This window comes from Crotalus tigris, unplaced genomic scaffold (genome assembly GCF_016545835.1).
Source record: "Crotalus tigris isolate CLP2741 ecotype Arizona unplaced genomic scaffold, ASM1654583v1 scf7180000020324.788712, whole genome shotgun sequence".
Lineage (NCBI taxonomy): Eukaryota > Metazoa > Chordata > Lepidosauria > Squamata > Viperidae > Crotalus > Crotalus tigris.
This window is the reverse complement of record NW_024097964.1, coordinates 130,382-707,097: the sequence shown is the minus strand read 5'-3', so window position 1 is coordinate 707,097 and position 576,716 is coordinate 130,382. Positions and strand designations below refer to the sequence as shown.

At 37.2% G+C, this 576,716-nt stretch overlaps 4 protein-coding genes across 28 annotated transcripts; 2 read left to right on the top strand and 2 right to left on the bottom strand.

The window, feature by feature from the left end:
- Positions 1–46,312: 46,312 nt before the first annotated feature.
- On the bottom strand, positions 46,313–54,418 carry ZBTB18 (zinc finger and BTB domain containing 18). Of its 7 annotated transcripts, none has more exons than XM_039366446.1 (3): positions 54,002–54,133; positions 51,677–51,759; positions 46,313–50,003 (listed from the first exon to the last, which is right to left on the bottom strand). In XM_039366446.1, exons 2-3 carry the CDS (start codon positions 51,687–51,689, stop codon positions 48,418–48,420), a joined length of 1,599 nt encoding a protein of 532 aa, XP_039222380.1. In that variant the 5' UTR covers positions 51,690–51,759; positions 54,002–54,133; the 3' UTR covers positions 46,313–48,417. The 7 variants fall into 7 exon arrangements, with proteins under 7 accessions (XP_039222380.1, XP_039222381.1, XP_039222379.1 ...); XM_039366447.1 differs by having other exon boundaries at positions 53,917–54,056; XM_039366445.1 differs by lacking the exon at positions 54,002–54,133 and adding an exon at positions 53,752–53,770.
- Positions 54,419–123,019: 68,601 nt separating this feature from the next.
- AKT3 (AKT serine/threonine kinase 3) lies at positions 123,020–297,518 on the top strand. 9 transcript variants are annotated; one of them, XR_005559545.1, is made up of 16 exons: positions 123,022–123,415; positions 138,635–138,774; positions 213,465–213,590; positions 227,020–227,131; positions 234,020–234,164; positions 237,579–237,710; positions 239,099–239,164; positions 244,166–244,234; positions 249,923–250,045; positions 257,663–257,791; positions 266,738–266,952; positions 269,180–269,267; positions 283,447–283,549; positions 284,813–285,635; positions 288,357–288,398; positions 295,194–297,518. XR_005559545.1 is itself a non-coding variant. In XM_039366468.1 (15 exons), exons 3-15 carry the CDS (start codon positions 138,729–138,731, stop codon positions 284,896–284,898), a joined length of 1,440 nt encoding a protein of 479 aa, XP_039222402.1. In that variant the 5' UTR covers positions 123,022–123,415; positions 133,812–133,915; positions 138,635–138,728; the 3' UTR covers positions 284,899–294,765. The 9 variants fall into 9 exon arrangements, 5 of the variants coding, with proteins under 5 accessions (XP_039222404.1, XP_039222403.1, XP_039222402.1 ...); XR_005559544.1 differs by lacking the exon at positions 295,194–297,518 and having other exon boundaries at positions 288,357–294,765; XM_039366468.1 differs by lacking the exon at positions 295,194–297,518 and adding an exon at positions 133,812–133,915 and having other exon boundaries at positions 284,813–294,765.
- A 478-nt stretch (positions 297,519–297,996) lies between these two features.
- Positions 297,997–409,319, bottom strand: SDCCAG8 (SHH signaling and ciliogenesis regulator SDCCAG8). 3 transcript variants are annotated; one of them, XM_039366465.1, is made up of 18 exons: positions 408,861–409,317; positions 402,152–402,310; positions 401,988–402,073; positions 398,216–398,329; positions 396,170–396,292; positions 394,798–394,929; positions 393,521–393,585; positions 392,033–392,221; positions 390,501–390,639; positions 386,542–386,694; positions 383,062–383,196; positions 380,621–380,737; positions 367,368–367,510; positions 348,580–348,707; positions 340,719–340,827; positions 334,994–335,125; positions 299,355–299,481; positions 297,997–298,601 (listed from the first exon to the last, which is right to left on the bottom strand). In XM_039366465.1, the coding sequence occupies exons 1-18, from the start codon at positions 409,012–409,014 to the stop codon at positions 298,578–298,580; spliced, it is 2,229 nt and encodes a 742-aa protein (XP_039222399.1). In that variant the 5' UTR covers positions 409,015–409,317; the 3' UTR covers positions 297,997–298,577. The 3 variants fall into 3 exon arrangements, with proteins under 3 accessions (XP_039222399.1, XP_039222398.1, XP_039222400.1); XM_039366464.1 differs by lacking the exon at positions 297,997–298,601 and having other exon boundaries at positions 298,985–299,481; positions 408,861–409,319; XM_039366466.1 differs by lacking the exons at positions 297,997–298,601; positions 401,988–402,073; positions 408,861–409,317 and having other exon boundaries at positions 298,985–299,481; positions 402,152–402,289.
- Positions 409,320–409,327: 8 nt separating this feature from the next.
- On the top strand, positions 409,328–507,726 carry CEP170 (centrosomal protein 170). 9 transcript variants are annotated; one of them, XM_039366456.1, is made up of 20 exons: positions 409,328–409,414; positions 436,878–437,022; positions 440,078–440,167; positions 441,766–441,844; positions 443,004–443,062; positions 443,606–443,768; positions 447,578–447,712; positions 457,577–458,044; positions 459,667–460,283; positions 471,984–472,133; positions 479,327–479,453; positions 479,749–481,575; positions 484,351–484,401; positions 486,519–486,753; positions 488,943–489,120; positions 491,566–491,733; positions 497,016–497,104; positions 503,025–503,118; positions 503,595–503,646; positions 505,579–507,726. In XM_039366456.1, exons 2-20 carry the CDS (start codon positions 436,918–436,920, stop codon positions 505,863–505,865), a joined length of 4,974 nt encoding a protein of 1,657 aa, XP_039222390.1. In that variant the 5' UTR covers positions 409,328–409,414; positions 436,878–436,917; the 3' UTR covers positions 505,866–507,726. The 9 variants fall into 9 exon arrangements, with proteins under 9 accessions (XP_039222390.1, XP_039222389.1, XP_039222394.1 ...); XM_039366455.1 differs by lacking the exon at positions 409,328–409,414 and adding an exon at positions 409,455–410,059; XM_039366460.1 differs by lacking the exon at positions 409,328–409,414 and adding an exon at positions 409,456–410,063 and having other exon boundaries at positions 488,943–489,039.
- The last annotated feature ends 68,990 nt before the right edge of the window (positions 507,727–576,716 follow it).

The following is a 576,716-nucleotide window of genomic DNA, read 5'->3' as shown; positions in this document are numbered from 1 at the left end:
ATGAGAGGAAATATATAGAGAGTAATCAACAGGGTTGTTTGCATTTGGAAACTCATTTGGAGGAAATGCTTTGGGCATCAGGTAAACACGATACCTGTGTGCTATTCAGTCAAGCAGTCCAGCTTTCCTCACGTTTCTGCAGGAGCCTGAAATAAAAAGGAGCCCACTTGTTAATACCATTTGGTCATATTATCTCCAAGGCTCATGTAGAGATCTGGAAAAAAGAGTCAGGTTGCTTTAAGGAATAGCAGAGAGGAGCATAAGAGATCCAAAGCACCTCTTTCATGTTAGAGAATTTTAATTTCTCTATTGGTGAAAAAATAAATCAGAAGCTCTCACAGTTGACTACATTTAGCTGATTCAAAATAACTTCTTTATATTTTATTTATTTATTATTATTTATTTACAAATATTTATATGCCGCCCAATCCCAAAGGACTCAGGGCGGCGTACAAGGTTAAAAGCAGTCATAAAAGAATAAAATAATCCAGTCATACCGCGAGTCCGATCATATCCCGGCCCCCCGGGGACATCAGCCCCAGGCCTGCCGGAACAGGAGAGTTTTAACGGCTTTCTTAAAGGCCGGCAGGGTGGGAGTAGTTCGAACCTCGGGGGGAAGTTGATTCCACCAGGTCGGAGCCACCACAGAAAAGGCCCTTCCCCGAGGGCCCGCCAGCCGACATTGTCTGGCCGACGGGACCTGAAGGAGGCCCAATCTATGGGACCTCACCGGTCTCTGGGAGCTGTGCGGCAGAATGCGGTCCTGTAAGTAACCTGGCCCTATGCCATGAAGGGCTTTGAAGGTGATAACCAACACCTTGAATTGCGTCCGGAGACCCACAGGAAGCCAGTGCAGCTCGCGGAGGATAGGTGACACGTGGGCGTACCTTGGCGTGCCCACAATCGCTCTCGCAGCTGCGTTCTGAACCAACTGCAGTCTCCGAACGCCCTTCAAGGGTAGCCCCATGTAGAGTGCGTTACAGTAATCCAGTCTTGAGGTGACAAGGGCATGAGTGACTGTGAGTAAAGCCTCCCGGTCCAAATAAGGCCGCAACTGGTGCACTAGGCGAACCTGTGCAAAGGTCCCCCTGGCCACAGCCGATAGATGTTGTTCCAAATTTAGCTGTGAATCCAGGAGGACACCCAAGTTGCATGCCTGCACTGAGGGAGGTAAATTTGCCCCCCCCCCTAGGACTAAAGATGGACCATCCAGTTGGCCTTTGGGAGGCAAGACCCAGAGCCACTCGGTCTTGTCAGGGTTGAGTCTAAGCCTGTTCACCCCCATCCAGACCCTCACATCTTCCAGGCACCGGCACATCACGTCGACTGCTTCACTGAAAGGACACGGGGTGGAGATATACAATTGGGTATCATCCGCATACTGATGATACCTCACCCCGTGTCGCCGAATGATCTCACCCAGCGGTTTCATGTAGATGTTAAAAAGGAGGGGGGACAGGACCGAGCCCTGAGGCACCCCATAATCGAGGCACCTAGGGGTCGATCTCTGTCCGCCCGCCAACACCGACTGCGACCTGTCAGAGAGGTAGGAGAACCACCGCAATACGGTGCTGCCCACCCCCACCTCTCCGAGATGACACAGAAGGATACCATGGTCGATGATATCGAAAGCCGCTGAGAGGTCAAGAAGCACCAGGATAGAGGAATAACCCCTATCCCGGGCTCGCCAGAGGTCATCGGTCAGTGCGACCAAAGCAGTCTCAGTGCTGTAGCCGGGCCTGAAACCAGATTGAAAAGGGTCCAGATAATTGGTTTCCTCCAAGGATCGCAAGAGTTGAGACGCCACCACCTTCTCTACAACCTTCCCCACAAAGGGGAGGTTGGAGACAGGACGAAAGTTCTTCAAAACAGCTGGGTCCAGGGAAGGTTTCTTGAGGAGGGGCCTCACCACCACTTCCTTTAAAGGTTGCGGGAAAGACCCCTCCATCAAGGAGGCGTTGATTATTGCCTGGAGCCAGCCTCGTGTCACCTCCCTACTGGCAGAAACCAGCCAGGAGGGGCACGGGTCCAATAAACAGGTGGCGGCATTCATTGCCCTCACGGCCTTGTCCACTTCATCAGGGGTCACAGGCTCAAACTTGCTCCAGATAACATGACTAAGACCAGCCCCTGGCAACTCAGCTGGCACTGCCCAGTCGGAGTCTAGGTCTCTCTGAATCTGAGCGATTTTGTCCGACAGAAACTGAACAAACTCCTCAGCTCTCCCCTGCAAGGGTTCCTCCGCCTCCTCCACTTTAAGAAGGGAGCGGGTCACCCTAAACAAGGTGGCTGGGCGAGATTCTGCGGACGCAATAAGTGTGGAAAAGTGAACACGCTTTGCCGCCCTTATTGCCACTAAATAAGTCCTAAGATAGGCTTTTAATAGTGATCGGTCAGATTCATAGTTACTGGCCCTCCAACGTCGCTCTAGACGTCTCTTGTGGCGCTTCATCTCCCGGAGCTCCTCAGTAAACCAAGGCGCCCTCTGGGGACCACCACCACAGAGAGGTCGCAAAGGCGCAATTCGATCCAGGGCCCCGGACGCCGCCTCATTCCAGGCTGCAACCAGGGACCCGGAGTTGTGGACAAGGGAGTCAGGTATTTCCCCAAGCTCCTCCTGGAACCTATCTGGGTCCATTAGGCGCCTGGGGCGGAACCACCTAGTCTGCTCCCTCTCCCTGCGATGGGGGAGTGATGCTCTGAAGTCCAGCCTCAATAGGAAATGATCTGTCCATGACAAGGGCGAGATCTCTATTCCCCTTAATTCCAGATCATGTCTCCATTGCCCCGAGAGAAACACAAGGTCGAGTGTGTGACCACCCCTATGAGTTGGATCCTGAATTACCTGGGTCAGGTCCATGGTTGCCATGGAAGCCATGAACTCCTGCGCCGCCTCTGAGCGATCGCCAAGTGATGGCAGATTAAAGTCCCCCAGTACTATAAGTCTGGGGAACTCCACCGCCAACCCGGCTACTGACTCCAGCAATGCAGGCAGGGCTGTTGCAACGCAGCTTGGAGGTAGGTACGTCAGCAGCAAGCCCAACTGAACCCGTGAACCCAACTTCAATAGGAGGGACTCACACCCAACAACCTCCGGGGCAGGAATCCCACGAGGGCTCATGACCGGGATGCTTCGACCTTCTCCCCTCCCCGGAGTACCTCCACCCTCACCAGCCTTCTCCCTTCCTGACCGGACTCGCTTTCCATACAAACCAAGCCCAAGGGTAAGTCCTGCCCCCCCTACTTTTGCTATTGCACTCAGCAGAGGGGGTACCAGGCTCCACTCCCGACTCCACCACTCTCATACCCCAAACACTCAATACACATTCACACTCAATTTATATACATAAAAAGTAAAAAATTTCCTCATTCATACACCCTAAATACAATAATAAATTTATATATGACAGGGCCACCATTCATCTACATGCATACTCACACCCACAGCAAACATTCTCTAAAAAAAATAGTATTGCCCCTCTGTGTCCCAGGCTGGTCCAATGTGGCCGGCTAGATGATCATTAAGTACTTGTCTTGGGGCAGACCGTACTTGGCCTTATGCTCCTCAAAGAGCTGGGTCAACTTCTCCAAGTTGTTACTGGCCGTCACCGCAATGGCGGCAATTGCTGCCAAGACAACGGGCGAAGTCACGCGGGGGACCCAGATCACTGGAGAAGGCCCCGCCGCGGAACCTGAGGAAAACGACGAGGCGGCGGCGGCGATGATAGCGGAGAAGGAAAAGGAAGCCACACACGGGGCAGCGAAGGTTGGCTGAGTGCCGGGCCGGGTTGCCCAGGCGGGCTGCTGCGGCGAGGCCTGCCGCCACGGGGGGGGGGCTGTGGCTGCTGGTGGAGCAGGCCGACACTCTCCAGCGGCAGAAAGTCAGGCTGTGGGTCGCTGCCATGCGGGACGTGGGATATTCCGGGCAGCGGGGACGAGGTGGTGGCAGCCTCCAGGCACAGCAAAGCGGCCGAGGCGAAAGACGAAAGCCCTACACAAACCCAGTTAGAAAACTGGCTAACCAGACCAAGCTTCAGTGGAAAGGAAGCCATGAGGGTAAGAACGCTGGGCTGGGCAGGGTAAGGCGGGGTAAGGCAGGCAGGGTAAGGCAGGGTAAGGCGGGGCAGCAGGGTAAGGCGAGGCAGCGGCAGCTGGAAAAGCCACGGACGAGGCATGCCCTGCACTTCTCCCTGGCGAAGGTTGAGAAATTTTCCTCTGCCCGGGAAACTACCCGGCAGCTCCGTCGCCTGCCTCGCCCGAGCCCAGCCTCTTTTCCAAACTCGTTGATAGGCCCGAACGCCGCCGCTAGCCCGGCTCTAGTCCCCGCCTATCTTCAGCTCCGGCGCAGCAATGGCGGCGTCGGCCTTGGCGCTTTCCTTCATCCTTCAACCTTTGCAAGCTGCCGCGGGCTCCACGAGAAGGGTGTGAACGGGCCTCTGTCGGTGGAACGAAGCCGTGCCCGCCCCGCGCTGGGCTTGGGGACTCTCAGTCTTCAGAGACGAACAGAAGCGGCCGTTGCACCCAGGCGAAGTTCGGCTCCTCAGCCTGGAGTTTCGGCGTCCAAGGCAGAGCCGAACTGGATTAAAGGCCTGGAGACTGCAGGGCGAAGTGGGCGCAGCTCCTCCACCACACTTTCTTTACATTGGCTGACTGAATTACCACATGACTCTTTCTGCTCATGAATATTCCAACATTTCATATCAGTTTTAAAGTGTGTGCAGCCTTAGTAATCAGTTGTTAAACAGATTGAAAAACCTTATATTTAAAAAACATGTTGCAAAAAAGTGAAGGAATGAAATGAAATGTACTTCCAAAATGATGAGGATGCTGCAATATTATTAACAATCACATGAAGAAATTAGTTAGATTAACTACTGTGGTTCGAACCTATAGTTAAATCAATACTATTCACTATTTTGAATAAAAACTTAGAAAAATATGTTTGCAAAAGCTAATGGAAATGTCCTGACTTTCCTATAATGAGTTGAAAGCATAAGGTTTCACTTACTCTTTATTTAGCAGCTGTATTCCAATCCAGTGACATGTTCATTTGACAAAATGGTTGGAGAGAGAGAGAGAGAGAGAGAGAGAGAGAGAGAGAGAGAGAGAGAGAGAGAGAGAGAGAGAGAGAGAGAGAGAGAGAGAGAGAGAGAGATGCTGTGAAGGTCACTAGTTACTGCCATCTTATTTAGATAATCCAACACTAGACAATAACTAGTCTCCCTGTTTGAATTGGAAAAGAAACTGAATGAACACAATACAAGAAATATGTGACCATATACCACCCAGAGCTTAAAATGGATTTCACCATCTGTATCAGCATGTGATCTGTCATCTTCAAAACTGTGATTGGTGGTAACACAAAAGAGAGAGCAACTTGCATAATGCGATAGGAACATGGCAGATGCATAGTTTGATTGTCTACCAACCGCTGCACAGGGTGGTTATTTGCTCAGCAAAGCTGATTTTCAAGGCACGAGCAAAGAGGATATCTGTGCGCACACTATCAGCATTCATGTGAAAGCAGCTTTTGTGTTCATGTGAACAAGAAGTGCATTGAATTATTTTGTGCCAGTTCAACAACATTGCTGCAGAAATAAGAAAACATTTATTATCAATAAACAATTGGTTAATCTTGAAAAAAATGTCAACATTTTTTTAAGACAGGTTGAATTGAAACCAAGAAATAGTTTAAAATTTGCATTCTGATGGCATCAGGTTGCAAATTTATGAGGCACTTTCCATAGAAAAGGCAAAGCCTTCCATAAATGAGCAAACGGACTACATTAAAAATGTGTCTTAGTTATTTGTCAATGCACCTGTGAGGAATTTTTTTTTAAAATTTACATATAATTTATGGTCAAGAACATAATAAAATTGAAATAATAAATTATAGTGTTTGTCAATTGACTTGTAATTCCTTGAAGATATCATGAAGGATGAAAGGATGATTGTGAAAACTCTTGGAAAATTATAGAAGTTGTAAGTTAGGCTTAAAAATGAAAAATATCTATTTTATTTATTAAATATGTATGCCACCCATCTCACTGATACAACAAGTCTGGATGGCTATTGGTTTCAATTTAATCTGTCCTAGCAATTGGTTAATACAATGAATAATAATCAAATATTCATTTGATATTATTATGTAATTGTTATTTAAAATAAAGATTTCTTTTAAAATTAGTAAACTTTGATACAAAATTTTTATTTCTTTAATATTCTAGCTTTGTTATCGAGGAATCTCAAACTTAAAAATCCCAACTGAGTAATAAGGGAAGTAGTTGAAACTTTCAAGAAGCATGGACTGAGAAGTATGGCATTATTGACAGAAATGGCAAATCATTGTGCATATTATATCATGAAGCAGAAGTAAGCAGAATGTGGAATGCAAAAAGATCTGCTGGAAATCACTGGAAAAAGGTGGGGAAGAAAGGAAGGAATATGTTTCTTAGCAGCTAGATCACAAAGATGCAATCGAATAACTTACTTACATTCTAAAGAGCTCCTACGAATTTAACATCAGCAAGTTACAGCACAGCTCACTCTGTAGTTCAGCGTGGAAAGGCCCTCAATGAAGGAGAATTTAACAACAACAGCAACAACAACAACACTAATAATAATAAAAATGTCGGAAGGGACCTTGGAGGTCATCTGGTCCAACCCCCTGCTCAGGCAGGAAACCCTATACCAGGGGTAGGCAACCTTGGCTCTTTTATGACTCGTGGACTTCAACTCCCTGTGTCCACGAGTCATAAAAGAGCCAAGGTTGCCTACCCCTGCCATATACCATTTCAGACAAATGGCTGTCCAGTCTCTTCTTAAAAACTTCCAGTGTTGGAGCATTCACCGCTTCTGGAGGCAGGTTGTTCCACTGGTTAACTGTTCTGTCAGGAAGTTTTTCCTTAGTTCTAGGTTGCTTCTCTCCTTGATTAGTTTATTAAAAAAAACTCTTCTAAAATATGTACCATTTTTATTTCAAGATAGGCAAAATAAAGACATTATTATTATTAAGTGTATTTCTGGTTTACCAGTCAGCAGAAATACCATTACAAGACAAAATAATGTTAACGATCCCTTATGTATAACATCGATTAAAAGATTTAAAAAATGATAAATATTTTTCAATTTGTCTTGACGAACCTACTGATGTCACTTCATTGGCTCAGATGGCCATCACTGCTAGATTTTTCAATGATCAGACAATGAGAGATGAGCTGGTAAAGCTAGGAACAGTGACAATAAAAATACTGGGGAACAAAATATACAACATTGTTCCAAAAAATGCTCAGTGATCTTGCACTGATATGTCTGAAGTTGTTTCTTTGAGGACAGATGAGGCACCCAATATGGTGGGGGAAAAGATCAGATTGTGTATGGAAGTTATTGGACATCCAGTTGTGCCATTTCACTTCATTATCCACCAGGAGGTGTTATGAGCCAAGGCAGGATTCACAGAACTACATGTTGTAATGACAATTATAACAAATATAGTGAATTTAATAGCTGCTGGACCCCTTCACAAGCAAGAGTTTTCTACACGATTGCAGGAAGTTGAATCAACTTACAATGGACTGCGGATGCACAGCAATGTGAGGTGGTTGAGCTGAGGAAAAGTCCTTGAAAAATTTGTGGAGTGCTATGAAGAAATTAAACTAGATATTGAGAATAAACATTTGGAACAATTGCCTGAATTCAGTGATTATACATAGGTCAGAAGATTGATGCATTTTAAAGAGGTCTCAGTTCATATGAATGAACTGAACTTAAAGTTATAAGGTTTTGGCAAAAGTATTGACATTATATGCTTGGATACATAAAATGCTTTGAAACTAAACTTCAAATTCTCAAACAAGCTATGGAGACTAAAATTTAAAAGTATTTCCTTCAACTAAAAAATTATTTTGAGGTGGCAGCTAGAATGTGCAAAATGAAACGGAGTTCTTGCATATAAAGTACCAGCACATTTTAAACTCAATAATTGGTCAGTGTGGTGGAAGATTTAATCAATTCAGAAATTTAGAACAGACAGTTAAAATAATTAAGTATCCAGATCTAGTAGTCTACACTAATATGAGTTAAATGATTTCCAATGGTTACAAATTGAAGGATTAGAGCTGCAGTTAGCAGAGTTCCAGGCTGTCATCTGGACTCAAGAGTTTGTCAACCTGAGGTCTCAACTTGATCTGGAAAGAAATCGCCTGCAGAATGAAGACCACCACTACAATCAAGGAATTTTGAATACTTGAAACTGTATATCGGAAACTTTTAGTAATTGTAAAAATATGATGATGGCTTTACTTACAATTTTTTTCCTTTACATACTTTTCCAAGATTTTATTCTTGGCAATAAACAATATGAAAATGGAAAAAAATCTGACTGACAGATTACGTTAGTGTTACTTTGCTTTGGTTTGAAGTGTACAAAGTACCTATCTTCAATTTCAGACTTATCTATCAAAACTCAGCAACAAAAAAAGTCATAAACTGATGTTAATCACATCAAATGCATCCGGATTTTTTTCACTTCAATTCAAAATTACTATTAAAAGTAATTTTATACTCCTGCATAATTGTGGTTTTCCTCCTATTTGATTAATATGTTGCAAGAAACTCTTTTTAGTAATGAAACTGGTTTAACAATGAATTTGTTAGGCATTTTCTGAATTTTTGAAATTGTGAGCCTGAAAGGTTCGCCATCACTGCTTTATACACTCCTATTATTTATATGCTAATGGAAACTAGAGTGGAAGAAAGCAGCCATGGCTTTACAACTTAAAGAAGAAGCATCAATAATCTTTGCTATGCTAATGGGTCTATTTTGACAGTTAAAAATGCAAATGACCTAAAACCCTAGTGATGAAAATCAAGGAACATAGTGAAAATATCAGACTATAATTAAATCTAAAGGCAAAACTAACCAAAAAATAGATACAGCAATCAGCCTTAGAACTGAAAATGAAGATATTTGTTTGTTTACAAAATGTTTGTGAGGCCATCCCAGTCTGGTAAGACTTTGGGCAACTTATAGAATTCAAATTCCACAGCACTAATAAAAAATTATATCATCAGAAGTAAAACTCCCATCTTCCCCAACTATCACTTAAAAGACAAAAACATCACCCAAGGGATCCATCTACAATTTTGACCAAGTTTTAGGAAGAGTTTTAAGAGATTGTTTAACAGGCCCAGGATGATATCAATTTCAAGGGAATTGTGTTACAAAGAGAAGGTGCCATGACAGGGAAGGCCTGGTTCCTAGTACTATCTGGTGAAATTGTTTACTTTATACAACCAGGACCATGCCAATTATTTCAGATTGGGTGTGATGGGCATAAACTATGAGAGGATAGGTGGTCCCTCAAGGAGAAGAAGATGACCAACTGCAAGGTGACAATGGATACCTCAGGTTAGGGACAGATCAGCCTAGAAAAAGTATGGTCAGTAAGAGTCTACCTTATACTACTGGAAGTTCTACATGTAGTACCTTATACTACTGGAAGTTCTACATGCAGTAAGAGTCTACCTTATACTACTGAAGTTCTACATGTAGTACCTCCCCTCAGTCTTCCATTTTGCAAGCTAAATATGCTCAGCTCCTTTAACTATTCTCATAGGCTTTGGTTGTTAGACCCCTTATCATGACAACTCACTGAAGTTTTTCCAAGTCCCCTTTAAAGTGCAGTGCTTAGAAATGTATACAATAGTTCAACCAATGCAGTAGTGCAACCAATACAGAGTGTAAGATCCCACGATCATGATGCAAGGCTTCTGTTTTTGGTCCAATAGAACTAGGACACTTTTCATATGTGTTGTCGCCATGTCAGATTTCCCCAATCCTCTACCTATGCATTTCATTTTTCCTAACTAGAAGAAGACTATACCTTCAACACAACTGAATATCATCCTCTTGAATTTGACCCAATTTGAGATCATTTTGAATCACGTTGGGCAGGGGTGTCAAACTGCAGACCAGATGCATAATAGCATTTTAAATTTGGAGGTTCTAAAATATAATTTTATTTTACTGATTTATTAATATCTGTTAACATAGTAGAGTCTGTGAGGATTCAGGCAATAGATAAATTGAATAAATAAAATACACACATACATACATAAAGTCACAGAGTTCTTAAAACATTTTTTGGGGAAACACAGTGTCCTAGATCTTCATTTAGGAAGTCACCGGGGAGGCAAAAGGAAAGTCCAGTGTAACAATGAACAAGCAAATAAATATAGAAAAGCAAATCAATCTCTGAATATAAGGAAGCAAAATGAGGCACTTTTGAATTTGTTATCTTATAGCAGTGATGGCGAACCTTTTAGAGACCGAGTGCCCAAACTGCAACCCAAACCCGACTTATGTATCATCGGATGCTGGGGTGGGCATAGCCCATTGGGTGGGCGTGGCCCATTGAGTGGGTGTGGTCAATTGAGTGGGCATGTCCCACTGGGTGGGCATGGCTGCGATGATAACGGCAGACTGGGTGGGACTAAAAAGTTCAATCAATCAATTCCAACTTTGCGAGATCTTTTTTTTTCTGCGAGAAGTTGAAATTGATTGATTGATTGAACCTCTTTTTTTTTGCACATGATGGCAGAAGCCTAAAGCGAAAAGGTTTTATAAAACCCAGCTGAAGGCCAAGGATTAGGGCGACGGTGCGTGTGCCCACAGAGAGGGCTCTGCATGCTATCTATGGCACACGTGCCATAGGTTCACCACCATGGTCTTATAGGTTTAAATTTATACATTAAAAAATTATAGAAAAAAAATCTATAAAATACTTAGTCATAAAATAAAACATACCAATTGACCAGTTGACCAATTGATTCTTGAGCTAATTTCCTCATTTTATTGAGGATGAACTACAATCTGCACATGACATCATGGTCAAAGATTTCTATGTTTCTGGCTTCATCAGACAGGTTCTTTTTCATGAGTAAAGTAATGCCACTTAGTTTAAAATTGATTTGTGGGCAAGACTGGTGTCATGGTTCCAACAGACAGAGATGAATAAAGCAGAACTCGGAAGCTTGCAAATTACTCAAATAATATGTTTATTAGTTACAAAGTATCGGCACAGTCAAGAGTGAAACCAAGTCTGGATGCACAATTTTCCAATACAAAGTTAAATGTCCCACCCATAAAAGCTATGCAAGCAACTATATTTCCCAATATGATTATTTGGCAGGCTTTATATGCAACACCCAGTCCCTAATCTTGGGAGCAGCTGATGACCTTGGTTCCCATGGGACAGAATATTATTTTAACTAACGAAGCACCTGGCCAAGCCCCCTCCCCCCATTCTATGTGGCAACCTAGAATGAGAAGGAAAAGGGCTGCAGCCATGCTCATTTGTAGAGCTGACAACTGGGTGGCAATGGCACGTATTCTAAATTATGTTTGATCACCACATCTTTTAAGACTAAATAGTGCTTGCCAATTCTCAAAAATCTGAGAGCAAAAGTGCTTTGACAATTTTATCCAGCAAATGTAATTTTTTTTTCAAATTCTTCCTTGCAATATTACTACAATCATTGGATAATCAAATCATATAAATAATCCCCAGAATGTCATAAAAACAAGTGCAAAATCTAGTGGTGACTTCAACAGAAGAAGCAATACAATATCTGTTAGTAGCATAGTATTTTACACATTTTAAAATTTATGGTTGATCTTTTGTTTTGAAAGAGAGGGAATGACTTTCAGGATTGTATCTCATTTATGTTAGCCTAAAGGCAATCTGAAGCTATTATCAAGGTTTAAGGAGATCCATTTGTCAGCTGAAGAGTATGAGTTGGACAATAAAGGAAATGGTCAAATCAGCTATCAATTCCTTATTGCCTGTGGTTTAGCTAGGAGATTTAGATTGCATTCTTCAGACAATCATATGAAGCCACGTTCTATCTAGTGGGAAAAGGGTTTTTTGCTAGATGCTGAGCATTGTGGATTATGCTTAATATGCTTCCTTTATTTTGTGTTCGTGTGAAAATTTACGTATGAACTGATGTTATCACTTAAAATCTGAAATGGGATAAGTGGGACATAGATGTATCAATTTTCAATGAAAACAGTTTAACAGTCCTTATACAAATATTTAGTGACTTCCTTGGATAGTGGAGAGTTACAATGGTGATAAAAAGGCACTTTGTGACTAATTCTTGTGTGTATAGATATGTAAAGCAAAGTAAGATTATAAGAACAGCCAGGGTTTCATTTAATGACAGCTTTGCTTAACAACCAAGCTGCTGGTCTCAGTTGTGGTTGCTAAATGGGAACTATCTGTACTCAAATTCAGCAAGCCACAGAACACCCCAAAAATTGGATTTTGAGTTCCTCGTCTAGCAGAACGTTTGCTGAAATGTGAACTTCTTGAACTTTTCATGATTAATAGAATCTAGAATCTCCACTCTATGGACAATTAGGTTCCTCACATATTGAAAACTGGAATTGTAAAGCCAATTTGTGCTGACCTGTGCTTTATTAACTGTGTATTCTCATTATAAACAAAAATATAACCAACATTATCAAAGATAATTGGCATGTGCCATCATTACTAGTCAGCATTTATTATGGACCTATGTGATAGTTGCACTCTCTTTAACTGGGCATAACTTTCTCTTCTGTCCCTAGCGCTGTTCAAATAAATCTGGTTCAAGCCGATCATGTAGTCTTCACTCATAAATTGGGTCCTGGGGATTTCCCCACTTCACCAGGCAGTTCTGATAGCTGAACAAGGTTATTGTGTATGGGTTGCATGTGCAGAAGGAGCTCTTTTTAGTTATTGAAACAGCCAAAGGAAGCAGTTGGTGCAGATCAAGTAACATGGGCACTTTCCCTTTGGAAATGGGGTAGAATTGCTTCATAAAACAGCTTAGGACAGCTTTGCTTGAAGCCATGTGATGTGGAATAACCTTGCAGGTTTTGCACAGGCTAACTACTTACTCAGAAGTAAACCCCAACAAATTCAATGGGTTTCGTCATCAGGAAAATGTAATAGGTTTTCATGCAAACAGTCTGTTACATATGACCTTCTTCAATCTAGTTTCTTTCAAAGGAGCCAGATGTCATATTTCAGAATACCAAGCCAGGGCAATTGGAAAATTTCAGGGTCATCCTCTGTCTTTACACTGTCCTCAATTTAAGACCATAATGCTAAAAAAAAGTCAGTTTGGTGCAGTGGTTAAAGCATCAGACCAGAAATTGGGAGATGGTGAATTCTAGTCCTGCCTTGGGCACAAAGCCAGATGGATGACCTTGGGCCAATCACTGTCTCTCAGCCCTAGGAAGGAGGCAATAGCGAACCATTTATAAAAAATCTTGCCTTGAAAGTTGCGGGATCTTCTTCAAGGAAATTCCAAGAATCAGTGTGTATATATATGTGTGTGTTTGTATGTACATATATATTACACATTTTCCTAGATTTCCTAGAGGAAAAAATATATTAAAAATGTATGATCAGACTCAAATTTGCCCTTTTCCCCAAAAAACATTTAGTGTTTAAAATATTCTGCATTATTTCTGTAGAAAAATCTCATCTCCCCTTATAATTCCAATGTCTGCCTATCTTCTGTCTGTCTATCTACACACACACACACACACACACACTTAAAAAAAATCTTTAAAAATCAAATGTTGGAATGCTCAGTAGAATTGCATTTATTTGTCAGATCACGAAGTTCTCATAACATTTCTCAGCCTTAATAACACATCTGCTCTTAAAATGTGGTCTCTTGGTAATAGCTGGCTGAAAGTGTCTGAATTTAGGGATTATTTGAGACAACAGATTTCCTTCTATTTGGAATTGAATGAGGCATCTGCTCCCTCACCATTGGCTTTATGGGATATTCTCAAGGCAATCATAAAAGGGCAGATCATTTTGTACATTATATGGAGGGGGGGGGGAAAGACCTCTGTTGGTAATAATGAGAGTTGGAAGGGTAAATTGGGGACCTACAGAAATATCACTAAAAAAGTGGTTACATCGCAGAATGTCCACTCCATTTTAGGAAAAAAGAAAAAGGCTAATATTGATGATGAATGGGATACAGTAATATATTAAAGCCAAGAGTAGCAAATGGAACAAAGAAAGCAGCACAAAGGTGGAGGGGAACCTGGAAGTAATTTGCATTGTACCTCTGGAAAAAAAAAAGATGCCTGATTCATGCAAGGATGAATAGTTAGTCATGGAACGAGCAGACTGCTTGCCAATATTTATCATAATTATGTATATTGTTGGGGAGAGGCCATAGTTAAACAGGATCGGATTGTGGTACTGAAAATTGTAGCATATTAGAAATATTTAACACAAAACCAAAAAGCAATTCCGTAATCAATCTGAGAGATAAGGTTCTGAATTCAAGACTTTATTGGAAGAGCTGGGCTGCAGATCATTGTGCATTTTGCCAAAACTGATACTAGAACAATTTATATTCTGTAAGAATTGACTTGAAACAGATCGATCCAAAGTAAATTAAAGTTCCAAATGGATAATATTCTCACTTGTTTCTTCATGAAACCACTACTTGGTGGAGCTTGGACTTTGCTTCCCGATTCCCAGAGGAGCTGGAATGTTCTTCTCCAGTCCTCAAACAGGCGTGCCTTATACTCTTCACTTCATTGTCCAACTTCTCCATTTTCTCTTTTCTCTTCAGCTTCTCCATTTACTCCAGATATAAACTTTTACTCTCTCTCTTTCTCAATTTCTGTCCAATTTTTGGTTAGACTGGCAGCATGTTTCATAGTATCTCAGGAGGTGGATATTCCCCCCCCACTAAGGTTCTAGTCCTCAACACTTATATATCTCATTACACTATGGGACTGCTGACTCAAAATCTACCTACACCAGCCCTGGCTAGCAACCGGGTCAGCTCATTGGCTTCCCATCAGAGCAGCTGCCGTAGAGGTAGGTTTTTTTTAATGTACATTTTTTCAAATTTGACAATTATGTGTTAGATTTAAATTAAGAATGTGTTATGAATATTGTTTTTTAGAATGTTAATTATTAGTGTTTAAGGTATTTTAAAGATTGATATTACTCATTTAAATTTAGAGAGGGGTTGTTAGATTGTATTATTATCTCATACTAAAAAAAGGTGGAAGTCATTTTTGTTATATATTTGTTTGATGTATTTTTGGCACTTTTTAACTTGTCCTGTTATTCCCTTCCTCTTTTTTCTTTTAGTTTGTATTTTAATGTTTGTTTTTTTTAATTTAATGAATAAAATAAATAAATATATTTTTTTAAAAAACCAAAAATGAACTGTTTTTCTCCTTTAGCAGCCAGGCCAGGCCAGAAAATCCATGTGCCACAGTGAGCATATTTAAATTTGTTTGCTTTAGTTTTCCAAAGCAGTAAAGAGGAAGAAGCAAAACACAGAAATGCTAGAAGATTATAAAAGTGGGCAGGCTGTAAAGGAAAGGGAAAAAATTGTAAGATAGGCTAACAATGATATTGTAAAGAAATGTCTTTAAACAGGTTAAAACAATTAAACTGGTTAAAACAATCAGTGGAATGGCTTGCCTTCAGAAGTTGTGGGTGCTCCAGTATTGGAAATTTTTAAGAAGAGATTGGACAAACATTTGTCTGAAATGATATAGAGTCTCCTGCTTCAGCTGGGGGTTGGACTAGAAGACCTCCAAGGTCCCTTCCAACTCTGTTAGTCTGTTATAGGCAGCCTAAAGTAATAAGGAACAGGGACTGGATAATCTCCTTCTCTGAAGCAGGAGGGAAAGAGAAACAATTTATAAGAAAGGCAAAGCAGTAAAAGAGAAAAAGTGTAATACTTTCTCTAATCCCTTCTCTGTAGCAAATGGGGGAAGAACATTGTCAAGCCCCACGGGGCTTGCCATTCACCGGTGGGAGGGGTGACTCGGGACACAGCTTGCAGCTGCCGAATGCTGCCCTGACGCCGGACGCTGCCCTGACTCCAGCTGGTCATCGGCACCGTCCAGCCGCCGGAATAGCCCTGCAGGACACAAACATTTTTTGAGAACATTGGTTTAACAGAGACTTAAAGTTCCATCCTATTTGGTTCTCACTGGAAATCTGAGACCGGGCGAATGGAATATGAATATCCTTATGTAACATAAAACCAAGAACTTTGAATATTTGGGGGCTTATAATAAAGTTTCTTTTCTAAAAAAATTAAGCCAACTTCCATTCATTCCTGTTTTCTAAGTAAGATGTTTGATTGCAAAACTTTAACAAAAAAATTTAGTCCAGTTGCCATGACTCTATTTCCAGACAACTCTACCTGGATAACTGAGAATCTTCATCAACATATTGATTCCAAAGCCTTTACAGGTAGTCCTTGTTTAGCAACTGCTTTGTTTAATGACTGTTCACAGTTATGGCTATGATGAAGAAATAATTTTGCATCTAAGCTTTCATGTTTATGACCTTTGCAGATCTATAAAACAAAAGAAAGCTGAAGTAAGATCATATGCAGAGTCATGATTTCACTTACCGACAGCTTTGTTTAATGACTGAGTTACCGGTCCCTGTTGTGTTCACAGTATACTAGGCTAAAATGTGGTTGGCTAGTTAGTGCGTAGTCTGTTGTACAAGAAATCTAACTATTTACTGAAAATAGAATCAAGGTCCGTTGGCTATATGCCCTGTCCAAATTAGGGCGGCGAGGGAAACCCTATTTCATAGTCTATACCTTTGGATTTAGTTGATTTATGTACAATAATAATTACTGTTCTTTACACCAGTTAAAATATTTTTCCATTAGGGAGATCATATCCACTTGTTTGTATTTAATTAATGTTTAGCTAACAAAAACATAGGTTAATAAGATACTGGGCTATTACCAGGAGCCAAAATTAAATCCATATTCTTTCAAAACACTATATTATTGATATACATCTACATAATGTATATATTTTGCTCATAGAAGGTTCCAGAAAATTATTTTTGTTGAAATTAATATGGAAAAATACTTTTTTCCCCCAAACTACCTACTACTGGGAATAAAGATTGGTTCAGATTTCATAGAACCACTGATTTATTGATTTATCAAACTACAAGGTAGAATTTTTTTAAAATGTACACCAGCAATAAACTGTTGCCATGTGGATTTTGAATCTGTGTTTCACAGTGAATGCATTTTTTTCCTGAAAAAGGTTTATCTAATCAATACTCTTTCTGTAAAATCTATTTTATCTTAAAGCTCTGAGGTACTTTATTTTTAAATCAAGAAAAAAATGTGCTGATTTTTCTCTAAAAAGGTACTCAAAATACTTTGATGTATGATCTTTTCTAGTGAAAAAATATGGATTGTACAGGCTACTTACCTTTGCTATCAAGCATTATCAAACTCTCTTGTGACAATTGTGATCCAAAAGAAAGAAACTCAAAAATGCAATCAAACTTGTTCTCATCACTCTAATTTGGCTCTGAACATTTTGTTTGCTACCACTGTTACTGACAAGGGAGCCCATGGAGGATATACTGATGCAGAAGGATGCCCACCAGGCCATCTCCATCATTAGGCAGAATGAGGCAGCCCTCTCAGGAAGCAGAAAACCAGAAAGTGGCAACAAAATTTTGGAAACAAAGTTATGCTTCCCAAGCTAGCATAATACTTTGTGATGAAATGGGAATGATGTCCCCTTGCCAACTTGCAACAATTAATACTGCAGTTAGCTTTTTCAGAAAGAATGGGAAGAGGTGACATATTTTTGGTCACAGGTAACAAAACATCTTGGGCTGGTCCCAGTGCAGACTAGTAAGCACATTTCCTAAAAGGCTTTTCAAAACTTCTAATGCTAGTTGCAGCTTCCTGACTTGGAAAGGCCTGCCACATACATCACATACCCTAAAGGTGCAAAGGCAATTTAATACAAATTAACTTCCTTTTGCATTTTTGCTTTGTACATTTCTCCTCCTTTATAAGTAAGACACCAACTGTTAACTAAGTAGGCCAAGTCTGTAGATAGGGATAGGCCTTTTCAAGTTTAAAGCAACCTCATTGGAAACAGACTATTAACAAAGGTTAGCAAAGGTTGAAAGCCAAAGAGTCTGCTTATAAGATGACATTCCAACAAAGGAATTGATTTTCCTTCAGATGTTTAGATCCAGTAAACAAACAGAAACTCCTCCCTGCAATATTTTATTATGAATAATTTTCTAGAAATTATTCAGAACTAAACTATCAATTTAAGGACCTTGTATATGGCGGACAATTAATCTAGTATGAATTTATTTATTGCTATTTGCATCAATTCAAAAGTCATTTTGCTCTAATTATTTTTGCTGGTTTTTTTTTAAAAAAAACACAAATGTAATAAAAATGCAACCAAAACAGCTCATGTATATTCTTACACACTTACACATGTCTGGTTGCATTCCACCTCTTTCCAGAACATTCCATTTATCCCTTTCCCAAAAGATCCTCCAGGTATTTTGAGCGATGCTGAGGACACCACATGGCTTGGCAAAGGCGTTCCATAAAGTGCTGTCCTGTAGCTGTGGATACAAATTCAAGCTGGTTGCACACAGAACTCTGGCATATTCAGCCCACTACCCCTTAGCATAGCCAAATGTTTCAGCAGCTGCCCTTTTGTTCTGTTTCTTAAATAAACAAAGAACAGATACAAATTAATGACCTAAATTTATGGCAAAGCACACTGCCTTCCCAGAGCTAACTGCCTTAAAAGAGCAGATGCTAAAGTAACATTTCAAATTTGTACAAATGAAAGTGAAAAATAAAATAAAATGAAAATTTAAAAAACAACAACACACCCTTGAGTGTGAATGCATAGACTTGGAACACAGTGGCATATAATATTATTCCACATGTGAACTTCCATAAACTTTCCTGTTCTTGAAACAATCTTTGGCCTTTATAATCAAAATATTACTCTTTTACCATTTTCGTGATTACACAATGCGGCTTTTATTGATATTATAAGAATTATAATAACAGTTTAAAAATATCAAACGAGCTCTTTATCCAGTCCTTAAGGAGGCAGTCTTTAGTCACGCAGCCAGCTTGCTTGAGAAATCTCACAGAGACTTAAGCCTGCGAATAAGCAGACTCTTGTGAATGGTAATTATATCCAGGTGTGAAGAAGTAATTAAAAGAAAGAAACCTTTAGCAAAGCCAATGAAAAAAATCGGATGCCGAAGAGAAATATCTGATTTTAAAAAAAGTAAATTAAAACATTACATGTAGAAACAGAGCAAAGTCACATGTTGAATCCCATTAAATGATTTCCTCAAAGACAGCCCTGCTAGTTTTTACTTCATAACTCTACCTGCTCACGTTGTCATTGATTCTTGTGGTTTGTTGCATTGCTAGGTAGAGAGTTCAGACTCTGCAAATAATCTGTGATTGCTAGATTTCAGAGAAATAACGTGCTTAAAGTGTAGCTTCCCCTATGCCCACGGTATTTTATATAACCAAAAGTTTAGAAAACAAAAATGAAACAAAACACACAGTCCAGGGGTGTCTCTGAGGGATGTTCACAAGAGTCAAGATGGTGGCCACCACCATTGACCAAAGCCCTGATATTTTTGACATGCCTGAATAAATTCTAAAGAAACTACAAATCGGCTCAACTCTCATACAAGTTTTCAATCTTTCCAAGATTGAAGGGAAGAAAAGAATTCAGTGGAAGCAAATGTAGAATCATACACTTTAAGACTACAAACTTAGTACTGAATCCTGATAAGAGTGTGAGATGGGTTTGTTTGGCACCTTGATCCACAAAAAATGTCTCGTATGTATTCTGACTTACAGCCTAAATGTTGGAGATGTGGATGTTTGGACTCTACTTACTATCATATCTGGTGGTCGTGTAAAAATATAAAAGCTTTTTGGATTAAGATATGGTGGAATATTCAAAGAATTTTTAGAAGGAGGGTAAAATTTACCCCACAATTGTTCTTGTTAGGTATTGTTACTGATTGTGATACCAAAGAGACTACATTGATGTTAAATTTAATTACAGCCGCAAGGTTGTTAGTAGGGCAATGTTGGAAGAAGGAATGTTTGCCTACTTTGCAAGAGTGGTTTTTTAAAGTTTCTTATTTGGCGGAAATGGCAAAGATTTCGGCTTTCTTGAAGGATCAATCGCAAGAGAAGTATTTTGCAGTATGGAAAAAATGGATAGATTTTATACAATATAAGTTGGATATAAAAAATATTATTTAGTTTTTCAATAACTTATATTTAAAATTTAATATTTTACAGACTTTTTTTATTTTATATCTTTTTTCTTTTTTCCTTTTCTTTATTCTTTTTCTTTTTAAGCATTTTTTTTCTAATATTTATGTTTTTTATACATACATTATTGTTAATTATCTTATAATTTGTTTAAGTAATGTATTTAGATTTATTTATGGTTTATATCTTTTTAAAGATTTTTTGAAGAAATTTCAATTAAGCCTATATTCAGCTCTGGGAAAGTCGGGGGAGGGAATGGGAGGGTCGGGGAGGTTTGGGCAAGGGTTGTTTTGTTTTTGTAAAATTTTAAAAATTTTCAATAAAAAAAAAAGAGTGTGAGATGGGTGTGATTGACCAAAACAGGACTCCAGGATTGTGGTGCATCTTTTAACAGAAACAATGTGCAGCCTATGTGAAGTAGTGGGGATAATCAGGAAAGGAATTGGAAAAGATTAGAGAAATTAACATTTATGAAATACATTAAGTAATATTTTATAGCAGACTAATGACTTGAGTTCACTTAGAATACTGCCTAGATTTCTGGTTGCTATATCTCCCTGTCGTCCCTCTCCCCTTCCAAAATATTCTAACATTAGAAAATTACTATCAGATATTAGAAAATATTAGAAAAAAATGTTAGAATATAGGACAAGAAAATCCTGCTGATGATGTTACCTAGTTTGGTAACAAAATATTCAGAAACTATATTGAAACAAGCTTGGAGAGCAAACCACTGCCAAAATCTAAAACATAAGCCACAAATATTTTCTATTATTTCAACATTAGAAAATTATGCTGAATTGGAAAAATAATAGGAAGGTGGGAAAGTCAACCGTTACCTAGGAACAGAAGTTGTAGTGATGGCTTCCTGCTCATGCAGCTTTGAAGGGGCTCAGGCATGGACGTTAACAATAGAGACATTCAAAAGATATATTCTTCATTTCACATGCTCCTATTAATAGAGTTGCACATAGATTGCATGGAAAACTTACCTCCACTACTGGATATTTAGATTTCCCTTTAAAAAGTGTAACCTTGCACATTCAAAGAATGCCTTGGCTGTGTAGTTTGAGAGGAGAAGTGATTGTAGTTTATCCTGAGCATTTATGGCTAATGTTACACCTTGTCAACAAGTGACCCATTTATAAGGTTACTAATTGAGAAACAACAGATTTGAGAGGTATCTCTAGAGGTAAGCAAATGGCAAATCATATTCCCCTGAGACATTTCCTTGCTCCATGCCAAGTGCATGTTGTTTGTACCACAGCACATTACCCTCCATTTCCCTTCTTCCTCAGCAGTCAAATATACATTTTCTTGTCAAGCATCTTGGCAGTCAGCTCCACAGTTTGCAAGATGGACTGAGAACTCCACAGGTGGACTGATTAGTGGGTGGCATTTTTGAGTTCTAGCAAGCTGTTAGCATTATGTCTGTTTGCTTTAGGTACAGATGTGAAGTGATTTGACAGTCGATTTCAGAAGTGTGTGAATTTTTTTAATGTCAAACTCTTCTTTATGGATACAATCTTTTTTTTCCCTAGCTGTCCACTGGAGGGGGGTAGCATCAGAAAAACTTCAATCTGGTGGTTTTGTACAGTATAGGGAAAGAAATCCAAATGATTTTTAAGGAACAAAAATTGCTGTTAATATTCTTCTTTTCAGAAGTTTCAATCACCATGTCCAAAATTTAATGGTAAGGCACAAAGAAACACATACTAGAATTTATGTTTACTTCACACAACTTATCTAAGCACAAGGCTGCATAACAAAAGCCATAGATGAAAGCAAGTGATGTTTGACAAGTGGAATTCAATGTTGACTTGCTCATTACATATCTTTTTTTTTGACAGAAACATTTGGGATGTGATTTTTCTTACAGTTACTATGAGCCTAAAATAACAACTCCAGAATCAACATTTGGAGGTGGAAAGGTACAACACAAACACTTACAATCAGAGCAACATGGAAAATCTGAGCTGACATGCCCAATAACCACACTTGTCATACAAAAAAGGCACTCTGAGAACTTGACATTATGCTTCCATATATTTCACAACTCTGGAAAAAAAACATGTAAATATTATCTATACAAGCTCTGAGGGAGAGAAAGAGAGCTAATGGATGGGGTGAGATATTTTCTTCCAGTGAGCAGGGATAGCCAGTACCTGCACATATGGAGACCATGTTTTGTCAGAATATTTTCAGGTGGCCATTATACTAGAATATAAGTCCTTTCATCATCAGCATCCATGAAATTGGCATCATCAATATCATCTCCATACAGTATGTTTTTATAATGTGTAAGCATCAATTCTGAGACAAGCCATGAATAAGGAAAAACTGAAGGTGTCTTTTTCACAGCAGATTGCTATTGGATAGTGGTTATGTAAGAGGCAAGGCTGCATGAGATTAGCTAGCACTTGACCTGATGGTGCCCTGTCCCTTTAAGAACTCTCTCCAGCCAGCCCAGCTGCTTAGCAAATAACAACTATAAAAGCCCTACAGCAAAGCAGCTGGGTGTAGTGTGATGGTGGTTGTAGAGTAGTTGGAGTGGAAACATTCTGGGAGGTAGAAGGATTGTGGGTTTTATTATTCTATAGGAAATTAGAAGCAACCTGAAATTAAGCAGAGCTATAGTTTATTCTTGATAGTAAGGAGCAGCAGCAGACCTGGGGAGGGTGTGAAAACAAACTGGGACTACTATGCAAGGGTCTGCTGGTGTGTGGGTTGCCTAAAGGCCAGGGAGGCTGGAGTGGGCCCTGTGAGGTGTGAGAGCCCACTGAATTGGGTATAGGCAAAAGGACCCTGCAACAGGTTCTTACCTTTCTGCGGATAGTAACACTGACATGAAATAGCAGGGATTCTCACAATACTATGGGTAGCTGTCAGCAACTGTATTACATAGAAAACAAAGAAAGATGTAGCCTCAAACTGTGAATTATTTCTCTCTCACACACCATGTGTAAACAAATTCATTTTTAATTATAGCACATACATAAATGCTGCAAAGCATTCTTCAAAATCCACCAGCTGATTTTCACTGTGGCATGAAATCATAGTTTATTTAACTCTAATTTACTGAATAAATCACAACTGGCTGGGTTCACACAATCTAATAAACCAGAATAATTTATAAATAACAAACTGGTTCACACAATATACTAAATTGAGAGGAAACTACAGAATAGCTTAGTATCTGGTACATCTGGCCATGTAATTCTCCTGTGGGCTTTGGAACTCTTAATTGGCTGACCCCAGGGTAGAAAAATGTTAAACCAAAAATAATATACAAATACCAATTTATTATATGCATTTCTGAATTGTTCATTTGAGGCTACCTTAATCTCAGACAGTGTCTGAAGGGGTCAAATGTGTAAGATAGGGAATGACCCTGGACCACTCCTTTTGTATGTATTCATGTACAAAAGGGGGAGGGCTAAAATTATGACTAATTTTCTTGAAGATTTTGATCTCTCCCCAGATATCCCTGATCTCTGAGAAATAAAACTTAGATGAAGGAACCCTGCAGTCAAAGACTTGTTACCAATGATATGTGATAATCAAGATAGTCCAGGTACTATATCACAAATCTTTACTGTCTTCTGAATAACTTTTGATTGGAGGTAGATAGATTCACCTGACATTTTTCTGAGTTTCTCACAAGTAAAATTACTCTCAGCCACTTCTAAGCACAATTGGGCAAAATCTTAGGAGATGATTTGGACAAATTTGTAGAGAATTCCATGCCTCATTTGGCTTCTTTAGTAGATATCTTGGATAAGTTATCTAGGCTTGGATGCAGGAAGTGAGTATTACCTCTTTGAGGGAAATGAGAGGTACTACTACCTACCTTGAAGTGCACAGTATTATGTCCCATTCTGAAGGGACTATATCTTGAGCCAGTGTATTAATCAACTTGCATCCAATCTCCAACCTTCTCTTTGGGAGAAGTTTTTAGAGAAGATGTTGTGGATATAGCAATAGATTATCCTAATCCTAGAAGAATTAGATAACCAAGATAAAGGATTTGATAAAGCTTTCACATAAAGTTTGTTAATAATATAAAAAAATAATAAATTAAATAACCAGCCTTGGCACTGGTGCTAAGTGCTCCATGCCCCATGCAGCATTGCCTATTAACTGTAAGGATACCATACTGCTTAGTTCTATGGTACATTTTATAGCTAATACACCAAGCATAACCAAAGCTCATGTTCATACTATTCTGAATAAGCCAGGATCTACAATCTAAAGATATCTTGCCGATTGTCTAATTAACTAGAAAGTGCATGCAGTGTATTGACACATACTCAGGATATTTCAGAAAGACTCTGAGGAAAAAAGTGAAATAATCCCTCTCACATCCCCAATTGTCTGGGAAGCTAGAGGAAATCTGTGATATCAAAGTAAAATGAGGATGAGGATGATATGGAGACTTGAGATTTAGCCAGTTATTGAAGCATTAGTATTTATGAAGTGGAAAGATTGAACAACCTTATATTCAATATCTAAAAATGCTCAGAAAAACAATATTGGTTTTAAATCTACCTCCGGGCAAGGAAAAGAACTATGCTATAGCTGGAATTTCATATATTTTAGTTCTGACCATGGACATTTAAATGCTTCTGTTGCTTGTAATTACCATAAATCACTGAGCAAGGATTTCTGAATATAATGAATATAAATCAAACAAATGACTTTTAAAGCATACTATCTCATAATCACCAAGGAAGAGGAAAAGCTAATTTTTACTACTTCCAGGTAACATTTAAAGTGCAAAAACCTCTGCAGAATATGCTTCATGAAATAAAAAAAAAAAAGATAGCAGGGAATGTCACACAGGAAATTAAAATTGTGGGAAATATAAGTTATCTCTGTATAGCTCCTCTTGATTAGTTACAATTGTGTGTGTGTGAGAGAGCATGTGTAAATATAAAGACTGACTCTTAGTTATTGCTTCTTTTAAGTTGTGTAATTTCACACTCATGTTATCAGTGGTAGGGTTATCTAGCAACCTTGTATTCTGATGGTCTTTTTCTAATCCCTTTGATTATTTCAGATATCAGGGTCTTCTCCTTACCACCTTATTTTATGTCTGAAATATTTCTACTTTAATTTCATTATTAGTGCTAGCAGTGAGCAGTGATTTTATTCTGGTATTGAACTGCTTTTCATCCATTTTTTCTCCACAATTTAAAGGCATCTATTTTTCTTTCTGATGATCCATCTTTTGCATCTATGTTAGACCTGACCTTGATAATTATTTTTGTTGTCACTGATGTTTTTGCTCTTTAATATTTTGCCTATATCTTTCAGTCTTTCTTCCAAATGACAGACATTTCTTTATTTCATGGCTGTGGTCATCATACCTGTGAATTTTTAATCCTAGGAAGACAGTCTTTCATTCTTAAACCTTTGCCTATTTGCATGGGATTGACATACATGTACGTACATCATTTCATGTCGGTAATTCCAGAAAGTGCTATTGCCACAAAACAAAACAAAAAAATGCAAAGCAAAAAGTTTGCAACATAACAAGTATGTGCATATTTTTTAAAGATACTTCCACATCACTACTTTCTGTCAAATCCTTGATGATCATCTTTTCCTGCTACATAAATAGCCCTATTAGTATTTATTCTGTTGAGCTACCTAGTGCTCCCTGTAACTCCAGATGACTAGGAAATAAGGTGGATAAAGGCAGCTGGTGTTTGAGCCCCACATTCCTCCTTGCAGTGAAAAGTGAGGAGGTCCCACTTGGCACCAGCTACTTTGGGGAGAACAGCAAAAGTGCACCTCCCTAAATAAGGGAGAGCAAAGAGTTTGTTTTATTTATTACATTTATTTGCCATCCATCTCATTTCAAGCGACTCTGGGCTGCTTACAGCATAAAAACATTAAAATCAGAGATAAATATTCCAACACGGACAAAATGAAGAGTTTGAGTTGATATGCAGAGTGTGCCTTGATATAGGACGGAGGGAGGAAACCCAAGGACCCAGGAGGAAAATGGGGCAGGGCTGCTCCCGGTGGGAAACCACCTGCCCTGCAGCTTCAAAGAAATGCTGCCAAGCTGCCTTTGTCGAGCATTTCTTCTGGAGCAGGAGGGGAGTGGATAGTTGATGGGCTATATATTTCTAAGCCCCATCGCATTGTGGGAACATATAAGTGTGTTGCCGGCATCAGCCTCGCACAGCCATTGCATGTGGAAGGAGCCTTGTGTGTTGTACTTGAAAACTTTATAAGTTGCCCTTCAGTTTAGAGAACTGAAGGGCAAGGCAACTCGCAAAAATCATTTTTTTTCAGCGATTAAAACAAAAGTAAGATCTTGCCATTTCCTCGTTTGCTTTCCTGCTCCCCTCCCCCCCGTTACCTTTCTTCTTTACCATAAATGAATTAGGCCTTTGACACTGAAGCATTTTGAGTATATTCTTTTCCCCTTCTTTTTTAGCTTTAGTTTAACACCCTAATGAAGCTGTTAATTTGCTTTGGCTTCCCCCCCCCTTCCTTTTTACACTTATAAATAAAAACATTTGTTCCCATTTTTCAAAGTGTGAAGAGCTGCAGCAGAAGCCATCAATTAACACAGGCAGACAAGGCCAGAGTCCTTCCTCCCCCCCCCCCCAGCAAACTGTAAAGATTTCCATGCTGTGCTCCTTAGAGGGTGAAACTTGGGGGGGGGGGAACATGAAGTGGAAAGTCCCTTTACCTCTCCTTTGCATCTGTCTTGGGCAAATAGTGTAAACCTGCAAGGGCTTTATAGCAGCAGCTGCTTTGAGAGAGAAACAGCAGGAAGATCCGAGCAATGGAGAGGTGCACTCGCTTCCAACCAGCTTTCCAACATTGGCCAAAGCTGCCAGCTGTTGTCTGCGGCATACCAAGTACCACTTTCTCTCTTCACCCATTTGCAAGAAGCAAACTTCTGCCCCAAGTCATTTAATTAGCCTGATTTTATAGAGAGTTACACATGATAATCCCTGCTGAATAATTTTACCAGGCAGCCACAAGTGTCAAAAGAATTCAGTGAGTGCACCCCATGAAATGCAATCTAATAGATAACGTGCTGGCAAGGGGGGGGGGAGTCTTCTTAGGAAGCCAACCTTCACTTTTAAATACAGTTCTGCTCTTTCAAAAGCCTTTAACCAGACTTTCAATCGGCATGGGAACGAGACAGCCTGAGTTATCAAGGCAAATGACAATTGTAATAATAGCGGCAAGGAGGTGGCTTATAGAATGCTGTGATAAATAGTAAGCAAACGGTCCTGCAAAATCTACAGAAAGTGAACTCTCTGCGCAAGTTAGGAAGAATGCAGGAAACTGCTTCATGCTGAGCCAACCACGACGATCAATGCACCTAACTAGTTCAGAACTGCCAGTGCAAACAGGCCGTGGCTTTTCCAATTTTTCAATAGTTTTCCATCCTTCCCTGAAGATGCTGAGGATGGTGGAACTTAGTATGTCCTGCGTGTAAAAAAGTGGGTTCTCCCAGAGAACTTGAATCTCTTTAAATTTTAATTGCCTCTTTAAATAAAGCTTTGATTGCACTTATATACATTATTAATTTTCCTTGGTCAAAATGAAGAAAAAAATAGGGATTTGCTTGGAATTCTTGAAAAAAAATCACCAATGCGGCGAACTATGTTGTCAATAATACCAAATCCAGTGAAAAAGAAAGTGAGAGGCAGCTTTCTCTTGGGTTGATGAGATCCCAATCTAATTGCCATTTCCAAAGGGAAATAACTTCTGGAACAGTAATGGGCAGTTAGTGACCAGCCAGTTGGCTTAAAGAAGGTGAAGCCTCCTCAAAAGATTATCATGAGGAATCTTCCTTTTTTGATGTCTTGAAAGATTGCAGAGCCATTGCAAATTCTCTGTCTTCAGAGCAGCTTATGAGGGAATGCTGCTATACATATATGTGATTTATGTAATAAGCTGAAAATCCTTTTTACTGGCTAGGGAATTATGAGCCAAGAAGCACCATACATCTGGAGAGCTGGTTGAGGAAGGCTGGTGTAACATTAGACTTTCCTTTTAAAATTAGTTTTCTTCTCACTGAGTTTTTCACAGAATAGTAGAATGCTGCTGATGTACAATAGTTTATAAATGGCATACACCTAATCAGAAGGCCACATTTTTAGCCAGCAAGTCTAGAACCAAAAGGAAGGAAGCAACTGGTTCTTCCAGCTTTGTGCAATATTGGGAGCCAGTTATAGGTTGGCATTTGGGGTGGCAATAAGGTCTGCTGCTTACCTGCCCAAAGATCTTATAACCAGTGTCTCTTTACACAGCTTTGAATGAAATCTTCCTTGAATGTTTCCTCCTTCATTCCTCCCTCCCTCCTTTTATGTCCTTGATCATTGCTTGAACTTCTATCCATACTTAGTTGGTAGAACTAAAAAGGAATTTAAGCCACATGCATAATAACTTGCATCAAGGGGGAGGTGTTTATTTTTTTGCATTAATTACTGACATTTATATGGCTCCCCATCTCACAAAAAGTGACTCTGTGGTATACAACAATCAAATTACATTAAGCAATGGCAAATCACATAGCTTATTTGTCACAACTTTCTGTGTGGAATCAGATTCATTTCTGAGGCTAAACTGGGGTGGGATATTCTGTGAAACTAAAAAGAGAAGAGCCCAACAAAAAAGAAAATGGAGGGTGATATCTCCATGCCTCCTCATGGAGTGGCATGCTGGCTAATTAGCTAAGTGGCAGAAGAAAATCACATGGGCAAAAGTCCCATCACTCTGGAAATTGCTCAGATGTATCTGCTGTGGTATCAGCTAGCAGACAGGTTAGACAGTATATCAACCAGGGCATCATGTTTTTCTGTGGTATAATCATTTCTCCCCAAATATAGCCTATTTATAATTATAACATGACTGTCACTATGGTTTATTTTTTTCAACTCCCGACATTCTCATATATCCTCTTGCAACTATAGATACTGCTGACACAAACCAGTCTTTTAGAGCAAGGTTATCATTGCTTTTCTATGCTTTGATTTCTGGGCCCATATGTTTATTTAGTTAGCTCAGTTATAATCTGTTCACCAATGAGTATTGCAGGCTGTGTCTGCCTGCCCCACTATATTTTATCCTGGAAAAGCTAGAATGAACTCCTAGGATCTTATTCAGGTTGTTACAGTACTCATGTTTGTTTTGGCACAGTTGCTAGCAAAGGGAACTTTGGGAGATCCTGGAACTCCAAATTACATGCACATATAAGAATGGCCCCTTTTTATCCCCATCGGCGCTGAAGTTACCTTATTTTACTGACCTGCATTTCAAGGACATTGTGTATGCAAAAGGCTGGTAGTGTTGCTGAATAGGTTTCTTTGTGCTTCTGCATTTCAGAACAACAGCAAATATTCCCAGAGTTGGTTTCTTGCTTTAATTTTTGCTAAGCAAACATTTTCCTCCACCTTTGCTATCAAAGTAAAATTAATTCACAAAGCAGTAGCACTGTATGGCCATGGCTAGCCAGATGACAGGGAAGTGATGAAGGAAGCTACTAAGACGGACATGGGAAACACAGTCCTTTACCACCATGAGCAAGTGTGCCAACTTCAAGCAGCGATATAATTGGCACCATCTTTGCAGAGACCTCCTTTAGAGTAACACCAGATTTACCCTCTAGGGCATAACAGTTTTTGTTTTAAATTTGCTTGCCTTTACAGAGCTTCTGTACTCATTGGACAATTCTTTCCAAGCTCATGTTCATTGTTGTCTTACTATTTGCAGGTTTCTAGTACACTCTTACTTCTAGAGATTTGACTTATTTTTTGGCATGCTAGATTAAACATACTTTACCCCCAAACTATGCAAAAGGATACATTGCTCTAACGATTAGCACAGCAGCTGAATAGATATTAGGAGCCAGACTAGTGTTATTTGTATTAGCTGAAGCTTCCAATGACTTATCAAGGACAACCCTATGGCAGAGAGTTTTCTCATAGTAGTAACAGTTATTCCAGTTATTATTGCAATTGTGTACATGTTCCAAAATATTGTCCTAACGTAAAGTTGCCAGGACAGTGTCTGTTTCACTCCAAGTTGAACGAATTTCTAGAGTAGTTTTTAAATGTATAACCACCCTGATACAGCCACAAAATGTAATGTGGGGGAGGGGGAGGGGGAGGGGGAGGAGGAAGGGAAACCAGGTAGTTTCCATTTACAACCATGCTTTCCCATCAGTTTTTTTTCATATACAATAGAATATCTTAATTGTCATTGTGTACCTCACAACAAAATTAAGTGCTGTCCACGGTGCACACTACACACAAGTAAAAACCACAAGTAAAAATATACATTATATACACACCTTCACATTCTATTCACCATTGCGCTGCCCCTAATACGTTGCACTTCAATGTTGCACTATACAGTAATATTTAATATGGCTACAGCTGTGGGATAAAAACATTTTTTCAGCCCATTTGTCTTTGTTTTTATTATCCTGTACTAAGGGAGAAAAAGGGGTGCTGTATAATGTCTTTTAATGTCTGGAAACATTTTGAAAAGCAGCTATAAAGCAATGGGGGCAAATTCTCTCATTATATATTTGAAACTATTAGACACCTAGGAAGTTTCAGTCCATGAGCGTCTGCAAGGTATGGTCAGAAAACTCAACATAAAAAAACAGATGGAGCATTGACTTGACTCTTTTGACCATATTCTGTAGAGACCCAATCCTCTTCTTCCTCCTTTCCTTTTAAGGAAGTGTTGATTCCTGGTGATTTCCAGGACTAGTCTCAACAGTGTTCCTGGTCACATTTTCAGAAGTGGTTTGCCATTGCCTTCTTTCTAGGACAGAGAAATTCTGACACTTTTAGCTTTCAATTGTTTCCAGGCATTTCTTTGTCAATTCCAAACTGGTACTTTTTGAGCCAGTAGGACACATTAATGTGTAAAATGGAGGCAGCCCCAAATAGCAATATAGTATGAAAACAAAGGCTAGATAAAAGTTAACCCAGGGTACTTTAAACAGATAGGTTCTTATTAAGTGCTGAAGTGTAAGCCATATATTGAGAAGGCAAATAAGGCTCATTTTAGGCTCTGTAATTTAGTAATTTCACTTCTAAGCAGGAAGTCTTTCAGAGCAGAAAATTTTCCCAAATCATCCTAGAAAAGCCAAGAAGCAAACCTGGGAGAATTTACATGCAAAACAGATAACCTGCCTCTAAGCTATAGACCAATCTTCATTTTGTTTTCCCGTGTTAAAAACAACCCCAGTTAAGTTTCTGTAGATCTTCCACATCTCCAATTTGTCACTTCTAGTGCATAGTCTGTGTGTCCATCCAGGTCCCCACTCACAGCTCCAGTCTTCTGAGCTCACCAGAAAATTGATTTGGAGGGATTAAGAACCCTTCAAAATACTCTTCTCAAGAGTTCACAGAGAAAAGCAACTCTCTCTGAATGAAGAGTTTTCTGCTCATGCAGCAAAATCTTTCCATTGTGAGATTGAAGAGCATCTTTGCTTCAAATGCATTGGGACAATAATGTGCATGAAACCACTCTGTACCTATTCTTTAAACAACTCCCACTCTCCCTGGATTGGTAAAATAGTATGAGATGTATGTCCAATAATTTGAAGCTGGAAAATTGTTAAACTTTATAGTGTGTGGGTATGTGAATGAAGAAATCTCTAAAAAAGAATTGCTGTTCATGACAAGAATAGAAAAGGAACAGAAGCTTACATTAGTTTCAGACCTGGGCACTACGTAGAATAAGTGCCATTCTAGCTAGGAAATCCAGATGCAGTAGACTGAAATACTTCTTGAGAGTATCAGATTAGGAGAACATTAGTTTCTCTATGCTGAGCCAAAATGCAGAGATTTTCCTTCCTTCCTTCTTTCTTTCTTTCTTTCTTTCTTTCTTTCTTTCTTTCTTTCTTTCTTTCTTTCTTTCTTTCTTTCTTTCTTTCAAAAAATTAAGCTCCGAAGGCCATTTGTAATGGGTTGACATAAATCCTTAAATCAGGGATAGAGAGCAGGTAGTGCTCCAAGTGCTGGTGAACTACAACTTTCAACAATCCCAGCCAATAATGAGAGGTGCTGGGAGTTATGGCCCTTCAGATGTTGCTGAACTTCAAAATTTCAATCCCTGCCTTGATTTGTTCCATATTTGTTCAAATAAATATTATGCCATTTGAGGAATCGTTTCTTAAATAAATGACAACCTATTATGTCTAAGAACATGGAACATTCTCTTGTGAGGTCAATGATCTGTCACAGTGGTACAAAAACACTATTGAGAACATATTGGAATCCCCTGATCTGTCTTCTAAACAGCAAGCATAAGTCGTGGCAAGTCTGTACTACTCATTACTTCAAGCTGAGAAACCATAGCAGCCTGTTCTCCTGTTAACACAGATTTATTTCCAACAGCACATGCACTAACATACTTTAGTACTTTAGGAAAAAACACCCTGATCAGTTATCTTTGTTATATGCAGCCACCATTTTCATTTTAGATGAATGAAATGGGAGATTGGCCATTTGAGAAGTCCAAGGCTAAACTGGACTGTGAATCTAGGCATCTCTGATCCCAGTTCAGAGAAGAAATACACGTGCTTCTGAATAAAGAGATTAATGTGTAAACAAGCTAAACTTTTTACTCAGAATTCCCAGTACTTCTAGTTAATTCTCACCACACTATTCCACATCCCATCTCCATCTGGCTGATTAACACCCTTTAGGAATCTGCAGATTTATTCCCCAGCCCCTATCTTATATTAAATAAGATATTTATAGATCTGAAATTATGCCTGCAAGATATTTTCATCCTTGCACATACCCTTAAATGTTTCTCAAAAAGTAACAGAACTCTATGCAACATAGCTTTTAAATATTCAGATTCTCTAGCACAAATATAATCAAAGCATTTCAAATGTAAAATACTTGAATTACCAGTCAGGCAGAAAGTACCATAATCTAGTTAAAATGGCTTAAACCTAGTTCAAATAGCCACACAGAAGTTCACTTTGGAATATGCTAGAGAGTCCAAACTTGTCAAAATTAATCTCTCATTTTGGGCAGAATGTGGAGCAATCCTCATTTGTGTCGATTGGATTTATTTAAGTACATGTGTATTTTTCTTACTAAAATTAGCGGAGTTTATAACAGATTAACCTTGGCTGAATTGTGCCCTCCCACCCTTTTATCTAATTCACCAAGTACCTAATCTAATCACCACAATGACCCATTCCAAAGTTTTCAGGCTACTCATGAATATGAGATTCAGACATTAAGTGTATCATGTATGGAAATATTTGCTTGCAAGATTTTTTTTTCAAATATTGCTTAAGAGCCAGAAATTGTATACTGCTGCATTGTAAAGGTGTCTAGTTCTCTTAAAAGGAATCTCCTTGTTGACTCTATGGAAAAGCAGGTGCTTCATGGATGAAAAACTCAAACAAAAATATGCTTCTGATTGCTGTGGACAGAGGGCAAAGCATATTTAGTTGTAGTCTTCACTAAACAATTCTACTTTGCCATGCACAAGAGCTGCAAGTACCGAGGTTTTCACCATTTATTATCTGCAGGATGTTGTGGCCCATTGTTACAATGTAAAATAGAAAACGTATAGTCTAATATGGTCTAAATAGAAGCACTTCTCTTTTTTAATATTTTATTAAAAATAGCTGTATTATTGTAATCATTGTAGTCTACATTCTGATGGAGAGGAACAGAAGATATTTGAAATAAGGAACACCCACTTTTAAAAGTAGTCAGTATCTTCTGTTTTCCTTAGAATATAAGAGCATATCTCACTCTGAAAAGTGTTCAAGTAATCAGATATGTCCTTATACTTTAGCATCTGGTTCAAACTATACAGCCAGCTTTAATCTTACAAATTATTTATTGGAATAAGTGACAACTAAGTATCAGAACTCGTGTTACCTAAATAGATGATAAATACAGTTGAAATATGCTTGCTCTTTCGTGATGGGAGCATTCCAATTAAGGCGTACAGTAAAGAAGCTGTATTTGACGTCCTCAAGAAACCTTTGCCATATCCAGCCATTTAATTCTAATAAAAGTTATTAAATTATCAAAAAAGTGGAGAACATTACAATTACAGCACCAGAGATAAGATTAGAAACTATATAGTATAGAGGAACATATATAGTTCCTTGAAACTATGTAGTTAGTCTTCAAAACCTTCTATAACCCTCCACTAAGTTGTAATATAAAATACAACAGATTTTTTTAAAAAAAATCTCCATTGGTAGTCCTCGACTTGCAACCATTCATTTAATGGCCATTCAAAGTTACAATGGCATTTATGACCAGTTCTCATACTTCTGACTACTGCAGCATCCCAACAATCCTGTGATCAAACTTAGAGGGCTTGACAACCATCATGTATTTACAAAGTTGGCAGCATCCTAGGGTCCTGGGATTGTCATTTGCACCTTTCTTAAGGGAGCTTCTGACAAGTGGTAGTAAGTGAAGTCAATGGGGGGGAGACCAAATTTGCTTAGGGATCCATAAGATTCACTTAGCAACTGTAGTGATTCACTTAACCGTGGTAAAAGTCATAAAATGAAGCATGACTCAAGTAACAACTATCTTGCTTAGCAACATAAATTTTGGGCTCAATTGTGGTCATAAGTCAAGGACTCCCTATACACGAGACATAAACCAAATATAATTAATTGTAATTGCATGTGTAGTTCTTGTCTTAGTCCATTTCCTTTCTGGAGGTAGATAGAGCCTGTTGCTTAAAGAGCATGGACACCACTTAGCATTCCAGTTAGGGCAGCCATGTCAAACTGCCAGCCTGCGGGCTGGATGCGTCATGCCAAAATCGCACCCACCCATTGCTGGCAATGGGGAAAAAGTTGTGATATGTCAAGCGATGTCACATGATGTCACACGTTTAACATGCCTGAGTTAGGGAAAGATAGCAGCTACCCCCTAAATCAAAGTGAAAACACTGGTTCACTTTTGCTTTTTGCTTCACTTTTCAATCGTCTCTTTTGCTAAATCAAGACATATGATAGAGCTGGACAATGCTGCACCTGTGCAAAATAAGAAATCCAATGAAATGTTTAAATTCTAGGAGAGCACTGCATTAATGATACTAGTGATTTTTATTTCCTGAATAGTTATATCTTGGCTACATTTTTAAATATTAACTATAAGCAATGGAGTACAGAAAATACATAAAAATGGTTCATTTGTACTGCCCTCTCTTCCCCATCATCAGCACCCCATTGCATGGCACAAAGAAAGTGTCCTCTTCTTTGAGTGGTCAGCACTTCCTACAGCTGGTTAGTTGGGTGATAGAGGCACTAAAATTAACAACTTGCCAGCATTCTGTCATCTTCCTTGTTCTTCTTGCCACAGTTTTTTCATAGTAAGTTGGACAAGTACAGCCCTAATAGACTCTGGGCAGGGGGAAAGTAAAGCCATTGGTTATGCATTGGTAAAGGATGATGAAATTGTACCAATGTGTCATATTATCTAGCTATCTGATAGGAGAGGGGAGATCCAGGAGGCAGGATGAGGTGAGAGTTTCTACCAATAAGAAGCATTTTGCAGGATAGGAAATGCTTTTGCAACATTTGCCCTGGAGTAGGAATCAAGTAGAAACTTAATCATCTTCACTTTCCAAGACCTGCATTGCCATAGAGATACAGGGATAGTTCAACCCTCACCCATGGAAAGTTTTTGGAATGCAACTAACATCAAAAGAAAATAAGGATTCCCAACAAATTCTCATTAAACATACAATTCATTTCCACTATGTCCCATTTTTAAAAAATCTTGGTCCAAATTGGGTCATGTAATTGTTAGATGTTGGGTCTAATGAGCTCTTAGAAAAATGGAACTTCACAGTTCTAGAACAGCGTATAAGAAAACATAGCATGTGTTCTCAGGGCGGGTGTTCCAGTGAACCCCCAAGTGCTGCTGAAGATTTCAGTAAGGCAAGCAGTTCCTTAAGCTAGATGAATCCACACAATTCTGTGCTTGAATTGAGCCAAGAAACCAAGAAGAACCCCATGCAGAATCCAAAAGGCTGTTTGCTCTTGTTAAAATATTGCAACAATTTTTGACAGCCATAGTCTTTGCTTGACATAGGTATATGTCATAAAGATAACTGTGGTGAGCTGAAATTGAAAATATGTGTGAATATTTGCATACAGAGCCCCCACTGTAACAATTTTCCTTTCTTTAGGAAAAGAGTAATAATAAACTAATCCTGGTCTGAGACAGCACATTCATACAAAGTTGTCTAGTTGAAGCAGAATGTGATAGGGATGCTAATTTGAATGCACACACAAATGCATATCCCACTGAAATGTCACCATCTGCACTACATTATTTTCGATAGGAATTGGATTAAAGCATGAATGACTACCCATGTTCTGTTCAACTACATGCAACTAAAGTCCGACTTGGGGAATTGTTCAGCCTGGTACTGGCAAGCGATAAAGCCACCAGCATGGCACAATGCAACATCAGGAAGTGTCCTAATCTCGTGAGTAGTGATTATGCTAACTCTCTACTTCCCAAGTTCAAAGGAGTGTAATAGGAAAGCATCATCAGTCAATGCAATGCCATCACAAATCCACATTTATAGATATAGGACATAACTGACAATAAATTGTTAAGTATGCTAACCCTCATTGGCTCAATTTGGGCATGAAGTAGACTGCTCAATTAAAAAGTAGTACAGAGGTAATGGCACAATGTGGACATAATAATCATAGACAGCTATAAAAATGCATTAAAAGAGTGGGATGTTATTGGTAGACCCTTTAGCCCATCAGCTGAAACCATCTTCCTAGGGAAACACAATAGAATACACCAATATTTAACCAGATATGATCCTTCTGTATATAAGATATGGAAATGGAAATTACCATATTGTGCATATTTGATTTAGATGAATTTTACGATGAAGTGTATAGAAGCTCATGAGAGCTCCCTGAATCACTAACTTTTTGTCCAGTTCTGAATTGAGAGGAGCCAATCTTAAGAAATAATTTTAATCCATTATGTACTTTGTTTCTGGCAAGAGAGAAAACTGTCTCATATAGCCAAGAAGAATAAACGCCTGTCAGTTCAAGTGTCATCTCATGTAACCTCAGCTTTTATGGCAGCATGGACAGTCTGAAAGGAATTGTGAATGATAGATAGATCAGAAAAGAGAAAAATTAAAATAAATCCACCATCACATTCTTAACATGATTTTACTCTCTGTTTATAATCTCCTTCAATGCATATGTTTACAATATCTGGAGTAATAAGTATTAAATATAGTAAAATACCTCTAAACTTGGCTCTGAGTATAATTGTACTTCTAGCGAGAAGAAAAAAATAGTGAAGTTTTGACAGCATGCCACTTCCTCCTCCCCCAGCTTTTAACAGAAACGGCCTCCAGTGAAATAATCCAAGCTGTGTTCAAGAAGTTGGCAAGTGGGTCCAATTAAATGAGGTTTTAGTGTATTCTGGCATTTGCATAGCTACTGTGCCAAAATGTTATTTTTTTTTCAAAAAATGTGCTTTTGTCCAGGCACTGTCAAATAAATAATGCTGCATTTTCAAAAAAGATGAAGGGTGGACTTACTAAGGTAGAAGCCCCACTGGATATGGTGAAGTTTACTTCTAAGTAAAAATACATAAAATTGAGCTGTATCCTCCATTAACTTATTTGTAGTCTATAATGTGCTAAAGTGTATGCATATTCTCCCATATGTATAAATAAGAGATAATAAACCAAAGCATATATTCCTCTTTTCCAACTGATTTGAAACAAAATAATAGATTACATTTTAGGGTCTCTCTCTCTCTCTCTCTCTCTCTCTCTCTCTCTCTCTCTCTCTTCCTCTCTCTCTCTCTCTCTTTTTACAACATCTCTTTAAAATTATTTTGGGCTCAAAATTAATTAGTTCCACAATCTTGTAGCAAATAAAGCCATTCCATTTTAAATCTCCTTTGTTTAGGATGATTATTGAAGAGTTTCACAGTTATTATTTATACCAAAAAAATTCTCCACTTATAACCATTTATATGATTTCAAGGGTTAAACATTGGGGAACAAATGTACAGGGCTCAACAATCTCAATTCTCCACTTAAATGAAAGCTTCAATTACTCTGCTTATCTTGTTTCCTTGTGTTAAGAATAAGATTGAGCATATATTTTAAAAGAAATTACAAAGAATTGATCTTTCTCCAAATCGGACTTCAATTTTCATGTGTGGGTTAACTTAAAACAAACGCAGCTTTTCATCAGACAGATGTAACTTTTAGTAAATTAATGGTAGATTAGAGGATCTCTCTCTCTCTCTCTCTCTCTCTCTCTCTCTCTCTCTCTCTCTCTCTCCCTTTCTCTCATTTTAAAAACCTCCCTAACTCCAGTCTGTGCAATGGAGCAGTTAATTTCTTTTGGACTCGGGCTATGGCATCAAGCTGCTTTTTCTCCCCATTTAGGAATGAGATCTTCACCCAAACAAACAATTAAATAATCAACAAATAAGAATATTAACCAAAAATAAATATAGGAAATTACCCAAATCCTAAAAGCTATAAATTAAATTCATCCAGACACAAAAGAAGGTTGAGTCACCCACTAAGCTGAGAAGAAGTGAAATGCATTCTGTTTTTGATGCTTTGTAAAAAGGTGACTACCTCAGAGATATTGAAAATGATTAAACACTCCTAATGCCAAGATCATGAATAGTCAAGGGCAAGTGTTAAGGGTTAAACAGTCGATTCCTAATAATGTAAAAAAAAAAAAGCCATAGTTTTTTACAGTTGGGTTTTTCATTCAGAGAAAACTCATCAGCAGGAAGAAGAGAAGGTGATTTTTGCCCATGTTCTTCTTTCCTTCCATTCTTTTCTCAAAATCCGCTTCAGAGAATGGAGAGACCAGTCAGTGCACAATATAAAGTTTGCTAAGAGAAAGCCCCTTTAATGATGTCTCTATGGTGGCAAGAATTCTGTGCTACTGAATTTCACCACTACAATTTTTATAATTGATCTTTAGAATTCTTTTTATTCAGAAACATATATTACTTGCAAATGTAATAAACAACTTGAGAATAAAAAACTATTTCAAAATCAAATACTTTTAAGTCAACCTCATTTATTAATAAAAATAAAAAGGTTGAAATATCACTTACAGAAAACTCTAAACTCCTCATCTTGGAAAACCAGTCATTCTAATGGACAATGTCAGAACTCACCATATGAGCCTTTAAAAAAAAAAACCACTATGTTTCCATTAAGAACATTACAAAATGGTTAAAAAAAACCTACCATGGTGCTTCATGTCAAATAGTTGGCTGGGATAACAATAAATGAATCATCATGGTTTACAAACTGGAATAGATGGATTTATGAAACATGCTTAAATAAAAACCAAACTGTGAGTCTGTGCACAGTATTCACAAAAGAAATGGGAGAGTTTTCTTCTTCACAGAAAGTATGCCTTCCCCCCCCCTCCATTATAATTGTTCTCCTCTGAACCATCATGGACACATTTTCAGATTTCAGTAGATTATGATATACCTTTCACAACCTTGTATAAAACCCAGTAGGTTTGAGAATAGTAAATCGCTACTATGCAACATTATTAACACATGATAAAAATGATACCTCTTTTATTAAAGGAATGTGTACTTTCATTTCATGCATAGATCTACCTAATTTAATACTGTAAGTCTCCCAAAGTTACCCCTGATAAGATGGGTGGTTAATAAATTTAATAAATAATAATAGTAATAGTAGTAATAGTAATGGTAATAGTAATAGTAATAGAAATAGTAATAATAGAAATAGTAATAATGATAATGATAATAATAGTAATGATGATGATGATGTCTCAATATACAGAGCCAGGTAGTTGGTAGAAATGGGAGTAATCCATAAGAAGTACAGCCAATCAATCAATCAGTCAGAATAGAGCTGGAAGGGACCTTGGATGTTCAACCCCCTATACCTTCCTGCACCTTCTAAAATTGCTCTTCTGCATTTAAATGTTTTTTTAAAGAGGTTTTCAACAGAATAAAACAAATTTTGAACTGAAGATAAGAATAGGAAAGGTGAATATGTGGGAAAAAATGGAAAAAGAAAAAAAAAGATAACAAGATTGGAAGCCACTTTTTATTACTTTTAAGAGCAGTTACATTTATATTTTACCCTCTTTCTTTAAGCTGCATTAAATACTACAAATGAGATCACCATGCAGTCACAACATGGCTGCTATTTTCTTCGTTGTTATTTTTAATGGAAAGGTCTCGACCCACGTGATACTAATGCTTTGCAAAAGTTTACAGGCACTAACCCCAGAATTCAATTCAATCTGTTCAATAGTTACACTGCCTGGGAAATTGAGAGAGTTCCTACTCATCTGGAGGGCAATAGGCCAAGGAAGAGGTGCTGCAACCTGACCTGGTCCATTCAAAGTTACTTTCTCTGCTCTGGAGTAGCTGTAATGAGAGTTCATAGGCCACATTTAAAATTCTCAAATTTTGAAATTTGGCTTTGACATTGAGTGAATGTTTACTCTCGGGTTTGAGATGTACAGGCAACTGAGAAGTCCACTAGAAATTAGAAGCACTTTCAGTTATTATCGGTTGAGCAAACCACTATAAGGCACAGATATATTTCATGATGAACTGAAGCTTTTTAAAGAAACTTCTCATGATGGCAAAAGCAACACACACCTCTCTCTGATACTTGTAAATCACAGAACATATTATACAGGAATCTCTAATTTTTGAGACTTATTTTTTGGAACAACAGGAGAAAGAAGTGGAAAAAGCAAGATGTATTGCAAAGAAATGGCAAGAAGGGAAAAAAAGTTTAAGCACTTTCCTACTCAGTTGCCCATTTCTGCATGTTTTTTAAAAAGCCTTCAAACTATATGAATTTGTGTATGCATTTACAACAATTTTTGAATCTTTTATTTCATGATAGTTCAACTTATAAACTAGGCTTTCCTATTTTTACATGTACTTGCTTTATATTCTTATTCATAGTTAACCATGAATTCCTATACATCATGTAATACAGCAAATTTAAATATTTTCATATTTAAATTCAAGTCATTGCAGTTGCCCTATATGTCAAGCTAAACTGTAGCTGGCTAATTTGTGATTCAAACATAGGACATTTTGGTAGCATGATGTTTCTACTTACTCACTCAAAGCAACTTGCAATCATCACTTTTGCAGACCTTGAAATTTTCAACCCGTGTAGGTGACACCGTGAGCCATCCTCATGCTTCAGCCAATCAATAAACAGTGAAAAAGAGATCATCTGCTCAATCTCTCTATTCAGCCATGGTTGTATGCCAATCACTGGTTGCCAATAAGCACTGGGCTCAAGTAGTAGGGTGTATAAATGCAGGAGACAGGGTGAAGCAAGAGTTTCTGCCAAGGGAAAAATAGTCTGCCCACAAAGGTCCAGCCCTGAACAGGGGGGGGGGGCAACAGATTTGCACTGCTCTTAGATCAGTGTTTCTCAACCTTGACCATTTTAAGGCATGTGGACTTCAACTCCCAGAATTCCACAGCCAGCAATGCTGGCTGTGGAATTCTGGGAGTTGAAGTCCACATGCCTTAAAATGGTCAAGGTTGAGAAACACTGTCTTAGATAAACTGGAACTGGAGTAGAAATATGTTGAGTTAGCTTCCTTATCCAGCCAATGTTGATAGATCACTCAGGTTTGGAGCTGCTCCTGAACTGCTGAAAATTCCTGCTGGCATGATATCCATGGAATGTCAGTTTTAGAAAGTAAACATGTTAGGACTGTTCTCTAAATGTTTTTTTTACAGTTCTGAGCAAGCTGTGAGAACTGCAGAGGTATCCATGTCTAATTATATTGAAGAGACTCCTTCAGACCTCTTTTGTGTAGGTGCAAAGAACACACACATTGATTATATTGAACAAAGAAATAAAGTGGTTAGTGTGATAGAAGTAAACCCAGGCAATTAAAGAACATGTAGAGTTTATGGGCTGAGTTGATTAGTTTTATTTGATTTTCTGATCACTGTGAACCATTTAGGATTGTCTTATATAAGATAGGTAGCCATAAAAATTTCTAAATAAATAAATATACAAACTTTCTTTACAGACTTCTCAAAATGTTAACAGTTTTACTGTGTAGTTTTATTCATCCCTTCGCTTGGATTTCTCCCATTATTGAAACTAATTGCTGTCATACAAATAATTCTCATAAGTTAAATATAAATCATTTACATATTAAAAATATTTGATAAACTATAGAAAGTATATAAAATTTTAACTATGGTAAACTTTAAAACAGTATAGTTATAATAACCATGCACATTAATTCAGTTATGTAATCTTTCAGGTTTCTTAAAATTTGCTAAACAACAAATCAAAGTTACAGTTTTAGTTGTAACTCTCTGATCATTTACTGCATTGTTACTGCTCTAAGTGCTTTTTGAAGTCATAGCTAAAGCAAGAGCCTACTCTGTTTGAAAATCTTAATTTATTAAGGGGAAAATCTAAGAACCTTTAAGGGAGGTATATAGGCTAAGTATAATGCAATTAATAGTAGTCATTTGAGTCTTCATTTTTTTTAACCATTAACAGAAAATGCATTAGCTCAACATTTTACATACTGTACAGCAATAAAAATAGAATTATACATATATTTAATAAATTATTCTACACGTAAAGGTTACATTTCATGTCCCACAGTCAACTCCTTTGTCAAAGTATTAAGTATTGAAAGTACAATGAAATGTTTTCCCTTCAACCTGGAATTAAAACCAACGGGATTCATTATATAAAACAATTTTATTAAACAGAAAAATAAAAATGTATTCCCTCACTAAATCATTATCGAATTCCAGTGCTATTAATGGGAGAAAAATCCTTTCACTTCAGTAAAGATATTCTAACCGATGGTGCCCAAAGCTACATATAATATTCTCAGGCAGCTGCATGAGGACGACTTTCAATGAAAGGACTGCAACCGCTTCCATTAAAATGAGTTTTTCTTCTCAGAGAACAGCCTATAAAATAAAATAAAAAAGATCCCACCCTTGATGGGGAAAAACACATACGCACACACCATAACCAATTATGAATGGAAAACATCTTGGCCTTCATAAAATCCCAAATAAAAGATATCTTTATTTTTTCTGGCACTTCTTTTCAATAATCTCAGGAAGCAATATATTTCTAAATGCAGTCTCCTTAATTACTGCCATTTCCTTGGGATCAGTACAGCAGTGTTTGCCATTGTCTTCCTTCCGGGATGTTTTCAAGGCTCCTCAATCTAGCCTGTAGTCCTGGGTGATTTTAGTGGACCTCCATCCAAGTATTTAGTCAGTCCAATCCTGCTTAGCTTTCCAATATCGATAAGAATTTTCATGAAAAGAATTTCAAGATATTGAATCCAGGCTCGAGTCATGCTTATCAAAGCTGAAAATTATAATATTTACATATTGGCTGATAAATAAAAATGGTGACATATGTTGTTAAGGATATATTTTTAAAAAGTATAGATGTAAATTTAATTTTTCAATTGCTTGATTATATTTATTCAGTATTTATGGATTTATTCACTAGAGTGAAAAGAAAATGATCAATCCACACTTTGGCATACATCCTAAATGTATATAATTTAGTTTTATGCTTAACTGTATCATTATGTTTACCACAATTCTAAAAAATTCTTTGAAAATTATAACTTATTTAAAAGTGCTATTAGGTGTCTCTTGTCCACTTGATTCTTCTAATGTATAAGATTACGTGGTAAATATCAATACAAAATTTATATTTTAATTTCTTTTCTCAATAACAAAATGCTGCATTAAGATATGCAGTACTCTGAAAATATTATTCATTTCTTTTAATAACTATACATTTATCCATAGTTACATGTCCAAAGAATATGACAGAATAAAAAAGAATCCAACTTTGTGACTCTAGGCTTGGACTACACAATACAACATTCTTTTTGATTTGGATATAGAAATGTTATAAAAGGAAATAATGTTATCTTACTAAATATTTGTAAAAAGAAAGATGACCAAAGCCAGTTGTTCTATAACACTAAAAAAATATTTGTTAAATTTTCCTAATAATATCAAATATTCAGTAGGCTACAGTGACAACTGTAAAAGAACAATAGTTTTTTTTCTTTACCTATCCTTTATTTTCTAATTTTGTTATAGAAGAATTTTGGAGAACAACCTTTTATTATTTTAAAAAAGGATGATTTCAAGAAAAAATAACGCGCATTTGTGCTAACCCAAATTCGCCATTCATGCTTCAGAGATAAAAATATAAGCATGCATACATATATTTAAATTCCCATTCAAAATAGCTGTTTCCTCCCCCCTCAGTTTTACCTTGATCTGGCAGAACATTTGATTTGTGTTATCACATACTTTTTTAGAGGTTCACATGTAGAGCTGAAATAGCAAAAAAGAAACAAAGTACTCAAGAACATAATTAAACATATATAACTTAAGAAATGATGCTAAAAGAAATTATTTCATTTAGAAGGAAAAATGAACGTTAAACAGACTTCCGGAAGAAATGCAGCTGCTTGTAAAAAAAAAACCAACAGTGAAATAAATACAGTGGTTAATACTTTGGTTTTAGAATGTATTAACTTTTATCACAGCAGTTCAGCTGTGAATTTCTTTCTGATAATACTTACTTTGTATACCATATGTATTGGTACATGTGCACAAGAACAGGCATGTACCGTATTACACATGTGTGCAGCAAAGTCTCTCTATATTTACAATAAAGAAATATAAAACAATAAATAACCAAAGCAATGGCCTATTTTTTTTTCTGCGATATGAGGTACCCCAAAATAAAATTACAGGATTTACTCAAATTGTAGCCATTTAACTAAATGCTGCAACATTATACAAATTCACCAAGTGATTTTCATGATTAAAACAATGTACAATTCAGTGTAATTGAATCTAAACTGATTTACAGTAGTGGAATCTAATCTATTGGAATTCCAAAAGATGTTGGACTTAACTAATAATAATTCTACTAAGCATTCTTAAATAGTTTATACTAAGATGTTAACTGTTACTGTTATCCTTAGAAATTCTTAATATGTTAGATTATGTTATTACAAACTAAAGGAGAAAGCATGTCTTATAAGAGGAGAGGTTCATTTTATTCTTATACATACATAATTAGATGATCATGAGAATTTACATTTCACCTGCAGTAAATGTAATATAGTTGAATTTGTTGAATTCATATATTCCCTTATTTTTATGGCCCTGTGGAGAAAGATGCTAATATGCATAAGTTAAGCAGACCTGTTTTTGTCAGAAGTAGTAAATTCTAAAATTATATTCCAAAGTAAGTTTTAAGCACCTTAATTCTCTCATTGGAAATCTTGAAACGATATAATTTCTTTAGACTTTTCATGTCTTACTGTTAAAGTGACAATCTGAATTTTATTTCCTGTACATTACCTTAAAATTCACAAAAAATGAAGCCTAAAGCTCAAAAATGAAGTTTTGAGACATATTCAACCATTGTGATATGAAGTTTTAAATAATTTTATGTTATGTACTACGTAATGCATTTTAAAAATATCCATCAATCGCGAGACCAATTTACCATGAAGTGAGCTACTAAACTGTATGGATGTTGTATTAAATGAATGAGATCGTTTGGAGGTTTATAATAATTTGTCAATATTGTATGAACCATATTGTAAATAATAGATATTAGGGTCACTGGTTGATGTGCGCATTTCTTTTGATCCAAACTGAAAAATTCTATTACAGAGCTTTCATTGGGAAATCCTAAAAACTAGTCTATCAGATTAAGGGCTATTTATAAGTTGTGGCAGGAATAAGCTCATCTATTAAAGAAAAATGAATCTACTGATATAATTTGCACGCACATGATTTGGAATAGCCATTATTTTAGTTTTCTAGATGCGTCACTAACAGTAATTTCTTCAAACTGCCACTTTTTTCCCTTTGACCCATTCTTATTTTCACATTAACATTAATTAGGCTTAGATGCAGAATTTAAATTTGGGCTTAGAAGTTTTTGCTTCCATAAAACTCAGAATATTACTTACCATAGCTTTCTATTTAGGAACCTGTAGGAAAAAGAAATAGTTGCCATGATCAGGTTTTTTTTTTTTTTTTAGAAATACAGCATTGGCAGCATTTGCCTAATGGATACCATTTTTGCTTGAGATTCATTTCAAACTGCAAGTCTATTCCATACAGCAAGAGGAAACTGCACAAAAAGATTAAGTATGTACAATATTTTACTTTTTTTTCTTTTAAAAAGGGGAGAAGACAACTAAATGATTTCTCAGTATGTATAATTTATTGCAGTTAGCACACAATTTAAAAATTCACCAACACACCAATAGTACAAAACTAAACAGCATTATAAGTTATTCCCCTCCCCCTCATGAAAATAAAACATACTATGATTGTCAAGGCTAGATGTCAGTCTAATTTTTAGAACAAAAAAATAATAATAATGTGAAACTAAAGGGCAACCTAACAGCCCCCAACAATCACTCATGTCCACAAAAAATAAAAAAGCAAAAGTAGTCCATTTTTTTTCAGACACTGATTGTCTTTTCTAAATAAAAACAATGAATTTTTAAAACATAGAGACTGTTCAAGTAACTAAAAATAATGCTCCAAGGCCATTTTCACAGCTTTTTTTGTTTTAAATGCCATTACAGCCAAATTAATATACATTTGACCAAAATATTTCCAAAACATCCAGCAATACACAATGGAGTTTTCCATTCAGTTTCTTAAGCACAAAAATAGGCTATGTTTACAGTAGTTAAGGCGATCAAATTCTAAACAAAAGCAGAAAAAAAAACATTTTCCATGCTACTCTCATAGACCTTATTTGTAAGTGCAAGACAGGAAAACAAACACTGTGCAAAATGCTTTTGCCCTACGTGTTGATCATTAAAACCACACGTCAGGCTGCAGTCTTTGCTGTTTGGATACACAGTTCACAAACCCTCCCCCAACTTTTCTCCCACCATCTCCCCACCCTGTCCCATGTCAATCAAGGTTTTTAGTTCTTTTAGCCTGGGGCTTTTTCACTCCATAGAATCTTTTGAAGGGGCGAATAAAATGAACACCTATTGTTTATTTGTGCAGCAGGAATTCTAAAAATGCTCACATGGGTAAGTGTATGCATCTAAGGTTGGAGCTGGCATGGGTTTGTGCAATCAGTTTTTAAAATAAATGTTCACTGCACATGCAAATCTCTAAGTCTGTAAACATTACTATCTTCCTTTACATAGCTAAAATCAACATATAGCTTTTGTTCAACTTAAAGACAATGGGCAATTAATTTAAATTATATAAAATAAAAGCAGTGCATTTATGTTCTTCGTAACACCAGTTTTTTTTCCCTGGTGCTTTTTCTTACTAAAAATTAAATAAGTTTTTAAAATCACTCATTAAAGTTATACAATGCAAACAAAGACAAAAATATACTGAAATGCATGCATTTCTGTAGCATTAATATTTACTTTCCAAGACTCAACTTAGAGCATTAACACAACTTGTCAATTTCTTTGACACCCCCCAACCCTTTTAATCAATTACAGTATATAACAGTAATTCACATTTTAAATGCAGTTTGTAACTGCTGGAAATGCAACATCCTTTTTCATCCCAAGCACGCCTTCAGAGTCCCCGTGATTCCAGTGTATTTTCAAAAAAATTTTTTTTTTTAATTGGGAACTATTGTAGTTTACAAATTACAACATAATAACAATCACTTTTGAAAAATTGATACTCCAGTCTTTTAGAAATCATATCGCTTGGGTCTAAAAGCATTCAGGTTTCCCTGAGCTAGAAAAGATGCATGCAGTTTAAAAAATTTAACTAAAGTGATTAAAAAAACTGGAGATTACTGATTTAAGTGGCGATTGAAATGATGCAATATTGTAAATAATGTTAAATAGACTCTAACAATCACACTTGTTCAATTGCAGTTATTTTTAAAAGAAGTACTTACTTGGTGGGGAGACGGGGAAGATTTTATGAAGTTTATTTGTCTTATTTCTATAGTTCATTATCAGAACACTAAGTAGTGAAATGTTCATGCTGCTTTAAAGTGCATAAAACAAGCTAATGGCCAAACTTTGTTAGTTTAAGGAAACAAGACTGCTTTTAGACTGTACCACAACTATATAGATTTATTTATATATATATATATATATATATTAATTATATATATAAAATTCTATTTCCAAAGTTCTTGAGAGCTATCTTCTAATGTCCAGTCTCTGACAGTAGGTAAGCTCAGTGCTTCACTTTTGACAGACAAAGAGTTCACTAGTTCACAGTGAAACTTCCGAATGTGCCTGTAAAGGTCTCCAGATTGGGTGAACCTCCGCTCACACCACTTACAAGCGTGTGGCTTCTCCCGTGTGTGAACTACGGCATGGCGGCTCAGATTGTGGGAATACTGGAAGCTCTTTCCACACTGAGTACAAGTGTACGGTTTTTCACCTGAATGAGTCCTCTCATGACGTTTCAAAGTGTACATGCAAGAAAAAGTCTTACCACACAAGGAACAGGTTGGGACATTGACATCAGCGGCAGGCTTACTGCGGATCCCGTCCTGCTCTCGAAAGTGCGTACTTAAGTGAATCTGCAGGATGTGGGGACTAGGAAAGACTTTGTTGCAGAGGGGGCACATAAAAATTTGGCCTGCAGGGTTAAGTATGTTGGAGACATAAGGGAGCAGACTGCTGTCCATGCTCCCTTCCACCTGAACTCTCTCGTTCTCTGGAGTTATGATTTCATCATCACTGGCTTTGTCCTCTCTATCTAGCTCCCTCAAAACAGAATCGTCTCTCATAGGAGCCAGATGGGCTGGCTCATATGGTACCCTGTTATTAGTGCTCACACTTTCTTTCACAGTGCTATGCTCCATGTCATAGTCATTAGTGCCAACATCACTCTCATCACAGGATGCTTCTTTTTCCACCTTCACCTGCACCAAGTTGTTTCGCATCATATCCTGTGAAGAGAAATATGAATTGTTCAAATTCTCAACTCCAGAAAGGCTTGACTTCACAGACAAGTCCAGGACACAGTCAACATCTGTTGAATCCCTCATTGAGGTGACAGACCTCTGGGACAAAGACTCTGTTGAGCTGCAGGGGCTGGCTACTGTTTTTCCAGCTGCTGTTGCATGTGTGTCTGGTTCCCCACCACTCTGGGGAATCACTCCGGAGTCTGAAGGCAATCTCATCCACATGTTCCCAGGTTCAGCAGTTAAGTCCCTTTTGCTGGGTAGGATGCTCAGTTTTTCATCTTCCCCTTCCTCTTCATCACTGGGTATGTCTCCTGCAATGTGGCTACTGCCGTCAGAAAGGCTCTCCACTTTGTCCGAGCAACTTGAGGCATCTTCTTCCTTTTTAGTACTGTCTGCCTCAGTGGTGGCTTTTTCTTTTAGTTTCTTTTTACAAACTTTAACAATGTCGTACATGTGAAGATAACTGGCAGCTGCGAGCACATCTTCAATGGGCAAATCTTTGAATTGGAGTTTCCCTTCATACATGAATTCAAGTAGGAGAGCGAAAGCTGGGGCTGTAACAATGTCGCTGTTCAGATGAACAATGTCTCTTTTGTCCAGCTGGTCCTTGTAAAATAGGTGGAAATACATGCTGCATGAAGCCAGTACAGCTCTGTGTGCTCGAAATTGGGCATCTCCTACCAGAACAGTGCAGTCACAAAGAAAACCTTGATGCCTCTGTTCACTCAGACACTGTAGTAAATGCCTGCTGTGGTCAGGGAACTCCATGCTGTCTTCAGCATAACCTAGGAGCAAAAAGATTTAATTAAATACTGGAAATATTCATTGGCTTATACACTGCTACATTTGATAATTCGACAATGTGTACAAAGACCTGAAATAACACTCCGTAGAGAAATGGAAATAAAGATTTCATGACTTTTGGCTTTTCCAACATTCAGAATTCTATTAACAGTTCTGTTAACTGTAAAGAAATAGACTGGGAGTTGCATATGAGAATGAATATTCAGAACTTAAAAGTTACAACAGCCTTTTACTATTTGAATTCAGAAGCAGACATCTCTGATATAACTTGCTTCATCTTAGAAGGGGGCTAAAAACTAATCTTAACTGATTAAGATTACAATGCCTTCTAAAATGCCTTGGCACAGATCATCGTTGGCCTCAACTGTGAATGCCAGTTTTTCAATTTTCTAACAAAATAACTGATTATTAAAATCCCTCTTTAAAAATATACAAAAATGCAAACTCTTTGTAAAAAAGGCTTTAAAAAAAATTAAGACACTTCCTATGTTATTGCTGCATATCAGTTGAAACAATTTCAGCATAATTCACTAATCTTTTCCCCCTTTGGGGTCATTGTGTAACCATTCAAGATGAGCATTAGAGTTTTCTACATAAATACCTTAAATATCTTCTTTATTTCCTACTTCTTACAAGCGAAGTTGTGCTAAACTAGTTACATACAGCTGCTGCATCTTTGGGCATTATGTGTTCTTAAAGTTACACTCTTGTCCAAAGTATATTCTACTGCAGATAGAATAAAGCGAGAAGATTTACAATACAATCACTTTAAGTGCCCCACAGCCAACATCAATCCTAATCCTTAAGAGGGCTAAAAATAAAGATTGGAGGGCAGCTCACAAGGTAGCTGTGATCAAATTAGGAGGCTGAAAGGACAGAGAGGGACGAAGAAGGAAGCTTATAAACATCTGATCCAGCTGACTGTGGCCATATGGCAGCTGCTGCCCAGATAAAGAGATTAAGAATAGAGGAGTGCGATTACAGCTGTCTGGCCAATTCAGGCAGCTCAAATCTACAAGTTCTAAATTAGTCATGAAAACAAAACCCTTCTTTCAGTTATTGTTGTACTGGAATAAACTTTAATATATTTCCAGAAAAAAAAATAGAGTGAAACTGACTAAGTTAGTTTCAGGGTAGGTGGGATCCTAAAGTTGCACAGATATTCAAGTCCTTTTTTTTCCCCAAAGGGGGGGAGTATAGATTTCAAGATCCCTCAATGGCTTGGGTAAAGCATAAACGTGAATAGTATAAATTATCATGCATATTCATATATATATATATTTCATTTCTATCAATGTATCATTTCAAATCTTATTTTCATATTTTTACTTTTAGAAACAGTACTCTTAGAACAGTCATCATAATTGCAATACCAAAATGATTCCCTAAACTATAAATTATTTTTTCAGTGCTCATAATAAGGATAGGGGAACTACATCATTTAAACAGTTATTTAATATTACTGCACAGGAACAAATGCATCAATATGTATTTAAAGTCTTAATTACAAGAGAAACTGTTATTCCCTTTTCAAATGAACTCTACTTATTTTTTCCTAAACATCGTAAACAAAGTAATGGGATTTTTGTTTGGAAATTAAATAAACAAACATCAAGAGAGAAGCACACTGTAGCTAGCCTCCTGCTGTTCCTACCTTTAGCACACATAAACCTGATTAAGTCCTTTTGTCCGAGTCTTGCTGGCTCCAGGTCTGTTAGATCGGTGGAAAAGAGCAGACTAAGAAAGAGACAGATGCAAAGTGGAGATGATGTTAGAGAGGAATGAGATACCTTCCCTATACACAGATCTGCAAACGCACTCACTCCCTGTCTGTGTGTTAGAATAAAAGGCTGAGGGATGGCAGGCTGTCAGCTGCTCTGACATCATGTTCAGATGGAAATGTTACCTCCAGCTGTGCTCCTTTTAATGCCATATGCTACTCCTCTACACTCCTTCCACCAGCTTTTTCTTAGGAGAACTTTTCTTGTCTGTTAGTATAAACAAAATACTTCAAAGACTCTTTTTTCAAAACTTTCTAACAGAGAAAAGAAAAAAACCTTAGACATATGGGGCTTCATCTCATGTACAGTATAGAAACCCTTCTGTCATAACTTTGGAGGGGTTTTTTTATACTAAGAACTTACCCATCCATTTTTTACTGAACCCAGAGGTTCATTTTAAGCAATTCATTTTACCCAACGTATTTATCTTGATACAGTTCATCTTTTCTATTAATTTAGAAAGAACAGACTAGAAAAACTTTATATAAATATCAATGCAATTGTACGTTAACTCATTTTACTCAATGATGTAATAATTGCTTATATTTTTATGTAGCATAAGGAGCACTTTTCTGGGCACTTATAAGTCATCTATATGCTCAATTTGCTCTATAGATCATACTACTGCAAATACTACAAGGACAGAAATAATAGTAATATTCCTCTCCTAGTAATAAATTTGTAAAAAGTGCAGTTATTTAAAAGAGTGTTATCATATAAGGCCTATTTTATCTGTGGCATGAAACTGAATACTAAGTTTGCTATTCATTACTAAAGCAATAATAGTATCACGTACTTTAAAATTATTACCATTTTTATTCCGTATGCATATATTAAACCTATTTTGAGAATGGAAAAAAATGTAATGACCTCCCTTAACTTCACAGGAAAATGCTGTGACTAATCGGGAAATAAGCTAAAATGAAACAAGCTGTTCATCCCAGCAGAATGGACAAGTATCAAGCTTGCCAGTCTTAGGCCACAGACTATGTTTAATTAACAAAGTTTTCTGCACCATTTACTCATAACTCTCCCCCGCCACATCTCATTTTACTATGGTAGCTGGTTAACTCAAGCAATTTCTCTTTTGCCACTGTTCTTAACAGAATTTTACAAATAAGTTCTGGGTGAATATGAGACAAACACAGCATGGTAGATGACCCAATTGTGATTTTTTTCACCCTTTATAAAGAGTGAAACCAACTTGAAGATTAAGTCAGCTATAACTTCATTTAACTCCTGACATATTGGAAAGTATTTTAAGATTAAGCAAGTAAATACACAGAAGGGGAAGGCAGCACAGACAGGAAAGAAAGAAGCAGGCAATACAGGAATAGGTGTCAATGGAACAACAAAAGGAAAATAAGGAGAAGAGCTGAACACAAGTGATCTGGGAGGGAGCAAATATCTCTCCTCACATCCACCCTGCCTTGTCTCCACAGCTGCCCTGCTCTCCACATCACCTACCCCTTCTGACCTTTTGAGCTGTGAGACAAAACACACACTGCATAGCCTCTGCCACACACAAAGGACTCCCTCTCTGCTCCCCCATCTGCTCCCAAGCTCAGCCCAATCCCCCAGTAACCCCCCCTCCATCTCCCATCCTGCAAGTGCGGCTGTAAACTCTGAACCTTGCAAACTTGCTCGGAGCTGCTCCTTATTCTCCTGCAGTTACAAAATCTGCTCTGAAGCTTACTCTCTCCTCTCCTGTTATGAAAGCCCCGTCCAGGATACACACCTAAGTCCACTTGAGGCTTACCATCCAAAACAAGCTCCTCGCTTCTCTAGCCCAGACCCTCCTCTACCTGTCCCCATCGGTCTTTACGGAGCTCGTTCCAAAAAAAACGAGGCTATGTCTCTTCCTCCCCCACCCCTTCGCATCCCATCGATCCCCTCCTTTTCTCCACCTGTTAAACCCTCCCCTCCCCCTCCCCCCAGATCAGCTCACTTTAAGCGGCTCTTTAGGGTGACTCGAGGCATCCTTCTCTCTTCCTGCCGTCTATCTGAACGCCCTGTCCTCAGTGCCGCTTGCCCCAAAGCTGCCAGCTGTCCCATAACAACCTCAACCCTCGCCCCCCCAACCCTAGCACAACAAGCAACCTGCGGCTCTTACTCCTTCCTTAGCAACACGGGACGGCTTCCGCGCACCCGGCCGCTCCTCTCCACCCAGTCCCCGCGGGGTCAGCCTCGGGACTCACACTCTGGAGCGGCCCCAGGTCCCAGCCGCGTTCCTCCCTGAGCCGCTTCCTCCTCCTTCGGCCGCCACCGCCCCCTCCACCGCTGCGGGCGCCCCGTCTCCCCGCCTGGCGTCCCGCTCGTTTCCCCCTCCCAAGTCCACGAGTGAGTGAGGGGCCACCAAGCGGGGCAACGCGAGCGGGGCAGTGGGAGAGGAAGGCAGGGGAGGGAGCGAGGGGGCTCCCCGCGCTGTCTCAGCGGCGCCCCATGGCAGCGCCCCGGAGGATCCCGGGCCGGCGGAGCGGGAGGGAGGGAGGGAGGGAGAGGGGGCGGGGAGTCAGGCGCACACAGCGCAGGAGCACGCGCGGCGGCGGCACAGACGGGCCCGGGCTGCGGCAGCCAGATGTTTCCTTCACTCCCCTCCCTCTTCCCTTCCTTCCCCGAGCAGTTTCCCTGACTGACAGCGCAGCTGGCTCACGGTGCTGCTTCGTCCAATCAGCAAGGAAAGAAGTCGCTGATCGACAATCGAAGTCCGCCCAATGGCAAGAGAAGGAAGCGAAGAGAACTCACCGTTGTGGCTAATCAGCGTTTCGGGGTGGGCTTACTGACTCCACAGGCGTGTTGCTGATGATTGAGAAAGGGGCGGGGTTTTGTAGTCCCGGGTCAGTCCGCGCGTCCTTCGCGCTTCTTCACTGCAGTCTCCTCGGCCTCAGGAGGAGCGGGCCTCAGGCGGGCTTGTCTCTTCCTCCCTGGGCGCAGTGCATGGTGGGGAATAATGGCTATGGGTCTCTGGTGGGATAGGCTGAGGGTTACACCACTGAAAGGCGAGGCCTGCCTGAGCTTGGAGATTTGGTGGCGGTTCCGTAGCGCTTGCTGTTGCTGGGCTACTCATCGCGAGGGCTCCGCCGCCAGATGTGCCCGCTCATTTTTTTTTTCAAAACAGCGGAGGAACCCACCCCCCATAACTTGACGAGTTTTTCTTCTGCCGAACGGGTTTTTTAGTTGCTTTTCTGCCATTTAACTTCTACTCACTTTTTAAGGGTTCAACGGACTTCTTATTGTACTGCCTTTGTGCTGCACGGAACTCGCGGTTTCTTCCCACCCTTTTTTATGACTGTTTAACAATTTGAGAATAAATTCTCATAAGCTTTACAGATCCACTTCTCTCGGAAAGGCAGAAATGCGAACGTTTAGCTTTTTCTCTCTCACACACACACAAAAAAAAAAAATACGAGGAAGTGCCTTATAATTGTCTTGCAGAGTTCTTAAAGGAGTAGAAGTCATTTTTATTTTGTAGTAAAATGTGTACGATTGTACTCTACATTTTACATCCCTTCATCGCTGCTCATTAAATAAATCCTAGCTAGGTAATATCTCCTGTCCTTCTGTCTTCTCCCCACCTCTCAACACGTAATTTTCCAGAATTAAAAATGGAATTGCAGCTGCTTCAAAAGTGTAATTTTATGAAAGGTCCAGATAATATTTCCCCTTTGTAACTTCTTACAGTGTTACAATTTTTTTCTTTGCCATTCACACACAAAATATGTTGAACGAGATCGAATAGCTGTAGACTGTATATTGTGATGGTGGTACTTAGGAGCTGTCCATCTGGAACAACCAAAGTCAAGGCTGTGGTGTGGTCATTTATATATTGCTGAAAAAGTGCTTTAAAATGATAAATGAAGATGTTAATCTGAGTATAATTAGCATGTTTGTTTACATGTAGAAATGAAAATTGACTATTTGAAGTCAGATAAATCGTAATACAACTTAATGTAATGCTAAAGGCTTTGTCTTTGCTGCTGCCAGATGCTAATTGTCAGTGGGCAGTAGTATCTTAAAATACTCAGCTAGATGGCAGCACTTGGCTGATTGGGAAAAGCTGAGCAGGGACAATCCTGTTTAACGTTTGGATGGGAAACCACTAGGAAGTGGCAGGGAAGTGAGCTATATTGAGAAGTCAAAAAAAAAAAAAGGAGGGGGGAAGTAGGCAAACTGCTTTGATCAAGAAATTACTTGTATGTTTCCATGAAATCATTTGGAATTGAGATTGACTTGATGAAAACTTTGCTATCTTAACAATCTTGTTCTTACAAGTTAGCTTCATTTTAAGTTCTGACAGCAGCCTTCGAAATAGCTGTCTTTGAGTCATGCACAATACATGAATGGTCTTCCACACGGAATTAGCTTTGCCATGTAAAATTGGACTGGTGTTGAATATCTGAGAATTCACCTTCAGAGAACTGCTTATTAGCACCAAGTTCACTAGGAAACATCTTTTGAGCTGCCAACAATAAGGGCAGGAAACCTCAAAGTATAGGCGTTCTATTTATATGGGAGTCTGTCCATGAACAGCTATGTAACTAGTCAAGATGGGCAGCAAACAAATCTAAATAAATACAAAGATGACCTCTTTCCAGATCTGTCCTGGGTGTTTGGATGTCAAGTGGGATATAAGGGTAGTTATTTGACTTGGTCTTATCTCTGCTGAGTTGTGATCATAGCATATTTATAATGTCTGAAGAGTATCTATGATTGTTTTATCAGCCCATCTACCAGTAGCAAGTAGCATAATACCTTGGAGCTCTTCATGGAGGGAGATGTCAGAGTCAGCTTGTCTGAAAAATAAGGATTTGTTTTTCTTAATGGTAAGAGGAGAGCATTGTTTGAGAGTCGCAGTTTTGAAATCTAAACTCATTTTCAGAAGGATTGTTTTTGCTTTAGATGTGAACTTTACAGTTGGAAAAAATAGGGCAATGAGTGGGGGTGAAAGTGTCTAGCCAAAGGCAGTAGAGTAAATATGAATCTGTTAAGACAATACTGACAGGAAGAAGGGAGTTTTGCTCCTCAAGCTCCTCTCATTTTTTGACTTTTTTTTTCAGTTTCTCCCATTAAGACAAGGAGAGTAGAAAGAGTTTTGAATGGGAAGTGGTGTATTTTCAACTTGATTTTGCAGATAGATAAGAAACTGTGCTCTCTGGAGCATATATTTCTTCACTCTATAAGCATTTCCTTATTTATGTTGATGCAGACTCTTGTGTATTTTATTATTAAACATACACACACAAGTGTGTTCAAGGGAGCCCTCACTGGCTTTTTTGTTTGTTTTAAAAATAAGAAATAAAGCGGGTCTGCTGTAAAGCAAGGCAACAATATGGCATCATAGGTACTTGCAACAATAACAGTTGGATCCCCAAGAGGTCCCGCTGAAATGATAGAGCATTGTGAGGGTGAAGCTACTTCCTTCTGATAAACAGGTATTTTGCGTCCAATAATGGACATTATGGCAGAAGTTAAGAAAATTCTCTCATGAAACAACTTTATCAATGTAGTTACCATATACTTTGCAAGATAGCCAGCAATATAAATTTAAATAAACACTTTCAAATACCAAATGCATCCTTGACCCAAAAATTATTTATTCCAACTTAAAATGCTGTATGAACACAATCTAACATACACACACAGAGAAAATGGGAGACATGATAGCAGTATTCCAGTATTTGAGAGGTTGCCACAAAGAGGAGGGGGGGGGTCAACTTATTTTCCAAAGCACCAGAAGACAGGATGAGAAACAATGGATGGAAACTAATCAAGGAGAGACGCTATCTGGAATTAAGGTGAAACTTCTTAACAGCGAGGACAATTAACCAGTGGAATAGCTTGCCTTCAGAAATTGTCGGTGCTTCATCACTGGAGGTTTTTAAGAAAAGACTTGTCTGAAATGGTATAGGGTCTCCTGTTTGAGCAGGGGGTTAGAGCAAGACCTCCAACGTCCCTTCCAACTCTATTCTGATTGAGATGCAATGCCTGTGAAATAAAATAGGATTATTACACACAGTGTATCGGTTTGTATTTGTAGCCTTAGCACAGCTTAGTATTAAGTCATCCATATGGGAGATTAGGCCCTATGTTCAGCCCTTCTGCCCCCCCCTTTACTGAATAAATAAAAAATACTTGTTTTGAAAAAAAATCCCTGCTATATTTATACAACACAGAAAACCAGGTCATTTAAAGAATTAGTATGTTGTATGAGCTAAGAAACTTGGAAAGAGCTAAATATTTTTGTTTATACACACTCTAGGACAGCAATTCTCAATCTTCGTGTGACGGCGACCCCGTCACACGGACGCGACGCGCATGCGCGGCGGCGCCCCATGCATGGCGCGCATGCGCGGTGCTGCCCCCTGGGGGGGAAATGGCGGATCGCGTTGTTTCGCGACCCCCGTAAAATGGTCGATCGACCCCAAATGGGGTCGCGACCCATAGGTTGAGAACCGCTGCTCTAGGAGAACACTTTAACCATATTATGTACACAAAATTGATAGCTGGTTTACTCAGCTTTCTTTTTTTGCTACTTCTATACAAAAACTTCTGATTAATCAAGACCTGACATTGGTCCACAATTAAAAGACTGAATGCTCTATTACCTTCTCTTTTCTCAATTTAGAGGGTTAATAATGTGCTATCACTATATATAATTACCACATTATGTACTGTAACCTCACATAACTTAAACAAAATGACAACTGATGAAAAACAATATTCATACATTACACCAAGCTGTGGTTTATTTAATTATGGTTAGCATAGTTGGCTGCATTTACACAAAACCCTAAACCAAAAGCAATTTTATAAGCCATTAAATGAATACAATATACTAGATAAGTTTAAATCTACAAACCATAGTTACTAGCTAACCGTAGGTATTGTACTTAATCATGGGAGTTATACCAAACAGCAGAGCAAGCCAAAGTCAATTGGCATTCCACCCACCTTTGCAATAACTAGCCATTTTTTCTTATACTATATAGGAAGGAAGAATCTCATGATAGATCAAAGTTTAAGTCACTTTGTAGGGTTAAAAAGGTTTTCCATCCATTATATTGTACACACTGGCCCTATTTTAGCTCTATGGCACTAGACTAATTATGTTTAAGGAATGACACTGGATGGAGTAAGGTGTCTGCATTCTGCTGGAGTGTTTTAATGTGATATACACACACTTTAATAATAAGCTATTTGTTTAAAAAGCCTGTATTCTGTTAAGTAAAATGATAGCAGGACTCAGTCTAGATCCTGCTAAGAATCGTAGGGATGATTTAAAGTATAATAGATTATGACATTGGGGTAGGGGTGCAGAACAGGGAAGTATGCTTTCAATCTGTGTTTTCCTTTTTTATTTTTAAAAATAGGGAGATTATTTGCTATTATAGATCATCACCAGGTTAAAGTGGATGAAAACTAATTTTGAGAAAAACAAGGAAATCTTAAGGTTTTATCATTTCCCCATTCATACTTACTGAACTTCAAGTTGCACATGTAACTCTCATTTCATAAGGATCTGGTGGCCAGTCAGATTCTGCCTGACATTGCCATTGTACCACCTTTAGCCCTAAGCCTTTATGAAAGAAAAGAAAAAAAAAAAGAAACCGGAGCAATTTAGTAGGAATACATTTTTTCTATACAACATCTGGCAAGACATCTGGCCTCTACATACATTTTTAAAATATCTTTCATGTCATGCATCCCTAGGTAATACACAAAACAAGCACACATTTGAGGAATGAATTGGAGTTTGTAAACTGGAGAGAAATGTTTTTCATTGAGCGTAAAACAAGTTAATCTCTTTTGCCTGCCCTCCCTCACAAAAAGAGCCATTTGGGATAATACACAGTAGATCTAAGAAAACCTTTCCCATCTTGAAATATGCCAACTTCCATTTATAACACCCAAGTAACACAGAGCCGGAGGCTTGCTAGCCCAATTGGTGTGTTGCAATGTGGAATTGCAGGGAGGTGAAGCTATTAATGAACAGTAAGCATTGTTTAATGATGCATATACAATACAAATCTTTAAAATCACAATTAAATTTTCCCCTCAGTGATTTTTGTAGTACGATTCTAGGAATCTATAATGTAGGAGTTAAAAATTTGAATTGCAGAGCCTATTGAAAATAAAAGCAACATTGTCCAAAGTAGTAATAATCTCTCTTTAGATCAAGATTGTGCTGTTTGTTATAAGGTTATCTGTATAACACTTAGGTTTGCACACATATTTAACTAGAATATGATTAGCTAGTTTGAGGTTCAGTGAACTATGTAAATCTAGACTATTATGTCAAGATTATGTAAACTGCCCATAATTTATTGTGCAAACACAGCCTAGAACAGACATGTCAAACTCGTGACGTCACGTAACATATCGGAGCTTTTTCCCAGCAATGGGGTAGGCGCGGTTTCTTCATGATGCATCCAGCCCTTGGGCCGGCAGTTTGACACCCCTGGCATAGAATTATCTTCAAGTTCAGATTCTAGAATTTCAACCTTAATCATTGTTTGTGATGATATCAGTTCATACATTTGGGCTTGAATTGTTAAAATGGAAGGGAACATTTTTTTTATATTAAGGGCCACATTTAATCTGTGAATGCATTATTTGACACACTTTCATAAAGTACCGTATTTTTCTGTGTATAAGACGCTATTTTTTCCTGCAAACACCCTGTTCAAAAATCAGGTGCGTCTTTTACAAGTGCAACATCTTATACACGGAAAAATAATGATAACCTCTGCAGCCCAGGGTATGCCTGTGTGGGTTGCCAAGCTACCTGGTGCAGGTGTCAAGCCCCTGTGGGCTTGCCACTAACGGGAGGGGGCAAGATAATCAAATGTCCAGATTTGCTGGCTCAGCTGTTCAGTGCTCCGCCGAACAGCTGATCAGTGTGGAGAAACTCGCATGCCAGAGCATCTTATACAAGGGTGCATCTTACAGACGGAAAAATATGGTATGTGTGACTAGGACAAAATTTAATTTATTTTTCATTTAAATAACATTAAATACATTTAAATGATTATTCTTCTTGTAATTAATTTAATAATTTTCTCCTCCTGTTATAAATTAGAACTTAGTTTCAGTTTCTAGAAGGGACTTACTTGAAAGTGGCAATTCAGGATCCTCTGGTTCAATATCCCTACTATAGAAGGACATTGTGATTTTCTGAATCTTGTCTGAACATCGGCTCTACACTGAGTTACATTGTGTCTCTTTTTGCAGTAGCCTAGAAATATTTAATTATTTTCAGTCTTCTAAAGAACTAGTGCATCTCATGCTCATTCAACTACATTTCATATTTCCAGAATTTTGGGTCCAAAAATTACTTGCTTGTTTCTTCTTTCCAGCAAGCTTGGGAAACTGATGCTCTAATACAACTGAAAACAATTTCTGTCCTGATAAGACCCAAGAGGCATGTTTGGCAATCCTTTGTTTCATTTAAGACATGGGTCAAATATCATCAAAATGTTCTTTTCACACTTTCTCCCTGGATATTTAACTATCTTGCCTCATGAAGAATTCTTGGAAATTAAAAACTTTCAAGTATTCTGTAAACATTTATTTGGCACAATAAAGTTATTACTTCTTTTTGGATTTGGGTTTCCTCCCTGCAGCCTCCTTGGCCAAGACAGATACTAGTATTGTTTTTTAATTTAATTAATATTTTAAATTTGGATGGTTTCATATCTGTAGAAATTCTATTTTCCAATAAATTGGAAATAATATTTTAAGTAAAGTGGATAAAATCTACCACAGTATGTGAATTAAAAGGATAAATATTTTTGTAATAGAACTTGACTGTATGTTGAACTGCTGTTTAAATCCTGTCTTTTGATAATGTCACTGAATTTGAACACTATCTGGGTTTTCAATCCTATGTTGTTATTGTTTAATTTGGGGGTGGGAGCATATTGTGAGGCATTCTCTTCAAACATTGGGATAATGGAACATTTATGTTATCAACTGAAACGCATTTGAATCCTGATATGATCTTATGGTCGCCTCTTTTAAACATTTTTAACAACAGTAGAGGCAAAGATGGCAGTGTCTCTCTATCTATAGGCTTTCAATTTTACAGAATGAAAGCCACAAAAGGTATAATAAGTAGCTAGGCTGAAAAAGTGTATGTAGGATAATGAATGACTGATTTTCTGAAAAGCTAAATAGTAATTTACCAACTGCGCTAAACTCATAAAATGAAGTAAACTCAGCAGTTTCTCTCTTTTTTTATATGACAGAATGCATTTGTTATGGCTGATGGCCTTTCATAATTCAAATTAAATGTGAATGACGGTATTTATTATTGCTTCACAGAAAATAAAATTGTGAGGTCAATAAAGAGGCTGCTGCTTTGTTCTGACATATTTGACTCAATTCTTTTTTGTAGCATGATTGAGAAGTTTAAGTTTAATGCATATTATTATGAAGATTATTCATGAAGAGTGTAAAATATAATGTACATTGATCATTCATGACTTAGACAGGGTATTTAACCTTTTTGGCCCAGGGACAAACGGCTGCCATAGAAGACATGGCTAGTCACAAAACATTCATTTCAAAGAAAGACAGACTAGCAAGGTCTAAAGATTATGAATTGCAACTTTTCTGTCTGTATTGGCTTTTGAATACTCTCAAGATTGACATCAGAATCAATTACTGAGCAAGGTGCTGCATTCTGCGTTTGCTAGATGTGTACAAGCAGAGCTTGAATAACCACCTGTTAAAGATATTTTAATTTGGATTCTTGTATTGAGCACGGGTTTAGGCCCAATGACATAAAAGAGCCTTCAGACTTTAGGATTATGTAACGGGCTGACCTGCCTATTGGCCCAGCCATAATTATATTAGAATCCTGGGAATAAACATGAACTGACATTCCTTCTTTAGTTAGTGATTGTGTCAATCAGTGCTATGGTTTGATTAAACAGTAAAATACACTAAAGTTAGGCCACAAAATGAAGAGGCTAAAGGATGATAAAACTTTCAGCATATATTTTGGCTTCTCTTGGGTGATCCAGCCTTCCACAGCAATATTCTTTCAGATGTCTCATCCTGTGTTATCCCCATATTTTAGTCAAATACATTTGTGGGAGAAACAGGTTGGAATACAGCCCTGTTTTTTAAAGGATAAAAACTGAGAATGCAGAGATTTATAAAGGTGATCAAATATACCACCAACTATGTAAGACAAACAAACGGGGGGAAAACAGAAAAGGTTCTTGATTATCATATTATAAAACAGATCAAGGGGAGAAAAGAGACAAGTATGACAAATATGTCAAAATTCAAGTACTGAACTATTGTAACTTTCATAGCAGAAGAATACAGTATAGAAACTACTAATGCAAAATATATGTTGCAGTACCACAAGGAACAACAAAAGTGCAGAAATGCAAAAGAAAGTTTATGTCTGAACATGGGCCAGGACATTTTGAAGGACATGGTGAAGGACAAAATGATATTTTTTCACCAGAAAGAAAGAAAATGGTCTTTGCTCTAATTGTAACTTTGCTCTAATTTATGTGCTATTAGCACTGCATGGATTGGACTGTTTACTCTCATATTCAGTTTCTTCAGTCATAATGGTGGCTGCCAATAGATTTTAATTTTAATGTATTATTACACTGATCTCTGTTTTCCTTATTTTCTCTTCTATAACATTAACACATTTTTCTGTTAAAAAATGTGTGAAAGATTAATTTGTAGAATGACGGGATATGTGGGTGCACAGCAGGGGACAGATGGAGGGGGTATAACATGATGGTTTCTTCTGCAGCATCATTTTCATTTTTGCTATTATGAGTGAAGTATATCTAAAATAATTTATTCTCTGAGCAAAACATATTGGGAAATCAGTTGACCTTTCCATCTCCTATGTCATTCTTTTAACCAAATGCAACAGGTCTGAGTTTTTTATCTGAAGCAATGCAACTGTTCATGGTACAGAACAATGGAGTTCACTTCCAGTGAATAAACTGACTAATGTGAATGCTGTTAAAAAATAGAAATCCCACTGATTTTTATCAGTTTGTTTTGTAGCATGCCATGTTGCAACACATACTTGGATAAAATTGATATATATGCATGATTTTCCATTCCCAGTATAACAATTTTCTTTCCTGTAATGTCTGTCTGAAACCAGAACAATTACACAAATCAGAGTGTATGCAAGTTGTTTCAAGCCATGAATATGCAAAGGGACATTTAAATGAATAGAATATGTGAAAGGTAATAGTGGTGATTTGTGGCCAACTCTTAAATACACACATACGTATAGTAGGAGTCGTGTTCTTTCCAAAGAATAAAACAGCTCAGGAATTCATTGTCATCTGGTACAAAGAGACAGTCCAAGAAAAAGTAAAACTTGGGAAGAGAAATTTAGGACACAATGTGGGAGAGAAATATGGAGAATATGCCATTTTGAGAAAAGCAATGATGACAAATGGTGATTAAATATTTTATCAGTTTCTTGCCTACTAAAGAAAAAGTTGATTGGATAACAACTGGAAGCAAAGATGGGAAACTTCATTCTCATATGTGAACATTACTATGCAAAGGAAGAATTTCAGATGGGAGGAGTCCTGTTACATTGGTGTGCAGAGTAATGTCGAGTTAGGATATTGGTAAATGTTATGAGTGGTTGTAAACAAATGTTGAATTGGTCTGTCAGCATTTTTCCTAAACTGTCCCACACAGAAAGCCAGCAGACCACAAACCACTTGATTTATCTGATTCCTTATGGGCTCATAGAGTAGTTCTAAGCTGATATGTTTGTTGATTGACCTGTTCATTGAAAACAGGCTTTGACAAATTCACGTGCGTGGTGTGTGGTGGCATGGCCAATGATTTTTCTTCCACTCCAATTGAACTGGTGCTGCTTGGTGTCAATATGGGCTGAGATCAAGAATTTGTGGTCATGTCAGTTGGCTGCTAATTGGTGTTTATGAATTCTTGTTTTCAGTTGTCCTGTTTGCCCAACATAGAATTGGTTGCAGTTGTTGCATTCGATTTTGTAGATTATGTTGCTGTTTTCTTCTTTCTGTACTTTTTCATTGGTTTTGGACAGCTCTAGTTGGAGTGTAGATGTCTGTTTGTGAGCCACCATTATTCCCCGTGGTTGTAGAATTTGACGATTGTCTGATGGCAAAAGTCTCCCAGCAACAGGCAAGTTTAAGCAGCTAAATTTATCTAAGAAGATCAAAGTTTATCTGGTGTTGAAATGTAACTTTGGTTAAAATGTCAGAAGAATCATGCAGGTTCATTCCACAGGCCCTTGAAGTTTAGCATTCTATTTCTCAAAGTGGCCAACCAAATACAATTGGGAAGTTCACAAGCAGAATTTCAGGACAACAGCCATTAGAAATGTGCAGATTAGTTCACCTCAATGTGATGCTTATTGCACCAGATGGATGATAGTTGTACGTCAAACCTACTTTGATTTGCAGATCTGCGACATTGTAAACAGCTTTTGTACTTACAATGTGTATGAGCATTGCTGCTGTTGCAGACCAAAGCAAAGGTGCACCAGTCACTTCACTGATTAAAGTAGATTGACTCAGCCAAGATCCAACATAGATTATTATGTGAAAGTGGCAAGATTTATTTTATTTCAAGTTTTGGCCTGAAAGGATGGAATTAGTCAAACCTCCCTGGAGTTGACTTGCCCTCCCTCCCCATTCTTTCTAACTATTTAATTGCACACATATTTTAGTATTTTCGGTATTGAAATGCTTTACAGGGGAAGGATGCATATTCCTTAACAGTGATTTTTGTACATTCATACATATTTCATTAATTTGCAATCCACATACATTTATTCTCTGCCTACTTTCTCCACCCCTTTGCCATATGGTTATTCTGACTCTACAGGAGAGACTGATATATAGTATTATCTTAACTGCCTGCTGAAAATAGTATTAGCAATTAGCTCTGTGAAGACTTTTCTAAATACAAGCAGAAGGAGGGAAAGTCTAGTCTTCCTTTGGCTGTTTCTACTAAGAATATGTAGGATTTGCCATTCATAAATTGAAAGGGCGCCAATGAATGGCATAAAGATCACACTGTTAACAGCTTTCATTTATATTTTCACACAAAAGGACCATGGAGGAATGGGTTATAAATGTATGTGTACATATATTGTTCATTTCTGCTTTGACAGGAGTTCCTTCAATAGAAGAAAATGTGTATCTTTATGTTGCACAAATAGAAAGAAAAGCCTTCCTTTGGAGTGTTCTGTCTCAGAAAATTGCTGAGTTTCTCTATTAAGGTAGTATATCAATAAGATGACAAAAAAGTCAGAATCAAGGAATAAATCCTATTTTATTACATTGTTTTCACCAACCAAATTTAGGATTGTAAGTTTCTTATTGCAATTTAAGTGTATATCTATTCACTTGTAGCTTGTTCAACAATAACCAAAGCATATTAATAATCAAGAAAATTAAATATCTATGAAAGACTATTAAGAGAATGGCATTACAAAGAGCCAAATTCAAATCCTAATGCAATAATTGATTCAGCTAAATGCTTCTGGTTATTACAAGCTCTATTTGCACAAGCTTACCCATGTAAACATAATCATATTTTACTCTGATTGCTTACTTTTATACATCATAATGAATTATCAGCTATATAGCCTGAGTTCATATTTTAAGCTAAAATGTGGTTGCCTGATTGGTGGTTCACTTTTTCATACAAATGCAGACCCAATCTTTTTTTTTTTAATAATTTTTTATTTTTCCAAACTCTCCCCCATACATATACCGTGATATTTATCAGATGTTAACATACATTATTTTTACATTCATATATAAGATACTTTTAATAAAATGAAATAAATACATACACATGACTTTTGGTGTTGCTCGTCCATTTCCCCTTTCACTGTATCCACACTCCCTCTTCTCTACCTTCTTTCTCCCTTTCTCCTCTTCCCTACTTCCCTCTTCTTCCTCTCCTCTTCTCTTTCCTTCACCACTCTCCTCCCCACTTCTCCTCTTCTCCTCCAACCTTCCTACTTCCTTCTCCCCTCCTTTACTCTTTTCTCTCTTCTCTCCTTTCTTCCCTCTCATCTCTCTTCAGATACAATTCAGGGGTAATGTCCGAGCAACTCCTCTCTCCAAATTTCCCTATCTGTATTATATACAATAAGATTAATTTTTTCTTATATTAATACTTCTATTTATCTAACCTCAATATATATTTCTATAAATATTTATACAACCTCCAATTATTCAATACTGTGTCGCCTGGGTCTCCCTCCTTATCTGCCCCTTCTTCTTCCATCTAAATTGATGTTAACTATCTTTTAACCATATTCTCTTTTCAGCCAATCATAAAAAGTTCCCCAGATTTCATAGTAGTCTGACTCTGTCTTATCTTTAATTATCATTGTTAGTCTATTCATTTCTGCACATTCCAGTATTTTCCCAATCACCTCTCCCTCTGGGGGGGGGGGGCTTTCAGTGCTTTCCAATTTTGTGCAAACACAATCCTGGCTACCGTAATTATATGAATAATTAAATATGTTTTCTCTTTATTGTATTTCCCTGGTAGAATACCCAACAGGAATATTTCTGGTCTTAGTTCTATACGTTGTTGTATCATCTTTTCTATCCATGTTCTAATTATATTCCAATAAGTTTTAGTTTCTACAGACGTCCACCACATATGGTATCTGATGACATTTCCAACACTTCATAGACCTGAATGCAGACCCAATCTTATCAACTAATCATCTTTACAGATAAAGAAAGACTTCCACAAGTGTTGCTTTATGTTTCTAGAGGAAAATTAGGAGACAGCTATAATGGTTCATACAATAAATAATTAAAATAACATTAAAATAACCTTGAAGTGATTGTTATAATTCAAATATATATTTATCAGACACAGACAGCTACTTACTTTCCTGTATTTCCATCACCATGATCCTCTATGCTAGAGTAGTTTTGGGATTGTAATAGATTCAGGGTCTTCCCATGTTACCTATCAGGTTTTTAACATTATAGAAGATTAAACAGGCTGATGTGATCTAGACGTCCTAAACAAAGCTACGATTAATAATCCATACAACTGATAAATAATCTTTGAGAGTAATGGTATATAGAGTACTCAAATAATAAAAAGATAACAGTGGATGAGGAATGCAGCACAAAAAAATTGAAGATAACATACAAGCAGTTTGTAATCTACAAGAATTTAGAGCACAGTTTAAATCAGCAAGAGAAAGGCAAGAAATTCAGAGTAGCAGACGAAAAAAGTTTCAAAAACTGTTTCAATTTACTGTGTTTCTATACAGACAAAAGAGAAAAAAAAGAATTTTTTGCCACCATAAAGATTAGAATTTTGGAATTTCCTACTATAGTAAAGAGAGAGAATTACAGGATCTAGCAAATAACATATACTTTCAATTGCAGAGAGCCCTGGATGATGCGGATTATCTGGACCCTTTTTGGTCTTTGTTCAGGCCAGGTTATAGTATGGAAACAGCATTGATTGTGCTGATGGATGAACCCTGGTGGCCTCAGAATGGAGGTGTTTGTAAGTGTCCTGACAGATTCTTCTGAACTGGCTGTGGGGATTGGCAGTGGGAGACACAGTTTTTCAGTGATTCTCTTTTCCAGTCATTATTGCTGGTGGGGGATGGGATGCAACATCATCAATATGATGATGATACCTAGTTATATTTCTCTAGCCCTGGTCGGTCAGGTAGGTGATGCTGTTTCAATCCTGATCCAATGCCTGGAGACTGTGAGGGTCTGGATGGGAAGGAAATGGTTCCAGCTCAACCCTAGACAAACAGAGAGGCTTTGGGCTTTCTTCCCCCCCTAAACAAGCCCAGTGGTGTGATATCTTTGACACTTAGTTGGGAAGCATATCTCTAAACTGGTATGGAATTTGGGAGTCCCCCCTGCATTGATAAAGCCTGAATCTCAATTAGTGATATCAGCCTGAAGATCACTAATCAGGCTAGGCTGAGCAACATAAAATAACATGACCTCAGAGTTGGTAGCACAGTGGTTAGAATGCAGTATTGAAGGCTAATTCAGCTCACTGCCAGGAGTTCGATCCTCGCCAGCTCAAGGTTGACTCAGCCTTTCCTCCTTCCAAGGTCAGTAAAATGAGGACCCAGATTGTAGGGGCCAATAGGTTGTATTGTATGTGTACAGTATACACATACAACAAAATTTACATGACACCCAAAGACCAGGTCCCACACACATAATCCCCAAACACACTCCCACCCACCACAATTCCCCACTCCTAAAACCGCCCAAACATCCACCCAACAGACCAAGTAATACTGTCCAACAGTTCACTGATGGTGGCCCTTTAGTTCATTATTAAGTGCAATTATAGCTCTGGGATAAAAACTATTCAGAAAACGTGTGGTCCGAGTTTTAAATGTTCTATATCTTCTGCCAGAAGGCAACAGTCCAAAGAGATTGTAAGCAGGATCGGAAGAGTCTCTGAGAATGTTATGCAACTTCCTCAAACAGCGAGATTCGAAGATGTTGTCCAGGGCTGGTAGCTGGAGTCTGATAATATTCTGGGCAGTTTTAATAATTCTCTGTAGAGCTTTTTTGTCTGCTACAGAGCTGCTCCCATACCATGCAAGAATGCTGTATGTCAGGACACTCTCAATGGTGCTGTGATAGTAGGACAGAAGTAGATGCTGAGATAGATTTATCTTCCTGACCATTCTCAGGAAGTACAGCCTCTTCTGTGCCTTCTTCACAAGCATGTTAACATTCATAGTCCATGAGAGCTCCTCCGAGATATAAGTGCCCAGAAATTTAAAACTACCCACCCTCTCCACCTCCTCACCATTTATGTACAATGGTAGATGTACATTCTTCTTCCTCCTGAAGTCAATTATAAGTTCTTTAGTTTTTGTGGTGTTAAGTGTGAGATTATTTTCATTACACCACAATGTCAGCCCTTGTACCTCCTTCCTGTAAGCAGACTCATTGTTCTTATTAATGAGCCCCACCACTGTTGTGTCATCCGCAAATTTAATAATTGCGTTGGTGTTATACAGTGGGGTGCAGTCATGCTTATACAAGGAATAAGGGAAAGGGCTTAGCACACAACCCTGGGGGGCTCCTGTGCTTAATATCAGAGTAGAGGAATGGTGAGATCCCATCCTTATTGACTGTGGCCTATCTGTCAGAAAGTCCCTTATCCACAAGCAAATCCTCTGATTTACACCTAAATTGGACATTTTAAAAAACAACCTGTTGGGTAAAATGGTGTTAAAGGCAGAGCTATATAAGTCTGCTATTGCTATTGTGCAGAGTTAATCCAGGTTTGTTCTGTTTTGTATTTAAGAACCTTTCACTTCTTGAGATCTTACACGAACGACCCTTTCTTGGAAGCTAACTGTTATTGAAATACTTCTTAATATTGTGATAGCCATATTTTGATGTTTCAAGGATGTATTAATGTTTGTGAAATGCACAGATATTACAGTAACATTCAAAACAGAAAATCCTATGTATAACATTTATGAACATTCGAGCTCCCTGAAACACAGAGATCTGCCAACAGTAATCCAAAAGAATTACACACTTTAGGCCTGAACATAACATACTGTATGCATAACTCACATCAGATCAACCCATATGCTACTGTTAATGTGCCAACTGACACGTTAAACCACAAACACAGGGAAGGATTGGAACTAAACTGCATTTTTATATTCTGAAATGCAATACTTTATTTTAAAGAATAAGAATTAGTATAAGAAACTTATTTGACATTACTTCATTGTGGGTAGCAGCATGGTAGGCACAAGCGGTGGGATCGAGATAAGGCGCTGTTCTGTGAGGCTTCCAAGGCATCCGGCTCCATTCTTCCTTCAGAGACCTGGTGCTTTTATCCAGCCTGGACGAGCTGATCTGGAGAAACGCCATGTCTTTCAAAATGTCTTCCTCCTTTCTTTTTGATTTGACTGCAGGAGGCTCACAGAAAGTGTCTCTTTGGGTCACTTGGGTGCTTTTATCCAGCCTGAACGTGCAGTTTCAGAGAAAGGACATGGAATCGTCACTTGAGAAATCTGACTGGATGCGTTTCCTCAGCCTGAAGGTACTCTCTTAGAGATACCACATCCATTCCGGGCTCAGGTCCTCCTCCTGGGTGCTGTTATACAGCCTGAATGGGCTGATTTAGAGAAATGCTATCTCTTTCAAAATGTCTTCCTCTTGTGACTGATGGTCAGTCTGAGCCAGGTTCTAAACCGTGGTCTCCTTGAGACCGAGGGCTTGGCTGAGTTCCCTAAACTCCTTTGACAGCTGAACTAGATGGAGGGAATACTGAGCAGCATAGTTTTCTGAAAACAGAGAAGCTTTCAGGTTTACTGCGAATATCGAATTAATTTTCTCCAGTATCTCAGCAGTCTGACTGGCTGCTTCATTCTTCTTGAGGAGTGATTGGTCTTTCTCCATCAGAGAGTGGTTTTCTACAGGCTTGCCCCGAAGTCCCCAGGTTTAGCTCCAAAAACCAACCGAAAGGGAAAAAGCGGAGGATCCGCCCCTCGCTCACTCAGAATTCTTTTATATTCTGATTATTCTTGGGGTCTACATATTACATTTTATTTGAATGTTGTATTTTCTCCCTTCTTCCTTAAATATTTTGTTTAAGTTACTGCATTTCACACATTCGCTAGCAGAATTCTTTTGGGATATGTATGTCTCCTGATGATTATATGCTTCGAATGAATTAACTTGACCCCATCAGTTTTTTTTTAAAAAAAAACATGCAAACCAGCTTCTTACAATAATTATATGGATCCCTTTAATTCCAGTCCTAATCATTATTATATTTATTGCCAAGAATAGAATGAAATGGAGTGGAATGGAGTGGAATGGAATGGAATGGAATGGAATAGAATAGAGTAGAATAGAATAGAAAGAATAGAATAGAATAGAATAGAATAGAATAGAATAGAATAGAATAGAATAGAATAGAATAGAACTTTATTGTCACTTTAAATGTACATTAATCAGCATACATTAAAATGAGATTTCTTTTGCATACAGCTCTCAAAGAGTAACCAACCTCTAATATATACTGCATAAACATGACAAAAAATAATTATGCATATACTCTCATACACACATATATATGAACCAGACACAACAACAGTCTAGTTCGGTTGTATACATATACATGGTGAGAAAAACGAATCTTGCAAGTTTATCAGACGGATGGCATAGGGAACAAAGCTGTTACAGAATCTGGTAGTCCTGTTAGAAATACTTCAAAACTTCCTCCCAGAGGGGAGCAACAGGATCAGACCATGAAGTAGTTTGTGGGGTCTCTAAGAATGCTTTGAGTTCTAAGCACATAGTGCATGTAAGCATTGTCCTGAATAAAGGGAAGTGAGCTTCCTGTAATCTTCTCAATTGTCCTTACCACTTTCTGTATGGACCTTCTAACTGAGGCACTACTACCACCAAACCAAACAGTGATAGTTTATTAAGACGGTCTCAATTGTGCCTCTATAAAAAGTGGCCAGGACAGAAGGAGGAAGATGTGCTCTCCTCATCCGACACAGGAAATGCAGATGCTGATTTGTACGCTTCACTAAGGATGATGTGTGGAGAGACCAAGTCAGATTGTTAGTTATCTGCACTCCCAGATACTTGATACTATTGATCACCTCCACAGTGACAGTCTTGATACAGAGTGGAGTATGGCTATGCCAGCTCTTTCTAAAATCTACAATGATCTCCTTTGTTTTATCAGCATTCAGAACCAGGTTACTTTTATTTCACCAGTCCACCAGAGCCTTCACCTCTTCCCTATAAGCATCTTCACTGTCATCGTGGATAAGACCCTCCACTGCCTTGTCATCCGCATACTTTATAATATGACTGCAGATTTGGCACAGCAGTCATGAGTCATCAAGGTGAACAGTAACAGACTCAAGACACAGCCCTGCGGGGAACCCTTACTCATGGAATTAGATGGAATTGTAAACTTTTCTTCCAACTCACACAACCTGGGGCCTATCAATAAGGAAATCAAGTAGCCAGTTATATAAAGGAGTATTAAAACCTAATAGGCCCAGTTTGCTCACCAAATGCTAAGGAATGATTATGTTGAATGCCAAACTAAAATCAACAAACAGCATTCGCACATCAGTATTCTTCTCCTCCAGGTGCACCAAGCTAAGATGAAGCACACTGGAAAGTGCATCTTATATAGACCACTTCTTCTGATAGGCAAACTGTAATGAGTCAAATGTAGGGGGAAGGCATGAAACAACATAGTCCTTTACCCAATCTCTCAAAAACACTTCATCATAATGGAAGTGAATGCAACTGGACAGTAATTATTAAGGCATGGGATTATAGATTTTTTGGGCACTGGTACAGTGATTGCAGTCTTAAAACATGATAGAACCACAGCCTGATTCAATGAAAGATTGAAGATGTCTGTAAGAACAATAGCCAACTGGTCAGGACCCGTAGCCTTTCGAGTGTTGACTTTTGGCAGGACCTTCTGAACAGTTGTTTCAAACCTGAGCACCTGTTCATCATGAAGGGGAACAGCCTTCCTTGCTGGAACATTGTTTGTGGCCTCAAACCATCCAAAAAACATATTTAGCTCATTTAGAAAATCCATGTCACACTTACATGTCAGGGAAGCTGCCCTATAGTCAATAATAACCTGAATACTTTGACACATCCATCTAGGGTCCATAAGATCTTGAAAAAAAACCCTGTACCTTCTGACTATAGGCCCACTTTGTTTTTTTTATAGGACATCTCAAATCATCTCTTGCTATGGTAAGTGTTGCCACATCACCTGATTTAAAAGCAGCGTTTTTCACCTTCAATATTGCCCGGACCTCCTGAGACATGCAATATTTTTCATTTGCCCGCATAACAATAATCTTAAGAATATTGACATCCTACATGTACTTTTGAATATAAGCAGACACAGTAGAAGCATACTTGTTCACATCAGTGTGTTGTTCGTTTGTTGCAGCCTCTTTAAATATGTTCCAACTTGTGCGCCTGAAACAATCTTGTGGAGCTTCCATAGTTCTTGCCAGCCACACACTCACCTGTTTTCTAGTTGGTCTCTCTCTAATAAACAAAGGCTTATATGCCGGCATAAGCATCATAGAGAGATGATCTGAGGAGCGAAAATAAGGGTGAGGGGCAACCTTAAATGCTGTTAGAGTAAGCTAAATCCAGAGAATTCACACTTGTAGTAGCAAAATCCACGTATTGAGGGAAATTAGGGAGGGCTGCTTTCAAGTCAGTCTGATTGAAATCACCTACCACAATGAAAACCCTCCCCAGATGGATAGTTTGCAAGTCATTGATAGTGCAATAAAGAGCACTCGGCTTCATTCTTGTTGGCACTGGGGGAGAATATACACAGCTATGATTAGAATGACAGTGAATTCTCTTGGCAGATAAAAGGGTCTACATTTAACAGCCAAACATTGGACATCTGGAGAACACTGGCTGGAGACTACCTCAGCATTGGTATATGGAATCAACCAACCTAGATCTTACCATGAACATAAATCTGAGTCTGATACTTCTTGTAAATCAGCATTGATAATATTAATATTTTTCTCCATTTCTGGGCCAATTCAGGTAAACAGAGCTGCTCTTACAGTTTTGCTCAGTTTGATTCCTTATTAAAATCCAGGACTTGGTACAATAGGAAGGTTAGCATTACTTGAAGGGCAGGGGATAGTTTCTGAATTGTTAAAATCATCAGACCTGGGGTGTGATTGGAAATGAGTACTACATTGTCAGATTGTGTATGATGAAATTTGAATTTTCTCGAATGGATTGAAAGTCCGATTTTATTCTGTCAGCTTAAAGAGATTGATTGATAATTAGATACATATAGAATAGATTAATATTTTGTTTTAAATAAGGGATATTAGTGGAAGAAAAAATAAATAAGATTTATGATAAAATTAAGGAACTAGAACATATTTGGAAGGGATACCCAAAGTGATAATGTTTGTACTTAAATTTATTTTGATTATGGTAGTGTAAATTTATAAAGCTATAAAAACAGGTTTAAGTTGAATAAATTTAAGCTAGAATTGGACTATTTTAAATAAAATATGTTACTTAAGGGAAAAAGAGAGGGAATATTTGATGTATTGATTGTATATATGTTTTGTCTTTGGATGTTTGACTACCCTAACACCACCGTGTGTCTTGAGTACTTTGTTTTAAAAATCAAAAAACCAATAGTTTTTTTTAAAAAAAGAATGTATATGAGAAAGAGCAACATGGCAGGTTTAATCTGAAAGCAGAAAAAAAAGAATAGAAAAAGATGCAAGTCGGCTGAAGACAGACTTGGGGGGAGGGGAACCTATGAGAGGTAGTGAACGCGCTATCCTGTTTTTATTCCAGGGCACAAAATGACTTTCATCAAGAGGAAGAAAACCTAGTAATGTTACATTTGGCACCAATTTGGGTAGTGAGTAAATATAACAGTGCTATAATAAACTTTTGTCTGCTGGGCACATATGTATATATTAATATAAGCTGGCAGACTAGTTTACATGCATTGATTTGTTCATCACATACATATCCCATCTTTCTTCTAGTTATTTTCAAGCTTCACTTACTAGGATTTTTTTGGAGAAAAGTCGCCCATTAGGCTTTGAAAACCCTAGTATCCGAGTCTGGTTCCCAAATACCAGCACATGGGGTCAATTCAAATGAGTTTGTGCCAGTTTCTTACCTTTCATTTTGCAAAGTCCTAAAATGTTACTGGGTGTTTGCTTTGGCCAGGCAAGATGGATTTTTTTTGATGCATACAGAAAGATTCCCTTGCACAAACATGTCCTTGTGGAGACAACTGAGTCAAGGCCTTGAGCTATATGCTTTTTCATTGCCCTCTCTAAACAACATTCCAAATGACTTTTATATTTTATTTACAAATTTCTTCTACTTATCAGTGCTCCTGATCATTGTTTAGATACCTCTTTCCAGGTAAACCAGTTGTGCACCACTGTATGTGCTATCTATTAATTGATTTCTTTTTTAGCTTTATATATTTTTAATTTTCACCTATTCTTAAGGTGACCAACTTTTTTACAACAAAAAGGAGGACACGAATAAATTGAAGAAAAAAATATTGTAAATAAAAGAAACATTGTATTTATTGCAACAATAATAAAGAATACACTATAACATGATAAATGCATAATAAAAACCATTTGTAACAATAACATTTGATATTGTAATTATGCTTACATGCCTATTAATTATTTAAATGAGTACTTTTCCATTGAATGAATATTTTTTGTCAATGTATCATCTTCTAACAATATACTGGAAATATCTGAACAAGAAATATCCTTCATGCTGAATTTTACGGCAAGTGCTGCAGCTAGAGTATCAACATTCAATGTCGATTTCTCACTTGTCCAAAAATCTACACAGCTGGATTGCGCGGGGGTGGGCGGCGGAGGCAGGTGTTGTGAGCTAGGCACTCCAGGATGGCCACGTAGGTGCGCAGAGTGAGGTGGGGGCAGCGCAGGTCAGCACTGCATAGACCACCAGCTGGCGCAGCCCATGGAAGGTCAACTGCCCACCGCGCCCCCGCCCACAGCCGCCCCGCTAACTCTGCTGCCCTGCCGTGGAGAGCCAGCCCCGCGGCTCGCAAAGCACCAGCCGAGCCAGCTCCGGCCCTGCAGCCGCCCCCAGCACCACCGCCCACCCTGCGCATCCCCGTAGAGCCGGCCCCACAGCTTGCAAAGGCAAAACACCAGCCGCGCCGGCTCCGGCCCTGCAGCCACCCCCCCAGCCGTCCCCCAGCACCACCGCTCATCCTGCGCATCCCCGTAGAGCCAGCCCCATGGCTTGCAAAGGCAAAGCACCAGCCATGTTGGCTCTGGCCCTGCAACCGCCCCCCCAGCCTCCCCCCAGCACCACCGCCCACCCTGCGCATCCCCATAGAGCCGGTCCCGCGGCTTGCAAAGGCAAAGCACCAGCCGCGTCGGCTCCGGCCCTGTAGCCGCCCTCCCAGCCGCCCCCCAGCACCACTGCCCACCCTGCGCATCCCTGTAGAGCCGGCCCTGTGGCTCGCAAAGCACCAGCCACGCTGGTTCTGGCCCTGCAGCCACCCCCCAGCCGCCGCCCAGCACCACCGCCTACCCTGTGCATCCCTGTGTAGAACCGAACAGGGAAGATCAAGAGAAACTTACCACTCCAGTCTCCTCCAGCTATCTGCAGAACTAAGTAGGAGATAGTGTAGTTGGGTAGCAGTGAGGGGTGCAAAGTTTGCCAGCCAGGTGTTTTGGCGCGCTCAGCAGCAATTTCTATTGGCTTTCGAAAGCCAATAGGGGGAGTAGCACAGCTCAGGCAAAAGTTGAAAAAAAACATCAAAAAAAGGTCCCAGAATGCCTTCTGAACGTTCTATGAGGGAAAAAAAGACCTGCAGATAAGTCTTCAAATATAGAAAAAGAGGACATTTAGGAGGACAATTTCGAGGGAGGACAAAACTCACAAAAGGAGGACTGTCCTCACAAAAGGAGGACGGTATATGGAAAAGGAGGACACTTTTTGAGGGAGGACAGAACTCAAAAAAGGAGGACTGTCCTCCCAAAAGGAGGACGGTTGGTCACCTTACTATTCTACTTGTATCTGGCTATAATTTGGATTGAGTTCTACCTTTGCTTCAGCAGCAAAGGCAGTATGCATGCTATTCCTTCTTTCAATTTTCCCTCATTAGCATAACCCCATGAGAAAGGCTGGACGGAGAAATAGCCACCCAAAGTTATCCAGTAAGCTGCCATGGCAGAGAGTAGACTTAAACCTAGATTTTCTGTTTCCAAGTCCATCAACTCAACTTCCACTACTTTATCCTTAGCATTCTTGTGATAGACTATGCTTTGCTAGGCTTTCTAGTGCAGATGGGCTGGTACATACAAAACTGACTTGTGCTTGGGGCCAGCCAGCCTGCCTTTCATATGGCAGCAGAACTGAATGTCTAGAGAACTAAAGCTGGCAGCTTCCTGGATATTTAGCCTAACTTGGTAAGTTTATACATTTTCATTGGCCAACTTTAATGATAGCCAGAAAGTTAAGGAGAGAGACAAACTTTGCTTCAACTTGGACAAATTTGAAAACAATTATTGTAATTGTTAATCCTCAATTGCAAAAATATGTATTTGGAGTTAATAGTGCATCTCTCCTTAATGTGCTCAGGGTTATAGATTTACAAGCTTTCCTACCTCTTAATTTGGTTTAATAAAAATTGTGTTAGAAGCTGATGGCACTATATTATATGGTGAGGAAATATTATATTATATAATAAGCTTATTTTACAATCTCCATTTTTAGATTGGATCTAAAATGTAAATGTAAATCATAACCTGATTTTTGGTCTTTTTAATTTCTCCCTTCACATCTTGCTTTTCAAACCATCTCATTTACTAAAGAATTCTGGGTTAGTTTTTTTAATAATAAATAAATAAAATAAATCCTTTATTGTCAAAGTACAACATGTGTACAATGAGATTGGCTGAGCCTCCCTTTGTGCACCCCCCCATCACAACTCACAATGACAACAAACACACAATCTTATTGCACCATGTGAACTTACTGCACAACGTGCCGGCCCCGTAAGTCTATTATACATGGAGTTATTTTCCATTCAGGAGTCTGAATGGACAGCCCGTTCTTCAACCTTTTGGTGTGGCTAGCTATGCTTCTATATCTCCTACCCAATGGTAGGAGAGTAAAGAAGTGCTGACCAGGGTGTGAATTGTCCCTGAGAATTTTCCTCACTCTTCTATGGCAGCGGGCCCTAGTAATGTCATCTAGTGGTATCAGGGGACAGCCCACGATCTTTTGTGCTGTGCTCACCACCCTCTGTGTCTTTCTATCCATGGCTGTCAAGCCAGCATACCACACACCATAATACAATGTGAGAAGACGTTTTCTATGGTGGACCGGTAAAAGAAGGTCATCAGTCGTTGTTCCACTTTGTTCTTTCGCAAGACCCTAAGGAAGTGGAGTCACTGTTGGGCCTTTCTGGCAACCTGGGTTGTGTTGATTTTCCAGGTGAGATCTTCACTGAGATAGACTCCCAGGAATTTAAAGGAGGAAACTCTCTCCACACGCCCCCCCCCCCCGATGTAAAGTGGGGCGGGTTCCTCTCTTTTCTTCCGGAAGTCTAACACCATCTCCTTTGTCTTGCCGATGTTCAGGTGCAAGTTGTTTTCTAGGCACCATGAGGATAGTTTTTGAACCTCCCCCCTATACGCTGTTTCGTCTCCACCTGTAATAAGATCCAATACAGTGGTATCATCTGCAAACTTAATGATTGCAGTGGATGGGTCAGATGATATACAATCATGTGTGAATACAGGTAAGGAATGAAAACACAGCCCTGTGGTGAGCCAGTGCAAAGTTTCAGGGAGGTGGATGTGACAGACCTGACCCTCACTGTTTGTGGCCGGTCCCTCAAAAAGTCTTTGATCCAGACGCAGATGGAGGGGGGAAAGTTTTAATAAAGGCATTCCTTAATTAAAGATTCCAGATTTTGGATTTTTCAGATCAATGAAAAATAGAAAACTCAATCTCTCTTCTTTTATTTCATTGCAATACATAAATATCCTATTCCTTTGTTAAAACATTTCTCCATCTCTAGATAGCAGAGAGCCACTGTGAGGCATAACTGCTGATTGATTCAATTTTCACTGAAGAGGAAAAAGGAAATAAATAATTTTGCCAGAGAAATGTTTTAAATATCACCTATTATATTATGTCAAGAACAGTATGATCGAAAAAAAATCAGAGGTAAAGCTGTGCTAGTTGGCTATAGCAATAAACAAACAAGAATCATATGCACATTAAAGTTTAACAGATAGCTACAACAGTTATGCTACAATAAGTTTATTAGTCTTGAAAGCACCACAAAACTCTTTTTTTTAAGGAGAAGAGTAATTCTTGAGAATGAAATTGTATTGCTAACTGGTGGCAATAATGAAACTATGCTGAGTACTGGGAATAGATCGCTCAAGCAGTTCTCTCCTTAATAAATTCAGAAGAAAAATGGAGGGATTTATGGATTACTATGAAGAGAAATTCAGATGAAGGATAACTAAAAAAACTGAATGTATTTAGTCAAAAGGGTAGAGAGGGGACAGTTGTTAATCTTGTCATTTTCTGACTAGACAGCAACAGTGGGTTCAATTACATAAATGTAGAATTTATCCTCCAGGCTGGGAGCATAAATCTTGGTTCCTTCACTGTTAGAATTAGAGCATGAATCCAAGTTAATGGATAAACTTTGGAAGTTTCATATACCAAAAGACTGAGTTTGCATAACTATGAAGAAACAATTGCAGAGAGAAATAACTTCCATGGAGATTAGCGGACTTGTGTCCAAGTGTGGTTTGGGATTGAAACCTTTCTTGTAGAAATACCACTCTAATTCTGTCCTCTTGTTATCCTTATTGAAATTCGATGGTCTGAAATCCTTATCCAGAAATACAATTTGGCCTGGACTGTTATGGATTAAGACCTTCATGCTGTATTTAACACAGTTTTCCGAATTAGAGTAGATAGCATATCCAAACCTCAGACTTTAACATTCCTTTAGTTGCATGAAAATTCATAGCACTGCAAACAATGCTAACATATGAAAAAACGGTATGCAAAGAAATAGAGTTCATGTCACGATAAACAGTTGGAACTTTGATCCAAATGAGCATTGTCAGTTTGGGAATAATTATCAGAATGATAAGTTTTTTTCTTGCAACTTGTTTTTACTTTACATTTTTCCTACAGGAAATCCTGCAGTATTTAAACGTCTGCCTCATCAAGTTCAGTGCTGTTTTAAATAAATTAATGCCAGCAAGCTGGCATTTGAACGGCATGCACCTATATAATCATTACAGTGAAGCAGATGCAGAATATAAGATTGCTTGAACAATAAGCACTGCAATTTCCTTAGTAACATTGTTTTAAATCTAATTGGTGTTTGTGCAGATCCCTTACAAAAATATGAAAATTACACCAGGATATTTAATGAATTTTGTGCAAAGCTTATCTGCATAAAATTACATTTCAGCAGGGGGAAAAAAAGCCCCAAGTTCAAATGCTATTTGCTTAAGAGCCAAAACATAGTGAATTTTGCCCACTCTGTTTTAGCCTTGGTAGGCTGGCTTTCATATTTTAAATAAATACTACAAAGTTAAAGCTTCCAGCTGCAGAACCACCCATCTGTACGTTGTTTGGGATATTTGGCAGTTCTAAAAGATTATTTCTTTTCCTACCAAAAATAACACTGGGAAAAAAAAGATTTATCAGCCAAACAAAAACCAAACACACACACATACACACATGCATATGCACACACAATCCTCCATGCCACCTTCCAAATGGAAACACTTGTTAGCCAAATAACTACGGAAGCCTTAAAAGTGCTTTATAGCAGTCAATTGACAGGATTGTTATTACATCAAATTCTCCCCTCCCCCTGGTCTGGCGTTTGAATATGGTGAGTTTTTAGGTCCGGTGGAACTACCTGCGCATTATCGTAGATATGCATCAATAGGAGGATCATCACCTTAACAAATCCATGTGGCATTATATCTTAAAAGCTGGTACCAGAGCTGCAGACTTTTCCATCCAAATATGTTAAATGGGGATTCCTATTAGACGTATGATTTCCCCCCCCCCCAATGTATAAACAAGCTCTTTTTCTGTGTAGGGCTTGCATATGCCAGCAAATATGTGCTTCGCCTGACTGATCTCTCTCTCCCCCCCCCCCCGCCCCATTTCTTTTTGTTTCTTTTCTGTCCAGCAGAAAATAAATGCCAAAGGGTAATTAGTTCCCCTTGGTTTTTTTTACAGACTGCAACCAAACTGTTAATTTACGGGGAGGTAAAGTTTTCTACCATTATTTTTTCGACACCTAGTTCTAGTGAAACAGTTCGGCCTTCTATATAGGTTTGAGTTTTAGCATATGTTTGCCTACATTAAGGAAAAGAAAAGGAGTGGAGACTTCAAGCAAAAATTGTGGCTACTGTGAAAGGGGAAACAAAAGGACATCTGTGAAGTAGGCCACAACTGGCAGAAGAGTTATTTTACCTCCAGCGCCAGCTGCTAGGGAAATCTATGCTCACTACCCCCACAAAGACATCTTTGTTTTACAACATAAACTCTGGAGTGGCTGGAAACTTCTTAACCGATACAAATCAAAGGCTGAAATCTTGCTTCACATATTTATTGGAGTTATTCTGCTTTCTTTAACTGATTCTCACTTCCTTATTCACAATAGACAGGACTGCTGTTTTTTGGAAGGTTTTTAAGGAGAGGAAAGTTCTAGTGTAGCAGAGAAGGGTCATTTGTTCACCATGGTGGACTGTATGCTTAAAAACATTTGATTTCTCTCGGATCTATAACAGAACACAAATGCTATTCTAATGTTTTCTCTTCTGAATCTGCCCTGTAGTTATTCTTGGTATTAGCCTGATTCTTTTTTGCTTTTGCTGCTGATACATTTGAGAACGTAGCACTTTTAACATTAATGGAATGTTATTCTTTTTCTCTATTATAATCCTCAGAATGGTGTCCCTTGGATTAGATCTTGTGGCAACAAAGGAAGAATATACTTATTTGGGGTCTTCCTGATCCAATTTTGCAGCCTCTATGTACATTTGCTCACTAATATGTAGATTCATATTGATCTAATAGTAATCCCTTCTCTTGGAGACATTCTTCTTGCTTTTATTTATATTTTACTTATATAAATTAAGCTCTGATTGCTAAACAATTCGCTGGGCATTTGCACAAAGCCAACTTTACCTCCCTCATCTTGTGCTGCTGTTTCATATCATGTTAGCATCTTTGCTGCTGTTCCCACGTTTGGATGGATGAGGAAGCAGGAGGATGGAAGAGCTATTGAGGAAATAGGGTAGAGTTATTGTTTCATTTCACAGTGGGAGACTATATTTGGGGGGGGGAGCAAACAATCACCCTTTTGACTGCTTGTGTAGAACTGACAGACGTGGGGCAGAAATCCCAGAAACTGAGCTAGGGCAAGAGCTCCTGCTGATGCCCCACAACAACAAAGAGAATGCTGAAAAAATACCTTTGCAACGTTTCCTCTAGAGCAGGGGTCTCCAACCTTGACAATTTTATTACTTGTGGACTTCAACTCCCAGAATTCCTCATGCTGGCTGAGGAATTCTGGGAGTTGAAGTCCACAAATTGTAAAATTGCCAAGGTTGGAGACCCCTGCTCTAGAGAAGGAATGTACCCTCTGTCCACTCAGCCTCACAACTCACATTGGAATATGTTTGGATAAGCCTGGATGTCTAGTTGTTATTGTTAGGACAAATAACAGCATTAGAAGGATTATGTTTATTTCTCAATATTAGCAAGCAAGGCTCTTGGAGACTCAAGAACTTTGAAAGATCAAGCCGTAGTCAACATTTATTATATGTTGTTGCCATAAGAATACATAGTGAGAAAAGCCAGGCCCAAAAGCCAAAGTTTTCTTTCATTACTAAAATTATCTACCTCCATTGAATGTTACTACTGGACAGAGAAATTTTCCTACATTGCTTTCCACCAGTTCTCATTTCATTTCAAGGAAGTGATTTTGTTCTATATAAGATTTTAAAGTAGAGAATTTTGGAAAAGTCGCATGGGTAGACTCTGATTTTTTTTTTTTGTTGTTCTTATTTAGATCTGAACTGAGTGAATAACTTGTCTGTTTTGACAATTATCTCTCCAGTGGACCATAATGCTTCTGTTCTACCCAATGGCTTCCAATGCTTCTATTAAATCCCAAAGGAGTAAAGTCCTCCTAATGTAATTTCTCATTTATTTTTTATTTAGAAAATAGTTAAAGTATATCTCCTTCTCTATCTTCCCCAATTTCTCTGCTCACAAATTTGGTGGGAAATTAGGCCATTTATGACCAGATCTAATGAACCCAACTGCTACTTTTCACCACCAAAACAGCACCAAAATAGGATATATGTGCTATAAAAATCCAAGTATGAATATAGAGCAAGTTGTTAAAAACAAAATTGCCAATAGGATAAATAAGCAGTAGCAAACATTTACTGACATGTGCTAGTTTATTTGAAACTAAAGACATAGTTTTTTTTCCAACCTGAGACATTCAGTAGCAGCTGCTACATAGAATTCACCCACTGGCATTTGTCTTTCTGGATATATGTATGGAAAGGGAGGGGGATGAGTTTATATTTGCAGTTGCTAAAAGGGATAATAATGCCAAACCTAGCACATTGCAGAAGTTGACTGACTTGCTGAAATGCAAATGTCATTGTGAGAGTTATTAACTAAATTTGACTGGGAACTTTGTTTTTCACTGTGTTTCAGAACCAGTAACAAAGACTGTGTTGCTTCTCTACATTCCAGAGTTTGATGAAGAAGAGGTAGCACCTTAATTAGCTGAGGAATGTGATTAGGGTGATATTCCTGAGTTATCTGCTATCCTATCTTTTCATTCAAATAAATAAATAAATTCTGCCAATCTTTATCAGAATCTATGCTGGGTTTGAATGCCTGTATGAATTTTCGTCAGATGTTTGCAGTACCCCTTGATTCCGGGCAATGCCGAACATTTTTATTGATCTGAAAGAGCTATCTGAACTATTCCATTAGAGTACAGTTCCATAAAAAATCATCCTTTGCTTACATAACAAACAGAATAAATTATTGACAGACATTCAACTATGGCAGAAGAAACATAGATAGGCCCAGGGTTTTTTGTTTTTCCTAGATATTGCTGATTCTTTTCTTTTTGTCAAGGAAAAAGTGTCTAAAGTCTATTTTGGAGTTTACTTGACAGTCTTTTAGGATGTTGATCTAAAGGGGGACTGGTCTGCAGGTTGGGAATGATCATGATTCATATAATACTGCTGTGAGGATGAAAAATAAAATATAGCCATTAAGCACTATGTTACTATAAGATAATAATAGAATAATAGAATTCCTCTGTGGTATCTGTCACATGAAGGTTATGCTGTTGCCCCTGAAAGGTCATTTAGCAATAGCACTTAGATTTATACACTTTACAGTGTATGCTCATAGTGCTTTACAACACTCTCTAAGCGGTTTACAGAGTGAGCATATTGGCCCCAACAATCTGGGTCCTCATTTTACTAACCTAGGAAGGATAGAAGGCTGAGTCAATCTTGAGCCAGGATCTGTGGGCAGAATTAACTTGCAATACTGCATTCTAACCACTGTGCCACCAGGGCTCTTATGCATTGCAAAACATCAAGACCTCTATGCTAGCAATAAGTGAGAACTTACTATTGCTCTGATTTGATCTGATATCTGTGTTTTTGCTATTTAGTCTTCATTCAACCTGAGCAGATGAAAATATAACATCTTACATAATGTTTTGGCTCTGCAGAGTATTTCTTCAATACTTACACAGAGGTAACATGCAGTTCTGATTAGTTATTATTAACTACATTGTGTCAAATGCTTATCATGATTATCAGAGGGAAGTTTGGTGCACTAAATCTTTCTATTCTATATGCAAGGGTCTATCAGCTTCCTATTGGATCCCTGGCCTGTATAAGGAATCTATATGGGCCTTGAATTCTTGGCACTCCTTATTTTCTTAATTTTAGGGCTACTAGAGCCAATGTGGTTAAGTCGCTGGCTGGAAATCAGGAGACTGGGTGTTCTAGGCCTCTCTTAGGCATGAAAACCAACTGGGTGATTTGGGCCAGTCACTCTCTTTCAACCCAACCCACCTTACAGGGCTGCTGTTGTGGGGAAAATAGGATGCAGGAGCGTATATATTGTATTCACTGTCTTGTGTTGACTATAAATAAAAATGTAAGATAAAACTAATAATAATAGCTGCAAAATGCAGATGAGCAGTAGTTAGCAGCAAAGAGATAAAAAAATTCTCATGATCATCTATATTTTTGCAACTCATGATCATTTACATTATTTTACCACTTTTAAATGTGGATGTCAAAAAGTAATCTATAAAAATAATCTACACTTGCCTCCAGAACTTGTGGGTGCTCCAACACTGGAGGTTTTTAATAAGAGATTGGAGAACTATATGTCTGAAATGTTATAGGATTTCCTGCTTGAGCAGAGGGTTGGTCTAGAAGACCTCCAAGGTCTCTTCCAACTCTGTTATTGGGTTATTTTGAAACCAGGTCCTTGTTTTGTGTCTTACTACTACTGCCAATTGGCACATATCAGCAATCACCTTCTGATGAGACGGGTAACAAACAAATTAAATAAATTTAATAAATAACTATCATTAGGATATATTGTGAATTGATGGTTGTCTAGGCCAGAGGTTTTTTTTACTGTGGACCCTTAGGATTCACTGACAGATCAAGGGGAAAAGGCAAAGAACAAAAAAGTCCATTCATGTACAGCCAATTTTCTTTTAAGTAATGTATTCCATAGCCTGAACAAAATTGAAAACCCTTAATCTAGGCAGTAATAACCAATTTCTTCAAACCCATTTGAGATTTCTTTAATGAGAATATCCCATGAAGCTTAGATACATTTTAAATGAATTCACCTAAATGTGCTGGGTCCAGTCTTTTAAAGGTGTTACAATCTGCCTGCCAGGCAGAAAGTGCTGGATCCAGCCTAAACCAACCATGAATTTTTCTTCCTGAATAATGTAAATCTCATTGAAATCAATAGAAATAAAGAACCATCAACAAAGTCTGGATCTAGTTCCTAGGGGCCATATGTTAGATTTGGATGAAACTTTGAGAACTTCCATATAATATCATCTAATTTATTTCTTCAGCCTGCTAGGAGTTACTTGTAAACTTGTAAAGGAACACTCCTTTTTCTTAATTTAAAAATTAGAATTTTTTTCTGCAGTAAAGAATAAATCTTCTCTTCATATTGCATCTAGTTCCATTTTTAAGCAAACAGGTAACATATTTTTGGCAGAAGTAATCAAATGCTGTTGTGTTCACATTGGTGATTGTCAGCCTCCATTTAATTACTAAACACTGTGCTTTAGGAGAGTATAGGAAACTATAACCCACCAGTTTGATTGTAAACAAGCTCTGGCATTGAAACAAAGCTTGCATTAATCTCTACAATCAGGATATAGAACTGAGTATGTTTTTCAATAGAACTCTTATAAAGAAATTCTTTCCATGATTATTAGCTGTATGAGAATTTAAAAAGTCTAATTGCCTTCTATTAAATCTGTATTTATCAATTGCAGCTTTCTCTGGGAAATTATAATGTGCAAAAATATTCTGCATTCCAAGCTTTAACAGTTGGAGGTAGATGTCCTTAAGGATAGGGGTGGGGGGAGTTCCTTTTCAAATGGCACATTTACTAATTATAAAATGCTCTTATCTCTCTGCAACCAAAGCCAAAATGAACATGTGCCTTGCACTAAGAAATCCCAGGATTGTCACAACTTGTGCCAGCTGTTGAGGTTATGACACCTGTGCCAGCATCGCCAACTCTGCCCACTGTCATCTGTTCCAACTGTTCCATCTGCACTGTTTGTACCAATTCTCCCATTTCTGCATCTGTACCTTCTGCAGAAATGGTTCCAACAATGCCAGCTGTGTCATTGGTGCCAAATATGCCAGATGTTCTATTTGTCCACCCTGGGCCAAATCAATGTAGTTTTGTGCTCATTAGTTTTAGCCGATGGAGTCTATCTCACATTTTTTTAAAAAAGATGAAATCATTACTAAATCACAACTATAACTGCTTAATATCTATTTAACCATCTTCTATCTGGAAACACAACTTTTGTCACTATGCATTCTTTTGATCATATTAACCTATGTGAGATGATTGCAAGTTCTGTCTCAGTGAATTTTTCCCCTTCCTAAAGATTATATAGATCACTATGGGGTAATGGGTAGAAATAAAACTACAGCATATCATAGGGCTTGAAATTGTTTTAATGATTATGTAGATTTTTCACCAATACTAACATTTATGTAACTGTGGAATTATTCTAAGAAAATAGACAAATTTACACCAGGAAGGTCTTCACTTAAAAACTGTAATGCTTAAGTGTTGAAATCATAATGCATTTTAGGCTGCCTCATTAGATATATCATTTTCAATTCATGGGAGAGAATAGTTTCCATCTCTTCAGCACTACATCTAAAGTTGTCTATTCTGTTCTGAGCACCACATTTCAAAATGATCTAAACAGAACCTGGCTCAAATAATAGGAAGAATGACAGACAGGATGAAAACTAACTCCTACATTGAGAACTGGTACAGTATATGCAGCCTTGAAAAAAGAAGGGAAGAAATTCAGTATATGATAGTATTCTTAAAACAGTTGAAGGTGTACAGTAATATACATAAGAAGTTTAAGATGTGTACTTCATTTTAAAATGCAAAATACAAATAAAAGACTTGTTAAAAGAGAGCAAATTCTGTTTGAAAGTTAGAAATGTAAGCCGCCCAGAGTCACCAACAGTGAGATCAGTGGCATATCAATTTAATAAATAAATAAATACCTCCCTAACAGGAAGAGCAATTTGGCAAGAGAATTTAGAGAAATAGACCTAGATAAGTAGTGAATGCCTTCTCATTAGATGAGTTTAAGTAGAGTTTGAACAATACTCGATTGAGATAACTATAATTCTTGCCCCATTGGGATAGCTGTAATTCAAGTACTATGGCAATTATTTATAAGAAAAATTGTTCAAGATGAGTGGGAACTCCTTGAAAAGGTGACACAATTGTTTATACAACTGCAAACAGTTCTAATGAAAAAAGAAACACAGAACCAGCAGTATGAGTACATGTCAAATTAATGATTTGAAGATAATAAAGGAGACATATAGTAAGTGAAAAGAATAGGTCATCAAGAAAGAATGCATACAGGTAGCTTTAAATTATGTAGAGTTAGAGAATGCTCAGAACAAGCTGAGTAGTGAAGAACATGAACAAAGGAATCCCCTTATTTTAATATATTAAAAGTAAAAGGATAAGAGAAAAATCTATTGTCAACTCTACAATGAACCTGGCAGAAGCCATCTTGCTCATTCTAGGTTGCCACAAGAAAGGGGGGTGCAGAGTATTTTTGCTAGTCTAAACAATTCTGGCTCCCCTAGGAACCAAGGTCATTCTATCAGTTAGCTTGGAGGGCTGGGCGTCTTGTTAGAAAGCCCGCCAATCATTCTATTGGGGAACGTAGCCGATTGCATAGTGCTGGGATGGGAAGTCTGACTCTGTAATAGTGTAACTCTTTGAAGGGAATTTCAGACTTGGTTTTACTTTTGACCATGCCAATATTTTGTAACCAATAAACATATTGAGGAAACTTCTAGCCTCGGAATTCTGATTTTGTTAGTCATAGCATTGGAACCTTGACATCTATTGCTTGATGGAGAAAGAAATGCAAAACTACTCTTGGGGGGACCTGAATTATTAAATAATTGTTAAATTAAGCTAACCTGTCCTATTTCAGCTCAATCTTGTCTGCACAGAAGCTTGTGTTCCATTAGGCAATTGTAAAGAGCAGGATGAAGAGCATGGAATAGAAATTTCAGGTTCATAGAACAATTGTCAAAGAATATCAATTTGCTTCTAGTATATTTAAATCTCTGGGCCCAGATAAAATGTATCCTAAGATGTTGAAGGGATTTGCTGATGATTTATGGGATAACCTGGAAAAATGGATAAAATGTTGGATAGATCTTCTTCTTCTTGTGCCATATCTGTTATCGGATGTTGGCGATCATGTTGGCGATCCTGTTTTTATCAGCAACCGTACAAAAAAGTGCTGCTGAGTTTTGTTCAAACCAGTCCCTTAGATTTTGAAGCCATGATGTTTTTCTTCTGCCTGGACCTCGTTCGCCTTCAATCTTTCCCTGGAGGATTAAATAGAGTATGCTGTATATTTCTGGATGTCGCATCACATGTCCAAAATATTCTAACTTTCATTTTTTAATTGTTTTGATGATTTCTCTTGGCTTTCCCAGGCAGCTTATCACCTCCTCATTTCTGATCTTGTCAACCCAGCTTATATGTAATAGTCGCCTGTAAATCCACATTTCAAATGCTTCTAGTCTCTCTTTTTTTTTTTTATTAAAGAGTTTTATAAATTTTACAAAAAATAAGAAATACAAAAACAAAACACAACATATACAAATAAAAAACAAACATTACCCAACAAAACCCCCCTTCCCCCACCCCTACCCAAACCCCCCCTTCCCCCCCCCAGGACCTCCCAGAGCAGAATATAGGCTTAATTAAAGAAAAAGTTAAAAAAAATTATAAAAAAAGAATATAAAATAGAATATATATATATATATATAAAGTTAAAAATTATGAAAAAACTATATAATATTTTTTATATCAAATTTAAATTGTATGAATTTTATCCATTTATCCCAAACAGCAAGAAATTTCTCTTGCGTTTGTCCCTTTAAGAAAGCCGAAATCTTTGCCATTTCCGCCAAATGAGACACTTTAAGAAACCATTCCTGCAATGTAGGCAAAGATTCCTTCTTCCAATATTGTCCTACTAACAGCCTCGCAGCTGTTATCAAGTTTAACATCAATATAACCTCCTTTGTATCACAATCAGTAACTATACCTAACAAAAATAATTGTGGAGTAAATTTTACCCTCCTTTTAAAAATTCTCTGGATATTCCACCATATCTTAATCCAGAATGCTTTTATCTCTCTGCACGACCACCAAATATGATAATAAGTAGCATCCATACAACCACATCTCCAACATTTAGGTTGTAAGTCAGGGTACATAAAAGACATTTTTTGTGGATCAAGGTGCCATCTATAAAACATTTTATAAAAATTCTCCCTTAAGTTCTGTGCTTGTGTAAATTTGACATTTCTCACCCAAATAATTTCCCAGGTGTCCAATGGAACTGGCTCACCAAAATTCTGCGCCCATCTAATCATACAATCTTTAATTAGTTCCGTTTCTGAATCCAATTCAACTAAAACCCCATAGATCCTCTTAATGTGGGTTTGTCTTTGATCCTTCACTTGCTTAATAAGATTTTCATCTTCTCTGTGAAAACCCACCTTACAGTCCATCTTCCATCTATCTAATAATTGCCTATATTGGAACCAAGAATAAATAATATTTTCTTGTGCTAACTCTTCCCGTAATTTTAACTGCCAGTTTTGTCCATCCCATTTAAGTAACTGTCTATAGGACACCATATCCATTTTAACCCCTCTTTTTATTCCTTCTATTGCATGCCAAGGTACGGCCCATAATGGTACTTTAAAATCACTTTTGTAATATTTTCTCCAAACCCTAAGTAAAGAAATTCTTAAGATATGAGATTTAAAAGCCCAATCCATTTTTTTATTAAATATTAAATAGGCATGCCACCCAAAAAGTAAATTCCATCCCTCTAAGTGAAGTATATCAGAATTTGTCAAATTTACCCAGTCACTAACTAATGTTAAAACCACCGCATCATAATATAATTTCAAATTCGGCACCTTGAGTCCTCCCCTCTCACGGAAATCTTGCATAATTTTAAATTTAACCCTTGGCTTTTTCCCTGCCCAAATAAATTTATTAAGGCCTTTCTGCCACTCAGTTAAATTGATCTCATTCTTCAAAATCGGTATCATTTGGAACAAAAAGAGAAACTTGGGTAGAATATTCATTTTTATCACTGCAATTCTTCCCATGAGGGATAATTGCAACTTTTCCCAATTCTTCAAGTCTCTCTGTACCCTAACCCACAACCTTTCATAATTATTTTTAAATAATTTTGCATTAGAAACAGATAGCATCACCCCCAAATATTTTACCTTATTAACAATTTCAAAACCCGTCAAGTTAACCAAAGTCTGCTTCTCCCGACTAGTCATATTTTTAGGTAAAATTTTTGTCTTATTAACATTAATCTTAAAACCCGAAACCAAACCATAATTATGAATCAACTGTAATAATTTTACTACAGAATAAGTAGGTTGCGACAAAGTAATAACCAAGTCATCCGCAAAAGCTCTTAACTTATACTCTTTTTTATTAACTTCTATTCCTTTAATTTCCTGCGACTCTCGAATTTTGATCAACAGTATTTCCAGTGTTAAGACAAACAGCAACGGTGATAATGGGCAACCCTGTCTAGTACCTTTCTCTATTGTAAAAACCTCTGACAAACCTCCATTAACGATAAGTTGTGCCGTTTGTTTTTGATATATTACCATAAGAGCTTGCAATATCTTTTCACTAAAATTCATCTCTTCCACTTCTAGTCTCTTCAGGTGGCCTTCTGTCAGAGACCAACTCTGTACTCCATAGAGCAGGACAGAAAAAAATATAACATCTGACAAGCCTGATTTTCAATCTTAGGCTTATGTCGTGACTGCAGAAGACCTTTTTCATTTTGAAGAATGCTGTTCAAGCTTTCTCTATCCTTGTCTTTACTTCAGCGGTCATGTCCCAGCTTTTATGTAAATTAGAACCGAGGTGCATGATCCTTTCAACTTTTTCTAATGATATTCCTTCCGAATTTATTGGTGGTAAATTAACGGGTTGTTTGCTGACAACCATGATCTTGGTTTTTGAGGTGTTAAGCTTCAAGCCGTATTTTTCAGATATTTCTGTGACTGTTGATGAGGAACTGAAGGTCTTCATGCTTACTGGCAAGCAAAACTGTATCATCAGCATATCTTAAATTGTTGATCCAAACACCGTTTACTTTGATGCCAGCATTGCTGTTCTCCAGTGCCTCGTTGAAGATTGACTCAGAGTAGATATTGAACAACAGTGGAGACAGAATACATTCCTGTCTGACCCCTCTTCATATTTCTGCATCAGCTGAGTATTTTTGGCCTAGTCTCACATTTGCTATCTGATGCCAGTATAGATTCTTTATGATTTGGATGTTTTTGTCATCTAGTCCCCCTTGTTTCAGGATTTCTAATAGTTTGCTGTGTCTTATTTTATCAAATGCTTTTTCAAAATCAATGAAGCACATGTAAACACTGTGATTGACATCTCTACAATGCTGTAACAAGATTGTTTCTGAAACCAAATTGTGTGTTACCTAGATGCTCCTCAATTTGGTTGTATATTCTCATTATTCTCAGGAATATTTTCAGGGCATGACTCATTAAGCTTATTGTTCTGTATTCAGTACACTTCTTTGCATTTATTTTTTGGGGGATTGTCACAAAGGTTGATTTTAGCCAATCATTTGGTATCTTTCCTGTTTCATATATTCAATTGAAGAGCTGCAGTAAAAAATTCTTCCCATTGTCTTCCAGCAATTTAAAAATTTCTACTGGGATATCATCAGGTCCTGTGGATAGATGGAAAAGAAAAATGATTGTTCCTATCTTCCCAGACAGGGGAAAGGAGAATCTTGAAGAATCAGTCAGTCTGATGTTCCTTCCTGGAAATCTCATGAAGAGATTGATCAGTAAGTATCTTGAAAACAATGCAACAATTGCTAGGAGTCAGCATGGATTTGTTAATCTTTATCTTATTTTTATATATACAAGACCTGGTCCTAGGTCTTCAGCTGGGTTTTATAAAACCTTTTCGCTTTAGGCCTCCACTGCCGTGTGCAAAAAAAAAAAGGTTCAATCAATCAATCAATTTCAACTTCTCATGGGAAAAAAAAAGATCTCGCAAAGTTGGAATTGATTGATTGAACTTTTTAGTTCCACCCAGTCTGCTGTTACCACCACAGCCACGTCCACCCAATGGGCCACGCCCACCCAATGGGCCATGCCCACCCGGCACCCGATGATACATAAGTGGGTTTTGGGTTGCAGTTTGGGCACTCAGTCTCTAAAAGGTTGACCATCACTGCTCTATGTTGATCATCTCTCATCTTCAGGACACTATTATATTTATTCTTAGGCCTGAAAATCTTTGAGAATGATGCAAACAAACAGGAACAGGATTAATTGGGAACTAGAACTAAATCATATGATAAGAGAGAAAGATACTGGAAACAGTTATCTTTGGGAAGATGATATGATAGTACTTTTTAAATACCCCCAATATGTCATACAATAAAACATCAATAAAATTATGAAAGTGGATTCCAACAGAATGTTGGGAAAATTCCCTAAACTTTAATTTTATTAAAAAAATTTAATTTTTTAATTTTTATAGTTCAGTACTATAATCATTTTCTTAGAGAAGTAATCATCTCCTATACTGGAGGTGGTTAGATAACCATTTGTCAGGGATGCTTTTATTTGGATTCCTGCACTAAGCAAAGGGTTGGACTTAAAAGTCCTTTTTAATTCTAAATGCCTGTAATTTAGGAAAAAATCATTTCTCAGGGTTAAAGTATCTGATTTGCAGTTTGATTTAATGTAGGACACTTCTCATATTTCTGTTAAGGCACCCTACCTGAAAATTTACCAGATAATTATCTCTATATAAAGAAATTCAATTTTTAAATAGTAAGTTAGTTGTCAACCTTCATGCACTCAATATCCCCCTACTTTCCACCTTGGCTTGAAATTCTAGAAATGTTGCTATCAACCAAAATGGCTAAATGAAATTCTGGATCTTTGTTCTTTCAAATTGTGGTGCTGGGAGACAAGAGAAAAGATCTCTCTTAGCAGTTGCATATAACTTCTTCTGGAGTTCTGCCTCACACTTTACTGTTTTTGTGGCATTTCCCCAGGGTAAACTACTTTTAACCAAGTTAGCTGCCATCTGCCTTCACATTAGATCACATATAGTTCTTAAATACCCTCTGCCTAGTCAATCACACTTAGCTATAGTGAATTGCCTTTATTTCTAAAGCTATGCCTATCTGTAAGTATAACTGGTCCAAATCACCTCTTTCTATATCTTTGAATAAAGGGAATTGTAGACATAAGAAGGTGCTGGAAAACTCTACTGCTAAATCCCATGGAACCTCAAAACAGTGCATATTTATTCAGAAACATGTTCCATTATATTGAGTGAGGCTTACTTCCAGGTAAGTAGGCATAGAATTGCAGCCATAAAATAATGAATTTAGTTTCAGGATACAAAGGAATTAAAGAATGGAAAATTTTCATCTTTCAATACATGCATATGAATACAGTGGAGATTTTAACCCATGCTGGAAATAGTGATTATGGAAACAGAAGGTGGTAGATAGTTAAACCAGGTGAATTAAAACTGCTTGCTTGCTGTTACAGAGAAAATTAAGAATTCACACACACAAAAATACATACTCCAAAGTATTTTGAAGATAAACTGTGGTTGCCATACATTCATTAAACTAGCTGTGGTTAAATATATATTTAGAGGAAAACTTGCAAACATCACAGAATAGAGATACTAATTGTACAAGGCTATGCACTATGAATAAGTAAATCAAGCATTGGAGTAGCCTCATCAAAGCCAATAGCATTAAGTTTTCTTAACTGACATAGGTCCCAGATCCTAGTAGAATAATGCCCTATATGGCATAATCCTTTAATTCTTTTCCTATTATAATTTTAATCTTTCCATTGATTCAAGGGATTCCTAAACTATTTATCAATGCAAACCTGAAAACAAAGATAACAAAATGCATTTGCAAATACTTCAAAAAACAGATGATCTTGACCAGAAAGAAACCCATTACTACATAATTTGGGTGAATAGTACACTCAGTCCAAAGCTAATAGTTATTTGTATAACAAATTCTTTTAAAATCCATGCCTTATTAGTTTGTACTATGTTCTTCAGATTACTATAGAATATATTTGCCTGATCCTCTGTGTTTCTTCCCCACCTCTAGATTGTGAACTATGTAGGCATATATATCTATAATGTTTATACTTCTAATAGTACAAACTAATAAGGCATGGATTTTAAAAGAATTTGTTATGCAGAATTATATAAATTTTCCTACAGAAGTTTAAATCACAAAAGTTATTTATCAAATAAATAAATAAATAACTCTGCTAATGAATAAAAATAATGCTTACAATATGTTACAACCTTTGATAGGCATTTATTCTCATTTTTTAAAATGATGCTGTTAGCAGGAAAAGTTCTGTCTTGTATTTACATCAAGTGAATCGCCCCAGATGATGGGACATATAACACGGAAACTGAAAATTAATATATAAGGAGATTCATACATAGTAGGAATGGAAAGTGACACATGTTGAATATTCTGTACCTAAAACATTTGGAGTTTATTAGTTATTACCCAGGGCTATAATAAAAGTATGGACTTGACCACTTGATGGCAGCAAAGAATTGCTGAAAGATTATGTTTATTCTCCCACCTAGCTGTGAGCTAGGATTTTGCACCCGAACTATGTTATACTTAATATTATCCAAATTTGTCTGAATCCTGAAATTATTTAACAGCCACTATATTTAACATAAAATTAGTAACATGTAATTTAGCAAGAAGCTTAACAAAGAGACCAGTTTGATAAATGCAAGCTGAATCAGTTGCAATTTCTACAATTGATTCCTCAACCCCAAGCAAACCTATGGTAAAGCACATGACAGCAATCTAACCAAAGGTAAGCAAGGTATGTATATGATTGTGATCAGACACATCTTTCCACAAAAGAATTGTAACTGATACACCAGTCCAACAAACAAACAAACAAACCACAATCCCCACCCCAAAATGGCCTTCTTGGTCATAGCAACTATCTAAGCTCCCAGAAGCAACACTAGATCTGGACCATCCCAAAAGTGCAAGTCTGGTGACATTTCTCAGGGGAATAGTACCCACTCTAAATTAGGCTCTAGTTTCTTTTTCAGATTAGCTCTGTTACCATTTCTTAATATAGTACTGATACAGATACAACAACACCAGGTTATTGCATAGAAATACAAAAGTCCACCAACTTCAAACAAAACAGAAGCAAAACAAATTCATATGTTTTGAGAATGCTATTCTACTTGAGTGGCAATACCAACAAGCAGGTTAAGTATTTCTCCAGTTCAAGTTGTGTACTGATAAAGGCCATTTCAGCACTTTCTTCCTTCTCTGCCATCTTCTCCCATCTCTAGTTTCTTTCCTGGAGGGGGAAAAAATAAGACATAATAAACATTCTATAATAGAAGGATTAAAGCTATCTGTCAGACATCTCCTTTTCTTATACAGTACTGACATTTTCCTCAACAAGCAATAAACATGACTGTAACAACTTAGCTGGTGAGTACTCACTGAGAATGGAAAAGTCTGACTGCTTCAGTATTCCATTCAATAGTTTTGATCGAGGCATTATCTCTTAAACAAAGCAAACAAACATTTGCAGCAGTTTTGAAGCTCTTTAGAGAAACAGTAATCTAAATATGAATTTTAGATGTGAATGTCACATTGCATAATTAATAAAAATGGTCCTACATGGTACAACTTTATCAAACTAAGAATAAAGTAATATTGTGACTCACTTCACAAGCATTATCGGATAGATGCAAGTAACATTTGTTCTGATATCTTTCTTCTCTAAACTGATTGGCTGTTGTAAATTGTATCACCTACCAGTAGATTGAACTCAAATTCTGTTCCCCTTTGCTTTTTCATACTTATGGTTTTTGATTCAGTCCATCTTTTTTTAAGTCTAAGTCTTTAAATTACTGTTTGCTGAAAGAAAATTGCATTGTCTTAAAAGTTCCATATCTTAGCTTAAATATTGAGAATAAATAATTAAAGGGAAGGAATAAAAATTGATCACCAGCAATAAAAGGACAACAAATATGTCTTTATTTATATCAAAGATACAATATATTCCCAAAGGTTTTGTGAAATGTTGTGTCTTATTTAACAACTTTTAATATTGGAGTGATTGTAGAGAATAAACTTGTACATTTTATCCAAATTCTACAAACAACTTGCCAACATAGAGACATAATATTGTATTGTGAATGAACAAAATCGTTTGTCTAAATGCATCCTGCAATTGCTTCAAACCTGTAGAAATCAATAGAACTAACAATACATTATCCACAAAAGAATCCCAGTGAAAGAAAATAAATAAGCAGGGAAATTAAACAAGGCCAGATTTTTTTTTTTTTTAGAGCTAATGAAGAAACCAAAAGATAGAATATGGAAAATCAGGAACTGATTAAAGTTATACCCTGTTTTTAAGCAAATACAGACTCCATTCCCCAAGGATATGGTATTGAGAAAAATATGGAACTAAACAAGGGTGAAGCCTATTGTTTTCAGTGCCAGGAAAATTGCTGAAATGGAATGCTGTCTATCTCATTCTTTTGTGGCAAATGCTTTACATGCAGGACATGCTAGTTTCAGTCCCTGGCATCTTGACACGGCAAGAAAAGACTCTTGTTTGAAACCTGGAGAGCTGCTGACAGCGTGTGTTTATAATGTGTGTCTAAATGGATCAAAGGCTTGAATTATGTAAGGTAACTTCCTCTGTTCCATCTAAAGCATATCTAGAGAAAAAGGTCAAACCTGTTTGAGTGCTGAAACTCTATAGACAGACATATCAAATATTTTCTTTAAAAAAAAACCCTATATTTTATGTGCAATTTCTTCAATGCACCTCTTAGAACTCTCCATCCTAAAGTGTTTTTGAGCTTTCTTGGGTATACCTAAAATACCAAAAATAAAATAAAGGAAGAGTCTTTTGTGTGAATATGCTGGATAATTATTTTAAAAACTAATAATAGGTAGGCTATATAATCTTGAAACTACTCATCTAGTGTAACAAAAACAAAACAAATACAAAAAAACCTGCCCATAAATCAATCATTTAAAAAATAACTGTTAATTATGCACTCCACACATCTACATAATCTTATGTTCTTATTGCTGCTACACATGCCTTCTCCTCCCTTTCCCTCCTACTGTCATATGCCACATCCACCTGTTATGTCTTGCTAGTATTTAAATTAAGTTATCTAAAGGACCAGTCCCTAGCACAACACATGCCCCAAAAATTGGGGACTTTACTGAAATCCATAGTTCAATAAATGTTAGGACTACTTCATTTAGGCTGGAAAAAACTGAATGACAAGATGGCTAACTGAGTTATTTCTCTTTGCTGAAAATGAATTTCTTAGTTTTTCCTGCCCTGACATATTAATCCTAATAAGTCTAGCAAGGTTGAGTTATGGTCAGCAATGTAGAGCGAGTCAGGAATTGTACAATGACTAAACAAGAAGATTAAGACACAGGAATCAATCTAAATACAGCTTGTGTCAATGTCAAAGGTCTTTGTGTATTTGGTTCTATAAATGTTTTCAATTATTAACTGTTAAAAATCTGCATTCATTTTTTAATAAACAGCTATGTGTCTGTCTGTCTGTATTACACACAGACATTTTTAAATGTAAATTCCTCTTGGGATACAATTTTCCTAAATATAGAGGCATTTTTTTATCAGAGAATGGCATTTACAAATGCTATAGATTGCATTCATTGCTGCCCATCTTTGCCATGATTGAGTCTCTCTGGATGGATCATGCTATTTCAGTCTTACTGATATCTTACAACCAGAATAACAAAGCAGAAATCAGAATCAGAGAACAAATTGGAAGCAAGGGCACACAAAACAAATTAATAGATTAGTAGTTAGGGCTGCAGACCAGGACCAGGCATACATGCCAGAATTCAGTTAGACCTTTCTAATTCTTCACAACTTTGTTCCAAGAGATGGATAGAGACAAAGGATAAAATCAGTGTCATGCTGAAGGGTGCTTCATCATGATGTTGCACACACATATAAAAAGGTCAGTGTTGATGGTCTTACACTATTTTATCATTTTGATGAAAGTGGTAGATCCTCTGAATCTTTTGGCTAGGAGGAGTCAATACTGAGAACAAAAAGCATAGAGTCAGAGAGAGAAAAATCCGCAACTTAAAGACAAAGCTCCAGAGAAGAACAAGGAAATATAAGGAAATATGATGCAAAAAAATAAAATAAAAACTGAGGAAAGCAAATATATGGGAAGGATAAGGGACATTTCATGCAAAATGATATGGTAAAAGACAGCAAAGACTTCTGTAAGAAATAAGCTATAAAGAGGATCTAGCATGTATCTATAGCAGAATTGTATGAAAACAATCCCAGAATTATTGATATGCACAAAGGTTTAACTGCTGAACTAGAGACATTTGGCAAGTGAAATTAAATGGGTCCTAGAAAATATTGATAACAACAAAGCTGCAAGAATTGATAAAAATACCAACTAAAGTGTTTAAAATATTGCAGCATTGTGCCATTAAGGTGCTATGTGCAATTTCTAACCAGATATGGAAAAAACAGCAATGGTTGAGGGACTGGAAAAGATCAATTTATACTCCAATACCAAAAAGGGGTAATGTTAAAGAGTACTGAGACTATTGAACAATTTCACAATCTCAAGATATGCTGCAATCCAGACTTTAACAATAGAAGAAACAACAGCTGCCAGATTCAGAAGCAGGACAAGACTGATAACATCTGATGGATAATGGAAAAAGCAAAGGAATTCTAAAAGACATTTATATTACTTTATTATTACGCTCACAACAAGCTGAGGATAGATCTTAAAAATATGATTGTATGTTATCTGATCTGCCAATGAAAGTCTGATAACCAGGAAACAGCAGTCAGAGTGGAACATGGAATGATTAATTAATTAATTTTTAATTGGAAAGGAAAAGAGCTGATGTTTCATATAGTTATTTCACTAATTTAGACACACACACACATACACACACACACACACACACTGAAAAATTCTGGATTACAAGAAATAGACTAGGTGTGAGAAACTTAAACTTAATCTCTTGATGAAGGGGAAATAAGAGATATAAAAGCTAGCCAGCTGGTCAATACTAAATATATATATCAACAATCCAAGGAAAATATATAGGGAAGAGGCGGAAGTAGTTACAGATTTTATCTACCTAGACCAGGGGTAGGCAACCCAAAACACTCAAAGAGCCACTTGGACCCATTTCCCACCAAAAACAAAACACTGGGAGCTGCAAAACCCTTTTGATATCTAAAAGGAAGATAACACTGCATGTATCCTTTTACACACACACACACACACACACACACACACATCTCATAAAGGCAAAAAAGGATATATGCAGTGTTATCTTCATTTTAGATATCAAAAGGGCTCTCTCTGTGTGTCTCTCTCCCTCCCTCTCTCTCCCTCTCTTTCTTTCTGCCCTTGGTCTGCCAGTCCTCTTCCCCCACTCTCTTTCTCTCTCTCTCTTTCTCCCCCCCCTCTCCCTCTCTCTGATCTTCTGCTCACCTGGCAAGCTGGCTTCAAGCTGTTCTCCAACAAGCTCAGAGGTAGGCAACCTCGGCTCTTTTACGACTCATGGACTTCAATTCCCAGAATTCCTGAGTCAGCATAGCTGGGCTAGCTAGCTCTCTCCTGCCCTTCCTACTTCCTGCTTCCTGCAGAGACGCAGCAAAGGGAGGAGCCACGCCCAAAAAGATTTTCACACACACACATACAAACACACACATAACACAAACACAGAGACAGAGAGAGACAGAGAAGCAGGGAAGCGCAAGTGCCTCTCTCTGTCTCTCTTTGCAAATGGCAGAGGAGGCTGGGAGCCACAGGGGAAGGCTCAAAGAGCCGCAGGTTGCCGACCTGTGACCTAGACTGAAAACTTCACAGAGATGTTGATTATACAGATGAAATAAAGTAAAATCAGTTACTTGAGAGAAGTCTGACAGATCTAGACAAGCTATTAAATGCAGAAATACCAAGTGACAACAAAGTTAATTTTGTCAAGGGCCTGGTTTTCCCAGTTGTAACACATGGCTGTGAAATGTTGAATGAAGAAAAATGGATGCTTTTGAATTACAGTGCTGGAGGAAAAATGTTGAGAATATTTTCAACTTCAAGAATAATAAATCATTCAGTACTAGAGAAAAAAAAACCAATTTCCTCACTGGAAGCACTAATACGGAAGCTAAAAGTAGGATATTTTGGACATAAAACGTTAAGGCAAGAGTCACTGGAGAAGATGCTGATTCCTGGAGAAACTAGGGCAATAGAAAAAGTGACTTACATAGGACAAGGCAAGTAACATTTTGATGTATCAAAGATAAACTTATAATAACGCTGTTATGTGCTAAATCATTGTTGACGTCTAGTGACCACAGAGATAATTTTGCTAGTAAAAAATCCTAACAAAATGAGGGCCATCAGATCACAGTCAGAAGTGAATGAAGAATTGAACAATATTATGGAGCAGTGGTCAATAATAATTTGCACAGTGGTTTGCAACTGTAATGACTTAACAATTTTAGATATAGGATATTTGGACTAAGATAGTTCTCAGCTGAAGACTGAACTATGTTTAGTTTTTAAATCAGACTACCTGAAAATAGCTTTTGATGTGCTTACGCCATCATTTCTCATGTCCTAATTCCTACTCAAGTAGCACATTTCTCATCCATTTAATATTGAGGTGATAAGAAAACTGGAAGTAGTGCAGGATTAAAAACTCACAAGATATTTCACTCACTCAAACACACATACTATAAAATAACAGCTGATCCTAGAATAGATTATTTTTAAAAACAACAAACCATGTTGATCTATGAGAAGTAATGCAAAACTCATAGCTGAAATGATAGATTTATTAATGCATAATGAATCTTCAGAATCCTTTATTAGATAAGCAAGGGTTGGAGGAAAAACAAAAATCCAAAAATTAGGTGAGATGCTGTATCCCTTTCTGAAAACATGAAAGCTTACTGTAATTATTTCTTAGGTAAGCAAAAGATTATGTTGATAAATAAATCTGAAGTTAAGTATTATCTGTTGCATTTTATTTGCAAAAACATCAACTGAAGCTAAAAGTGTAGTTTTTTAGTGACTGAAGGATTCTTGGGTGATATAAAATTCTTTCTGACTATCTCACTTATATTCAATAGTTTCAAGGCATATCGAAACAAGAATAACCATGTTCATTCATGAAAAATCCCTTTTCTGCAAAATCCATGGTTGGGAAATATTTTTATTAGGCCCAATGAGCTTTAGTTTTAAAGTAGTTTTACCTTAATTAATTAAGCTATGGGACTTCACAGTGGTATAGATTGGCAGAAGGGATTCACTAATGTAGAAAGTGCAGGCATGAACATTTCTATTTCTCACTCTAGAGAACTAAATTTGAGAGCACTTGTGTTCTTCAGAGAAAATTATTTGCTGGCATAAGCAACAATGCTAAATAGCAGAGCTCTATTGGGGCTGCCAATACACTTTCCAAAATATTCAGACGCAATAGATTGTGGGAATTAAGTGAAGCTACGAAGTGATGAGAATGTGGGGAACAGAAATTTATTTTGTTTCTTGAATTTGTACTTCACATTTCACCCAGGAGTTCAAGGCAGCATATGCAGTCTCTTCTCTCTTTCCTTCCCCTGTCTGACCTTTGGTTATCTTAATGAAAACTTCCTTTGGTAGTTTAAGCTAGAGATAGCAACTGGTCCAAAGCGCTTCATAACAGAAACAGGTTTTGAAGTAGGTCTTAGCCCATCATTTAATCATTGTACTGACTCTGGGTCGGATTGCATGTCAATCAGTGATAGTAGTTTGTGCAAGGAGATCTTCAGTATGTAAGAAAAAATACCTGCTGCAAGAAACAACCTGCTTCAAAGGAGAAATTATTTACTGTCCGTTTCTGTCAATGTGTATCAAGAATAGCATATTCTTAATAGAGAAACTTCCTTTTACTTGACAAAAGTTATGCTGGCATGGAATTCAGGAATGTGTTGTGCAATATATGAGGATAGTAATTATTAGGAAGACTTACAGAAGAGTTGCATTGAGGTCTGCGTATGTTAAGGGTATCTGTAGTCTATCTACACTAAGTTCCTGCTGAACTGCCAAAGAACATATGGATGGTTGCAGAGCTACTGCAGACCCATTAAGCACAGAATATGCACTTAGAAGTGTTGCAGTGGGGATCTGAATATTTTCCCTCCAGAGATAATTTTGGCAGAAGGCACTGGCCTCCTCACAGAACTGAATAATGTACACTAAACAATTATAGCATGCTTGAACAAATGTTCTGAATACAGGTTCTTCTTATCTCTGTGCCAATGAACAGGTATTAATAACCAACAGCACTTGAAATTTCAAGGAAAAGGTGTATCCTTCGATAAAGAATATTTGTACTATTTTAGTTAAAAAAGAAAAGATTAAAGAAAACATATTGTAGAATGGCTACAAATGACTGAGTGAATGAAATTCCATACAAAACCTTTCAAATTTATCATGGGTATAATTGTTCAAAAAATTTGAATAATGTATTAATGATTATCTGCAAACACTGAGCACATTATTTATTTATTTATATCCTACCTTTATTGTTTTTATTAATTAACTCAAAGCAGCAAACATATCTAATATTCTTTTCTCCTCCGGTTTGCCCACAACAACCCTATGAAGTGGGTTGGCAGAGAGTGACTCGCCCAAAATCACCCAGCCATCTTTCATGCCTCAGGTGGGGCAGAATTTATGATTTCTCAGTTTCTGTATTTGCCACCTTGAATTATAGTAATTGCATACCTCTCTCTCTCTCTCTCTCCCTCCCTCCCTCCCTCCCCCTCCCTCAGTCCCCCCTATCTCTGTGTTATAGAGAGAAGAAGAATTATCATTTGTTTTCCAAACCAATGATATAGAAGATTTGTTATATGGTGGAGGATCAAAGAATTTATTTTGTTCTCATTGTATTTATAATTATTGTATCAATTCTGTGTGATGAATTTATTTTTAAACATGGGCTACTGATCATTGTAAAGTTCATATGTAATATAATAAAGATTATCCCTAAATCAAATCTAAATTGTAAGTCAGAGTATAACCAAATGAATCAATAACTTCTTAGTTTTCCAATTTATTTTAAAATAATAATGGCACCTGTGTTTTTAAAGTAATATTTTTAAAGTAATGGTAAAAATAATTTTTCTAAAGTAACATCACTAAACCAAGTCTAAATTTATAGAATCCAATATAACCAAATGAATTAATGAATTACAATGAATCCTTGATTTATGACTATAATTGAGCCTGGAAGTCATTGCAGTCATAAGTCAAGGCATCACATACCTGGACCCAATTTTCTGGCATTTTTTGCCACAGTTGTTAACTGAATGCCATTGTCTTTAAGTGAATGGCAATATCTTTCAGAAAACAGAAATAAACCCTGGAAACTGGCAAAAAAAAAATTACACTCTAGTAATCGTGAGCCCTTGCAAATGGCTTCCAAGCACCCAGAATCCAATCAGGTGATTCTCTCTCTCTCTCTCTCTCTCTCTCTCTCTCTCTCTCTCTCTCTCTCTCTCTCTCTCTCTCTCTGTGTGTGTGTGTGTGTGTGTGTGTGTGTGTATAGTGATCATAATTTTGAAATCAGGTTGTAAGTAGTTTTGGGGGGATCTGTTGTAACTTTGAATGGTTGCTAAGTGATTGATCATAAGTTGACCGGTGTAAGTTGACCATAATAACAACAAATAAATAACAACTTTCAACTTTTCAGTTTTCCAATTATACACACACAAACACACACACACACATATACATACATATTCAAGCAATGTTTTGCCTTGACCTCTAGAAATATATTTAACTCTTTTGAAAGCTTTTCTATCAAAAAAACTCCTATTCGCTTCTGTGATAAGTACTTTCCCAAGGCATCCATGAAAATTTATTTTCAAGACTTATTGCTTATGTTTTAATTTTAAAATAGGTTCAGAATTTCCATCATTTTAATGCTAAATTGCCACTATATTAAGAGTCAAGTGCTCTCCAAGGTACTGAAATATTGTGATACTACTTAAGCTTTGTGTTAGCGTTAGAGGTGTCCTCAAACCAAACAAAGAAAAAAAAAACTAACAATATTTTGTTCATAATAAAGCAGCCAGTCTCAAAATAATTCCAGATGTTTGTTCTTTTGTTTTAGTGGAACAAGCTTCAAATACATTTGAGTGTTCCATCATAGGAAACAACGGGAGCATGAAAAAAAACTTGTATTTCCTTATTCTTCAGCCTAAAAAGGCAGGTATGCTGGTAGTCCAAGCTCAATGTAACCTATCACTAAGTTTACATAATAATTGGTAAAGAAATGTTTTGTATAAGATTTAAGTTCTTATATAAAGTAATAGAAGGTGAAATTATGCTTTTTGCAATCAGTGCCTGCCTAAACAGCAATTATAAAACTGAGAACAACTAAGAATAGACTCATTTCAGTCAAACATGTCAACTTATAAAACAAATGTTAAAAAGAAACCAGTTTCTAAGCATTCACACATATGCACACACACTCACAGCATCTTCTTCTGCAAAGTTTACATAACAAGTATTCTGCAGTAAGAATGTTACTGTATTCAGTCCCTTTAGTGAAAAATGATTTTACTATACTAATATTTATGTCTAATGACATTCTTGATATGAGATACATGACTTAGAGAGTGTGTGTTTACCTTATTCAGTCCTTTAATGTAACATTGGTGTATATTTGCATGTAACTCTTTGGAAAGCACTTCATAGCAAAGACAACTCCAATTCTATTTTGATCCAGCTTAAGCTAATCATGACTAATTACTATTCAAGTACTGCTTCTAAAGTAACTACATTGTTTCAAAGGGATTTAGTTACAATCAACTTTATCTGAATTAAAGCTCTAGTAAGTGCGATCCTAATGAGAATTCCAGTAACAGTTTCAAGACATGAATACTAAAACTACTTTTATTAGAAGATTACAGTAACATAATCTTGCAACTCTGAATGTGCCCCTCTCCTCTCTATCTTTATCTTAAACAGAACTAGGGAGTGTCAGTTCTGAGAGCTTTCCCAAATGACATTCCTGCTTTGGGCTGAAATTTCTCTTATCTCTGTTGCCTTGGCTGCAATTCTTGCAGGTATGTAATGAGCTTGCTCACACAGCTCATTACATACCTTGAGTTTCTTTGGTTTACTGTTTCTTGCCCCTTTCTATACTCTTCATACCACTGCTTATCCAAAAAGGGAACAGCCTTATGGTTATGTAGGCATGTATATTATATAATAAATTAATTATATTGAAATAGTTACATAATTGAAATTAATATTTTCTTTTAAAAATACAAGTCTGTGGCACACATTTGCCTAGAAAAATGGACAATTTTCATATAAAACATGTATTGTGTTGTCTTCCACTTTATTTGAATTTACAATAATAAAGATGCTTTCAAGGGAAATGCATGTACTCAGAATGAACAAACAATATAGTTTTATACACCTGGTCAAAAATGTGGAAAGAATGAGTACAATCAACAAGAACTTTTCTGGGCACTTCTTCATTAGGAACAGTTAACACATTGGAAAGACATATTTCTGGCTAAGAATATTCACCATCATGAAATTAAGTGCAGTCAGGTCAAAGTGCAATCAGAACACGTTTTATGAGATGACATAGACAATATTTGCTCTATCAAAAATAATAATTACTTCCATAATTCTAAAACAAATTAAAAATCATTTATTAACCCTAACCTCTTTATAAGCTGAAATGGATAAAAAGAAAAAAATGAAACATATAGATCTACTGTGTTTGTAAAAAAAATAATAATGTAACATCTCAGAAAAATACATTCATTATAATATGGGATATTTCTCGCTTGCTTATCTGCTTTTTTGTTTTGGAAATGATACAAATGTTTTCCCCTTCAGAAGAGAAGAATGGATTCCTCAGTTTTATCATTTTTTTTCTCTCACCATACATCTTTGGTGAAAAGGTTTTAAAATTATAACTCTGCATTCCAAATATAAAGTACATCTGGTCTGGAACACTGAAAGATACATATCTGCAAAAAGAAATGTCTACCCAACCTTGTTATTTAGTTGAAAATGAGGAAAATTAGGAAACTCTCTCCAACCCCAACAAAATCTATTGGGCTAGAGCTAACATTACACAGATTGTGTAATAGGATTTAGTTAGCTCTAGATACACTAGAGCTAACATTACACACAGTTCATGTAATAGGAGTTCCATTATGTCTCCTATTCTTTCAATTTCCCCATATTCCTCCCAAATCTGGTTCCAAGAGTTCCTTAATGTTCTGGAACAGATTTTAGAGATGCACTGGCAGTAGACCAAGATAGACCACTGGTACATCTTCATCCATCAGTACAGACTTACTGTTTCTAGAAATTTAGATTGCTGCCCAACCCTCTATCCCAGTGTTTCTCAACCTTGACAATTTTAAGGCATGTGGACTTTAACTCCCAGAATTCCACAGCCAGCATTGCTGGCTGTGGAATTCTGGGAGTTGAAGTCCACATGCCTTAAAATTGTCAAGGTTGAGAAACACTGCTCTATCCAATCTAAGAATCCAGTACTACAGCATCCCTAATGGATAGCCATTCAGTCTCTGTTTGAATACCTCTAATTGATTCTTGAAGCTGTCAGTTCAATTGTAGTATTATTTTTTGTCTTTTAATCAAAATCAACTTCCTTGTAATGTAAACTTTCCTGTATTTTGAAACAATTGTGAAGCCTATATTCTATATGGCAGCATTTAGTTACATGAAGACAGTTATTATGTTTCCCTGTAGTGTTCTCTTCTCCAGATTGAATACACCCAACTGTTCCTCGTATATTTTTTTCTTTGAAGCCTGTTATAATCTTGGCTGCATACTCCAGTTTGTCAATGTCCTTCCTAAAATTTTATGTCTAAAACAAGATGCAATAATCTAGATAAGGTCCAACTAATACAGAACTGAGAGGAATAATAATATCTCTGCATTTTATTGATGCAGCCTAGAATAATATTTGCTTTTTTTTGCAACTGCATTATATTGGCTCATATTTTGTTGATGATGCATCAAGACATGTAGCCATTTTTTTTACTAGAATTTCATGTCATAATTTGCTGAAATCAAGCTATACTTTGTTCATTGCATTTAGATAAAGTAGACGTGACCAACTAGCTGGTGCAAATACTAAGATGGATGCAAGTGAGGTGGGGCTGGCCCATTTAGTATGATCTGCTGCACATCTTTGATCATGTTTCATCATGACTGAACTGTCTCTTAATTGGGTTCCTAGCAGAGTGGGGTGATAGGGTGGTGTCAGTTGCTAAGGATCCTTTGAGGGATGGAATCAGCTGAGCTGGTTGCTTTTTCTAGTAGTAGTTTGAATGGATTTTTTTTTCCTGGGAGCTTGCACCAATTATTTAAGCATAGCCTCTCAGCACAGCAAAGAATCTTATTTTTTTTTGTAAGTACAAAAAGTGTTATGAGCGATGCTTTGTTTCTCCCTCATAGTAATTCTCTCCAAAAAGATCAGTTTAGTTTAGTTTAATTTATTCAGTATAAATTCACACTGCTTCTACCAAACAATGCATTCTTTTCTAAATGCCCACAAACTAAGTGTTTAGTAAACTACTCAAGTTTCGCCTAGTATAAGTATGAGAGATAAAAACTGACACTAACTAGTATAAAGTAAGAATAAAGAAAGGAATCAAATAAAAAGTAAAAAGTGCAAGAAAAGAAAAACAATTGAAAAATAGAAAAGAAAGAAAAAAGATATATAGAAATGGCTTCTATATATGCAGCCAAAGGGACAAATATATTCTAACTTCTCCTTCTAAAAGTGACATCACTTTTACTCTTCTTTCTATAGTGGACCAGAGGAATGCTGTGGATATAATTTACTTGGACTTCAGTAAGGCATTTGACAAAGTAGATCACAACCTACTACTTGATAAGATAGAAAAATGCAGGTTAGACAGCATCACCACCAGATGGATCCGTAGCTGGCTGACTGGATGTACTCTGCATTTGGTCCTCAACGGAACCACATCTACAGGGAGGGAAATGTGTAGTGGGGTGCCCCAGGGCTCGGTTCTGGGCCCAGTGCTCTTCAACATTTTCATCAATTATTTGGACGAAGGGATAGATGGGGAACTCATCAAATTTGCAGACAACACCAAGCTGGCAGGAATAGCCAACACTCCAGAAGACAGGCTTAGGATACAGGAAGACATGGACAGAGTTGAACACTGGGTGCTATCTAACAAAATGAAATTCAATGGTGAAAAAAGTAAGGTTCTATATTTAGGCAAGAAAAACCAAATGTACAGGTATAGTATTGGGGGTACCTTGCTCAATAGTAGTAACTGTGAGAGGGATCTCGGAGTCCTAGTGGACAATTGTTTAAATATGAGCCAGCAGTGTGCTGCAGCTGCCAAAAAAGCCAACACAATGCTGGGCTGCATTAACAGAGGGATAGAATCAAGATCACATGAATTAAATGTCTTGGTAAGGCCACACTTGGAATACTGCATTCAGTTTTGGTCACCACGATGTAAAAAAGATGTTGAGATTCTAGAAAGAGTACAGAGAAGAGCAACAAAGATGATTAGGGGACTGGAGGCTAATCATCTAGTTAAATGATTAAATTGGGTATGTCTAGTTTAACGAAGAGAAGGACGAGGGGGGGACATGATAGCAGTGTTCCAATATCAGGGGCTGTCACAAAGAAGAGGGAGTCAAGCTATTTTCCAAGGCGCCTGAAGGCAGGACAAGAAGCAATGGGTGGAAACTAACCAAAGAGAGAAGCAACCTAGAACTAAGGAGAAACTTCCTGACAGTTAGAACAATTAACCAGTTGAACAACCTGCCTCCAGAAGCGGTGAATGCTCCAACACTGGAAGTTTTTAAGAAGAAACCGGATAGCCATTTGTCCAAAATGGTATAGGGTTACCTGCCTGAGCAGGGGGTTGGACTTGATGACCTCCAAGATCCCTTCCAACTTCATTATTATTATTATTATTATTATTATTATTATTATTATTATTATTATTATTATTATTATTATTATTATCTATCCTATCTAATCATCAATCAATCTAATAATCAAAACCATACATCACAAGAATCTTTCCATCTCTGTGCATACAGTAATTTTGCCACAGTGACCATATATTGAAATATTCTTTCATAGCTTTTTTTCTAATTGTTTATCCATTAATCCTAAAAGCAAAATCAATTGAATATTGATCTTTAATATCACCTGTATCAAATACGTACTTGAATCCATTTTTAAACTCCAAGCATAATAAAATGCCCTTTCATGTTGTTCATATTTCCAACATATATTTGAACATTCTAGATAATAATACCAATAATATTACCTTACGAAGATTTTCCTTGAGATCATAATGCAATGTTAAATAATATTTTATATGCTCTTCTTAATTTTACTTATGTATTTATACATATTTATTAAATATCTATGCCATCCATCTGTGGGCAACATAGAATTTTAATTGTACGCCTCCCAGAGTCACTCACTCTGTGGAGGAGATGGATGGTTTCTACATTTGATAATAAAATAAATACAAATAAATAAAGTTCAACCCTTTAACCACACATTTCCCACTGATCCATCTATATATTATAACCAAAATTCTTAGTCCACTTTATCATACATACGTTAGCCTGTTCTTCCTCTGTTCAAATTTCAATAAAAGTTTGTACATTTTTAATCTGTGTATGTACCGGTAGTCCTCAAGCAATGATCACAATTGAGTCCAAAATTTCTGTTGCTAAATGAGACATTTGTTAAGTGAGACTTACCCCATTTTATGACTTTTGTTGCTATAGTTGTTAAGTGAATCATTGCAATTGTTAAATTAGTAACAGTTACGGTAAGTGAATCTGGCTTCTCCATTGACTTTGCTTGTGAGAAGGTTGCAAAAGCTGATCACATGACTCCAGGACACTGCAACAGTCCCGTGACTGTTTTGATCACGTGACCAAGGAGATGCTGCAATGGTCATAAGTGTGAAAAAAAGTCACAAATCACTTTTTTCAGTGCTGTTGTAATTTTGAACGTTTACCAAACAAACTGCTATAAGTCAAGATTACTTGTACATTAATACGTTTTTAATCTCTTTTTGAACACAGGAAAAAATGGCTTTTCTCAGTCTTCTAGCACTATGCTTTGCCTTCACAATTCCTCAAAGGTCACTGAAAAGATGTGGCAAGTTGATATCCACAAACTCCTTTAAAACTCTTGAATGTAACTGATATGATTCTGGAAACTAAAACTCATTCATGGTAACCTGATACTCTCCACCTATCATTTTACTTTGAATTGCCATTCACTTTTACCATCTGTCCTGTTTAGGATCATTTGGGATAAGACAGAAGCAAAGTACAAGAGGAGCTAAATACTCTCCCAGTCATCTGTTTCTCTCTTCTGTCACTCGATATCTTCTCACAGGAAGTCAGAGCAGACAGATAAAAATGGAGCTGTGTTTAAACTTCACTAATGAACAGATGGAACCAGGTGAAAGGAAGAGGCTTCTGGAAGAGATCAGGAGAAATTGAGAACAGAGAGAGAAAAGCTATGATGGTAAGCTCTGGAAGGTGAGACACAAGGAGCTTGAGACCAGACATAAACATTTTGTAAAAAACAAAACCAAATGAAGACAACTTGCCAGCCTGAGAAAAGGAATATAAGCAGGATGTTACAAAAGGGCAGGAGAAATAAAGTCAAATTTTAAATGTGAATTTATATGTTTATATGTGCAAGTATAAGTGTGTGTGTGTGTGTGTGTGTGTGTGTGTGGCTTAGGCACTTACCGTATGGAAGACTGAAGGGAATGCAGCAGAGTATTTTTTTGACTGGAAAGGAAGATGCCTGATTTTTTTATTGCTCTTTTTTCCTCTATCTACGTATGTGAAATAATGGAATAGGCCTTAAAATTATTTGTTTGTTTGTATCCCATCTTTATTAGTTTTGCAAATAACTGAAGGTGGTGAATATATCCAATACACTTTCCTCCTCAAAGCTGAACCCATGCAGCTGAGCTACAACATATCCTTGAGAAACGTTATAGCACATAAAGGCTATATTTGTATTGTGGAGAACCTGACCATTTTGTATATGAGTGTTAAGAACGTCCCTCCCCCAGAAATTAAGACACAGCTGTGGGGAAGGAACATATTTTGCAAGCAAAGTCCTAAATGCTCCAATTCTGACTTGTCTGGAAACAAGGCAGTCCAGCTCCTGATGGTTCACAAGCACGAGAAATCAGAAGTTGCAGAGTCCAGTCATATAAAGATATATACAGCAACACATCAATGTTTAATCTTTCCTAATGCTCTATAAATCTGGTCTGTTCTTGAAATATAGCCTCAGGCTTTAGTTAGTTTGGACTCGGTGGCAATATCATTGAATTCTCTGCTATGCCTACTCATCATATCCAACTAGTGATACTTTCCAACAAGTAATTAAATTCACAGCACAAATTATGAAATTAAGCGTTTTTTTTAAAAAAACATGTAAATGAATTATATCTTTCTCATGAACTTATAAAATAATTAGATGAAGTGCATAATTGTTAAAGGTCGTATACAAACATTTTGTATACTTATATTTCTTGATATTTATCTATATTTATTTTAAGACGTCTTCTTTTTAAAATCATTTAACGTTGTAGTAAATCAAGGAAGTAAATAACAGGCATTGAAGATCACAAAATTAATGCTTTAGTCTGTTAAAACATCTGTTAAGGAGCGCCCTATATGAATGTTGGCATTACTAGAAGATGGCTAAATATTTTGCATAAATCGTGCTAGTTCCAAATATCTATTCTTTGCTAAGAACTCCTCCTTTATTTTAAGCTATGCAGGAAAAATATTAAAAAGATTAATAATTGAGCCAGCTTTGGCTGTCATGAAAAATTTGTGCCAAAGAGACTGATACATGTTGGCAGAAAACCTTACTTTTTTATGTGACTCACACATTGTGCAACTTATTACCATATACAGTATTATACATGGAAGGACAGTTGTATGTTTATATAAGAATGTGTTGGCATCACAATGTAAGTTCTGTTAATTCAGAACTCCTGCAAATTTCACTTAATTGGCCCAAGTGATATAATGCAGCTTAAATCCCACAAAAACATCTAAACAGCCACCTATAATTTATTGATAGAATTTTCTTGACATTGTTACAAATCGTGACTAAAGAAACTGCTAAAACGATGACTTTTTTCTATTGATAAGGAATAAAGAAAGTTATCTACCTTCAGTATATTTACTCCCAAGTTCTTCAAAGGCTTTATAAAAACTTAAAAAAGCTAACAACAATTAAAATCAGTGTCAATTGCCAATTAAACATTGAAAGTTGCATAAGTAAGTCCTCAAAACTTTCACTGTATAGGTCTGCTATTTTAGGAAGAAAGTTCAAAAGGGCTATGTTTAAGAATAAAGCTCGGTCTTAAGTAAACAGTGACTACTGAACCAGTCTTTCTAACATCACAATGTTTATGGTTTGTTTTTTTATTCTTATTAATTCTCCTATGTAATTTGCCTAACATTGCATTTATATTTGCAGTGACACACAAGCTGATTAAGTAAATAACCCTTGCTGTCACTTGGAACAAGCAAATGATAGCCAATGTGCACAGGAAGATTCGTGTGGTAGAACATATTTTACAAGCCATGCATATTGAATTAGAGTCATGATTACTTATCTTACTTTAGAACAATAAGAAGTGGGAAATGAGTTGACATAAATGCATAAGTGATGAGTTCTGTGCAAAAGAATTACTTGGAAAAGTCTGTATTAGAATGCTAAAATGTCAAGTATGCTGAATGTGCACATCTTTAAATTATCAGTCTTGACTTATTTCCAGCAGTGACAGTGTAATAGTATGTGGGAATGACCTTGAGGGATGAGGGGAAGAGATGCTGCCTAGGAAATAGACAAAAGTGTGTGTGTGTGTGTGTGTGTGTGTGTGTGTGTGTGTGTGTGTGTGTGTGATGTGTAACTTGCAGCTACATAATGGATAGAGAATGAAACTTAGAAGGGTCTGTCCTAACTTCTTCTCAGGCTGTAAAAAGAGACATAGGAAGATTTGTACTTTCATACTTATAAAGAGTCTGTTAATTAATGTAGTTTCACAATAAAGTAGAATTAGATCATCTGGTCCATTTCCTGTCTGGTCTACTGACAAGCTGACAGACATTCACACAAGCTGTCCTGCTTACTATCAATCATGCTTCTCTCACTACCTATGTGCTAGTTGTAGGATAGACATACCACACTCTTTCCCTTGCTATCCAAATCCACCAGATCATGGATTTATTCCTAGTTTATGGCTGGGGGCAGTTGGAAGAGGAGTGATGTGCAATCTGGGTCTATGGAGTGGGAATGATATTGATATACAAGCACTCAAAAATTCTTATAAGATATGCAGAAACAAAAATTATCTAAGAAAAAGAAAATGTATTAGATAACATGTAATATTCACCTTACACATAAACCAACTTCCTTTATCAGTTTGATCAGGCATTCGTTAAGGAGAAAGAGAACCATCAGGTCTTGACACAAAATAAAGCATTTGGACATAGGATGAGCCAATGGATAAAGAGACAGTTGCTTTCTTTCCAGGCAGAATTGAAGGAAACGTATCCCTTCCAAAATTCTAGCTTTTATACAGTCTATATTGTTGGATAGACTTCTGCTCTTGGCACACAGCTAAGGATCCTGAAGTAAAATTCCCTTGGCAATCTTGGAATTCTACCCAGAAATTTCAAGATATTACATTAAACCTTATCTGAAACCTTCACATCCCTGCAATGTCACTGATGAAATTTCCTCGCCACCTCTGTGGCTGTATCATAGTGGTTTTCAGACTATTTTTTTTTATCACAAAGCTAATTTTTATCAACATACTATCTTATCAGCTGATTCTATGATAAATCATTTAAAATACAAAGATCATATATGGTAGATACAGAAATAAAACAAATCACAAATATCTCTCATTAAAAATATTCTATGGCAGCTCCAGAAGATTTTCAACTGGTTTGGATCCATGTCAGAAGCAAGGGAATTCCAGACCTAAGGTAGATAGTTCTTCTAAGTATTTTTATATCACTTAAACAATGTAGTTAGAAAAGTTATCTCAATGGGGCACAAGTGAAAATACAGACTACAATATGTGAATAGTTTAATATGTAATATCTTGTGTGGAAGTGCTTTGTCAGTAGAAGGGAAGATGATGGTTTCCTTCTCCCTATGTACTCTCAAAATCTTTTCTGAAGAGTTGAGAATCTTCAGGATAGGGAGTAGAAATCACAGGGTGAAGGAAAAAGTATTTCACTTGAGCGTCTTGAGTATTCTCATACAACTTTGAATTTCATCTACAAGAAATCAGTAGAAACACTACAGCATTGGTGTAATTTACTTACTATGATTCATCACACTGGGATGTACAGTAGATCCCCATTATCTTCGTGTTATCAAGTCCATATTATACTAGGTTGTTGTGGTATTATGTTCACAAAATCTGAGAAAAAGAAGTTTACCCTCATATTCAATAGTTGAAAGTGCTTTTGAATGGTGCTGCAATTGTTCACCAGCTAACTTATCAAGGAAATATCTAGATTATGAATCTAAGAGGTCAGAGAAAGCTGAAATCTATCCATTTATTTATTCCTCACATTTCTATCTCACAAACATTCAACAACTGACATTTGACTGAACCCTGGAAAATGCAAGATCTACTGTTTATTATGCTGTCAGAAAATATTTTAGAGGTATCACAGATATGCACAGAACATCCGATCCTTGAACTAGTTTTGAACAATTACTACTATTAATTAATACACACATCTAGCATTCTAGCCTTAGTTAGACCAACATTCCTTTAGCTATCAGTAATTAAGTATATATTTTGGACAATTCCCCAATTAAGACATGTTTTCTGAACATGGTTGGTACAATTTTAGCTGTTAGATATTAGCTCCAATTGACTAATCAAATACAGCTGGACATTGCATAGGGCTTTTGTTCTTGCTTATGATTTTTACATTTATTCTTTCTTTTTGGGTAAGATTGTCTTAAAATTTACAGTTATCTTCCTTATGGATAAATATATTAGTTTATCATATTAATTATCTATAATCAATTCCAAAATTTACCAGAAATGCTATTTTTCCTCATAAACATAGTTTCCAAATTTAATTTAACTATCTCTTAATTTCAATAGATAGAAAAGAATGAACAATGTATAGACTTTCTTAAAAGGAAGAAATAAAGGACTACAGTATATGTTAGCTTTCAAAAAAAAAATAATTAAAATAGGTTTTCACGAAAACTAGTTGATCTATAGAGAAGCATTATGAGAACTAGATCTGTCCATCCATCAGTCTCAAAAACTTAGGTTTGGATCTGATTTGGTATAGCAGCATTCTGATTCATAGTCTCAATACTTCAGCTGTTAATAGGACTACTCATATTTTCATTGCTTTATTGATTAATTGATAAACAGAAAATTCATTTTGTCTTTTTTTTCTTAACCTGTTATTCTATGGAGATAAATTATGGGTCTGAATTTCATAGCAACACCATCTTCTCTGTTTGAAAAGGAATGGTATTTCAGAGAAATACTACAGCTGAAGAACAGCAAAAAATTGTATTTATTCTTGGCCCACAAGAGGTACAGTCCTATCAAGATGATGTTATTAAAAGCCCTTGTTCATAATGTTGTTTTTCAGAATAGCTGAATTTATACAAATTGCAGTAGGTGAAATGATATAGAACTTTTTGGAGACAAAAAGGAAATTTGATTTTCTAGAGCACAAAATATCAAGTTAAAAGCTTTTGCAATAGATTTGTATTTTAAAAAAGTCATCCAGCTTAAACATTCTGAAAAACAGAACTTTGTATCACAAATGTCAACAATGTTGACAATAAATTGACCTGTTTAATATGAAGTGACCCATGTACAGGCTCAACTTTATAAACATCATTTATGATTTCTAAAAAGTAATTACCGTAGAATGCTCAGCAATATTAGTATTTAGCAGACTTTATGAAAAAATTCATATGTATTTTCTGAAATTGGAATAGAAATCGGAAATTGAAACTGCTTATAGTGTGAGCTTCTCATCCAGAAACTCCAACTGTGGTTAGGTTTTTGAAAGATTTACAACTCTGTGTTTATCTTGGCAAGCAGGATCTTTGTGATGGAATGTAAAGATGATTTTTCCGCATCTGCCTCCATAAACAGTTCAGAAATACAAGCTATTTTGGTGTGAAAAAAAATACAGTACAGGAAGTCCTATTCTTACAACCATTAGTTTAGCTACTGTTCAAAGTTATACTGGCACTAAAATGACTTATGACCAGTCCTCATACTTACAACTGTCACAGAATCTCCAGTTTCCAAATCATCTTCAAAGGCAGCCCTCATTGCAGTAGTCTGTGAGAGTATGAGAATGTGAATCGGCTTTGTAGCCCTACCAAGCTTATAATTGATGTAGCAGCCAAGTGTGGGCAAAAGCCCTTGTAGCCATGGCCTCCAGCAGCTGCCCCACAATTTTTCAGAGTAGTAAAACCTATTCAGAGCCAATGATGAAATCAGAATAATATTATCACAGACAAACGATTGGCCCATTAATGGGAGAAAGTGGCAAGAAGGTGACAAGCAACAGGGAGAAAGCAGAATTGCTTAACTTGTTTTTTGCATCAGTCTTTACACAAAAGGAAAAAACTGTCCAACCTATCAAAAACAGTATTGTAAAAAACAGATTAGGAATACAAGTTGAAATAGGCAAGAAAATGGTAAGTGAGCACCTATTCACTAGACAGGGATTCCCAACTGGGGGTGTGAGATGATATTACAGGGGTGTGTGAAAACTTGGGTTTAGAAATCTCAAAATTATAGTGTATATGCATAATTCGTTGTCGTTATTTTGAACTTTTGTAAGGGGTGCGAGAATATATCAGAAGCGTTCTAGGGGTGCTGGATATAGAAAAGGTTGGGAACCACTGCCCTAGACGAATTCAAATCACCAGGACCAGATGGATTACACTGAAGGAACTGGCAGATGTGATCTCAGAACCACTAAACTATTTCTTTCAAAGATCCTGTAGCCCCCCCGCTGGGAACTATCAGAGCTGATGTAGTTCCCATCTTAAAAAAAAAAAAAAAACAGATCCAGAAAACTACAGACCTATCAGCCTGACCTCAATACCTAGAAAGATTCTGGAAAAGATAATCAAGCAACAAATCATAGAGGCAAACAAAGTAATAACCAAAAGCCAACATGGGTTTATCAAAAACAGATCATGTCAGACAAATCTTATTGCATTCTTTGACAAAGTGACAAATTAGTAGGCCAGAGGACTGCTGTGGATATAATTTATTTGGACTTCAGTAAGGCATTTGATAAAGTAGATCACAACCTACTACTTGATAAGATAGAAAAATGTGGGTTAAACAGCATCACCACCAGATGGATTCATAACTGGCTGATCAACCAAACTCAATGTGCAGTCCTCAATGAAACTGCATCTACATGGAGGGAATATGTAGTGAGGTACCCCAAGGCTGTTTTAGGCCCAGTACTCTTCAGCATCTTTATCAATGATTTGGATGAGTAGATGGGGAACTCATCAAATTTGCAGACAACACCAAGCTTGCAGGAATAGTCAACACCCCAGAAGATAGGCTTAAGATGCAGAAGGATCCTGACAGATTTGAACATTGGGCGCTATCTAACAAAATAAAATTCAATGGTAAAAAAAGTAAGGTTATACATTTAGGCAAGAAAAAACAAATGCGCACACCAATTTTGAAGCTACTCTCCTTCCCTCCGGTCCACGTGCCAGGAAAAGTTGGAGACCTCTGGTATAGGGTTTTGTGCCTGAGCAAGGGGTTGGACTGGAAGACCTCCAAGGTCCCGTTCAACTCTGTTATTCTATTCTATTCTATTCTATTCTATTCTATTCTATTCTATTCTATTCTATTCTATTCTATTCTATTCTATTCTATTCTATTCTATTCTCCTCTCCTCTAAATGACAACTTTTTCTTAAGGGCATTTGACTTCATTTTGACCCATCCAGATCTGCAAAGGTCATACCTGACCCCACTAGAGCATAAGTGTCAGAACTATGTCAGTATCCTGAACTTAATCTGGTGTATTGACATTCTAATGATTCTTAATTTCAAACTGATGGATGACATTTTCCAAGAATTGCATAAATAGTATTAAATCACATGATAGAGGCAAGTAAATAATGCAACTATGCATTTGGGTTCTCTGGTAATTTTAAGATAGATGATATCTAGGTGGGATGGTTTATTTGTTTTAAGTATTATGGAAATATTTTATTTTCTTACCTTTTCCTTTTTTCATTATTTAATGTTTCTTCTCTTGGTCAAATGTAACTATTTTGGATGTTCTACTTACAATAGAATCAGTTCAGTGATTGTTAGAGTTGCATAAGTTCCTGGAATTATTTAGGTTTAATGTCATCTCAGACCCACTGTTAAGTTGAGGATAGAGGAAGAGATAAGCAAGCCATGCAGAGGCTTCAAATTCTCAAGTAAATACAACTAGTAGCATCTATGGGTATTTAACAGGAGGAGGAAGTACATGAAAACACCTGTCAGGATGAGGGTTCTGGTTGAGAATTATGTAAGAACATAATCTTCAATTCTGAAATTTAAGTTTGAAATTGATTGTTTCTAAAGCAATAACCTATACATCTCCTTAAACTGAGGAAAGTTATTAATCATTTGGTGGTGACTTTGGTGACTGTAAATTGAGGTTTTAAAAAATACCAGCAGGCCATACAAGGCAGCTTGGCAGGCTGCATGTTGTGCAAGCCTGTTCCTAGATAATTGGTTCTATTAAGTATACCCGAATTTAATTTCTTCCAACAGTCAGCTGAAATATTTTCATTTCAATGTCTCAATCTTAGAGAAGATACTATAACCTCTTTTCTCCTTTGAAAATAAGTATGGAACTTGAGCTAGTATCTGAACTTGAAATAGAGAACAGTGTCCTGAATATGCTGGTGCCTCTGAATTGGTGTGGATTCCTGGGGCCTGCCTGGATTAGTCCCTATGGTTTTCTTGGCAAGATTTCAGAAATGAATTCCCATTGCCTCCTTCCTAGGCTGGGAGTGATTGGTTTTGTGCCTAAGATGGGATCTAATAATGGCAGTATTCAACCCTTATATAATAAGTAATTTGTATCAGTTAAGAAAGGGTTAATGAAACAAAGTCTTCAATAGTCAGCAGTACAGAAATAGTGTAAATAAATAATAAACCATAGAGAATAGTACTAAGATTACAAATACAACACAAATATTTTTAATATACATCACAACAATAATGACTAAAGTATCTATTTTGTAAAAATCTAGTGTCTTAATTAAGCAAGCAAAATATGGCCACAAACTGCAACCAAGTTAATTATTTGATAGGCTGATGAACTACTGTTACAAATGTCAGACAATGCGGACAATAAATATGAAGTGACCCATGTACAGGCTCAACTTTGTAGACATCATTTATGATTTCTAAAAAGTAATTACTGTAGAATGCTCAGCAATATTAGTATTTAGCAGACTTTATGAAAAAATTCATACATATTTTCACTGAACTTGGAATAGAAATTGGAAATTGAAACTGCTTATAGTGTGAGCTTCTCATCCAGAAACTCCCACTGTGATTAGGTTTTTGAAAGATTTACAACTCTGTGTTTATCTTGGTTAAAAAAGGGCTAATGAAACAAAGTCTTCAACAGTCAGCAGTACAGAAATAGTGTAAATAAATAATAAAAATAGAGAAGAATGGTACTAAGATTACAAATACAACACAAATATTTTTAATATATATCACAACAATATTGATTAAAGCATTTATTTCGTAGTGTCTTGATTAAGCAAGCTAAAAATGGCCGCAAACTGCAACTAAGTTAATTATTTGATAGGCTGATGAACTGTTACAAGTAGCATCAATTATATCAGGGGTAGGCAACCTTGGCTCTTTTATGACTCGTGGACGGTTGCTCTTTTATGACTTGTGGACTTCAACTCCCAGAATTCCTGAGCCAGCCATGCTGAGGGAACAGGGAGAGGTTTCCAAGCTGAGCCATGCTGGCTCAGGAATTCTGGGAGTTGAAATCCATGAGTCATAAAAGAGCCAAGGTTGCCTATCCCTGAATTATATCATCCATTTAGAGCACTTATGTTCCTAAGTGAGAAATTTGTTAAGTGAGTTACAACTTTTCTTGCCACATTTGTTAAGTGAATCACTGCAGTTGTTAAATTAGCAACATGGTTTTTAAGTGAATCTGGTTTCCCCATTGACTTTGCTTGTCAGAAGGTCACAAAAGGGGATCACATGATTTTGGGACACTGCAACCATCATAAATGTGAGTCAGTTGCCAAGCCTCTGAATTTTGACCATGTGACCATGGGGATGCTGCAACAGTTGTGTGAAAAATGGTCACAAGTCACTTTTTTTAGTGCCATTGTTAACTTCAAACAGTCACTAAATGAACTGTTGTAAGTCAAGGACTACCTGTATTCAACTATGACCCATTAAGTATTGGTTAAGTGTCCACTGATGCTGAAAAATACTGTATGAATATGAATTGTCATGTTATCTATCTTTCAGTATCTTTTTTGTTTGAGGGAAATTAGTTTTAAAATTAAAACTAGAAGGAAGAGGTGAATTATGTATTCCTATACCATTATCTCTGTATGTAGATATTTTCACCTATAACATATAACATATGTTATCAGAGAACTCCAATACAAAAATCTGGTGACAGATGATAATTTCCCCTCCAAGAGCCCCCCCCATAAATTTGTGGCAGGCGGGTTTAGGTTTACAGAGATTTTTGAAGTCATAAATATTGTTGCTTGCCCGTCCTGCAAAGGTTGCTGAAGCAAAATTAATGAAGGACGTGTACTGATTTCTCATTCGTGATTGAGAAGCGGTTCTTAAATCTGACACCAGACAGAGCAACTTATTTTCCTAATTCCTGCTTCGGAGAGCGAGCCTCGAGAGGTCTGAGCCGCCTAGTAGGCTCTCGGTCACTTTTCTTAATCCGAAACAGCATTCCTACTGAGGCGCGCCAACATGACAGGTCCCTTTTCGACAGGTATTCTCCCATCACGCAGATTGCGCTCTTCCCACCCGCCCGGCTGCCTTTCATCTTCGCCTTGCTATACCAATACGCGTCGGTCAGCAGCTCCGACGCCTCCCGCCTCCCTCTCTCATTCATGCCTTCACCTCCCTCTCCGTCCCTCCCGTCGCCCGCGAGCCCGCCGCGCTCTCGCTCTGTCTGGCAGCCCCCACCTTTTCCCTGCTTGCTCCGTCTGGCAGACCCCCCGCTCCATTCCGCACGCTGGCGCTTCTCGCGAGATCTGGGGGATGCCGACGTTACTGTTGCTGCTGCCACTGCCGCCGCCTTGGAGGGGGAGACACGGGGGGGGGGAGAGCCAGTGACGTCGGGAGTTTTCCTCAAAGTCAATAACGAACCTGGCGAAGGAGGCGGCAGGAACCGAGCCGAGCGCTGGGCCCCGGGCCGCTCCGGGTGAATTCAATTGGTAACAGCCGCCGCCGCTCCTAACTCCCTGGATGCTGCGGCCGAGCTGCCCAGGCGGGCGCCTCCCTAAATAGCGGAGAGCCACTATCGATGTAGCCGCCGCCCCGCTTGCATCTCTCAGGGCGCCGCTAGCTGGAGTCGAAACCTTCGCAACCACACCAAGGTAGACCGCAGCCGTGAAGGACTCTCACCCCGGCAGGGGGGACAAGGGAGGAGAGGTCGTGGGCGCCCCCCTGCCCGGAGACCCGGTTCCACGCCAACGGCCGGCACCCGCCACCCTCGCCTTTTGCTGCAGGTAGGCAGCCTCGCGACCGCGCTGACAGGCGGGGGAGGGGGTCTCGCGCGCGCTGGGAAGACGGGCGGCGGGGGAGGCTGGCTGGGTGCTGGTAGCTCTGGGGGCACGTGAGGCGAGGGAGGGGCAGGTGGGGAAGCCTCGCATCTCCGGCGACTGCTCCGTCTCCTTCTTCCCGGTCCCTGTGGCCCAACGCGGCGTTCCCCCTCGTCCGCCGCCATCCTAAACGTGCCTTGTGACAGAGGGGGGAGGCGGCGGCGGCGGCGGCGGCTCTTGCCTCGTTTTCGCAGCTCCTCCTCTTCCTCCTCCTCTTCAACCAGCGCATGCAGCAGCTGAGACTTAAAATACAAGTCCTCTTCTGGTGTGTCCGGTTGGCGGGGCCTATCGGGCTTCTTGTGGCGGCAGAAGGGTTATGTAACATTAATATCTCGTGGAGGGGGGGGGGAAGGAGGGAGAAGGTGTGTGCTGGCCACGAGGCACATCATAACAACACTCGCGCGCGCAACCCACCCCATGATTTGTATGGAATGTTGCTGAAATGCTATTGTATCTGAAATGCTGTTGAGATGGATGGCGCATTACAGTTACACGTTTCGCTTCTCTCATATGCCCAACCGCGACATCCAACCTCTCTCTCTTAGGAAACTCCTTGGTCACTGTGCTTCCTCCTTATATGTTCTTATCTCGTCTTACATTCTGTTCTTGGGCGTAAATGAATGTAAAATGCGCTTAATGAAGTATCCTTTCTATTTTTCTGTTGCAACAAACCTGCGTTCTAATAACAGAGACAGCAAAAGAGACCCTGCTCTTTCTTGCAGAAGTCTGCTGATGCAAGTAAACAAAGCTTGCTTGTTTACATCACGTCTGCTGGACAGCCATGGTTACTGCTTTGCATTTATAGGCATTGATGTACATTATTACTTGTCTAATGTTGCTTTCCTTCAATTTATGTAGCCCATGATTCAAAGAAATTAGTACATTCAACACAGTCTGAAAATTTCAATGCAGTCTTTTCCAGTATTGTATGTGGGATCCCCCCCCAGTTAATCAGCCACATCAGTTAAAATATCATGGCATTCTATTCAAATAATTTAGTGTTTCCTTCACAGAAATTTAATTATTTTATTTATACATCATAACTGATGTATCAACTAACGTATAATTATCACAATGTTGACATATAGGATTGATGAAATAGCATGAAACATTTTTGTTGCCTCAGCTTAAAAGTTCCATTTTTTTAAAAAGAAAGAACTATTGTATTTAAAATCATACAAAGTTATACAAGTTTTGATGAGGTAAAGTAGGAAATTAAACATTTTTTATATTTCACAAATAGGAGCAAACACATAAAAGAGTAAACAAAATAACGAACTCCGAGGACTAAATTAAATTTACAAATTCCTATTAGAATTTAAGCAGAGTGCTTTATGAACTTTTAATATGGATTAGCTTTTTTTCTTCCCTAGTAGGAATTAACATAAAATACTATATTATATAAAAGGAGCTACAATTTCAAATGTACATTTTTAGTAAATATTTTCCAGATACATTTCTTCTGTCTTTGCCTCTCTCTCTCTCTCTTTTTTTTTTTTGCTTGTAGAAAGTGTATTCTCCTTTGGATAAATCAATTTTCCTCCAAAAATCCTAACTGAAATTCTCATATTTCTATTTACTCTCAGTGGGTTTAAATTGATCCCAGTGTCTTTCATTGGATTGTACTTATGTGTGTATCTGTTAGCTGGACAAGATAAAGATGTTTGCTCAGAAGAGGCATTTGCATATTTTATAGCAACAATATCGACAATTCTTTTCTATGTGTGGTTAATGAATTTGTTTTAGATTTTTTTTTCCTTGTTTTGCTGTGGATAGTTATTTTTAATGTTTGTTTTTACATTATTTTAACTTCTACAAATTATTCTAGAAGCTGTTATTATATAGTAATTATTGTGCATGTGAAATATAAATTGATTTTTCATGGATTTTCTATTCACAGTGAAACAGAGTTTTGCTATATAGAAGTTTATTTGGAAAGAAATATCACTGATTTTCCTAGCCTACAAATAAAGTGTGCTTTGAATTGGAATCAGATATAGGGTTTTATCTGATTTTAATTTAAAGAATACCACTTAAACATACTATTTTATCTTTTTATACAAACAGCTCATTGAGAGTGGAAGATAGGAGATAAGTTCTTCTGAGTTAAAAGAGATTTATTTCCATCTAAAAATACATATGATTAATGTCTTAATATGTTATTCTAGATAGATAGAATACTTGTGTTTCCACTGAAGGAACTGGATGTATAAATACAAAAGGGAGAGACAATTTGTCCTTGTAACCCATTGCAGATTCTCAAAATCTCCTACTATATGATATTTAGAGGAGGAACCCTCAAAAATAAACTTTGGGAAGCATGGAAAAAGAGAAATCTTATTGTATGAATAGATCTTTATATATGTATTTTGGCTTCACTCACTTTTTCTACCTGAAAGTAGTAATTATGCAAATGAAAGTCTAAATTTTTGAAAATGTTTTAGCAATTCAAGTCAGTTGTGATGAGAATATGATTATATGACAAACTTTGCAAAATGGTTTAATATAAAATGAACAGGTATAGCTGTATAAAAATAGAGCTATAATGGCAGTTGGGACACAGGCTATTGTTCCCAGCTCAGTTCACTCCCAATGTAGCCTATTTAAATTTGTTTACTTAGATATTTATGTCCTACTGAAATAAGTGGGATTTACTACACAGAAGTCTGATTAAGCTTACAGTAGATGGCAGCACCTAACAGCTCTTGGTTGATCTTGAAAAGCTGAGCAGGGTCAAACTAGGTTGGTAGTAGGATGAAACACCATTGGGAAATCTCAGGATATACCCGTAGCAAAGACTAAAATATTGAAAAAAGTCCCATAAGAAAGCAGGGACAAACTGCTTTCATGCTTTTGCAACTATACTATGTAGACACATGCAAATAATTACCAAGGCATTGACTTCAACTTGAGCCAGACTTTTTCAAAGTCTGATTAAATTTGGACTGGAGGCTTTTAAGAACAAGAATAAATTCTTTAGCCTGCAGCTGCAGTACAATTTAGAATTAAGTGGCATAGTTAAAAATAAAGAATTAAAGTTTGGTATATTTTTCTTTAAATGGAGGCCCTAAAATAATCTTTATAACTCATTTATGAAAATAGGGCTGTTTTATTCAAATGTTATGCTGGAAGTTATCTCTGTAGCATTTGTTAAGGCTTCTATACTTAGTGTTGTTATGATCTATAGTTAACAGATAAGAAAACTATACTAATAGTTTTGAAAATTGGGAATTGCTTTTAATCACCCTGTTTATTACAAAATATTGAATATTGTCTACATTTTGTACAGTGCTACAGTGTGCTAGTGAAAAGCTGGGAAAGATTGAATACATAATGAATATTGAGTAATTGAGCAACTTCTTAAATGGTTTAATTTCTATTATGAATAAAAATGAATTATTCTTTTTAAAGGTATATTTCCTACTAAGCGTTTTAAAACAAGATTTCAGAATTGCTTTTTTCTCTTTTACACTCTTCTTCAAAACAGTACAAAACCAAAACAGAAAACACTACATGTTAATTTGCTTGGGCTGACTATTAATTTAAGAAATTGTAAAGAAATCTTTTCTGTGCTCTTAAAAGACCATGTACATATCATAAACATCAGTTACATGCTTATAAAAACCTCTTACCACTACATTTGAACATAGCTTGTTTATGAATTAGATTGTGGTAAAAAAGTATCAACAGTATCCTAATTTTTGTTATGCAATGTTTCAATAAAATTGTCTTTCTTAGAAATTTGCCTGTGAGACTTAAGAAAGTTTTCCAACTAAAGCAGATGACATATAAAGTATGATTCGGTTTTGATATTGATGCTTACTTATATCTCAGTAAACATGTGAATGAGCAGCTAGTAAATTGTGTGTTGCCAATTGTATAGGATTACTTGGTGCCCTGATTCTGAGAGAAATAGATATTTTAGGAAATAGTTTCATTCTCCAGCATGACGAATGGAGAATCCACCGATGGGTTTTCCTCATCTTCTGCCCGTAGACTATTCGGCCAATTTTGCTCCGCCTCTCCTCTTGAGACCTCCCCTTCCCAGTCTCAACTAGTCTTGAGCCCTATTAGACTGAATTTCCTTGGTTCCCAAAACGAAATCTTGGATAAGGTCGTATTTTTCTGATATTTCTTGGATAATTCAGGGAGGGGGGAATCGTAAGAGAACGAACGGCTGTTTGTTCTCTGCTGCCTGATCGGCCGATCGCAGCACAGCCATGAGACTGGCTGGAGTCCAGTCGATCGCCGGACAGGACAAAGAGGCGGAGGCCATTTTCTGGCCACCACGTGTGATACTGGGAAAAAGGGAAATCATTCCTCCTCCTCCTTCCAATCCCCCCCACAAGGTTTGCATACTCACTGGGAGAGACAGACTAACCGAATCCTCTTTTCAGAACTTCCTAGCCCAGCTGATCCGCAAGTGATTAGACCTCCCGCGGCTTCTATGAAAGCCCGTGAGCCGTGGAGGGCTAATAGAGCACTTGCAGGCTCCCTCCTGAAACTAGCTTAATCGTCCGAAGATCAGCTGGTCCGTGGGAATCCTTTTAATCTCTGTGGCTCCCTCCTGAGTATCAGCTGATCCGCAGAGAGTTACAGCCTCCCGTGGCTTCCCTGCAGTTCCGTAGCTTACTTGCAGCTCCTCCGGACGGCAGAGAACTAAATTCCAAATTACCTTATTTGGCTCTGGCCTTAAGGTGTGAATGCACACAGAATGTTACAGCCTCCAGGGAACCCAGCTGAGCTGCAGAGACAGGCTAGATTGTGTTCGGTCACCAGCTACTGCTACGTGGCCCTGAAGCGAGGAGAGGTGGTTTTTCAGTCAGAACTCACCACTATTCAGGGCATCTGAATCAAACTTCCTTCCTTCCTCCTAGCCACGCCCATTTAAAAATTATATTAAATTGATAAATAGACAAATCAAATCAATTCACATTACTCCTGAATTAGACCTGAACTGAAATTCCCTTCAGCCTTAAAAATGGCAAATACAAGTGCAGCCCAAACAACGCAGGAACCTTCCATCAGCATCCCTCCTGCTCGTAAAAGACAGAAATCCTCCAAGCAGGAAGTGGCTGGCAAGATCAAGGCCAAGGCAATATCTGCAAAAAGGCCTTCCAAAACAGCGGATAGGGAAGCTAAACGATGACACCAGACTCTAGAGAAACAATTTTCCAGAGCTGAAAGGAGGCAAAACTCCACTGAGGTTGATCTAGAGCCACCCAGTTATGAGGAGGTGGAGGTATTTGGCCCAAGGTAGCCTAGTCAGGAACCTCTGGAAACAGGCTGACACGGAGCAGGGGAACGGATCTCCCCTAGGTGAGGGGCCTGGAAGTCTGGGTTCAGAATCAGGCACCCGTCGCTCAGACAATCATAGAGCATTGTCTTCAGAACATCTATAATCCCAGATATATCAGGCGGTCGCACAGGCCATGGCTTCCTCAAGACACCATTGTTCCAGAACAGGGTTTATGGTTTCAAGGGGTGGCTCCCGTCTTTCCCAAGAGGAAGCATCTGTGTATCAAGACTCAATTTCCATCTCCAGGTCCTCCAGAAGCAGGAGGTCTCCTGCGGAGGACCAGGAGCTGATGGATCAGGGGCTGTATGATGAGGAAGATGTATCCCCAGATCCTCCCCCATTTGTGGGCTTCTTTAATCCGTCTCTATTCAAGACCCTGCTTCACAAGGCAAGCAGCACCGCAAGGGTCGAGAGGCCTTTGATTCCTCTGAAAGGACGCTCAACCAGCCAGGTCACAAACAACGAGGTGTTTTCACAGCCCACTTATACACAACAATTTATCCCCTACCCAACTCTCTTCTTTGAATCTGTTCAGAACAACATGGGGGCACCGGGTTCCTTCCTTCCACTGGGGGGGACAGACAAGAAAATGTTCAACATAGACCCGGCACTATCAGAGATAATAGAGGTGCCGACAGTAGATGAACCCATTGCTACTCTTTTCTCTCCACCCCCGATAGCCGGGGATGCAGCGGAGGCCCTGAAATCAGAGGATAAGAAGATGGACCTCACCTTCCGCAGGGCACACCAGGCCTCGGCGTGGGCAATTAAGGCAGCCATCACTACATCCTTTTTCGCTAGGACTTCGCTACTTTGGTTGCGTCAACTCCAGGCGAGTGTCTCACTGGAGGAGGAGAGAACCCACCAGACCTTAAGAAGGTTAGTGGCGACAGCAGAGCTCATGTCAGACTCATCCTTGCACGCATCTAACTATTCCTCTAGGGCAATACTGTACAACACCGGAGCACGCAGATTGCTGTGGCTCAAGCATTGGAGAGCCGACATGAAGGCAACGTGACGGTTAGCGGCAGCACCCTATAAGGGCGGCCGGCTTTTTGGTGAGGTTCTTGATCCTTATCTGATTGAAAACAAGGACAAGCGCAAGTTTCTGGCCCACCTGACAAAGAGAACGGAGAGGAGAGCCTCTTCCTATTCCCGCAGACCGTCCTTTCGATCCGACACAGGCACAGAGCAAGGTTCCTTTTCTCGCCCCTATCAGCCCAGGTCAGACCGACGGGGAGAGAACCGGCAACAGAGACAGATTCAGACAACAGTTCCAATCAAAGCAGCCCTTTTGAGGAGCGTGGAGGCGCCCCTACCATAGATCCAAGTGACGGGGAGAGTTCCCCCATTGGTGGCAGGCTAGCTCTCTTCATTCACAAATGACAAGCCACCACCACGGACCTTTGGGTCCTAAATATTGTCAGATTTGGCCTATCACTGGAATTCATCTCAATACCCCCAAACCGCTTCATCCCTTGCCCATCTCCAAGGGATCTAATCAAAAGGAACCTCATCAAGGAGGCCATTCAGCACCTTCTGGACATTCAGGCCATAGAACCGGTAGAAAGAGATAAGTGGGGACAAGGATTCTATTCCATCTTATTCATAGTCCCAAAGAGTTCGGGTGGTGGTGGTGGAGAGCAATACTAGACCTAAAACACCTGAACAGGCACCTGGCATACAGAAAGTTCAAAATGCAAACCCTCCAATCGATATTAGCAAGCATCAGAAAGGGAGACCTGCTGACATCCATAGATCTGATGGAGGCCTACCTTCACATTCCCATACTTCCGGACCACTGGAGGTTCCTCGGGTTCTACCACACAGGGCAGCATTTTCAATACAGGGTCGTGCCTTTTGGACTTTTTTCAGCTCCCAGGGTATTCACAAAGGTATTGGCAACACTTGCCGCGCACCTGAGAACAATTTCTGTGCGCATCCAATGTTATCTGGACGACATTCTCATCCAATCCTTGTCAGTCCAGACAGCGCAATCAGATCTGGCACTGACTTTGACAACCTTTCAAGAACATGGCTTCTCAGTAAATTTCCAAAAGAGTCAGACCGTTCCTTCGACCCACCTCCTTCATCTGGGAGCGATCATAGATACACAAAAATGCACAGCCCATCTCTCTCGAGATTGTCAACATAGCATTCGAGCCCTGGTCAGGCTCATCCGAAGGAAACGACCATAACACTGTCCACACTCTCGCAATTGCTAGGAAAGATGGTGTCATGCCTCGCAATAGTGCCTTGGGCACAGCTACATCCCAGAGATCTGCAGTGGTTCCTGCTCCCGTTTCCGAAAAGGGGGATAGGCTCCTCCAACCAAAGAGTAAAGATTCCACCAAAGGTCCTAAGATCGCTCTTATGGTGGTCTTCCCCAGCGGTAGGGAAGGGACACTTGTTCAGGGAATTCGACCAAGTCACTCTGACGATGGATGCCAGCTTATTCGGTTTGGGGAGCACACCTGCAAGCGCAACTGGCACAAGGTCAATGGTCAAAGAAAGACCTAGAACACAGCATAAACTGGCTAGAGCTCAGAGCCATACACCTGGCCCTTTCTCACTTTTGCAGCACAGTGGCGCATCAGCATGTTCTAATTCTCATGGACATGGCGGCCAAGGTGCACGTCAACCGCCAGAGAGGCACTCGGTCCAGCTCCCTCATGGCCGAGGCCCAAGCTGGGGGCCTGGGCAGAGTCCAACCTAGCCTCCCTCAAGGCTGAGCCCATCTCAGGAGAAGCAAATCACCAAGCAGACTCCCTGAGCGGGGCGACGATAGACCACTCAGAGTGGAGCCTGCACCCTGCTCTCTTCAAGGAAGCATCAGAGAGATTCGGCCACCCAGTGCTGGACCTGTTTGCCAGCCCCAAGAACACCCAACTCCCGAGGTTCTTCTCCCGGTTTCCGACACTAGGGGCAGAGAGAGCGGATGCACTCTGAGTTCAGGGGCCGAAAGGACTGCTGTATGCATTCCCACCACTTCCTCTGATACAAGGGACCATCAGGAAGATATTGCAGGAACAAGCGGAGGTGATACTCATTGCACCGCACTGGCCAAAACAGCCTTGGTTTGCCGATCTGTATCTACATCTCCACTGTGGAGGATTCCACACGACCAAATCTCCCTGAACCAGGGGTCCCTACTACATCCAGAGCCACAGTGGCTCCAATTGGCCGCCTGGCGCTTGAGCGGAGTCTCCTAGAAACAGACAACTTCTCACAAAGAGTCATTAGAATACTCCAGGCCTCTAGAAGGCCTACAACTAACAAGATCTATGATTCCACTTGGAAAAATTACTGCAGCTGGTGCAATAGACAACAGCTAGACCCCTGGCAGTATCTCTATTCCAGATATCTTAGACTACTTAGCGGAGGGTCTGGATAGGGGGTTAGCGCCCAACACAGTTCGTTATCATGTGGTCGCCCTATCTACCATCCTCACCTATGGTAACTCCAAACCACTAGCCAGACACCCATTCCTTCATTAAGGGCACAACAAACAGCAGGCCACCCGTAGTCCACAGATACCCCTCCTGGGATCTGCCTAAGGTCCTACAGGCCATCACCCTACCTCCATTTGAACCTGTTCGGACTTGCAACTTACAATTCCTGACCCTTAAGGTCGCCTTCCTAATCGCCGTTACCTCAGCAAGGCACATCTCAGAGTTAGCAGCCCTGTCAGTTAGGGAGGACCTGTGTACCTTCCACATGGACAGGGTGGTATTATGTTTGGATCCCTCCTTCATTCCAAAGGTCAATTCCCTATTTCACAGATCACAGGAGGTGGTGCTACCAAACTTTTGCCCCGAGCCTTGCCATGAATTGGAATGCAAGTAGCACACCTTAGATGTTCGCAGAGTTTTAAAACAATACATCAAGTGAACGGCAGCCTTCCGCAGATCGGAAGCCCTGTTTGTCTCCTACTCTCACACAAGAGGTCAAAGAGTCTCCACATCCACAATCGGTAGCAGAGGCATACAGGGGGCAGTCCTTGATGGTCCTCAAACAAATCACTGCACACTCCATGCGCAGCGCTGCCACCTCAGCAGCATGGACAACTCAGGCGCTGATTGAAGAAATATGTAGAGCAGCAACGTGGCCGTCGCCTTCCCCTTTTATAAAACACTACAAATTAGATAGGTTCACATTTGCGGAGGCCTCCTTTGGCAGGAGGGTACTCCCATGTGTAGTATCAGAGATTGGGACACAGGCCCAGACTGCTCCCCACCCACAGGGACAGTGAGGCTTTGGTATGTCCCATTGGTGGATTCTCCACTCGTCATGCTGGAGAAGGGGCGTTGGTCTTACCTGAACGCCTTTTCTCAGCATGACGATGGAGAATCCGCTCCCACCCTTGAGGCCAGTCAGATCCTGTGAGGGGAGAGGATTGAGCCAACACAAGGAAATGTAGCCAAACACTTCGCCTCAGTCAAGACTGGGAAGGGGAGGTCTCAAGAGGAGAGGTGGAGCAAAATTGGCCGACTAGTCTATGGGCAGAAGACAAGGAAAACCCATTGGTGGATTCTCCATCGTCATGCTGAGAAAAGGCGTTCAGATACGACCAACACCACTTTTAATTGTCAGTAATAAGTATGTTTTGGTCTTTCCATTGATTTCTCAATATACTGATTCAGCCTTTAGCATATAAATATAAAAAAACTTCATCTTGAAGTTAATAGCCACAGTTATATTATCTAAATTTTGAATTTCATAATTCTGCTATTTTTAAATTGGAGACTTTAAAAAGAAGAAAGATACATGGTTTATCTCACAGTTATAATGAAAAACATGTTTTCTGCCTTGAGCATAAACTGTTAATAGAGATGCACAATATACCAATCTGGGGCATAATTACTGATGTAGAAAGAGATGGTGAGTAGATGTTCAATTGCTATTTCTTGTAGGAAGTATGATTTCCATTACTTCTGGTATATGTTTCTAACTCTCATATTATTTACAAACTGTATTTGCAAGAATTTCTTACTCCTTTCACAGGAATTGATGCAGAGAAAAAGAGAAGGGAAACAAAAAATAGAAAACTTTCTCCTATGAATATGAATCTTAGTCTGACAATAGAAGAATTAGAACCCAACCTTTATGTAAGTTTTGAATGCACTTTATTGGGTGAGTGCCTATTGTAATTACCTCAGGTATCTCTGAGATATTTAGTGATCTCAAAATCTTTTTTATAGATTTTTTGGGATTGCTTAGTATTTTGTTTTACTTTTTCATCTCTGCTCAGTTGGGATCAAGAATTACATTATTTTTCTTCATTCTTCATGTTTATCAGACATAACTAGAATTAAAGGAAATAATCAAAAGAGAAATATTGTTTTGGATTATGGAAATTATTGTAAAACAGTTTTCTTTAATACGTTATAAAGCAGTAGAACTGACATGTTATGATTATTTGATTATCAGGTTAATCAAAGAATGGCCAGAATTATTTCTATAGTTAAGCCAGATTGGTCTAGTGGTTAGGGTACCAAATTAGACACTGGGACACCATGAGTTCAAGTCCCACCTTAGCCATGAAAGCCAGCTGGGTGGCTTTGGGCCAATCGCTGTCTTTTAGCCCAACCCATCTCACAGAGGAGTTGTGGGGAAAATAGGAGAAGGAAAGTGTTGGATATATTTATCACCTTGAGTTATTTGTAAAAATAATAAAGGCAAGATACAAATGAATAATAAAATAAAATAAATGCTTGTAAGCATCAATATGATTCATTTGTGTTCAATAATAATAATGCTTCACTGGGGCAGCAGGTAGTATATCAAATATACGTTTGGCAATACCATATAGGATCTCCGTAATTTCTAAGTGTCAGAGCAGAATTTATAGTTTGCTACTTAGATTAATATTTTTATTTTGGGTAATAGAATGCAGGATGATTATCTGAAGGACCTTCATTCTCCATCCACTGATTGTTTTTCTGCATCATGGTAGACGCTAAATTGCTGCTTGGTTTAAAACAAATACATGAATGACACTTAAGATACTGATTTCTTTTCAGCTTTCTCTTGGTCTTATTGCCTTTGTTTGTAATAGTGCTAAGAGAATATTGAGAGAATATAGCAGTCTTGTGACTGTATTTATCCTTGAAGATGTTTAGATCTCCTTTAGAATTTTTTTCCCATCATTGTTTTCCAGACCAAGGTCTAAAGGAAAACAAGTAGATGTAACAGGGAACTTCATTATGCAACCAACATTTACATGCATTTACAATAATCATAGTGTCCCGTGGTCACATGATTGTCATTTGCAAGCTTAATAGCCAGCTTCTGACAAGCAAAATCAGTGGAGAAGCTGACAGTAAGTCATGGTCACTTGATGTCATCCTTAATATCTACAGCTGATATTAAGTCCAGCAAGTCATGTGATATATCACTTAACTGTATTGCTTAGCAATCGAGTTACTGGTCATGACTGTGGTTAAGTGAAGACTACCTGTAGTCATATGAGTCACCTTTTCAATACCTTCCTATTAGATCTTTTCTTTGCTTCAATAATAATATTAGCTTCCCGAGACCCATAGCTGTAATAATCATTTCTTTTTCATGACTTGCAATGTCTGGTTAGTGTGCTGTTCATTACCAATTGACTGACTGTGTGAGTGTGTACTTTTGAAATGTGTAAAAAGAAAAAGTTCTAAAGCAGTGAGGAAATCAGATTTTATATTCATATTGTGTATTTCATTTTAACTTTGGTCACCCATAAACTTTGGCATTCTGGGCAATAAATTTAGCAAATTAAGTAGTTAAAAGAGATCAGGGTTGGAGGGCAGAGCTGAAGAGTTTAGTGTCAGTACCTAATTCCCCCCTCCCATTAGGGAGAAAAATCAATAAGTCTGTCCCTCCCAGCTTTTTTTTTGTCTTGGAGAAATATGGGTTTCTGAGGGAGGGAGGGAGGGAGGGGGGTTAGCAAGAAAGGTTTTGGGAAGCTTGTCCTGAAGCTACTGCCTTTGTATGCGGTTGGCTTTCTTCCCCAAAGCCCAGCAAGAGCCAGGAGAGATTTGCAGTCTCCCAACAGCCAGGGATGGAGACATAGGCTCAGCCTACAAATGTGACTTCATCAGTCAAGCACAGAGACTTATTTTCCTGGCATTGGAATGTGGTGGTAGGTCCTAATCTAGCTGGGTTCTTCCCTCCTGCTAGGCTGTTTTTGGCTTTGCAAAGCTTTGTGCTGCTTGTCTGTCTCTTTTATGGATCCAGATGCCTCCCAGGGCCTCCCCCACTCATGAGGTACCCAGTTGTTGCTTAATTACCTTTGCATTCATTTAACAGGAGCATCAGGGAGAACATTCACAGATCTGGTTATAATCTATAAAATCCTACATGGCACAGGATTAGGTTACTTACAGAACCTTCTGTCTCCCAATTGTCTCAGTTTTTTTTCTTTTTAATAAATTTACATACATTTCTAAAATTCTGTTTTCACTTTGTCATTATGGGGTACGGAGTATAGATTAATGAGAAAAAAGTGAATTTCAACTATAGAATCAGGCTGCAGCATAACAAAATTGACAAAAGTGAGGGGGGTCTGAATACTTTCTGAATGCACTGTATTTGCTAACTGACTACCAGAGGGAATTTTGTAACATTAGTGTATGGAGGAAAGTGATGAGAAAACAATGATGGAATAATCCCTGGCCTTTTGAGTCTATATTCATTGTTAGAAACAAGTACATCAGACATGGTTTGTGCTGTAGTGTTCTTATACCGATTTCATATTTTTCTATCTCTTTTCCTGTAGACAATTCATGCTTCCTAACTTTATTATTTTTTTTGTTACAGCTGTTAAGCAAATCACTGTGGTTATTAAGTAATCATGAAGTTTTAAGTGAATCTGGTTTTCCCTATTCAATTTGTTTGTCAGAAGCCCCCTGGGATGATTGCAAATGGTGATCACATTTATAACTGTTGTAAATACATGCCAGTTGCCAAAAGCCTGAACTTTGACCACATGATTGTGGGATCCTGCGATGGTCATAGTTATGTAGTTATTTTGCGAGGACTGATTGTAAATCACTTTTTTCAGCACTATTGTAACTTCAAACAGTCAAACAGACACTAAACAAATGCTCTTAAATTGAGGATTATCTGTAGCTAAAATGGCTGAATTGCCACTGGATATCTGTGGTGCAATTTTAGAATTCTGCATGTAGTTCATAAGCCATCTGTTTCTAGATAAAACAATCAGTTACATTTTTTTTCAGTTGTGATAAGATTCTTGTTCTGCTCATGGTCAGGGAGAACCAATATCCATCACAGCAATGTTGAAATATTGATAGAGGCAACTTGTTAAAATTGAAAAGTATATGTATTAGGAACTATAATTTATTGATGAAATGGGTGACTAAACTAATGATTTTTATTTCGGCCAGGCTAATTTTATTCACACTGTTGTTGCTGTCCTGATGCTAGATAAATTTTTTACTGTTTATCTGTGCTTTTAAAACTTTTTGTTAGTATTGTTGTTACTGCTATGTCTTAAGTGGTATCTACGTATTTACCAGGAGCAAAGGATCAGGACCATACATTAAGCTGTAGTTCAAACTTATACTCAAGAATCTAGTCAAACTAAAATTCAGTACTAAATTGGTGCCAGATAAGGGTCAGTTGAATTCAAGAGGGTTGGGCTTGGACCATTTGTGGTAACATAATGACTCTAAACTGATTATACAATTAACTCTGCCCCCCCCAGCTCTGCCTGCTCTTCTATATCATTTTACATTTTTTATAAACTATTCTATGTATTATTTTGTGGGGAAATTGCCAGTATTTATATTTAAAGTCATCACTGGGAGAGCCTTTGCACATCTTTGTGTTGTGCACCAATTGCCTCCTTTCTTGGATCAGGGGACTCTGCTCACAGTCACTTATGCCCTAGGCACCTCCAAACTGGATTACTGTAATGTGCTGTACATGGGGCTGCCCTTGAAGAATATCTGGAAGCTTCAACTGCTGAAGAATGCAGAGGCACAGGCAGTTTATGTCTGCTCCTAGAAGATATTATACCTCTGCTCTGCAAGGTGCATTGACTGCCAATCTGCTTTTGGACCCAATTCGCTGGTTTTAACCTTTAAAGGCTTTCATGAAATAGGTCCAGTTATCTGAGAACTGCCTTTAGGTCAGCAGTCCCCAACCTTTCTGGCTTGACAGCCCAGTAGGGAGGGGAGGGGACAGTTCCCTGTGAGTGGCAGATGGAGGCTCAGGAACATGCGTAGCTCCATTTGTGCAAGCAGCAGGCGGGTATGCCCGCCACTTGTGCAAGGAGACCTTTGCCCACGCTTGTCTGCCACTTACGCAGCTGGTAGTGGACCATGGCCCAGGGATTGGGGACCCCGCTTTAGGTGATTGCATCAGCCCATCCCATTTGATATGGCAGAGAAGGCATGTTATTGATACTATCTTCTAGGAACTTACATTTGATGGGTGCCGGGAGACAGGCCTTCCTTGTATAACATTTGCCTTAAGAACATTCTTCACGTCCCTAAGTCACATTAACTCCATCTCTGCTATTGTTTTGGAAGTTTCTTAAGACTTTTTTATATTATCAAGCTTGGAAATCTCAGGAAGCTGAAAACTTTTTGAGATGACTCCACTGTGATTGATATTTTGTTCATTCTATGCAGTTTTCATAGTTTAAAGTTTTTATAATATTTTCTTCAAGATGATTTTTTTATATTTTTATGAATATAAATTCATAAATTATGAATCATTTTAGTGAGATGGGTGCTATATAAGTGTGATAAATAAATAGATTAAGTATTCCTGGGACAGCAGAAGAGTTAATTTTTGTTTATTTACACTTTCAGGCTGCTTTAAAATATTGGAAAGTCAGAAGAATAAAGGAACTCTAAAAGTAATACTGCAAAATATTCTTTAATCTGAAGGCTCAGTAGAGCCATCATGAGCGATGTTACAATTGTGAAAGAAGGCTGGGTTCAGAAAAGAGGTAAGTATTAATTAAAATATATGTCATAGAAAACATTTATATATCAATTATTCTCATAATTGAGTATATATTCTATACTATATACGAGGTATTGTATTATATATTATACCTTAGGTTCTTTAATGTTATAACTTGCTATGAGTTAGTATATAAATAGTTACTGACTATTTAGAATCATTATTTTTGATAAATCTTTTGCCCATTAATATGTGGACCAGTATAGGTATTTTTCTGCTTGTATAAGTGGTCTAAAAATAATGAACTACTAATTTCAAATTTTAAATAAATTAGAATATAGGACAAAAAAGGTTCATAGAGAATGGAGAAGAATCCACAAAATACATTTTATTATAATTATTGTAAAAGTTATTTATTTATCCCTTGATTAAATAGTATCTTGTCTATTATCAATTTTTGTGGATCCCAACCAGGGATTTGATTTCACTAACAAATAAACTATATTCTAGAGTGACATAAATTATATAGGTTTTATTTTTGTTATATAATGCATGTATCTTGATAATATCAAAATAATATGCAGAGTTATGTTAGAACAAAATGTTAATTCCTATTAATCTAATTCTTGTAAAGTTAAGCAATGATGCTTTTTGTCTAGTTTTAAAATGATTTTTAATAATAGTGGCAAAATCAAATATTATAATTATACTATAGCTATATACTATAATTGTGTAAGAATACATAAAAATACATGGATAATTTCCAGATTCAAATTTATCTTAAATCACCCTCTTAGAAGACATCAGAGCAATTAAAAGATAAAAAAGGATGGATTTTAATTTTGATATTAAGAAAATAAAACAAAAGTTTAAATCTGACATTCTTCTATGCCCCAATAATACTAATGAAAGGTTTTATGAAAAATTCTAATAGAAAGTGCAGATGGGGAAACATTGAATGAAATGCTAGATCTTAGGCAAATTCACTTCTCAAAGAGAAAAATGGACGAATGCTCCCGAAAGGGTTTTTTAGTACATGGACATTCCTGCTTTGATGAATGCTTGGCGACTACAAACCTGAAGGAAGGGCTATATGTTCTTTTCTGTAAGAGATAGTAGATATTAATAATTGATATATTTTGGGTTTCTAAGGCTCTCACATCATTTATTAAGGAGCTGGAAATTCTCTCAATGACATATGTGGAGAAGAAAAATTGCTTTTCAAATAGAGGATGAATAACAGTCTTTAAAGAAGATATATTTCAGAAATATAAAAAACCAAAATGTTTCTTCAACATAAATACAACTCTAAGGATATCAGAGACAACCATATTGGAGATATGTAAAACTGATATGAGATAAATTCTTAACATGTTTGCATCAGTGTAGTAGATGAAAATCACAGTTAAAAGGGGGGGGGGGGAAGAATTAGAAAATTTCACAAAACTAAACCAAAACAGGTATTTAGAGAACTAAACAGAGTTAAACAACAATGATTGAAAACAGAAGAGCTCCAAAAGAAGATATAACAAACATTCCCGTGATGAGAATATAAATAACTGACTTCCAGTGAAGATTAATGGTCATTTAGTTTGTTTTGGGGGAAATGGTCATAGCACCACAACTGAGATCCACATCCAGTAGTCAGTGCTGGGTATTGAATTTTCTCCAGATAAAGGAGGAAGCATGAAATCAACCCCTCTGATAACTGACGGCTGTTTTCCTTGAATTAACAGCAAAAATGGAAGTTTTTGCAGTTTGCTTGCTAGTTGAATGGCTGGGAGGAGTGGGAGTCTACCTAGATTCACTGCTGTGGTGCAGCCAATATGGATACAAGAACCAACAAATCCTCATTTCTTAACCACATTTGATTATGATTATTTTTTAGCCTGATAGAGACTTGTTCTACAACAGATAAATATTTCTCTTAGTGGTTTTCCTTTTTTGGATGGGATTATACATTTAAAAAAAGAATTAAAGACTTAAAAGTATGTGGAGTAGTTGGTGAAAACTTCAATAAGGAAGAAAGTTAAAAACTGATGAAGGGAAAGGTTACTTTACAAAAAGATTGATTTTTTTATGAAACTACATTACAAAAATCCTAACTAAATTAGCAAACTCAAACCTTCCATGGGAACGCATTTGCTATAAATTAAATGTTGACAATTGATTTGATTCACAAAATAAAAAATTAAAGTAACTTGATTAGATTGAATATTTGGTTGTAACTGTGCAAACACAGATGTGGTGCATGCCTGCAATTACAATTTTAAAAAGTAGAGGAAATTTGTGTTTATCTTCTGTTTAACAGTTTAGCTTTCAAAACGAGATGTGAGATTGATAATATAGATATAATTATCCTAAAAGAAATTCCAATTAGAATTCTACTTAAGAATTAAAACTTAAGAACTATTCCTTTTTGATGAGATATTTGAGATACCAAAACAGAAAAAGATTTTATTTTATTGGGACAAATTAGAAGGTATGATTTTTACTTCTAAACAGATTTTGACTGAAATCTATTCAAAAGGACAGATTTGGGGTGGTGGTGGAAGATTTAAAGTAAATCTGGAACACTCGAATGAAGTGACTGCTCCAAAATCTCAACAGATGCAAAATGATTTTGAAAAAGGTGATTCTGAATTAGGTGCTACTGGCATTGAGTTTTTTAAACTGTTGGCCTAATTATGGATTATAAATGCTTAATGTAAAACATAAATGGAACAAATGCACCTCAAGAAATAATCACTCCTTAAAAAAATTAAAACAACAAAATTTTCCTACAAGGGAGTCTTATTAGGAAAAAAAACATAAAATATTTGACTTGTAAAAGTTGGGAGAATGTCTTTCAGCTGGACTTAAAAATAAATAAATAAATGGAGTTGTCTTCTATTAAATCTCAACTAAAACTAGAACGTCTTTTAACTGATGAACATGACTGATTTGTTGGTGTAGAAGTTGAATTACAAGGGGCTAAAACCATGATTTAGGGAATTAATGCCCTAGGAAGATAAATGAATTTTTTTATATAACTTATGGAGCGACTAATAAGCTTTTTCTTGTGAAAACTGATGTTTGATGGGAGATTGAAAAGGAGTGATTTCTTCACAATTAGCACATCAGAGAAGAATATTCAAGTTACTGAAGGTGAATTACTAAAAGCTTTTTTAAAAAAATTGATAGATAACTAAGCTTTAGTGAATATAGAGACAGAAAAATGACATCCCCAGAGAATGTATTTATTTTTCTGTTTTCATTAAAAACATAGATGTTTTTGAAGAACAGATATGATTTGGACCTCAAAAAAAATGAATTCTAAGATCTCTAAAATTAAGATTTTATTGAAAACTTTCTGATCATAATCCTATAAATTTAAAAGGAAATCTTCTTTCAGATGGAGATTAAATGAAATGCTATCACAGTAAGAGAGTCAATAGTGGAGGATTGCAAGAAGAAATTAATAGAAATGTTTGAAAGTAACTCAAAGGTTTATGAATGGTTTGAGATGCAAGTAAAGATTTTATCACCTTTTTGCCATGGTCTTTAAGCAAATCCAGCTTCTTAAATCAATAATCAATCAGCAATCAGAATAGAACTAGGAGGGACATTGGAGGTCTTCTAGTCCAACCCCCTGCTCAAGTGGGAGACCCTATACATTTTGATACAAGTGGCTGTCCAGTCTCTTAAAAATAACTTTTTAAGAACTTCTGAAAACAAGCTGTTTCACTGGTTGATTGTTCTCATTGTTGGGAAGTTTTTCCTTAGTTCTAGGTTGCTTCTCTCCTTGATTAGTTTCCATCCATTGTTTCTTGTCTTGCCTTCTGGTGCTTTGGAAAATAAGTTGACCCCCTCTTCTTTGTGGCATTCTTCCATTGACTTTGTCAGTACAAACATTTTTCCATTGACTTTGTTTGTCAGTAGCCTCCTTAAAAGGTTACAAATGGTGATCACGTGACCTCAGGATACTGCAACCATTGTAAATACATGCCAGTTGCCTAATGCTCGCATTTTGATCATGTGATTACAGGGACATTATGATGGTCATAAGTATGAGGACTGGTTGTATGTCTTTTTTTTTCAGTGCCATTATAACCCATCAACCAGTTATGCCTTGTGCAATACAACACCTTCCAGCAGCTGCTACATTGTCACTGATAGCAGCAGTTCTAACAGAAGCCCCAGAGACTAGTAGACAACATGACAAGATGAGGAAGATACCAACATCTTGGTGGAACGCAAACAAGGGTGAACTAAGAGCTGGCAGAGCAGGATACCAGATTTATGGCTGATGGGTTTACCTATTTTAACTTATGCAATAAAATCATCATTCAGAACACCTAGACAGTGTTCACAACCAAACACCCTGGAGATTTTTTTCAGTTTTTTTTCTTTGAGAAACAAAATCAAGGTGAAACACGAACTCCTGCTGGAGCAAACCAAAGTTCTGAAAGTGCCAGCCCCAAATCCCTAGCATCTGAAATTTGAAGGAAGACTACTCCTCAGCACGATAACTTTCCATATTGTTCTGGCAACTGGTGGGTTTTGTATGTTTTGCTCCTGTTTTGCTCCTGTACTAGGGAATAGCCTTTTGAGGTTATTTTATACAACATAATGCTGAATGTAAAAAGAAGAGTCGACAAAATACAGGCTATTTCAAATGAGATAAAAAGAAAAGAATTAAAGACACTGTCAGAAAAGATAAGCATGTCATATCAAATTACAACAACAGTTATCTATGTTCCCTGTAAGAAAAATGAAAATATTTTTGAAATTTAAAAGAATTTTGAATTTGTGAACAAATTAGGAAAATAGTTAGCATATTAATTAAGAAAAGAGAAAGAAAAATGATTTTGAAACTTTAAGAAGGAGATATGGACAATGTGGCTGTACAAAAACCAAAATTAACAGAGTTGTTCTAACTTGTATAAAGGACCAGATATTGGAAAAAATGATGACTATTTTTTTAAAAAACTTACCAAGGCTTATAGAGAAACAAAGATAGATTAGGAATGGACCTATAACAATAAGGGAAGTTTCTGAAAATATGAAAAGATCAGGAAATGTACCAGGACTAATGGATTATCAGGTTCTTATTATAAATGTTTTCAGAATAATCTTTTACTATCCAAAATATGATGAATTCTATACTCCAGGGAAAAAACATACCAGAGATTTGGACAGTGGCTGATAGAGCAATAATACTTAGGGGCAAGAAATTATAAATCAATATTATTACTGGATATGATTATAAATTATAGCAATTTTAGAAGATAGATTGAAAAAAATCTGCAAGAATTTATTTCTGAAGATCAGTATGGATTTTTATTTAAAAGACAGTTAAAATATAATGTTAGCATGATGTTGGACATGAATTCTTGGAATAGCATAATGAAAAACAAGCTGTATTAATTTTTTAGATACAGAGAAAGTTTTTGACAATTTAAACTGGTGCTTTTGTTAAAGTTTGGAAAGTATGAGTTTTGGAGAGAATTTTATAAATTTATACATCTCATAGAAAGTACAAATTATTGTTACTGAAGAAATAACAAAAGCTTATGAGGTACAAAAAGGAACAAGACACTATTCCTCCTTTGGTGTACTTTGGTTCCTGAAATTTTGAATAGGGAAAGGGTAAGATAAGTGGATAATAGATGTACAAATTTAAAAAGAAATTTATAGTTTGAGATCTTTTTCAGATTTTTTGGTGCTGGTTTTGGAAGATCCTTTAGAGAGGATTAAATTAATGAGAAAACTAAAAGAATTTCGGACATTTGCTGCTTTTAAGATTAATAAACAAAAACAGAATTGTTAATATGAAAATACAAGACCAAACAATTGATGAACAAAGGGTGTTTGGGGATTAAGAAAAGGGTAAACATTTTGAGTGTTAATTTGACCAATGTGAATTGCACGTCATTTCAAAATAATTATATTAAGACATGGAATAAAATTAAAAATGATATGCCAATATAGGAAAAATTACAATCGTTAGTGTCGGGGAAAATTTCTGTGATTAAGGTGAATGTTTTACCTAGAATGTTATTTTTATTCAAGGCAATATCTGTTTTGACACCTGATGTATCTATTAAACAATGATAAAAAGGCATATCTAAATTTATATGCAAAGAAAAAAATAGAAATTATAATAAGATGCTAAAGAAAGTAGAGGTTTGAGCTTACCTGATATGTAATGATACAGGTAGTCCTGCAGGTAGTCAAAATTACAATGGCACTGAAAAAAATGACTTATGACTGTTTTTTACACTTATGGCTGTTGCATCATCCCTATGGTCACATTATCACTTGGGGACTTCTCCCGGGATGGTGTGGCCAGGTGACTTTTTCTCTCCTGCAAACAGCTGATTATGCCGCCAAATAGCTAGCTTTGGCGGTTTGCTCCCCAGATTTGAATGGGAGCAACTAGGAATTACCCAAGATGATCCTTGGATGATTGTGTACCTGCTGAGAAGTGGGATCTTGATGATCACAATTTTTGGTAGGACAATTGGAAGATTGGGTCTTCCATCTTTTCCTTTCAACTGTTTGCTATCTTTGGTTTTAACTGCATGTTTTAAAGTTTTCTTTACTTTTTGATTTATATCTTAACTACTAATCAACTGGTTGAGTGCTGACTTAACCTACAGCCCCTTGCTGGATTTTAGCTTTTTTTTTTTGCTGTTTATTTTGGAGTTTTAAATTACTTTCACTTTTGCTGTAAGGAAGTCAACTTTAAAACATTCAGTTAAAACCAAAGGGAAGATTCATCCTCAGATAGTGAAAGTCATCTAATTTAATTTACAGTTATATTACATTTTTACTATAAGAATTCTGTATTTTACTAGTTTTTAAAAGCTCTGGTCTTATTTTTCTTAAATTCTGATGGGAAATTTCCTTTTTTTCTAACTATTTTTTGTTGTGGGAAATTTTATCTCAGTTTTTCTCTGTGGTCTTTCTCTTATGGTACATTTACTTCTCATGTCCTTAAGAGTGAAACTTTATGCTTTTGTCATGAAAGCTCAACTACAAAAGAGTTTTGGACTATATTAAAATGTAAACAACAATAAATCAAAGATTTTGAATATTATACATTATATGTTCTTTACAATGTCTTGTTGGAGAAGGCTGACAGGGGTATGAATACAAAAGATTCAGAGATGATAGAACCGATGAGTGATGGAGTGGACTTTCTTAAGAAGATGGATGAAGTTTGGAGAGTGAATTTTTTATATTTAATCAGAAAGCAATTGACAAGAGATGCTGTGTTTTTATTTACAGAGAGATTCTTTGAACAACAGATGATGTGGAGATACTTACAACAGAAACTTATGACTTTGGGGAATAAGATGCAGTTGTTGAGAAACATTCCAATCAAAACCTTAAGGAAAAGTTTTATTATTAAATATCAAATGAGAATATTTGATCCTGGACGGATCAGAGTAAGCATTGTGATGATTTGTGGTAGATATGAAGTCATTGTAGACTTTCCATGAGTTAAATACAATAATAGATTGTTAGCAAAGGTTAATACAGGTTACCTATATATATTATTTGTAATGGTTTTTGTGATTTTATAGTTTTAATTGTTGTGATAATTGTTCACTGCCCAGAGTCAATTTGATTAAGATGGGCGGCTATAGAAATTGAATAAATAAATATGCACACAGATCAGGTTGAAGAAGATGAAGGGCAACAGTAAATTCATAGTAAATGTACAATAAAAATGAAACAGCTGGAGTAATATTTTTGGATGCAGAGAAAGCTTTAGGAATTTGGACTGGACATTCTGACTAGAGGTCCTAAAATTAATCCAAAAGAAGAATTGGGTGATCAGCATATACTAATGGCAAATAGCAAAGATTAAAGCAAATGGAATAGTTTGCACAATTTTTTGAATAAGTAAAGGTACAAAGCACGGGTCTGACTCTGCTTAATGAAAACAGGTACCGAAATTCTGAAGAAGATTTTGTGAAAAAAGAGACTGGCTATGAGATAACAAAAGATCCAGTATTTTCAGGAATTTTATTTGATAGGATATAACAAAAATATATTTCAGAACAATTATAATAAATTATGGAAAGGAATAAATGATCTTGAAGGATGGAAAAAAGTTTATAGGTCTAGCAAAGAAAATGTAATAAATCATACAGAGGGGGGAAAATTCACAATCTGACTCAAAAGGGAGCTGGTCCTACATTTCCTAAGTTATATTATCAAACAAGCTGTCTATCATAGATAACAAAATGAATACAATATCCTAATACCGAAACATCAGTTATAGAGGATCTTGCTTGGCCAATGGACTTCAGAGGTATTTGGGGTACAAAGGAACAAAAGAGGACAATAATTTGAAGGAACAGTATTTGTTAAAAGTGTGGAATGTTCTACAAACAACAAAGGCTTTTTACTTCACAGATAACTACAGTAAGAAAGATTTAATTTCATATGCTAATATGTTACATCCAAATTCAGAAAACAGGTTAAAGACAACAAGATTTGCTCAATGAAGATAGGAATTCATCACGGTTAATGTATTTATAAATTTATGGAAGAATAAAAAGTAAGCTTAAAAAGAAGTTACCTTAAAAGAGAGAATAGAATTTGAAATGCTTATACAGAGCCAAGAGAATTTATTAGCATGGATTTACAAATTATTACTAAAATTGCACAAAAGAGGGAATAAATTAAAAATTATATTATAAGGCAGATGCAAAATTTCAAAGAATAACCATGGGAACAATAGGAAATGCTGTAAAAAAAATTTAAAAAACCATTCCAAGCTATAATCTGAAAGAAAATTGGTATAAAATGTTTTAAGAGATGGTGTATAACTCCATCAATGGTCAGCAAGATGGACAAATTATATAATATTAAAAATGCCACAGTAAAGAAGAAACATATCACATGTGGCGATCATGCAGAAGTACTCAAAAGTATTAGAAGTATCATAATAATAATCATTGCAATTTCCAGAAAATTAGCACTGTGCTTTCTATTCTTAGCAACCATGGTCAGACAACCATGATTGATGGCATTAAGTCACTGAGAGATCAAGTAGGACCAGCATGGATGTACAAGCCTCATTCTGATGCTGTTAAGATCCCAGTCATGCCAAACACAATCAATTCTGCCTTAGCAATCTCTGTCTTAAATCTGTCTAAAAAGGATTTGGATAATCAACTTCTAGGCCTTCTGAAGCTGCAGACTTCTCAAAAATGTTCCCTAAATATTGAAGGTTGGAGAATGGATTAAAATTATCCAGAATTGTTGGATGCACTGGTTTCTTGAAATAGGGATGGGCTACTGCCTATTTGAGGACCAGTGGAATCACACCATCTCTGAGGAATGAACACACCACTTCTTCTGTCCAACTACACCAATTCATTCCTCATTCTTGGAAATATTCAAATACAATTAACCTGAAGTTGGATTCAGTTATAATAGAACTCAAAAAAATCTTAAACCTTTCCATTATAGATTTCTGTGGTTTAAGACTAATCTGTTGTTTGTTAAACATAAACATGCCATGTTAATCTTTAACTACAAAAGAAACAAACCTATCTGAATAGTTAAGAAGAAATGCTTTACATTGAAAATATGTATTTCGATTTCTCAAATTGGTTAAACCTTTTTGTCCTATAAAACTTCTTAGTTTTTAAATTAAAATCTGTTTTAAATTGAAAATTAAATTAAAATCTTACTTTGTGAAATTAAGAACTAACTTAAATATTCTGCCACTTATTTGGTTCACTACTCATTTGTCCTCTCTTTTTCTCTTGCTATATTTCTTGCTTCTATTTGCTAATGACATTATTCTTACTGGTTTGAGGAAGGTGAAGACTTTTGAGTTCTGTTTTTTCATTCTTAACTGAGAAGTGAGAGGAGCTTTAATAATTTTGTTGTATTATTGTAACTAAACAATACCATGCTTTACTTTTCTGGTATTGTAGGAGTAGTACCTCTGTTATAGAGAATATGGAATAGTCTGTCTAGGACACTATATTTTCAGTTGTCGTCCAATGCTTGAATTATTCACTATTCATCTGCTAGAAAATAGATGATAGTGAAAAAAGGAACAGGTTGCCATTATCTTTCTTATCAAAGATTAAATATTGTTTATCCTGAGAGAATAGGTGAATTAAAAAATATTTTATTTAATAAATATATTTATTTTTAAATTAAAAAATGATTACATTTATTGTATATTTGTATACCTAGTTTATTTGTAATTCACTGAGAATTTTTGTTAACTATGCTATTATATTGCTATACTGTCATAATTAGGCTTTAGTTTGAAGCATTTTTAATATTGGCCTTAATTATAATTAGAAAATAGACTCCATGTAGAATATGGCCATAGTCAGATTCAACTATTTCAGAGTGAAAAGTAATATCTCCAGTATTATAAGTCACCAACAGATGGCAGTAGTGACACGCTAGAAACTCTGACATGTTCTTTAGCATCTGTTCTTTCAGTTGGCAGGAAGTTGCTGTGAAAAACAATTATATTTCTGTTTATGGAATAGAAGCCTCCAGCTTTCATAAGTATGCTTTAAGACAGTGGTTCCCAAACTTTTCTATACCCTGCACCCCTAGAACACTTATGATATATTCTCGCACCCCTTACAAAAGTTCAACGTAACGGCAACAAATTATGCATATACACTATAATTTTGAAAACCCAAGTTTTCACATCTCCTGGAATATCGTCTCGCACCCCTGGTTGGGAACCCCTGCTTTAAGCAAAGCACCATAATTGAATTTTTAAAGAGACTCTACAGTTGAAATTCATCATTAAATGCAATTTTAATGATGATTGTTTGATCTGAGTACTATGCATTGATGTGCCCCAAAATGTAAAGATGGTAAGTTAGGAATAAGAACTGATTTGTGAATTAAGAATGAAGTGGAGAAGCATGGCCATAGCAACTTGAGTTTTCCTCTTGTCCTGCTCTGAAGTTTGAGTATTTTCTTTAACTTTTAGACATTTAAACCATGAGTCTAGATAAGATACAGGTTTCCCCAGGCCATTTTTAAAAACCATCTAGGACCCATGCAGTTGGGGTTCTCCAACACTGACCATGCTGCTAAGTCCCCCCAGGTTGTTTTTTTTTTTTTTTTGGCAAAAGGATTGAAAGTGTTCAAAAGAATCAAAAATTAGATTATTATTTCTCTACTAGATCTTCCAATGACAATTACTTTTTTATTCTGGATTTCATAGTTATAATTATTCTGATCACTTTCCCCACCTGTTCCCATGTGGAGGAACAAAGAGGGGGAAAGACTATTTGACTGCAGCAGCAACAACTATATGGGAGTGAAATGAACTCTTAAAAAAAAGAAAAAAAAGTTTTAATCAAGATGAGTTCCAGAATTGAGAGCATCTGCAAAACAGATTCTGTTGAACTTATATGGCATGATCTGAATTTGAATTACCAACACTCTTTCTGGGAAAAATTTGCAGTTTTTGACTAACTGCTTCTGCCTATGATTCATAGAGAATTACAACAGTGAAGTGAGAGACCACAAGTAGTCCTTTACTTAACAACCATGACTGGAACTGGAACTTCCATTGCTAAGCAATGCGATCCTTAAGTGAGTCACACCCAATTTTATGACCTTTTTTGCCATGGTTGTTAAGTGAATCACACAGTTGTTAAGTGAGGTGTGTAGTTGTTAAGGGAATCTGGCTTTCTCCATTGACTGCTTGTTGAAAGGGCCCTGGGAAGATTGTAAATGCTGATCACGGAATGCTGTAACTGTCATAAATGCATGCTGGTTTTGATCACTATCACATCAGTTCTTTTTCCCATCCTCTGACTTCAAGAGCCACTAGATGGCACCAAAATGCATAATTTACATTGATATATACAGGTAGATCCAGGTTACAATGGTAATGAGGCCAGAATTTCCATCACTAAACAATGCAGTTGTAAAGCATGGCATCATATGATTGCATTGCTTAGCTACAGAACAGTCTTAGTTGCTATTGTTGACTGAATCTCATAAGTTGCTAGGTGAGGAACCACTCTAATGCAAGTTATTCCTAGTTTGAGGAATCCCAATGCTGAGCTTCAGTAACGTAAGGGCTTCCTCTTGAACACCCCAACCTTCCCATTTCTTTCATCTCTGCCCTTTTGGGCACCTTGCACAGAAGCACTCCCTGATGGTGGTGACAGGACTAGTAGTAGTTGGGTAGAGACTTGGGTCTTCAGCAGTCTCAGCTGGCCACATCCACTTCTGGCCTCTACTTCAGCTCCAGTGTTGCCAATGCTGTCCCTACATCAAGTGCCATCTCAACATCAAATGCCACTTCAAGCATCATGTCATGAGTAGCCACCCAGCTAACAGCACAAAGCTGCAGCTGCTTTTACTACTCTGAACTCTGCCGGCCCTGCCATGCACAGCTGACCTTTGTCATGTTCTTCTACTGCAGCTTAGGCATGCCTGGTATGACCCGATACAAGACAGTTATTGGCCATGCCAGGCCTTCTTGAAGTTATGTGTGTCGTTCTTTGGGTTTTGAAAGGACAGAAATGTTTGAAGCTTCGCAAGAAGGGTGCACATGTTTTGGAGAACACCAGGAGAAAGAAGACAGCAGAGATTGGAAATAATTGGACTTTTTTGAGGAACTATATTCCAAACTTAAAATTGACAAGGAATGTCTGAAAACATACAAAGACACAGCTCTTAAAGAATTCAGTAAAGATCATAGACATTTGTGAAGCAAATCTATAACCATTCAAGAGATCAAAGAATAAAAGAGATAAAAATAAAATTAAAAAAAAATTGGATACATGTCAAACCCGGATAGGCTGATAGCCCAGAATTACCAGAAGTTAGAAAAGGAATTAGTGACATAACTATTAAATATGATGAATGAAATCAAGGAGATAAAAACAATGTCAAAGACATAGAAATAAGCTTTCATAACACAAAGGAAAGTCATGAACAAGAACACAAAAAAATCTCAGTCACGTAGACCAATTTTGTTAACAGAATGTTGTTTGTAAATATATTAGCTATGTAAAAGGAAGTGCATTCCCAAATAATAACCACCTACCAGACACATTATATTCCAAAGACAACATTGATGGAGAACAGTTGAATTACTTATAAATGCACTAGACTATGTCAACATTATGAATAAGGCAGCTGTAATATTTTAGCTGAGGAAAAAGCTTTGACATCTTTGAATGAATATTTCTGCTGGAGGTTCTAGGCAAAATGAATCCTGGAGAAGGATCCCAAAGAGCATATGTCAACAATAAACAGCAAAGAGTACAGTGAAGGAAACACTCTGCAAGCGTCTCAGAATGAAAGGCACAAGGCAAAGTATCTATTCTTTCCTTTACTATTTGTAATCTCTTTGGAAGTTATAGTAAACAAGATCCCAAAAGATAAATAACTGGAATAATGATTAAGAAGGGGGATACAAAATGAACTACTATGCAGACAATATAATATTAATTATGCAACCACAAAGCTCCATATGTTGATATAAATAATCAAAGATTTTGGCTGCCTTTTCAGAAAGAAAATGAAAAGAAAGCTAAAATAATAAGACATTTAACCTCTGAAGAAGAAGACTTTATAAAAGACACACTGTCTGCAAGATAGTAAAGGATTCTGTGAAATATCTAAGATTCCACTTGACAGGAAGTAATAAAGATAAATTTCAAAAATAATTACAGCAAATTATAGAAAGAAAAAGAATGAAATTGAGAGCTATAACAACCACCAACAAATTTCGTGTGAGAAAGTTTGATGAACTGATTAAGAATAGTCAACGGATCACTCAAGAGGAAATTGTTGTCAAGCTTGGCATTTCACAGGAATGTATGGGTCATATTATTGATGTTCTTCAATATTATAAGATTTGTGGAAGATGGATTCCTCACATGCTGAGAGTTCCAAGAGTTGATACTTGGCAGCAATTGTCACACTTTGACAAAGAAAGTGAGGAATTTCTTTTTAGCATTGTGGCAGACAACAAAATATAGGCTTATCATTATGACCCAGAATTGAAGTGTCAGTCCATGGAATATCATCACAACACTTTATGTGCAAAAAAAAGAAAGAGAAAAATTAAAAACCTAGGGTTTGACAGGAAAATTTATGGTGTACAGTTATTTTGAGACACAGATGGTATTATTCACATGGATTTTCTTGAACCTGGCACCAGTATCAGATCAGAGTGCTATATTCAACTGCAATGCTCAACAGAACTGCCATATTCAAAACTTGTAACAATGATTAAGCAGAGTTCAGAACCATAAAAAGAAATATTTTCTGTGACATGGTGCTAGGCCTCACACTCTACAAACCACTGAAGAGGCAGTTGAGAAGTTGGATCTGTCTTCTTTCACTCTTCTTACAGTCCAGACTTGGTGATATACAACTTTCACCTTTTCTCAAAATTGAGGAATACCTTTGTGGGCATCCATTGATTCAAATGAAGAGGGTGGAAAGGACTATAAGGTTTGGTTGGGTTCAAGGGGTCCACATCATTAGTGTTCTCCAACATCTGAAACTACACAGCCACTCTTATTCAAACACTTTGTCCCAGAATGAAACATTTTTAACTCAGCACAATTAGCAAAATAGAAACAGAAACAGAAAACTGATGGCAGAAGAAGACCTAATAATCCATCAAGTCTGCCCCTTGACATATTTTTGATTGTTTTTTTCCTTTTTAATTAATTAATTTTAATATTTTTATTTCATTTTTTAATTTTTGTCAGATGATGGACATATATTTATCCCAAGCATATTTAAACTCAGTTACTGATGATTGACTCACTACCTCTTTTGGAAGTTGGCTCCAAGCTTCCACTATTTCTGTGAAGTAACTACTTTTGAACTTCCCTCCTGTCAGTTTGAGATTATGCCTCTGTGGTCTTGATTTTTGCTTAATATTGAAAATACTGCCTTTTAGAACCTTATTTACACTCTTAATATATTCAAAGGTTTTAATCATGTCCCCCTTTTCCCTTCTGTCTTCCAGATTGTACAAACTCAGTTCCTCCCATCTCTCCTGATATCTTCTGTCCCTTAGACATTGTACCGTTTTTGTTGTCCATCTCTGGATTCACTCGATTTTATCAATATCTTTTTAAAGTGAGGTCTTCAAAATTGGACACAATATTCCAAACGGGGTCTTACTAAAACCCTATATAGCAGGATTAGTACCTCCTTTTTCTTGCTGGTGATCCCTCTAGTGATGCAACCCAGAATTTTGTTTGCCTTCACAATTGCCTGACCACCCTGTTTACTCATTTTGCAGTCATCTGCTATGAGCCTTTTCTTCTGTTACTCTGTCTAATACTGTACCCCCAATACTGTATTCTGCCAGATGATTCTTTTTCCCCAAGTGCATGATCTTACTTTTCGAAACAATGAACTGCAGTCTCCACATTTTTGACCAGTTCTCCAGCAATGCCAAATCATTTTCCATGTAACAAATATCCCCAGGACTATTAATTCTATTACACACTTACCTGAGCTAACTTCCTATCCACTGAACCATCCAGTAGTTAAGTCCTAGCCTGCACAACTTTTTTTTATGAGCTCATATGAAGTGTATCAAATGCTTTGCTAAAATCCAGATAGGTTATGTATACAGCACCACCTTCATCCAAAGCATTTGTGACATAGTTAAAAAAGTCAATTAGTTTGACATGATCTGCCTTCAGTAAAAAAAATGGTGCTTTGGGTCCATCAAATTGTGTGCTTTTAAATGTTCGTAATCCTTTTTTTCAGGAGTGATTCCATTAACTTCATTACTATAGATGTTAAGCTCTCTATAGTTTCCAGCTTCTTCCCTAGCTCCTTTCTTGTGGATGGGTACAATATTAGCTGTTTGCCATTCCTGGGGAACTTAACCTGTTAGAAAAGACTGGTTAAACAGATCAGTTGCTGGCCCGCGGGCTGGACACGCCATCCGGAAGCCGTGCCCACCCCATTGCTGACAATGGCAAAACTGTTCCGATACATTGCATGATATCACGTGATGTTGCAAGTTTGACATGTCTGATCCAAGCCATTGCTTTACTAAACTTTAATTGGGCTATAGCTCCCTTACTTTTATTTTCACTATTGTACTATTTCCAATTTATTTCCAGTATTTTTAAATACATATTTATGAATATTTTGTTTGGAGAATTTATTTTAGGGAAGTTAAAATTTTTGAGGAATAATTGAGTTTTGGTTCAGTTTTTGCTCAGAAGGGTAAAATTGGGAAGTTTTTATAAAAATTCAACCAAAAAGATTTCTGCCTCTGTCCATTATTCTTAATTTTATTTTTGTTTCTAATGTCTGTTACTATTGAACATTTTCATTGTAAATATGTTCTTTGTTCAGTTCTCTATCAACTTAACTGCTTAGAATTACAGATATTTGAAATACTGTAGAAGCCTTTATAAATAAAATCTCATTTTAAAAAGTAAGTCTATGTCATCAACATTTTCCCCATCTTTCACATGCTTTAAGCTACGGTTCAAATAGAACAATATTTCAAATGCCCACATCAGGCATCTGCAAGTTCTGTAATTCTAACCTTAATTGAAACAATGTATATTTAGTATACATTGTATACTAAAGATATACATTGTATATCTTTACTTCTTACCACATAATCCATCTGTTGGTGATACATTTTATGGTATTTTAATTCCATCTTGAGGACATGATTTAGAATGCAAATGTACATATTTTTAATATAATGCACAACTCTGGTAATACAAAAAATAACGCTGGAAATATTTTTAATAGAAAACTCATTGGTCGATTGTAATTTAATGTAAATTCTACTTTTTATTTATATTTTATTTGTTAGGAAAATGTATATGGCTGCCCTTCTTAAACATATTTGGTAACTAATGAATAATACAGAAAGAACCATATTAATAACATAATAAATATTTTAGCTGTAAAGCAATCTACAAAAGTTTATAGCGAAAATACTTACTAAAATCAACCAAAGAAAAATATATGGTTACCATACTTGCAGAGACTATATGAAGTCTAAAAGTCTAATTAGACTTGAGTTCTATATAAGGCAAAGTGTATAGGGCAGGAGATGATACCTTAGCTGAGTTATGAACTAGAACCCCCATTACAGATCTGGGATGGAAATTCTTCATTCATGAAAAAATTCCCTCCACCTAGAAAATTATTATGTCACAGTGAATGTCTCCTCTGATTTTAATGCTCCCTCATTCTAATATTTTTATATAATTTGCTTTCATCTGTGCAGTTAGAATTACAGGTTTTTTTAAAACTTGATCCTAAAAGGATGAAAGTAGTTATGCATATGAATAAACATTATTGGAAAACTTTTAACTATGTTAAAATGTTTTTTTAATTTTTGAAAAACTGTAAATACCATTCTTAAGAAATTGAAACATTAAAGAACATCTGCTTTTTAAATACTGCTAAATTGTAATAATTAAAGGTTAAATAAAAGCTGGGAAAGCTTTTAAATTTGAAATGTTTGTTAACAGCTAGTAACATGACTTATTGAAGACATTTTGTCAAAGTTGAAGAAGTTAGAGCTAATTAATTTCTTGGGAGACATATGATGAAATTGTAGGTGTGATAACATATTTGAGTAACATATGGTCGTTATGGGGTACCTTTCTAATGACTGAGCAGCAAATTAAAAATAGATTTTTCTGCTTTTTAGTACAAGTTCTTTGTTTATATTACATTTCATTATACATAATTTTGTTGCATATTGATTTTCCTTATAATAGCATTATAAAATTATACATGTACACGCATACTACTTTGTGTAATTTGAGTATGGAAAGTTTTTTTTCCAATGAGAAAATTTCTTTCCAAAAAGGGTGTTAATAAATCCACTAAATATGGTTGTTATGCAGTGGATTTATTAATCCTGCACTTTTCGACTTAAAGCCTGATATTTGGGGGATGGCAAATTGAGAAGACTGGAGGATTTCTAATATATCTAAAACTTTGTTCGCCTACCATCTTTCCTCTCATTGTTCTTGAAGCCCTATTCTGTAAGCATAGCTTCCAAGAATTTAGGGAAAGATAAGCCTCCATTTTATTCAACTATGGTTGACTTGACCAGTCTCAAATATGTTCAAATCAAATAGTTTAGTTTGTAATGCCTTTCTTATGAATTGAGCAGAAATTCTTTTTTTGATTCAAAAAAATATACTATACATATATGATCAGAATTTTGTCATATAGTCTACTTTATAGTTTCTTACACTAAATATTCTTTAAAATTCATATAACAAAATTCTTGACCATTGCAAGTGTGTCCCTAACCACTGTAAAGTATTTTTATATGGTGAGTATCTTGATTTAATTTTCTATACTATTTTTTGCATGTATTTCCCAACCAACTACCTGGAATCTTATTGTTTGCCTAGATACTCATGTTAACAAGTATTTATTGTTGAATTTTCAAAAGCTATAAGCTGTGATTAGTGAACTATAATGTAACATCCATATATGTAAAAGCCATTTTGTTCTTTTATTTATAACATTTTGAAGAACAAATTAGAATGAAATTTATCAGTTTCATCTCATATGTAGTCAGTCAGTAAATCAGTTAAAAAGAAAGAATTTTTTAACATATAGTATACAACTTTGACAGGATTATTTCTGCCCATGTACCAAATATCACTTCTTTGAAGATTGGTAAGGCAGGATTTACCTTTGCAAAATCCATTTAAGGCAGGGTGCAGTAATCAGGTGTAGAGAATTGGGACTTACATATTATGTTTCAACCAAGCTAGTACATTTGAAACTTGTTTTGCATAGAATTTGAATTTGCTCTGAACTTAGTTCCTTTAGGATAACAATTTTATGAAGAAAATGAATAATGGATAAGATAAATGTGCAGTTACTCGTTGCATTTAGAAATGATTTTTTGATAGAGTTCTGCTATGCAGATGTGGTATTTTTATTAGCACTAAAATCACAGTATGCTTGAAAATTTGGTTGGTCCTCAGTTCACTGATTGCTCCTTAAAATACTGTTTGGATTGGATTATTGAAGCTTGAATGACTTGGGGGAAAAACTGATATCATTAACGAAGTGTTACTTGTCTGTGATTTTTTTAAACTTAAGTTTATGTTTTTAACGCTTAACATTATGGCATACTGACATAATACATGAGCCCTCTGTCAGTCCACTTATTAAATAAATTCTAAAAATAGCAAAAAGCTGTTCCGCATATTTATAGATTTTATTACAAGTGAGAAAAAATCAAGAGAAACATTGCACTATAGATTTAATGTGATTTTTTTAATAAAAGCACTTTCGATGCACCCAAAAACAGAAATTCAAGACACATTAATTTTCATATTATAAACAATATTTTAAAAGGGTATTCCAGGCAATATTCTTTTGTTTTTCTCTGTCACCTTTGTACAAATAGAAAGCAGCATTGCCCTTTGTTATAGTTTCTTAGACTTATGAAACAGCCTAGACAGTTTTTCAACATCAGATGGGCTTTCTGGTATCTCATTTGTAAGATAGCAGAGTCAACAAGGAAAACTTAGATAATTGGCATTTTAATCATAGATAGTTCAATGCAAAGTGAAGTACTGTAGGAAAGTTTCGATAGAACCATTCAGACAGAGTTGCCTGGGTAGCTGGTTTTTCCTAAGGAACTATTTATATTATGGGAGAGATGATTACAATTAAGCATACTTTTTTAAAATGAAAAAGTAATCTACACATCAAGAAAAAACGGATTTTCCCTTGGAGATGACATTTCCTAAGTCAGTAATCATAAGAGAGAGCAGTTATTATCTCTGCATTTTAGTTAATTAAGTCTATACTTTTCTTGGACATTAGGAATTCTTTAAAATGAACAACTTTTTTATAAAATGGAACGTAAGGCTAAAAGTATCTTGGAATTTAACTTTTATTTCCATTTAATGCTATTATTCATTTGTACTTGTTTTGCTGAGTTTTTACTAATTTACTGCAAGCTATCAGGAAACAATGTGTTTTCTGTGTTTGGATCCGTGCCCACTTCAAATAGAAAATGATATTCATCTGTACCAAAATGAGTGTTTAATTTAATGATAACTCAGTGAAGATGACACACCAATAGTTATTCTTACAATCAATTCTGACTTTTCAGTTAGAATTGTGTCACAATGTTTTAAAAATATTTCATAGTTTCAGCATATAGTTTTGCTATTAATGGTTTATGAAAATTAGTTTTTGGATTAATATACTACTTAATAAAATACAAAACACCATAAAATTTAATAAATACTTTTTTTATTTCTCTAGGCATTGATATATCAGTGGATTTTTTTAGGATACGTGGGCTGTTTTTATTATGTTTAAATTACATTTAATACATTTTAGAACTTCAGTACTTTCAGCTTTTCTTGTTAATAGCCTTAAGTGCCATTTATTGTTCATGATATGGATAAAGAGCCAGTATCTTGGGAAAGGGGAGAAGAACATGGAAAAGGGAAGAAATGAATAAAACAGGAGCGAATGGTAGAATATCTGTGGGAAGAGAAACCCTGAGTGCTCTCCCAGCATCATGAATTGAAGTGGATGTAAGCAAAAAGGTTGCTGAAGCTGTTTAGTATTAAGAAAAAAAAATATTTTACAGAGTATCACAAAAGTCTGCGGAATTACACTGATAGTAAGTACGAAAAATGTTGCTTGATGAAAATGTTGAATGAAAACAATCAGGATGAGAATAATGCATGTAAGAATGCTTGCTTTAAGAAATGAAGTTGAAAGCTACTATATCTATACAGTATCCAAGCATAGACAGAAAAAGATGGTTGTAACAAATGTAGTCAAAGTGAGCAAGGAATGTTTAAAATTTAAAAGGTAAAACCGTAGAGTGATTTTGATGGAAATAAACATTTTGGAAGTAAGTGAAAGGGACCAAATAAAGAGACTTTGGCAGAGTGAAAGGAATTAAGAATAGAAGAGATTAAATGATTTTGGATGAAACTAAAGCAAAGCAATGCTGGTAAGAATTGAAATTAAAACTAAATGTTATTGTCCAAGAAAAAAAATGTTATAAAATAACAAAGCTGCAGGTGTATATTGTGTAATTAGAATAGTTATTGTGTAATTATATAATAAAGATAATATATGAAATAATAGAAAATACTTGTAGCTTAGGGTTTAGATTTTGGCTGTGGTGTGTTCTCCAAGCTTATTTTAATATAATTTCTGAACATTTCATTACCAAACTAGGTAACATTATCAGCAGGATTTTCTTATCCTATTCTTCTTAGCTCATAAATGTCTTGTGTGCCAGTGTGGTCAGTTGGTCATGTGGATGATGGGTTGTTTATTAGGAGCTGTATTTGAATTCTGAGCAGCTGATTGGTTCTCTTGTTGATTGGTACTTCGAATGGTCTGGTTTCTTACATATTGATATGTTGGATCTAGATTAATAGGCTTGTTAATTGCTCCTTTGGTGGAATACCAGTCCTCAACAAATTCACGTGTGTGGCAGGTGTTGGCATGCCCAATAATTTTTGTTCCTTCCCCATCAAATTGGTGTTGTTTATCATCAACGTGGATTGAGATTAGGGATTTTTGGTCATGTCATTGAACTGCTAGTTGATGTTCATGAACCCTTGTTTTCAGTTGCCTTCCTGTTTGTCCCACATAGAATTGGTTACAATTGTTGCAATTGATTTTGTATACTATGTTGCTGTTATCTTCCTTCTGTAAAATCAAAGACAAAATACAGATACAGGTGTTTTAATTAATGATGCAAATGGGTATGTGCTTTTTTATGCAAATAATATATTGTTGACTGAGAACCACTTTACAATGCCTTGGTAAAGCCACACTTGGAATACTGCATTCAGTTTTGCTCACCGCGGTGTAAAAAAGATGTTGAGACTCTAGAAAGAGTACAGAGAAGAGCAACAAAGATGATTAGGGGACTGGATGCTAAAGCATATTGTAAGAACGTCCTAACCGCGCTTCACCAAAGCCAGGAAACAGGAACGTTGCAGTATCCAACAAGTTTTATTCACTATGTTGAAAACGAAGTTAGCACTGGAAAGGACCTCCTTTCAGTGCCCTAAATACATTACATCCCCACGCCCAGAGAACACACCCCAATTAACAGTCATAATTAGATTCCACCCGTATCACGCCCAATCACCCGTGATAAAACTCCACCCGCACCACGCCCCAGCCTAACCAATACGCATACCCCATTAGTACATTGAGTCCAAGTGTTGCGTTCACACCGTTCTCCTCCTAAACATCACAGCAATCCCAACAAAGTTGATCTCCGTCCGTGACACCACCCCTCCTCCTATCCCAGCGTCCAAACCTGTCAGACCCAGCGTCTCTAGCCATGACTGTAACAAACAAATGCTTCCTCAATTAGGCCCCTCTCACCCCCTATCGGTGCATAGTGGCTGTCCGGGCATCTTCTATCAATGTCAGATGGTCACATGACCTGCTTGGCTGCCGCTCCGGAAACCCCAGCACCAACTTCGTAACTGTGATGGCGGTGCAACCCACGAGGTGACCGGACTCGGCTGGGAGCGCGTGGAACGTCCGCTGCAACATACAAGCTGGTAATGGGGCTATCGGAAGGTAGGTATCATGTTGGGTCTGACATTCGGCTCCCCTCACCACAAGGCCCCCTGCAATAAAATATAGCAGATTGATCACACCTGTTGGTGTATAAATACAATAAATTACTTAACCCCCCCTGGTTTGTGTGGTAATGTTCTGTGATATCTGCGGATCAGGTCAGGAGCAGATACGTCCTCGTTCCATACCCAGGAGGCATCAGACAGAGGATATCCCTTCCATAATATTAGGTAGGAAAGTCTACCCCCCCTCATTCGCGAGTCAAGTATGTCTTGTATCTCATATCGCCCTGGAGCAATGGGTCCTGGAGGTTTTTCATGGGATTGTCCTTTCACAGGTTTTAATAAACTCACGTGGAAAACCGGATGTATCTTACCAAGTAGTTTCGGTAGGTGGAGCTTCACAGTCACAGGATTGATAATCCGGATTATGCGGAAGGGTCCAATGTATTTTGGGGCTAGTTTTCTGCATGGCATCTGTAACTTAATATACTTAGTTGACAGATATACTAGGTCACCTACTCGTAAATGAACTGGTACCCTACGACCTTTGTCGGCTTGATATTTTGCTGCATGTTCTGCCTGCCCCAGAGCCTGCTTTACTGTGCGCCATACCTTACTCACATGGGACAACCACTCATTGGGTTGGCGGGCCTGGGATTCCTGGGACTCACACTCTGGTATTGGAACAATGTCATGTCCATAGACCACTTGGAATGGGGTTAGACCAGTACTTCTATGTACTGCATTATTATATGCCATCTCTGCAAACGGTATAAAATCTACCCAATCTGACTGTTGGTAGGACACGTAACATCGTAGATATCGCTTGATAGCCGCATTGGCGCGCTCTGCTGCCCCATTGGTACAAGGGTGATATGCGGAACTAAGTCCTTGTGTGGTACCAATAAATTTAAGAAATCGACGCCAGAAATGTGCCGTAAATTGAACGCCCCGGTCTGAAATAATCCGGCGAGGAGCTCCATGCAATCGGTAAACCTGCTGTACAAACATTTTTGCTAATTTCCTCGCCGATGGCAATCCCTTGCAGGGTATGAAATGGGCTTGCTTTGAAAATAAATCGACCACTGTCCATATAACAGTATATCCTTTTACATCTGGTAAATCAACGATAAAATCCATCCCAATGTCCTGCCATGGCCGAGTTGGATTGGACACCGGTTGGAGCAATCCCATCGGTTTTTTAGGCACTACCTTCACCTGTGCGCAGATGTGACACCCTTTCACATACGTTTCGATATCCTTCCTCAAACTCGGCCACCAGAACTGACGTCTTGCTAAATGTAATGTTTTCAAAAACCCGAAATGGCCTGATAATTTGGAATCGTGGCACCGGTGGTACACCCGGTCCCGTAACTCCTGTGGGACATATAATCTATCACCATACCAGACCAAACCATTTCGGTGGGTCAACAACCCGGGATTAGCCAATAACCAAGAGTCATTCAACAGGGCTGATTTTACTTCATCCTCGAATGCTATTGTTTTCGCGCAGGCGTCCGCCCGTATAGGCCCAACGTTGTAAGGAGGCATAATGGCCTGGACCACCTCTTCCCTCTTGCTGTCGTATTGCGGTAGACGGGAGAGTGCGTCCGCCAAGAAATTCTTCCCTCCCGGGACAACTTTAAAGTGGAACCTGAAGCGTTAAAAATATTGCGCCCAACGAACATGTTTGGGAGCTAATCTCCTCGGTGTTTGGAGGACCGTTAAATTCTGGTGATCTGTCCACACCTCGAAGGGATGCTGTGCACCTTCCAACAAATGGCGCCAGGTGGATAGGGCCCATTTTAATGCAAATGCCTCCTTTTCCCACACCACCCACCGTCTTTCTGTATCAGTGAATTTCTTGGAGGTATAGGCACACGGTTGTAGAGTGCCCTGGTCGTTACGTTGCAACAAGACCGCTCCGACAGCTACGTCACTCGCATCGGCCTGTACAACAAACGGCCGTCCCGGGTCAAGATGTACTAATACAGGTTCTTGGGCGAATAATCTTTTTAAGGACTCAAATGCCTGTTGACAGGCCACAGTCCAGTCCAAAGATTGTCCCGGACGGGGTTTCCCTGCAGTATGCTTGGTACGCAGTAGCTGGGTTAACGGCAGTGCCACATTAGCAAAAGAGGGAATAAATTGCCGGTAAAAATTAGCAAACCCCAAGAACCGTTGTAACTGGCTACGCGTCCTCGGTGCTTGCCACTCTAATACACTCCGTACTTTACTAGGATCCATCTCTACACCCGCTGCTGAAACTCGGAATCCCAGATATTCAATGCGTTCCTTGTGAAATTCGCACTTCGATAGCTTACAATACAAAGGAGCGTCTAACAGTTTTTTTAACACAGTCTGCACCAATTTCACATGTTCCTCCGGTGTTTGCAAATAAATATGTCATCCAGATACACAAGAACACCCCGGTACAAATGATCATGCAGGACTTTGTTGATAAGCTGCATAAATACAGCTGGGGCCCCTTGTAACCCGAAAGGCATCACTTTAAATTGATAACTGCCTAGCGGGCAATTAAACGCTGTCTTCCACTCGTCCCCTTCCCTAATTCTTACCCTATAATATGCTTCACGGAGGTCTAACTTCGTAAAGATCTTTCCAGCAGCTAGATGGGTAAGGAGATCTTTCATAAGTGGTAGGGGATATATCTGTTCTATGCATACAGTGTTAAGGCCCCGAAAGTCCACACATAACCTTAATCCTCCATCCTTTCCTTGGAATAATACCGGGGCCGCTATCCGGGAACGTGCTGGCTCTATGAAACCCCTGGTCAGGTTTTTATCTATGTATTTCCTCATCTCTTGTAGCTCCGAGAATGTCATCGGATACATCCTGGGCTTCGGCAACTTAGCACAGGAACAATGTCGATTGCACAATCCGTTGACCGATGGGGTGGTAAACTATTGCATTCTTGCTCGCTAAAGACTGCTGCTAGATCATTATACACCGCCGGATATCCAGGATCACTCCCAGCCTGCAATGTTTTTGAGTCTTCCATCGCCCTATCCTCACTATGATCATGCAGGCGGGGTGGCTGGGGACCCATTGCAAGTCTTAAATGACGGGACCCATCGCCCACCACATGGTCGGGGTCCATTTATCCAACCACGCCAAACCAAGGATGATAGGTTCGGACATAGAAGGCACCACTATAAATCGTATTATCTCCCAATGGACACCTATTTCCATCCGTACAGGTTCTGTCACCAAAGTGGCCGGGGCTCCACCCAATAGGGACCCATCTACTTGCTCAAAGCGAATTGGAGACTTTAACCGGGTCACCATAATACGCATCTGCCGTGCCACCTCCCTACTAATTAAGCACCGAGTACACCTGGTGTCAATCAATGCCTGAAATAGCCCTGACTCACCGGTAACGTAAGTTAACGTTATTGGGATGGTAAACGGGACTATGGGGTCACTCACCATCGGATCCTCCACCGGGCCTTCTCCTTCATATTCCTCCAATGCTGGGGAAGCATCACCTGGGGCTTTTTGGACAGGCGTCTGTCCTATTTGATGAGCAACTCGCGATTTCTCTGTCATCTTCTTTGGTGTAGCACCGGGCCTGCCAACTGCCGTTGGTGTGCTAGTCGGTTCAGGAATTGTGCACTCCGCTGCTCGGTGATCCGGCTGGTTGCAATGGAAACACCGGAACACGGGTTTAGGGCGTACATTGCTCGTTGGTATCTGATTGGCGCTGTCCCTGGGTTAGTCCTGGCTCTGGCGGGGCTGTGACCGTTCCTCATGTGCTCCGGGAAATTCCCTCAACCCAACATCTAACTCCACAGCTGCCTTGAACCATTTGGAAAGGCGTCCCACAATCCCTCTGACCACACATGCCCGGCGTAAGTCAGTATCTAGTCCTGCGCGAAAGTGATGGACCAACAGACGATCTGGCCAGGACCTAAGCCTCCCTGCTACTTTTTGGAATTCCCGTATATAATCTTGCACTGGTCTGCTCCTCTGTCGCAGGCCCACTAACTGTGCCTCTGCCCGTTGTATTCGGGTTGGATCCTCAAATCTCGTTTTCAAGGCGTCTAGAAATAAACCTATATCAGCCAATTCCCTGGCATGTTTGCTATACAGGTCAGCAGCCCAAGCGGCAGCTTCCCCCTGCAAGCTGGCAGTCACTGCAACCACCATTGCCCAATTAGACGGGTATAGGGTGGTGAAACGATCCAAATGGCTGAGCACATGGCTCATAAACACAGCCAGACGATCCGGATCACCGTCAAAGGTGAGTGTAATGGGAGGTGGATTGCACATCACAGCTTGGGGCCAAGGGGCTGGTATCTGGCCTCCATATGGGATGTTTTCTGGAAGCAACATGGGGCGGCCTCCTGAGCCTACTGGGCCCACCTCTTGCCTAACTGGATCCGTCGGCGGGACTCCGGTCCCTCGTGCTTCCTGCCTGTACCGGGAACGCTCAGCTGTGCCCTGTCTCGCCAAGGGGTCCTGTAGGGAAAAGCGGCTACTTGGTTTTAGTTTGAACTTCGGGCTCGCCAGTTGGAAACGGGAGGACTCAGATGTTATGCGCGCGCCTGGGACACCTCTAGATTGGGGAAGGAGACTACCGGGAGCTGAATAACCCCGCTCCCCAAACTGATCCCTAAGAACGTCCAATGTGTATTGCCCCGGAGCCGTGGAATAACTCCATTCCTCTTCGTCTTCCCCAGTCACCCGGCGTTCTCTCCAGCCACTCAAACTCGGCGCCAACCCCCATTCCCCGCTCTCTTCCGAATGCCGCAGTGCAGGACTCAGCCACCATTCTCCGTCTGAAGCTGTGGTTGCTCGCTGCTTCACTCCAGGCTCCACGATCCCAGGAACATGCGGCTTCTCCTTTGGCCGAACTACCTGCTGAGGGTCTCCTGCGTCACTGACTTCCAGGACCTCCGTCTGCTCGGTGGACTCTTAACGGCTCCTCCGCCATTCCGCCGAATTGCTAGTTGGCTTCGGGGTGAGTGCTAACTTAATGTAAGAACGTCCTAACCGCGCTTCACCAAAGCCAGGAAACAGGAACGTTGCAGTATCCAACAAGTTTTATTCACTATGTTGAAAACGAAGTTAGCACTGGAAAGGACCTCCTTTCAGTGCCCTAAATACATTACATCCCCACGCCCAGAGAACACACCCCAATTAACAGTCATAATTATTCCACCCGTATCACGCCCAATCACCCCCCGTGATAAAACTCCACCCGCACCACGCCCCAGCCTAACCGATACGCATACCCCATTAGTACATTGAGTCCAAGTGTTGCGTTCACACCGTTCTCCTCCTAAACATCACAGCAATCCCAACAAAGTTGATCTCCGTCCGTGACACCACCCCTCCTCCTATCCCAGCATCCAAACCTGTCAGATCCAGCGTCTCTAGCCATGACTGTAACAAACAAATGCTTCCTCAATTCGGCCCCTCTCGCCCCCTATCGGTGCATAGCGGCTGTCCGGGCGTCTTCTATCAACGTCAGATGGTCACATGACCTGCTTGGCTGCCGCTCCGGAAACCCCAGCACCAACTTCGTAACCGTGATGGTGGTGCAACCCACGAGGTGACCGGACTCGGCTGGGAGCGCGTGGAACGTCCGCTGCAACATACCAAGCTGGAAATGGGGCTATCGGAAGGTAGGTATCACGTTGGGTCTGATGTATATAAGGAACGGCTGCTGGAATTGGGTATGTCTAGTTTAATGAAGAGAAGGACAAGGGGGGACATGATAGCAGTGTTCCAATATCTCAGGGGCTGCCACAAAGAATAGGGAGTCAAGCTATTTTCCAAAGCGCCTGAAGGCAGGACAAAAAGCAACGGGTGGAAACTAATCAAGGAGAGAAGCAACCTAGAACTAAGGAGAAACTTCCTGACAGAACACTTAACCAGTGGAACAACCTGCCTCCAGAAGCGGTGAATGCTCCAACACTGGAAGTTTTTAAGAAGAGACTGGACAGCCATTTGCCTGAAATGGTATAGGGTTTCCTGCCTGAGCAGGGGATTGGACTAGATGACCTCCAAGGTCCCTTCCAACATCATCATCATCATCATCATCATCATCATTATTATTACTACTACTACTATTATTATTATTATTATTACTATTATTATTATTATTACCCAAATGTTTGCCAGTGAATATTAATAGATTATATGATACAATGAGAATTATGTGTCTGGACAATAATGTATCAAAGACTAAAATATTGATAGTGAAAATAAAGTGAAAATAAAGTGCAGGTTATATATACATGGCAGAAATTATATATATACATGGCAGAAAACTAGAGCAAATAAATATATTTTAGATAGAATATTTATTAAACATGGAAAAATGATGGAATTCTGTATACACTAATAGAAAAATAGCATGTCTTCAGAAATTTATTTTTTCTTCTCCTGTGAATAATTTTTCCCCACCTTCTGTATCATTTTTTTTTTCAAACTAGGTTTCTTGAAAGACTATATGCAAAAAAAAGAAAAAAGAAGAAAAGAAACAAAAAAAAAAAATTCAGATGCAGCCAGGGCATTTATAGCAATTCTTCTAAGGTATAACAGAAAAGATGAAGTTTTCTTCTATTGAAAACCTCTTAGGGTCACTTAGGTGAGATTATCAGTGCAGAAATGTGATAAATAATTTTTAAAAAACCATTAAGAATACTATGGTCAACATTTTATGAGTCGGGTTACAAGAATTTTTTTTTAAATACCAACATGTTCCACAGCCTTGAAATGTTGGAAGATGCCTGTTCTATATGCCAGCTCTTCAGATATTTAAGACAGCTATCCAGCTTTTCCTAGTCTTATCTTCTCCAAGTTATACATAACAGCATTTCCAACAGTTCATAGTTTTTCTTCTAATCTTCTTGATTGCTATCCTTTCTTCTTGCTATAGTGTTATGCCAGAACTGGATGTAATATTTCAAATGTGATCCAATCAGAATAGAGAATAGTAATCTCATTTAATCTTGACACTGTAGTTCTGCTGATACAGCCTAGAAAATGCATTTGGGCTTTTTTTTGTCATCTCCATCCTATTCAGAATCAAGCTAAATGCATTCTCAAGCTGCATGAGCCAGTGCAGAATAAAACCCTCAGAACAGATCCTTCAAGACTGTATTGCAGAGTTTTGTTACTAACTACTAAATGAGGGCAGAAGGAAGCAAATTTTATTATGTGCATTGACCAGTTGAAAGAAAAAAAAGACAGAAAATAAAACAAAATATCATGTACATATAGGTAAATTAATAAGTAGGTGTACTTAAGATAGCATAAAAATTATAGACATAAAAACTATAAAACTTACTGGGCTGAACTACTTAACTATAAAACATGTCTATTGCCTTGGATGAAGATAAGAATGAAAAAAAATGAAATGAAGGAAGTAAATAACTTTATAGCATTCAATATTCAAATAGGATGAAACATAGAATGTTGTATTAGTAAGCCTGTTATTTTTATTTATTTTTTTGTATGGCTTTGGAGTGAAATCTAACAATTTTTGTCAAAATATTAGATACTGAATCTTTCAGCAACCAAACTATTAAATAAGACAAGTATGATTTTCTTTCATCTTGAATGGGACATTAAGAAGAATAAGTGTATTAAGCTTTTGATGTGGATTAAAAGAAAAAAAAAGATTGTAGGAGCAAATTAGAATCACACCATCCATATTTGCTAAAAATAATTAAATATAAATGACTGGTGAGTGCAAAGTAGTGACCTGTCTCCTTTCTAGAGAATTTTTCAATTAAGGAATCCACCAATTTCTGTATCCTTACTCTAGTTAATTCATAGTCACTTCCACTACTTCAGAAATAGAAATCTAAGAAGTCTGACTAGAGATGACTTTTGATTTCTGTTCATGAATGAAGGCAAATATATGTGTCCCAGGACAGTTTTGCAGGATCCAATCAGAGTTGGTCACCAGAGATTTATTCTTCCAAGCTTTCAGACTTATGCTGGAACCCATCCTCAGGGAACTTTTCTCTCTCCAGAATGAATCCACTAGGCCAGAGGTCCCCAACCTGTGGGCTGTGGCCCACTACTGGGCCGCAGACACTTGGCCACTGGGCTGCATGAAGGGATGGCCAGTGCATGTGCACTCACCCCCCACACTCTCACTAGCACTGCATGTGTGCTAGTGAGAGTGTGGGGGCATCCTACCGGCGGTAGCACCACCTCGCCCTGAGTGTCCCACCGGTACTAATGCTGCCCTAAGCATCCTGTCAGCGCTAGCGCCACCTGACCATGACTGTCTCACGGCGCTAGCGCCACCCCGAGTATCCCACTGGCACTAGCGCCGCCCTGAGCATCCTGCCAGTGCTAGCACCGCCCCACCCCAGAGTGTCCCATCAGCACTAGTGCCGCCCATAGCATCCTGCCAGTGCTAGCGCTGCCCCATTTGCAGCACTCAACGCCCGTGCTGCCCCGTATGCATGTGTGCATGCACTCGCTTGCAGCCCATTTGCACGTGCGCACGTAGCAATGCCTGCCTCCCATTCCAGGCTGCCAAATCTGCACTAGGCTGTTCTATACATAGTGTTTATGTGGTGCCTGGTTATGTGTTTTTGTTCCTTAGGATTTTGCGCTGCTTCCAAAAGCTATTTTGTGTGTGCATGTGTGTGCACACATGAGCATGTGCCTTTTAGTTAGTATTGATTCCTGGTGACTGTCTGGACTAATTCCTGCAGTTTTCTTGACAAGATTCTCAGAGGTGGTTTGTCATTGCCTTCTTGCTAGGAATGAGAGAAGTCATCAAGCTGGCTTTGTGTTTAAGGCAGGATTAGAACTCATTTTAGCCTGGTGCTCTAGCCCTTATACCAAAGTGGCTCTCTCCAGAAGGGATAAGAGTGGTATAATTCTTCCAGCTGGTATCTGACAGATGCTTTTGCATTTTCATTTTGCCCAATTTCTAGTAATTTGTGATTTATTGGCTGAAATGTTTCTCTACTACCTCAGCAACAGGTAGTACCACACCTATTGGGCAACTTCATTTTATAAAGTAGAAACATTTCCAGAGCTTGAGGGTCAATTACTTCTAAACTGGTTTCCAGTCTAAACCAAAAATATAGATAGGTCCCACCAAAAGTATATATTCTGCAGTAGTGGCATCCCACCCAATGTTGCTTAATTTACAAATTTGATTAATATTCCTTATTCCACTTTATCCAAATTATTGATAAAAGCATTGAAGAATAGAGCACCCTGGACTGATCCTTGTAGACCCACATTTGATACCTTATTAGCTAAATGGCCAAGAAGAGAAAGGAAAAAGGGAGGAACCAGGAACCATCTCGATTCTGAAGAGTTCCCTGAGGGCCAAGAAAGGATCTCTGCCTAAATCCAGTCCTTTCAGGCTGGGTCTGTTTTCTGAACGAATAAAAAGAAGTAAAAAAGCACCTTGTATAGAAACATTGGGAGACTAGAGTGCAACATGTTGAGCACAAAGTAAGATGTTCATTGCTAGGCAAATGAGAATAGACACTTACTTTAACAAGAGCAACAGCAGAGGGCAGAAGAATAGCAGCAAGTACTGTAAAACAGAAGCAAAGTCAGCATTCTGGATTCGACAAGGTTTTCCCAGAATTGGCTGTAGTTACGTATAACACCAAAATAATAAAAACTGCTACTATAACTATTACCAGAGGAACCTGAGTTTAAAATGCAGGTTCAAGTCAGAGCTTGTAATTGGCAACATGAGCAGAAACAGAATGAGCAAAAAACCAGATTCAACACATTCAGAAGAAACGCATATTGCATATTCAGAAACATCTATCACAGTTGTAATCAATATAAAATTTTAAAAATTGACTTTACAATGAGAATTTCTTGAATTTTGGAAAGTGGAAAAATTTTTGAATTATGATTGGAAAAAACTTTCATCACAAGACAGGGCTAAAAGAGAGCAGAGATTTCAAGGAAGGAAACAAGGATGCCAAGAAGATTTGGAGAATTCAGGAGTGCTACCTGCAATTTGCTCAGCCGTGAGGGAGCCAAATAAGCCAAAGTGATGAGACAGAAAGGCCACTCTCATATCGGGAATAGGTATGATGAGGGCATAGGATTTGTATAGTAGGAAATCAGCAGCTTGAATGGCACAGAGAGAAGTTGGAAAAGCAGCTGCTTGGATCCATCTTATAACTGCAGTACCCTACCAGGTGAAGACAATTGCCACAAGGTTGAAGAAGGCTACCAGAGAGTGTCATGTTCATGGCAAAATATGGGAAAGAGTAAAGGATAATTAACGAGACCAAGGACAGGGACAGAAGCCTAGGCCTGCTTCATATGACAAAAGGCTTGGTTATGGTCCTTGGTCCAACTAAAATAGATACTATAAAATAACTTTTAGAGTTGAATTTGAGAAGCAAAGTTAATAATCCAAGAACAACTAAACTTGGCCATGTCAAGAAAAGAGCATAATGCACACAAAAAATATTATTATTGCCATCTATTGGGAACAAAAAAGTTGAATTATAGCAAAAGGATAGCTACAGTAGGTCATGGAGTGCAGATGTGTACAGTATGGAACTTTCTGTAGCCTTGATGGATAGTGATTTAGTTGAGTTCCCCTGTAAACTGTGGATATAAAGCAGGCAGTCATAAGAGGAATACTGCCCAGTTCCAGGCACAACTGGAAAAGTGGATAGATATAACTTTGATGTGTCTTTGATCCTGAACCAGATGGCATTGGAGTTGACTCTCTCGTTCTGAGAGGCATTTTGACAGTGAAGACAGGAGTGTTACCGGGTTCCAAAATGGGCCTCAAAATATCTTATTGCTTTGGTTTAATAATAATGGGTTAATGTCCAGAGTCCACTGCAAAGAGAACTTCATTTACTGAAAGAGAGACAGAGGCATCAATATCAAGAGGAAAAATAGGAAATGGAAGCTTCCCAAGTCAGCCTGATTGGACAAGTCCTTTTTTTGTTACTGTTGTTGAGGCTGCAAAGGAACAATTTTGAGGAGGCTGGACAAAATTCTAGTGGCACTGGGTGTTCCAGCACCCCATACATTCATACTAAAAGCAAGTTTCATTGCTTTATTTTTCTTATTGTGTCTGTTTAACTAATTTATCATTAGTTTCTTGCAGACTCCTTATTGGAAATATTTGTTTTCCATTGCATGCTTTCCTTCCCACAAATAATAATGTCCTTATATGTCTTGTTTACTTTTCTATACTTTAGAAATCCTTTAAGATACAGAATTTTGTCCATATCAAAAGTTCTCTTGCCAAAAAATTGCCTGAATGGATCATCTTGCATTCATCCATTCCCATTAGGTATATTTTTCACACCATGCATTGCATAAATACTTTTCATGGGTAGGGCTGGGTTTATCTTTGAATATCTGGAAGCACCCAATCCTGTTCATTGAAAAGGATAAGGACCAAGCCATATAAACTAATTTCTGTGATGAGTTTCTTTCATTAATTCCCATGGCTTGGGAAAGGGATAGGATAATGATATCTCAGCTGATACACTTACCTTCTTTATGCAGTTTACTTTTCTGAGTTAAAATTGGACAAGGGATTAGCAGGGCAAAAAGCAGGATGATAAGAACAAAATCTTTAAACTGTATCAGATTCCATTTCCCCAACTATTTTATCAACCATAGCTTCTGATCCAATTGTTGAATAATGATTCTGCCCTCATTGAGATAGACCAGCAGATTAATACAAAGGTTTATTCAGCAACAGTTGTGTAGGATCTTTCTTGCAGACGCTGAGATGAATACAGAATTTATATACATTGTCACTGGTTTAATATGTGCTTTTGTCACAAATAGTTACATTTAAAAAAAAATTTTGTACATACAATGACAATCCTATATGGTCTTAAAGCATTGGGTGACCATTTCCCCATCCTAGAATATGTGTGCTAATTTATTATCTTGGCTTTGTTATGTTATTTCTTTATTTATAAATAATGGAAAAGGCTCTTTTATTTATTATTGCAAAAGAAACAATATGGTACATAATGTATGTCAGATGCTTGAATGTGGAAATGTGTCTGCCTTGGTCCTATTAAAGTTTTCAGTGATTTGATTCCATTTATCATGATTTCTGACTGGACTGCCTCCCATTCTGTAATTGTCACAGCCCTCCTTTAGGAGATGGTTCAAATTTGTGGTAATAAAAGAGTGATTGCAGCAGTGGGATACTATAGTACTCAGTTGTCTCCCCAGTGCTCTTTGAACTATATATAAAACTATTCTGGGAGATCATCCATCTGTGGTGAGGTATCATCAATACTGTACGTTGATGATAACTTTATTATCAACAAACTTTATGTTAACACCAGAGGGCAAATCAGGTAAGTTGTGAAGTTTTAACAAGAAGACTGGGATTCTGAATGGATACAGATAGAATTTAATAGAATGGTACAAATAGAATTCAATAGAATTCTAGCAAATTGCTATTTTTTTGAGAAATATTTTGCCTTTGAGATAACTGCAATGTTAACTGCAAACAGAGTTGCTCTCTTCCTAAAGAAGCAACTCTACGGTTTGGGATCCTCCTGGACTTGTGACTCATGTTGAAATAGTAGGTAAAAGCATCATTTCTGGATCAGGATATCTTGGCAGCAGTAATTCCTGATTAGTTTATGTAATGCATCCTACATAAAGTTGTCTTGTAGGATTTAAGTTAAAATTTGGCTCTTTTTCCTTTTTTGCAACCAACATTTTATTGCCTGCTGGTGCATCATGCACCAATCAATTATCCAATTATTTTGGCTGTCCAAACTTTTCCCCCTTGCCAAAATAGGATTATCAATCAGAACATTTTATTGTATGTCTGTATCCATGCCTTAATTGCAACAAGAATATTGCACAATCAATTATGCCTTTGGGCAAAAGTTTTTCAGACATGAGACTTTTAATGTTAATGGTAGGCAAAAAAGAGACTGCACCTATAAGAAACAGTAGATCATCTAATTAGCTGCTGCAAGAACAAACTGACTACAAACAACAGCCTGACAAATTAACAATATTGGTGCATTGAAATATCTGCAAGAAATGCCATTTGTCTACAAGCAAGAACTGGTGGGCCACAAAGAAAAATTGAGCCGAGGTGGCGCAGCAGTTAGAGTGCAGTACTGCAGGCCACTTTAGCTGACTGTGTTCAGCAGGTCAGCGGTTCAAATCTCACCGGCTCAAGGTTGACTCAGCCTTCCATCCTTCCGGGGTAGGTAAAATGAGGACCCAGATTGTTGGGGGCAATGTAAATATATATATATATATACATTGCTTACTGGTGTACACCGCTTAGAGAGTGCTTGCACTTAAAGCGGTATATAAGTCTCATAAATAAAATAAATAAATAAACAAAGTAATAAAAAATAAAGAAGCTAAAATATTCTGGGACTTTATAATTAAAACAGACAAACACCTGCCAGACTTAATAATTGTCAATAATTAAAACCAAAAAAATTAGATAGTGTCAGTATCTAGACTGCAGAATAGAAGAGAAAGAACTAAAGAAGATCACAAAATACAAAAACTTGCAAACAGAAATAGAATAACTATGGCAAAAGAAAGCAAAGATAGTACCAATAGTACTTGGTGAAATCTCAAACTTGAACACTTTAACAGTATCAACATTGACAAAATCACCAACTGATTGTAAAAGGCATGTTGAAACAACTTATGTCCTATGATAATACTTTTAAGATCATCAAACAACATTTGCTTATATCAGGTCCACAATAAATAGGTGGATAAAAATACCATATCCAGTCTAAATGTCTGGTGACTAAATAGGGATGATCCATAGAGTGCTGAGTACAGAATAATGAAAAAATTGTAGGAATATGGATGAATAGTAAAAAAAATTGACAATGGAATTAATTCTCCAGATGATAAATGTGTTCAAGCAGACACTGAATAAATACAACCATCTCTTTTAATTTTATCAGTTGTAGAATTTTCTCCAAAATGACACAGGCATGGATACAGATGAATAGTACATAAAAAAAAGAATTATAAATAATTGGCAATTCAGTGTAAATCGGCTATAATTTCCGAGCAATAAATATTTACCTACTTATGTGTTTGGTATATTTTAAGCAGTACGATTTACACTTTTTATTAGGAGCTGAGGTGGAACTTTATTTTATAATGTACTAACCCAGGGGTGTCAAACTGGGGGCTGGCAGGCTGGATGTGTCATGCGCAGGCCAGACCCACCCTGGCTCTGCAAAGGCAAAAAAAGTCAATACGTCACAATATGTCACATGATCCAATCAAGTCTGACACCCATGTGCTAACCTGTTACCAGAGATAATCAGAATAAATAGTAAGAGAAATCTAATAATGCAAATATTTTGATGAAGAGAGTTTCTCCCCAATCTGATGTAATACCCAATCATAAAAGAGCAATACTGATTGTGGATTATAGGAGTTGAAATTTAAAACATGTGTAAAATGCTGTATTGCTGAAAACCGTATTGTATGACCATAAGATTTTGCAGTTAGATATTTTCATTATTCATAATAATAACATTTCAGAGACTGGCAAAAGAAATGGCATAGCAGTACTTGAAGATCATGTTTGTTCACCACTGTGAGAATTTTAGCTTCTACATCCTGTTTTAACTGTAGAAAGTACTGCTTGAGCATAGCATGAAGAGCAGTACTGGTTTGCAACAGTATACTTGTATGTATGTATGTTAGGCTGTTCCTCTTCACTCACAAAGGAAATATATGAATAGCAATACTATGTTACAAGTAGACATAGGCACTTTTAGAAAGTAGTTTTGTCATTTACCATTTACTAACAAATGTGTATGTTTGTTAAGAATTGCAGTTTATTTTAAAGCAAAAGCTTTTTAAATTAGTGTTGTAGTTTGCAGTGAGCATTACCATTGGACAGGTAGAAGAGAAAAAGTGCAAGAAAACTGCTAATTATAGTAATTGCAGCTGGTTTCAAAGTACTTTTAACAGTTTGGGCATAGTGCTTATTTGAAAGCATCAAATGGGCTCTAGTTGTGAAATAGAACACCTGTTTGTTGTTGAGCATGTGTTTATGCAGATGATTGTTGTTGTCAAAGCACCTTGATGTAGACTAGTCCTGTTTACATTTACATTCTCCCCAAAGGATTAACAGTGTTCTCTCAATAAATTTGCAGTCTATTCTCTTCTCAAAGGCTGCTGTTTGGATGGTGGTGTGAATGAGGCAACAAGTGCTTGCTAATCACTTGAATGTACATAATTAGCCACAGTCTGGTGCACTGGAGGCTTTGTATAACTAGGACAGTGCTGATTGGCAGCAGGAGTTAACAATAGATGTGGCAAGATGTTGCCTGCTGGCTGTTTTGAAGATATCTTTACCTTTTTTATTTTTTTCCACTATTTTTTTTTAAACTAATTGTGCCTTGACTCTAATTTCTCATTCATTTTGAACACCTCATAGCAAAGGTATGCCAATAGTTCAGGTACTTTCCTCAAATCTTTCCAGCTTACCTTAAATTTATAACATTTTCATTTAGTACTTTTTTTTGATTATTAAAATTTGGGAATATTTTGTTTTTGATCAATCTTTATAATGTAAAATTCATCACAAAACAACATTTATATACAGTAAGACTTAACTTTTGAAAAATAACCTTATCACTCTCATTATATTGAGCAATGATATAGTTTAAAATATCCCTTCATTTATTCTTCTTTGGTAAAACATAATTCTGTATATTTATCTAATCTCTGCTTTTTTCTTATGAATGTATCTAAAATAAATACCTGGTTTATTCTTCTAAGTAAGGATTGGCAAGCTGTGGCTCTTAATCAAGTTTAAAATACAATAAAGTTTAAGATGCAATTTTGTAAAGAACAGTTGAAATACTAAATACATACTTCTTTTTTATGACCCTGTAATCTCTATTTGGGATAGAGTTGGGGTGACTGAATGGAGGTGTTTACTGGCTTGATGCCCTTCCTGACACCTCGGTGCAGTTTGCAGCAGATATTTTTTCTTTGTCTCCCAGGAGAGAAATATCTGCCACTACCTAAGATTGAACTCTCGATTTTCTGAGGGGGAGGCTAGCATTTTCACCACTCGGCCACCTTGCCACTTTGAAATACTAAAATATGTAATACTGAAAGTATTTTGGTGAATATCAGAGGAAAAAGAAATAGCATTGCCAAATATGTATACTACAGGCCACCCAACCAAACGGAGGAAACATATGAAATCTTTGCTAATCAGTTAGCTGAGGTGTGCAGTAATCACAGTAATATTGGAGGACTTTAACTTCCTTGATATCCATTGGGAAACAAACTCTGCAGCAAGTGGGAGATCACATAGGTTGTTGACATGTGTAGGGGACAAATTGGTCAGCCAAAAGGTGGAGGTGCAAACTAGAGAGTCAGCAATACTGGACTCAAACTTAACTAATAGGGATGAAATGATTGAGGGAGTAGAAATTGTAGGAACTCTGGGGAAAGTGACCATGTCATGCTAGAATTTGCCATAATGCAGCCACAGCTGGCTCCATCAAGTCAGTCCAGTGTTTTAGACTTTAAGAGAGCTAACTTTAATAAACTAACAGAGTGATTAGGAAGGATTCCATGGATGGAAATCCTAGAAGAAAAAATAATTCAGGATACAGGGAAACTGAAAAATGATATACTAAAGGCTCAAACAAAAATCACAGAGAAAGGAAAACAAAAGATAAGATCACATAATTGCACAAAGAGTTCTCTGACAAACTGAGGACAAGATGGACAAATATGAAAAATGGAAACAGGGACATACAAGTAAAACAGAATGCCAGCTAATAGAATCTCCAGACCTGCACAAAGCCTAAGGTTGAGAATGAACTAAGACTTACAATCTTAACCCTAACCCAACAAATGCCAAAAATAACAACAACAACAAATTTCTTTCAATATGTAAGGAACAGCAAAAATGTCAAGGAAATGATCAGTTGACTAAGGAGAGAAGATGGTAAGAAAGTGATGGGCAGCAGGTAAAAAGCAGAGCTGCTTAATTCCTTTTTTGCAACTGTCTTTATGCAAAACTAAAAATTGGCCAACCTATCCAAAACAGCACTATGGAAGGCAGAATAAGACTGCAGGTCAAAACAGATCAAAAATTGATTAAAAAACCACCCACTTTAGACAAATTCAAGTTGCCAGGATCAGATGGTTTATATCTCGGGATACTGAAGATCTGGCAGATGTGATCTCGGGACTACTGAATAAGATATTTTAGAATTCCTGGAGTTTGGTGGGACGACCAGAGAACTGGAAAAATGCTGTTGAGATTCCATTCTCCAAGAAGGGGAAAAAAGTGGATTCAAGAAGTATAGACCAATCAGCTTGACACCAATACCTGCAAAAATCCAAGAAAAGATAATCAAGCAGCAGATTTGTGAGCACCTAGAAATAAGTGATCAATAGAAGCCAGCATGGGTTTGTTAAAAACAGATCATTCCAGACAAACTTTATTGCCTTCTTTGATAAGAGTGACTAAATTAGTGGATCAGGGAATTGTTGTTGATATAGTTTACTTGGACTTCACTAAATGTTTGACCAAGTAAACCACAGCCTGCTTCTTGGTAAGATAAAACAGTGTGGATAGACAGTACCACCCACCAGATGGATTCACAGTTTGCTGACCAACTGCTCTTGGCATGTAATCCTCAATGAAATTGCATCTACATGGAGGGGAGCATGCAGTGGGGTATCTCAAGGTTCTGTCTTTGGCCTAGTTTTCTTTAACATCTTCATAAATGATCTAAATGAGGGGATAAAAGGAGATCTCATCAGATTTGTAGACAACACCAAACCCTGGGGAATTGTAAACACATAGCCTATCATGATTCTATTCAGGTGGCTCCATATTTTGGGGGACAGTTGCATTCCTGGAAGTAATTTTGTTGGATCTGCATGATATGTTTGGTTGTGGTTATTAAAAGTCACCCATCTTAATTGCCATTCTGTATCTAGATCAGTGGTGGCAAACCTATGGCACGCGTGCCAGAGGTGGCACTCGAAGCCCTCTCTGTGGGCACGTGCACCGTTGCCCCAGCCCCACCTTGCCCTGTGGCCCCTTCCTCACCAGGAGCCCCCTGGAGGAGAGTTGCCCCTGGGCACGGCCTGAACAGAGAAGTGCAGCCAAGGACATAGCTGGGCAGCAGGGACAAGACTCTGCCCTCATGCCCCAGTGCGTGCAGATGATGCTGCGGGGTGTGGGTGGAGGGTGTGGCTGCCATGCCACTGCAGGGCTGCCTGGGTGATCTGCAGTGGGCCATGGAGGCGTTGCGTGGCCCTGTGGGTGGGCGGGGCAGGGGGCAGGCGGGGCAGAGCAGGCAGGGCGGGAGATGGAGCGGGGGTGGGGGGCAGTCAGTCTCTGAAAGGTTCGCCATCACTGATCTAGATCAGTGGTTCTCAACTTTTTTAATGCCGCGACCCCCCAACCGGTTGAAAGTTGAGGACTACTCAACCGATTGTAAGTCGAGGACTAAACCGGTCGTAAGTCGAGGACTACCCAACCGGTCGTAAGTCAAGGACTTTCCCTGCCCGGGAGCGCCATGTATGTGTGGTGCTGCCCCCTGCGCCATCCGAGGCATAGCTGGCAAGCGGCAGAGACGGAGCAGGCTGACCACCGGCTGGGCCACCAGCTGGCCCAGCCCAAGGGAGGTAAGGCACCCACTAGGCCCCATGCATACCAGCAACCCTCCCTGTGCCCACCGGCTCCCACCTCCCACCCCTGGCCCTCTTTTACTTACATTTTTAGTAGTTGCTCAGCAGGGAGGGGTGGAAACTGCCAGATAGCTTGCCTTCGCTGCAGACAACTTGCAGCACCGTTTGCAGAATGGGACTTTTGGCGGGCTCAGCAGGGCAGAGACAGCCTGGACAATTCCTATTGGCTTTTGAAAGCCAATAGAATTAGACTCTATTCAAGAGAGTCTATTCTGTTGGCTTTCAAAAGCCAATAGAATAAAAAGGAGTAGCACAGCTAAGGAAAAGGGGAAAAAATGGCGGACTGCGTTGTTTGGCGACCCCCGTGAAATGGTTGTTCGACCCCAAATGGGGTCGCGACCCACAGGTTGAGAACCGCTGATCTAGATCATAAGACTGTAGTATGTTATCCCAAATTTCTAGAAATAAGCCTGGTGAGAGGTAGAGAATCTCATATTTTATGTATTGGAAAATCTCTAGAAATCAGTGGCATATTTATCTTATACCACTCTCGGCCTCTGGATTGTATGGTGCCATAGGACTTGTATTCTCTCCTCTTGTTTTTAACATCTATATCACTGATGAAGTTAACTAGTTTGAGTTGTGAAATTCAGGAATAAATATATAAAAAATGATCACCAATAGTCTAACTGGACGTATTTTAAGAGCAATATACTATAAATATTTTGTAAAGTTCTTCTGGCTGCATTTTAAACAGAGTACTGGGTGCCACATTCTAAAAGATAATGGAGGAAGATAGGTTTAAACACTATTACATTTATTAGTATTACATTTACACCCTATTTAGGTATTTATTTAATATATTTTAGAAAGTGCATGTCCTCCTAGAATTCAAGGAAGTTAGGACAGTACTGTCTCCTTCAGTAACCCACAGTAACAATCCTGTGAGCCTGGTGGGGCTAAGAGTGTGGCTAAGTGGAGCCTGAACATGAATTTTCCCAGTTCTAATTCAACATCTTAACTATTATATGAAATGGTATGTGGGAATGACTTTGGGAGATAGGAGGAACAGCCGCAGAGTAGACAACCATCATGTAAAATATATCTTAGTCCTTGTCTGGACTTCCTTGAAAGGTAACCTCAACCTTGGAAGACTCATACTCTCTTCCTAAAAGAGGTGGAAGTTCCTTCTTGGAGTATTAGGAATGACCTCTGATCCCAAAAGACATCTGTATCTGCCAAGCACCTAGCTGCAGCTTTGTTGCATAGTCAGTAGCACTGGATGTACAAGTAACCAGTACACAGAATGCCACGATACAATTAACACAACAGCTGGGATGGTATTTATCTGAACTTTTGCTCCTGTTTCCTAAGGTCATTCCCACATACCATTACACTATGCCACACTAGCTTATTTTGTTTTATTATTTTATTTTATTTATAACTATTTTTTAATATCCACTTTTATTTTTTTTAGAAATAACTCAAGGCAACAAATATGCCTAATACTTTCTTCCTCCCGTGACATATGTTATATTATGCTATGCTATGTCATATATAACATTACATTACCCTACTTTTGATATGATTTAAATGTGAGATAGTGTTCCTTTCCCACAAGATAATTATAGGGCTGATCGGAATAAAATAGAATGTGAATATGGTATTTGTGTGGGGCTTTCTCTGCTGATAAAAAGTGGCTGTTCATGAATAATGGAAGGAAACTATTGATAGAATTAAATCTAGATGGAAGATTGCCCAACTGCTGGGTAGCTTAACTTCCCATGTATGTATAATATCAAGAACTTGAAGAAAATATATCTAATTCCAGAGTGTTACTTTATTTCTTTTCCAACTTTTGTTATTTTTAATTTTAAGTTCAATCTATTAAAATTTGACTTAGATGCAGATATTTCCTCTTTTTTTTTAAATACTTGATTTGGATGTCATCAGAAATCTGCTTTAAATTTAATGCTAACCTGGTTTTATTCCTGAACTGAAAGAAACTATTAGTATTATTGATTTATATTAAATGGAGCTTCTCAAACGATGGACTATGAACTCCCTCTGAAATTTTATAAGTGCATTTGACAGAAGTGAGGAAAAGGTTTAAAGATGGATGAACAGGGACCATAGTGTTTGTAGAGTGCCAACTTCCTTGGAATACAAGAGCTCATGGCATTTATAGCACATGGTCAGTGAGGAGTGCAAGCCTAGTCAAAACTTCCTCCTAAGAGCCAGGAAGTGAGCACAGCATCAAGTTAACGTCTTTGGGTAGCCAAAGACGAATAAAAACAAAATAAAAATAAAATACCCCCCCCCCCCGTTACAGTTGTTATATTATGGACTCAATAATAGCAAGATGGCAATAAATGAACCCCTGAAATTGCATAGTATCTTTCTGGTTTAGTTCTGTCCCTAGGTTATTCCCTGAAACCATTCTCAAAATTCATATAGATAAGTCTTTTCTATTAATTACAATTCTAATTAGCTGAACTTCTTGCTTACATTTATCAGCTGCCAAGAATCTATTTCTAATCATAATAGAAATATCAAAACACGTGTATGGACTTGAAACCTGACAAAAGCATGTCTCAGAGATAACAGATCCAAACCGAGCAATACTAAAAGAGTGTAACTGATGCAAAAAAAGAAAATAAGAGTACCATATATTCCGGCGTATAAGACGACTGGGCGTATAAGACGACCCCCAACTTTTCCAGTTAAAATATAGAGTTTGGGCTATACTCGCCGTATAAGACTACCCCTCTTCCATGAGGGAGGGAGAAAGTGTGCACAGTTTCTGAGTTCTCATTGGCCACCTGTAAGTCCAAATGAGTAGCTCAGGATGTGTGCGTGCACGTGTAGGCATGCGTGTGACTCCCCGGGTCCCTTCCATTGCCCCCCCCCCAGTAGTAAGCTTTGGCTTGGAGCAAGCAGGCTGCACACGGGGATCTCCTCCTCTCAGTCTTCCACCCTGCGAATCCTCCACAGCCTCTCCAAGCTGAGTGAACAGAAAGCCTGCCTGTTTGTCAAAGGCTCTGCCTTGTCAATCGCACACACACCTTGATGAAAATTGCCCTGCCTGCAAAAGGACTTCTCAGCAGTTTTTTAAAGCAACACTACCAAGAATGAAATTGGAGACAGCCAGAATGTTTAGGGAAGAAGGAAAGGAAGCAGTTAATAAACCAAGTAAGAAAGGCATTCGCCCTTTGAAAACTTGCATTTCCACAAATGTGATAAGTTGCCCCCTTTTCAGGTAATGGGGGGGAGTAAATGCTTTCCTTTTAATTTGTTATTAAAACTCAGTGCACTACAGTACTTATAGATGGGAGCCAGATTGACCAGCCAGGATCTGTCATAAATAACACCACAAATGCACCATGCAAGTTTATTTAGGCGGGGGGGGGGAACTGCTTGCATAAGCTCGGTGGAAGTCGACAGGCGAAAGGATTGTGTAGCTGTTTTCTGTCCCCACTCCATTCCTGCTTCGTAAATCCGAGAGGAATTTAGCTGACACCCCTCCCCTTCCAGACCCATAAGCTCCGCCTCCCCCAAGCTACTCTCACAGGCAGTGAGAGGTAAACGCTGAAAAGCCTGCATGAAGAAGCACTGAGAAGTGCCTCGAATGGACGCAGATGCTTAGGTTTGTTTTCATTATATATAAAAAAACCACCCTACAACTCTTTTCCCCCCTTCCCCATTACATGGGCCATCCCTTTCTACTTCCTTTGAATGAATTAATCAGGGGATGGCCACTACCAATCCGCAGTTCTGGAGGGGTGGGCAAGGAATTGGGATGCAAAAGGGAGGGAAGAAGAGAAGAGACGGTTTGCAATGTAGCATTATAGAATGGGGATTAAACCTCCAGGAAATCTTACTGTCACGACAGCCAGATAATGCCTATCGTACTCCCAGTATAGAGGCTGGAAAGAGATATCTTTAGTTGATCGGCTGGTTTTAATAATAACCCTAGGACTCTTTTTGAGTGAGAGAGAGAGGGGGGGGGAGAGAAAACTTGCTGAGTAAATATTTTTCCGGCGTATAAGACGACCCCCGACTTTTGCGAAGATTTTAAGTGTTTAGAAAGTCGTCTTATACGCCGGAATATACGGTATGTAGAATTGATCAGCAAAAGTTTGAATCCTAGAGAAGCAAGTTCTGTGCACGTACCAGATAAGTTCTGCTTTTGACTCATTTGTCTATAGAACATTTCTCTAGAAAACTAGAGGATCATCTAGATCAGGGGTGTCAAACTCGCCGCGTCATGTGTCGTGACATATCACGACTTTTTTTCTCCCTTGCCAGTACTGGAGTGAGTGCGGCTTCCGCGTGATACATCTGGCTGATTGGCTGGCAGTTTGACACCCCTGATCTAGATGTTTTCAGGCAAATTGGCTTCAGTTTTTTAATGAGCACTGGCTTCTGCATTGCTGTTTCTGCATTAATCCCATATTTACCAGTGCTTTTCTGGTGATGTGAATTCCGATTTTAGTCAATCCCAGGCAGCCTGCAAACCCATGGAGGTCATTCTCAGGCTCATTGTGAGTTCCTGGATGTGATTTTGAGTGAGTTTGATAGAATGACCATTCTTAAGAGGATTCACTATTTATTCTGTGGATTGGTAGAACCTCAGAGCTTTAGAAATGTCAGAATTCACATCAATCATGATGTTTAATTTTATTCTTCAGGTACTTAGCCCCATATTTAGAAACTTTCTTAATTTCTTTATTGCAGATGTAATACTATTTTTGTGGAACACAAAAATATTTGTACTCCAGGCTTTAAATTCTAGGCTTTTTTTCTCATATTTTTTTCAGTTAACATAAAATTGACCATTCTGTTCTTGGCCTTAAGATTGGGAAATTTCTGCTCAGTGCTTATATAATGGTTCTGTCCTGATTCTGAACTTCTCGTTCCTACCTCACTTGATTTAATTGTTTCAAAAAATGAATAGACTGATAATTATTTTTGGTGGGGAGGGGGGTCTTCAGAAATGTCTTTCTTCTTTTTAAGTGTACTGTGTATCCCTACTGATACATAAAGGGAATTTGAGTGAATAAGTAATACCAAAAGTTTGGTGCTTGTTTCACAGCATGCTAAATTCAGTACGAAAAAGTAATAATTCATCTAGTTCACGGGTCGGCAACCCGCGGCTCCAAAGCTGCATGTGGCTCTTTGAGCCAGCACCTGCGGCTCCATAGCCTCCTCGCCATTTGCAGAGGGAGAGACAGGCACTTACACTTCCCTTCTCTCTCTCTCTCTCTCTCTCTCTCTCTCTCTCTCTCTCTCTCTCTCTCATGTGGACTTGCCCCCTCACAGGCTCCTGATTGGTCCTGCACCTGGGTGCCCTGCCCCTGGGAGGAGCGCGGCCAGGAAGTGCCTTTTCCAGGCTGGCCCCATCCAAGGCGCATGTGGCCATGGAGCCGCGCGGGGAAGCCCCAGGATCCCCGCTGAGAGCAGCCCACTGGAGGCTCTGCTGAGTGGGCCAGCCCTCCCGCAAGTTGCGGCCCAAGGGAGAGCATCCCTTGCGATCCCGGCTGCCAGGAAAGAAGAGGGAGATGCAGCAATGGTAGGAGAGGAGAGCCTCCTCCTGGGGCCTGGTGGCAGCAGCTTCCTTGCCCTCTTCCTCCTCCTCCCCTTCTTCTTCCTGCTACCCCACAGGCGGCTCAGGCTGGCGCCGGGGCAAGAGGGGCACGGGAGAGCAGTCGGGCCGGTGGAGGGGCTGGCAGCCCCTGCCGCAGCTAAATTGGATGGGCGGAGGATAAGTCCGGGCAGCGCAGAGTTCCGCCGGCAGTGCCGGCTTCCTCGTCCTTTTCCCCTTCTTCCTCCTGCTGCCCCCTGAGTGGCAGTCCTGGCTGGGATGGTGGCCGGCGCCAGCATTGCTCCCTGGGCAGCCGAGCTGGCCACGCATCTCCCCGAGCCGGTCCGGGCGGCAGTCTCGGTGGGGATGGCGGCCGGCAGGGGCATCGCTCCCTGGGCCGCTCCCGGGCCACAACCTGGCAGCCAAGCTGGTTTGGTTGCCAAGAAAGTCACCTGGAGATGTTTCCACTTTATAATCTTGTCTTTGAGTTTTCCTGCCCAAAATAAAACCTCTGTTTGGATTTATAAGGCTGCTCAAGCCCTAATCTCGGACTCTGGCTGGACGACAATAAAAACTGGCCCCTCCCCAAACTCAAACTGAGTACAAGAATCCTGAACTTGCTTGTCCTCTCTTCCCACTGAAAGGTCCCTTTCCCCCGCCCCTCTTGTGTTTGCGCTGCCCTGCGTCGTGTGGTCTGTCGGGTCCTTCTTTAACGGGAGAGCAGCCCAGAGTCAGGAATGATCCCCGGAAACCCCTCCACCACCACCCCCGCTTCCCCCAGCTCAATTTCACCTGCATGTCGGGTTGCTTGGCTGGCGACTCAGGGCCTCCCCGTCTGTTCCCGGGGGTGGTGGCTCTGGGGCAGAGGAGACTGCTGCAAGGGAACCACCGCCACCACTGCCTCCGGAGCAACTCACAGGAACCCAGCGAAGGGAGGGAGCCTGTTGAACCAGCCAGGTCTCTCTGCACGGGGCGCGCCCTCGCCCGGAGCACTGGTGGCGCCTGCCCTGTTCTCGCAGCCGGGTGTGATTCTGCCGGCACTGTGTCGGCTCCCAGGAAGCTTCCCCTGTAGCCCGGGGAAGAGAGAGGAAAGAGGGAAAGGAAAGAGTGAAAGAGAGGGAGAGGAAAGAGGGAGAAGAAAGAGAGAAAGAGAGGAAAAAGAAAGAGGAAAGAAAAAGATAGAGAGAGAGGAAAGAGAGAGGAAAGGGAGAAAGAGAGAGGAAAGAAGGGGGAGAGAGAGACCCTTTTGATATCTAAAATGAAGATAACAATGCATATATCCTTTTGTACCTATATATATATATATATATATCTAGAATGCTGTATGTATATATATAATATATATATTATATATATATATATATATATATATATATATAATATATATAGAATGCTGTATGTTACACCCTGTTGGGCAACAGGGTGTAACATACAGCATTCTAGATAACTCCTCCCCTGTTTCTTCCCTCCCTAACACAGCTGGGAAAAGTGAGACAGAACCTGTGGCCTAGAGGTTAATACAACTGCCTAACATGCAGACAGCCCAGGTTTGAATCTCAGAAGGGTATGTCTGGTTGAAAAGAGCTAAAGAGTTCGAAATAGCTATTCCAGTTCTCCCTTAATTCTTTGCTAGCAATCCAAATTTTAGAAATATATATATATATATATATATATATATATATATATATATATATATATATATATATATATATATAATATTTTGCAGCTATCGCATATATATATATATATATGTCTTTGGTTGTTCGGGTTTTCTCCCGCGTAAAATTGGAAGTGTCTTGGCGACGTTTCGACGAAGTCACATTCGTCATCTTCAGGCTGGTGTTTTTAGCTTCGTGCTTTGAGCAGCAATGTGTGGTTTTAGCTGTTTCTTCCTTTTAACTGCCAGTGAGGGTATGAACTGATTGGATGGGAGCTTGGCTGTGTTCTGATTGGGTGGAGGTGTGTTCTGAATGGTTAGGGGCTTGGCTGTGCTCTGATTGTCTGGGGGAGTGTTCTGTTTGGTTGTGCTCAGGTTAGTCTGAGTTGCAGAGGGGTTTAAGATTTTGGGGTTAGGGAGTCGTTTGTCAATAAGGGCGGGTTTCCAAATGGCTGGTAGGCGGGAGGTATCATCTCGCTTGTTCATGCTGTGTGGGCGTTTTTCTATCTCGATGGCTTCTCTGATTATTCTGTTATTAAAATGTTCACTTTTGGCAATGGTTCTGGTATTTTTAAAGTCAATTTCATGTCCTGTGGCTTTAAGGTGTTGGACCAGGGAAGATGTTGGTTCCTCTTTTTTGACTGAGTTCTTATGTTCTTCAATGCGTGCACTTATTCTTCTGTTGGTTTGTCCGATGTATGTGGTGGGACAAGTGGTGCATGGGATTTCGTATACTCCTTGATTTTCTAATTCAATTTTATCTTTGGGGTTTCTAAGGATGGTGGATATTTTTCTGTTTGTGCAGAATGCTGTTTTGATGTTGTGTTTATGGAGGATCTTACTGATTCTGTCTGTGGTGCCTTTTATGTATGGGAGGAGGGCTTTGCCGTTTTCTTGTTCTTTGTCTTGGATTTTAGTGGGGGTTTCTTTTTGGATTAGGTTTGTAATCTTATTTCTATGGAATCCATTGGATGTTAGTACATTGGTGAGAGTGTGTAGTTCGGTTTTAGGTGTTGTTCGTCAGCTAAGCGTTTTGTTCTGAGAGATGAGTGTCTTGGCTACAGAGTTGATCTGTGCTGGGTGGTGGTGTGAGAGAGCGTGCAGATAGCGGTTTGTGTGTGTTTTCTTCTGGTAGATGGTGTGTCCTAGGGAGCCATTGGATTTCTTGTAGACTAAGACATCCAGGAAGGGAAGTTGGTTGTTAGCTTCTGTTTCCATGGTGAACTGTATTTTGGGGTGTAGGCTGTTGAGGTGTGTGAGGAAGTTGTCCAGTTTTTCTTTCCCATGTGGCCAGATTATGAAGGTGTCGTCTACATATCTGAGCCAGAGTTTGGGTTTGTGATCCGATTTTTCTAGAGCTTGGGTTTCAAAGTGTTCCATGTAGAGGTTGGCAATGACAGGTGAGAGGGGTGATCCCATGGTTGCTCCTTCTGTTTGTTTGTATTTTTGTCCATTATAGATGAAGTATGTGTTGGATAGGCAGTGGTTGGTCAGATCTAAGATGTGTTTGGGGGGTTATATTTGTTTTGAATAGCTGTCAAGGCTTCTTTGATAGGCACTTGGGTGAAGAGGGATATGACATCGAAGCTCACTAGTAGGTCGCTGGGCTGTAAGTTTTGTTTCTTTATGATCTCTATAAACTGGAATGAGTTTTTTACGTGTGAGGTGATGGATTCTGCATAGGGCTGTAGTTGTTTGGCGAGAAATTTGGCTAGGTTTTGTAGAGGTGAGCCTATGGAGCTGACTATAGGTCTGAGTGGGGTTCCTTCTTTGTGTATCTTGGGGAGACCATAGAGTTTAGGGCATCTGGATGATTTCTCTCTGGGAATGATTCTTTGCTGGATCTCTTCGCTAATGGGGGAGGCTTTTATCTTGGATCTGGTGGTTTTTTCCAGGTAGGTGGTGGGATCTGTATTTAGGGGTTTGTATGTGGAGTCTTGGAGTAGGTTGGTTAATTTGGTTTGGTAGTCAGATGTGTTCATAACCACCGTGGCGTTGCCCTTGTCTGCTGGTAGGATTATTATGCTGGTGTCTTCTTTCAGGTTACGTAGTGCTGTCTGTTCCTCTTTGGGTAAGTTGCTTTTGGGTGGCTTGCTGGTGCAGAGGATGTTGGTGATTTTGAGTCTGATTTTGTTAGCGTCATCGGGGTTGATTTTGGTCAGGCTGGTTTCAACTCCACATATAATGGTTTCAGTGGGGATGTGTTTGGGAGCGACTGCAAAGTTGAATCCTTTGGAAAGGACATTGGTTTCGGCTTTGGTGAGGATCCTATCTGAGATGTTATGCACTGTTTGTTTCATGTGTGGCTGTGAGGGAGGAGGGGTTTGTTTCTGGCGTTCTTGTAGTCTTCGGAGTTTGTTGGTGTGTGTATCTGTCTTGAGGGTGGTCTGTGTTTCGCTCTCCAGACGGCGAGTTGTTTGGATTTGTCCCAAAGTGCGGGGTGGATCTTGTTGCTGAGTTTGAGGTGGAGTGTGAGGAGATCTTTGTTAATTCGGTCTAGGAGGAATCTTTTTGTGTGAAGTTCATTTCTGATTAGGGCCAATTCTGTTCTTTTCAGGATCCGTTTGGTGGCTGCAGAGTTGGAGTGGAATTTCAGTTGGAAACATGTGGGGATTAGATTTTGATCTCGGCAGTTACGTAGGAATGCGAGGTCACATAAAATGGAAGCTCTTTGGACTTCAAGTTTTTCATAGGTCCTGGTCAGATGGTGGATTTCCTCCCCGTAGAGGTTCGATATTTGTTTTCTGAGGTTTTCGCGGGTATTTGTATATAGGTCTTTGGTTGTTCGGGTTTTCTCCCGCGTAAAATTGGAAGTGTCTTGGCAACGTTTCGACGAAGTCACATTCGTCATCTTCAGGCTGGTGTTTTTAGCTTCTTGCTTTGAGCAGCAATGTGTGGTTTTAGCTGTTTCTTCCTTTTAACTGCCAGTGAGGGTATGAACTGATTGGATGGGAGCTTGGCTGTGTTCTGATTGGGTGGAGGTGTGTTCTGAATGGTTAGGGGCTTGGCTGTGCTCTGATTGCTGGGGGAGTGTTCTGTTTGGTTGTGCTCAGGTTAGTCTGAGTTGCAGAGGGGTTTAAGATTTTGGGGTTAGGGAGTCGTTTGTCAATAAGGGCAGGTTTCCAAATGGCTGGTAGGCGGGAGGTATCATCTCGCTTGTTCATGCTGTGTGGGCGTTTTTCTATCTCGATGGCTTCTCTGATTATTCTGTTATTAAAATGTTCACTTTTGGCAATGGTTCTGGTATTTTTAAAGTCAATTTCATGTCCTGTGGCTTTAAGGTGTTGGACCAGGGAAGATGTTGGTTCCTCTTTTTTGACTGAGTTCTTATGTTCTTCAATGCGTGCACTTATTCTTCTGTTGGTTTGTCCGATGTATGTGGTGGGACAAGTGGTGCATGGGATTTCGTATACTCCTTGATTTTCTAATTCAATTTTATCTTTGGGGTTTCTAAGGATGGTGGATATTTTTCTGTTTGTGCAGAATGCTGTTTTGATGTTGTGTTTATGGAGGATCTTACTGATTCTGTCTGTGGTGCCTTTTATGTATGGGAGGAGGGCTTTGCCGTTTTCTTGTTCTTTGTCTTGGATTTTAGTGGGGGTTTCTTTTTGGATTAGGTTTGTAATCTTATTTCTATGGAATCCATTGGATGTTAGTACATTGGTGAGAGTGTGTAGTTCGGGTTTTAGGTGTTGTTCGTCAGCTAAGCGTTTTGTTCTGGAGATGAGTGTCTTGGCTACAGAGTTGATCTGTGCTGGGTGGTGGTGTGAGAGAGCGTGCAGATAGCGGTTTGTGTGTGTTTTCTTCTGGTAGATGGTGTGTCCTAGGGAGCCATTGGATTTCTTGTAGACTAAGACATCCAGGAAGGGAAGTTGGTTGTTAGCTTCTGTTTCCATGGTGAACTGTATTTTGGGGTGTAGGCTGTTGAGGTGTGTGAGGAAGTTGTCCAGTTTTTCTTTCCCATGTGGCCAGATTATGAAGGTGTCGTCTACATATCTGAGCCAGAGTTTGGGTTTGTGATCCGATTTTTCTAGAGCTTGGGTTTCAAATCCAAAAAGAAACCCCCACCAAAATCCAAGACAAAGAACAAGAAAACGGCAAAGCCCTCCTCCCATACATAAAAGGCACCACAGACAGAATCAGTAAGATCCTCCATAAACACAACATCAAAACAGCATTCTGCACAAACAGAAAAATATCCACCATCCTTAGAAACCCCAAAGATAAAATTGAATTAGAAAATCAAGGAGTATACGAAATCCCATGCACCACTTGTCCCACCACATACATCGGACAAACCAACAGAAGAATAAGTGCACGCATTGAAGAACATAAGAACTCAGTCAAAAAAGAGGAACCAACATCTTCCCTGGTCCAACACCTTAAAGCCACAGGACATGAAATTGACTTTAAAAATACCAGAACCATTGCCAAAAGTGAACATTTTAATAACAGAATAATCAGAGAAGCCATCGAGATAGAAAAACGCCCACACAGCATGAACAAGCGAGATGATACCTGCAGTGGCTTGGTCAGAAGCTAGGACTTGTGTAAACCTCAGAAAACAAATATGTGTATATGTGTATATGTGTGTGTGTGTGTGTGTGTGTGTGTATATATATGTGTGTGTGTGTGTGTGTGTGTGTGTGTGTGTGTCTTTGGTTGTTCGGGTTTTCAACCAAAGTCCTACATACAAACACCCGCGAAAACCTCAGAAAACATATGTATGTATGTATGTATGTATGTATGTATGTATGTATGTATGTAGAGAAATAAAACGTGAGCACCAGGAAGAAGTAAAACATTAAAAGTTTTATAAAGCGCTAAAAGTTTAAATATAAAACATTTAAAAGTTTTTTAAAAAAGCAGACCTAGCTTTCTTTGGCTCCTGCCAACATCATCAGGGTACAAAAGAATCAATGGGAGAGACATTTATAATCAGGCCAGTACCTGCGCCCGACTCCTGGATCGTGTAACAGGTCCTAACCGGCCAATCGTTGTACCTGTATCAATCATTAGACAATCATTCTGGTGCTCACATTTTATTTCTCAACATGCACACACCCAGGAGTCATTCTTCTGTCTGTCTGTCTGTCTGTCTGTCTGTCTGTCTATCTATCTATCTATCTATCTATCTATCTATCTATCTATCTATCTATCTAGAATAAAATGAACACCAGGGTAATAAAACTATAAAAGTTTAATTAAAAAGCGCCAAGCTTTCGCCATCCCTGCCGGCATCATCAGGGCTAGAGCGCCAGAAAGTGAGAGAGTCTTTTATAGGCAAGTCACAGTCTGCGCCCGGCTCCTCGATCTCGTCACCGGGCCTAATTGATTCAACTGTGCTTGACTGGTTTGTTTCACTTTCTGGCGCTCTAGCCCTGATGATGCCGGCAGGGACGGCGAAAGCTTGGCACTTTTTAATTAAACTTTTATAGTTTTACTACCCTGGTGTTCATTTTATTCTTTGATATGAATACTCCCAGGGTTCATATTTTTAGCATTATTAACTATATATCTATCTATCTATCTATCTATCTATCTATCTATCTATCTATCTATCTATCTATCTATATATATATATATATATATATGTTTTCTGAGGTTTTCACGGGTGTTTGTATGTAGGTCTTTGGTTATTCAGGTTTTCTCCCGCGTAAAATTGGAAGTGTCTTGGCGATGTTTCGACGAAGTCTTATTCGTCATCTTCAGGCTGCTGTTTTCGGCTTCGTGCTTCTAGGAGCAATGTGTGATCGTAGCTGTTTCTTCCTTTTAACTGCCAGTGGGGGTATGAACTGATTGGGTGAGAGCTTGGCTGTATTTTGATTGGGTGGAGGTGTGTTCTAATTGGTTAGGAGCTTGGCTGTGCTCTGATTGGATGGGGGTTGGCTGTGCTCTGATTGGATGGGGGAGTGTTGTGTTTGGGTGGGGGCTTTGTTGTGCTCAGGTTAGTCTGAGTTGCAGGGGGATGTGAGCTGAGCTGCATTGCTATTGTTTGGCTTCGCGTTCATGGTCGTGCCTCATCTTCATGGTGGATGTCAGTTTGCTTCATGTACGGATTGAAGGGGTTTTAAGTGGCTAATGATGCAGCTGTGGTCTGGCTTCTGGTTTGTGGTCGTGCCTCATCATCAGTGTGGGTTTGGATTTGCTTTTTGCGTGGATGTGTGGTGGTGACATCCTGTGTGGTTTTCGTGAGTGTGGGTCTGGTGTCATTCTTTGTGTTGGGGACTCGTTTGTCAATAAGGGCGGGTTTCCAAATGGCTGGTAGGCGGGAGGTATCTCATTTGTTCATGCTGTGTGGGCGTTTTTCTATCTCGATGGCTTCTCTGATTATTCTGTTATTAAAGTATTCAGTTTTGGCGATAATTCTGGTCTTTTTAAAATCAATTTCATGTCCTGTGGCTTTAAGGTGTTGGACCAGGGAAGAAGTTGGTTTCTCTTTTTTGACTGAGTTCTTATGTTCTTCAGTGCATGCACTTATTCTTCTGTTGGTTTGTCCAATGTATGTGGTGGGACAAGCAGTGCATGGGATTTCATATACTCCTTGATTTTCTATCTCAATTTTGTCTTTGGGGTTTCTTAGGATAGTGGATATTTTTCTGTTTGTGCAGAATGCTGTCTTGATGTTATGTTTGTGGAGGATCTTGCTGATTCTGTCTGTGATGCCTTTTATGTATGGGAGGAGGGCTTTGCCGTTTTCTTGTTCTCTGTCTTGGATTTTAGTGGGGGTTTCTTTTTGGATTAGTTTGGTAATCTTATTCTTTTGGAATCCATTGGATGTTAGTACATTAGTGAGAGTATGTAGTTCGGTTTTTAGGTGTTGTTCATCAGCTAAGTGTTTTGTTCTAGAGATGACTGTCTTGGCTACGGAGTTGATCTGTGTTGGATGGTGGTGTAAGAGAGCGTGCAGATAGCAGTTTGTGTGTGTTTTTTTCTGGTAGATGGTGTGTCCTAAGGAGCCATTGGATTTCTTGTAGACTAAGACATCCAGGAAGGGAAGTTGGTTATTAGCTTCTGTTTCCATAGTGAACTGTATTTTGGGGTGTAGGCTGTTCAGGTGTGTGAGGAAGTTGTCCAGTTTTTCTTTCCCATGTGGCCAGATTATGAAGGTGTCGTCTACGTATCTGAGTCAGAGTTTGGGTTTGTGATCCGATTTTTCTAGAGCTTGGGTTTCAAAGTGGTCCATGTAGAGGTTTGCAATGACAGGTGAGAGGGGTGATCCCATGGGTGCTCCTTCTATTTATTTGTATTTTTGTCCATTATAGATGAAGTATGTGTTGGATAGGCAGTGGTTGGTCAGATGTAGGATGTGTTTGGGGGGTTATATTTGTTTTGGATAGCTGTCAAGGCTTCTTTGTTTGGCACTTGGGTGAAGAGGGATATGACATCGAAGCTCACAAGTAGGTCACTGGGCTGTAAGTTTTGTTTCTTTATGATCTCTATGAACTGGAACGAGTTTTTTACGTGTGAGGTGATGGATTCTGCACAGGGCTGTAGTTTGGCGAGAAATTTGGCTAGGTTTTGTAGAGGTGAGCCTATGGAGCTGACTATGGGTCTAAGTGGGGTTCCTTCTTTGTGTATCTTGGGGAGACCATAAAGCTTAGGGCATCTGGATGATTTCTCTCTGGGAATGATTCTTTTCTGGATCTCTTCGCTAATGGGGGAGGCTTTTATTTTTGATCTGGTGAGGTATCATCAGTATGCTGATGATACTTATTTTGCAGGAGGTTGGACTAGAAGACATCCAAGGTCGCTCCTTAATCTGTTATTTTATACATTCCTGTCCCTAGCATATTGAGCAATGGTATTCTATTCCAGTGTTTGGATATTGTGAGGGTTTTGATGAGGAACAACAGATTTCAACTGAACTCTTGCAAGACAGAGTGGCTTTGGCTTTGACTTATTCTGATACTTTACCATCTTTGGTACAGGATGGGGTTGCACTGCCCCCAAAAGACCCTGTATGCAATTTGAAGGTTCTTCTGGTCTCACAGATCTGGCTTAAGAAGCAGGTGACAGTTGTGGCTAGAAGGGGCTTTGCACAAAGCCATATTGTGTACCAATTGCTCCCATTTCTAGATCAGGGGAAACTATTCATGGTCACTCATGCCCTGGTCATCTCCCAGTCATTGCAATACACTTTACATGCCCTTGAAGTGTGTATGTTTTTGTAGAATACATGTTACACCTTTGCTTCACATTGGTCACCATTTTTTTTGTAGGTTCAAATCAAGGTGCTAGTGTTGACATTTAAAGCCCTTCACAGCATGAGAACCAGTTTATTTGAGGGATCACCTTTTCCCAATTTCATTTGCACATCCTGCCAGTTGCAGCAGAGAGGGCATGTTACCTGTTCTGTCACCTAGGGGAGCTTACATTTAGCAGGCCTTTTCTGCTGTGGCACCTGTGCTGTGGAGTCTTTTCCCCCCTGAAGCGAGGTTGTCTTTGTCACTGATGAGCTTTCGGAGATCCCTCAAGACCTGATTATGCCAGCAGGCCTGGGGACCCCAGGGAATGGCTGAATAGTGAGGTGGCTCTGCTGTTTATAACATCCCCTTATCTAATATTCTTTGTTTTGCTTTTTAAAAATATTTCTTAATGTATTTATTAACTATTTTTAGCTCTGTTGTACACCACCCAGACTTGCTCATTTGTGAGCACTTGTGGGATAATGCTAGGAAGAAAAACAAATATGATACTCTGAAATTGTTTCTGGCAAAGATACGCAGATATTCAAAAAATCCAATAAGAGCAACTCTTTTTGCAGTACTGTAAAATATTAAATAAGAAACTCCTTTTTAGGGGGATTTTTTTAACTTATGTTCTGAATATTTATTCTGAATATTTATTATTCAGACACTTTATTATCCAGATGATTTCAGAAAATTTAAATTCTTGTTTAAATGATTGCATTACCTACTAAGAAGTATGGAATCCAAAGGACTTTTTAATCTCAACCAGTATAAGAGGACATTGGTTATCTCGAGGACCAGGAAGAAATGCTGTTTTTTGAGAGCCACTTGGTGTTTTTGGCTGTGAACAGGATGGATGGATAGAATAGATAATATTTATACTGGATTTTATTTACAAGAGTTGCATCAGTGATGGGCAGCCATATAAATTGATATAATTAAATGAAATTTTTAAAAAATCAGACCATTCATTTCTTTAAAATGCTGCCTTATCCTGTAACTTATAGCAAGAAGTTTTCAAGTCAACTGGAAACCAATGATGTTGTTCTAATGTTAGATCAGTGGTTCTCAACCTGTGGGTCGGGACCCCATTTGGGGTCAAACGACCATTTCACGGGGGTCGCCAAACCACGTTGTCCGCCATTTTTTCCCCTTTTCCCTAGCTGACCTACTCCCTCTTATTGGTGGCCACACCCACTTGGGAGTCACCACAACATGGGGAACTGTATTATGGGGTCACGGCATTAGAAAGGTTGAGAACCAATGTGTTAGATAATAAATAGTGTTCCCATAAACTACATATAATATATAGACCATCTACATGACAGAAAGGTTTTTTAACAGTAAACATTGGTTTCATTTTAGTGTACAGGTAGTCCTCAACGTATGACCACAATTGAGCCCAGAATTTCTGTTGCTAAGTGAGACATTTGTTAAATGAGTTTTGCCCCATTTAACAATCTTTCTTGCCACAGTTAAGTGAATCACTGCAGTTGTTAAGTTAGTAACATGGTTGTTAAGTGAATCTGGCTTCCCAATTGACTTTGCTTGTCAGAAGATCATAGAAGGTGATTGCCTGACTCAGGACACTACAACAATCATAAATATGAGTCAGTCTGAATTTTTACCATGTGACCATGGGGATGCTGCAATGGAAAAATGGTCATAAATCACTTTTTTCAGCATGGTTGTAACTTTGAACGGTCACTAAATGAATTGTTGTAAGTCAAGGACTACCTGTACTGTATATGCCGGCGTATTAGGCGACCTGGCGTATAAGACGACCCCCGTCTTTATCACTGAGCTGCATTCCTAGAACGTCGTTTTATACGCCGGAAACTACCAGTATTTCCGGTGTATAAGATGACTCGGCGTATAAGACGACCTCCATCTTTGGCGCTGAGTTTAGCGCTTCCGGAAGTCGTCATATATGCCGGCATATACGGTACTTTATTTTTAATATTGCATTTTACTTTTGAAGGAATCCAGGACTTTTGTAGTTAAAATTATTAGAAATAGGAGTATTATTGTTGATGATAGGAAATATTTTTAGTAAATAATAATAGCCGATCACAAACGTCATACCATAAATACAGAGATATGAAATGTTAGGAGGGCTTTTTGACATGTTATAATCATTTAATCTATTTCTAGGATTTTTATTTATTTGAAGTATTCAAATTATGTCAGGTTTATTAATGCTTATAACAAATTTATTAAGTAAGTCAGTATTCTATCGCCACCCTCACAATATAATTAAGTTGGAGATGTATGTGGAATTGCTGGTTTGCAATAGTGATGACTTGCATAACACACTTTCTATATTTCATTACTTGATTTAGGAAATTTTTAATTAAAAATTTAATCTTCCCATATGTTTTGGGGTGGAATTTACATTTCTATAATTCCTTACTGTAATTTTTCTTATGACATTAAAAACCTGTAATTATAAAAAATCCATACTACATGTTATTTTAATTAATATTTTATTAGATTTTCATTCTCATTTTTATAATTTAGTTAATAGAAAGGTAAATGACCTATTTTCCTTTACAGAGTGATAAATCTTTCTGTTAAATTTTACTATATGAAGCATATTTAGTACATATGCTTGCTGTTTTGATCAAGCCACTGAGTTTTCTAGTTGTGCTTTGCAGATATTCCCAAGAAGACTTATTATAATTATGTCTTTTTAAATATTAAGAAATTTGTATTATTAAATTATCTCTATCTGATCCTCTCAAAAGAATTATTATGGGGGGGAGGAACTAGGATTGTTTCACAACTTGCTAGATTTCTTTGCAAAGCTAATACATTGCCTAGGCATTTTTGGGGTAATTATGTTCAACTTCCCTTGCGTATTGGATATTCTTATCCATCTTTATGAATGTGATAGAATAACAACTGTAAAACAAAGCACTATGGATGTAAGTGACTGTTTGCATGTATTTCAGAAGGGATAAATGCTCACCATATGGTACAATTACTGTGTCCAAGTTTTCAAATTAGCTTTACTCATCCTCCTTATTACTGTCTTTAAAAAGAGAAGGGAAAAACCCAACATGATTTATCTACTCTGCAGTAGAACTCTTGACGCAAAACAGCAGCCCAGTTCTGTCCAGTTTTTTCCCTAGTATAATAGAGGCTGTCGGACTTTTTTTATACTAATTACTGTGTGAGCCTCAGATGAACCCCCTTCAATTCACAAGTCTTTGTTAAGGGAGGAGCTGTCAATGTGTCTGCCCGTTTGCAGCTGTGCTGTGGCTTTAGCTTGCTTAACATTATGCTGCTTTTTAGACTTGACAGAAGGGAGTCTTTTTTTTTAAATTATTATTAAAGCAAAGCAGCCTTGTAGCGAAATGGTTTAAGCAGCTGCATTGTAGCAAAGCACAAAGAAGTTATTATTGTGTCTATTTGGGAGGGGGTAGAATGGAGGGAAAAAAATATTCGGCTGCTGTTGATGCCGATTGTTGACTTGCCATCTGCCAGATAGGAGAAGAAAAAAAATGACAGCTCCAGCAGGGTGTTCAAGAGGTTGTTTGGAGAGACGCATAAACATGTGCAGATGTCGAACTGAATAATAGTAAGAACTTGAGACGGTTTATGATGCTGCTGCTGTGTGTGCACATACAGAATAAATGTATGTGGGGGGTTGGTTAGGAGGGAAGATACACACTAATTATTCTGATTCCACCCTTCCGCCTTTCATCTTGATAATTAGTTCAGGAGTTGAATATTTCTCTATCCTTCATTATTTACATCCATAAGTACCTCTTAAAATAGTTAATCCAACTTTATTTAATAGTTTAAAAGTTTGGTGAAATTGTTACTTTTGACACAGTAGTACTTAATATCACTCTATAAACAGATGCTTTATATCCTTCCACATTGTAGATAATTTAAAAATAGAAATGTGTAAACCTCTGCTATCATGTTATAGTTATTTTCTGTATAACTATAGTGAGCTTTATAGTTCACTTTGTAGTTATTTTCAGAAGATACTTATGGAAAATATTGTTACTTTCCAATACATGTGTCATCACTAAATTATTTTTCTAATTAAGGATATTAATGTTCAATTGCCCAAATTATTGAAATGTACATTTTGTTAAATTTTACTTAAATGGGTACATAACTGCACACCTATAATCATAATATTACTTATGTATTTTTTGTTCAATCTAATGCTGTAGATTTGTATTATTATAGTAACTAGATTAAATCTTTGGTCATGCTTTTTATCTTTTAAGAAATGTTCACTTTTTTCATTTCTACTCTTTTATAATTAGTCAGCTTAATTATTTATATTTTATTAAATAATATACAGTATTGGTACCCAGGTTGATTTTCATTTCTTATAATATACTCTTAGAATGGAAAGTTAATTTTCGTGTACAGTTGTTTAGTTATTTAATAGATGGTTCATACTAGGGCTACAGGTGATTTTATACTTTTCCAGTGAATTAGTGGTGACAGATAATTGATGCTCACAAATTAATATAAATTGCGTGTACCTAAAAACAGTTGTGATTTGTGCAACAAAATCACTTCTATTTCTCTATTTTTTCCAGTTTTGAATTTACCATAGTCTCAATAGGTACAAATTAAATGTGCAGTTTCAGAGGAAGTAATACTGAGAAACTCTTTCTCTTCCAATGTTAGATGCTAACAAAAGAAGTAAAAATATTAAGAAGAAGATATTAATTTAAGTATCTTTTCATTCCATCTAATGTCTTTGATAAGAGCTCATCTGAGAAAGGTATTGTTGTTTTGTCTGTGCAGTGTCTTAGGAAATAATATGTAAAGTTTTAATGGATTTCCTTGCTACAGGTGTAAGTACTTTATTTATAAGGTAGCTTTCTGGATAAGTAAAAAAGGAAGAAAATTAATTAAACAATATAATGCAAGTATGAAATAAATTACAGGTTAGAAAAGATTCATGTGGAATATTAAGAACAGATGTAAAAAGTGAGTGACTGGTTGAAGTATATTTCTTTACAATTTTTTTTTAGTTTGGTTTTACTTAAGATGCAATGAAATTATGAAGATTTCAAACTGTAAGCAAATCTTATAACAGTAAAAGGTGATTAAATTATCAGAGCTTTTATGAAATAGCAATTTTTATTTAGCCATATTTGTTTAGATATATTTAAATGTATTTTAATGCCCTTTTTAGTTAGTTTTTGATTCATTTTTAATAAATTGACATTATGAAGATATTGCTTAATATATGATTCATTAGTTTGAAAATCATCTTTATTATGAAGACCTGATTAATTATTATGGTTTGTCCTTGAAAATTATGCTTGAAAAATATTTCCAAAGTATTATTTTTCTGTTTGAAAGAGAAAAGAATTAGACTGAGCAGTAAGAATTTTTGAAGATATTAAAAAGTACTGAATCATACATAAACATTTTTAACAAAGTAGCAAGCAGAAAACTGAAATAAATTAAGTTTGCTTTTATTAAGAATGTTGCTGAGTTTTGAAGAATTCATAAGAATGCTGTAAAATAAAATCTTATGAGTCAGACATGAAAGAACTACGGATAGTTACCATAAGGGAAATAAAAACACCAAATTGAAATCCTGTGGCTTTGGAGAGGTTATTTCAAGAGACATAGGGTGCACATCTTCAAATTGATGAATTTTGGCAGGATATATATATTTCTCTGTCTCTTTTTAAAGAAGGGAATGGGGAAGACTTTGTGCTTCTATTAATTCTTATTTTTCCTGAAGTGCCACTTTGAACTTTGTCATTGTTTTGTAGAGAGAAAGTTTAAAGAATGTATCATCAGAAATCATTTATTCTACTGTTGGAACCAATAACTGGACTCAATAAAACATAATTTTTATCCTTAAAATCTAAATAATAAAGGAAAAATGTAGGATAGAAGTATGTTATTGGGAGAATGTAGGATACTGTTAGTGAAAAGTACTCCATTCTAATGTCTATGCAGTTGCTTGAATGTAAAGGCATTTTGTTGATTTCCCATTCTTCTATTTTAATATGTAAATTCAGTTACATTTTACTACTACTGTACAGTCTTTGGAAAAAATTGTGTGGCACATACATAATATCTGTACAGCACATTTTTTTTTGTTTAGGTCAGGGCTTTTCAACCAGTGGTACGGGTACCACCTGTGGTACATTGGCACCTGGCAGGTGATACGCGACCATCTTAGAAAAGTAGTGAGGGAGGGGAATGAGCTGAACCGGTGGCAGCACCACACAAGCCTGAGTGAGAGATGGCTGGAGCTGCAAAGCTGTCAGGGCTCAGCGGAAGCGCCAGGATCAGTGCTGCTTTCCAGCTGATTGGCGCTTCTTCGGGGCTGTCAGGGCTCAGTGGGAGCATCAGGATCAGCGCCAGGCTCCAGCTGGAGCTTGGCGCTGATCCTGGTGCTTCTGCTGAGCCCTGAAGAAGCACCAATCAGTGGGAAAGCAGCACTGATCCTGGCACTTCTGCTGAGCCCAGAAGAAGCGCTGATCAGCTGGAATGTTGCAGCATCTCCAGGGTCTTGTGATTTACATTCAGATGCTTGGCAACTGATTCATATTTATGATGGTCACAGTGTCCCAGGGTCTTGTGAAGTGACCAAAACCTGCTGCAACCACGCAGCAGACAGGGGGAATAAAAACCAAACACCCCCCTACCCCACCTTCGCTGCCAATCCTCAACAAAAATGCTCACAACAGTGAAAACCTTGGACAGGAGGAAGAGTACCACTGGGTGGGCAGGCAGGTATCTTGCTCAGCTGTGCCTTTTTTCAGTGCTATTGTAACTTCAAACAGTCACTAAGTGAAATATTGTAAGTCGAGGACTACCTGTACTTTATCATTTTTTTCCTTTTGGGGGGGGGGGTCATCAAGTTTTTGACACCTTGCTAGGCGACTAGTGGTACTTGGATATTGCCATATCCTAAAAGTGGTACAATGGGTGAAAAGGTTGAAAAGCCCTGGTTTAGGTAATTAGAAAACTTTTAAGGGAAACTTCCAATTGAAATATTTCTAAAGATCCACTTTGCTTGTAAGGAATTATGGGATGATGCATTAGAAGTGATACTTGAAGCACATTTCAGTATATAAATATATCATATTATAATGAGTAAATAATAACTAAGTCCCATCCCCTTTGTGACTATAATTTCTACACTTGATTAGCAGTGATTAACACTTGAACTTGATTGTTATAATATGCTGCAGCACAATATTGTGATGTTAGGGAACTACAAAAAAGGATACTGGGGAATTATACATGAATGATGGGATGAAACTACTAGACTGAAAGGAAATAATAATATGGTTAACAGGCGATTGATACAAAATTGCATATGTTTTGCTATGTGGAGGTTTGAAGTTGGAAGAGACTCAGTTGAGAATGAAATTAATGGCAACAATGGCAACAGTATAAGATGGGAGAAAAAAATAAAGACACTTCGCGTTGCTTTCAGTTATAAGAATGATATGAATCAATAGCAGTTTTTGACATCTTAAGGTGATAGTTATATAATAAATTCCAAGTAGAAGTGCATGCATGTAGCAGCTAAATTAACTTATAATTTATTAACATTAATGTGTCCTGACTGCTGAATATGCATGAAAATTAACAATCGTGCAGTTTTATATAAAGGCAGTAGATATATGGAATATGTGGAATGGTGAAATTGTTTGCTTAGTTAATATGCAAACTGTTTGAATCATTTTTATATCCAAATCATAGATTTCATAAATTGACCATTCATGGAAGTGTAGAAAAGCTGAATTAAAATAACTGTAATGATTCTCAGCACATTTTGAAGTGCCATTGCACTTTATACTAGTTATTTTGCCAAATGTCTCTTTCCACATGATTTTTATCATAATGTCAGGGCTCTCTGTTCCCTGATTTGTTTTGTTTTTCAAATTTCTTTAATGACTGATGGAAGTAAGAGGTAATTTTCAGTGCATCTTTCCTGAAGATCCTTCCTAAATGAGGCTTGCTAAAACAATTCAGCTTTTATTTTTAAAATATTAGTGATTAAAATATTAGTGTAGTGAACTTGGGAAAAAAAGGAAAATGACAATCACTTTATATTTTTTATTTGTTGCTGATTTGTTGTTTATATATTTGGGTTTTTGTGGTATTATTTTAAATGAATTTGTTAATACATGTTTTAATGGCTTGAAATCTTAAAAAACAAGCCAGCAAATCTAGATGCCTTGTATTCTTACTTTCCTTAATATATCCTGAATTCTGATTTCCTTGATGATTGTGTGATCAGCATTCAATTCTTTTACACACTTAGAAGTTTTTTTCAGATTTCCCTTGCCCTTACTTCAAGTTCTTTCACTGTTTTTTGTTTGTTTGTTTTTGCTAGAATATAAACCTAACTGAATGTTCTGGCCCTTTATGGAAGGTGTGTGTGTGTGTGTGTGTGTGTGTGTGTGTGTGTGTGTGTGTGAGAGAGAGAGAGAGAGAGAGAGAGAGAGAGAGAGAGAGAGAGAGAGAGAGAGAGAGAGAGAGAGAGAGAGATTGATTATGCAACACTTTTTAGTAAGAGGCATGCCTAACTTCAATTATTAATACTTTTGTCTGAAGACAGTGTTTTTGTTACTTTACTTGTTATTGTAATTTATTTTTGATTAAAATTGATGAACAATTGATTTGTTTTCTTTCATTGATTATAATTTTTATGACTCCCATCTTCCCTAAAAAGTGACTCTGCGTGGCTTTTATGGGTTTTATTTGTGACTAGCTGTACCCAGCCATGCGTTGCTGTGGCTCAAGAAAGAAAAGAGAAAGCGCACGTTTGGAATATGTTTAATTTCACAATGCTTGTGGGTATACAATATTTTTTGTTGTTCCATTGTTTGTGCAGATATAGAGATTACGTCCAACAGATGGCACTGTTTTTCAAAAAAAACATGTTTTTACCTGTCACAGGTGTGACATCTATATAATATAGGTATATAAAAACATGCACATATTCAAATACAACATTGTGTCAAAATGTCAAAGCAATCGGTGAAGAACTTTTGGAGATTTAAGATTTTGAACAAATGAACAGTTATTTTTATTTATATAGATGAGTTATGATCATTTATTCAGTGACCATTCAAAGTTACAACAGTACTACTGATTGGCACGGGAGTTTTGACCTGGTCCGTCTCTGACCTGAGCCGGTTCATCCCTCCTTAGGCAACCTAGTACTGAGCAAATGGTAGTTATGACTAGTCCTCAAACTCCTGGCTATTGTAGCATCCCTGCTATTACATGATCAAAATTTGGTTGTTTGGTTACCCACCTGTTTCAGGGTCCTATGGTCACATTCTCCTTTTCTGCAGAAACTAACTCTGCTTCATCTTCCCCCACCTGCCTGTCTCTGCTCCCATGTCTGCCCTTTTGGTCACCCTATACTCTGCCTCCAGCTGCTGTTGCCACCAACTGACTTTCACTGTCTTCTTTCTCCTGCTGCTAGCCCAGGATCCAGACCCTGGGCGAGAGTGCATCTGCAACATGTGTGGTAAGGTGGCAGAGCTTTGTCTGCTGAAGGGAACTTGCTGGATCCAGCTGGAGCGAGAGAAGGCAGTGGGACAGAGTGGCAGAGGAACAGGGCAGCAGGTCAGGTGGAGGAGCCCTATCTTTTGGTGAGAGGAGCAATAATTGGTGGAAGGAAGCAGGGAGAGAATTGAAGTAAAAGCAGTTTGTGCAAGTTAGAAGAAACATGAAATCCTCACCTAATGAGTGTGCGGTCCTGGCCTAATAATTGCAATCTGAACTGCTGGAATATCATGGCACCATCGTGTGATATTTTGCTTTGTGTTGAATGGCACCATCACGTGATGTTTTGCCTCATATGAATGGCACTGTCATGTGATACTTTACTTTGTGATGAATAGCACCATGTGATCGGTTGCTTAATGACTGCTCTATATAATGACAGGAATTCGGATTCCAATTAGAGTCATAAGATACCAGCACCTTGAATGCACTTTATTTAGAAAAGCATGGTATTAGTAGTATATGTTTGTATGTATATTAAATATCTACACATGGCAAGGTGAGAATGAATTTGCCATTTTGGATTAAAATATAAAAAAGATTGCACTAAAACATTTAGCTCTGTTTCCATGCCATATTTAAAATAATGTTAATTTAGTGCAGTGGTTCTCAACCTGTGGATCGGGACCCCATTTGGGGTCGAATGACCATTTCACAGGGGTCGCCAAACAAGGCTGTCCGCCATTTTTCCCCCTTTTCTTTGGCCACGCCCCTGGCACCCGGTGATGTATAAGTGGTTGGGGGTCACCACAACATGGGGAACTGTATTATGGGGTCGTGGCATTAGAAAGGTTGAGAACCACCGATTTAGTGAGTTGCAGGATTAAAGGACTAGTGTAATCCCAAAGGTGCTAAGATTATTTGGAGTGAAAGTAATCTCTTAGCCAGGAATGTTGTACAAATAAAGAAAAGAATGTTAATTGATTGACACAGCATCTGACAAAGAGGAAAAATCTTAGAACTGCCCCAGGAGATGCAGCTATTGTAAGATATTCTTTTTTACTTACTTGTCCTCAGCTAAGGTAGCCATGGGGGGGGGGTAGGTTTTCAACAGAAGAAATATCAGAAGCATTTTTAGCAAACAGATTATGTAAAACTGATGATGTGTGTGGTGATATCATGACATACACCCTATTCTTACTTACTTGCATTCTGACGCATGGATAAGCCTCCCCTAATAGTTCTTGCAATGGCACTGACTGATTGATTCAATCTAATTTCCATAGACCAGAGTTTTCAGCCATCATTTTCCGCTTGCTCATCAGGAGAAGCATTTACCCCAGAGTAATGGCAGACAGGGCAGGTTGCGTCATCCAAACAGACCGTTTCAGTTTCTTAACTTGGATACTTAAGAGAAAAATATGGATTTTTTTTGGTCATTTGCTAGTTATTCATGCATTTTCTTTCTTTAATATTGGGAACTTCTCAAAGATGCATACTCATTTTTAACAGTTTTCTTGGGCAAGAAGCAGAAATATGTAATTGGAAGTTGCCTTCTTCAATACTTGAGGGAAATAAATGAGAAATAAATGAGATTATGCACCAGACTCATAACTTTTGTGTTTATTATTTATTTCTTAAACATTTGAATTTTATTTTATATAATTTCAAAGTGTTCTTTCTGTATTCTTATTTGCTGCCTTTCTAAAATGATGCAGCATATATTCCATAGCAGTTTAAAATTATGTTATAGCTGTTTATTCTATTAAAATGTCATGATTAAAGATATGATAACAAAATAACATCTATATTATTTTTGGTCACTTAAATTGATTCATGTAAATTGGCTGTAGATTTAAGAATTCACTAAATGCATACATATTTAAGCTTTATCCTAAAGTATTTCAAAAGATAGTATAGCAGTGGTTTGTTTTGCTTCTTTAAGCCTCCTTTTAATTTAATTAGTAAACATGGTCTGGGTTAGTTAGATGTATGCTAACAATTAAAAATTATATTTTGTTCACATTATGACATGCTGCCCGGCTGCCATGTCCTTGGCTGTGCTGCTCCATGCGGGCCATGCCTGGGGGTGATTCCCCTCGGGGGGGGTTGCTGGTAAGGGGGACATAGGGGGAGGTAGGGCTGGGGCAATGCATGCATGCCCACAGAGAGGTGTTTGAGTGCCGCCTCTGGCACACGTGCCATAGGTTCGCCACCACTGGCATAAGGCATGCTTCTGAACTTTTTGATTTTGTAACAGTTTCTGAGTATTTCCCCCAAAGAAATTTTCTTGGCTTCCTACAGGCATTGAACTTCCACTCTGCTTACTTTCTGTGCAGCAGGAGGTCTCAGCACTTTTTCTCTTAAAAATTGCATGAGATTGGCTGAGGATAGATGGTTATGAAAGTACTCATATACCAGGACTTTAGAGGTGATAACCAGCACTTTGAACTGGACCCGCTCAAGTCCCATGCCTAGTTTTGAATCCTAACTTCAAAAAAAATCAGGAAAATCTGTTTCATCTAGGATCTTCTGTAAACCTTAGTTGAAGACAGAAGACGAGAGATTGGCCAACAGTTTTCTAGAAAACCTCTTCAGAAGGCAGTCTTTCTTCAAGATGGATGACACCCATTATGCCTCAGTGAAACATTAATCACTTCAAATAAAACAGCATCCAATCTGAGTCAATCACTGGGACCAGAGATTTGGTCTTCCAAGTTTTTGGACTCATGCTGGAGTCCATCCACAGGGAATATCTCTCTAGTAGAATGTGTTCTTTGGACTATTCTGTGTGTGTTGTTTATATGGTGCCTGGATGCGTGTGTCTTTTTAGAGTGTTGGTGGCTGGCTATTAAGTTGTTGGTTGTTTTTTTTTTTTGTGCTGTTAAACTCTTGCCTCCTAAATACTTGGTAAATCAGCACTCCTGTTCACTGAAGAAACTTTCAAAACTTACTAAAATGTGATAAATTCTACAAAAGATAAAGGTGCTGGTTGTCACTTTTAAAGCCCTTGGGACTGGGTTACCTATGGGACCATCTTCAATCAAAAAGGATTGACTGATAGGAACTAGAAGATTAACTTTTTCTACTGTAGCCTTTGCCTTATGGAATAGTCTCCCCTCATAGATTAGAACGTCCCTATCTGTGTTGGCTTGGAATGTGTTAAGGGCCCCTTTACTTGGCTTTACTCTTTGTTTGTTAATCATCACAGCTGCTGTTTGTACTTATTTATTTTGTGGTTATTCTTATTGTTTTAATGTTTTTAACTGTTTTAATTACTTTATTTTTTTAGAATAAGCTTCCCAGAGTTATTTGGTTGAGTTGGGTGGCTACATAAATTGAATAAATAAATAAGTAAAAATAAATAGATATGAAAAACATATATACATTTATTTTATTTTATTTTATTTTTAAAATTTATAAGCCGCCCCACTCCCGAAGGACTCTGGGCGGCTAACAATAAAAAAACACATAAAACATAACAAAACAACAATATAAAAACAATCATCCAGGGGTAAGGATTTTATAAACCCCAGGCCTGCCGGAAAAGCCAGGTCTTAAGTGGCTTATGGAAGACCAACAGGGTGGGAGCGGTCCTAATCTCCGGGGGGAGCTGATTCCAAAGCGTGGGCGCCATCACAGAGAAGGCCCTCCTCCGCAGCCCCGCCAAATGGCACTGCTTGGCCGACGGGGCCCAAAGGAGGCCCAGCCTGTGGGATCTAACCGGACGTAGGGAACTATTATTTTATTTATTTATTTATTTATTTATTTATTTATTTATTTAATGAGACTTATATACCGCTTTAAGTGCAAGCACTCTCTAAGCGGTGTACACCAGTAAGCAATGTATATATATATATATATTTACATTGCCCCCAACAATCTGGGTCCTCATGAGGTATGAGGTAGTAGGCGGTCTCGCAAATAGCCTGGCCATTGTATTGAGTAATGATATAGTCTAGAGAACTTAGAAGCTTATATGTTCATTTTGGTCAGTTTGATTAGGCCTATTAAAGATCTTGCCAGTGCTATTAATATGTAGAATATGATATGCATATTTTCTGAGAAGAAATATCATAAACATAGTTCACACATTTTGTTAAAAGACACTTTTTTTCTTATTGAGGATAGTTTGTAAACTCACCTGTAATTTTGTTCAGTTGTGTCAATTCTCAGAGATAGCTTGGACAAGTCCCTACAGTTTTTTTGGCAATTTTTTTTTCAGAAGTGGTTTGTCACAGCCTCCTTTCTAGCACTGATAGAAAGTGACTGAGTCAAGGTTACCCAGTTTGCTAAGACAAGACTAGAACTTATGGTCTCTTTAGTTCTAGCCTGGTTCCTTAACCACTAAACCAAACTGGTTTCACCTATAATTATTTAATATTAAACAATTATATCTGGATACTACTAAAATTCATTGTGATGACCTTTAACTGAGCAAAACAGTCCATAATAGGGCAACAGTTTTTGAACCAAAGTACTTCAAATGGGCTAACTTATAGAATGTGAGCCGTTACTCCTAAGGGAATAATATTTAAGAAAGTTGTGTCTGCTTCAATGGAATTTACAGTTATTTTGGCATTTATTAATAGGGATAAAATGCTGATTTTTAGCCTGAGATGACTATCATAACTGATTTAATTCCAAAAATTGTCCCAATGACCCATCTGGTGAAGTTTTGGTTCTGTTGGTTCTCCTTGATCTCCTTGATCTTTCTGTACCATTCTGGTAGCATTTCTGGAACCATTGATCACAGTATCTTATGTCAGCTCTGAGATGACACTGGGCAATAATTTTATTGCAATTCTGAATTTACATGCGGATTGGACTACAAGATAACATTGCATTAAGGTAATGACCTTATGGTAATTAAGTTGTGGGATCCTGCTGAATTTCATTCAGCCTCCAATTGTCTGCCTTTCATGATCTAAGACTCTATAGGAAATCACAGACCTCCTGGTTTTACATTAGGACTTGGCAGAAGTCTTACAAGCATTATTAATTATAAACCATTATTGCAAACAAGAATGATGCCAAAGAAAACAGGCGATTTACCATTGGTAGTGTAAAGTCACAAGTATCTTTTACTCAGTGGTTTAATTCCCCAGCTACTTTCCCCAAATTAATGGTGGTGTGTGACATTTGATGACCATGACACTGATCAATTGTTGAGTATTGCATGGTTTTGTTTCTGAAAAAGTAAAAATTCATAATTGACCCTGGCATGAAATTTGCCTGGAAGTAGAGAAATTTTTTTTGATAATATAGTTTTCTACTATAATTTTTATATGGTCCAAATAACAATTTTATGCAAACACTGCTGATACTATACATGTGAAGATCTCAGAAATACAATGTCATTTTTTTTGTTGGATGATAGCAAATCCTATATAATAAAATTGTTTCATTTTCATTGTACCATGAGCTGGTACACTGGCAGACTTCACCTTGTTTATTCTTGAGTGTCCTCTTCATCAGTTTTACTATAAGTACATCTACTATAAATGTGCATTAGAACAAAAATGTTAAGAAACTTTAAGGCTAGAAAAATGCTATCTATTGTTGTGATCGTTTGCTGTTTGTTTTGCTTTTATTGGCTCTTTAGAATTTGTTATGGCCAGTGACTGAAATAAATATATTAGATTACACATTTTGACTGACTTACATATCACCTAAATCAGAGGTCCCCAACATTTGGGTACCAGGGACCGGTTCTGTGGAGAGAGGTTTTTCCACGGATCAGAGAGTGTGTGGTTTTGTGTGCTGCCTGCATCCCACGGATGGGGCTTTGCTTGTTTGTGTGGACCGGTTGCTGGCATGATGTGGCCCGGTACTGGTCCATGGACCGGGGGTTGGGGACCCCTGACCTAAATCCATTTTCTGTAATAATTATTAGTATTTATAAGAGGAATAAGTTGCAACTGTTTTCTCTGCTATACTTAAATTAACTGATAAATTTTGTTTGATATTATTTTTCTATAATAACTTTAAATTGTTTGACCAGAAGGATTTATTTGAATTAAGAAATTTTCTCCAGCGCATGTACAGAATTAGACTTCTTTAGCTGTAAGAAGAAGAATGACAGGGTATGTTTACTTTATATTTAACACAGCAGGAAGAAAATAATCCTCTAAAGCAGAACTACTAATGTTTCAGAGGATGATTTCATTACATTATCATGATGTATTCATTTTGCATTTTAATATGATGTATTCTTCTTCTGTATTTGTCTTTGGGGAAAATTTACTTTCATATTTCTTATGATTGTTCCACTTTATGTATGATAAATTATTTTAGTGGATTATTAAAAGTAAATATTTACAATACAGTTGTAATCTTTCAATTAAAGAATAATTATAGCTGAATTGATATGAGTGATTCAGTTCTAATTTGTTTTAGTTTATTTATGTCTCTGTATTATGAATATTTCCTGATATTCCATAATATTTCTTTACTTTTGTCATTTCTGTTTGAATGTATTATGTACTTCTGAGGATATCCTTTAGAGGAAGTTTTTTAAAGTGTGGTGGGGGAGTGTTTTTATGTAAATTATATAGATTCTTAAAGCATATTGATCAATAACTTTATTTCCTGACATTAGTATCAGTGGATTGGAAGTTTAAATAAATGATTTTGTGTAATCATAAATGATTCAATACTATCAATCTATAAGAACATGCTGTTATTTTGTGCAGATTCATTTATAGACAATCCTCATTTAGCATCTGCCTTATTTAGCAACTGCACTTACAGTAGGGATAAAAAAGGTAACTTTATGGCCAGTTCTTGCATCTACATCCTTCACAGGTTATAAAGCAAAGGAAAGCTGAAGTAAGATCACAGCTTCACTTAGCAACCATTTTCTTAGTGACCAATTTACAGGTTCCAATTGTGGTTGCTAAATGAGGACTACCTGTAGTTCCTTCCTATATGAATTTGTAACTGAAAGTCTCAGTTGGAATATTAACTTTTTAGATTAGAAACATGGATAGAAGCTTAGGGATGTTAAAATCCTGTTTGATAAATTCAATTCAAATTAGCTTGTGTATGTGTGGTTATTTGTGTCTGTGTATATTATCACATTTTTACTCTTTGCCTCCAGATCCCTGCACAGCCCTAATTGTTGCTGTGTACCCTTGATTAAGTGAGTTTAATCAAGCATACACGTTTGAACAATGTGTGTTGAATACGTGTCATCTAAAGCTGTAGGTGGCAAAGCAATGTCAACATTTCCATTTTTCCTTTTTTTTAAACAAGTCATGTTGAATAAGAGTGGAAGAAAAATCTTCCGCAAATGAGCAGTGGGAGATGAAACATGAAAAGAGATGGAGGAGGAAAAAGAAGAAGCATTCAAACAAAGAGATAAAACACACAGACATGTACATATATCTACATAGGAAATATCAGATTGTAATGGTTTCTAGGATATTTTTTTCAAAATTCTATAAGTATTCTTGTTTCAGACTCAACATTCAGCCAGATCCTTCCAGTGATACCACCCTATCAGTGAATAGACTCCTGGATTGCAAATTTTGTGTTTTTTGTGATTTGTAAATAAAATTTGGAGGAAAAAAGGAAAGCGTTTCAATATATTCTTTTGTTGTTGCACTGGTTATAAAGAAAAAACTTGCACAAGTTTTGGTTCATTCCCCCCCCCCCAAAAAAAACCCCAAAACTGTCTTAGGTTTAGTTCAGCTACCAGCTCAGCCATGAAATCTTTTTGGCAGCTTTATGGAAATGATTTACTATTATAAATTACTATAATAACACAATATTTTTAATATTTAAGTTATTAATATAATACTTATAAAATGTATTTTTGAAATAATTTGCTATAACTATTGGGAGATTTTAAAGAAAAATCTCAGCCTAGACTAAAACATTGGAATGTGGATTGTGGTCAGGCCTGATCATACTTAGCAAAAGATTACCTAAGGTTTGTTGCCTATTTTTCTGTACTTAAGTATAAATTGGTAAAATCTTTCCCTTTCTTACATGCCAATATCTTATAAACCCTATACCGTATTTCTATGTATAGCACTGCAAGAACAATTGATAACAATAGAATGCAATGGCCTAATGTTTTTTTAGGTATTAAGATGGTAATCTATAAATGAATTTGCAACAGTTACATATATCAACGAAAGGTGGAAATAATAGGAATTTTGAAGCAGGCAGTGTGCCTTTCAGGGTTTAAGATATGAAGACATAAAACATCTCATGATGGCTTAAAACAGCTGCTTTGCAGCCTACCTGATAATTTATGAATGTACACTTACTACACACGGACATGCACACGCACACACACACATGCACACACACAGAAACATTTTCATTATAATATAATTTCCATGAAATTAGTTATATTTATAAACCATGTTTGGGGCTCATGTTTACTTAAAAGCACAAAAATTTAAGCAACTTCATTGCTTCACCTATTCAGTCTATTTGTTTTATCTGAACTGAAGTTAAATAGAGAATGAAACTATCATTTTTCTGGTTAGTTGACAATTCTACTTCAAGCAGAAGTTCAGATAGTATTTATATTAATAATATTTTTTTATATAGGGGAATACATAAAAAATTGGAGGCCAAGATACTTCTTATTGAAGACAGATGGCTCCTTCATAGGATATAAGGAGAAGCCGCAAGATGTGGATCTACCATATCCTCTTAACAACTTTTCAGTAGCAAGTAAGTATCCTTAGTAATCAATTAATGATTATCAAACAGGTAGTAGATTGAGAAACTTTTTGAAATGCATAGATCTTAACCGTATTTTAGATAGACCAGAACATAATTCCACAATAGAATGAAATTTCATTGAATCTGCATTGTGCATTATGGACTGACCAAAGCAAAAGAATAGTAGCAGAAGGAAGGAATTCACTGGGCTCGAGGATCGACATTAAATCTTAAATAGCCAGTATTTGAGGCACCATTGGAATGCTTACTCTGTATGTAAATCAATTCTCTATATAGCCATGTTGAGTGTGAAAAACTTGTTCTAAGTATTCATTGGACTCAATTTGTGTGGCCTGAACCTTAATTATCATCCTGTCTATAGCTTCTCCTCTGTGAGTTGGCGGGAATAGCCAACACTCCAGAAGACAGGCTTAGGATACAGGAGGATCTGGACAGACTTGAACACTGGGCGCTGTCTAACAAAATGAAATTCAATGGTGAAAAAAGTAAGGTTCTACATTTAGGCAAGAAAAAACAAATGTACAGGTATAGTATAGGGGGTACCTTGCTCAATAGTAGTAACTATGAGAGGGATCTCGGAGTCCTAGTGGACAATTATTTAAATATGATCCAGCAATGTGCTGCAGGTGCCAAAAAAGCTAACACAGTGCTAGGCCGCAGTAACAGAGGGATAGAATCAAGATCACGTGAAGTATTAATACCACTTTACAATGTCTTGGTAAGGCCACACTTGGAATACTGGATCCAGTTTTGGTCACTACGATGTAAAAAAGATGTTGAGACTCTAGAACAGTGGTTCTCAACCTTTTTAATGCCGTGACCCCCAACCGGACGTAAGTCAAAGACAACCCAACTGGTCATAAGTTGAGGACTACCCAACCGGTCATAAGTCGAGGACTTTACCTGCCTGGGAGCGCCGCGCATGCGTGGTGCTGCCCTCTGCATCGGCCGAGGCCTAGCTGGCAAGGGGCAGCAATGGCGCAGGACAACCACTGGCTGGGCCACCAGCTGGCCCAGCCCAAGGCAGGTAGGGCACCCGCCGGGCCCCACGCACGCCAGCAACGCTCCCTGCGCCTGCCGCTGCCCCGCTAGCCTTACCTTGGCCACTGCCCGTTCAGGGCGGCGGCAGGCAGGCCCAGGCGCTCCTGGGTGGCCACGGCAAGCGGCAGCAATGGTGCAGGGCGACCACTGGCTGGGCCACAAGCTGGCCCAGTCCAGGCAGGTAAGGCACCCGCCGGGCCCCACGCATGCCAGCAACCCTCCCTGCACTCGCCGGCCTCCCACCTCCCACCCCTGGCCCTCTTTTACTTACTTTTAGTAGTTGCTCAGCAGGGAGGGAAGCTTTCCTTGCAGCACCGTTTGCAGACTGGGGCTTTTGGCGGTCTCAGCAGGGCAGAGACAGCCTGGACAATTCCTATTGGCTTTTGAAAGACTCTCTATTCAAGAGACTCTCTATTCAAGAGAGTCTATTCTATTGGCTTTCAAAAGCCAATAGAATAAGAGGGTGTAGCACAGCTAAAGAAAAGGGGAAAAAATGGCGGACAGCCTTGTTTGGTGACCCCCGTGAAATGGTCATTCGACCCCAAATGGGGTTGCGACCCACAGGTTGAGAACCGCTGCTCTAGAAAGAGTACAGAGAAGAGCAACAAAGATGATTAGGGGACTGGAGGTTAAAACATATAAGGAATGGTTGCTGGAATTGGGTATGTCTAGTTTAATGAAGAGAAGGATGAGGGGGGACATGACAGCAGTGTTCCAGTATCTCAGGGACTGCCACAAAGAAGAGGGAGTCAAGCTATTTTCCAAAGCGCCTGAAGGCAGGACAAGAAGCAACGGGTGGAAACTAACCAAAGAGAGAAGCAACCTAGAACTAAGGAGAAATTTCCTGACAATTAGAACAATTAACCAGTGGAACAACCTGCCTCCAGAAGCGGTGAATGCTCCAACACTGGAAGTTTTAAGAAGAAACTGGTCAGCCATTTGTCCGAAATGGTATAGGGTTTCCTGCCTGAGCAGGGGGTTGGACTAGATAACCTCCAAGGTCCCTTCCAACATTATTATTATTATCATCATCATCATCATCATCATCATCATCATCATCATCATCATTTAGATGGCACAAGATTCTTCCAAATAGCGGAAATGATTTGTGGCTTAGCGTAATAACACCCTATTGGTACATTATTTTAGTTACAAGTTGTCCTCAACTTATAATCATAATGGAGCCTGCTCATTACAGTTGCAAATGGTGAGGCCATTAAGTGAGACAGTCTTGATTAATAACCCTCACCCCCTGTTCTCTCTGATGCAGTCATTAAACAACCTTGCAAGTTGTTATGTGGAGTTTGGGGTGCCTCAGGGGTGGGAGAAACCCTGAGATGTCTAGCATTGGTCCAGGCTCACCTGCCCTGAACTTCCAAGGCTCCGCCCACCTCTTGAGACACCCCTTGGGGTGCCTACAGCCATGGTTCTGCTCCACCCCCAGAGTCTCTGCAGGTCTTTCCCATCTCTTCCCTCCTCCATTAGGTCCTAAACTTTGAATATCTCTAGAGCTCTGTAGCTTTCTGCAGTGTTGCTCAGATTGAATTAGGGAAGCAAAACAGATTGCTTTATCACCCAACCACATGATGCGATTCTGGAAGTGGCCAATTTTTAAGCAACCACAGTTCAGTGCAGCTGCTCAGAAAATGGCGGTTGTTCCAGAATTGTGCTGGGCAGCCATGCAACAAAGCAATCCATTTTACTTCCCTAGCTCAAGGTCTGAAGATTTGGAGATCTTTGAAGCATAAGTGAAGAGGAGAGTGTAGGGCCTGATGAAGTGGGAAGCATGCCCAAAGCCTGTAGGGATATGATGGAGGGATGGGGGGAGATAGGTAAAGGGGTGCTGCAGTGTCTCTTTGATTGGTTGTAAGGGCGAATGATCGTGGGAGCACTGCAGTGGCTTCAGGACCAGGTTGTAAATAACTTGGGGGGGGGTTGCTGTAACTTTGACTAATTGCTAAGTGGCCAGTTGTTAATCGAAGATTACCTGCAAATACACCCCTATTAGATGCACAGCAAGTTGTACGAAAATTCTCCCAAGGTTTGTTTCAGTGGTGAAACAAAGAAGCAATTTTTCAGTTGCAACCCACGCTATCCATAATCCATAAGAGAAATATATAAATCCTCTGGTAGATAGAAAATAGAAGGTAAAAAAGATAAACTCCGACAATCTTTCCATGATCAAAGTTGGGTATAATAGATTTTGATCTGGATAGAAAGAATCCTTGGAATTTAGATTCAATTAATTTTACTAGATTAAATACTTTTTACAGTTATGAATCCCACCTTAATTGGTATAAAATATTCTTCCTGTGTTGCAAGATCTCAATATATTTGGCATTTGGAAATTGTAGAAAATGCAAATGTGCATTCTGCATTTTTTAAAAAAACTTTGGAATTCTTTTAGCTGTTAGTAGGTTTAGAAAATTCAAGGTATATTAAATTGGTCTTGATTAGGAATTTTTTTTCATGATATTTCTTGGAATAGGGCAGTAAGACATCAATGTTATGCATTTAGATATAAATCCCGTGGAACTTAATTAAAGGTACTGAATGTGCAGAAGATTGGACTAGAGTATTGCTTTATTCCAACAGCATGAGTTCAAAGCATTTGAAATACTTCATAAACACAATTCTGTTACATAATTGTACATACAATATTTGTATGTATGGCAAAAGCAGGATGGGGGTAGCGCATTCATCCTTGCTCTCCTTAATCTCTCATCAGCCATAGTATCCTTTTGGGCTGGCTATGGGGGATGAGGTTGGGCGGCACAGTATTGCACTTGTTCAGCTTCTTTCTCCCAATCAGTTTTGATAGGGAGCAAGAGATCCAGCCCTCAGCCACTCCTTTGGACTCAAAACTCATTTTCCATGAATAGGACCATGTTAATCCTTTCATTACATTTGGCCTTATGGTATACATTGTTCTATCTTTAACATGATTTCCACTAAATGATTTGGAATCAGTGTTAACTGTCTTATTATACTGATCACTTCTCACTCCTCGAATGTACAAGCTGATTTATGTTTTATATTCTATTAAAAAGATAACATTTTCATAAGTGAGCTTTTAAAGAATTCTTGATGGATATGGTCTTGACCTGTTTTCTTTGTCAGTAAGATTTGAGACTTCATTTCCTGTTATTTCTATTGCCTTGAATTCTTTATTCTCACCCTCTGAAAATGAAAATGTAGACATAGGTAACTGTCATACCTTCCCCAGGTAGGATGGGTGCATAGGATTCATTTACTTTTTTACAATATTCTTACATTTCTGGTACACCATTGATGTCCTTTTTGCTAATAATTTTTTGTTTTGTTTTGTTTTGTTTTGTTTCTAATGCAATTGATGCTGGTCCTTATATTTTTAATTTGCTTTCTTTATTGTGATATCTTAACTACCATCAGATATTTCCTTGGGCTCAAGCCTTTTGCTTATCTCATTTTAAAGTATTTTAATGTTGTTCTTATTTATCTTTTGTGTATACATCTAAGGATTTTTTCTTCCCTTTTTATTGTTGCGATATTTCGTTAGCCAGTGATATCCTAAGAAGCTACTATGTGCAAAAAACAACTTTTAGATGTGTAGGATTTAAAAGAGACAATACATCATACAGGTAGTGCTGAACGTATGACCACAATTGAGCCCAAAATTTCTATTGCTAAGCAAGACAATTGTTAGGTGTTAAGTGTTAACAATTGTTAATTTGGCCCATTTTATCACATTTCTTGCCATAGTTATTATGTGACTCACTGCAGTTGTTAAGTGAATCTAGCTTGCTGATTGATTTTGCTCGTCAGAGGGTCACAAAAAATGATCACGTGACCTGGGACACTGCACTTGTCATAAACTTGCCAGTTGCCCAGCATTTTAATTTTGATCATATGACCACGGGGAAGCTGCAATGGTCATAAGTATGAAAAATGTTCATAAGTCAGTTTTTTCAGTCCTGTTGTAACTCTGAGGACTACATGTAATCTTTCAATCAGGAACTTTGGAATTTTTAGTGTTGTTCTCTCTAAAATGATGAAAATGGTTCAATCTGTTAATATAAATTACAGTTTCATGGGTTTAAAATTGGGCAAATCATTTTTAATCCATAATCTGTCACCCTCCATAGATTGCTGAAATGCAAGTCCCAGCATCTGCACACAATTTGGTTATGATTGGGGGATACCGAGTACTATAACTTAGTGATATCAGAAGGACCACAGGCTGGACTCTGGTAGTCAACATTCCAAGCCTACTAGAAACAAGTTCATTATATTTCTGAAAAATGCTGCTTAGGTATATTTTGTAGAATGTCACATATGGTATGAACCTGCTGTAAAACTTTTACTTTTAAAATGTTAAATTATGCCAGAAATAAATTTCAAGGGTGATGTTATCCTAACATTAATGAATATATGGATTATGAGTCTAAAGCCAGTCTATTCCCATTATGTTAGGAAATATAAAGAGGTGTCTGTGTGAAGGTAGGAGGCTTGATAATTGCTAATGATGAGTTCTACAGGTGCAGCGTGTTAGAGAAATATGCAGATAGCCTGAAAAAAAACAAACCCAAACATTAGGAAAACATGAACATAACCAAGGATAAGGAAGAAACTCAGAATTGTCCCACCTTGACTTTTTGATTATAAAGGGGTATAAAATATACAAAAGAAATACACTTGTCAGGTTTTCAAGATTTTTATGGTAGCTTATATCAATAAAATATATTTCTGGTATTTTCAAGTCTTATTTCCTCACCTAGTCTACTTCAAAGGCTGACACAATAGTAGGCTCTCATTATTAACTCTAATGCGATCTAACAGACTAATTAGGTAGAACATGTTTGAATATGGTGGAAGTTTCAAAAACGTTGTCCTTGATGCCGCAATCTATTATGAGCTACAGTTGTACTTCAGAGTCAGTCTGGATATTTAGAGTAACAGGAGGGTTAGACATTGATAATGTGTGTCTGATATGCATCTAGCCTTTGTTCGATTAGCTATTTGCAAACTTGCAAGAGAGTCTCTTTAGCCATCCATTATCCTTAGTCTTGGCGGTGACTTGGTAGTTGAATGCTGAACCCTTCAAATCGATATCTGTATATATGGCTTTTATTTATAAAATACAAAGAGAAATAGAAAAGGGAAATTAGGGGAAGGAAAAAAAAGGGGGAAAGAAAATGTAAGATACAAGGGGGAAAAAAAGGCATTGACTGCCAACTCTTTTTAGCATAGTACAAGATAGAAACACTCCAGCCTCAACATTTTGCTTTTGCACATTTGTATATAACTAGCCATTTCTATAACAACAAGTCTATCTAATCAACAAAACTAAAGTCAAAGTTTCATTTTTTTTCATCACAAGCACAAAATCTAGAAATGATATCCAAATGAAAATTCTCCTTTGAATAAAATAATCAATTTAACCATTTCTGCTTCATCTTCCTTGCTGTGATAATAATATGTATTTCTGTTTACACCTAATAATCTTTATAAACTATCACCATTTGTATTTACAAGGTTCACGGTATTCTTTCAGATTCTTTGACTTTACAGGGAAAAATACTTTTTTAAATCCTTTTTTAAAAATGCTAAACTTTTCTTTAATCACAGTTCTGAAATCAAAACTTTCTAATTCATCTTTTTCTTTTAACTTCTTAACATACATACTTAAAATTCAGTGTTAAATTTAAGTCCCTTCCTGCAAACTATCCTCACAAAATATTTTTTTAAAAAATACATGCTTTTTAAAACTCTGTTTTTTAATACATCATTTTCTTTAACTTAACACAGATACTCTCAAATACATTTTCAATAACATTTTGCATACTTTAGGAATTATTTAGGCATTATATAGGTAAAAAAGTTACATTTTTAAATTTTAAATTAAGACTTTCAATTACAAATATCAACCAGGTAAAAGTCCATCCTAGTTCCAGTTAATTTGTTAAGTTTAAGTCACTCGTTCCAGCTTGTCTTCATAGAGTAAAATCTTTTTCTTCTTTGGAAAGTTTATCAAATAGTTTATAAATTTCCTTTTTTCTCAAGGATTTCTCAACCTTGTTAATGTCCTTTAAAAAAAAGTCCCAAACATATACTTTTAAAAGTTGCAGATTTTCTTGAAGCTCTTCTTTCAGTATTGAGAAATTTATATTTAAACCATCATAATAAGAGTTGATGTCAGGTTTATATTCCGAAATTGTAGTTGACTCCTCTCTGCATTTTCAGTTGCTTGTGAAGATGCCTTGGTAGTTTGGTGACTTTCTACACATATTTGCATCTCTAAAGTAATTTGAGAAGTTTTTTTTTATCATCCTTGAAACACAACTGATCTATAAACTGATTTTTCAAATACTTCTCTAATAATTTGCTCCTCCATCTTGACTCTCTCTTTGGTCAAAGAGTCATAAAAATCAGAAGGTGTTAGCCACGCACAGCAAAGCAGACCAAGCTACAACATACTACAAATAATAAATTAAAACCACAACTTTCTGTTTTTGTGTCTGATTTTTTCCCCCTCCACATTTCCTTATTTTGGCTTGCCGTAGCAGCCTTCTTCCTTATTGTTTAATACTGAAGGAATCTTCAAAATTGTGCAGGTCTTCAAAAAGGAGTATTAGGCCGTGATTAAAAAAAGCCTTTTTAAACTTGATTAATAGTTTTTAAAGGTGATTAAGAAATTACTGTCCCTTTGAAAAGTAAATTTCAAAGTGGCTCCTTCTTCAACAGATTGCAGCCCCTCCTTCTAGCTTTCAGCATGCAGTTGCTTCAAAGTGCAGCTCCTGAAGTTACTTGCAGACCTCAGCTGTATCAGAGGTTCTTGAGGGGTAATTCTAAGACTCTCTCTAACCCAGGACAGTCATATAAACTGGAGGGATGCCAGTTCCTTCCGTTAGTAGTTGAAGAGCTACAGCCCAGGGAAAAACCCTTCAGAGATCCCTCTCTGGGCATGTATTCAGTTGGCTATCTTCACCGGAAGAAGGCTTCAAATCTATCAATGACTGATATTTGTTTGGTTGCTTATAAAGTAGAATTTCTAGAGCCATTTTCTTCTTCCTATGCTGGAAATTCGTGCTGTCTGCAGAGACTACTTTACAGGAAGTCCTTGACTTATGACTAGAATTGAGCCCAAAATTTCTTTTGTTAAGAGAGGCAGTTGTTAAATGAATTGTGCCTCATTTTACAATCTTTTTTCCTGCAGTTGTTAAGCAAATTACTGTAATAGTTAAGTGAATCATGCAGCTGTTAACTGAATCTGGCTTCCACCATTGACTTTGCTTGTTGGAAGCTAGCTGGGAAAATTACAAATGATGATCATATGCCCTGGGACAGTGCAATTAATATAACTGACATTAATACATGTCAGTTGAATCTTGATCCCATGACCATGAGGATGCTACAGTGGTCGTAAGTGTGAAAAACAGGCATAAGTCATTTTTTTCAGTGCTGTTGTAACTTTAAACGGTCACTAAATGAATGGTTGAAGGTGAGGACTACCTGTACTACTATCCTGGAATTCTAGAAGAACAGTGTAGGTTTGCATGTAGACGTTTTTTCTCTTCCTAAAATAAAATATGATTTCAATATGAACTCAACTGTTAAACTTTCCAATTCTTTCCTCCATCAATCTTACCTTTGAAACAATTCCACTTATTAGATGGTTAATGAGCACTTAATTTTATTTGATACACACTAACAGATTTCATGTTTTATAACTTTTATTTGTTACTCAGGAATAAAGGAGAAATGTCCATTTTCCTCACCTGCTAGATTAAAACATACTGCTAAGTTATCAACTGGTAAAACCCTTGCTGTCTACTCTGTTAAATTTAGTATATTTTTATTTTATTTTTATAGTATTATATTTAAAACCCTTTTTGCTTTGTGACTGTAATAAAAATTGATTGATTAAAAAATCTTTTAAAATAATCCAGTGAAGTTATCATTTTCTATTAAACAGTACTAAAGTTCTTCTAGGATTATTTTATTAATTTTATCAGTATTATCCTAATTCAAAATGAAGCATTTATTTCAGGAGTGAACAACTTTTAAGCTGCAACTTAACTCCGTGGTCTGCAGGATGACTTCAGAAGACATTGTGGGTAAGAATAGAAAGGATGAGTGATTTTTTTTTGAGTTTTGGAATTTGAGGGAGAAAATTTAAGTATAATGGAGCAATTTTCCTGTTAAAGGCCTCTTTCCAATTTCTATTTTCCCTGCTTTTTAAACAAATCTAACTTATGCATTACAAAAGTCATTCTTGTTCATTTTCTGTCATCATTTTTCTGTAAATGCCACTTTGGCTACAGTATTCTTTAAAACACACTAGAATAGCAAAGGCAAAAATCTGAAATTATTTAAATACATAATTAATTATAGTACTATTATAGATTATAGGGATAAAAGCTTATTGTACAAGGGATCCAGTAATAAAATATGGAGCTACTGTGGTATCTCAATGAGCCTCTTTAATTGTTTTTGCATTTTTTTGACAATGTTTACTTTTCTGATACTTTTAGCAACCTGATGCTATATATGTATTTCCCTCTGGCTAAGTCACTTGAAGATGGATGACTATATCACTGCATGCATTCTAGATTTCAATCAATAAGTAGCAAGACAGAATGGGTGTTAAGAGCAATTTATCTCAAATATTTTTATTTCTGGCATCATCCAGCAGTCAAACTTTTGTTTATGTGTGTAGACACTTCAGAGATGCAGCAGAAAAAATGGCTTGTGTTATATAAATATGTTATCATAAACAACTTTAAGTATTCATAATCAGGAAGTAGTATAGTTTACTCAAGTCAGATTTGTGTGTAATTTCTCTGAAATAATCAGGACGAAAACATACAGACATATGGACCTACTATTTTGTAATTTATCAGATTTGTTAATATTGCTTTGAATGAAACAAAAATATGCCTTATATCACCTGTTGCCAATAGGTTATTGTTTTATATCTAGGTGTAAATTTAGAAAGCTTATGTGCATGCATGTAGGCATAAACGGGGACGCTAGCGCAGGGCGAGTGTCCGCAGCCTGTTTGCGCATACGCAAAAGGGGCTGCAATCTGGATGGGTTGCACGGCCTGTTTCTGCATGTGCAAATTGGGTCGCTAGCCACTACGGGGGGGGCGTGGCCGTTCGCGCATGTGCATGGTGCCAGGCCAGGCCACATGCGCAAATGGGGCCGCTAGTGCTGTGCAAGTGTGTATGCGCATGCGTGCACACCAATTTTGAAGCTGCTTTCCTTCCCTCTGGTCCATGAGCCTGGAAAGGTTGGAGACCTCTGTCCTAGAGCAGAGGTCCCCAGCTCCCGGTCCATGGACCGGCACTGGGCCGCGGCATGCCAGAAACTGGGCCGTGCAAGCAAGCAAATCCCCATCCACAGGATGCAGACAGCACACAAAACCACGCCCCCTCTGGTCTGCAGAAGAACCTCTCTCCACAGAACGGGTCCCTGGTGCCCAAAAGGTTGGGGACTTCTGTCCTAGAGGATCTCATCTTCATCATAATTTTGTGTTACATGAATGTATGAAATTATTTGAATGTTTAATTAATTAACAAAACTGAATCAATCACCCCTTAATGATTGCTGTACTATTTGAATAGTTTTCATAATGCTCTCATACCCATTTTTGGTCTGTGCTTTTATTTCATCACTGTAAAGTAGTTTGAGTTATGTTTTTGTGATGCACTTCATTGAGCAGCCTTGTGAAAACTGAGTTGCTGTAAAACCTCAGGCCCTTCAAAGAGTTTTTAAAGGGTGGTGCAGTTGTGCTGGGCCTATATATAAATAGGACCCTGTCCAAAGTATATAATTCAATATCAGTGTGATCAATATCTTTCCTTCAAGAAGGTAAAATTAATCAATCAAAAGACAGTGTTAGCTATATTTCAGATTTCTCCACATATTACTATTCTTGTGAATTCAGTGTACAAAAGGTGTGAACTAAAAATATATTGAAATAGGTAATGTCTAGAAGCAAATAGAGGGAAGAAAGTACACAAATGAATATTTTGTGCATTGGCCTTTTATTGTCTTAAGAGGATCCAAAGCACTACTGCACTTTATGTTAATTTCCAGATAATGCATGCCAGTTGCAAAGTGTCTGAATTTTGACCATGTGACCACAGGGAAGCTGCGATGCTTGTAAGTGTGAAAAATGGTCATAATTTTTTCAGTGCCGTTGTAACTTCAAAAAGTCACTAAATGAATGGTTGTAAGTTAAGGACTATTTGTAATTCAAAGTAAATTAATTATAGAGATGAGGGAAATTCAGGCTCATAAATTAATGGCATCATTTGTAATACCAAAGTAGCATAAGTTTATAAATCTCATTACTATTGGCTAAGACACTTTTTCAGAGTTTCAATTTACTCTTCAATAGCAACTAGAGATTTAGGCTACAAGGGCAAAGTATAGTTCATGTGAGATGGGAATTTTGTGATAGGAATACATCCTGGGAATAAAAATAGAAGATAAACTTTTCACTGCTTTAAAGTTATATTTGTTGGAATTGAGCAGAACATTAGATTTTATTCTGAAAAGGTGATTTAGATCAGGTGGGGTTTGTGAATGTAGCATCTGTTTTCAACTCATTAAAGCAGTTACATTTTTTCCTGAAGTTGCACACTTGCCTTCTGTGTGTGCTATAGAATACTGAATAAAGATGCAGATTTTGTTTATTAGTTGCAGACAGGTACTATATTTACACCGACACTTACTTTGAACAACTTTGGAATCAAATCCGAAGTTCTGTGGCGTTCCAGTGTAGATATATCTCTGCATTTGGCTAATTGTGAATGTGCTTGTGTGAAAGAGTGGAAAAAATAGAAATAGAGAGAAAGTGGATGGTCAAGGTTGTATGGAAAGGGTAGGGGGAGAAGCAGTATGGGAATAATGGGGTATTGTACCCACAGATACGTCTTCCTGTGCTGATGGATGCTTGGGGATACTTGTAGTTTGTAATAATTTTGGTTACAGTTAAAAAACAATTGGAAGGCCAAAAAAATACTTCAAATGAACCTGCTTTTTTGACTCCTGAATTAATTATTAAAAATTGGAATGTTAATTTTAATTGGCTGTTTATGTTTCAGATAATATACCTTTTCTTAAAACAATTTTAAATTTAAAAATAGTATTTTTTTTTAATTAAATACTTTGACAAAAACAATATATGGAGAGATAGAAGTCCTAGGACCTAGGTAGTTCCTGCAGGTGCTTATTTTTGGTCCACCTACCATAATAATGGCCAGGGGCATAATTTTCCTGCAAACACATTCCTTAGTATCTGTCAAGCTCTTGCCCTAGCTAAATTTATATTCTTTTTAGTTTTTAATTTAGAAAATGAATGGGAAGCAAATAGTCATACTAAAAAATGAAGCAACAGGAAAGGAATTCAAGGTGGGCTGGACTTAGATCTCTTGTGGGTGCGAAGGGACTCATGACTATTTCACACTGCTGTAAAAGTCTGTGTACAAAGTTTGTGTACATAGTGCAGACAAGTGTCCCCACACAAATAAAAAGGCCCCAACTCTGTTGGCCTTTCACAAAGCTTTAAAAACTTGGCTAGGTACCTAGGTCTTGGTCTTGGAATGTATTAAGGGAGCTGTTACTTGACTTTACTATTGGTCAATTAATCATCATAGCTGCTATTTATACTTATGTATTTTGTGGATTTTTTATTGTTTAAATGCTTTTTAATTGTTTTATAATTTAAGAATTGTAAACTTCCCAGAGTCATTTGGTTGAGCTGGCAGCTTTAGAAATTGAATAAATAAATAATCAGGGCAATGAAATAGTTATATATAGATAGTGCTCAATTAGTGAACACAACTGTGACTGGCAGTTTGGTTGCTAAGTAGAAAATCATGTAACTGGGACTGTGCTTCCGTTTTATTTCAACTTTCCTTTCTCTCCATTCTTCCAACCTCAGATGCTCATCCATTAACAAGAAGGGAAATAATGTTTGAATTTACAATCATTGCAGAATAAGTTTACTCTTTTGTAATCCCAACCTCTCCAGTCTCTTTGCTTTGCAAGAATGTAGAGGAACTTTTTCTCCTTGTTATCTAGAATGTCATCTTCTGACCTGATGCTAAAGATTTGATGGGGATACTGCCAGGAACTGCAAAGGAAAGGGATCATAAATGACCTTTCATCTGTTCTTGGAAATTTGTCAGCATTTGGATTCAACTGAATATAACTCATTTATATTTCATTCCAGCTCATTTTCACACATACTTAATTATTTTTCTCCTAAGGAGTGGAGTAAATGTGTATGCATATGTGTGAAAGACTGAACATGCATGTATCTATATGTATTTTATAACAGAGTATTTTGCTTCAGTTTGTTATAAAAATATTATTTTTCTAGAATGCCAACTAATGAAAACAGAGAGACCAAAACCGAACACATTTATTATTCGATGTCTTCAGTGGACCACTGTGATAGAAAGAACATTTCATGTAGATACTCCAGAAGAACGGTGAGAAATAAATCCAAGTGTGTCTTGTTGGGCTTTTTAAATGTTGGCAGAGTTTTTAGAAGAAAAAAAAATGCATTTTGAGAATTTGTATTCATTTATTGAAATTATGAGTTAAAATATTCCTAATTCATAGGTAACAGCTACAAATTAATTATAGGGTTTAATTGTGACTTAAAGTTGACTTGAGTTGTGTCAGACCTTTAAGGTAGGCACAGTCAAGAAACAAAAGCAGCAGAACTGTAGAAAAGCTTTGTGTTAACATATGATAGAAAAACAGAATCTTGAAAGCCTGTGAACGTTTCTATCTTATGCCAAACAAAATCAAGGTTTATTTTGAATTTCTCTCTCAATGCTTTCCACTTTCTCAAGACAAAGTTGTCTTTTCTTATCTCTAAACATTTATTATCCTCTTCTCCCTTCCCAAGCTCAATACTTCATATTACTTCCCCTGCCAGAAACATACCTCCCCTCCTGCACATGATAATGGGCCAGAGAACTCATCAAGGGCCATGGGAACATAATCATTTTTGTGTGAATATAAGTTTAGCAGCTTGTCAAGGTCAGTAAATAAATCTGATGAAGATGGAGATGGAATTGGAAAGTGTCTCTTATCCTCCTGTTGTACAGCAACTGCAACTGAAGAATCTGACTTGGCAGGGAACAAAGATTCTTCTTCATTCTAGAGCCAGTATCTGGCAATTCTGGATGCAGTTCACAGGGACAGGTTTTGTGTGAAAATTTCAGATAGAACTGGCAGATAATCCTTTGCTCCCTCCCACAATCCCTTCAATGCAGGGTATTCAATTCAGTTATTCTACATATCCCTTCCTATAACTGGAGTCCACATTATGTTTTGCCTTGCAGCGGCAGAAGGAGTAACTGGTAAAATACCAGATTAAACAAGGCTAAAGCAGGCAATTGCAGAAGGATGGTCACTGGGATAATCTGATGTGTAACAGGGAATAAGTATAGAAAGTAAAGAGAGTGACCTTGACAAAGAGAGGGAAGTTCTGTTACCAAGACAACAAACATAAACATTGCATAAACACAAACAACAGGGATTGGTATGAAATTGTCTTAGAGATACATCTCTAAATTCACATGAAAATAAAAACAGAGGAAAAATACATTCAGATTTGTAAACTTCTGTTATAGCTAATCTTAATAAAAGTAGTTTTTGGCACAGCTGGCATCTGTTTCTTGGTCTAATTTGTCTTATAGGGCTGACAAGCAGCCAATAAGCTTGGACTCTGGCTTTTTGGATAGGTGGGATGAAGCAAGAAATGCAGTGGAAAACAACACCAAATGTTCTTTAGAATCTTGGTGTCCTCTTGCCTATAAGCATCTGCTGCTCATTTGTACGCAGCCTTGGCTAAAGCTAACTACTACTTTAATGAAAGTTGTGTAGCTTATGTTACCTGGTGAAAATCAGAGGCTCAAACAATGGAGGCAAGAGGAATGGAGGGCAAGATCCATAGGTGATAGCTGTAGAGTGCTTGAAAGGCCAACACACTGATGGAGGAATGTGGTGAGATGTTATAGACAGATTCTGCAAAATGCAATAAATCAATCCAATTATCTGGTTAATGAGAGACATAGCAATGGAAGTACCATTCAAATAATATATTCCATCTCCAAAATTTGGATATAAATTGAAAGCCACAGTCTAATATCACATAATTGAGTAAGCATCTATATCGGGAAGTGTGATCTAGAAAGAGTTGTGTAGTCTCTTGAGCAGATATAGACCTTGCAAGCAATAACATGAGCTATCTGGGTAAACAAATTCACTACCACTGAATTAACTGCACACCTAGAAGAATAGTAATAAAATCCAGGGACACTGTTCTTATTTAAAGTATTATTATAGTTGGTTGCACAGTCAACCAGATGTTAAGGCTAGATTTGGCATTTTTATCAACCTATTGAACCCTTCCCAAGGTTCTGTGATAAGCAGATGTTGTTTGATAGTGTTAAAGGTATCATCACACAAGGTAAGTTGTTCCAAGTAAAACTGCCTTTTGCAGTTGACAATGGTTTTATCAATGCCAGTGGTGTTTCAATGATGCTCCAGATTAGAGGTCCCCAACCTTTCAGGGGTGGCAGCCTGGAATGGGGGGAAGGGGGAAAGAAGGGATGGTTTTGTGGAGGGAGTGAATGCGTGCGCACGTGTGCATGAACACCTGTTGCTTGCACGAGTGGGGCCATGAGTACTAACGCAAGTGGGGCTGCAATCACCTGTGATACTCAAGTGAGTGGGGCCAAGAATGCCCACATTTGCAGTGATGCTCGCACGAGTGGGGCTGTGCATGCTCACACACGTGCACAGTTCAGCCACTCACGAGGCCCAACGGCCAATAGACTGCGGCCCAGTAGTGGGCCGCGGCCCATAGGTTGGGGACCCCTACTCCAGATGTTTTAGTATTGCACGCAAGGCGCCTCTTGGTGCTATATTTGCTTTCTTTTTGCCACAGTTATTCTATTCCTATTTGCAGATTTTTATTCTCTCTCTTCTATCCCATCTCCAGTACTGCAAAGTCCGCTATCTAGATTTTGTTTTCTTATTGACAATGATTAAAATCTGGGGTTTGTTTGAATTCTAAAGTATTATTTTTATTGGCTTACAACAATGTGAAGTCACAGCTGCCAGTTTGTTAGCTGGTGTTCATCTTCATATGCATCAAGTTCTTCTCAAAAACCTAGAATATCATAATAATGTATCAGTGTAGTATATGTGTGGATCTAAGTGTAGCATTTTGCAGCACACGTTGATTGGTTTATGCCATAATCTTTTAGTTTCACATTTCAGATCTTGATACATAGTGATCTTTTCCAATTCTTTGTCTTCTATTCTCCTACCTCCTGATATTGCCACTTCAATTATCCACACTTATTCTTTTCAATTACAGTTATGTCTGGTATGTCATGAGCTGAGAATTTATCAGTCTGTATTTGGAAATCTAATAATATTTTAACCTGCTCATGTTTTGATTTTTCAGTTATATATTCCCACCAATTTTTATTACCGGAGATTGTAATTTTACAGATGTTCTGGTGAATCATTTTGATAACTGTATCAAGTCATTGTTTATATTCAGTTTGTGCAACTTCTTGCATGACTGTATGATCTGTTTCTTCCGCTTCTTTGCACAATCTGTACCTTGAATCATTTGACAATTTTTCAGTTCTGGCTATGATTGCATTAGTTTAAACAGCTTGCAGCCAAAATCAAATCTTCAGGTTTTTTTTAATGTTCCAGTTGTAAGCCATTGCCACACTTTATCTTTATCCATTTTCTGCTAAATCTTTTTGAGAAATTGACCAGGTAATGCTTTTCCCTGCTAGCATTCTATTTGTATATTTTACATTATTTTGATACTAACTTTATTTCCTGTACACTTAGTAAGCTCCAGTTTTTAATGATCAATACTTGTTCTTGGCTGTACTTTAGATAATCAGCTAGTGCACAATTTTCTAGAATAATAGAATTGAAAGATACCTTGAAGGTCTTCTAGTACAACTTCTTGCTCAGATGGGAGATCCTATACCATTCTGGACAAATGGCTGTCTAATCTTTCTTGAAAATCTCCAGTGATGTTGCACCCACAACTTTTGGACAAGCTGTTCCACTTATTGTTTTCATATACCGGACCAGTATCTGTTTTTTAAAAAAATATAAACGATACTGTGCTTCAATGATTAGATGGCGTAGACATTGGTATTTGAACATAGCTCTTTTAAACATATTTTATTGTGTTTTACCTATCTAGATGTAATGTTAATATATATTGCTAGTCCATGTATGATATGCTATATGCTAAATAAATAAACAAATAAATATTCTCACTGTCAGGACATTTTTCCTTAATTCTAGGTTGGATCTCTCTTTGCTAATGAATGAAAGCTTGTTCTTTGAAATAGGAGCATAGGTGATATAGGAACTAAAATGGGAGAAAAAGTTTGCACACTTGATTTGACATTGACTCAGTATTTGTGCCTTTTGTCGATGTTCCAAATTCTTGTATTTTAGGTGTACGTTTATGAGATGGATTGCTTCTGCCAAGAAATGCCTTTATTGTTGAAACACTGCTTTTAAGGCTAGCAGCTTTTTATTGAAAATATCATAGTTTTTTTCAGCCAGGAAAAGAAAACTGGAATAAAACATACAAAGGAGGAGGTTCTTTCCTCTGACGAAATTTGAAGAACAGTTCTCAAGGCAGAGTCCAAAGCATCTGTTTGCACACCAAAGGGGTAACTGGGAGCTGGATGTATGAGTGGCAGCTGGGAAGAAGAAATTCTCAAATTCTGAACAGTGGCTTATTTTTGAATAGACTATTCGTATTTGTATGCTTTTCCCAGAATTAAGATTTTACAGTATGATTAACCAGCTATCTTTTCTGTCTGGGCATTAAATTGAGTCCTGGCCAGGCAACATAGAAAGATGGGGGAGTTTGTTTATATAGGCTTGATAAAAGTACATAATTCCAGCAGGCACTTCCTCCACAGGCTTCTCTTTGTTATCCTCTGATATCTTCCCCCACTGTTTCCCCAATCCCTATTACTACCTTTTCTTCAGAATAGCCTTTATGCTTACTAAGCACTGAGTCTGCAGGCACTTACAATCAAGAGCTGTGGATTGCTCACAGGAGGCTATGTTTTCCTGCATCACATATGAATCTTGTGAGCAATTAATTGAACTATGGGGCATTTCTGTATATTTAAATTTGCCATACTGTGTGTCAAAAGCTTTTAAATAATCATGTGATTTGAATCAAATTATGACTGTTTCTCAAGTCTGATGTACTAAAGATATGTGTGCCTTCAGAAGGCAATCAAGCAGTTCTAAAAGAAGAGATAGAGAGTCATTATCTCTAATGGTTATAGATAGTCCCTCACTTATGACCACAGTGGAGCCCAGAGTTTTGGTCATAAGTTGTTGATGTTGTAAGGCACCACATAACTGGACATGATTTTATGATCATTTTTATGCCAGTTGTAAAGTGAGTCACTGCATTCATAAGGCAAATTAGATGGTCATTAAGCAAATCCATTCTTCTGAATGGATGTTACCAGCAAAAAAGTAGCAAATCTCAGTTATGTTATCATGGAACATTGCAACCAGTCGTGAATGCAAGCTGGTTGCCAAGCACCCAAAATGTGATCACATAACTGTGCTGGTAGTTGAAAGTTGGAGATAAAGTCGTAAGTAGCTTTTTAAAAGTTCATGTAACTTTGGACAATTGTTAAATGAACAATCATAAGTCAAAGACTAACTTGGTATAATTTAGAAGTCAGTAATCAAGAACAAGTCCCAAAGAAGAACTGTTTATTTTTTTGTAAAAAATAATGGTGCAGATGTGTGAGATTTAGAAAACTGAATATACCTTTTCTTTAGATTATCCCAAAACTTGTTCAGCTGCTGGATATTTTAGCCAAGATGTTGGCTCCAGGAGTTAAGATGATGCATATCATCATATATACCTGATCAAGAATTATAAGAACTGCTTCCTATTTTCCCCAATACCAGCAAAATTTGCATAATTTCTGACATATAAATGTCAGGAATCTATTGAGAGTTCCATCAGAATTCTCAAGTCAATTGCAAGGGAATGGAATAACACCGTATAGCAGTTTTCGGGTGATTTCCTGGGTGAAGTAAGCCTTGTTCCACAAGATGTGCTTGCTGTATTATGGCACTTCATAGATTTGTAATTTTGTATTTAAACTCCTTTCCATGCAGCAATAAGACTTCTGTTCTCAGGGAAACCACAAGAATCTGTGCCATATTCTAGATCTAGAAGGCAAGATCTCATGACTGTCTGAGACAGAATATTGAGACTTTCAAGATAGATCTTACTCCTTTATGTTAGAATGGTAAAGAAACAGAAGCAGCAGAGGTTGCAGGAGTAGTCTTTATTACTGTAGGGTAAAATAACAAAATCTTGAGATCCTTTCAGGGTCTTTCTGCCCTATCTTAATCAGCTGGGATTATTTTAAGTTTCTTCTTCAAGCTACCTGCTTTCCCAAGACTGAATTGGAGTCCATTGCTGTCTTCTCCCTTATGGCCAGATTTACATTTCTTCAGGCAGCATACATATGTTTTACTTTTAAAAAAAATGTGATTTCAACTGTAGGCTGTGTTCATTACACACGAGGACATATTGGAGAGAGAGTGGATTTTCAGTGCAACCCCAAGATTTATTTTAATTTATTAATGATAACTTCTATATGGGATGATGTTTGCCAGTCCTACATTGTTATTTGAGTTTTGCTAACTTCACTTGCAAAATTATGATTTTTATTTTTATATTTTCCATTTATATTCATAAATATATTTAAATTACTTCTAGATTTTATTATTACATAAATATATAAGTAAATTTAGATTTACTTTCATGTACTATTTAGTATACAGATATTTGCTTGTCATATACAAATTTAGCTCAAAAACTTTTTAGTGATGGTTTATTTCAGAAAATTGAGAATAATTAAACAATAATTCAATTTCTGGGAAAAATGTATGCTTTTAAAAATGATTACATCATATATTTGTGCTGGAAGTTGAGCTCCATTATTTTTTAAAATCTCTGCCCACATGCATAACTTACTATTTAAAATTGAACATTTGCTATTTTGACTTGCTTTGATCCACTTACATACTGTTAGAAATCCATCCATATACATACAGTATATGTGAACATGATCTGTAGGGATAAAAGCAATAGAAAATTTCTGTCCTAAGTGGTAGCACAGCCAGGTAGGAATGCGGTATCAAACTTGTTTGCTCCCATTGTTGTGTATTGTTTATGTGTATATTCAGTCAGATGTTTTTTAATGTTTTGCATCATTATAGGAATTTATCTAATAATTAATTATATGCATCAACAGGGAAGAATGGACAGAAGCCATCCAAGCAGTAGCGGACAGACTTCAGAGGCAAGAAGAGGAAAGAATGAATTGCAGCCCAACATCCCAGATTGATAATATAGGAGAGGAAGAGATGGATGCCTCGACAACCCACCATAAAAGAAAGGTATTTAGAACATTGGTTAATACTTACATTTTAAAAAGTTTTTATTGCTCTTAGTTACAGACATATTTTTTCTGCTTTATAGAAATAGGAAAAGTAGATGAGACTATGTGAAACTAAGGTTCATATGCAGTATATAATATAATAAACCGTATTATTTGTAACATTAAAATTGTGCTAAAGTTTATCAGCTGACATTCTAAAGTTCAAAGAGATTATTTTGCAGTAGTAGGTTTGCTGCATACACAAGATGTTTTTCAGACTAACACTAGTTCTGTCGGTTGTATTTATTGACTGTTTGCTCATGATATTTTTATTTTTTATTTTGAATCTATTTTTACTTGAATTTCATTGGCTTTGTTGGTCTTTGACATATCAATGGTTTTGAATATTAGCAAACATTTTGTGGATAGGCAGGGTGCAAATATTCCATATTCTTAGCACCATAAATGTGTATTGTTTGTTCACTAGTTATTTCTTCTTTAATTAGAATAATAGGGAAAATAATGGTTTAATTCTGAGCAGCACTGTAATTTAGTAATGCTGAGTGGCATCTTCTCTTCTGTCTCCCAAAAGTCATTTATATTTTGTATCATTCATGGAAATAATTATTCTCTTATGTGATGATACAAGAATGAGGGTAAAAAGAGGAAGCTAGCTGAAAGCTTGTTATAGAATATAAACTGCATATTAAAAAGTTTCTTGGAAGAAAATGTTATTTTGTAGAATGTCATTATTTTAAGTTCATTAAGAATAAGACTCTGCTAAGCTTCAGCTAAGTAAGTTTGACTCTAGGGCCAGGTGCATTTGGCTCTTGAGGCAATATTATAAAATTGGTTTATCACTGTCCTCTTCTGGATTTTTTTTTTCAACCTCCTACTCAAACTAGTAGCACAAATTTTTAAGTAGCCCCTAATTCAAATATTAACTAGGGTTGGATACCAGTTAGCCTTTGTGAGCAATTAATTGTTTAATGTTTAATACTGCCTTTTTTTTTTGCTCATCGGTTGGCAAAGTGAACACTCATTTTTCCAATGCTTCACCTTTTTTTCTTCAAATGTGCCTTTTGTGGTTGTACCCTAACAGTTTAAATGTTGTTTTATTAGGTCAAAGAATTTAATTTCAAAACATTTAAGGATTATAGGATATTATTTTGTATACGTTAGATAGTTGAGATGAGATTAGAGAAAGACTTTTGAAAACTCCTCTGCGCAGATTATTACTGTATAGACATCACTGTAGCTGTGAACAGCTACTCCATTGCAATTAAAATTTTCAGCTGGTTGTTTGTTAGGGTATTATGAGTTCTCTTTTACAAATCTGATCAATTTGAGAGCAGCTCTAGTAGAGATTTGTTTTGATCTTGTATTCATTCATTCATTCATTCATTCATTCATTCATTCATTTTTTATAGCCAGCCATCTCAAACTAGTGATTCTGGGTTGAGAATAATCATAGCACACATTAAAACTAAGTACAAACATAACACACACACACACACACACACACACACACGGGGCGGGGGGAGAAGAGAGAAATTTCTTTGTGGAAATGAACTATTTTCATTTTCACACACTCAAACAGATACTTAGAGGAGCCTGTGGTTGTAGAAAGTAGACAGAATAACTGTTATAAGAGATTAAAAGAATAAAGAATAAAATTATTTAAGATTGGGTATGCCGATATATTTACGGTATCTGTGGATTTTTTTAATTCCAAATTTTCTTATAGAACTGATATAGCGAATCTGCTTAAAAATATTGAATTTTGGTAGGATACATCTTACCCAGTGATGCACATTCCTAAAAAGTACAAACCTTTAATTTTCTTGGGCTGATAGGTGTTTGGACTGGCATTTGCATTGGATTATCAACAGTTCTAAAAATTTGGCAGGAAGAGGCTGAATATCTGGTCATAAATTACTAATATACTAGAATGCGAACATGCAAAGATATCCTCCTCTCTCTCCCCTCTCTTTTTCTCCAGTTTTTCTTCTATGTGGCCCATTTTGAAATAAATCTGTTGTGTTTTCTAGCAAAGCTCATGTTATATATTTATTTTAAGTAAAATAAATGTTAAAAATAATGTGGTTTATTAATACAGAGAAACTGGTGAATGCCAAAATAGATATCTTCAGTATGTTGATATTTGTGGGGGCTCTAATGGCGATCAAAGCAATGCTGTTACTAATATTATTGTAATTATTACTTTAGCAGTAGAGTATTGGTTATTGATTGGCTTACTATTTTAATATATCCTGAGAAATGAGCATGAAAAAGTCCTGCAATCTAATAAGAATAATAGCACATTATGTTTCCTAGATGTTACCAGTTGATTATAGTTATTAGGTGAGATTATTAGAAGCATAGTACTGAGAACATTATCATTGTGCATATTTGATGCACAATGCAACTAGATGATTAGAACTGTGTCTTATTAGATAACTGAATCTTATTAGATAACCGAATCTTGTCTGGTTAATGTGATTCATAAAAAATCATTAATAAGCGATAGATTTTTAGACCTAGCTTGTTTAAAAGTGTAGGAACTAATTACAGTATAGGAATATCAGTTATTGAATATTTGAGACAGAGGGTTATTTTCCTATCTCTGGGAAATGATCATTCTCCATTTATAATTTAAATGTCCACCATAAAGGATGTTAGACATCACATGAGATTGCTTTCAGCAGCCTGTAAATAATGCTTAGACTTCGAAATGATTCTATTTATTAAGCAGTGTTTTTCCTTTATAAACATGTATTCTTCCTAGGGATCACTACATAATAAAATTACCTTTTCAGTTTTGAAGGTTTTTTTAAAAATAAGAAATGCTACTAGATTTCTATTTTGACTAGTGATAATTGTGCAATGGTGTATAGAACAAACATTTATTTTAGTTCACTTAAAAGATTTTACAAGGTGGGTTGAACACAAAGCAATCTGCAAGCTCTGCAAAGAAAACGAACAAGTTGATTGTTGATGTTACTTTGAAGTCATTTTTTTGGCATAGGAATTTTTTATGTGAAGCTTCAGAGCCAGCAGTATGACCCTGTTAAAGGTTTTTGAGTTCTCATATTTCTCTGTAGTTGATGATTTTTCTAAAAGTGGGAGTTGCAAAACATTTTGATAAATCTAATAATTATTTTTCTCTACGTTGTATAGCTATATAATTATATATGCTATGTAGGATCATTGACATGTTGGTGTACTTTTCAAATGTGCACATGCTTTCTTCTACTGTATACAGTAATATTAAAATGAGATCAGAATTGGAATCATACCACACTGACTTGTTAAGAATTGCTTGTTTCTTGATAATCATAGACTTTACCAATGGATAGCAATAGTTTATTTAATGAACACAATATCTGCAAGCTGTAAATCCCATTAATATTTCATCTTATACTTCATACAGACAATGAATGATTTTGATTACTTAAAACTACTTGGCAAAGGCACTTTTGGCAAAGTTATTCTGGTCCGGGAGAAGGCAAGTGGGAAATACTATGCTATGAAAATTTTAAAAAAGGAAGTTATTATTGCAAAGGTATGTTTTATACATTTAATATAATTTTGCTTGTAAAATTTTGTTTTCACTCCTATAAATCTTCTTGGAATAAAGTATAAAATAAGTCCTTAAACTTTATCATATTGTGATATAAGGGCTTTAATCAGACACACCCAAATTTTAAAGTTAACAAGAATATTTATATTATATTTTTAACTTTTCTCTTAATATACACCAAAACTTCTGATTGAATGGAGGCTAGAAAGGAGATTCATTGCAATGTAGGAACTGTTCTTTCCCAGAAATTCAGATTTTTTTTCTGTCCTACATCATGTAATTCTATAAGTATTTCTTAAAACCTTAATATTGCATCTGGGTATACAGTTAGTATAACAGTAAATAGCCCAACCAAACAGAGCTAACAGTAAACAGCCCAACCAAAGAACCTCTAAGAACCTCTAATACAAGCCACTAGAACATAAACTGAGAGCAAACCCCCCTCTTCTTATTAGCACTGATGATATTACCTAGTTTGGGTAATGAAATGTCTGCAACAAAACAACCAAGCTCAGAGAGAACCAAGGAACCCACAGTTAGTATATCGTGACACTAATTGCCCTAAACCAAATCAGTCTGTAACTATGTGTTGCATAATAGTTACTCTTGCTGGCATCTCACCAAGATTTCAGGCAGAGCTTTTTCACCTTACCTCCTGCCTGATTTTTTAAACATCAGATATTGGGACTGAACCTGTATCAAATTGCATTCAAAGTTACTTTTTGCTGATTAATTATGGGCCATCCCTACTGATTCAGTAGATGTTGTAGAACATGTCATTCCATACTGTTTACATATCATAGTAGCCGTAGTCTACAGCATTCAGCTCCAGAACTTAATTATATATTTCTGTGGTGGCACATGTTAGAAATGCATAAAATATTACAATATGAAAATGTTCTGTTCACAGAATGTCTGATCCAATTTTAGAATTGGTCATTCTGAACATACCAAAGGAGGCTAACCCTTGGTGGACTATTCTAACTTTAGTCTATTGGTCATAATGGTCCATTTCAGATCAGAAAACTTTTTTATATCTCTTTGTATACTTTTATACTTTAAAAAGTGATTATTCAAGGAAACACTGAATAATTTTCTCAACAATAAATACTGGATTCCATAATTCAATAGTAAGGGAGATTAAAACCATTATTTTAGCATAGTGGTGTAGCAGTATTGTTTGTTATAGTGAACTATCATGTATGATTTATCCTTTTGAAGCTTTTGAATATCCTGCTTCCTCTCCCCTTTTAAGTATGCTTAGTGTATGATATTCTAGTAACTTATTGCAGTTTTTTACAATCGTATTTTGATCTAGATTTGTCTCCTAAAATTACTAATTTTAATATTGATTTTTTTTTATTTTCTAGGATGAAGTGGCTCACACACTTACAGAAAGTAGAGTATTGAAAAACACTAGACATCCTTTTCTAACAGTGAGTATAGATAATTAAAGTTACAGTTTTTTATGAAACTATTTGGAAATTATTCTCATTAATCTCTAGAATATTCAACTGGATAGTTTATGCCTAAACTGTACTGTAGTGTGACTTTAAGTATGAAGGTATTAAAACAATATAGTTAGGCATTAACTATAAGTGGAATAAGAAGGGAAACAATTTCAAGAAATGGTTTGGGGATAATTATGTTAAAAACCTCTTTGGTGACTTTTAATTAAAATTGATATAAAAATATTTTAAATAAATCATAGCATATTTTCAGTGTCTTTGGTACCTGTGCCATTATTTAGTTTAATTTGGTTCAGTCCAGTTCTTAACTGAATTATTATAGGCTGATTCCAGGTGCATAATAGTCACAGTATATATTCAAAACTTTGTCACCAAGTGCAAAAGATGGAGGGTTCTTGTGTTTTAATGGCATATAGAAGAAGAAATTTAAACAGGTATACTATCATAAGGAACTAAAAAGGAAAAAACAATAATGGTACGTCTGTTAGGGGAGAGTAAGATCTTAATGACCTGACAATGTTCTATCAAAGAGCTCGGTTTCATCAGCCTTGCAAAAGCAACCCAGCAGTGAGAATGTGTAAGGGCAAGCTAGCTATAGAAGAAGAGCTTACAATGAGAAGGCTCATTTGTGGGTTCCTGCAGGTAGAATTCCCTTAGGTATAGGACCTTCAGCAAAACTTATTTGCTTGATCTTACTGGATTGGCAATCTACTTCAGAGAGGATGATCTTGAAGATACCCAGGCCATGACTCAGGCAGTCTTTGAAAATGATAACCAGTATCTTCAATTATATCATACATTATTAATGTTTTGCCATGTTCTTCCAACAGTACTGACATTTAAATAAATTGTACCAACTGCTTCTCTGTATACAAATAACAACCCACAACAAATAACAACCAATACAATCTTTTCAGTTGTTTAAATGCATCCTGAAACTCAGTGTACCTGTACAACACTATTCAGAGTTGTTGTTGTTGTTAGTTGCGAAGTCATGTCTGACCCATCGCGATTCCATGGACAACGTTCCTCCAGGCCTTCCTGTCGTCTACCATCTTCTGGAGTCCGTTTAAGCTCACGCCTACTGCTTCAGTGACTCCATCCAGCCACCTCATTATCTGTCGTCCCATTCTTCTATTGCCCTCAATCTTTCCCAGCATTAGGCTCTTCTCCAGTGAGTCCTTCCTTCTCATTAGGTGGCCAAAGTTCTTGAGTTTCAACTTCAGGATCTGGCCTTCTAAAGAGCAGTTCAGGGTTGATCTATTCAGAGTACTAAAACACAAAAACATAATAATATGGATCACATCATGCTTTTGTCTGGTCTTGTCTCTTCTGTCTCTTTCTCCCTTCCTCTTTTCCTTTGAATTATCCATCCTACTATATTGCTTTAATTTTTTTTTAAGTAGTGCATTGAACTCTGTGTATGCAGCAATTACTTAGAGGTAGGCAACTGAATATATGCTCATCAAAAACAGAATGGGTGTCCCTGATCTATATTGGATGGAACTGATTTATACATATAAATAGGTTTTACAGCTAGCTAGTATTCTTGTTCAGATGGCAAGATAGCAAAGTATCAAATATAGATGGAATGCAAAGAAGCCCAGAGGGCAAGCATAAGAGACTAGATGATAAATGGGTCAATCAACAGTATCAAAATTCAAAGACATATTTCAGATCCAGGCCAAATCACATATATCAGTGATCCAAGATAAAGACTTTGTTAGAAAAAACATAATGCATATTCAAGAGCTAGAGCTAGATCAGATGTTAATTTACTTTTTCTATGATATATAGGATGGAACAAGACCAATAATAACTCTATTATTGCTATCTACTAGACAAGATATATTTTTATTTAATCATAAACAATCACAAATTCCAGTACAGTACAATTTTTTTAGATAACATTGCCCCAGAGATTATTTTTGGCAATTTATTCAATAATGTACAAATTACTTTTTCAACTGTGATATTGATACCTTCACAATCTCACAATCTCATATTCCTAGACTAGGTAGTATTTGGGACTTGTAATTCATGGTATTGGGCATTTGGTCACTTGAACAATTTTGTGAGCCAAATTGACAATTAGTTGCATATATAAACTGCTAGGCACAAATAATTTCCATTGGGTAAAAAAGTCATGAATATACTTTTTGACATTCATTCAAAGCTGCCTTTATGGACTGTAGCTATCAGTCAAAAGCAAATGTTGCTACAGTTTAAGGTTTTTTAGTGGAATAATTTTAAGTATATTTTTAATATTAATCTATATGCTTACATGTTTTCAATAAAACTATCTTTAGATGGTTTTGCCATAAAAATATCCACTATCCATGCCTATGTAGAAAAGACTTCCCTATAGTACTGAAGCATTTAGATGCATGAAATAAATGCTGTTTCACTGGCAATTCCAGTGGAGATATATTCTCCACCTGTATATGCATGTAGGAAAAACATGCCATGGATCTAGAGAAACACCTCATTGTTCTCTAGTATTCTCCAGATGTGTACATCACTTCTAGACTGGAAGTTCTGCTGGTTGTAGAATAGTTTTGGAAAAGGTATCCTATTCTCATATTACAAATTTATTAATTTAGTTTTCAACTAAAACCAGTTATGAACTCCATTAAAGTTCTTTTTGTGCTTTTCTGTAAGTATATTTCTGTTTTATATTGCTTGAAATATTCTTGAGAAGAGTAGTTTCTCTTTTAAATCTCTTAATAAAAATATACCATTCATATACGAAAGTTGAATTTTGTTCCCATTATATTAAGACTGTATTTAGCATTCAGGACAATTTTCTAGAAATTAATTTCATCCAAGTGTTTCTATCATGCTTCTTGGATTATATTTGGGTTTTGCCTACAAATTATTCATGTAGGGTTTATTTCTTCAACTTGAATTTCACTTATCTTCAGACATAAATGATGAAAATTTAATTAAGAATCGTAATTTTATAGAGTTCGTTATTTAAGATAAAAATGTATCTTCATATTGCAGAGAAGAAGGGGTAAGTATTGTGGAGAAGATGCCCTTTTAGCTACCTGCTACTTACCTTTCAGATTGATTCTGCCATCTATATACCTTATCCCATCTGTACCATGTATATATTTATACATTTCAAATGATCCTGTATGAGTCAACAGCTTGTAGTATTTTTATACAGTTGTAATTATATGGAGAAGACTTAATAAGGTTTCCAATAAGCAGATTATACTTTAGAGCCTTATGGCGTGTCTTGTTTATGTCAGTTACTTTGGCATGTCCAATTGTTGCTAATGTACCAAGACATTTTTGGTCCAGAGTATTTGCATCAACAGTTCTATTTTGAATACTTAGCAGTGTTAACCTCCAATATGATGATGCTGGACTAAACAGATGGGATACTTCAAGTTCATATGCAGTGATGGGTTTATTTAAAAAAGAAAAGTGATAATGGGTTCATCATTTATATTTTGATATATATTGTGGGTATTTTTATTTAATCTTACACTATCATGATATAGTATTAGAATAGCTACAAATTATAAAAGATTCCAGAGAAGAATTCATTTTTTATCATGAGTTGCTGTAAAGAGAGGTACATTTTTGCTTTGCATCATATATCCTTTTCCCCCTAAGACAATTATTCAACATAATTAAAACCAGAAGAGAAGTAAAATAGCTTGCAGTATCCTATCTAAAAAAATAAAATTCAGTAATGAGAAAAGTAAGGTTCTACATTTAGCAAGAAATACGAAATGCACAGGTATAGAATAAGTGGTACCTGGCTCAACAGTAGTAACTATGAAAGGGGTCTTGGAGTCCTTAATAATCACTTAAATATGAGCCAGCAGTGTACTGCAACTGCCAAAAAGCTAACACAGTCCTAGGCTATGTTAACAGAGATAGAATCAAGATTATGTGAAGTGTTAATACCACCTTATGATGCCTTGGTAAGGTCACACTTGGAATATTGCATCCAATTTTGGTCACCACAATATAAAAAAGATGTTGAAAGTCTAGAAAGGGTGCAGAGAAGAGCAACAAAGATGATTAGGGGACTGGAGGCTAAAATGTATGAAGAATGGTTGCAGGAATTGGTTATGTCTAATTTAATGAAAAGAAGGATTAAGGGTGATATGATAGCGGTGTTTTAATATCTAAGGAATTTCCACAAAAAAAAAGGTCAACCTATTCTCCAGAACAATAAAGGCAGATTAAAAAGCAATGGATGGAAACTAATCAATGACAGGACTAATCAAGAAATAAGGAAAAATTTCCTGTCAGAACAGTTAATTAGTGGAACAGCTTGCTTTCAGAATCTGTAGATGCTCCATCACTGGAGATTTTTAAGAAGAGATTACACAATCACTTGTCCAAAATGGTATAGGGTTTTCTGCTTGAACAGAGAGTTGGTCTAGAAGATCTCAAAGTTTCCTTCCAACTCTGTTATTCTGTTAATATCTGTTAAAACACAATATAATGCAAATGTGTTATAATACTGATTTCATAGACACTTGAAAATTGCTACCTTCAGGAAAATAATAGTGGACACAAAAGATGAAAGGGAAATAGGTGTAATTCTCAAATTAAAATGAAGAAAGAAATTATCTATTTTTGAAAATAGAAATGGAATTTGAATTTTTGATAAATGCTAAAGTTCAAAATACATTGAGCTAGTGGAATAAATAATTATTAGACACTTTAAAGAAATTTCCTTTTCCCAAAGTATTTTCAAAATGCAACTGGACTTTCTTGGTTTTTTTCCCTTGAAAACGTTTCACTTCTCATCCAAGAAGCTTCTTCAGTTCTGAACTTTCCTATTGTTAAATTCCACTGACCCCCATATTACTTCTGATTATATAGTTATAGGACTGAGGTATATATGAATTGAATGGAAATGATTATACTGTATATTGCCTTTGTCTTTATAGCTGGAAGAGAGGCTACTTTAATAACTGCATTTTTTTCCCTTTTAAGTCTTTGAAATATTCATTCCAGACCAAGGATCGTCTATGTTTTGTGATGGAATATGTCAATGGAGGAGAGGTAAGATGCAAAGCAAGTAGTATTATTGCTGCTTTGATTTCTGTCTTAACTATTAAGTTTACCAATATAGTCCTTTGGTATCACTGAAATCTCTCTAACATTTCCTTTTACCAACTCTTGTCCTTCCTACTCACATGCATTTCTCAGTTTGCTGAATAAATAAATTTGCTAAATAAATATAAAATAAGTAAAAATATTGAACTTCTTAGTCAGCCTTGTGAGCAAAATGAACAGCAAGTTTAAGAGGACCTAATTATATGGGCAGGGAAGTTTGGATTTTTTAAAAAGGAATCTTCTGCCCTGTGTTTACTTATCAAATATAAAAATGTACATTTTCTCTTTTATTAAGTCTCAGAATATTAATTTACTGAAGACTACCATTGAAAGTATTAGAATTTCACTTGTTTTATTCTTTTTTTAAACTTTAGTTTTATTGGATAGTTTACTTCTATGTTTTGCCATAGAGTTCTCTATTAAAACATTTTGCTTATGAAAAAAAATGCAATTGAAGAAATAAGAGAGTGATATTCTTCATCTGAACAAAAGTTCTCTTTCTCTCGCGTCCCCCCCCCTCTGTGTGTATACCATGATCCTTATTCATAGTCAGCATTTCTTCTGTAATTCTGTTTAATTTAAGTCTTGTATTAGAAATATTTTAGTGAGGATATGCAAGTTCTGAATTAACTTTTTATTCTAGAGTACTTTAGGAGAGAAAGTTAAATTCTGATGATAATACAAATTGAATTTAATATGCAAAAAAACAAAACTTGTAGAGAAATCCCATTTTTAGGAATTGTTGGAATAACATTGCTATTGAATTCCCAATGCGTATGAACAAAGTTGCTCAGATTTATATCATATAGCATTACATTTCTTAAATATTTAATTAACAAAGTTTATGAATGAATGAATTATCATTAATGCAATGGAATTATATTGTTACATCTTTGGTAATTTAAGAAAGTGGATCTTAATGAATTCTGCTGGAATTCAGTTAGGTTAGATAAAGTGGCTTCAAATATTTAAGAATAAAATTTCCCAGAAAGAATGGGTAACATCCCAAAGGAGCAAATAGTTCCTACAGGAAGGGAAAATAACAGAAATCTAAAGATGCCAGTATGAATGACCTCAGGCTTGCAAGACGTACTGAAAACATCAAATAAAGATTTTCTGTGTACATTAGAAAGAAAGAGAAAATCAAAAAGTACGTGTGCCATTGTGAGGAAAAATATTAAAAATAAAAATATTAAAATGGTAATGGATTATTATGAGAAAGCAGAATTTCTTAACTCTTACTTCGCTCCTCTTGAAATATAGAATTTGTGCATTCCAGAAATAGAGCAATATGTTTCGATCAGATATTAGAAGGTCTAACAGAGAAGGACTCACTGTTGACTGAATCATCAAACAAAGAGAGTGCTCACTAATGACCACTTTCATCTTGAAAGAACTTTTGATTGAAGTGCTATAGAGCTCTGTCTTGGATCCTATGCTATTCAATAGTTTTATAAATGACTTGGATGTGCGAGTTTGGGGGACACTTAACAGAGTTTGCAGTTAGGACGAAACTGAGAGGTAGGGCTAATATAAGATAAAAAATTCAGAAAGATCTAGACAGGCTTGAGCACTGGCTGAAGTGACCAGAATAAAATTTAGCAGGGAGAAATGTAAAGTTCTTCATCTGAGTAGGAAAAATATAAGATGTCAATATAAGATAAGGTGAACTGGCTTGGAATAATAGTACATGTGAAAAGAATCTGGGCGCCCATGTCAGTCAGAAGTGTGATAAAATACATAAAAAGTAAATGCCATCCTGAGATGCATTAACTAGAGTATAGAATCCATGTCATAGGAATTAAGTGTTCTGGTCTAATCTGCTCTATTCAAACCACATTTGGAATACCATGTGCAGATCTGTACATTATAGTTCTAAAAGGGACAGTGAAAAATTTGAGTTAGAGAAAGGCTATCAAAATGGTAAAATACCTGGAAAGCAAAACCTATGGGGAATGGTAAAGGATATGGGTTAACTTTAGCCTGTAGAAATGACAGCATAAACTAAATACGATATCAGTGTTCAGATACGTTAAAAGTTATGTAGCATAAGGTGTGGATAATTTCTAGTGCTACAAAGCCAGACCAATAGGTTACCAGGACGCAGGCTGTGGCTGTTCATCAGTGGGAACCTCTAGAGTCCTTATTTAATGATCCTAACTGGGACTGGAATTTCTATTGGTAAGTGCAGTGGTCATTAGGTGGAGCATCATGTGACTACACCACTAGTGTAATGGTAGTCTTGATTGTGGTTGTTAGGCAAGGACCATTCTATCATTAAGTGAAGACCTCACCTTTTTTGTGCCCTGCATGAACTGCCATCTTTGTCGTGCTGTTCCCCACCACCTGGATTCTGTGAGCTCCTTTCAGCAGACGAGGCTCCACCGCTCTACCATGCTTGCCTCCACTTCAACTCCTTCCCACCTACCTCTCCCTATCTCTGCCCTTTGGTTGCCCTGCACTCTGCTGCTGTCACCTACCCCACCACCCCCAGCTGACCTTCGCCATCTTCTTCCTCCTCGCAGAAGTGTCGTGGAGGTCTCGCGAAAGGCCAGCAGCTGCCTCGGCCAGGTGCACCTCATCAGCAGAAGGAAGAAGATGGTGAAGGTCAGCTGGGGGCAGTAAGGGGTGGTGGGATACAGGGCAGAATGCAGAGCAGCAGAGAGTAGGGTGGTCAAAAGGGTACAGATGGGAGGAAGATAGGTGGATGGGGAAGTTGAAGCGCATGCGGTTGTAAATGTGGGAGGACTGCAAAGGACCCAAATTTTTGACCATGTGACCACATGCTGCAATGGCCATTACTCTGAGGACTGGTTGTAACTACCATTTGTTGAGCGCTGTTGTAATTTTGAATGGTTGCAGAATGAATGGTCATAACCCGAGGACTACCTGTATGAGCTTTCAATCAGGCTGCCAAATGTGGTTCGTTTTTTCTGGAGGTCTTCAGAGGCTAGATGGTCATCTATTTAGAGATGCTTTGTTAGACTGGTCTGCACTGAGCAGGGGAATGGATTAAGTGATATCTGAGATCCTTTCCAAGTTTATTCTGTGATTCTAACTATTGTTATTGGCTTAATTTTCTGAACTGTATTAACTTTGTATCTAGTTGTGTTCATCTTTGTTGAAGCTGAATTACTTGAATTACCATTATCTGATGGTACTGATGAATATTCATTATCTTTTAGAAATCATAGAGAACTTGTGAAATACCATAGGACTGGAAGTCACCAAATATTGTTTGGTTTCTATCAGCAGTTTCTATCTTTTAAAAAAGAGTACCAGTTTCATGTAATGGTTAAAGCATTAGGCTAGGAACTGGGAAATCATGAGTTCCAGCACAAAGCCAACTGGTGTCCTTGGGCCAGTCAATTTGACTCAGTTCTAGGAGACTACTTTTAGAGAATCAGGCATGATCAAATAGAAGAAAAAAGTGAAAGAAAAAAAATTCTTTAGAAAGCAGAATGAGGTGACTGCAAAATAGTCAATCTGATGTCAGTACTTAAGAAGATTCGTGGTGACTCATAAATAAATTAATCTGCAAATATCTGAAAGCAATATGATTACTACTAAGAGTCATTGTCTATTTGTTAGGAATACATTTTATTAACTTTGTACTATATCATTTTTTAAAATGATTAATGAATAATTTTATTTTTAGCAAAACATTTAACAAAGTATTCCAGGATATTCTGATTATAAACTAGTCTGCAAGTGTAGGTAGCATGCATGACAACTGAACAGATATATCTACCTCAAAAATTGTACTGAAAAAGTGCTCATTGGTAATTCTTAATCCAGTTGAAGAAAAGTGTATGCTAAGTGATTCATACTACACTTGATCTTAGCCAAAAGTGTTCAGTTTGGTTCTGTTTTGTTTAGTTTTGTTTTATTTGAATGTTTAATTTTTTGTGTTGGTCCATGGCTGTAATAATAAACATTTGATTTGATTTGCTAAGAGATTCAAGCTATATACTTTGGTGTTAAGTAACTTGATAAAGTGGAGAGTAAACTTAACAGATTTGCAAATGACACAACACAGCAAATATTCTATAAGACAGAAGTACAATTTAAATTGATCCTGATAAGACAGAGGAATGGTTGAAAACAAGAGATGAAATTTAAGAGACAAATGCAAAGCTCTTCTCTTAGGTAACAAATCAAATGTATTGGCATTGAAGTGAGCACCACAGACTAGTAGTATTTATAAAAATTATGATGAATTAATAATTGCCAACTGAATGTAATTAAGAATTGTGTTACTGTGAGAAAGGCAAATACAATATTAGGTTGCATAAAGTAATAGTTTCACTTTATCCTGTATTACTCAGATCCTCAGTTTGAGTACTATGACAGTACATGTAGTTCTCAGCATACAACCATTTGTTTAGCAACCATTCTAAGTTCCAACTGCACTGAAAATGTGATTTACAACCAATCCTCACACTTACAACTGTCTCAGCATCATCATAGTTCTGTGATCAAAATTTAAGTGCTAGGCAACTAGCATGTATTTACAGCATTTGCAGCATCCTGGGCTAATGTGGTCATGATTGGTGACTTTCCCAGCTAGCTTCTGACAAGCAAAATTAATTGGGGAAGCTGCATTGGCTTAATGACTACATGATTTGCTTAACAGCTGCAGTGATTTGCTTAACAACCATGACAAAAAGGTTGTAAAATTGGGCAATACTCATTTTACAACTACCTTTCTTAGCAATAGAAATTCTAGTCCCAATTGTGCTTATAAGTTGAGGACTACCTGTATTGTGCATCATACTTTAAGAAATATTCAGAGACACTGGCATAAGTTCAGGGAAGGGAAACAAGACGAAGAAACTTACCCTTAATTAAAAAAAATGCTGAATATGTTTAATGTTGAAAAACTGAACACTGTTTAAATTCCTGAAAAAAACCCACACATAAGTAATTCAAGTTATGTTCTCTCTTATTCTAAGCACAGAAAAAGAATAATAGATTTAGATAGAGCTGCATATTCTGAATGAAATTTGGGGTGAGTGGGTGGGAATCCTTATATGAAACGAAGCTTTATGGTGGAGCAAGTTACTCAGAAAAGTGGGTTTCCTTTCACTGGATATATTTAAGCAGAGACTAGAATAGTTATCTTCTTTGATTTTTTTAACTGAAATTTCTGATCTGATAGGGGTTGGATTTGCAAATACATTTTTTTTAACCATACCCATTATTTTGTTTAATATAAAGGTTTTGGTAGAGTAATTGGTAGAATTCCTAGTAATGTCCAACTACAAAATATCTACATTAGTTTCTTTGCTACAAATTAAAAAAAAAAGCAAGGAGAAAGGGGAGCTGGAAGAAAAAAGTACAGAATGATGATGATGCACATTTTTCCTCTGGTAACTGAAGGTTAAATGGGTAGCAAGGAAAATGCCTTAAACAAGATTGGTATATTGATTAAAATGCTGATTTAACAGCTCGCTTTTTCCCCTTGGAAACCTGGAAAAGATAAACCAGCTGCTATCTAAGAGTGCTGAATGTCCACTGAGAGTATACTATCTATCATCACAATATGGTGATGAGAGGTGTTTTATGTTTGTGTTAATTTCCCCCACTAAATCAGTAATTATTGCAATCCTGTCCCTGCTGTTTACCCTGCAGCTGTTTTTCCATTTGTCGAGAGAGCGGGTGTTCTCTGAGGATCGCACACGCTTCTATGGTGCAGAAATTGTGTCTGCTTTGGACTATCTGCATTCTGGAAAGATTGTATATCGTGATCTCAAGGTAAAAAAAAGTAATCAAAATGTTGTTTTTGAAGAGACTATTGGGAGAAACTAAGTAATTATGAAAGTTATGCTATTTTGAGAAAAGTAACTAGAAAATTGTGGTCTAGATTGAAGTTCATCAAAATGCTTATTATTCAATTTTATATTGTGAATTGTATAATTTGGCATTTGTTTAAATAATTCATAAGAAAGATTCAGTTTAGTGATATGAATAAAGGAATGCGCTAATTCTGTTGCTTCTTTTCATCAAACACATGAAATCACATATAAATACTACAGTTATAATTAAACTCCATAAATGAAAAAGGGACTTTAGTTTTTAAATGTTCTAATAGAATGTTCAGTGCTAATCTATCTCAGTAAATACAGAGGAGCCCTTTTGCCTAGGTTCATTTTGAATATTCAGTTAGTTCGCCATGATTGGAAGAGTTATTTTCCCTCGTTGGAACTGGCTTTGACACATTGAGGATTCTTTTGTTTTTACTTTAAACTTGGGTAAATCAAACGTAAGTGTTGATGTTTGGTTAGAAGTTCATATTTTTAATACGATGTTTCATATTTCCCCACTGTGGTTTCATATTTTGAGAAGCATGTCAGTACCTAAATAATTCAAAATAATTGGCATATTTGATTAAAGTAAGAGCTATGAAGGGCTTTTTCGACAGGAAAATAGACTAGATATGAATCATTAAAGAGAATAATTACATAAGATGGATTTACTGTTTGCAGATGTTCTTTCCAGTTGTATATTTATCCTCAACAGCCCAGAACCTAACCATGTTTGCAATCCTGTTACTTGTAATACCTACTGTTACTAGGTTTTGACCTATAAGCGTTCGGTTAGTGACCATTCCATGTTTTAATGATGCTGATTGAATGGTTACCGCTGGTCCTCCAAATTCCAGCCATTTTAGTACCCCTTGGTTACTTGATTGCAATCTGGATACTTAGCAACCTGTTTGCACTTATGAGTGGTTGCCAAATGTCCTGTGATCATGATAACCATTTGCAAACTTCCCTACTGTCTTCCCCAAAAAGTTATAAGGAAGCAGGCAGAGAAGATTGCAATTCCCTGGGCTAAGTCTTCCCCATCTGTATATCTTTCTCCAGCTCCTATGTGCTTGCACATGCCAGCCACTTGAGTACACCCATGCGCCCGACCCACGACACATCTCGCACATCATGTCTGATCCCTGTAGCATCTCCTATGTACCCTCCCCGACCTGCACTATGCCTCTTATGATCCCCTCTGCACCATCACCACACCTTACCTCTTTTGTACCCCCTTGCACTTTGTGTACCCTCCCTGACCTGCATGGCATCTTCATACCTTATACTCTTACACACCCTCCCCAACTCATGCTGTTCCTCATGCCAATAAAGGAGAATATATGTAGCTCAGAGTTGAAATGAGGGGTCATTGGTGCTCTCTGAGCTTGGTTGTTTTCTTACAGACGTTTCATTACCCAAACTAGGTAACCTAATCAGTGCTAGAAAGAAATGAGGTTTACTCTCAGTTTATATTATAGTAGGCCTATGACAGCATGCCATAATATAAACTGAGAGCAAACCCTACTGCGAGCATCTAGGACCCCTTGTAATGCCTCATGAATTCTGTTGCAAGCCTCCCCAACTGACGTAACCCCCTGACCTTCTTGTTCCCTACCTCACCCACTTGCCTGCCTGCAAGCCTGGGACTTGCAAGTTCCTGCTGGCTTTCCCAATGACTTTGGTCGCGGGAAGTCAGCACAGTTGCTTCACCTAATGACTCTGGGATTCAGTTAATGATGGAAACTAGAACAGCAGGAATTGCCGTCACTAAGTGATGGGATTGTACTTTATGATTGTATCGCTTAGCGACAGAAATCCCAGTGACAAGTGCCATCATAAGTCAGAGATTACCTAAGTTCCTACGATACAAAATGTGGGAGCTTTCCCTCACTTAGTAAACTGCTATACTTCTTTGGCAGATGTTCTCACTTTGGTTGTTCTCACTTGGTTGCCATCAAGTACTGATGGCAACTGTATTGCAGCCACCAAATGTTCAGGTAGTGATGGCTCATATTTAGGGAACTGCATAATTTCTGCTTTCCGTGCATCCTTCTGGTATACCTAAAACCTCAGTCTATTGTTGCAAGCTGCTGTTTTGTTCCAGCTTTCACTGAATTTCCCAAGTTGGTGCCTTATGAGATACTATGCTCACATTACTGTGGTCTCTTTCCTTTTTGGATGATTTTTTAAATTTAAGTTATACTGAGATGTCATTTGGGGGCCAGGTCCACAGAAGAAAAGCATGTAAAATAAAAGTATAGATAATAGTAACAGTTTCATGATATCCCAAACTTTTGAATATTTGCTTTCTTTTGGTATTCTGTCACATACAGTATTAGTGTGTGTGTGTGTGTGTGCGCGCACACACACACACTTAACTAATTAATAACTTACAGGACATTTTTGTGCAGTTCAGTCTGAGCAGAGTAGCTCAGGAAGTGTTACTCTGTTTTAAAACTTTGCATTTTGGGTTATCAAAATCCCTCAACTCTTTACCCAATGCATGGGAGTTGTGATCATACTGTATGTCATTGCCAAAGGAGCTTCTATGTTGTTTTATATAGAAGGAGGATAGCACGTTCTGGTGAAAGAATTGAATTGTTACCTGGAGAAGTGACTGGATCCAAAGCAATTGATTTTTTCTCTTCCTCTCCCCCCCCATTTTTCAACTTGTCACAATCTATCTTGTGTTTTTCCATTTCTGATTAGGATAACTCTCAATATTTTTGTAGTAGTTTAGAACTGACTGTAGTCAAAGTCAAACTTTTTTTTATGATATAAAATACTATATAGGGGGGTTTGTAGTCATTTTTAATTGGGGGCCTGAAAAGAAATATATATAAAAGGGTTGAAGCTAGATCCTCAGAAACAGCATATTATTTTTTTCTAGACTGCTCTACTAACTACAGTGGAGGAATTCTTACTACTTAGAAAATTAAGTATTTAGGAGATATTTAAAACAGATTACATATACCAGAAATTAGAACTTTCATTTCTGATACTGGTTTTACATAGAAAGTAAAGAAATGTTATAGACAACATTTGTGAATACAGTGGGGCAAAAAAGTATTTAGTCAGCTACCAGTTGTGCAAGTTCTCCCACTTAAAAAGATGAGAGAGGCCTGTAATTGTCATCATAGGTAGACCTCAACTATGAGAGACAAAATGAGAAAACAAATCCAGACAATCACATTGTCTGATTTGGAAAGAATTTATTTGCAAATTATGGTGGAAAATAAGTATGTGATCAATATCAAAAGTTCATCTCAATATTTTGTTATATATCCTTTGTTGGCAATGACAGAGGTCAAACGTTTTCTGTAAGTCTTCACAAGGTTGGCACACACTGTTGCTGGTATGTTGGCCCATTCCTCCATGCAGATCTCCTCTAGAGCAGTGATGTTTTGGGGCTGTTGCTGGGCAACACGGACTTTCAACTCCAGATCTGGAGACTGGCTAGGCCACTCCAGGACCTTGAAATGCTTCTTACGAAGCCACTCCTTTGTTGCCCGGGCAGTGTGTTTGGGATCATTGTCATGCTGAAAGACCCAGCCACGTTTCATCTTCAATGCCCTTGCTGATGGAAGGAGGTTTGCACTCAAAATCTCACGATACATGGCCCCATTCATTCTTTCCTGTACATGGATCAGTTGTCCTGGTCCCTTTGCAGAGAAACAGCCCCAAAGCATGATGTTGCCACCCTCATGCTTCACAGTAGGTATGGTGTTCTTTGGATGCAACTAGCACTCTCTCTCCTCCAAACACGACGAGTTGTGTTTCTACCAAACAGTTCTACTTTGGTTTCATCTGACCATATGACATTCTCCCAATCCTCTTCTGGATCATCCAAATGCTCTCTAGCAAACTTCAGATGGGCCTAGACATGTACTGGCTTAAGCAGGGGGACACGTCTGGCACTGCAGGATCTGAGTCCCTGGCGGCGTAGTGTGTTACTGATGGTTGCCTTTGTTACGTTGGTCCCAGCTCTCTGCGGGTTATTCACTAGGTTCCCCCGTGTGGTTCTGGGATTTTTGCTCACCGTTCTTGTGATCATGTTGACCCTACGGGGTGAGATCTTGTGTGGAGCCCCAGATCGAGGGAGATTATCAGTGGTCTTGTATGTCTTCCATTTTCTAATTATTGTTCCCACAGTTGATTTCTTCACACCAAGCTGCTTGTCTATTGCAGATTCAGTCTTCCCAGCCTGGTGCAGGTCTACAATTTTGTTTCTGGTGTCCTTCGACAGCTCTTTGGTCTTCACCATAGTGGAGTTTGGAGTGTGACTGTTTGAGGTTGTGGACAGGTGTCTTTTATACTGATAACAAGTTCAAACAGGTGCCATTAATACAGGTAATGAGTGGAGGACAGAGGAGCCTCTTAAAGAAGAAGTTACAGATCTGTGAGAGCCAGAAATCTTGCTTGTTTGTAGGTGACCACATACTTATTTTCCACCATAATTTGCAAATAAATTCTTTCTAAATCAGACAATATGATTGTCTGGATTTGTTTTCTCATTTTGTCTCTCATAGTTGAGGTCTACCTATCATGACAATTACAGGCCTCTCTCATCTTTTTAAGTGGGAGAACTTGCACAATTGGTGGCTGATTAAATACTTTTTTGCCCCACTGTATATAACTGCAGTGAAATAGTATAGTTTGTAGCTTTTGTGCATTGCCCAGAACCATGGATGGATAACTATATGCAGGTAATTCTTGACTTACAATTGTTCTTTTAACAATGGTTTGAAGTTACAAAAGCCTTGGGAAAAAAATGAATGTATAACCTATCCTGAAAAATATGATCATTTCACTTTCCCTGTGGTCACATAATGGCAATTCAGGTGCTTGGCAACTGGGTCACATTTACAACAGTTGCAGTATCATGCAATCATGTTATCACAATTTATGACCTCCCTAACCAACTTCAGACAAGCAAATTCAATTAGGGAAGCTGGATTAATTTAACAACCATATGATTCACTTAATGACCACTGTGATTCATTTAATAGCTGTGTTAAATCAGATCATTGATCTAATGATTCAGTTACTGACTGCTTCACTTAGTGATAGAAATTCTGGTCCCAGTTGTGGTTGTACAAGGACTATCTGTAAATGGTTTAAATAAATACATAACCAGCCAACCAACCAACCGGGAGTTCTTTCTATTGTGGAAGATTGTCACTGTGATTAATGCTTTCAACACCTTTCTATAAGATACAGTCCATTGACAAGCATAAAAAACTAGTTCATACCTATTCTTTCCTTAGTTTTTCAAGGCTTTTGAGAAAGTATTTTGTGTTTGATATATGAATTTTGTTTGGTATTGAATAGATTTTTTTTATTTTAAATGATGTGGATACACATCCATTCTTCAGATGCTTGTAATGGTTTTACTTGATGAATTTTAATAAGCTTAAATATTGGCATTACTGAACTTCGGTCACTTGAAACCAGATTGGAATTTGGTACTAATTTCTTAACAAAATTATATTCAGACAGCATTTTGATCAGTGATCAAGTCTCTTTGTATGTTCGGTCTTTGTGTATTCAAAGCTTTAGTGGTTAAAGATTTGAAAAAGAGGAGTAGGGATCAGACTTCTAAAGTGTATTTTAAATATGGTTGTGATAACTAGGAAAGTGTCATTTAATATATACTATTTTCAATACTCCAAGCTATGTAAGTAGCACTAGCACTAGCAATAATACTTATATATTGCTTTACAGCACTCTCTAAATGGTTTACAGAGTCAGCAAATTCCCCCCCCCCCCCAACAATCTAGGTCCTCATTTTACCAGCCTCGGAAAGATGGAAGTCTGAGTCAACCTTGAACCAGTCAAGATACTGGCAGTGGGCAGAGTCAGTCTGCAATATTGCATTCTAATGATTGCGCCACCATGACATTAGAATGTCAACAATCTTTAATTATATAAATATTAATGTATTGAAATTGAAATGATGTAGTGTACCAAGATTTATAATAATTCAAATGAAAGAAAAAAGGGACAAAAATCTTTATTTTAATACTTGACTACTGTACAAGTATATTAATGAAAAAAACAGTGCTTCTAATGTCAGTGTAGTATATCATGTTCTTCATGCAGCTAAGATTATTATTACCATACTGAACAGAACAGAATAATAGAGTTGGAAGGGACCTTGGAGGTCTTTTAGTCGAACATCATGCTCAGGCACCCTGTCCTATATCATTTCAGATAAATGGTTGTCCAATCTCTTCTTAACAACTTCCAGTGTTGGAGCATTCACAACTTTTGGAAGCAAGTTGTTCCACTGATTAATTGTTCTAACCTTCAAGAAGTTTCTCCTTAGTTCTAGGTTGCTTCTCTCCTTGATTAGCAATCAGTCACCTTGATTAGTGATTGATATGATGAAGAAACTTCCATTGATGGTTTAGCAAGGGGAGCAATTGCTAAAATATGAGTTACAGCATTTTGATTCGAATCCCATGATTTATGTAATTGTATCAGAAATCACTAATCATAAGTATATAATAGTGTTTGCATCATGATATACCACATATGTGATAGAATTTTTCAGTCTTCATGACTTGCTGCAAACAGCTTTAGTTTCTACATAATTACAGAATAATGAACTTTGGCCACAGTATATGAATACATTAAACTGAGTTCTCTTTCCTGGCAGCTTTAGAATTCCAATTGCCCACAGTATAGAATTTGGCTCATTAAAACAAGAAGCTAATTACATTATCATTTCACTTTTTCTGTACAATGTATGAACTGTTTTATACAATTCGGGTGGTTGCTCTTTCATATTTAAGAACATAGAATACTACTACAGTGTTTCCCAAACTTGACAATTTTAAGGCATGTGGACTTCAACTCCCAGAATTCCACAGCCAGCGTCGCTGGCTGTGGAATTCTGGGAGTTGAAGTCCTCATGCCTTAAAATTGTCAAGTTTGGGAAACACTGTACTACTACATAGAGTAGTGCTGCAGTTCTCTCTAAGGTTAAATGGTTGTGTGTTTAACAGTGAAGCAAGGTGCATGGATATGCATATCAAGATACATATGAGCCACTTTTTAAATGATCGGATGTAACACCCTTATGTTCACCAGCACCTCTTTTGTAGGATTTGCCAAGTCCTGGTAATCATGCTATAAAAATATAAATAGCAGTTATATAAATGAAGTAAGTAAATATGAAACTAGATATAAAGAAACTTAATTATTAGATATGCTGGTATTCTGTTTTTCTTAGAATAATATTATTCTATAATTAGAATTAGAATAATATTAGAATAGAAAAAGCCATTATTGGTTCTTCAGAAAGAGTAAACAAGAGAATATATTAAAATGGAAACAGCACACTGGGTTAAAGGAGTAAAGATACAAAATAAATCTGTAATTTCAATCAGTTCAAGTGACCTTTAAGCTAGTTTTAAAGGAAAAAGAACATTAAAATATCAGATTTGTCATTATCCATTACTTTTACTTATAGCAAAATTGTAACAGAATTATTACATGGCAGGTGGTTTTTTTTTTTGTCTTTAATTGAGTGTTTTTTATGTGTCTTTGTAAAATACAGTTAGAAAATCTAATGCTGGATAAAGATGGACACATAAAAATTACAGATTTTGGACTTTGCAAAGAAGGAATCACAGATGCAGCTACTATGAAAACATTTTGTGGTACTCCAGAATATTTGGCTCCAGAGGTATGTCAGCACTTTATATTTTAAACTTTTACATTTTCTTTAATCACAAAATGCTTTGGAATGGTAATCTTTATATTTTAATACTTGCAGATACTATTACAAAGAGTACTGTATTTATTATAGTTTTTAATTTATAATTTCTATAGTGGAATCTGTCTGCCATATAAATTATAAATTCTCTCTTCCCCCCCCTCTCTTTCTCCCTTTCTCCCTCTTCAACCTTCCCCGTCCCTCCTTTCCCCTTTTCTCTCAAAGGAATCTTCTCTTTTTTCCTTTCTCTTGTAAAGCATTTATCTTTTCACACAGAGAAAACTAAATGTTAAGTTAGTTCACAAAATTTCTTAAATTAGATGAAAGAAAATAAGGAGATGAGAATTTTATTTTCAAGTGAAGTTTGGAGGAAATTCAAGGAATGTTGCTGATATAACTGCATGAAAAGAGTTGTAGCTTAATCTGAACAATTTGTCACCTAAGATAACAGAAAAAAATATTTTTGCCAAGTTTTCATTAATGTTTATTTAAAGGTCATCTTTAGAGTATATTTGTCTCTTAAAATCAAAATAATTTTGAAAGCAAGATTTTTATTATGATCTTTGTCTGTGTCTTGTGATTGAACCAGGAAACCTGTGACCTACTCTGGATGGGTACATGAATATCCATTATTCTTTGTGAATTCTTCTGCAGATGAGGATTTTTATGGGGAACCACTTAGTAAGACAGATGGGCAACGAGGTTCCTGTTGGCAGAGCTTCATTGAGAGTTTGGCAATAAATCTCACTCTAGAAAATAAAACCTGCTCTTAGGAGCTAGCGGAAGAGAGTCAAACTCAAGTTTCTCATAGATAAGTTGTTTTACTGAAGAAAAAAGAAGCCTTTTTATTGAAAATCAGTTGCTTCAGTATAATTAAGCTTTCTACTATTTAATAGTTCCAGGATTTAAATTTTATGTGTCTTTTTTCCTTATGTGGTAATGCATTTATAGTTATTTTTTTCTTGACCTAAGATGTGGAGGAGACCTCTGTTGTGTTTTAATAACACTTTTGTCTGATTTCAAGCTCATTCTAGCCTTAGCAGCTTCTTTCCTTATATCTGTACTCTTTCTTAGTTTTGTTTTACCTGCAGAATTATCAGCAGCCTAGGGAACATTATCCATCTTTTTGAAACACTTATTCTGTTATTAGATTTCCATAGCTTTAAACTTCCCCAAATTACTTCATGCAGTTCTCCATGATGTTTTGGATTATTAGTCCCCATTTTTAAAAATGATACAAATGATACTTTTGAACCAGTGACCTATAGAATTCCATTTTGTAAATATGTCGGGTGTGATAGTAATGTTCCACCTACTCTTTGTATTTGAGAAAAAGACACTTCAACATTTATGAAGCAGGTAGTATGATAGAACAGAACATCATCTTTTAGAGGGCTGTGATAGGACAAGGCATTCCAGGTATCTACCTGTATCTTGGGGTTGCATTCTAACTTCAGTATCATTTGTTATAGACTTCCTCTTTCTGTAGCCCAGCTCTTGATCTTGTTTTAATGCCAGCTTCTTAATGATACCTGCTAATGACCTTAACTTAAGATGCATATTGGCTTCTGGACACTCTGGGGAGTACAGATCCCTCCCCAGAACTCTAAAAAGACCAAGACTATGAGATGATTAAATAAGCAGCATGTTCTGAAACATGATGGAAAAAAATAGAATGAACAAAATAAGCTATCTGATAGGCCATATCCCGGTCTAATAGTGCCTGTTAGAATTTTGGGAGCTATATTGCTGCTTCCTTCATTTTGAAACTGTTCTGTTCTTCTAGAAGTGGTATCCAAAGTGGAAATTAGGGAGGCAACCCCTCTAGTCCATGGAATTATAAATACTTAATCTCATCCCTTTTGTAAATGATGGGATTGTCATTGTAAAACTCCTTTGGACTGATGCATAGCATATTCCGCTTTTCTTCCTAGTGGAAGCTTAAGAGGTACACTGGATTCCTGATTTTAATGATAGCCATCCTGGTCTTCGGACTACCACTACCATAACACAGACTATTGACTCTTCCCATTTTGGGGCCAGAATATATCCTTGGTTCATGAGAACCTGCGTTTTGGTCACTGCCCATCTCATTTCTGCCCACCTTCAATTATAAGCTGGAACTGTTTATATAACAATTTTGTCTTACAAGTTATCCATAATATAACAAGAAAAGAAATTATACTATGGTGGCATCAACATAGTATAATTAAAAGACATGTTTATTCTCTCATTGATTCTGTTTTGTCTTGATACCAAAATGTGCAGTTTTGCCAATGGAGCCTTCCTTAGTACCAATCCCTCTGTAGCTGCCATCTGTTTGGTATCCTCCTTCAGCTATGTAACTTACTGAAACACTTAGCAAATGAGGTGCTTTAATGCCTGAAGCTGACAAGGCAGGTATAAGTAGTTGCCTGTCTAGCAATGGCCATTAAATAAAGTTACCACAATTGTCAAGGTTCCAAAATGACTTACTATTTTCCATTAATTGAGGAGGATGGAAGAAAGATGCATTAAACCTTTGTGAATATATATAAATGTATGATATCTTTGTATAGCCGTGGGCAGTCAACCATATGGGTGAAGTTTCATTCTTATCTGCAGTAAAGATTCTGCTCTAGTCATGTTTGTGAACCTTTTGGCAAATCAAGTCAAGAGGTTGAGCTAAGATCTCAGTGTTTGTAAATTAGCGATTTATTTTTGTGCTTTGGTGTGAAGCCTGGTAAAAGAAAGAGAAACTGGGTGGCTCACAGTTGGAAGACTTTCAGCCTACAAGAGCTGCCTTCTGAACCATTTAATGCTTGAGGCTATGAATCCAGCACTACATCGTTGGATATATTTTCTTACCTTTCTCAATCCCTAATCAATTATATATTCCATCTACGGAGAACAGGCCATATATGGAAGAATTACTCCAGATGGTAGCTGCTCTTGGCCTTGAAGCACACTAATATCAGCAACCAAATCAATAGATGACTCAAATTATTCATGTACCAACCTGAACAACAATGATACTTCAGCCTTTACTACAGCCTTTGCTACTACTGCTTAAAATAACTATGGATGCATGACGAAAGTCAGATTAAGTGCTCCTCCCCCCCCAAAAGTTAAAATGTATAAAAGAATTGATGCTATGGTTTTTCAAATTCATCATCTACCTCTGTAAGCCAGTGTTTCCCAAACTTGACAATTTTAAGGCATGTGGACTTCAGCTCCCAGAATTCCACAGCCAGCAATGCTGGCTGTGGAATTCTGGGAGTTGAAGTCCTCATGCCTTAAAATTGTCAAGTTTGGGAAACACTGCTGTAAGCAGTTCAGGGCATATCTTGCACTCTAAGGCATTTGGTGCCAGTAAACAAAACCAGAAAACTAGGTATCTTGAGGATGCGGTTTCTCCAGTTGTATCTCCATAACCTTGCTTATTTGACATTTTACTTCTATTTGTATTTTGTGATTTTCTTAATTCTTTCTCTACTATTCTGCTGTCTACAGGTATTGCAATCTCCACCATCCAGACTTTTTTGTCTGTCTAATCAACAATTTTGAAGTCTGTGGTGTTATGTGGCAGATGCTTGTCTGTTTGAATTCTAAAGTCCCAGAGCTTTTTAGCTTCTCCAGTTTCTATTACTTTGTCTCTTTGGGGCCCCACTAGTTCTTGCTTGCAGGCAAGTGGTATTTCTTGCAGATATTCCAATACTCTATTATTACTACTTTGCCATGCTGTTCTTTATAGTCAATCTATGTAATTTTCTTGCAGAGTGAGTCTCCTTGAAAAATTTCTCTCTTTGTTATTAATGTCTCCCAGTCTGTCACCATTAACTATTTGTAATAGTTGTTGGATGCACTTTTAGCAAAATCATCTTCAGTTCACCATTTCTTCCCTAGAGGTTTCCCCAGTTGAACTATTTTATTTTTTCTTGCATGTCAAAATTAGTAATAATTTTGGGATTTGGGATTTTCTAATGAATCTTCATTGCTGAGCTAGGCAATTATCGAATTTATTTCCTATTAGAGGACTCTCTGAGCACTATGAAAAAAATTAACCTTATTTACACTGAAAGCATAGTAAACTATTGTGCTGTTTTCTTGCAGTGACTGCATTTCTGTAGCATTATTCAAAATAAAATGTTGCTCACATAAAGATACAACAACACTTGAAGTGTTAAGTACACTTTTGGCATTTCAGCTTCATTATGTCCAGTCCTCAAATGCATGAAGACATAATCATATGAATATTAGTTATTTTTCACATGCTTATGTGATCACACAAAAAGTACATGCTAAAAAGAAACAGATGGTGACAGATGGGAAAGGTTGAATAAGGTGGTTTTGGAATCCTAGAAAATGTACTTTTGTAATAGTATAAAAATAAAAATTGTTTGAATGCCAAGTAAGAATATACAGAACAATTGATTGGTAATTGTTTTCATATAATGGTAATTTTGATTAAATGACTTTCACTGTCAGTATTCTATCTTGTTTATATTAAAGCCTGATATAAAAGAATGGGCTTATATGCGAACATTCTTGAAAGTAAGAATTCATTACTTAGTAACAATTAACTTTGGAGTTTATTTTTGTATCACTGTTCCATAAAATAATATTTAGCTGGATGGGGGGGAGCCTCTCAGAAAGTAAATAATTTTTATTTATTTTCCTGAAGTACAGTTTTTATAATGCTTCAAAGCTAGTTTTAAAATTGCTACTCAGTTTTATATTTAACTATGTGCCTAAAACTATTCATGTTCTCTTAGTAATCTCATTAAATTTCTGAAACAGCTTCTGTCCATTATGTAAAGTTTTTTTGCATAATTAGAAAGGGCCATGTAGGCCATCAAGTCCAGTCTCCTGCTCAGTATAGGGCTCTAAATTAAACATGTCTGACAGATGGCTGCCAGCCTCTACTTGAGCACAACCAGTGAAAGGAGTTCACCTCCTCCCTTGATTTTGTTTTTAAATAGTAGTCTTTGATGTTCCAATCCCAGTTTATTTGAAAATGCACAACTATTGAAAAGACAGTCCATCAGGGCTGTATAATGTAGTCAGTGATCAATCAGAGAAATTTATTTTTAAACATACGGATAAAATAAAAGACATCCCTAATTAATAACATGAAGTATTTTGACAATGTTTTATTAAAGTACAAAAGAATGGATAGATAGAAAGAAACATATACCTTCTCCCGAAGAATATTTTGATGGGTCAGTTTCATTAGAGTCCTGATGGGGCAGTGGGAAAAAATGTAGGATTGCAGTCAAACTCTGCTCACAGCCTGGAGTTTGATCATGATGGGGCTAAAAGATTGACTCAGCCTTCTATCCTTTCAGGTTGGTAAAATGAGGATCCAGATTGTTGGGGGCAATATGCAAATAATGCTTCAACATTGTAAACCTCCCAGAGAGTGTTATAAAGTGCTACGGAGCAGTATATAAGCCTAAAATGGTATACTAAATGCTATTAGTAATGTCCCAAAGTTAATCCAACAGTTGTCAGTTGCAATTTGGGGACTTGGGATACAGTCACATTTCAGAACAGTGCGTTTTTATCCATATGTCCACTGTATTGTATGTGTTGAGATTGTTTACAGTGGAAATAAAATGTTCAGAACTTGTTTCTCCCATCAGAAGTAAAATTATGCTTGAGCTCAAGTTTGTGTGTTTATTCTGGAATCATGTCTGGTTCTTAGAGATGGCCTGGAGAAGTCCTTGCAGTTTTCTTGGCCAGTTTTTTTGGAAGACGTTTGTCACTGTTTCCTTCCTGGGGCTGAGAGAAAGTGACTGGCCCAATGTCACTGAGCCGGCTTTGTGCCTAAGGCAGGTCTACAACTCACTGTTTCCTGGTTTCTAGCCTGATGCCTTAATCATTACAACAAACTGTTTCTCAATTGTGGCTTAACACTGTCCAAAATAAGCTCACTATACTCAGTGATATGAAACATAACATTCATAGTAAAAATCAAGATGAATAAATTGGAAAAGAGAAACATGATGCTGTAGTTGATTTTTTCTTAAACTTAAACTTCAAATAGTTCTGTCTATTTCAAGAAGTTATATGAGTAAAATCATGTTTTAAGTTAAGACAATCAAATAATCTAATAACTGGAAACCATGACTTTTGTTAGCTGTTGTTTTTAAATCTTTGAAATTTATTGAAGTATCCTAATTTATAGAAAATATTATTTAGTATAACAACTGATAAATCCCAGCTTGGTATGATAAGGTTCAATTGAAGTGTCATATTTTGTCTAAATTATTCAAAAGTTTCAAGATCTGTTTCATTAGATATTTTATTGGTGGTGCCCTCAAAGTAAATGTTAGGTTTTATTAAGTATACTTTTTTTTTTAAAAAAAAAGCCTCAGACACTTCATATTTTACCAGATATATTTTTCCTTCTTTTAGTGCAAAAGGGGATCCCCATTCTAAGTATGTTACAACAGATATGTGAATTATGTAACAATAACAAAGTTTGCTTTTCACCACGCTAACATTTTTATTCATGTATAAAACTGAAATAGTTTAAATCATTTTTATATGATCAACTAAATTTTGTTTAATCGGTTTAGTGTCAATTAAATGTAATAGTCCAAAGATGGTTTATATACTGTTAATATACTTATTGGGCAAGTATAATTTAATGCACAGCAATGGTTCTGCATTACTGTCCATTCTTTTCAACACTACAAAATAGTACTTTATTGCATTGATTATTAAAACAAGCAGAAAACTCTAAAATACAGTTTTTATTTCTATACAAATAAACTCTTTCTAAACGTAATTGATATACATGCTAGTACACCATTTATTTAGATAGGTGTAGGATTTGATTAAGTTTTATAGGCATAATCCCTATATATGAAGAAATACTTCTCTGTTTCATCTTAGTGCCATTAAATAAATTTACAGGTGTACCTTAACAATGAAGGGTGTTATTATACAATGATGTATATAATTGTATCATATTATATGGTACTGGAAAAAATATAGGAATATTTTCTTTGTTCCAGCAGTCCTAATTATAACAGCAAGAACAACAACAATGGCATGACAAAGTACCAATAACAGTGCATTGGAGTATCTGCAAGAAATATCACTTGTCTGCAAGCAAGAACTAGTGGGACCACAAAACAGACAAACTAATAGATAACAAAGAAACTAACGTGCTCCGGAATTTTAGAATTCAAACAGACAAGCATCTGCCACATAACACCCCAGACTTAACAATTATTGATAAGAAAGATTTTTTAAAAGTCTGGATAGTGGAGATTGCAATACCTGCCGACAGTAGAATAGTAGAGATAGAATATAGAAAAAATATCACAAAACACGAAGACCTGCAAATAGAAGTAGAATGACTTTGGCAAAAGAAAACAAAAGTAGTATCAAACAAAATTAAACAAATTTAACCTTGAATAGAATGCCAAGATATCTGGAGCATCACTTGAACACCATCAGCATTGATAAAATCCCCACCAGTCAATTGCAAAAAGCTATTTTAGTTGATACAGATTACATTCTGTAAAAATATGTTTAATATTATTAAATAACAACAGTTATCTATCTCAGGGGTCTGGGAAGGACTCAATAGATGGACAAAAAGGCCAAATACAGCCTAAACATCTGCCTGAAAGTGCAACCAACCATAATAATAAGCACCTGCTACATAACACTCAAGAGTTAACATTGATAAGAAAGAAAAAAAATGTCTGGATAGTGGATATTGCAGTACCCGAAGACAGCATAATACAAGAGAAAAGAATTGGAGAAAATCAGAAAATACAAAGATCTGCAAATAGAAGTAAAACGGCAGTGGCAAAAGAGAACAAAGTTAGTATCAATAGTAATAGGTGCTTTGGGTGCAATCCCCCAAAATCTGGCATACTGCTTGAAGACTTTTGTCATTGACAGAATTACCATCACTCAATTACAGAATGCAACTTTACTTGGTACAGTTTATATCCTGTAATGATACCTTTAACAAATAACATTTGTTTATCCCAGATCCTTGGGAAGAATTCGAAAGGTGGATAAAAATGCCAGATCCAGTCTAAGCATCTGGCTGATTATACAACTAACCATAATAATTAAAAAATAGTGTTGAGTAGTTGTTAAGCTGTAAGATAGCCTGGTTGTAGTCTATCCTTGGCCAAGGAAGTTCACTGGATGGCTTTGGCCAATCACTCCCTCTGTCCAAGCTTCCTCAGAGAATTGTTTTGATGAATAATAGAAAAGAATGCTCTATATGCTGCTTTCCACTGTTGATTGAAAGACAAACATTAAACCAAACCTATGCCTTATATAATGTTTAACTCTTAGAGCAGTGTTTTTCAACCTTAGCAACTTACGCTGTGTGGTCTCCAATTCCCAAAATCCCTCAGACAACATGTTGGCTGAAGAATTCTGGGAGTTGAAGTCTACACAGAGCTGAAAAGTTGTCAAGGTTGAAAAACACTGCCTTGGAGCATTAATTTTTGTCATAACAATGCCATAGTAAGTAGAAGCTATTGTACTCCCTGTGGTATCTCCAGAACTTTTGCAACCATATCAGTGCTTCCAAAGTGGAAGATGGAAAAATGAAATACTTTACAACCAGGACTGTGCTCCACTATGTTGAATTGAATCCTTGATTTTAATAGATAAAACAACAGAGCTCAAGGCACATAATTGATACCTTTAAAGCAGATGCTCAAAAGTTAGCTTTTAAATAATGTACAACTGTGTTTACCTAGAAGGGTAATGACCTCGAAATGAAGATGCTGCCTTGTTTAAACAAAGACTAAATATAATACTATCATTTGTTTCCTGTTCCTTAGAAAACTATCATAATGTTCTCTTTTAAAGGATAATTATTTCAAAAGTAATCTGTTTGTCAGTAAATATATTTGTCTAAGAGTTAATGCCTTGATATTACTATTTTAGGTTTTGGAAGACAATGATTATGGTCGTGCAGTGGATTGGTGGGGCCTTGGAGTTGTCATGTATGAAATGATGTGCGGCAGATTGCCATTCTATAACCAGGATCATGAAAAACTTTTTGAACTCATTCTAATGGAAGATATAAAATTTCCTCGAACTCTCTCATCTGATGCAAAATCATTGCTTTCAGGTCTCCTGATAAAAGATCCAAATAAACGGTAAGTTTCAAGTATAACTGTTAGATATTAAAATATACAAGGGAATGAAAAAGAATGAAATGAGAATTGCTCTTAAAAAAAATCCTGTTTAAGCAACACAATGCTCTTTTCCCCACAGTGAACAGGAATTAAATAACTGATAACTTCTCTCTGTTGAACTATGGACTTTTTATAGAATCAGAAGCAGCAAAGTTTATAACTGAAGAGGTAATATTTCTTAAGAACTAAAATAGTGCTTAGTTAGTGAATACTGGACTTTCCAGTATTTGAATTATATATTACATTTCTAAATGTAATAAATTAGCTATAAAAAGTGATTAGTTGGTAATAATATTCTTTGGGATCGCTGCAAATAATGGGATATAATTATTAAGATTGTGGGTCTGTTCTTGGTCTCAAAACTCAAAAAGAGGTATTAATGCTTTTGGATTGAGATTACAACGACGAAGCATGGAAATCACCCATATTTTCCTGAAGCGAATTGTAACCTGCTCTAGAGTTTCAGAGAAAATAATGGCTCTGCACTTATCAAATTACTTCCTATAAGTAATTTAGGAATTTAGGAGTAAAAACTTCATGGTGTCATAACTCTAGTTGGGCACTCTTCTTCTCCTTGTAAATTCAGTTGTCTTGTTTGAATCAACAAGTTCTGCAGCTTAATTTAATAGACAGCAGTACTATGGAATGTAAGGGTATAACATAGCACCTCTCTGTAATTCTGCAAATTTGTCTTTTCCTAGGTTTGACAGCAGTGATCTTAGGAAAAGGCATATCTCAGTAGTTGCATGGAAGCAAATGCAGAATTTGCTACATTTTATTCATATTTCTTAGAAAACGGTCACAGACACCTATATTTTTATTTATACCTTTATATTTATACACATAAACACACAGTATAATTGTTTCTTTATGTTGCCACATGCCATAATAGAAGTCATAACCCTAATCATAATACTAATATGATGAAACATGCTTTATGATGCCATGATACAAGGGGAGAAGTTTGCATTGCAACTTTGTGGTACATCGCTCATTACATGCTCACCTTGTTCTTAGCAGACTAAAATAGCATAAAAATACTCAAAATACAGTATATAATTTTAAATAGATTTTATGAAAAAAATATATAATATAAACTACATTCAAAGAAAAAGATAGAGTAAATGTGAAAGAGAAAAAAGAACACAAACATACACAAACAAACATTTGAAAAGCCTTAGACATTAAAAGAATTAGAAGGGAACTATATCCTGAATACGTTCATGGCCTAATGAGAATATTTATAGTGAAGTAAGCAAGATAATCTTATTGTATGAAGGAGAAAAAAATGAAAAAACTAATTTTGAATAAGTTTGGTTATCTTTAAATGTAAGCAGGGAAATTGTAACGTAACATTACTAAAATTATAGCATTATTTAAAAATGTATAAAAAACTGAAAAAAGAGTAGAAAGAGTAGGGTTTTTTTAACAAAATCAGAAAGTATGGTAGCGATTTTTAAAAATAAAACAGGAAAGTTATACCAAGCCATAGTGTAAAAAGATTGGAAATGTGTTCAAGTTGTTTTGATAAACAGTGTGACTGATAGAAGCACTAAGACATACTTCCTGGGATCTCAATTTCTGAATTGTGTCTTTTATCTTACAACACTTTCAGATATTATTACTTTGATTGATAGCTGCCAATCTCACATACATGATGCTGGGTGATTTACAAAAAAATAAAACAAATAATATAAAATAAAAAAACATAGGATCCAAAAATCATAAAATAACCATCAACAATACCAACAGATTGGCTCTATCACGTAGGTGGGGCCCCAGTTGAAGTAAAAGGAACAGAAAGTGCAGAAAACTCTTTCTAATGTGCCTTTGTCTCATGCAAAATTCAGTTTATGCTTTAGGATTAAAATCTGTATGAGCATTCCTATATTTTCAATTCAATTAATTTAGACAGCAAATTTTAATAACTGCAAGTGAAAGTACATGAGTTCCAAATTGTATTAAGGAAGGCATATAATAATATATGCATTGTTAATATTTCAAAACAAATTCTCCAACTTGAAAGTTGTGTTTTTAATTATTAGATGGCTTACTTATTAAATCTCAAGTTATTTCATGGAATAAATTTAATTTTTTTTAGGGATCACATGGGTCTCTGGGTATTTTTTTCCCCTCTTTTCTTTTTTTACTAATAAGAATTGTATTATTTACACTCTTCCCCCAATAGTCTTGGTGGAGGACCAGATGATGCTAAAGAAATTATGCGACACAGCTTCTTTGCTGGAATAAATTGGCAAGATGTATATGATAAAAAGGTAGGTTTATATCAGATAAAACAGAATCCCAAAGAAATCCCAAAGAGAATATATCTTATTTCAAGTATAACAAGTAAATGCATATCAGGTAAAAGGTAGCAAACTAGCAAACAACAACCCCCCCCCCCAGTATATCTAAGCGTAACAATATATATGTTTGTGTGTCTATGTGTGTGTGTGTATTTTTATATATATATATATATATATATATATATATATAATATATATATATATATATATATATATATATATATATATATATATATATATATATATATGTTTTCTGAGGTTTTCACGGGTGTTTGTATATAGGTCTTTGGTTGTTCGGGTTTTCTCCCGCGTAAAATTGGAAGTGTCTTGGCGACGTTTCGACGAAGTCCCATTCGTCATCTTCAGGCTGGTGTTTTCAGCTTCGTGCTTCGAGCAGAATATATATATATATATATATTCAGTACTAATTTAAGTTAATTAAATAGTCATGTCAATATTTGTACTATTTTTTTAATAAAGAATGAAAGTAAAAAGTTAAATATCCTTGTTTGCTTCATGTTCCAATGGTGGGAAGGAAACTATTGCAGCTCTGCAAACCATTCTTTGCTGCTCAGAGTCTTGAGGTATCTGTGATTTTTGAAGTCTTTGTGTGGCCATTTTAGGACTTTTTCTTAGGGACAGTGAAAGCATTTCCATTGGGATAGTTGCTGAAATGAACCATCTTACCTCAGTGTTCCAAGCAGAAGATCCAGAAGATCACTTTCTGTAGCTTTCCTGTCAGTAGCTTACAACTTTTTTACTCATCTTTCCTTTGGACTTTATAAGCCTAATCTATAACTTAGTGTAAGTCTTGAGGTACTATGTCATACTGAAGAAGAAATTCTTGTACGGACTATTAGTATTGCTGCAAAATTTGGGTTGAAGGGAGTGTTAAGCGTCCTCAGGTAATTTTTAACATACTGAAACTTTACAGTCTCACAGCATTTTAATATTACTTAAATATGTTTCTTTGAAAATCTATTTTTAAAGGATTTTCAAACATCCCTTAATCTAGGTTTGGGAAAGATATTAGTTAGGTTTTTGTCTATAGCTGAGGAACAATAAAGGAAATTGCTCAGAAGTAATTCTATATATCTTTCTTGGGTTTTGGGGCCAAATATCTTTGGTGAGAGTGAGTGAAGCCCTTCCAACCTTGTATTGTGCATTTAATTACTATCTTTTTTGTCATCCTTGCCATATTTTATTCTTCAGTTTTGTTTATTTTGTTTATTTTATCTTGTTTTTAGTGTTTTTATTTGTGAACTGCTTGATGTTGGGCAGCATATAGATTTTAAAATAATTACAAATATTTTCCTAGTTCCCAATTATGTTGAATATTTTCTGAGATCTCTAAATTAACAGTGTACGCATTGAGATTAACACAATTTAATAATTTGCAGCAGAATCCTTTGCATATTTTTCTAGAAATCAAACTATGTTTGGTGGAGCTTATTATTTGGTGAGTGTTTACAGGGTTGTATTATTAAAGATTGATGAATTATAAATTAAAACAATGGGGAAAGTTTATGTCAAATTGTATTGATTTATCACATAGTTTCAAACTTCTTTTTTAAAAACTAAACGGAAGGGAAAATGCTTTTTCGCTGATATTTATTTGGTATTGAAAAAACAATTTAGCAAATATAAACATAACACATTTTCTGTGGCAGTTTGCAACTTGCTGTAGAGTTGGATACTACTGGAATAGTACATGAAAGCTAACAGCAAATAAATAATGAAGCTAATTAGCAAACGTCAGCTATTTTATGCAATTCCCCAAAAAATTCACACTATTCAAAATAGAAGAGTAAATTTATTAACATTTTCCCAATCTCCCGGTGCTAAGTTTGTGAAAGTAAAAAAAGAATATTCTATAATTGCATCTTAAAAACATTTACAAAAATTAATAACAGAAGCTTTTTTGATAAATAAATGAGTAAAAGGGAAACTAAAATTCAGGATAATTTTAATTATAGTGGCACAGTGGTTAGAATATAGTATTGCAGGCTAAAAAACTCTGCCCACAGCCATAAGTTCAATCCTGACCAGCTCAAGGTTGATTAGGTCTTCCATCCTTCCAAGGTCAGTAAAATGAGAACCCAGTTTGTTGGGGGCAATATGCTGACTCTGTAAACTGCCCTGTGTGTGCTGTAAAACACTATCAAGTGGTATATAAGTCTAAATACCTTTGCTATTATTTAAAAGTATTTAATACTTAATATTAATATCTGTATTATAAGAAAGAATACAAAATATTCTTCTGTATTTTCTACATTAAGAGATACATGGACTCTAGAACTAATTTGCTTAATTTCACTGGGCTGTATCCTAAAAACCATAGCTGGAATCCAGCTTCTGGAAAGTGGAGGCCTTGTAGCTTCTGTCAGCAGAGCTCCCAGTACACTCAGTGTTTGGACCTCCTTCAGAATTGATCTTTCTCCAAAACAGGAATATCACAGCATTGGTAAGGATGGGAACCAGAAACACATGGAGATGTGATGTTAATTAAAGTTAAGTTTATTAGTTTATATAAACTAATACTATTAGTTTGTATAAACTAATACAATAAATAACCAGTGTACGTCTGTCTAATATCCAGTATTTTTGCTAGGTGAGTGCAGTGTGCACATGTGAACTTATTACACAGATACAACCAGTCTGCGGTAAACTTGTGATACTAGAACTGCTAGTAGAACTATTTTATTCATTTCTACTAGGAACTGGATTCATGTCATGAGTTCTAAAAGATGTACATTTTGCTTCTGGTTCAATTCTAGTTCAACTCATATTTCTCGTAAGTTTCTATTATAAATATTAGGTCTTTTTCTGTTTAAAAATTGATGAATTAGTTCTAAATTCTCAGCTGTACATTCACATATGTAGAAAACTAATCTGCAAACTTTTGACATGTATTGAAGCTGTGAAAAGATTATGGCTTTGTGTGTGTGTAGCAATCTAATAGTTAAATTCTAATTTTATAGACAGAATTTGGAGCTGTTCAACTTTAGTCCAAATAAGGGTAGTGTCACACTCACATTAAGTATTCACACATAAGATGTCTGAGTTTCTCAAATATTAATACATTAATTAAATTACACATTATTTAGATTTAAGGTAAAACGTATATTAAATTTGTATCATGCTTTTTTCAGACAAGTACTCAAATCAATTATCAAAAAGATTAAGATAGAATAACTTGCAATTATAAAAATTCTAAATTCCTAATCCATTAATATAGGTGAAGAAAATGTAACATTTTTTCCCTGCTTTCCAGTCTGAAAACACAAGCTGACCACAAACATACATGCCTTGCATACAATCCAGATGTATTAACAAACATCCAAGTATAGGATACCTCTCCTTCACAGTCATTGATTGATAATACTGCGAGCTGCAGACAGGATTGCTTGAATAGTTGAGAAAAGCAGTGTGGAAAGCATATGTAAATACATTGTGTAACTGCACAAAAGTATATCTAAACTAATGATTTTAACTCCTGTGCATAAATTTTTCTATGCTTTGCAACTGTATCCACATACTTCAGGAATTATCTCTCAGGAGTCCCCAACCTGTGGGCCATGGCCTATTGGCCACTTGGCCGTGTGAATGGCTGGTTGGTGCACATGTGTGTGTGCGCACGCACACACTCCCACTCATACAAGCATCATCACAGGTGTTTGCAGTCCCACTTGCTTGAGCGCTGCGGGCATTCGCAGCTCCACTCATTTAGTGTTGTGGGCGCTCATGGCCCCACTCGCACGAACGTATTCCATGAGCATGCATACCCGTGCTCAGGCATTTATCCTTTCCACAAAAACATCTCTTCCCCCTCTCCCCACTCTGGGGCTCCAACCCCAAAAGGTTGGGGAACTCTGTCTCAGATGATCTTATGACAGATACTTATATAAAGATATAGACACATAGATATAAAAATATAGACTCAGAAAAAAATTAGGAATCAAACCATGTTTCTCCCAATCTTTTTATCTTTTTCAAAAAAAAAATTCATTCACTCAAAGAATTTTCTATTAATTTTTCTTTCACTATGGATTCAAACTTTTCAGAAATGTAATATCTCCAAAACCATAAGTATTTTCACATGTAAACACAAAGGGATTGTGGACTGTCTGTATTTAGATGCTCTCTATTGTCCTTCAACTGAATATTAGTATTTCTTGAATTAAAAATTCTTTGTTAGAAAACTGACTCTCATTTGTGTGCATGTGTACACATATAGAGACATGAAGGTTTGTAGAGTTTAAGAATCCATTTAAAGTTTTTAATAAAATAGTATTTATTAAAATAGTAAAAACAATTCTTTTCACATTTCTCATCTAATGTAATGGTCAAATCATTTGCTGTATAAACTATGTTGGTTAATGAGCAAATGAGGTAACTAGTCTTGGTTTGCCACTTGCAAAAATTTCAGTGTTCTTTTATTTGTTATATACAAAACATTTACAAATATTTGTTGGTTTGTATTCCTGTATGTACTAGTAGTGACTTCAAATATTATAGAATATTTTCAGCAAAGCTGAACTGTAATATTTTTATCAGTTATTATATATCTGTGACCTAATTTACTTCAATTTAAATTTGATTTACTACATAATATTTATTTATTTATTTAAAAATATATTGGTGACCCAATAAATATATATAAACATAAATAATATATAATAAACATTATAATTAATGGGGGGGAACTAGAAAATCCCTTTAAAAAGTGGCATTGATTCTGTTTTCAACCTCGATATAGAAAATGATACACATTTGTTCCAATTTAAGATCACTGATGTGGCTGTGGATTTTGTAAATGTCTTTTATGTATCACAAACGTTCCCAGTACTATTGAACTAAGGAAGCACTACAGGTAATCCTTTACTTATAATCAGTCGCTTAACTCTTGTTCTAAGTTACTAAGTTATGACAGACCTTCCCAATGTTTTTAATAACCTATTTTCAGAGTTATGATGGCTGCACATGACTTTAACCCAGTGGTTCTAAACCTGTGGGTCGGGACCCCATTTGGGGTCGAACAACCATTTCACAGGGGTCGCCAAACAACACAGTCTGCCATTTTTTCCCACTTTTCCTCAGCTGTGCTACTCCCTTATATTCTATTGGCTTTTGAAAGCCAATAGAATAGACTCTCTTGAATAGAGTCTAATTCTATTGGCTTTCAAAAGCCAATAGGAATTGTCCAGGCTGTCTCTGCCCTGCTGAGCCTGCCAAAAGTCCCATTCTGTAAACGGTGCTGCACCAGTTGAGTAGTCCTCGACTTACAACCGGTTGGGGGTCGCGGCATTAAAAAGGTTGAGAACCACTGCTTTAACCCTAACCCTTAACCCTAACTCTCCTTCTGCAGTCATGTAGATTGCATTTTGGATACTTGGCAACTGGCTTACATTTATAGCTCTTTGCAGCATCCCACATGACTACGATTTTTGCCAGTTTTCAGTATTTATCTTCAGTTTCCAGCAAAAAAAAACACCTACTGGTGGGAAAATGGATTTGCTTAATAACTACGCTTGTTGTTTAACAGTCATTGTAAAAACAGTTATAATTTCAAATGTAGTCATATGATGCCTTGACTTACAACCACAGCAACATACAAACATAATTCCAGACTCAATTATGGTTGTAAGTTGTGAGCTACCTGTAGTCCAATCTAGCTTCATCTTGCCTAAGGAGTTAATATCTTCATAAAAGAAACTTACACCTTGGATTTGTAATAGTTTTATGAAAGGCGATTAAGTAGTACAGACTTTATTATTTTACCAGTATTCTCATTTAATCATGTTTTTAAATGTACATTTTCTCCTTTCGAAATGATGATATTTGCATAATTAATAAGTCTAGTGGTGCATAAGTTTGTTGGCCTTATAAAAATAACCAAATTTTTATATGTTCCTTTTGGTTAACACTGGGAGATACTAGATCCAAAATATTGAAATATTTTTAACATTTGACTACATTTGGGGTATATGTATTTATAAAATAGTTTTATGTTGAGCAGGAATTGTTTTTAAATCATATCATAACTTTTGTTTCCTTTATGCCTTCAGTGAAGTTTCTTGGATTTCAGCAAAATAAAATAACCTCAAAATTTATGGCAATATGTGTTGTAGATACTGTACAATTTTTCACAATATGGTTTATTTCAAATATTGTATTATTGTATTTGTAAATTGACTGTGTACCAGAATAATGCATGTATCTCTTGTTTGGTAGGATGCTAGCAACTGACTGAGTAATTTTAGAGTGAGCATGACTGGGGCAAAACTGGGTTTTGGTTGTACTTATGGCATAGTATCAAAATGGGCTACAACCGACGGTTATTGTATCCAGACATCAGCAGTGAATGCAGCATGTGGCATGAATATGCCTAAGCGAGTTAACTACTTTTTGTCCATTTTCTGATTTCTCATCATAGCATTTTGATTGATGAAAACCATGACAGGCAATTGAAGTCAATGTTTTTGGATAATAATCATGGCCTACAGATGACTGTGAATTTATAGGGAAGAGTATGATTTTAAACCCCTAGCTTTCTCCATGATCCAGCATATGTTGGCAATTTGATCTCTAGTTCCTCTGCCTCTTCGAAATCCTGCCTGTACTTCTGGTAGTTCTCGATCCACATACTGCTGGAGTCTAGCTTGTAGGATTTTAAGCATAACTTTACTAGCATGTGAAATGAGTGCAATGGTGCGATAGTTTGAACATTCTTTGACATTGCCTTTCTTTGGAATTGGAATGTAAACTGACCTTTTCCAATCCTGTGGCCACTGTTGAGTTTTCCAAATTTGCTGGCAAATTGAGTGTAACACTTTTACTGCATCGTCTTTTAAGATTTTGAATAGCTCAGCTGGAATACTGTCACCTCCACTAGCTTTGTTGTTGCTCAGATTTTCTAAGGCCCATTTCACTTCACATTCTAGGATGTCTGGTTCGAGGTCAGTGACCATCTCATTGTGGTTATCTGGGATGTTAAGCTCATTCTTGTATAGTTCTTCTGTGTAGTTTTGCCATCTCTTCTTAATCTCTTCTGCCTCTGTTAGGTCCCTGCCATTTTGGTCCTTTATCATGCCCATCTTTGCATGAAACGTTCCCTTCATATCTCCAATTTTCTTGAAGAGATCTCTGGTCCTCCCTATTCTGTTGTTTTCTTCTATTTCTTTGCACTGTTCATTTAAGAAGGCATTCTTATCTCTTCTAGCTATTCTCTGGAATTCTGCATTCAATAGGGAGTTCCAGAAAAACATCTACTTCTGCTTCATTGACTATGCTAAAGCCTTTGATTGTGTGGATCACAACAAATTGTGGCAAGTTCTTAAAGAGATTGGAATAACAGACTATCTTATTTGTCTCTTGAGAAACCTATATGCGGGTCAAGAAGCAACAGTGAGAACTGGACACGGAACCCTGCTTATTTAACTTATATGCAGAGCACATCATGAGAAAGGCAGGGCTAGATGAAACAAAAGTTGGAATTAAGATTGCTGGGAGAAATATCAACAACCTAAGATATGCAGATGATACCACGCTAATGGCAGAAAGTGAAGAGGAACTAAAGAGCCTCTTGATGTGGGTGAAGAAGGAGAGTGCAAAAGTTGGCTTGAAAATCAACATTAAGAAAACCAAAATCATGGCATCCGGCCCTCTCAATTCCTGGCAAATAGATGGGGAAGAAATGGAGGTAGTGACAGATTTTATTTTTCTGGGCTCAAAGATCGCCTCAGATGGGGACTGCAGCCAAGAAATTAAAAGACACTTGCTCCTGGGAGGAAAGCTATGGCAAATCTAGACAGCATACTAAAAAGCAGAGACATCACCCTGCCAACAAAAGTGCGTATAGTCCAGGCCATGGTTTTCCCAGTTGCAATGTATGGCTGTGAAAGTTGGACCATAAGAAAGGCTGAGCGCAAAAGAATTGAGGCCTTGAACTATGGTGCTGGAGAAGACTCCTGCGAGTCCCTTGGACTGCAAGGTGTTCAAACCGGTCAGTCCTAGAAGAGATCAACCCCGACTGCTCTTTAAAAGGCCAGATCCTGAAGTTGAAACTCAAGTACTTTGGCCACCTAATGAGAAGGAAGGATTCACTGGAGAAGAGCCTAATGCTGGGAAAGATTGAGGGCAATAGAAGAAGGGGACGACAGAGAATGAGATGGCTGGATGGAGTCACTGAAGCAGTAGGTGTGACTTTAAATGGACTCCAGAAGATGGTAGAGGACAGGAAGACCTGGAGGAACACTATCCATGGGGTCGCGATGGGTCGGACACGACTTCGCAATTAACAACAACAATGATTTTAAAAATTAAAGGAAAAACTATGTGAGAAGTCTGAAATCGATCTGAATCAAGATAATATGATCTGTAGAGAGGACTTAGTGAATGTATGCGTGTAATTAAAGATGTAGGTTTAGTTATGAAATTAGTACATTAAAATGTATACCAGAAAATACGAAGATAAGAATTCATAGGTTACTGCTAATTGTGTGTTATACTCCAATGAATGGAGATAATAAAAGAACTGGGAGTGCACTTTGGGAAGGGGGAGGAGTGCAACGTTGGAATAGACGTGACCTTAGGGAAAAAGTTTTTATGTTAAATGACAAGAATGGATGGAAGGGAGGCAAGATGAGAGAATGCAAAAAAAAAAGACAGACAGAGAGAGAGAGAGAGACAGAGATTGGGTCATTCAGAGACAGACTGAGTGAAAATGGTGATTGGCTAATAATGTCTGTTATCTTGAACATATGGATGCATGTGTACACAAAGCTAATGAATGAGTCTAAACTGATTATTTTTGTTGTTAGTTTAAGAGAATTACTGAAGGATACAAGTATGATGAGAAACCCTTACATCATTTTTTAGTGTTGAACTTGAAAAAAAAAATGGTCATGGAAAAAAAAAAGAAAAAGGTTAAATAAACTAGAGTGAAAGTTCATTGGCTCAGGAAGAGGAGGTATGAGCTGTATTTGAAAAAGCATTAAGAATAATTCAATCTCTCAATAGAATGAATAGAAATTGGATGTAAGATAATGTTAAAGTTGCTTATCCTCTAGAGCAGTGGCTCTCAACCTTTTTAATGCCGCGACCCCCAACCGGTCGTAAGTCAAGGACTACTCAACTGGTCATAAGTCGAGGACTACTCAACTGGTCATAAGTCGAGGACTACTCAACTGGTGCAGCACCGCTTGCAGAATGGGACTTTTGGCGGGCTCAGCAGGGCAGAGACAGCCTGGACAATTCGTATTGGCTTTTGAAAGCCAATAGAATTAGACACTATTCAAGAGTCTATTCTGTTGGCTTTCAAAAACCAATAGAATAAAAGGGAGTAGCACAGCTAAGGAAAAGGGGAAAAAATGGTGGACTGCGTTGTTTGGCGACCCCTGTGAAATGGTCGTTCGACCCCAAATGGGGTCCGGACCCACAGGTTGAGAACCACTGCTCTAGAGTACTATAGAAATGTTTGAATTTACACTGATAGAAATAATGAAAAAGAAAGCTTGGTGAAATGATGAAAGCAAAAAGGCTCTGGGTAAGAAAAAAAATGCATGCTCTAGAACAGAGATGTCAAACTCGCGACGTCACGTGACGTGCAATGTATCGGGACAGTTTTGCCAGTGCTGGCAATGGGGTGGATGCGGCTTCCGCATGACGCATCCGGCCCACGGGCCAGCAGTTTCACACCCCTGCTCTAGAATAATTGCTCAAAAAACATGTATATTTATATCTTTCATTTATATGGCTGCTCCACTCGGAAAAAAAGATCTTGGGCAACATATAGTTAGATCAAAGCATAAAAAACAAATGTTATAATAAAATACAGCATTCAGTACAGAATAACCAAGTCAACTATCACATATTTCATTCATGTTGTTTCATTGTCTGGATGGCTTATTCTATACTTTAAAATCCTGGGAGAAGAACCAGGTTTTCAGACCCATGAAACAGGACAGCAGGATCAGGGTCATCTAAATCTTGGGGAAAGCGTTCCATAAGGCAAGTGTGGTGACAGTGAAAGCATGCCTCCTGGTCCTGCCAGGTGACACTGTTTCTTATAAAAGTCCCACAGCATGCCCATTCTGCCAGATTCCATAGGATGAGCAGATAATTCTGACAGATGGTCACACAAATAACCTGGCCTTGTGCCGTGAAGGACTTTATAGGTGATAATCAGCACTTTGAATTGCATCCAGAAGCCTAAAAGGAACTAGTATAGCTCACAAAATAATGGTGCTACATGCAACATGTCTTCAGGACCACCAGATCCCAGAGGTCCTGAAGTCTGGAGCAGTTGGGGAAGTTGGGGAAAAAAGAAAACAGTCTAGTCCCCCCAGATCAAATAATAGCATGTTTGAGGCAATATGGCTACTTGTACTATGGTAGGTGATATGACAGCTGCAGGATGCAGATTGGCAGTCCAACTGAGCCACCTGCTGCTCCTGTTCTCATTGCAATGCATATTCCAGACATCTTCTGGAATGTAAAGGGCAGGCAGCATAGGGGTGCTGTCAGCACAATACTCGGGGAGAGGAAAACACGCCAGCCAGATATGCTGCTATTATTACCCAAGGGAGGAATAAAGCCAGTGTTGCCACCATTGCAGAATCGATTAAATTTTCTCAGTGAAATGGCAGCAACTCCTGCTCAATTCTCCAATCCACTAAACAGCTGATCAGTGGTACTTCATTATTGCGTTTCCACTGTCCAATTGCTGCTTGGTTGCACAATTCTTGTCAAAAAGGAGAGCTGTGGAAAGGCCTTGCATAGTTGCCTCAGAGGCCCTCTGTGACGTGAGCCACCACCTACTACTCTGATACCACAAAACCTCACTGCCACGATCTCATCCAAAGAGGTTCTAAAAACCTCCACTTTTTACCTAGGACTTTTAAAAATCTGTCTAGTTCAGCGATCCCCAACTTTTTCAGCTCTCCAGACTGGTGGCGGTGGTGGAGTTGGCGGGCGGGGGGGGAGGGGATGGTTTTACAAGCATGTTGCTTGCTCAAATGCAGCTTTGTGCGTTCTCCTGCCACTTGCGCAGCTGAGTTCCAAATGGGCCACAGCCTGGCACCAGGCTGTAGACCAGGTTTCGAGACCCCTGCTATAGCTCTTATTCAGTATATTTATTTCTATAAAACTTAACTCTCCCATACCTAGCACACATCTGGCCTTGGCACAATTGGGAATGGGGAGATTTTGTAATGTATGTGGAGTAGGGGATATGGAGGATGAATGTGCAAAGAAGTGAAAATGGTTATGAGAGTCCTTGTTGAATGAAATTTATGAGTGATATGTAAAATATAATCAAATAAGTTCATTTATTTTACATCAACACTGATAAGAAATATAATGAACAAAAAGCTTTAGGACACTGTGAAAGCAGGACTGGTTTGCAAGAGTAAAGGCAAAAAAGAATATAGTGAATGGTGTTCTTATGAACTGCCTTTATTTTCTTTTTGTTTATTTCTTTTTGCTGCTTTATAACATTGCTTACTCTGAAGAAAATTGCCTGAATACTCTGTACCTATTACTAAGATTTATTGTTTTATCTAACACCAATTAATTTGAAAGTTCTGCTTTTTCTATGTCAGAACTTTGAGATTAGAGTAACTACCATCTGAGCAAATCCTCTTTGGTCTGATTTTGCTGATGTAGAAAGTGTTTTAATAGTTTGCTTTTAAGTTAATGAATGTTTTCTAAAAAAATGTATATCATAAATCCTGTATATAGTATATAAGTCTGATTAAGATTTAATTACAGATACACGGTTCCAAAACAGAAAAAAACCTAAAGTAATTAGTTTATAAGGACCTTTGATCTAAAAAGTCTGATACGAAAGGGCAGATTAATGCTGATTCAGCTTCTTTGCTATTAGGTGGTAGTCTTGCAAAGCTGCTAAGTTTCTTTCTTGACTTTCTAGACTTTCTAGATTTTCTAGAAGGAAGGATAGATGAATAGATATAGATATAGAAAAAAAGTTAAGATTTTCAGGTTTGAAATGATTATCTAAAACAGTGGTTCTCAACCTTTTTAATGCCGCGACCCCCAACCAGTCGTAAGTCAAGGACTACTCAACTGGTCGTAAGTCGAGGACTACTCAACTGGTGCAGCACTGTTTGCAGAATGGGACTTTTGGCGGGCTCAGCAGGGCAGAGGCAGCCTGGACAATTCCTATTGGCTTTTGAAAGCCAATAGAATTAGACTCTATTCAAGAGAGTCTATTCTATTGTCTTTCAAAAGCCAATAGAATAAAAGGGAGTAGCACAGCTAAGGAAAAGGGGGAAAAAATGGCGGACTGCGTTGTTTGGCGACCCCCGTGAAATGGTCGTTCGACCCCAAATGGGGTCCCGACCCACAGGTTGAGAACCACTGATCTAAAACATAGAATAATAAGAGTTGGAAGGGATCTTGGAGGTCTTCTAGTAAAACATCTTGTTCAGCTGTATCACTCTGTACAAATGGCTATCCAATCTCCTCTTGAAAACTTTCAATGATGGAGCATTTACATCTTCTGGAAGTAAGCTGTTCCACTGACTAATCGTTCTCACTGTCAGGAAATTTTCAATTTAGTTCTATGTAGGTTGGATCTCTCTTTAATGATCTTCCACCTGTTACTTCTTGTCCAGCCCTCAGTTACCTTGGAGAATAAACCAACTCCTTCTTCTCTGTCACAGCCTTCAAGTAGTAGTAGACTGCTATCATATCATCCCTAGTTCTTCTCTTTGTAAGAATTGGCACACCTAATTTTCTCAATCGTCATTTATCATATGGCTTTGCCTCCAGACCTTTTATCAGCTTTGTTGCTCTTCTTTGCCCTGTTTCTATAGTCTCTCTATTTTGTATTGTAGTGATCTGAATGGGATACAGTATTCCAAGTGTGGTCTCACCAGTGCAGTATAAAACGGTACTATCACTTCACGTGATCTTTAAACCATCCCTTTTTGGCTTTTTTGGGCAGCAGCAGCAGCACACTGCAGGCTCATACTTAAGTGGTGGTCTACTAGGACACCTAGATCCCTCTCATAGTTGCTACTGTTAAGCAGGTACCATCTACTCTATATCTGTGCATTTCTTTTTTCTTGCCTATGTGTAGGACCCTGATTTTCTCACTATTGAATTCCATATTGTTGGATATGGCCCAGTCTGTTCAGGTCCTTCTAAATCTTGAGTCTTCCATCTAAAGAATTAGCTGTTTTCCCCAGTTTGGTGTCTTCTGCAAATTTGCTGAGTTCCCTGTCTATTCCTTGTCATTTATGAAGATACTAAAGAGCACTGAACCTAAGACAGAACCTTGAGGTACCTACTCTGACTTCTCTCCATGTAGATATATTTCCATTGAGGAATACCCATTGAATGCAGTTGGTCAGCCAGTTGCAAATCCATTTGGTGGTAGTACTTTCTATCTACATCGTTCTATCTTAGAAAGACGTAGGCTGTGGACTATTGTGGATAGGTATTCTGTTATCATTTTCTTACCTACTTTAATTTGCATTCCTATTCTGTCTCCTATGGTGCTGCTTTTGATAGGCTGAACTATTTTTTCCTTTTGTATGAAGACAGATGCAAAGAATGAATTAAGCAGTTCTGCTTTCTCCCTGCTATCAATCACCTTATTGCCATCTAGAAGATTCTGTAAACCACATGAAACTTTTTTTTAGTCATTGTGGAAGACAGGTTTAAGAAACCAAGACATATATGCAGGAGAAAGGATGATGTGTGAAAACTGGAATATAATGTACTGTGTGTTCAAGGCCATTTATTTCAATAAATGGATGATTAAAGTTGTGATGTTTATGTTAATGGATTGTATTTTCATTTTAGCTTTTTAATATAATGGGTTACTTTAAAATGCGAATAAAATACTTATCAAATAAATAAAGACTTGTTTGTGATTTATGAATTTTTTATTTTGTAAGACTGCTTTTTTCCCTCTCTGTAATTGCTAAAATAGAAATTTATTAGGCTAAGACTTGACCAAACTAATTTCTTAGTTGGCATTCGGGTTTCAGTTACCCTGTTACCTGTTCTTAACTAGTAGGATAAAATTAATTAATCTCTTCCTTCTTTTTACAATCCTACTTTTAAATTGAAAATGTTCATATTTATTAATAAGCATTTTTCTTCACTACATCTTCAGCTTGTTCCTCCTTTTAAACCTCAAGTGACATCTGAGACGGACACCAGATACTTTGATGAAGAGTTTACTGCTCAAACTATTACAATAACACCACCTGAAAAATGTAAGTATCTCATTATTAAGGAAGGTAGGAGTGGGGGAATTCACATTTCATTTATTTGATTATGAAGAATCTAAGACATAATCTTAGATTATGAAGCTATTATAGCAAATAATAGCTATAATACTAATTTGGGAATGTTAGCACCCAGCGAATACACCAGTCATTGCGGAGGGTCCTGGGTAGAGATGGGAAGGCCTGGAAAAAAACTGGAAAAATTGGGGGGGGAGGGGAGAAACAGCTCCCCCCATTTTTTTCCAAACACTTTTGAGAAAAAATAAAATAAAAAAAACCCTGTTCCCCCCCCCCCCTTCCCAATTTTTCTGTTTTTCCCCCAGGCCTTCCCATATCTATCCCTGGAAGGCAGAAAGGTCTGCCAGCAAGAAGAGAAGAAGGTTGATAGTTCATTCAATTTCCCCCTTTTTCTCCTCCCCTTTTTGGCACCCTATTCTTCCCAAATTCTTTTTGGTAGATGTCTTCAATAGTGGAGGTCTGTGTTACTCACATTCATCCAAATCGACAGGACAGAGCTGTTATGAGATATAAAAGACTGCAGAGACAGGAGGGGAAGAATAAGGAGTTATTGGCTAGCTTTTATTTCTATATATATTGAGTATACTGTATCTGAAGCTATCTAAGAGATGTTATAGTAGGAAATTTTCAGTGATGATTTTTTAAAACATATTTATGTACTCTGATGTACTCTAATTTCGAAAGATAAAGCCCCTGTGATTAATACAAGATGGGTTGGATGAGTTTAAGAGTTCGAGATTAACCTACTGCACTGGGAGACTGTTTAATCTATTTCTTCACCCTACTGAATATCGAGCATCCTTCTTTTGTAAACCTACTACAAAAGAATTCTGAAGACTTGTTACATTTATATTTTGCACCAGGCCTAATAATTAATCCTATTTTGTTTAGTCCATTCTGCTTCTCGTTTTAATAAACATTTGCAAAAATAGTCTTCAGTTTTACATATCTCTACAAAAGATCATAGTAAACAAACACAAAAATAATTTCATGCTTAAAAATTTCTTGTTTAATAATTGGCAACTTGAAGTATAAAATGTATATTAAAATCTACCAACAATAAAATTTGAAAGGCAAAATGTGAATTTTTTTTCACATACCTTCATTGAACTAGTCTAAAAATGCATTTAAGACAGTATCATTCTAATAATAAAATATGTGCAAATATATGTCAATATAGAGGAACATATTAGTCGTTTTTTATGAGGCTACCTTTAATCTTCAATTCCACAGATGATGAAGATGGCATGGACTGCATGGACAATGAGAGACGACCACATTTCCCTCAGTTTTCTTATTCTGCAAGTGGACGGGAATAACTTCCTGTTTTGTATTCTTGCTATAGAGACATACTCAATTTATCACTGAAAATGATTCCTGAACATCACCACCAGTCCTTGTTATTATTTAGGAGAGCGGAGCACTTTCAGAAATCATTCCTAATTGATCGAGTTCCTTTTTTGATTAATTAGCCTATTTGATTTATCTGCATGAGGTGTTACATTGGTCTAAGTTGACCTGCGGTTACTGCTGTCTCAACATGAAAGTCATAGCAAAAAGTATTCCCCAAATATTATATTAGATGGCAAATTCTCAGTTGCATGATTTGTGCACAATGAGCTTTCATTCTCTTACCTTCTCAGAGCAGAGGTTAAAGGGCATGCTGGTCTGTGATACAGTACTTGCTCCCTTCTAAAAGGCAGATAAAAATTCTAAAACGTGATTAATTAGGATGTTTTTTCAAGCTGATTGGAGCTTGACAGAACTAGAAACTTATATAAATTATTTTTTAACTGTTGGATACTATCCAAGAAGCAAAAAGTCTGGGATCACCTACTTTCCCCATGTAGACTTCCAGATTCATGTGCAATTATGGAGAATGGGACATTTAAATGGAAGAAATTATAACATAAAAGCAGCAAGTGAAGTTGTTTCAACCTCTTATGATTTGTGTCTTGTGCTTTCCTTTTTCTTTGTTGATATTCATCATCCCTGGAGGCTGAAGAATTTAGACAAGCTTAACAACATTGCTTTTCACCAAAATTTGTATATCAAGGTAAACGTTTGTTTACCTTTTGTTTTTTGAGTTTATGAACTAGTTTTTTTTTCAGATGTTTTAATTGAATATTTTGTTACACTTCAGTAGTATTTATTTTTAGTGACAATGATTGTATGTGTCATGTTTGCAATGCTGCTACATCCTAGAAGAGGCTTGCAATTTATTTTATAATGTACGGAAGAACTGTACAAGCTGAACAAAAGAATGCACTTTTTTCTATGTGAAAATATTAACAAAATTCTGAAAGTGTACCTTGAACTTAGAATTTGGTTTTTATAGTTAAACTATTTCATTATGGTCAAGGAAAAAAATCCCAACCCATGTATCCCAATCGTTTGCACAGTCTTTACTGAAGTTGAATGTTGTATAAAAGTTGGATAACCCTTGAAAATTTTTAAGTTACCAAGGCCACAATGATTACAAGAAATGCATTGTAAAGTTTTGAACATTTAGTTAGATTGATAGGAGTATCTGTTTTAAAATACCGTATTAGTTTTAGCCATGACAGATGCAACATTTTTAGTAAACCTAATTCTCAAAATATTTATTAAATAGGATGTTTGAATATTTATTTTTCCATTTAAAAGATTTTAAAAAATAAACATGTGACAAAAGGCAATTTATTACATGGCCTTTGGTGACAGGAGTTGAGATTTTCTAAAGGAGCTGGTAAGTGTAATAGCGCATGCCAGATTAGCCCTGAAGGATGATTTGTGGGATTATAACTGACAATTCTTGACTTCATTCTTTGTAACTCCTATAATCTTTTAAGCTCTTATATGACTTTCCTAAGTCTTATGAAAGCTGTCTTCATGACTTTAAAAAATATTTACATGCAATTGTATCCATCTCTTGATGCAGAAAATGTACATACTTTGAAGTATCACTGCAGGCAGTGGAACATGCTAGGGTTATCAAGAGGCATGTGGGCATTTTATTGAGGCAGCTAGGATCTATGCTTTAAAGAAATAAGGTAGATATCATTGTACTTCTACACTATATAGGTCAGAAATACTGTGTACCTCTTGTGTGGAAGGATTATAGAATAAGGCAACATCTGCATTATTAAAAATCGTGAAGCAGTAAGGAACTGTCAGAAAGAATGGCTAAGAGAAATTTAGTTTTTGATCAGTGTCATAGTACTACTATTAAATACGAGTACCCTGTTTCTTTAATAATAGTAGAAATATTCTCAGTTCAGCAGTTCTAATATGCAAAAAATTTCTTTGATGTTCAGATGGAGAAGGTGGTTAATTAGCACCTCTTCTCTCCTTTTGGCATGGATAAATAAGAGAAGTCAGGAGTCTCATACTCCTAGTGTCACCATTGATTTCCTACCTGAAATATGCCAGCCTAAGCTAATAAAAAAGCCTGACATATATAATATATATTTCTTCTCCTGTGCAGCCCTTCTATATAAGTCTGCACATGGATCAGTCTTGCTGGATTGGAACAGGCATGCCCTTCCACAGTTCAAGACATTTATTGATTTAGACTGGTGTGTGCCTGGTCCATTTTAGTTTGTTCCTAATTATGTTATACATAATCATTAAGCAGATATAGTTCAGTACTAAAATATATAGATCCTCAGTTTAACAGACTGTTTAGGGGAAAGGAGTATTCATTAAATTTGAATGTCTGTTAAACACTCAGGTTGCCCTCCGCCTCCCACCATCCTTGCTTTCCCCCCCTTCCTAGTGATGAACTACAGGAAAAACAACTTTCAAATACAGCCCTTCAAGGGAGGTAGCACCAGTCTTTGGGAGGTTTGGTAACACTTTTTCTCTCTAGCTCCTGTCACCAAGGAAGCAGTGGGCAGAGCTGCAAGTGAGGGAAGGGGAAGGAGTTCCTTCTCACAACACCTCCCCAGCCTTTTTTCCTCAGCTCAGCCCCACTCCTCCTCCTCCCATTGCCTGCCAGGTTTTCTCAGTCCCTCCCTCCTAGTAGGAACTTCACCATTGAATATGTAGAATATAGACCCATCACCCGCCTGATCATACTTGCATTTTCTGTCTCTCAAAAATTAAACAGGAAGCATATCCATTTTTGAGGGTTTAACAGCAACTGCTGTCCAGACCATTCCCCGAACAAGGGAGAAACTGTTTATTTTGGGATATTGCCCACGTGGAAATTTTGTTCATTGTATCCAAAGTCCATTAGTCCTGCACTATTTGTGGTGGTCAATGGTAAAATATTTTTTTAAACATTCTATTAATCAGTCAATATGGAGGAATAACATTCCACGCAATCTCATTTTTACATTATACAAATATTATATTTTACATTCTAAATCATTAATACTACTTTTGTGATGACTTGATTTTTTTTTAGTCATAATCCTATCTGATTATAATTGTTTCTACACATTGCTTTCAGAGTTTTGATGTGTCGGCCAGGAAACTTAATGTTGTAAAATGATAGAGATTAAGAAAAAAAATATGAAATGTTGAAATACATAAAATAGAATTTATGTGATCTTTTTCTTTGGTTTTGTATAAGAGATATTTTACCTTGTATAATTAGTCCCAAATCCTAGATTAGTAATATTTGCTTACTAATATGTTATCAAAAACGACATAGACCAGTTATGCTAATATGCAAGAAAATATAAAAGCAAATACTCCCCAGTCGAGTTATGCTGTCTACTCAACATAAAATAATTGATGAGTAGCTGTGTATAAAATGAGGCCAATGTGTACTCTTTTTCTTATTTTATAGGCCAAGCTGCCTCATTTAGGACACTCGTTCCACCAATATTAGGTGAGTGAGGCTTGATTCAGTTTTCCCGCCCTCTCACTACACCCACTTTTTAACAGAGTTTTAAGTTTTTAATAAGGCTTCCATGTCTCACCCTTTCTCAATATATAATATGGATAGATGAGAGTGGTATTTATAAATATTAACTCTCTTTTGAATCCCTCCTGCCATTCAATCTAGTTTGCTAGTTCAGAAGAAATTAGCTTTTGTCCAAAGGAATCAAAAATATATTCTATCATCTCACTGTAAAGTCATGTTACTTGAAACGTTTGAATGATCCCATTTCTACTGCAGGGTGCACACACTGGGCTTCAGAAGAGAATATTTCAGCATGACTGTAGTATTGATCAGGGAACACATTGCATTTTGTGCGACACTGATGGGATCAGGCCATTACTTCACAATCATTTGTATTCAATAGTGAATGGGCTCTACCATTCTGAAGTATTCATTGCTTACATCATAGATTACTTTTTAGATCATTACTATAAATGAATACTTTGATAACACACTTTTGCTGTTTGCTTTTTTTTGAAAAATACACCACTGAAGTAATAGAAGTATCATAGGGTTAGTCTTCAAGTTCTAGATGATCTTCTGAACATTTATGAGATCAATAATATCTTTAATCTTTCCTTGGGTCTTCAGACAATGGCAGTGCTATTAAATACACAATAAAACTTTTCTGAGAAAAGTTAGACCAACTTTCAATTTTGCTATTTGCTATTTTGCTGAAAAGGAACTTATAATTTGAGGAATATGTGATCAGCTGATCAAAAAAACAGCTTTTGGCACTAGATAGCAACACTAAAACCATGTGTCTTATGAACAAAATCCAAAATATAGTGATATATCTCTTTTATATTGGAAGTGATTATAAAGTAATTGATGAAATTAATTTATTTTACCTGCAGCTTCAAAGAGCAATGAACAATACAAGCAGTGCTTGGTATTGCATTATTTTTGCAGACATAACTCTACACTTTTTCATTGTGATATCAGATATCTTTTCCTGGAATCAGTGGGCTTGCACCAAACAAGTTCAGTACCATGTAGTTTCTGTATTATATATTTCATACAAAGGACATCATGAGTCTGTTACTTCCCCAGTAGTCTTAACAGATCAGGATCTCAAAGAGAATTTGTACTTTTACAGCATTTTGCTGGGAGCAGTATGCTAACCTCTAGCCTTGAAGCAGGAAACAATATTAAACGAAGTTATATGAAATGAACCAGATTACCCTCTGCTGTTTTAACTCTTTAATTCCTCTATATTGTGTCATTGAGGGAAAGAGATTAATAGGTGACCATATAAATAGCATAAATACATTTTGATTTATATCTTTTCTTTCCTTCAGGAGTTCAAAGTAACATATATATAAGGAGTCTCTCTTCGTATAATCCTATGAGATAGATTAGCTGAGAGAGTGTGACTAGTAATGATGGCCATTGTCAGAAAGGACTGACAATTAGGTGGGCAGAAAGAAAAGGCATCCTCTTTTTGCACATAAAAGACAGTATTATAGAAAGCCTTATCATCATTTTCTCCAAATCGAATAGCATCTGTCTTTAAATCACAGATTTGCCACAGAATTGCAAATGAATCCATATTATAAAGAACAGAACTTTTGCCATTTTGTATAGAGAAAATATTTAAAAGTCAATATTTAAATTGCCTCTGAATTTATATATTATTAATATTGGGGCTGACATCTGCTAGTGAACTAACATTCCTATCTTCCTTCCCTAAAGCTTTCTCAAAGCTGGAATGTAGCAAATGCATGCCTGCTCATCTGATGTTGGATGCAGCCCACTATAACTCATTCTGATAAGTAGGGGGGGGGAGAGAAATCCTCCAAAGCTGGCACCTATTTTATATCAGTTGCCTGCATTTAGTGTGTTGTCCTCAGACCAAGTCAGCACTAGAAACTTCATACCTTTGCTTTCTTGTGCTAAGGACAGGATGATGGAAATTGGAAGGCCAAAATACTCGAAGCTTACCAGATTGGCTAAATTTGTCACAGGTCTATATAATTTGGTTTGGTTTAAAGGCAATTGGGATTTGAATTCATGTTCCTATATGAAATGATCCTTCAGAATGTGGCAGCTAGTCTTCCCACATAATACATCAGTATTTATTTATTTTTTTAAAAAAAAAATAGAACTAACACTATGCCCACAATGCATTTGTAGCTTTTCTACTGTCTTGCAGCTTTTTCTGAATTTTGCTACCCTGACACAAGAGCTTTCAAGAAATTGTATTTTCAGTCTTATTGGGTCCAGCTTATACTTGCTTCCAGGACATGATGTCCTCTTACACTGCAGCTGTCTTGAGGACATCATAGATTTGGGTTTATATCTAGGTAATTTTTGCACACAGCTTGGCTTCCCATCATAATTCTTCCAATACATTTTGCTCATTGCAGAGTATTTTATACTTGTTTATTTTTATTTTTTTTAATGAGGGAAAGTGTCACTTCTTGAAGCTGGCAGTTCTTGCACAGGTCATTTTCTTCTGCTAGAGTGAAAAATGTAAGCTTTCCTTAATAAATGCAGGGTCTCTATATTACACCTCATGTACAATTTTGCTTCTACTGTTTGTACTGTCTACAGTAGAATTTCCTTATCTTGATCCTGGTAGTGCATTTATAGATAAGCATGAAATGTAAAATATTTATTTAAATAAAAACTCTAAATTGATAATTCAATTATCTTCCCTTAGCTTTAGAGTTTGTGAAATTTCTTGACCCTGCTAGTTTTTTCAGAAAATCCCTGACAGATCTAATTGTATAGTTAAGGATATTAAGCAGACAAGACTAAGTCCAAGAAACCATTGTATTTGTACTTAGTTGTACTTAGGCTATTTCCTTTAGCATATGATCCATAAGGATCTAAAATAACTACAGGTTTGGTTTTTTTTTTTACTTTTATACACTACTTATCTTTACTGTGTTTACACTTACATATAGGGACACTCATTTGTGTATTTATTTATGCGCACAGTATAAATAAAGCACAATGTCAATCTGTTATGCCTATGTTGTTTCTTTGAAATGCATACGCATATTAAAATTACAATTTTTTTCCACTTTGTTTTAGGATAAAAGCAATTGCATACCCTGTTGAAATGACTGACATACATAATTTTAAATTACAGCAGATAAAACTGAAGTGGTAGACTTTCTAAAGTATAAATCTGAACATACATTTTATACAGACTACAGTTTTAAGAGGCTGGTGCTTTCTTGTGACTGTGTGTGCATCGCCTCATTGTCCATCTGATGGTGTATGTCAGTCTTCATATAAATTATCAAGAAACTGCTCTGTTCTCCCATATGGAAATGTCTCCTTTTAGATAATTCTGTAACTAAGAACATTTATTAAATTCTAATTATATATAAGACACCCATTGTTTAAAGACACTATCTAAAAAATATGGGAAAGGAATGAAGAAGCCAGAAGGAAACCAGATACAGAATTTGTAATTTATATACAGCAATTGTAAGAAAAGCATGCTGGAGGACACATTTAAGAAAAACATTTTTATTTTTAACTGAAATTAACAGAGCATAGCATTCATTATGGAAATGAATTCCATGTATAAAAGAATACAAGTTAAATAGGAAAGATTTTGGAATGAATAATAAAAATTATGAATGGAAACTTATAGAAATGGCAAAAGTATTAAAGTCAGTCTTAAGAACATAAAAAGGCAGTTCAAGAATATGTTGGATGCTTGTTTCAATAACTGATGAGAAATTATGCATTCTGGTACTGATTCTGCTTTTGCAAAATCATGAGTAATAATTACCAGTTTGTCTCAAACATCAGTAGCTTGGAAAATCACAGATTCCAGTAATAGCATCCCTACACTCATTTCTGTTACTTGTTCATGCCTAACTCAAAATTATGGAATTAAGGTATCATCTGTGAACATTAGAGTACATTCCATGTAAAGTAAATATGTTGCGTAATTAATTTATATTAATTTACCTAAAAATTAGAATGCTCAGTGTAAAACAATTCCAAAATTTGTAAGAAATAAGTTTGCCAAATTTGTAACATTAAGAATACAATCCTAAAAACTGCAAGTAAGCATTTCGAGAGCCATAGGATTTTAGATTTCCCTGTGACTTCAGAAACTGAGTTCTTGAGGCCCTATCAGGCAGTCTTCAGAAATCAAAACTGACTTGAAGGCAATCAATCATTTAATAAATCTCCAAGATCTAGAAATGGAAAGCTTTTTTAAAAAGGAGAGATTTCAGAAAAAATGCTTAGTTCTACATGGTTCCCTACTGCTTGCTGCTTTCAATAAGCATTAAAAATAAATAAGGAAAGGAATAAATATTTGTTCACTTTTCTTTACTTCAACCTTGTCAAATTGAAGCCACCACAAACTGAGACAATGACCAACAAAACCACAGTATCATTTTTGTCAAATTGACTACCACACTTCTTTATGAGCAAAAGATTGAATGCCTTCAAAAATACTTTCTCTATATAATGTATATTGTTTTGCTTTCATGGAATTTCAAGTGCCATGGGTTAATCTTTGGGGAGTTCTCTCAGAAATGGTATATTGTCTCCTGCTTGATGATCTATAAGGTCCCTTCCAATTCTGTTATTCTGTTATTATTCTGTTATTATTATCCCATCTAACACCAGCCAGTTCTATTGTTGCAAGGTTGTTTCATCATGGATCTTCAGAACTTAGCTGTTTCTGTTACAGAAAGAATAACAGACAGCTACCCCACTCTTCTGTAAAGTTATCCAAAAAGGCATACAATTTAATTATATAATCGGCAAGAACTAGAAATACAGCACTGAAATATGGTAGTAGACAGTATAAAAAAAGTAGCTGCAAGTATTTTAACTGGGATAAACTGTTTTAGAAACTGAAACTGGTAGCAATAAAATAATTGTTGCATGTTAAAGTGGAAAAATAATCTATTTCTGAGGAAGAGTTAAAAATTATGGCACCACCCACAGAAAAGGTCTATCTCTAGTGATTATTTCTGAATTGTTTGGGGACAAGTTCCCAAACAATGATCACACTTTTCAGCCAGGCACTTATAACAATATGTGGCCCTTAGAATTTGGTCCTTAAAAATACCCTGTTTTCAAGCAGTGCTGTTTTTATGGATCACAATTATCGGAAACAAATATCCAAGATAGCTCTGTACCTGAAATGAATTAGACTTCGTATCTACATTGCTGAAGTGATCAGGTGCCCAATTAGAAGACAAAACATTCTCAAATGAAATAAATGGTGAATTGAAAAACCAGAAGAGTGCAGGTTTCCAGGGACCCACAGTGGCCAGAAGTCAGATCAGATTTAAGGCAATTTGGAAATGCAAAAACAAGTAAAAAAATAGCATATGAGAGTTCAAGTAGCAATGAATCAATGCCTAGAGATTCAACAATAAGTTTATATGTTCATTTACTTAATACGTACTTAAGTATATTTTCCATCAGTTTCACATATGAACTGTCTTATTTAAATTGACATAAAGAAATACACTATGTGAATTCTGTTTGTAATCATTTACAAGTGATAGCTCATTTATACCTGTAAGTAATCACCTAAGTTTATCAAGAATGAATCAGCATGTGTGAACAAATATTTGCCAGGGATGCTCGAGAAGCAGATTAGCAAAACTCAGAATATTTAACAGTGGAATGCTTAAGAGAACCAAAGGAATAAAAGAATGTGTACTTGGTAAAGAAAGAAATGGAAGTAATGGAAAATAAAAATATGTGCAGAAATGTCTAGTTCTGTCTAAATATATGTACAGTAGGATCTTAAAATGTTTGAAAGACTAGTAAGAGCTAGGAAAAATATTACTACTGGTTGGAAGATAGTGTTTTCCGAGTTTGGAGAATGAATGCAAGATTAGGTGAGGTGGGAACAAATTCTTGAGGAACACAGAATGGTAAAAAAATAGGAGGAAAAACAGGGTTATGCATGTGCTGAACCTTCCCACTGAAATCAATGGGATCACAAACCTTAACTTTGTCTGGACTGTGCCTTAGTTATATGTAATCATTTCTCAGTTAAGTCAATATTTATTATACCATGAAAACATTTTATGATCAGAGATATGTAACTATTCCATTTAAAACACATAAATTAAGATTCCATGCTAGAATTTGAGTTATTGCTCCAGGAAATTCTAATAATTGCATAGCTATTTGCTAGTCATTTTTAGTTATAAAATGACATAATGTTACACTTCTGTTTACTTCTGTCAAGCATGTACACATTTATTTATTTGGGTTTTTTAAATCTACCCTACTGCTGAAAATTCAGGGTGGATAATATTAAAAAACATTTTATTCATGTATTTAATAAATATTTATTACATATTTATAAGGGTGAAATGAAATTATTGCTATTTTAATGAATATTCAAAGCAAATGTGTTATTGGTCCTTCTTAGTTTTCAAACATCCCTTAAAACACTGTGTATGAAGAGTTTAAATAACACTGCCTTGGACACGTCAGTATTTATAATTTTTAATGATAACTAAAACTTTGCTTTCATTTTTCAAATAGTCAATTATTATTTGATTTCCAAGAACTTTCATTTTATTATTTGGTACAAATTCTGCATTGAAACAATACTGTGCAGTCCTGAGATCTATTTTGCAACTGAATGTCACATTTCACAAATACAGTTCTTGTAGTATTTATTCAGAAGTCAGTTTGTTCAACAACTTAAGACTTTGATAAAAGATTGGTTGTTAGACTTGCCCTTCCTTTCTTCACTACAAACTCACACATTTTTCCTCTTTCCAGTCAACCCTCTAGTTTGTGTGCTGTCTCCATCTGAAGTCGACTTTTGATTATAGCTAGATTTATAATAAAATTAGAAATTTTGCCTCAAAGATGAGTTCAACATGGATTTAATTTGAAATCATTCTGAGAGCTCAAATTTTTATGAAATTCTTACCTCGGCGACTATAACCATCACGGGCATCAGTCAAGACATTCTAGATGCTCAGGATACTCCCCCTCAGCCTCCATATTAGCCCTGCTTTTAAAATGTATGCTTCTTTGGCAGATGGACATATTTACAAGCAAAGCACAGGGCTGCATCCATTTGGAGTTTTTAATGTGGAAGAATTCATGTGGAGCTATATGGAATCCAGGTGCACTGAATATAAATGCAACTTTAAATTCTAATACTTTGATTTGCAATGCAGAAACTTTTTATATTGTTTTAAATTTTAAAAAGAAAAAATAGAGACATTTATTTTCAGTTTCAAAATACTTGTGTCCTCTTATAAAAATGGACCAAATGTTCAACTATAGCCTTGCTTTAATATTTCTGCATCATCTCTGCAGGATAAAAGAACATTCCTGTTAGTTTCCTACAACAAAACAGTTTCCCGCTCTGCCACATTGTGCTTCTTTTTTCTCCAACTTAAAAAAATAGCTTTTTGCTTATCCAGCAGAAATGCTAAGAGGCTCAGCTCCACAGCTTCCTTGCCCTGATTTACCATTTGTTGACATGCTTTCACAAGAGTCTCCATCTTGTTGCCACTGCCTGGAACAATGTGAACCAGCAGAAAAGGATATTTTACACAAGGAAATGGAAAACATTCTAGCAATAGCAATAAGACTTGTATACCACTTCACAGTGCTTTACAGACCTCTCTTAAGTGATTTACAGAGTCAGCATATTGCCCCCAACAATCTGGGTTTTCATTTTACCGACCTCAGAAGGATGGAAGGCTGAGTCAACCTTGAGACGCTCAGAATCGAACTCCTGGAGTCAGCAGTGAGCCTGCTGTACTCCATTGTAACCACTGTGCCGCCACAGCTCTTCCGTTTAGACATTCTACTTTGCACAGAGGAGGAAGGTGGAGGTAATGTGGTCTTTGCAGGTGAGTGGGGGAAGGGTGTGACTTATTTGACTCCCAATTGCTTCTTTCTGTGGGATCATCCATTTCTGGTTGTTGGCCTCCTATAGCTATAGCTTCTTTTGTGAGAGCTTGGAAACCTGATTCTCCAGGTTTTGTTTTTTAAATTGTTAAGAATAACCAGTTGACCTAAAGAGAGGATGCTGCCCTGGGTGGACAACCTGAATATCAGTCTGCTTCATGCTGTGGAACACAAAATAGTGGGAAGGGGAGGGTGAAATTGACCAGGTTTCCTCCTTTATGGCAGCTAAAGTTCTCCAGAGAGACCCCAGAGGCAATGGAATTGGTTCTCTCTGACTCTGATACATTACTGGCAGTCAAATACAAGAACCTCACAAAAGTTATTAAATAAGGAAGTAGATTACTAAATTTTAGAGCCCAATTTAGCTCTGGGCTTGCTAGGCTGAAGTTGTCTTCATTCTCTTCATACTGTAATAACTATTTGATGAACAACAGACAGCTCCCTTTCTCCCAGATAACAAAGAATGTGCAGATGTTCTGAACTTGCCCTATTTTTCAATCAACTCTCTCTTTCCAGAATCTGAGAATATTAACAACCTACCTTCCTTCCCCACCAGTTATGAAGCCAGGCTGGGGAACATGTTCCACTTGCTGGGGAGATGGCGGAGGGTCCAGGGTACTAACGCTGGAGAGGTAAAATATTATTTCTGTCAAAATTTCTCCAAAAGATGGAACATGCAGGAAATCTAGTCAGAGATGCTGGCAGTTCCACATGCCTTTCCAACATGCAGCACAAAAAAGTCAAATCAAGAAGAGGAGTGGTGTCTGAGGACAGGACAGCTCTTTTGTACCTTATAACTGTTGAAGAACATTTACAGCAAAGATGTTGGCTTTATGGCGATAGGACAAATCCATACTTTAAGACTATATTTACAGATGTGAGTCCTAGGTAGATGGTAAAGCCACAGACGGGGACTAAAAAAATCAGCCACTTCCACTGCCATATTTTTTTTTCTTTCAATTCAGCCCAACCTTAATATATAATGTTTGCTTAGATTGACACTTATTAAACATAAAGGTTTGCTACCATCATGTTGAGTTCTAAGGAGAATATGATATATCAGTGGTGGCAAACCTATGGCATAGGTGCCAGAGGCGGCACTCAGAGCCCTCTCTATGGGCACCCGCGCCGTTGCCCCAGTCCTAGGCTTTCAGCTGGGTTTTATAAAACCTTTTCGCTTTAGGCCTCCACTGCTGTGTGCCAAAAAAAAAAAGGTTCAATCAATTTCAACTTCTCGCAGGGAAAAAAAAGATCTTGCAAAGTTGGAACTGATTGATTAAACTTTTTAGTCCTACCCAGTCTGCCGTTACCACCGCAGCCACACCCAGCCAATGGGCCACATCCACCCGCCACCCAACGAGACATAAGTGGGTTTTGGGTTGCAGTTTGGGCACTCGGTCTCTAAAAGGTTCGCCATCACTGTAATATATGTAGGAATAACAGCCTCAATAGAAGAGTTTTGTCTATATTATATATTATTATACCCATTTATCTGAAGAGAAGAAAAATCAATGATCATCAAACTATTTATAAAGCCACTGAGAATGTCATTTATATTTATCTGACCTGCTGCTGTTGTTTTAAACTAATATCTAAGATCGTTTACTTAAGTTTTCACGCACCCACGCTTAGTGCAAACAACACTACAGTCCAATCAGGGGAGATGCATTTATGATCTTTTAGACATAAAAACAATCATTGGTTAATACTGCAGACTATACAACAATACTAAGCTCCAGAGCTGTAGGAAGAGAAACTTCTCATCTTGCAAAGACAGAACAGATTTCAACCTTATTGGGGGAACTGTTCCTCACTCATGGGGCAATAATACTATATCTTAATTCAGAAGTGATGTGTATATAACATTGGGGTCAAATATCTGATAAAAATATGTAAAAATGAGTACTTGGGGGTGGGGAATAATACTGCATTTAAAGCTGGTTTTGATCCAGTATAACTTCTATGCATGTTTCAAGTTCCATCAAAAAAAAACAACAACCCATAAGTGTCAATCATCTAAAAGTAGAAATAATTCATTAGAGAGGACAAACAAATTATTGAGTATCTAAAGATATTGGATCTGAATATTTGACAATCCAAGACAGAAGGGATGACTTTCCCAGCAAGGGAAGACATATTGATAAATGCTTAACGATCTAAGCACATCAGGTCTTTATGCTGAAAAAAGTTGATTGGCATTTTCCTTTTCTGATGTCTTCCCCGAAGTGTTTTCAACTATGGCTGTGGGGCAGAGGATAACTGAAAGAAAAACAAAAGATGGACTTTTAACACTTGTAGGGATCTGCGTCCTTACATGATTTTTCTGTGTTTCTCTATTTTTTTTTAAAAAAAATAGTTGACAATGAATGAATATCCCATAAATAGGTTTTAAATCTTTTTGCTTGTATCGATTGTGTAACTGACAGGTCAGAATTATATTTTACAATAATACGTTGTAAAAAAAAAGGTTTCCATGATTTCTCTTTTCCCTTCAAAAGAGGCAACAGATTTGTGCTAGAATACAATTTTATGAGATTTATCAAAGAATGGACAATTGTATCAAATCAGGAAATTTTTGTTTAAAGTTTAAAACAAAGCACTTTTGTGAAATGGTTCTCTTCATCTTTATAGACTACTACTGTGAATGGCAATGAATATTCCTCAACCCATGTTTTACCGCTTTAGCACAGCCAATAGAAACAGAATGATGTATTAATGACCAGGCATAATCACCTGCTGCAAAAACAAATAGATGCTGAATGTTAATAGAAATAAACTCAAAATGGGGCGAAGAAACAAGAGAAATGAAATCAGCAACTCTATAATAGTTCCATAAGGAAAAGAAAAAGAAAAGAAAAAAAGAAAAGGTGGAGAGCATTAAAAATTCTGATTCCATGAGAAATGAGAATGCCCATCAACCATGCTGTATCAATAAACTGAAAAGAAAAAAGGAGGAAAAATTGGTCTGCATGAACTAAAGTCATGAACATTTTTCCTGGTTTTTAGGGGTACCTGAGTCCGCAGAAAATCCACCTCTTCTGTAAGTATTTGCCGCTCCTTGTATAACTCATTCTGTTTGTTGAGTAACTCCACAAGCTGCTGGGCAGAAGACTGGCAATGCTTGTCAAGCTGGTGTAATCTGGATCAAATATATACAAAAGAACAGAATTATAAATGTAAAGAGTGAGCAAATTTGCAAGAGGTATTCTTTGGATGCCTTTCCCTCTATTATGGAAACATTGCCAGGCTACATTCACTAGCTTGTTGAAGAAAAGTTACTCAATAGCACACAGAATAACAGCTGAAAGGGACCTTGAAGGTCTTCTAGTCCAACCCTCTGCTCAAGCAGGAGATGCTATATCATTCCAGACAAGTGGCTGTCCAGTCTCTTCTTGAAAGCCTCCAGTGATGGAGCACCCACGACTTCTGAAGGCAAGCGGTTCCACTGTTCTCACCATTAGGAAATTTCTCCTTAGTTTTAGGTTGCTTCTCTCCTTGATTAGTTTCCATCCATTTTTGCCTTGTCTTCTGGTGCTTTGGAAAATAGGTGGACCTTCCCTTTCTTTGTGGCAGCCTCTGAGATATTGGAACACTGCTATCATGTCAGTTCCTCTTTTCACTAGACTAGACATACCCAATTCCTGCACCCGGTCTTCATATATTTTAGCCTCCAGCCCCCTAATCATCTTTATTGCTCTTTTCTGCACTCTTTTCAACATCGTTTTTTATAATATGGTGACCAAAACTGGATGCATTATTCTAAGTGTGGTCTTACTAAGGCTTAATAAAGCAGTACTAATACTTCATGTGATACACAATGCACAATGCACTATAAATCACATTCCTATTCAGAGCTAGGAAACAGTATAGCTTTACAGTTACTGTTATAAATTATTTATGTACAATTTATAATATTGATTGTAAAAATATAATCCGGGCTTAGATCTATTGAGATTTTGATGTTTTTTAATTAAATAAGGTCCTCCCTCCCAAACTAAACAGCTATATATTTATCAGCCCAAGATACCCATAAAACATTTACATAATAAAAAAAAAACACTCAACGTCTGTCTCCTGGTTATAGACATACACCATGTTGTAATGCAATGTTACTAAAACAGTGGTTGGTGCAAACAGCACTTATTATCAGTTATATGACAACCTGGACCCTCTATATATTTTGCCAGAAATGAAATTCCTATTTTTTCACAGTTTAAAACAATAGCTACAGAATACATATTTGAGACAGTCAAAGGGAGATGTATAAAACCAAAACCTGGAGCCATTCAACCTACTCCTTAGTCTCTGATGTACACATATATTTGATGAGATGTCATTAATCAATGCAAACTGTATGAAAAAAAATCTTGGAATATGTCTTTTGGGATGATCCAAGGGCATTTTCATGCTGTATATTAAGACAACTGTTTGATTTAATATTTTTGAAGGATAGAGTTCATTGATTTACATGGTTTCCCAGAAAACTGGATCAACAATACATTGGAATTTCTTTTCAAATTTCTGTACTAATTCTAGTTTTTATAGTTATGAGGCTTTGGTGTTTGTTTTTTAATTGATTTAGGCTGAATTTCTCTTGCCTAAGCAATGGGGAAATTTCATGGGTTGTGTGTGCTCCCTTCCAATTTTATGAATCAAATCCCTAAGTAGACAAGAACGCCTTTTTTGAACCAGGAGTACAGATGCCAGCCATACCAACAATACATTGGAATTTCTTTTCCAGTTTCTGTACTAATTCTTATTCTAGTTTTTATAGTTGTGAGGCTTTGGTGTTTGTTTTTTAATTGATTTAGGCTGAATTTTTCTTGCTTAACAAGATTTGCATGTCTTTATAAACTCTTTTATTCTGCTGTTCAAACATACAGCATCCTTTGAAACCTCTTTTCTCATTTGTATTCCACAACAGCCATTGCAAATCAATTCTAATCTGTTCACCTACTTCACTCAATCTTGAATAAGGAACGTGTTTTGACTGATTTATTCTTTTCATTCACCTCCTGTCTACCTTCTGTAGCAAATGTTTGACCTGTTTTTTTTTGTTGTCTGATTGATGATTTGTTTATTTTGATTTTGGCATCAGGATGACTCTGGACAGCTTGTTTGCTTTTGAGCCACACAACAGCTATTTATTGCCACAAGTAGCCAATTCAAACATGACACTTTGGGAAGGAGAAGCCCTCTCAGCCACTTAGTGATGGGGCAACTTGTTCTGCCCATCACCCTCCTGGCCCCAAGCAAGGGGCTTTCAAGTACTGGGGCATGTTATGGTACCTGTTTCTCAGTTCCCTCCTAGTGATGGTAGATGAGAAGAATAGTCAGCCCAGCAAGCAGCATTAAAACACCACTACCTGGTTCTGCTATTTCTCTGTGCTTCTGCTTATGTTCTGAAACTGGGAATACAACGTTATTTCCACAGCCAAAGTGTTGAGCTGGAGAGGCAGATAGCAGTCATAAGCAGCCTTGCTTTCTTTGACCAACTTCAGCAGCACAGGGTCCTTGGAATGTCTTCTGCCCAAGACATGCTTTTTGCCTTCCATTCCTGCTTTTGAAGACAACTGCTATAGCCAATAAAAATTACTTGCCTTCTGATTGACATCTATGAAATTAAGAAATATTGCTTCATTCTAGTGCTCAGAAATTTGGGTGGGAACCTGAACCTGTCAGGGGTGTTGCAGAGTATGGTGAAAAAAGTCAAGACGGTGGCCATAAAAGTGTGATCAAAATTTGCTGTTTTTTTTTAAATGGACAGAGCTTCAACTGTACCATCACAGCCACCATCTTGACTTTTTTTTTTAACCATACCCTGTGAACACTCTTACAATCCATACTGCTACTATGCAGGCCTTTGGACACAGCTCCTACCCTGAAGCCTGATCCAACAGCCATTAGAACAGACTGATTCTCTCTAGCTCCAAAATGGGAAGAGGGAAGTTCATGCAATCTCCCTGATGACCATTCCAAAATAACAACAACAACAACAACAGAGAACTAACAAGTTCTGATTCCAGGTTAAGGGGGTAAAGAGGAAGTGAAAAGGCTGGCAGGTTCATGTCCTGACTGAGATGGAAAGGAGAGGAATGAAAGACTGGGGTTGTTTGCCTGGAGAGGTAAGACAGCACAGTTCACTAGTTTGCCTGGCTGTTGTTTCAGCAGCTAAGAAAGCAGCAGCAGACAGCAAATAATATAAACAAGCAGCCTTATGTTCAAACACCTGTGACATCAATATAATTAGTCCAATGACAAATTCCAGGTTGGTACCCACAGAAACACAGGCAGGAATAAATGAAAGATGCTTTCATGAAACATTTGACCACCATGTCCTGAAAAATATGAAATACCTGCAACTTGACAGTAAATTGTCAAAATAACTGCAAGGACACAACCAATCACTCCATTTCAATGTTAACAAAAATAGTGTGGCCAACTAGGGAAACGTGATCATGGAAACCTCCATGTGTTTGTGACGAATTGGACAGGACTTCTCCATAAATGGCTTCCTTTATGTCAAGAAAATAACCTCTATTACAGCAGAAAGGCCAGTTGTGACTCAGTCCCTGAAGCTTTAAACCTGAGTTCGAGATGGTATAGATCTCCTTGTGGAGGATCAGTAAATCTGAATGTCTTAAGAGGTGAACATAATCCCATTAGAGAGGCCAAAGCTTGGATGTGAAACCGTCACGTCTCATTAGCAGAGTTTATCCTTCACTATAAACTTGGATAAGAATGAGAAGATGTACAGAAATGGTCTGCCCAACAGAAAATAAATGCATCTCCCAGGGCTAAGTTGCTTCAGTGTTAACAAATGGAACACATCACTAAACTACATAATTCCCCCTTGTGGAATGACACACTTGCATGATTGAATTTGTTCATGAAGACATGCCTGTTCACTAAGACATGTGACATATCGCAACAGGAAGTATGCAGGAGGTACCCAGTTGCATATGGCATGGTAAGTGCAGCAGTGATATCATTTTTCTGACCACTGTTGGGTTTTCTGATACACCTTCAATGATACAATTGTGAAACTTACTTGCAAAAGTGCATAGTATTCCAAATGCTGCCAGAAATTCTAACCCAGTTATATGAATGATGGCCTTAGTTGCCATTCAAAGATGTTGAAGGGAAGGCAATGTGCCACTGGGCCTGTTTCCTATCACCCCTAGTAATATTTTCAGATGTGGAAAGGGGTGCATGTAAAAGTGAATGTAACTAGGACAAGTTAAAAATAGGATGATTGTTGAGAATCAAAACTGCTCTGTAGGCATTTGCCTAAACATAATCACTGATGGTTTTCAGCACACCCCAAGAACCCCAAGAATTCCTTTGTCTTCAGTGCTCATTATGAGGATGATATTGAGGTTCAGAACTGAGATAAATGACTTTTCAAGGAGCTCTGGAAGATCTAGGAGTTCTCTTTGTAAGCCCTGGAGCATAGCCAAGAGAGACTTATTGACATCACCAGGAGCTGATGGAAATTTATGCAAATGAAATCTCCGAAGCTGTTTTACTCATCTTGATCTGAGATATCAGCACTTTGCAGAAGCCCGGAGACCCCCAGTGGTCACTCCTTCAGATAAAACTGGTAATAACGAGTGGCTCAACTCTATACATTTTAGCAAGAAAATGCAGAGGAAAATTCCAAAGGTTTTATTTTATGGCTACCAGAATGTTCAGAAAATGGCAGAATATTAAAAACTAAACCTATACCATATAGGATGAAGAAGATATGCTAGAACTATATAATATGACAACCCTAGAGTTAATCATGTATTTACTATGTGGGAAAGATTACATCAATAAATTGTGACTTTCTTTGCAGAATAGCTTGCTACATCTTCTTTGGAGGTGAGTTCCATAATGCAGAATGAAATTTATCTGCAACAAAAAAGGGTAGACACTCATTTTTAAATTCCTGTGTCTTCAAGTCCCTCCTTGGAATCTCCTAATACTTAACCAATATTTTGGCTGCTAGACAGATTCCTGTTTATTTTTTTAGGCTTCCAAAGTTTTGCCTTTTATCTAGAATATTCTAATTGTTAATGCTATTTGTAGGTGCAACTTCATGCTTGTAAATACAAGATTTCATATTGATTGTATTGTGTTATTTGATTCAAAACATTGTGTTAACTGTGAGATTAATATATGAACAACAATCCCCCCTCAAATACTAAGTTGTTCCTAGTAATCATTTCTCTACAGTAGTGTTATTGTTGTGCTGTGCAGAGTCTAGGGAAAGAGAGAGCAGATTTTGGAGAAGGTGCTTCTTAAGACGCTGCAGACTATAAACTATAGAAATCAATTGGGTCATCTTGAAATGTTGAAAGCATTCACAACTCATTGCCCAGGTTTTCCTAAGGTAATCTTGGGTGAATGGAAGAAAAGAAATAGAGTTTATTCTATTCTATTATTTCTTTTATCACAGTAGATGGCAGCACCTAGCCAACTTTGGCTGATCTATGAAAAAAAAAAGTAATGGTAGTCTATCTATTTATTCAGCCATTCATTCATTCACTTAGCTTGTATGCCACACCATTTTTGAAGAGTCCAAATACTTACAAATTATAACCTGAAATTAAAGCCTAAAAAGTCAGTAACATAATAAACTGATTTTACATACACATATACACACACACACACGCAAATGTCCTCATGCAACAGTCTCTTATAGACAGCAGGAAAAGACTGAGACCTGTGGCACCCCATAACACAGAGCTTTTGTGGCACCTCTCTTACCCAGTCCCATCAGGAACCCTGAAGAAAAACCAAATTTAATCCCAAACCCAGGACTAAATCCTGACTAGGACCCAGTCATTTTAAGAAGGGAAGGTTACTAATTTTCTAGAATAGCTGGATAGAACAATGACTTCTTGAGGACGGCCGCATCAATGCTTCTTCTAAAGCACCCAAGGATGCATTTACCAACACTTGCACCCAGCCTCTCATTATTTCCCTTAAAGCTTTCAGTAATTAGATCAGGAGACTCAAACCCAGGGGTCTTCAAATGTGGCCCTTTTATGACTTGTGGACTTCAACTCCCAGAATTCCTCAGCCAGGCATGCTGGCTGAGGAATTCTGGGAGTTGAAGTCCACAAGTCATAAAAGAGCCAAGTTTGAAGACTCCTGCTAAACCTATTGCAACTAACCACGTAAAACGAAGTCTCTGCCATCTCATCTGGATTTGTCTAGCTGACATCTACCTCCAAGCAAATGTCAGCAATTTATCCTAAAGATACTGCATAACTTCACTGCAATGACCCAGCTCAGTTATATCTAATAATACTGCTTGATGTATTCATATCTGTTGATTCACAAATGTAGAAAGAGCATAGAAGCAAGCAACTATTTTGAGCTCTCAGAACTCATCAGATAAAATGCACCACCATGCCTATTCTTTCCTCTGAACCTTTCTAATTTGTTTTAGCACGATGAAGACAGAAAAAAAACTTCAGTTTAATCAAGTAAATGGAATCTGTAATGCATACAAACAGACTTAACTGTTCTTCCTGCACTTGTCTTCAAAGTAGGTTAGAATGCAGTAAATTAGTTTATGACCTAACAGTTCTACAATTCAGAGACTAAGCTGGCAATAGTACTGCTTCTGCTAAAACAGCAGTGTGATTATCCTAAAATGCATTTGCTACTAAATTACCCAAAGAGTTAATCAAACACATCGATTAAAACTTAACTGGCAAAGTTGAGGTTAGCAAATTTGGGTTTGCTTTTTGGTTCTTATTTTCTCTTCTCCTTTTCAACCTGTGCATAGACAGCCAAATCCCACACTGGGCCATCCGCTCTGCATAGTAATTCCCACAGCTGTTGTCTTGAACCCACCTGAAACTTTACTCCTTCAGCAGACTGAGATTGTCTAGTTCAGCAGTTCTCAACCTGTGGGTCGCGACCCCATTTGGGGTCAAACAACCATTTCACGGGGGTCGCCAAACAACGCAGTCCGCCATTTTTTCCTCCTTTTCCTTAGCTGTGCTACTCCCTTTTATTCTATTGGCTTTTGAAAGCCAATAGAATAGACTCTCTTGAATAGAGTCTAATTCTATTGGCTTTCAAAAGCCAATAGGAATTGTCCAGGCTGTCTCTGCCCTGCTAAGCCCGCCAAAAGCCCCAGTCTGCAAATGATGCTGCAAGTTGTCTGCAGTGAAGGCAAGCTGTCTGGAAGCTTCCACCCCTCCCTGCTGAGCAACTACTAAAAATGTAAGTAAAAGAGGGCCAGGGGTGGGAGATTGGAGGCCGGCGGGTGCAGGGAGGGTTGCTGGTGCATGTGGGGCCCGGCGGTTGCCTTACTCCCTTGGGCTGGGCCAGCTGGTGGCCCAGCCGGTGGTCAGCCTGCTCTGTCGCTGCCCCTTTCCAGCTACACCTCGGCCGGCGCAGGGGGCGGCACCACGCATACGCAGCGCTACCGGGCAGGGAAAGTCCTCGACTTACGACCGGTTGGGTAGTCCTTGACTTAACGACCAGTTGGGTAGTCCTCGATTTACGATCGGTTGGGTAGTCCTCGACTTACGACCGGTTGGGGTCACGGCATTAAAAAGGTTGAGAACCACTGGTCTAGTTCCATCTTTGTTCTCTAGCTATATATTTATATATCCTTTTCTCAATTTAAACTCAACTCCTGCTTGTCAGTGTTTTCGCCTATTTCAACTCCCCCCCCCCCAAGTTTCTCTCTGTATAAAATTGACTGTCTGTTCCTCTCGGCTAATTCCCACTCCCAGTTATTCAATCACAAATAGAGGTTTTGTATGTATGAGGATTGCAGGCAGTATTTACTATCTTCATCCTTTAGTATGCTTTATTATTCTTATTCCAAAGTGTGCATTTGAGTTTAAACTCATATCTGTGTTTTTGCTGTATGGCAGCCTCACTCTTGGTATCTCTTACACTACTTCACCTTTATTTTCTAGAACCCCTTGGAACACCAAGAAGCTCCCTTGGATTGAAGGCCAGATAAATCCTGTTCAGGAACAATAGTGTTAACCATTGCATCTGAGTCCATTTTTAAAGGTGAGGCAGGCACATTCTGGGAAGTCCTTCAGGAATGTGCTGTTTCAAAACCAGTAGGTTTTATTAGGCACCTGGAGCAGACCAGAGGAAAAGGTCCTTCCTTATTGGACATGTGGGAAGTCAACTTCCCAGAGTAGGAAATATTAAAAGGGCAGAATATTATATTTCCTCAAAGGATCTTAAAAAGGCAGAAAAGCATGCCCAGTTTTCTTAATAGGTCCAAGTCTCCCTTCCCCAAGCAGAAACCAGCTCTGTAGAAATGCAGATGCAAATAATCCAGGAAGGTTGGAGCTCTCCAGCTAGAATCTTAGGAAGACAAAGACACCTAAAATCTACATACCCCACCCAAAGTCTAAGACAGGACATAATAGGATTAACCCACGGATGCCAAAGGGGCAGACTCAGACTCAGGTCAAAGTTCATGCCAACTCCAAACAAAAGGCTTCAGAGGGTATAAAAACCCACTCCCTACATGTGCGCTCTTTTTTTTCTTACAGAGCCATCTTTCTCTCTGGCTCTCCTCTTCAATAAACTGCAACCTTCTTTCTAAAGCAGTTGCCATGTTGTTTATTCCCAGCTTGGACTGAACCATGATGAAGACGTTTCCTTCAACATTCCACAATAACCAGAAAACGATATGATCACAACAAGGGGCTGATGGAAATGTTCACCACCCTCTAATCCTTTCTCAGCATTTGAATGGAAGACATTAAGAAAGCTCAGGGTTGTAGATTATACTGGGAAATATCTCAGAAGAAAGCAAATTAACCTATTCTGACTAGGAAGAATATATACTTTAACGTTACTTATTTGGGGTGCTCCTTTTAACATAATTCTAAGTTTTCCGGGACTGCAAATTCCACAAAAGTGACAATAGCAGCTAAGGACTTCATTGTTTATTAAATATCAATTTGCAATTGTATTTCCCTATTATACAATGATGAGGATCAGCAGAACAGGTGCCAGTCATGCATGATAGATTAATTCACCTATAAATTAATACATAATAAATTTAGCATAATTATAAAATGTAAATACACACACATATCTAAATCTATTCACATGTCATACAGAAAAAGCAGTGATTGCACTTAATCTTTTCTATCTGCTAACAGAATGGAATTTGCAAGCAAACTAACTTCTTCTACCTCTCAGCCTATTAAATCTGTTCCTTGAGAAATTCTTGAGACCTTTTCCCCAACACTCAAGCAGAGATTCAAGGGAGGAAAAGAATGTTGCCCAACAGAAGTAAATTTCATATGTAAAACTTAGATAAATGCAGCCTGAAAATCATGATTCAGATCCAGAGAAATAAGAAATGAACCTTTGGAATATCAGCTGGATCTAAGTGCTTCTGCTGCTCCAAATCTTAAAAAGGTAGCTGGCTGGGCACATGAAATCAAAAGTAGTTTTACCTGGGGCATAATGATACCTAGGATGTAAGCCAGTCTAAAAAATGTTAGCATTAAGATTTTTTTTTATTACCCAGTCACTTCTGTTTTTTGTGGAGTTCCATAAACTCTGTAACCCAAATCAATATGACTTACCATAAAATTAATCACCAGAGCTCATAGTAAATGATAAAGCCCCTTCCCCCAAGCAAATATCAATCTATTCCATTAATATATTTCCACTATCCCACCATTTGGATTATGATATAATGAATTTCTGCTAAACTCTGCACAGATGAACATGCACAGCAGAGAGATTGAATTCCAACAAATGGCAGCAGCTAAACCAGCAAATCCAATCCAATCCAATCGTTATGCTGCACTTACTGGCACACATCTTAATTAGGTTTTAATATAAGTAATCTGATAACTACTCCTGGCTGGCCAGGCCTGAGCTGTCAGCACTGAGAACTTTGTTCTTTAGCTGCTCCTACTGTATACTGTAGGAACTTTCTTACTGACCCTTATCGGACAACCCCATCTGCTGGTTACCACGGTAACTGAAAGAGGCCACTTGAGCTGAATCAAGATTCTGATACAAAACTGCAGGCAAAGAATTTTGCAAAACAAAAAAACCACAACTTGCTCAAGAAAATGAACCTACACATCATTATTCTGCCTTGGCACAATAAAGAAGCATTACAGGCTACAAGCCCTACAGAGGATAAGCAATAAATGGCTGGCAAAAGCAGAGCGTGGTGTTTGTTTTTTTCAGAGAGGTGAAGATGTTTTCGAATGTAAAAATGAAAAGCTGTTACTTGCGTAATAGCTTCTTTTTCAACTATGGTACCCAGGTAATTTTGTTTTTCTTTTTTGTTAAGTGAAAATTACCATATCCATAAAAAGCGCACTTTTTAACAAAGTATAATTTTGTGCCTTTTTTAAAAAAAAATCCCACTTTTAACAATTTTTATCCATCCACAAGCACAAAACGGGATAGTCTCTGACCATCATGAAACTGATTCTTTTAGAAGGCCTGTTGAAATTCAGTTAGGGGAGATGATTTAAAGAACACAATATTAATTTTTATTTGACTGTGATGTCTCTGGTACAAATCCTTGAGAAATTTTTTAAAATGATGGCCTTTATCTCTGGGCCCCAAGTAATTTGTCTTTTGAATATTCAAGCTATGCCCCAAGGTGTGACTTGCAAACGGCTTGCAAATATTTGTATTCAAATATTTACATAATTTGTTTTTTACAACAACCCTGATATTCCTAAACAGACATTTTCGGAAATGAGACATCAGCCATTGTTTCTGGTGGATTCATTGTTGTTAATTGTTTTGGTGCACTGTGTTTGAATTCTGAGGATTGCCATATACCCAATCAGAAAAATTAGTTTCTGACACAAATCATAGACTCATAAGGCTGAAAGGTCTTCTATTCCATGATTCTGGGCAATATTTATGTACTTTTAAGATTGGGATATGATGCACATTATATGGCTTCAACACTAACCAACACCAACACCTCCATTTCCCCAAATCCCTTTCACTTTATTATCTAGCACAGTGGTTCTCAACCTTTCTAATGCCACGACCCCATAATACAGTTCCCCATGTTGTGGTGACCCCCAACCACTTATACATCACTGGGTGCCAGGGGCGTGGCCAAAGAAAAGGGGGGAAAAATGGTGGACAGCCTTGTTTGGCGACCCCCGTGAAATGGTCGTTTGACCCCAAATGGGGTCCCGACCCACAGGTTGAGAACCACTGATCTAGCATGATTTAATTTAAAAAAAAAACCTCAAAACACTACACATTATTTTGGGAGTTAAGTTATTATCAGTTTGGTGGAATCTTAGCTTATGTTAAATAGTACAGACCCTCAAATTAGTCCTCACATGCTTTTATAGAGCTTGCTAATGTTATATGTGTTTGAAAGGACTAGGAATTCATATACCCTTCACTTGACAGATGTAGATTATATTGCGTCACAGACAATTACAGCTTCACATATTCAATTGCCAGAGCTCAAGTGAGGCATGTAGATGTCTGCAACAATTCAGTATCTTTGCACATTAAGTAACCAATGCAATGTTTCTGTGCAAAAAAATCAATATAATCTTATTCTTAAAATGGAATAAAGACTGCATCCCTTCTAGGATATGCCACTGAACATGGAGAGCTACTTCTAAGGAAACATATTATCTACAGTACTTCAGATTTAGTTTGTGGCTAAAACTCACTACTATGAATATTTGCAAACTTTTCTAAGAATCATAGGTAAGAAAATAGAAAGTTTTGTTAGTATAAATTTTTCTAATCTCTTCATAGCTTTCAGGATAATTTGCACTTAAAGCATAGAAAGTCAAATGATGTTTGCTACAAGAAAAACAAACAAACAGTTCTAAGCTGAAAAGTAACCTTTACTGGGTCTCTTCAATTTCACCACAAGCAGAGTGAGTCTTTTCCTATATTAATCCCAATTCTCTGCATAGACGTTTGGCACCAAACTAAAATTTAACTATAATTCCTAATTTTTTCCTTACATCACAAAATCAGTGCCATGAAGAACTGGAGATGGGCAAACAAGAGGTTCTCAACAAGAGATTCTGTTCTCAATTATTCCCCATGTCATGGTCAGCTCGCTATGCAAACCCTACTTGCAACCAGACATCAGCAACAGGAGTGGGGAGGGAAGGTATTGGAATGCAAGGAAGGTATTGGCGAGGGTAAAGGAAGGCAAGTGTGCCGACTGAGACAGATCCAGCACTCAAGGTCATCGGCTGGGAAAGTCTGAGGCAGAGACACCATTTCCAAAACAATGCGAGTGTAACCGGTTGGCTAGACAATGGACAGTGGGAGGACCAGGGGACAAGGGGAAGTTTTCCTATGCTGTTTGTGCGCAAAAAAATGTTACAATTGGCTTTTCCACTTCTATACTCACATGGAATTTTCAGTAAAGTTCTACCCTTGGTAAAACATGTTCCAGGAGTCTCCTTTGCTGTCTCAACCAGTGGGATGGTTGACACCCACTGAATTCAATAGGACAAGTAAACAAGAAGCAACCTCATCAGATACTCAGTTAAGAGGGGTAAATCTTGGTCTAAAGAACAATGCCAGAGTGATATTAACTGATTCAACCCCCATTTCAGTGTCTTGGAGAATCAACAGAGCAGACCTTGCAGGAGAAAAGATATGGAGGGCTGAGAGAAGAAAGATGTAAAAAGTAATTGGAAAAATTAAAAAGGAGACACTACTGAACTGTTACATTTGTATTTAGCCTTTATTTCCTTTTTCCTATTCCATCCCATAATTTGCATAAACAATCAGAGAAAAGTGGCACAAGGGAAAAAGTGTTAGGTATTCTCAGCATCTAATATATTTTGGTATAAGGTCATCAAATGTATTTTTAATACTGGTCTACTTGTCTTCCTTTGGGTTGCTCAAGTCAATAGAAACACATAAATTGAACTTTCAGAGATGTTCATATACATTTAGTATTTCCTCCTTGGAAACTTGAGACAAGAAAGGAGAAATGATTTTATTAATATTGTATTCTAGTTTTATTTTATTTTTTGTGTATTTGTGTTAGAAAAAAAATAAGTAAGTGCTTTATTGCTCACTTTCGTTATTATTTATTACTTCCACAACTAGGGCTCTAAAAGTTCTTAGTTCCTATTTAAGACATCTTTTTCTTCAGAACTTCATGATAATTTCACTTCTCTCCTTATCACTAATGCTTTTTTAAATTGAATTTTAATAAGAAGCTATGAAATAATTCTGAACCATCAAGACTTGGCAGCCCAATCTGAACTTTCTTGTTCAGATCACAATGCCTTTAAAAAGTACCTCCCTGCGTGAGCTTCCCAAGAAGTGACATCTAGCAGACAGTGCCTGTGGTGCTTAAGCAGAATGAACAGAGAATGACTTTTTTGGGGTTTAATGGCATGTGCAGAGCGTATGGGAGGCCCTAAGACTCATCAGGCATTTGAAGGAATTTAGAAAACAATGTAAATTAAACGTATCAGTTTGTATTAACTCTGTTAAAAAAAGAAACATTAGCAACTCTGCATTTGTAATGGAATGCTTTCTTTTTTCAAAGTGACAGAATGCTTTTGAATCATTCCTGGAGCTTCAAGATGTCAAATACTAAATGAAGAGGAGAAAGACCCCTGTGATGGGTAAAACACCCCATCACTTCATTATTTGGGCAAATTGACCTCTGATACATACACATCATAATAACCCAAACTTTTTGAACAATTAATTTTAGAAGAGCTGGGAAGAAAAAAAAATCAGATTCCCATAAGTGAGATACAGTACTTGTGAGGAGAAATAGATTTTTAGAAATGAATGGAAAAGTGCTGCGTGAATATTCCTTTTATTTCTGACATACAAATTACTGTGTCCTTCTACAAACTAAAGAAATTTCACTATTATTCAAATTGCAGAAGGTTGAAGACAACTCTGCTTTCTGTTTCTTTTCTTAAATGAACCCTAAGTTCTTCATATTAATTGAAATATGAAAATAGTTCTTATTCTTTATTTCAGTCTGCAACTTTCTATCTCTCGTGCACAGATTCACTAAACTCACAGATTCACTAGACTCACAGATTCACTAAAAATGTGAGAATCTTTGAGGTAGCAAATGAGAAAGTAAACATTATAACCATAATATTTATAATAAATCTAAACAATATACCATTTCTTTTTAAAAAATCTAAAAATGCCTATTGTTCCATTCACGCAGTCAATTAATATTTCCTGGTAGAAAATCAGGAAAAGACGACAAATACTGCTACTAGTAATAATACAGCACAACAACACAGGTTAACATTCCAATCAATAGCAAATCATAGCTTAAAAGAACTAAAACTGACAATTTTAAGGAAGTGCTCAGTAAAATGTTCTCCAAGAGAATCATGGAGCACCCTGGCTGTTTCCTACTAAGTGCTACTACTACTTTTCCTGTTATTTCTTTCACTAATAGCATCCTCGAAAACCTAGAGTTCTATTCTTTCTCTGCCAGATTTAGTAGCACTAACAGAGAAATTCCTGTTTCTGTACACACTAAGATGCATGCTGGCAAAAAGTGGTGTGTACATTCCCATCCCTCCCCAGATCAGGAGAAGTACTTTTTTGCACAATGTTTGCATTTTCATTCTAAAATTTTTGTTAACTTTTTAATAAAGTATATGATTTCGGAACAGACCTAATAAGACAACCAACACAGCTAAGCTATGCTGTTTACCATCATCTTCTGAAATTGCCTTTTTTAAACCAGAGGAACATCATGATTTGGTTCCTTCAAGGCTGGTCTTTTTCAGTATGACTTGGTGTACCCGAAGGAACATCCCTTCACACTCTTAGGCACAACAGGTACAAAATGCAAAAAAGAGAACAACCAGGTTTATGTAATTCAGACCACGAGTTACACTTGTAAATGTCAGACATGAGTGTGTCCAATATGCAAGAGATCCAACAATCTCAGCCAGTAAAATATCAACTGTTTTTAGATTAGCTAAACCGTAAAAGCTGTTCCACTACTATAGTCAATAGAATGTTGTTGAAGTTATCTGAACATGGCTAAACAAGACCAAGATATATTTCTCTCGGAAAGGTGACAAATAGATGACAAATCAGCCTCAGCTAGTAAAATGCACTCCATGCTACTTTCACTTTTATTCATGAGATCAAATAATCCCATACCTTGGCTCACAGCTTACATGAATGACAAGTACAATTCCAGATTACTTTAGATGCTCTAATTAGAAATCATTGAGACAGACTGTCGCAATAATGCAGCTTACATTTTGAAAATAAAGAAGTCTGGTGAAAGAGACCTGAAAAAAATGAAGTAATTAATATGAAGGAAGAGATGATATATAAAAATTGTTTTTTAAAACTCTATTGCAGATAATATAGCCTGTAAAAATATATTTGGAACCTAAGATAGGCTTTATCCATAAACAAAAATTTCATAGCCCAATCCTACTATTATTTACTTGGGCATAGCTTCATTATGTATGTACTCGTGTCCTTACTCTCAGGAAAGTATATACATTATTTTATTCTTAAAGCTTTCTCTGATGCGACTGATTGCAAAATATTGTGTACTTTCTGAACAATGCATTTGAAAAACTGCAGCTCTTACCCACACAATGCAAGCAATCAGGGTGAACCTAATGGAAAAACAGCTGTTCAATCATGCAGGTAGCTGCACACCATCTCTAAGTGATACCCACATTTTGTACTGAAAAGTAATGTCTGAAAAGACCATCTATTAAAGTCTCAGAGTAAAGGGATAGTCAACACTAGCAACTGTAGTCTTGCAATTGTTTCACAAAGCTTTTTGTTTCATGATCTTCTTATCAGCAGGTTCCACAAAATCTTTTAGAACCTTCTTTTTAAAAACAGTAATCTTAGTATTGCAATTAAAACTGTAATTGCTATATTACATTTGAGTAATTTACAGGCACTGGACCTTTGGTTGCTGTTTTAATCAGCCTGTGAAACAGCTGAACAGAGAAACAGAGGGTTTTCATAAACTCATCCCCCATTCTCTTAGTGAGTAGAGATAATTACAACAATTTCATTCACAAAAGCTCCAAATTTACTTAAAAATAAGGTATCACAATTGGTTTTTCATTAGAGATTGATAGCTTTCTAATTCCACAGCAATATATTAATTCCCCATTAATTGCTAAATATTGATAGAAATAGGAATATTAGGCTTAAACATCTTTCACATAGAATGCTATCATTTCCCAGTTAAAGGAAATGAAGATGTTTCTTATAAAGACATCAGAAATTAAGATAAAATGGTCCTGATTTCATATCCCTCCTCTTAAACAAATGGGACACTGACAATTATAACGATTTTAAAAAGCTATCAAACTGAAAATCCTCCTTGCGAATGAAAAAAGTTTAAAAAACAGGGAAAGGCTCAGCAGCTTTATACTAGAAAAAAAGGAGAATAAAATCATGCCATTTTCCAATATATTAATAAACAAATGGGGGAATGGGAGGGGGAAGGAAAAGATGGAGCAGTAGGTGCCTGGGGGCCAATTGCCTCTCCAGCAGCGGTAAGGCTGTTACTAGGCTTGCAGTACCATTTGTTCCATTACACAATCTCCTGAAGCCTTTTACAGAGAGCTAAAACAACTGCCTGTACCAACACGACACATGGCTTTCCATCCCAACTCTTTGCTAATCCAGACGCTCCAACCATCTTTCTTTAAGATGCCATATGGTTGGCAGAAGCCTGTAGATCTAGCGGCACATCTGCTTGTACATTACTTTTTTTTTTCCTTTCAAGACTGCCTTCTCCAAAAAAAGGGGGAAAAAGAGTAATTTTAATATTGTTAGTTATAAGAGATGTATATATCTAGATACAGCTATATGCACACACTCACCAGGTTACTATAATAGCTTCATTCTCCAAGGAACAATTAGAAACAGAGCAACAGAGCAACAAATAAAGGAATGAAAATCTTTTTCATTATTCCTGCCATTTTCAACACCAAATCATCAGAAATGTTATTCACAAACAGCTAATTCACTGAACAGGACAGCATTTCATCTGTCAAGCATAAATCAATCAGGAATCAAGTGGGAAGCCAGAATAAAAGAAGTCTTGCTTTGTTAACTGGCAGAGTGAAGATCCGTATGCAAGTAAATCTGCATGAATACATTGCAATAGCTTTTTCAGGGGAAAGGGGAGTGTTGGAAATGCTTGATAAGCAAGATTATTGACAGTGTTAAAATCCTGATGGGGCAGACAAACATGCATAAAGCCATAACAAAACAGCTTGGAAAAATAAATTACACACAATATTTTATAGCTGTTTAGAATGTTAAAGTTTTAGACAACCAATTTTTATACAAAAGAAAATGGAGAGTTGAAATGATAAACAAGGTAGATTGTACAAATATATTTCCTGAGAGGTAAACATCACAGTGATTCAAGAATAAAATAGGACGTTTAACTTTCCAAATAAAATATGTAATTAAAAATGATTCAGGCAGAAATAGTACCGAACACTGAGGGCCTACACCGTTTGATAAATGTAGAATAGTATGTGCCTATTCCTTTTTATTTAAATATTTGAACCATGCAAATGTATATTCAAGCACAAAAGGGAGAAAAATGGACAATATGGGCATGTTTAGGAAAGGTTAAGAGAAATCAAAAGCTTCTGAGTCATATGCCAGCTTTCTAACAGTATAGCTACACAAGTCACAAAGAAGGGCACATTCTTGGATTTAGAGGCATTGAGCATATTGATAATCCTGCACTCATTCAAACTATTTCTATAGACTCAAGCCATACGTCTAATGAAAATGTAGTCAGGAAACAATGAGAAATATAAAATATAAAAAAATACGTTTCTTTCTCCCCAATTTCCAGCCATTGTAAATATTATGTTTAACAGATTTCCATGTTCAGCAAGATTTCCATATGCAGGTGCAGAACCAAAGTACTGCACCAACAATCCACTTGGAATGCACAGCAAAATAGCTGCACACATGTATTAGAGAAAAATAATTCTTTTTTCAAAAGTCATGCTGGAATACCCCCCCCCCACCCTTTTTTTGACAGAATGGCATTTGCTCCCTTAGATCAACAGCTAACTCTTCAAATGAATATTGATTGATAGAGAATACTGCCAGCTGCAATTTTCAGTGTAACACTTTTTTTTTCAGCATTCAGAACTTTCTGAAGTGTTCATCATTAAGTGTGAAATTGTCCATGCTTCTTCTCTGTCTGAAAATTGAGTATTTCTGGCAAGTCAGAGAAAATACTTAATAGCTGTTTCTATGAGGAAGGGGAAAAATATTTGTACATTTATTTTTAATGAAATTTACATATTAAAAATTCAAAAAGAAAGTATTCAGACAAGATGAGGAAAAAAGGAAACCCAGATTCATGACTTGCTGAACAGAAGTTAGAATACGCAAGGCAGGCTCCCAGCACTATTGAGGTTAGAAGAGGGAAATCTCAATCTTTGCTTTGGTAGTGGCACCTGTCCCTGAAATACTAACATACTATGTTACTGCTACATCTATTCAAATAGCCATGAATGCAAGGACTGAGGTTGGGGGGGGGGGGGAAGAGTCAGTATTTCTTATGTCCTACTTTATGCCTTTATTTTTAGATCTATTAAAAAAACACTATTTTGTGTTAATTAATTAGTACAACATGCTGCCTGTATGAATTAGAAAAATACATTTTAAGAAGATCTGAACACTCTTTTAGCTGTTATGTAGATCTTTCCTTTAATAAGCCAGTCAAACACTTGAAATAGATCTAGTTTTAATGTGCTCTCTCTAGGAACACATAACATCCATTTCTACTTAGTACCCATATATTCATTTTTCATGTCTTGCAAGTTTTTTGCTAGCCATATGTTTAAAAACACCATCATTAATCACTTTTGATGCCCTAATTTTCATAGCTTACAAATTCTTTTATAGGAGATCCCAGAAACTCATACCTAGAATTTCCCCTTCTTTTACACAGCTGCTAAAATCAGAAACAGATAGAAAGTAACTAATCTATTACTGTAGCACTATAGAAGGAAAATGTATTTGGGATGAAATGCATACAATTGAAACATTCTTAAAATGTTTATATTGTTTTTCATATTTGCTGGTTAGCATCTCATTTTTCAAATGAAAAGAGATCACATTTTGCTATTCCTGCTTCAGAAGTTCAGTTTTGAGTAAATATAAATATAAAAATAAAATTTAAAGATAAACATTTAATAAGAATTGCAATTTTAATTAAGGCACAACAAGAAGAGATGTTATCCTGTCATATAGTTGCCTAATGCTTTTTTATTTCAGCATCAAAAATCTGTTAAACCATCATAGACATATTCACATTTGTCTAAGACAGTGATGGCAAACCTTTTAGAGACCAAGTGACCAAAAATAGGTCCCGCCCCCACCCTGCCTGCTCCGCCCCCACCTCACCCCATCCCGCCCCCGCCCCTCCCTCCCTGCCCACAGGGCCACCCACCACCTCCACAGATCACCCAGGCGGCCTAGCAGTGCCATGGCAGCCATACCCTTGCCTGCGCCCCGTAGAATCAACTGTACGCAATGGGGCACAAGGGCGGCGTCTTGTCCCCACTGCCCAGCTGCCATGTTCTTGGCTGCGCTGCTCCACGTAGGCCGCGCTCAGGGGCGGCTCTCCTCCGGGAGGGCTGCTGGTGAGGTGGGGGCCGTGAGGTGAGGTGGGGCTGGGATGTCGGCACGCGTGCCCACAGAGAGGGCTCTGAGTGCTGCCTCTGGCATGCATGCCATAGGTTCGCCACCACTGGTCTAAGAGATTTATTTTTAGCTTATTAGGTTGCGAAGGTCTTTTAACTTTCATGTGACCAACAAGCCATGTTAAACAAAATAATTTAAAAACAAAATTAAATCCTGCAACAACTAAGGAAGAGATTATAAGTTCCATACTACTTCTTCCAACTTAAAAACCACAACAGGGTCATCCCAAAGGTGCTTTTTGAAAAGGCAACTGGACTTTCTTTGTTTTTCTTTGAAGATGTTTCTCTTCTCATCCTAGAAGTTTCTTCAGTTCTGAACTGAAGTGAATCCATAAACTGAAGAATGGATGAGAAGCGAAATGTCTTCAAGGAAAAACAAAAAAAGTCCAATTGCTTTTTGAAAAAGCACCTTTGCGACAACCATGACCTGGATGACTAAGAATCTCCACAGACACTTAACAGGGTCTAATAAGCAACTATTTACATTTCCAATAATCCTACAATCCACATTTGGCCAGCTGAGAAAATGTAGGAAGGCATGTGCTTGGTTATTTGCTTGCAGGCATTTCATCACCCGATTAGGTGACATCATCAGTTCTCAGAGAGCACCAAGGATTCCACAATCTAACTTCCACCGCAATATCAACTAGTTGATTTATACAGTGCACTCCAAATGTGGTGAATCATATCCAGATGACAAGAATGCAGATGGACTAACAGTAATCTGAGATGCATTCTGAAAGGACTCACTCTACTGATTTTGAAGTTAAAAAACATTCAAGTTATCTCATTATGAGTCTATCATTTTAAACTACTTTCATTCCAAAATGCAATCCCTTAAAACACATTTAAGAGAAGAAAATCAATATCTGTTTTTGCATCAGACAATCCATGTAAATTTATGTAATTTTGCTTACACACACACACACACACACACACACACACACACACACACACACGTGTTGCTCATGCCGTCTGACAGCCAATCTATGCTCATGGACCCTGGTGGGGTGCACATGGCTAGCAACAACCATTCATTCGACTTTGCAGGAGCAGAGGCCATTGCCCAGGACACTTCTAAGGGGGGGAGCGGTTGCTTAAGGAGGCTTGGCTGTCGGATGAATATTCAATCAACTGCTGTATAGATTTGCTGCCAGCTTACCAGACATTAAGGAAGTATGAACAACAAAAGAGAAGAGCAACAAAGATGATTAGGGGACTGGAGGCTAAAGCATATAAGGAACGGTTGCTGGAATTGGGTATGTCTAATTTAATGAAGAGAAGGATGAGGGGGGACATGATAGCAGTGTTCCAATATCTCAGGGGCTGCCACAAAGAAGAGGGAGTCAAGCTATTCTCCAAAGCGTCTGAGGGCAGGACAAGAAGCAACAGATGGAAACTAATCAAGGAGAGAAGCAACCTAGAACTAAGGAGAAACTTCCTGACAGTTAAGAACAATTAAGCAATGGAACAACCTGCCTCCAGAAGCGGTGAATGCTCCAACACTGGAAGTTTTTAAGAAGAGACTGGACAGCCATTTGTCCGAAATGGTGTAGGGTTTCCTGCCTGAGCAGGGGGTTGGACTTGATGACCTCCAAGGTCCCTTCCAACTTTATTACTACTACTACTACTACTGTTGTTGTTGTTGTTGTTGTTATTATTATTATTATACCAATTCATCCGATGGTAGTCACACTAAGTAAAATACTTTGGAAAAAGAGAACAGAGACTTCATATCTTCTGTTATGAACATGTTTTTCCAAATACATTTAAATATTAAAACAAATCTTTTAGATCACTGTAAGTTTAGAGATGTTAGTAGACAAATAGCCATGGTATTACAAGCATAGAACAAAAATGGAAAATATAGGAATATAGGAATATTACAGAAGCAAGTGCATAAAAAAATCTACTTCCAGGACTATAAACTCTCATCATAGAAGCTACCCAAACACTTTTCATATTGAAAATAAATAAAGGTAGATTATAGTCTACATTTATCTCATCATCTGCTGCACAGTCCTGCAAAGTCCCTAGTTGCTACTTGGAACAGAAAAGATCACTGGGACTCTGAATAGGATTGCACTCATGAGACTTCTCCTAACATGTAGACCAGGGCTTTTCAACCAGTGGTACGGGTACCACCTGTGGTACATTGGCACCTGGCACGGGACCATCCTAGAAAAGTAGCAGGGGAGGGGAATGAGCTGAACCGGTGGCAGCACTGCACAAGAGCGAGAGATGGCTGGAGCTGCAAGAGATGGCTGGAGCTGCAGGGCTGTCAGGGCTCAGCGGAAGCGCCAGGGTCAGTGCTAGGCTCCAGCTGGAGCTCGACACTGATCCTGGTGCTTCTGCTGAGCCCTGAAGAAGCACCAATCAGCTGGAATGTTGCAGCATCTCCAGGGTCTTGTGATTTACATTCAGATGCTTGGCAACTGATTCATATTTATGATAGTCACAGTGTCTCAGAGTCATGTGAAGTGACCAAAACCTACTGCAACCACCCATCAGACGGGGGGAATAAAAACCAAACACCCCCCACCCCACCCCTGCTGCCAATCCTCAACAGAAATGCTCACAACGAAAACTTCGGACAGGAGGAAGAGCGCCGCCAGGCGGGCAGGCAGGTGTCTTGCTCGGCTGTGGCTTGGGGGGCACTTTTTTCTGTGCTATTGTAACTTTGAACAGTCACTAAGCGAACTGTTGTAAGTCAAGGACTACCTGTACTTTATTACTTTTTTCCTCTTTTATTTTGGTCATCAAGTTTTTGACACCTTGCTGGTGGTACTCGGATGTTGCCATATCCTAAAAATGGTACAATGGGTGAAAAGGTTGAAAAGCCCTGATGTAGACACTTTGTCCCCTGTGATATATGGAGGAATTGAGAAAAATGAAATGGATTAAAAGATGTCTAAAACACCGCTGGTGGAAGACAAAGAATGAACTTAATCGAACATGGGTAAGAGCTGCCATAAAAGCCTACCTCATGGTAATTCAGGCGGCAAAATGTAAGTTTACTTCTCTGTACTTATTGAGTCTCCAGATAATTAGCCAATGACCCTTTTACCTTACCTCTCGAGAAAGAGGATACAGAGGTGTACCTGAAGGGGCACCCTGAAGAATTCACTGATTTTCTGGAAGACAAAATCACTAAGATTTATTCTCAATTAGATATCATAGTAGTTGCTGCTCCTGTGGGGGCACCTGGTTTGACCCTATTGCTCCTGAGTATGTGGACAGGATCCCAAGGAGTATGAGCGCAAGCTCCTGTGTTTTAGATCCATGTCTCTCCTGGCTTGTGAAAGCTTCCTGGGAAGTGACATGTGGGTAGTTTGTGGCAGTGATTAATGCTTCCCTATGAAAGGGGAATAGTGCCCTAATCTTTTAAGGCGGCTGTGGTCTGCCCTCTTCTTAAGAGACCATTGCTAGACTCCACCATATTGGATCATTTTTATCCTAACTCCAACCTTCTCTTTTTGGAAAAGGTTGTTGATTATCTGGAACCCTTCCAGTCAAGGTTCAGGCCTGGATATGGGATGGAAAGAACAATGGTCACACTTTTTGATTATCTCTGGCAGGAGCAGGATGGGGGTAGTGCATCCATCCTTGCTCTACTTGTAACCTCATATATATATATTCTTCAATAAATAAAACAAATATATATACTGTATCACTAAGGTTCTTCCTTTGAGACATCATATTTCTACTTTTCATGAGAACAAAAGAATTACAACAGTTGCAGTCAATGAAAATAGCCTGTCTTTGAGGGAGATAGGTGCTTTAAAAATTTAAATAAATAAATAAATAAATAACACTATAACACTAGAAGATAGACAATTGGTTATTCAGATTAAAAACCAAGGTCCGGCTCATATAAAAAGAATATATAATGTTTTATTAGAGTTAGATTCGGAAACAGAATTGGTTAAAGATTGTATGATTAAATGGGCTCAGAATATACAGGAGCCGATCTCATTGGATTTATGGGAGATAATTTGGATAAGAAATGTTAAATTTACACAAGCTCAAAATTTGAGAGAAAATTTTTATAAAATGTTTTATAGATGGCATTTAGATCCTAAAAAATTATCTTGTATGTATTCCAACATACAGCCCAAATGTTGGAGATGTGGCAATAATGATGCGACATACTTTCATATTTGGTGGAATTGTAAAAAAGTAAAGGCTTTTTGGATTATGATTTGGTGGAACATTCAAAAGATTTTTAGAAAGAAGATAAAGTTTACTCCTCAACTATTTTTACTTGGTATTTTTGTTGACTTAAATGAAAAAGAAACTACTTTGATGTTGAATTTATTAACTGCAGCAAGGTTACTAGTAGGTCTATATTGGAAGAAAGATTCTTTGCCTACTTTAGAAGAATGGATATTTAAAGTATCTAGTTTTGCAGAAATGGCAAAAATTTCTGCTTATTTAAAGGATCATACACAAGAAAGATATATTACTGTATGGGGAAGGTGGATAGATTATATTCAGAAAAAATATGGAATTAAAAAGTTTTATTTATTTTATGAATGAATATCAAATATTATAGAGAATTGTTTTATAAGTTATGGAGTTAAAGGTTAATTATGATATTTTTTTTTCTTTCTCTCTTTTTTTTTCTTTTTTCTTAATTATTATAATTTTCTTTTTCTTTTTTTTTCTTAACCCTGTATTCTGCTCTGGGAAGTGAAGGGAGGGGGGGTGGGGGTGGGAGGGAGGGTAAGGGGGGGGTTCTCTATTTTAAAATTTTATTGTATTTTTATAAATGATTGTATGTTTTAAAAAATAAAAATTTTCAAATAAATAAATAAATAAATAAATAGATAGATAGATAGATAGACAGACAGACAAACAGCAACATTTTCCATTTCCTGAAATAATGCAGTATCAATGAAAATATGGATCTTAGCCTTGATTTGGATTGATCCAATTATCCAGCCAATTACAGCATTAAGGGAAAGTCAACTCCTGTAATTTGCCTATACCATATATAATGAAATACTATTAATCCTTAAACAATGGGCATAAGATATAGCCTAAATTCATAACCGATCAAAGTACTTCTTGTATGCAATTAATAGGTCATCCATTTGCACATATACAAGCTATATAGTTCTTCTTTAATCTTCCTTTGAATTCATTTCAGTGAATTATCCTTGTAGTTTTTATTTTGACAGCTCTCTTTACAGCAGTAAAACAAAATGTGTGCATTGCAAATGGCAAGGATTCAAATTTCAGCTATGTTTATCCAAAATAGCACTGAACTGCTTCTGTACTTATGCTATACTGCCTACAGCCTTACGGAAGGGGAGACAGATGGGATGAATTTAGCAGAGAAACAGCTGGGGCTTGAAGTAGAGACAAGCAAAAGTTTTGCTATCAGGCTTCATTATGTATCAAGGTACCAGTAAAATGTGTATCCATAAGGCAGCCAAAAAAGTGTGTCATTTGACTAGTGATAATTACCTTTTCTCAACAGCTGACAATGTTCTAAGTAGCATTAAATAGGTATAATAATTAAGCAATAAGACAAGGCAGGCAGTGCTTTGCTTGGGATTATAGCTTGCCTCAGGTATGTTGCTAGGCATAAGGCTGAAGGGTGAGTGTTTTTAGTCACTTGAGAAATGTAACAGTCCCTAAGAAATATACTACCTGGAATGTCTCGCTGCTCTTAAACAAAAGTCCAGAGATGTTAAAAGACCAGTCCCTTATTTGCATACTCAATTAAAAGGCTCAACTTAGGACTTCAAGTTTGCCATCACGGCTGCCGCGGACGTTGGAAGGCAAGCTCCGTCTTCCACGTTCGGTTTGCTGGGGGCCTTGGAAAGGGTCAAGAGTCGCCCTGTAGGAGTGACAAGCAAGTAAGGGACCCCCGCTTGATCGCAGGAGGGCGGTAGCCCTTCTGCTTGATCCAGGGCAGCCCTCCAAACTGGCGAATGAAAGATCGACCATAGAAATATGGCTCGTCAATAGACTGCAGACAGCCGAAGTCAAACTTACCACCAGGCACTTCTAAAGCAGCGCGGATGAGATTGGGTGAGATCTGAACCTCTTTTCAATCCTAAGTATTTTCTGCCCAAAGTACCTTCCCCCCTGTAAGGCGAAAGGGAAGGGAACTTCTAAGTTCTAAGAATAGCAGCGACCGACTATCCAGGGGAGTTAAAACACTGAAAGAATAACCTTAATCTAACTGGATTTATATGCTTCTAAAATTTGGGGAACAAAAGATTTCTTATCTTTACTGAAGACTTTGGTTTTTATTTACAAAAAAGAAATAAAATTGGAAAAAGGATTATAAAAATTTTGGACTTTAAACAGAATTGATGACATCTTGAGGCCACATTTGATATTACAACTTGTTATTGTCTAAACAAGACTTGGCTTGAAGCCCAGACTATAGATAAGACTTTTTCAACCTTGACAAATATCAGCTGTAAGAAACTCAGCTGTATTCTATACTCAGTTATAAAATTATTTTCATTTTCTGACTTTAAAGCTCTCAATTTAACACACTATTAAGAGAATATGGATGAAGACCAGGAAAAGATTCTTTTTATGTTGAAAGCAATACATGAAACCATTCTTTCAGCTTGTGATGAAATAAGATACTACAGAAAAGAACAAGATGTCAGCCTAGATATAAGAACCCAAATTTTGACTACAATTAAAGAATCAACTATGCAGAACATAACAGAAGAAGTGGAACAATTAAATACTATGACAGAGGATTCAACTGACCAACAAATATAGTCAATGGAAAATCCAGAAAAGGGACTAACAACACTGAAAATGGAAAAGACTTTCTATATAAACCAGAAGAAACTTGAGGAGCAAGAAGAACAGACCGAAGGGAAGACAAACATATCAGGACAACTATGGGGATCTGGAATAATAAAGAGATGATTTGCTAGTCCTTCCCAAAAAATGGTGACTGGATGGTCTCTATTTGATGACTTAAAAGCACTGACATGGTGAGCTGGCAAAGGAAGAAAGCCGGAATAAGGCTGAAGAAAATTGGGGTTTTGATTTATTAGAGAGGATTTTATATTACTATTTAAAATAGAATATACTCAAATAGACAAGATGTGTATTTTGAATACTAGATTTTGTTATGAATTGAGATAAAGAAAACTTTGGTCATTTAAAACTTGGAAGTATAAATATTAACAGTTAAATTTGAATATTGATGGGAAATTAAAAATTGGGGAAAACAAATAAATAGGATATTGATTGTCTATAAAGATTGAATGTAAAAGTAATTAAGATATGTATAAGCTAAAATTTATTGATAGATGTAATAAACATGTTTTTACTTAGTTGATATGATAAGAACTGTATTAGCTTAAATATGAGACATTGGATAATAAGGGAAAAAGAGGAAATATTTGATGTTGAAATAGGGGAAATTTTGATCATTAAATTTAAGACATTTGAAAATAAGGATGTTATACTATATTATTAACTAGATGATGTAAGATGGTGGGAAATAGAATATACTCAAATAGATAAGATGTGTATCTTGAATATTAGACTTTGTTATGAATTGTGATAAAGGAAACTTTGGTTACCTAAAACTTGGAAATTATAAATATCAAATGTTAAATTTAAATATTAATGGGAAACTAAAAATTGGGAAAAACTAATTATAGAACATTGATCGTCTATAAAGATTGAATGATAAAGTAACTAGGATATGTATAAACTAAAATGTTATTGATAAATTAACAATCCTATTTTTACTTAATTATAATAAGAACTGTATTAGTTCAAATATGAGACAGTAGATATTAAGGGAAAAAGAGAGGAAATATTTGATGTAGTAGCTTGAGATTTGTACTAAAGATTTTTGTATATTATTGAATTATCGCTTAACCCAGCCACCACGTTGCTTTTTAAATACTTAAATGTAAAATTAGAAAATTAATAAAATATTACAAAAAAAATTAAAAGGCTCAACTTAGGTGAATGTTCAATATCTATCCATTACATTGGAACATCATATTCCTATTAATCCATAGCTAGCAATATTGTTTAGATTACTAATGAAATAAAGGTTTTTGTATCAAGGTCTTAGGTTTTTTGATTTGTGGATTTTGCAATATTTCTACATTTCTATATTCTCAGCCACATTTCAACTCCTTCAGTATTTACCTGCATACTGATGTCCAAAAGATAGCTACAAAACGGTCAATGCCAGTATTACCGTATATGCTGGCGTACAAGGCGACCCGGTGTATAAGACGACCCCCGTCTTTGTCGCCGAGTCGCATTCCTAGAACGTCGTCTTACATGCCGGAAACTACCAGTATTTCCGGTGTATAAGACGACTCGGCGTATAAGACAATCCCCGTCTTTGGCGCCGATTTTAACGCTTGCGGAAGTCGCCTTATACGCCGCCATTTACGGTATATTATTTCAGAAAGACACTAAGAACTGTTCCATTAGAGTCAAAGCTATAGAACAATCTGATTTAGAGTATGGCAGGCTGGCAAGGGCAGTCTGTTTGATTCTGGGGTAAAAAACAGGAGGAATTTACCAATTCAGTATATAGCAATTAGGTTAGAGAAAGAGATAAAATGTATTACAAGCCCTCAATGGCCTAACATTGATTTTTTCCTAAGAGTCAAAAGAGGCATGATTATGATTTTAAAAGCTCTAAGAGATATTGCACATGTATCAGACTGCTATACAGAAGTCTCTGTAGTAGACAAGGAAAAAAAAGAAAAAGTATAGACAAACTGCTTGTAGATTTTAAAAGTTATTAAATAGGAACCAGTCTCATTCTTACAATCTAGTGCTTCATGTAACCAATGCAATCCATAAATGCATTTAATATATTTCTCAACCCAGATTATTTTCACAACAATATTTCTTATTCCACTTATTTGTACGTTTTAAAAGTTCTTTGTAAAAGAAAAGATTTCAGAGTACTTTTGGTCACAAAGCAACTAAAGCAAAACCAGAAACAATCAGTGTGCCATTTAAAGAACTCTGCCAAATAGGTTGGTAATTAGATTTTACTGTTATTTGGAGTTCATATAAGGCCTATGGAAGGATCCCAATTTTGTTAAATACCCAAAGTGGATATTTGCTGTGTGAGATCTGCCACTTACTAGTATTTACAAAACATCATACTGTGCATCTTGAAATATCAGAGGGATACCACACAGAAACTGAACTTAAACACACAGATGTATCCACAATACAGAAATGAAGACAATGAGAAAACAGTAATTAGACATAAATTTAAATACCTTCTTAAAAAACAATTATTTAAAGACAAGTGACTCCATTCGAAACAAGCTATTAGAATCAGCAAAGAGGGTCCCATTCAGAATTTATGACATAACATATACTTAAAAATAAAAGCAGAGTATTTCTGCAACACTTATAATCAGGGTCAAATTCTTAAGTAGCTTGTGAATTAGATGCTTATTGTGGGATATGACATGCTGTTTTTGTTTAGTATTACACTGGTTTCTTTCCATAAATCTGCTAAGATTGTACTGGCTCAATTCTTGGATCTTAGATTGGCTGCTTTCCTTAACTTAAAGAGTACTGGTCATATAAATAAAGTATGATCCTTAATTCTTCATTCAACTCAATCTATCAAAATACTTCAAAATGAAATTAAAGTGGGGTTGGACCAAAATTTAATGTAGACAACCTACCTACTTGTAGCTTAATAATACAGGCATCCAATTCTTATACCGTAATTTATTAGTTGTAAAAGTTATTTGCAAAATGAAATAATAACACTTAAGACATCTGCCTTTTCTGTCTATAGCAGAGGAGACCTTCACAGATGGGCTGTTTTCCTCCTTCCTTCTGCCTTTACATGTGCATAGATTCAATATAGGGAGATGATGGGAAATATGCACTGGTTTTCCTTCTTATAATATCTCTGCTGCCTAATATATATGTAGTGGGTAAGTCAGGGGAAAAAACGTGATTAGACTTTTGATCTTTTGCAGTCCTATATTTGAGATCTTTATCCCATAATAGAATGGATCATAATCATAAATATAGTAGAATGGATCATAATCAGAAATATAGTCATGTCTAATGAACCATTCAAGACAATACTCCTAATTCATTTTTCAGGTAGAGTTAACCACATATTTTCTATAATTAAGAAATGTTCACTGCAACACCTAACTGCAAAGGATATTAATCAATAGAATCTGATGGATTCCTTTAAGAGCTATAGCTCATGCGTTAGATGAGAGAATGAGTAAAGAAGGGGGATATTAGTAAATTCACTTCTATAAAAACATTATAAAATATGGTATCAAATATAACATGTACCACGGTGAAATAGATTCCATAAATGATATGCTTGCCTTCAATTCTGAAAAGGCCACCACTCCAGGTATTTGGCTGCCAATACAACCCAGAAGCATAATACACATTTGACACATCAAGTCTTTATAATCTAACATCTATGAAATTAGACAAGATTTTTTTCTTATTTATAGTAACAGGCAAGTGCAGAGCTCTGCCATCTTGTTACACAGATGGCTGTACATTTTTTTTAATTGTTAACTTACAGCCACTGATGCCTGAGGAATAGACACACATCTGCCCCAAACTGCCAATCCTCTAAGCTTTTCGTTTGAATTATGGTACTCAAAAGAGATCAAGTAGGTGTTAGAAGCCAATTTTAAAAGCAAAATATTGGTCATATTCATAGACATACAGTAGATGAAGCTACATAGACAGCAAAAACCTCTTTTGGATTTGCAAACACCAGGTCAACTAGCCATGGAATGTAAAATATTATTTGAAGGGATGTTTTTAATTGTTACCATGCTATGGAAATGACTGGTATTAATTACATGTGTGACTGATTCATATAGAAATAAAAACAAATGAATTGTTTTTAAAACACCATCTCTTGTCTTAAACAGCTCTCTTTTCCCCGAGGCACTGATACATTAATTCTGCTACACATGAGTGCAAGCAAATTTATATTATTTTGTCTAAGAAAAAGAAAAGATATAACATTTTGACTAATTCCAGTGAACTTACATAATTTCAGCAATCTAACCATGACAGAGGTTATAAAACCATACAGTTGTATTTTTAATCAGGAATCAAAACTTAACATTCTAGAAAATACAGCATCTCATTGCATTAGGCAATTCTGCCAATATCACTAACTTGTAAGGTGTTTGGTTTTTTTTAAAGTCAAAACTGGATTTATGGCGCTCCCAGCCAATTATAACTTTCTTACTGTGATAATTCTGGTTTTATGACATTACAAATAATTACAAGAGACGTTTTCAGGCTTTTAGGGTGTGAGAATTAGGATGAGCAATGATTACAATACTGAAAATTCAAGTAAGTTCTAAAAAAATGGGCTAGGCTGAACTGATTTGAGTTTTTGTTTGTTTTATATTTTATGTTTGACTGTATGACTAGATCTGATTGATAACCACATTTAAGGAATGAACGCTTTCCATAACTGTTTTGTTGTCTTAGGCTCAATTGTGGAGAGATGTCTTAGGCTCAATGAGGAGAGATGAGGTGCTGCCATTTCAGTGATTATGTGGACATTATAGTAAATTTTTACCAGTGTGGTAAAAATAACACACTGGTCATTGAGGTATGATCCATGTTCTGCTTTATTCTATCAACACTATAAGCTGCTATACAAGTAGCGTATGTGACTGAAGCTGGTTGAGTGAAGATAAAAGATTCAAACAGATTCAACTCTATTCATCAGGTTTCTTGAATGACAGCCTCCAAGAGAAGGCAAAGTTCTTTGGGTCCATGTAGTAAAGCCCCACCTCATAATGAGACCATAAGTCAACAAAGGATATGGTGATATGCTCATTTATTTCCTGTATTCTATCTGTATTGGTAGAAGTGACTTTAAAATTAATGCTGATTTTTCCTCCAATGTTTTGAAGGAAACTCAGTGAAGCTTCTCATCAGATGTAGCTTAGAACTTTATGACTTTCATTGTGATTAATCATAGTCACAAACATGACAAGACACATTTTTGTTTCTGGCCAGAATATAAGTGACCTAAATTAGTTTAAACTATCTACTATTTAAACTATTTACTATTATGCTTTAAGATTTGGAGCTACAATTGCAATTTGCCTATTCTCAGATGAAAGTAGGTGGAATTTTCAAGGCTTTGGAAGATTTTTCTAACCACTTGATGGATTTGGAGGATAAGTTCACAGAATTGTTGAGTGCTCTTCTAAACTCAAACATTTTGGTTTTCTGAAGCATTTAAGATATTCAGATGCTTAATGTACTTCCAGCTTGTAGAGCAATCAACCCCACAAAAGTTCCCATTTGGCACACTAGGCTTTTCCCCCAACATCTGCAGTTTCTGACAATGACCACCTCTTTTCTTGTTTCCAGCTGTCATATTCAATGCTGGAAAGAAAGCTTATTTCCGATTTATAATAGAATAATTTCTTCCTACTTATAGAAAAATCTTATTCTGCATGTACAGGAGAAAGATGGGGCTAGATCTCCTCTCTCTGACTGATGATATTCTGAAACACTGCAAGACACTGAATGTATACAATCAAATCAAGACTCAGTCCAGATAAGATGGAAGTTCGGTTGGCCACAGATATGACAAAGTGAAACTGTAGGTATACCCTATTCAGAACTGGGCTGCATTTCCTCTGAAGCAGATTTGAAGCCTGGAGGTAATTTTAGATCCAGCACAGTGTACCAGTTGTGCCTGTTTCTGCAGGAGACATACATGACCATAATGATGTAAGCCTTAATTATCTCATGTTTAAATTAATGTAGCTATTTTTTCCAGGGGCCTGCCCTTGAAGAATGCTTGGAAACACTCAAATCAAAAATAATGTGGTCACATTGCCTTCTTATGCAGACTCTGTTTACCATGATACGCTATTCCCATACCAACTGCTCAAGTTTTCAATCTCTCTTGATCATAGCTAAGATGCAGGTCCCAGAAAACCCTAAATAATTTAGGGCCAGGACATTTGAAAAGTATAACTTTTCATATGATCCTGTCCATTATTTAAAAATTGATTTCAGAGAATGTTTTCATCATCAAGATATGACACACTAGTGACAAACTAGAACAGATTTTTTTTCTGTGGCAAAATTCCATCTCTAATCTTCCAATTCCATCTCTAATTTTCCATTTCTAAGGCAATTAAGATTGGTTCCACTTTTATTTAGTGTTTGATAAGCATGTATTCTCTTGGTGGTCTTTCATATCCATATATTATAGCTGAGAACATGTTTATGACAATATGTACTTCTGCTAACAGAACACACACACACACAAAAATTACTAGTGAATTTGTACCATACTACTGAAGTCGTGGTTTTTTTTTTTTTTTTTTTTTGTCTTTTTAAGTAGTTCTGGGCTTCTATAGAATAGCTTAGTGAAAAGTTACTTACATCCACCACAGTTGATGAAGATTAGTCAATGGAGATATCCAGAGCTTCAGCTGATTTTGTTCTGTTGGCAGACTTTCATTTATTAAACCCTGATATGAACTGGATAAGCATTCCATAACTGCTGCTATGACAAAAATTATGCTGAGGATCTCACCTGTTCTATACCAAATCCATACTCATTTCCTTTCTATATAAAAACATTCCCTTCTCACCCTATAAAAGACATTTGTCTTTCATGGGATGAACTGAGAGGGTTCTGTGAAGTATCTTAGCTATTCCTAGCACTGCACTCTTCTGAACAAAATGCACTGACATTGTTCCTAGATCTCTTGGAGCCACTCTTCCAGCTTAGGAGTCAGAGGCTCAAGGGCTCCTACTACCACTGGGACCATTTTGGCCTTTACTTTCCATATCGACTCCATTTCCTCCTTCAGGCCTTGGTATTTCTCCAGATTCCCATACTCCTTCTTCCTGACGTTGCTGTCACATGGCACTGCTACAACATTGTGCAGATGTTCCTGTACACCGTGCCAGTTACTTGGTTGTGCCATTCAGTACATGTTGTTCCTGCCTGCATCTTATACCCTGCCACTATATGTAAGAATCTCTCTCTCTCTCTTTATATTATAGATGTTATATAATTTTTATATAATATATAACATTTTTATTAAGAGTTTTAACAATAATAATAACCTTTGCAAAGTAAAGGAGAACAAGAATGGAGAAAAACTGGGCCAAGTAGAAATGGGCACAGGAAGACAAAGCTTATTAAACTGATTAAACACATCAAAATTCAAATATTTCTGGGAGTTGTTATTTATCTTGGTAAAAAAAGAAGAATTACGTGCATATCCTTGCCACATTTTTTTTTCTTTCCTTTCAGATTATCTTCTGGGTTAAATTGGGCTGCAACTGCAATTCATCTGTATTGGGAGATCAAAAGAAACCACCACAGTACTATACAATATTGAAGTCTCTAATTCAAAGCCAAGGATCTATGGAGCCAGCAGCTATAGCAGTGATGGCAAACCTTTTAGAGACCGAGTGCCCAAACTGCAACCCAAAACTCACTTATGCATCGTCGGGTGCCGGGTGGGTGTGGCCATTTGGGTGGGCGTGGCTGTGGTGGTAACGGCAGACTGGGTGGGACTAAAAAGTTCAATCAATTCCAACTTTGCAAGATCTTTTTTTTCCCCGTGAGAAGTTGAAATTGACTGATTGATTGAACCTTTTTTTTTTTTTTTTTTTTTTGCACATGGCGGCGGAGGCCTAAAGCGAAAAGGTTTTATAAAACCCAGCTGAAGGTCCAGGACTGGGGCGACGGTGTGCGTGCCCACAGAGAGGGCTCTGAGTGCCGCCTCTGGCACCCGTGCCATAGGTTCGCCACCACTGAGCTATAGAATAACAATAAAAGTTGCTTGATAAAGATAGATAGAACACAGAATCTGATACTATTTCACAACCAATTGTGAGGATATAAATGTATGGTAGAAAAAAATCTGAAGAGAAAAAAGGTCAAATCTCCCTTTCCTTTATTAAAGCTAAAACAAGCTTTATGACACGTTTGAAATGGAAGGGTGGAACATTTGATGAATTGATTGTCAACTGCCTCTATTCTGAGGGGACAAAGTAAACACATATTGTCACAAGCAGTAATATCTGAAATATTAGTACATAATATATTTGTAAGGAAATATTGCAAACCTTAGATTAAATCACTAATGTAGTAAATACAAATTAGTGCCATTTTGCAACTTAATAGGTTCTGATATGAATATTACCAAGAGGACTGGAAATTAGGCCAAACGATTATAAATGACAAGATATATAAACAGCAAGTAAGACATTTAGAAATTCAGTGAGAGGAAAAAACTGAAGAAGTGGCATTTCTTAAACAGATGTAGGGGTGACTGCAGATGGCATGTTAGAGAAGGTCAGCTGCCTCAGAGGCAATAAGCAAGAAAGTTGATTTGTGATTGAACACAAAGAATAATAATGCAAAAAGGGAAAGAGTAGCCTGGATACTAAAAAAACCCCTAATATTTTAAGCTATTCTAAATGTTCAGCAATCATCCTTCTGTGTTATTAATACCAGGATATATACATTAGAAGCCAAGTCTCATGGCAAATGTAGATGAAGAGGCATACCTAAGTCTACCTGACTGGTTTAAAAGGTAACAATCCTGTCTATCATAGCCACAGAGTGATATGGAGGTCTGCCTCAACTGAATAGGGAGGTTTTTCAAAATAAGATATATGTTTAACATACACACACATACCTATATATACATACTTTTTAAAAGTATTGAAATATAGTTGCTGACAAAGACATGAAAATGATTTATTGGAGGCAAGCATATTTGAATATAATTTGGACTGCATTTGTATTTGAATTTCTTATCTATTAAATTTTTAAAACATTAAGCAATTACCTAAAATATTGATCATGTTTTTGAAATTAAAAGTATAGGAACATCAGGTTTGTTATAGTAAACCACACAGGGATAAATTAATAAATCTCCCTACCTTAGCTTCATTTTCTCATGCATCCTTCCATGCTGGATACACTGATCCTCCAATTCATCATGCCTTTTCTGCACCTTCTCAAGTCTGTCATGGATATACTCATTTTCCTGACTAAGCTGGCTGATTTCCGACCTAGAGAATTAAGAATACTGATGATGGATGTTTCCAGATTTTATCATACAGATTATCATCAACTTAACAACTCTATATTTCACATCTCCATCTTTCTTCAGAACAGGGAATATCAAAAAGTACTCTGGCAATACTGTTGCATAGCTGGGGGCATAAATCTATCAGAATCTGCAACTTAAAGCCTCTATCTAGACCAGCACTGACTTAGATAATAGGTGTTATAGTCTAATTTAGAGGACACTATGATGTAAATGGCTGAACTATTGTTGCCAGGGGTGAGGGGGTTTATTGGCTTTTGTACCAGGGTTTTATCATTGTAAGCTGCCCAGAGTCACTGTGAGGGATTTAGGCAGCCATATAGGTTTTGTAAATAAATAAATATAAAATAAATTAAAATAAATTAAACCACAGACTTTGGGGGGGGGGAGTTCATTACACTAGGGCAGTGTTTCCCAAACTTGACAATTTTAAGGCATGAGGACTTCAACTCCCAGAATTCCACAGCCAGCGTTGCTGGCTGTGGAATTCTGGGAGTTGAAGTCCACATGCCTTAAAATTGTCAAGTTTGGGAAACGCTGCACTAGGGCAGCGGTTCTCAACCTATGGGTCGTGACCCCATTTGGGGTCGATCGACCATTTCACGGGGGTCGCCAAGCAAGGCTGTCCGCCATTTTTTTCCCTTTTCCGCCAGGTGCCTTACCTCCCTTGGGCTGGGCCAGCTAGTGGCCCAGCCGGTGGTCGGCCTGCTCCGTCTCTGCTGCTTGCCAGCTACGCCTCGGCCGGCGCAGGGGGCGGCACCACATGTGCGCAGCGCTCCCGGGCAGGGAAAGTCCTCGACTTACGACCGGTTGGGTAGTCCTCAACTTACGACCAGTTCAGTCCTCGACTTATGACTGGTTTAGTCCTTGACTTACGACCGGTTGGGGGGTCGCGGCATTAAAAAGGTTGAGAACCACTGCACTAGGGAATATCTATATGAGAAACTGCCTTATATAATTTTATTTACTTTGCAGGAAGATGATATAGTTTTCAGTGCCACAAAACTGTAGGAACTACATCAGGTGGGCCTGAAGAGGCAGATCTTCTGTGCCATGGTAACTGCATTATGGGACATTCCCCCCCTCCAAAATGTGGTAATCTCCATCCCAACTTATTTTCTAGAAGTCCCTCAATACCTGGTTAGGTCATCTGGCCTGGAGGTTTTAGCGGACTGGTGAAATCCTGAGGTTGCCTTCTTACTGATCTAATCTCTTATGTGTTTTATGTTTTATCTGTTTTTGACATGCTTATTGTTTTTATATTTTTTGTTGTATGGTACCCTGAGTCATTTCAAGTCACATGGGCAGCCATATTAATTTGATTGATGAATAAATAAATAAATCCTAAGCAAATTTCATGAGAAAGACTTTCCACAAAATTCTGTGAACCTCAGATTAAAAATATGGCATGACACAAGTGATTTTGAAGACTGGAGTCACAAAATGTATATTTTAAATAATAAAAGAGTTACTGCAGCGAATAATTAAACCCACAATTCTGCCATTTCACTCACATATTTTCTTTGTGGTGTAGGCACAGCAATGTTACTGAAATACCACAGGTGCAAAATGTAGCATTACTAAACGTTTGTAAATCTTGATCCATCAAGAAGCTAGTGTACACGTAGTCCTTAACCTATGATTACAATTGATCCCAAATTTCTGTTTCTAAGTGAGTTTTGCCCCATTTTATGACCTTTCTTGCCACAGTTGTTAAGTGAATTACTGCAGTTGTTAAGTTAGTAACATGGTTGTTAAGTGAATTTGGCTTCCCCGTTGGCTTCTGAAGGTCGCAAAAGCTGATCACATAACCCCTAGACATTGCAACTGTCATAAATACATACCAGTCATCAAGCACCCAAATTTTGGTTACGTGATCATGGGGATGCTGTAAAGATTATATGTATGAAAAATAATCATAAGTCATTTTTAAAGTGCTGTTGTAAATCACTCCGTACACATTTAGCTTTAAAAGCCAGTTTTGTTCCTTTAATTTTGACAGACATAAAAAATTTTCACCCAAAATATTTTAATACTGTATAACATAAGCATAATATAATTAAATTGAAGATAGCTTCTGAAGATTTGAGATTAGGACAAAAAATAGAATATCACAGTTGTGGCTCACTTTTCCACACAAGTTCAGTTTTACCTTCTGATTCTCTAGTGTTGCAAGACACTCCTGGTAAAACTGTAATGACTGCAGTCATCCAATACAGCATCAATTGAACATGCAGAAAAACAGTTCAACCGGGTGCATGTTCTTTACTTCAATTAAACTCACACAGTTGGATGCCTACTGTTGCCAAAATGGTAATATAATTTATCCATTATAGGGAAACAGTAAAACTACACTAAAAGTCATTTAACAATATTTATAACACCATAAAAACAGTGTTAAAATATATGGACTGCAATGTGCACCAAAATTATAAAATTTGTTTCTCATAATCGGTGATTAAAAACAGGATCATTTCTCTAGCTTCAATACACTCAACCCTGGTGACAGATTAGAATTCAAATCTTAATGATCAATTTACAATTAACAAGATAGAATTGAAACAAATTAAACCAACCATTATATATAATGAGACCCAATGGAGTTCCATTGTTGCACTTAATTACAAAGCGCAAATCACAAATACACAATAGATAGTGTCAAGCATCAATCCACAAACCTTAGACACCATGATAATCCAACAAAGGAAAAAAAAACATATAGAAAACACTAAAGAATTGTATTTTTACAAGTCCATGTGTTACACAGAGCTAGATGTGCAGCTGGAGGGGAGTAAATTCAATATGTCCAAGATCCGCCTATGTATGTGGGAAAATTTTTGCTCAAGCTAATTTTTTATTATTATAGATTCCTCTGAACAATTTGCCACCAATATTATACATTAGTTAAAGTAACAACTAAATCCAATAAAGCTAGTTTGCAATCTATTTGTGTAAGATAATTGCATCTTTACACACCCTGAATATAATCAGTCCCAAGATATTCTATATATTAATCAATATAATTCACTTCTTGACAATCTTACCAAAAGAACTGTAATCCTTAATGCATTATGTTTTATTAAATTTAAGCTGTAATATACTAAAACTTCAAAGAATATTTTGAGATATTATATCCTTTTCTTGATTCAAATGGTAGAAAAATTCTTTGATCTGTTAATAAATAAAAGCACTGTGCCAACAAATAAGTATATTTAATATGGAAAATACTTTTGTTTTTTGGTATTAAAAATCATAACATTTAAGAAGCTTTGCTTAAGCCTCCTTGATTGCGTGAAATATCTCAAAGTGGTCTGTTAATGTCAATATTGTTCTATAGCACCAAAATAGATATAATCCTAGACAGCAAAGGAGGCCAAAACCTAAAAATGAAGGAAGTATTTCACTTAACTGTATTTTAATTTGAATCATTGATCTAGAAATGAAGTTTACACTGCATAAACAGTCTGATACTTGTAAAAACGCTCAACTTCTATTTTAAGAGGCATAATCTGAGGAGATAACTTTTAATTATATTCCAAATCATCTTATTTATAAATGTTAGTGTCAATGTTAGTTTCTTGGTATTTAGAATATGTATTCGTGACATAGTGAATAAGAAACATATATTATTTATTACCACAAATTTTCCAATCTATATCCGTTTCATACACAATCATTATTAATTTTGCCAGCAAATTATGTATTGCACAACAGAAATTTTAATAAAGAAGCAGTTTCAAAATGGATTCACCATGAATTTGACAGGTTATCAAATTAATCACTCTAAAATTAATTCTCAGTTGCAGAATGCTCCAATCTCCATCAAAAAAAAGTTGCTAATACCGTATTTTTCCGCCTATAAAACGCACCCTTGTATAAGAAGCTCTGGCATGCGTGTTTCTCCGTGCTGATCAGCTGTTTGGTGGAGCGTCGAACAGCTAAGTTGGCAAATCCAGAAGTTTGGCTGGCCAATGATTTTGCCCCCTCCCCCTTTCCGTTAGTGGCAAGCCCACAGGGGCTTCACACCTGCACAAACCCACACATGGCCTGGCTGTGGAGGTTACCATTATTTTTCTGTGTATAAGACACTGCACTTGTATAAGACCCACTTGATTTTTGAACAGGGTGTTTGCAGGAAAAAATACACGGAAGAATATAGTAATTACTTCAAGAATATTGCCCTGGAGATTCTTCTGTAATTTCAAGGAGATAAAGGTACAAGTGAGTTTCTAGCTATAAGCTGTAATGATGCTGGTAGGTATTTATAGATTTTTCTATAAAAGTCTTTTCTATGTTCTTTCCAGGTATGGATTACAACTCCCATCTCTCTCAACAAGAATGGATATCATTCCCCCTTGCACACTGAACACAGTGAGGATGGAGATGTCATGACTGTATAGAAAAGCACTGCTTGCTACAACATTTAGTTTAAGGTTCCACTTCTATTCAGATTAACATGATTAGCATTAGGTATAGTAAAAAAGATGCCAACTGTAGCAATAGCATTTCAATGCCCAATTATACAAATAATTGTCCCTTGAATGTTTGTAACTTAATCTGAATCAGATACTTGTTGTTTTGGGGGGGGGCAAGGGTGACATATAGAGTGCATATTCATAAATAAATATGCAGTGTCCAAAATGGGTAAACAATTCCTTATGTGTTGTATTTATTTATCCCTTACAAAGAATATGTACCTTAGAAACAACTTTATTTAAGAACTGATTTATATCTGCCCTTGTGCATAAGTAATCTAGGCAGTCCATAAGACTAACAATTTGCAATCCATAATGTATTAAAAATATTCAGCTAATTTAGTTAATAAAAATGGTAATTTTAGAAAAAGCTAACATTGCACATACCGTAAATGCCGGCGTATAAGGCGACTTCCGCGAGCGCTGAAATCGGTGCCAAAGACGGGGGTCGTCTTATACGCCAAGTCGTCTTATACGCCAGAAATACTGGTAGTTTCCGGCGTATAAGACGACGTTCTAGGAATGCGGCCCGGCTATAAAGACGGGGGTCATCTTATACGGCGGGTCACCTTGTACGCCGGCATTTATGGTATATTGTGATTACAACTACTGTGATACGCAAATGTTTACTTCTTTCTCATTTTCAATTAGGAATCACCAATTCTTTTTATAGTATAGGCTAGGAGGAAGCCCATACATACATATCACACACACACACACACACACACGCACACAGAGAGAGAGAGAGAGAGAGAGAGAGAGAGAGAGAGAGAGAGAGAGAGAGAGAAGATTATACACTCATTATATATTGATATAAATCATCGATTTTCATTAGTATGACCATATAATGTCTATATTGTGTATTGGCCGTAATCAGCATCTGCTGTTGTCCACATATTAAATATGTTCATTGGGAGTAAGAGCAGGAAGGAAAGAGATCAGTGATCACAAACAGCCAAAATCTACAGCAATTAACATGTCTTACTATGGGGAAGCAGCTTTCTTTTCAGAACTTACAAATAAAAGGGAAATCTTATACTTTCTAATAGCTTCATATACAAAATTATAGGCTTTCTTTACCTATTTCTTTCAGTGACATGTTCAAGCTTCTTTGCCAATTGACAACATTCTTCTTTTAATTTTGATAGAAGGGCATTCTGGGAACTCAATAACAATTCCAGTTCATTTACTAGAAACAACAATTAGACATATACAAATATAGATAAGTTTTCTGAATATCAATATTTAGATATTACATGAAGCATTTTAGAAGCACTTTAAAATTTTACTCTGGCTACAGAGCACAAATTACATTTTGACGAAGTTAACTATAGCAAAAGGAAAACCTCTTTAAAGTATTAGGACAAACACATAGTCAAGTTTCTTTCTTTGAATTGTAAGGTTTTCTTTTTGTTGTTGTTCAGATACTAAATCAGTTTGATAGAAGCTTCCTAAACAGAGAATAGAACATTCCAGTACTTCTCACTAATAACAAGAGTTGATAGTTTCTCTTTACAAGGAAATACACAATTTCCCTATGAGAAATTCTACAGAATGCTATTTCCTATCTAACTTTTGTCTGCTCATCTCCAATTTGAAATGAAAAGTTTCTTCAACTTACAAATTTTTGGACTGGTTCCAAACAATAAGATATTGGGAGCTAAAATGAATTACAAAAATGCTTTAGATTCTGATGCCAAAACTGCTATTTAAAAACGAAGAAAAATACAAGGAAAGCATTGCCTCAATACATGTTGCTTTTCCCTCAAACATATTAAGAAGTCCAAAACTGCATTCTGAAAAACTAATAAAATTATCCCATAATCCACCACTTGTGAATGAGTTGGCATTACATTTTGGCTAATGAAAAATGAAAACATTTATTCATGGAAAGTACTTTCACATAGAAACCACCAAAGATGATCATGCCTTCTTTGTAATTGTGCTAAATATAATCGTCTTTACACATAATATGCTAAAAACAATTTGGCAATGCCATAGCAGATAAATATTCACATGTTTTGGCCATAGTTTATTATTATGCTTTATTGAATTTACAATAGGAGATTGTTGCTTTGATCCTTCTGGATACCAAACATACTTCCCGGCTAAATTCTTATACTATAATATGGTCCTTTGCCAATATATCCTGTTTTGCCCTTATCTATTTTAATCTGGATGTAAGAATGAGGCCTTGGGAGAATATTTCTGCTATATAATATATTCAAAATCATTTTTGCATGGAGGCTGGAATTATCTCATGAGTTAATCTGCAAACTGAATGTACCAGAGGAAATAGAGAATCAATGGACTGCTGCTAGATCAGAGGTAGATGATACCAGGATACTCCTCAACCTAAATTGTCTGCCAATTAAAGGAACAAAAGTTCCAGTAAGACAGCCCTTCTATGGTAGAAGAAGCATATTATTCTGCTTCTGTTATACTGAATAGATCCATGACTGGTGGCAAATTGCTGCTGACAGATCATACACCATTTGGATTGTTTGTCCTTCTGGCCAGAAATTAAGGCTGGCCTTTTGCGAGTGTGTGATATTTGAGATAGTGGTAGTATTCAGTAGTTTGCCTCAGGAATCCCTAAGATTAGGGTGGTTTTGGGGGGGGGGGTTGGGGGGTATCTTCAAGTCAAGGTGGACTCCTGGTGACTACCTGGACTAATCCCTGGAGTTTTTTGGCAGTATTTTTGAAAGGCCTAGGCTTTCTTCCTAGGACTGAGAGAAAGTGATTACCCCAAATCACCAGGCTTTCTTTGTGTCTTAGATGAGACTGGAACAAAGGGCATGATGGCTCAGCAATTAAACATGCTGAGCTTGTCAGCTACAAAGCTGACAGCTTGGGTTTGGGACCCAAGTGCCACATGAACGGAATGAGCTCCCGTTACTTGCCTCAGCTCCTGCAAATCTAGCAGTTCAAAAGCATGTAAATATAAGTAGATAAATAGGTACCACTTTGGTGGGAAGGTAACAGCATTCTGTGCACCTCGGCGTATAGTCATGATAGCCACATGACCATGGAAGTATCTTCAGACAATGCTGGCTCCCTTGGCTAAGAAATGGAGATGAGCACTGCCCTCTAGAGTTGGACACAACTGGACGGGGGAAAACTTTACCTTTACTCTAACCACTACACCAAACTGGCTCCTCTCAAATTAGTAGTCCAGAAATTTAGTGAACGAGTATCACCCCAAATGACTTCAGACAAGGCATATTTTTATTATGATCTGTTTATTATTATGATCTGTTTTATTATGATCTGTTCACCCCAAATGACTTCAGACGAGGCATTTTTTTATTATAATCTGTTCAAGATAACTATTTAATTAGGAGAATATAGTTTATTATTCAAAAACATTAATTTTGAATGTGATTTATCGTTATAGGAAGTCCGTATTTCTAAAGAAATGGGAGAGCTACTGCCTCTGAATATTTTCTCCATGCTGATAAGTCAAGGCAGACCTGCTTGTTTTCCAGGAAGTTCAGAGGAATGAAAATGGGATGCCAACCACAGCAATGGTGAGGACATTCAGAATAAATCAGTAGAAGCTAGAACCCATTTTAAAGAATGTACTATAGCTTCAATGGCAAAGAGGACGTTGTAATCTGCCACTACTACTACATCTACACTGATTTTTCTAGTGCAGCTATTGCAAATTATTGTATGAAAGATCTACCACATTAAGAATAGAGGAAAGATGATACAACAATATTTTCTATGCACAAATCTCTTACATTCATTCTAACTAAGATTAGCAGATTCTAATGATGTACTTTCTATGCTTACATGTTTAAACTTCAGTTTAAACACAGATATGACAAGATTTCTCATAATAAGAAGCCAATCTTTGGCAGAAGTGCTTGAGAGAGTGATAGATGGATTCTGGAACTGTAGTGCAACCTGTTTTAAATGGAGCAACATTTCCCTAAAGAATCAGGTTTGCAGTCTGTGAGTGCATCTGTATTCACCAAGAAGCAGATGCCCAAGAAGATGTAAATAGGAGTATCTTTGCCCAGTTTAAGCTAGTGCGCCAACTACATCTGTTCTTGACAAGGTTAGTGCATCCATGATAATACAGACCAGGATAAGATACTCTTTGGCTAGCTCCAATATATACATTATTTCCAATAATGGCCAAAATATATATTACATAAAAAGTGAAAAGAAAAAAACCCCTAGTCTAACAGAAGAAACTTAAAAAACATATTGAAAATAGTGGGAACAGGATACTTAATGTGTGGAAAAATAAGAAGATTTAGATAGAATCAAGGAGGTATGAGTGCTTAATGAATAAAGAACATACTGAGGTGAGAGAGAATAAAGAAGGACTGAATTGCAAATAGGTTGAAAGGAAGGAAAAGAAAGTCATATTTTGATAGGGTTGATGAATTTCTGTAAGACAAAAGTTAAAAAGAAAAAAACATAAGGCATTCTATTCTATGTATGGGCCTGGTGGAAGCAATGGCAGGTTGTAATGTTAGCAAAGATAGAGAAGGTGTAATCTAATTTTACCTGCACTTCCTTTCCTTTTTTCTTATCACATATCTTTTAATTTCTTCAGCTTTCTGTTTCTTATTCCTTTTGGGTGCTCTAGCCTACATTGGTACTATAAAAAATAATGTGATGGATTACACACACACACACACACACACACACACTCCAATGGTTCTTTTGAAATATAAAACTATATAGCAAAATTATGAAGTATAAACAGTGTATAGAAAAAACTAGACTAGAAGACCTCCAAGGTCCCTTCCAACTCTGTTATTCTATTCTAAAACATGAAATATTGTTATCCCTCTCACAATTAATATCCACCAATGTACAGTACTGAAACAGTGCAGCAAGTTGTGGAATATTAATATATTAACAATGGGAAAATACCACAAATATACTGTAGCTAGTCTATACCAGTGATGGCGAACCTATGGCACGCATGCCAGAGGTGGCACTCAGAGCCCTCTCTGTGGGCATGCCCGCCACTGCCAGCATCTTGTGCAGCTTGAGTAGAGGTGGTAGAGCACGCCCCCATGCACTCACTGGCCTCTGTGTGCGGGGGCCGATAATGTTAGGCAGCTGCCGCCCCTGCCTCACCTTGCCTTGCAGCAATGGCACCCCCGCCCTATCGCCTGCTTCACCCTGCAGGAAAAGCCTCCTGCCTGCCACCCCACCCACCAGAGACCCCCTGGATCTCCCCCAATCCTGGCCAGCCCCCACAGGCACCCCCCACAAGCAACATCGAGGTGGCCACGCCCACCACAGCCATGCCCACCCAGTCTGCCATGACTACCGCAGCCACACCCACCCAGTGAGCCATGGCCCCGCTGCCCCCCAGAGGGCACCACAATGCTAATGCGGCCCTGGCACTTTGCGATAAATAAGTGGGTTTTGGGTTGTGGTTTGGGCACACGGTCTCTAAAAGGTTTGCCATCACTGGTCTATACCATTCATCAAGGTTTTATCCACATTTTTAATGAAAATCCCAGGCCCCTAATTTGTCAGATGTTTTCAAACGATGCAAATAATCCTGCCTTATTCCATCTAACCGATAGAAACTTTCAATTTATTTAAGAATTAAGATCACTGGAAAGGATAGGAATTGCAGGAAAATATGATTTGGAATTATCTGAAATAGCAACATTATAATTAATAACAAAATAACAGATAAAACTCCATGCAATTTAATATAATTGCTATTCACATTAGTTCTTTTTCTATGTTTTTTCTATGTCTTTTACTTTTTCATTATTGTAGTTCTTTCTTTAAAAAAAAATCACTTGACATGAAGTACCATTCTCAAATGTAAGCAGATTAATGGAGATCTTACAGATATGAGTAAAAAGATTAAATGACAACTGGTTCTGCGTATCTGTGCCAAGTCACAGCTGCTTATACACAGAAGTGTTGTATAGAATGTAGAAAAATGCCACAAATAGTCCCTTTCCCCCTAATTCACTTAAGTAGAATGAAATCATAAAGCAAATACTTATGCTCATTTATAGAAAAAATTGGCCTGTTAGGATTTGTGTCACTACTACAGAATTCAAAAGAACACAGTTTCAAATTAGGATGGCTGTCAATTAAATGCTATCCTGGCTTAAGAAGAATGACCAGCAAAAGATGGTAATTAAACAAGCTAACTTTTGTTTTTGGCTTTGCTTTGTGAAAATGCCCAATTTGCATTTTGAAAAATGGGCAATCATACAAATCATTCAAATAAGTATATAAAATAAGTAACAATTCATAGTTACTCACAAGCTGGGACATCACAAACACATATAAAACTCTGAACTTTGGTGTAATTCAGTTAATCAAGGTATTGCTACTGAATCTGTTATAAGGTAGCTTGACCAAGATTGCAAGCAGGTTATAAATGTGATATTAATAATCAGAAAAAAACAGGTTTGCCAGATCAGGACACTTCCTTAAGCAGTATAAAAGAATGTTATGTGTATTTATTTCAAAATTAATCCCATTTTTCTTTTTTAAAAATAATTTACAACAAGTAAATTAAATAGATATCAGAATAAAGATAATAATATAAAACACAAGACCATAAAACTTTGTTTCCTTAAAAAGAGGAGAGGAATAATTCCATTGTACCAGTAAGCAATAATAAAGAAATAAAACTAAAGCAGCACTTATCCCACCTCAAAGATTTCAAATCAGATACATATAAGTTGGTGTCTAAATACATTCTGCCTTGGTGGGATATGAGTCAATCAAAAAACAGTAGTGGCCTTAACACCAATAATAAAATTGCCTTGCTTCTCATACCAGAAGTAGAATTAAGGTGCCACGCTTGGACAGAAAAAAACCCCAGTAGCAATCTAATATCACAGAAACAGGGTCATCCACTGTGCACTGATGTATGCCACAAACTAGACACTGTAAAAGTGTTAGTCTAAGGTAGCCAAAAATCAGGAGTCTGGTATTACCTTTTCAGACTAACACATATTTACTAAAAGCTATAAGCTTTTATGAACTACAGCTCAGCTCCAGATTTCTCCTGATTTGGAGCCACAAATTAGAAAATACTTCCAACCAAAAACATAACTAGTAAGTGCACAGACCCAGAGACCACCTTCTGCCTTTCTGACCTGTCTTTAGATAGAGGCACAGACCAGCATACTTTATTCAACATACAAAGTCACTTCACTTCTATTGCTACAGAACTGCATCATATTGAAGGGGAAATAGTGAAATATATCCTTGCAAAACATCAGGCATCTCTAGCCTTCTTTCAAAGACAGAAGTATCTAAAAAGCAAAGTTTTGTGGAAAAGAGACAAAGCCTTACAAATTCACCTAGCTCCCCCCCAAAACCCCCTCCCATAAAATTCAACAAATATTTTAGCATCTTCATGGGCATGATCAGATTTAATTTTACATGTTGTAATTAATTTCCTGAAATTCTATCAGCAATTCATTTACTTGTTATAGAGTTGCTTCACAATTCACCAATGAAAAAGTAAGCAGATTATTCACAGACACAAAAGCAAGCCTATACCATATAAGATCTAGCATGAAGATCTAGCCTTTGGAATTCAGCATATTTAATGATAATAGTTCTAGTTTGTTGGAAAGTGGTATAGGCATTTTAATTAAAAAAACAAATCTTTAAGTGAGCTAACCTCATTTCACAGGAATGTACTACATTACATTATAAACACAATGGAAAATCTGGGAAATCTGACTTGAATCCACATTTTGCTGCATTCCTAACTTGCATATTTAGGCCATAGGTAATTCCCCATAATTACTGTCAATTTTGGGGAAATTTATAAAATATTTAGAAAAAGTAAAATCATGTTTGAATTTTGTTTCCTTTCCCTTTCATAAATGTCAATTTGTAACTAGTTAAATTACATACACAGATTTTGGAAGGATGGAGATATATGATTCATGGCTTACTACCGCAATGTTTATTTTCATAATTGCACATTTAAATTCATTACAATTTTGGTTTCAAAGGTTGAGTTCTGAAAATGCACACTTCGGGAGTATTTTCTGCAGTTCTGTATATGGAAATTTGTTATGTATTTGCTGTTAAATACATAGTAGATTCTGATGTAAACCTATAAAAGCAATGTTAAAAGACTACACAGTTATTGTCAGAATTTCTATGAATATTTCACCTTCACATTATAAAGAAAGATAAGTCAGCTGAACTAAAATACTGTATTGAAGGACATCAGGTTTCAGTCATATTACCAGCTGTTGCCAAAATCCCATACTTATCAATTTAAACTCCATGCAGCAAATTCTTGTAGCTGCAAAAGATTAAAGTTGTATCTAAATTTGAGTAGGACAGAATACACAAATTCCAAAAATGTGTGAAGCGACAAAGATTAAATAAAGGAACATATTAATTTGGAGCCAGTGAATTACATCCAGCTGCGACAGTGAATTAAGTACCAATTAATGGCTAAAGCTTTTCTCCAGTTTGGATTCTGAAGCAAACTCATTAAGCTTTTAGAGTAGCTATAATGTGTGTACTGTGGGAACTGTTCAGTACTATTCAGGAGACTTTAACTGTAAGCTCAGAGCATTTCCTGCAGAGCTTCTGATGCTATTTTCTTTATATAACATGTGTGCCTGAAAATCCAGCCAAAAATAAACCCTTTGTTTTTCTACTTTGTTGTGGTCCCTCTCAGCTTTACGTTTCTTGAACACAGGTAAATAAACTCATAATCCAGATGGTGCAACAGATGTGAGAGCAGCACTCTGAAATCAACAGACAGTGGGCAATACTTTCCATTTTCTCTTTTAAACGCTAACTAATATGTAATTCGGAATCTCCGGTGTAGTTAGCATCTGCTCCCTTCGGCCAGCCAAAGGTTACAGGTGTTCCTGATGTCATTTCACAGTAAGGCATGGGCCGGGCTTGTGAGTGAGTGCCCAGGCTCTAATCTTTTCCGACCACCTACCAGTTTTATCATGCTGGGCCTCCATTTGCCGCATCTTCTGTGTCAGATCCTGCTCTCTCTGCTGAGCCTGAAGGACTCGAGTCTTTGCCTCATTGCTAAAGCTTTGCTGAATGTTCTCTTTTTCAGATCTAGGAAAAAAAAAAAAAAGACGGGAGGCTGAGTAAGCTCAGAAAGTACACATTTTTTTTAAAAAAGCAAGCCCATACCACATAAGGTCTATATATACAATGTATGATGTATGTATGTATGTACACACACACACACACACACACACAAGACAAGATCTCTGGGATGAGAATATTAATTATAATTTTCTATCCAAAATTGTGTATAATACAACTTCAAATTAAAATAGTTAAAATAATTTTAGGAATAATAGAAAAAGCAATTGTACAAAATATTTTAAACATACCCGATTAAAAGCAAAGCAAATGCTAAAACAGCTATATTATTAAAAGCTTGTTCTAGAGAAACAAGACAACAATAACTACACATAGATATTTAAGGAAGGTGCCTTTATCCTGGTTCTCTGTTGAAAACATTCTGCTCAGATCCTACACTACCGTATTTAGCTACAATATTTATTTTTTTGTTTGTTTATTTAATTTGTCATCCATCTTATTTCAAAGTCACTCTATTGGCTCATAGCAATTTTCTTTCCAGGCACCATTTATAATAAGAATCATACTCCTTTTTTATGTCTTGAGATTCTCAAAATGTATGAAACTATTCATTCTAGATTGTGTATTACAACAACACATTTAACAACTTCTGGATAAATTCTAAATTAAGTTGAACAAATGCACTACTTATGGTGCAGAATTTAATATACTCAAAAGTGTGTTAATTTATAAGATATCAAGTTCTTTTTATTTGTTGGGCCTAGCTCTTCTAAAATCTGCAATCTCAAGCAGTCTAGCTCTATGATTAATATCAGGGTGACTTTTGATAAAAGTCATGCTTCATAGTTATTTTCTTCCACTCTTTAAAGGATTTCCTTACCACTAGAACAGATAATTATGTTAACAATAATGATTTTCAAAAGTACTGGAGATAAAGAAATGAACAGAACAACCAACTGTGGAACTTTTAATTTTGAAAAAAGAATCTAGTTCAGTCAAATTTGGGTAGTCCATTTAAAAACATAGAATCTAACTATAAGGAAGATAATTTTATACAACACCACTGCACATTGTGGAGCCAACCATCAAAAATTTCAAGTGACTAATGTGATCAAAGGTCTATTAACTTCCAGCCTGTGATAAAAGAAGAAAAATATTTAAATAACTGGTTATTACTAACACTGCAAATAGAATGCCATGTTATCTTATCTAGTCTAATGTCTAGACCTAATAAGCATAACTTTGGTCTCAGCTTGTCATGTTATACTGGCAGTTTGATTACAACAATGCACTGTACCTCAGGCTGCACTTGAAAATTGCTCAGAAGTTTCAACTGATCCAGAATGCCGCAGCACTGGTAATAATGGTCATTCCTTGGCATGCCCTTGTGACACTTCTGCTTTGCAAGCCAAAATGGTTGCCAGTCTGCTTGTGGGTGTAATTTTAGGTGCTCCTTATTACCTATAAAGTCCTATATGGCATAGAGTAGGTTATTTCAAGGACTACCAACCTCCCATGGTTTCTGCCTGGGCAACATAGGCCAGCAGAGTTGGCTCGTTCCAGCTCCCTTCAAATCAACATTATTATTAATCATGACCCAGGAAGTGCGACTTCCTTCTTATAGCATCTGTCCTTTTGAATCAGACACACATCTACATTGGCATACCATAAAGCCTTGAATACCTTATTGTTCTCCTAGGCCTTGATGTAAGATAGATGGTGCTCTTAGGCATGTTTGCTACTGTTGTTCTATTTGTATATTAGCTTGGTTGCTATTGGGTTTTCAAATTGAATTAAATAATTACACACACACACACACACACACACACACACACAATTTCACTTAAAGTACTGAAGAATTCTATCACTACAGTACTGGGGAGAATTTTGCTTTAAACATAAAACATTCAAATAGCAACTGCCATACTAGTTATTCATAACCATGACATTAAACTTACTTTCTCAGTTCAGATACATTTGAATTGCCTTGTACTATGGATAGCATTCCAAATTAGCATTGCTTGAAGAAGATTGCTTCTGTTCAAACAAGTCTTAGCTGCCATTTTTATCAACAACCCTCCCCCATTTTTTAGGCAATCCAAAGTCATATCCTATTCTATTCAGTAAAGCCCAAAAATCTCAGGGGGTGGGTAGAGGACACTTAAACGGATAGGATGAAAATAATAGCCAAACCTATATGAAATATATACTATGGTACAGCCTAACCTATGTTAAAATAAGAAAAAATTTGTTAATATGAGTATCATCAATTCTAGGGCTTGCTGCCTGAATGAAACCCTGCAGAAAGTACAAATTTTGGCATCATTCTGAAGAAAGGAAAATGTCTGTTGATGTGTGTTTGTGTATGTGCGTTAATAATAAAGACAGTAAAGGCAAGCAAGCTATCTGGAAATAGCTTGCCCACAGATAACAAGTGTTCTTGTAACAACCATATATTTTAGTACCAGATAGCTGGAAGGAAGCAAGTTAGTCTCTTAGTTCAGTGCAAGAATCTAGTTTAATCTACATCTGACAGGATGCTGCTTTGTTTGAAATTCTTGGTTGCATTCAAGGTCAGCAGGTATTCCTTGAGTATGTTTTGACTTCTTGACGGTTTTCAATATCATTGATTATGGTATCCTTCTGGCTTTGGGAGTTGGGAAGCCCAGTACTGTGCTGGTTCTCCTCCTTCCTCTGATGTTGGTTCCAGTTGGCATTGACCGAGAGTGAGGCGTCCTAGTCATGGCTCTTGCTTTATTAAGTTCCACAGGCTTCGGTACTATCTCTGCTCCTGTTTAATATCTACATTAAGCTACTGGGTGACATCATCCATCACACTGGAGTGAGCCATCATCAGTACACTGACAATATCCAGATTTACATCCCTGGCACACTAAGCAATGCTGTTAACATCCTGTCTTGGTGTCTGGAAACTGTTAAGGTTTGAATGAGGAACAAGACGCTTCAGGTCAATCTTGACAAGATGAAGTAGCTCTGGACTTGGGATCATCTGGTTCCAGGGATTTGTGATCTCTTGTTCTGAATGGAGTAGCATTGCCCCAAACAGACCTTGCATGCAATCTAGGATCTTCCTGGCCTCATGATTTCTTTGTGAAAAGTAGTTGGCAGACATGACTAGGAAAATAATAGCATATGGAAATGACCTTGGGAGACAAGAGAAAGAGCCTCAGAGTAGACATGATCAGACAAACATGATCTCAATCCACAGAAAGAATGGGGGTATGGCAAACATCTCAGGATGGATCTTCCTTAGTTTCTTCAACTGTAAAGGCGGGGGGGGAGAGGAAGTAATGTACTTTCAAACTTGCAAGATTCTATGAATGTATCCTTACAATAAAGTAACAGTATTTCTGGCTGCGCTTCCTGTCTGTACTATCTCTCAAACTAACCAGAAAAGCTTTCACAGAGTTTCATATTGCATGCCAGTTGCACCCTTTCCTGGATTGGGACGCTTTGTTTTCAATCATTCATGCTCTGGTTTCCTCCTGAATGGAGGAAGCTGCAGCTGGTGCAAAATGCAGATGCAGGGGCAGTTATGTATGCTTCTCGGGCAGTTCAAGTTACATCTCTCCTCCATGAGCAGCACTGGCTTCCAATGTGGCTCTGGGTGCAATTTAAGGTGCAGGTAATGATATGGCATATAACCAGAATATTGGAGAGACTACCATATATAACTGAAAACAAAGTGGCAGTGATTAGAATGCAGTATTGCAGGCTATCTCTGCCTACAGTCTGGAGTTCCATCCTTTTGGGGTCAAGGTTGACTTGGCCATCCATCATTTTGCAGCTGATAAAATGAGGACCCAGATTATTGGAGGTTGTAAGTCTAAGTGCTATTACTATTACTATCCATTTGATATTAAATTATTGCTTGATAGCCCTCATGATAATATTCTGCATGGGTCTAGGACAACTGACTGTGACCAAGTCACCACGGGACAACTTGCCATGACAAAATCGCTGTGGGACAATTCGCCATGGCCAACTGGCCACAGGACAAGAATTACATTAGTATCGAAGAAATAGTGGAATAGAATCATTAAAGGAAGGATGCAAAAGGAGGGACAAAATGAAATGTTTCTAACAAAAATTAAAATTATTTTAAATAATTAAATTGAATTGTTGAATTATCCTGCAGTTATTTGTCTCACAACAAGCTGGCTGTGGTGAGTTGTCCCATGGTGACTTGGCCATGGTGAGATGGCCTTGGCAAGTTGACTGCAGTAAGTTGACCCATTCCGATTCTGTACTGTGCCCTCTCATGCCCTGCAAAGCTACTTAACATTTATATGTGAAACATATAAATTCAGCATTTGCAGATTAGGTACTATCAAATTTGCTTCATGCCACTTTGTTTTCTATTATGTATGGCACAGTGAAGATTGTAGAGATTATAAACTGAGGTTCAGAGAACAAAATGGATTGAATATGGGTCAATAAAATGAGATTTGGCTGAAATAAGACAGATGTACTTTGGTACTCTTTCATTTATTCAGAAACTTGCAACTTGAGTTCATGGAATACTACTTCTACATATTACTTCTTGTGTTCTACTACATAATGTAAGCACAATACATAAAGGGCATTGTGTATCTGGGAAGAATTCAAGCCAATTGATTCTCAAACAGTGAACAGAGTTATTAAGGCAGTACTGTGACCTCATATGTATTAGATCAAGGAGATGACATGTGGTTATATTTAGGTGTGTTGAATGCATCCTTGATGGAGGGGTTGGTTTGGCTGGATCTTAAAGAGGTGGTCTACCTTGTCCTCAAGGAATCATCATGGACTCGGTTATGGACAATTTTCATCCTGTTTCCAAAGATATTGAGAATGTAGTCAGCCTGCAGCTCTAGAAGATCTTGGAGAAAATGGATTACCTAGACCAGCAGTTCTCAACCTGTGGGTCGCAACCCCATTTGGAGTCGAACGACCATTTCACAGGGGTCGCCAAACAAGGCTGTCCGCCATTTTTTCCCCCTTTTCTTTAGCTGTGCTACTCCCTCTTATTCTATTGGCTTTTGAAAGCCAATAGAATAGACTCTCTTGAATAGAGTCTAATTCTATTGGTTTTCAAAAGCCAACAGGAATTGTCCAGGCTGTCTCTGCCCTGCTGAGCCCGCCAAAAGCTCCAGTCTGCAAACGGTGCTACAAGGCGAACTTTCTGGAAAGCTTCCCTCCCTGCTGAGCAACTACTAAAAGTAAGTAAAAGAGAGCCAGGGGTGGGAGGTGGGAGGGCGGCAAGCACAGGGAGGGTTGCTGGCGCGCGTGGGGCCCGGCAGGTGCCTTACCAGCCTTGGGCTGGGCCAGCTGGTGGCCCAGCCGGTGGTTGGCCTGCGCCATCGCTGCCGCTTGCTGTGGCCACCCAGGAGCGCCTGGGCCTGCCTGCCGCAGCCCCGAACGGGCGGTGGCCAAGGTAAGGCTAGCCGAGCAGCGGCAGGTGCAGGGAGGGTTGCTGGCACGCGTGGGGCCTGGTGGGTGCCTTACCTGCCTTGGGTTGAGCCAGCTGGTGGCCCAGCTGGTGGTTGGCCTGCGCCGTCTCTGCCGCGTGCCAGCTACGCCTCGGCCGGCGCAGGGGGCGGCACCACGCATGCGTGGCGCTCCCGGGCAGGGAAATACAGGTAGTCCTCGACTTACGACTGGTTGCAGGGTCGCGGCATTAGGAAGGTTGAGAACCACTGACCTAGACCTTTTTAGTCAGATATCAGGCTTGTATATAGAACTAATGTAACACTGATTACAATTGAGATGATCTGTATTGGGACTGAGATGGAGATGGTGCATCCTGGCCCTCAATCTTTCAATGGCTTTTGGATAAAATTGGTCATTATATCCTTCTGGAACAACTTTTGGAAATTGAGAATGCAGGAGATGTTGAGGTGGTTCTTCTCAGAGAAATTCCAGTCAGCGTTGGTAGATGAAGTTATAGCCCTAGAACTCTGCTTTACAGGGCTCCTGAGAATTCTAATTTTCTCTCTGCTCCTATATAACACCAACATGAAGTTGCAGGATGAGATCAATTACTGGAAAGGTTAAATATCATGAATATGGCTGATTATATGCAGCTTTATATATCTACCACAAGCTGATCAGGTTAAGTTATCAAATTATTTCCTGGTATCTAGAATTTGTGAAGAGCTGGCTGAAAAAAAGCAGGCTTTGTCTAAACTCAAGCAAGACTATTAAGTCTAGTTTTAGGGACCCATTTCTGGAAACTCCTCCAGACAAATGCACTATTTGGGACTTGTGGTTGATGCCATAGCAGATGAAAGTCATAAGTGGTTTAGGATTTTGAATATGTTGTGGTCTTGGCTGTACAGTTTTATACTGTCTTGTTGTGCGTTCACTGTTAAATCTTGCTTTGACTTCAAACTTATGTTAGTTGCCCAGAATCACATTTTTTAATTAGGTAGTTCATCCAACAGTCTTTTGCAATATTAACATAGGGTCAACTGTTGGAAAGGATTGATGCTGCTGTACAAAAAAAGTCAGTTATGTTGGATGAAGGTCACCAAAAATAAGTGCAAGAACTGGAAGTGGAGCTAGCTACGGATGAGGAGCAGACAGCTATATAGCTATTTATAAATACCTATGTTAGGTGATCTTCTATCCTGCTTGTTATCAAAATGCTTGAAAGCTTACGAAATATAAATTTTAGAATTAATCTTCTATCAGGCAGAAACTCTGTCTAAAGCCCTGAGATATTCTTTTGTTCTTACTATATGAAATCATTCCTGAATTTTTATTAAATAATGTATTTAACCAACTCAAAAGTTGTAAGTCTGAAACAGGAATGTGGCTGTTTCTTATTCTAGTCAACCTAGAATAAGAACACTACAAATGTATTTTATTAAAACGTACATGATTAAATACATTTTCAATTCATTCCCCCTAAGACAGAGGCCCAGGAGCCCCAAAAACATTTTACATGTCTTGTCATGTCTTGATTATTGTTGATAAAATAAACTAGATTTAATTTAGAATAAGGTTATAAATAAGAAAAAATCAATGACATGCAGTTATGATGGTTTTTGAACAATATCATGCTTTTTATTAAAAAAAATCCATAACCACACAAAAATAGTTTTGGCAGAATTACATGTCTAAATTTGGATTATAAATACCGTAAATGCCGGCGTACAAGGCGACCCGGCGTATAAGACGACCCCCGTCTTTATAGCCGGGCCGCATTCCTAGAACGTCGTCTTATACGCCGGAAACTACCAGTATTTCCGGCGTATAAGACGACTCGGCGTATAAGACGACCCCCATCTTTGGCGCCGATTTCAGCGCTCGCGGAAGTCGCCTTATACGCTGGCATTTACGGTATATTGTTAAAGTATGGCATCTCTATTAATATAGGACTATAATTATAAGAAAAACAGAGAAAAAGGAAGCTTGGATAAATCAGATATAATTTATATAAGGACCAACCACAAAATTTGTCTAGATATCGAAATGTTGAGCTTCATTTCCTTTCACACAGAAAAACTCCTAGAAAAAAAGTTGGTTAAAGACATATTGCTTGCAATTATGCTCTAATTGTAGCAAAAAATGTCCAAACTGTAATATTTGGATTTCAATATTATGTTGTATTAAACAAAGTGTATGTGCATCCTAGACTTGATGGCACACAATCAATTAAAAATATTCTATAGGATTGTGTTACAATAATCTATTATTATCATTTTAAATTAAGCATTTAGGATTAGATAAGAAATATATCCTAAAACAAGACTGTAGGGAACAATTAACAGGGCCTGAGTGTCGTTAAGATTTTTATGACTCAACAGAAACTGATTTTGAAACTTCCTTGATTTCCAAACAATAATGTGCTACTTAAAAATCTCATAGGAGAATTCTGGATTAGCATCTGTACCTTAAATATAAATTAATAAACCAGATGCTCCGCAAATGCTCTTCCTACGAACATCTTAACAGTTCTTTAAATTTGTGTTATTTTTATTTTGTTTTAACAGATACTTAAGAACAGACACAAGAAAAGAAAAAAATAATGGAGTGAAAAAAAAAGATTTGTGATCTTATAAAACTAAGTAAGAATTTTCAAAGTAATACTAGATTAATAGTGAATATATATATATATGATCTTCCTTCAGTTTAGCAGTACAAAATCATGGTTCAAATTAAATCAATCAGCACAAGCACTCAATATAGTAAGAATCACCAAATAGAACAATTAATAACGCTATCTAATCTCACAAAGAGTGTGCTAATTAAAAAAAAATCAGGCAAAATCTTCTATTTTAAAGCCTTACACACTTTTATGTTCTTCGCTATTCCCAAATGACATAAAAGTGCATTGTATCACAGCTTGCCCCGCCTCATTTTTTTGCTCTGAGTAACAATTAGACAACGAATAAGATTCTGTATGTTTTATAACATGCTTTTCAGGGGAATGGATTTCTTTCACATTTTGTCAGAATGTGACATTTCTTTGCAAGCAAAGCAAAACTAAGAGACTACTCTGCAGCTAATATCGAAACCTTTTCTTATTATCATCTTGATTTGGCTTGCCTGAACCACAACATTTTTCTAATCATAACTTTTGTGTGTTAACATTACCAAAAATTGACAGACAAAGGACTATTCTTGTCAATTTAAAAAGTGTTTGACACACTTTATGTTATTTAGAGCAATGGATGAATGGATTTTAATAGCAACTTTCCAACTACACTCACAATTACTGTCATTACGCTAAGTGCTTGATGTCCCACTGTGCAGTTTTGCTTACTGCTTTTTTACCTTCTTCCATGCATACTTTTAGCCACTGACTGTACAGCCTTTCAGTGTTTTCTGCCTTTTCCTTTAAATAAACTGGCTCTGGCTCCCTCCATCTGGTTCCCCTTCCGTCAGCAACCCTGCACCTGTTCACACCTCCTCTCCTGTTGGATTCCACTGAACATTTCCTCCTCTGCCAGGGCTATTCTGGCACTCACAACCTTTCTGTCATTCAATCCATCTGTCAGAAGTGAACTTTGTTTACTGCAAGCTTCTGCTTTCTTCTTCAAGATGCAAAGCCCCTCAAGGTCATTGACAAAAGAACTGTCGGCAGAGATTTAATCCTTAGTAAGAGACAAAGCTGGACAGTTACGCATTATATTTTTTTTTCCAATAATGTTGAAGACAATAGCGGAAGAGCAATATAATCTTTTTGAGGATCACTGAAAAATCCTCAAAGATAAAATTCATCTTCTTTCCCTAAAATCTTGTACTGGGAACATTATTTATTTAGCAAGTTTAGCTAAACAAAAGGGAAATCTGACAAACTACGTAGAAGCGAAAATACAATTTCAGAGAAGACTAAAATGTATATTGAACTAAAGAAAAATAAGGAAAAAATTATTAATTAATTTTTTTAGAGAGAACAAAGCAATATTCATAACCAAATGCTACTTTAATGTTACCTTTAAGCTGCAACATAGCTATATTTAAACTGTCATTCATCTATGACTGTATCACATTTTGAAAATGTAAGGTACAAAAATCAATTCACCACTGAGAAATTTTATAAATGTTACACAGTTTGTGTGATTATCCATATTGCTATTCAAGTTAACAGAAAGAGCAGAGCAGCTACTTTTGAGACATTTTATACTGTCAGCAGGATCTATTATGCAGACTTAGTCAAGCATGCATCTGCTTTTCAAAAATTTGTTCCAACAGTCGCATACTATTGAATTATTAACTAATTTCTTTAAAAAAATTCAAATAAGAAACATTTTCTTGAATAATACCCAAATTTCAAGGTATTTTTCTTCATCTGCTAGAAATGTGTATTGAAAGAAAAGAATAATTATTTTACTAGCTAACATTTAAAATGGTTATGGAACACAAAATATAACTTCAGAGTTTTTAAAGTAGAAACTTATCATTTTCTATATCTTAAATCAATCACTTAGTATTACTTGCTTAAACAATAAATGTTAAACACATAATTAAATTCCAGCTTTAATATATTGGAAATGAGAAACAAGTTCTTGTCTTTGTAATGATGTGTTTTTTTAGAGTTTTATTAGTCAAGTATTCATTTAAGGGAATTAAGATATTCATGATCTTCTCAAAAGGTCTACTGCATAGTGCCTATCATATTACTTGTGTCGATAGATGCTTTTAGGTCTTAAATGATGTGCTATGTTGAGAACATGACAGAGATAAGATATAATGATACGGACAAGATATAATGAGAACAAGAAATCATACCAGCTGCACTTTTACAAAACGTACACAGATTGCAAGAATGAGAAGGCAATAGTGGGACAGTTGATGTGGCAATCAGGCTGCCATGGAAAAATGCAACAATTGAGCAGGAAAGAAGTCAGCTCCCTGTCATAATTGAAAAGACAAGAGACAGAAGAGAACTAGCAGATGGGAAAGAAAGAAAGAATCATTTGAGGGGTTTTTTTTCTGCTTGTAATTGTTACTTGCCAGGACAAGACTGAAACCATAGTAAAACAATAATGTTTTTCATACATCATAATTCCATAAGATTGATTTTAATGTTTAAAAAGAAATGTTAGGCTTAAAATAATTTAACAAGTTACTACTTTATAATACAAATGAATAGGAATTTACTTACAAGCTCCAAAAAGCAGAGTCTTCCAACCTAGTAATTTATCCTTTGTAAGGAAAAAAAAAACATCCCAAGGATGATTTCACTTAAAAAAAATATTTTTTTCTTTCTGTCACTGCGATAGCTCCATTGTTTTTCCGCAGAATATTTGGCATACTGAGTATGTATTATATGCATATTTCTACCTTATTTTATAAAGGTAAATTTAAGTTGGATATCATAAAACATCAGCTTGAAACATCCAAATATAAACTGTTATTTTTTGTTCTGTTAACAAACTAAGATCTAATACACATTCTGTTTTGTTATTTACTAATTAAATAGCATGAATAAACTTATCCAGATTCAAAACCTAAAAAGGAGGTAACCAAATAATTTACTGTAACAGGTACAGAACTGACAACCTTTAGCAATTTGCGTGTATTCAGGAATATTAGCTTTGCTTAACAGACCAATATCAGTATAAACATTGCAAATGAATATAATCAGATGTATCTATTAATCGCTCTTTCAGAGGAAAAAAAAATCTAAGCTTGATTATCAAGCTATGCAATTTTCCATCATCTTCAAGGGAAAAAAAACCCTGAAAATACAGCAACATGTTCACAATTTGTTTAGCTGTTATACTTACATATTTCATTTTCACTTAATACTTCATTAATGGTTTTGGAAATATTGCATTGTCAAACAATATATTTTTAAAAGGACAATAAGTGTCTAATACATTAGATGATAAGAAATCAGCCAACTGACAGATTTTAAAATGCACTGTATTAATTATTACTGCAAGCACTGCCAGAAAACAAGAGATCTGATTTATTCCAAATCATTTGATAGCTGTCATCATAAAGGAGCGGATATGGGCTAAATAATGGCAGGTAAAATATTTTTCTTTTTATAATAATGGAAAGTATTTCATTTATATATGTAGAATTAAATCAACTACTTCAGAAAAGAACCAGTAACTAAGAGAGTAGACTAGCTTTCCCACAATTCTTGTGAATAGGCTTTGAAAACAGCAAACGTTTTGTTCCACATCTTGATGAAAATTACCTTATGTACAGCCTTCTTTATAGTACTGGATGTAGTTGTGGATGTGTTAGTGAATACAGAATACACATAGCTCAGGGGAAAGAAAAAAAATGCTTGCAAAAATCAATTAAGGAGAACAAATAACAACTTTACATCCACTGCAATGATTCAATAAAATGCTGCTACATCAAATAAGAGTATTTTTTCTTGACGGTCCTAAATTAGATGTATCACAGTAATGGATACATAAATAGCATATGTTTCTGTTATACTTCCTATTTCAAATCCCTGTAATATTTGTCCCCCCCTCCCAGCCAAAGTTAAGTCTATGCATAAATCTCTGCAAACAGAAAAATACTCAAGTTGAAAAATGAAGGTGTTTCAATCTTTTTTGTTAAATATCCATCTCTATTATCCGCAATTATATATTTCTTTTCAAAGAATTTCATTATTCATCTTGCTTATCTAATAACTACGATAACTATTCTGTGTAACAGGTCCATATTTAAATTATTTTTTTTCCTCATTCAATTTTTTTTACCCAGATATCAGTAAGACTGCAACCTGTATCCAAGGTACAATATGGAACAAACTTCTTTAAATTCAATAAAATTTATTTATCAGAAATTATATGGAACTGTCATGTATTACTGTCTGGTTTGCACTACTGATAGCGGCTAGGCTATTTAAGCATATGGTCAACATAAGAGGGAGTGCTGAGAAGAAGCAAAATAAATGCCTCCTTTTAAAGAGCTTTAAAATATATGTTTTAAGAACTGCATTTATTCTACTATAAATCACAATCCTAATATGTTTTGAATGTTTAAGTGACACCAAGATACTATTTTGTTTGCTTTCATTGATCACGGATAATGTTTCCAGAAGGGCAATGCAGTATGAATTTTCTTTCCTAGCAGGGATTCTCAAGAATTTACGAAGTCAATTCTTCAGCAGATTTGTCCTTTTTATACATTTCTTGTGCTGCAAATTTCTCAGATAAATTGCCCAGTTAACAAAAGTTTGTGTGCGTTTTTGCAGTAAAAAGGCATTGCAAGGTCTTTATCAGACCAATGGGCACACCACTGTAAACATCATGGAACTCTGCAGCTATCCTGCAGTTTCCCTCTCTGTGGTCAGTCTTCCCAGCTGCCCTATCTGTTACTGTCTGATTAGTTCTGCTAAGGAGCTCCTCCCCTGCCAGCTTTCAGTGCCATCTGTTCTACACAAGATGGCTGCTGCCCAGCAACCTAACACTGCCCTCCTACCTGGCACCCGGCTACCATCCTTACCCCAAAGTGCTAACACAGGTTCTCACTGCTGGCAGAGTCAGGATTTCATTACTACTACTTTGACAAGTGCAGGGTTGTTTGTAATTTCTCTTTTATCCTGATTTTGATTGTACAACCACCTCCCACTGATTCAGTTTGCTTCAGTTTTGTTGCTCACAGATTTTACTCTCCACATTAATCTCCCTCTGGCATGTTACTGCATCTGTTCCCTTTTTTATTATTAATTTTCAAATTCCCACCATTTTTGACAAAAAGGAGGTAATCTACACTCTGCTTCTGCCCATTTCATTTTCTTTAATTTGGAAGATAAGTATGAAAGCATGCCAAAGAAGTTAATTCTCCGTTAACAGTTTATTTTCTGGCATCTCAATGCCTTTGTATATGAAAAACAGATAGGAATAAATGTTGACTAAACCACAAATGATCCTAAATTTAATGAAAAATAAACATATAAAAACAGGAGCTAAAGAATTGATTATGCATGTTATCTTATTTCAGGCTTTTATATTTCCTTTTAATTATAAACTTCCAGGTAATATATTGGAAATTAAACATTAAGTGTACTTTAAAATGTTCATCCGTTAAATACAAATTTCAATTCATATGAGCAGTTACTAATTATAGTTTGATGTGACTATTCATTTTATATTTTGTAAATTAAAACATTTTAGATCTTTGTATTATATATATATATATATATATATATATATATATGCGAAAATATAATTTATAATTTATATACATACAAATATATATCCCCATAAAGAAAACATTTAAAAATACTAACATCTTTTTAAAAAGAAAATAAAACCTTAGTCTTTATATGTATGTGTATACACATACACATAAACATATATTATGTTTATGTGTATACAGTAGAAGAGACATGTCTTTTAAAATCAGTAGACTATAATACCTCAATATTTGTCATATATGTTGCATAAAAAGATCCTTTTTTTCTAGTAAAGAATACTAACAATGTCACTAAAAAGTATAAACAATTCAACTAGTTCCAAAAAACTATTAGAGTGATAGACTTAATTTATGTACCTTATTTATTATACATGGACTTCAATGAATGCTAATGAAGCTATGGAAAATGTGCTAGGGGCTACAAGAAGTGCTGATAAACAGTAGGTCTTTTGAAGCTAAAAAGGTTCTAATAATCGTTATATGACCTTCCAACAATAGCTTCAAACGATATGGTTTCCAAAAATTATACTTACACTTATCATTTATTGATTACATATCTATCACTCCTCCTAGTGAAAAATACCAATACCAACAAATGTTAGTAAAGATATATAGAATAATTTGGCTCTGTAGATCAAAAAAGGGAGGGAAAGCATTTTCTAACCCCTTAATAACAGCTGTCCCACACATGACTTGGAGGGAAGGGGGCCTTTAGAGACTCAGCAACATTTCAGGCTGCTACCCAACAAATTTTCCCATAAGGATGTATTGGAACTTCCTTTTTCTTTGCAGTCTCCAGCCAAATAATGCCCATTTTCAAACTCACTCTTTCTTTTGCCAGCTTCTCCACCCACAACAAATGTGGGTTTATTCTATTCAGTTTTCAGAGTTAGTCTGCTTAGTGGCAGATAGGCAGACAGATGAATGAGCAGACAAAAATTCAGAATCCTTTACAATTTTTTTGCCCAACTTTCCATTGAGCTTGGAAAGAATAAAGAAGTAGGTAAAAGATATAGAACACATCTTCTGTAATGGCAGTGTCATCAGCAGGCTGAGGATTTGTCAAAATCATGACAGGTGCCTCCTGACTTTCCAATGCAAGTTTAAATTCTTATGCTTGTTTGCAATTTCACAGCATATATAACCTGTTCTCAGAATCTATATGAATATTCAAAACATGGATTAGAGGAAACAAGACTGAAGTAGTAAACTAAGTACTTTACAGGCTTATCAATAATGGCAACACTGAACTTCATTAGAATGATAGCAGTAATTAAGTAGAATGATATATTAAACTATAGTTAAACCAATTTTAATTGGGCTAAAAAGTGCAAAATGCAAATAATGAAACTATTTTTAAAAGAATTAAGAGCATGGTTCATGATCCAAAGAGTTTTCCATCCATAGTGGAAGATTTGATTATTCAAATCTTGCCTTTTGCAGCAACTCAAATCTTCAAAATTTGCTCTGCAAAACTTAGGTTCTTTAGTAAACCATGAAAGGGCTACAAAAATTAACCAACCTCCATATTGCACTGATAGATATTTCTACTGGTTCATTTTATCAGCAGACTACTGGCTTTTAAATACAATCCCGTGTTTCCTTGTATACTAAAGTTCAATCAACCCCTATACCACACAAAAAGAGACTGATAATTTTGCAATTTTGCAAAAACATATACTGAAGTGATCTATATATGATATTTTCTGCCATAGATTATTCATCCTGGGAAGAATGGGCTGTTTTCCACATTACAACCATCCACGTGATCAGCACAAAAATCAATAAAAAGAGGTGGGAAAGGAAAAAAAGCAACTAGAGAAATAAAGGAAAATAACAGTAACAAAATATTGTATTATGTTTTTTAGAGGACATTATTTATTCTTATTTTTGAATACGTCATTAAATTACCAGCCAAAATATTATTGTTCAATCTTTCCAAGAGCCAGTTTCACAAAGAGAAAGTGAATTCATCTATGTTTTTAACACTGAAGAGTAATATTTTTGCTGCTTCCATGCTTGATAATTCCATCACTTTTCATATCCCAGCTTTGGGGCATATAATTCAGCAGTACATTCACATATATTAACAGTATCAAACTTTATAATATCTTACTCACGAATTTAATGGACACTAAACCAACATTAAGTAATAATGCGACAACAAAGACCCCTTACCTATTCTATACTTCAAACATGATGCTTTTAAATACTCTCTGGACTACCCACTGTATATGAAAAAAAATATTTTGTCTCTTTTTAAATTGAATTTTTACAATTAGGTAGATTATGCAGAAAAATGTGGGATAGAAGTGTACATTTAAATAATTAAATAGGTTAAACTTACAGGGAAGCAAGAATTTTAAGCTGTTTAATAGTTATTTACAACTTTGTATGCAATTTTTGAGTTTAGAAATCAATGTAGCAGCACAAAATATAAAATCCTTGCTTGAAATAGAATACCTGTATTTATTAATAAATATACTTTCTACATCTTGGTAAGTAAAAGCTTGAAAAATGTGGTGACATATATTCTAAGTATGTACCTATTTTATTAACCTTGAAAAAATACATTTTTCATAAACTAATATGCCATGCGTTTTTTGTGGTCAGATTTCTATTTTTAATGTTGAAAAAATCCAATAGGACATGTTATCACCAGGTGAGCAGAGAAAAAACAAATATATATTTTCTGAGAGGCTGGAACATTTAAGGATGTAGATATATCAAGTCTACAAACCTTACTTTGCCTCTCCCCACTAATCCTATTTTGCTATCGAATCTTATTGGCATGATTTAGGGTGTTCTGGAGCAATTTTCTACTCCAGATTGAACATGTAAAGAAATCTACATAATAGTCAACAATTTAAACAACTGTACTGTTGTACTTCTTAAACTAAGTAGGTTCATGATTTTAAATTATTGCAAATTTGTGGGTGGAATACAATACAGTACAAATGAAATATTTTTTGCAATGGGACTTTCTCCTCTTTTCCCTTCCTGAAAAACTAAGAGGAGAAGTCTCCTTTATTCTGTAGACCCCTAAACCTCCAGAATTTTTGAAATTGCAAAGGGGAGAAGAAGGGGAAGTTGCCAACCTCCCCCCCCCCTTCAGCTATCAATAGCAGTTCTGACTTCATCTGATTTTAGCTAATGTTTCTAAACTGATAGAGTGAACTACCCATAGTGATGGAAAGCTATAACTTTTAAAGATTAATTATATGTGATTATATGTTATGCATAAGAAAGGACCATCCAATTCTTCAATACAATCATATTATAAATTGAGGCAAATTAGTTATTGGAAACTATAGATAGGCAGCTAACCAAATTATAAGTAAAGTAATTGTCAGTCACTTTTTCCTCACAGCAATAACAAAATATAAAAATGTAATTTAGTAAATGTTGTGACACTGTTACATAAGAATGAATGAGAGAAAATAAGATACAGCATAAAAAGAATATAGTGGAAGTGAATAAAAACAGTATTAGAGCAAATGGGGGAAGTGACTATTTAGACCAAAAAATGCAGAAAGACTATCTGTAATTTGAACTCCCCTCTCATTCCATGTTATTACAAAGTTACAAATCAGCAAATCCAGTAAAAGGAGCAAACAGTAAGATAAATATTCATACTTTAAACTAAAAAGTATACTTAAAAAGGGAAAGTAGACAGCAATGATTATACCAGTTAAACAATTGGCATGGAAATGTATATACTGTTGTTAAACCTTTCCATCTATCAAATTTCCAAATGCAATATCCAATACGATCAATATCTACAATGAAATTCTGCAGAGTAAGTGGCACCAGGTAATGCAACATTAAAAATAGTGTTTAATCATTAAATTGGACAAATTTAAGTCACATATTCTTCAGAGAGTTTATTTAATTAGGCTGTTAGTATCATTATTAAAAGTGTGGAAGTTTTTCAGGAAATCTATCTACACTTTGGATTTTCTCCAAGACACCACACAGCTTCATAACTTGTATGATTAGCCTTAGGAAGGAAACTGGTAAACCATTTGGTAAACTATCACAACAAATCATTATAAAAGAAGTCCTGCAAAATCCAAACTTTTGCTATCTTACAACTTATCCCAAACTTTTTTCAAGTTCATTAACCTTAGCATATTTGTTCTTCAAATACAGACTGTGAGAAAAGTATTTTTTTTTCCCCATCTGCTCCTGGCCCATATCTATATTTACACATTTTTTTTAAAAAAAAGAATATGATATGATAATTGAAGAGCGATAATACAATTACCCAAGTGAACCACCTTTATTCCTGTGTACATGTATATACTTATACCCTACATATGTACACCCCACCTAATAAAACCATAAACCAGAATGCTTTCTTTTATACTTTTAAATATACTATCATATTATATGTAGCTTTTATGTTTTTGACCACACCCAAATAAAAATTAGTTCATGCTTAACATTAAAATTCAACTCTGTTTTAAAAAATGATAAAATTATTGTGTTCAGTAGAACAGTTATGAAGAACAGAAATACTATTATATTTTAAAATAATATTATTTAGATACAGTTTTGAACATTGAACTACTTGTTTAACCATACATTCTAAACCTGTTTACTTGTTTACCACTACTTTTTAACTAGTTATAAATTATTTATGTATCATAAATATTTTTAAGATGCACAAAATTGTCTAACAATAATCAATAACTAGGAAAGGGGGCTATTTTTCACCTGTATCTATCAATATGAAATTGACAAGCATTCAGCTATTTCCTAAAATAGTTATAATTGAAGAATAATTGGATGTGTATAATTTTTACTGACTACACAGTATTCCAAGAAAAAAACCCTACTTGCTTTAAAGAACAGGGCAGAATGAAATAGATTAGTACATTTACTGTTATCACACTTCACTTTTTGTTCATTATACATTCCCTTCTAATCTGCCTTAAAGCTACACATTTAATTTGTAGCAACTGTGGATAAGCAAATGACAAAACATGGCAGTGTGAAATTGAAACTGGTGTTAAGAACAAACAAGATAAGTGGTACCTGAGAAAATGCAATTGTTGCTCAGCTTTGCCCAGCAATTCTGTTAGTTTCAGACATTCTTCCTTAGCTTTTGCAGTATCCTGCTGTGCTTGTTCTAAGCGCTGTTTATTTTCATGAAGCAATACTTGTAATTTCTCAATTTGCTTTAAATACAAAGAGGAGTGCAGGAAATTCAGATACAATATTGAACATAATAAAGGAAGTTAGGAAACTCACAAATCACAGAACAAGTTTACTTGACTAGGTATTTATTTTCTGGATAAAACAAAATTTGAGAAACAATATTGATTATATTATGTTTACATCATACTTTTCCTCAATTCTACAATCATAACATTGGTTACGTTTTTTAGAATGTAGAATGCTCCACCAATCACTCAGATTGCAATACTGCAGCAGCTACACTTAATCTTTACTTTTTACGGCAGAATATAATGAGGTAATATAAGATATTATTCTATCTTTAGTTCATGACCACAAGATATTAACTCTTTCAATTTTTCTTTATATGCTAAGCTAAAAATATATTTTTAAAGAAATCTAATAAACAGTTTTATAAATGAAAAATAAACAGAATTTGACAAGTGTCAACTAATGCCAAGACAATCTCAAAATTTCACAGTATAGACATAAATATAAGTTCCTATAATTTTCTCAGGAAAAATAACTAAAGTGAACAGATGGGCTTTATACTATCCCTCAAGTTAAATCAACTCAGGTTATGTCGGTCCAACAATAAGTGAATTAAAACATAAAGGGACTATGTTGAAAATAGTATCTCTCTACTTGCCAGATGTTTGAGTGCAAAATTTAAGGTAATATTCTATCTGTAAATCTTCACTGCATTCAAAACAGCTCCTTTAGAATTCTTATATTGCAGAGTAAAAAAAAGGAATACCCACACAAACATTACTTTTATCTAGATATAATGAAGAATTGTGTAGTATATTTTGAATTTTTGATCATTGACTTCTCAGCTTCAGCCATATTTGGCATTTTTTAAAAAAATAAATTGTTACTTCAGCTCTTTTTACAATTCATAGACATGAAAATAACTACTGAGAAGTTAACAACAAAAATAAATGTTACTTTTTATACCATCTCTGAGCCTTTTGACAAAGATAATGGGCAAAAGCAAATGCTAGCAAATACCATAAGGAAGCATTTTAGAGCCTTAGCAAGCAGGTCCAATGTGGATTTAATATCTCTGGATTTATTATCATTAAAGTTATGCATAAGAATAAAATGAAAAATAATACTTGAAATGCATTAACTAGGCAATATTATTATTTTATATTGTCATCATGTTGATTACCTCAAATTTGGCAAATCAATTTTTGTAAATAATGTTTTCTTTAAACCATGATAAATTGAATAATAGTGTAGAAATATTAAGATGTTGACACAAACAGTATTATGAGAGAGAGAGAGAGAGAGAGAGAGAGAGAGAGAGAGAGGGAGAGAAATCAATAACAGCAAGGTATCTGCTATAGTTATTAAGCAACATTTAGTAACAGGAAGCGTAGGGCAAAGAATGGAATAGAGAATTAAGGAAATTAATTGGTCGTAGCTAGTCTAGTCTTTGTTCAAGTAACAGAAGTTTTTTAAACATTTTTATTCTATTTTGCTTTCAAATCTGCTACTGATTGTTATTCTTTAATTTTAACCTTCACTAAAACTAGAATGTAAATAAATTAAGCCAAAGTTTTGAAAATGTATAATTTATTTTAACTAAATTAATTAGAAATTATAAATGATCTTGTTCAAAATTTAAAACCACAAACCTATATCAGTGCATGTTTTTTTCTCCTTCACTCTTACATGGAATATCAAACAGGCATGTCAAACTGCTGGCCTGCAAGCCACATGCGTTACGCCAAAACCACACCCACCCCATTGCCGGCAATGGGGAAAAAGTTGTGATACGTTACACGATGTCACATGACATCGCGAGTTTGACATGCCTAGAATATATATATAAAAATTTTAGTCATAAGTACTAGCAAAAGGAGATCATGTGTTCTGCTCATCTCTTGACTATATAAGTGGTTAGGAAGATAAAAATATCTTCTAGAACTTTTAGAATATGGATTTCAGATAATTGATTTTAAGAAACCAAATTATTTAATCTTATCAGAACAAAATCTATTATTCCCAATGTTCTATCCCACATTTACTTACTAATTCATAATTATTAAACAACTTTTAAATCCCTTCTATGACTAATAATATCATATAAGAAAGCACTGGTTATTAAGCCCAGGAATTCCTCAGTGTCTCAATTTAGGAAAAATCTGGACCAACTATCTTGAATGAGGCAATCTATGACTGCTTGTGATGGTTTTCTGGATGAGAAGATTAAAACAACTATAGTGTATTTCCTTTTTCTTGAACAAGAAGTGTCCTGCCAGTGACAAGAACTCAAGCTGGTGATTGTAACATAACTGCAAATACTGTGGCATTATTAGAGTGCAGAGAAGAGTCACAAAGGTGACAAGGGGTCTCATGGCTACATCATATGATAAACAGCTAAAAGAACTAGTATGTTTAATCTAGTGAAGAGAAGGCTCGGGGGAGATATGATAGCAGTCTTCCAATACTTGAAGGGCTACCCACAGGGAAGAGGGTGTCGCTTTAGTCAGCTTGCCTCCTGGAGTTGTGGATGCTCTGTTGCTGGAGTTTTTCAAGAAAAGATTGGACAACCATTTGTCTAGGTTGGCCAGGGGGTTGGACTACAAGGTTCCTTCCAGCCGTATGATATAATCCGAGACAGAATTTGCTAATTCAATCAGAATTTTCAATAATATTTTGCTCTTTCTGGATAGACTGTACAAGTTTGAAATCTGTAGTAACATATTATAATAGTTTCATACTTAATAGATGACTAATTTTGAAAAGTAGTGGTAGGAGACTATTTCTTTATTCATATCATTTATGTTAAATGGACCTTTACAGAATTTTCCCTCATTGCTATATTCTAGTACAGGTAGTCCTCATTTAGTGATTACCTTGTTTGGCAACTGTTCATAGTTACAATGGTGATGAAAAAGAAACTTTAAGGTACTGATTTACATTTTTAGAATGCTCCTTTATTTTTGGTAATGGAAGGGGCGTTGACTTACCTGAACGCCTTTTCTCAGCACGGAGATGGATAATCCACGCAGTGGGTTGAGACTGTATTCCTGGCCAATCAGATCAGTCAGCCAAAGTTGCCACGCCCCGTCTTGGACCATGATCCTTTAGTCTTGACTCGAGCGCAGCCATTGACTGACAGTAAGACGTTTTGGCTCCACTAAATATACCCTATTATTCTAGTCTATAAGGGTGGGTGTGGATTATCCATCTCCGTGCTGAGAAAAGGCGTTCAGGTAAGTCAACGCCCCTTCTCCAGCACTGGAGATGGATAATCCACGCAGTGGGACATACCAAAGCCTATTGTCCCTTGGGTTGGGGAATAGACTGGTCCCGTGTGCAACTTTGGTCTAGCACCTGCTGGAGAACCCTCCTACCGAAGGAGGCCTCTGCAGAGGAGTACCTGTCGATTTTGTAATGACGAATGAATGGAGAGGGCGAGGCCCAAGTGGCTGCCCTGCATACCTCTTCAATAGAAGCCTGCATGGCCCATGCTGCTGAGGTGGCAGCACTCCTTGTGGAATGGGCCGTGATATGCTTGGGGACTTGCAAGGACTCCGCCTGGTATGCCCCCGTGATGCATGCCCTAATCCACCTACCGATGGTAGAGGACGAGACCTTCCGGCCCCTAGTAGCGGGGTGGAAGGATATGAAAAGCGCTTCCGAGCGTCGGAATTCCGCTGTGCGTGAAATGTGATGTCTTAGTGCCCTGCGTACGTCCAAGGTGTGCCAATGTTGCTCCAGGGGATGAGCTGGGTTTGGACAGAAGTCTGGTAGGACTATTTCCTGTGATCTGTGAAAAAGGGAGTTGACCTTTGGAATGAATGAAGGGTCTATTCTTAGGACTACCTTGTCCCTGTGAAAATGGCACAGGTCCTTCCTCATTGAGAGAGAAGCTAACTCGGATATCCGCCGAGCTGACGTGATGGCTACCAAGAATGCTACCTTATGGGTCAGATAGCGAATGTCACATGTTTTGAGTGGTTCGAAGGGCGCTCTGGTAAGAGCTTGTAGTACTCGTGGTAGTTCCCACGATGGATACCTGTGCACGGTTGGCGGTCTGATGTTCGCAGCCCCCTTGAGGAAGGATCGTATTAAGGGATGCTTGCCCAAGGATTCACCGGGGCTGGCAGAAAGTATAGTTGAGAGGGCGGCGATTTGCCTGCGCAGTGTGTTTGGCGAGAGGTCCCTCTCTAGGCCATCTAGTAAAAATTCTAGGATCTTGGGAATTGTGATCCCTTCGAGTAACAATTCCTGTTTAGAGCACCATGATTGGAAGCTTCTCCACGTGGCCTCGTAGATACGGTTCGTGGAGGGGCGCCTTGATGCCTGTATGACCCTAATTACACCCTGTGAGCAAGCCCCCTTGGCTAAAATTGACCGTTCAAGAGCCAGACGGCTAGTTGTAGCCATTGTGGCTCTGGGTGGGAGATCTCCCCCTGCTTGAGGGAGATCCTCTCCGGAGGAATCCGCCATGGATTCGTGCGGGAGAGACTCCTCAAGTCTGCGAACCAAGGTCTCCTTGGCCAATAAGGGGCCACAAGGATTACCTCGGCCCTTTCCCGCAGAATCTTGCGTACTACCGCCGGAAGGAGAGGTAAGGGTGGAAACGCGTACAGGAGCCCCCTTGGCCATGGGCTCCGTAACGCGTCCGTCTGCTCTGCTCCCTTGGATGGGAATCAGGAGAAGAAGCGAGTTAGGTGGGCATTGGAAGGAGAGGCAAAAAGGTCCACCTGGGGAAGCCCGAAGCGGTGACAGACCTCCCTGAAGATCCTCGGGTGTAGTTGCCACTCCGAGTGATCTATTGTTGATCTGCTCAACAGATCTGCTTGGATGTTTGCCTCCCCCGATATGTGGTCGGCCTTTATGGAGGCCAGATTTTGTTCCGCCCAGGCCCCCAGTAGGAGGGCCTCGGCCGAGAGCGAGCGAGAGTGTGTGCCCCCCTGACGGTTTATGTGGGCCTTGGCTGTCACGTTGTCCGTCAGGACCAGTACGTGCCTGCCTTTTATGCTGCTGTGAAAATGCCTTAACGCTAGGTGAATAGCCCGCAGCTCGAGCCAGTTTATGTTGTGTCGGAGATCCACCGCTGACCAGCGGCCCTGTGTCCACTTGGTCCCCAAGTGGCCTCCCCAGCCGAATAAGCTCGCATCTGTTGTGACTACTACTCTGTCTGGTTCCCTGAAGGGGGACCCCCTGAGGAGAGCTGGAGATAGCCACCACCTGAGGGAGTGTCGTACTCTCAGAGGTATGCCTACCCTCTTCCGGGATGCACTGATTTGTTGTCTCTGAAACGGGAGCATGAACCACTGCAGTTCTCTTGAGTGCAGCCTTGCCCAAGGAACTATTGCTATGGTCGATATCATCTTCCCTAGCAGCTGGGAGAGGCAGACCAGCGTCACTGACTGACCGCGGCTTACCTGTTTTACGGCTTTCTTTATGCTGCTGAGGCGTTCCTGTGATAGGTACACCTTGCATTCCTTTGTGTCTATGACCGCTCCCAGATGGAGTATTCTCGTAGTTGGGGTTAGATGGCTCTTTGGAAAGTTCACCGAGAAGCCGTGGTCCTGCAGCATTTTTATCACTAACTTTAGGTCCGCCCGAGACTGCTGGGCGGACGATGACTGGATTAGAATATCGTCCAGGTAGCACTGGACTCTGACTGGTACGTTTCTTAGGTGTGCTGCCAGAACCGCCAGAATCTTGGTGAACACCCTGGGCGCTGATGACAGGCCGAATGGAAGTGCCCTGTATTGAAAATGGTGCCCCCTGTAGGCAAACCGTAGAAAGCGGCGGTGAGCCAGAGAGATAGGGATGTGCAAGTATGCCTCCGTGAGGTCGATCGATGCCAGAAAATCCCCTTTCCTTACGCTTCCAAGGATGGAGCGTAGTGTCTGCATTTTGAATTTGCGGTATTTTATGTAGAAATTTAGCCTTTTCAAATCCAAAACGGCTCTCCAACCCCCCGAGGGTTTTGGGACCACGAAGAGGATAGAATAAAACCCCTGGTCTCTCTGGTTCATAGGCACCGGCTCTACGGCCCGTATGTTTAGAAGGTGCTGAACGGCCTCGTTCATGAGCCTTCTCTTTGTTGGGTTTGTGGGACAGGGGCACGGGCGGAAGCGGTTCGGGGGCTTTGAGAGAAATTCTAGAGATAGACCATGACGTATGGTGTTCCTGACCCATACGTCCGTGGTGGTCTCTTCCCACTGGGGAGCAAACCCTGCTAGTCTGCCCCCTATGGGAAGGTCTGGGCGGGAGTTATCTGGTATGGCGGAAGGGGCGGTTGTTCCCCCGAAAGGGCCGTCTTCCCTGTGTTTGCCTATGTCTTGTGTTCTGACTGTCCCCCTGTCTTTCCCTATCCTGTCTAGCTTGGAAGGGTTGGGAATTTTGAAAGTAGTTGACCCTGGCTTCCGTACGAAAGGATTGTTTCCTTCCCCAGGAGCCGGGTCTCTTGTCCTGCCTTTTAAGCATGTGTTTAAGGACCTTGCGCTTGTCCTTGTTCTCTGTCAGGTATGGCGTTAGTGCCTCACCAAACAGCTTTGCCCCTTGGTACGGAGCCGAAGCCAATTTCCACTTGGATTTGGTATCCGCCTGCCAGTTCTTTAGCCAGAGGATGCGCCTGCTCGTGTTGTTTGCCGCCATTGCCTTGGCTGAAAACTTGGTCGCTAAAAGTGTTGCGTCCGACGCATATTCCGTGGCCGCTACCATTTTGCTGAGTTCCTGGTGAGTGCGTATATCTTCCATGGGAACCCGGCCCTGTAACTCACGGAGCCAACAAAGTGTGGCTCTGGTGAAAAAGGACGCGGAGGTAGACGCCCTGGTAGCCCAAGCTATTGCCAGGTGCGTTCTCCTGTAGTTGGACTCACTCTTTCGGTCCTCGGCTTTAAGAGCCTCAGCAAAATCTCCTGATATGGCCGTGTCCGATATCAGGGGACCTATGGGTTCGTCCACCACCGGCACCTCCAATGTTCCCTCTAGCTCCCTTGCTACGTTAAATAGCTTCCTCTCCGCATTGCTAGGAAGCGGTAGGGAGGTTGGCGCTGCCCACTGTTTCCTTATTGTGTTTAGGAACATGGTCGGGCATGGTATGCGGTGTTGAGTGGTTACCTTTTCGGCGAACGTCGGCTCAGCCTCCGTGTCAACTGTGACAGGCTCCGCTGGTGTCCCATGCCCCAGATGGGCTGTGGCCTCAGCCTTGCGCAGAATAGTAACAAAAAGAGAAGGGTTAAACAGGCCGCTGAAGGACGGCCCTTGAGGTGAGGTGTCCTCCTCCTCCTCAGACATTTGAATCCCTTGTGACGTACCTGGCTGGTCCAGGTAAGCTTCCTCAGAGACCGACGAGTCTGAGACGGAGGAGAGGTCCTGATGGTCCTCCGTTTCCTCCCGATGTCTCGTTCTAAGTCCTAGAGGCTTGGCTTTTGAAGTTTGAGCCCTGGCCTCAAATGCACGGTCCACTGCCTGTGCTATTAGGGTAGCTAGCAGATCCCCCGTCAATGCAGGAGGAGTGACCATTGCCTGCGACCCTGCAGGTGCTGTGGTTAGCATGGTCCTCGGGGTTTCCTGTAACCTCCGTGGGGAGGGGGATCGGGAGAGCGATGAGAATTCGCCTATCCCACCCTCTGTTTGGGACTGTGATGAGCTCCCTAATGACCAAATGGCCCGTGGGGATGAAGGGAGACCCAGCGGTAGATCAGGACCTATTCCCCCATTCTGCCTATTTTCAATTCTGGCCCTTTTCTGGGCTCTGTCGAACTCTTTTTCTAGGGCTTGGTGTCTTCTGATTGCCTGTTTGTCAGCCTTCTTTGATGACTTCCTTGCAGCCTTTCTAGGGGCTGCAGAGGATTCCGAATCCTCTGAAGCAGGTGCTCCAGAGGATGAAGGCGGGGCTCCAGTGGAGGGAATGATTGCTTCCTCCATTCTCCACTAACGCTGGGCCGCGATAGGGGGGACCCAGGTAGTAGGAGAGCTCCAACTTTGAGTAAGGACAGGCGCACTACTGGGGGCGTCTGGAACTCAGGAGCAGACTCTGCAAAATTGTCAGAGTTAGTCACTGTGCACGGATAAGAACAGGCACGCTAATGGGAATGCCTGGAACCCGGCTTGACTATGGTGGGTAAGGACAGGCACGCGACTGGGGATGCCTGGAACCCACCACTAAATCCAGAGGCGTACGGGCCACTAATGGGGGACCCGAAGTCTGGAAGGAGCCAAAGGCAACTAAACACAGTTAGTTATGAAAGGTTCTTATTTACTTTAGGTAGAAGACACCAAGTCCTGGAACCAGTAGCTATGTGTCTGATTTGAATGTCTCTGAATGAATAATAGATGCTTTAGTACCCCAGTACTGCTTGCCTATTAATTCACTCCAGCGGCTGAACCTAGCTTTCTCAGGAGCTTTAACTCCCCTGTTTGGACAAAAAATATGGCCGCCGCTGCCAGGAAACTACTGCGCATGTGTTAACAAGGCTGCCTATGCCACGTGCGGTTGTAACAAAGAGCTGCGCGTGCTTCCAGCTGTGCAGACAATGGCGCCTCGTTTAAAAAATCCTGAGCAGCCTGGAGTGAAAAGACTGTTCCTTCGCACTCCAGCTGTTTCCCTTAATCAATCTCCCTCCCAGCATGCGTCCCCTTTGTCCTCCGCTTCCCTCGCTAACTGCTTGCCTTTCTGTCTTTTTTTTTTTGTTTGTTTTAAACGCGAGGGGTTGCCCGAGCCTCCCCGTTTGTTTAAGGCGGCTGCCGGCTGCTGGAAGGTGGCTGGGGTTTTTGGGTTAGGGAGGGGAGTTAGGGATTTCCCCCTTTTAAGTGGGGGTGGTTTCCCCTGTAGGAATCTGACTTCCTGAGTCTTACAATTTAGCAAGGAAATTTTTGAGTGATCAATTAAATTGAATTAAATTATCTCTAATTAACTTTTAAACTAAGCAATTTCAGCTACTAGAAAAAATCCCCCCTAATGGAAAGGAACTATACCTGCCCAGGAGCCAAAAGTTGTAGGTGTCTCTGTATGGCCAGATCAGTCAAGACTAAGCATCATGGTCCAAGACGGGGCGTGGCAACTTTGGCTGACTGATCTGATTGGCCAGGAATACAGTCTCAACCCACTGCGTGGATTATCCATCTTCAGTGCTGGAGAAAATCTTTTAGCAATTTCAGGTGTTACAGACAGAATCTCAGTTAGCAAAGCCAACTAACCTCAATCATTTTGACTCTTAATTTCCAGATTAGATTATAACAAGTAGACTTTGCAGAAAAGTTGAAAATTGAAATTATCAGAAGGTACAGATGTAAAAATGCTAAATGTATATTGTTCAGGTGAAATAATTTCCAAACTATGTGCCTATTTCAAAATATTAATGCTAAATCTTAAAACTCTTTATGACTTGGGAATAAAGAACTCCTTTATTCAGATGTCCTTGTCCACTTGCTACAATGATCTGTACACAATAACACTGACTGAATTAGACAGTAACTCTCTTCAGTTCTTTTAATTAATTAAAGTTACTCTGGAGAAAACTTTTCCAGCTACCTGAAAACTCTTGTATCCTTTTTTATTATACAAGAAACCTAAGATTCCATAATGCGTAAAAGGCTTGGAACATTCACCTCTAAAATAACTCGATAAATATTCATATGGAGTATATATCAAAGAAAATGTAAAAACAAATCTAATCTAATGTTTCAAGCGCACTGTATACATCAAAGACACAGGGTTGGTGACTTCAGGCTAGCGAGAACCATAATTTAAATACAATACAACTGCCTCACAAGGACATCAAGAGAACAGACAAGTATCTGTTAATTTGGAAAGGCTGGAAGAAAAAGCTGAGAAGCCTGGGTTCCTTATAGGTTCATACTGACTGCAAACTCCCAAAGAAAGAAAAAATGAAAGTTGAGCTTTCATCGAGGAGATACCATCCTCAAGCTGATGAATGTTGAAGGGAAAGGAAACCCAAAGGTGCTTTTTTAGGAGGCAACTGGACTTCCAGGTTTTCTTTGAAAATGTTTCGCTTCTCATCCAAGAAGCTTCTTCAGCTCTGATGATTGGTGGGGTCAAATGGCCTCAATGACTCTCTAAAAGAATGCAAATGACCAACTGTCTGAAAGGAATATAAATCCTTCCATTCCCCACCATCCAGTTAGAACTGAAGAAGCTTCTTGGTTGAGAAGCGAAACGTCTTCAAAGAAAAACAAGGAAATCCAGTTGCCTCCTGAAAAAAGTAACTTTGGGACAACCATGACCTGAGAATCTCCATATACAAGGGAAAGGAAAGTTTCCTTTGTCATACTTTATTGGACAAAGCCCGGTATCTAGGTCTTAGTTATTTTAGCAAGACCTATTTTGGAACTGCTTATAATTCAAGGTTCAGTTATACAAAGCCTATTCAGGCTAAAACCAAGAAGTTCTTTAAAATTAAACTAGCTGAGGATTTAGAAACACTTATAGTCACATACAAATAATAGAAATAATTAAAAACATAGAAGGTCTGGGCAGTAGAAGTCTGAATTATTTTACATGGAGTCATTGAGTACTTTGTACAAAGCAGGCTGATCCTATTGCAGGACAGACACTTCAAGCTGCAAATACAAAGGGGCAAGGAGGTGAAACAAGGTATTAGCAAACACAATTGTTCTGTTGCTATATCAGTTCTATGTAACTAAAAGAGCAAACTCCTCTTATGTAACCGAGGAGTACAGTTCCATCTCTGTTTAGAAGTTAAAAAATGCAACTTTGTTGCAAGGAGAAAAATGTTTTATCATTCTTGTAAGGATCTTCAAATATTTAGGACTTCCATAGTCAACTGAGCAGTGATATAGTTTGATCTTAATTGAATTATGAAATGAAAGCATGAGAGATTTCAAAAGCATCCCAGATCATTGCACTGAGGTAGGCGACGCCATTCCCCATTTCCCTAAAGTATTTCCAAAGTGCAAAGCTGTAGATGTGTTTGGTTCCATTTTGGTAGACATTTTATCCATCCTTCTCAGAATGGAAGTTTATACACAAGAAAGAAAGAAAGAAAGAAAGAAAGAAAGAAAGAAAGAAAGAAAGAAAGAAAGAAAGAAAGAAAGAAAGAAAGAAAGAAAGAAAGAAAGAAAGAAAGAAAGAAAGCTTGTATAGGGACTATAAATAAAGGCAAAAAATATGTTTTGGCAACATTTATTCATGTTTTGGATGGAAATATTAAAAGTCTTTTCTTTTGTTATAAATATGCCTTTCTATGGACTTCCACTACTTTTGCCCAGATCTCCAATTACTAATATAATGAATTTCAAATGGAGTTCACTTTAGAGAGGCTTTGAAAATTCTAATTGGTACAGAATGCAACAGCAAAGTTTTTAAAGATAAATATTAGCATTCTATAAATTTCTCCTAATTATGCATTTTTTTCAACAATTTTTTTTCATCAAACATTGGTAAAGAGGGATAGGCATTCAAAAAGATGAATGTTCATGCCCACTGCAAGCAAGGAAATTGACAAACCATTGAAGAAATGCAACAGAACAAACCTTACTTCAAAAAGTATAACTAATTTTTGAGGAGTGGAGACAAATCCAGCTCAGAGAATTATTTATGCCACAGAGAATTATTTATGTCACACCTAAACCATCTTTTACCAGATGCTGTTTTAAAGGACAATGGACTGGATTCTTTTGCACATCAACAGAACCCCGTTTTTCCTCTTCTCACACTCCCTAGGTATTTAGGAAAATCATTAGAATATTCAATAAATATGAAGAGCATAATTAGTATTCCCATCTAATCTTCACTTTCTTGTTTTGGATGTCTAACACATTTGAGACAGTAATATCAATGCATGATATCCACAGCCTTCAACATTCAATTATAATGCCTATATATACCTGTGTGCACTATGCCAGCATTCTGTGTACAATCTGAACATATCATGTCCTATATATTTATTATTATAGCCACTTGCTGATAATACCATGGCCTAGAAAAGAAATTCTTCAATTGTTCTTATAACTTTTTTTAACCTTTCATTCAAAAATTAATCAGTATGTTTACAGGCCATTCAAATGTGTTGCCCATATTTCTAAAACTATTCATTTTATCTTAACAAAGAAGATTAAACTATTTTATTTGTGCCCCACAAGGCCTTGTGGAGGTTATGACAAACCTCTGAAGTACTGTACTGGTTTGAAGTGACTGCACCCTTAGATCGTACCTTAATTCTGCTTGATGGATTCATTTTTAACTAACCCCTTCAGCCCCACCACAAAGCTTTTCCTGAGGACTAGGAAATCTAGAAGACTATGCCATGCAATAAATTGCAGTAAGCAGCGAAATGCATGGATATTCTATGCTCTCATTTGTGTGATTTGAAAGTGCTTGCTACTGGACATAGCTGAGTAGTAAGGATCCAAAAAGACTGTTGGAGAGAAAAGAAAAGGTCCTGCTTTGTAGTTTAATTTCATTTCATAAATACTACAAAAGATGTAAAAGAGCATCAGCTGTTTTAAACGGTAATAACATGATTATTTTGAAAATAAAGTAATTCAAACAATTAAATATTCCACTGTTTTTTTGTTAAACAATATTTCCTTTTCGAGTGAATAAATATCTCCGGGTTTCCTTTACATATAGAAGTTATGTTTAATACAGGGTTCCATAGGTTTCACTACAAATGTATATATAGTTCAACTACTTTGTGTATAATTAGTTTATCCCAATATTAATAAACTTCCTTTGTATGAGAGAGCAAACAAGAAAGTCTTGAAAAATATGATATTAATCAACAGTTAATTGACTAGTTTAAAATTTAATTAGTTTTTATTAACTTTAGAATACAAAAATAAAATTTATTTAATGCTTTAGGAATGCAAGCAGTTTAGGAAATAGTTGGCTATACTGTGTTAATTTTTTAGATATAACAAACGACTATAAGTGAATATCATAGAATACACATACACATAGACAATGTTCATGCATGCATGAAAAGGGTATGTTAAGATTGGAAGGAAAAACTCTCTTATCATAAAATATTTTACTAGTACTAAAATATAATAAATTGATTTCTTTTCATAAGAAGCTCCTCAAAATACTTATTAGGAAAGAAAAACTCATTTTTCTACAAATTGCTTGATAGAGTATTCTCTCTTACCTGATCTTTAATTTCAAGTTCCCTTATTGTTTTTGTCCTATACTCCCTGTGCTCCTTTTCTGCTTCATCCTTCTTCATTTTGGTCTGATTCAATTCGTAACGTATTTCTCCACACACCTGTTAGATCAAATAGATAACATCCTGCAGTTTTAGGACTCCACAAAGTAATATTTGTTTAGAGAACTTTTGATGCCCTCTAGTGACTATGTTTATTATTTCATCATTTGCACTGAATTCTGTAAAGTTTTTATATGGTATTCCTATTTTAAAAAATGATACTTGACACCCCTGAGGAAACCGCACCCACCCCATTGCCAGCAATGGGGAAAAAACTCTGATATGTCGCATGGCGTCATGAGACGTTGCGAGTTTGACATGTCTGCTTTAGAGAGATGCTTTACATAGCAGCCCCAGAGCTCCTTGTCCCATTATTATTATTTTTTCATTAGTGGCCAGATAGCCAGCAATTGCATTCACTGTTGCTGTTTAGGCCAAAATATATCCATCATCAATCAGCTCCAGAAATGCAGAGATTATACAACAAGCATAATCCATAGGAAATAAGATTTATTTAATTAATCAGAGTTATTTTTAAGAGTAATAGAGGGAAAGAGGGGAGAACATAGTCCTATTTATGAGGCAGCAGGATGACATCCAATGTCACTATGTTGAAGGAATTTTATTGTAACTGGAAAGATAATGATTATATTTCAATTTCTATCCCAATGTAATTGCAACTCCTTCTCCCCCTCCCATCCTCAGCACAACAAGAAAAAATTTTCTAGGGAAAGAAAAGGTGATGGGATGGGGCACTTTTTGAAAACAATGATGATTTCATACATCATTAAGATACATAGACTAGAATTCTCTTCTTTTTTTTCTGGAAACTTGTATACTTGCACCATATAACTCTGAGGTGAACAATTTTTCTTGGGGGACCTTCCTTTTTCAGAAAAAGTATCTAAGATTTTCAGGACTATATGGAAGTGATACAATGACATTATCACTGATCAATAGGGCTGAAATGTTACACCCTTGATTAATTAGGAGGCTTTAGGTGATTTACACAAAATTGTCATTTACTTAACATGTTTAATTCAACAAAAAGGGCAAAAAAACCATATACCCAAAAATTACAATTTTGATGCCAAATTTAGAAAAATTTGGGGCTCTGGTGTCCAGATAAATGAACTGTGATCAAATCAATCGATGCAAATTGGCTACTCTTAGCTTAAATTAGGGTTTATGTTTTAAGGAAAGTGCATATCTTTTACCCAGACTAGTGTTTCTAAACTTTAGCAAATTTAAGATGGGTGGACTTCAGCTCCCAGAATTCTCCATGGTAGTCAACATAGTCAACTGGGGAATTCTAAGAGTTTAAGTGCACACATTTTAAATTTACCAAGATTGACACTGATCCAGACAATGGATAACAATAAATGGTGCCACTTAAAAAAATTCTCAGTCATCAGACTTCAAAATGTTCAAAATACTGCTGATGTTAGATTTGTTCTTCACTGGAATCTTTTTCTCTTTGCTATTTCAATCATTAGAATTCCTTATACTCCTTTTTCAGCAATGTTTCTCCATCACAGTAAAATAAATACTAGGAGTAATAGGAGTTAATTTTAAAAATATGAATAGGAATGCCAATCAGTAAGAAACACTTTTCCTCACAAAATTAGCCCCTTTCATTATCACAAAGTAGGAATCTGTAATTAGACTGTATTAGGATAGGAAGGCTACTCTTACTAGAGATAAACTTGACCTCTAGTAAGAGCTATAAATCAATAAAGTAGATGTGCATCATAATAATTATAATAATTAATCTGTAATTGCACACAATGAAAATGATCCTACATTTTTAATCTCCAAGTAAAAAGAATTTAAGAAATTTGTTTGAAATATAACTTTTACACATGTTAATGCTAAATCAAATAGTAAACTAAACTAAAAAATGTGCATTGCAATGTACTGCAGTCAACATTCTGCTTTGCTGTCAATCCAGCTTGGAACAACATACCAGAACCAACATCAAGGTGAAGGATCTATCAGGACAGACTCTGACATGGGCTGTAAGCTGATACTGACTTTGTTTCAGCAACCAGCTTCTTGAAATTGAAGACTTTTGAAGCTGAACTCTTATTCAGCTACAGACCACATACATTATTTTAATACTACTTTACTGACAATAAGTTTAGGTTTTTAGTTTTTATTTGGCACTTACTTGCAAGGCTATTTATTGACTGAACTTACTGTAAATCCTCTGCTATTTCTCCTTTGCTGGTAAAGCTCATCTGCCCTCGCTGCATCAGTTATTTATTTAGATATCAAATTTATTTGCCACAGTTCAAATGAGTCTAAGCTGTTATGGTTAATTTGTATAGTTTAAATGGGAGCTAGTGAAAACGGCCTCTTCTGTATTTTCAAAAACTATCTACCTTGTTGATCTCCATTTCACGAGAAGCCCGGTGGTTCTGAGCTTCTTCCAGCTGATTAGTGAGGGAGAGCTTTTCCCTTGTAATCCTGTCAATCTGAGACTCCAGACCAGCAACATTCTGAGATAAAGACATTACCTGAAAGAAAAGATAAAGACATTACCTGAAATAACATTTCCAGGCAAAAGATTATGTAGATATCTCCACTGGTGGGGAAAGATTAACTTCACTTCTAAAAGTAGGCAAACAAGTTGCAACTCGTATATTCCTTCCATCAAATGCCTGTAGGAGGCCTAAACTGATGATAATGCAGTCCTTTATTTAGCTATTATTATTGTGCAGTTTGACACGATTAGGTCAATTGCTCTCCCTGAGAAAGTTTCTGATAAATTCATTAAAAATGAAATTGGAAATCATTATTTTATTGGGATTTCCAGAATTTTACCTATTGTATAAATAACAAAATGAATACCCTGCAGAACATATCGAAACTTTTAGTGGCCCAATATAAGAATATTTAATGTAGAAAGTATTATCTGTACTATAATGAAAGTAAATAAATGTTATAATAATTAAAAACTTGAAATCAAATACTGGAACTATATTTAAAACAATGAGGTTTTCAAAATGGCAAACCTCAACGGGAAAGTTTTTAATTAAAAATACAACAAATTAACTATAAATTAAAATAAAACAAGTTATAATCACAATATGCTTACAAGTACAAGTATGCCATTTCCAGATTGCTTAGTACATAAGATTTTTAGCTGCAAATATTGAGTAAATAAAACACTTCTTCCATAACATGGGTTAAGAGTAGATTAGGATTTTTTTATTTTGCTATCTAATTAACTGTAATTTAGAGCTAATTAATAGAGACCAATGTTCAAATTCAATTTATAAATGATTGATAGGATTGCATGGTCCTTGCCTATCTGACTAAAAGGCTAAGAGTTAGTAGAAGCAAATCTTTTGCAATGGCAGTCAGAAATGGTAAATGAGTGTTTGGGGGTTATGTTTAGTATTGGTATATTAGGATCCTGATGCTTGAATTAGTATGTTAGTATATTACTAATATTCATATTAATAAAAATGCTGCTTAAGTTTTAAGCCTCTTAATTTTACTATAAGCCTCTTATAGTAGAACTCTGTTATATTGGCTTCTTGTTGACATGTCTTTTGATGCCATATGCTTGCCTGACAACAGCCAGATAACCTTGGCTCAATGATTCCACATTGTTTAAGTCAAGACATTCCAGTTGGGGAAAGTTAGTGGATTATCAAAACAAAAGGCTTGATTACTATTATTTGTATCTTCTGTACATAACCAAGGAGAGATAACTTCCTTCTCTGTTGAACAAACCAAACAGATAACTAAATATGTAGGCCAAAACTATGCTAACAGCCATTGCCCTCCAAGCATACAAACACTGGAAATGTTCAGAATGATCAATCCAGAATTTTGCTGGGGGGAAAATGGTAAAATGCTGCCACCCTCATTAACAAAAGTTAAATTTTACGATCTTTCTTTTCTTAGCCAGTCTTTGTTTATTTGCTACCTTTCTCAAATCTCAACACTTTGATTTAGTTTAAGAAACTGACTCAAGTTATCCGATTACATGTAATTTGCTTATTGGGTAGTTCTTTTTAATTTTATAGAGTGAACATTTTATGTATTTACTTTAGGGATAAAACTCCTGTGATACAAACCACGGAGATAGTTTTCCATGATCCTATCTAATACCATTTCCAATTTATCCTAATTTGCCACATCTTTCTCTGACTCACTTATTTCATAGATAAAAATTATTACATTTTATATTCGGTATCTTTATCCATCAGTAAACCAACCACTACGCCTAATGACACACTTTGTTATTATAAGTTTGCATCCAATCTATTTTTCTCTCTGGATTTCTGTATACAAACACATTATCCCCATGAGCTTTCAACACCAAGACTTTATTCTGGGTCAAATTAGCAAATGATCACTAATGAGACAGCTATGCTTCAGATTTCTGGTTAAAATAGTAACTTATAACCAAGATTTGACCAACTGTTTGATCTTCATGCTCTTTTATATTGGCTAAGCCTTCACTTAGTTACTCTATGAACACCGTCAAACTCATCTTCCAAAACTCCTGTCTTGGCTGGTTCAAATTGAAGTAATTTAGACAATACTGATGGACTCAAAGCATTTTGCTTCACATAAATTTTGGCATTAAAACTAGAATTCTAAAAAGTAGCGTGTAAGCAACAACTCTGAATTGTCAGGGAGACATAGCAAGAGCACTTAGACTTATATACCACCTCACAGTGCTTTATAGCCCTCTCTAAGCAGTTTACAGAGTCAGCCTATTGTCCCCAACAATCTGGGTCTTCATTTTACTGACCTTGGAAGGATGGAAGGCTGAGTCAACCTTGAGCCACTCAGAGTCGAACTCCTGGCAGTGAGCAGTGAGTTAGCCTGTAGTGATGTATTCTAACCATTGTGCCACCACATGAAGTCATCATATTACTGCTCTAATTGTAATAAACCCCTTGAACATTTCTTCTAATTTCTATAGAACAAAAATATTTCTATTTTTTCCACTGTGCTTTTTCACTACATTTAAACTTTTCTTACTCTTATATAGTCATTAGTGTTCCTCCAGTATTCCTCCCCATATTCAGCAGATGTTATTTACTGTCTATAGTTTTTGAAGCTAGGGGCTAATTTTATTTTTTTTTAAGTGCTGTATTTGTTCTGATAGATAATAAGGCTGGGATTTTCAGCATTTTTCCAACTTTTGTTCCTGTTGTTAAGTTTCATGTATACAGTAAGCCTGTGTCATTGAATTTCAGTAGAAGAAATCTGAGAAGAGTTCTGAAGTCAATTTTTAAGTTATTTTTCTTGCCTATCCAATTATCAAATTTCTAGGCTTATTCCAATTTCAATATGACTCTTGGCCACTCACCATGGATTAGCAAATGAACAGAATGACCAAGCAAATTCTTCTACCATAAAGCAAATCAACTATTTTACATGAATTTAAAGACACCTTACATCTATTTTATTTTTTCCCATTAAGTTTACATGCCTCTTTTGCTATCTGTTCCCTATCATATTTGTTAAATGCAAATCTGAGAAAACATATCCAAATTAATGAGTAAGGATTACATATTCCTCAAATAATAAAACAATAGCAGTGAGTAACTCTGTATATTCCATGCTTTATTTAAAACCATTTCAAAGAAACAAATTTGTATACAGGAAATTTAGTTATACATAAGAATATTTTGGAGCTAAGGGAAAGCTATTTAAACATATAATCAAATAGCTCAAGTGTTCAAAACAGTGTTTTTTCTATTTTTTAATTTTTTAGAATAGCATAAGTACACATTGTTTCCAACAAGAATTCATAAATATAATACCTATTTAAAAACAACAACCAGATACCAAAATTGCTTGTGCTTCAAAGTAATTAAAAGATAGGAAAATACCAGTGATGATAGGTTTTCTTTTTCTTTCTTCATTTCTTCACGAACTGCTTCTCGCTCCCCAGCTCTCTTATCTAGCTGAAGTGCTAACTCTTTTTCAAGGCGATCTTTCTGTCTCTCCATTTCATTTTTAAGCTGTTCACATTGAACTAAAGCCTGTGGAGATGATGAAGACCAATCTAATATTTGTAGAAACAAATTATATGCTCTTTTAATATAAGGCAACCATTAAATTTTGGGGGAAAATGAAATTAAAAAAATTATATAAGACCGTTTAAGTATGCTCTCACTAATATAAATTTATAAGTATACAATATACTTTCAATATCCACAATTGTCACTCATAAATGAATGTTGAAAGAATAGATTACTACTACAGATAGTCCTCGACTTACAACAATTGAGCCCAACATTTCTGTTGCTAAGTGAGACATTTGTTAAATGAGTTTTGCCCCATTTTACGACCTTTTTTGCCACAGTTGTTAAATGAATCACGGCAGTTGCTAAGTTAGTAATCCGGTTGTTAAGGGAATCTGGCTTCCCCATTGATTTTGCTTGTCAAAAGGTCACAAAAGATGATCACATGACCTTGGGATGCAGCAACGGTCATAAGTATGAATGAGTTGCCAAGCATCTGAATTTTGATCACATGATCGTGGGGAAGCTGCAAAGGTTGTAAGTGTGAAAAATGGTCATAGGTTTTTTTCAGTGCCGCTATAACTTTGAACTGTCACTAAATGAGCTGTTTTATATCGAGGACTACCTGTACTTTCAAAGAACTTTAATTCCATGATAATGCTGGCGGTGTCTGTGCTAAATACCTACTCACATTTCACCAGAAATATTCTGATTTCACATTTTGAAATATATATATCAGATAATCACAAGAAATAAAGGGGCATATTTTTAAATACAGATGTGAATGTACTTTATCTCATCTTCTTATCATACTTCTCAAGCATGTATTTTGTTCTAATCCGAGACCAAATTTACAAAATTACTCAATTTAGATGTTATTTTCTTGTATGACAGTATTTTAAATGAATTGTTATTAGATAGGCTATTATTTCTCAGGTCCTGTTTGAAACATAATCAGCCTTAAAAGAAAGAAAATCTATTCTTCTTGTTTGACAGTAAAGAAATGCTGATGAAAGAAATGATCCTCAATGAAAGAAATGCTGCTCTCATTAACCATTAACTTGTCATTAAGAGACCTTACAGCCATTATTTTTTTATATTTTGATTTTTCAAGACTTAATCTGTAAAATATATATTTAATATTATTGATGTATTTTCTAGACTTTTATCCCAATCTTCCTCCAGGAGCAAAAGTGACATACAAAGCCTGCTTTCCTTCAATCTTCCCCTACAACAACAACCCTGTGTGATAATTTAAGGTGTCAGAGAAAGTGTGTGCTGAGGTGATGAAATTTCCATGGCTGAGAGTGAATCAGAATCTTGCTTTCCTTAGCCCCAGTCAAACACCTTAGAAAGTATGCCAACAACAGCTTTCAGATTTTAAGATTCAGTGCAAACCTTTAAACCTACACAGCCATCCAGTAGTTTTTCAACAATCACATTTTGTTTTCTTTATTGATATTAAAACATGACATTTGATAGGTAGATAATTGCTACCTTAAAAACATATCTTTCTATAAATTTTTAATTTGTCTCTTTGTTTGTTGTCTACAGATACTAATTGAATATAAATTATTCTAGGCCTGGTGATTCTAGTTTATACAAATACGCAGGCTCAACTCTGAAAATGAAGAATACATGCACAAGCACACTGCTTACACAGGTGCAGTGCTTACCCGAATAACTTTCTCTGCATGTGGCATCTTCAGCAATTCTTGTTAAAGTGATAGGAATAAGAAATTTTATTATTTTATATAACTTTGTAAAACACTACAAAACCTCTGGTTTGTCACTAACAGACTAATTGGCTACATCCTGAAATTATTGAAGTTAATAGTGATATTGTCGTATCACTATTCCTAGAACTGAAGCTAACTGGATTCTTTCAGAGTATACCTGAATTCCATTTGCACAATACAGTTTGATCCCTTAGAAAAATGTTTGTTTCCAACACAAATTCCTTTCAGCTAGATGCAATATATTAATTACACAGCAGATGGCAGTAGCTACCAAGGTAATAAATCTAAAGCAGGCAACATCTAAAATAACCTTTTTATCTTACATTAGAAAAGCTCTTTGATACTATTTACACAGCACTTCATTTTCAGTGCAAGGTATGAAAACTTAGTTCTTGAAACTGAGGAGAGAGAAAATTCACTTCAAGGCTAATGGGTCAATGGCAATCAAAAACAATGCAGCTATTTCAACTCTTCCTCTTTCTGACAAATCATAAATGGGAAGGAGGAGTCAGGGGAAAAGGGGATTTCAGCATATCTGAGACTTAGCTCATGCCATTCAACTTACTGGCCATTACATAGGCTGTATGAATCCAGGTAGTTTTTGACTTATGACAGTTGAGACCAGAATTTCCATCGATTAAGTAAGGTAGTTATTAAGTGAGACTGATTTTTGCCATAGTTGTTAAGTGAATCACTGCCGTTAAGCAAATCATGTGGTCATTAAGGGAATCTAGCTTTCCCCCTTGATTTTACATATCAAAAGTTGGCTGGGAAAGTCACAAATGGTGATCACATGGCCCTGGGACCATCAAAGGTTTGATCACGTGATTGTGGGGATGCTGTGTGACAGTTGTAAGTCACTTGTTTCAATGCCGCTGTAACTTCAAACAGTTGCTAAATGATTTGTAAGTCGAGAACTATTTGTAAATACCTGGATTTGTCTTAATTGCCTTCCAATCAGTTTTTTATTATGGGCCCCGATTCCTTGTCCACTTTCTCCATGGCTTGCATGAGTTCATCCACATCAATCACATCTACACCATTCACATATTTTCCAAACTAAAGGCCTCCCTGGATCAAGTTTAGTTACCCTTTTCTGCACTGTTTCTAATTCTACAATTTACTTTTTGAAGTGCAGCAACCAGAACCATACGTTGTAATTTAGATATGACTAAACCACATATTTTAAAGAGCATTACAATGTTTGTTTTTATTAAAACAATGAGCCATCCAACTCCTCAGTGAGTTTTGGATAAAAAGAACATCTATTCTAAAATGATGGAATATAGAGGACCTATCATGTACACCTAACAGCAGCCCAACCAGATAAGTTAATTCTAGTGTATCATAAAGCCACACTACAAATCTTGCCAGTGTGAAAGTACAAATCACCCGGTGTCTCTTTTCAGCCTATGAAACAAGAAGAGTCCCTTCTTAGCCTCTCTCTCCCATTCTGCTGAAATCCCAGAAAGAGATGATTTAAAGAAAAGGCCTTTAGCGAATTCTTGGGGAGGGGGATGTTCCTGCACCCAAAATCTCACTTTGGTTGGGAGTACATGCAGAAACAGTTTTAAAATTACTTCTTCTATCACTTTTTTCTTTGCTCCTTTGAGCAAAGAATCTGGCCACAACCATTTTCTACCTAGGTGTAGCCCACAATTCATAAAACCCTTCATGTCTATCGTACCCAAACCACTACCTATAGGTATAGAGAGTTACATTAAACCTATATAGGATTATCTCTTTAACATGGTAAAAGATCATGGATGAGGAATGAGAGGTGCATTTATGGATAGAGCATTTCAAACATTTATTTGAAAGTCAGTCTAATAATAGAAAGGAGTTTAGGCAGCAAAGTAATTGTTGTTTAGTACATGGACCACTTAATACTATTCACCAAACATCATCAAAGATATTAATGGATTAGGACAGAGTCCATTAAATCTAGGATTCAAGGCGTAAAGTAGCCAGCAAGATGCCTCTCAAAAGCACATAAACAAAGCATTACTTTCAGCCTTCTTGCATATTGTAAATGGTAGACACGATTTCAAATACCTAAACAATTGCATCTTTGCACAATTTTACCTTGGTTCTTTCCAAATTAGCTTCTTCAGTCATGTGTACTGCTTGTTTCACTTGTTCATAAGCTTTGCATTCCCTCTGTTGCATTTCATTTAAGTTTATTCTTATTGTAGAAATGGCTGCCATTAACTCATCTCTCTCTCTTTAAAAAAGAGAGAAGAAAGATCAGTATATTAGACAGGTAGGAGATACTTCATCGAGATAAAGAGCAACATTAACATTTAGTAACATTTCTAAGCTATTATACAGAAACTGCATTAGATTTATATCAGTTTTTTTTTTTTTTACAAAAAATAGGCACAGTCTGCCACATCTTTACATGTTAAGTTGTAAATTAGCAAAAATTCTACAATAAATAGTTTAGATTACAGATCAGGAAGGGATAACCTGGGCACAGCTACAGCACCCTTCCAAAGAACTCTCCCCCACCAATTGCTGCTGAAAGTAATATGGCCAAATTAATTTTCAGCTGCTTTTTGGATGGAAGGACAGTTTAAGGGTAGAGAAGGAAGAAATTTGTCTCCTAGAAGGTTCCTACTCCCATGTCCATCAAAACCAAACAGAAAAAAATTAGTCAGAAAAAATATAGCTCTATTATTTTCAATGATTTTATAGCATGATCAGAAAGCTTCCTATAAACCTGCAGATTTTCATAAATTCCAAGCCCCCAAGCCCTCAAAGATTGCCTAAAAGAAGGAGGAATAAATAATACATATATGCAGGATCCAATCTGGGTCGGTCACTGGGACCAGAAATACAGACTTCTGAGCTTTTGGACCAATTTCTGATCTATTCTTAAGGAATTCTCTCTACCGGAATGTGCGCTTTGGGCTATTCTATGTGTCTTATTTATCTGGTGCTTGGGTGGGTGTGGCTTCCTGGGACATGTATATTTGCTTTTGTTTGTAATACATATATGGCAGACAAATTATTTGTACAGCTGTGGTTATCGTCAATTACTTACAACTCTGATTTCAATTGTTAAATAGAAAATAGAGAAAATGAAACTGGGGCAGATCCTCATTCTGTTGGTAAAATTCTATTGTTTATTTCTGAATCACCTTTTTTGCAATCAATGATTCCCATTTTTTAATCACGTATACATGTAAACATACCATTTGTAAAGTATGGACTGGATAAACGTAATGTATAAAAAAGACAAGTGGATTATTTATATTTACTTGATGGCTCCACTCATTCTGTTGGGAATGTAGATAAATACTGAGCCTTTTTAGGTTCTTACCAAACAGAAGTGCTGTATAAAAACTTCTTGTTCTGTTAAAGGAAAATGGAAGCCGTATGTGAAATGGAGCTTAGAGACTCATTTAAAAACCATTTCACAATCAAATAAAGCACTCTATTAAGAGTCTACAATGGGTGGCTGCTGAGCAGGAAGATACTCTTAAGAGGAATAATGCTTTTGTAAAGATTCCTTACAATTGCACTAAAAATACCGATTTTCATGAAATACTTTGTTACAATTGTTATACTCTGTGGAGGTTTTTTTTTAAATTCAGAACTATCCATCTGCTTACTTTGTTAGTCTTTCAATGGTTTGCATATGGACATTTGAATGAGTCTGGGAAAGAACTGCTTCATGCTGTGCACAATTTAAGCAAAGACCACCAGGCCTATTAGAACTATTTGCTGCATTGATCAAATGCTGATGTTTTAATCTTCCACTCAGCTCTTCACAGTTTTTTTGGGACTCTGATAAAGCTTTTCTGCAACAATAAGAATATAAAAGCATTATAAACAGAATACAAGATTGGAATACAATAATGATTAGAAAGTAACCTAACAACTTTTTTCTTACTGCTTTAAACTCTCTAAAAGACCACAGATTTGTGCCACATTAAAGAACAACCAATTTATTACCACATAAACCTTTCATGGATCGCTATCCACATTATCAGATGCATAAAATATTTCCTGAGTAAAGATTACCATATGTCAGTGAAGGCTGGGAAAGAGGGAAGAAAGAATAGCGAAAGAAGAACTGAGACACAAAATGAATAGTGACAAATAAAAGCATCATTCCAATATTACACAGATATTTTTAAATTAAAAAGCTGGATAATGTGTATCTAGAGCATGATAAGAAAGCTTAGTCTCTGTTTTAGGATTTAAAAATTTTGTGTGTTTGTGTTTTTTTTTAATGAAATGAATCGAATGATAGTATTTTAAACAGTTTGTATGTTTATTTGCCCACTTCAGATTTTGGCAGGAACCAACTGAAACAGATCTAGTTAATCCACTTCCTTCAGGGCATTCGTCAACTGCACACCAGCCTCCTTTTCAACAACATTTTTTAAAAAGGGAAAGTTAGAGACAGGGTGATAGTTAAATAAAATTATTAGTTCCAAGGATGGCTTCTTAGGAGGGGGTTCAGGAAGTACTGCTCCATTCCTTAAAGAGGCCAACACCACAGCGCCAAGGGTCATTTTTATTTGTTTTGTGGATGTTTTTACAGTTTTAAAGTTTTTTTACATTGTTTTACTTGTTTCAGAATTTTAGAATTGTAAGCTACCCAGAATCATTTGGATGAGTTGGGCAGAAATTGAATGAACGAATGAATGAATAAAATTACTGTGCAATCATAAAATAACCATGCTGCAAAATAGAAAGACCCAAATCTTTCACAAATAACAAATATTTTTAAAAATATTATTTTAGTCATCAGAAGGACATGGAGGAACTGAAACAAGCTTTATTCCATTCTGAAAGTTTTATCTGTATAAAATGGCAGTATGGTTGTAAGGGATTTTTTCCCTTTAGATACTGATTGATGTTTTGCAATAACTTAGCAATATTACTAGGGAAGCAACAAACATACATCTAATTACATATAGAAACAGACTCATTATTAAATTATAAGGCACATGTCACAAACTTTTTAAGAGCATACAAAAAATAATGTGATTAATTCCTACTGACTTATGGACATACATAATGAGGCAAAATGAAATACTTTGATAGAGGCATAAAGCATCAACCTAAAATATATATATACTTTTTTTTACCGTAAAGATTGGATCTGAGCTTCAAACACTTCAGTCTTTTCTTCATGAAGATATTTTAGTTTCTCCTTTAAAATAAAATTAATATCTATCATTTGTTTGCTTATATATAAGACATAGTCAGGACTGCCAGGGCATCAGCAAAATTTTAGCCTGTCTGTCTTCTACCATATCGGGCAGTGTTTCTCAACCTTAACAATTTTAAGGCCTGTGGACTTCAACTCCCAGAATTCCACAGCCAGCATTGCTGGCTGTGGAATTCTGGGAGTTGAAGTCCACAGGCCTTAAAATTGTCAAGGTTGAGAAACACTGATATAGGGTATAGAGTTTCCTGCCTGAGCAGGGGGTTGGACTAGAAGACCTCAAAGATCCCTTCCAACTCCTCCTCCTCCTCTACTACTACTACTACTACTACTACTACTACTACTACTACTACCATATTAAAGTTATAAAGGCTATCTGACTCCATTAGGACTTTGGATACCAAACCTGCACTAGCTGAAAATAGAATAATTTAAATTACACAGCACCCACTATGCCCACCTAAGAATAAAATTATGTAGTCATATACTAACTCATTTTCATCATTATTAGGTCCTGTGCAAAGCACATCGGGCAGTAAGTGTTTTCCAAAGGTTTCGATCATTCTCAGCATCGACTAACTTGTTTTAACAAAGCATTAACTATTGGATATTTTCTGTTAAATTTTCTATGTATTATTGATTAGAAATGCCAGAAACTGAAATAAGGCTCTTATAGAGCACATAGAACTGTAAAATACAGATCCACTGAGTTAAGCTTTAAATGTCCAATCAATTGCTTAGGGATTTAGATGATTTTATTTTTGTAAATTTCTAATATTTAAATCACAATTTTTCTTAACCTTTTTAGATAGACAATTTAATTTTAACATTCAAAGACAAAACATGTAATTAAAGACATACTTCAGTGGGACATGATTTGGTAAATGGTTATTTTAAATTATCCAGACTTTGTTTTTCCTGCCATATTGAAAATTATGATCCTGCAGCAGGAATATGTGCAGGAATACAGAGCATTGGCTGCATTATGTATAATATTCTGATGCATCCTCCCTTGCGATCTTGTTTTTATTTAAATTTAATTGTTTTAAATGATTTTTGTAGAAAATACAGAAAAGTTCAACATAAAATAAAATGCAGTAAAACTGCAAAATTAAAATTTAAAACATAAAAGTAGAGCATTTTACCAGAATGATAAATTATTAATGCTAAAATAATCAACATTTTAAAAATACTGACCAGTTCCTGTTGCCACTTTTCCAACTCTAATGTAGGTGCCTTGGCTTGCTCAGTGACATGACAAGATGCTTTAGCAGCTCCACAAATATGAGAATGATCACCATTTATACCACCAGATTTTGAGAGAAGGGTCTGAAACAAATGCATATACATAGCACACACATTGAAGATATCCTATAAATTTATATAATGTTTGTTATTGCTCTTGTTATATTTATTCATAATAAGCTCAATAACTAATGATAATGATATAATTGTATGTGTTATAGTATTAATATAGCAAATTATCGAACTATTTCCACAAGTTATTCCTTCCATTACAACATCATCTCTGCACCATTTCCAGATCTTTCCTAAGAGCTTTATGACTTACAGGAGAGTTTTAGTTTTAATAAAGAGATCAGGACAGAAAAACAATGTGCACAAATGAAATTCTGCTGATAAAATGAGTGGAAGCAACCATTAAAGCCATTAAAATATATAATTAAAACAAAACTCTGCATTTATTAATTTATGAAGACTAAATTTATTTCTATTTTCAGTGTATCCTGTTCTACAAGATGAGACATTTAGTAGTAAACTAAACCTATCTGTATGTCCTTCACATTTAGAAAACTTAAGAACAGAAGGCTTTGTCTGAATCAATGACTGAAGTGCCAGTGGAGGAAGACAAAAAAATAAATCCAACTGAGTAAGAGCCATTGTCAGGCCTATGTCATGACAATACAGGTGGCAAAACTTTGCTATTTCTCCAAACTTACTGCATTTTCTGATATCACCCAGCAGCCCTACTTAGAGTAACCCGCTTCATAGTCAGGACAGGCTGGGCCTCAGGATCATCTGCAAGACCATGATAAGAAATATTCATGCAATCTTACAGATAACGTCACTCAGATTTCCTTGGAGTTGGATTCTGATTGGGCAAGTCCAACCCAGTTGTGATGTTACCAGTATCTAGACTAAGCTTGATTCTGTTATGTCTGAGGACATGGTTAATGTCCTTCTGTCTTTTAGTTTGGCTATCTTTATGTTAAATTATGACCTCTCCTTCAAACAGAAACTAGATAGCTCTTTACCCAAAATGTTTTAACAGATCCTGCCCAAAGCAGGGGTTTGGATTAGATGATTTCTGAAGTTCCTTTAAGTTCTTATTATTTTATAAAAAGACAAAAAACTAAATTAACTCTGTCCTTATGAACACTATGTGCAATACAGATCTATTTCTCTGTTTATATATCTGGTAACGTAAGCTACAGGTATGTGACATATTTTGATGAATTATTAAATTTCCTACAGATTGATTTTGTATTAAATAAACTTTTAAGACTACATTTTCATTTAAATTTGATATTTTAAATTCCATAGAACTTACTGAGGCATTGATGACAGTTTGCTCTCTCAAAGTCCGTTCTGTTTCCATTTTTAGATCATTTTGTAGCTTCTCATTTTCAAGTACAACAACATGTATACGTGTTTTCAGTTCAGATATTTCTTCCTAGAAAGTTGAGTATGCATATTATAAATATGTTATTATTTAAACATAGAATCAATGCTTTTCACAAACATAATGACAGAAGTATAGTTAACATTTAATTTTGCATAAAATCTTATATCAATGGAAGCATAGCTGAAAATTAGTGACACATAAAACAATAAAAAGGGATTTCTGGCAAGTTTTAGCATGCTTGAGATAATATACTACTGGAATAATCTGAGGACTTTTTCCTTTAATAAAAAGATCATTTTTCACCAAAATACTACTAATATTAATAAAACATGAGTTTTAAAAATAAATTTTCCTTATTTTTTAAACCTGCATAAAATCAAAGAACTGTGTTTTTATCATTTGCTTAGCAAAATGCATAGATTTTTCTGTAATAAGAGTTCTAAACAAATAGAGGGAAGCTTTATTACATACAAATGAAAAACAACCCATTTTAACAAACTTCAAGCAAGCCTCGACTGACATTTGTTCAATTGCATTTGAAGTTACGACAGTGCTGAATGAGAAGAAAAAAACAATCCTCAAATCCATCATAGTGTCCACAAGGTAACATGATTATGATTCGAATAGTTGGCAGCCACCTTGCAACTACAATAGTTACAGTGTCCTGCAGTCACGTAATCATCATTTGCGATCTTCACTACTGCCTTCTGACAAATGAAGTCAGTAGTCCCAAAGGTATTTTTTCACGAGGCAACTGGACTTTCTTGTTTTTCTTTGAAGACATTTCACTTCTCGCTGAAGAAATTTCTTGGATGAGAAGCGAAATGTCATCAAAAACCCCCAACAAAGTCTAGTTGACTCATGAAAAAGCACCTTTTGGACAACCATGACCTGGATGACTGAGAATCTCCATAGACAACAGTCAGTTGGGAAACCAGCAGGTCACAAATGGTGATCATGTGATAGTGTATCTAACAACCATATGGGATATGCCTAATGACTGCAACTGGAACTGAGGGAAACACTGTCATAAATTAGCATGATCAATGCCATCATACTTTAAAACCGTATTGCTTAGCAAGAGTTCACAGTTCCAATTAACATCGTTAATCAATGACTACCTGTATTCAGTGAGAAATGTATATGAAAACTATGCATATGTGAGCTAAAATTATACATATAAGAAGGGGCATGCTACCCAGATGCAGATACAGAGCTATGTTAGGGAAGGATAACTAGAAAACACTGGAGAATAGAAATTAGCATCCTACTGTCAATATATTCTTAATCTAATCAAATGGCAACTACAGATCGTCCTCAACTTACAACCATTCATTTAGTGACCAAAGTTACAATGGTATTGAAAAGAACGTCTTACTGTATGACTGTTTTTCACATTTACGATCATTGCAGCATCCCCATGGTCATGTGATCAAAATCCAGATGCTTGGCAACCGATTCATATTTATGATGGTTGCAGTGTCCCAGGGTCATGTGATCCCCTTTTGCGACCTTCTGACAAGCAGTCAATGGAGAAGCCAGATTCACTTAACAACCATGTTACTAACTTAACTGCAATTATTCACTTAATATAACTGTGGCAAGAAAGGTCGTAATGTGGGGCAAATTTCATTTAACAACTGTCTTGCTTAACAACAGAAACTTTGGGCTCAATGGTGGTCATAAGTTGAGAACTATCTGTAAAATATTTGTTACATATTGTTCAAATCCTCATGTTTTTAATATGGTATTAGAAATAGTTACTTCCTATTTCAGGTACATCTAAAGCTATCGGCTGAAATATACTTTTCACCAATAAAAATAAAATGAAATGCTTTCTTTTCTGTTACTAAACAAATTGTCTCTGTTTATAATATAATATGCATAATTGTGGGATTAAAACTTCAAATGTTAATAGTAAATGAACAAAGCTGCCTCAAAAGAACAGATCAAAATTATTATTTACGATACCTTGCAGAACTTGACTTCCGCCTCTAAATGATTAATATATTGAGACTGATCATTAATGATGGGAACAAGTTCAGAAAGGGCAGGCAAACTGTGATCAGTAGCTTTGGATGTTTTCTAGAAGAAATTAAAAAAGACAACAGTCAGAATTACATGTTTCAGATAAGATTCTTTCCAAACCGTTTCATATTAGAATAGTATTTTAAAGTAGAATAATTTGCATCAAGAAATCTATCAAATGGGTTCCCTTCAGTAATGGAATGCTAAGTGCTCAGAAAGATAGGAGGCCATTTCAAAATAGGCTGAGGTCTTCCTGAGTGGATGGATATAGGAAAAAAACGAAACAAAGCTTGAGAAAGCAAATCCTGAATTTCTGCTACAAATGTCTGTTAGCAGATTCATATTTTTCACTCAAAAAAAGTCCCTAAGCAAATAAAATTTAAACACTGCTTTGTAATTTTTTAAAATTTTAATTAAGCGCTCACTGTTCTAACACTGTTTGTGTATTTCTTTTACAATTAAGCACGATAGATAAAAATTGACTTTTAGTTTATTATCTGACATATATTTAATCCTAACTGAGGTAATATGCATGTACAGACAATGCACAAGCATTGATATGTAAGATGGAATAAGTAATTTACCAAAGGACTCTTGGACTACTTCTTTTTGATGGGCTGAACTATTTGAGTTGATAATAAGCTAGACTTTCCTGGGACCAACTATTTAAAGACCATCTTGTCTCGACCTCTGTGAACACATCCATCCCAATTCCTAACCTCCTTATAATTTTTTTTAATTGGAACACTAGACTGCGATGAGAAAGAATCAGGGCATAGTTATGGTGGTCTTCATGTTTTCAGATGGCCTCCCTAAGATGCACATTTATTTATTTATTTATCATACTTATGCCTCATCACAATCTAGCAACCCTCAGATACCTGCATAATTATAATACAGTAACATTTTAAAACAGCCATGGTATAGTTAAAATGACACAATTAAATTAAAACTCTTCCAACTAAAAGAACAAATTTCAATATTAAAACAGTAATGGTTTCTTTTTATTTGTAAACTGTCCAGAATCACTTAGGTGAGGTAGGTGATGTAGAAATTTGATGAATAGTATAGTATACAGTATAGTATTATTGTATAGTAATACATACATAAACAATAAATTAAAAACAGTGATAAAGTAAGAGAAGATGCTGTTCTAAAACTAAGAAAAATATATCTTAAATAAGTCTATTCTTAACATGGGGCCCCCATGTAAAAGTTGTCAATTTCCTAATAATGTTATTCCTTGCACTGACTTTAGCTTTAGTATTCAGGGAGTGTTGTTTAAATGAAAACGTCCTATCAAGTGTCACACCAAGATATTTCAGTACTATATTCAATTCCCTTGCCATATAATATTCAATCTGACCCTTGCATCTCAGTTTCAAAGGTGAAAAGCACACACTTGTGTCTTATATTGGGCCTCAAATGATTGACAGTATAATTTTTGTCCTAATTTTTCAAGTGCTACAGTGAGTCTTCCAGCTACCTCATCAAAATTTGATCCTTGTGTGGCCACTGCTGTTTCATCTGCATAGATAAATAATCAGGTGTTGTCAGGAACTGGTTGATTATTTGTATATATATTATACTTGGAGACAATACATTTCCTTGTGGCAGTCCATTCTTCTGTAACATCCATCTACTATTCTTAACCATTAAGCATCATGAAAAATCTCTGATTCTGTAGGAGAGTATCAATAACCCTAGTAAGCCTATTGTCTCCAATAAGATTATTTACCTTATGTAATAATATTCTATTGATTGACAGTATCATGCGCTGCAGTTCGATCTACAAAAGCATTCCAGTAATTAAGAAGAAGCCCAAAATACCAAATCTACTTCTTCACAGGTTATTCCTTAGCCATTAAGAGATTATTGTCAGGGTTCTAACTAGCGAACCCAACCAAGCATGCACCATCGAGACAATCCGATCTCTTAATGCAAAACTTTATTGAGTACATCACTTCAGCACACATGAAGCTCTGGTTAATTCCTACGCAAATCACTATAATTAAAATATAGAACTCTCCCTCCACCTATTAGTGCAGGCCACATGGTCCAATCAAGTCCTAAATTATTGTTATGAGAAAGTATCTTTGTGGGTTTGCAAATGCCTGCTAGAATGTCCTTGATTCACATGGGCTGACTTTTTGTTATCTGGACCCTGCATTTCATTGCCCCCTCTCCTCCCTAGTGTGTTGGCAAGCTGAGTAGCAATAATGGTGACAACCTCACGTGGCCACTTCGAGCTTGACAATTATACTGGTGTCAACAGAGAACCCCAATGTACAAACAGCGGTTCCATCTTACTTAGATTCAACTTCAGCCTGCTCTGTTCCACCTCCAGCCTCCAGGCACCCCAGAAAGGGATATTGATAGCATACTATATTCCCTACAACTGATGACTTAAAGTTAGTTATCATTGGAGTATAGATAATACCACACTTTAACTTCTCCCCACCAATTTCATATGACGTTAAAAGAGCAGGAGAGAAAGGACTACTGGATGATCCCTCACCTTACTATCACAGACTGAAATCACCCACTTAGGAAGAAGCAAAGCTACTACACAATGGGGTCTCTGATGGTCCAATAAGATACCATGATTGAAAGGCCATGTTTATGATCTTGATTTTAAGCAAAAGACCTACCAGTTTTTTTTTTAAAAAAAGCACGTCCTTTGCATTTTGGATGTATACACTATAAATATAAATATAAAACTTGTAAAAAAAACCCGATATATAAAAGAATAATATGGATCCAGAATACTAAACATGTTTTTTTAAAAAAACAGTGAAATAGTGCTAATTTCAAAGTTTGTAAAAAACAGAAAAATGTAACTGGGAAGAAACCTAGCTATTTTCCTCAGAAGAAAGGTCCACACTGATCAATGAAAGGAAGATATGTGATATTAAACTAGCCTGACAATTTTTGTTTTATTATTTTATTTTATTATTTTATTTATTATTACTTTATTTCATTTCATTTTTTTATTTTGCAAATCATCTTGCCACAAGATGACTCTGGGCAGTTTACAAGATTAAGGGTGGTAAAAAGTATAACAATAAAGAATACCAAATTATAATTAAAAGATGGGAGGGAAGGGAGCAAAATGAACAGGGGGACAGATGGGATCTACTATTAATCTATCAACCACCTTCAGCATGGTACTCCTCCCCTTTGGACTCCTGCCTAGCTGACAGAGCCAGGTCTTCAAGGTCAGAATAGTGGGAGCCAATCTCACCCCAGGGTCAAGATGTTCCAAAAGGCTGGGACTACGGCACAGGAAGCTCTTCTCCTGGACCCCGCCAGCTGGAATTCCTTGACTGATGGGATCTGCAGCATGCCTCCTCTGCTGGCATGAGTAGGACAAGCCTATCCCATGGGGTGAGATGGTTCCTCAAGTAACCTAGACCATATTATGTAGGCGTATGCTACACAAGCAAATACATGCAGAACCTTTCTCTTCAATTTCATCCTTATGCTTTGCCTTGTCATATCGTGCACAATTCACTAGATGTATAATGCTGAACTAACAATAGGTAACTTAAAATAAATACAAAAGCTTATATACAGGCTAGCCTACAAATGCCTTGTTAAGTAACTACATAACTCATCAAATGAGACAACATAAATACTACTTAGATATTGTTCTGTAAATAGACATGCAATTATTTGGTCATGTAACAAGAGATAAAAAGAGGGTAATACTTACTGTGGGTGACATTCCTTTCTTCTTTGAGGGTGATATTTCACTCCCCCTTTCTTCTTGTTGACGTAATAATGTTTTAAGCTGATTAACTAAAACACAATAGTAAAACATATTTTACCTAAGATAATTCTAGTTTGAAAAAAAAAATCAAATGGAAAATTTCAAACCTGCATGGCTGTAATGTAGCTCCTGCCAAGCTTTATTTTCACTCACTTCATGGCCTGAATTAGGAAATAACCGATCCAATGTAGCTGCACTTTCGCCAGTGGCAGAATCTTTTTCACGGAAGACATACTTCAATTGATCAAGGCTTTTACTAGCACGATCTAAAAATAATAATTTTGAAAGTTCATTGTGATTAAAAGGTTCTCTGCAACTTGGTAAGAAATACAGATAAGATTATCAACAGTTTTATATCTATAGGAACCGATAAGGAGAAATTAAAAGAAATAATTTAGTTTGCTTAACTAAAACAAGCAACTCATTTGCTTGTTTTCTTGCAGGCATTTCATTACCCAAACTAGGTAACATAATCAGTGCTGGTAAGGAGTGCTGTTTGCTGTCAGTTTATATACTAGTGGCTTGCCTGTTGGTGGTGGTCTTAGAGATTCTTTGATTAGGCTGTTTACTATTGGCTTCTTTGGCAGTTTCTTGATTGGGGTATTGTTTAATAGCACTGATGATGTTCATCTAGTTTGGGTGATGAAACGTCTGCAAGAAAACAAGCAAGCTCACAGAGCACCAAGGACCCTGAGCTACAAATATCAACCCTAAGCTACAAATATTCTCCTTTATAAACTAAGGTTCACTGAATACAGTAGTCCTCAACTTACAACAGTTCATTTAGTGACCTTCAAAGTTACAACTGCACTGAAAAAAGTGACTTAGGACCGTTTTTCACAGTTACGACCTTTGCAGCGTTCCCATGATTGTGTGATCAAAATTCAAATGCTTGGCAACTGGTTCATGTTTATTACTGTTGCTGTGTCCCAAGGTCATGTGATCACCTTTTGTGACCTTCTGATAAGCAATCTCAATGGGAAAACCAGATTCACTTAACAACCGGATTACTAATTTATCAACTGTATTGATTTATTTAAAAACTATGGCAAGGAAGGTTGTAAAATGGAGCAAAACTCACTTAACAAATGTCTCACTGAACAGAAATTTTGGGCTCAAACATGGTTATAAGTCGAGGACTACCTGTATATTTCAACTGAACATATTAAAGCATAAATTAGAAATTACAAACCACAAGCATTGCATTTGCAAAACGAAGCCATCACCAAAGATAACACATTATGGCTTAGCATCGTATTTGAGCCCAGCCATTATCATTGCCAGATTATTAATTTCTAAATAGTATAAGGCACATTAAACTCTTAATCAATAGAGAAAGACAAACTTGAGAAAGAATAATTGGGAAGTCCAGCCTTCCCTGCTAGCAGAACTGATGCTTGTGTAATTTAAAAATTCCCCAATGTAGCAGATACAAACCTAGCAGAATCTTGAGGAGGGAGGGAGGGAGGGAGGGAGGGAGGGAGGGAGGGAGGGAGAGAGAGAGAGAGAGAGAGAGAGAGAGAGAGAGAGAGAGAGAGAGGGGCCCACCCCATATTACTGAGGTAGATCGTTTGGAAAGCTACATGAGTGGAAAGTGCATTTCAAATATATGTGCACTAAAGCAAAGTACAAATCACTGAGGTGAACAGAACAGAACAAAATTCTAGTTCAATCCCCCGCTGACCAAAATGTATTTAATTCAAGTACTCTTCATCTGTTACAGGGAAAAGAGAGCCACACATCATTATATACTTTTTATAGTAAGTATTCCCCTGGATGCTCCAATAACAAACTTTCCCCTCTGAAGTACTGTTCGGACCTATCTGGCACATAATATTGACAACAGTAACTGAAATCCTAATAATTCATAGGAGCAAAGAAAGGATAGAACAAGGGCACTAATATGTATAATATAATGAGCAGATCAGACCATCTATGCCAGTGAGACCTAGAAATCTATAAGAATTATTCATTAAGTTCAATGTCTTCCAACAACATTGCCTCTGGATTCTTTGATCTCATATCACGACCATGTTACAAATGAGGAAATTCTGCAAAGAAATAATTCCTGAAGGCTCTCTGAGATAGTGACAGAACAAACAAACTTTGCTGGAAATGCATTCCACATGGTGAGCAATGTCCAGTAAAATCAATTGGATGCCACTAGATGGTCAGAGAAAAAGAGGAAAGCCAAAGAAAACATGGCACCAAACATTTCAGGAAGATCTGAAAAATATCAACCTTAAATAGAGGAATCCAGAGATTGTAGCTGTGGACCGAAAATTGTGGAATATGCTTATAGCCCAATGTGCTTAGCACAGGACATGATGATGAATGAGCTGATAATTAATGAACTCTTTTTCTACCCTTTCCCCACATTTCTATACCTTCATGTTGTAAATAAGTATTTAATAAATGATAGGATTTATATATATTTTTGTTATTTAATATTCAAATTACTAAAACCTTATTCTGCATCACACTTTCTAAGGTGTGTATATGGCTTTGTGGGGAGGATTGTTTGTTTCCAATATCAGGGTTATTTTCAGTTCTAATATTTTAATTAAGGTAGTCTTTAATTTACAATCATAATTGAACCTGGCAAACATGATTGTAAGTTGTAAAGTAGTCATCACTTGACCATACTCGATTTTATGACCTTTTTTACGGTGGTCATTAAGCAAACAAAATGGTTAAGCTAACACTTTGTTCACAAGAGGTGTTTTTTCTGGAAACCAGAAATAAAGGTTGGTTTCTAGAAAAAACAACATAAAACGCAGGCACAATAAAATGTAGATCAGTTGCCGAGTGCCCAAAATGCAGTCAAGTGACCATGGAGGGGAAGCAGATGTTGCAACATTGGAACTGGGGCATAAGTAGCTTTGGGGGAATCCATCGTAACTTCAGTCCCTAAGCAGCTGGTCGTAAGTTGAGGACTAACTATAGATTATAAGATCAATGTTAAGAATATCCATTTGACTTCACTGGACAACTTGCCTAACTTGCACACACAAATTTAGAAAATATGTGGTCCTTGAAGGCACTGACTCAACAGGACATAACCCCTTGATTCTTGGAGCAACTGAAGGTTACTTCATTTATTTCACAAAGGAGAATTAGAGCCCTGGTGTCAATACAATTGATTTCTAAGTATTCGTTTTTTAAAATGTAAATAACTTTGTATAACAATAGAGGAATGTAAAGACCACTTTCACCTAGCTTATATATTACTTTATGGTCTTAAAAAAAGAAAAATAGGACTTATACTGATTTACAGTAGAAGAGAATGTATAAAGTTGCACCTATTGAATGCCAGGTCAATCTGCAATAAGGCCTCCCTTATCAGTGATTTAATCATTGATGAGTGGACCAACCTGGCATTTTTATCAAAAACCTGACTGGATCTGGAATTGGGGGTACTTTTTCAGAGATATCTCTAATGGGGCTTCAGGTGTGAAACCAGCCCAGATTTTGGACAATGAGGTTGTGGTAATTGTCATCTGGGAATCCCTTATGGCTTTCAGTGGTGTTATATTACAGGTCACCAGATGTGAGACCCTGTTTATTAAGTTGGGCTCTAGGGTTCAGCTGGGACTGTTGCTGTTAAATTAACTTCCTCTTGCATAGCAACCTCCCTATCAGAGTTTCTTGACTCCATTTCTGTGCTGGTAGGAGAGTCCTCCAGACTTATGGTTCTGCAGGACTTCAATCTGCCCTTTCTAGGAATGGGTTCTGACATGGCTTAGGAGTTCATGGCCACCCTGACACCCATGGCTCTATTTCAGTCTGACATGGGACAGTGATTACACTCCAAACCTGGTGTTCCTACTGTGATCTGAAATTGAGAGAGCTCTTGGTGTCTCCCTTATCATACCCTGGTTTCTATGGGATTCTCTAGTGCCATTTTCCACTTCTGGAAGACTGGACCCATTAGATCACGGGTGTCAAACTTGTGACGTCACATGACATGTTGCAACATATTACAACTTTTTCCCCATTGCTGGCAATGGGGTGGTTTTGGCATGACGCATCCAGCCCACGGGCCAGCAGTTTCACACCTCTGCATTAGATGGTCTGCCTCTGGCAAATGATGGACCCTGATACATTTCAGAAGGAGCTGGAGCTTCTTTCTGTTGTTCTGATGCACAGTTCATTCAAAGTTTTGGTTGTCACTTGGTACAATGGGCAGCTGAGATGTTGCATCAAATAGTACCCACGTGAACTCTCCCCTCTCTGGGATCCTACTATTCCCCATGATTTAGAGGAGCTGAGGGAGATGAAACAAAAGAAGAGATATCTAGAACATTATTGGTGCTTAACTGAGGATAAATTCAATAAAAACACTAAATTAAGAGCCTATTTGTGGTGGTAAGGGCAGCAAAACAGTAAAGAAGCAGTACTTATTCACCCTTATTGCATTTCACTCATTAGCACCTCACAACTCTGTTTCAGGTGATGAGTCCTCTTAGGAAAGAGGGCCCTGGTAACCTTTTGCAAAGATGTGTGGAGGAATTTGCTCAGTATCTATCAGACAAAATCACTTGGATTCACTTGCAGTTAAGACACTGCCTTAGTTGCAAGTCTCAAGGAGAGAATCAGGGTAGTCTTGCCCAGGCATTTGGGAATGGTTTGAACCTTGAGGAAGTGGATAGGTCTTTACGACAGTGAGGTCAGCCATCTGCTCTTTAGATCCATATATCTTCTAGCTTGTGAAAGCATTGGGGGGGGGGGAAGGGTTATTGAGTTAGTATGTTCTAGCAGTGGTTAATTCTTCTTTGAGTAATGAGGTTGTTCCTTTATCTTTTAAAGAGGACTTCCTCAAGAAACCATTGCTGGACACTACTATACTGGATAATTTTCATCCACTATCCCTTTTCGGTGGACGGGGTGGCACTGCTCAGTCTTCATGGTCCTCCTATACTCACAATTTCTTTTTAAGGAGAAGATGGCAGTGGTGATTAGGAGGGTTTCTGCACAGCTTCAGACTGTGCACCAGTTGCACTGTTTTCTGTTTTAATTATATATTTTGTAATTACTGTAATTTATATATTTGTTGTTTTTATTTATTTTTGTATACTACTCAGAGCCCATTTTGTGAGATGGGTGTCCATATAAGATCCTTAATGAGGTATTATTTGTGTAAACTGAACACATAATGCTTTCCTGTTTGGAAAGGGATTCAGCTCTTAAAAATCTTACGAAAAAATGTTACATGGTCAAAGATATAGGAATATACCTCTCTCTCTATGGGAAGAGATATTTTAGTTGTAATTTTAAATCAAGCTACAACTCTGAATCATATGAATATCTACATATTAGGGCAGTGCCACACTTATTAGATTTTCATTAAAACAGGTTTAATATTTATCCAAGACATAATTATGGATAAGTTCTGTATGTTGTACAACATAAAGCACGGGTGTCAAACTTGCTGCGTCACGTGACATTTTGCGACGTGTCACGACTTTTTTTGCATTGCTGGAGCTGGGGTGGGCACGGCCTCCGCATGATGCAACCAGCCTGTGGGCCGGCAGTTTGACACCCTTGATATAAAGTATATGTGTGTAAGCAAAATGCAGTATATGCCAGATGCCATTTGAATTTCCAATAACTATGCTAGACCTAATAGTGCCCTCAACAACAAATACGATCTGTTAGAATCCACAGTCGCTTACAAAATATCAAGTTATATATGGAGAAATGCCAAAAGAACAGAAATTCTCCATCATATAAAAGCTGATTGCTAAGCTGAAGTGATAGGCCAAAATTTACATACTTTGGACAGGTGATGTGAATAAGAGTAGAAAAAATAATTATGCTTGTCATAGTTAAGCGCAAACAAGGGATAAGATGGATAGATCAAGAGATTATTCAAATGTCTTTGATAGGGCTACAGTTTGTTAAAGACATACTGTATCAAGATGTAAGCGTATATCTGTATAGTTATCAAGAGCTGAATCTAACACATTAGCCCCTAGTTAATCAGACCACCTACTTTTATCTGGTTTGAGCTTTAATACACTTGTCCTAATCTCTTCAATTACTAACCCTTAATATTTCCACTGATTTAACTTACATCTGATGAAAAAAATAAAGCTACTAACTTAATTATGGAAAAAATAATTTAGCCTTTTTATACAGGCTTTCTGAAAGTCTCCAAGTTGACCAAAACTATTAAATGACCTACCAAAACACTGCCCTCCAAATTAGTGACTTAAGTTCACACATCACATTAAACCATTAAGATGGCTTGCTTAGATATTGGCTGCTGGTTGGAAACAATTGAGCTTAGCGTTACATGCAATTCCTGCTATTTTGACCTACTGGTCAACCGTGGCATAATTCAATGAATTAATGAAACTAGTCAGTCATCCTATCTAAGACAACTAATACAAAAATATGTCAAATCATTCAGTAGAACCAGCAAGCCATGTTGTTCTTGCTCTTCTCCTGAACAGATCCTTTATCAGGCTGACCAGTGCGGTTTTCAAATTAGACTAAGAATGATTCCCCCCCCCCCAAAAAAAATTCAAATTCATTTCAGAGCGTCTGTCATTGAGCACATCCATCTGCCAAGAGTTTCACACTTCATCCAGTCGGGCAAACCAAGGGATGGGATCAAGAATAGGGAACATCTCCTCCTGCTTTTGAAGCCGTCGTCTCCGAAAACACTCTATTTTCCAATAAAGCCTACGCTCTCTCCCCACGACCTAGCTAAGAAGCGGCTCCGGAAAAGCCAATACAAAGCTAATAAGTGGAGAGGCCCAAATTCAAACAGCCGTCGAAACTGCCCGCGCGTCTTCTCTTCGTCCTCACCGCGTAAGCCTCGGTGATACCGCTCCAGGGACTGCGCCAAGTCCGATTCTCCTGTGGGATTTGGTGAATCCGGACACTCGCCCCAAGCGGACCCCGCCGGGCTGGCCGCCGCAACTCTTCCGGCTATACCGGCCGTTTCTGGGACTCCCTCCATTGGGACGCGTGGGAAGTAACCCCTGCTAGGCTTTCTTCGCGGGCTGTCGGTCTCTGTAGTTCAACGCCGGTCCTTTCGCTGTGTGCGAAACAGCCGCGGCGACTAAGAAGCAAGTACAACCCCCAGGGACGGCGTCGGGAAGTTCCGCTGAACCTTGCGGCTTGTTGCTAGACAACCAAGAAACGGCGCTTTGCCGAATCCCGCTTTGAAGACCGCTATGCCTGCAGATAATCAAGTGACGTCTTGCCGCGGGGCACGCGCTGCCTCGAATGTAAGAGACAGAAGGCTTCTTCTCTCGCGCCCGAAATGCAATTCGCCGTAACGCGCCTCTACGTCGAGGAAGTCTTTGTCGCGCTGCTTTCTGGGAATTGTTGTTTTGTGCAAGAACAATGTAAATACGGTGGGTTCGTTGTCTCTGCGAAGGGGCCAGGGCTATTATAAACAACACACGATTTTATTCTTTGGGAGGGGATGAAGGCAAGATGGTAATTTTGTTTGCTTTAAAACGGGCGCGTTCTTTTCATTCTTATCCCGGACAAAGATGAGAGGAACAAAGCATTTTCGTAAGAGAAACCATATTTGTCCTTTTCATATTCCGCAAGGAAAACGGCCAAAAAAAAGATTATATCCTTAAGCCTTTAGAAATCTTAACTAGTTCGTGCAACCAACAGAAAACACAGGAATAAATAATATCAAACGCCACCTTCTTCGGTCCGGAAAATGACGCCTGCGCAGCATGAATCGGTTTCTTCACGTTCTGTACGCGTCTGCGCATTGGCCTCGTCCTGAGGCAAATCCATTCTTTCTCTTCCCCCCCCCTCTGCTTGTATAGCGCTTCCTGGGACGGCGCCTGCGCAGTAGCTTCCCCGTGTTCCGCGCCGTTAGCCGCTTTATGGTAGGAATAACGTTGAAGCGGTTGCTACAGGCGGGACAACGTAGGTTGGCGGAGGGTCAGCGATCGCCCTTGGTTTTCCCCTCCGCGCGCCCTTGCTGTGGAAGAAGATGGTGGATCAGTGAGCCGGCGCTTCAGGCTTCCTGAAGGGGAGTGAGTAAGTGATGCTGCGGGATCCTTTGCCCGGGGCGGGGGAAGGGTGTTTTTGCCCGGCAGCGAGCGAGCAAGCAACACATTCGAGGCGTCGTCTGTTGCTTCGCGGTCCTTTCCTTTGCTTGCCTTGGGAGCGATTTCCATCCTTTGGGCGGATCCATATGTCATCGATGCTCCCAATTCATATGAATCAACCATAACGCTGCTCTCCTGGCGTACTTTTATTAGTAGTGGCAATATTACTACTGTCACGATGATCATTTTCCCCGCGCTTGTTGCCCCTGCTTCGTGCCCCCCCCCCTTGGTGGGTTGCCCGGACTTCTGCTATTTCCTGGCCGCGGAAGGCTGGGAGTCAATCGAGGCGGCGGCTGCTGCTGCTACATGAATACGAGGGGGGATGGTCCAGATTGGATACAGATGGAGCTGCTCAACCATCCGCTTCCTCTTTTGCCTCTCCTCCCTCCTTCTTGTTAGCCAGTCTTCCCCCGGGCGCTCTCTCGAGTGGAGTGGAGGCTTCCCCACCCTGAGTCTCGGGCTCATGGCTTCAGCCCCCGCCACTCTCCAGCAGTCCCTCTGGAAAGACGCGGCTAGATGGGTGGACGGAAGGGGCGGCTGCTTTGCTTGGGCGTTTTGTTCTGGGTCGTCGTCGTCTTTCCCCCCTTTCCCCCCTTTGCAACTGTGCCGTTTCTTCTTTGTTCGTTTGACTCCGATTAGTTTTGCGAGCTGTCGGGTTTCTCTTTTTAACGCATAAATGGAAGGGCGTGTGCATGATTTGTTGGGGGGGGGGAAGATTCTGCTTTCGCCCCGCTTTGTAGGTTGAATGTAAGCAGCCCTACCTCAAATGATGCATAGCTTTACACCTTATAAAGAGATCCCTGTGGGAGATTTCCCTCCCCCCTCCCCGCTCCTGGATAACATCTGCGCCTGCATTGTTCTTATATTTTTTCCGCGTATAAAAGATTCCGGAAGGAAATGTGTATGGGTTCTTTGAAATGATTACAAAATATCTTTTGTCAAAGGCATCTTTTCAAATCGTTTATTATGAATGCCCATGTAATGTATATAGCTATAGCAGATTTCTGGAAAACGAAGTCTACCAGTTGTTAAAATCAATGAAAACAATCTTAGCAGGTTTGAAATACACAGTATATTATGAAAGAGATATACTGTGGAAACATATGATAGCTCTACAGATGAGTCTTTTGTGATCTCATTCACAAATTGTTTGGAACCGATGCTAGAAATGGGGGAAGGGGAGAGTTTCTGTTCATAGCTGTACTATTATATAGGTACTTTTTTATATTTGTATTCCAGCTAATCTGGTATCCAGCATTGGACAAAATCCTATGCATCCTAATTAGAAACTGCTTTAAAATGAGCTGGGGTATTAGTGGGTAAGAAAACTGAAAGACTTGTTAGTGTCTGAAGTAAGGTCATTTTAAATAGGTGCTGCCAACACCACATTTAAAAACTATAATTAAAGGTTAATGGTTTTGTTGAATGGTACCTTTAAAGTTTTTCCTTCAATGAGCACAGTTACTTCTTCACGTGCATCTACTCATTTTTGGAAGTGCAGTGACCAGTGTCCCAGATCTGTACTGTATACTTAAAGGATTTTGTGATAGTTATAACACAGTATCTAGTAAACATTTCGACAGTAGTGATTTATAGATTTAATTATTCACTAATGTGCAAGTTCAAAGCCTATATACATTGGTGATTTATTACCAGTGATAGCCAAATGATGCTATCTAATAATGAAATTTTCATTGAGTTGTCTAGTTGTTTAGCAGTTGTAAAAATCACACAAACTATATGCTGCTGAATTAAGTTCACAGATCTTAAAGGAGTCAGGAAAAGTAGAAGCAGGTGTGATAGTCTGCTTTTAATATACAGGATAAATAGATTAAATTAGATCAATTTTTTTAAATTTTTCCATTTTAAAATTACTCTTGGGGAAGAATGCATACTTTGTAATTCCTAAAAAAGAGAAAGGTGATAATTTATTATTAATACAGTTTTTCTGTAAATAGATACTTAATTTGTAACCTTCTGCCAGTGGAAATCCAATTGCCTGTTGTACTGACAAATTATAAGGCTGTAATAAATGCTTCAAATTTGAACTGAAATCAACATGTTTGAGGAAGCTTCTTTCACTACTGGAATGATTCCATTTCAAAATATTTTACACATGACTAAACGTCATGTTAGCCTAGACACAGGAATCAGTGTCTTTTGCACTTACTATGCTTTCAATGATGATAAGCTAAATCATATATTTTGAAGATGGAAAACACTGTACATAACGTATTTGTATACTTATCTAGCATGGAAGCAAGTTCCCTAAAAAGAAGTGACGTTTTTGAGTAAACTTTCATGGAGTTGAGCTGAAACAAAATCCAAAACTTTCCAGAAAAAATGTATGTGAGTTAAATAATAGTTAAAAAGTTTCATCAATTAGATCATAAAATAGTGGTATTTGATTTTGAAGTTACTACTATAAGAGCAGTAAAAACATTGCTGTTATTCTATAATAGTTATATATAGATACCCATTATGCTGTTTCCCTTTCAAAATAGGTTTTGTTAAGAAAAATAATAAAGAGAAAAAAATGAAAAAACGGTAACACTTAGCTTCTTCATCCATTTTTGCAACTTTAGTAAATATTTTTCGATACAGATTTCATCTACTTGCTCTGATTTTTAGCTATTCATGTATAATTTGCCTCACAGTAGAACTTTGGATTTTGATAATTAACATTTTAAGAACCATACTCCTTGTTGCATTTAAATTAATGTTTATTCCAGATTATTGGATTGTCAGCTCTTAATACAACATAATATTCATATAAAAATATACAAACATTCATATCCCAACCAACACTCCTCTAATATCACTCAAAACATTCCTTATAAGTTAACTTAAAAAGCTAGAGGACAATGTCTACTCTTTTAGTAGTGAATTGTTTGCTGAGAATTCCATTTGTTATCATATATGCTTTACTTTTGCCATATATTACTTTTCCGCATTCAACAACCCACCTTCTACTTAATGCAAAATATTCCATAATTCAAGCCTATTCATTGAACAATGATTGATTTCCCCCAAATCAATCTATTTTTCAGTTATTGCTCAGGAACAAAAATCAAGTCTGTATATCCCTGCCAGGCATAAAGTTGCATTGACTTCCCAAATTTTGCTCATGTCAGCTGTTGTGCGTTTTCAATCAGAATTCTTTCAAATACTTTCTCAAGCTCATTCAACAGACTAAACAGTTTTCAATTTACTTTTGCCACCTTCTCTTTGTATGGTCAAATAATATTGATATTTTTCCAACAGTCAGGCACAGATGCAGTGTTCACAGTTTAACCTTTCTTTAGTTGTAGCAATTATTTTCACAACCACTTTGTTTTTCAACCTTTTTGCTATATTTGTTATTTCCTTTTCATTATTTTTTCTTGAAGAGTAACATGCAGCATTTGTTTCAATCCCACTTTTTAATACATCTTTATTATTACAACACAGGTCTCTAAAATCCTCTTTCCAGACTACTCCCACTTCAGTTTCATTCTGAATCCTTTGATGACTTTAGTTTTTAATTCCCTTCAGATTGCTACAAACTCCTTATTTATCTCTTCTTAGCAACTTCCAACATTTTTATTTCTGTCAAAATTATTTTACATTTTCTGACTCTCTTGACTGTCTCTAGCTCTTTTTGACTATTATCTGCAATTATATTGTTCCATTGTACATACTATAAAATATCTTTCAACTTAATAAAATAACTTTCAACTTAATTTTTAGCATTAATTCTATCATATACTTTTTCTCATTCATAGGCTCTTTAACTTCATTATTCAACTAAGCATTCTTTTTTAATGCTTCCATTAGGAAAACTTTGCAGTGTGAAATGATTTGTTGAACAATAGTTTAATACACAGTTTGTGCTTAGTTAAGCATCTATTATAATGTTTAACATGGCATCAAACTGGGATAATGGTTAGGTTAAAGTAAAGCAGCCACCAGTCCTCTAAGGAAGAAATGTCTATTGGGATGGTTGCAAAGCATGCAATTCAATACTTCCAATGTTGCAGAGTCAGAAATAGGAACATGGTTATTTCAGTGTCTCTCACATAGTAGCACAATATATACTTTTTTGCTGCTGGTTATTGCTCAAGCAAAACATAAACTCCAGAGATCCAGGTGCAAAGGGTAAGCCATTATAAGGGACAAAGAGGAAGGTAATCAGCTGAGGTTATAATTTTAACATTATCAGAGTCCTTTGATCAATAATTAGCTTAACTGACCACGATTTCATCAATAGGAAGAAGATAACCCTATCTCCATTAATAAAATAGTCATAAATTAGCATACTCCAAAGATAAGTAGAGGAATAAGGTAACCAAACCAAATGGAATCTGTGAAGAATAACATGAAAATTGTTCTAAACAAATAGACTTTGTCCAGTTTTTAAATTTTTTTTTTCAGGGCAGGGTTTTCCCACAGGACCACATTTTGAAAAATTCTGGCAGGCTGAGAAAAGCTAAAATAGTTGAGAAATGCTAAGTTTCTTGATCCAACGTGTCTGTTGCATCAGTTTTGTTTTTATTTCTGGAAGTGTAAAAAGCACAAAATGTTTTAACCTTAAATATTTACACATTTTTGTGTATCACAAAATTATAATGGCACAATCCTTGATGCAAATAGTGCTTATTATTGTTTGGAAATCCTAAAAGTGGATTGTTGAAAATTTTGCTTGGATACTGATCAAAAGACTATGTTTGGCAAAAATGCGCTGAAGTATTGTGGTTAGCAATAAGCTATACTTACTTGAGTGAAGTGGTTTGAACATCAATCTAAAGTACAATATTAGGATTTTGGTTTTTTGATAGCATGTTTGTATTAGTCCAGTTAATGAAATTGTGGGTTTCTGCAGTTTATGTAGTTATTGATGAACCTGGCATGTATCTCTCAGCAGGATCAGTGGTGGTTCCCTCCTTCAAACTTGGAACTGGAAAGAAAACTGAATAGGCCACCTCTGCAAGCCTTAGATTTCTGTCAAGTTCTAGACTGGAAACTTGTGATATTTAGCTTCTAAAATTTATCTTCTTGTTCTGATTTTGGCTTCTTAACAATACAGTTGTTAAATTGTATTGCAGTTTTTAAAAGAAAAACAAGTATATAGAAACAAATTAAAACAAATAGTGATTTTTGAATTAATGAGCTCACAAATGCCCATGCAGTAGTATCCATAGCATGTTCTCAAAATTTTTAAAGTGCCTTCTAACTAAGGCAAGCATAATACAATGTTGCAAAGAGAACAAACTTTCATAAATAACCATATAGTGACAAAATAATTCAATTTATCATTGTACTACATCATTATATTACACATTATATATCACATATATTGTGCATTGACAAAAAGTACCAAAAAAGGAAACATAATGACCAATTATCTTCGTCCACTCTTTAGCATATGGTATTCAGTTAATTGGGGAAGTTTAGATTTCTAGTTTCTTGGGTTTATAACAATTTAACCAAAATTCTGTGGTTTAATTCATACGCCTTGCCTAACCATAAATGTTGGCAGATTACAATTACTGTTTTCATACAGTGCTCTTTAGCCAAAATTAAAAAACAAGCAAACACTGTATTATGGCTTAGTTTGACTCTCCAGATATTTGAACATCCATAATAGCTTATAATTGTTATAAGCTATTACAATTCTAAAAAAACTGCTTACTTCACAAGTGGTGCATATATATATTTGTTTTAAAAAGTGTTACAGATATATCATATCTCTAGTTTGCTTTAGATGGCATTTGAAGAAACTGAGTTTTTTTAAATGCACATTGAGTGAATAATGCAATCTATATGAATTTAAGCAATAATATATAGAGATCTTCATATTTTCATCTGGGAGTCTCTATATCCACTGATATACTGTGTCTAAAGATAATCAGATTATCGAGTTCAGGTGGTAACTTGCAATGAATCTGAATAGAAGAGCTTCTTTTACTTGCTAACATTAAATGGCTAATCACAGAGTAGATCAGAAGGATAAACTAGACAAATCCCAGGAGGAGAGAACTAAATCCTGTTACAAAGGATTCATGGGTCATCAGTCAAAAGCACATATGCAGTCTTAGAGCAAAATGGCTTCTCTAACTTTAACTAGTTTATCCATATGATTTCCCATGAAACCTGATTTCCAAGAATTCCCCCCCCCCAATATATTCTTAGTCGAGTGAGTGACATGAGGCCCATAGAAAATTTAGAATTTTACATGTGAAGTCACTCAGTGATTTGCGTGGTTTTGATTTAGTATGCAGATTTATGTTTATAAGCAATTCTAATTGGCAAACTATTTTTGTATAACTTAGTATGTGAATGCAGTCTGTGATTAAGGAAACAACAGCACAGAACAAGGAAAGATAGTAATGAACTGATATTTTTATCTCTAAATTCTCTGAATGGATAAATCTTAAAAGTACTCAGGAAGGATTCATTTTCAGTAATACTTGCAGAATTACATTTGTTATATCTGCTTGAATGAATCAGCTTTTATTCCTTTCTGTCTCATGAAACAGCTATGTTACTTTAATAAATTGCAGTTGGTGACAGAATAAAGAGGGAATATTTTAACATCATTATGCACACCATCTCTTACGTAGCTTGATAAACACATAAGTGACCTCAGTTATTTGAATAACTGAGTTATCTCAGGTCCTTTTTACTTTGATCTCTACAATGACTCAGCTGTCATAAAAAGTTTTGTCACTTCTTGGTCAAGTTGGTGCTTAAGCTGTGCTATGACATAGCAAAGTTACATCCAATCAAGATATTCCATAATTCTATTTAATCTTTATATTAAATAGTAAATCCCTAGTACACATAATTCTTCCTCTACAAGTTGCTTAACTTCTACAGTTGGTGCATTTTCCCCAAAAGATATTATCTTTTTCTCATCTTTCAGCCTGGTAGAAGAATGTTTGGCTAATATTTAGAGTGTGTTTCAGTGTCATGGCTTAACATTAATTTAATGTAAACAGCAACAATGCTCGCATTCACTTTTGATTCACTTATGCCCAGAGAGCATTGATTTTTAGTTGCATGGTTACCTTTACTATATTCACATGAGTTGAACTTATGTCTCTATTTCTGCTTTCCATGGTATATGGTAGGCTGCATTTGTGTAGTCAAATCAACAATGCTTGCAATAGAATAAGAAATGTAATCTATCATTTATTATTATCCAAATAAGCCAATTTTCATTCCTATTTCTAAGAATGTCTATAGATAGGTGAGAACCTGAAGGTATTCCTATAAATGAAGATGGTGCTGGAAGCTGGAGCCTTTTTCCCCAGGATTTCTTTTTTCTTTTTGTGTTCTGTAAACATAGCACTAAATTATTTCTTTAAAACCTAGAACAGCTATGACATATTCTCACACACTGTTTTCAGGCTAGCAGAGAGATTGTAGGAACTAGCCCAGAGTTACAGTTACTGATCAAAAAATTAGAGTCAAAATTATGGGGAAGGGACCAGGTTTCATAAAACGTTGGTTAGCTTACAGAACAGGTTAAAGGTAGTTGTAGTTTCCTGCAAGTAACTATATAGGCAGAGCCAGGCAGGAATTGTACATGCTAAGTCACTCAGTGATTTGCGTGGTTTTTATTTAGTATGCAGAATTATGTTTATAAGCAATTCTAATTGGCAAACTATTTTTGTATAACATAGTATGTGAATCCAGTCTGTGATTAAGGAAACAACAGCACAGAACAAGGGAAGATAGGATCTAGCACAGCGGTTCTCAACCTGTGGATCGCGACCTCTTTGGGGGTCGAACGACCCTTTCACAGAGGTTGCCTAAGACCATCGGAAAACACATATTTCCAATGGTTTTAGGAACTGTCTCACTTTCAACTCCCCCTAAAATTCTTCATTCAGGCAGGCTTCCAGAGTTCAGCCAGCAGGATGCAAGTAACCCCTCCCCCCTGTCCTGCCACTTTCCACGGCACCGCGCCGCTCCGTGTCCCATGCCTCAAGCCTCCATGGCACAGAACCACTGGCGCGGTCCCCAATGGCCGCTGACGCGCTCCCCGCTGCCGGTGACCATGCAAATCCTGGCAATTGCTCCAGCCGAAGAAGTGGATGGCTGGGAGGCCGCTGCGGCGTCGATCTTCTACGCCCATCAGCTGGCGACAACCCAAATGTGTGCTTGTCAGTTGGGAGGTCTGGCGACAGAGCCAGCTGGCGTGGAGGGCAATGGGGAGGTGACGGCTCGGCAGGGGAATTCCCCCTGCCCACAAATGTCGGGCCCACAGGGCTTGACACAGAGTTGATGGTCCAACATAACTTCCCTCCTCGGATGAGAAAGAAGGAATCTTTCCCACCTGTGTCCCTTCCCCCCCCCCCCCAAGCAACAACAGGAGGTTGCAGACAATTAAGTCAGCCGGTGCAGGAAGCCCTGGAATGGCCAGTCCAGGGTGCCTGGTTGCAGTGCTGGATGTCTTTTGCTCCTCCTAGAAGAGGAGAGAAGTTGTTCAAACTTCAAGCTAGCTACTGGACGCCTATTCGCACTTTTTTTCCTTTTTCTTTTTGGAGTACTTGTCTGCCAACCCACCCCATCTGTAAAAGAAAAAGTCTTCCACCCAAGGATAACTTTTAAAGATTTTAAGGATCTTTGAGAGAGAGAGAAATAGAGAGAGGGAGAGAAAGAGGGAAAGAGAAATAGAGAGAGAGAGAGAGAAAGAGAGAGGGAGAGAGAGAAAGAGAGTGTGACAGGGAGAGAGAGAAAGAGGGAGAGAAAGAGGAGAGGGAGAAAGGGAGAGAGAAAGAAAGGGAGACAGAGGGAGAGAGAGAAAAAAAAGGGAGAGAGAAAGGGGGAGAAAGAAAGGGAGAGGGAGAGAGGGAGAGAGAAATGGGGGAAGAGAGGGAGAGAGGGAGAGAGAGAAAGAAAGAATGAGACAGAGAGAGAGGGAGAGAGAAAGGAAGAGAGAGATTAAATTAGTAACATGGTTGTTAAGTGAATCTTAAGTTAAATTTCTCCCATTAGCGTTGCTTGTCAGAAGGTTGCAAAAGGCGATCACATGACCATGGAAAAATGTGACCATCATAAATATGAATCAGTTGCCAAGCATCGAAATGTAAATCACATGACCCTGGGGATGGTGCAACGGTCATAAGTGTGAAAAATAGTCATAAGTCACTTTTTCAATGCCATTGTAACTTTGAATACATCCTGCATATCAGATATTTACATTGCGATTCATAACAGTAGCAAAATTACAGTTATGAAGTAGCAACGAAAATAATTTTATGGTTGGGGGTCACCATAACATGAGGAACTGTATTAAAGGGTCACGGCATTAGGAAGGTTGAGAACCACTGATCTAGCAGTAAGCAGAACAGCTTGCTGCTGACTGGACCTGAAACATCTTTGCATGATTGCACTGCAGTGAATATCTTAAATGAAGCACAAACCTTTGTCCCTAATTATTCTATAAAAAAAACTGGAAATAAAAAGGTTACCTACATGAATGCCTACAAAGTGCATTAGGCTTTAGAAGAGGAACTATACCCTGATTTCAGTAATGACTGAGAGATAGTGAAGCATGGTAAGTAAGAGCTTATTGTTGTATTCTGGTCTGCTTGCCAAGCTCAGCCTCACCTCTGCTGAAAAATCAAGCAAAATAGATACGACTTCTGGGATCCTATTCTTCTAGACCAGGGCTGTCAAACTGCTGGCCTGCGGGCTGGTTGCATCATGCGGAAGCTGCGCCCACCACAGCTCTGGGAATGCGAAAAAAGTCATGATATGTCACGACACGTCACGTGACATGGCGAGTTTGACACCTGTGTTCTAGACCAGCAGGCTCTATAGGAACTGCAATTTGATCACTTTTTCTTAATCAGTGACACAATAATTGCTGACATGACAATATGTTTCGTAGATTAGCAATTCAAATTAGGATTTGAATTGTTCACATCGATATTTAACTCAAACATTGGCAGAGTATCTGTAGACTATTCTAAACAGGGTAATATCCTTTATTTTTAATTGGAATCAGAATTACAGAATTCTGATTATGGGTCATAAATCTAGTACTGAGAATTTTTCATCTGTTGCATCTCTGTTTGCGACATATTTTTCTCTGTAAACCAGCACTAAACAATATAGCATCTAAAACAGTGGTTCTCAACCTTTTTAATGCCGCGACCCCCCAACTGGTCGTAAGTCGAGGACTACTCAACTGGTCGTAAATCGAGGACTACTCAACTGATGCAGCACCGTTTGCAGAATGAGACTTTTGGCGGGCTCAGCAGGGCAGAGACAGCCTGGACAATTCCTATTGGCTTTTGAAAGCCAATAGAATTAGACTCTATTCAAGAGAGTCTATTCTATTGGCTTTCAAAAGCCAATAGAATAAAAGGGATAGCACAGCTAAGGAAAAGGGGAAAAAAATGGCGGAATGCGTTGTTTGGTGACCCCTGTGAAATGGTCGTTTGACCCCAAATGGGGTCCTGACCCACAGGTTGAGAACCACTGATCTAAAATGATAACATTTGTTTCCTTACTGGCACAGTGGTTAGAATGAAGTACTGCAGGCTATTTCTACTGACTACCGGCTGCCAACAGTTCGGCAGTTCGATTCTCACCAGCTCAAGGTTGACTCAGCCTTCCATCCTTCCGCTGTCGCCAGATTGTTGGCAATATGCTGACTCTGTAAATTGCTTAGAGAGGGCTGTAAAGCACTGTGAAGCAGTATATAAGTCTAAGTGCTATTGCTATTTCTTTCAGAATGAGTCTATGGATTAGGGCAGCTACTAAATATTGTTAAATTCATACATTTATATTTGCAAAAATATTTTTGGTTTCTGGCCAGTAATTGCCAGACTGACATTCAAGTTGAAAATATTAAAAGACCATATAAATAAATACCATATGAAAATGATCATTTAATCAGTTAAAAGCAAAGACTAAGATAGACGTTATCAGAAGAATCTTAAAACTGTCAATGAAATTTCAGAACAAAACTTAAAAAGTAAAATAGGACTACCAGATCTCAGCTGTAAAAATCCAGATGTTCAATAGATGGGAGCAAAGAGAGACACTTTGTTCCCATCAGCAGTCATCCAGATTTTGGCATCCCAGATCTAGTAGCCCTGCTTAAAATATATGGTTGGCCTACAAATTAAATTAATAAATGAATTATTTTATAATTCATAGAAAATATGCATTGCGTTAATGTTATTGAACATTATGCTGTGGCTGAGTTCTGGTAATGAAGGACCCTTTTACAAAAGTTGTCTGCTACCACAAACTCCTCCTCCTTCTTTGAGCCTTATAGGGCAGGGATTGGTATATGTTGGTCCTTCAGGACCCACTTTAGTTTTACTATAAATCTGAGTTCTACTGTTGCCAGTTAAGTATTAATCAACATAGTCTAAACAAATGAGCATAGTCTAAGAATTAATGATATCAACTGTAGAAGTACATCTAAAGAAAAAAAGAAATCAATCACATATGGAATTTCAAATAAATACAAATCAGTCTCTTTAAAGCAATTGCAGTCTGGTTACAATTTAGGATTTCAGAGTATTCATTAAGGTCCTTACAAAGTGGACCATCTGAAATGGAGTATCTTTGGCCTCTTAAAGTCTTGTTAAGAAACTCTAGTAAGATTCATGAAAGTTCTTTTCTTGGTGTCTCCTGTTATTGATACACTGAATGAGGTTATTGCCACAGTATATAGCCTGTCAGGTATTTTTCAATTTAAAGGTTAACTTCATTTGATTTACAGCTCTGCATTTTCATGTATATTCAATCACAAGCAGCACTATGAAAGAGAAGGGTAATTTTGAATATGTATTCAAAAATAAAAAGCAGAATATATGTTCATTCGTACCTTGCAATATAATTTAGAAGTCTTACATTTTTGAGGTGTCAATGCTGCGCTCTCACAGAACATTGAAATTCATTGCACCTTTGTTCAAAGTGTGTAAGTGTTAAGTCTTTACTATTTAAATGGAGTTGAAATTGTATTTTTAGTCTAATCTGGTTCTCAGAGAAGCTGAGCCAATTTTTTTCTTATTAAATTTTAAAAATGCAATCATTACTGATGACAAAGAATTTAGTAGGTGGTATTAAACTCACAGCACATAGTTCCAAATAAATATGAATTGAACTTCATACTGTATATGCTTTTCTAGTTTAGACAGCTATTTCACCATAGGAGGAATGTAAAATGCTTATCTACATTACAGATGTCATAATTCTGCCAGTTGTTTCCCCCAACTCAAGTAGTAAACTTGCTCGCTCCAATTTTTTATTGGGTGGGGGAATTCAATTTAAAGCAGCTATGTTCTAGATATAGTAAATACTGGATACAGCTTTATGCAGTTATTTTCACTTTCTATCCTCTCAGTTATTATGTGCTCAACATTCTGATTTATTAATTTTGACCTAGTTACATTCTTGAATATATTTGAGCTTATACATTTCAAGGATTTTTTTTTACAGCTATAAGATTTATAAATGAATTTCTTCCATCTTATGGCTAAGAATTTGTTCTTGACCAATAGCAAAGAGAAATCCAACACATGCCTCCCTGAAAAGGGGAAATCTGCCAGGTTCATTGGCAGAATTTCCAGGCATTTGATTAAGCTTGACTCTAAATTCATATTTCATTTAAAGCTCTCAGACACACAGATTAGATAATAATTCTTTATCAAATGCAGGGACAGCAGTATTTTTATAATCACTATAGTATAGATTCTACCTTCTTCCTTCTACTCTTTCCATAATTCAGTAGACTTTTTGCCCTGCATTTGGCTTTGAAGCTAAGTGTCTGTTGGTTGTTGGCATAAATGACATCTCTAGCCTGAGAAACTTATATTTCCAATTCCCATCCTAACATCCTCTTCATTATTTACTCCATCCATTCTCTGTGTCTACAAGGATCAGAATCATCACCATCCTACTCCCTAACTTAGTATAGTAGATTTTCTCCCCATTACTCTCATCTCCATGGCATTAGGAGCCTATTGTTTGTGGGTCAGAGCAACAGGAATAATTGATACTTCTGCTCCCCCTCAGTCTCTGTAGCTTACAGTCTTACTTTTTCTGTGCTGTAAATTTCCAAAAACCTGCTGAAAGTAGTCTCTGTGCTAAAACAATAGCTGAATTCTGTTCTTCAGCTGAAACTTACAGAATCTGTCTGTCTCTTTGGGGAAATTTAATATCTTCCACTTCAAAGGGTAAAGAGTCAATGGACAAGTTTGTCTTTGCAGACTCCTTCAGTCATTGATCCGTGTCTTATCCCTTTCTACTAAGTCCTGCTTCTACTGCAAGCTCTCTGCAGCTGCCAAAGTTCTGTTGTGCAACAAGATAGCCAGCTTGGGTTTACAGATGAAATGGTAAAAGGCAAGACCCATATGCATTATCTGCTACCTCTTGTTTATTTAACCATTCCAATAAATCAAATACTTAAGTTATCCCCTCTTAGAATGTACTGAATTTCAACTCATCTTCCCAGCTAGTATTGGAGGGAGTGTTGTAGCCACAGTCCATAATAAGAAGCTAGAATGTTCCAAAACAGAAAGCAAAAATGGTAAACTGACTGCTGTATATCTTTAGTAAGGTGACCAAAGGAGGACGGTCCTCCTTTTGTAAGTTCTGTCCTCCCTCAAAAAGTGTCCTCCTACATATCCTCCTTTTTGATATTTGAAGACTAATCTGCAGGGCTTTTTTTTTCTCACAGAACGCTCAGAATGGCGTTCCGACATCTTTTTTTGATGAGTTTTTTTTTCAACTTTTGCATGAGCTGTGCTATTCTCCCTATTGGCTTTCGAAAGCCAATAGGAATTGCTGCTGAGCGCACCAAAACACCCGGCTGAAAAACTTTGTACATGCAAGTTGTCTGCAGCGAAGGTGAATTGGCAGGAACTTTGCACCCCTCCCTGCTACCCAACTACACCATCTCCTAGTTAGTTCTGAAGATACCTGGAGGAGACTGGAGCAGTAAGTTTCTCTTGATCTTCGGCTCTTCTAGGGCAATAATGGCTGTGGGCACAAGAGGCAGGGGCGGCAGGGGTGCTGAGGGCGGGGGTGTGAGGGGTGGCAGCGGCCGGCTGCCCCCCGTGCTGTGGGAACCGCGGGGCCCTATCTACACGGGGCTGCGCAGGGTGGGCAGTGGTGCTGACGGGGTGGCTGTAGGCGGGGTGTGTTGACAGGCTGCTTCTGGAGCCGGCGCGGCTGGTGCTTTAGGAGCCACGGAGCCCGCTCTACACAGCAGGGAGGCTGTGGGCGGGGCTGCAGCGGGCGGTTGACCTTCCATGGGCCGGGACATCTTTTACGATATTTTTTTCTTCAATTTATTTGTGTCCTCCTTTTCATTATAAAAAAGTTGGTCACCTTATCTTTAGTGAGGCTGGAAGTTGCAGTTAAAAAGCTGAAGTATTGATTTGTGCTATTGTAGAAAATAGTCTAATGAACTTGACATCCAGGGTCTTAGTGGGTTATATAGAGACATGGTAGAGAATTCCTTACAATGACAGCTATTATTGGAAATCTTGATGTGATCTCATTATTCTTTAAACATGCTTAATTACCTGAAACTCCTGAATTATTCTTAATAAGTGGCAAATCAGTTTTATGATCCAGGAAAACTTCATCTCAAGGCTTTTGTAAGATTGAGAGAACTGTAGCAGACCGTAGATTTGCTGTTTTGGGGCTTGACAATGCAATGAATATGACATGATGAGATGTCAAAAATTACGATGGCTACCATGTCATGAGCCCCTCCCCCAATTAAAAAAATATGGGTTGCTTTAAGGAAATTCTGTTGCCATCTATCAGAGTTGAAAATGTCTTCCTTTTAGGAAAAGGGAATACTTCGCCAGTCTTTATAGTACCACTCTCCCCGCTCCTAAAAAAAGGGAAATGAAAAAAAAGAAAGGTATCCCCAGGATCATCCATCCTAGTCTGCACATGTGGATGCTACTGTTGCTGAGCCAATTCATTCAGTTAAGAAGGAAGTCCTCTTTCTAGCTTCATAGTCTCTCACCTGGTAAACAAATTGTTAGAGGACCCCCAAAGTTTTCTCTGTGGAGATTGGAGATTGGGAGAGGGTGATAAAGTAAGGATTGCTCTGATTTGTATAATAAGAAATCAGGCTATAAATTCTACATTCAGGGAGTGTAAAAAGTCAAAATGAGGAAAAAAGTGACAGCCTGACTTGGCCTTAGGAAACTTGTGAGAAGTGAGCAAGGATCAGTTTTAGATTTTACAAGATAACTCATTCCCTTGAAGAAGTGGAACCAAGCCTGGAAAGCCTTTTTAATGGCTAGAAGTTCCTTGTTAAAAGTATTTGTTTCATTTGGCCAGTAGCAGTCAAATGTGTTAAAGAATGCACAATGTAGTTGGTAACCTGTAACCCATTGAGCAAATTGAAGAAACACAAATTCTAGGTGAAAGCGGTGACATTAACTAGTACAACAAAGGGCAGGCAGGATATGGATGGGTTGAGACCTGAATGTTTACTTAAGAAACATTTGTTAGGCTTTGAAATCCCATTTGAAGTAACATCTATACACATAGTGATAGATGGCTATAGCCACAGTTGCAAAGTTTTCCCCAAAACTGGGAAAATCCAAAAATAAGAAGCTTTTATGCCTCTGATAATGTAGGCTGCTTCCCAAGACAAAATGGATTTCTTCAGAGGAGATATGGTAGCAGAAATATAGCCATGTATATATTTTGCTGTAGAATCTATTGCTATTGAGGCATTGAAGAACAGTTCAAGTTTGATTGTTCTGAAAGGCAGATGAAATCAGCCAAATTCTAAATTAATTAACAAGAGATCAGTCAGTAAACCATATATAATATTACAAAACCTTTAAAGACCAACAAGATGTTTGGCAATCTGCAAAACATTCTTGTATATTCAAACTTTGCTTACATTGCTTACATTGCTTACTGGTGTACACCGCTTAGAGAGTGCTTGCACTTAAAGCGGTATATAAGTCTCATAAATAAATAAATAAATAAACTTCTAATACCAACAAATCAAAGACTATTTGTACCGCTCTTTCCTACAAATCAGACTTTAAAGATTATAAACCTATAAAGGTTGAGTTTAGTAGAAAATTGGTAAAAACTGCAATTGTTCTAGGAGTACAGAAATGATATGAAAAGAGTTGCAATCTCTAATTGCAAGGGAATTCAAGAATAAATAATCAGGGACTATCTATAGAGATAAGCCTTTTTTGACAAAAAGTGGCGGAAAAGAAAAAAGCAGATAAACCCTTTGTGAAAATTCTCAATAATACATTCCTTTAAGCAGGTTATATCTGCATCTAATGTTGAGTAGAGGTGCTTTATAAACATTTGGACTCTACATACAAGTTTGATAATGTGGTCATGAAATCAGTGGGGGTGTAGAATCTGTGTTTCTGCCTTCCTAGAAATACTTGCATTGTCCAAATATTTGAAAGGGAGGAAGGTAGGGGATGTGTGTAAATGCAGGGAGGTTGTGGAAAGTGTGTGTGGTTATGTGTGTATGAGCACAGGAAGACTGGTGGAAGAAGGTGCAGGATCCTCCATGCAAGTGCAGGGAGGCTGAGGAAAGAGAGTGCAGGTATATGTGTATGAATGCCAAGAGGCGGGGAGGGGAAGAGGGTGCAGGCAGGTGCAAACTAGTGAAAGGGGAAGGAGGGTTCAGTGTGCAAGAGCAAAGAAAAGCTGGGGTGGGGGAGATTTCCTAAGCATTTTGTGACCCTTCCCCATGACAGCTTCCTCTTTGACTTTGCTTATGGGAAGCTGGCAGACAAGGTCAGCAGTAACTCACGAGGGATGCTGCACCTGGTTATATGTGTGAGCTAGTTGCAAGGGCCAGATTTTATTTACATGACTGGAAGTGCTGCAATGGCCCAAACTTCAAGGGCAGGTTGAAAGTCCCTTTGTTCAGTGGCCTTGTAACCTTGAAGAGTGCTGAACAATTGGTTGTAACTCCTGTAAAATGAAATCAGACAAAAAAAATGTGATGGGGAAATTGTACTCTTTTTGCTGATCACATTTCAAACATACTAAGAAATTGTGGTTTCTTTAAAATTGGAAATAAAAGGGAAGAATTTTATCAGCCTGATTCCTTTTTGTGAGGCAAAAGTTCATAATCTAAAATAAATTAAAAACTGGTTTCTCAGTTGAATTGTCAATATATTTGAAATGTTGTCAAAGTATTTACCAAATGTTGTCAGAGTTTGAAATAAGTTTTAGAAAATTGTGAAAATGTCAAGCACTACACAGTTTAATGACCTATGATTAAATTTATTCTAAATAATTAAATTCTGAGTGATACAGTAGTACCACAGATACCTCATGTAAAATGCCTGATCAAAAGAGAAAAATGCATTCAATTTATTAACAGAATTTTTAATGGATTGCTAACTGATTAGGGGAAAACAGCATGATTTCAGCTTCCTTTTGTGAGAATATTTTGACAGACAGCAATTGAGATGTCTTCTGCTTGCCTGAGATAGCTAGTTAATTTCAAGGTTAAGAAAATAAGCAACAAATATGATTGGCATCTTCTAACTTTGCTGTGTTCAAGCTGATGTGTAAGCTTTACTAAAATTGGATTTTTCAGAATTATCTGTCTTAAACAAGTAGAAGCCCTCAAATTCAAAGAACACTATTATTGTGCTGCTTAAAGCTGTCTCATGCTCAGGATCGTAATTAGGCCCTAGTCATGATTCTAGCTGCAACAAAGGTATGCATTCAGACTCCTTTAAGCTGCTTCCGGATGCTACCATACAACTTCTTTGGGCTTTACTGAGGCTTCTGACCACATCTTCTTGACTCTGCTTCTTCTCTCCCATGAGGCTTCTCCCATATTCCACTGTACTTTCCCAACTCCACTGCTTGCTTCTCTCTCTCTCTCTCTCTCTCTCTCTCTCTCTCTCTCTCTCTCTCTCTCTCCCTCCCTCCCTCCCTCCCTCCCTCCCTCCCTCCCTCCCTCCCTCCCTCTCTCCCTCTCTCCCTTTCCTCTCCCCCTCTCTCTACTGTCTCCCTCCCTCTCTCTCTCTCTCCTCTCTCCTCTCTCTCACTGTAGTTGTACTACAATCAGCTAAGCCTCTCAGACCTCTTGAAGGCTCTTCTGTTAAGCTTCATGAGTCTCTACTATATTATTTACTTGGCACACCAAAGTGGTGGAACAGAAACCACTTTTCCTTCCCTCCCTTTCTTCTTGGTTTGGCCCCTCTCTAAGAGCTTAGCTGGTTTCACAGGGCAGCCTTTGGGCTTCCTTGGCACTATCTCTCTCTGAGTTTTCTTTTTCTCCCAGTGTGGAATGGCATCTGTCACTATCAAGCCTTTCTGCAATCTGCAGCTACTTTCAGTATTTCTCCCTTTCCCTGTATAGAGAAGTTCTTCAGCATTGTACAAAGCCTATACATACTTCTCTCCACTCCATCCCACCTGGTTTTCTTCTTTCTAGATTTTTTTTCTCTCTTCAGCTTTTTATCTTCTGTCTTTCCCTATTCATTATTTGAGTCTAATAAGTAACAAGCTGCTGCTAAAGTGCCTTGTTTCTCTATAAGAAATGATCCCCTTTCCATTGAAGAGGGTCGATTTTTTTTCTCCATGGCCATTCTTTCATAGTAGGTTTATTGCAGAGGGGAAAATGAAAAGAGTCATAATAGTGGTAAAAATGTAGTAGATAGCATGTGGCATTTTGCAAGGAATTAGCATTTATTAAAAGAAGTAACCATGGTTGTGTGCTTTGGCATATAGAAGTGAGAGTTGGGAATATCAAAAGAAGCCAAAAGTTAGTTTAATGCAGTGTTGGTGGGATATTTAAGAAGAATGTGTGATTAAACAAGAAACAAAGGGGCCAAGAATGTATGTATCCTTAATGAATTTGGACTGAATACAAAAATGAGCAAAAAGTACAAAATAAGTACATTGAGGTGGTTTGTTAATTGAAAGACAATCAGGAATGAATTACAAAACAGATATACTATATGAAGAGTGACATTCTAAGAAAATGATGGTTGGGTTGAATTGGGATCCTGAAAAGTAGAGAGATGAGAAGGTTTGCAAGGACAGCAGAGGTATGCATGAAATGGAAAACATGTTCTGTTCCATGCACAGAACAAACAAGGCTTGGAGGTTTGGCTGGGCCACTCTAAGTGGGATCGCAGTCCAGCCCAAAAAAAAACCCCCAGAATTCCTTGTCTTTTTCTGGCTGAAGCAAATTTAGGGGGTTTTAGAGAATGGCTAGGGCAAAGCTGGAGCTCCTCTCCTTCATCCCTACAAGGTCTATATGTCTTCCTGCTCCTGGTTCACAATCCCTCCCCAGCGTTTTGTGCCTGTCTTTTCTTTATCTCTTTTCAGTAGTGTGGTTCCTTCTGTTTTGGTCATGTATCTTGTTGGCTTGCCCAGTCCTCCCCATGATCTTCCTACACCACCTTTTCCCTTACCTTCCATTAGTGATCCACTGTTACTGCCTCCACTGCCATGCATATGAAATCCACCCACCCATTCTTCCCATCCTTTCTCAACTCCCTTTCTTTTACCTCTTCTTAGCGTGTACATTGCTAGATACCACGATGCTACTGCTTGTAACATACATGTCCTAAGTCTGGATCCAACCTGGTGTTGCTGCTGAAACACACATTTCAGTCCAGGCATAAGCTACTCAAAATTCTCTATAAATAAATAAGTATGCAAGGAGCTTTATAGTGATTAAATGATTAGGTATAAATAGATTTGGCCATGCTTCTTCCTTTACTTTTTTAAATCTCATTAAAATCTCATTTTTGATTAGTTTTGGCACTTTGCATAATGTTATTTATCCTGATAGTGAATAGCATAATGGGTTTTCATGTATGCAAAGACTTATACATTTCTAATTTCTCCCATATGTATTTTTTGTTTTCATTTGTATAAAACTAAATCAGAAAAAGCTATGGTGGTTTACAGTGCTCTGATAAGCCAATTCAAATGTATATGGTAAACACCATTAAAATTATTTCAAATCAAGATGGTAAACAATAAAGGATGCTGATAATGCAACGATCCCAATAACTTTATGAACATAAATTCTGTGAATAAATACTAGCAAATTTAGATAGTTTTAAAATAGTTGTTTATTTAATATTCCATTTTTAAAGGAATCATCCATGAACTGAGTTTCAGGAGCACAAAATGCATAGAAGGCTAGCCTTTTAAGATATCTTCGCATGGAAAAGCCAAGCAGCCTTCTCTCTAGGCACTGAAAATATACACCAGGACTGATTGTTTTCTCTTGAAACATTAATTCTTTATATGAAGAAGTTCTTAGGATGGCGTCACTTTTGCAGTCTGGATGAAGGGGAAAATAACATTCATTTTCTCCAGCACTGGAGATGGATAATCCACGCAGTGGGTTGAGACTGCATTCCTGGCCAATCAGATCAGTCAGCCAAAGTTGCCACGCCCCGTCTTGGACCATGATCCTTTAGTCTTGACTGATCTGGCCATGCAGAGACATCTACAACTTTTGGCTCCTGGGCAGGTATAGTTCCTTTCCATTAGGGGGGATTTTTTTCTAGTAGCTGAAATTGCTTAGTTTAAAAGTTAATTAGAGATAATTTAATTCAATTTAATTGACCACTCAAAAATTTCCTTGCTAAATTGTAAAACTCAGGAAGTCAGATTCCTACAGGGGAAACCACCCCCACTTAAAAGGGGGAAATCCCTAACTCCCCTCCCTAACCAACCCCAGCCACCTTCCAGCAGCCGGCAGCCGCCTTAAACAAACGGGGAGGCTCGGGCAACCCCTCGCGTTTAAAACAAACAAACAAACAAAAAAAAGACAGAAAGGCAAGCAGTTAGCGAGGGAAGCGGAGGACAAAGGGGACGCATGCTGGGAGGGAGATTGATTAAGGGAAACAGCTGGCGTGCGAAGGAGCAGTCTTTTCACTCCAGGCTGCTCAGGATTTTTTAAACGAGGCGCCATTGTCTGCACAGCTGGAAGCACGCGCAGCTCTTTGTTACAACCGCACGTGGCATAGGCAGCCTTGTTAACACATGCGCAGTAGTTTCCTGGCAGCGGCGGCCATATTTTTTGTCCAAACAGGGGAGTTAAAGTTCCTTAAGAAAGCTAGGTTCAGCCGCTGGAGTGAATTAATAGGCAAGCAGTACTGGGGTACTAAAGCATCTATTATTCATTCAGAGACATTCAAATCAGACACATAGCTACTGGTTCCAGGACTTGGTGTCTTCTACCTAAAGTAAATAAGAACCTTTCATAACTAACTGTGTTTAGTTGCCTTTGGCTCCTTCCAGACTTCGGGTCCCCCATTAGTGGCCCGTACGCCTCTGGATTTAGTGGTGGGTCCCAGGCATCCCCAGTCGCGTGCCTGTCCTTACCCACCATAGTCAAGCCGGGTTCCAGGCATTCCCATTAGCGTGCCTGTTCTTATCCGTGCACAGTGACTAACTCTGACAATTTGGCAGAGTCTGCTCCTGAGTTCCAGACGCCCCCAGTAGTGCGCCTGTCCTTACTCAAAGTTGGAGCTCTCCTACTACCTGGGTCCCCCCTATCGCGGCCCAGCGTTAGTGGAGAATGGAGGAAGCAATCATTCCCTCCACTGGAGCCCCGCCTTCATCCTCTGGAGCACCTGCTTCAGAGGATTCGGAATCCTCTGCAGCCCCTAGAAAGGCTGCAAGGAAGTCATCAAAGAAGGCTGACAAACAGGCAATCAGAAGACACCAAGCCCTAGAAAAAGAGTTCGACAGAGCCCAGAAAAGGGCCAGAATTGAAAATAGGCAGAATGGGGGAATAGGTCCTGATCTACCGCTGGGTCTCCCTTCATCCCCACGGGCCATTTGGTCATTAGGGAGCTCATCACAGTCCCAAACAGAGGGTGGGATAGGCGAATTCTCATCGCTCTCCCGATCCCCCTCCCCACGGAGGTTACAGGAAACCCCGAGGACCATGCTAACCACAGCACCTGCAGGGTCGCAGGCAATGGTCACTCCTCCTGCATTGACGGGGGATCTGCTAGCTACCCTAATAGCACAGGCAGTGGACCGTGCATTTGAGGCCAGGGCTCAAACTTCAAAAGCCAAGTCTCTAGGACTTAGAACGAGGCATCGGGAGGAAACGGAGGACCATCAGGACCTCTCCTCCGTCTCAGACTCGTCGGTCTCTGAGGAAGCTTACCTGGACCAGCCAGGTACGTCACAAGGGATTCAAATGTCTGAGGAGGAGGAGGACACCTCACCTCAAGGGCCGTCCTTCAGCGGCCTGTTTAACCCTTCTCTTTTTGTTACTATTCTGCGCAAGGCTGAGGCCACAGCCCATCTGGGGCATGGGACACCAGCGGAGCCTGTCACAGTTGACACGGAGGCTGAGCCGACGTTCGCCGAAAAGGTAACCACTCAACACCGCATACCATGCCCGACCATGTTCCTAAACACAATAAGGAAACAGTGGGCAGCGCCAACCTCCCTACCGCTTCCTAGCAATGCGGAGAGGAAGCTATTTAACGTAGCAAGGGAGCTAGAGGGAACATTGGAGGTGCCGGTGGTGGACGAACCCATAGGTCCCCTGATATCGGACACGGCCATATCAGGAGATTTTGCTGAGGCTCTTAAAGCCGAGGACCGAAAGAGTGAGTCCAACTACAGGAGAACGCACCAGGCAATAGCTTGGGCTACCAGGGCGTCTACCTCCGCGTCCTTTTTCACCAGAGCCACACTTTGTTGGCTCCGTGAGCTACAGGGCCGGGTTCCCATGGAAGATATACGCACTCATCAGGAACTCAGCAAAATGGTAGCGGCCACGGAATATGCGTCGGACGCAACACTTTTAGCGACCAAGTTTTCAGCCAAGGCAATGGCGGCAAACAACACGAGCAGGCGCATCCTCTGGCTAAAGAACTGGCAGGCGGATACCAAATCCAAGTGGAAATTGGCTTCGGCTCCGTACCAAGGGGCAAAGCTGTTTGGTGAGGCACTAACGCCATACCTGACAGAGAACAAGGACAAGCGCAAGGTCCTTAAACACATGCTTAAAAGGCAGGACAAGAGACCCGGCTCCTGGGGAAGGAAACAATCCTTTCGTACGGAAGCCAGGGTCAACTACTTTCAAAATTCCCAACCCTTCCAAGCTAGACAGGATAGGGAAAGACAGGGGGACAGACAGAACACAAGACATAGGCAAACACAGGGAAGATGGCCCTTTCGGGGGAACAACCGCCCCTTCCGCCGTACCAGATGACTCCCGCCCAGACCTTCCCATAGGGGGCAGACTAGCAGGGTTTGCTCCCCAGTGGGAAGAGACCACCACGGACGTATGGGTCAGGAACACCATACGTCATGGTCTATCTCTAGAATTTCTCTCAAAGCCCCCGAACCGCTTCCGCCCGTGCCCCTGTCCCACAAACCCAACAAAGAGAAGGCTCATGAACGAGGCCGTTCAGCACCTTCTAAACATACGGGCCGTAGAGCCGGTGCCTATGAACCAGAGAGACCAGGGGTTTTATTCTATCCTCTTCGTGGTCCCAAAACCCTCGGGGGGTTGGAGAGCCGTTTTGGATTTGAAAAGGCTAAATTTCTACATAAAATACCGCAAATTCAAAATGCAGACACTACGCTCCATCCTTGGAAGCGTAAGGAAAGGGGATTTTCTGGCATCGATCGACCTCACGGAGGCATACTTGCACATCCCTATCTCTCTGGCTCACCGCCGCTTTCTACGGTTTGCCTACAGGGGGCACCATTTTCAATACAGGGCACTTCCATTCGGCCTGTCATCAGCGCCCAGGGTGTTCACCAAGATTCTGGCGGTTCTGGCAGCACAACTAAGAAACGTACCAGTCAGAGTCCAGTGCTACCTGGACGATATTCTAATCCAGTCATCGTCCGCCCAGCAGTCTCGGGCGGACCTAAAGTTAGTGATAAAAATGCTGCAGGACCACGGCTTCTCGGTGAACTTTCCAAAGAGCCATCTAACCCCAACTACGAGAATACTCCACCTGGGAGCGGTCATAGACACAAAGGAATGCAAGGTGTACCTATCACAGGAACGCCTCAGCAGCATAAAGAAAGCCGTAAAACAGGTAAGCCGCGGTCAGTCAGTGACGCTGGTCTGCCTCTCCCAGCTGCTAGGGAAGATGATATCGACCATAGCAATAGTTCCTTGGGCAAGGCTGCACTCAAGAGAACTGCAATGGTTCATGCTCCCGTTTCAGAGACAACAAATCAGTGCATCCCGGAAGAGGGTAGGCATACCTCTGAGAGTACGACACTCCCTCAGGTGGTGGCTATCTCCAGCTCTCCTCAGGGGGTCCCCCTTCAGGGAACCAGACAGAGTAGTAGTCACAACAGATGCGAGCTTATTCGGCTGGGGAGGCCACTTGGGGACCAAGTGGACACAGGGCCGCTGGTCAGCGGTGGATCTCCGACACAACATAAACTGGCTCGAGCTGCGGGCTATTCACCTAGCGTTAAGGCATTTTCACAGCAGCATAAAAGGCAGGCACGTACTGGTCCTGACGGACAACGTGACAGCCAAGGCCCACATAAACCGTCAGGGGGGCACACACTCTCGCTCGCTCTCGGCCGAGGCCCTCCTACTGGGGGCCTGGGCGGAACAAAATCTGGCCTCCATAAAGGCCGACCACATATCGGGGGAGGCAAACATCCAAGCAGATCTGTTGAGCAGATCAACAATAGATCACTCGGAGTGGCAACTACACCCGAGGATCTTCAGGGAGGTCTGTCACCGCTTCGGGCTTCCCCAGGTGGACCTTTTTGCCTCTCCTTCCAATGCCCACCTAACTCGCTTCTTCTCCCGATTCCCATCCAAGGGAGCAGAGCAGACGGACGCGTTACGGAGCCCATGGCCAAGGGGGCTCCTGTACGCGTTTCCACCCTTACCTCTCCTTCCGGCGGTAGTACGCAAGATTCTGCGGGAAAGGGCCGAGGTAATCCTTGTGGCCCCTTATTGGCCAAGGAGACCTTGGTTCGCAGACTTGAGGAGTCTCTCCCGCACGAATCCATGGCGGATTCCTCCGGAGAGGATCTCCCTCAAGCAGGGGGAGATCTCCCACCCAGAGCCACAATGGCTACAACTAGCCGTCTGGCTCTTGAACGGTCAATTTTAGCCAAGGGGGCTTGCTCACAGGGTGTAATTAGGGTCATACAGGCATCAAGGCGCCCCTCCACGAACCGTATCTACGAGGCCACGTGGAGAAGCTTCCAATCATGGTGCTCTAAACAGGAATTGTTACTCGAAGGGATCACAATTCCCAAGATCCTAGAATTTTTACTAGATGGCCTAGAGAGGGACCTCTCGCCAAACACACTGCGCAGGCAAATCGCCGCCCTCTCAACTATACTTTCTGCCAGCCCCGGTGAATCCTTGGGCAAGCATCCCTTAATACGATCCTTCCTCAAGGGGGCTGCAAACATCAGACCGCCAACCGTGCACAGGTATCCATCGTGGGAACTACCACGAGTACTACAAGCTCTTACCAGAGCGCCCTTCGAACCACTCAAAACATGTGACATTCGCTATCTGACCCATAAGGTAGCATTCTTGGTAGCCATCACGTCAGCTCGGCGGATATCCGAGTTAGCTTCTCTCTCAATGAGGAAGGACCTGTGCCATTTTCACAGGGACAAGGTAGTCCTAAGAATAGACCCTTCATTCATTCCAAAGGTCAACTCCCTTTTTCACAGATCACAGGAAATAGTCCTACCAGACTTCTGTCCAAACCCAGCTCATCCCCTGGAACAACAATGGCACACCTTGGACGTACGCAGGGCACTAAGACATTACATTTCACGCACAGCGGAATTCCGACGCTCGGAAGCGCTTTTCATATCCTTCCACCCTGCTACTAGGGGCCGGAAGGTCTCGTCCTCTACCATCGGTAGGTGGATTAGGGCATGCATCACGGGGGCATACCAGGCGGAGTCCTTGCAAGTCCCCAAGCATATCACAGCCCATTCCACAAGGAGTGCTGCCACCTCAGCAGCATGGGCCATGCAGGCTTCTATTGAAGAGGTATGCAGGGCAGCCACTTGGGCCTCGCCCTCTCCATTCATTCGTCATTACAAAATCGACAGGTACTCCTCTGCAGAGGCCTCCTTCGGTAGGAGGGTTCTCCAGCAGGTGCTAGACCAAAGTTGCACATGGGACCAGTCTATTCCCCAACCCAAGGGACAATAGGCTTTGGTATGTCCCACTGCGTGGATTATCCATCTCCAGTGCTGGAGAAGGGGCGTTGACTTACCTGAACGCCTTTTCTCAGCACGGAGATGGATAATCCACACCCACCCTTATAGACTAGAACAATAGGGTATATTTAGTGAGCCAAAACGTCTTACTGTCAGTCAATGGCTGCGCTCGAGTCAAGACTAAAGGATCATGGTCCAAGACGGGGCGTGGCAACTTTGGCTGACTGATCTGATTGGCCAGGAATGCAGTCTCAACCCACTGCGTGGATTATCCATCTCCGTGCTGAGAAAAGGCGTTCAGGTAAGTCAACGCCCCATTTCATTCATAAAAGCAATCATGTTTTAAGAGGGGTTTTTTTTTGGGTGTGCAATAGAAGCAGTGACTAAAAACAGTATGTGACATACGGAAAACATAGTGATACATTTCTTTATGAAAAATAATCTCTGTAAAACAAACTTTGATAAAAATTTCTGGCAATGGAAAGAGTAAAGATTCCCAAACAATTTAAAAACAAATTCCCATTAGGAATTAGAATGTAAGGTTAACCAAAATATCCCCCCCCCCTTCTCATTGCAGGATGACGTAACCTTGTGAGGATTTACCAGCTAAGCAGAAAATGAGCTTAACATCCTGGTTTTTGGTGAGCAGTGGAGGCACCCGTCATAGACTGCCGCGAGAAATGATTTTTGTTGGACGAGATGACTGTGAGCTGATGTTGCAGGTAATTTTATCTCTTCTCCAGGCAGTAAATGTCAGAGGCTTGGATGTTATATACTAAATTCATATTACTTTCTGGAGAGTCTATTTTGAACTGTTAAGTAGTTTATGTTTCCCTATTTAACCTCTAGTAATAATTTGAATCACACAAATTTTATAGCTCAGACATTTAAAGATTTCTTGTGGCTCCCTCATTTCATTTTTCCCATAAATACCTGAAATAGAAGAATTGAGAAAGTTAGAAAAAATATAAAATTCTAAAATATTTTTTCAGTATTAATAAACAAAGTGCTGTGCTTTAAAAAGTATCATTACATAGTGGTGGATTCCACAAAGATAATCAAGTTTGTTGCATGACTACCATTAAGAAAGTTGTAATGCTGTAGAAAGTAGTTCATCATGCTATAAGTGGCTTGAGAGAACTTTTAAACGAAAGCTCATGTTGACAGTTAAGTATACAATGCTACTCTAAAACATTAGCTGTAAAACTCTAGAGGTCAGTTTAGATTGGAAAGCTTAAAATTGGGCTAGCAAATTTGATAATCTAGTAACATAATATTTGATTTGCATGCATGGTCTGGTAATCTTACAAAGGATTGTACAGGCTAGCCAGCTATGTCTGTAAGAGGTAATAAGCAAGTTTAATAACTCATGAACTGTTTGTCCTTTATAGTTCAGCAGTTATTTTCCATGTTATATTTTGATCAGATATCCAAGGGTTTTTTGTAGTCCATTGTGTATATTTTTATCCTATTTAGGGCCATTGTCATTACTAACAATACAACAGTAAATTAGTTTCTACAAAATTGGCATTGATGAGCTATGACCCAAGATCACAAAGCATAGCTTCAAGCATATAAGTTACTGGTGAGATCCAGATTTATATGAAACAATACGTTATAATGGAAGGAGATGGGACAGAAAAAAGGAGAGAACATCAAGAAAAGTGGACATTGATAAATAAATTAAACAGATAAAAGAGAAAGAAAAGAAATTTGAAGAGATCTGAAAGTATTAACAAATTTTGAGATAGGGAATGTGTCCTGATATGAGCTGTGGCTAAGATGGTGCCAAGCATTGTGCTCAGAATATTTTCTTTGTTTTTCAACTCTTGTCATGAATAAAGTAGTTTTAAATTTATACAGTTTGCTATTTTAGAATTGTGTAATAGGAACATTATTTTATTTTTTGTATAAATTATTAAGAGGTAGTCGTTACTTCAATATATTCATTCTGCACTCATTCACCAAGTGCACTGATAAGTGCATCTCAAAAATGAAGAGACGATGGATCTTTTAAGAGAGGTCTCTTCAATTAATTACCTAGAGCAGAGGTCCCCATCCTATGGGCCATGGCCTCTTGGCCACTGGGCTGAGTGAGTGTCACGTCAGTACTAGCCTTACTGTGGCTCTTTCACCGGCGTTAGCCTCGCCACGACCCCTCACACCGGCTCTAGCATCCCCATTTGCATGCTTCTGGCTTCTTTCAAAAATGCATGTGCAGCCACATTTGCGTGTGTCCGCATGCCTGCCCCTCCCTTTCCCATCGGGCTGCCAACCCAGAAATGTTGGGGACCCCTGTCCTAGAGCTAAACAGTTTAATGGTAAATGATCTTTTCTCAGCTATTGTAAATAAGGTCCATTTTTCAAATCATTTGGTATTTACTAGCCTCTATCTATAAACAGTATCAATGTAATAGAGAATGTTACAAATGGGAATTATGAGTTTTTGAATGTACAATCTGTGCATGTGCACGACTGTGAAATACAACTGTATGTGAGTGGACAAAACTAATGAGAAACGATCATAGGGGTAAACAGTCTGATGTTTTGGAATTCAATTCACATCAATCCAAGCCATCATCATTACAAAAGAGTAATGTGGAAGTTTTATCTCAAAAAAATCTAGAAGACTCTTGATTGCTTATTCCTGATTAATTGTGACATCCCAATAAGGGTTCTTGTTTTGTTGATCCCAAATAATTGGGATTTGTAAGCCTATAACAATCCAAAAAGTATAATGTTAGAACTTTTAAAATTTACTTTATTTTTTATTGCTTACAACATATATACAGCACACAGGGAAGATAAGAAAGGTAATTTCTTTCATATGAAAACTTAAAAGTTTTTTTCATATGAATTCAATTTCTTTTTTATGAAAATATAAATTTTCTCAAAGATTGTATATGTATAGCTGCTGCTACTTTAGCATGTTACATTAATGAATCTGAAGCCATTTTTTTTTTAAAAAAAAAGTTTATTACTCTTGTTGCACCTAGTGCAGGGGTGTCCAACTGCCGGTCCATGGGCCGGTTGCATCATATGGAGGCCACGCCCACCCCAGCTCCGACAATGCAAAAAAAGTCACAATACGTCACACCACATCACGCGACGTGGCAAATTTGACATCCGTGACCTAGTGAATTCTTACATTTCTGTTTGGAATTAGTCATCTGCAATGCAAAGACTGTATATGCACTATTCTCTGCTTCACAGAATTTATTATTTCTAGCTTTTAATTATGATGACATAATAAATTTATTTATATTATTTTTCTCTAGTGACAAAGTTTGGAGAACAGGAGGGAGCTCTTGTTAGCTTTTTCATTGTAACCTCTAGTGATCACTATTTAAAGAGTGCTATCCTCTAGCAATTTTCTTGAATAACTTGAATAACTCTAGGTTTCTATGGAAAATACAAAGATAAAAGAAAGAGAGATTGCAGTTAGCTGTATTACTCTCCCATCCAGGTCTGGTCGTTCACTTTTACTGGACTTTCTGATAGTCACCCAATAGCTCCTTGCATTATGCAAAAATCTCAAATGCTAAAGCAGTTGAACATGTAGTGTTATTTGAACAATTTCATTTATACTTCATTTTAATGTTGATTCCAGGCATCTTGCACTTTAACAGCTCTTCACAATAATAGCATTGTGTATTTTGTAGCTATATAGTAATTCAGTTTGAACTATCTACTTTTTCTGTAATGATTACAATTATTAATTTTTGCTCCTTCAGATGTATACATTAATATAGAAGTTGTGTCTTTTAAATATTTCAGTCACGTAGTGTGGATAAGCAACATGCTGTTATCAATTATGATGCCTCTGCTGATGAACATTTGGTGAAAGATTTAGGCAGTCTAAATGGGGTAAGTTTATTTTGTTTTTATTCAGTCTAGATGGTTCAAAACAACTATTTTTAGCTGTATATGTGTTACATTAGAACCACTTTAGTGTAGTGGTGAAGGCATTAGGCTAGAAACCAGGAGAATATGAGTTCTAGTCCTGCCTTAAGCAGAGTCAGCTAGGTGACCTTGGGCCAGTCACTTTCTCTCAGCTCTGAGAAAGAGGCAAGGGAAAACCTTTTCTGAAAACCTTTGCCAAGAAAAATCCAGGGACTAGTCCATGCAGTTGCCAGGAGAACATTGACATGAATGCAGAAAACAAAACAAATTGCTATGTTGGTGTAATCAAACATGGGGTTTTTTTGGTTACATTCTGAGAATTACCATAGTGGACTGATTTCCAGGTTTTGAGGCTATTTTAGGGGAATTTGAGAGTATGTTTTGAAGATGAAGTTTCACAGACATGTATGAAACTAAAATTGGTAGCCTGTACTAATTACTAACAGATTACACTTAAAAATAACTTGAAAACTGAGGCTACAGTCAAATACCAGAAAATATTAATATGTTTTGGTACACATTAATACACACCCATCAAGTTAAACTTTGAGCCCCATTACAAAATCACTTAGAATGAAATTTCCCTCTCTTCTCCCAACCCCAGCATCCATTACGAAGCCAAATTGGGGTGGGTAAATGAGATGGAGAATAAAGGGAAGCCCTGTGGTGTGAGAAGATAATGTAGAATTGTACAATGTAAAATGAGGCCTTCACTAACGAATTACATGCCTCACTCTTTGCTTCATAGTGGAGCTTTCAGTGAAAGCTTCTCCTGCCACTCAGTAATAACAGTTTTAAAATATATTCAGCAAAAAGCTAGAGTGCATGTTTAACAAAGAAAAACATCTTATAGAGCCGGAATATATAATAGATTGAAATTAAAGTGTTCATGACATTTCTGATTTAATAACAAAGTTCTATGGCTTAAACATTTATGGTTTCTTATGAAGCTCATGCTGGTAGAATATTCACTGGTATTCCTTTAAATATTGTAAATAAATATGAATAAAGTGAGATATTTATTACAGAAGATAATTGACTTTCCTTCAGATGTGCTGATTCTGAGATATACTGAGATGTATTGCAATCATTAAACATAATTATGAAGTGATGCATGAATTTGATAACAGCAAAAACTGTTTGCAAGTATAGAGAGGCATAGTAAATGATGTTGGTGTCAATAAAATTTAAGTATATTTTTTTTTGTATTCCTATCTCATATTTAAATGGGAGAGGTATTCATTATTTTTTTTCCCATTCTTTGCATAATATTGCTTATCCTAAGATGAAGTAGTGTGATGAGTATGTATTGTACTAGTATGTATATTTTTATACATTTTTCTTGTTTTTTTAATTAAATAGTTGTATAAATAAATGGGTAATCATATGCTGTGCTATGACTTTGTAACCAAAATAAGGAAAAAAACAAAAATATATTACTCTGATATTATTTATTAGATTTATACTCTATCTTTCTCTTGAAACTCACCATTGATTATGTGTTTTTCTTTTTTTTCCAATTTTATCCCAGCAACAACATTCTTGTTTTCTTTTTTCTCCAGACTTTCGTGAATGATGTGCGGATTCCAGAACAGACATACATCATTCTAAAGCTTGATGATAAGCTGAGATTTGGATATGATATCCTTAACATAACAATAACATAACAATAGAAAAAATATTTTAATCATACCTTTAATTTTATAACTTGTTCTGAATACTTGTTGATAAAATGACAATAGAGAAGTACAAAATAAAGTTTGTGGATTCTCAAATTGAATTTTATCATTGTAGAAAGAAATAATAAAAAAGATACCAGAAATATTTATTTTTTAAAAACTTTACTTACATAGCTTTGCTTCTCTGCTTTTCAGAAAGTAAAAATGCTACAAAGTAGGAGTTATCTAGTAATTTGTTTGAGTACTGAAAAGGGAGAAGCTGGTAATTTTTCACTTGCTCAAATTAATTGAAACAAACTAGATATTTTGAGTAAACTAATGAGTTAATTCAGATAATTCTTGTTGCTGTTCTTACATTATATTAAATACTTATATTTCCATCAAGTTCCTCCATATATATTATATCAAAAACATTTTAAGCAAACATGTAGCTTATATTTCAGCTAAATGTTTTGGCATTATGTCCAAATTGACTAATTATAGCATATGATATAATTTGCTTTAAATGGGAAGCCATGATTTTAAGTTAGATTGCTAATTAATTTTAATAATTTTCCAAACTATTGAACCTTAAGCCATGATACTACTAGCAGCAGGATTAATTTTAGGTTTAAAAATATAAATTGTTTTTAGCATGTCAAAATGTGACTAGTGAGAGAGAGAGTGAGAGAGAGAGAGAGAGAGAGAGAGAGAACGCTAAGGCCAGTGTATATAAAGAGATCAATGTAATATTTTATTTGAAAAGTATAGTAACAATAAGCAATATTGTAATTTGGAGAAGAACAGTGTAGGTTTGTGTCTGGAAAATTCCTGTCCTTTTTCCTACCCTTGGACAATGCCATATTTTGTCCCTTGTGAATTATCTTTTCCTCAGAATGCCAAGGAATATGTGTCTTTCCCATCAAGCTCATTACCGTATAGTAGTGATTGTCATTTTTGTCCTCCCTTCCCACACCTTTTTAACCTGTTTTATACTGAAGGGTTTATATGTATATAAAGCCTTCCCATGTTGCTTATATATTGAAGCTATAAACAATTATGGTGATTTGTAGAGTTTAAAAATAATTTGAAATTTCTGAAACAGTTGGACAAGTGTCATTTGTTTCCTTAGCATGTCCTACATACCAATCTTTTCACTGTAGTCAGAGGAGAGCTGAGAGTGCCTGAAGAAGCACTTAAGGTAAAAAAATCCAAACCCCTAAATGTATGAGTACTTTGTCTCTTGCATTGTATTGTAGTTAAAGATTGAATCCATTAAGTTATAGCCCCCTTTTGTATGTGCTGCTACTGCAGTTGCTTTGAATGGAGCAAAGGTTAAATGGATATTACCTCCCCACTGAAGCTTGGATTTAATTGCTTAAATTGTAACAGTTTTACATATGGCTCCCAAATGGAAGTGTCACTTTGTAACAGACATGTCAAACTTGTGACATCACACAAAGTATGGGGACGGTCTTCCCATTGTCGGCAATGGGGTGGGCGCAGCTTCCGGATGACATGTCCGGCCCATGGGCCAGAGTTTGACATCCCTGCTTTGTAACTTTTGATGAACATATGAACGTTTATAGTTAAGTATGTTTACTTAAAATGGATCATTTGACAAATGAACTTATGCATTAGAATTTGAATCAGATATTAATAAATTTTGTTATAGTGTATTAAACAACATGTTTTTATAGGCCCTAATAATTTCTTGCTTTATCTGACTTTGTATGCTCTTCAGCATGAGAAGTTTACTAGTCAGCTACAATTATCTCAGAAATCCTCAGAGGTAGACGGGGCAAAACTAAGCACTGGCAAAATTGCAGAACCAAGAGTACAAGACAGCACTGCTGAAATTCATCACAAAGTGATTGATGCTCTCAAGTCAGAAGACAAATCAGCAGGTGAGGGAATTAAATAAGTACTATAATCTTTAAAGTATGCTGAATATTTATTTAATTCATTATTTCTATTTATATATTTGCCCATCACAAATGCAGGAGTAGGTAGCTCACAACAGTTAAAAAACAATAAAAAAACTAAAAACAATATAGTACAAAAACAATATAAAACTATATTCATTTAATGTGATTCTCTTAACAACTGTGGTAAAAATGGACATACGATCGGGTCTGGTTGCATGATGACGTGCTTAATGACTGCAGTATTTAACAAAGAATCCCAACTGTGGCCATAAGTCAGGGCATTCAAGAGTTAATTATGTATGAAAAATAATTTGTAATACTGTCAGCCAATTTATTTTTTGGATTCAAGAGAATTAAGTTCGGAATGTTTTGCCCACCATAGTTCAGAACATTGAATTTATTCAATTTTATTCCAATTCATCTTGAAATTAAGTGATTGTAATATTCTATATTGGTTGTTTTACTTACCAGTCTGATTCAGCATCCTGTTTAATTTCTACAGTGAAACCTTTATTTGTTAGATTGTTCAGGGGAAGGAATGTTAATTAAACATGAATCCCCATTAAATTCAAAGATTCCTCCTTCCCCATTTTTACTTTCCCTTCCTGGAGATCATCTACAGACACTTCTGAAGACACTTGCTGGGGGCACAATAATTACCTTTTTCCACCCATGGTAAAGATTGTCAGAAGTTTTTCTCATACTAGAGAAAAATACGGTAGCAAAAATACTCTCATTCCATATATGCAAATAAACCATTTTTCTAAAATACCATAGTATGCTTCTCTGGTTGATTATATTCTGTAAATTGGTATAAATTGTTGCTGTCTATTTCATTGCCTTCTATATGTTTGCCAATGCCAATAAACTTTTGTCCCAGAGCAAATAATGCCAATAAACTTTTGTCCCAGAGCAAATATTTCATTCCGTAACATCCAGCAAGTTGCAATATTAACAGTGTAAAAAAGGGAAAAAGTGATTTAAAGTTTATTTGAAACTCAAAGCAAATTGTCAGCAGTTACACTATAAGCAAATATGCAATTTGTATAGCAAACTTTAGATCAAGGCTTTTCAACCGGTGGTACCCGTACCACTGGTGGTATGTGACCACCTGACTGGTGGTACGCGGCATTGCCTTTCTCCCCCCGCGGCGTCGCCTTTCTCCCCCCCGCTCCACTCTTCCCATCTCACTTGTTTGTGGAAAATATGCTGCTTGGCGGCAGCCTGCATGAACTCTACCGAATGTGCCCAGCAGGAGGCGTGTGAAGAGCCCAGGTGCAGAGCAAGGCCCCGCCCTCCCCAGGGACTCATTGTGCAGCAACTGGATTGACTTCTTCTCATGCACATAGGTCAGCGGGATCCATATTGCCCTTCCCCTCTCTCTTCTTACTTCACAACAATCGCTAATCTGATAGGAGACAGAGCCGTCCACTTCCTCAGCAGGAAGGGGTTTGAGACTGCAGGAAGGGGTTTGAGACCGCTCGCGTCGCGGCCCTGAGCGCGAACATCACAACCGCCCCTCCTTCTTTTCCCCCTTCTCTCTCTTTCTGTTGCGGCCTTACTCTCTTCCATCTTCTTTTCCTTTCCTCCCCCCGCGAGCTTGCGATACCCCTCAGGGCCCTCACGTTGCCTCCCAGAGGACTCAGCTGTTTGGCGGCCAGAAGTCGGAGCTGCTCAGCTGTTGGTCGGGATGCCCACGGAGCCAACGCCCACAGTGCCAGGTAGAACGGCGCCGGCCGCTGGTCTCCTTTGCCGCCCCGCACATCATCCTCGACCCTTCCCCCCATTCATTTTGGGCCCGCTTGGCTAGGCTAGGCAAAGAAAAACCATGGAGCCGCGAGCTCAAATCGCAGGCAGGCCGGGGAAGGGGGTGAAGAAGAGGAAGGGGATTGGGAGAGAGGAAACGCCAACCTTGTCCTCGCCTCTCCCAAGGACCTCCTGCGCCACCTCACAGGAACACCTAGTTTCAGATTTATGCCGCAAAAATTTTTCTCGTGCAGAGGAGAAAGGAAAAACAATTGCGGAACACTCAGGAATCCTTTGCAAGGCACCATATACCTTGGTGCTTATTTCCTAACGCCTTCCCCCCCCCCCGTGTTTTGTGCTCCACCTTGAATTTGCCTCCCTTCCACTCTCCTTACGCAGCCATCTATGATCTTAATACAGCCCTAAGTCTGTCTTGCTTTCAACTCCCCCCTAAAATTCTTCATTCAGGCAGGCTTCCAGAGTTCAGCCGGCAGAATGCAGGTAACCCCTCCCTCTATCCTGCCGCCTCCCATGGCATCGTGCTGCTTCACATCCTGCGCCTCCGTGTCTCAAGCCTCCGTGGCACAGAATCCATGGCGTGGTCCCCAATGGCTGCTGACGCGCTCCCCGCTGCCGGCGACCATGTAAGCCCTGGCAATTGCTCCAGCCGAAGAAGCGGGTGGCTGGGAGGCCGTCGCAGCGCTGATTGTCTGCGCCCGTCAGCTGGCAACCCCCTGAACGTGCATTTGTCAGCTGGGAGGTCTAGCGACAGAGCCGGCCAGCGTGGAGGGCAATGGGGAGGTGGCTCGGCAGGCGGGTTCCCGCCTGCCTGTGAATGTCAGGCCCACGGGGCTCAACACAGAGTCGACAGTCCGACATAACTTCCCTCCTCAGGAGAAAGAAGGAATCTCTCCTGCCCGTGTCCCTTCCCTCCCTCAAGCAACAACAGGAGGTTGCAGACAACTAAGTAAGCCGGTGCAGGAAGCCCTGGAATGGCCAGTCCAGGGCACCTGGTTGCAGTGCTGGATGTCTTTTGCTCCTCCTAGAAACTGGTGGCAAGAGAAAGAAGTCGTTCAAACTTCAAGCTAGCTACTGGACGCCTATTCGCACTCCCCCCCTTTTTTTTGAGTACTTGTCTGCCAATCCACCCCATCTGTAAAAGAAAAAGTCTTTCACCCAAGCATAACTTTTAAGGATCTTAGAGAGGGAGAGAGAAATAGAGGGAGAGAGAGAGAGGGAGAAAGAGAAAGAGGGAAAGAGAAAGAGGAGAGGAAGAAAGGGAGAGAGAAAGAAAGGGAGACAGGAAGAGAAAGAGGGAGAGGGAGAGAGGGAGGGAGAGAGAAAAAGAAAGGGAGAGAGAGAAATAGAGGGAGAGAGAAAGGGAGAGGAGAGAGAGAAAAGGAGAAAGAGGGAGAGAGAAATAGAGAGAGGGAGAGGAAGATGGAGAGAGGGAGAGAGAAAGGGAGAGGGAGAGAGAGAAAGGGAGAGAGAAAGAGGGAGAGAGAAAGAAAGGGAGAGGGAGAGAGAAAGAAAGGGAGAGAGAAAGAAAGAGGGAGAGAGATTAAATTAGTAACATGGTTGTTAAGTGACTCTGGTTTCCCCCATTAACGTTGCTTGTCAGAAGGTTGCAAAAGGCGATCACATGACCCTGGAACAATGTGACCATCATAAATATGAATCAGTTGCCAAACATAAAATGTAAATCACATGACCCTGGGGATGCTGCAATGGTCATAAGTCACTTTTTTCAGTGCCGTTGTAACTTTGAACAGTCACTAAGCAAACTGTTGTAAGTCAAGGACTACTTGTACTTTATCACTTTTTTCCATTATTTTTTGGGTCATCAAGTTTTTGACACCTCTCTAAAAGTGGTACAATCGGTGAAAAGGTTGAAAAGCCCTGCTTTAGATTACACAAAGTCTTAAAGATACCCGAGTGAAAGAATCAGAGGATTTAAAATACATCTGCGCTTGTGACAGAACTATTTGTACCATCTTGTTACATTGGTTGTTTCATAGAAAAATGTTTTTCTGTTTATTTAGATCTTTCTGGAGTGCCTCGTGGTACACCATTATATGGGCAGCCATCTTGGTGGGGTGATGATGAGACTGAAGAGCAGAATGGCTGTAGACAAGGTGTTAAACCTGAAGAGAAAGCACAAGAAATAGTAATTTTAGGTGAGATTATCCAGAAGGTAAATCCTCCTGTAACTTTTCCCAAGGTCCTTTTCACAAGGGATAAGGTTTGTACATATTGTATACTATGCTTCCTTCTAAGTTAATAATTTAACAGATCAGTATCTACAGTCAGTTTATAATGAAAATTCTTGTATATTAGAACAATGCTGGTTCAGAGGAGAGAAGAAAAAGTCAGTATATTGTAGATTATTAATGTCTATATTATTCTGATAGCATGCAGGAATGACTTTGGAACACAGGAAGAAGATCCACAACTTAGACAACAAGAGGCAACTCAGTCTGCAAGTTGGGGAAAGTAAGAGAAGGCTTCAGTGAGGATTAAGTGAGAGAGAAGCAAAAGAAAACGGGGCTGAAGCAATGTTTTGGCTCCAATTTACAGCTTGATGGATCAAGCTCATTTCAGAGAAATCCAGCATAAATGTTGAACCATGAAAACAGCTTCAAAGAGGAGCACTTAGAAGGTTTGCAGAATAGACTAGAAAGCAATATCAGGACTAATAATCAAAGGAGAGGTTACAGAAGCATAAAGGCTGGTGTTTTGATGTCTTAAGGCTTTTCTCTATCTCTATGGCAAGTTGCTGTTCAAGTAGAACAGCCCAATTGCAATCCAGTTAAAATGGTTCTATTTGCAGTGTTTCTATGAAACTGGTTCTAAGTGGAGCTGGCTAGCTCCAGCAGGCCATACATTTTAGATCAAGAATGGTTTGGCAAAATGAGCATTAAAATATTTAGTTCCATGTGTTTATCAATGTGCTTACAGATAAAGGATGGGTTATGGGAAAAAGATACCTGTTTATAACCTCATAATGGGTGAAGAATTATTAAACATGAAGACCTTGATTCTCTCTGAACTTGGTTATTTTCTTACAGACATTTTGTAATCCACTTAGGTAACATCATCAGTGCTAAAAGAGCACTGATTATAAAAATATAACAAATCAACTGACTTTTCAAAATTTTGTTACATCTATTTGGGATATGTAATCCTTTTTAGAACAAGGATTACATCTAGTGTTCAGATTGTATTGCTGGACAAACGTGTAAATGACTAGCAGAGCTAAATTTGATTTAAGTAAAATTTAAAGTAATATAATTAATAAAATAAAATAATTAATTTATTAAAATTAACCAAAATAGTTTACTATTACCCATTTATTTAATAATTTACCTGTCTTTTATATTAAAACTTGGTAGCTTGGTAGACTGAACCAAAGGTTTTTGAGGCATATTATCATTTTGACTAAAAGGGCAATATATTATTATTTTTTCATTTAACACTTTAGATATTGGATTGAGGTATTGTATGCATTTCAGAAATAAATACAAATTCCAGAAGTTGTTGACTATAATTTTTCATGAATATTCTAAAATTCTATTACATTTAACAAAATAGATCTATTTTTGATAATCTGAAAAATTGAGAGCTACTTTAGCAATCTTTATATAGAACTGCACATAATCGATTTAAATGTTTATTAAATAACTTTGATCAACCTAGCTATTGAATCAGAAAAAATAAAAAAGATAGAAACCCTGAAGATTTAGGATTGCCTACATCTAGATCAGAGTTCCCCAACCTTTCGGATTTGGTGGCCCGGAGCAGGGGATGGGGAGGGATAGTTTTGTGGGAGGGGTAAATGTGTGCATGCCTGTGTGTGCACATATGAACAGCCATTGTTCACATGAGCAGGGCCGCAAGCACCTGCAATGCTCAAGCGAGAGGGGCCGTGATGACGCTAATGGCGATGCTCACATGAGTGGGGCTGTACACATGCGCACACACCGATCAGCCACTCACGTGGCCCAGTGGCCAGTAGGCCACGGCCCACAGGTTGACAATCCCTGATCTTGATCACCTTGAGTATTTTGGAAGCTAACCATCGTTGACGTGATTAGTAGACGGGCTCGCTTTGGACTTGCAGAACTGTTCACCAAATTGACTGAATATTTTGAAAGAAGATAATGGGAAACCATTTCTATAATGCCACCAAACTACTCTTGGGAACACATCACAAATTAAGACTAAAATAATCTACTTTTGCATTGAATTAGAATCATTGATCCTACCAGTTTATTTAATGATGTGTCTATATTGAGTTTCAAAGAATTTTCAAGGTATCTGAAAATTATGAAAAGCAATTGTTTTTCTAGCAATCTTGAACCTTATCTTGATGCATAAATTTGTACTATAACAATATTTAAAAATATACAGGCTTGCATCAAAAATTCTTAAATAGATTTAGAAGAGGGAATGATCTCATTACTAGAAAGGAGTCTGAGAACAGGAATGCACAGACTACAGTATATTTCCAATGGAGAATTTTTTAAAACAATTTGACTGTATTGAAAATCATTTTTATTCTTTCCTACCTAATGAAATGTTGAAAAAAATATGTGAATGGGCTGGGAAATTCTCTCAGTGCATTTGAACATAGAGGCAATTGTGCGGTGCCTCAGAATGTTCTTTCCTGCTTCTTCCTTGAACATATGACCCTACGTAGAGCTGCAATTAAGTGGTTGAGAGGAACTCCAGAAACCCTGCTTTTCCTGTTTTCCCTGCCTTATTTCACTTCTAAATTATCTGCAAGTAATGAAATGACCAAATTTACTCAATACAACAAATTATTTAGAGCAATAAATCAAAATGGGAGTATGAAGAGCTCGTATAGAGCCGTGGTGGCACAGCGGTTAGAATGCAGTTTTGCACACTGATTCTGCCAATTGCCAGGAGTTTGATCCAAGGTCGGTAAAATGAGGAGCCAGATTGTTGGGGGCAATATGCTGCCTCTGTAAACCATTTAGAGAGAGCTGTAAAACACTGTGAAGTGGTATATAAGTCTACGTCAGTGATGGCGAACCTTTAAGAGATAGTGCCCAAAAACTGGCTCCGCCCCTGCCCCACCCCCACTCCACCCCCCATCCCCCATCCCACCTGCCCGCAGGGCCACTTACCGCCTCCAGGCCCCGCCGCAGATCGCCCAGGCAGCCTAGTAGCGCTATGGCGGTCATGCCCTCTGGCCGCACCCTGCAGCATCAACTTTGCATGATGGGGTGTGAGGGCAGAGTCTTGTCTACGCTGCCTGGCTGCCATGCCCTTGGCTGCGCTGTTCCGCATGGGCCATGCTCGGGTTACTCTCCTTCAGGGTGGCTGCTGGAGAGGAGGGGGTTCCGTGGGGAGGCGAAGCTGTGGCAACAGCACATGTGCCCACAGAGAGGGCTCCAAGTGCCACCACTGGCACTCGTGCCATAGGTTCACCACCACTGGTCTACGTGCTAGTGCTATTGTTAAGTAGTTGATGGGCATCAACATAGCAAAAGAAGTTCTGTGAAAGCAAGGATGAAATTATTGTTGTATTAGCTAAAAAGAGTCTAACAGTATATACACCCAAGTAGCCAAACTTGAAGTGATGGACCATGGCAGAGTTCTTGGAATATAGAGTAAATGAGTGAATGAAACATCAAGCAAAGCACAGTGATAACAGTGGATTCCATACTGAATTTATTTCAGTCTGAACCAGTGACAAAAACAGTGTGCACTATGATCACCCCACCTGTATAATGTGTATGAAATATGTCTATGGATTGTGCAGAAGGGATCCATTAATCGAAATGAGCAGGAATCTCTGCAAATGCTTCTGCACAATTGCCTTAGATTTTTTAAAATCAGTATTATCTTTTTCATATGTATATAAATGCTGGGTGAGTGACAGGTTTTTTGGGAGGGATATTTATTAAAATCTCAGGTAGCATTTCAGTATATCTAACTGTCTTGGAATTAGGCAGTATCAGAATTGAATGAAATAAGTAATTGGCTTCAATAATAAATCAATTTTTATATTGTTTTTAAAGCAACTTAAAGTAAGCTTAATAGCTATACCAGATTAATCCATATTATCCTCCACTTTTCACTGTTTTTAAAATGGCAATTCATTTGACTAGAAGAGAAAGGATATGGAATGGCATGATTTAATGAGAAGATTGAAATGCTAGATTACTTGCTGCTAAGCCAACTAGATGTAATTAGCTTTAATAGCCTTAAAATAATCAGATTATTTTAGTGCTTCCCCCCCCCCACCGTAATTGAAAGCTTTGATGGAAAAGTACTAGTGAGGAGGCACAGTTGACACTCTCTGATCAAATGCAGAAGAATAATGTTTTTGGTAGAATAATATTTTTATTGTATTATAGAACATACTATAAATATTCATGAAGAGTTTGTTGATAATATTGGGAATATATAATTAAGCCTTTGTTTATTTTCACTTTTAAACTATAGGTAGTCCTAGACTTACGACTATAATTGAGTCCCAAAATTTATGTTGTTAAGTGAGTCATTTGTTAAGTGAGCTTTGCCCCATTTTATGACCTTTCTTGCCACAATTGTTAAGTGGATCACTGCAGTTGTTAAGTTATTAACATGGGTTGTGAAGTGAATTTGGCTTCCCCATTGCTTGTCAGAAGGTCTCAAAAGGTGATCATATCCCTAGACACTGGTACGGTCATAAATATGAATTAGTTACCGAGCATCTGAATTTTGATCAGGTGACCCTGAGGATGCTTCAGTGCATAAGTGTGAATAATGCTCGTAAGTTACTTTTTTCAGTTTCATTGTAACTTCGAATGATCATTAAAGGAACTGTTGTAAATTGAGGACTACCTGTATCTCCCTTTTTAATCCCCATTGAATTGTTCAGGCATTTACTATTTAATGCTCTTGCAAAAAAGAAAACAAAACAATATGGCAATAAATTTATCTTCAGCCTATTAATAGGCTTAAGCTTTCATTTACTGTTGGCAGTTAAATAGACACTTCATAATCAGGATTTTCCATGTGCTCTGTTCTGAACACTTAGAGTTCTGGTGGATTTCATCATTCAAGTTCATCATAAATGTGTTGACTCAGGCTTTCCCTACAGTTCAAAAAGAATACTGGTGAAATTGAATAAGGTTGCGTAAATCAAATTTTGCCCTTTAGATCTGGAAAATAATTTTGAAATAGCCTATGGAAGGTAAATTAATTCTGTTCCTGCCACATCCTTGTTCACAAATTTTAAACTGGTTTTATTTGACTGTTATTTAACTTATTGGGCTTACAGTGATTGCATAGAATATTCTTAAGCAGAGATTTGCAGAACTAAAATAACTCAGTTTTCAAAAATATATATAGAAGCAAGTTGACACTGCATGAAAACTGCAAAATACTGTATATGTACCTCATTTGTTTCTTTTCTTTCTGCTTCATTTTTGTCATTTCTGCAGCTGCCCATTGCACTTTTAGTCTATTATTACAGATCCCCCAACTCTCAGTAATACATCATTATGAGTATTTAGGCAGGCATGGGAGATCTGTAAAAATCTGGCCTAGCAGGCAGAAATACTATCATTGGATATAACCCAATAAGTAATGTCAAGCTTTGAAATAAAATTAGAGCTAGACGAAAATCTATAGGACATCTATTATAAATGCAGTCTGTCTTTTCTAAAGGTTCAATTCTTTTGATAGCAAACCCTTTGAAAAGTGTGGGAGATCACAACATTTCATAATGACTAAAGATGTTCTGGATTTTACTACAATTCTGCCATTTAACTGTCTGGATACTTGCACAGATATTTGATGTTTAAATCAGTATTTCATCTTGTCACTGGTTTTTGTAGATGCTACAGATTCCAAGCTAGTAATGTTTTCCAGACTCAAAAAAGATTTTGAGTTCCTTCGTTTTAATATTTATAAATGTGCTTCTGTGGTGTTTGAAAACGGGCACAAAGCAATTGTCCTGATGTTTTACCTTTATATGTGAATTTGCTATCATATAACTTCAGTATAGGTATTTGAGGATACTTAACTCCAAATGAGCATCCCCAGCAAATGTGTCTCGTCATTTTGTATACATTTGTATCTTGTGTGTATATATATATATCTCTTCTCCTCCGAGTGCCAATCCTACATAACAAAATTTGTTCCATTCACAAGCATAGGAAAGATGTATACAGATTCAAGAAAAACCAATCTACAAAAATACTGTAAGGGAAAGGTCTGTGGAGATTCTCAGTCATCCATAGGGTCATGGTTGTCCCAAAGGTGCTTTTTTAAAAGACAACTGAACTTTTGACAACTGGGCAAAGACAGAGCAATGAGGATTCAAAACACTTGGTGATTCTAGAATGCCAACTGACTCTTGTGGAAGGGAAGGGAAAAAAATAACAATAAAGCAAACAAGAGGAAAATACCTTGAAATATCTTAGAAAAGGATAGGGCTAGTTAGCTACAACACTACTTTAAGACTTGCTGCAGGTTTCTCTTCTGAGGTTAACCTGAATGGAAATAATAAACCAAACTTTCTCAGAGGGAATGGGCCAACCAAGCTTAACTAATAATTAGGATTTCTCAAAGCTTCTGGTTATTGAAATAATTATGCAGTTAAGCCTGGATCAGTTCATAGACTTGAAATTATTATTGATATGCTGAAGAATTTTGGTTAAAAAACATTGTAAATCTTACATTTTGGAACAGGTTTAATTAGTAAAGCCAACTTTTCTAGCTTCATTTTAAGATTTATTTATTTTGATTTTTTTATCCCACCGTTATTATTTTTATAAACTATGCAGCAAACATTTGTTTGTTTGCCAAATTTAGAAACAGCCTTGGTGGTGTACAATTAAAAATATTAAAACCCTACAAATATATTTCAATAAAAGGCAGTTAAAACAAGGACAGAAAAATTAAGATTCAGAAAGGGGGGGCTTCAAGACACTAACCAAGCCCAATGTTGCATGCTCCTCTACAAGCCTCATATGAGTTGGCAGAACCAGGACTTCAAACTCTTCCAAAAGGCCAGGGGAATGGAGGCTGCCTCACCTCTGGGGGGGGGGTAGGATATTCCAAAGGGCAGGTGTGATGACAGAGAAGGCTCTCTTCCTGGACCCCACCAGTCAAAATTCTTTAACTGGTAGCATACTTTCTCTGCTTGACTGGGTGGGACAGACTGCTGGGGAGAAGACAGTTCCACAGATTCTTGGTTCCATGCTATGTAGGTCTTTAAAGATCCTAACCAATACCTCGGAAGCAAACTGGCAGTGTTACATGTGCCACTTTGAGGTACCCAAAATTTCTCATGTGCTCACGTTCTGTACCAGCTGGTTACACCACAACATACCTAATACTCTTTCCTCCTGTTTTCCCAAGAACAACAACCCTGTGAGATCGGTTGGGTGGGGGAGAGAGTTTCACGGGATAAAATTTATAAGACTGTTATGAAGTTAGCAGGAAATGACTTGGCCATTGAAGAAATTATTCACTGCCATCATTACTTTGTATGGACAACTACGCCTCTCTACCTAGAAACAATCTGTTGTACTAATGAATATCATTAAAACTTCTGTTTCATCATTCCTGCTACATAGAATCCTTTTCTTTTAGATAAACAATGGTTTAATATGTCTAAGTCCAAAATCCCATCCGGTCACAGTGTGCATCAGGAATTGCTATGTTTCAGTTCAGTTTTTGGTCTTCCACAGTCTTTGCTACCAGCCATCCCTGACTTTCCTTACCCAGTTTGCTCTTTACACCTGCCACTCCTACTTCGTTATTAACCAATGCTGCTCCATGTCTGTCCTAGGCATTTATTGCCTTGTGCTGTGTTGTGCTTTCTTCCATTTCAAACAAAAGCTTGCTGTTTTCATTTCCAGAGTCCTGGTTTCTGATTTTGGGTTCATGTGTGCAGTTAGTTATTCTCACGCATATACAATTCATTTGCTATATGGATGGCTCTGCATTGTGTGTTAACCAAGCAACTGACCCCTTATGCAATATCTTGGCAGAGAAGTCTTTAACTTTTTGCATGCCACAGTATTTATTACAGAAGTAAAGGGATGTAACAACCTTCCAGTAATAGCTTTCACTTTAAGAAAAAGAAAAAAAGAGAGAGATTTTATAAGAAGCATATTGAGAGATCAGTCCGGACAGTATGATACTTTAAAATTTTTCTATTCAGTGTTGTTCTGGAGGACTTCAATTCACTCAGCAAGATTTACTCTGCTCTCCATTTCTCTTCCTCCATAGCTTTAGAAAGCTCAGCTCTCCTCTAGAAGTTCCTCCAGCCATTTGGAACACATTTGCTGAATACATGGCAAGAAGAAAAAATATTTAGCTGATGGATACTAGTCCCTTAATAATCAGACCTAGTTGAACATAATCCACTATCTTTGATCCAAAGATACTGAAGTAGATATTCTACATGGGCTGTAGAAAACAGGATTCTGTATGAGGAGCTGTAGCATAAAAAAAATTTTGGTAACAGCTACGTGAACAATAACAACTCAAGGTTCTGCTTATCCAGGTGAACCTTTTGGTCTATAACAATTTTTTTTTTTAAAAAAAAAAGATATAAAGACATTCTCGTCTATACACACAGATAAACACACTAGATTTGTTGCTTAATTAAATGAATATTTTATAAATGCATATTCTCTCTTCCCCAAAATAAAACACATTTTTCTATCGATTAACTTACTGAAATTTTCTTTTAATTGATTTGGATTTGTCTCTTTCCCAGAAAACAGTAATTTGCACCTTCCTGTGGCTACTCTGAAATTGCACATTCCAGAGCATTTTTCTTCTGTCTCAAATCTTAACACATTATGCATAAAGTTGTGTGTTTCAATTGGATGTAATATAATCTTTCAAAATTAGATAAAAGTTTAACCTTTTATCATTGCTGTAAAACTGCTGCAGTACTTCTTTTAGATTGGTGATCATAGAATACTGTATGCTATTTCTAATTCATTTCTGTTGTCATTTATTTTTCAACTATAAAAATAGATGCAGAGCCTTTTCCTGTTGCCATTCTAGAGAACCTTTCTGTTTAAATTAAATGTGATTATTTCTGAACATCATCGTGGAATCTGCTTACTGCTTGCTTTGTTAAGCATTTTTAAAATGAATTCTACATGATACGGGACCATTATTTCATCTATAGTATAAGCATATTGAAAGATTCCTAAAAATGTTATTAATATCTTAATTTTTTCTTTTTGTTTTTTTATAAACATCTTAAAGGAAATTATGTTTCTTAATTCAGCAGTTTCAACCTACTATCCAATATTGTTTTCAGCAGTAGTTGCTTGTGGTTCTATTCACATTCTTTACACTTGGCTGTCAAGCTTATTATGCTAATTGCATAATGTTTCACAAAAGCTTTAACATTTATTCAGAATGTACATTGTCTTTCTTCTACTACATTCTTTGCTCATCAGAAAATAAGAAATTTACAGTTCCACATTTGTCGTGGGTTTTTTTTTTTTTTTGCTGCTATAGTAAATTTCATTTTAAATTGATCTTCATTTTCCTTCTGTAGTTTAAAAATTGGATTTTCAAAAAAAATCTAAAATCTTTGCAGTTTCCCGTATTTACTTGATCTTTCCAGGAATATTTTTAAAATAAAGTTTAAATCTGCATTAAAGCTAACTCTACACTTAGATTTCAATAATGGCCCATGGAGTTTCTTTTTACTTTCTTAAAAAAAAATCATCTTTTTGATATCACCTATGACTTCACTAAATGACTTCACATTTGACATCAATAAATCTAACAGATTCCAAATTTTCTCTGGCATTCCTCATGAACTTTCAATGGGGCATGCTAGTTTTTAATGCACGTCTCCAGAATTAAAATACCAACAAGGTGGAGAAAAATTGCAGTTCTGAAACTGTTTTTCATTCTTTCTGCACAAACTTATATTTCTTTTTCAAGAATTTTCACCTGGCTTTCTTACTGATTCTGAAATTCCTTGAAGACTTGGGGTTACCCAATACTGGGGAATTCAATTTCTTTATTTTTCTTAATAGGAGGCAGCACAGATGGCAAGCAAGCTGAGGAGCAATCTGCAGCTGCAACTGGAGAAGAACCTTATCCATTTTGTAGGGAACCAAGTTATTTTGAAATCCCTACAAAGGAAGCCCAGCAACATTCACAAACACCCGAGGGTACTATTCATGAGATCCCAACAAAAGATACATACATAGCAGGGGCAGGGCATGCTTCCTTTACTATTGAATTTGATAACAGCACCCCAGGAAAAGTAACCATCAAAGATCATGTCACAAAATTCACTCCAGATCAGCGTCCCAAGCCTAAGAAGTCTCCTTCTGGTGCTCAGGATCTCTCTGGGCTTCAAACTGTGATGATGGCACCGGAAAGTAAAGTGGCAAACTGGTTAGCCCAAAACAATCCCCCAACAATGATGTGGGAAGCATCAGAAGAAGATTCAAAAAGTATTAAGAGTGACGTTCCAGTCTACTTGAAGAGACTGAAAGGTAAAATAAATCATTTCCGCTTTACTACTTTTGCCTTGAACACATAATGTAAGTATACTTGCTAGGAATGTCTACAATTACTACATTTGGTTAGGATTCTTGCAGGTCAAAACTTTTTAATCAAAGCTCTTTGATTAACAACAAATTGTACCAGGATCAAAACATTGTGCATTGTGCTTGTCAATGCTTGTGATGTGAACTGAAACATTATTACACTTACAAAATAAACGTTTCCTTTAAAACCTGTATACATAAACTGATATAATTTTCCAATAATGCTTTATAATAGCGTTCAAGTGAAAATAGGATTTGTGATATTTTTGTATTCATAATGAAAAGAAACAAACTAAAAGTTTCCAGCTAAAAGCAGATGTAATGATTATAATGGTTAAAATATAAATATAGAGCCAATGGGCAAGTTCCAAACAAACAGTTGCTCGTTCTATGAACATGGGACATTCTAGAATTTTGTTTTGTTTTTTTTTTAAAAAGATGGTTTTAGATATTTTTGGAGGTACTCTTCAAAAGTTGTCTTTGATCTAAAATTGATGGGTTATCAGCAGGTTTTATAACTGCTGAGTGTGAAATGCATTGCAGTAATCTACAGTATTGAACATCTTGTGTGCAATCTCTAGCCATGTTTTATCACTACTTCCAGCCTTGATAATATGCATGTAAGAGGCCAAGAAACAATTACTGACTGTTATGAAAATGAAAGCATGTTATTCAGGGCTTGTCTTTCCTGATCAAGAAAGAAAAATAGATTTTAATAAACTTATTCAGTATCTAGATCACAACTGGTTTTTGTGGTTTTATGGATGGAAAATAGCGCATTTTACAGCCAAACAACTTTATGGAGAAGCCTTAATTTATGTAGGGGAAATTCTTGTTGATCATCGTGGCATTTTTTATGGTAAAAAGTTCCATATTATATACTTGCTTTATACTTATTCAGGTAGATATTTTATGTTTATTCAGAATTTTTTCCATGTGATTCTAAACAGCATTTTAAAATGAGGTATATAAAAATTAATATTAGCTTATTTAACTCTATTTCTACACTAAATTTTCACAAGAACTATTTAATTAGACCCAAAAAAATAGTTTTATCACTATTAATGCAAATGAAGGAATGTATTTTGGAGACCCAAGTGATTAAGTTTTCTGCAGATAACAATTAACAGGTGTAAAAGTTATAGAGTGGCTATTTCTTTTTGCTTTCTACTTTTCATGAATATTTAGAACTAAGTTTTCTTTCCTAGTTCATGAGTTATTTTTAACAAGGGGTCAATATATATTGATTGAAAATTATCTCTTGTGTCCTCATTTTGGTATAGTTGTAATATAGTGTTCAGATTTCATCAGAGCATGATTGGTTAAGAACTGAATATCTTTTGAATAAGGCAATTCAAACGCTTGATGGTGAGCTGGCAAATGACTCCGTTATTGTATAGCAAGTCTGAATGAGTTTGTTGTTGCTATGGGAAGCCTGAAGACTTGTTAACTAACGAACCGTTGAGCTAACAGAGAACCAAATACTGTATTTGTATTAACTTAGGAATGTTCTTTTTACATTATGCTGAATATAGAGAGCTAGATTTTTCTTTTCTTTGTCTTTGCAGGAAATAAACATGATGATGGAACACAGAGTGATTCAGAAAATGTTGGGGCACACAAGCTTTACAGTAAACGTGCTACACTTGAAGATCATTTAAAGCATCATTATACTGAACAGAAAAAAATACATTCGAAAGCTCTGAATTTAGAGAAACATTCAGATCAACCTGTTTTAAGTCAGACTGCCTTTATGATCGAGTTCTTTGATGAAGGCCATCCTCGGAAGAGGAGATCGTATTCTTTTTCTCAAAATATAGGAGGTTTGTGCCCTGAAACACCTTCTCCAGCATCCCTTGCAAGAACTGAAAAAGCGAAACCTCCACCATCATTGGCCCAGAACAATTCCACCCAGCACAGGGCAGTGCATGCAAAACTTCTCAAGCAAAAATCAGAAGAGCCTTCTGCTGTGCTACCTTTCTTACAAAGTACATTGTTAAGAAGTTCAGGAAGCCTTGGGCACAGACCAAGTCCAAACGAGGACATGGAGAAGAAGCTAAAAACTCAGCTTGTTTCAGTGAATCTTGAAAAGGATGATGATGACCAAAGTGATAAAGGTACTTACACTATTGAACTGGAAAATCCAAATGCAGAGGAGATGGAAGCACGCAAGATGATTGATAAGGTAAGCCTTATAAATGCTTGCTATTATGTTTAAAAAAACTATTATCTGTGGTGGACTTGATAGGATAATAAATACAATATTGACAATTGGACTAAAGGTGTTGTGATATACTTCTTTAGAAAGATATTACTCACATAGCAAAATTGTTACTATGTGGAATGTTTTCCCAAAGCTGTTGCTAGTACACAGTTCCAGTTTTGCTTAATCCTAATGTACTGTATTAATAGTGCTATATATCTGCCTTGTTTTTTAAAATCTGTTTTCCAGAACCGATATGAATTTATTCCTTTCAGAAATATGTAAGCTGAGCTCAGAAAAATAAGTTAAAATACTTCCTAAATATGCTATATAGTTATCAATTTAGAATAATTATAATTTAAAAATTAGAGTCACTAGCAACACATCAGCAATAATATTTTTTATCATGTTAACAAACACATTTTTGTGCCAATTGTAAAAAGTATTTTATAGTGTGTGTGTTTTGAGGCGGGGGGGGGGGAGTGCCTTTGGGTCAGTGTTGACTCCTGGCAATTATTGGACAAGTCTCTGCAATTTTCTTGGCAAGATTTTTTGGAAGTGGTTCTCCATTGCCTCTTTTCTAGGCTGAGAGAGAGGCATTGATCCAACATACACAACTGACTTTGTGTCTAAAGCAGGACTGGAAATCACAGTCTCCCAGTTTGTAACCTGGTGCTTTAACTACGACCGCAAACTGGTTCTCTAAGTATACATAGGTTAAAAATACAGTATTTTGGTTGCCGTAAATAGGATGCTACAGTTTGTTGAATATCTGCTTCAAACTATTATTTTTGGTACATCTATTGCCTGATCAAGATATATTTTTATAAAAATTAAAATATTTAGCAATAACATAGAAGCATAATGAAATCTTCTATTCATGCAAAAGCTTTTTAGCATCAGAGAATGTGTATGTATGTATGTATGTATATATGTATGTATGTATGTATGTATATATATATATGTATATGTATACATTTAGGAATGAAATGTGAAAGATTTCTGTTTGGCTTTTTTGTTGTTTTTCTTCTTCATATTGAAAATACTAAAATCATATACTGTACTTGAATGTTTTTGCTCATTGTAGCAATAGTTGTCAGATTATGTGGAAGTAAATATCCATGCTGTGAATGATCTATTATAAATAATAATAGATAAATAAGTGATTGCCACATCTGATACATCAAGTATCAGATTTTAACTCAAATGCATTTTATTTTATTTATTGTAAGAAGGTGGATATTTCCCTTTATTAAATATAATCAAGAATTTAATGCAGATCCCATGGTTTGGAATCAGAATATAATTTCTAAAAATAGAAGACTTCCTTTTTCATTGAGAGAATTGAAAATCAGCCACAGTTCCTGTTGATTAAAGGAGATAAGAGGGAACATAGCAGTTCATCTTTCTCTCCATTCTTGGCAGGGAGAGTCCTGTGGGTAGATGGGTGGAAAACTGCTCTTAGGTAATCTGAGTTAGAGACTTTAAATTGTTTTTGGTCTCCTATAAGTCAACATAGAACTCTGCTTTCTTTCTTTTTTATTGAAAATTTTTAAATTTTACAAAACAATTCCCTTCCCCAAACCCCCCCAACCCTCCCATACCCTCCCCAACCTCCCCAAACCTCCCATACCCTCCCCCAACCTTCCCAGAGCTGAGTACAGGCTTAGTTAAAAATTTTTTTAAAAAACTTAAAACACATATAAATCCTAAGCAAATCTAAATACATTAAATTAAACAAATTATCTTCTCTTAAAAATAATAATAAAAAAGAAAAAAAACCCAATTTTTTTTATAATTACAATCATTAAACACGTTATAATATACTCTAAACATTTTCTAATATCATACTTATATTATTATCCATCATTCTTTATAAACTCCCTCCAAAACACAAATTTAAACATTACTTAAAACATTAAAATTCCCTTATACATATTTAAAGCAAAATGTTCCTTTAAATACTCCTTAGATATCTATACATACAATATAAAATCTAATCTCTCCCTCTTTCTTTATCCTAAGACACAAAAATAAACATATAAACATTCATTATAACATTAAGACTAAATACTCTTTTGAATAGTCCTTAAATTGCTAAACTTAAACTTCTTATCTAAAATTTTCATTCGATCTCCATAATCTTCTCTCCTGTTAAAAAAAAACTTAAAACACATATAAATCCTAAGCAAATCTAAATACATTAAATTAAACAAGTTATTGTCTCTTAAAAATAATAATAAAAAAACCAATTTTTTTATAATTACAATCATTAAACACATTATAATATACTCTAAACATTTTCTAATATCATACTTATATTATTATCCATCATTCTTTATAAACTCCCTCCAAAACACAAATTTAAACATTACTTAAAACATTAAAATTCCCTTATACGTATTTAAATCTTTACCAATAACCAATTCCATCCACAATAAACACATTCCTTATCAGTCTCTCTTATCCATAAACCTCAAAAGAAGTGCTTTGAAATCTGCCCTTAAAGGTTGCTCCAAAAAGTTTATAAATCTTGCTTCTCCCGCAGACTCAGAAACCAATACTTATGAGGCTTCCTTAACCTCCTTCTTCTGTTGCTCCTTTTCTTTACGTTTATATGTTGCACGGGTTGTCCTCTGCTCCTTCATCTCAACTTGTTGAGGCCCCGCGAACTGAGATTTCCCATTTTTCATTAATATAGGCTCTTCAGTCTGCAATTCTACCCTTAAAGGTTGCTCCAAAAAGTTTATAAATCTTACTTCTCCCGCAGATTCAGAAACCAATACTTGTGAGGCTTCCTTGACCTCCTTCTTCTGTTGCTCCTTTTCTTTACAATTATATGTTGCACAGGTTATCCTCTGCTCCTCCATCTCAACTTGTTGAGGCCCCTCGAACTGAGATTTCCCAATTTTCATAGGTATAGGCTCTTCGGACTGCAATTCTACCTTCTTCTCTTCCAAAGCTTTAAACGTAATAGATGGCGATGAACATACCCCCAGGACCGAAGTGTAAAAGTCTTTTGCTTTAGAAACAGTATTAAGTCTATAATGTATCCCCAGGTAACTCACCACCATTCCAGTCGGAACATCCCATCTGAACAACATTCGCCTCTTTTTAAGTTCATCTGCTAAAAAAACAAACTCCTTTCTTCTTCTTAAAATTTTAGATGGGATCTCCTTTAAAATTATAACATCTTGTGAAGCAATTTGAAACCTCTTCTTATAAAAAGCTTGTATAATTTCGTTGCGCAGGGATCTTTTCCCAAAATAAATTACCACATCTCTTGGCAAATTCCTTTGCTCTGCCACCACAGAATTAACTCTAAATGTTTTTTTCAATTTCACTAAGTATTTCCTCTTTTTCTCTATTCAAAATCACAGCAAAGTCATTTGCAACCATCTCTCTCAGATCTCCTTGCACAGACTCTCTCAAGCCTCTAATTCTTAAAGCATATTCCATTTGTCTATATTGAAGCATAAGAATCTCATCTTGAAAATTTTCCATCTCTTTTTCCATGCTTTCAAATTTTCCCTCCCTCAATTCCACTTTTTCTACTACCTCTTCTACGCAAAAGTTCAGCTTTTCAAGAACAGAGGCAACTCCTTTTAAAGCCAAAACTATCTCTTGCCTCAAAATCTTATTATTTTCCTCTAAAATCTCTTTCATTTCTCCCCTAATTTGAGATATAACATTTCCCATTATGTCTTGCAAATCCTTCACCATTATTGACTGTGCCAAAGAAGAGGGTGAAGCTATTGATTTAGGTTGTTGCGCTGATGATAACACCGAAGAAGAAACCACCTTAGGAGCTTTGGAATTACTGAACGCTTTGGAGCCATCTTAAAAAATCTTTACTCCTTCTTAAAAATTACCCCCCCAAAAAAGGGGGGGGGGAAAGTTAAGCAAAAGAAAAAGAGAGATTAACTCCAAAAAATCAAAAAATCCTTCAAAAGGAGATCATTATAATAAAAAGAAAAAAGTTAAAAAAAAAGAAAAGGGAAAGAGAAAAAAATGATTAAATAGAAAAAATCCATTCCATTTTTTTTAAAAGTACAAAAAACAAAACAAAAAAGTTAAACAAAAATAATAATCCTCCTAAAATCCAAACCCAACATCAAAAAATCATTATAAATAATCAAGTCCACATTCCGTTCCAGTCATTAAAAAAAGGAAAAAAAAAACACCAAAAAGCCTGCCAATCGCCATTTTACTTTCCCTTTCAACAAAAGAAAAAAAACAAAAAGAGGGAATAAAAGTAAATCTTCAAACTTAAAATCCAAATAAAATCAGAAAAAGCAAAATCCTCTACTCAGCTCTGTCCGCTTTTTAAAAAAAACTCACCAAATCAGTTTGATCGCGGAGGTGGTTGCTGCGGCTTGTTTTGTCCCTAGAGACAAAAACAGCTGGGAAGCGGAGACAGTCCGAACTCCGTGGGAGCACTCTTTTCACCCCCCCAAAAAAACTTGGGGATGCATAAGAGGCTCTACCACTATTCAGACGATCCTCTCCTCCCCCCCCTTTGCCCGGGAGGGAGGTTTTGAGCCGCGGAACAGCTGATGTCTGCTGTTCATAGCGGTTCTAACACTTACCCAGGAGGACGGCTACAAAGTAGCCACCATCGCGCACGCAGATCCACCGGAAGTCAGAACTCTGCTTTTTAATACTTGGATTATAACTTGAGTTTTCACTCAAGCTTCTTTCTTTGTTTTAATAGTAACAGCTTTTTGAAATTCATTAAATTGGAAAAGAAGGAAGAGCTCTGAATAATTTTGGTTGTTTTCATATTACTCATCCCATCTGGGTTCTGTTTTTGTTCAGAGCTTGAGATAATTTCTTGAGCTTAAAATCATAGTATTTAAAAAAAAACAATTGTTCAAGAAGCTGATTAGTTTTTAATTATTATTAAATGTGTGGTCTTAGCTGTTTCTTCCTTTTAACTGCCAGTGGGGGTGTGAACCCCCCCTGGCAGTTAAAAGGAAGAAACAGCTAAGACCACACATTGCTGCTCGAAGCACGAAGCTGAAAACACCAGCCTGAAGATGACGAATGGGACTTCGTCAAAATGTCGGCAAGACACTTCCAATTTTACGTGGGAGAAAACCCGAATAACCAAAGACCTACATACAAATACCGGCGAAAACCTCAGAAAACACACACACACACACACACACACACACACACACACACACACACACACACACACACATATATATATATATATATATATATATATATATATATATATATATATATAATATAAAATTTGGATTGCTAACAAAGAATTAAGGGAGAATGGGATAGCTATTTCGAGTTTCTTAACTCTCTTCATCCACACTTACCCTTCTGAGATTCGAGCCTGGGCTGTGTGCATGTTGGGCAGCTGTATTTACCTCTAGACCACAGACTCCTCGCTTTGTCAGCTGTATCAGGGAGGGAAGAGACAGGGGGAAGAGATTTACCTTGAGTGTTTCTTGATGCACCCTGTTGGCCCAAATATGGGAGAAAGAAATCTTTCTTTTTCTTTTTTCTTTTTTTCATATATATGTTTTCTGAGGTTTTCGTGGGTGTTTGTATGTAGGTCTTTGGTTATTCGGATTTTCTCCCACGTAAAATTGGAAGTGTCTTGGCGACATTAGACGAAGTCCCATTCGTCATCTTCAGGCTGGTGTTTTCAGCTTCGTGCTTCGTGCCGGCTCAAGAATTCTGGGAGTTGAAGTCCATGAGTCATAAAAGAGCCAAGGTTGCCTACCCCTGGTATAGTCCTTTCAAATAGCCAGCTTGATATTTTCTTAGGAGTATTGCATGCTCTCAGTCTAATGTTCTATAACAGTGGTTCTCAACCTTTCTAATGCCGCGACCCCATAATACAGTTCCCCATGTTGTGGTGACCCCCAACCACTTATACATCACCAGGTGCCAGGGGCGTGGCCAAAGAAAAGGGGGAAAAATGGTGGACAGCCTTGTTTAGCGACTCCCGTGAAATGGTTGTTCGACCCCAAATGGGGTCCCGACCCACAGGTTGAGAACCACTGCTCTATGAAGAGAGAACCAAAGTCAGAATGGGAATTACACAATTTGGGATGGAGAGCAGAGGGTCCGGGCAAAATCTCCCCTCCCTCTCCCTCTCCCTTCTCTTTTTTTCACTCCCTCCCCTCCCCCTCTCTGTGTAAGTATGAACACAGATACTGATACAGATATAGATATAAATAAATAGATAGATACTGGTCTTTTAAACAAATGTTGCTTATGCCATATTTATTAGAGAGATTTAAAAGGCTTAAAGTTACCTTGTATCATTTGATAAGAACAAGTTACATGAGGGCCTTGCAAAAATAGGAAAGAAATAGTGGCTATTTTGTCATTGATATATTGTTCTGCCATGTCGTGCATTAATAGAATAAAGATGAATTTTCAAGAAAGAATTATTTCAGTGGGAAACTGATCAAGCTTAAGGATTTTACTTGGTGAAAGTGCTTTAAGTTCTATAGTGTATGGGGGTGGGACGACCCTGAGAGCACACTCTCGGAAGCATTTAAGGCTTGAATGATGAAGTAAGATGGCAGCCAAACTCATTTCCTGTATTTAACATCATTGGCAATCTGCCATGCACCTATTGGCATTAGCAGGGCACAGATGCTACGTGGACCCGCACCTGACCCATTGAAACATTTCCTTAAAGGAATTGAGGGGATGAAGAAAAGGAGAGTGGGGGCTGGGCAGAGGAAAATTGGCAAGGGAAGGAGGAGTTGCATCACAGTGGAAAAGAGAAAACTAGCATGTACATGCACAAAAAGAGCTGATCTCAACAAATGGGAAGAGTGGAGGACAAAGTAGACCAATTGGACAAATGGAGGAAGAGGAAGGGATTGGATATCGTATTATAAAGCTTGAAAAGAGATGAAACAATAACACCACAAAGAAAAAGACTTAGTAAAAGGTTTCCTGTGTTCAAAGTCACAGGAAAAGACAGCTGAGCAAGGGAGGTAGCACTAGATTTGTAAAAGTGTAGAAAAAACAGTGAAAATTCCTGTATCTGGTAAATCTTCCCTGGATATCTAGGGAGCTCAGGATCCACAAACAGGAATAAAACGAGAGGGTTTTAAATAATAGCCACATCGACAGTGAAGTTATCTATCTACAGTATACTGTTGTTCTCGTAGGTTGTCTGACTTGAAAGGTGTTTTATAATATAAGGGTCCCACTAGAATAGCTTCCTATTTCAAACAAATCCCTTGTGCATAGCTTAAAATCATGTCAGGTCCCAACTCTCCTGAGAAATTGATTGTTGCTTAATTAGTTTCATCAACCTGCCTCCACCCCACCCCAACATGTATCAGAACAACATTTCTAAATTCTCATTTTATATAACCATAGGCTAACAGTCTCAATGGCCATGGCAATTTTTGTATTGGGTAGCTCGTTTAGATTTATTTGCATTGGTTGCTTCTTAGATAGACACCAGTCAAGTATGAATACTCTGTTTGTACTCTGAACAGATTCAGAGTTGGAATATGTACTTGAAAGTACAGCGTATGTGACTGAAGTCCGGTTTCCTGTGTGACGTTGATGACAAAAGAATCTAAGCTGATTCTGTGTGTACACTTAAAACTGAGAGAGGTGAAGAATCTGTACATACTCAAGGCTGATTTAGACTTGCCCACATATCTAATATTGCAAAAGGGTTAATGGATAAGCAGAGGTTGCAGAGGGTTGCAGTTAATTGATCTAACTTCCTCTCTGTGCTTACTATTTGAGGGACCCCTAGCCAGAAGGTTAAAATTCGCTGACATATAAAAAGAACGTCTATGCAACCATCATTGAACATACATTCCCTTATGTTCAGTGCTGAAGATGTCTGCTCTGACCCTTTTAGTATTTCTAAGTAACAGGTACTGCTTGAATTATTATAAATACCATGTTTAACATTAATAGATTCAATGTGTAGGTTCCTATCTTATAAATTAGATTGCAGTATATGTTTTGATTTTCTACTGCTATGTTACTCATATTTTATATATTATATATTATTGTATTGTATATTATTTTGTTTTTACTGTTTATAATTATTTTCATTCATTTTTCTCTAGCATTGTTGTGTGACTTAATTCCATCCATTTTTATAGATTTATGCTGTCTCTTTTCTATTGTTCTGTCAAATTATATAATCAGCTATCAGTGTTCATTCTCTTTTGCAAGAATCTCACAAAGATTAATGTGTCTTTAATGACAACAATCATTTTTACAATCCCAGTTTAAATGTCGTGGTTTAGGTTAATGCTGCAATATTCTTTACATTTAGATTTATATTATATTTCAGTTATTCAGAGTCATATTTGCTACTGTGCATTCCTGTTATATAGATATGACTCATCGTGTATTTAGTAATGTAAAGAGAATGCTTCTTTAGCTCCATATTTCCGTTGTGTATTTGCTACTGATCAATAAAAAGATCCTTATTATACATAACATAATCATGATTATGTAGTTTATTAAATAATGCATATTTTCATCAAGTTCATTGTCAACTAAAATAAAATCTGATCCAAATCAGAAATTATCAAAATTTCTATTAGTAGTAGTAATTAGTGTTAACAACAACATCAACTAAATATTTAGCCTGCATACTGAAGTAATGGTGAGGAAGCTGGAAAATTGGAGTAAATTAGTCTGCACTGTGACTAGACATTAAAGCCAATGCCAGCCAAAGCACAAACAACTAAAAGAAGCCATACAAGATAGGAAAAATGTGGAGAGAAGTGGTGCATAGAATTACCAAGAATCAGACTTGATTGAACATCATAATCAAAAGGACCACATAACTGTTGGTGCGATTATTCATAAATGGAAGAAACACAAAATAACTGTCAATCTCCCTCGGTCTGAGGCTCCATGCAAGATCTCACCTCGTGGAGTTTCAATGATCATGAGAACAGTAAGGAATCTGCCTAGAACTACATGGGAAGATCCTATCAATGATCTCAAGGCAGCTGGGACCATAGTCACCAAGAAAAGAATTGGTAACACACTATGCCATGAAGGACTGAAATCTTGCAGCGCCCGCAAGGTCCCCTGCTCCAGAAAGCACATGTACAGGCCCGTCTGAAGTTTGCGAATGAACATCTGAATGATTCAGACGAGAACTGGGTGAAAGTGTTGTGGCCAGCTGAGACCAAAATCAAACTCTTTGGCATAAACTCAAGTTGCCATGTTTGGAGGAGGAGGAATGCTGCCATCCATCCATCAAACATGGAGGTGGAAACATTATGCTTTGGGGATGTTTTTCTGCTAAGAGGATAGGAAACTTCACCGCATCAAAGGGACGATGGACGGGGCCATGTACCATCAAATCTTGGGTAAGAACCTCCTTCCTTCAGCCAGGGCATTGAAAATGGGTCGTGTATGAGTATTCCAGCATGGCAATGACTCAAAACACACGGCCAAGACAACAAAGGAGTGACTCAAGAAGAAGCACATAAAGGTCCTGGAGGGGCCTAGCCCGTCTCTAGATCTTAATCCCATGGAAAATCTGTGGCGGGAGCTGAAGGTTTGAGCTGCCCAACGTCAATCTCGAAATCTTAATTACTTGGAGAGGATCTGCAAATAGAAGTGGGACAAAATCCCTCCTGAGATGTGTGCAAATCTGGTGGCCAACCACAAGAAACGTCTGACCTCTGTGATTGCCAACAAGGGTTTTGCCACCAAGTACTAAGTCATGTTTTGTGAAAGGGTTAAATACTTATTTCATACATTAAAATGCAAATCAATTTATAACTTTTTTGAAATGCATTTTTCTGGATTTTATTGTTGCTATTCTGTCTCTCACTGTTAAAATAAACCTACCATTACAATTATAGACTGATCATTTCTTTGTCAGTGGGCAAATGTATAAAATCAGCAGGGGATGAAATAATTTTTCCCTTCACTATATAATGTGGAGAAAGATATTGCTATTTTTTTCCTCACAAAATCTCAATCTTCTTTCCATATGTTACCAGAACATGTATGTAACTGCAATGGCACTTTACTGGCAAATATCAAGACTTATACACTTTCAATGTTGAGCATGAGATCCAAATTAATACTTCAAGAAAGCTCAGAAATAGTATTCCAATATCTTTTTTAACATTTTAATTTTTGGCTCCCTGTACTATATCAAATCATGTTTATATTTCCCTTTGAATCTGAATCCCTTGAGAGTTTGGAACCAATACAGTGATGGATTATGGCACAGCATTTAAGAAAACTATCAGTGGCAAAGCAAATATTTATAAACATGCTGTAGAATAGAGAGGATTTAATAGGTTGATGCAATTTGCACATATTAAATGTGGAGAATTTGTAAGCTGATCTCCACTGAAACAGATTTAAGTTTTAAAAAAAGGATTTTCTGTTTGGATTCTAATAATGCTTAAGATATTTTAGGTTCTTCCTTGGGATTACAAATAAAAAGAGCATTGTGGCACTACTATAGTATAAATGTATGATAACATACAATTTCATCAGATGCATGACATTTCCTTATGTAGAGGATTTTATACAAGGTGAAAGCCGTAAGTCATAACTTTCAAATTTTAACGGATGGGTCACATAACAAACACACAAACAAAAGAAATCAAGCAAATTGCATTATGGCTGAATGTGTAATGTGACAGAGAGTATAAATATATGACTTTTTTAAAAAAAGAAAACAATGAAAAGGGTGCTATTACAATAAGTATTTAAATATAACATATTGTTTAGAGTTTTTCTAAAGACTTATGCTCTAATTGATACATATTTAAATTTGCATGAAATTCAAAAATCTGGTACTTTTTAAACCCTGGATATAAGAAGATACTTTTTAGATCTAATTCTTGCCAGATAATTTCAGTATCACATAATATCTTTTGGAGCAATAGCCCTAATTGCTGTTTTTACAAATCATCACTATTGTCATTGTTATTGCAAAGTTTACACACTGGGTTGCTTGGACTTGATACATTTATGCCAGGCATACATACATCTACCCACGTGTTAAAGGAGCAAGAACAGAAATATATCTAGTTTTTATATAATTATGGATCCATTTCTTTCCTAACAGAATATATCATTTAATTCATACAATAATAAGTACATGATATACATTACACACAAATCAAAAGTTTCAGTACATGAGGTGAAAAGGAATTACTTAAAACATTTCAGACGTAATTCTTTGTTTAAAATTACAGCATTCATATATTCAGGTAAGACTGATTTATGGATGCAATCCAGTAGTATGCTTCTGTCATTAGAAGCAGTTTCTCCATCTTTCTGCAACAAGCCCTTCATAAAGCCAAAAAAACTATTTTCAGGAGTTCTCAAATCCGTTTCACTAGATTTGGGAAGTATTCTGGAAATTGCAGCAGAGGCAAGAAAGTTGTCTTGTATTACAGAAAGACTCCCAACATCATATTTTGATTTCATTCAAAAATATTAACAATTATTTTGAATCTCCAGAATTAGAATACATCAGTTCTACTTTCAATAGCAATTTCATAAGATTTTTGTGTCACAATTAACTGTGAAACTGTATTTTTTAAAAAAAAACAAAAAACAACAGCCTTATAAGCACTCGCTTTCTTAGTGGTAGTATCCATACATTCCCATTGAATATTACAAAGGAGCTTTCAGTTAATGTATGATGATTTGTTTTGTTTTCAGGTTTTTGGAGTGGATGACAGCCAGGATTATAATAGGCCTGTTATCAACGAAAGCCAGAAAGATTTAGTAAAAGATTGGGCTATTAATTCTGCTACAATAGTGCTTGAAGAAAAAAGTCTACTGAGTACAACTGGATTTCTTGACACAGAGGTAGAAATCAAATTTTGATGGGTCTTCTTTTTTCTTAAAATGAGAGGACCTTTTTAGAGTCAGTGTTAAGTAGCTAGTAAGAGCTATTAAATACTTCATTATTATATAATAGTAATACTTCTTCATTCTTTATTAGAGCTTGTGTATAATCTCTTAGTACTTAAAAAAACTATGCTCACACTTGTTTTTTTTTCTGCTGCTATTCTATCTGTATATACACCATAACACTGACACACAAGATTTTAGGAAACTGAAATAACCTAAACACTATTTTTGTTGTATAAATATCACCATTCCTTTTATTGTGTTTGCTTATACTGTAGTTATTTGGAAAATTTGCAAGTCAAAGAAATATTTGCAGAAACAAAGCACAGATGAAAAGAATTTGCTATTTCCAAATGGAAATTGTGACATACTTTTGGAAGACATTTCAAAAACAAACAGTTTTTCTATAGCGCTATACTAAAACTTGTTGATAATTTTTCACATCCAAAATTCTGCACATATGTAGATCTAAACCACAGATCAACAAATGTCAGTATTCATCTGTTTTAAAGGATGATGATGGAAAGAAACATATCCAAAGCTTAAGATGGCTTGTTACACTAACATCTTTGATATACGGTTACATTTTTCATAACTAACATTATAAATGAATAACACTTATGAGTTATTCTCAAACATTCTCTTATACTGGTATTTATATGTTCTTTTGCACTCTAGTTTTTACTTTGTTATATTTTCTTTTTTATCCAAACTTCAAACTCATCTTTATCTTCCAGAATCTAATCTTGATGCTCTTAATCTTCATATTCAATATTTCTATGTGATAGATTTTATGGTTAACTCTCTTAGTTTTAATCTGTTTTATCCTCTTGTTTAAAAAGATATTGTATAGATAAAATTCAGTAATAGATACTGATTTAAAGTAGCTTAAATTGACAATAAGACTTCATTAAAGGAAGCATGAAAAATGGTGGTGGTTTTCATTAATTCATTGTTATTCAGAGATGTTATATATTCTATCCTAACATTGCCTTATAAGTTGATTCTCATGAGGGAAAATTCCAATCAACTTTTCCAAACTAGCAATCTAAGCTATTCTTAAAGCAGTTTTGTGTATGTAAGCTAGCCAATCACTGCTGTTTTCTCAAATCATTCTTCAGGGTTAATGCTACTATTATAGTAAACATCCCTCACATTCATAATTTGGAATGGAAATTTTTGAAATGGAAGCAAATATCATAGCTTGGGCTTCTAAACTATCATAACTAAATTCTAAAAGAAAAGCACATTTTCTTTAGACCAGTGTTTCTCAACCTTGACAATTTTAAGGCATGTGGACTTCAACTCCCAGAATTCCACAGCCAGCAATGCTGGCTGTGGAATTCTGGGAGTGAAGTCCACATGCCTTAAAATTGTCAAGGTTGAGAAACACTGCTTTAGACCTCAAATTCTGTGGATTATATATGGTCTAGTTTGAGTTTTAGAGAATGATAAAATCTGGAATATGTCTAGGTTTATATGTTTGTCTGGAAAATCTATTGACTGTTTAAACAGCATTAAAATGGCCAGTTTTTATGACAAATATCAAATTGCCATATTAGTAAGCTAGCAATTGGTTGTGAATAGTATAATTTGCTTAACCCTGACATGAATACAGCAAATGGAAACTGCATTTGTCTACATTGTTACTTCTATTCAAGAAGAGTTCCCTCAAACGTGAGTTGAGTTTTGCAAAAAAGTTATGATTTGTTTGTTTACTTTCAATTTTTCATTATCAGATTTTTAATGTATTAAAAACATATTATCAATTTTATCAGTTTTCCCACATTTCATAATTTATTTTTGTAACCCAGAAGGGCTAGAAGCCTGTGCATCTGTCCATACTTTTTCATTTGACCATTAGAAATAATGTGTTTTACTGAATTATTAAGTTAAACATATCATTGTTATAAATACTGCAGAAGCTATTTTGAGCTTTTATTAGTGAGTATTGAAAGAATATTAATATCCGTTAGAATCTGAAGTCAGTGACTTCATAACATATCCATAGCAACCCATATATACATATTCCATATGTAATATGAATGTCATCAACAAAAGTCCAGCTGTAAGATTCATAGGCCCCCAAACAAATCTGGAAATGAATAAAAAGGAAATCATGTGTGGAATCATGGATTCTAAGTTTTTCAGGAGATAAAACTCTTCATTTCTGAAACTAACATATGGTGTAAGTAACAAGAAATTATTGACTTTCAGTATCTTTTCCCTAAATATTTTAGGAATGCAGCAAAAGCAGCATTAACATTTACTTAACATTAGCTTTTTAAAGACATTGGTTGGAACGTACACTTTTATTATGCTTTTGTAATTTAGTTTAATTTCCCCCCTTTATTTTTATTTTGTCTTGAGAACAATAGAGTAAAAAGAGAATTGATTAAATGGTCAGAGGAACTAAGAATAATTTTACATTCATATCTTAATTGACAATTCTTTTATTGTTTGACATAGAATACTTCCACTCAATTTGGTGATATTACTTCAGAGAAAATTTATTTTTTAAAAAAAATAGAAGGCCAAACTAAAAGGCTTTATCAAAATTAAAAAAATAGATTTTCAGGCCTTCATGATTTGTGCCAGTCTGATCATTTGAATGAAATTCTGTATAAGTCGAATTTTTCTTTCAAATCTAAACAAAGGTTTATACATTTTAGCAATCACATGTTCATCATGTATACATAATTCATCTTAAAGTTCTATTTTATCATATTCTATTTGTGGTGCCTTTTTAGATATTTCTCTCCATTGTGCATTGAAAACTAAACCCCTGTGCCGTCAATTGCTCCTGATTTCATTTTCAGCTCTATTTTTCCCGATACTAACAAATTTTATTTATTATTTTATTTTATGAGACTTATATAACGCTTTAAGTGCAGCACTCTCTAAGCGGTGTACACCAGTAAGCAATGTATATATATTAATCAATCTTTATATATTAATAATTTTTCTTTGCCCACTCTTTTTTCTTCTATAAAATACTTATTGGGCTGAGGCCCATAAGAGTATATTGAGGTATAGCATGGGTTTGTATCTATTCCATATTTGCAATATGGCATTCCTGAATAATCTAGTTTCTCCAAGTAGTTCATGTGGTAGCTTTTTGTTCATTATAAACATTTCTCAGAAGAATAATCAGCTGTCCCTGAATACCTATTAACTGTAAAATATTCCATGTTCTGGCATGATCACTACAAGGAAGGGGCTTGCTGTACGGAGTAGAGCAAAAACAAATCTTTATTATCTCTTAATAGAGTTCATATTCTGCAGATATCCAGATTCAAAAGGGAAAATATGATTCAGAGCATACCTCAGTATGCATATACGACTATTGACACCTTCTTAAAAATCCATTGACTGTTTTCTGGGAGTGGACCATAGCAATCATGTGGACCCAGGGAAAGATGGTACTCCTTTAAGGAGTTGCTAACAGGTGCTATAACATAAACCTTACCACCACCCTAACTTCAGATCTGGATCACCACAGAGCTGTGTATTCTTGCTGTCACTGTTATCCAGGTAACATTAGGTACTTGATTTCGCATCTCTCTGGCTTTTCTGAAATTTGGCTCTGTGACTGTGACCAAAGCATCTGAAGACAGAACAAGAAGCAATGGATGGAAACTAATCAAGGAGAGAACCAACCTTAGAACCAAGGAAAAGTTTCCTCACAATCAGTGGAATGACTTGCCCCCCAGATGTTTGGGTGCTCCAACGCTGGAGCTTTTTAAGAAGAGATTGGACAACCATTTGTCTGAAATGGTATAAGGTTTCCTGCTTGAGCAGATTGTTGGACTAGAACAGGGTTTTTCAACCCGTGGTACATGTACCATGGGTGGTACTTCGACACCTGACAGGTGGTATGCATATGACGGATTGAAAAGCATTGTAAAAAAAAGTGTAAAAGTGGATGAGCTGAAGCGATGGCAGTGCCATGGAGGCCTGGGGGAGAGTCAACTGGAGCTGTGGGGTTTCTGGGGCTCTGCTGAGAGCCCAGGATTGGCACACGCGGCTCCAGCTGATCAGCACTTCTGATGGCCTTGGGGGTGGCCGGCAGCTGCATGCAGTCTTCGGGCAGAGATTCAACTGGCGCTGCAGTATTGTCAGCGCTTTGCTGAGAACCCAGTATTGGCACGCGCAGCTCCAGCTGATCAGTACTTCCAGCACACCCGGAAGAGAAAAAGAGGAGGAGGGTGGGAGAGAGGATAGTATATAAAAGGAGGGGGGAGAGAAGAGAGGATATAAAAGGAGGAGTAAAACTAGTACCTTTTTCCTATTTTTTTATGGTTTGTAACATTTTATTAGATTATAGAATAAAATACAAAAATACAAAAGCAAATAGTAGGACACAGTGGGGAGGAAAAAGGGAAAGAAAAGTGAGGGGTAGAAGTAAAGAAAGTAAAGGAAAGGCATTGACTTCAGACTTGCTCTGTTGCAGTAGAATGAAGCATTAACATTGAACCTCAACTTTTTTACTTTTCTATAATAGTATAAACTAGCCATTTCTATAACAACAAATCAAACTAATCAGTAAAACCCAAAATTCCCCCCTCCCCCTTTTTTAGTCATCAAGTTTTTGACACCTTGCTAAGCACTGGTTGTACTTGAATATTGTCATATCCTAAAAGTGGTACAATCTGTGAAAAGATTAGAAGACTAGAAGATCTCCAAGGTCCCTTCCAGCACTGTTATTCTGTTACTGATCCCCTTTGGTGTACTTACTCAAAGAAAAAAATTCAGATGGTAACACTCTACCTGTGTCATTAACTGATATAATAAAGATTGATGAGATCCTTCAAAACGTAATAAAACCCTTAAATTTTATACCTGCCGGGACAATTTATTCTACAAGAAGAAAGCAAGAGGTGCAACAGAAAAGATCAGAAAAACGGATGAGACAAATTATTCTAAGACTTTACATCAACTTCCTGCTGCTTCACCAGTTGGGCTGCTTGTCCCAAAAGTGGAAGATTCATTGCCTATCAACTCACATCATTCTGTGGTTCTTTCCAGGAAATGCTTGGTAATTACCTGTTGGCTGACTCTTGTGATGAGGGCAGCCCTCTTTTCATGGTGTTCCTTTGGGAGGTGATGCAAGCGATACTCTTCATGAGTATCAAAATCAGCTCGGGGAGAGATTTAAGCTTTGTCTGTTGAATATAGCGAAGCTGCTATCAGAAGTTATAGCCAATCTTTAAATAATATGATAAGAATTTTCCGATGCTGGGATGAACAGCATGTGTATGTACAGTATTTTAAGTATTCCATTAATGTAAGCAAGGTCTGCAATAGCAGTCAATAATGATGGGGAGTAAAAGATTTGGTATTGGCAAATCATTATAGAAAAAGGGAGATTAATTTGATGGAAATATAAATATAATGGGAAATGTAATTACCATTTGATGCCCATTTATCAGGGCTACAGAGTTACCTAAATCTTGTAAAAAAAAAAAAGACTGATTTTGTGACTATAATATCAGGTCAGTCCAAAATAATAAAGATCCTCACAATTTGCTTATAGACGAGAAACATATTTGGCTGGTATAACAAAGAACAAGGTGACATCAGACTACACAAGTGAGCTATGATAGCTAAAGTAGACAGATGGATGAATACAATGTAGCTGGAGAAAAAGCCAACTTGGATGTGGCTAGGCAGAGTATACCGCACTTTGAAAGTTAAAAGAAGTCCCAGAAGGGCCAAGCCATTTTATGTATTTTGATTTTGTAGTTTCTGATTTTCTTTTTGTTAGTGCCCAGAATTATTTTTTGTGTGATGAGCAGCTATTTAAACATTTGAAAGGAATATTAAATATTTGCTTCCCTTTCAGAAAGGGACTTTAATACTCAGGTGGATGCAATTGAAACCTCTGGCCTTAACAATAAAAAATGCTGTGGTCTGAAAACTTAAATTGCTGTAATACTCAGCAGTCAGGTTAAAGTCAGGAAGAGTACAAAGAGATCATATTACACTTGTTCTTAAAGCATTTGCATTGTCTGGCTGTTTCTTTCTGGATAAAATACAGAGGGTTGGTCAACACTTTTAAAACTCCATAGGGAAGTATAACAGATTTATATTCTGTGTTAATGGTGCATATTGGAATGTACAACAATAGCTTACATAATAAGTATGACCATTTATATTGGTACTTTGCCATTACTTAGAAATAGGTCACACAGAACTAGTCATCTAGATTTCTTCTTGGGTGATTAAGTTGATTAGCAGTAAAATACTAAGTGACTGTACTATAATGTTGTCACCTTCCTAGTTTCAAACCATTATTGAATCTTGTTTGTAATCCTGGCTTGCAGTCACTGTTTAAACCAGGTATGTCAAATTTTGGCTTGCCTGGTCGCATTGAGTGACGAGGAATTGTCTTGGGCCACATATAAATTATATAATATAATGTATATAAAATAACCAATTTATCTTGTGGGGCTGCATTATTAGCTGTCCATGGACTGTGGGTTGGGCACGCCTTCTTTAAATAGTGGCTCATCTAACATTCCAGAAAACTCATTGGAAATAGGAACTATTCTGTCAATGGAAATTGAAAGCAGAAAAAAGAAAGAATATTCATTCTTATTTCAAGTGTGCCAAGTGTGCATTGTTACATACACCATGGCTTCTGGGTTATTGGTTCTTTCCTTTTTTCCCCCACCAATAGTCTCACATAAAAATGATTTTCCAAAATCTGTGTTGGCAAAGAACAGGTGGCCTGAATCTATAAAAAGACACTCAGATCTTTAACCAAGATGATGATATACCAACAGTTAAGATGATATTTTAAAAAAAAATACACTGGTTTTAAAACACTGTATTAGACTGATGCTGATCTATGATTTTATTTATTTATGCATTTATTTGCTGCATTTGTACTTTACCTCATTCTCAGCAAACTTTCCACTTGGAGTTATTCTAAGCTTCCTGGGTAAGGTTATAAAGATACTCTTACAGTGTGAATTTTAAGCCATTATAACTTGTTTTATATTTTAATTTTCTTCAAACTTTTCAGCTTCCTACTTTAAAGTGAATAAGACCTGATCCTGTACATATTTATCATAGGAAATTTCTGAATAGATTATCTGGTTTTACTGGGTGTGTAACTGATCTTCTTTAAAATTCCATATTAGGAAAGCACTGGCATATCTGGAAGCAAGCGCTGGGTGTCACAGTGGGCTAGTCTGGCTGCTAATCATACAAAACATGAAGAAAATGAAGAACGGATGGAGTCATCTGTGCTTGTTCATCTAGAAAATGGTACCATATCTAATACCTGCAGCTCTTTTTACATTATATCGATCAATTATCTTGTTTAGTCACATTTTGGGTTTGATGAATGTATTTCATTCTTCTCAGTGATTCACTTTTCCACAACTCTTACGGAAATATAATTATATTTTATATTCTATTTTATAAATTGCATGACATTTCAATTTTTAAATCTGAAAGGTATGTGTGACAAGAAAAGAGGCTTTAATTTTGTCTACTGTGTCACATATATTAAATTTTAGAATTCCTGATTAAGTTTTGTTTCCATTTTATTTGATTTTAGACACTGACATCGGTGGATCTGGCCTATCAGTTAGAAGTTCTGGCTCAATTACCTCTTTAACCAGCCTAGATCGAAAGAGGCGGACACTCCCTCAGTTGCCAAAGGAGGAAACTGCTGTTATCGAAGGACAAAAAACAAAAGTTACAGCCCATCACAGATCAGAGATAGGTGAAAAACAGGACACAGAACCTCAAGAGAAAGAAACTCCAACTCACTCTCAAAAAGAAATAGGACATGCCACCGATAAAAGCCTGACTAAAGCAAACCGGACAATAAATGGCCTTTCTCCTAAAGCAGATAAGACAATTTTTCACTCCAATAGTTGCCTTCCTTCTGAAAAAGAGAAAAACGAAAATAGCAAAGAAATATCTATGGTAAAGCAATCTTTAACTAAAATTCAAAATGAGCTGACACATTGGATCCCAGCTAAATTATCTTCTGCAAGAACTGCAAGCCAGGTTGAAAAAGGGAGAGAGGAATCTTCTGTTTCCCATAAATTGGATATGAAAGAAAAGGCATCAGGGCGTGGTGCAAGTAAAACAGAAGTTAAATTGTCACAAAGTGAAGGGAAAAGAAGGAAAGCCGAGGAAGCCAAATTGCAAACAACTAAAGGACTTAGTGGAGATAAAAAGGAAACATCAAAGCCATTAGTAAGACAAGGCAGCTTTACTATAGATAAACCAAGTGCAAATATACCCATAGAATTAATACCTCATATTAATAAACAAGGAACTACTCCATCAATTTCTTTAACATCTACCAATAGAACAAGTGAGAAAAGTGATTCAGTGGAAATAGATCCTGGTCTAGATACAACACTTATTTTAAAAGATACAGAAGCTGTAATGGCTTTTCTTGAGGCAAAGCTGCGTGAAGAAAATAAAACAGATGAAGGACCTGACACTCCCAGCTACAATAGAGATAATTCCATTTCACCTGAATCAGATGTGGATACTGCTAGTACAATTAGTTTAGTTACTGGAGACAGTGAAAGAAAAACTACTCAGAAACGTAAAAGCTTTACTACTCTCTATAAAGATCGATGTTCAACTAGTTCTCCCTCAAAGGATATTTTAAAGTCATCTTGTTCAAATGCCAGTGACAAAATGGAGAAGAAAACAAAAGGCCGCTCCTCAGAAGCTAGTTCAAGGGGTGATGCACGCAAGATTGCACAGAGTAGTGGAAGAATAAGGCAGCCTTCAGTAGATTTAACAGATGATGATCAAACTTCTAGTGTACCTCATTCTGCTATATCTGATATCGTATCTTCTGACCAGGAAACATGTTCTGGCAAATCACATGGAAGGACTCCTTTTACCTCAGCAGATGAACATTTGCATTCCAAAACGGAAGGCATTAAATTAGCTAAGTTGAAGTCTTCTTCACCATCAACTGGGCAAGTCAGTAAGTCAACCACTCTTCCAAGGCCTCGCCCTACAAGGACTTCACTGTTACGAAGAGCACGGCTTGGTGAAGTGTCAGATAGTGAACTTGCAGATGCAGATAAAGCATCAGTGGCTTCTGAGGTGTCTACTACAAGTTCTACATCTAAGCCCCCATCAGGAAGGAGAAATATTTCAAGAATTGACCTGCTTGCCCAGCCACGGAGAAATAGACTTGGTTCTTTATCGGCACGAAGTGACTCTGAAGCAACAGTAACTAGAAGCTCTACATCTCGTACCTCAGAAGCTATAACTAGAAGTGGCATTAGACTAACACCACCAGCAGACAGTACTAAAGTTTCTCCTAGAATTAGAGCTAACAGCATTTCTCGCCTATCAGATTCCAAATCCAAATCTCTGTCTTCAGCCCATAACTCTCCATCAGGTATGAGATACTTTCCATCTTACCTGTAATAATTTCATTTTTCAGCACTTTCCATTTTCATTTGGTCATGTGGCTTATTAAAGTCGATGCTTGTTGTCATGCAAAATATTAACAAGTCAAACACAAAGGCATTAGGGCACATACACATACACATATACATATACTAGCTTTAAAGAAAATATAGTTCAAAAGCCAAGTATGTTTTTCACTACAATACTTGAGGACTTGAAAAAAGATTAAAGTATTCTGGATTGTGGAGTTGCTTCCCAGTCCTAACATTTACGGTTCATTCAGGTTGAACCTAAACTGTAGTGACCTAATTTTGTGTCGCAGTGTTCTCCATAATAACATTGTATGTGGTCTGCCCAATTACGCAGTTTCATAACAGCTACTGGTAGCCATTGGAGTCTGCATTAAAGACATGTAATTTTCATGTGACAGATACTATAAAAGGAAACAAGTATCTTGCAAAATTCTGCTTTTGTGCCATATGATGACTATAAAGCTTGCTTTAACTATCAACATTCTGGGTAGAATTTGAAGAGCTACAGGGATAACATTTGCATTAATGTTTTTAAGGCCACACTACCTATTCAGAATGCACCAACTGCTACTTTAAAATGTTTATGAAATCATGGAGCAGCATGTGACAAAGTTTTAGCTGTGGTAACTTGAAGAGAAAGTTTTTGTGCATGCATAGGCATATTTAAAATCTGACTGCAGGATGCAAGTTTTATTACATACTACTGAACGTGATATGGTGTAGTTTAAGCATCCTTTCAGTTAATCTGCTGTGGTTATTTATAAATCAGTTTTCATTTCTAGGATTTTCATTTGAGCTTGATAGCAGAAGTATCCGGAAACTTACACCAGTCTAGAATAAGGCTGAGCATCCACAGTGCTTTGTCTGTGGCTTCCATCAGCCCATTTGCAGTCCATCATCGTCCTAAAATTATGTTGCTGTAATACAGTAGCAAAATGGCTGACTTACATCATTTTAAAGGAAGCAATGGGAACAGTTTATCTTGAAAAACCTTCTTCTTTTCCTACCCTGAAACTCAAATCAGCCTGTGTGTGGAAATTCTCAATCATCCAGGTCATGGTTGTCCCAAAGGTTCTTTTTCCCAAAGGCAACTGGATTTTCTTGGTTTTTCTTTGAAAACATTTCGCTTCTCATCCAAGAAGCTTCTTCAGTTCAGTTCAGTTTTGGAAAAGCACTTTTGGGTCAAATCAGCCTGTTTTGTAGAGAGAGCTTCCCATTCTCTTCCATACGTAAAATCCAAACACATCAAAACTTCTCAGCTCCATTCTTCCAGTGACATCATAGCATCACAGAATAGTTTCTGGTAGCTCTTTGATACTGTATTACACCTCACAGTAAATTATAGGTAACAAATTCTAGAATTTAAAAGCAATGAAGCAACTTCTTGAATGAGTTGAAAGCCAAAGAAGATTTATTGAATAAGACTAGGCAAATAATATTTTTTAAGCACAATGTGTTAAATGAAATTGATTTATAACAAAAGATGGACTCTTAGCCCCTTCTACTGTCAGAAACCCCTTCTTCAACTGCTCATGGAATGATAGCAGGCAAGTCCCTTCAAAGCCAGTGAGTAAGCATGGTTGTCCTAGAATCAAGCTTGCATCGAGGTTCCCTCTTTAAGACAGTTTTCAAATTTTTAATGGTATACCATTACAGTTAATCTAATTAGGAATTTCTGCTACTTACATTTATTTATCACCAGTGAAAAACATTTGCCAAGCCAGTGCAGTTTTGAGAAATCATCATTCTTATTTTTTAGCTGACACTCGCTGAAGTAAGTTTGTGGGATAAACTTATTCAGTTTAAATTTCTTTTATAGCAGCCATAGATATAAAATACGAAGAGACTAGTAAGAGCAAATAAGTTCCATCTTATTTATTTACTTATTTACATTGCTTTTTAATTAATAACAAAAGAAAACAAAACACAAATATAGTTGTGATGGTGAGTACATTGCAAAAGAGAAGGAAATAAAGAACACATAAAAAGTGCTTTAACAAAAGTGAAAGAAATACAACAAATATATCTCATAACAATAAACAACTACAGTTCTATATATACTTGTCTAATGCAAATATTCAAGCATGTATATATTTCTAATGCATCTATATGGCTATCTTTTTTTAACCTACTGTATTTTATATAAATAAGTCCCATATTTCATTATACTTGTCTGTATGAAGTCTGAGTGTATAGGCAATCCGCTTATAAATGGCAATTGAGTCCATTGAATAAATGGAGCTATGTGTTTCTGATGCTGCAATATCACTCCTTTAGCTATAATAAGGGCACAGAGAATCCATTTATGTTCTCCAATTGTCAAATTCCATGTATTAGGTATATAATTCAAAAGAATATTATCTTCTGAAACATTTAGTATTTGTTATACAATCATGTTTATACAATGCACTACTCTGTGCCAAAACTTGGTAAGTATGAGTACGTTTTATCTTTATACATAGGCAATACTATTTGTTAACTTTCGTTATTATTCCAAATAATTTGTTATTAAAAAATCATTTGTGATTCTCCTCGCTGCAATGTAAATTGGTACTTAGATTTTCAAATTGAATTAAATGCCAAAAATAATTTAGTGAGTTGAAATGTGTCAGTACTGCTCATATTATTTCCACATCTTCTTAAAATGGTGGAATTAACTTAATTATTACCTTTAAGACAAATGCATTAAATCCGTATGTGTCAATAACATGATAACACATTTTTGTACACAGAGATATATCATCTTCTTCCAGACCCAGATCCTGCTGTTGAAACTTACAGTGGTAGAGTACTGGACATCATGTATTTTAAAATTTTCACCCCTATTTTTTTCTCTAAATGCTCATGTTGTACAATGCTGAGTTCCAGAACTAGTTTTAAATATGTATTTTTTAAAAAAACAAATTGGAATTTTATTTTGAATAAGCCATTTGAAGGTATAGAAGAATTTTGAGTTCAAAGATATCCTTAGCCCAAGATGATTGAACTCTATTCAGAACCGTCCATGACTTCGTATTTGCAATCTGTAGAAGTATTTTTTTTCTACTTATTAAATGTAAAAAAAAAGAAAAGAATTTGATACTAAATCAGGCCTGTTAGAATTATCGTGGTAAATTTGAAAGAAAGTATGATAGTCATAAATGGCTTTCCATCCTTTAGACAGGACAATAACCTGTATTCCAAAGTCATTTAAGGATTATCTGCCTTCATTTAACAAGTCACAGTTATAGCCATTATCTAAGCCTTCAGCAAAAAAAGAACTTCGTTTCTAGAAGAGTCATCTCTGCATTTAATCAGTCTAAACAGTCACCCACTTTTCAATGCCCCACAATTCCATTTTTTCTGGCTTTATGACTATAGTAAATGATTTGTTTGATATGAACATTACTGTTTGGTTAAAAACCAGACAAGATCAGATGAGTTTATTCTCCAGGAAATTTTGAAGAAAAGATTGGATAGCCATTTGTCTGGGATGGTATAAGGATTTCTGCCTTGGGCAGGCAGTTGGACTAGAAGACCTGCAAGGTCCTTCCAGCCTCATGATTCTATGAAATTTAGGCACTTGGTAATTGTATGACTTTAAGAAATATTGCAGGTAAAGTCTAATTCACAACTTTATCAAGGGCAAGGCACAGATTCTTTCTTTCCTGATAAAATTTTCATATACACTTGGACCCCTAGTATTGGGGGGGTTGTTTTTTTCCAATGGAATTTTGTTTCCCAGGAGTGGTATCAACCATTAAAGACCTCAGCACACTGAAACCTTCATTCTTCCAATCAACACTTCCTCACCTGGCCTGGAACCCCTGCAGTTGCCATTGACTTTAACAGAGTTTTCACTCAATGGATAAAAACCATGCCTGACAACAAAGATAATTAAAATTATCTTGGTGGGTTTTTTATCTTTTTTATTTTTGGGAAATGCAGTGGTACCTTGGTACTCTACTGCTTTGAAACTCATCAAATTTGGTACCCAGTGCATTTTAAAATTATTATTTTGTCCTGGTACTCATCATTTGGTATTCAACGCACAAGCTAGAACTTGTTGACGTCAGCTGTCTTGTGACCTCACTACATTATTATGGGAAAAATATGTTTGGTACTCATCAATTTTTGTACTCATTGCTCTTCCCAGAACCAATTAACGATGAATACCAAGGCACCATTGTATTGTTATCTCTAAGAATTGATGCTTATATTATCATAAGCCTTCCTTACATGTTTTTAAAAAGGAGAAATCATTTTAGTGGGTCTCAATGTCTGTGTGGAAGTGAACATTTGAACATTTTCTTTGTTAAATTTGTCACTGTTCTTTCATAGAAAATAACAGCAGCTTTTATTGTTATTACTTCCCACCATTTTTATATATAAACAAGGCAGTGAACATACCCAATTTTCCTACCTGTTTTCCTCACAACTAAGTGAACTCAAAGTGTGTCCTTATAATAGTTAGTCAATATCTCCTAGTATTTTCTAACTGCATTTCAAATGACACAAATTATAGTTTTTCTTCTCTAAATCATCACATTAATAGTGCTTATGTTTCCATGTGTTGTCAAATATGCAGTTACACATTTTTTTGAAATTGGGGTGATTTGAAAAAAAAAAGCATACAGATTCACGGTATTGGCTTATTATTTTAGACTAATATTAATATTCTGTCTTATTAACTCAACATTGTACACAGAGTATTCTGTTTCACATTTTGTCAATTAGTGTTTATTATTTAACAAAATTCTATTTTTTTTTTTTTTTAGTTTCAAATTAGTAAGCACTTTAATGAGGCCTTTGGGGTTTGGTATTAAGCAACTTTGGTATGCTATCATGTTGTTAAAGTCATACTTGAATTATCTGCAATAAATACAACAATAATTCTTTTTCAATAATTAAACTAATTTAGTAAATTCAAGATGGAGGCGCTTTCCTACTGATTATGCTTCCACCTCAGAAGATGAATTTGGATCAAACCGTAATTCTCCTAAACATGCCCGTCTACGTACTTCTCCAGCCCTGAAAACTACTCGAGTGCAGAACATTGGAACACCAGTACAGAGTAGCAATACCTTCAAGCATAGGATAAAAGAACAGGAGGACTACATTCGTGATTGGACTGCTCATCGAGAAGAAATAGCAAGGTTGGCTTTCCAAGAAATAACAACTCTCTGAAAAGCAGAAGACATTAATTATAGCCTCTCTTTCACTCATAATTTTGGCACCATCAGAAGGTCCAACAGTGTCTGCAGCAAACCACAGTGATGCCAAAAAATGGCAACATGCAGTGAGGTTATCATGCAAATACTTGCTTATATCTTAACATCTAATGCAAGTACATAAGTTGTGGCATTTACATGACATCACTGTGAACAAGCTGCTGTCCTCCCCATCCTCCACAGCCCTCCTATGAGGAGTAATGCGGAAAACTTTCAATTTAGTTACATGAAAAGATAATTATGTAACTAGTCTGTGGTGCAACTTCATGGCATGGATTGCTATAAGATCTGGCTTTGAATGGTTTTCTGAGGATTTCCTCCTCAAAACTGGAATAGGACCAGATGAAAAGTAAATATGACTTCCTTGAAAAGTAACTGAAATTATTCATACTTAATTAGACAGTCAGTTTACAAGCATTGCATGGGTACATCAGCAAAATGATAGTGACTACAAAGGACAGTGGCTGGGCTTCCTATCTCCCAAGTAAACAACCCTTAACTTCCAGTGCCTCTTTTGCAGCCTTGATAAAACAAACTTTGAAGGAAGGTTTTTTTTACTGTCTGATTAAAGATCTTTTTTTTAAAAAAATCACTAATTAATGTATGCTTTAGGACAGGGGTAGTCAACCTTGGCTCTTTTATGACTCATGGACTTCAATTCCCAGAATTCCTGAGCCAGCATAACTGGGAGTTGAAGTCCACGAGTCATAAAAGAGCCAAGATTGACTACCCCTGCTTTAGGACATGGGTGTCAAACTTGCCGCGTCATGTGACGTGTTGCAACGTATTGCGACTTTTTTCACATTGCCGGAGCTGGGGATGGGCGCAGCCTCCTCATGATGCAACCGGCCCGTGGGCTGGCAGTTTGACACCCCTGCTTTAAGACATCCATTTCATCCTTTAGAAAACCATAAGCTTTGGGGGGAAATTATAAAGCAAAATAGATGCCTTAGCCGGCTCCTTAACCTTCTCCCCTGCTTTAAAAATTGACCACGAACACTGGTGACACGATGATGTTCCTTGCCTTGCTTTCTGCACCTCCTAAAGAAAGTCTGAGACACTCAGAACAAAAATGTTTCTCAACTCTGGATTAGATGAGTGGCACGTTGTGTGTGAATAACTTTGTGTAGTATTTGGAAATTCAATTGAGAATGGCTTCCTTAACCTGAAGTAGAATGCAATATCTTTGCATAACAATACAAATAGTTGTTAGATCAGTCAATGCATCGCATGTTTTCTATTCCCAACCAAACTTTATTCATTAAAATGTGTATTAATTAGTTCTAATTTGATGTGTTAGTTTAAATCTTAAAATACTGTTTTCATAAATGTCAGAAAACAGACCATTTTCTAGACTTCCTGAAAGCTTTGTGTATTTATGGACACTTGTAACAGGAACAAAGCAGCAAAATACCCATATTCTGGCCATACTCAGAAAAGCACAGTATTATTTAACATCTCCAGATTGAACCTTTGTGAAATCCAGTTTTTAAAACATAAAATAGTTTACACAGAATACATATACATACAAAATTAAACCATGTCATTTTTTCCCCCAAGTCCATGTTTTATTAACTATTTAATAAAGACAGACAGGTTGACCATGTGAGACAAGGGACTTTTAGACATTGATAAATTTAAGGAGAGGGAAACAAAGGAAGGAGGGGGTCTAATAATAGATGAGCAAAGTTAACAATGCTATTGTGAATGGGCTCTGAGCAGGAAAAGCACAGGCACAGAGCCCTCAATTGTACCGAGATATGAGATATTGGATTTCAGTTCTTCCTAGTAAAAGAATCTAATTAAAAACCCTGGTTAATAAGGTGAGAAAATACAGGATAGTGGTGATTGAAATGTACATGCACACGCATTTGCAAATGTAAAGCAGTATAATGGATTCTGGCTCAAAAATGGTTGAGGTGGATTTATATAATGATGGTAGAAGAAAGGTAATGTTTTCACGGAGCCCTATTAAATTGCAACTAATTTTGTGGAATTATTAGAAAAGGGAAAACTAAGAAAATGCTTTATGTTTCCAGCTGTCTCAACTAGAAGCTCTGATATTGATCAGTTCCCCTACTTTGTGCTGCTAATGATACTTTAATCATCAACAGGATCAGTCAAGATTTGGCTCTCATTGCCCGGGAAATCAATGATGTAGCAGGAGAGATCGATTCAGTGACTTCATCAGGCACTGCTCCTAGTACCACAGTAAGCACTGCTGCCACCACCCCTGGCTCTGCCATAGACACTAGAGAAGAGGTAGGAGATCTTCATGGAGAAATGCATAAGGTTCTTTCTTTTCTTTATTTCTTTTGTTTTGCTCTTTTGACATGCTTTTGATTACTCCACTCTTGTGTGCACGAATCTCAGCATTCTCTTTCTTTAATTTTAAAGTTAGATGGGCAATGATCGAAAATTAATTCCAGTAGTTAATGGGCAGATCTCTTCATATGGTCAATGTAGAAAGCAGTTGTGTTTTGAACACACGTCCGTATGATTTTTTTTGTAACAGCATACCCTGTATTTTTTTTTCATCCAAAGGCACAGATACAAATCAGCTGTGCCTACGTATTCCCTAGTGAAAAAGAACCCTTAAGTATATGTCAATGCCAGATATTTACAAAATGTTATATGTGAAATAAATAAATTTATGCATGATCAGTGGTCTTAAAATGGCTTTGCATTTAATTAATCTTTGCTTTTGAGTAGTCTATAATCAGCCAGTAAATTAAATCTCTCTCAATTCATAATAAACAATAGATCTAAATTGACATACCTTTAGAATCAGCAAGTAAATTAAACCCCTTTCAGTACATAATAATCTAAACAGACATACCTTCATAGCCATAAAATTGTGCTGTAATGGTTAAAGTGCTAGAATAGGACTAGGAAAACCCAGACTAAAGTTTATGCTTAGCCATGGAAACTCACTTTGGCCTATTCAGTATGTCTCATGCCAACCTACCTCAGACTTATAAAATGAAGGATGATCCCTATGTAAGCTCTGGGATGGAAGGAAATATTACTCTAACAAAATAGCACAAATAATAACATCTAAAATTCAAGTTTTGGCTTTCCCTGATCTTCTACTTCTATATGCTATCTTTCATTCTCATATCACTGTTGCAAACTTCAACAAGTGATTAAAATTACGTAAATTAGGTTAAATTTATAACTTTATAACTAGGTTGTTTCTGAATTAATTTGTTTTGTTTTCAGAGTTGGCAGTTTGCTTGGTATAAGTAGTTTTAAAAGGTGGACAATAGTAAACACTATGTTTTCTAGGTAGTTTCTCATAAATGATATAATCATTCTTCCATATAGTTGATTCAGTTCATCTTTTAATAAAATATCAAAGAGAATTTCTCAATATTGGTTGCATTAACTAAGTTATAATAACACCAGCTACATTTACACTGAAAATTAATTCTTGAATATGAGAGGGTTGTTGTTGTTTTTTTCATTTTAAGAGAGGAAGAAAATTTTCTTAAAAAATAACTGAAGCTATTGTTGTCAAACTTGCTTTGGCAGTACTATTAGAGGGCCCAACAGTGACATGTACAACCAAATCATACTTCTCATTTTCAAATTTTGTATATATCTTAACTGTGGTTGAGAAAATGTCCATATTCTGATTCCAAAATATACTCCTCCATCACCTCCGAGGTTAATGTGTCTCTTCCCTGAGGTTAATATTTCATTACAGGAAACAATATGCAGAACTCTAGACTCAGAGAGTATCTATTCTAGACTCAGAGGTCTAATTCCAAAATGGGTCTTTTTTAGGATCAGGTTGTACCTGGAAGATTTGCTTCCAAAATAAAAGAAGAATTACTCCTAGAACGGCTGGGAACATTAGAATTTTCCAGCCCTGGAACATGGAGATTCTCTTCTTTTTGCTTAACTTATCTCATAAGGTTTTATCATTTAAATAGGCTACTCTCTATATACAGTGAATAAATAGACACAGCAAGGGGACACTTCAGAATTTTGTGTCACAGGCTTTAAGATGGCCATTCTTAAATAAGAGAGATTTCAGCAAAAGCACTGGCTGGAGCATATGAGTAGTCAAGTGCATTAAAGCACAGAAACATAATCTAACAGAAATAATCCTGCAATAGTGAATATTGCCAACCCTGAATATTTCTCTCGGATCAACTGTGTTGTCTCCTTTTATTTATTTCAACAGTTTGCACATGACTTAATTAACATCATGTTCTGTGTACATTTTTACAAAATGGGTATAAAAAAGACACATAACATCATTTATTTAGTGTGATTTTACTGTGGTTTGTGTTGGTTTCTTTCTCTTTTCTCTAGACATGTGTACTAAGCATCTGCTAATATAAATATGCATTTTTCTCTAAGATAGATAATGTTGATTTACATCTTTACTAAATAAATGTAAAGCCCCTTTTTATGTTAGCAGTAAACTGTAATCTATAGTATAGAATACATAAATAGTGTTATACACAGCATTGTTCAATAGTTAAATAAGAATGTATTTCTGTACCTCAAAACTAAAATAATGGGCAATCAATCTTTTGGTAAAATTAATAAAATATTTTATTTTTAGTACATAGCAAATTAAATTTTCAAATCATTTGGGTGTTTATGTCTTTCTGTAGCAAGATCATAATAAATGAGCTTCAGAATACTTCTAATCAGACGGCTTTATAAGATTAGGCTTTGTTATCAATTATATATATATATATATATGAATATATTTTTCAGCTCGTTGACCGTGTATTTGATGAAAGTCTAAACTTCAGGAAGATTCCTCCAGTAGTAAATGCTAAAACACCAGATGGAAACATTCGGCCGAATGATCCCAAACCACAGACAACAGATGTACCTGAACCCCCCACAATTACACGTCGCCGAACCTGGAGCAGAGATGAAGTAAGGATGCATATTTTATATAAAGAACTGAACAAAAATTACACAGAATTTCTTATTTTTAGCTTTCAGTGCTAAACCACATAGAGGAGGGGTCCCCAACCTATGAGCTGCAGCCCACTACTGGGCCATGGCCTACTGGCCACCAGGCTGTGGGAGAAGCTGGCCAGTGCACACACACGTGTGCGTACTCACTCACGCTAGCACCCCGGACCCGTTTGCACATGCACACACATGCGGAAATTTCCCAGCTGCTCTTTCCCTCCGCGCCGCCAGCATGGAAAGGTTAGTGATCTCTGACATAGAGCAAACTGTCATTTTTAGGTAGGACATCAGATAAGAAAATTCCATTGTGCATCTTAATGTGTTTCTTATTCCACAGGCAGCTTTAAGTTTGTTAGGGGCAGGAGGTAGGGGTTGTTGTTGTTGTTAATTGCGAAGTCGTGTCCGACCCATCGCGACCCCATGGACAATGTTCCTCCAGGTCTTCCTGTCCTCTACCATCTTCTGGAGTCCATTTAAGTTCATACCTACTGCTTCATTGACTCCATCCAGCCATCTCATTCTCTGTCGTCCCCTTCTTCTATTGCCCTCAATCTTTCCCAGCATTAGGCCCTTCTCCAGTGAGTCCTTCCTTCTCATTAGGTGGCCAAGTATTTGAGTTTCAACTTCAGGATCTGGCCTTCTAAAGAGCAGTCGGGGTTGATCTCTTCTAGGACTGACCGGTTTGAACGCCTTGCAGTCCAAGGGACTCGCAGGAGTCTTCTCCAGCACCATAGTTCAAAGGCCTCAATTCTTTGGCGCTCAGCCTTTCTTAGGGTCCAACTTTCACCGCCATACATTGCAACTGGGAAAACCATGGCCTGGACTATACGCACTTTTGTTGGCAGGGTGATGTCTCTGCTTTTTAGTATGCTGTCTAGATTTGCCATAGCTTTCCTCCCCAGGAGCAAGCGTCTTTTAATTTCTTGGCTACAGTCCCCATCTGAGGTGATCTTGGAGCCCAGGAAAATAAAATCTGTCACTACCTCCATTTCTTCCCCATCTATTTGCCAGGAATTGAGAGGGCCAGATGCCATGATTTTGGTTTTCATAATGTTGAGTTTCAAGCCAACTTTTGCACTCTCCTTCTTCACCTGCATTAAGAGGCTTTTTAGTTCCTCTTCACTTTCTGCCATTAAAGTGGTATCATCTGCATATCTTAGGTTGTTGATATTTCTCCCAGCAATCTTAATTCCAACTTTTGATTCATCTAGCCCTCTCATGATGTGCTCTGCATATAAGTTAAATAGGCAGGGCGACAGTATACAGCCTTGCCAGACTCCTTTCCCAATTTTGAACCAATCAGTGGTTCCGTGTCCAGTTCTCACTGTTGCTTCTTGACTCACATATAGGTTTTGCAAGAGACAAATAAGATGGTCTGGTACTCCCATCTCTTTAAGAACTTGCCACAATTTGTTGTGATCCATACAATCAAAGGTTTTAGCATAGTCAATGAAGCAGAAGTACCGTATTTTCTGGCGTATAAGACGACTCGGCGTATAAGACGACCCCCGATTTCAGAGACGATTTGCATGCTTTAGAAAGTCATCTTATACACCGGAAATTACAGTAGATATTTTTCTGGAACTCCCTAGTTTTCTCCATGATCCAGCATATGTTGGCAATTTGATCTCTAGTTTCTCTGCCTCTTCGAAATCCTGCCTGTACTTCTGGTAGTTCTCGGTCCACATACTGCTGGAGTCTAGCTTGTAGGATTTTAAGCATAACTTTACTAGCATGTGAAATGAGTGCAATGGTGTGATAGTTTGAACATTCTTTGGCATTGCCTTTCTTTGGAATTGGAATGTAAACTGACCTTTTCCAATCCTGTGGCCACTGTTAAGTTTTCCAAATTTGCTGGCAAATTGAGTGTAGCACTTTTACTGCATTGTCTTTTAAGATTTGGAATAGCTCAGCTGGAATGCTGTCACCTCCACTTGCTTTGTTGTTGCTCAGATTTCCTAAGGCCATTTTATTTCACATTCTAGGATGTCTGGCTCGAGGTCAGTGATCACCCCATCGTGGTTATCTGTGATGTTAAGCTCGTTCTTGTATAGTTCTTCTGTGTAGTTTTGCCACCTCTTCTTAATCTCTTCTGCCTCTGTTAGGTCCCTGCCATTTTGGTCCTTTATCATGCCCATCTTTGCATGAAACGGTCCCTTCATATCTCCAATTTTCTTGAAGAGATCTCTGGTCCTCCCTATTCTGTTTTTTTCTTCTATTTCTTTGCACTGTTCATTTAAGAAGGCATTCTTATCTCTTCTAGCTACTCTCTGGAATTCTGCATTCAATTGGGTGTATCTTTCTCTTTCTCTTTTGCCTTTCGCTTCCCTTCTTTCCTCAGCTATTTGCAAAGCTTCCTGAGACAGCCATTTTGCTTTCTTGCATTTCTTTTTCTTTGGGATGGTTTTAGTTGCTACCTCTTGTACAATGTTGCGAACTTCCATCCATAGTTCTTCATGCACTCTGTCTATCAGATCCAGTTCCTTAAATCTATTTGTCACCTCTACTGTATATTCATCAGGAATATGATTTAGTTCATACCTGAGTGGCCTAGTGTTTTTCCCTACTTTCTTCAATTTAAGCCTAAATTTTGCAACGAGAAGCTCATGATCTGAGCCACAGTCAGCTCCTGGTCTTGTTTTTATTGACTGTATAGAGCTTCTCCATCTTTGGCTGCATAGCACATAGTCAATCTGATTTCTATGTTGACCGTCTGGTGATGTCCATGTGTAGAGCCGTCTCTTGGGTTGTTGGAAAAGAGTGTTTGTTATGACCATCGTATTCTCTTGACAAAATTCTATTAGCCTGTGCCCTGCTTCATTTTGTACTCCAAGGCTAAACTTGCCTGTTATTCCGGTTATCTTTTGGCTTCCTACCTTAGCATTCCAATCCCCCCTGATGATAAGGACATCATTTTTTGGTGTTAATTCTATAAGGTGCTGTAGGGCTTCATAGAACCGGTCAATTTCATCCTCTTCAGCACCAGTGGTTGGGGCATAGATTTGGATTATTGTGATATTGAATGGTTTGCCTTGGATTCGAACTGAGATCATTCTGTCATTTTGGGGATTGTATCCCAGTATTGTTTTTCCTATTCTTTTATTGATTATGAAGGCTACTCCATTTCTTCTGAGATATTCTTGCCCGCAGTAGTATACCTGATGGTCATCTGAGTTAAATTCACCCATTCCTGTCCATTTTAGTTTGCTGATTCCTAAGATATCGATGTTCAGTCTTGTCATCTCTTGTTTGAATACATTTAGCTTGCCTTGATTCATGGATCTTACATTTCAGGTTCCTATGGAGAAAAGATCTTTACAGCATCGGATTTTCCTTTCACCAGCAGATATATCCACAGCTGAGCATCCTTTCGGCTTTGGCCCAGTCGCTTCATTCTTTCTGGTGCTACTAGTACTAGCCCTCTGCTCTTCCCCAGTAGCATATTGGACACCTTCCGACCTGAGGGGCTCATCTTCCAGCGTCATACCTTTTTGCCTTTTGTTACTGTCCATGGGGTTTTCATGGCAAAGATACTGGAGTGGGTTGCCGTTTCCTTCTCCAGTGGATCAGATTTTGTCAGAACTCTCTGCTATGACCTGTCCGTCTTGGGTGGCCCTGCACCGCATAGCTCATAGCTTCATTGAGTTACACAAGCCCCTTCGCCACGACAAGGCAGTAATCCATGAAGGAGAGGTAGGGGTTAGCAAAGGCAAAATGCTGAAGAGGAATTCTCATGTCTTCTGGTGGACAGAAAAGGACAAAGGGGAGGAAGAAACCCAAAATAAGATGTCTTAAATACTGAAAAGCCATAGTTTTATCATTATGCCTGAGCTAGATATTGTGGAATGAAGTGTATTTATTTATTTATCAGATTTATAAAAATCACAGCCTTTATATAATTGGAACTAAATGTACCGATTCCTTATTATATTTGAAAAACTAGGCTCCTATATTTTACCCTTAACCATGCTATTGAAATGCACTGACATTACATCTTAAAATTCTTCACTAAATTGTATCTAATTTAACATAATTGTATTACATTGTATTGTATTATCTGATAAAAAGTTTTAAATAGGGTGCAGTTAAAATCTGAAATAATTCCATTTCATCAGGCATGTGTTTGCTTCTACACTTTACATTGCATTGATGGTTGCTCACATTAGAGAATACAGGTAGTCCTTAAGTTACAACCACAAATGAGCTCAAAATCTCTGTTGCTAAGCAAGACAGTTAAGTGAGTTTTGCCCCATTTTACAACCTTTCTTGCCACAGTTGTTAAGTGAATCACTGCAGTTGTTAAGTTAGTAACACAGTTGTTAAGTGAATCTGGCTCCCCTATTGACTTTGCTTGTCAGAAGGTCACAAGAGGTGATCACATGATTCCAGGACACTCCAACCGTCATAAATACATGCCATTTGCCAAGCGTCTGAATTTTGAACATGTGACCACGAAATGTGCAATGGTCGTAAGTGTAGAAAACAGCCATAAATCACTTTTTCAGGGCCGTTGTAATTTTGAACAGTCACTAAACAAATGGTTGTAAGTCAAGGACTACCTGTATAGTTCTTCCATATTTAGAGCCACTGGGTTCTTTGCTGCTTAATTAAGTATGTTTATTTCTGTAACTCACTGAGCAGATTCCTTCTTAAATTATAGTTACATTTTCTTGTATTGTAAATTCTCTGTCCCCAAACTTTACAAACTAATATAATCCAATAGTATTAGCAATAAATATATACAATAATAATGAAACTCTTCGCCATTTCACTATAGTAGCTTGAAGTTATTTTACATTAGGCATGTGCAAAATCATTCTGTATTCTGCAAACATTCCACAGAATTCCAGAACATTCCACTCCTCCTTCAAATCACTCTGTGATGGGATAGATCCAGAAGCTAATACTATGAATACTCCAGAAGCAGTTTGGAGCATGTTAGATGTGGTATTCTGAGTTAAATAGGCCTGTATAAGACCTGGACTATTTGAAGAATAATCTTTCTACTTCCAAATGAAATCATAGAGTGGAAGAAGGTTTAAATATATATTTTAGACATCAATTTAATACTGTCTAAGTCAAAGATCATCGTGGTCTCACATTCCATTTAAGTGAAATTATATGACAGAAATGACTTTGAGCACAATGTGAAAAAGTGAATTAGGATACTTGGTTTTGCTTTTTGTAAGAATAAAATCTCTGTTACATCAATTTAAAATTTCATTTTCAAAAATTTTCAGGTTATGGGAGATACTTTGCTGTTGTCCTCAGTCTTCCAGTTTTCTCGGAAGATTCGGCAATCTATAGATAAAACAGCTGGTAAAATAAGGTACCCTATTTTCTTTAGCCAAAATATTTCTTGCAAAAACGGCTGTTAAAATTTTGATATTTACCTTGGCTGTGCAAATACTTTGAAAGAGCTGTAGAATATATTGCATTACTTGGTATACTGTTAAAACACTTCTCCTATGTAGAGACCAATACCTGAATTTTAAGAATAATTTAACTTTTATTATTATGTAATATTTTTGATGTTATAACAAGTACATTTGTTATGTACATAGCTGTAATATATACAGACTTAAGACTTAAAATATAGTATTTGATATTCTTATTTTCTGGCTTACAATTGAGTTGAAGAATACTGTTGATTAAGAAACAAAAGGAGGAAAAGAAATAATGTATCCTTCATACATTACACACATTTTAATTATATATGTTATTTCCACTACGGCGTTGATAATTTCTTTCCTATAAACCATACAGAACTGAAGTTATTGAATCTTACTTTTAGTTATCTTACCATTTACCTTAATTTTGTTAGCAATATAAAGAATATGTCTATTGCAGTTTTCAATCTCTGCTTTTACTATTGGGAGATAATTTTTCTCCTTAGCCATTTTTACCCAACATACAGTATGCTTTTCTCTTCTCAGGTTTTTTTAGCTACTCCTCCCACATTTTTGAAATAACAGTTTTTTTCTGCATATCATAACTATTTCTTCATAAAAGTATTCTTTTGTAACTTGTCTATCCAGTAATTTATTTGACTAAAAATACTTTTTCCTAAAAATAGAAAAATGGTTACTCTTTCAAAATGCAATATCTCATGACCCTAAAAGATAGAACATGTATAAAATGTTCATATTACTGGCATGGGACTGAGACCAAGAAAACATAATTAGGTTTTAAATCATTCTGGATCTTAATAGATTAGTTTAGACAAGAATTAAGAACAAATTTATGGTAGGTCTGCAGATAATATTTTACTTTTTAAACACATTAGTCTTATCCAATTTCTGTATTTCATCCGTGTATCAGATGGATGAGATAAAAGAGTTAGAATATTATTGTATTTTGAATGTTATTTAAAAGCTTTCATTCTGTAAGTGGTTTTGTTGTGTTTTCTGTTTTATAGTATAATATACTATATATGATTTTTACTTTTTTTTATTCTAAGTGTGTAGTCATGAAAAACTGAGAATAGCAACCATTGTGGACCATTACATATAAATAACAATTCAAAGTAAATTGCTAATTATGAGCACAGAGCTTGATTATTCCTAGCACGTAAGTTAGAATAAGTGATGAACCTTGTACAGACTTCGGATATAATTTAAAATGTTTGTTGTTTTTTTCTGGACTTTTAATTATTTTTGTTTGTTTGTGATATGCTTATCGTTGTTGTCATGGTTCCGACAGATGAAACTCTTCAAAAGAATTTTGAGGCATTGTTTACCTTAGAGAATATTTTATTCGAGAAACAAAGTATCGGCACTACATAGTTGGAACCAGAAACTAAATTCCCCTCCCCTGGATACAAAGTAACAAAGTGCAATTCCCTCCCCCAATAAACAGTCATAAACCACATTCCCCAATTAGCTTGAAGCGTGGGCTTTCTCCCCAGCTCTCCAGCCTGCCAAGACACAATCAGTTCTGGGCCCAATGTCTTTGGGTTCCCACGATTAAGTTATTATTGTTATGACTAGCTGGACTCTAATCCCTATTCCCCCTCCCAACAGCAACTAATTCTAAAAGCAATAGAGAAAATGGCTACATTTCCATCTGTTCTCAAAGCAAGAACATCCGATGTTAGCAGCATTGACAATTGTATTTTGTAAGTTGTCCAGAGTCATAACATATTGGGGCAGCTCATAAATTTCATAAATAAATAAGCATGAAAATCTAGAATTCCTGCAATTTTGCAGATTTTTCCTGAATGCGCAGGTATTAAAAGAATTAGCAATATTTTCCAGAGACAATGGAATAGCTACTTTCCCCATATATTTACTCTTCCCATACAACTATATGGGTAAAATTAAACTTGTATACCACACAACTCTTTGGGGAAGTCACAACAAACAAGGAATTAGAGCATTAGCTTGTCCTTCAAGTACAGCCTACAGAGGTAAGCCATTAGGTATGACTAAATCTAAGTATTCGTATACTTAGATTTGTTCTTCACAGAATCATCAATGTAAAGCTGTTCATCTCTGAAATAACTTTTTTTTTTCACTGTTGTCTAGTTGACATGGGAAATGAAAGCCTGGAGTTGCATTTTAACTCTAATAAATACATATAGTTGTGGCAATAATTAACCTATTCAGTGATTCAGTTGTTAGAGACTGATTCTGTTTACACACAATGCTGTCCGATAAATGGAGATTTACTAATTTAGGAATAATCTATATGCCAGAAGAGAACTTCTTTCAAATTATACAAAACCTCCTTGATATTGTCAAGTTCCCTACAAACCAGATATCAAAACTTCTGTTTGCATACTTATGTCGCAGACTTACCTGCCACAATAGCAATTTTTGATACCAAATGGTAAAATAGGGGTAATCGCTTCTACTTACATGAAGTTTATATAGTTGCAGTTGTAACCATTTAAAAACATCGAATGTAGAATTGAATTTAATTCATTAACTTGTAGAAGAGAGTATGTTTTCAGCAAATTAGCTTTCATCTGAGGAAATGTGTAAATTGAAATTGATATTTTGAGGTTTGTAAGAAAGCATTGGTTTATTGCATTAATATGCAAGTACCTGGGCTTCTGAAAATAAGCAGACATTCAGAGACTGCCATAAGTCAACCGAGGGATGATTTTTCTGTAACAGATCCAAGAGAAGAAAATTTTACTTTGCCTTTCAAATATATTATAAGGGCAGATATAAGATATTATAAGGATAAAAAGGTGCAGCCCCTTCCCCCCAGTAAATCAGTGAAAATTGAGCTATTTTCAAAACCCTTTCAATAACATCCTGTGCACCTCTTGTTCTTTGTCTCAGTTTTCTCTCCTATTTTTATTTTTGTGATAAAGGCAAAAATTGGAAAATGAAAAGATCTGCAAGAATTTAAAAGATATTGAAATGAATGCCCAGAAAGCTTTTTTTGAGGAGACTATTGCAAAACTAGGTCACCAGCACTGCAAAATTCTCCCAGTTTTAATAAACTGAGAAGGATGAAACATGTGCATACATGAAATAGGAAAGAAGAAACAAACACAAATAGAAAATCATTTTAGTAAGGCTATGCTGATCTTTGAAGGAGCATTTCAATTTTACAGAGTTTCAGTTAAAATGACTTTTTTGAACAAACCCAATGATGTGGCCTATGACTTCCAATTGTTGGAATGGAGTATGCCCCTTTTGCATTAGTCAGCATCAAGGGCTATGCATAACTGTGCGCTATTACTGAAATGGAGGGGGCCTATAGAGGCCGCTCAGCTAAACCTCAGCATGCCATCAAGAGGTTCACCTTTGGGTAGTGACAGACTTCAAGATAAATTACAGCCAAACCATATCTTTTAGATGGGGAGGTACTGGGAAGGCTAGGAAAAAGAGGTGCAAAGGTAGATGCGAGGGAAAATTTGCAGATCCTAGGCAAATGCCTCTATGGTTATAGGTTCCATCCGTATATCTAGGAGAAGCCATGAATACAGGAGGAACCCCAAGTTGCAAATCTGCTCATTCTGGGGGTAATATTGCTTGCTCAAGAGATATAAGTGGAGATAACAAGAGCCTTGCTACGTAAACAGCACTCCATCTTAATTGAGTTCAGCTTCTGCCTGTTTTATGATTGCTACATTCTATAACACATGTCAAACACAAGGCCCTGGGGCCGGATGCGGCCCGCAAAGTGGTTTCACGTGGCCTGTGAAGCCATCCTGGAAACAGTGAGGGAACGGTCCCCACTGCCTTGGCCCTGGCCCAGGCCAGCTGGGAGCCAATTTTGTGGTGGCCATCTATGCTGAGATGTATTCAGTCTTAGCTCCACAAGGCCGTCTGGAAACAGTGAGGAACCAGCCCCTGCCGCGTCGGCCTCACCCCCTGGGTGCATGCTGAGGAGGTGTCACCCTTTGTGAGGAATGAAGAAATGCACCATCACTTGGAAGTGGCCAGCAAATGGCCCTCACCTACTTCACATATCTAGCTTGATGAGCTCTGAGGGAGGGGTTTCGGCAGGCAGCGGGGCGCTCTCCTCACAGTGAGGCTCCTCCAGTGGACCATGTCTTGGCACTTGCCCTGGTCCCACCCCCTTCTCCCAGAGACCCTCAGATCTGTCCCACTCCTGCCCAGGCCCCCACAGGCACCCTTGATGTGAATGATGTAGAGCTGGCCATGCCCACCCAGTAGGCTGCACCCACCCTGGTCACACCCACCCGGCCCCCCAAGGGCAACTGCAATGCTGATGCGGCCCTCAATGAAATTGAGTTTGACACCACCAACTGAAATCAACCACCATGAAAGGAGTAGAATCCCTGAAGGACAGTGCTCCCAAAGCTCAATTTTCATAGATACTCAAAAAAGGATACCATGATTGTCGAGGGTACTGAATGCTGCTGTGAGACTCAGAAGGACCAGAAGGGGTACAGTAAACGCTTCTATGTTCTGACAAACTAGCACAATCAGTGGTGCTTCTGTTCCATGTGCAACGTGAATTCAATGGCATTGTCCTATCAGCTTCAGTTTTATCCCACTACAGTTCAACACTTTCGGTTTGGCACAAAGTATTGCTCCCAGACTGTTTGGTCTCATTGATCATTATCTGTTTTGATTCTCCCAGGATTGTGACCAATGCTCAGCCTCAATATTAGAGGTGTTTGTCAAAGGTGCTCTTTTTATAATAAGGACATTGGATTTTAGAGTAAGTCCACAGTCTGGAAATGCATCTCAGATATCACTAGATTCACAGTTAACAGTGATGGCCTAGAACAGGGGTGTCAAACTCACAACATCACGTGACATGTCGCGACGTATCGTCTTTTTTGCCATTGCCGGTAATGTGGACGTGATTTTGCTATGATGCATCCAGCCCGCGGGCCAGCAGTTCAACACCCCTTGCCTAGAGCACATTTGCTGTATCTTGGTTAAAATGTGTACTTGCTCTTTCCTGAACCAATGAGATTTGGAAACTCATAATCATGGAAGTATTATATTCCATCTTGGCTATTACATTGTGGTTTATGTAGATTTACCATTGAATAATATCCAGAAGTTGCAGTTGGTACAAAATGCAGCATGTAACTAAAATAAGGGAACACATAATCCCTGCACTGAAAGATCTATACTCCTTTCTAATTGATCTTCAGGCATAATGTAAGATGTTGCCATTAATCTTTAAAGACCTAAAGAGCTTTGAATCTGCTTTCCCATTATAAACCTGCCCAGGCATTAAAAGCTGCAGGAGATGCTCCTTTTAAATTGTCTCCATTACCAGAAGCTCATTTTGCTGGGCCTTGGAAGAGAGCTTTCTCCTGCTCCCAAGCTATGGGTTGCATTCCCTAAGGTAATGTTTCTCAACCTTGGCAGCTTGAAGATGTGTGGACTTCAGGGAATTCTGGGAGTTGAAGTCCACACATCTTCAAGTGCCAAGGTTGAGAAACACTGACGTAAGGCAAGGGTGTCAAACGTCATGTGACATGTAGTGACCTATCGCGATTTTTTTCCATTGGCGGCAATGGGGTGGACGCGGTTTCAGCATGACGCATCCAGCCCACGGACCAGCAGTTTGACACCCCTGCCCTAAGGAGTTGCTGCCTACTCTCTTGGCATTCAGAAAATTTGGAAAGTACTTTACTTTTTTCAGGCTTTTAATAGTTAATTTTATTAGTAGTTTTAATTTATTAATTTAATTTAATGTATTAATTTAATTTAATGTTTGGTATTTTGAACACTTTTTGAAGGCAGGAAATAAATTGAATAAATAATAAGACACATTACTTTTTTTGTGCTTCTTGGATACAGAATATTATTCAAAGACAAAGACCGGAATTGGGAAGACATTGAAAAAAAACTGCGAGCTGAAAGTGATATCCCAATTGTGAAAACATCAAGCATGGTATGATTAAAATAACAGAGGCTTCTTTCAAAATGATGAGGGCTGTCAATGATTAAAGATTTAAAGAAATAGAAGTGAGACATTTTGTCATTAAAAATAAATCCACTTTAAAAAAGATGATTGTTCAGTTATTATAAAAGCCAGCGCAAAGTTAATCTCAATCTCAAAATGTTGACGTTGCGTACCAGAATTTACCTAACACTGAAGAGACTGAGAGAGCATTCAAGCCTATATCTTTGAAAATCACTACTGCCTACCATTTTGTCAAATCAAATACTAAATTGGCTTTATAAAACCAGTTGTTTGTGTGTTCCATTCAGTTAGATCAACTCTAATTAGGAAAGGGTCCTCTTTAAACCAGAAAAAAACATTTGGACTGGGCTGCATTATAAGGAGAGCAATAGGTGAGCTATTGAGATTGCTATTTTGTATTCCATCCTTGAACCTTAGTCAAAGCTACATATTTGCTCCTGCAGGAAATCTCATCAATATTGCAAGAATTGAAGAGAGTGGAGAAACAACTGCAAGGTATTTAATATTTTATCCAATAATTTCTAGAATTGTAGTTTGTAGAAAAATAAACATATAACATTTATATAGGATATGGAATAGGATTTGGGTTTCAAGGCTGTTTACTAAATCATGGGATGGAAATTAATAGTGAATAAGCTTCTGTAGGATATTATCTGTTTCTTAGACTTTTTTGCTTTAGAAATTTGTGCCCCGGAAATCATAACTTAAGGCAAAAGTTTTACACCAGGGGTCCCCAACCCCTGGTCCGTGGACCTGTACTGGGCCGCGGCATGCCAGCAACCAGGCCGCACAAACAAGTAAAGCCCCATCCACGAGATGCAGGCAGCACACGATACCACACACCTTGTGGTCTGCGGAAAAACCTTTCTCCACGGAACCGGTCCCTGGTGCCCAAAAGGTTGGGGATCTCTGTTTTACAGAGATTACAGTTGTATCCTGTTTCAAGGTCAAAAATACTAACAATAGGCTCGGAGAGGGCTGCTACAGCTTGATAGACAATCTGAATCTAAAATATAAACTTTAATCTAGTAGCAGTTCTGAGGAGGTCAATCAAGCTAGATTTTCCATAGGTTTTCGATAAGCAGAATATACAAACAAAATGGTTAATACTTATTCTTAGCAATTTTATTTATTATTTCTGTATTATTTTCTTCATGCTGCCTGAACGATACACATACCCTATAAGCCAGTGGTTCTCAACCTTTTTAATACCGCGACCCCCCAACCGGTCGTAAGTCGAGTACTACTCAACCGGTCGTAAGTCGAGGACTACTCAACTGGTGCAGCACCGTTTGCAGAATGGGACTTTTGGTGGGCTCTGCGGGGTAGAGACAGCCTGGACAATTCCTATTGGCTTTCAAAAGCCAATAGAGTAAAAGGGAGTAGCACAGCTAAGGAAAAGGGGGAAAAATGGCGGACTGCGTTGTTTGGCGACCCCCATGAAATGGTTGTTTGACCCCAAATGGGGTTCCGACCCACAGGTTGAGAACCACTGCTATAAGCCCTGCCCTTTTTAAATGTGCGACTGGACAGGGGGAACCTTAGCTTTTTTTTTTTTTAGCTTGTATTGCAAGCACATAAACAGGAATAGGCCTTCTCTGATCCATTTGTCCCTTTAAACCCATTGAACATCACTGTGGAAACCTGTGCTATTTTCTGAGTATAGGTTTTTGTATTGTTAAACTTAATTCTTAGTCTTTCATTTCAAAATGTTGGTTATTATTATTTTTATATTATCTTTGGTTCCCGCTATGACCAAGATATTGATTTGAATAGGGAACTTGAGATAGTGATATGAACCTGTTTGAGCCAGTAGGACAATCTAAAAATCTGAGGATGATTCATCTCTCTGCCTAGAGAGAAAGGTTTTGCCAATTCACAATATTAATGCTGAGGTGGACATAGGGAGGCAGAAAAAAATAGTGAAACTGGTTAGAATGCACTCTGACTATCCAGTATGCCTCCTACCCTCTCTTTTATTTTTGGACAGTAAAATACTTCCAAATAGCTGCTGGCCTGTAGCCATCCATCATTTCTATTTTCTAAGAATGATCATTGAATCTAAAAAGAGAGAACACAATGTGCTAGTTGTCTCTGCAGACCAATAAGCCTTTGGGTTTTCTTGCTTGATGAGGGTAGTGATCCAACACTGATATTTTAATCAAGATAGCTCCCACATGTTGTTTGATTTGGTATAAACACATCTCCTGTACATGTACAGTATCCCTTAGTTATTGCTTAGTAAATTTTGTTTCTTGTCTTGAACTATTAAGGTTAATGGCCCTGGATATATGATGTTTTTAAAATTTTTCCAAGAAAAAAATGAGGTGAAAAGGAAAGTATAAGACTGAGTAATATTATATTAATTTTAACTCAGTTAACTAGCAGTCGAACTGATTTCTTTCCTGCTTTTTTCTGTTTGTTCAGTGATTAATTCAATGATTGACCCTGATGGAACATTGGATGCTCTAAGCAATTTGGGATTTGCTGGTCCTGTCCAAGCAGCTCATCCTAAGCAGAAATCCATTCCTGGTTCTCAAAGTGCCCATCCACAGATACAGCCCAACTGTCTGCCAGAAGCAAGGGCTGTACGGCCAGCCACTGCCTCTACTTCAAGTGAACTTGGAACTGTTGAATCTGAGCATGATTTCAGCATACATTTCAATAGGTTCAATCCAGATGGAGAAGAAGAAGATCCAACTTTGTGCAAATGACATGAATGTTATAAGTACTTTTAGTATTGAATGTGCAAAATTCATTAAGAGTCTTAGCATTCTTTAAACAGTAAAAGAAGGTTGGTAAAACTGTTGTTGCTTTGTTATTACCAACTACTTTGTGATATTTTGGATATCACAAACCATTTGACTCATTAAGGTAAACATGGGTACCAATAAAAATGCACAGTTTGTGATCATTTTATGAGTTTCACAAGCACTTGCTTTGAATATTTTCGTCCATAGTTTATTTTGTTTAAGCTGACTTCAACCAGGCAACCATCCTTCATTTTAAAGTTCTGAGTCTCCTCTGACAAGGTGATCTTAATTAAGCCTCTTTACTTAAATTTGAATAAAATGATCATTTAAGTTTGATTCTGAATAAAGGGAGCTCATTAGGATGTTACAATTTAATATATACCACAATATAAGGAAAAGCAGACTTCAGAATAATACATTGTTGTATCCTGGAGATTGTTTAAAGGTTTACAGGGCTCAAATATTATGTTTGCACTAAGAATTTACTGAGAGTGGAGAATGAACATATCAATAGGAACTAATTACGTTACGCTGTACTTTGAAAAATGATCAAAATTGTCCTTTTTTAAAAAAAAATACCACTTTGAGAGTGGCATAAGTTAACTTTCTAGGACGATCCATTTGACATTTGAGGATCCTATTCAATATGTCTTTTTGATGTTAATGAAATTAAATGTTATATAACTTCTGTTCAATTGTTTGGAACTACAAAACCAATTTAAATATATTGCTATGTGTGTCTACTGCTTGAAATTCTTTTTTAATGCTTTGTTACCAAGATCAGACACAAAATTCATTGATCATGACTTGTGAAACTTTCTTCCAAAGTTTGGAGATAGGGTAGTGATAATCTAATCATTAGACTGACTCCAGACATACAAATTATAAATGTTTTCCTGTAGAATCTCTAGTAAATCTGTCTAATATGTTTATAAGAATTTCTGGAAGAAACTGCTAACATAGACTTTTTGCTTGTACTACTTAACAGCAAATCTATTAAAATATCACATATAAGCCTATTTATCTTTAAAACTGTCCCAATTTTAACATTTGGAAATAATAATAAAAAAAATTAACCATCTTTATTTCCAGAACACTGTAATTTCAAGAACGTCTGTTACATACAACTAATAACTGGAAATTTCTTTTGTTTTTGCATTAGTCTATATACTAAAAATAGAAATACAACTTTGAAGCTTCTATGAACTACTCTTTAATATTTCAGCAATAATCATATGTATCGGTTATTTAAAAATACTCCTTTCCTGTACAGGATTTTGGAACTGTACAGGATTTTGGAAGTCATTGCAAAGCTTTGCCAAGTAAATATACAAAAAACTTTTTTGTAGTGATATAAAGAACCCAATCATCCTGTTGTATATTGGATTACTTTTTTTGTTGTTTGTTTCAAAATTTAAAATCTGTCTCCTGTCAAACTCTGCATCCCACTCAGAGGTCAGGAAACAATTGTTTACAGACACCATAGCAGTTTAAACTGATATATGATGAAAATACATATATTGAAAATAATGATATTTTGGCCATCATTTCCTATCTTTTTAGTGCTTGGGAGAACCACAAACATACAAGTATGAGAAACTAGGAAATAGTTATAGAAAAATTAAACATTTTGACTCTTAACACAATTCTTTTTGTGTATTCTTTTCCAGGCATTTACACATTTTGTGTTCTATAATATTTGCATTTACAATTTTCTTATTTGTATGGATACATACTCCTTATTTATTTTTGTTACACTTATTATGTATGATGTTACAAGCATTTACAGCTCCACTTTTAAATAAAGTGTTTCTGGAACTTTATACAATAATCTGATAGACATGTGTGATTATCTGTGTAAACATGTGATTTAGATCAAGTTCAGTAATTATAAAATTTGTTTTAATGTATTATGCGCTTGAGAATAATTTTAATGAACTTTGTATTATAGAATAGAACAGAACAGAACAGAACAGAATAGAATAGAATAGAATAGAATAGAATAGAATAGAATAGAATAGAATAGAATAGAATAGAATACAGCTGGAAGGGACCTTGGAGGTCTTCTGGTCCAGCCAGGAGAACCTATACCATCTCAGACTGTCTAGCCTCTTCTTAAAAATCTTAAAAATCTCCAATGATGGAGCGCCCACAATTTCTGGAGGCAAGCTGTTCCACTGGTTAATTATCCTCACTGTCAGGAAGCTTCTCCTTAATTCCAGGTTGCTTCTCTCTTTTCAACCATTGTTTCTTGTCCTGCCCTCTGGTGCTTTGGAGAATAATGTGACCCCCTCTTCTTTGTGGCAGCCCCTCAAATACTGGAACACTGCTATAATGTCTCCCCTATTTCTTCTTTTCTTTAGACTAGCCAAATCCAAGTCCTGCAGCTATTCTTTGTATGTTGGTATAAAGAATAATATATTACTTTTATTGTACATTAGGCCTTCACATAAAAAAGCTAAAATCAGTATATGTGCAGTCATTCCAGCCTACATGCAAATATATGTATGATTTCCTATTGGAAATTGGGAGGGTGGGGTTCAGAGAATGCTTCAGAGTATAGACAGCTGAAATGTATTATTTTACCTTGGAAAGAGGTACTTCTCATCACAGATACAACAGGGCTTCTTGTGAAGATGCTAATAGCTGGTTAAGTTCATAATGAGAGAAGCAGTTAGATGTTTTATGTCTAAAGGTAAATGCCAACATCATAATTATCCAACAACTATAGAATGAACTTCCACCCCTAAGTCCAATTTTCTGTTTACCAATGACTGCTAGTCTTACACTTATTTAATTTAAGCTTGTTCTCCCTTACTAAGCAGATGAACAAGTTCAGGGTTCAAAGATACTGACTCCTAGAAAGCGATTAAATGAAGTAGCATCACTGAGCATCATTAACATTAACATTCTAAATTATCCACTCAGTGGTTTATGTGTCCATTGATCATCATAAGGAACAAGATAGAACAAGGTAGAATATCAAATGTAAGCGAAACTTGACCAATTTACAGTTCTCACAACCTACATCACTGATCCGATGGAGTGTGTTTTGTTAACAGAACAGTAATATGAGCTTTAAAAGGCTAGATCTAAATTGGTAAGTATGAGCCAAATAGACTCATTTAGTGCCATAGACTAAACATCCTGAATTAATATTGCCTCCATATTGTGGAGCTTAGTTTCATTTGGCTTTAATAATGTCTAAAGCAATTTTGGGAAATTGATTGTAACTTTTTTTAAAAAAAACAAACTGGTCAGTGTTATTAGATACTAAGAATTGCAATTCAAGAGTGGCTGAAGGATCACACCACAGTTTCTCAAATTTCCTACAATTGTTGAGATCAATTCTAATTTTCAAAGGATCATTTGGATATTAAATATGATATCATGGATGTTTATATTTTGGATTGAAAATGAATATGATCACTAATTATAATTTAATAACAAAATGAAAATTATGAGTGCTGATTTTTGTATCATGTCTTGTTCTCAGACCAAAAAATGTGCTCACTCACAGTTATTGGGTATAGCAACAGTACTACAACAAGTAACTTGTTGCCACTGCCATCAACATCCTACTTCCTGCATCGATTTTATGCTGTAACAGTTTTTTGGTAGCAGACAGTACTTTTGTAAGACAGAACACTTGCCTTTCACCATCCATCCTTTGCAACCTAAAATATTGGAGGTTCTTTGCCAGTGATGGCAAACCTTTTAGAGACCGAGTGCCAAAACTGCAACCCAAAACCCTCTTATGCATTGTCAGGTGCCAGGTGGGCGTGGTCCACTGGGTGGGCGTGACTGTGGTGGTCATGGCAGATTGGGTGGGTGTGACCAAGGTGGGCACGATCACCTTGATGTTGCTCATGGGGAGGGACACCTGTGGGGGCCGGGCAGGGTTGGGGGAGATCCAGGGGGTCTCTGGCAGGTGGAGCGGTGGGCAGGAGGCTTGTCCTGCAGGGTGAGGCGAGGCAGGGCGGGGGTGCCATTGTCACAGGGCAAGGTGAGGCAGGGGCCGGGGCAGCTGCTGCCTGACACCATTGGCCCCTGCACACAGGCCAGCGAGCGCATGAGTGCTGGGATGCATCCAGCCATGTGGGACCTTGGCGAGTTGGCGGGCGGCTGGTTGAAGAGGGACAGTTGCCATCTCCGGGGCATGGTGCACATGCCCACAGAGAGGGCTCTGAGTGCTGCCTCTGGCACGCGTGCCATAGGTTCACCACCACTGTTCTTTGCAATAATAATAATAACAATAACAATATTGGAAGAGACCTTGGAGATCATCTAGTCCAACCCCCTGCTCAGGCAGGAAACCCTATACCATTTTAGACAAATGGCTGTCCAGTCTCTTCTTAAAAACTTCCAGTGTTGGAGCATTCACCACTTCTGGAGGCAGGTTGTTCCACTGATTAATTGTTAATAGCACAAGGCATTGATTTATTCAATTTGCATACTATTGTAGACTGCAATGACTCCTAAGGCAATAAAAATAACTTTAAAAACAATATAAAAATGTCAGCGTATAACACAATGGTATATATTTAACTACCAAATCCCCTCCACAGTAGTTCACTTTTAATTACTGTTCAGAGAGCCACCAGGATGGTTGCTGACTTGGCTTTGAGCCAAGTCCATATCAGTGTTATTCCATTATCAGGAGAGTCAGAACAGGGAAGCACTGTAGAGCCCCCTTTGCTCCTCAATATTAGAGGGATCACTAGTATATTATGTTGGGGAGCACATAGCAGATAGATTGATTCTACACAAAATTCAGTATTCCTAAAAGTACCTTGGAGTGAAGCTATATAAGGATTTATAGAACAAAACTAGCTCTATAAATTGCACATCAAAACCTATTGGTAACCAAAATGGTCCTGGAGCACAGATAGTACAGCTGTGACAATACACTGAGTATTGCATTCTGGAACAGTTAACAGTTTCTCAGTGGTCTTTCAGATAGAGCCAAAGCTAATGTACCAGCCAAAACTGGGCAAATCCCACCCCCCAACTATAGCCTCCACCTGTCTCACAAGCAATCCAGGAGGACCCAACGTCATGGAATTACTTCTTCAAAGAATTAGCACTTAATCCAAAATAAATATCAGACCCGCCAACCCTTCTAAACAAGCAGCATTCCTCTTGCTAGCAGTTGTCCCATTCAGCCCCTAAAAACTTCCAGATGCAAGATAAAAAATTAAGCATCTCTGGCTCAGTCCAGAGTGGAGATATTAAATTCTGTGTCATTGGTGTACTGATAATACTACACTGCAAACTAATGGATAAGTTTCCCCAGGACTTTCAGGTGGATCTTTAAAAACACTGGGGAAATGATTGAATCATGAGGTACCTTTCAAAACAGTCGTCACTGAGCTAAAGGTTTCCCCTCCTTAAGATCACAGCAAAGGTAATCTACTACTGCTATTTTTGTTCCTTGCCTGTGCCTGAATGAAACTGACTTTGGATAATCTATTTCTGCACTGTAAAATAGAATTAAAAGAATCTTGATGCAATCATATATAAGATTATCAAAAGGTTCTTTCCCCCCTCTCTCATTCTTTTTTTGTATTATTTGATCAATGAACAAGAGGAGATAAGAAGTGCACAAAATACAGTCACAGGGCTCTGCACAAAATTCAGAAACAACAAAATAATGGGAATTACATTTTTCAAACATAATTATTCAATGGATAATTAGGTGGCTCTTGGCCAATTGTTAGGTTTCAGGTTGAACCCTGAGAAGGTAAAAAAAGATAATCTCATGTAAGCCATGGGAAAAAATACTTCTTAATAAATAAAATCATTTAAGACGTGGTAAATCTGCTTTTTAAAAGATAAAATTCCAAGTTATGAGGTAGGTTTAGATTTCTCACATTTATGCCTAAGATTTTGTTCTTCACGTGCTGAATAATACTTAGGGACACTAGATGGCATATTGGTTTAATTTTTCACAAATTAATGCCAAATAGAGATGGATTTGTACAGACTTGCTCTTTTTCCTGAAAGAACATCCTTCTCAAAGCAGTTAAATTACAAAATTACAAAAATAATAACAAAGCTAAAACAACAGTATTTTTTTAAAAAAGTAAACTATGCTATGTCAGTAGCAACTATTACAATTCATTACTATATTTTTCATTATTTCAAACAACAAAGTACACATTGGAGAACAATAAAAACAAAGTGTTATGTATTTGTAAAAATAATAATCCTGCTATGGTACCTTTAACACCATCAAACATTTGCCTATCCCAGGTCCTTGGGAAAAACTTGATAGGTGGATAAAAATGCCAAATCTAGTCTAAATATTTGGTTGACTGTGCGATGAACCATAACAGCAACAATGATTCACCTGTGGAGATGGGTTACCAGAATCAAATTCCTGGGTGTGCAGGTAACAAGTAGGCTGGCTTGGTTGCTAAACAGCGAGACTGGTGAAGTGGGCACAGCAGTGCCTGCATTTTCTCCATCGTATGAGAAAGGCACATCTTCCTTCTCCTATCCTTACCACTTTCTACAGGGGGACGATCGACAGCATCCTGTCATACAGCATCACAGTCTGGTTTGGAAGCATCACTGCTTGAGACAGGAAGGCGGTGCAGAGAGTGGTGAGGATGGCCGAAAAGATCATTGGCAGTTCCCTCCCTTCCATCCAGGACATAGCACAGAAGTGTTGCTTGTGCAGGGTCCGTAAGATTATCTGGGATACTACACATCCTCTTCACACTCTGTTTTCCTTGTTACCTTCTGGGAGGAGGTTTCGTAGTATCCGTAGCAGAACATCCAGATTCAGCCATAGTTTTATTCCATACAGCGTTAATCTTGTGAACTCTCAAGCTCTCTCCTTCCGTTATATATTCAAGGTGGACAGTATTTAATATTTATTTGTTATGTATATGTAGGGGTGTGGGTCTATACATATGTTGTATATAGTATATTTAGGTTTGAGTCATGTATATGTTTCACTTTGAGAGCGGGCAACTAAATTTCATTTTTCGATGTGTGCCATTGTGCCCACAGTAAAAAAATGAGAATAAAGTTTATCTTATCTTAATAATAATAATAATAATAAAAGCTATAACTATCTTCTGCTCTTAGTTGAAAAGCAAAATATGAATCAAATGATCAGTTTCATATAGCTGTAAAGGCTAGGAACTAGGCAAGGTCAAGCCACTCACATTTGTTGCCAAGAAAATTGCAGGCAATTTCTAGGGATCAAGAGTGACTTGAAGGCACACATTTATTTCTTCAACAAGTCCAACAAGTGAGACAGGCATATTTAATGAAGAAAGAAATACCAAAAAGATACATTTCTGATGGCCAACATAGTGGATTTTGTTAGTGTGGACTCCTATATCATATTGTAAGACCTGAACAACAATTTCATATAGGGTAGGCAATTCTTTACATTCCTTGGAACAGCAAAGGTGGCTAATCAACAAGCAAGTACTGGACATCACAACACCAGCCATGTCATTAGAAGGTAAAATCATGAAACTGTGTCTCACTTACTTTGGCCATGTCATGTGGGGGAATTCATTGGAGAAAGCAATTATGTTTGCAAGAGTTAGCAGTAAAATGAAACCAGGTCAACCAACCAGTCAAAGAACACAGTGACTGGACACTATCAAAGTTGACACCAGCCAGAACATAGAAAAGCTCAAAGATGTAGTACAAGATTGGAAGATGTGGAGAGACCTGGCCATAGAATCAACAAGAGTCAGAGATGACTGAATGGATAACATCATCACCATCACATAACAACAACAACAACAACAACAGTAATAAATAAATAAATAAAATTGGAAGGGGCCTTGGAGGTCATCTAGTCCAACCTCCTGCTCAGGCAGGAAACCCTACACCATTTCAGACAAATGGCTGTCCAGTCTCTTCTTAAAAACTTCCAGTGTTGGAGCATTCACAGCTTCTAGGGGCAGGTTGTTCCACTGATTAATTGTTCTGTCAGGAAATTTCTCTTTAGTTCTAGGTTGCCTCTCTCTTTGGTTAGTTTTCATCCATTGCTCCTTGCCCTGCCTTCAGGTGCTTTGGAAAATAGCTTGATTCCCTCTTCTTTGTGGCAGCCCCTGAGATATTGGAACACAGCTATCATGTCACCCCTAATTCTTCTCTTCATTGAACTAGACATACCTAATTCCAGCAACTATTCTTCATATGTTTTAGCCTCCAGTCCCCTAATCATCTTTGTTGCTCTTCTCTGTACTCTTTCTAGAGTCTCAACATCTTTTTTACATCATGGTGACCAAAACTGGATGCAGTATTCCAAGTATGGCCTTACCAAGGCATTTACATTGGGATGTCCAACCTTGGTAACTTTAAGATTTGCATAAGACATGCTGGCTGGAGAATTCAGAGAGTTGAAGTCCACAAGTCTTAAAGTTGCCAAGATTGGAAACCACACCTTTATGTAGTCTGGTCCTCAAACTGGTCCCATATTTTAAAGAAAATGGTTTTTTTTTACTTTGGACTGAATTCAGAACTATGTGACTACCAGTTAAAAAGAATAAAAAGATGTTATTTTATATTCTTTGAGCAACGAGGCAGCCACATGGTGCACTATATAAAACTTCCCTCTTTAAAGGAAACTTTACATAGAATACTTTGTGGTTTTCCTACAAAGAGGTAATCACACTGTGTAAATCTGGGAAAAGGATGGATATATAACAGTCTTGCCTGATCCATTGAATAAAAATCTTGTGGGAATCCCTGAGAGTGATGCTTTCGCTGAAACCTGCAACAATAAATGTTTTGCTTCTGCCAAACCATTATTGACCTGGATTGGTTTGGCAGAGCTTCCAGAATGCAACGTGCAGTTTGGAGTTTGAAACAAAAGACTTTTTTTTCACTTTGTGCACACCTGAATTAAGCAGTCATAATAGCAGATAGATGCTATTGAGTGAACCGTCCTGGATAAGGAAAAGGGCTGAGCTTATGATCTTCAAGAAGTACGACACACTCTCTTCGCTTTGTTCTTTGTCAGTAGCACATCTGCTTCTTTGATGGGTGTTCTCCACTTACATTCCTCTTTGTGTATTTGTAGGTCAAACAACCTTTACAAGGCTTTCAGTAATTTTCTAAAGAACGTCAAATGAGTTGTGGATGCTCCTGAAGATTTGAGAAAGTGAAGAATATTCAAATGTCTGTTAGTCATGCAAAGGCTTCAGCAGTCTTATTTCCTGTATTTTACCACTGTCATTTGGATTACTGATTCATTCACTCCAGTTGCTTATTGTTGTCATAGACCCATGTTAAAACAATATTAAAAATATTTTTTTCTTTCCATTCAGTCATGTGTGATACTCGAACACTGCCTGGACTAGTGCCTGCAGTTTTCTGGGCAAAGCTTTTCAGAAGTGGTTTACCATAGCCTCCTTCCTAGGGCTGAAAGAAAGTGACAGGCTGAAGATCACCCAGTGGCTTAAGATGGGACTAGAATTCACAAACTCTCCGTTTTCAACTTGATGCCTTAATCACTACACCAATCTGGCTCTCCATTAAAAGGATATGCATATCTATATACCCAGCAGATATGGAGAGATGGAGCGATTAAGCCAATACAAATCTGAAAAATGTAGTAAAACATGAACCAAAGCTAATACAACTCAGGGTTCTTTTTCCCGTCTTTTGCCCTGATCAGAAAAAAAAAAATCTATTAATAATTTGCCAAGATCTAACACAATTATGTGCCAAATATAATATTGCATTGTCAGAAGTAGAATTGTTAGAGTCTACTTTGACTCAATTGCCACAAGTTAAAAACTGTGTTCTGCATCCTACTGAAGATAGGTCTTTAAAAACAAGAGGAATAAGTACATTGGTAATCAAAACATAAGTCAAATTGAAAGTAATATTAAGCATGCTACAGTAATATCAGTGTCAGAAAGAAGGCATTCACTGGTAGCCTGAATGATGGCAGAAACCAATAAAGTCAAAGCATCTTTTGGTGTCCTCCATCCTTTGACAGGAATAGTGTCTATTTGCATGCAGTGTTCTTAGCTTTATAAAGAAGAATTTTTCATTGTCCTCAATGGAATTTGATCCCTGCTGGGCAAGAGGCCAAGAATAACTTCTTGGTTTCTAATCTCTGCTAAAAGATGCAGTTCTTTGTTATTACCGAGACAATGTGAACTGTCTTCTTTCCATTGAAATTAGCTTTATATATATATAAAGCTTTATATATATATAAAGGGACAAGTATAGATCCAGCCTACTGAATCTATGATAAATTTACAAAACCATGGTCTATAGTCATACATGATGAATAATTGTGTAAAATAAGCACCTGAAACTCTATTTATCTGTTACAATTATTTACTGAACCTCTCTTAAACAAAATTACAATTACTCAATTTCCATCTGGTGGCATTTTTCATAGCAGCTGTCTCACTAAGAGAATTGCTCAGCCAAACCTAAAAGGCAGGTGCTGCACCTAACATCAATGTTTTCTCGGACTGTTTCCTATGAAGCAGCAATTAATTATAAATAATTACTGGTTTTTGAATGCTCTGCCCTAAATTTATGAAATATTTATGCACCCAAAATGTATCCTGCTGCCAATGGCAATTCAATTTTTCATGCATTTTGCTGATCAAATAATCTGAAAGTGTGAGCCTGTTTATTAGGAACAATTGCTGTAATCTTTCTTGATTATAATCTTTCTTTATCAGCAGGGGTAGGCAAGCAGGCAAGCTGCTTGGAATGGGACAATGCATAGGAAACCATGCAACTTTTCTTCAAACTTGGCAACTTTAAAGCATATGGATTACAAGAGAAAAGACAATCCTGTATTTAACATCTAATGCAAACTAGTCAATATCTGAGAGCTTAGTATTGAATGTTTACATGGAAGTCTATATTTGTGTATAACAATTAGAATGGACACTTGCTACTGTATGACTGTATTTTCATTCTTAAAATACTGGTACTAAAAGAAGTTTTTACATATCTTAACTCTAAACAAAGAAAACACTAATTAATGGAAAATTTGAAAAATTATCACATTTCACTTTTTATAAAATCCAGTAAACAGAAAAGAAGGAAAGGGAAAGTCCTCCATTTTTACGCCTGTTCTTGTTTTAGAAGAAAATATTTTGCGCTCTATTTTATACACTGTACCCATGAAGAAATAAGGACCATATTAGATAGATTAATAACATTAATGTCTATTTAGAATATTTGGCATGTATTATTATATATACCTATAAGATACACATGATCAAAGGCCTGGAGACTAAAACATATGAAGAATGGATGTATGACTTGGGTTTGGCTAGTCTAAAGAAAAGAAGAAACAGGGGCGACATGATAGCAGTGTTCCAGTATTTGAGGGGCTGTCACAAAAAAGAGAGGGTCACATTATTCTCCAAAGCACCAGAGGGCAAGCACAAGAAACAATGGTTGAAAACTGACCAAAGAGAGAAGCAACCTGGAATTAAGGAAAAACTTCCTAACAGAGAAGACAATTAACCAGTGGAACAGCTTTGCCTTCAGAAATTGTGGGCGCTCCATCACTGGAGTTTTTTGAGAGGCTAGAGAGTCACTTGTTTGAAATGGTATAGATTCTCCTGCTTGAGCAGGGGGCTGGACTAGAAGACCTCCAAGGTCCCTTCCAGCTCTATTCTATTCTATTCTATTCTATTCTATTCTATTCTATTCTATTCTATTCTATTCTATTCTATTCTACATTCTATAATACAAATATATGGAATTTCCTAGATGGCTCATTAAATGACTTATTTCTGGACATATTTTCTAATGTTATCTTATGGTAAGATGATCAGCCAACAAATATAATAAAATAAATAAATAGACATAAATTTCTTTTTTCAGTTTAATCATGTCCATTCTCAGTATAGTTTCATGACCCACTAAAGAAGGCTTACTGAAAAGGGTCAAAGCTAAAGGACTGGACATGGTAATTATTATTTTATTACATCAGGGCATACCTTCTAAACTAATCAGTATTAATATAATTTCTGTAAAATGTAATAAAAATGGGAGATGATCCAAAATTCAAAAAGAACATTCGTTGTTCAATTTTTAAGGTAAGAACTATACATTCTGAATTAGAATGTCAGCTGCAGGATAATTGATTTTTTCCTGCTATATTTGAAGGCCAAAATTCAATTCTATACCATTTTAACGGGGTTTATGCAGCCCACCAAATTCAATGTGCTTAACTTAAGGATTAAATTTCATTGAACTTTTGTGGAACTTGCTTCCGAAAAGCTTTTCATAGGGTGCCTGAATGTCATCTTATTGGGGATGCCCAGAATTATCTTTTGTTTGAATTATATGAAGTTTGTGGGGGTGGGAGCCTGATTAGAAGAATGCCAAAGCAGTAAAATAAATAAAATAAAAGAAGAGGAGGGAAGGGGAATAAAAAAACCCACATGATTTTCAGGTCAATCCTGAGTTACATTCCTAATCTTACACATTAGATTGACTCTTGCTTATGCTACAATATTCAAGAGGCTGCAAATTCAGATCATTTTTGCAGAAAATGCTTATAAATAGATCATATTTGCTTTGTTCATTTTGAAAAGAGAAGAGAATTAAGAGCTGCTGAAAGCAGAGGCTCATTTATTACCCAGACACATCCATATGCCCTAAGTTTAAACTTAGCAAAATGAATAATTTCATGCTGTACATTGTTTCATTTTTCCCCAATTTCTCAGCATCTGTCCTATAATTTTTCTCCATTTATGTGGCCTTGGAGACTCTTTTCTATTTTACCAAATTACTGCTGATGAGCTGAAGTTAGTGTTCGGAGATGTTGGAATTGCCACACTGGGATTTTGGCTTGTTGCCTCTCTGATGCAATGCTGAGAGTTGCTATTGTGTTAGAAGCACTAGTCTTAAAATTTACCCTTTTGCCCTTTAGTTGCCATTATTCCCATGAAGTGGACACTGCTCTGATATTATTTTGTGCATGTTTATTTTGTAGTCTACATGGTAAGAACACAAGCTAAAAGTAGACTGTTATTCAAAGATGTCTGCAAACCTAGCAGATAACGTTATCTCCCAAAAGGTAGAGAAGGGAACTAGAAGAGTTCTCCAATCTTTCCAGCTTTGTGGACCAATGGGGGGGGGAGGGGACAAGAGGGGATGGTTCCACATGAGCAGCGGCAAAAAGGATCAGCAAAATGCTGTGGACATAGTATACTTGGGCTTCAGTAAGGCATTTGCCAAAGTAGGTCATAACCTACTTCTTGGTAAGATAGAAAAATGTGGGATAGACAGCATCATCAGCAGATGAATTCATAACTGGCTGACAAACTGCACTTAGTGTATAGTCCTCAATGGAACTGCACCTACCTGGACAGAAGTATTTAATGAGGTATCCCAAGGTTCTAGCTTAGAGTCAGTACTCTTCCATATCTTTATAAAAATTTAGATGAAGGGATAGAAGGGGAATTCATCAATTTTGCGAATGACACCAAGCTAGGAGGAATAGTAACATTTTAGAAGATAGGCTCAAGATCCAGAAAGATCTAGACAAACCTGAACACTGGACCCTATCCAAAAAAACGCAATTCAATGGTGAGAAAAGTAAGATTTTATACTTAGGCAAGAACAACAAAATGCATAGGTACAGAATAGATAGTACCTGGCTCAACAGCAATAACAGTAAGAGAAATCTAGGAGTCCTACTGGACAACCACATACAGTAGATGTGAGCTACAGTTGCCAAGACAGCTAATGCACTCCTAAGCTGCATCAACAGAGAAATAGTATCAAGATCGTGTGAAGTATTAGAACAGCTATATACTGTTTTAGTAAGACCATACTTGGAATACTGCATTCATTTTTGGTCACTGGAATACAAAAAAGATATTGAAATTCTCCAAAATATGCTCTGTTCTCTCTCTCTCTCTCTCTCTCTCTCTCTCTCTCTCTCTCTCTCTCTCTCTCTCTCTCTCTCTCTCTCTCTCTCTCTCTCTCTCTCTCTCTCTGTGTGTGTGTGTGTGTGAGAGAGAGAGAGAGAGAGAAGTGATTCTTATCAGACAGTTTACTTACTACTAGAATTTGGTGCTGAAATTGGGTCGCTAAAAAAATCTTTAAAACACTTCTCATGTACTTTAGAAAGATAGCTGATGTGCTGGGTAGACAAGAGTGAACATTTAATTAGCTGCCAAAACTGCAAAAGCCAATGCTGCCCGTCGGTTTTTCAAAATTCCTGCAGATGAGAGCCAAGTCAGAGGGAGACACAAGCTGGCCAATCCTTGCATATAGATTTTAGTCGCTATCCATTACTCTTTAAATCAATTGAAAGTAGTGCTGACCCAGAGTATTTTGTTTCCACAGATGAGGACAGCATTAGTCCTAAGGAAGTTAAGCCAGACTATTATAAAGTTTATACAGGTAGTCTTTGATTAACTAACATTCATTCAGTGAATATTCAAAGTTACAATGGTGCCAAATGAAGAGACTTATGACCAGCCAAAGCTGTGGCCATTGCAGTGTTCCAGAGTCATGTGATCACGATTCAGGTAATTGACAACCGGCTTATAATTATGACATCACATTGTTCCATGGTCATATGATCAGCATTTGCTGCCTTCCTTGCCAACTTCTGACGAGCAAAGTCAATGGGAAAACTGGCAGGATGGCGCAAATGCTGATCATGTGACATTGCATTAATGACTGCATGAGATTCACCTAACAATGCAACTAGAATTGTCACAACTCTTGTTGTAATTCAGTATGGTCATGTGATGTCATGCTTTACAACTGCATTGCTTAACGACTATAATGGAATGTGTGGATGACCTTGGGGAACGTCTCAGAAACAATAAGACAAGAAAGGGAGGAACCCCAATGGCTTAGTGGGCAGAGAAAGAAACTTAGGAAGAACCCATCCTAATGGAAGTTGGTACATTCAGACTTGCAAAATTTGTTAATCTAGTCATAAAATAAAGGAGAATTAGTCCATCTAGTTGTATTTCCCGTCTCTTTTACTTGGGAGGGCTGATAGTGATGGAGGTCCTGATTCCAATTACTACCATTAACCAAAAATTACAAAGATTTTCCATTCCAATGCAGACATTTGACTAGAAGAGTGGACAATTGAATTATATGGTTGCTCTGACTTCTTTGGTTACAAGTAGCATTCCTAGATTCATAGTTCCAGCCATAGTCCTCTTTTTCAAGGAGATGGACCACTGCTGGAATAGTGCGTTGCAGTCACCTGGGAATGGAGATTGTCAAAAGGTCAAGATGGTAGCCATGCCACATGACTGTAGTCTAGCCTCTTTTCTATGTTACGTGTGGGAAGGAAGGGAGGGAGGGAGGGAGGGAGAGGGAGGAAGGAATTTCTGATCCAAACAGAGAAAATACACTTCAAGCAAATTAATCTAGTACATGGGATACAAGAATCCAGATGAAAGTTTAGTGGCTTGGAGATTTAAAATCGAAATACTGAATTTTCAGGCTTGGAAGACATTTGAAAAAAAAAAGAAAATTCATTTATGAACTAAGATTTAGATCAAAATAATAGCCCACAAAAATTGTCAAGAACAGCTTTAAAACTGAAAAGATATATTCAAGGTTAGAAATTTCTTCTTTGAAAATGAAAAATTGTGAGCCAGTGTCTTTAAGTAAAAGAAAGAAAAACTGTTACCAAAACTGGAATTTTTGCAAAGATATAAACTGAGCACAAACAATAATAAATTTCAGGATGTTCTAATTGCTTTTGATCCATTGTCCCACCTGCAATTCCCACCTGCAAATCTTCTGACTGGTCTCTTCCTTTCTTCTTTATCACTTCTACCCATAAGATGATTTAGTGTCGACTAAGAACATGATATAACATCTGATGATTAGTTCCACTGATGGTCAATGTTGATATATTAGATATTTTATCACATGTACTGTCCTTCTAACTTGAAATATTTGTAACATCTGTTTGTATTCAATGTCCTTGAGAAAGAACACACTTTGAAATAGATTAATGTCATAGAATCCTAATGAAATTGACAAATAAATCCTCTAAAAAGTTTTAGCCTTGAATTTCAACAAGATGCAAGAAAAACATAATATCTGGATTGTTTTTAATCAATGTAAATATAGCACTGAAATATTTGTTCTTTGGGATATTAATGCATTCTTTCCCATGGTTATTGTACTTACTTAAACAAGATAAATAAGAAGGGTAAACTATAGAAGAATGAACCAATATCAAAGAACAACATTAAATAGAAAGAGTTCCCTTTTTTGGAAGAAAGAAAACATTTAATAAAGTCCATCAAAGTCAGTGTTCTCATTCATTTGCTTTATCAGACCTAAATTGTGATGGGTGGGGTAGAACTGCTCTCCAACATTTGTAACAAAATCTACTTGCACATCTAATAATGAATCAGTAGAAAAAAAAACAGATGAAAACAGAAAATAGGTTAGATATCTACAATGCTGCAAAATTGAGCCACCAATCCAACAGTGTTACATTACCTTAAGAAACATAGATTTTGAAGAAAATTAAGCAAAACTGATTAATAGCAATTGGGAAATGCTGCCATGTTGTCGGGACAATGACACAAATCTTAACCATTCTGACAGAAATTACCTAGTACTAATGTAATAAAAGGTATTAGGAAATTTGTAACCAGTGAGCTTTAAACACAAAAACCAGAAGCTTAAACTGGCCTCTGGTTCAATATGGAGACCTGGTGATGGACACGAGAATAATATGAAAGACCCAGAATTCTGTGAGTTTTATTTTATTTCCTGACCTGTTGAATATAGTTGTCATTTACATGCCGTCTATGATTACCTGGCCTCAGTAACATTTCTCTGTTGCTAATTAACAGCTAATAAAATCATCAGAGGTGCAGATTGTACCACCATACCATCTGCATATTAAAGCATATGCTAATTTTGGGGAGGAAAGTGCACATGGGGTAAGGCTTATGAACAGAGAATGAATATTCAAGCAAAGCAAATGTGGGTCTAAATATATATCTAAACCAGGAGTTCTCAACCTTGGCAACTTTAAGACTTGTGGACTTCAATTCCCAGAATTCCTCAGCCAGCAAAGTTGCCAAGGTTGAGAACCCCTGATCTAAACCATACCCTTTCTGAGTTGGTTTTGCCTGTGACAGTTGGTCTTGCTCAGAAATGAACTTTGGAGATGAGCATTGCTGATCAATAGAAGGGAATTCAAGCCTCCTCCAGAGTCTGTTTCTGGGAATTAGATTAAAGGCTGATTTAAAATAAAAAGTGCTGCATATGGAATTCTGCTACATGAAGTTGTAATTACCTACCAGGTGTTGGAAGACTCAGCACTGACTGAAAGTTTCTCTGCCAACCTACTTACTCCTCTCCAAGTTTTTTTTTTTTAATCACTATCCTTGATTGGATCAATTAGCTTCTGGTGTTTACTGATTCTACCAGAAACCTGGTATTGGTTGGCTCAAGCATTCTTTCCCTTTAAGATACAAGTGTAAAGGCAAAGTTCCAATTCTTAGGGAAATCATTCTAATAAATGTAAAGAGAGCTGAAAGGCTTCAGCCCATCAGTCAGAATTACTTTTAATCAATTTTGTGATTGCACTCACTTTGCCAGGAGTCTTCCCATCTATGCGACCAATTTAACTATCTTGGAAGTGATGAGAGTAAGGAGTCTAAATTGGACCCAAATAGCATTAAGCACTCAGAGTTTGCTTACATAGAAAGTGGAGTTATGCATCCCAGAATAATGCCAAGCTAGAACAACTTAAATTAAGCTTGGCACTATGAATGCAACGGGCAAGACGATGACTAAGTCATGCAACCCAGAGAATCTTTATGATTATCCCAGACACATGTTTTTTATATATAAGAACAGATTTCTAGAAAGGTTAGGAGTCTGTTCAGGGGCTAGATCATGCCAGAGTCATCTTAGACTGCTTCTGGATCGGGAAATTAACTTTTGGAAAACTGCCAAACCACCACCAATGTAGCTGCATCTGGAAGAGTCATTTCTATAATGATAGCTTTGCACACACCTAATAAAATATATTTAATGGTATATACTGAGGCATTTTTTCCCCCAAGAAAAACATACTTATTTTAGGGCATGGGCTTGCATGCAGAAGCAGTTCTTTAGGCAGACCACCAGCAGCAAAGCTGTACTCAGAAAAAGCTAATTTTGAATCCACATTCAAAATTATCTTATGATGTATGATAGAGAGGAAACTTGGTGAATCTCTGTGCTTCTAATATTGTGAGCAGCTGTTTGATTTCACTTTATTCATTCGCCTTTCTCTTTTATCATGTGTATCATGTTTGTTATATCATCAGCTTGTGGGAAAAGAAATGTCTTTGGTTTGAAGAATTAAGTAAGGCTATTTCTTGGAGCAACTTTCTGGCGAAAATTTGCTATTCACCTGCAAAAAGCAGATTTTGTCAAAAACGGTTGTTGAACTGAATTCTGCTTTATATGTCACAATTACAGTGAGCTTAGAAAACATGCACAAGCTTTGTTGAGCTTGTTTAGTGTTATATAACTTGCCCATATCCCGATGGCTCCAAAGCAATCTTTATCTCCTCTTTAGTCAAAGGTTGAACTGGTTTGCATAAGCTAGGAGCAACCAGGTCAATGGATTATTAATTGCTCCAGCCATATAGCCAGCTGTTTCCTTATCTTTCTTCACCTTCAGTGGAAACTTTCTGAACTCTTTGGATGGTCAAATGCACAAATATCCCCTCAATGTTCATTCTCAAACATGTCTCAAACTCTTTGAGGTATATAAAAGGCCTATTCCTCAGACTCTTTTCTAAAAAATCCTGATAGAATTCCTTAGGATTATGGGCAAAAGCCACTGTCTAGTTCTTCTGCTACCAGAAGAATGTGCCTATGGTCACATAGTTTTCCTACATCACTTAGATCAGCGGTTCTCAACCTGTGGGTTGTGACCCCATTTGGGGTCAAACGACCATTTCATGGGGGTCGCCAAACAACGCAGTCCGCCATTTTTCCCCTTTTCCTTAGCTGTGCTACTCCCTTTTATTCTATTGGCTTTTGAAAGCCAATAGAATAGACTCTCTTGAATAAAGTCTAATTCTATTGGCTTTCAAAAGCCAATAGGAATTGTCCAGGCTGTCTCTGCCCTGCTGAGCCCTCCAAAAGTCCCATTCTGCAAATGGTGCTGCAAGTTGTCTGCAGCGAAGGTGAGCTGTCTGGAAGTTTCCACCCCTCCCTGCTGAGCAACTACTAAAAATGTAAGTAAAAGAGGGCCAGGGATGGGAGGTGGGAGGCCGGCGGGCGCAGGGAGGGTTACTGGCATGTGTGGGGCCTGGCGGGTGCCTTACCTCCCTTGGGCTGGGCCAGCTGGTGGCCCAGCCGGTGGTTGGCCTGCTCCGTCTCTGCCCCTTGCCAACTACGCCTCGACCGGTGCAGGGGGCGGCACCACACATGCGTGGCGCTCCCGGGCAGGGAAAGTCCTCGACTTATGACTGGTTGGGTAGTCCTCGACTTATGACTGGTTGGGGGTTGCGGCATTAAAAAGGTTGAGAATCACTGACTTAGATTAATAGAAGTCATTAATATAAGTCAAAGATGGGAATCCACATAAAGGATCATACACAAGAAAGATATATTACTGTATGGGGAAGGTGGATAGATTATATTCAGAAAAAATATGGAATTAAAAAGTTTTATTTATTTTATGAATGAATATCAAATATTATAGAGAATTGTTTTATAAGTTATGGAGTTAAAGGTTAATTATGATATTTTTTTTTCTTTCTCTTTTTTTTTTCTTTTTTTTAATTATTATAATTTTCTTTTTCTTTTTTTTTCTTAACCCTGTATTCTGCTCTGGGAAGTGAAGGGAGGGGGGGTGGGGGTGGGAGGGAGGGTAAGGGGGGGGGGTTCTCTATTTTAAAATTTTATTGTATTTTTTATAAATGATTGCATGTTTTAAAAAATAAAAATTTTCAATTAAAAAAAAAGATGGGAATCCAGATAGACTCCAAAATACAAGTGGCACCTGAACATTTTTGGCGGTTCTAAAACCTCCTAAAACTCCTCTATCAAATTATTAGAAATCAGACTAGCAAGTTTATTATAACCTATAAGCACATATATGTAGATATGGTGTTACAGTTAAGGTATTCTCGTCATTCTCATTTGGTCCAGAGGATAAGACTAGAACTAATGAGATAAAATGTCAGCTATGTAGATACAGATTAGACATGAGGAAAAACTTGATAGTAAGAGCTGTCAATCAGTAGAATAGGTTACTGCATGGAGTGGTTTCTTCCTATTCACTGGAGATTTTCAAACAAAAGTCTTATATTGTAGTCATCTATTAGAGATGGTGCAGTGAATCTAGCAGTTTGCAGTGGATTGGACTTGATGACCTCTTAGGTCCCTTTCACTTTATGATTCTGTGATTCTAAGACTGGTTAATGTGGACCATCATCAGCTAGATGTAGGCAGTGTGGAAGACTAGCCTGAGATGCAATAAATCTCTGTGAGCAATTGGTTTCACTGCAGAATTAGAACTGACTAAGTTAGAGAGACTTATGAAGTTGAGTAGTTTATGGTACATACCTTCATTTTATACATTTTGATCAGTTTTGCGAATCTACAGCTACCTGATCTGGGTTTCAAAACTCCACACAATTAGATGGGAGGAAAGATAATTTCTATATCTTTTTGCTGCCACCTAGTAGTGAATCAGATTTTTTCACCCCAGATATAATAGGCTCAACAGAAGCTATTAAAGGTAATCCTTGGCTTATGTTTAGTGACTGTTTGAAGTTCCTATGGACCTATCTGCAGAGTAGTTATGATCCAGTTTCTAAGATCTGTCAGTCATCGCCCCCTTTCCCCATGGTCACTTAAGTTCACTTCAAGCAGTCAGCAAGCAGGCCACATGGCCATTTGCAGCATCCCATGGTCACATGGCCATATTTTACTATGGTTTTGCCAAAAATGGCATTTATCTCCAGTTTTTGGCAAAACTATACCCATCGGGAACCATTGGTTCATTAACGATCATGGTATTTGCTTAACCATCCCCACAAAAATGGGTTGTAAAATCAACCGCTTTATGAGTGTCACGAGTTACAACACTGATGGGCAGGCTCCATTATGGTCACAATTCAAGAACTACCTATACAAATATTATAACAAGATTTTAGCTGAGATGTTGGTCTGATATTAAGTAGCAATCGTAAAGGTTATATGGGTCTTCTTCCTTATTTTATTTTACTACCGGAAGTAAACAAAATGATTTCTTGTATTGCTGTTGTTCCAAGATAGAAATGAAGGGGTTTTTTTTCTTATGTGAATGGTTCCAAAAAATGAACTCCAAACATTTACTCTTGACCCAAAGAGGAGACTTGGAAACTCACTTAAGCATCTGCATGGCCATAACAAAGTGAAACAGGACAGCTAGTCAAGTACTCGTTCCCCCAATCTGCTTCAGAAACAATTGATTTGACATGCTTCTAAAAATACATAAGCAGCTTTGGCACCAGAACCTCTTAACAAAACAAGGCAGCTCATTAAAAATCACAAGGTGACTTGAAGTTTGATTAAATGCCTTTCTTTACCACTAGATGTATTTATGATCTGTAATAATGAAAGATGAAAATGCAAGTCAAATGCCAGGTTGCAGATTGAATGGAAAAATATTAATAACTTGTTTAGTCAGTTTATTTCTCTCCTTCCAAAGAACAATTATGTATTTTCTTCAAAATGCTCCCATATTTCTTTAGGTTGTCCCGGAACAAACTATTTTACAACTGAGCATAGTGGCCACCATCCAAATCCAAAACAATTTTTCTTAAAGTCACTTTTGAAGAGCAATTTTTCTGCACTGTTTCCTTGGTCAACATCTATTATTAGGCAGAAGTGACAGCTCTCCAGCTGTTCCTTCCTGAGCCCTTGACTGTCGCCAGTCTGAAAGGACAGAACCAAGAATGCTCCACAGCAGGCCTGCTTTTCTTATATTCTTCAACTGCTCTCAAGCATCATGAAGGATCTCATCTGACTGCCCTCTATAGAATGGAGGGAGGTTCCATCGGGTCCTTCATCATAAGCAGCAAAATGTCCTGGATGCATGCCATTGTGCTTCTTCTAGGACTTAACTCTGCATATTCGAGTGTAAAATGTCTCATAGCATAACCTGGCTATAATCTGTATTTAGGTAAGGCTTTTATTACACCAACTGAAGGATTACAAAATAGACTTCTTCTATGTTACCTTTCATTGGACTGGCAAATTGTCCCTCCCTGAATTAGCCTTGAGTAATCTTGAGGCATATTGCAGAGGTAAACAAGCATACTTTAGAAATATACAATATTTGTAATCCTTCCTGTTAAATGCATTGAGTTACTTGGCAACTTGTTATGTGTGTTAGTTTGCCAGTTACAGTTAAAAATAAATAATATGCTTGTGAAATACTATTTGTGAAGGAGGGCAGTCAAATGCACACCATTGTTAAAGAAGCAGTACGTAACAAGGGATTGATGCGATGATCTATTTAAAAAATTCTAACTTTTCCAATTTCTCCTCTTTTGCAACAATCTTCTGTTTCATTGCTCCTTGTTCTCTACATGATTACTTCCCAAACATCTTTCAAGATATGCACTCTATTTTTACTCTTTCCAAGGCAATGCACTAATGTTTGTATAATTTTCCTGCGTTGCCTAATGCCCCTGAAATCAAATTATCTTTTGATTGCCAAGATAGAGCCCTTTCTTAGGACCATCTTTGTGCGGAAATCTCACCATTTGTTTTCCTTATAAGTCAAATGAATGCCAATTAACATACAGGTGGATTTCAGGCACTTTCAGATGTCCATTAGTCTCCTGGTTATCATCTACATGAGCTGATTCCTCCAAGAAGGAGCCTGGCATATAGTTATTTTGCTATCTTGACTGCAGGACCCCAAACTCTTTGCTCAGTACTCATATTACTTTTTGACAGACAGTTGGCAAATTCCCATCAATGCAACACTAATTCCAGACTCAACCTTTTGCTTTTCCTCATAGATTTCTGCTAAGATTTGACATTTAAACAAAAGATCTACTAAATATTTACTTTATAAAGTGCTGTATGCTTCTAAAGTCAGCAGTTAAAAAAAGGGGGAAATTGATCTTTTAAAGGTTTCTGTTTTCTGACGTGTGCTTTCCTAACCTTGGGAGGAAGCGTCACAGTTTAGCATCTTGCAGAAAATGCAGGCTGGTTTGGAGAAAGCTTAGAATTTCCATTTACGGCCAGGAATTAATCCAGTTGATTTGAAATGTCATCATATTTTTACAGTGATTGTCTATTACATAATGCTCAGGGTGCTGAAGCACTGTTGCGCAGTAATAATACTTGCATTCAGTCCATATTTTAATGTAATAAAAAATGAAAAAATCCATTTCTGTATCCATCTGTACACAGACTTTCACTTAGCCCTAAAATATTTCAGTGCTATCTACTCCTTCCCTAATGTGCCATTTCTTTTAGAGATTGCATCTGCCACCTCCTTGATATTTTGAGAGAAAGAAATAATTTGCAGTACATTCCATGGGACCAAAATTTGTCTCCTCCCCAGATATTGCTGAACTGCAACTCCATTCAGATCTAAGTAGGTGGCCCAATAATGTAGAATAATTGAAGTTGTATTCCAACAATACTTAAGTGAGCATATTTTGTCAGCTTTTGCAAAAAAGATGCTAGGGTACATTCATCATTTGTTTCCATCCATGGAGCAAACAGGCCTACTTTGCTCTGTCAGTTCTATTTATTCTGTTTGGGAATGTCATAGAACTATAAATATAAGAATTGAAGGGAACTTTGGGGATCACAGGGTCTAACTTCTTGCCCACTGCAAGATTTTACTACTTTATCATTTCTGACAGATGACCAGCCAGGCCTCTCATTTAAATGCCTTCATCAAAGAAGATTCTAGCACCTTCAGAGGAATTTTATTCCATTATAAAACTGAACTGCTTTTGCCATTAGGAAGTTTCTCCCCCCCACCCAATGTCCAATTTAAAAATGGAATCATTTTAATTTAAACCCATTTTTCCTTGTTCGGTCTTCTGGAACAAGTTTGAACATCTTCTACACGGCTCCCCTTTCAGATAATTCAGAGAATTATAATGTCTTCTCACATTCTTTTGTAGGCTACACATATCCAATAGTTCTAACATAACACATTTCTTTCTAGCCTCTTATCAACTTGGTTACTTTCCTTTGGACATGATTTGCTTTGTCAATATCTTTCCTAAAACATGGAGCCCCAAAATGGACCCAATATTCCAGATGTGATATAACCCAAGGGTCCCCAACCCCCAGTCCATGGACTGGTACCAGGCTGCAGCATGCCAGCAATCAGTCTCCACAAACAAGCAAAGCCTCATCCATGGGATGCAGGCAGCACACAAAACCACACACTCTCCGGTCCATGGAAAAACCTTTCTCTGTGGAACCGGCCCCTGGTGCCCAAAAGGTTGAGGACTTCTGGTCTAACCAATACAGTTATGTCACATGACCTTGACCCTATATTTCATACTACGGTCTCTTGGAAAACTTTATCAAATGCTTTGCTGAAGTTATATTATGCCTATTATATTCCCCTGGTCATTACAATAAGTAGTGCAGAGTCTTTTTCTCCTTCATCTGCAAGATCACACACTGCTGGGCTGATTTATCTGGGGGGAAAAGTGTTAATAGACAGCTTCCAAAATTACATATTTGCCACATAGACTCATAGACATTGTTTACTGTTGGAAGGATTAAAGTGGTTTTCATGTCTTTGTAGGATAGCCTCTTCTGGTTAGTTCTCCACTCCAAATTGGTTTAAGAAGCAAAGACAGAATTTTATGATTGGCCACTGCTGCTACTATCATCAATGCTGCTGTTTTTACACTTTCTCTTCTGTAGCTACTTTAAACTTCATTTCTTGCTGTTATATTTGATTAGTTTTTTGTACATAAAATTGTATGAGTTTACATTAAACATTCAAAAACAGAGCAGACTCCAGAATATTTGTGCTGAATCAATGACTGTGGCTTAAGGCACATGACAGAATTCTCTTATTGAAACTAAAGCAGATCTGATACTTTGGAGGTCTTCTTAACTTCTTATGTTTGAAGTTTTTTTTCATACCTGTCACACATTCTGGGAAGAGAAATGCTTCTAAAGGTTTACAGTTTGTGTATTCTTGAAAACCGGATCCTAACAAAAATAACATATTTAGTACTTTAATCTTAAATTATCATTTTACTGCTAAATATATGCATTCAACTCCTAGCTCTAAAAGAAGTGCTTGTGATTTCTCTTTATAAAGTTATATTTTATGTTTGGGTGAAGAGAAGTGAGTAACATGATTAAAATCTCTAATTTAATCTCTAATCAGCATCAGGTGAAGAAAGGGGAAGAGATCAGTCTGTATGGGTTAACAAAATGATCAGAACTGTCTATACTCTATATAATGCTGTAAAGAAACATTCTGTGTTATATAGTGACAGTGTCTTCATAGTTTGTGAAGAATTTCTAGCATATAGGATTTTATAAAATCAGAAGCAAGCAACCCTTCGTCTCCATGAAAAAATTTTTCTGAAAAAAAATTAGTAGTTTAAACTATTTTTAAGCTTATATTTTAAATCAATACTCTGACATACAAATGATAATGGAATTTATTTCTGATTATTTTAAGATGGTTATTGTCATCTTTTACAAGCGTTACAATCTTAGGTCCTCAGTGACAATTTATAATGTTCACTATATTATAAAAATGTTGAAGCAGGCAGAAAATTAGTTCTCTTGTTTCACTGAAAAATGAGAAGAATTTGAAAAGCAAAATAAATTGAAAGTTTAATACAGCTGCCCTAGATTATTCTGACTTTTCCATTCTTGAATTGTCCCTCAAGTATCTGCATAATGTTGGCAATGGCACAGCCTTTGGAGATTAATAATGCAATGACATGTTTATGTCTCCTCATAAACATATTGGCTTGGAAGAATATGTTTGTCTGGGGAAGATTAAAAAAAAATCTAACAAGGATCTAGCAAACTAAGGCAAAGTGGAATTGAAATTTATTCTAACAACATCTTGCCTAAAAAAAAGTCTTTTTACCTATTTGTTTATTTTGCCAATAAGAATCCTGCCCCTGCCTTTCAAATAGAGTAAGGGTCTTCCAAACTTGGCAACTTTAAGACTTGTGGACTTCAACTCCCATAATTCCCTAGCCAACCAGGAATTCTGGGAGTTGAAGTCCACAAGTCTTAAAGTTGCCACTTTTGGAAACTCCCGATATTGAACATGAGGTAGGAAAGTTGAAGCTCAGTTCCTGTCTTACAATTTTTCAGTAGAAACAACTATCCATGTGCCTCTTCAAGAAGATGAAGAAAACCACAGGCCAGTTTGCCATGTATTCTCAGCCTCCCCCCCATTTTCTGGGATGGATTTCATGGTTAATTCCACTTGGCTGCACTTTCCCAGAACAAACTGGCAATATCTCAGAGTTCAATAACTGGGATGAGTGAGGAAAGCAGACTGGCAATTATGAAATAAATTGAATACATATATCATTATTTTATTAGTTCTTAAATTTTCATCGAATGACACTATTCATTAGATTTCAGATACAACAATATAAAACAGATCCAAATAATGCTGTATGTCTGAGTTAATTAAAAATCACTTTTGTCCCATCATTAACAATTACTTCACAACACTTAGGCAGTTGTCTGTTGCTTTCTGAGAGCTCTGTTGTCCTGCTTGGCTTTTTGCCTCAGAGGCTTTCTTTTCAACTATTATTCTTCACAACCACTTCTTTCAAGCAAAAGCGTCATCATTTCTCTCTCCTTTTTGCAACATTATACATACATTTTTTCTGATATTTTGCCCTGCAGTCCTTGCATTACAATCTCTCATTTCCTCTGAATGAGATAGATGGCACATAAATCTAATAAACAAACAAATATTAGGGAAAATGTATGCAGAGATGCATGCATAATTTCACATACATCTTAAAAGAATATTAACTGATGATAATATTATGCTGAATAATAATAGAAATAAGACAGAGAAAAAATTATGGAAAACAAGAATGGAATTATACTCTGTAGGGCAAGAGTTCTGTTCAATTACAGGAGACAATAGCATATTTTACATGCAGTGTAGAATGCAATTCAACCATACCCTCATCCATAACAAAGGACTGGCAGATCAAGGCAAAAGTCAGAATTGCCGAATACATACAGTATATAAATGCATTGCAATGCCAGAGTGCCTCTTTCGATCCCCTTACCACAATGGCATCTGCAGTTCTCTTAGGACATATGAGACAGGCAGGCTGATTCTGGCCAGAGAAGGCAGCCCTGAAGATGTCTTGCTGTTAAACTACAGAGGACACAAGTCACAAGCACAATTTGAATTGCACCCAGAAGGAAATGGAAGCCCAACTGATGACATCAGCTCCAAATATTAAAGAACAGAAGAAGAGAGAATCGACAAGGATATCCAAGTTCATAAATGTACGTAGTTTTACTGCCTTATTCCTGCAAATCTGTTCACGTTGCCACCTTGCAATAACACTTGAAGAATAATCTACATATACATAAATAATAATTATTTTTATTCAGCAGTAAAGCATCAAGATATTTGATCAATTTACTAAAGAATAGATCACCTGTTGAACTGAAATGTTGTGCCAGTTGCCAGGATCAGGGAGTAACTAGTCATCATGTTTGATGATGATGATGATCCATCATATCATTACCCACTCTTAGAGGCCACGTAGATTTTCTCCATGACAATCTGTCCTTATGCTGGCTTTTTGGGCATTCCAATAATGCACTCATCACCACTGTAACTGAGGCCATCTCTATCTTGCTTCAGGTTATCATATTTTTCTCTTTCATTCCATTTGTTCTCACATGACAGTCTTTTCTAAAGAGTTGGATTTTTGCATAATATATTTGAAGTAGGATAATTTGAGGCAGAGGCATCCTGGTGCCCGCAATATCTTTTGAACAATTTACCACCGACCTTGTTGATTGGCTTGATGGAAGGTATAATTTGAACATTTTGAGAGAGAGTAGAGATATTGAAAGCTGGCTATTCTTATGCTGCTGATGACAAAAGTGAATTGTATGTATTTTTTGTCTAGTAATCAATAGAATATCGTTTGAAAATCATTTATATTCACCTTAAGCAGCGTAATACATTCTAGTTGTCATCTGTTTTCTGCCTTGTTCTCCTATTCAGAAAATAATGTGAAAGATTTTGGCTTTTTCCTTTCCTTTTTGCTAAGTTTAAAAAGTACTTTGGAAACCCTGGGTAAAAGGAGATGATAAAGAAATATGGCAGGGATACCTTAGCTCCTACCCCAAAATGAGATCTTATTTGTACAATGTGCCATACGCCTTCATTTTTGACTGCTCAATCAAGATCAGACACCTCACATTTCAAAAGGGTTTAAAAACTTCTTGTGAAACTTAAGGTTAACATATCATGGTTATTGCTGTAGTGCCTTCAAAACTGCAAATTTATATTTATTTACTAAGGGCCCCATTCAATAAAATAGGACTTACTTTAAGGATAGCTTGAGTTATGATTTCCTTCAAAATCCTGTTTGGTCATATGACATATTTCTATAATAGAATGCTGACTGTATTCTCTAAATTTCTTTCTCCTTTGCTATGTATGGGTGTGTCTACGCACACACATACCATTGATGATATGGTTCTGAGGATTTTGTTTTCTGTATCACTCTCTTTTACTTTAAGAAGCAAATTCCTATTAAATGTATTTGAGAATGAGCAATTAGCCATCCCAGAGCTGTATACAAGCCCTGAAAAATGTTTTGCTTGTTTCTATGCTGCCAGTTCTCATTTTTCTACCCACCTCAGACAAGAAGTACACATGCTATAAAGGTACCATAATTTTGAAAAAGAAAGATTGTCATAGTTTCAAAACAGTAGGGGGGGGGGGGGAATCCAGAAGACTTTGTTCTCAGGTCTGAATGTATGGCTCCTCTAGTCTGCACCATCTTTTTGTTCACTGAATTCTTATCTTTCCACCACACAAACCCCCACAATAAAAAACAGTAATAATTTTCAGCTCTCCTAAAAACAGCATTATGTGTGGCTGATGCTTGCCAAAATCTGTCCCTCCCAATTCCTGTAGCGCCAACAGTATGCAGGAAATCCAGAAGCACAAGTTTTTTTCTCATATGGACTTCCATAGAAGGAATTGGACAGCAATTTTTTTTCAAACATTTTGCTTTCTGAATTTTTTTTAATGATTATGATAGATTCCTTCAAATTGAACCCAATTATAATTTCAGAATGGCTGTATCACCTAGGAATCTTGAGAAATATGAAATTAACTTTTAATGACTGACTGTACCAATCTGTGCTTTTTGTGCTAAAACACTGTATAATCTCAGAAATTGGCAACAGCTGCATTACGGATTGTATTTCCCTGAATGTAGTTCAGAAAACAATCTTCCTTCTGCATCCAGTTATTTTGTGTTAGCTCTTTAGCTAATGAAAATTGATTCACAAAAAACCTTGCCCAGCTTAATGGTATCGGTGTTGCAACAATGATTTAGCTTCCGTAAGATTTGATTTTTTTCCCTACTGTCTATAATGGGAGATAGGAACAGTTTTGCTAATTGAATCTCTTGTGCATGCTTTTTAATTTTTTTTAAATGTGACTGTTTCATATGCTTATTTTTTAATACTTTTTTGCTGTATGTTACTTAGAGTTACTTCTTGTGAGATGGATGGCCATATAAATTTGAGAAATAAATAAAATTTAAATAATACGTTGTTAGACATTTCCTAATATATAATACATTGCATTTAAGCATCCAACACCAAGATCATGTATTGGAGAATGGATTTTACCCCAACTAAACCAGAATGTTATTTTCTGCAGATTAGACCTACTCACAATATTAAATATTTGTCCATTACCTAATTCCTCTTGACTTTTCTTATATTCAATACTTAAAATTCTCTCTCCCTCAATACTAACTTCCTAGTTTTTACCTTTCTCTTTCTTACCTGCTTATATGTTTTGAAGCAGTGTGGGATTCAAATATGTGAACAACTGGTTCTCTTTATGGATGCTGCTTCTGGAAGTCCATTCTGGATCTGGGCAACAAAAAATTAGCTACCAGTTCTGCCGAACTGGTGTGAACTGGCTGAATCCCAGTGAAGGATGGATTTTTATGCCTTGCCAAAAGCAGGAAACAATTGTTTTCTCATTTTTTTATCCTATCAACTTTTGACTCAAGTGGAACCTGAAAAATTGCGGGGCTGCTTTAATATGTAGCAGCACACTCAGGATACAAAGCTCTTCTTCCTAGTCATTTCCACAGCATATGTAGTCAATTGTGCATGTTGTGTCGATTTTCTGTTTTCTTTATTAGAACAAGCTTTAATAAGATTTCTTTTCTTATTTGCAGCTTAGTTAAGTTCATATATTGCCAACACTTAGCCAGGAATGAGGAATGTTATGGAGGCTATGTGGACAGTAATTTAAATAAGAGTGCCTTTGAGCAAGGCGGTGATATAAGGGCATTGGCTGTTGCAATAAAGAATAAATGCCTTATTTGTGTTCCTGTATTGCTGTTGCAGATTTTTTGGGAGGGTGGGCGGGAGGGGGACAGAAAACAAATAAAGACAGTAACCCTAACAATTTCCGCCCCCTAAACAATTAAATTGAATAGCATACTGGAAGCTAACTCTTGAGTGTGAATTTCATGATTCAGTCAGAGGTTTCACACATTTCCACCATCCTCAGCACTGTTTAAGATGAAATCATTAAAAAAAATCTTTAAAGGGGGCTAAATTTAATTCAGCAGTTGAACATGGATGATCCACATCTGCTGTTCCCTGATTGCTGTTTGTTACCCAGCTAACAGCATACTGAAAGTGAAACAGATAAAGGGATGTTTATGTCTCTCTGTCATTTGGACATGCTGCCTGTAATACAGATTAGATAAAGGGAAATATTAGGGGTTAAAGGGCACACATTCAAGCTAAAATAGAAGTGATGAAGTCAGAGCTCAACACATTTATTTATTTATTTATGAGACTTATATACCACTTTAAGTGCAAGCACTCTCTAAGCGGTGTACACCAGTAAGCAATGTATATTTATATTTACATTGCCCCCAACAATCTGGGTCCTCATTTTACCTATCCCGGAAGGATGGAAGGCTGAGTCAACCTTGAGCCGGTGAGATTTGAACCGCTGACCTGCTGAACACAGTCAGCTAAAGTGGCCTGCAGTACTGCACTCTAACTGCTGCGCCACCTCGGCTCCTTTATTATATCCATATTTGTGAACACAGGGACAATTCTCTGGACTTTTTCCTAGAGCAGAATTTACTAGGAGGAGGAGTTTCAGCATAGATGGGTGCAGATCGCATGGAAGAAGCTGAAAGACATATTGTCATGAAGAAAATTTATCTATGTGATCGCTAAGAGTTGACACCAGGTAGTGGCACATAACCAGCCATGAAAATGATGAGAGTACTCTGTTGTTACACAAATGTAGTATTCATCTACTCAATAGCCTGTCCAGGATAATCTGTATTTATTATGTCATTCTAAATATTCTTATAATAAATATAATCAGGTTAGAACATGAAAAACAAGCCAATATAACTCCTGGAGAGACAATTCCAAGTACTGCAGTTTTCTTGGAAAGATTTTAGAAGAGATTTGCCATTGGTTTTTTCATAGGCTGAGTGACAGTGAATGACCCAAAGTCACCCAGCTGACTTTGTGCCCAAGGCAGGACTAGATTTAGAGTCTTCTGGTTTTAGCCTGGTACTGTCAACATTACACCAAACTGGCTTTCAACTTTCACTTCATTTTATTGTAAAGGATGTGAAGCAGTTGTAGTCTCTGGGCTGTTGGTTTGACCTCTTAGCTTGGCAATTTGGCTGCAAACATTTTATCTCCATTGGGGGGGGGGGACAGCTTCAGTTGCATCAGAACACTGTTCCATTGCAACACCACAGAAGCCAGATCAGCAGAACAAAAACACTTATACAAAGTCTTGAGAGAAACGGATACCCATGAAACTTCATCCGGAGATTGTTACACACAAACAATACGAACACCCAAAGCAACACAACAACTACAACAGGAACAACAACAACCAGATGAATCACAATTCCCTACATATAGAATGTTTCAGAGATGGCAGCAAGACTACTATGCCAACATGACCTCCCAGAAGCCCACAAACCAGCCTCAACTCTCAGACTGACCCTGTCAAAACCTAAGGAGCAGACAGAAACTAACCAAAGATCAGGTGTCATATTCCAAATCCTGTGCAACAACTGTGAAAAGAACTATGTGGGCCAAACAGGAAGAAAGCTATCTACCAGACTGCATGAACACTTTCTGTCTATCAAAAGACATGACCCACTATCCCTCATGTCCATCCATGAAGACTCAGAAGGATACAAGTTTGATTTAACTGAGACCACAATTGTAACATGAGCGAAATCAAGGGGAGAAAGAGAATTCCTCAAAGCCTGGTTCTCCACCAATAAGTCAATAAACAGACACATAGTCATCAACCCAATCTACCAACCGCTGAGAATGAAAGAACTACTTCAATCCTGAAGATAGCATTTAAAATGTACAAATGTACCCCACCATACAGCAACAAAAATCACAACCCCCACAAAAAACTGGACCACGTTTCAATAACAACAGCCAGCCAATCAAACAACCTGAAACTAGACCATGACTCAGAGGCAATCAAACAAACAAACACCATTTGCACCACACAGATAATACTTAAAAACCAAAGACTATGGCACAGCAACAACAACCAATCAATCAAACAGCCTGAAACCAGACCATGACTCAGAAACATCAGGACAAATAACACCCACACCAATTTACATCACACAAAAAGGTATTTAAAGGCCAGTGCCCTGACAGACGAGCACAATTCAAAGTGCACTGAAGACGTCCCCCTGAATGAAGATGAAACGTTTGCAGCCAAATTGCCAAGCTCAGAGATCAAACCAACAGCCCAACTACCAACCTGAGCTACTAATATTCAAACACATCTCAGTTGTAGTCTCTGCTTATGGGCCCATCTTGAATTGAGATCTAAAAGTAGAATTTAGCTCAAGGCACCAGGAAGTATGCAGATGTAAAATCAACCTCCCATTCATTATCTTACCCTATAGTTGTTATATTTATTAAGAAATATTTGCAAAAGTACTTGGGCAAAGATTTGTAGATTTTTATCCATAGAGACTTGTGCCCTCTGGAGTTCTCATTTGAGGAGATTCCTGTATTAATCATAAAATATACAAAATGCAATATTATATTTTTTTCTGGGCACTTAGAATATAGTAATATCATACACATATTATTTCTATCTGATATTTTAAGTGATATCAGGGCAGTCTTAAATGCTAATTATATTATAAAGTCTCAACTTTTTCAAATGAGGATGTCCTCCAAGTCAGCAAGACAAATTTTCAGCAGGTAGATACGAGGAATCATCTTATTTAGTTCTGTGGGCATTTCCAAAGAAGGATTGTGGAATCTTCCAAGGATCTTGAAAATGATTCCAGACATCTGTGTTCCCAGACCATCATCTGTGCAGAAGAGCTCAACTCAAGCTCAGATGCAGTGGAACTGAAACTGCAATGAAGCTCTTTTTTCACAATTCTTTGCTTACTTTTCACATTGGAGGAATCTTTTGCCTCAGCCTTCTGAGCATCTGACTTTCAGGTCCTGAAAGTGGAATGTTGGCTTGAGGGCTTTGCAGCCCCTTTAATAGTCCAGTCAAAAAAGAAATCAGGTTCACCACATTTTAAAAGTGTTGTGTCAATTTTCCCTTTTTTCCTATGTATGTTGGCTAAGTAGAAAGCACATAGCTCCCTGTTCTAATTCCCCCAATGTCCACAGTTTGAAGCTTGATTTTTGTTGCATGGTTGCAGTCTTATGTTACCTGATTTTATGGTAATTTGTAATTTTTTTTAAAAAAATCAGGTCATTGCTAGCCTGAGAATGTGAATTTTAAATTTAATAGAATGACTGTATGGTTTAGCATACAATGTGGAATTGATTTTGCTTGTTGATAATTAGTATGCACAGTGTTATCTTTTCTATCACAACAGAATGTTAAATCTTTCCTAGACTGCCTTGAAAACATGACCTTGACATTACATGTATCACTATTCTGTTTCTTGATGCTAATGGGATCTCAGGATAAAATTCAGGCAGCAAGATGAAGCAAACATAATAGGGAAGTAATCTAGCACCATTTTTCAAGATATGTACGTAAGAAAATTGTGTATATGTGCAGCTGCTGTTGGAAGACTATCCCTACTTTCTGCTCTTTCACATATTGTCTTGTCTGGGCATAGCTCATTCTGTCAATCTGCTCCTGCTTTCAAAGGAGAAACAGTGAAGGAATTATGCTTTGATTGACCAGGAAATTGGGCCAAATCTCTTATTGGGTCAGCCCTACCATAAGGCAAGTAAAGACAACATTTCAGATTCTAGGAGCTAGCAGTAAGATAGCAAGGGCTTATTCCAGCCATATAAATTAACTACTGTGGCTTCAGAGGTAGTAAAACTACTAATCTAACATTAGTATTGAAGAAAGATTGAAATAGCAATTCAGTTAGCTTTTATACATCAAATGAATGGAGAACACCATATTCACCTCAGTTAGGAGAACATGTTGGATGAGACTTGGATCAGGCTTAGCCTTGTCCTTTCAGTGATATTTTTGCCCCAGGCAGCAATAAATGCTACCACTTGAGAACAGAGTTAGATTTTTCATCTCCTAAAGTCACTTGCTATCCTCAATCAAAACAAAATATACTATTCTGTCATGAAAGTGGAAATAAGAAACCACTGATAGTTGGGCAAATTCCACTAGATTCCTTGGAGAAAGAATTATATTGTCTCCTTTGTTTCTTGAGGCATCACATTATTATAATCTAGATTTGGTGTTGATAATTTGATCACTTGCTATCTTCAGTAATGCAGAAAGCAAATGTAAATGCATAGAGGAATCTATGTTAAGGTCCAGCCTATTCTGAGAGAAATCTTACAAAGCAGTTATAGTTTACAAATGTGTTTAAGAAGTTCCTCTGACAAAATTCATTCACAGCTCCAAATCTTTGTGATTTGAAGTGCTTTTGACCTTTGGAAATTATTAATTCTTGTAAATATTAAATAAAAGAAAAATTATATTATTGCATGCACATCTGTACATTATGGCTACTCATTGTTAATCTGACCAAAGCAGACCTACTAATTGCCCTGGTAATAGTAGAGTGTTTTTCCTTCTGCTAACATCAGACATTTTTGTTTCTTTAATACCAAGTATTCTGAATTTTGTGTGTTGAAATTGTGAGGCATCACAATATCTGTAAATTTCTGCAGGAAGCAATGTTTTCATGGAATTCATATATTATTTTGTTTCAGCAGTAAATATAGCTTCTTTATCTGAGATTAAGATATCAAGAAATATTTTGAAATTGTCTTAAAGAATTATTGTGAATGCCTACTAAGAGAATTATATTCCTGTTGCCATGCTTTACTTCCAATAGTACAATATTCCATAATACTTTGTGTGGACAATGTTTGGGGGATAAATTTAATTCAGATGCTGCCATAGGTTTGTTTTTCTAAAGACAGTTTTATTGTGGAAATCTGTTAGCTATTAGCATATTGAATATGCTAATATCTAACAGATCCTATATTTGGCTGTGATCTTCTTGGTATTCATTGGAGTTTGTTATTAGAAGGATAGAAGATATGTAGATATTTAAATTGTTCTGTGCTAGGGAAATACTTCTACTTTCTCAACATCTTTTTAGGGAGTAATTTGAACAGCATATGATTGTGGTTCTAAACAGTGGCAACCAAATCAAATATTCTACTTAAAGCACAATCACCTCAACTTAAATTAAGCACAATTAGGTTTGCTGACTAACAGCAAACATCTGTGATGGTAACAGGTGACACAATGGAAAAAATATTTTGCTTTGCAAGTTTGTAAGAAATAAAAGTAGAGGGCAACAGATAAGATGGTGGCTCAACTCAAACAGATTACTGGAATGTCATTGGAAAAACAATGGGACAAGACAATGAGCAATGAGCCCTTGTTCATGCTTTCACAGGAATTGAACCCAACCCGATTGCATCTAATATCTACTATTTCTTTATAAGTCATTTATAATGATTAACTATTTAATTGTAACATTGTTTACAATAAATTCTGAACATATATTTTATTTACTGTGCCAATAATATAGTGTCTATTGACCCAACTGGAGTTTGGTGATGATTTTATCCAACACAGTGAGCATGACAAAAAGGCATGGAATAATCGAGCATGACTTTCATCTAATAAAGGCATAGGAGTCAGCTTTTGATGGAGTAGACAAGCAGCCTCTTTATTCCTCTATTTTCTTTCAGGAAAACAACAGCCTCCAATCATATCCCGCAGATTAAACATGATCCATAAAGTAGTGCAATTTGATTTGTACAAACATCACAATTCACTTTCCAGAATTCTAGTACCTTCTATATTTAGCTCTCTATTTTACTTTCTGAGACTACAATGTTGGATTTCGGTTTCGAGACTTTTTCTTTTTAAAAAGTGCTATTTTTGGACAAGAATGTAATGAATGTTATAATAGTACAATTTTTTTTAGCTTGGAGTTCTCTAGATATGTTGGATCTACAACCTCCATGATTCTAAACCAGAGGTCCCCAAACTCTGGTCCTTGGACCAGCACTGGTCCACAGCATGCCAGCAACCGGGCCATGCAAACAAGCAAAGCCTCATCTGAGGGATGCAGGCAGCACACAAAACCACAGAACTGGTCCTTGGTGCCCAAAAGGTTGGGGACCACTGTTCTAAACTACCAGAAATCATCACTCAGCCCTTTTATACTAATTCATCTCTGTAATTGTTTCAAATGCTCTACACTGCTATAAGGATCTGCCTCAATTATGTCTCCCAAGAAAGCAGAACTCTTGAAACAGACATTGTTTCAAAAGGAACTTTTACTAAGAGTTAGTGATAGCACTAGAGCAAAGCAAGGTCTAAAGAATTCATGCGCAGAAAGGTTACAGGTGTTAGGCTGTTTTGAGTCCCTGGTGATTTAGCACCTATCTCAAGGTCTTTCTTGCTTTTGTTTCCCAATGGTATCAGGCTCTGTTGTTGGGAGATAAGGCAGATGTTCTGAGGCCACATTCCTTTCCCATGAAGGGAGAACATTTCAGAAAGAACAGAGCACAGCAAAGCAAATACATTCCCCAGTCAAGCAGCCCCCCTCCCACCAAAATGGCAGACCCCAAAAAACTACACAGGCAAAGAAATAATAAGCAGGCAAATTCAATGGGGTACATTGGGGGGGGGGTTGACAATTGCACCTGCATATAGCCATTATACTATTCTCTATGCATACCCATGGGATCTGCTGAGCTCCCTAAACTGTCAGAACATTGTTTGAGCCACTCAAAGGTGATCAGACTCTAGGCTTGCCCCATCTGCAATCCAACAAGCCTATTGTCAATCCATCAGTCATGAATGCTGGGTCTTGACAAGTCCCATGATTTTGCAGAGCCCAGTTCAGCATCCAGATCTGTAGGTTTATTACTTTCCTGGCAGGTGAGATTATCAACTGTTTCCCACAGCTCCTATTACTTGCCCTTTTGTAATGACATTACTCATTACTTCCCTCTGACGTAAATTCAGGACAGCAGGAGGGAAAGATTAATATACCTGTGTTTAAATTTTCTGAATATTGAAAATGATGGACTGTCAAGCAGATTATGGTATATGGGAGAAGGTTTAAAATAACGTATCTTTGATACATCACCATTACCTTCATCATAATAGGGATATATAACAAATTAAGAAGGAAATCATTTTGAACCAATGTCCTTCTGGATTTATGAAATATTGAGGAAATTTTCTTCTAATGGTATCTATACCACTTGGGAAATATTCCTATGGCATGTAATCTTATAAGGGATGGGGAACTATAAATTTTACTGTACTGGTTGCAAGAAGATTGTGAGTTGCTCCTTTAACTATTTTTATTTTCTCCTATTTTTCTTTTCCTTTTTGCATTTTTTTCCTATTCTTTTTTCTGATTTCTGTTGTATTTTAACACTGTAGAACTCTTTAATATTTTTTTAAAGAAGAGGAAATATGCTTGTGGTCTGAAGTAACATGACAGAAGTATATATTGTAACAAGCATATGTAACATCATAAAGAGCTACTACGGTACTTAAAAGGAGTCTAGGGATCATCTGACTGAATGGGGATGGAAGCGTTCCTCATTACAGTTCCCTTGTTAATGCTAAACTACAAATGAAGGCAACCATATCTCGAATTGTTTGAACTGTACAACCCATTCCTGAGGAGATTGAATTCACATTGTTGTGAATATTGCAATCTGTACAGCGCCCAACGGAAATTTGAATTTTGACTCCTTATCTAAAGTTTGTCTCTACGAGTAGAGTAACATACACACATACAAGCAACACAAACATACACATCTTACCCAGAGGAACATATTCTGCTGCCTTTGACAGATTGGAGAATATATATATATATATTGCAATAGAAAAATGTACTTCATTCACAGTTTTCATCTGAGAAATTACTTTCTGCAACCAAAAAAAATCTCATCTCATGCAGAGAAACATGTTTTTTTGCTTTTGATATATTGAGGTAAACAATATTTTGCAACAGAACAATATACATCATTAACAGTTTTCATCTGAAAAATTATATTTTGCAGCCAACACACTTATTTTCTAAAGCGATTGGAATGTTTTGTTTGAACTCCTCAAATGAATCTTTATATTAAAAGATATTGCCAGATACAAAATGGGTGGCATCAGATAGCCAAGAAACACACATTGCAGTATCTGAATATCCCATAGAGAAGTTTCAGTGGCAGATAACTGAAGAGAAGCAACCATTCAGTAGATTTTTAAAATTGAGCCCAAAATTTCTGTTGCTAAGCCAGACTTTTGTTGTGAGTTTTGTCCCATTTTACAACCTTTCTTGCCACAGTTGTTAGGCGTATCACTGCAGTTATTAAGTTAGTAACATGGTTGTTAAGTGAATCTGGCTTCCTCATTGAGTTTGCTTGTTAGAAGGTCGCAAAAGGTGATCACATGACTCCGGGACACTGCAACTGTCATAAATATGAATCACTTGCCAAGCATCTGAATATAATAATAATAATAATAATAATAATAATAATAATAATAATAATAATAGTAACATTGGAAGGGACCTTGGAGGTCATCTAGTCCAACCCCCTGCTCAGGCAGGAAACCCTACACCATTTCGGACAAATGGCTGTCCAGTCTCTTCTTAAAAACTTCCAGTGTTGGAGCATTTACTGCTACTGGAGGCAGGTTGTTCCACTGATTAATTGTTCTCACTGTCAGGAAGTTTCTCCGTAGTTCTAAGTTGCTTCTCTCCTTGATTAGTTTCCACCCATTGCTTCTTGTCCTGCCTTCAGGTGCTTTGGGAAATAGTTTGATTCCCTCTTCTTTATGGCAGCCCCTGAGATATTGGAATACTGCTATCATGTCCCCCCTTGTCCTTCTCTTTGTTAAACTAGACATACCCAATTCCCGCAACCATTCCTCATATATTTTAGCCTCCAGTCCCCTAATCATCTTTGTTGCTCTTCTGTGTACTCTTTCTAGAGTCTCAACATCTTTTTTACATCGTGGTGACCAAAACTGGATGCAGCATTCCAAGTGTGGCCTTACCAAGGCATTGTAGAGTGGCATTAATACTTCACGTGATCTTGATTCTATCCCTCTGTTAATGCAGCCTAGCACTGTGTTGGCCTTTTTGGCAGCTGCAGCACACTGCTGGCTCATATTTAGGTGATTGTCTACTAGGACTCCGAGGTCCCTCTCACATTTACTACTATTGAGCATGGTGCCACCTATGCTGTACTTGTGCATTTGGTTTTTCTTGCCTAAATGTAGAACCTTGCTTTTTTCACTATTGAATTTCATTTTGTTAGTTAGTGCCCAGTGTTCAAGTCTGTCCAGATCCTTCTGTATCTTAAGCCTGTCTTCTGGAGTGTTGGCTATTCCTGCCAGCTTGGTGTCGTCTGCAAATTTGATGAGTTCCCCATCTATCCCTTCGTCCAAATCATTGATGAAGATGTTGAAGAGCACTGGGCCCAGAACAGAGCCCTGGGGCACCCCACTACACACTTCCCTCCATATAGATGCAGTTCCATTGAGAACCACACGCTGAGTACAGCCGGTCAGCCAGCTACGGATCCATCTGGTGGTGATTCTGTCTACCCCACATTTTTCTATCTTATCAAGTAGTAGGTTGTGATCTACTTTATCAAATGACTTACTGAAGTCCAAGTAAATTATATCTACAGCATTCCTCTGATCCACTAATTTTTTCACTTGGTCAAAGAATGCAATAAGATTTGTCTGGCATGATCTATTTTTGACAAACCAATGTTGGCTTTTAGTAAGTGACTGTGGGGAGGCTGCAATGGTCATGTGAAATATGGTCATGTCACTTTTTTCAAAGCCTTTGTAACTTTGAACAGTCACTAAATGAGCTGTTGTAAATCGAGAACTACCTGCATTGCATTTCACAAGCAATTCTGTTTGAAATTCTGAATTGAACATTCTACTGCTTTAGAACCATGGTAGGAATTTAAGCAAGGAGCAGATCCAGTGGTGGGATTCAGCTGGTTCACACCAGTTTGGCAGAACCAGTAGCTTTTTAGACCAGAATAGACTTCCAGAAGCGGCATCCACACAGAGAACCGGTTGTTCACATATTTGAATCCCACTACTGAGCAGATCCCATATTACTTTCTGTTCAAACTGTAGAAGAGCTGCACACAGTACAGTATTTTAAAATCTTGGAAGTGCAGCAACACAGTTAGATATGATGTAGGGGGTACAGTGCCTTTAGGAGGTGTCCATGGCATTTTATTTTATATAAAGTGCTTAACTCTCACTGAAGTGCTGGCCAAACTGCTTCAAGCTGTCACTAGGATTTTACACCCCTGAGTAGTCCTTCATGGAAATATCTCTAGGTCAGTTTTTCCCAGGCTGTGAGGTGTGCCTCCCTTGGAGAGATGCAGACAGAGTCCTGGGGAAGGGCCAAGACACGTTTAGCTTTTTAAATTGTTCCAATAAATCCACCTTTCCCCAAAATTTCATTGCATTGATTTCATTGTTCATTTGTGTTCATTTTAGTATTGGATTTTGAGGGGAGATATGTACATTAAGATGACATTAAAGGAAGAAGACCTAGAAGACCTCCAAAGACCCTTCCAATTCTATTATTCTGTTATTCTGGATGCAGAAGTAGTCTCTTCTAGATTCCAGAAGAATGCAGTTGCTTTAATACGTTGCAGACTCGTGCTCACGTGTGTTCTGAGCTGCCTTTTCTGCATCAAAACTGAAGCACTGAACAGTCCTAATATATGTATATGTGTCATACAATGTTATATATATAAATATATATAATTTATGATAGAACATAACATTAAAAAGAAAGTTAAGGCATTTAAGGTTGAAGGGACACTGTGCCAAGAAGTTGCAGAAGGAAATACGTTTCTACTAGGGAAGCTTATAATATAATGCTTCTATTACTTGCTTATAATTGAAGTCTAATATATCCTTTTAGTGATGTTGTGTTTCTAAACGGGAGACATGATTTATCCATGAAAATGGTAAGGAGGAAAGTTAGGGAAGATTTCCTCAGACTTATATTTAAATTGGAGTTCATAAAAGGTAAAGGTTGAGGGCTGTTGCTATTTAAAAAAAAGTTGTTGTAGAAGTATAATAGAACTAAATATATATTTGGCCAGTTAAATTTGTTTCCCTGAGCAGTACATTAATAATATGAGGGTATTTGGGTTTTTGTTTGCTTTAATTCTTCATTGTTGTTATACCTACAGTAGCTTTTGCTTCAGTAGAATTTTCCCACAAGTTATTACTTTTTCTCCTTGCTAAAATAACTATGTGGGTGATATTTACAAATAAGTCTACAGGCAGAATGGTATTGCTTTGTTGTGCACTGACATCACTAAGAGCAAAAGGAATCAAATGGGAAACCTCAAAGGAATTAAATTTAATGGAATTACTGAATATTTTCATTAATGTTAAAAACTGATAGATGAGAGTGATTTTGTGGATTATGCAGAAGCGTAAAAGGAATTTCTTATAGATATAAATATTTTATACCAACAAAATATTTTATAACAACAAAAAACACTTTGTTTTTTTAAAACTAGAAAGGCAGCAAAACTAATAATATTCAAGATGTAACAACAAAATTAAAGAATGCAAAAACTTTGTTTTTGCTTTGTTGAAGGAAAAATCTTCATCAGGGTCTAGTCCAAGCCAGGAATAAACAACATGGCAACTGCTTTAGAAAGAAGGTTATAGTTTCTTGAAGAGAAGAGCCAGACAGAAAGATGGCTTTGGGGAAAAAAACTGTCCACATGTAGTAGGGAGTGGTTTTTTACATCTTCTTGGGCTTTTGTTTGGAGTTGTTCCTGTGGCATGAACTTTGACCTGAGTGTGAGGGTGCCTTTTTGGTATTCTAATGGTGGTGGGTTAATCCTATTATGTCACAAAGGTCATATCCTGCTTCCCTGGAGCTGTGGCTGATGACTGTTGGATTTTTTGATGTGAGGAATTGTTGATTCTAGGGATCTTTCTTTCTAATCCTAACTTCCTGATTCCAATCTTTCTGACAAGATTATCACATCTGCATTTCTGCAGACCTGGTTTCTGTTTGGGGCAGAGAGACTTGGGGTGTGTGTGTTGGTTTCTGTCTTTAAAATCCTTTGGGGAAATATATTCTGCCTTTTTAATATTTCCCAAAATATTTCTTTCTCTGGATTCTTCCCACAGCTTTATGTGATTATTTATTTATTTATTTATTTATTTATTTATTTATTTATTTATTTATTTATTCATTTCTATAAAGCTTTGCTTTAACATCATAATAATCTTAGTGTATTAAGAAATCCAAAAGATTTATTCTTGAATTTAAAACAGCAAAAATTATCCTAATATTGATAGCTAGTGTTTAGACCAGTGGTTCTCAACCTTTCTAATGCCGCGACCCCATAATACAGTTCCCCATGTTGTGGTGACCCCCAACCACTTATAAATCACCGGGTGCCAGGGGCCTGGCCAAAGAAAAAGGGGAAAATGGCGGACAGCCTTGTTTGGCGACCCCCGTGAAATGGTCGTTCAACCCCAAATGGGATCCCGACCCACAGGTTGAGAACCACTGGTTTAGACTATTAATAGAATAGAGAAGCACACTTTTATTGGGGGGGAGTAAATACAAATAAAGTGTCAATTTTTTTTCTTGAAAGAGAGAAAGCAATTTGGAAGAAATTAGAAAAAAAGAAAGAAGAATAAGAATGAATATAAAAGAAAAAAGAGGAAGGAAGAAAGGAAGATGGATATGTATTAAAAAGGGGAAGGAATAAAGTAGTACTACTTTGCAAAGAATAAAAAGTAACAGTTGTACTCCCTTCCCATAAACTGTCTTCCTAAAATGGGATCCTCCTCAACCTCAGTTTTCAAGATTACCCAAAAAACTACTATTTAGTACAGGGGTAGTCAACCTTAGCTCTTTTATGACTGGTGGACTTCAACTCCCGGAATTCCTGAGCCAGCTTTGCTGGCTCAGGAATTCTGGGAGTTGAAGTCCACGAGTCATAGAAGAGCCAAGGTTGACTACCCCTGATTTAGTAGGTGGACAGATACATGAACTACTGTTGATTAAATGTTCTTTTAAACATTGTTCTTTTAAAGTTGTATATGCGGCCAAATAAATTTCAGCATGGGCTGCCTAATTTTATCTTCAGTCTTTTCTTTAATGGTAGTTTCCTGACTTTGAAGAATACCTACCTTTGCCATTTGGCCAAGTAAAAACTCTTGTACAAGCATCTTTTTGTCTGGTGAATGGGAAGCAATTTAGTGTCATCAACACTAATGTCCTTAGTTTTGCCTTCATGATTTTGAACAGTTTTTATAGATTTTATTGCTTGTTAATCCTCCTATTATTAATGTTTCCCAGACTTGCTCATTTTGTAATATTGGAAGATAAGATTGAGGCCAGTACTATAAAATGGTTTTTATAAAACTCACGTGATCACAAAATCTATTTCTCCAAAGTATTTTGGCATAGACTGTTCCCTTTACAACACTATTCTGTACCAACTCACTCCCTCAAAATGATCTGTCTGCATTATCACTGCAGTTTTTGATTTATTTAAATTGCTCAGAAATGAAATGCAGAAGCATCTAATCCAGTGGTGGGATTCAAATATGTGAACAACCAGTTCTCTGTGTGGATGCTGCTTCCGCAAGTCCATTCTGGGCTTGGGCAACAAAAATTAGCTACTGGTTCTGCCAAACTGGTGTGAATTGGCTGAATCCCACCACTGATCTAATCTTATACTTTAGTATAATTCCAAAGAAGCGCTGAAGTTTTTTTTTGGTGTTCTTCTCTATTTAAAGAAGATACATTGTGATACTAGTTTTAAAAGAAATGTTTTAAACTAAATCATAATACTTCTCTCCATCTGCCATAATCAAGAGCAGCAGCAGCAGCCTATTGCTCTTCTGGATATTTTAGATAAATGGTGTTTTGTTAAATGTTTAATTTTTTTCCTCTTATCTGGCTGACATAGATGAAATGTGTACTTCTGGGAACTGAGAATAGAACTTTTAAGTAAGAATAATGTCTTCTGAATCTTAAAATACTTTCTGCTCCTGATTGTGCATGCACATATAATGAATTCATGAATGTGATGGATGGTATAACATCTGGCTGCTGAAGGTTACCTCTCAATATGATTGAAGGGGGAAAAGTTGGGCATAGAATGGTCACATTTATTCAGCTGCCAGATGAAATAGAAGCTAAAATAAGAATTTCCTATGGTGACTGGCTTTCAAACATTAATGCTCAGCTCTAATATTGTTTATTCTGGTTTCTGATCTAAAATACAATTGTTTGGGTTTAAATAGCATACTAAACCACAAGCCATGGACTACTGATAAACAGTGACCAAGTTTATACACTAAGCCAAAACCAAGCAAGCCATCTTATGGTTCAGTTTAATGTGTAAATCCAACCAGTATTTAGAAACATGAAGTAGTTAGTTCACCATTTAAGAATTATGAAAACTTCCTAATCTGAAGAGAGAGAGGGAAAACCACATATGGGTAAGTTTTCCAAATTAATTGGGTAAATAAAAGATTTCAAAAGGCATGGTGTGGAAAACTGCTGTGAAAACATTTGTTTCACTATTAAATGAACAGGCTAATGGGAATTCATTATCAAAAGTTGTCAGATGTGTCCAATACAAGGTTTTGTTCCTCTTTATACTTTGTTATTATTATTATTCTGTATTGTTTCCGCCAGACTTCACATCTAGGCTAGGCAATAAAACTAGGCAGTAAATTTCAGATTTCCAGACACTTAATCCTTAATTCAGCTCTCTGTACTGGTGGCAGATTTGGCAGAAGATTCCCAGACATGACTCAGCTAGCTGAAAATCTTAATGGCACAGAAGCATGAGGTCTTGACACAATTGTCCAGTTCCCACTGCAGAGAAAATCATTCACAGCCTTTATCTGTTTAGACTCCTGTGATTAAACTTTATGATTATTCCTTTCCCCTTTCTGTGCTACTTGACCTGTTTGATGGCCTTCAGTGGCTGCCCTACATTCAGATAATAGTCTCTCTAGCTTGGGAAGTTCTGTTCCCCAATTCATCACCTTCAACCTATTGCTTGTACACACAAGTTTCATCTTATAAGCAAGTATGGCCCTACCATATAAGGGTTGTAAAGGCAATGTTATCATCTAGGATAGTATGTATAGTGTATTTGAGTAACTTAGAGGGTGTGGAACTGTTATTTTCTCTTCTTGATCTGTTTATAGTATATCATTCTCTTTTGAGAATAGTAATAGCAATAGCACTTATATACCACTCCACAGTGCTATACAGCATTCTTTGAGCAATTTACAATGTCAGCATATTGCCCCCAACTATCTGGGTCCTCATTTTACCAACCTCGGAAGAATGGAATGTTGAGTCAACCTTAGGCGTCTTCAAGATCAAACTCCAGGCTGTGGGCAGAGTTAGCCTGCAGCACTGCATTCTAACATTGCGCCATTAAGCTCAGAATCAATATGACTCTGTTGATCTATTTTATATATATATATATATTAACTTCATTGGACATGTGTTTGACTTAAGGGAATACTTGATTTACATTTATTAGCTGTTTGTATGGAAAGGTATAATAAGTTATACTAAGGTTTGGCTATAATCAATGCATGTTGCAATGTGTTCTGAATAAAAACGGGAAGTTGTATATCTATCAAATGACTTTCTATCTAAGATCTATTATGTAATTTCTTTATATATCTATTGTTTAGCTACTTTTTCAGGCTGTTGACAGGATAAAAGTTATTTAACTCATGCTGCAACTTTGTGGCCATAGAAGTCAGATAATGAATGTCATCAGTGAATGTTAAGAAGATGTTCTAACTATCAAGCTACTGGCAAATTAAACTATCCTATTTATGGTTATTGTTCTGCTGTTGATTTATATGTGCTTTCCACAAATGTATAATATTTCTGAATTCAAAAAGGGCAAAATTAGATTGTCCAATGTCTTGTTTCATCTATACTTTTGTGCTTGTGATCCATTTTTTGGGGTGATGTTGATAGTGATGCTAATAACAATTTTTCATATTTTAAATATAGAAGACTTCTGTAGGTCACCAAAATGATTTCCCCAATTTCAGCATAAATGCAATCAATATGGAAGGACTTGTCTTAAAATAAAAAGCAAAATTACTGATCTAGTCTTTTTGAAATTTGTGGGATTTTAAATTTAGTAGGCCATTATCATGAAGAAGATTGTTTTTAAGATTCTTAAAATGAAATATTATTGATTCCATGTGTAAGTATAAAGCTACTGAAAATGTACACAGCGGACATGTTTTCAGTGAATTATCCCTTAGTAAGTGGCCAGGGGTGCATCTTTAAGTTTCTATGTTTTGGCATTGCAGCATTTCAAGAACAAAAATTATGCACTTAAGGCAACATTCTTCCAAGAAAAATATTTTGCTTTCGCTCAGAACTGAAGAAGCTTCTTGGTTGAGAAGCAAAATGTCATCAAAGAAAAACAAGAAAGTTCAGTTACCTCTTGAAAAAAGCACCTTTGGAACAACCATGACCTGGATGACTGAGAATTTATCTCATTGCAATAGATATTTATCTACTTGCAATATTGCATGCTTCTGAATTGCTGGGTGGGCAGGACCTGGGGAGTGAGTGAGGCGGTGGTGGTGGGGCTCACCTGTCTCGCAGAGCCAGACTCAAACTGCTGAAGTGCAGACAATTTGTGGCTGGCAGTTCCAGCATCATTAAGCTGTTTCACCATCACTTCCCCAGTGAATCACGTCAGACAGCAGGAAAGAGCAGCCTGGGGTTACATGCATTGTGGCTTGGGGAAAATATAGTTTCATAGTTGTTTAATTTCAAGTAACATAATGACTTGGCCTGTTATCAGTCTACTCCTGCAGCATCATCTTTGGTAGCTGAATACAGGAGAACAAAAACTCATTTTTGAACTTTGTTATAAAAAGATCATGAGAGCTGATCTCCAACATAGTATCCAGTGGTGGGATTCAGCCAGTTCGCACCACTTCAGCAGAATCGGCAGCTAATTTTTTGTTGCCCAGGCCCAGAATGGACTTCTGGAAGCGGCATCCACACAGAGAACTGGCTGTTCACATATTTGAATCCCACCACTGATAGTATACCTTCATTTGCAAACAGATTACAACTCTGCTGAAAATGTGGGCCAATATCTGTATGAATTAGCTCTGATTGTACTGGGTGGCAGTCTGAACCTGGAGCTGTTTGTCCAGCCAGTAGCTATCAAACAAGGCACAATGTCTGCCTTCAAGATCAAATGACAGGTATAAACTTCAGCATATATTCTCTTTAAAAAACACACTAGGTCATCAGGTGGTTTTGCATTTTTTAAAGCTCATCATGTTTATGAATTATGGACCATCACTCAGCTTGTTCGTGAATTCAGGCAATTATGGTTTGTTCGGAAGATCATGTTAGACAAGCCATGTTTTATAAATAAAAAGATGCTGTGTATAACATGTTGTATAACATGTAAAATATTATAAAGTTACCAGCAGTAAAGAGATACTCCCGTAGAAGAAAACAGAGAGAGTAAATGGCCTTACCAGTCCCAGTTCATTTATTGTTATATGAGATAATGACAGACAAATGGGTGATTCATTAATGAAGAAAAGACAGGATATGATCTACAAGATCAAAAGCTCAGTGATTCCCTTGAAGGTCCTACAGGATGGAATATCTAATCTATACTGACCTGGACCTGGCACACAAAAAAAATTCCTTCCGTTTTAATAAATAAATGGTATTCTCATTATCCTGACTGATGTTAGCCAGCACAGTTTTGATGAGGCAATCGGTTAGCCATTTTGCTCTCCCTAACATCATTTATAGATGCACTGTTCATAAATTAGAAACTTTTAGGGCTACTGAAGCACTATTTATTGCAGTATGTAGCTCTTTGCTTCATTTTTCAAAGTTATTTCCTGCTTTTATTTTAGCTTCTACTTTTTAAAGTTTGTTTTTATTTAATGTTATGATTGTTTTGCATTGATATATTATTGTTTATTTATATATAATTCCTATAAACTGCTTTATTTTTGATAAAGAGACATGATATGAATAAATTTAATAATTCATGTGGTAATAGAGGATCTTAGAAATCATAGCATTTATAAGTGAGAGCCAGTTTAGTGTACTAGTTAAAGGCAACAGGATATAAACTGAGAGACTGTGAGTTCTAGCCCCACATAAGGCACAAAGCCAGGTGACTTTGGACCTGTCTGTCAGGTCCCCAAACCCTTATTCTTTATCTTGCATATATATTCTACTTTTGGGATCTGCCATTGTGCTGGGGGGAGAGGGAACTTTGTATTAGCTTGGGATAACTTTCACTTTCTACTCTCTCCTCCTGCCTCCATCCCTTTGAGAAAGGAATGTGCTCCCTTATCAGGGAGACAGTTACTGTTTTGGATTGTATAACTCTATGTAACCCTGACAAGAGCATGTAGGTTTGCATGTAAGAATGTTTGGCATTTATTGGGTTAAGTGCTGTCTGCTTAAGAGATGGCTTATGGGTGATGTAGTTTTAGCTAGTCAGTCATCCCATGTTAATGGGTCAGTGGGAGGAGTTTCTAAAGGGCATTGGGAGACTTCCTGGATACAAGCCAGATTGGAATGTCTTTGTCTAAAGAGAAGCATGGGCCATCGGATGTCATCCGATGACCCTATTCCACTATAAAGATGGTATGGAGAGAGCATTATCTTCTCACCTATGGGAATGAACAGAGATGTATTGTCCAGAAGAAACAACCAACACAATTGCAAGTATTTCCTCTGAATAAATATATTTTTGTTATGAAATTATTCCTATTGAGTTTATCTGTCTGATCCGATTTATAAGGCATTTTAACTCTGGATCAGAACAGTTACAGAGAAATGAAACTGGAGAAGACCTTTAGATGAGACCCAACTGTGCCAGTTACCCACTCTTCAGACCACCTGTGGATTGGCTGGATTTCAAATGGACATTATTGACTTTGGTGGGAGGAGGAATATTGCTTGTTTAACTATACTGTTACAGTGGGCTTTTCCCCAGATCTCGCCTTGACTTTCCTGCTGTCACTGACCCCTAATAAAAGTATCCTTTTGAGACAATGCCTGTTTCAAGAGTTCTGCTTTCTTGGGTGGTTAGTTTAAGTGGGTCAGCTTACACAATCACTCTCTCTCTCTTTCAGACCTAGGAAGAATGGCAAGCCAATTACAAAATCTTGCCAAGAAAACTGCAGAAATAGCATTAACATACCCAGTTTAACTTATTTGTTAAATAATTTACAATCATAGACCTAAATAAAGAAGGTGATATTAAAGTACAAAATATCCAAGGTAACAATGGAATATAAGTGATGGGCTGTCTGTCAAAACAAAGCAAGATTATGGCGTACACTTGAAAGGAGACCAGGAAGCCTGTAATTGGGGAGTCTGTCTGGCAAGAACAAAGAATGCTTATTCATAGGGAATACGCACCTGTAAAACTTGTAACAATTCTGTGTGGTCAAAAAGCTGATAAAAGTAACAAAAGACTTAGGCATCTTGCAAGCTCAGCTAGAGGCTAGGAATAGAGATGGCCTGGAGCAAATATTATGTCTATTAGAAAACTCCTGAAGCATTCATTAGCCAAGGCTTAGGAATAGGGAATGCTAGAGACCAATATAATAATTGTTAGATTATTATTGAAATGTTTATTAGATGATATTTCTTATATATCCCACCTTATCCCACCTTCTACTTCAGAGAAAATGTATAAAACTTTATTAATTCTATGTTTTGCGGTTCCTTGCCATTTTGGCCAGGATCCCTTTTCTTGGAGCAGTTCAACAAAAGACAACAAAACCTGCACCTCGTGTCTGGTGTTCTTCATCAGCCTCAGCACCAGGCTCAGATCTGAATTGAGGACAACATAAGCACACAGGTATTGTGTTCAAACCCAACTGCTTATGATCTCCAATGTTATGGCAGAATTTGGCCATCTTAATAGACTGTTTAGTAGGAAGTACACCATTGTCTGATGGGACCAGTCCAAGTAACTTGTTATTAGAGGAACGAATAACACAAGCGTGTGAGAGAGGACATTTCAAAGTACATGTGTGACCATCTCAATTTCAGAGTCTCAACTTAAGTATTCTCAATAGGTGATATTGAAACTGCTGGTCAAAACCTTTGAGAGGAAAGTATCTAAGAGTGGCAGTGTGAATGGCCTCCAATGTGAAGGCACAAGTATATAGGAAGTAGTTCAGCATACATTTCTGAGAAAGTTGTTTTGAGTTCCATATTCTATCACAAATGCACTCCTCAACTAAGAACATGGACATGCTATGACAATTAAAGTACCAGCTCAAAGAAATCTATGGAGACAAGTCTGTATTTTGACTTGCATTGGTGGAAGTGAATAATATCTGATCTGATCTGCTTTGATTTCTCTCCTCAATATCTATTTACACCGAGCTTAGACAAAACCTGGACTGTGGTCAAACTGAGAATTTCTGACCTTAATGTACAGAAGGATAGATTTAATGAATTCATGTATCCACTTTTGCTATCTTCCAATACTATTGCCTAGAGCTGGGGTATTAGATTATACTCATGGTTTGGATATAAATTTGAAAAGAAAGATCAAATACCAGAGTTACTCTGATTTCAACTAAAAAGCGAGTATATGAGAATATGTACATAATTCCTGACACAGATCATAATCCAAAGATTTATCTTTAGGCAAAAATAAGAACTTTATATGAGATTTTGACTGCTAGAGGAATTGGAGACTTCTCATGTTAAAAATTTTTGTCATTACAAAAAGAACTATAAGTGAAGATTTCCAGTCTTGGTTACTTACTTGTTCTTGTGGTGCTCTTAAAGTTGTTAAAACTGCTTATTTTAACATGTAGGTAAGATTGAGGCTTGCCATTACGAGTCTTTACTCCATAACGTCCCACAAATGATGCAACCTTTCTCTTGATGACCATTGGATACAGTTATATGAAGAGACAGTTGTCATGTAAGTTTTGGAGAGTGGGGGCCTAAATTGATGAAGGGTTAGTGAAACAGGTTTAGTAATTTGAACAAAAAGTTAATTTTCCAGAAATACACAAGTTAGGCAGAAAACCATCTACAGCTCATCCCACCCGGAAGGGAATCAAGAGGAGAGTTTTCCCATGTGTGAAACGGGTAGAAAATAAGATGCTGAGATGCTAAGATCAGGCATATTAAGATATAAAGAGGGGACACAGAGGAAATGTCTAGCTTTTTCTTTCCTACCTTTTGTGACTAGTAGGTTGTAATGGTGCTGGGAGACAGTGCATCTGAAGACACACACTTTCAAAAATAAGGAGGGCTCGGTGCTATTGTGTCATGAGGACTTGCTCTCATTTGGAGAGCATATATCTTTGTATTTTGTAAACTTTAACTTACATATTTATGATTTTTAAACCAAATATCAGCAATTAATGGTTTTTTTATATGGTAAACTTATTTTGAGTGCTCCAACGTTCTGTAAATTCAAAATCAGTTATGTATTATGTAACCACATAATTTCACTACATGGAAGTTTAATTTGGCTATCAAATTAATATCTGAAGGAGAATATTTTAAGTCTTCTATCTTTGATTATATTAGAGTTACTTTTATTTGACATTTCCTGAATGAAATACATCTATATCTCTAGGTTCTATTTTCAGATAAAATGACTGCTTATATTATAGGATATCCAAATGCAAAATAGAAGGCATCTGATTTTGTTCTTGTTTGTCCCTATTGCTTATCACTACAATCCTTAACATGTCTGCTCAGAATTCCTGCCAAAAATCAATGAAATCTAGTCCCAGAACATATGCACAACAATATTTTTTACTTACTTTAATGAGATTACAAATCCATTCAACCACGATGGAAGGAAGAATTCTGAAATTTAATTCAATTGGATTAAAATATATAGGTGCCATCTTTCAACTTGCTCTTATTTCTAGACTTTCAATTCTCCATAGTTTAGTCATACTGAATTATAATAGAAAGTTCCTTTAATCCTCCTCCTCCTCTTCTTCCTCCTCCTCCTTCTCCTCCTCCTCCTCCTCCTTCTCCTCCTCCTGCTGTAGCACTGGCGATTCTATTTCAGTAATGTGGGGCAGAAAGAGATATGATTAAAAAAGGAAGAGGCAGATGCATTAAAGAAGACAATGCATCATAAAATTTCTTACCCTTGGCTCTTCAATCTGTTAGCCAAGCCTCATCCGGTTTTGGGATTACTTTGTTGAATATCCGGTCAGTCTCTAATCCAGTGATTCTCAACCTTTTTAATGCCGCGACCCCCAAGCAGTTGTAAGTCGAGGACTAAACCGGTCATAAGTCGAGGACTAAACCGATCGTAAGTCGAGGACTACCCAACCGGTCGTAAGTCGAGGACTTTACCTGCCCGGGAGCGCCGTGCATGCGTGGTGCCGCCCCCTGTGCTGGCTGAGGTGTAGCTGGCAAGTGGCAGAGACGGAGCAGGCCGACCACGGCTGGGCCACCAGCTGGCCCAGCCCAAGGGAGGTAAGGCACCTGCCGGAAAAGGGGAAAGAAATGGCGGACAGCCTTGCTTGGTGACCCCCATGAAATGGTCAATCAACCCCAAATAGGGTTGCGACCCATAGGTTGAGGACTGCTGCTCTAATCAAAGAGACACAATTCCTGGTCTCATGATATATGAAAGAATCATCCTAGTTGTGTATTATGGAGATTTTTTTTTTTAAGGACGGGAAAGAGGGTTTGTTTGGATAATTTGTTGCCCACCAGGTATTCCAGAAAAATGCTGCAGACCGGATGGCAGGAGCTTCTCCCTTTCTTTGGGGGACTTTACAGTTCTCAAGGCACCTGTTCCATTCTGGATAAACAGATGAAAGCAGGGATTCTGCTGATGTACTGGCGGTGGTGTTGAGGATTAAAATCCCTGGCAATGGTGGTTTTTAAACTGCTGTTTCAGACCACAAGTTTTTTCCCCCCTCTGGGTGGACTTCAAGTTAAATCAATCTTTATTGCTGTCATTAACCATCACAAAGCAAATATAACAACTGTAGCAACACTTGGCATTAAGAATTGTCTGAGCTTTGTTCATGGTGCAACCTGTATTATAGCATAAATTGTAACTAGAATTAAAGCAAGTGCCTTTTCTCATTACAGTTTAGGAAGAATGTGGAAATTTATTTTTCAGGGTCTTTTTATGCATTTTATAGATAATATCATCATCTTATTGTTATGAAACCTGGACTAGTTAAAGAAGTGGTTGGTATATTGTCATTTTCAAAATAATATAAAATATGTTATAATAATAAATGCTTCTTTCATTGCTTCTGGAGTCTGGAGAATCAAGACAATAAATGACAACATCGTACTGTATCTCAAAGGTCAGATAGTAAGATTCTTTTAAAGCTGCCATTTTATACATGAAAATATATTATTCTATTCTGTACATACTTTTACTAGCTAATAATTACCAGTTTTTATTCTGGAGCTTCTGAATATTTCTTGCTCAGAAAGAGAGTTATTACATTACATTTAATTAATCTTGCCACTGTGAGACCAATCATGACTGGTGTGAAAATGTTCACAGCTACTGCTACAGCTAATAGGAACTTGGAAGGCACAAAACAGAATACAATACTCTTGCACTGATACTTTTTTCTCTCCTGTTCTGCAGATTCAGAAAGTTACTTCATATTAGGTACAAATAACAGCAGTAGTTGTTGTCTTCTAAAAAGAAGGTTGCTGGTTCCAAATTCAGCAAAGCCCTTTTTTAAATTACTGTTTTTCTTCTCCTGAGCTTCTTAGTGTTCTCTGTGTTGCTGTTTTTTAATGTAGCCCCGGCAGAGCATCTTTTCATTGTTTTTGAAATCAATTCAGGTAAAATGGTTTCACCATCTATCAATAAGACTTATGGAGTGGAGTAGAGATGAAACTTTTCTGCCATAGGTGACGGGAAAAGTGATGATGTGACATATTGTTGGACCTCTTTAAAAAAAAAAGTAGGAAACTTGGGGAAAGAAAAAATAAAAATGCAAATTCTGTCCATTTTCAATCAAACTTTGTTTTACAAAATATTCTAAACATAATAGCATTCATTGTAAAAGGCTGCCATAGAAGTTATTAGAGACTATGGTTAATAATGACTCAAATGAAGGGGTGTTCCTTTGTCTGCAAAGTAGCCAATGAACTGATGAGATTAGTGTGCAATAAACTAAAGCATGCTTTCCAAAATGAACACACACCTTGAAAACATAACATAAAAAAGTGTACTTTGGAGGTTAAGTAGTGTCAGCCCTCCCAGGTAAACTAGACTGGAAACACAATGATGACCTAATTCAATTTTATTGCAAGGCTACATTGACAGAATCTTCCAAGTCTGAATCTACAAATTTCCTGCCACCACTTTTAACTGTTTGATTTATTAGGGCAGGTATTTCCTAAGTTTTGGTCTTTGGCTATTAGGTCCTTGGGGGTAATAGTAGTAGTAGTAGTAGTAGTAGTAATAATAATAATAATAATAATAATAATAATAATAATAATAATAATAATAATAATAATAATAATGCGACGATATCTGTAATACCATCAAACATCCACATCTGCCTATCCCAGGTCCTGGGTAAGGACTCGATAGGTAGACAAAATGCCAAATCCAGTCTGAACATCTGGCTGACTGTGCAATGATCCATAATAAAGTTGGAAGGGACCTTGGAGTTCATCTAGTCCAACCCTCTGCCCAGGCAGGAAACCCCATACTACTTCAGACAAATGGCTGTTCCGTCTCTTCTTAAAGACTTCCAGTGTTGGAGCATTCACAGCTTCTGGAGGCAGGTTGTTCCAGTGATTAATTGTTCTAACTGTCAGAAAGTTTCTCCTTAGTTCTAGGCTGCATCTTTCTTTGGTTAGTTTCCATCTATTGCTTCTTGTCTTGCCTTCAGGTGCTTGACTCCCTCTTCTTTGTGGCAACCCCTGAGATATTGGAACATTGCTATCATGTCACTCCTCATCCTTCTCTTCATTAAACTAAACATACCCAATTCCAGCAACCATTCCTTGTATGTTTTAGCCTCCAGTCCTCTAATTATCTTTGTTACTTTTCTCTGTACTCTTTCTAGAGTCCCAACATCTTTTTTATATAGTGGTGATCAAAACTGGATGCAGTATTCCAAGTGTGGCCTTACCAAAGCATTGTAAAGTGATATTAATACTTCACGTGATCTTGATTCTATCCCTCTATTAATGCAGCCTAGCACTGTTGGCTTTTTTGGCAGCTGCAGCAAACTGCTGGCTCATATTTAAGTGATTGCCCACTAGGACTCCAAGATCCTTCTCACAATTACTACTATTGAGCAAGGTACCTCCTAAACTATACCTGTGCATTTGATTTTTCTTGCCTAAATGTAGAACCTTACTTTTTTCACCATTGAATTTCATTTTGTTAGATAGTGCCCCATGTTCAAGTCTGCCAAGATCCTTCTGTATCTTAAGCCTATCTTCTGGGGTGTTGGCTATTCCTGCCAGCTTGGTGTTGTCTGCAAATTTGATGATTTCCCCATCTATCCCCTCATCCAAATCATTGATGAAGATGTTGAACAAAGCCCAGGTTCCTTCTTCTCTTGTTGATTGTTTCCTGAGCAGCATCTATTTCCCACATCCCCCCAGGTCATCCACTCATTCCATAACAAGTAGAAAAATGTACCTGGGATCACTTTCGTGAGGAGTGCAGAATTAATAAAAGACAATGTTGTCCATTCTATCATTCAGAAACAATTGATGGCCTATTCTGGGAAGAAGTAGTTAGGCAGTGTGGATATGCCTATAGAGTACCAGAGGCCTTTTACCTGACTCAGCGGACGATTACACTTTTCATAATCTTTCTGAGAATTTATGAAAACTAAAAAACTTAATTATGTCAAAAGTTTTCATTAGATGATAAATAATATAGGTATAGCTAACTTGTTCACCAGCTGCTCTTTATTTCTGATTTATACTAAGAGGAAGAAAATATTTTTAGAATATGTGTTTCACACAGAAATGTATAATGGAATTGACTTTTATTAATTCATCGTGTCATGTGACATGTCGCGACATATCACAACTTTTTTTGCATTGCTGTAGCTGGGCTGGGTGTGGTCTCTGTATGACAAACTGACCCATGGGCGGGAAGTTTGACACCCCAGTTTTGAAGATAATGAAAGCTGAACTACAATATTTAAATGAGTCAATGTACAGAACTAGTTTACTTATCAAGGATCCATATCTCTCACTGAGACATATTTTATCAGTACTTTCTTCCTATTCTGATGACAATGTTTATGATAACAATGGTTATCTGTTTTTATTTACTTTGGGCAGTTTACAATAAAAACATAAAAAGTGGTATAAAAGCATAAATGCATCACAGTTAAAGGAGAATTAAAAATAGAGTTAAAATTAAAATATTATAAGTTTAAAAAGGCAAAGGGAGCACTCTCACATCACCAGCTACCTCCAAGGTCATATATCATTCCAGGGCTTTTTTTCTCATAGAACGCCTAGAACGGAGTTCTGGCACCTTTTTTGGATGGAACCTTGTAGGGTAGGCAAGGCGGGTTGTATGACGTGTGTGAGTTCCGGCACCTTTTTTTTTTTAAGAAAAAAAAGCACTGTATCATTCTTAGATCACCATGTTAATTGGCAGAGCCAGGTCTTAACATTTTTCTGACGGTCAGAAGAGTGGGGACTAACTTCATCTCTGGGAATAAGATGTTCCAAACAATGGGGTTAGCAGCTAAGAAGACCCTCTTCCTAGATCTCAGCAATCAAGCTTCTTTAACCTATCAGATCTGCAGCATGTCCTCCTACCTTACTGGGCGTGACAGGTTGATATAATTGAGACAATATAGTTCCTCAGGTAACTTGGTTCCATACCTTGAAGGCTTTAAAGGTGATAAAGAACACCTTGAACTGGACCTGGAAGCAAACTGGAATCCAAGGCAGTTTGTGTAGCAGAGGTGTTACATGAGCAATCCAAGGGATGCCCAGAACTGCTTATGCCATTGCATTCTGAATCAGCTACAGCTTCTGGATACTCTTCAAGGATAGCCCCATGTAGAGGGCATTGCAGTAGTTGATAAGGGAGATGACAACATTTGAGTGTCTGAAAGAAGTGCTTCTTGATCTAGGAAAGCGTATAACTGACACACGGCATAAAGTTGAGCGAAGGTCCTCCTAGCCATGACTGCCATCTGCTCTTCCAGCAGGTCATGAGTCCAGGAGGACCCCCATATTATGTACTTAGTCCATCTGGGACAGTGCAACCTCATCCAGGACTAAACATGATAAGCTCCTGGATACAAAGGACCTCCTACCCATGACCACTTCATCTTACCAGAGTTTCCAGAACCTGTTGTTCCCTCCCCAGGTCCCCAAGTCCTTATGGAGTTCATGCACTATGAAAAAGGTGCCAAGGACAGAGATATACAACTCGGTATTGTTAGATGTCTAGGGAGATTCTCAGTCATCCAGGTATGGTTGTCCCAAAGGTGCTTTTTTCAGGAGGCAACTGGACTTTCTTGTGATTCTTTTGAAAATGTTTCACTTCTCATCTAAGAAGCTTCTTCACTTCTGAAGTTCTTCTTGGGCTAAATAGGTAATGATAAAACAATAGAACTGGGCAAACTTTAGAATGCTTCAAGACATATCTGATACAATCTGATTCTTCAATCTAGATTAAAGAAATAAAACATATTATATTTAAGGCAGGCATGTCAAACTGCTGGCCCGTGGTCTGGATGCGTCACGTCAAAACCGCACCCACCCCATTGCAGGCAATGGGGAAAAAGTCACGATACGTTGCATGACGTTACGTGACGTCGCAAGTTTGACATGCCTGATTTAGGGGGATGATTCCCAGGTGCATCACTCTGTATTAAGACCCATGATAAACAGCCTTTTTGTGCTCCAGAACGTACTATTGTAGTCTAATACCTTAACAAACATACCATGGAAATTTTCAAATTTATTAGCAGTCAATCTAAGTAGCCTCACAGTATGTTTCCTATAACCTTTTCTTACCATTGTCTTTTTCCCTCCTAGAAACATCAGCACATTTACTAAAAACATTAGACCTTTATTTTCTAAAAGGCATTTAGAAAACCAGAGGAGTCAGAAGCTTAATTTGCAACCTGCCAGCTTTCTGTTTTTCATTAACAAAAAACTTTTAAAAACTCAGGTGAGACAAAGAGCTTGACAAGAGTGGAATTTGCAGGCATACTGATAGGCATTATAGAGATGTATAAGGCTGTAACCACAGTCAAATAAATTCTAATGAGCTTATTCAGAGCTATAGGCAAGGATTCTGGAGTATTCTGGCTTATCATTCATGTACATCAGTGATGGCGAACCTTTTAGAGACCAAATGCCCAAACTGCAACCCAAAACCCACTTATGTATCGTCGGGTGCCGGGTAGGCGTGGCCCATTGGGTGGGCATGGCCTATTGGGTGGGCATGGCTGTGGTGGTAACAGCAGACTGGATGAGACTAAAAAGTTCAATCAATCAATTCCAATTTTGCGAGATCTTTTTTTTCCCTCAAGAAGTTGAAATTGATTAAACCTTTTTTTTGCACATGGCGGTGGAGGCCTAAAGTGCAAAGGTTTCATAAAAACCCAGTTGAAGGCCTAGGACTGGGGCAATGGTGCACATGCCCACAGAGAGGGCTTTGCATGCCACCTGTGGCATGCATGTCATAGGTTCGCAACCATGGATGTATATACTAATGCATCCATTCTAATCACTAATTGCTCCTACTCTGAGAATGCCAAATGTGCCCTCCTTTACCAAAAGCTACCAACTCCTTTTCACTAACATAAATGTCTGTTTCTCTACAGCAGCGAGTCATGGTTTGAAACCAGGTGGAAGTGCAGTGGATCAGTACAGTGTCTACTGAGATTTTGTGTAAACCTCTCCTTATTACAACCACCCATCAATTTTTAAGTATGTCCCAAATATTTTATGAAGAGATATGAAAGATGATTATTCCAGCATTGGGAGATCAGCATCTAGTGTTAATTGGTATCATGGTCCAAAACTCAGACTGTGACTCCAAAGATGATACTCTAGCTCAGGGGTGTCAAACTGCCAGCCCGGGCTGGATGCATCACCAGGAAACCACGTCCACTCCATTGCTGGCAATGGGGAAAAAGCTCCGATACGTTACGCGACGTCACATGACATCGCGAGTTTGACATGTCTGCTCTAGCTGAACTGTAGAATGTTGGCCTCAGGAGACACCAAGCCAGTAATTACCCAAGGCTGATCAAACATGGGCACCATAGAATAGCTGGAGCAGTCAGATGATGACATATGGCCTCCCAGCCCTAGGAGAGTAGCGCTGAGAGCAAAGCAAAGATGCTCAGTAAGGCTCCTTACCAAACAAGGAAGTAACTCTTAAGTAAAGAGAGATGGTTACAGCCTGATTTAAGAGGCAATCCTTATTCAGATTTCTCCACTGGAAACTGTCTGATTTCCTGCTCTGCTGCATTGCTCTTGCCCCTGTGGCAAAGCACCTATGTTCATGATTCCTAAAACCTTGACCTTTGGACTAACTGGCAGACGTGACTTGGCTCTCTGAACTGGATTTGACTTCTGTGTTTCTTCTGAAAATGAAACTACTCAGGGAAGCAATCTTTTCCCAGAAACTCTGTTTTAAATTACATTTCTTTTTTAAATCTGCCATTATCTACTGAGCTGTGCGTTATATTGCTATTTGCATCTAGGAAGTGAATATGTGAGAGTTTGAAATGCGAACTGGGACAATCAGGTACCCCGCTGGAATCTGCATGAAATTCACATATATTGTGGGTTTTTTAAAAAAATATGTATAAATCTTGCTTCTATTTTCATTGGGATGAGGAAGCATGTCTTCTGAGGAACTGTTTATTTAAATGAAATAAATGAATTTTAAATAAAAATGAATTTTTATTTTTAAAAACAATAATACTGAAATAATAGGAGGGGTGTAAGGACTCAATATATAAAGTCTTCCAATTCTTTGTAAAAATATAAAAGGTTCTTTGATGTTTAGTACCATTTTCATTGCTAAGAACTAAGTAGATTGTGTTCAAAAAGGATAAAAGCGTATCATTTAATTAGGAAATAAAAAAGAAAATCCAGTTATTTACTATTATGTAAAAATGAGGAGCAAGTTAATTAAGAAAAGTGAATACTGAAGAGATAATAGAGGTTCATTTCCTGGTTTCCTTTTTGTACTTATTTCACCTACCATCTTTCTTGATTTATGTAAGGAGCAAATTCTACATGCAGTGAATCCAAACAGTGGAATTTGGCCATCATCAACTTTGGACTAACAATTTCACTTTGGACATAGTGATGAAATAAAGGAATACTGTGATTTCTCTATATCCTTTGTATATTTTTTACAATAGAAAAATCAATAGCAAGAAGCCAGGCACAGGTATTAAACAGTCAACCACAGAATGGTTCAGCATGGAAAATAAAATATAAACTTAAATGGGTAAGACTGAATAGGTTTGCATTTCCTATATGCTAAAAGAGCTAATTTCATATTATATTATTTCTACTGAAGAATTATACACCCTTGAATTCAAATTGATGCTTATTATATTTGGAGCGATATTGTCAGGCTCGAAAGACCAGGACTACACATTAAATTGAAATTAAAGCGATTTACAGGTGATGTCTATGCACAGAAAACTAATCAATTAATGGTTAGCACTATTTTGGCACTAGATAAGGTTAACAGAGTTCAAGAGGGGTTGGACTTAGTCCACTTGTGACAACATAGAGACTCTAGGTTGATTTCTCTTTTGACTCCATCCCAGGCTTTGCCACTCCTTCTCCTAGAGATATTTAACTCACCATTACATAATAACTCCTTCCCAAAGATATTAGGAAGGGTGTTATCTGTGTGAGTGTAATAGTGAGGCAATTAAATGTCACAGTGCATTGATTCTGTGACAGCCCATGGGACCCCTGTGGGAAGGCATCTTAGATAGAACCAGTTTGAGTGGAAACATTCTTGGAAGATAAATTTGGACATATGAAGGTGAAATGTATGGAATGGACCAAAGAAAGGAGGAAATTTGATAAAGAAAGATCCAATCTAGAAGTAAGTTTTTTGATGGTAATAAAATTTGAGAATTCCATCCATTTTTTAAAAAAAACTGAGAAAAAGAAATCGTGACTGAAACAGGAGAGGCAACCATATAGATATTTTCTACTTTGAAACTATGCCCTTGTCATATGATTTTCTTTCTTCACTTATAAAAACAAGTGCTTTGGAAGATCAGTTTTGCTCTTCTTAATGGATCTTCTGCAGTAAGTACCCCAACCTTTCCCATAAATCTGTCCTCCTTCGCCATTGCTCAAGTGCCCACATAACTCCTTCTGGCCAAGCAAACCTCCTTGCTTATATCCCACCGCTGCTTGCAATTCTCTATGCCATATTGTTTAGCCCATGGGTGTCCAACCTTTTGGCTTGGCTGGACTGTACTTAGTGAAGAGGAATTGCCCTGGCCCACATATAAAATCTATAATATAGTTAATGTACTGCATATAAACCACATAATAATGTTACGAGTTTATGACTTTTTGTGGGGCTGCCTTATTAGCTATCCAGGGCTGCATGTAGCCGAAGGGCTGTGGATTGGACACATCTGGTTTAGCCTTTCTCACAAACATATGGTCAGGACTACAGGGAGAAGAATGAGATAGGATGTTGTAGAAAGGCATCAACATAGAAGAAAGGAAAGAAAATGGCTGGATGCTCTTATCTGCGTTGTGCCAATTGCTTTGAATTGAACAAATCAATTAACACTGGAACAACAAGAAATAGATTTTACTGTCTTAAATTGTTACATCTTCCTTTCATAAGCTACAGAATTCTGAATGTTTTCTGGCTGAAATCAAGAACATACGTTGTATGAAGATGCAAACATGCTTGAACATATATGATCATTTTAACAGAATAATAGAGTTGGAAGGGACCTTGGAGGTTTTCTAGTCCAGCCCCTGTTGAAGCAGGAAACCCTATACCATTTCCCAACATCTCTCATTATTGCAGAAAAGAATGGCATTAGAGCAAGCATTAATGACTCTAGTATTAATGACTCATGGAAACAAAATCTGTTAGGTTTATACTTTTTAATCAAGCATAATATTCAGCCCTTCTGAGAAGTCTGGCATTTAGCTTCTGGTTTGATTGAATTACTAATGAGCACAAAAGAAAATGTTCTTGCATGTGGCAAGACCTACTATTTTGATTGATTACTTTAATATTCCTAGATTACAGTCATAGCAAAAGATGTTATAGAACGATGCAGTAATGGATACAATTATAGTTGAGTGGCTCTTTATGATCACATAAACTATCTTTGATGTATGTGATGCATCCTATCTTAATGGCTTAAAATGCAATGTGAAATTTGTCACTATGGTACACTGGACAGAAGTGCCTCTGAATGTGACTTGTGCAAACAGCCCCTCTCTATCTAAGTAAAAGAAAAATGTTGGGTTGAAATCAAGAAGAACTTTAAGGGAATGGAACCAAAGAAGAAAGTAGAAAATAGAGATCAGGCTCCTTCATCCCCACATTTAAGTTTACGATTTTCAGAACCCCAAAACTAACTACAAATAACATTAAACGAGAAAGGAATATCTGCTTCTAAAGATCTATTTTATGGATAGATGCAGATAAATGTATAGCTAGCATTCCATGAAGGTTATTTTTATTTCTGTGTGCTATTCAAGATCTTTATTGCTTTTCTGTTTATTTTATTTACACAAGTTCGGTTATATGTTTAACAGAATCTTAGGCTCTCTGTGCAATAACGTCTGCTACATTATTAGATCTGGCCTAGACTTATCTTCTCCTTTATAACATTCAATGGGAGATTCTTTTAAGACAATATCTCAGCAGCAGTATATGTTTAGTTTCTCCAACCATGACTGTTTATGACTACAACAACAAAAGCGATAAAACAAATGTTTGCTAATTTTTCCTGTTTTTTAAAAAAAGAAATTATGTATTGCTTGTTAGATGATATGTCTCCAAAGCAGGAGGCCTGGTTTCTCTAGAGCTGTACCATAAAGTGAGTCTAAAATAGTTGGTCCTAGTATCAATAGATTTAAGACATTGCTTTTGGGCTAAAAAAAGAAGAAGAATAAAAGCATCAACAGATGTTAAATTTTGATACAGGAAATCTTGGCTCAAATTCTAACTTAGTAATGGAGTTCCTTAAGAGCTTGGAGATACAAACCATTTCTCATAATGAAGGAATAATTAAACAAAAAATAATTGTAATACATTTGGCTAGCTACTGTGAGAACATGGTACTTGTACTGCTTTCAATATGTTCTAATGTGCAGTTTCTTTTCTATGAAACTGTAACAAATTTAAAAACCAACATACCCCAACGTGCTATCTTTAAAAATATTTTTTTGCAGCATTCATAGGCCACCTTTGCTGGGAGTTCAAAACACTTTATAGGGGGAATTTCTTGGAAATGTCCTGTAATATTATCCTCACAACTAATGTGGAATAATAAACAATCACTAGAATAATGATGTGTCTGCATAATTACTGGAATAATTCTGTGTTAGTAGTATGTGACTAACCTAATGTGCATTGCACTTGGATACAATGTATGTAGCAAACTCTCTCCATTGTATAGCCGTGAGAAATGAACCTAATGTATTACAATGTGTATTCCTTTGTTCCTGAGAAACGGAAAGTATAAAACTGAAGTCTGAACCCGCCCTCGGTGTTCAGAATTGCTAGTTGCTATTGCTTCTGAACCTGCTCAATAAATCTCTCTGCTAAAACCCTCTGGAATTCATAAGAGTCCTTTCGTTTTCCACAAGACAACGACCCTGTGAATTGGGTTTGGCTGAGAGAATAATCAGCTCAGAATTATCATTGTGCTCTATGGCTGAATGGGAATGTGAAACCAGGTCTCCCCAGCCTATCTCCTACTTCTACTATATCAGTGGTGGCGAACCTATGGCACAGGTGCCAGAGGTGACACTCAGAGCCCTCTCTGTGGGCACGTGTGCCCCACTCCTAGGCCTTCAGCTGGGTTTTATAAAACCTTTTCGCTTGAGGCCTCCACTGCCGTGTGCAAAAAAAAAAAAGTTCAATCAATTTCAACTTCTCGCGGGAAAAAAAGATCTTGCAAAGTTGGAATTGATTGATTGAACTTTTTAGTCCCAATCTGCCGTTACCACTGCAGCCACGCCCAGCCAATGGGCCACGCCCAGCCAATGGGCCACACCCACCCAGCTCTCAACAATGCATAAGTGGGTTTTGCGTTGCAGTTTGGGCACTCAGTCTCTAAAAGGTTTGCCATCACTGTACTATATCAATGATGGAACACTGACACCATCCTCAACCTATTTGCTGGAGGTAATGAGAGTTGTGCTCTAATGCATTTGGAAAGCACTAAATTGTGTAAAGCTTTTATCAACAATAACAAAAATAAATATGTTGGCGAAAGCACCAACAATAACAGATGGGGGAAGAATTCTTATTTTTTTCTTAATATTTTCAATGTGTTATGCATTATACAGAGTAGCAATTTCCTGACATGCAGTGCAATGTATCATACATAAAGTGCAGGGAAGAAAGAAAAATATACATATCATTGTCATTACGCTCATTTTTCACTATTGTTACTGAACGTGGCAACTGATAACATTCTGTTAGTTCTGTTTAATGCTACATGTTTCCCTGTGTGCAGTGGTGGGATTCAAATATGTGAACAACCAGTTCTCTGCGTGGATGCCGCTTTCGGAAGTCCATTCTGGGCCTGGGCAACAAAAATTAGCTACCTGTTCTGCAAAAGTGTTGAGAACTGGCTGAATCCCACCACTGCCTATGTGAGTAGAAAGTACAAATGAATAAATCTAGTATATATATTTCAATTAATCTAAAAGCAGGAGGCTGTTTAAGAAAATATTTGATGGAGAAGGTCCTGGTAATCTGCTACTACAAGGCTTGCTGTTAAAATATATCTGCTAGAAACTGGAAAAATAATTGCAAATAGGTTCCTACTTAGATGGGAAAGAAAAGCACGTACCAGTAGTAGCACCTTTATCTGTGAATTATGCACTGTAATTCTAATGCAGAATAAAGAATAGCGTAAAGCAGGCCTGTAAAACTTTTTTTTAGGGGATAAGGTCACATTGATAAATTAAAAATAATTGTGGGCTGCAAAAACAAAAAAATACCTGGTGACCAATCAACTGTTGGTGGCTAGTGGCGTAGTGGCAACAAAGGAGCATCAGTAAGGAATGAAAGTTTTGGAGGCAAGCAGAAGTGGTGAATTGTTCCTGCTGACAGAGCCATTTAGCGATGGTGAATTCATTGAGTTTTCAAAAAAAACTGCCAGTGGACTCCATGTTGTGCAGCATTCTGATGTAAAGAATGCTGACCAAAGTTGTTAAAGAAAGTGCAGGTCTTCTTTGAAGTCTACCACATTTTATAAGAGAATAGAGCCTCTCCCATCTTGAGTTGTATTAGTTGAAGCTTTTGTGAAGATCCTGTTGGAAAAGCAAGTTACAAATGGGAGGGAGGGAGGGAGGGAGGGAGGGAGGGAGGGAGCTCTCATTTTGCAAAAGCTTGCACAAGTTGATGCAAACTTGTAAATGATCACAAAGGTCTTGGAAGAAATGATTGTACACAGGAAAACACCAACATCTTTCTTTGGTGGCTTTCGGACCCCACCCAGCTCTGCTTCAGAAATCTTACCTCAGTCTGCATTGGGATCAAGAAAGCTTTATTAGCCAGCGAGGCTTAGAATCACTTTTGGGTCACTTCTCAATCTCTCTTCAAATCTCCAAGCAATCTCCTCCCTCTGAATAGCACAACAGCTCCCTTTTTTGTGTGTCTCTGAGAAAAGTAGGTTATTTCTTCTCCCAGCCTATGTTATCAGCTATATGTATCTCTGCAAGCTCATGACAGGATATCAGACACCCTTTAGCTGCTACATATTGTCACCACCGCCTCTTTTAATCTTCTCCATTCCTTCTTCTGGCTTTATTAATCTCTGTCTTGAAGATAGCAATATCTGGGTCAATTCAATTATCTAGACAGAAAATCAGCAACTGGGTGCTGTTTCCCTGACTGATGTTGAACTACAAAGATGTATGGTGTGTGGTAAAATACTTGTGTGTAAGCCTTCTGTTAGTGCCTTTTATTTTTGTATAACCCAACTTGAGAGCTGGTAATCGGTGATTTGGTGACTTCATGACCCCACTAGTAAACTTTGAGTTTTCCCACTGTCTGTTTCACAGTGTAAGCCTCTTTCTTTGTGGTACTGTAGATTCTTTCTCTAGGAAAGAACTTTTCTGAAAGATAAAAATGTAGATGTTACACATTTTCTTCAAACTCTTGCATAACACCAAATCCTTATTAGGTGGAACAGTTTCAAAATAAATGGATAAATTGAAACATGACATTAACTTTTAACTCTTCAAAGACTTTTTCATATTTAGGAGTCTTGACGAACTTTATTGGGCTCATTTTCTTGTCCTCATCTTTTTCCTTAGTCTTGTTTTGTGAGGTATAGATATCACCTTATTTGTGAAAGTATTTTTTAAAAAAATAATCAATAAAGTTCTTTGCTTTACTTCTGAATAATTATACAGTTTTCTTTGCTATATTTCTATGATATACTTTCTAACTGAAATGACAGCCTTTTCCTTCATCTTCTTTATATATATTTGGTATACACTCAAGATCTTTTAAGAATCACAGATGCAAATGGGTTTTAGTTACATTGGTGCACACAGATTATATATACACACACATGCACATTTTTAATTCTAAAATTAATATTACCCTTGGTCTTCAAGATGAGGCAGAATACTAAAACAACATAATTTAAGATATTGCATTAGCAGTTCTTATACATTAAAATGCATAAGTAACCTTATTCTTCATGGCTTTGATGCTAGCCTTAAGAATTTGATACAATTTTTGGTAAATTCAATAGGGAACAAATTTTCAGTTGAAGTCATCAGTATTCAGTATAACACATGGTGCAAATTCTTTCTTTAGCCCATCTTTCTGCAGGATGATGTGCAGTATGGCCGTACTTCTTTTGAAAAGTGGGAATATCAAAAATGGGGCCAGTTTCTATGAGAATTTATGTGACATACATTCTCAAACGAACCCAGTTCGTTTTGTGAAGTACTGTTCAGCCAACCTTTCTGCTACCATTCCACATTTCTGCATAACCCTTCTGGCCATGTTGGCATTCTGTTCTTCACCTTGGCAACAGTAGAGTCTCTTGGGGCAGATAGGCTGCTGTCAGGGGCTCACCATAGAAACAGCCTGCCAAGAGAGAATGCTAACAAAATTTCATCATGTTCCTAATGATGGGAATTCCCAGATGAATGAAGAAAACAGACAAAGGGAAGTGAAATTATAGCCTAGCTTGAAGCAAATGCTGTTGCAAATCTCATGAGAAATAAGGTAGAACTAGAAGCAGCAGGTCCTCTGTTTCTGGAGAAGGTATTGTTATAGATTCCCTGTTTCCCAGCCCTGACAGGTCCATTAGGCAAGGATGAGACTGATCATGGGATATGTGGATTGCCTGTCAATATTAGCTTTCATTAAAAATATAACAACAGTAATTATTAGAAATTAGTACTTTGCTTAAAAACACACCTGAAGAAGCTTCCTGCATCAAATTCTAGTATTTCAGCCATCTTTCCATTGAAAGCTGGTTTGTCTGCACTCTTCTGAAAATTTGTCCCCCCCCCCTTCAGTTATTCCGATTATATGGAATTAAGTCTCATGTTCTGCTGTTAGGTTTACGTGTACATAAATCCCACAAATCTAGATATATTTCAGGCCAATGAGAAATTGTCTAATATGTCTATTCCAGAGTAAGGTTCTTCTCCCAAAAGATAGCCATATTAGGCTATTTCCCCACTGTTGAGTTAAAGAGCAACTATTTGTCCTCGTGTCTCAGCACAATACAGATTTGCTATCATCATCACCAATTTCTATCCTGACCCAGTTCTGTCTGCTGCAAGTCCCAACCAAGTGATATTGTTCTGATCTTATGTGGCATGCCAGCTATTGTGGGCAAAATGACTGAGTGGTTTTCTTTTCTTGCTTTGCAGTGATCTCTGGTCATCCTACGACTAATATCAGAAACACCCACCAATTGGAAAATTGTAGGACAAATGAAGAGGGACTGATATTATGGTGCATTCCAGGAACCCTCTCTTGGTTTTGCTAGGCTGATGAATCAGCCTTTCCTCCCATATTTCATTTCAGCATCTCTCAAGTTGAAAATATTGTGAAATAAATATATGGGAAGAAATCGCACTAGAGAAAAATGAGGCAGAAACTGCCATAATTGAACAAGCAGCAAGGCAACCTAGTGGGGTGGTTGAAACTGGTGGATTGCTGAGCAATCACCTCTCTTACTCCACAAAGTATGGGCAGTGGGTGGGGAAGTAAAAAAAAAAAGGTAAATAAGCAATAAATAAGCCCAGTTCCACATCTCCGTTATTCTCAGGACAGCACAGTAAACAAACCTGGGACTACCACATTTATAGGAAAAGACACCACATATACCATTTCAGAATTATATTAATACAAAACATCTTTCTTCTTCCCCACTTAGTAGATATATGTTTCTTTGTTGGAATCATAGAGGTGGAAGAGGCAATTTGGCCTCTCAAGCAATGCAAGAATCCAAATTAAAATACCTAAGAGAGATGCCTCCATTTGCACACATCCAATGACCTTGAGCCTGCTCACTCACTGTGTAAGTAATTCCGTTCTCAAATTGCTCTTAAGAATTTCTTTTCTAGCATTCAGTTGGAATATGATTTCATATAACTTGAACCTATTATTCTGTATCCTGTATTCTTGAACAAGAGAGAATTGGTCTTGATATTCCACATAACAATCTTTCAGGAATATGAAGATATTTGTCTGTCTGTCTGTCCGTCTGTCTGTCTGTCTGTCTGTCTGTCTGTCTGTCTATCTATCTATCTATCTATCTATCTATCTATCTATCTATCTATCTATCATCAATTAGTCAACTTTGTTCATGGTTAAATGTAATAATTAGTTCCCATGATTTGGAAATTATATTGATGCAGCCTGAAATTACATTTCCCTTCTTTCCACATCACATTGGTGGCCCATATCCAGCTTGCAATTAACCTACTATTCCTAATATACTATTTTTGCAAGTGCTATTATCAAGCGAGGTATTCTCCATACTATATGAGAGGGCGAGAGGAGAAACATTTAATAAAAATGTTGCATTTTCCTGTTTAATTGCATTCAGTTAGTTCCATCTATTTCTTCAGCCTCTCAAGATCATTGACTTTTATCTTCTAGATTATTATCTATCACATCCAGTTTATATAACATTAGCAAATTTGACAAGCTTTGTCTCCACTTATATTTCCAAATCTTTAATGACATATGGAAGAGAGGAGGACCCAAGGTTAAAGTCTTTGATATTCCCCTTGATGCCTCTTTCCTATCCAATTAGCAAACTTTAACAAAGTTTTGCATATGATTGTGGAAAGGGTGGGTACAAAGTGAAAAGTCTTTCAATTCCAATTAAAGAAGAAATGGAAAACCACTCTACCCATCACCCTCAAAGATTATAGGCTCCTGCCTATATGGAGGCTTACAGAATCTGAAGGTGAGAAGACTGTCAGTTCAATTTGATAAGAAATGGAAATGGAAGGTGGGATATAATGCTCTCTATTTTCCCACATGTGGAGAAAGGGAGGGGAAGAATAAACAGTGAAATGATATAAGGGTTGAAGTTGGCAAGGTGGGAAGTAATGGATTCTCAAGCCAGACGGAACAGTTATGCAAACATGAAAAAGATGAAGATATGACACTATGATTCGGGCTAGGAAAAATCCACTGGTGGATTCTGGGAGTTGAAGTCCACAAGTCATAAAAGGGCCAAGTTTGAAGACCCCTGCATAAGAGCATGTCTGGCTACAATTGGTTTACAAAATGAAATTATGCAGAGGTATTAGT

What these genes read in the sequence shown, in the direction of transcription:
- AKT3 (XM_039366467.1), top strand. Translation starts at nt 138,729, where the DNA reads ATGAGCGATGTTACAATTGTGAAAGAAGGCTGGGTTCAGAAAAGAG. An exon ending in AGGCTGGGTTCAGAAAAGAG is followed by an intron (nt 138,775 to 213,464) that starts GTAAGTATTAAT and finishes TTTTTTATATAG; the next exon opens with GGGAATACATAAAAAATTGG. An exon ending in AGGAAGTTATTATTGCAAAG is followed by an intron (nt 237,711 to 239,098) that starts GTATGTTTTATA and finishes TTTATTTTCTAG; the next exon opens with GATGAAGTGGCTCACACACT.
- SDCCAG8 (XM_039366464.1), bottom strand. Translation starts at nt 409,014, where the DNA reads ATGGAGGGAGTCCCAGAAACGGCCGGTATAGCCGGAAGAGTTGCGGCG. An exon ending in GCTACATTACAGCCATGCAG is followed by an intron (nt 402,074 to 402,151) that starts GTTTGAAATTTT and finishes ATTGTGTTTTAG; the next exon opens with TTAATCAGCTTAAAACATTA. An exon ending in CATGAGAAAATGAAGCTAAG is followed by an intron (nt 299,482 to 334,993) that starts GTAGGGAGATTT and finishes TATTTGATCCAG; the next exon opens with ATTACACCAGCTTGACAAGC.
- CEP170 (XM_039366456.1), top strand. Translation starts at nt 436,918, where the DNA reads ATGAGCTTAACATCCTGGTTTTTGGTGAGCAGTGGAGGCACCCGTCAT. An exon ending in GCTTGTTCATCTAGAAAATG is followed by an intron (nt 479,454 to 479,748) that starts GTACCATATCTA and finishes ATTTGATTTTAG; the next exon opens with ACACTGACATCGGTGGATCT. An exon ending in AAAACAGCTGGTAAAATAAG is followed by an intron (nt 497,105 to 503,024) that starts GTACCCTATTTT and finishes TCTTGGATACAG; the next exon opens with AATATTATTCAAAGACAAAG.